At 38.2% G+C, this 519,242-nt stretch overlaps 16 protein-coding genes, 4 long non-coding RNA genes and 1 pseudogene across 38 annotated transcripts; 14 read left to right on the top strand and 7 right to left on the bottom strand.

Moving 5' to 3' along the window:
• Positions 1-3,571: 3,571 nt before the first annotated feature.
• On the top strand, positions 3,572-43,448 carry LOC139980997 (uncharacterized). Its single transcript, XM_071993085.1, has 18 exons — positions 3,572-3,703; positions 12,998-13,128; positions 13,930-16,377; positions 20,499-20,641; positions 22,003-22,090; positions 22,305-22,475; positions 26,454-26,523; positions 27,404-27,473; positions 29,908-29,974; positions 32,008-32,109; positions 32,902-33,000; positions 34,245-34,321; positions 36,223-36,323; positions 36,589-36,688; positions 38,202-38,258; positions 39,157-39,240; positions 41,862-41,987; positions 42,613-43,448. Exons 3-18 carry the CDS (start codon positions 13,950-13,952, stop codon positions 42,658-42,660), a joined length of 3,831 nt encoding a protein of 1,276 aa, XP_071849186.1. The 5' UTR covers positions 3,572-3,703; positions 12,998-13,128; positions 13,930-13,949; the 3' UTR covers positions 42,661-43,448.
• Positions 40,731-41,923, bottom strand: LOC139981015 (uncharacterized). The gene is made up of 3 exons (XR_011797763.1): positions 41,821-41,923; positions 41,312-41,340; positions 40,731-41,167 (listed from the first exon to the last, which is right to left on the bottom strand). It is a non-coding gene; the product is annotated as an uncharacterized lncRNA (long non-coding RNA).
• Positions 43,449-54,594: 11,146 nt separating the features above from the next.
• Positions 54,595-135,361, top strand: LOC139981005 (uncharacterized). Of its 3 annotated transcripts, XM_071993100.1 has the most exons (14): positions 54,595-54,763; positions 56,793-56,961; positions 94,320-94,431; positions 109,072-109,165; positions 113,290-113,344; positions 119,444-119,559; positions 120,192-120,216; positions 120,773-120,933; positions 123,456-123,560; positions 124,335-124,477; positions 125,022-125,193; positions 128,872-128,984; positions 130,482-130,566; positions 132,027-135,361. In XM_071993100.1, exons 2-14 carry the CDS (start codon positions 56,847-56,849, stop codon positions 132,081-132,083), a joined length of 1,353 nt encoding a protein of 450 aa, XP_071849201.1. In that variant the 5' UTR covers positions 54,595-54,763; positions 56,793-56,846; the 3' UTR covers positions 132,084-135,361. The 3 variants fall into 3 exon arrangements, with proteins under 3 accessions (XP_071849201.1, XP_071849200.1, XP_071849199.1); XM_071993099.1 differs by lacking the exon at positions 120,192-120,216 and having other exon boundaries at positions 54,599-54,832; positions 119,444-119,584; XM_071993098.1 differs by lacking the exon at positions 120,192-120,216 and having other exon boundaries at positions 54,601-54,763; positions 119,444-119,584.
• An 8,039-nt stretch (positions 135,362-143,400) lies between these two features.
• On the bottom strand, positions 143,401-149,714 carry LOC139981001 (uncharacterized). The gene is made up of 2 exons (XM_071993089.1): positions 149,539-149,714; positions 143,401-146,274 (listed from the first exon to the last, which is right to left on the bottom strand). Exon 2 carries the CDS (start codon positions 146,209-146,211, stop codon positions 143,629-143,631), a length of 2,583 nt encoding a protein of 860 aa, XP_071849190.1. The 5' UTR covers positions 146,212-146,274; positions 149,539-149,714; the 3' UTR covers positions 143,401-143,628.
• Positions 149,715-149,870: 156 nt separating this feature from the next.
• LOC139981002 (2-(3-amino-3-carboxypropyl)histidine synthase subunit 1-like) lies at positions 149,871-194,308 on the top strand. 4 transcript variants are annotated; one of them, XM_071993093.1, is made up of 13 exons: positions 149,872-150,006; positions 152,671-152,738; positions 153,032-153,101; positions 159,923-159,986; positions 167,785-167,906; positions 168,458-168,612; positions 169,970-170,088; positions 172,618-172,686; positions 186,706-186,862; positions 189,570-189,670; positions 190,320-190,398; positions 193,595-193,881; positions 194,290-194,308. In XM_071993093.1, exons 1-13 carry the CDS (start codon positions 149,883-149,885, stop codon positions 194,291-194,293), a joined length of 1,419 nt encoding a protein of 472 aa, XP_071849194.1. In that variant the 5' UTR covers positions 149,872-149,882; the 3' UTR covers positions 194,294-194,308. The 4 variants fall into 4 exon arrangements, with proteins under 4 accessions (XP_071849195.1, XP_071849194.1, XP_071849193.1 ...); XM_071993092.1 differs by lacking the exon at positions 194,290-194,308 and adding an exon at positions 193,933-194,064; XM_071993094.1 differs by lacking the exons at positions 193,595-193,881; positions 194,290-194,308 and adding an exon at positions 192,167-192,214 and having other exon boundaries at positions 149,871-150,006; positions 190,320-190,461.
• On the bottom strand, positions 190,416-193,199 carry LOC139981356 (uncharacterized; the record flags this gene model as incomplete). The annotated part of the gene is made up of 1 exon (XM_071993694.1): positions 190,416-193,199. A coding segment is annotated over one exon (909 nt), but the record flags the coding sequence as incomplete, so codon positions are not given.
• On the top strand, positions 193,893-196,186 carry LOC139981004 (uncharacterized). Its single transcript, XM_071993097.1, has 2 exons — positions 193,893-194,136; positions 194,239-196,186. Exons 1-2 carry the CDS (start codon positions 193,893-193,895, stop codon positions 195,375-195,377), a joined length of 1,383 nt encoding a protein of 460 aa, XP_071849198.1. The 3' UTR covers positions 195,378-196,186.
• Positions 196,187-196,644: 458 nt separating this feature from the next.
• On the bottom strand, positions 196,645-282,208 carry LOC139981010 (transport and Golgi organization 2 homolog). Of its 7 annotated transcripts, XR_011797759.1 has the most exons (9): positions 231,685-231,841; positions 225,419-225,598; positions 221,009-221,131; positions 213,640-213,754; positions 210,833-210,900; positions 207,951-208,098; positions 200,659-200,831; positions 199,481-200,546; positions 198,514-198,635 (listed from the first exon to the last, which is right to left on the bottom strand). XR_011797759.1 is itself a non-coding variant. In XM_071993111.1 (8 exons), exons 2-8 carry the CDS (start codon positions 225,555-225,557, stop codon positions 198,488-198,490), a joined length of 858 nt encoding a protein of 285 aa, XP_071849212.1. In that variant the 5' UTR covers positions 225,558-225,598; positions 281,297-282,208; the 3' UTR covers positions 196,645-198,487. The 7 variants fall into 7 exon arrangements, 6 of the variants coding, with proteins under 6 accessions (XP_071849212.1, XP_071849209.1, XP_071849208.1 ...); XM_071993111.1 differs by lacking the exons at positions 199,481-200,546; positions 231,685-231,841 and adding an exon at positions 281,297-282,208 and having other exon boundaries at positions 196,645-198,635; positions 200,715-200,831; XM_071993108.1 differs by lacking the exon at positions 199,481-200,546 and having other exon boundaries at positions 196,645-198,635; positions 200,715-200,831; positions 231,745-231,896.
• Positions 255,702-296,712, top strand: LOC139981009 (carbonic anhydrase 2-like). Of its 2 annotated transcripts, XM_071993106.1 has the most exons (9): positions 255,702-255,932; positions 279,061-279,096; positions 285,243-285,422; positions 285,998-286,143; positions 287,858-287,956; positions 288,061-288,124; positions 293,692-293,858; positions 294,784-294,899; positions 295,265-296,712. In XM_071993106.1, exons 1-9 carry the CDS (start codon positions 255,887-255,889, stop codon positions 295,293-295,295), a joined length of 885 nt encoding a protein of 294 aa, XP_071849207.1. In that variant the 5' UTR covers positions 255,702-255,886; the 3' UTR covers positions 295,296-296,712. The 2 variants fall into 2 exon arrangements, with proteins under 2 accessions (XP_071849207.1, XP_071849206.1); XM_071993105.1 differs by having other exon boundaries at positions 255,703-255,932; positions 294,784-296,712.
• Positions 288,457-293,107, top strand: LOC139981013 (uncharacterized). Of its 2 annotated transcripts, none has more exons than XR_011797760.1 (3): positions 288,457-291,326; positions 291,584-292,986; positions 293,020-293,107. It is a non-coding gene; the product is annotated as an uncharacterized lncRNA (long non-coding RNA). The 2 variants fall into 2 exon arrangements; XR_011797761.1 differs by having other exon boundaries at positions 288,457-291,032; positions 291,067-291,326; positions 291,584-293,066.
• LOC139981007 (RYamide receptor-like) lies at positions 295,430-308,796 on the bottom strand. The gene has a single exon (XM_071993103.1). It carries the CDS (start codon positions 306,998-307,000, stop codon positions 305,867-305,869), a length of 1,134 nt encoding a protein of 377 aa, XP_071849204.1. The 5' UTR covers positions 307,001-308,796; the 3' UTR covers positions 295,430-305,866.
• Positions 308,797-309,539: 743 nt separating this feature from the next.
• Positions 309,540-322,166, top strand: LOC139980998 (uncharacterized). The gene is made up of 6 exons (XM_071993086.1): positions 309,540-309,749; positions 314,053-314,373; positions 315,227-315,299; positions 315,661-315,908; positions 316,534-318,803; positions 320,052-322,166. Exons 1-6 carry the CDS (start codon positions 309,635-309,637, stop codon positions 320,307-320,309), a joined length of 3,285 nt encoding a protein of 1,094 aa, XP_071849187.1. The 5' UTR covers positions 309,540-309,634; the 3' UTR covers positions 320,310-322,166.
• A 1,845-nt stretch (positions 322,167-324,011) lies between these two features.
• Positions 324,012-328,548, top strand: LOC139981008 (beta-1 adrenergic receptor-like). Its single transcript, XM_071993104.1, has one exon. The coding sequence runs from the start codon at positions 324,659-324,661 to the stop codon at positions 325,775-325,777; it is 1,119 nt and encodes a 372-aa protein (XP_071849205.1). The 5' UTR covers positions 324,012-324,658; the 3' UTR covers positions 325,778-328,548.
• Positions 328,549-331,025: 2,477 nt separating this feature from the next.
• Positions 331,026-342,571, top strand: LOC139981000 (uncharacterized). The gene is made up of 6 exons (XM_071993088.1): positions 331,026-331,251; positions 335,552-335,872; positions 336,726-336,798; positions 337,160-337,404; positions 338,030-340,299; positions 341,526-342,571. The coding sequence occupies exons 1-6, from the start codon at positions 331,137-331,139 to the stop codon at positions 341,781-341,783; spliced, it is 3,282 nt and encodes a 1,093-aa protein (XP_071849189.1). The 5' UTR covers positions 331,026-331,136; the 3' UTR covers positions 341,784-342,571.
• A 3,460-nt stretch (positions 342,572-346,031) lies between these two features.
• On the bottom strand, positions 346,032-347,881 carry LOC139981430 (histamine N-methyltransferase-like; annotated as a pseudogene).
• Positions 347,882-353,182: 5,301 nt separating this feature from the next.
• LOC139981029 (uncharacterized) lies at positions 353,183-357,250 on the top strand. 2 transcript variants are annotated; one of them, XR_011797768.1, is made up of 3 exons: positions 353,183-353,413; positions 354,861-354,979; positions 355,491-357,250. It is a non-coding gene; the product is annotated as an uncharacterized lncRNA (long non-coding RNA). The 2 variants fall into 2 exon arrangements; XR_011797767.1 differs by having other exon boundaries at positions 353,339-353,375.
• Positions 357,251-365,239: 7,989 nt separating this feature from the next.
• LOC139981012 (interferon alpha-inducible protein 27, mitochondrial-like) lies at positions 365,240-402,454 on the top strand. The gene is made up of 3 exons (XM_071993116.1): positions 365,240-365,319; positions 380,878-380,964; positions 401,738-402,454. The coding sequence occupies exons 2-3, from the start codon at positions 380,886-380,888 to the stop codon at positions 401,926-401,928; spliced, it is 270 nt and encodes an 89-aa protein (XP_071849217.1). The 5' UTR covers positions 365,240-365,319; positions 380,878-380,885; the 3' UTR covers positions 401,929-402,454.
• Positions 394,808-414,469, top strand: LOC139981011 (interferon alpha-inducible protein 27, mitochondrial-like). Of its 2 annotated transcripts, none has more exons than XM_071993114.1 (3): positions 394,808-394,949; positions 397,379-397,465; positions 413,860-414,469. In XM_071993114.1, exons 2-3 carry the CDS (start codon positions 397,387-397,389, stop codon positions 414,048-414,050), a joined length of 270 nt encoding a protein of 89 aa, XP_071849215.1. In that variant the 5' UTR covers positions 394,808-394,949; positions 397,379-397,386; the 3' UTR covers positions 414,051-414,469. The 2 variants fall into 2 exon arrangements, with proteins under 2 accessions (XP_071849215.1, XP_071849216.1); XM_071993115.1 differs by lacking the exons at positions 394,808-394,949; positions 397,379-397,465 and adding exons at positions 411,020-411,127; positions 412,690-412,776.
• An 18,966-nt stretch (positions 414,470-433,435) lies between these two features.
• Positions 433,436-446,848, top strand: LOC139980995 (uncharacterized). 2 transcript variants are annotated; one of them, XM_071993083.1, is made up of 6 exons: positions 433,442-434,271; positions 435,010-435,182; positions 436,926-436,960; positions 437,458-437,590; positions 438,527-440,680; positions 442,105-446,848. In XM_071993083.1, the coding sequence occupies exons 1-5, from the start codon at positions 434,262-434,264 to the stop codon at positions 438,719-438,721; spliced, it is 546 nt and encodes a 181-aa protein (XP_071849184.1). In that variant the 5' UTR covers positions 433,442-434,261; the 3' UTR covers positions 438,722-440,680; positions 442,105-446,848. The 2 variants fall into 2 exon arrangements, with proteins under 2 accessions (XP_071849185.1, XP_071849184.1); XM_071993084.1 differs by lacking the exon at positions 437,458-437,590 and having other exon boundaries at positions 433,436-434,271.
• Positions 446,849-467,693: 20,845 nt separating this feature from the next.
• LOC139980994 (uncharacterized) lies at positions 467,694-480,003 on the top strand. 2 transcript variants are annotated; one of them, XM_071993080.1, is made up of 6 exons: positions 467,694-468,723; positions 469,752-469,924; positions 471,533-471,567; positions 471,982-472,114; positions 476,215-476,429; positions 476,788-480,003. In XM_071993080.1, exons 1-6 carry the CDS (start codon positions 468,714-468,716, stop codon positions 476,960-476,962), a joined length of 741 nt encoding a protein of 246 aa, XP_071849181.1. In that variant the 5' UTR covers positions 467,694-468,713; the 3' UTR covers positions 476,963-480,003. The 2 variants fall into 2 exon arrangements, with proteins under 2 accessions (XP_071849181.1, XP_071849183.1); XM_071993082.1 differs by lacking the exon at positions 467,694-468,723 and adding an exon at positions 469,542-469,561.
• Positions 480,004-489,108: 9,105 nt separating this feature from the next.
• On the bottom strand, positions 489,109-509,943 carry LOC139980996 (uncharacterized). Of its 2 annotated transcripts, none has more exons than XR_011797757.1 (5): positions 509,773-509,943; positions 504,802-504,890; positions 490,246-500,808; positions 489,405-489,573; positions 489,109-489,123 (listed from the first exon to the last, which is right to left on the bottom strand). It is a non-coding gene; the product is annotated as an uncharacterized lncRNA (long non-coding RNA). The 2 variants fall into 2 exon arrangements; XR_011797758.1 differs by having other exon boundaries at positions 489,114-489,128.
• Between the last annotated feature and the right edge of the window lie 9,299 nt (positions 509,944-519,242).

The following is a 519,242-nucleotide window of genomic DNA, read 5'->3' as shown; positions in this document are numbered from 1 at the left end:
ATGATGATTATTTTAATTATTGTTATGATGATGATGATGATGATGATGATGATGATGATGATGATGATGATGATGATGATGATGATGATGATGATGATGATGATGATGATGATGATGATGATGATGATGATGATGATGATGATGATGATGATGATGATGATGATGATGATGATGATGATGATGATGATGATGATGATGATGATGATGATGATGATGATGATGATGATGATGATGATGATGATGATGATGATGATGATGATGATGATGATGATGATGATGATGATGATGATGATGATGATGATGATGATGATGAGTAACTATTACATTTCACATGTAGATTTAAAAAGTTATATGGATGGATACATTCAATCCCAAATCAAAATAGATATCTTTTTTTTTGTGAAGAAAAATTGCTTTCTTAAAAACCAATTTTCCACTTCTAAGTATGATTTGATGTGAACTGACAATCAAACAAGTGCTCAAGACTTTCAACCTGTGTGGTACAAAAGGTACATTGGCTACTCTTAGTTTTGCCCATACTAAACAAAAGTTTATTAATCCCAGTTATTCTATGTATTAAAACAGAATTGAAAATATCGCAAGTTTTACATCTGAAACAGTATAACTCGGCATTTAAAAAATGGCCAGTCCTTCTCCGTAAAAACATTGAACTCTTTATTCCATTTTACTAGTGCTGTAGGTTTCTTGTTTATATGAGAAAGCATCTTAGAATATATCAATTGAGAGACTGAAATCGCATTCATAACGAAATTAAACCAATAACAGTTGTGATTAATAGAGTCAGTGTTTATAAAGCCAGCTCTTCTCCAACCCAGGGGAATACAACCAATCAGGGGCGTAGCGAAGGTTTTTTTGTTGGGGGGGGGGGGGGGGTTGTGGAGAATTTGATTTGCCGACGGATCTGGAAGTGGTGACTGAAATGGGGGAGGGCTTCTAAGGGGAGGGGGTGTCCCCCTCCCCTTTGGAAAATTTTTAGTTTTGAAACTTCCTTAGATGCAATCTGGTGCATATTTTAAGTCAAATTTGATTTGCCGACGGATCTGGAAGTGGTGACTGAAATGGGGGAGGGGTCTAAGGGTAGGGGGTCTACCCCTCCCCTTTGGAAAATTTTTAGTTTTGAAACGTCCTTAGATGCAATCTGGTGCATATTTTAAGTCAAATTTGACACGGAAGAAGCTCCCGTTCTCCTTTTCTCTATTCAGCTTTCCTTCTTTCTTCCCCTTCCGCTCTCTTCACCTTTTCTCCTTTGGCCGACAGACCCAAAATTTGCCGACAGCGACCAAATTATTGGGGGGGGGGTGTGACACCCCCCACACCCCCCGCTCGCTACGCCCCTGCAACCAATTAAACCAAACTATAAAGAAATGGGAACTTTTTATCTGAAATAGGCGCATGAACCTATTATACGCCATTGGATTACCATACTGATCAAACAAGTCGCTGACATGTAATACATTCCTCTTAAACAGAAGATTGTACATAACCACCGTATTATCTACACGAATAAAGGAATCATTCCAGGCGAATTGATTACCAAAATTTACAGTTGGACTGTTGAAGGAAATGTCACACCAAGCATATGTAAGTTGATTAAAAAACGCGTTATTAATATTGTGAATATCTTCCTTAGCACGATTGCACTGGAAGAGAACTTTTTACCAAATGAACCTAACGCAATGTTGAAAAACAATTTCAATGGATGCATGTATATCATTACAGTAAATTGTAACCCAAGTACACTTTAAACTCTTGATGAAACTTTCCATTTACTTTAAATCAAACCTCAATAATAGGACTGATACTTGTTGACCGTTTAATTTTTCCGGATTGCCTTACCAAATGAAATCAAAATTAATATTGTCCGGATCTTTAATAAACTTACTCGGAGGACTAGGCAACACAAGAAATAAAAAATAAAAAACAAGCTGTGAAAATGCAAACGTTTTAACAATAAATTTGCGGTTAAAAGGTATTAAATCCTTGGGTGCCAATGTTCCAAGGCACTTTTTCAATCTAGAAAGTTAAGTAAGAAAATTTAAATGGAACAAAGCATTCCCATCCGTTGTGAAAGAGAGACAAGGAAGTTCACGGGCAATGAGTGGTCTTAACTTGAACATTTGCAATAAACCCGGGTTCTCTCGTTTCATAAGGTCCTAGTCTACGCATGACGCCTGCTTTAGCAGATTAAGAACCCTGATAGTTGAAGACTTGAAGTGAAAGACTCAAAAAAGCGGTGTCGTCTGCGTACTGTAAAACCTCAAATTCCTGACCGCTTATAGTTATGCATTAAATATTCATATTATTTGTTACTTTAAAGCTAATACTTCAACTGCCAGAATTAAAAGATATAAGGACTCATTGGACAACCTTGCCTCACCCCCCCCCCCCTCCGCTAGGACTTAGTTCTCTTTTCTAAATTCAAAAGTTTTTTCCCCTTCCTCTCATCTTGCGCGAGATCTAATGGTAGTACCTTGAAGTATATAATTGTAATAAATTAGAAGCTCGTTTTGAACCGCCCTAAGTTGGGCACGAGCCTCAGAACTTTCTTTAACAAAAAGTATCTGCTCTAGTCCGGAAATCTTACCTCGCCTTCTCTTTTTCGCAGCGCTCTCTATAGCTTTAACTTTTGAATATTTCTTTTGCTATACAGCCCTATTTTCCTTTATTAACGGCAAACCAAATTTGATTACTGATGCGGTCCGCCTAGCTAATTTATTTCGAAAAAAAGTAAATACTACTTTCGGTGAAAGTCTGTGACTTTTCTTGGGGATATTGAGTAACAAATGTCACACGGTTGGACAGGTGCGTAGCGAGGAATTTGCAGGGGAGGGGCGAATCCTTTAGGCAAACTATCTAAGCGTAGCGCCACCATGTGTTGCCGCGAAGCGTAAAAGAAAATTTTGGCTGAAAATGCCTCCCAGATGGCTGGAAATGGCACTTCCCAGGCCTTGTAAGTTGCAACTATTTTCTATTTTGAAAGTACTAGCGATATCATAAAAAAAATACAAAATAAATATGCTCAAGGGGTCGCCCCCCCCCTCTCTCTTGGTTACGCGCCTGCGGTTAGAAATCTTGTAGGAAACAGGCAAAATGAAAACCCAGTGAACCCATATTGATGTGGATCATATATATGATTGTACGTACTTACACTCATACACAAGAGATGTACAGACCGGATAATAATCATGAGTGACAACTTGCTATACGGTCACATGTCAAAGAAACGACCACGAAGTGCCATTTACTTCATGCAGCATATGTTGGATGAAGTTTTGGATAATAATCTTAAGCATTTTTCTATTTATAGCCACCAAAAAATAACTATGCCACCAAATATTGGGGGGATATTAGATACTATATCCCCCACCTTAAATATTGGTGGGTCATGTCCACCCCATGATCGCCCAGTTGTAGTCCCATGTGTAAAAACATTTTCCCATTCCATTCATGCGGCCAATATCTTTCATCTGCAATGCAGCTGCGCGTTTCCTGAATGTAAATAAATATAATGTAAACGAGCTGCCATTACTTGCATGCTAACAACAACATAATTAAACAACAACTTTACATTATACAACAGCAGAAATTTTACCCAGTTCGCGTTCCATACATGTGTGAGGCTGGCGTCAAACGCTCATCGAAACAGAAAAACTTTCAACATTTCATATTCCAGATTTCAATGGTATATACATAGTAAAATGAAACAGATAACTTTCAATCCAGTTTCCCTTGTCTTTAAGTTTCGTGGCCTCGACCGAATATTGACAAAAACATTGGCTAGACTAAGCCTAACTGTCGGTATAGCTAGCCTATCGTACAACCTAAACTTAGGCTAACGCTATGCGTCATCTGTTCTCCTAGGAAGCCACTAAATACTAACCCCTACAGCGGGTCGGACCATTTCGAGTGCCCTCGGAACTCGGTTTCGGGTGCAACTGTGCTCGGCGCTCTCGGTTCCCGAATTACGTTATTTTGCCCAGGTCTCGGAAGTTAGTTGACTCTATGTAATAACTTGTGAGACCTGCTACTCGAGATAGAGATAGATATAATAGCGGTTTGAAACGGTACTTGTAGTTTTTAAATGATATTTGTAAATAACCAGGTCTTGGAGGTTAGTTGACTCTATGTAACAACTTGTGGGGCCTGCTACGAGATAGAGATAGATATAATAGTGGTTTGAAACGGTGCTTGAAATTTTTTAAATGATATATGTACACAACCAGGTCTTGGAGGTTAGTTGACTCTATGTAACAACTTGTGAGGCCTGTTACTTGAGATGAAGATAGATCTAAACGTTTGAAGTGAATTTTGCAGCTTTAAATTTGATATTTGTACACAACCAGGTCTAGGAGGTTAGTTGAATCTATGTAATAACTTGTGAGACCTGTTACTTGAGATGAAGATAGATATATGGGTTTGAAACGGTACTCACAGTTTTTAAAATTATATATGTACACAACCAGGTCTTGGAGGTTAGTTAACTCTGTGTAATAACTTGTGAGACCTGCTATACTTGAGATATAAAGATAAATACAACAGTACTTTATTGCAGCTTTCTTATATACATTTGTTAACTTAAAATGTCAAGAATAAACCGTGAAACGTTTGGATATATTTGTGTACTTGTCTCCTATTCTCACCTCTTTTACTTAATCGCGAGCGGGACTTGGCCCGGCAATTCGTACGTGTTACACGAGCTCGTACCCGCACTGTACACGTGAAATGTACAACATGTGCATCTACGTAGTTATGCAAGACTGTGACGTCAGGTGAGATCATTCTCGCTCGGGATCCTTACCGATGAACCGAACCGCTACGCGGGTTAACATTTAGTGGCGTCCGTTCTCCTACTCCTAGAGTACGTTTTGTAGCCTAGGCCTAAGCTATAGTGACTCGGACTCGTAAGGTGAGCCAGAAAGTACGATTTACATTGAAGAGGCCTTTTTTTTTGGGCTAATAATAACAGTGCGCATGATGGGTACAGTGTGACAGTAACAAGCATCAAAGTAATGCTTGCACTTAGTTATCAATGTCAATTGGAGTTTTTCTGTGGTTGGTTCAAAATTCCACATAGGCCTACAGTTGGTCAAGCCTGATATTAAGTAACTGGCATACTTTGTTAGGGGCATTGCTTGGGTACAGTTATTTTTGAAGGCTGTGGCTATTCTTAAGACTAGTCGTAACAATTATTTATAAAATATTCTTACGACATCGGCGAATTCAAGCGCAGTAAAGTAAATAAAGCTGCATGTAGTAGGGATAACCATCACCCTAAACACTAACCTTAACCCTAACCGGAGATAATTGTTACTCCTAGTCGTAAAAATAGTACGCCTAGTCGTAAAAATAGCCATGTTAAAGCAACTGCGCATGTGTATTTATAAATTATTCTTACGACTAGTCGTAGGAATAGCCACTTTGATTTTGGAAAGAAAGTAACCATTGCATTCTCACATATGATGGTCCAGGAGGGTAAAAGCTTTACACCAAGGTCAAACATTAAGTATCATTTGTTTGCCTATGTGAAAATATGAACATCAAATAACTTTTTCACCTTTTCACAATTTCTTCACTTGCTAGAGAGGTGAACTGGTCATGAACCTGGATAGGCTTCATTGGTTTTAATGTATTATTGTAATCTTAAGTAACATAGTCTATTGTAACCAAATATGTAGTTTATTGCCATTTTTTAATGGCAAAAATAATTTCATTTAACCTTGAATTGATATCCCTAGGACTTAATGCACCAACTGCATGATGGTCTTATGCAAGTGGCTATGAAAAAATTTATCAGAAATATCCACTGCTTCCTTTTCAGTTTCCCCTGCTAAAAAAAACTTTACAGTCTACACTACATCAGAAGGATATGTATAGCAAACCAAAACTGACAATGTTGCAGAAACTTTTAATGCAAATCAATTTCATTAGAGTATTTGCTGTGGTTGATTAGAAGTCTAATATATTTTCAGATTTATGTGGTGTTTTATGCTTTCTTTGTAGTTCATAAACAGGATATAGGAAATTAACACTGAAATACTTTGATAACCATAGGGAAAAATTATTAATTCTTCAAAGGAGGTTTAGAACAGCCTTTAAACAGAGTCACCATCTTAAAAAGATTGTGGTTATTTATCAGACTACTGAGTGATCAAGTATATATGGCAAACTTGCACGCGGTCAAAATCAATGAGCTGAGAGACTCATCAAGCCAAAGGAGAAAGTATTTATGTCTCTGTCACATTAAAACAGTCAATTTGCACTGTGTTCAGAGATTCATCGCACTATCTGATCATTTTGTTTGTAAAAAACAATAACAGAACACTCCCAATAAAATGTTAGTATATTTTGTTAAATATACTTGTACAGGTGGTTAGCACTTGGTGGGAGTATTACAAGGTTGTTGAAGCCAACACCAGTGTAGGGTTTGGACCTGATACCATCTTTGTTCTACCACAATGGTAGGCTAAATAAGTTCTACATCAGGCATATTTAAACTATGTAAAAACTTATATTCGATCCCTAGTGTATAATAGTACATTCTTTTATCTTTTTATTTTGTAGCAAGGGTACATGTATGTATTTTTATTTGCTGAGATTGATGCTTCACATAACTGGATTCTGTTGAATATAAACTTCTTCGATACCACAAAAAGTCCTGATGGTTGGTAGTTGTTTAGCTCACTAATTAAAACATGAAAATCTTTATAACTATTTTCCTTACTGTATAATGATCACAAGTAGGGAACTAAGGATCCTCTCAGGTTACTTGAGTTGGTACTTCCTCTGACAGTCTAACAGCCTTGAAAAACATCAGGAAGAAATCAGAGGTAAATTTTGACCAGAAATGGATGAGAGCAGTTGAAGGCTAGATGATGATGATGCAGTGCCTGGAATGATTGGCTGTGTTGTTTTGTTCACTGCCTAAGACAAGATTGTGTCATGTTTGCGACGGTCTTGCCTTGGGTAGGGTCTGTAATGATACGGCTCATCCTCGTCAATGCTTTGGTTCTTGACATGTAACAGACCATATGATAATACCTAGTTTTACTCTTTGATGGAATAAATTTACAATGACATGCAGTGATTGAACCTTTGTTTTGAAGTTATATTGAGTGCAAATATAATTTTTCTTTGGGTTTGGTCAAAGTTGCTGCTGTTGTTCATTTCTTTGACTATATTCATAAGAAAGATATGCATAGACATGAACAAGAGATAATATCACATGCAGCAACCTGTCAGCTCCAATTAAGAATTGAGGTAATATTTAAAACATAATATTTGTTTGTAAGATTGTTTAAGAATATTAGGTAAGTACATGGAGTGAACATATCTTTGAGCAGCTTTTTGCATTTTGTCACAGTTTTCCCACCCTTTTGACATGTCCATCAAGTTTTTTACATGTATTTATCACAAAACAGCAAACTACGATATTTGCCAAGTTTCTTGCTGCCAAGAGCACTAATTGGCAAGTAATTCTGGACTTTTGCAGATAATGAGTAGAGTGTCTTCTCACAAATTCCTCATTTAAAATTAATCTCATACAGTTCCCCAAATCCACTAGTTTAAATGAAACCAATCAGTGAATAGCTAACATGTTTATTTGTGAGCTGTGCTTAAAATAGATTTATTCACAGCAATGCCAAATAAAGCATGGTTTTGTAGTAGATATTGCTGTACTGGGTTTCTAAAGACTCCAGCAGAGTGAACATTATTGACCTCATTTTCCAATGACGGCTATGGATATTTTGCAGAGAGAGTTTGACAAGGTTGTAAGGAAGGACAGAGAGAGTATATGTGTTTTCAATGTGAAATATAAATATAACAACAACAACAACAAATTATTTAAAGTTAGAATCATCTTCCTTTATACAGTATTCTCTTAAGGTTTACATTTTTTTCTTATCTCAGGTTCCATTCAGCCTCATCTTCACTTGGCCTCAATAGATGTCTTCCTTTTTGTTCTAGAATGTCTCAATATAAGCGTCGGCTTTCGGCCTTAGTTTACGTTCTCTTTCTGTCTTTGTTTCTCATTCAGCTTTTGCATAATTAAACAAGAGCAACAGTTTTGCTTGGTTCAAGCTGGAGACAGAAAAAGGAATGCACGTGGCTATATGTTACTTATATACTGCTCGTGCCGAATTCCGATACTCTATTAACAATACATTATTACGTAACGCTTAAGGATGCACAAAATCATGGCTAAATAATTATCATCCAATTAACTCAATAAGCAGACTTATCGATAAAATACTTAAGGGGATTTATATAATTTAATATTCATATTACGGGCAGGTTTATTGCGATCCTAACCTAAAATATCTTTGAGAAAAACAACATTCAGAATTGTCAATTGTTTATCTTTTATTCCACCATTTGAAGTTAGATTTCGATAGCTAAGCTAACTGTTATGTATGTTGTTATAGCATGGTGGGGTCAATGAGGTTAAGAAAATCATAGAAAGTGATGCAAAAAGCTGCTTTAAGCCAAACTCACTTGTTTTGTGCAAGTTTATACATTCATGACAACAAATTTGAAAAACTTGAGAAAAAACAAAGAAACAGGATTAGGAGCTTCATTAACCTCAGCATTGCAAGTGTTCTACCAACTGCTCCATCCCTTGATCCTTACATAGCCATTTCTATGCTGAGTGGTGCCAATAAGGAGCCACAATGCATTATTTGATCCTTACATAGTCATGTTTGTGCTGAGTGGTGCCAGTAAGGAGCCACAATGCATTATTTGATCCTTACATAGTCATGTTTGTGCTGAGTGGTGCCAATAAGGAGCCACAATGCCTTATTTGATCCTTACATTGCCATTTCTATGCAGAATGGTTCCAATAAGGAGCCACAATGCATTATTTGATCCTTACATAGTCATGTTTGTGCTGAGTGGTGCCAGTAAGGAGCCACAATGCATTATTTGATCCTTACATAATCATTTCTATGCTGAGTGGTGCCACTAAGGAGCCACAATGCATTATTTGATCCTTACATAGTCATGTTTGTGCTGAGTGGTGCCAGTAAGGAGCCACAATGCCTTATTTGATCCTTACATAGCCATTTCTATGCAGAATGGTTCCAATAAGGAGCCACAATGCATTATTTGATCCTTACATAGTCATGTTTGTGCTGAGTGGTGCCAATAAGGAGCCACAATGCCTTATTTGATCCTTACATAGCCATTTCTATGCTGAGTGGTGCCAGTAAGGAGCCACAATGCATTATTTGATCCTTACATAGTCATGTTTGTGCTGAGTGGTGCCAGTAAGGAGCCACAATGCATTATTTGATTCTTACATAGCCATGTTTGTGCTGAGTGGTGCCAGTAAGGAGCCACAATGCATTATTCGATCCTTACATAGTCATGTTTGTGCTGAGTGGTGCCAGTAAGGAGCCACAATGCATTATTCGATCCTTACATAGTCATGTTTGTGCTGAGTGGTGCCAGTAAGGAGCCACAATGCATTATTCGATCCTTACATAGTCATGTTTGTGCTGAGTGGTGCCAGTAAGGAGCCACAATGCATTATTCGATCCTTACATAGCCATTTCTATGCAGAATGGTTCCACTAAGGAGCCACAATGCATTATTCGATCCTTACATAGTCATGTTTGTGCTGAGTGGTGCCAGTAAGGAGCCACAATGCATTATTCGATCCTTACATAGTCATGTTTGTGCTGAGTGGTGCCAGTAAGGAGCCACAATGCATTATTCGATCCTTACATATTCATGTTTGTGCTGAGTGGTGCCAGTAAGGAGCCACAATGCATTATTCGATCCTTACATAGTCATGTTTGTGCTGAGTGGTGCCAGTAAGGAGCCACAATGCATTATTCGATCCTTACATATTCATGTTTGTGCTGAGTGGTGCCAGTAAGGAGCCACAATGCATTATTCGATCCTTACATAGTCATTTTTGTGCTGAGTGGTGCCAGTAAGGAGCCACAATGCATTATTCGATCCTTACATAGTCATGTTTGTGCTGAGTGGTGCCAGTAAGGAGCCACAATGCATTATTCGATCCTTACATAGTCATTTTTGTGCTGAGTGGTGCCAGTAAGGAGCCACAATGCATTATTCGATCCTTACATAGTCATGTTTGTGCTGAGTGGTGCCAGTAAGGAGCCACAATGCATTATTCGATCCTTACATAGTCATGTTTGTGCTGAGTGGTGCCAGTAAGGAGCCACAATGCATTATTCGATCCTTACATAGTCATGTTTGTGCTGAGTGGTGCCAGTAAGGAGCCACAATGCATTATTCGATCCTTACATAGTCATTTTTGTGCTGAGTGGTGCCAGTAAGGAGCCACAATGCATTATTCGATCCTTACATAGTCATGTTTGTGCTGAGTGGTGCCAGTAAGGAGCCACAATGCATTATTCGATCCTTACATAGTCATGTTTGTGCTGAGTGGTGCCAGTAAGGAGCCACAATGCATTATTTGATCCTTACATAGTCATGTTTGTGCTGAGTGGTGCCAGTAAGGAGCCACAATGCATTATTCGATCCTTACATAGTCATGTTTGTGCTGAGTGGTGCCAGTAAGGAGCCACAATGCATTATTGGATCCTTACATAGTCATTTCTATGCAGAATGGTTCCAATAAGGAGCCACAATGCATTATTCGATCCTTACATAGTCATGTTTGTGCTGAGTGGTGCCAGTAAGGAGCCACAATGCATTATTCGATCCTTACATAGTCATGTTTGTGCTGAGTGGTGCCAGTAAGGAGCCACAATGCATTATTCGATCCTTACATAGTCATGTTTGTGCTGAGTGGTGCCAGTAAGGAGCCACAATGCATTATTCGATCCTTACATAGTCATGTTTGTGCTGAGTGGTTCCACTAAGGAGCCACAATGCATTATTCGATCCTTACATAGCCATTTCTATGCAGAATGGTTCCACTAAGGAGCCACAATGCATTATTCGATCCTTACATAGTCATGTTTGTGCTGAGTGGTGCCAGTAAGGAGCCACAATGCATTATTCGATCCTTACATATTCATGTTTGTGCTGAGTGGTGCCAGTAAGGAGCCACAATGCATTATTCGATCCTTACATATTCATGTTTGTGCTGAGTGGTGCCAGTAAGGAGCCACAATGCATTATTCGATCCTTACATAGTCATTTTTGTGCTGAGTGGTGCCAGTAAGGAGCCACAATGCATTATTCGATCCTTACATAGTCATGTTTGTGCTGAGTGGTGCCAGTAAGGAGCCACAATGCATTATTCGATCCTTACATAGTCATTTTTGTGCTGAGTGGTGCCAGTAAGGAGCCACAATGCATTATTCGATCCTTACATAGTCATGTTTGTGCTGAGTGGTGCCAGTAAGGAGCCACAATGCATTATTCGATCCTTACATAGTCATGTTTGTGCTGAGTGGTGCCAGTAAGGAGCCACAATGCATTATTCGATCCTTACATAGTCATGTTTGTGCTGAGTGGTGCCAGTAAGGAGCCACAATGCATTATTCGATCCTTACATAGTCATGTTTGTGCTGAGTGGTGCCAGTAAGGAGCCACAATGCATTATTCGATCCTTACATATTCATGTTTGTGCTGAGTGGTGCCAGTAAGGAGCCACAATGCATTATTCGATCCTTACATAGTCATTTTTGTGCTGAGTGGTGCCAGTAAGGAGCCACAATGCATTATTCGATCCTTACATAGTCATGTTTGTGCTGAGTGGTGCCAGTAAGGAGCCACAATGCATTATTCGATCCTTACATAGTCATTTTTGTGCTGAGTGGTGCCAGTAAGGAGCCACAATGCATTATTCGATCCTTACATAGTCATGTTTGTGCTGAGTGGTGCCAGTAAGGAGCCACAATGCATTATTCGATCCTTACATAGTCATGTTTGTGCTGAGTGGTGCCAGTAAGGAGCCACAATGCATTATTCGATCCTTACATAGTCATGTTTGTGCTGAGTGGTGCCAGTAAGGAGCCACAATGCATTATTCGATCCTTACATAGTCATGTTTGTGCTGAGTGGTGCCAGTAAGGAGCCACAATGCATTATTCGATCCTTACATAGTCATGTTTGTGCTGAGTGGTGCCAGTAAGGAGCCACAATGCATTATTCGATCCTTACATAGTCATGTTTGTGCTGAGTGGTGCCAGTAAGGAGCCACAATGCATTATTCGATCCTTACATAGTCATGTTTGTGCTGAGTGGTGCCAGTAAGGAGCCACAATGCATTATTCGATCCTTACATAGTCATGTTTGTGCTGAGTGGTGCCAGTAAGGAGCCACAATGCATTATTCGATCCTTACATAGTCATGGTTGTGCTGAGTGGTGCCAGTAAGGAGCCACAATGCATTATTCGATCCTTACATAGTCATGTTTGTGCTGAGTGGTGCCAGTAAGGAGCCACAATGCATTATTTGATCCTTACATAGTCATTTTGTGCTGAGTGGTGCCAGTAAGGAGCCACAATGCATTATTTGATCCTTACATAGTCATTTTTGTGCTGAGTGGTGCCAGTAAGGAGCCACAATGCATTATTTGATCCTTACATAGTCATTTTTGTGCTGAGTGGTGCCAGTAAGGAGCCACAATGCATTATTTGATCCTTACATAGTCATTTTTGTGCTGAGTGGTGCCAGTAAGGAGCCACAATGCATTATTTGATCCTTACATAGTCATTTCTATGCTGAGTGGTGCCAGTCAAGAGCCACAGTGCATTATTTGATCTAGAAATTGACAGGATGTGACTTTAAGGGAAATTAAGTTTGTGTGTAAGTAAATGAACAATGGAAGTTTGACTGGGACATTGTTACCAAATATGAAAGGGCAGATAAGCTTTCTATAGGACAGGAATCGAACATGTGTAGTCAGGTTTACAAGTCCAGTGTAGTCCTGTATAGTACAGTAATTTAACGCTGGTTGATAGGTTTGAATTAAAAGTGATATGCTGTTTGTTAGCAATGCTGACATTGTTTTCTTACCTTTTTTTGAAAGGTCAACAGATGAGAAAGGATGTATCTTATGGTGATAATGTGTGAATAGGGTTCTACCAGGACAGAAATATCTAGCCTGCCACTGCTTGGTTTCCTCATTACTAAAATTGCAGCTTTGGGAACAGAAAGAAGGTACATTCATTGATTTCATGTTTTAATAGTCCTCATCTGTAAAGCATTTACAGTACGATGCTGGTTTCAGTTCATTAACCCATATGACTTATAATTCCCACACTTGCTTCTTGTGTAAAGAACTGCAAAATATGACTACACAAAACTGTTTACTTATCTGTTTTACAGGTTGACTGCAATATCCTTGGAATACAGTGACCACTTTCCAAAATTCATTTGTGGAAGGAGCAGGTTTTTGAAGTCACAAAGTTACTTTCTGTTGGCCCTGTTCCAGAAAACCTTCCTAGCCATTATAGTATAATAATATTTCAGATCATCTTTTGAAGGCTTTAATAGTTCAACAAGTTTATTACTTACAATGATGTTCTAGTGGGTATAATGTTCAGCCCAGGTTTGAAGTATGATACTTAGTGAATGCGGCATTATCACCATGTTTGTACTTTTGAAGTTTTTGGAATATTTGGATCATTTTCTATCAACCTGCAAACCAGATGAGATATGCCTCTGTGTAGTGTTATTTCATATTTTTGGGGTTAACTAACTGATAAGGACCTCTGAATGAGCTACAGTATTCTTTTAATGTCAAATCAGAACTTAGTAACAATTTGCTCCCACAGTCTTGCTTTATTTGTTCAACACTGAATTTGTGATAGTAAATTGTTACAGAACAGAAATTCATATTTGCTGTCAACATTGAGTTATAGTGCGGTTAGCTTTGATAAACACAGCAGAATTAGTATGTCCTGTTGGTTCGTGCATTTTCTTGTGTAGAATTTAATTGGCAATCATTTGTTTTCACAGACTGTTCATTTAAGCATCTGATGGATCATACTAGGATGCAAGGGTTCAACCAACCAAAGTCTCTAAATGAGAACCTTAAGGCTTCATCATCATCATCATCCAAATCTCAGCTTCGCAACAACCCTCTCTCCCTTCAACATCAATCTCTTCTTGACTATGAGGGCATCAACACAGCAATGCCATCTGAGTTTGACGAATTGAATCACTTTGGTCACCATGCCATGCCAGAAAATCCTGCATCCATCGGGGCGTATGCACAGAGTGAAACGTTTTCATGGGCAGATGATTTATTCTTACTTGGTGAAGGAACATCCAATGATCTTATGCATCATCCTGAAATAGTTGGAACAATTGATGAGCCGGATGGAACATCTTCAAACTTGCCAAACTCTAGTTCTTCCAAATCTTTTAAAAGGAGGAAAACATCTTATGCAAACCAAGGAAGAGACATTCCAGGAACTTCCTCAACTGAATCATCTATTAGCCAACCTTACACCTTCAGTTTTGTAGAAAGTACTTCTTCATCAATGCCTTCACCCTTTTCCTTTGATGAAAGTGATTCAGATATAGACCAGTGCACATCATCTTCAGAATTATGTGTCATTAAGCAAAATATGACACTCCCAGTGGTTGTAAAAGAAGAATTGAGTGATAAACAACCTGATCATAGACAAAGAACATCACAACAGCCTGCTAGTACTGACAAAGTAATTCCTTGCATCACATCTGAACGTTCATCTCTTAAACTGGATACCTTCTTAAAAACAGAGGTTTTAGAACGTGATAACTTGTTTGATACAGACAGTGAATGCAGCCAGGAGGAATTATTGCTCAAGGAAACAGCAGAGACTACTGGTTTCTCCAAACAGGTAAGCCACACAAAACCCACTGATGCTTTACAAGTAATAGGAGTGAGTTCTGACCCTCAACCAATCCAAGTATCGATTGGATCAGATATGGGGGCATCATTGACAGATGAACGTGGGACCTCTGCGAGCCAGGGAAGAATTCATCAGTTTCCTTCTGACATTCTTAAAACTATATCACCATCAAAGGGTAGTGCCACCATCATGTCTCAGCCCCAGCACATGGATGCAGACTTGGTTCAGAATTCCCTTCCATCAACAACCATTGTGTACACAGGTACTCAAAATACATGTGCTTCTTCTAAGCAACAGTTATTGATTCTGGCTCCGGTAATTAGTTCTCTAGATTCTCTAGATGACACAAACTCAACACCTGTTACTTCATATTCACACAAAATTCCAAATGCTACTGCTGATCAGGTAGACATCCCAGAGGGTTTGGTATCATCTGGACATTCTGCCCTCTCAAACATGGACACTGAATGGAGGTCTACATGCACTTCACTCTCAGATAAACCTACCTCAGATGTGTTTGAGTTGTTTGAGCAAAGTGGGCAGGATGGACACTCCACTACAACCAAAACTCTTAGTAGTGTTAAGCCTTCACTAAATCAGAGACTTTCAAAGGGTTCTCAGAAAGAAAGACCAATTAAAGCCTATGCCACAAGCATCACATTACCAAAAGATGGGGACTGCATTGAACAATTTGATTTACCACGCAAAGATTTGAAAGGAGAGCTAGATCTTTTAAACCAGACAAATTTTGTGTTAAAGGCTGCAAATCCACTTAGTGAAAGACTGCCAAGTAGACAGTGGGCTTCAGGCAGACCAGATACAAATTTATCTTCTGGGATGAAGTCATCAGCATCACCAAGCACACTCACTCCTCTGGCCATGAACACTCACAACAAAGGAAGTTCCATTTTGGACAAGGAACAAGTTGTATTGCCACTATCAAGACAAAATGACATTAAATTAGTAGAGAACGTTGATCACTTTGTCAAGGGTAACTTGGAACAAATGGATACATTAAACAGTAAAGAAACGTCTGAACAAAATTTGTTGTCATCTACCAATCTCAGTGGTGTAGAGAGGGGTGCAAAAGAAACAACAGTCTCGGGTGGAACACAGAACAGTAACAAAACTGGTGCAGCAACCCAACAGGATACACTCTTAAACAATGCAGCAGTGAACAAACAGAGCCTTCCTTCTGTACAAGAAAAGACAATCATGTCAGAAAATCAAGATTTGCTTGAAGAGATGAACACTGAAGAAGATAAAAGCCCAAAGCCTGCATCTGCATTGCACCTACCTAATGTCAGTAACCAAAATGAACAAGAAGAAGAAGCAGTTGGAATCAAAGAGATGGAGATGCACTCTGATGATTCCGACATCGACATCGATATTGACGATCTTCTGGAGAAAGAACTCAGGCAGCAGGTGGATAACAAGGGAAAGAAGAGGACAGTCAATGGAGAGGAGAAAAATAATGATGTTTTTGTGAGGAGTAAAGTGAGGGAGCCAGCAGAGGAGGATAGGGAACAAGGTGTTATATCAGTCAGAGATAAAATAGTTCTTAAAAGTAAGTCCTATGTTTATTTACAATACTAGGAGAAATTCTTGTTGTCTTACAGCTGTATTTGCTTAAGGTTGTAACTATTGCCATGTTCTGCAGTATTCAATTATAATTGTACACTTCTATTGAACTTAGGGATCTACTACCAAGCCATGTTCTGCAGTATTCAGTCATAATTGATACACTTCTATTGAACTTAGGGATCTACTACCAAGCCATGTTCTGCAGTATTCAATCATAATTGATACACTTCTATTGAACTTAGAGATCTACTACCAAGCCATGTTCTGCAGTATTCAATAATAATTGTACACTTCTATTGAACTTAGAGATCTACTACCAAGCCATGTTCTGCAGTATTCAGTCATAATTGATACACTTCTATTGAACTTAGGGATCTACTACCAAGCCATGTTCTGCAGTATTCAATCATAATTGATACACTTCTATTGAACTTAGGGATCTACTACCAAGCCATGTTCTGCAGTATTCAATAATAATTGTACACTTCTATTGAACTTAGAGATCTACTACCAAGCCATGTTCTGCAGTATTCAATCATAATTGATACACTTCTATTAAACTTAGAGATCTACTACCAAGCCATGTTCTGCAGTATTCAGTCATAATTGATACACTTCTATTGAACTTAGGGATCTACTACCAAGCCATGTTCTGCAGTATTCAGTCATAATTGATACACTTCTATTGAACTTAGGGATCTACTACCAAGCCATGTTCTGCAGTATTCAATAATAATTGTACACTTCTATTGAACTTAGAGATCTACTACCAAGCCATGTTCTGCAGTATTCAGTCATAATTGATACACTTCTATTGAACTTAGGGATCTACTACCAAGCCATGTTCTGCAGTATTCAATAATAATTGTACACTTCTATTGAACTTAGAGATCTACTACCAAGCCATGTTCTGCAGTATTCAATCATAATTGATACACTTCTATTGAACTTAGAGATCTACTACCAAGCCATGTTCTGCAGTATTCAGTCATAATTGATACACTTCTATTGAACTTAGGGATCTACTACCAAGCCATGTTCTGCAGTATTCAGTCATAATTGATACACTTCTATTGAACTTAGGGATCTACTACCAAGCCATGTTCTGCAGTATTCAGTCATAATTGATACACTTCTATTGAACTTAGGGATCTACTACCAAGCCATGTTCTGCAGTATTCAGTCATAATTGATACACTTCTATTGAACTTAGGGATCTACTACCAAGCCATGTTCTGCAGTATTCAGTCATAATTGATACACTTCTATTGAACTTAGGGATCTACTACCAAGCCATGTTCTGCAGTATTCAATAATAATTGTACACTTCTATTGAACTTAGAGATCTACTACCAAGCCATGTTCTGCAGTATTCAATAATAATTGTACACTTCTATTGAACTTAGAGATCTACTACCAAGCCATGTTCTGCAGTATTCAATCATAATTGATACACTTCTATTGAACTTAGGGATCTACTACCAAGCCATGTTCTGCAGTATTCAGTCATAATTGATACACTTCTATTGAACTTAGGGATCTACTACCAAGCCATGTTCTGCAGTATTCAATAATAATTGTACACTTCTATTGAACTTAGAGATCTACTACCAAGCCATGTTCTGCAGTATTCAATCATAATTGTACACTTCTATTCTGCAGTATTCAATCATAATTGATACACTTCTATTGAACTTAGGGATCTACTACCAAGCCATGTTCTGCAGTATTCAATAATAATTGTACACTTCTATTGAACTTAGAGATCTACTACCAAGCCATGTTCTGCAGTATTCAATCATAATTGATACACTTCTATTGAACTTAGAGATCTACTACCAAGCCATGTTCTGCAGTATTCTGTCATAATTGATACACTTCTATTGAACTTAGAGATCTACTACCAAGCCATGTTCTGCAGTATTCAGTCATAATTGATACACTTCTATTGAACTTAGGGATCTACTACCAAGCCATGTTCTGCAGTATTCAATAATAATTGTACACTTCTATTGAACTTAGAGATCTACTACCAAGCCATGTTCTGCAGTATTCAATCATAATTGATACACTTCTATTGAACTTAGAGATCTACTACCAAGCCATGTTCTGCAGTATTCAGTCATAATTGATACACTTCTATTGAACTTAGGGATCTACTACCAAGCCATGTTCTGCAGTATTCAGTCATAATTGATACACTTCTATTGAACTTAGAGATCTACTACCAAGCCATGTTCTGCAGTATTCAATCATAATTGATACACTTCTATTGAACTTAGAGATCTACTACCAAGCCATGTTCTGCAGTATTCAGTCATAATTGATACACTTCTATTGAACTTAGAGATCTACTACCAAGCCATGTTCTGCAGTATTCAATTATAATTGTACACTTCTATTGAACTTAGAGATCTACTACCATGCCATGTTCTGCAGTATTCAATCATAATTGTACACTTCTATTCTGCAGTATTCAATTATAATTGTACTCTTCTATTGAACTTAGAGCCATGTTCTGCAGTATTCAATCATAATTGATACACTTCTATTGAACTTAGGGATCTACTACCAAGCTATGTTCTGCAGTATTCAATTATAATTGTACACTTCTATTGAACTTAGGGATCTACTACCAAGCCATGTTCTGCAGTATTCAATCATAATTGATACACTTCTATTGAACTTAGAGATCTACTACCAAGCCATGTTCTGCAGTATTCAATTATAATTGTACACTTCTATTGAACTTAGAGATCTACTACCATGCCATGTTCTGCAGTATTCAATCATAATTGTACACTTCTATTCTGCAGTATTCAATTATAATTGTACACTTCTATTGAACTTAGGGATCTACTACCAAGCTATGTTCTGCAGTATTCAATTATAATTGTACACTTCTATTGAACTTAGGGATCTACTACCAAGCCATGTTCTGCAGTATTCAATCATAATTGATACACTTCTATTGAACTTAGGGATCTACTACCAAGCTATGTTCTGCAGTATTCAATTATAATTGTACACTTCTATTGAACTTAGAGATCTACTACCATGCCATGTTCTGCAGTATTCAATCATAATTGTACACTTCTATTGAACTTAGAGATCTACTACCAAGCCATGTTCTGCAGTATTCAATCATAATTGATACACTTCTATTGAACTTAGGGATCTACTACCAAGCTATGTTCTGCAGTATTCAACCATAATTGTACACTTCTATTGAACTTAGAGATCTACTACCAAGCCATGTTCTGCAGTATTCAATCATAATTGATACACTTCTATTGAACTTAGGGATCTACTACCAAGCCATGTTCTGCAGTATTCAATCATAATTGATACACTTCTATTGAACTTAGGGATCTACTACCAAGCTATGTTCTGCAGTATTCAATTATAATTGTACACTTCTATTGAACTTAGAGATCTACTACCAAGCCATGTTCTGCAGTATTCAATCATAATTGTACACTTCTATTGAACTTAGAGATCTACTACCAAGCCATGTTCTGCAGTATTCAATCATAATTGATACACTTCTATTGAACTTAGGGATCTACTACCAAGCCATGTTCTGCAGTATTCAATCATAATTGTACACTTTCATTGAATTTAGAGATCTACTTGGTTACAGCCACTTGTCTGTTCTCAATAAGTCAGATCGTCACCAAATACAACAAATTTTGTGTCTGATAGATTTCATCTTTCACTGTTTTTTTTGGCAACCTTTGAAAAGTTTGGCTAATTCCACTGTTCCCTGTGCAAGTCTGGTCCACCAAGAAAATGTAATATTTTGCATTATTTATGCTTTCAAAGTTAGGCATGGTGCCATCAGAATCGTGCAAACTGCAACTCAAATGCAGCTTTCATGACTTAGTATGAACTAGTATGGAACATGTGACCCTCAAGTGCCTCAGATAGTAGTCCAACTCCTTCCAAGTTTGCTAACATTCAACAAGCCTGTTGACATTGTTTAGGAGAGGAGCCATCTTGTTGTACAATTCTACTTGAGGTCTACAACAGTGAAGTAACTTTATTAGTCTGATCACTGATCAGACTACTGATCAGTCAGTTTCTTTATGTTTTATCCTTTAGAGAGAGGCAGAGAGCCTCTTGAAGGGCTGCCTGAAAACTGGATGTCCATCACTCATCGCAGTGGTATTGATGTGTACATTCATAAACCAAGCAGAGTTTGTACTTGGTCTAGACCTTACTTCCTAGGACCTGGATCTGTACGGGTATGTGTAACTGTATGGTATGTGTACAGGTATGTGTAACTGTATGGTATCTGTAGGGTATGTGTACAGGTATATTTAACTGTATGGTATGTGTACAGGTATCTGTATGGGTATGTGTAACTGTATGGTATCTGTACGGGTATGCGTAACTGTATGGTATCTGTACAGGTTGTGTACGGGTATGCGTAACTGTATGGTATGTGTACGGGTATGTGTAATTGTATGGTATGTGTACGGGTATGCGTACCTGTATGGTATCTGTATGGGTTGTGTACGGGTAAGTGTCAACTGTATGGTATCTGTACGGGTTGTGTACGGGTATGTGTAACTGTATGGTATGTGTACGGGTATGTGTAATTGTATGGTATGTGTGCGGGTATGCGTAACTGTATGGTATCTGTACGGGTATGTGTAACTGTATGGTATCTGTACAGGTATGTGTACGGATATGTGTAACTGTATAGTATCTGTACGGGTATATGTAAACTGTATGGTATCTGTACGGGTATGTGTAACTGTATAGTATCTGGACGGGTATCTGTACGGGTATGTTTACGGGTATCTGTACGGGTATCTGTACGGGCATCTGTACGGGTATGTGTAACTGTATGGTATGTTTACGGGTATATGTAAACTGTATGGTATCTGTACGGGTATGTGTAACTGTAAAGTGTCTGGACGGGTATCTGTACGGGTATGTGTAACTGTATGGTATGTTTACGGGTATCAGTACGGGTATCTGTACAGGTATGTGTAAACTGTACGGGTATCTGTACAGGTATGTGTACAGGTATGTGTAACTGTATGGTATGTGTATGGGTATGTGTACGGGTATGTGTAAACTGTAAATACTGTAGGTTGGAACAGGTCACATGACTTATACCACTCCAAGAAGGAATCAATGTGGTTACAACCATTCCTTTTAATAATAGTTGTAAACTGTTTCTTCAGATGACAAATGTTTCAATATTGTTTTGCATTTTTGTTTTGGTTATCTTTTCATTCCTGGGGACTTTGGTAGGGTAAAGAAAGAGATTGGTTTTAGGAAACTGATCTTTGCTTTACATACATCCTACAATACAGGTAGTGCTATTTTGGGTTTCATGAAAATGTCTTTACTTGATTTAACCAACTGTGTAAGAGTCTCAAGCCAATCAGTAGTACAAGAAGGGATTACCACATTTCATTGAGGTGAGATGGTGCAACATACTGAAGGTTTCTTTCTAGAGGATCTGTTCTTTGTATGTTTTAACTCTCCTGTAAGCTCTATTCGATACATGTAGTTTCTTACTGTGAGTTTACCACAGAATTTAATGATCACAATGAAAACCTTTCAATGTCTCTTATATTCTTCCCATTAGAAACATAAAGTTCCACTGGCATCCATTCCTTGCTTGCATTACAAGAGAGCTAAAGAGGAAGAGGCTACATCTGCAGAAGAAACAGCAGGTTTGAAAGTTACTCTGGTACCCCTCCATCTTTAGGATAACTCATTTCTGTTCTACTAGACAGTTAGTGAGTTTTACATAGGTGTTTATATGAATTATCCTTAACCACAGGCAGATAGAGTCTATGCAATTCCAGTTACATACAGAGCAATTTATATGTGTCTTGCTTTCTGGTTACCTGCAGCAACTTCTGATACAAATATTTTGCTTCACAGAATCCTCCAAAGAGCAGTCGAAGTCTGATATTAACCCTGACTCTGCATCTAGTTGTGGTGATCCTTGTTCCTCTAAGGAGAGGACTAGTGCCCTTGTGGGTTCCTCTACTGCTCAGAAAGGGGATGATCGGTTTAAAAACAAGCTACAGATGCGGCCAGATGAAGCATTGGGTGAGCATCACTGTATATAAGAATAGATCGCCATGTAGCCTGGAAGCATCATGATACCAAGGTAACAAGTATAGTTTCTGGTTACTTGCATATAGTAATTATAAGCAAGTCACCTTTACATTCAAGGCACCGAATGTGTGGGGATGTGCATGTAGTGCATGTATGTTAAAGTAGTATGGGACAGTACTGTTATGTTAAATGTACTGTAGCATGGTACAGTACTTGTATGTTGAAAGTAGTATGAAGTTTTTTTGTTTAAAGTGGAATGGAAGAGGAGTTGTATGATAAAAGTAGTATGGATAGTACTTGTACAGTATGTTAAAAGTGGTATGGTATGGAACAGTACTTCTAGGCTTAATGAAGTGTGAAACAGTACTTAGATGTTTAAAGTACTCTGAATCATACTTTAAGGTTAATATAATCTGATTCAGTACTTTGAGGCCAATAGTAAGTATGAATGCATTCTTGTAGGCCCAAAGTAGTTCGAATCAGTACTTGCAGGACAAAAGTAGTATGAATCAGTACTTCTAGTCGATAGTAGTATGAATCAGTACTTCTATGTAAAAAGTAGTATGAATCAGTACTTGCAGGTTAAAAGTAGTATGAATCAGTACTCCTAGCCAATAGTAGTATGAATCAGTACTTCTATGTAAAAAGTAGTATGAATCAGTGCTTCTATAGCATGAATCAGTACAGGTACTTCTATGTTAAAAGTAGTATGAATCAATATTTCAATAAAAAGTATGATTCAGTACTTTTAGCCAAAAGTAGTATGAATCAGTACTACTATGTTAAAAGTAGTATGAATCAGTACTTCTTTAGTATGAATCAGTACTTCTATGTAAAAAGTAGTATGAATCAGTGCTTCTATGTTAAAAGTAGTATGAATCAGTACTTCTATAGTATGACTCAGTACTTCTAGCCGATAGTAGTATGAATCAGTACTTCTATGTAAAAAGTAGTATGAATCAGTACTTCTATGTAAAAAGTAGTATGAATCAGTACTTCTATGTTATAAGTAGTATGAATCAATATTTCAATAAAAAGTTTCAGTACTTTTAGCCAAAAGTAGCATGAATCAGTACTTCTTTAGTATGAATCAGTACTTCTATGTAAAAAGTAGTATGAATCAATGCTTCTATGTTAAAAGTAGTATGAATCAGTACTTGTACAGTATGAATCAGTACTTCTAGCCGATAGTAGTATGAATCAGTACTTCTATGTAAAAAGTAGTATGAAATCAGTACATGTTAAAAGTAGTATGAATCAGTATTTCAATAGTATGATTCAGTACTTTTAGCCAAAAGAAGTATGAATCAGTAGTTCTATATTAAAAGTAGTATGAATCAGTACTTCTTTAGTATGAATCAGTACTTGTACAGTATGAATCAGTACTTCTAGCCGATAGTAGTATGAATCAGTACTTCTATGTAAAAAGTAGTATGAAATCAGTACATGTTAAAAGTAGTATGAATCAGTATTTCAATAGTATGATTCAGTACTTTTAGCCAAAAGAAGTATGAATCAGTAGTTCTATGTTAAAAGTAGTATGAATTAGTACTTCTATGTTAAAAGTAGTATGAATCAGTACTTCTATAGTATGAATCAGTACTTCTAGCCAAAAGTATTATGAATCAGTACTTCTATGTTAAAAGTAGTATGAATCAGTACTTCAATAGTATGAATCAGTGCTTGTAGCCAAAAGTAGTATGAATCAGTATTTGCATGTTAAAAGTAGTATGAATCAGTACTTCCATTGTATGAATCAGTACTTCTAGCAAAAAGTAGTATGAATCAGTACTTATATGTTAAAAGTAGTATGAATCAGCACTTCTGGCCAATAGTAGTATGAATCAGACTTCTCTGTTAAAAGTAGTATGAATCAGTACTTCTATAGTATGAATCAGTACTTCTAGCCAAAAGTAGTATGAATCAGTACTTCTATGTTAAAAGTAGTATGAATCAGTACTTCAATAGTATGAATCAATACTTCTAGCCAAAAGTAGTATGAATCAGTATTTGCATGTTAAAAGTAGTATGAATCAGTACTTCCGTTGTATGAATCAGTACTTCTAGCAAAATGTATCAATCAGTACTTCTATGTTAAAAGTAGTATGAATCAGTACTTCTGGCTAAAAGTAGTATGAATCAGCACTTCTATGTTAAAAGTAGTATGAATCAGTACTTCCAGCCAAAAGTAGTGTAAATCAATAGTTCTATGTTAAAAGTAGTATACAGCAGTACTTGCATATAGGTTAAAAGTAGTATGATTCAGTACTTCTTGAGTAGTACCTCTTTGTTAAAAGTAGTACTTATTTATTAAACATTAAAGGGTATACAGTGTAAAGCTTATCTCTCCCTGAGGCCCTGAAATATAAAATAAATAAGAATATTCGCAAACATTAGCAATATCCTCATTAAGTTTGGTATTTAAATCATCTATAGACTTGCCATTCATATGAAATGTTGTAATATCTGCATACATGTCTGCCTAGCAATGATTAATACTTAGACCCATGTCATTAATAAACAAAAGAAAGGGTAATGGGCCCAGAATTTACCCCTGTGGCACCCCACATGTTACTGGCAGTAAGGGGGAAAGCAAATACATTTCATGTTTTTGTACCTGTACTGTTTAAGGGGGACTGCTCGTACAATCTATTGCCTTTTCAGCCCTCCTCCACCACCTTGTTTTATCTTGACATTTGTACTTCTCTTTTATTGTTGTGGAAATATAATCAAATTCAAACTATCACATATTTAGCCTAGGTGATGCATATTAAAAACAAATTTTGATGTTTCGTGGTGGTCACAAAATTGTGAATTTATTGAAAACGGTTAAAACTCTTACATCAATGGGTGTACTATTCAGATGTTTATTATGGAATACTATGTGTGATTCATTATAGGTGTTGTCAGGAGTAATCACATGACAGGGTGTGTATGAAGCGGCACCCTCATCTTACCCAGGAATCTAATACATGTGTTTGTTGTTAAAGCATGACCTTCCCTTATGTCCATGACGTCCACATAATCTACACTGGATTGGTCAATCAAAACGACATCTTTCAGAGTTGTGGTTGTTTTCTCTACAGTTAAAAAACCCCTTTCATATCTGTCATACAGTCTTCTGTAAAACTGATGGTTGAAAGATTGTTTACATCACTTAAACTGGAGTGGGTTTTGCCTTTCACAATCTAGGTGGTCCATAGAGACATTACTAGTAACCCGGTTAGTTGCCATAGAGACATCCATAGTACTAGTAGCCTGGTTAGCTGCCATAGAGACATCCATAGTACTAGTAGCCTGGTTAGCTGCCATAGAGACATCCATAGTGCTAGTAGCCTGGTTAGCTGCCATAGAGACATCCATATTACTAGTAGTCCGGTTAGTTGCCATAGAGACATCCATAGTACTAGTAGCCTGGTTAGATGCCATGTAGACATCCATAGTACTAGTAGTCCGGTTAGTAGCCATAGAGACATTCATAGTACTAGTAGTCCGGTTAGCTGCCATAGAGACATCCATAGTACTAGTAGTCTGGTTAGTTGCCATAGAGACATCCATAGTACTAGTAGTCCGGTTAGTTGCCATAGAGACATCCATAGTACAGGGCAGCTGGTTGTGTGATATCATACAATAGGTATACTCAGAAACAGGTACATGTGATTGTTACAAGTTTAAGTGCGCACTTAGCACATCAAAGTGAAACTCCAAATTCACACTGATTTTATCGCCCAAATTCAAAATCTATTGTTTCCGGCGTGGAGATATAATGTTGGTAAGCGGAGATGTGCTGAGTAAAAATAAAAGATTCCAATTTTATAAGATTGTAAAGTTCGTAAAAACCGTTTCTTGGCCTTCCCTACTTAGGCTAAATACTTGTATGAACTAGTACTTCTAGGCTGAAAGTAGTAAGAAACTACTTTTTGAATGCCTGACTTGCTTACAAATAGACTTCTCTTTTTCATCTTATAGAGGCTGGTGAGCTGCACAGTTATGCCAAGAAACTCTTTGATTTTGAGGAAGTAAAAATCAGAAAGTTCCAGTGAGTATATTCTGTGACAAAAAGTTTATATGCAAGTTTGAAATTTATTTATTTGTATTAGCTCATCATTATTGTGTAGGCCATTGATCATGGTTTTGTTCATTCTCAACGTGACCATGATCTGTTTGCCCAGGGCCTCTATGGCAGAGTGCTTTGCCTTTATTATTTCCTTTACTGTTTATTCATGTTTGCCTTTATTATTTCCCTTACTGTGCAACATGTTAAACAGGGTGGTCCTGTCAAGAATGGACCGCCTACTATATTATTGTATAATTGTACACGGAGGAAGACCGTTGTTTCATTGTACATGAAATAGACACAGGGTTGTTAATTGTTCATTAATATAACACAATTGTTTCCTTGTTCATGAAAACAGCACATATTGTGTAATTGTAAATGAAAACAACACATAGTTGTATAATTGTTCATGAAAACAATACATATTTGTATGATTGTTTATAAAACAGTACATAGTTGATAATAGTTCATGAATTTAACTCATATTTTTTTCCTGTTAACAATATATATTGTATAATTGTACATGAAAACAACACATAGTTGTATAGTTGTTCATGAAAATAATACATATTTGTATGTTTGGTTATAAAAGAAAACATATATATAGTTGATAATTGTTCATGAATGTAACACATAGTTGTTTTCCTGTTAACAAAATATATTGTGTAATTGTACATGAAACAACACATGGTTGTATAATTGTTCATGAACACATACTTGTATAATGGTACATGGAAACAATGCAACAATTATAGTACATTGTTCATTGAAGCAACACATAGTTGTATAATTTTGCATGAGACTAGCATTGTTTAGGAGCTGCTGCTTAAGAGGTCCTTGAGGTTGCTTGTATTCTTTCCAGGACATGGTCAGCCAGAAGAAACTATTGGAAGCAAAGGAAAGCCAAGGAAGTTGTGGACAGACCTCAGCTGGTAAGAATGAGATATTATCTTTCTTATGCATCCCTCTGATTTATGGTTAAACCACCTGAGTGTGTACCTCAGTTACCTTTAGTTAAACCAGCTGTGGTTATTTTGTAATGTGTCCCTCCTTGAAGTATACAAGTACAAAATAGTGGTTCCCTTGCTTGCATGTAGTGTTAAGCATATTACAGTCACTGCATGTGTTTTAAAGCATCCTTACAGAGCAGTAAACTAATTATGCGAGTGAGAGCTAATTCACTCTGTTTTACAATATTTACTTCGTTCCCCACTTACCTGTCTCCCCACAACCTATGCACCACATTCTACAGTGTCTAGAAACAGCCCCCAAAAACACCCTTCACTACAAGAAAAGGATACTTATCAGGCTAGAAAAGATCCTTGGAAGTGCAGAAGTCCTGATAGGAAACTTCTAGAGTATAAATCCAAGGTATTTCGGGCAAATTTCGCGAAAATTTTCCTAACTCCCAAAAACACAGTGAGACACTTTGTGGGTAGAAAAATGAAGGAAGGCCATTAGGGCCAGTGAGGGTGTACAGTGTTAAAAGTTTACCAGGGCATTCTAGACACGGTAGAATGTGGTGCATAGGTTGTGGGGAAACAGGTAAGTGGGCCACTCGTAAATATATAAGCCAGTAAGTTTTATAATTTGCATTATTGTATTGAAGAAGCTCTTTTGTTGCACCAAAGCCTCTCCCACAAGAACCTTTTAACCCTTACCCAAATCATAGCACTAAACAAGTGATATTTCGGCAAAACAATTGCCAAGTTGGTGTTGTTGGCATCCTGCAATGAAATGGAAATGATAAAGTTATATTACAGATCTTGTTGGCATCCTGCAATGAAATGGAAATGATAAAGTTATATTACAGATCTTGTTTGGCATCCTGCAATGAAATGGAAATGATGAAAGTTATATTACACATCTTATTGGCATCCTGCTGTGAAATGGAAATGATAAAGTTATATTACACATCTTGTTTGGCATCCTGCAATGAAATGGAAATGATAAAAGTTATATTACACATCTTATTGGCATCCTGCTGTGAAATGGAAATGATAAAGTTATATTACACATCTTGTTTGGCATCCTGCAATGAAATGGAAATGATAAAAGTTATATTACACATCTTGTTTGGCATCCTGCTGTGAAATGGAAATGATAAAGTTATATTACACATCTTGTTTGGCATCCTGCTGTGAAATGGAAATGATAAAGTTATATTACACATCTTATTGGCATCCTGCTGTGAAATGGAAATGATAAAGTTATATTACACATCTTGTTTGGCATCCTGCAATGAAATGGAAATGATAAAAGTTATATTACACATCTTGTTTGGCATCCTGCTGTGAAATGGAAATGATAAAGTTATATTACACATCTTATTGGCATCCTGCTGTGAAATGGAAATGATAAAAGTTATATTACACATCTTGTTTGGCATCCTGCTGTGAAATGGAAATGATAAAGTTATATTACACATCTTATTGGCATCCTGCTGTGAAATGGAATGATAAAGTTATATTACACATCTTGTTTGGCATCCTGCAATGAAATGGAAATGATAAAAGTTATATTACACATCTTATTGGCACCCTGCTGTGAAATGGAAATGATAAAGTTATATTACATATCTTGTTTGGCACCCTGCTGTGAAATGGAAATGATAAAGTTATATTACACATCTTGTTTGGCATCCTGCAATGAAATGGAAATGATAAAGTTATATTACACATCTTGTTTGGCATTCTGCTGTGAAATGGAAATGATAAAGTTATATTACATATCTTGTTTGGCACCCTGCTGTGAAATGGAAATGATAAAGTTATATTACACATCTTGTTTGGCATCCTGCTGTGAAATGGAAATGATAAAGTTATATTACACATCTTATTGGCATCCTGCTGTGAAATGGAAATGATAAAAGTTATATTACACATCTTGTTGGCATCCTGCTGTGAAATGGAAATGATAAAAGTTATATTACACATCTTATTGGCATCCTGCTGTGAAATGGAAATGATAAAAGTTATATTACACATATTGTTGGCATCCTGCTGTGAAATGGAAATGATAAAATTATATACACATCTTGTTTGGCATCCTGCTGTGAAATGGAAATGATAAAGTTATATTACACATCTTGTTGGCATCCTGCTGTGAAATGGAAATGATAAAGTTATATTACACATCTTGTTTGGCATCCTGCTGTGAAATGGAAATGATAAAGTTATATTACACATCTTGTGTACATAGTTTAGTATGTATTTTATTCATGTTAATAGCTTCTCAATATAAGTACAGTGCAGTATTTTATGCATGTTAATAGCTTCTCATAATAGGTACATAATGTGTACTTTATACATTGTCATAGTATATAGAACATGTACAGTGTGTTTGTTTCTCTATAAACTATTTCAGCCCACTGTGCCAACCTATGAAGTTGAGGTACAAAACTTGGAGGGAAATGCTCTAAGTACAAAAAAGGGTGAGAAATATATTCAATTTGTAGTCTTGTTATTTCTTGTATGTGTTTCTCATTACTTAATGATGTAGAATAAGTGAAAGAGCTTATGTTGTCATGAGAATGAATTGACTCAATCGATGTTTTGCAATTTTTAAAAACTAATGGTAGTATAAGTGAGGGCAAACTGCTTTATATAACTAATGATAGTATAAGTGAGGGTATACTGCTAACAACTATTGATAGTATAAGTGAGGGTATACTGCTTACAACAAATGATATTATAACTAAGGTATTCTGCTGATAATTAATGATAGTATAAGTGAGGGTATACTGCTAATAACTATTGATAGTATAAGTGAGGGTATACTGCTTACAACAAATGATATTATAACTAAGGTATACTGCTGATAATTAATGATAGTATAAGTGAGGGTATACTGCTAATAACTAATGATAGTATAAGTGAGGGTATACTGCTTACAACTAATGATAGTATAAGTGAGGGTATACTGCTAACAACTATTGATAGTATAAGTGAGGGTATACTGCTTACAACAAATGATATTATAACTAAGGTATACTGCTGATAATTAATGATAACTAGTATAAGTGAGGGTATACTGCTAATAACTAATGATAGTATAAGTGAGGGTATACTGCTTACAACAAATGATAGTATAAGTGAGGGTATACTGCTAACAACTATTGAAAGTATAAGTGAGGGTATACTGCTTACAACAAATGATATTATAACTAAGGTATACTGCTGATAATTAATGATAGTATAAGTGAGGGTATACTGCTAATAACTGATGATATTATAACTAATGTATACTGCTGATAATTAATGATATTATAACTAATGTATACTGCTGATAATTAATGATAGTATAAGTGCGGGTATACTGCTGATAATTAATGATAGTATAGTGAGGGTATACTGCTAATAACTAATGATAGTATAAGTGAGGGTATACTGCTTACCACTAATGATAGTATAAGTGAGGGTGTACTGCTTACAACTAATGATAGTATAAGTGAGGGTATACTGCTTACAACTAGTGATAGTATAAGTAAGGGTATACTGCTTACAACTAATGATAGTATAAGTGAGGGTATACTGCTAACAACTATTGATAGTATAAGTGAGAGTATACTGCTTACAACTAATGATAGTATAAGTGAGGGTATACTGCTTACAACTAATGATAGTATAAGTGAGGGTATACTGCTAACAACTAGTGATAGTATAAGTGAGGGTATACTGCTTACAACTAATGATAGTATAAGTGAGGGTATAGTGCTAACAACTAGTGATAGTATAAGTGAGGGTATACTGCTAACAACTAGTGATAGTATAAGTGAGGGTATACTGCTAACAACTAATGATAGTATAAGTGAGGGTATACCGCTAACAACTAGTGATAGTATAAGTGAGGGTATACTGCTAACAACTAATGATAGTATAAGTGAGGGTATACTGCTTACAACTAATGATAGTATAAGTGAGGGTATACTGCTTACAACTAATGCTAGTATCAGTGGGGGTATACTGCTCACAACTAGTGATATTATAACTAAGGTATACTGCCTATGTTCTTAAAAAGTATGACATACATGAACAACAGAAAACTGACTGAGAAATTATTAACAGCGGAAAAGAACAAAGAAATAGATGGTTAGAATGGGAATTGAATCAGTGACTTCAAGGTGACCACTAGGTGACCTCTAGGTGACAAGCCCAGCACTCTACCACCTGACCCATCCAGCCCTTATTTGGTGGCAGTCCCTATACAGCCATTTGTTATCTGGTGGCACCAGTCAGATATTAAAGTTCCCTGCATACTGTGTTACCAATATGTGCAAACAAAAGATGGTGCAGAGAGAAGTCTATGCTGTACAAAGCTTGTTTTTCTTTTGAAATAACTAGGGGTTGCTAAGAACTAAAGGTCTGTGCTTTGTTTGAGATAATCTTTTTGCATCCAAGGTTTCTGGTGATCAGTTTAATTATGTAGATTATTATTCTAACATGTATGTGTGTTCTCTTTCAACAGAGTTAGTTATGAACATCCAGGATAAGTCTCCTATTGCTGTGCTACATGAGTATTGCCAAAAGGTGCTCCGGGTCCATCCCAAGTTTACAGTTGAGGAGAGCAGTAAGTAAATATTTACCTTTCTGAAAATTCAATCACCAAACTTTCTCTGAGGCTTTAGCTGAAGTCAGACACAATATGACCTTTTGTGGGATAACCATGTTATTACAGACTGTTCAGTATTTATTATGTTAACATACCATGATGGAATATTACTCTTTCGTCTATCCCATGGATGGACATGTGATGCTTTTTGTTAATACAAGTTGTTGCCTGTAGTTTGGGTCATTAATATGCTAATTGTATGCATTGAATGCCACATACAAATCAGCCATTTAAAGATCAGCAAACCATTTACACTACTTTGCATAATGAATCTTCTCCACAGTTGGAGAATGGCACTCCTCTTACCCAAACAATTGATGAGTCTCTGCTAGAAGTGGTCAAGAGGAAAAGAATGTCAAAAGTTGATTACTTTGCCTAATAATTGGTCAAATAGTTTATGCACTATTATACTTTGATATATTTAGTCTCTAGCTTTTCCTTGCAATATAGATTGGAATGATTGAATTTTGAAGACCAATATTGAGAATTATGGGTTCATTAAATACTAAAACTACTAAGTTTCTTTGGGCAAAAACTGCACTAAATATTATAAGTAGGGCAAAATCTGCACTAAATGTTATAATTAGTGCCTCTCAAGGAGCTTGATCATGTTTATTTTACTCTTCAATACCTGGTAAATTATTCTTTCTTGGGACACAAGTTAACAAAATAACATTATTGAGAGAAATACCATGTGTGACCATGTGAAGCCCCTGTTTTTGCAACATAATTTTATTGATTTATTTCCAGACAATTCCAACTATCCATTTGAGGCAGTGGTGTTTGTGGATGGAACAAAATATGGCCGAGGTCAGGCACAGAATAAGAAAGCTGCCAAGGTCAAAGCTGGTAACTACATGTTGTCTCATTTTGCTAAGTGAATAAATGATTGAAATACCATAAAAGAAAATATTCAGTTGATTTGCCCTTATGACATCATCAAAAGTGATTTAAAGTTTCAGTTCAGACCAACCAAACAGTCTGTATGGGCATGTGAAGCCTAAACGTGTATTCAGACCATTCTGAATCTGTTTCAGGTCAGACCAACCAAACAGTCTGTATGGGCATGTGAAGCCTAAACGTGTATTCAGACCATTCTGAATCTGTTTCAGATCAGACCAACCAAACAGTCTGTGTGGCCATGTATAGCCTAACGTGTATTCAGACCATTCTGAATCTGTTTCAGATCAGACCAACCAAACAGTCTGTGTGGGCATGTATAGCCTAACATGTATTCAGACCATTCTGAAGCAGTTTCAGGTCAGACCAACCAAACAGTCTGTATGGGCATGTGAAGCCTAAACGTGTATTCAGACCATTCTGAAGCTGTTTCAGGTCAGACCAACCAAACAGTCTGTGTGGGCATGTATAGCCTAACGTGTATTCAGACCATTCTGAAGCTGTTTCAGGTCAGACCAACCAAACAGTCTGTGTGGGCATGTATAGCCTATGGTGTATTCAGACCATTCTGAATCTGTTTCAGGTCAGACCAACCAAACAGTCTGTGTGGGCATGTATAGCCTAACGTGTATTCAGACCATTCTGAAGCTGTTTCAGGTCAGACCAACCAAACAGTCTGTGTGGGCATGTATAGCCTATGGTGTATTCAGACCATTCTGAATCTGTTTCAGGTCAGACCAACCAAACAGTCTGTCTCGGCATGTATAGCCTAAACGTGTATTCACACCATTCTGAAGCTGTTTCAGGTCAGACCAACCAAACAGTCTGTGTGAGAGATATCTTTAGATTTGGATCAGTTTCATTGGTTTGGAAATGTGAATTTTCCAAAATTGTTTCTACACGTTGAGATTGAAGCTCTGAGTTTCGTAAGCTTCCTATAATCTGGGATATTCTGACTATAATTTAGAAACCAAAAGGAACCACAGTTTTACTTTTATTTTAGTCTTGCAATTTGGAGGTATCTGGTCTCTACCTAGGCTCTAAAATGGGAGTTCTTTATCAGATTACATGCAATGAGATATAATGTCAGACGTTATCAATAAGTAAATGACATTAGCTCCAGGGATACTAATCTCATTGACCTATCAACAACATAAGCACTTCAAAGTTTGCTGTCTTGCCTCTATAATTAGCTCAAGAGACCCTGGAGATCCTTCTACCTGGTATCATGAATCAAAATAAACCCAACGAGGATGATAACAGCATGGAGGTGAGATATTTGATAAAAGTAACATCAAAGAAAATTCATGCTCGTAGGATGTAGTACAGACACATGAAATGTTATCAGTGCTATTACTAATATTCTGTTTAGCAATTTTGTGACTGGTCATGTGTTTAATACGTAGAGATTAATTTAATGAATTTTGTGACAGTGCTTATCTATCAGTTTAATGAAGTTATTTTTAAAGTTGACATAAAGTAGGATTAGATAATAATATAAGCTTTTTAATGTTTGATTGGTTGGGAGCAGCTTAGGTAATCACTCATATTCTTTGACATATCTGGCTACAATTCTGTTTTGTAGTTAGGATGTACAGTATAGAACAGATATATAAACATATCTGACTACAATTCTGTTTTGTAGTTAGGATGTAGTTAACCTACAGTATAGAACAGATATATAAACATATCTGGCTACAATTCTGTTTTGTAGTTAGGATGTACAGTATAGAACAGATGTATAAACATATCTGACTACAATTCTGTTTTGTAGTTAGGATGTAGTTAACCTACAGTATAGAACAGATATATAAACATATCTGACTACAATTCTGTTTTGTAGTTAGGATGTAGTTAACCTACAGTATAGAACAGATATATAAACATATCTGGCTACAATTCTGTTTTGTAGTTAGGATGTAGTTAACCTACAGTATAGAACAGATATATAAACATATCTGGCTACAATTCTGTTTTGTAGTTAGGATGTAGTTAACCTACAGTATAGAACAGATATATAAACATATCTGACTACAACAGATATGAGACAGTTGGAATAAATGTCCATGATTATATATGACTTATGTATACATTATATATCATTTTACTTGACGAACCTATTGGCACATTTAAAGATTGGTTGTTTCAGAAATGTACAAGCTACAGGTTACTACATATGTGTTGTGAGTTGGGTTTATATGTATGTCCTGTGTTAGGATTTTGACAATATAAACCAATTAGGAATTTGTAATGAAGCCATAAATGGAATAAATTGAATGGTTAGGCTCACTGCAGCAGTTATCAAGTTGAAGATAGCAGGACTAAGACTAGGGGTATCCCATTAGCCCACTGATGCAGTTATCAAGTTGAAGATAGCAGGGCTAAGACTAGGGGTATCCCATTAGCCCACTGATGCAGTTATCAAGTTGAAGATAGCAGGGTTAAGAATAGGGATATCCCATTAGCCCACTGATGCAGTTATCAAGTTGAAGATAGCAGGACTAAGACTAGGAGTATCCCATTAGCCCACTGATGCAGTTATCAAGTTGAAGATAGCAGGGTTAAGAATAGGGATATCCCATTAGCCCACTGATGCAGTTATCAAGTTGAAGATAGCAGGGTTAAGAATAGGGATATCCCATTAGCCCACTGATGCAGTTATCAAGTTAATCATAGCAGGACTAAGTCTAGGAGTATCCCATTAGCCCACTGATGCAGTTATCAAGTTGAAGATAGCAGGGTTAAGAATAGGGATATCCCATTAGCTCTCTGATGCAGTTATCAAGTTGAAGATAGCAGGGTTAAGAATAGGGATATCCCATTAGCCCACTGATGCAGTTATCAAGTTAATCATAGCAGGACTAAGACTAGGAGTATCCCATTAGCCCACTGATGCAGTTATCAAGTTGAAGATAGCAGGGTTAAGAATAGGGATATCCCATTAGCCCACTGATGCAGTTATCAAGTTGAATATAGACCTATTTCCACTGTAGCGGGCAAAGACTAGGGGTATCCCATTAGCCCACAGCTGCAGTTATCAAGTTGAAGATAGACCTATTTTCACTCTAGCAGTGCTATGGCTACATGTATCTCAGGCTCGCTGCATGAGTATGAAGGAACATTCCAGACTTTGAATTCTAATCTGCTCATATTTGCTTTTCTGTGTTATAGTTTTTCAACCAAATCAGTATTGATGATCCAAGAGTGGCAGACCTTTGCTTAAAGACTGGGAATCTTTCGCCTTTCTGTGTTCTACAGGATTACAAACAAAGGTATATTTCAGATACAGTGAAATCTACTAAGAGTATAAATGTTGCTGTTGTTTAGCAAGTACACAAATTCAAACATATATTGTTGTCATTAATGTTATAAGAAAATTTGATATTACATCATTATTGAGTTTAGTGTGGCAGAATGTTACATTTGTACTCAATAATCCTATATTCTTTAAAGTAGTTTCATTTGAAATGGTTAATTGCAAGGACCTGGTTTCCCCACCTTTGCAACTTTTAATTCCTCTTGTTACCTTGCTTTTAGGATGCACGGCAAAAAAGACATGGAGTTAAACTTTAATGTCACAGTTACTGGTCATCACACCTTAAGCTACACGATGTCTTTAGGACCATTCTCTGTCACAGTGAGTATAAGCCATTGTATCATAGTCATTTTAAGAGGTAATGGCTCCTTACCAAAGGTCAACAGCTCATTATCATTCAGCCTGTCATGATGACAAACTGTTAAAACAGCCAATTAAACTGAAAGGTTCTGACTTTCATTACTGGTGCAAATAACAGAGATACGACTAGTCAGCTAATTAAATGCTGGATTTGATTGTCCTAGTTACCAGGCAAATAACCACTAGGAGGGTTGTCAAGTCTCTGGTTGTTAAATCTAATTTGTAGGTTTGACAAAGTGTCTGACAATTTATTAAGCAAATCAAGAATTCATGACTGCTGAGTTTTCATTCATGGATGAGGAGGGGGGGGGGGGGTGGTGGGTGTGACTGGAAACTGGCTAGAAATATTGAACTGATATGCACTTGCTATACCAGTGCTACTGCTCTCCTAGAACACATATATTTGGAGATGAAAAGTTGTAACAATCAGTGTTGAGAATCATTTGCCATACATTTGTAGTCTTTTAGCATTCTATGCTGAACTGAGAAAGTCAAGTAAATGCATGACAAAGAGGCCATGACTTTTTTTGATTACAACAGGTATACAATTTTTCTTATACATTAAAACACCCCATACAATATTTTCACTCCGAGAAATGTGGCTTGCCTCAATACCTTCATTATATGTATCCTATGCAGTCAGGTGTATGTGAGTGAGTGCATCTGTGACACGTGATTTGGTCCATGATAACTCAACAATGGAGTGATGGATATTTGTCATACTTGCTGTGTAGCAGTATTATAGTGAGAAAGTGCACCCTATTGTTTCTGGTACTGACCTTATGAATATTAATAAGGTTATGGAGTCAAACGTAAAAATCTTTATTACAATAAATCAGCAACCTTAAGTCAGATTGTAGCCAAACTTAGTTTACAGTTGTTGGTCAATAGCTGGTACATGTAGGCCTAACTTTTTTGTGACCACTTAGCCCCCAAAAAAATTTCAGGCCCATTTTCGCGCCGGCTGCCAAAAGTATATTTCCACCTCAAATGCATTTGGGGACAAATGATTTGGACCCAAATATTTTGGGACCATTTGGGCTCACAAGTTTCGGCATTCAATATTTGCGGACATATACGGACATTTTTGAGCCAGTTTGTTGAGGCCAGCTATTTTTGGGACCATTTATGCGCAAATATTTATCAGGTCCAATTTTTTGGGGGAGGGCCAACATTTTAAAATTGCAATTACTCTTCAACCTAAATCAGAATATCCAAATTTGGAATTCAGTTTTGTTGTTGGTTAGTAGTTGGTACATCTGGGCCCATTTGGGGGCCAAACTTTTGTTGGGCCCAAAATTTTATGTCCACCCCAAATGCAACATTTAAATATTCCACTAAGCAAGGAACCAGACTACAATAGTACAGCAGTGCCTGTTGGGCTCTTGTTATTTCCTGACTGGCTAACATTGTTCTGCTGCTGCTATAGTCAATACAACTTTAAATGATTGTTATTATTTCATGACATCTTCAGGGGCCATGTAAGAACAGCAAGTCTGGGAAACAGATTGGAGCACAGCTAATTTTAAAGGTAAGACAACATGAAAGAGTGATTACAGATGGTTGTGGACCATGAAATAGTTATATACTGTTTTAGGCACCAGGCTGGTGCCAACAGCTAATGAATGTTAAATATTGGTACTACATGTCCTACAGTCAATGAAACCAAACTGCCTGTTCAAGTGTTGATCTAGCATCAAATTGTTGACAGACAAATAAAAGTTATGTGAACTATGTATTCTTTATATATTAAAAGTCAGGCAATCAGGATATCATTCTTCTAATATTTACATAGAATATTATTCTGAGGGTGGAGGGGGTGGGGGGTGCAGGTACTCTTTACAATGGCTTTATATTGCTTCAGTTTTCAAAAACAATAACTTTGGCTGCCTAATGCATTCGTTTAGTGACATCTATTGAGTGAATATTGTACACATTAGAGACTGCTATCTTATTGTTTTTGTAAATGCATTTTGTTTGTTATGAATAAACAATATATAGGTTGATGCAGGAAGCTGTCTCTCTTTTTCATTGAATTTCCATATCTACAGAAGTTAATAGTTGCTGTTGTGCTATTACATTACATGCATATCTCCAAAACTGACACTGGTTGTGTGTTCCGTACAATGTACTTGCTCTGCAAATACATGAGATCAAACTAGTTGAGCAATAAGTGTTAAATGCATCTAATCAACATCTGCTAATCTCCAAAAGGTCTATGTATGTGTATTTGTGTATGTAAGCCAAACGGACATTGCATATGGTGGGTCTTTGTGCTGGGGTACCATATGATATCATAGGACAGAGATGAAAGCTCATTTGTCTAAAATATGATCTTTTGGCTAGTATATGCACACCAAAATGACAAACTGGTTGAAATTGTCATTCCATATATGAAACATGACTTCTTATATTTTGTTTTCCTGTAGCAAATTTACCCCAAAGTTACAACTTGGGGTGGCATTATCAAGATGTATGGTAAAGGGGTGACTGAAATCAGCAAAGCTAAAAAGGTAAGATCTTCTAACACTAACAGAAAGCTGACCATTGGCCACTTCTCATAACACTATTTTCAGTTTCATTATTGGACAATATTATTATATTTATGTTGATTTGGTATGCAAAACACTATAATAAACATACATATATGTTAATGTTAAATATTGAGTAGGAATATATGTCAGAACCAGGATGTTTCTCTGAGGTAGACAGCTTTAAAGAGGGTGAGCAGGATAACATGAGACCTAGTTTGTCTGGAAATACTAGACAATAGATAGATAAGGATGCAGTACTTTATGAATCCCAGGTCACAATAATCAGGTAAGAATTAAAGGATACTTGGGGTCCAGATAATATAAGATCAGGATAATAGAGGTCCGGATAATATAAGATCAGGATAATAGAGGTCCAGATAATAAAAGATCAGGATAATAGAGGTCCACATAATAAAAGATCAGTATAATAGAGGTCCAGATAATACAAGATCAGGATTTAGAGGTCCAGATAATATAAGATCAGGATAACAGAGGTCCAGATAATAAAAGATCAGGATAATAGAGGTCCACATAATAAAAGATCAGTATAATAGAGGTCCAGATAATACAAGATCAGGATAATAGAGGTCCAGATAATACAAGATCAGGATTTAGAGGTCCAGATAATATAAGATCAGGATAAAAGAGGTCCAGATAATATAAGATCAGGATAATAGAGTTCCACATAATACAAGATCAGGATAATAGAGGTCCAGGTAATAAAAGATCAGGATCAAAGAGGTCCAGATAATATAAGATCAGGATTATAGAGGTCCAGATAATATAAGATCAGGATAATAGAGGTCCAAATAATATAAGATCAGGATAATAGAGGTCCAGATAATATAAGATCAGGATAATAGAGGTCCAGATAATATAAGATCAGGATTATAGAGGTCCAGATAATATAAGATCAGGATAATAGAGGTCCAAATAATATAAGATCAGCATAATAGAGGTCCAGATAATACAAGATCTGGATAATAGAGGTCCAGGTAATAAAAGATCAGGATCAAAGAGGTCCAGATAATATAAGATCAGGATTTAGAGGTCCAGATAATATAAGATCAGGATTATAGAGGTCCAGATAATATAAGATCAGGATAATAGAGGTCCAGATAATACAAGATCAGGATAATAGAGGTCCAGATAATATAAGATCAGGATTATAGAGGTCCAGATAATATAAGATCAGGATAATAGAGGTCCAGATAATATAAGATCAGGATTATAGAGGTCCAGATAATATAAGATCAGGATAATAGAGGTCCAGATAATACAAGATCAGGATAATAGAGGTCCAGATAATATAAGATCAGGATAATAGAGGTCCAGATAATATAAGATCAGGATAATAGAGGTCCAGATAATACAAGATCTGGATAAAAGAGGTCCAGATAATAAAAGATCAGGATTATAGAGGTCCAGATAATATAAGATCAGGATAATAGAGGTCCAGATAATATAAGATCAGGATTATAGAGGTCCAGATAATATAAGATCAGGATAATAGAGGTCCAGATAATAAAAGATCAGGATTATAGAGGTCCAGATAATATAAGATCAGGGTAATAGAGGTCCAGATAATATATGATCAGGGTAATAGAGGTCCAGATAATAAAAGGTTGGGATACTTGAGGTCCAGATAAATGGTCAGGATGAAAGTGGTCCAGATAATAAAAAGTCCATATAATAAAAGAGATCCAGATAAAATAGAAGGTCAGTGGCCACAATGCATGAAAATTACACTCTTTGGAATTAATTCTGGCGTCCATGTAATAAATGTTAGCTTTTATAACTATAGCCTTGAGAGAACCTTTCAACCCTAAGGTAGCCTTTGGTAAGGTCATCAAGCCTTTCTTTAGTTTGTTTCATTGTATAGTCATCTTAAGATAAAACACCACACCTGACTCCGTACGTGTAGAATCATTGTACCTAGTTAACCAATACACACCTAACTCCGTACGTGGTGAATCATGATACCTAGTTAACCGATACACACCTAACTCCGTACGTGGTGAATCATGATACCTAGTTAACCAATACACACCTAACTCCGTACGTGGAGAATCATTGTACCTAGTTAACCGATACACACCTAACTCCGTACGTGGTGAATCATGATACCTAGTTAACCAATACACACCTAACTCCGTACGTGTAGAATCATTGTACCTAGTTAACCAATACACACCTAACTCCGTACGTGTAGAATCATTGTACCTAGTTAACCAATACACACCTAACTCCGTACGTGTAGAATCATTGTACCTAGTTAACCAATACACACCTAACTCCGTACGTGTAGAATCATTGTACCTAGTTAACCGATACACACCTAACTCCGTACGTGTAGAATCATGATACCTAGTTAACCAATACACACCTAACTCCGTACGTGTAGAATCATGATACCTAGTTAACCGATACACACCTAACTCCGTACGTGGAGAATCATGATACCTAGTTAACCGATACACACCTAACTCCGTACGTGGTGAATCATGATACCTAGTTAACCGATACACACCTAACTCCGTACGTGGAGAATCATGATACCTAGTTAACCGATATAATTTTGTCCATTTCCTACCAAATAGGAAGAAGAGAAGAAAATTTTGGCGTTGTCCAACAAACCGAAGAACAAACCAAACGAAAAAATTATGGCAAAGCTGAAGGAAGAGATGAGAAAAGCTTACGGCGCAAATATTGCAGCTGAGCAAAATGTAAGAAAAACTCTATAAAGTACTTGGAGGTATGTTTCATAATTGTCTTGCCAGTAATAAAACATGGATGAAGTGAATGCTAAATAAAGCTCTAGGTTTGTAAGACAATCCTGCCATTTATTATTCAAATTGTGAACTAGCAGTGATATGAATATACATATGAGTTTGATGTTTGATGTGAATCTGTATGAAGGGTGGTATCCAATGACAATGTGTTGTTTACTTTGTTAAATGTAATTAAATGAAGTGTAAAGAACTAAACCTAGCTATGATTTGAAATAGTCACAGTTTGTCAGTCACATATTTTACCAGTAGTTACAAAAGCTTTATAAGAATTTTAGCAAAACAAATTATCTCAAGTAAGGGGTTGCTAAATACTGTCTGTATGATGTAAGTTTTTTGAAAGATGTCTCACATCATGTGGCTGCTGTGTAAATAGCCATATATCAATGTTGCCGATAATAAGGAAAAAGACCTATTAAATATTTCTGAACAAAAACACTGATTCTATATAAGTGCACAGCTTTTGTTAACTTGTCAAACACTGTAGTAATTAGAATGGTATTTATGATGAATTTAACATATGATCTTTAGGTTCATGCAGATTTATGTCTCAACTCCTCAGAAATCATCAAGTGAGCTTTCCTCCATACCATCAACTTCATTGGAATGAACCTCATCAGTAACCAACAGAAGATGATACTACACACCTTAGCATAGAAACCTGTCTATAACTATAGGATATGTTTAACTCAATCATTTAACACTCCTATAAACTACCAGGCATTGCCTACAAGCTGACAGCAATATGAAAAGTAAATATCTGTGAGAGGAGTGAAATACATATTGACAATGTATATTTTGTTGGCTATTTGGTTTGATTATTTCAAAGCACTCTCCATTGAAATGATCTCAGGTATTTTTCTTCTTGCTCATGTAAGCATTGCTTGAAGCCTGTGTGTTGGTAGGACAGTACTTCTTCTTGGGGAAATTATTCTACAATAGCATGCATTACTGTATCCTTACTCACCATATCAGGTCTCTTAATCATTAGTGATAATCACTGCCAAAAGATGATGTTAAATGACAGAAATGATAACGCCATAACTTTATGATGATGGAAGTGCATTTCTTGCATGTTCGTGAAACTATTGCATTCGTCATCTAAAGTGAGAGGTGACCAATATGTTATGTCATGGACAGCCAGTGAATATCATTAATGTTCTCTATTTATTTATTTCCTGGATTTCAGGATAGTAGTTTTGTACAAACAATTTAGTTACAAGATGTTCTATACTTGTTCCAAGGACTGGCAGTTTCACAGTTTGTTAACATGACAAACTGGAACTATAATGTCAAGAACTATTTGCTATCAACATTCTTGTCAAATAAGTGCACTTGTTGTCAAATAAGTGTGCTTGAGTCATCTCCAAATTTGCAATAAAGGCAGAGTCCAATATATATCTTACTTGTTTTTTCTTCACTTCTATGTATGTGGATGGCCCACAGTGAATACAAGAAACCATTGTTTTTTGTGGAGGTTAAGGGTCACTTACAGTCATTGCTGTTTAAAGCGTTACAAACTTGTTAACAATATCTCAAGAAAAGGATAAACCTTGTCATCATAATATTTTAGTAAGTGAAAGCTGGATTGATCTTATACTTTGTATGTGAATCTCCCAATTGAGTAGAGTAAGGTAATAGTTTAAACTGGAGGTCGGCAGTCGTCAAAATATCAACACCTTGCAAACACAAAGCCATGATGAGAAATTTAGCCTGGATTGCATTCTTAGCTTGAGAATGTGTCAAAATAAAAAGACAAAGTCTTATTGTTTTCAGTGACAGTCAAAGGCCAGGATGAGGTCAACAAATGTCAAAAAGAAGGAACCTTTTGTCAGGTGTATATGGTTGCAAGAAACCAACAAATTATCTCATAGAAACCTGAATGCAGTTTTTAGCTCATACCAGCATGCTGGTGTGAGCTATTGTTACAGTGCGGCGTCTATCACTCTATCCGTCAACAATTGGTAAAACCGCTCCCACTCGCACAGTGTTTGATGGAATTTCATGAAACTTGGACGCAAGGACCATTGTGTATAGGGCCATCAGAGATGGTCCGAAATTTGGGGTCAAAGGTCACCTGTGGGCCGTAATGGGCCATTTTGTGGAAATACGTAAAATGCTTCTTCTCCTACAGATTCCATGGTACAATGTTGAGGGTTTGTCACAATAGTGCTATGAGAGTTTTACCTTCAGGGTGCTCATGAATTTGAGATCAAAGATCAACTAGGGGTCTTTTGTGGCCCGGGCCGCGGCCCTATATTTTCAAATTGCTCCTGTTCGTACAGTGTATGGCCAGCTATAATGAAACTTGGTCACAATGTTCCTCGGGATGAGAGTTACGAGGGGTGTTTGGAATATTGAGGTCAAATGTCATTTAGGGGGTCATCGTGGGTCATTCTTTGTAATATTTTCAAGTATCTCAATCTCCTCAAGATTTTGATGGATCATATTCAAAGTTGAAATGATGATTGTTGGATTGTGTATGAATAAGGTGATGCCTAATAATTTTTGGTCAAAAGTTAATTAATTACAATTAATCCCCATTGTTTAAAAAGATCTGAGCCTTCACCTTTTGCCAAAGCTCCTTTAATTTGTGTCCCAGTCTCTGCAGTGTTTGTTTACATTTGTGGTTAAGCTCTGCAGAGGCTGTTAGTGGAATTAAAGCAGGACTGGGAGTTGTTATTAACTGTTGAACTGTAAGCATGAGAGCCCTCTAACCAATCAGCACTTGCCGATTCTTAGAAGTCTTTGAGCCTGAGGTATGTAGGCAGCCAGCCAAAATTTTGGCAAGGAGTGCTTCAGGTCTGCTCAGGTAGAGGGGAGAAAGTTTAATAGGGTAGGTCAGTGGTATTGTTTGAGAGGGTGGGTAAAATAGGATTTAAAGGGGGAAAATAGGAATTATAGCCAGTGGTGTGGCCAGGATTCTGCTAACGGAGGGGGGGTTATCCCTCATGGGCCCAAAATTGGTGGAATCCGAAAAATGGCCTGAAATTTGGTGGGCCATAAAGTTTTTTGGGCCCTACATTTTGAAGCTCGAAAAGGTATGAGCTTCTGCACCATTGGTGCTCTAGTTTATTTCTGGGATTAGTCCTTGACTTGTAAACAAACGGGACATGGTTAAACTTTGTATGTGGTTCCACCTTAAGGAGTACAAGAACCCAATTGTGTCTCGGTAGGTCAAAGGTATATTGAGGTCAAATTTTGAAAATATTGTCAACACAGAAAGCCAAAACTAGTAAAGCTTAAATGTACTTGTGACTTGGTTTGTAGATCCAACTTGATAAGCACAAACCTTGTTTTTGGTGAAGATCAGCTGCGGTGCAAAGCAGGGGGTGAGGGGTATCCCCCCTATCAAAGTGTTTGCCCTCATACCCCCCCCCCCAGTCGGCTGCTATACAACATAGCTAACATCCCCTTAAGTCCAAATGTAATTTATTTTGGTAATATTACACCTTCTGGGGCTAACAAATGACAAAATTTGAAACCTTGTGAACAACATAGCTTCAAAACTAAAGCTTAAAAGAACATCAAAACTATTTATATATATATATATATATATATATACATATACATATATAAATATATATATAAAAATATGTATTTATATATATTTATTGAAATTGTAATGAGTTTGAAAATCCATAAACAGTGGAAAAACTTCCAGCCTCCACCAGGATTCAGGACCCGGGCCTACCGCTTTAAATGCGAATACCCTGCGGATTCCACTGTAGGCGTTTACCAGCTGTATGGAACAATACTAGTTCAGTTTTGGTGACATATTTGCCTTACTCTAGAGATCAAACATGATGCTAACCAACTCGAAATCATTTGTGATTCCTAAGGCCGGATCTCGAAAGAGATACTTTGAACAGACTTTATGTTAATTTATTGTTCGATACACAGTGGCGTATCCAGGATTTTCCAATGGGGGGGGGGGGGGGGCGTCAGGCATGAATGATCGCCGTCCTGGGGGATGGGTCTAAGGGGAGGGGTGTACAATTTTTGCTTTCGAGGAAGGGCTGAAATGCAAAATGGTGTCATATGCATGGGCGGCGATCCGTACTTCCGGGTGGGGGGGGGGATATGACCTTGTTGACTATCTAAGCGTAGCGCCACCATATATGGCGCGAAGCGTACAAGAAAATTTTGGGATTAACAAACCCTCTAGATGGCCGGAAACGGCACTTCCCGAGGTTTCCAGGCGGCATATACCCAACTTTAAAATAGGAATGTCATGTCCGAAATATCTCATAATCAGGATCCAAAATACTTTTTTTTTTAATTTCGGGTGTTATTTTGGGAAAATTGCCCCTGTCAATCTTGTTTCAGGCGCAACGTTAGAATGTTCGAGAGCTCTTTTATATTATTCGATGAAGAAAATGGCCTCATGCAGGCTATTATAGGCCTATACACATGCAATACACAATTACACATAGTAACATTCCTAGGTACCGATTGCTAGGGCATCCAGGTGAAACGTGTATTAAGCATTACCCTGGTAACATGAGATTCTCAGCTGTTCGAGGGAACACGTACTTGTGTAGGCCTACTATAGGGCCTATATGAATACTTTGAGGGTGCATATATGTACTATATCAATACCGTGGGCGCAATAATACATTTTGTTGTTATAGGGCCAATGAAGCCTACAGTCAACTATTCTTGCTTTATAAAGACGCTTTATTTGAAAAGATCGCACTGCGTTTATGGTAGGCGAGAAATGAAGCTAAAAAAGAGCCGTACATTAACGAAGATGCATAAATGTAGGCATGAAAATATTCTTATCCCTGGCATTTGGTGGGGGGGGGGGGGGATATGGTGTATTACATCCCCTCCACCCATTTTCATGGGGGATATATCCCCCCAGGATCGCCGCCCATGGCCATATGTGATCCATTTTTCGACCTTAATAATAAGCAACATTTCCAGTAAATATGGACACAAAATGCACAATTTAGAATGGCTGGCATGTCACTTAGTGTTTACTGTGGTAATACAAACACAATTACCATCTATGTTTCTAAAACTATTATGCCGCCGAACTTCGCCAGAACCTTTTTTTGGCAAACAAAAAATAAAGCATACGGGTGGGGGGTTGAGCGATCACCGACATCTCACATAAAGGTCGTCATCAATTTTTTTTTTTTTTTTGCTAAACTTTTTTTTTTTGGTGACGGCCAATAGGGGGGCGCGCGCCTGTTGCGCCCCCTGGATACGCCCCTGGACACAGGTGTCAAACGCCTACAGTGCAAAGCAAATTACGACCTTCCTTACCGGTTTCGAACCTCTGGACATATAATCAGCGTCCATAGCCTAGTTGGTTAGGGTGTCCGCGTACAAAGGCGGAGGCACGGGTTCGAATCACGGTGGAGGCTGGAAGATTTTTCACTGTTCTGGATTTTCCTTCTCATTACGTTTTCAATTATATATATATAGACGTTTGTTGGAGGGGCTATCACCAGAATTTAAGTTTAATTAAACGCTTATATTGATATGACTTTTGATAACACCATAGACTTCACCATAGACATAGCCTTCATCTGTTACGAATTCAAATGTTAGGGGAAAGGACCAAAACTTTGCTGACGTCCGCACTGGAGCCTTGAGAATTTTAATGTCCGGTAATTGGGCTTAGATGCAAATTGGTTATATCATATCTATGCTTTTAACTACATATGTGCGTACGACTTTGCGTGCGTGTTCCTTCAAAGTTAAGTCACTTTAACCTAAATTTTATGGAAGGGAAGAAATGCGGCATGTGTTCCATTCTCTCAGTTGCACCGGCCCTGTATATATATATATATATATATATATATATATATATATGTGTATATATATATACGGTATAAGAAGTTACAAAGTATAGGACTAATATTCGACATAACTAAATGGGTTTAAGAATGCTTTGGACAAGCACTCCTTTAAGCAATATTATCGGGTCTGATTTTTTGTGTCTTCAGTTTTTTCTCTCCTATAGGGTCCTCGATGTGGACTTGAGTGTCCCTTCTGATCCTTTTTTTCCCCTACTAAACTAAACTTAACAAAAACATAATAGTACGTGTGGGTGACTGGGTTTATAATACGCAGGTATATCATATCTCAGTGAAGTTTTATTAAAGACGACCCTCCAATGTCCCACGGAAGCACGGAACTTTGACTACAATTGTCAATTACTTAACCAAAGATAATTCGTTCGGAGAAAACTCGTTCTATGCCTATAGAAAGGCTGATGAGGAACACATTATGGGAGCAGATCACGCCGTGCTATAAAAATTAGTAGCCGATCCATTATCAAATATACCATAGCCAGGGACGTAGCTAAGCCCTGATGATTGGCGTGTGTAGTGGTTGAAATTCCAACTGGATGGGTTTAGGAGCCAGAAAATTTCGACTGCTGCCTTGTACCCCCCCCCCCCCCCCCCCCCGCTACTCGTCAACGATACGGTCAGTGTCAGTCAGACACCCCATCTTTCGCGACTGCACTTTTGTTCCGAATTTTGTTCGATACATTTGTACCCACTGGCCCTCACTTCACAAACTTATTAATCACTCTGGTTACGCAACTGAGTATAAGTTATCTGCTTGAAGGCTACATAGACTACTGACTACAAAAGCTTTGTTAATGTAACAAGGGGGAAAACTTTTTTTCAACAAATTATATTCGACGACATAGTGAATTACCAAAAAATACAGTGCTTTTTCCTAGCGCGCTTAATATCATTTTCTTGGGGGGGGGGGGGGGCTATTTATCACTCACGTGAATTTTTTTTTTTCAATTGTTCACTTCATTCCAACTGAGCATTTGGAATGAAGTGAACAATTAAACATTTTGCAGAAAAATGTTGAGTTGACGAGATACGATAACTTTTCAGTTAAACATTATGCAGAAAATTTTTCAATTGCTCAGATGGAATGAAGTGAACAATTAAACATTTTGCAGCAAAATGTCCAATTGACGAGATATGATAAGTAATTGCTAATTAAACATTTTGCAGAAAATTGTTCAATTGCTCAGTTAAAGCAACTGAGCAATCCAACATTTTTCTGATTTTTGATAAGATTTTATCTTGTTATCTAAAACAATTTACTGAAAAATGTCAACTTTTGGAGCAAAGTTTTTCTTATGTTGATGGCACTTTTAAGCTTCCGTATATTATCATTGCGTGTTTACCATAGAGACAATATAGTATCCTGAACTAGCGAACAGGGTCAACCCAGCCAATAGCAAAATTAGTACATAATAATTGAAGCTGGCGAACGTTGTACAGTAGTTCTATTAGGCACTTTTTTTTAGAGTATTCAAAATCATGCGGAGTTTTGTATGGTGGAGTATAAAGATCGCGAGATACAATTTCTCAAATTGGCAAGGAAAACGTGGTAAATATGACTCATTTTGACCGAAATTTTTAGGTCATTCACAGTCAAAAGAGTATATGAATAGGCCTAGGTAAATTTGAGTGCGACAGTCGGAAATTCCGACTGTCGCACTCAAATTTTCCAACTATCGTCAGTTTTACAAAGATTGGGGGGGGGGTGAGACACCCCCATACCCCCTCTTGAGACGTCCCTGACCATACGTATTTCTTTTTCTTTTTCCGTCCCCGAAAATTTCTGTGGGAAAGCGGTGGGGGGGGGGGGGTACTTTGCCACTCACAGGAGTGTAAGAACTTTGCAAACAAACTTGAAAGCGTGTTTGTCTGCTCTGTTAAATTAAATATTCTTTTTTTGAAATGTGCAAGAAAAGACAAAGCCATAGGGTTCTGTTTAAAATATATATATATATATAATTATAATCTAACGTTTTAACATGAAAGTTCATTATTTGGATGAAACAATGAAAGTTGAACCGTTTCTCAAACGTTTAACATAAAATTAACAGATTCCAATAGAAAAGCTGAAATAAAATATCGAAATTAGATATAAAAAGTAAAAATTCCAAGTCAAATTAAGACATACAACTAAATTAAATGTTAAGAAGTAAACAATTTTGAATAGGTCGTAAATTCGAGAAAGAGATGGAGATGTTGCAAGAAAAAATAAAATTGAAATTTGAGATGAAACAGTCAACTTGTACTGTAATATATTAACTTTTTCATGTTCCTGGAAATTATCCCAATTCGATTTCGATAAAAAAAGGAGGCTAATGAAACACTGAGTAAGAGTAAAACTTTGAAACGAAAACTTTAATTTTGAGATCAAAATTATAAATTTCGGTGTTAAGTTGTAATTTTGATAAAATAGTTGAAACATAATGACAGAACTTAGTAAAAAATATTGAATCGAAACTTCGAGGAACAAGTAGAAATATGTTGATACAAAAAGACACATTTCGAAAAGGAAATACCCTTTTTTAGATAAACAGTAGAACTTTCGGTATAAAATGTAGAAATTCGAAGAAAAAAAGGGGTAGTCGAACATTTTAAGAAATAAAAAGTAGAAATTTCGAGAATAAGGTTGAAATTCCGAGAACAAGGTTGAAATTGTGAGATGGAATGTTAGATGTTCATGTCCCACATGGGCCACCGTAGCATCTACAATACTAACATTATTCATATAGAGCTCTATAGTTCTCGTCGTTTACATTAATAATAATGTGACAGAAGGAAATGTTATGTTAACATTCTGCCTAAATGGTTTCATTAATGGGGTTACCTTTGTAGTCTAGAAAGGACGCATATTATTGCTTTATATGGCGTATAGGACCATAGACGGTTTGTTTTGAACCACATTTGAAATTTTTTCAATGGCTTGAAAGAAAATAAGAGGAAATATAAGAACGGATAGTCCACAAGAAAAGTTTAGGTGAAAGGCCTCAACCTGGGAAATGTCTGCAAGCCCCCAAACTTCGCACCTGTACAATGGAACAGGACTGAACAATTTAATCAAATAATTGAATTTGTAAGTCAATTGGCAACTGCTATGACTTGGCCAAGAGACTATAAATGGCACCTCTTGTCTAGTGATCTTGCATTTTTCCAGCATATATTAAACGTACTACTTTAATTAAACACTCTACCTAGATACGTACTACTATAATTAAACGTACTGCTCATAATTAAACACTGTACCTGGATACGTACTACTATAATTAAACGTACTACTATAATTAAACACTGTACCTAGATATAAACTACTATAATTAACGTACTACTATAATTAAACACTGTACCTAGATGCGTACTACTATAATTAAACGTACTACTATAATTAAACACTCTACCTAGATACGTACTACTATAATTAAACGTACTGCTCATAATTAAACACTGTACCTGGATACGTACTACTATAATTAAACGTACTACTATAATTAAACACTGTACCTAGATACAAACTACTATAATTAACGTACTACTATAATTAAACACTGTACCTAGATGCGTACTACTATAATTAAACGTACTACTATAATTAAACACTGTACCTAGATACGTACTACTATAATTAAACGTACTACTATAATTAAACACTGTACCTAGATGCGTATAATAATCAACAATGTCAAGAACATCATTATCAACTTTAATAACATGCATGTTTTGTTTTACCTTATCTTTTGAGAAAATATAGGCTTAAGTTTTGCTTGCATTTACTGTTAGTTGCGATCTATCACAAAGTAGATTGATGTATCTAATGCAAGCTGTTAATCACGTTCGTATATACTCAGTCAGCACAATATTATCATTAAGTTAAGTAAACAGAAAAGTCTAAAAAACCTCAAGAACAGCATTGCTTAAATGATATTTCATAGTATCATAAAGCTTATTTAGCTAGTTCAACTTAAACTGTAATCATCATAATAAGGAATCTGGATAATATTAATCAAAGCAAGTTTCGCACCCAAGCTTTCAACCGTTCGATTTATTCAGTTGGTTTCGACATTTTCTTCATATAATGTCAACATTTCGAGAAAATAGCCAGAAGAAGAATTGTCGATAATTTGAAATACTGAAGATCACAAAACCAAAAACCGAAGTTAAGAAAAAAACGAAATTTTAATATAAAATAGTCGATATTTCCAGAAAAAAAATAAATTTCGATAATAGTACTGTAAATAGTTTGTTGATTAAAATGTTTTGTGAAGTAACATCGAAATGTCGAGAAAACCTTCTCCCATTCTCCACAATTTAATAGCTGCCTATGGCACTGAACACAAATTTCATGAGTAGGATGAACGTTTTGGGGGTCAGGTGGGGGACGCGGAGGGCGAGCAAATAGTTTAGCAGTTAGCATGGGCAAAAACTGAGTTCTACCCTCGCCGACTGATTTAGGTTAGGGTTAACCTTTATGGAAGGGCCGAAGGCGGATCAAGGTTTTTGTAAAAGGATGGATGTGACGGGTCCCAGAACTGGTCATGGGATACAACTTCCCAGAAAATGATTACAAGTGCATTCAAATTTTGCATTCTGAGGCATAATTATAAGTTAGGTCAGTATTAAGTCTATATGCAATGTTTTGTAAATAAGTTCCCCTAAAGTTTGTCTGAGGTTGAACATGGTGGGAGGGGGAAGGGCTGGGTGTGTGTTTATAAATATACCTCTGGATCATCGTCTGAGGGCACCCAGGACCTGTCGTAGTGGTCGTATTGCAATAAATACCCCACTGATAGCCCATCCCCAGCAATTAACGATGGAGGTTAGGCCATGCTGCTCGCCCTACCCCATTGCATTACCAATGGAACCCAAGTCAGCTCTATGGAGCAAAAGTTCAGTTGTTAAAATTAATATTAAAATTCACATAATTGTGATAAAATTTTAATGTCAAAAGACACGGGCCTCTGTATCTTTACTTTTATATTACTGGGAGTCAACCCTAAGATTCCTGATTTTGGTTTTACTTTCTTCGTGTGTACTTCAGTTTTGTTTACCGGAGCCAGCTCAGGGTGGGGGTTGGGGGGTGGGGCGGGAGAGGGACATGATTGTAGAAGGCAGTTGCTGTGTCCCCTATGCCCCTGTACCCTTGGTGTCGCCACTATTTCTGAGTTGTATTTATTCAATCCGGGTGTGATCTCTGGTTACATACACATCTGGTATTGAAAGTTACAGCAGAACTGCAGTGCCGAGGAGGACTTACTTGTAATCATATTCTTGCAGAGTTGCTTGGACACGTGCTTGGCCTTTTGGATTTGTACTCATAACTGTAATCGGGCATTTTGAAATAGATTAGGAACCAGTGAAAATTATGCAGCCACGCATACCTCTGGGAGGAGGAAAACATATCAGAAAGTGGTGGAGCAGGGTTCAGTCCCCATCTAGCAGACATAATATTACAAACAATCCTAGCAGTCGTTGTCGAAAATTCTTCAACATTCTTCAATAAAATACTATTTTGCATCTAAGCATCGTCGTTTTATCAACATTTTTCAAAGGGGATGGGCTGACTCCTCCTCTTACCCATCCCAGACGAGGAAAATCTTAGCCCCTCCCCAGGGGTTTCAATCATGGTAGTGGGGGCAAGGAGACACGTACCCCACCTTTTGAAGGGTGGGGACATAATATCAAATGTCCTCCTCCCCACTGCAGGTTTAGTGACTGGGTCGTGTAGGCACTAAGCCTATGAGGTTCATAAAGACTCGTGTATCTCATAAAAGGAGCTCAAACATTGTGCCATGAGATTAGTAGTTATTCATGATTTATTCTTATCTGCTCAACATCTCGATGAAAAATAAAACTTTTCAACTGGGTTGAAATAACAATTACGGATTTCATTTATAGCGTAAATTAAATGAGGAACCGCGCCCTTACACCTCTGAGGCCTTATGCCAAAGCAGGAGATCGGAAAGCCCGCAGCATTCGGGCCTTGTGGGCAACTTAGCTTAAATGTTGAAATGGAAGCCATCCGACGTGTAAGTTGTAATCCATAAGCCCCTGCGGGTTTCTCCTGGCACATTTGTGGTTGCTTAAACATCGTGAAAATAATGCTGATTAATTTTATGATTATTACTCTTTTGTTACAAATTTCTTGCTACGCTACGCTACACTCCAACTGATGATGTCGCTCCGCAAAGTTAGTGTCATGGTTGTCCCTATTGGGAATTGGCCCAGCCCCTAAACTTTTTTTTTCAAAAGAAGGCCCTCTAGACTGGTATATACGCACATCAAAAGCAGCAGTATGTTACCTATAGACAATACATAATGTTTCTCGATGTTCCTCGGATGCTACGCTCACACTCCTTCAGTTTTATCCATGTTCAGTCATTATATGCCCCCACCCCCCACTTTTCAATTGGGACTGACACCCCTGCCCAACCAGTACTATTATGGTGGCTGTGCCCCTTGTCCAGAACTCTTTTCAGTTTCCAAATTACTTACATATATGGGCTAGACAGAAAGGCCGCATTCGGACGTTTGAGAAATTGTCTTATGTGATCTTACTATATGTCTGGGCATACTATCGAGGCGTAGATTATCCAGAACAGTAGTACTGTGTAAACTTCTAGAAATAAGTAGTTTGATAAATGTTGGTAGCAATGAAGCGGAAATGGCGTGCCATATTCAAGACGGTAGTTGGACGAGTTGTCCTGACACCCTTATCGATACTATGACTTGAATGAGGAACATCCACCGGCGGTGGTAAATTTTTGACGTTGGTTACACGTATACGTCATGTATATATTTGGTGTTTCAGGCAACCTTTTAATCGCACAAGCGGAGCATGCAAATAAGTACAAGTAACAGGCTGGCAACTAACCAACAATATTCTACAGAAAGCTAGTATGTACAGTATATGATTAACATATCATTGCCACGTCAGTTAGCAGGCATATTGACAATCACTTGCTGGTAAAAGCTTTCAGTAATGTTCGTTTTAAATGTTGTTAAGGCATGTACGTTAGGGTAGGCCTATATGATTGATAGCCTAGGCCTGAGTTTGGCCTAGGCCTATGTACTACTACTAGTAGTAGTACTACTACACTAGTAGTCATAGTATTTTACTTGGGACAGGGCCCCGGCCTAGGCCTAAGTGCATGATTAGACAACGCTAGGCTACAGAAACCCTGGCTAGCCTTGTATACCATCAAATTTGTGTGCTGTATCTAGTAAGACGCTGAGCGTAAATTGAAAAGATTATTTGGAAGCAATAGAACCAATGTTAGACCTATGAGTATGATAGCCTAAAGTTAGGTAGGTTAGGCAGGTTTCAGTTGTTCTCTGCACACGGTAATTTCCGCACATTACTTTCCGCTGAAAAAATTCTTGTGCGGAAAACAACTTTTTTTTGCAGTTACTTGTACACTATATTTTTCCTTAATTTTAGGATACCAAATTCAGGATGATGAAAATAACTTGAGAAAGTATCAAAGAATGTCGATAAGGATGGTTAGACCAAGTTCATGTCAGAACAGTTAAGCTGCTTATAATTTACAGGAGGCTTGGGTGTTTGTAATTAGGGATTACTTAAAGAAGTAGTATTATATAGCCCTATATATTCTCACTCTATACTCTGTTATTGTGAAAATATCACAAAATACACCCCTCCCGTCCGCCCCCTAAAGGATGAAACTTAGCGAGACCAGATCGTCACAGTAGCTCACCTCTGCTCATCCCAAAAAACGGTAACGGTGTTTTTCGCACACAAATTTGTCAGCGGAAAACAACGTTTTTTCAGCGGAAAGCAAATTTGTACATTCTGCCATAGAAAATGTGCTCTATTCCGGCATTGAAAAAGTGCCATTCCACCATGTTACTCTGATGGTGGTAAAGCACTTTTGTATGGTGGAAAGAGCACATTATTGTGGGTGCACTGTGAGCCATATGAACTGTATACTGCTTTGCTTAACACTACCTACACTACAGTAGGCCCGCAAAATCAACATAATCGGGCATTTAAATTAACAGTCAGAATGGGTCTTTTCAATAAACAATCAACTTAAATTAATTTGATTTATTCAAACAACTATATTATATATTTGAAGACAGTTTTTCAACTCTGAATACAAACTTACAATTAAAACTATTCAATCAATATGTACATTAAAGACTATCTATTCCCCAATCTTGTTCTAACTACAATTCAGTCTATCCAGCATACCGTCACAATTGAAGACGGTGTACCTATTCTTCCACGCGAATCAATGAAAGTTTTTACATTCCATGTAAAATCCATTCCTAAAATGTACTACCTTTCCGCCATAGGTTTCAAGCCTTTCTGTCATGACGGAAAGGATCGAAACCTATGGCGGAATGGTATGGCGGAATGGTATGGCGGTATGCACCTATGGCGGAATGGCACTGGAACCGGCTGAGACTAACATTAACTAGGCATAGTCATAGCATTTTATGTCTAAATTAGGCCCAGCCTAGTCATAGTATAACTTGTTACTTCTGTCAAATGGAGAGTAAATATCGCTGCAAGTAGGCTAAATGTCTGTTTCAACTTTTTTGATGCTTGTTTGAAATTCAACTAAAATGTGTGGATTAAGTCCCACGATAAGTCTTAGAAATATTTATCAAGAAGGAAAACTGGATACATAGAAAGGATGTGTCACAATTTAATGAACCTCACTAGTACTGATGCCCTGTGATGACTTGATAAAACTGTTTACTTTCATTTAATGTAGGTTATGTCAGGGAAACATTGAGCAAAATATGAATATAGGCTTTACAGTTTCATAAAAGATTTAACAAAACATGTTTGAAAATGTTAGTGCACTTTGCATCCTTGTTTCCTTATTTAAAGTTAAACCTCTTTGGCTTTCATCATCATGCACTAATTTAGCTGCTCTTCTTTCTTGGAATTCAGTTGACAAACAAGAAAAACGACAGAAGCTTATAGTCAATCTGAAGATTCCTTGATATGTCTGGAAAAGTGAAACAGCGTGGGTCAGCAAATCCAAGTGATTCTGCTGCATTGTCCCTTAATGAAAGGATACTGAAAGATTGCCACAACTTGTACACTGACCAGGGAACTGGTAAGTATGCAAAGCTATTCTGCAGTAGTAGTAGTCATATTGTACAGTAACTAGTTGGGGCCATTGAGGGGATAGGTTCTGCTCAAAACTGTGTGTTTCAGGCTTCTGAATGGTAGATTTTGAAGAAAACAACTATGACCTTAATGGGTCATTGCTAGTGATAGCAAAACGTACCCAGGAACTTGCAAGTGTGCAACGCTGTGACCTTTCAAGGCTAACAGTGCAATGCCCTTTGAATGAATTACTTGTGGTTTGCGTGATTGAAGTATTTGCGTGGGTATATTTGCATGAAATTGCTATTAGTGAGCAATGGGAGGAAAGTTACAGGTTAGTTTGCAAACCAAAAGTTTCTTTCAAGAAAGTTAAAGCACTTATATAGCACCACAATATCATTCTTGTGCCAGGCCTATCCAACATAATCTTTCTTTGTTGGGCACTAAGGGTAGCGCTCCAGGAGGTCCTTGCTATTTATAGACTAGTTGGAAAGTCGGTAGAAACTGCACCAATCTACCCTTATTGTTATATGGTAATTTCCGTTGTGCAGTTACAGTATGGACCAATGACATGAATTTGACACAGGGTAGTCTACTTATGAGCTGCCCAAGAGTACAAAGGTCAAGTCCTGTTTCATTGAAAGCGCAATGGCTTAAGGCTAGACAGTACAGTGTACACATGTAAAGTAGCGTTGTGCAGGTACCCAGTAGTCAAGTGAATCCCGGTATCCCGATCGCGGTATTGACTAGTCCCGATCTCAGTGCAATTTGTAAATACTACCGGGAGTGGAAAACAACCAGTTATTACGTTTGTTTCGGTATCATTCTCGAGATTTCCGGACATAATAAAAATATCTATGTGTTACTATTTGAAATAAAGAAAAGAAAACACGTTTATTTCTGGTGTCTGTGTTTCTAGTTTGAATAACATTTTGATCAATTTACGTAATGGCCTAGACCTATATATTAACAGATCAACTTTTCACGTAGTAATTTGGACAGAGGCTAAACCAAATATCTAACGTTACTTGGGCTCAGCATGTTGCAGGACCTCAAAGTTATTCTACAATTTTCGTTATTTATTCTTCCTTCAAACGATGATTGTGAAGGTTCCCATGTATGAAATCTTACCACATGTATTTCACCTTTGATATTATAATTATAACAATTCGATAAATTTTGAGCCAAAATCTCAGGGAGTGTATCCAGCTTAAATCCATCTTCGCCCGGGACTGTTTATTTTTATAGCCTCTAGGGTAAGGTACTGGTACACACAGTGCAGTACGGTACTTGAGATTTGATGCTGTAATGGAATGGATTTGTTTATTATTACGGAGGGTTCCACGATGTCATAGAGTTTACTTTGGCTACGTCTTTAATTTTTAAGAAATTTTTGTACGAAAGATGGATATGGTACTTATTGAAAGTATATTTTCTGCAGCAAACCACAGCCAATTAACGATATAAATAATTACCTAAGTATTCTCTTGTATGTAGTTTATAATCCCGTATTTACATAACCCCTATGTTACATTCTTCTTGTCTGTAGTTCCAAACATGTGGTGACTTGTTTATAGTTGAAAACTTTTCATTGGGAACTTTTGAACTTGCCCTATTCCAATATTATTGCTTGACACAGCATAATGTCTGTGACAGCACTACTGTAAAGCTACTACCTATAGCCTGCTAACAGTAGGTGTTGAGTCAGAAACCTTTCACTCAACTACTGTAACAGACTAACAGTACCATATTGCTGTACACAGCATAATGTCTGTGACAGCACTACTGTAGAGCTACTACCTATAGCCTACTAACAGTTGGTGTTGAGTCAGAAACCTTTCACTCAACTACTGAAACATACTAACAGTACCATATTGCTGTACACAGAAATACAATATTTTTTTTCCATATCCTACTTCCTTTCATAAAGCTGAAGATTTTCCTCCAAACAGCGGCCGCAGTGGGTCCTCATTCCTCAATTTACCTGTATAACTGAGATGAACTCATTAAAGTCACTTCAACAAAAGCAGACAGTTCTGTAAATATGAAGTTGAAATCTGCGCAGTATTGAATTTAATGACCTTGAGTTACAATACCCAGGCTCAAAAACGTGTGAAACATCAAAACAGGCAAAGACTTGTTTGTAAAAATCCCAAACTTTGAGGATTTTTCATTTAAAAATAAGGCAAAAATAACCTCCTGGAATTTTTGGTACAAACAGATTGGTACTATATCTGTTCTAGAAAAACTTATCCAACTTTTGCAAGGTGAATTATTCCTATCTAAGACAACCTCTTCTGTACATCAGAGCAACATACAACCTTATAAATTAATATCGAGATAAGCTACAACCCTGAAGATTGGTAAGTTTAAGAACTTTATACTTTTAATTAAAGTAAAAATCCCTCACAGCTCTCACATGGTTATGTTGGTAAAATTGCCATAAAAAACCCTTCCTCATGCTGAATCGCAGCATGAAATAGAAACTTTAGAGCTGCAGAACTTGCAATTTATGTTACAGGAAAGCATTGTGATCATTATTCTGGATTGTTTGGACTGGCCATTACAACCTCTGAAAGAATCAAGTACCCTGAAGCATTAGTTAAGAATACAATTTGTCACTAAAAATAGAACATTTTTTTAGCAAAAAATATTAAGTTGAATGTATATTGACACTTAAGCAAAACAGGCAAAAACGTATTTTGTGAAAATCCCAAACTTTGAGGATTTTTCATTTACAAATAAGGCAAAATACCCGCAGAATACCCTCCCGGGATACCACAGGGGTCTATTCTTGGACCACTCTTACACATTATCTATATCAATGACATATGCCAGGTATCAGAGGTATCTAACACTGTACTATCTGCCGGTGGAGTACCACAGGGGTCTATGCGTGGCCCACTGTTACACATTATCTATATCAATGACATATGCCAGGTCTCAGAGGTAGCTAACACTGCACTATTTGCCGGTGGAGTACCACAGGGGTCTATTCTTGGTCCACTCTTACACATTATCTATATCAATGACATATGCCAGGTATCAGAGGTATCTAACACTGCACTATTTGCCGGTGGAGTACCACAGGGGTCTATTCTTGGTCCACTCTTACACATTATCTATATCAATGACATATGCCAGGTATCAGAGGTAGCTAACACTGTACTATCTTCTGGTGGAGTACCACAGGGGTCTATGCGTGGCCCACTCTTACACATTATCTATATCAATGACATATATACTGTATATGCAGGTCTCAGAGGTAGCTAACACTGCACTGTTTGCCGGTGGAGTACCACAGGGGTCTATTCTTGGTCCACTCTTACACATTATCTATATCAATGACATATGCCAGGTATCAGAGGTAGCTAACACTGTACTATCTGCTGGTGGAGTACCACAGGGGTCTATTCTTGGTCCACTCTTACACATTATCTATATCAATGACATATGCCAGGTATCAGAGGTAGCTAACACTGTACTATCTGCTGGTGGAGTACCACAGGGGTCTATTCTTGGCCCACTCTTACACATTATCTATATCAATGACATATATGCCAGGTATCAGAGGTAGCTAACACTGCACTATTTGCCGGTCCAAAGACAGTATACTGTACATAGCCTAGAATTCCAGGTCATCAACAAGATCGTCCCAAGTTGAGTTATCATTAAAAAGTCTATCTGAAGTATCTCCATCCTTTGTCTACTAATCCTCTTACATCTATCTCTTTTGTGTTCACCATGCTCATTAACCTGTCTGTATTCTGTGCTCGTATTTGTCCCTTCTGTTACTTGTCATTCAGCCTCTGAAGAAGATCCTGCTAGGACTGAAACGTCAGGCCCACTTACTTCATAAAAGAATGACAACTAAACAATACAATGAACAGTATAGATATCTCCCATAACAGTTTGTACTCATAATGTTATTCACATTATGCATCTGAATAGCATCTGATTTAAATACAACAATCCACAAGGAATTCAAATTATTAAACTAATGTAGTGTAATTGTTAACACAAATGTAAATAAGTAAATGTAAATTTTTCTTTTGTTTCTTGTTGGTTTGGAGTGTTCTACTTATTAAACCTCTTGTAGGTTTTATATAAGACTTCCTTTCACACCTGATTTCCTATGTACACAATGTTGTTATATGTTATGTTTAGTTTAGTTTAGTAGAAAAAAGGATCAGGAGGGACATTTAAGTCCCCATCAAGGACCCTATAGGAGAGCAAAAAAACTGAAGACACAAACACTCAGACCCGAATACAATGCTTAAAGTGCTTGTCCAAAGCATTCTCAAACCCATTCACACTACTTGCAAGAACAACTTTCTCAGGCAAACCGTTCCACTCATTCACAACCCTATTAGAAAAAAAGTAAATGCCGAATATTAATCCTTCTTTAGTACTTTGTGACTTTTGGAGTTTACCTCTGGTACAACTACTATTAGCAAACATGAAAAGTCAAAACCATACACAATCTTGAAAACCTGAATCAAGTCACCACATAACCTCCTAAGCTCCAGTGTGGTGAGATTCAACAGTTGTAACCGCCTATAATAAGGAACACTCTTCAAGGAACTAATCATCCTAGTAGCCCTTCTCTGGACCTTTTCAAGTACTACCTTATCCTTAGCAAAATATTGGTTCCAAGCCTGCACAGCATACTCCAGATGAGGCATAACCAACTGCTTATAAAGCTTAACTACGATGTCCTCTTTCAGAAAACTGAAGTTCCTCTTGATCATACCTAAAACCCTATCACCTCTTTTAGCAGCTTCGAGACAATGTTTAGAAGGCTGCAGTGATGAGTCAATGTAGATACCTAGGTCTCTTTCAACGAAGACCTCCTGTAACTCCTCACCATCCAGATTGTAGGTATACCTTCGGTTACTACTACCAATATGCATCACCTTTCATTTATCAATCGATATTAAAAAGCATTTGCCATCCCTGAGACCAGGAAAAACCCAAGTTTATTCAAATCCATTTGAAATTTCTCAGAATCGCTTTTGGGAGAGACCTCAGAATACAGTTTGGTGTTATCAGCAAACTTCTTCACTGCACATAAAATATCTCTATCAATGTCATTTATATAGGCAATTATCAGATGTCTTTGTTAGCCTTTTCTCTCTGCCTTGATGGGGCCCCTACCATGTATAAAGTATGTGGATGTCAGTTATATACATACTTCCTTAATACACTTAGTTCAGTGTTTAGCTTTCAGACATAATTCACTGTGGATACAGATCAACGGTAACTCAGATACTGTATGTACCTCATTCAATTGATTGCAGAGTATTCCCATACATGGCAAGTTTTCTTTTTCAGGCTTTGTTTAATGCAACTTTTTAATTTTTCTCAATACTTTATGCTAACTAGGCAACTTGGAAGTTTATGCCTAAACGCTTACCATAAGATAACCTTGTTGATCAGTTTGGAAATTGCTGAAATGTCAATGTTTCTGTAGTATATACTGTACATCAACTAGCATGGCCAATGTATGGAGCATGCTTGTTCTAAAACACTGAATGTATGTAAACGTGTAAGAAATTAGCATATTACAGGTGACAATAAAATTTGTGACTACATAGCATAGACCACGTCTCCACAGAGCTACATCCTGTATGTCAGTCATAGGACACTTGGCACATTGCTCCTACTGTACGTACTATAGTACTGTGGATTGCTAGAACATGTTGTAGCTTATGAACTATCTTCAATGGAGATATTTAAGTGTTTAATGTGAGCAAGATGTACAGTTGCTCCTTTGTGCCTGTAATTAGGGAAAGGACTGGAATATTTTGTTGGAGGTGGCAAGTCTTTCATTTTGTTAAAGTTTGTGTTGGATATATAATACAAGCATCGTGTATTATGTTAAACTTGTGTTAGATATCTAAGACAGTTGTGAAGAACTGTGTTTGGGCAGTTCAGCCTATGTAGAGTCACATGATGTAAAGTCTGCATCATCTACGGTAGTATAGTTGAAGAAATTTTACCGTATGTCATCAAGTATTTGGGATTACTAAATCTGTATAAAAGGCATCAATGTTGTCATATCATTATCAAGTTGTACCCTTGTGGAATGTCAGTTCTTATCTGTCTAACACATTGTCGTGTGGTCAAATGGTGCAAGAAGAATTTGGCAAGGTACTGTAATCCTTTCTAAGTATTGAAGTGATTGCTATGCACACTAGAGGTCTTAAATTTGTCATTTCTTGATTTTCTTGTCAGTTTAGTTTGTTGATTAAGAGCCTAGTTTTTCATTGCATTAATTAGGGAATAATGTCATTGTTTTTTTAGGCAATGATATTATATAAGATTCCTGAAAATAAACAATGTCAAATTTCCATAAATGCAAATGTATCTGGACTACAGTATAATTCTTTCTGTGAATTAAGACAAACATATTGTAGAGTCTTAAAACCAGCAGTTGCTTTCAATAGATTTGGTTTTCATGTAACATATCTTTACAAAGTGCTGACCACACTAATCCTCATGGACATTATCAATTATATTGTAAAAGTGATGCAGTTGTCTGATGGCTTCAGATGATCTTGAACTCTTTGATAATAAGTTCAGCCCAGATGAAGTTTTGAACGTGATGTTTAACAATTGATAGAAGAGTAGTTTCCAGGAAAGGGGAGGGGTATGGGGAGGGGGGGGCAGATAAGAGGAGAGTAGCTTGTAGGCCAAACCGGCTGCCTAATTTTTCTCACTATTATGACCACGAACAACCAGGCTGTGTGTGGTGAAGGCTTTCTGTACATATACTGAATGTGTGTACTGTAGGTTCCCAGTGGTTGCTATGAGTTAATATTCTGATGTTATTATGAAATTCAAGATGTAATTTCCTTGTATACTTGTAGGAAATGTTTGGATTTAAAGCAAGGATATTTAAAGCAGTACTGATGTCATGAGATGATAAAAGTATTCACTCACTGTATGATGATTACACACTCTCCATATATGTACTGTACAGTAACAGCTGCTACATATTTGAATACATGTATTTGCCATAGATCTTAAGATATTTTCTACTTTAAGTATTAAGTGGAAAGCAAAGGAAGCTTTAAATGCTTTAAAGAATTGATAATGTTTATCATGCATTGTACATGGTCCAGTGATCTTGTTCTCTTAGAAACAGGTTTTGAATGAAACACCTGATTGGGAGATGGCCATTTTAATGGCCTTCATGAATCAGGGCCCTTCATTCTACCAGCTAAGCATCCTAGTAGCATTTATTTCTGTTATGAAATTCAATGGAAATCAGAGATTCTGATCAATTGGTTAATTAAAGATAGTGAAGAGCTCTGAGTTCTTTAGGCTCACTTTTGGACAATGTCATGATGGGCGATTCTCGGGTAACAGATGTGACAATCAGACACATTAGATTATTGTTCTCTTTTTTTACAGTAATAACATATTTTCCTGTTTATTTATAACACCAAACATGAACAAATTTAATTAAATGTAAAAAGTAAAAGCAATATATTATGAAATGCTAATGAAGGATCGCTAATTACTATGGTAAGGACGTGACACATTTCTGACACATACTGTACTTTTGATTTTTGAAATTCACAATGTGAAAAGTCTGTGAAGTTACTGCACTTACCTCCATATATGCTATTTGGCTAGATTAAGTGCAGATGGGTGTTCAGTCACATAGTTATTTGTTAATTGCCACTTGCTAAGTTTGGTGAGGAACCATAAATGTGCAGTCACGGACATGTAATCAAAAGTAACGAACGTGACACTTCTGAATTCTTGAAAACTTTTATCTAAGTTTACATTTGAAACATATCATTGCTGAGTTATTTTTATATTTTTACTGTGATTTTATAGGTATTGTTTGATTAAACTTATAATTGAATGTCAATATACCTCAAAAATAAATGTTTATTAGCTTTTACTGATTTTTCTAAATTTGGGTGAATCTCCAGTGAATGAACAGTGCGACAAGAAATTATACAGATTTCAAACAGATTTTAAAAGTTAATACATTTGTGTTGTTTGTACTGTGTCAACCCTTTCCTAAATTTATTACATTCTCCTCCAATACAATATTATTGTTTTTCTTGTTTTGATGAAATTACACACGTCTAGTTGATACAAATGATGTAGCAGTGGTATGTAGAAAAATTGTAATAACCCACCATTATCGGGATGTTCTGCCATGTTACACATTCCTAAAGGATTTCGGTGTTTCCCATCACTCCCAGCCAGACTCATAGAAACCAAATTTAACTGATGATATTTACTTGAAACACTGGCAAACAAGTCAAATTTGACAAAGTTTAAAAAGAAATTAAACCAATGCAAAACGCTTTAATCAAGTTTTCTTTGAACTCAATTTGACAACCACTACGTGATCTAACCAAAGAAGGTGGTTCAATCTTACAGGCAATATTCTGTTCTTCGTTAAATATACTCTAGAACTGGCCAGATTCACTTTGAGTTTCCTTTTCTGGCCATAACTCTCACTTCAACATCATCTTTGATAACTTTGGTGACAACTCCAGGATACCAATTGCTATCATATTCAACAAGACACCATCACCTGAATTCAGCACTAGTGGATCGCCAGCAGGTTTTGAGGATCAACTGGTTTCATACCCTTTGTGATGTATGGCTGCTCTTCTGTGTCTTTGGATGTATTAGACAACTTCACATCATGTACAGTAGCAGCCAACATGCATACTTCGTATGCCAGGGATGTCAGCAGTGGTTTTGTCTTCCCACGGATTGAGCTTTTCATTCACAGAATCTATCTGTTGCTGTGTCAGTTGAACAGCTTTTATGTTAGCTACTGTAGCAGAAGTGGCTCTAGTGTGGATGCATACTCTGCAGCATTCTGTACAATGCAGGCTTCTGACTTCTGCCCCTTTACCTCCGATACCATACACGACACCCTTACCCTGGGATGTGGCAAAGTATACCCTCAGAAGGTACAACAATTTCATCATCTATTGGTTCTTGAACTCGCATGATAGTTCCATCACTCCAAATTGCCTCTCAGAGTGTTCAGTTGGTTCTATCAAATGTATGAGCTCATATAGTTTGAAATGAAGGCAATGATGGTAATGTTTGTTTTTGTCATGAGTATCAGAACAAATCAGATAGGTGTCACAACCTCCATTGAAGAATACTGCAGCAGTGAACACTTACAGGTTACACTTCTTCAGCTCCAAAGGGCTACCACCTGAATGTGTTTAATTCTTGTATGTTCCTGGACCTACGGTATGCCATCTATGGTGGCTCCAAAGGGCTACTGCCTGAATGTGTTTAATTCTTGTATGTTTCTGGACCTACGGTATGCCATCTATGGTGGCTCCAAAGGGCTACCGCCTGAATGTGTTTAATTCTTGTATGTTCCTGGACCTACTGTATGCCATCTATGATGGCTCCAAAGGGCTACCGCCTGAATGTGTTTAATTCTTGTATGTTCCTGGACCTACTGTATGCCATCTATGATGGCTCCAAAGGGCTACTGCCTGAATGTGTTTAATTCTTGTATGTTTCTGGACCTACGGTATACATGCCATCTATGGTGGCTCCAAAGGGCTACCGCCTGAATGTGTTTAATTCTTGTATGTTCCTGGACCTACTGTATGCCATCTATGATGGCTCCAAAGGGCTACCGCCTGAATGTGTTTAATTCTTGTATGTTCCTGGACCTACGGTATGCCATCTATGGTGGCTCCAAAGGGCAACCGCCTGAATGTGTTTAATTCTTGTATGTTCCTGGACCCACGGTATGCCATCTATGGTGGCTCCAAAGGGCTACCGCCTGAATATGTTTAATTCTTGTATGTTCCTGGACCTACGGTATGCAATCTATGATGGCTCCAAAGGGCTACTGCCTGAATGTGTTTAATTCTTGTATGTTCCTGGACCTACGGTATGCCATCTATGGTGGCTCCAAAGGGCTACCGCCTGAATGTGTTTAATTTTTGTATGTTCCTACATGTATACCCTTAACTAATGGTAGAGTCAGCTATGTTGCTTAACGCTAGTAACGCTGATAAGCAACCTACCTTTGGTGATGATGTACAGTAAATCTGATCAATAAATAGTACATGCCCATTGATATATCAGGATGGTATTCATAAAATAATGTAAATTTATACTAATAATCACAGTTAGCAGTTCAAGTTAACTGTGAGATGAACTACACAGGCTTGAGTGTACTACAGGGGAAAGTCACATAATACTGCCATTAGTACAGACCTACTGTACACACTTTACAAACTTCAATGATGCTGACAACATGTATGGTAACTCTTTGAGCTGTTCAACTGACCATTTTATATAGATCTAAGTTAGCTTGTCATTAAAACACAAAGTATTTACTATAAACCATGAAACAACAGTCAACAACTAGTGTGGAAAGAATATACAGTATATGTCAGATGGGGTGCGAGTACAACTCTAGAGATGGTAATGACTTGGTAATTTTCTGGCAGGTCACCACAATATACTGTTCTGTAGGTGACATTTGAGTTGTCATGTTTGAATTGATGTTAGCAATGATGTAGATCAAACTCTTAAAGGTCAAGCAACATGTAACCAATTTCTTTAAAACTTGCCGCATACATGTTTTTTTTTGCAGCATACATTTAGTTTTTTTAACCTAAATATTTATAAATTCTTTTGCCTCCTCTCCTGCTACTTAAGGCTGATATATTCTGACTATAATTGAGTACCAGCTTTCTACCATATTGGTGAAATTTGTTTTTTCTTTGCTTAATCTGTCTAACCTACTATTATGAAGCTTGCCTATCTCTGGCCTAAGCTAAATTAAGCTATGGTAACTTGCTAGTCTGTCCCATTGAGATGCGGTCTCTCTTTGTCATTGTTATCCATGAACTTGACACATCCCAATCTTCTCTTGTCTCTGGTTCAATCATGCTTTGTCAACCCCCCAGCCACCCTCCCCCTTCAATGAGCTGGTATATTTCAAAACAAGGGGAACCTGTTTAACAAGGTCTGTAGGGCCCCTTTATATTATTGTCATTAGATCACAAAGTGAATTTGTATACAGTATACACATGTGCACACACTAAACACATTATGTAGGTAAAGATCATGTAGCTTGTATGCTGGGTCAGAGTCCTAGTGCAGAGAAATAAACAAATAGTGACATCACTTGCTTACTTACTTTGAAGCTTTCTAGCTGATTTTCATGTAAAAATTGTTCACAGATGCACTTAATTTTACATCTTATTGTCTTGTTTATAAATAATTTTGTGAAATGTTAGCAGCATCCTTTCATGAGAACCTGTCCATTATGGCCTGCTTTAACAGTTTCATTGTGTTGTATTGCACAAAATCTTCATTTTTATTTTCATAACTTAATAAGCAAAATTGCATCCATGTTCTATTTTTTGCAGTGTACAATTAGTATGAGTGTTCCAAATGGATTTATGAACCGTTACTGAGCACTTCATGTAGCTTGGCCTTTTATATCATTTTCTCACAAATATGTTTATTTATGGGGAAATGTTGTAGTTTTGTATCTGTCCAGATTCTCCTCTTGTTATATTAATGATTTACCTTTTTAGTATTTTGGCCCATACTGTAACTTTACTTCCTGTACAGTGGGCCTCTACTTGATATCAAGAGTTCAAGACTTCAATAACTGTATTAACCTGTTATCTAGGTGTAAACATGTTGTTTAGTGTGATAGATGTATTCTACATAGTTCTTAATTAGGCCTCTATAGTTTACAATGTCCCTGTACTTGCTAATCAGGCCTGTGGTATGTATATATTCATTACATGCAGTTCTGATGGTTACAAGCCAGATGGCTCACTAGAGGCTATTTACTTATTATCTTTGGTATTGGCAATAGGTCTCTTGCAATAGACAGTTTTAATGTCAACATATTTTGTTGTACATAATAAACCTTCCTAGGAAAAAATAAATTACCTTGCCACTTAGGAATTTGATAATGCTACTGTACAGTTGGAATAAACTTTAATTCCGTCCATGTTGAAGGTGTAATCCTTGTTTAACAACTTATACTGTACAAACTAGGAAGACTTTGTTACCATCTGACAAGCAGCAATGTTCTTGTTAAAGGTCACATAATGAGTGAGTGGGCATGTGTGCTTGTTTAGTTTACATTGAGTGTCTGTTGTAAAGGTAACAAGAAAATTGACATAGGTAAAATTAGATTAGTTTGACATTTATAAAATTTGCCCACTAAGCCCAGTTTGTTGAAAAGAGAAACCTGTCAAATATATACTGTACTTGGATAAGTTTATTTAACCTGCAAAATGTCTCCCCGTAGAGTCAATTTTGACAATAAAAGTAAATTGCACTTTCTGCAGACATATAGCACAGTATCATTGCTACAATTCTTTGTCTGGCAGTAGGCTATTGCAATGACAACGTAATGGAATGTGCAAGCGTAGTGTGCACCTTACATAAACAATTGATTCACATACTTCACAAACAAGGCCCAGGATGCAGGATCTTCTATAAAACTTGATCCAGAACCCATCAGACCCACACCCCTGAGAAATGAGACCTGATCCAGAACCCACCAGACCCACACCCCTGAGAAATGAGATTTACTTCGCTCCTCGCTTACCTGTCTCCCCACAACCTTAGCACCCTCATTCTACCGCGCCTAGAATGTCCTGATAACCTTTTAACACTGTGCACCCTCTGTGACCCGGCTTCACGGGTCACCCCCCATCCTTCTCATTCTACCAACCAAAGCGTCTACATCGTAAATTTTCGAGCGGATTTTTTCCACCGAATTTCGTCCACTTTTGGTTTCTAGGATTGGAAATTTTTTCCCATCCACTGTTCTTGGAAGCATTTGAAGCCTTTGCAGCCCGATAAGTATCCTTTTCTTATTCTAAGAGAGGTTTTTAGGGCTGTTTTCTCGGGAGCGGCGTTCGCTCCGTTTTTTTCTGTGCAGAACACTAGCACTGGTAGCAGTTCTGCGAATTGTTTACAGTAGTTACGCTAGTTCCCGCCTTTTTGGCTACACACGCTATTGCGTTAGTTTTTTTTCCCTCAACCGTTGTTTAGTTGTTAACTACTCTACTTCTCTTGTATTTCGTTGCCTTATTCGATTCATATATATTTTTACTTGTCCCTTCCAGGCTCGTTCCTGGTTTTTCCCCACCTTGTGGGCTGGCCTTAGGCCTGTTCTGTTACCTTGTAAGCCGCGGGCCTCTAGCGAGGCACGGTGTTAAGGTAATATCGCATTGACTTTATTCCACATGTATATTATATTATCTCTCCCTTGTTAGCTTCCCCCACCTCCCCCTTCTCCTATCTTTTTATTTAGAAATAGTTTCCTTAACCAGGGGTTTTCAGTCATGTCTAGGAGCCAGCTGAAATGCGTTAATTGCTCTATGTTCCGGCCAGGGAGGGCCTGGGATGAGCACGATCTTTGCCCCAAGTGCCGTACGTGCACCAGGAGGGATCCTTGTCTGGTGTGCATTCAATTCACCCCAGCCAATGGCTAGACATCGACACCTGGCTAGCAGGTCAGAGAAGCAAGCTACAGGACAAACTAGACTTGCTCCCCAACCCCAGCGGCTCCCTAGTAGCGGGAGACCGAGCACAGATAGGAGAGGAAGAGGAAGGAGAGGTGGTGGAGAGGGGCCCAGAGGGGGCCGAGGAGGAAGGAGAGAGAGAGAAAGAGAAAGAGAAAACATCTTATTAACAGGATGGCTTTCCATGAACTTCACTGATAATTGGCTCAACATGATGAAATAACATCTTTATTAACAGGTTGGATTTCCATATTCATTACCTCTCTTACACTGACTCAACATGTTGGGATGAATTAACTTCTCATTAAAGTCTTGTAGTGTGTTTGCCAAATTTTAAATTCGACCTTTCCAGCTTACTGGCCTAAAAGCTCAGTGAAAATAACACCGTTCTATAAAATTTTGATATTATTTATCATTATTTTTATTGAGTTATCTATCGCTAAACATTTTGAGCTGAATAAAAATTGGCCATATTTTTTAACACGTCAGTAGATTCTACAAACTTCACTCAAAATTTGCAAGCACCGCCCAACAGATCATCCGCCAATCAAATCTCTCTGTTTTGTTTATGACCTTTAGGCATAGGACTTACGAGTGGATGATACAAGTATAAAGGTTACAAATTTGGTGTAATGAACATGCTGGTATGGGCGGTCGCAGTGATTTTACGATAAATCATTCGCACCATAAGGGCAACAGAAAACAAATTTATTTCGATTGCACAGCTTTTCTCTATTAATCCCACCTGGTCAGAATGCATTTAGAATAAGAAACATTGAATCTGCTTCGGAAGTTTGTTTTTAAACATCTCATTCACAGGATGATTTGCCATATTAATATGTTGCACAGACTAGACTCTACATGATGGTTTGAGTAAACTATTCAGTAAGATTCCTTTGCTTCACTGACCTTGATGTAACATTACGGGATGACTACTGTAAACATGTCAGTAACAACGGTTATTCTAGAAGCCTCTATAGACTCAACATGATGGGATGAGTAAACATCTCATTAGCAAGATGCCTTTCAATAAGCCTCACTGACCTTGATGCAACATTACGGGATGAGTACTGTAAACATATCAGTAACAATGCCTATTCTACTAGCCTCTATAGACTCAACATGTTGCGATGAGAAAACATCTCATTAGCAAGATGCCTTTCCATAAGCCTCACTGACCTTGATGCAACATTAAGGGATGAGTACTGTCAACATGTCAGTAACAATGGTTATTCTAGAAGCCTCTATAGACTCAACATGATGGGATTAGCAAGATGGTTTTCCATAAGCCTCTCAGGCATTGACTCAACATTATTTAAAATAACTATTGGGATATTTGCATACATTTCTAACAGAAAATGCTACCATTGGAACATTGACACACACTATCTGTACTAGAGATCAGACACAATTGTAATTTCAGTGTCATTGAAGTTTGATATTTATTTGCAGTGTATTATACAGTACTAGAAACCAGTATCTTCCCATTACCACAGGAATACAGATCAAGTGCCCTGCTTGTTGTATTTTAAGGATCAAATTACAATGGATGTAAATCATCCAGTCATACTGTATGTACAGTAGCTATGACCCTGTGGCCAGTCTATGGTGGGATACCCTGTACTATGGGATAGGATACCCTGTACTATGGGATAGGATACCATGTACTATGGGATAGGATACCCTGTACTATGGGATAGGATACCCTGTACTATGGGATAGGATACCCTGTACTATGGGATAGGATACCATGTACTATGGGATAGGATACCCTGTACTATGGGATAGGATACCCTGTACTATGGGATAGGATACCCTGTACTATGGGATAGGATACCCTGTACTATGGGATAGGATACCCTGTACTATGGGATAGGATACCCTGTACTATGGGATAGGATACCCTGTACTATGGGATAGGATACCCTGTACTATGGGATAGGATACCCTGTACTATGGGATAGGATACCCTCTACTATGGGATAGGATACCCTGTACTATGGGATAGGATACCCTCTACTATGGGATAGGATACCCTGTACTATGGGATAGGATACCCTCTACTATGGGATAGGATACCTTGTACTATGGGATAGGATACCTTCTACTATGGGATAGGATACCCTGTACTATGGGATAGGATACCCTGTACTATGGGATATGATACCCTCTACTATGGGATAGGATACCCTCTACTATGGGATAGGTCCAATGCTTAGTGATGGAAACAGTACTACAGGGAATAAGTGTTTACATTTTCTGAAGCATTTTTGAAAACTCTGAATGTTGTCAATATCTTTCTCTTGTGTGCAAATTAAGTACATGCATAACACTTGCACTTGTACAGCAACTTGTCCAGTTTGCTATGAACATCTTGTAACATTTTAGATATATACTGCATAAGAATATTCTTGCAGTATAACCAATTGCAAATTGTAGCTATGACCATTTGGCCTTGGGAGTTCCCACACTGCAATGGTTACCCAGTAGTATGGGAATTCCCATACTAACATGGGTTACCAGTAGTATGGGAGTTCCCACACTACCATGGGTTATCCAGAAACTAGTACGTGAGTTTTCACACAACCATGGGTTACCCAGTAGTATTGGAATTCCCATACTAACATGGGTTACCCAGTAGTATGTGAGTTTTCACACTACCATGGGTTATCCAGTAGTATGTGAGTTTTCACATTACCATGGGTTACCCAGTAGTATGGGAGTATTAACATTACCATGGGTTACCCAGTAGTATGTGAGTTTTCACACTACCATGGGTTATCCAGTAGTATGTGAGTTTTCACATTACCATGGGTTACCCAGTAGTATGTGAGTTTTCACACTACCATGGGTTATCCAGTAGTATGTGAGTTTTCACATTACCATGGGTTACCCAGTAGTATGGGAGAATTAACATTACCATGGGTTACCCAGTAGTATGTGAGTTTTAACATTACCATGGGTTACCCAGTATGGGAGTTTTCACATTACCATGGGTTACCCAGTAGTACGTGAGTTTTCACACTACCATGGGTTACCCAGTAGTATGTGAGTTTTCACACTACCATGGGTTACCCAGTAGTATGTGAGTTTTCACACTACCATGGGTTACCCAGTAGTATGGGAGTTTTAACATTACCATGGGTTACCCAGTAGTATGTGAGTTTTCACATTACCATGGGTTATCCAGTAGTATGTGAGTTTTCACACTACCTTGGGTTACCCAGTAGTATGTGAGTTTTCACATTACCTTGGGTTACCCAGTAGTATGTGAGTTTTCACACTACCATGGGTTACCCAGTAGTATGTGAGTTTTCACACTACCATGGGTTACCCAGTAGTATAAGAGTTTTCACACTACTTTGGGTTATCAGTAGTAATAAAAAAATAATAATAATCAGGCAGTTATTTTTATGATATATACTTAAGGTACCACGGATATGCGAGAAGCCCACAAGGGCTTAAGGATTACAACTTTCATGTCAGGGTGGTTCCAACTTTAACATTTTAGCTCAAATTTGGAATCTTTTCAACTTAGAGAGTCATTTTAGATGGGAAAACCCTAGATTGCACTTGGATGAAACCCACCTTTCTATGACTGGCCAGGGATCGAACCCTGAACATCCTGATTGCTAAGCCTCATTGCTTCAAATGCCTCCACCTTTATTTATTCGCCACAGCACCAGTATATATATACGTAGCATAGGAGTTTGAACATTACCATGGATTACATAGTAGTATGAGATTGCCCACACTATGTGGAAATTAACTAGTAATATGGGAGTTTTTACACTACCTAGGGTTACCCAGTAATGTGAGAGTTGCCACACTACCGTGGGCTACCCAGTCGTAATGAAGGAGATCCAGTGTACTGAGTACTGCATGCGCTATACCTAGGTTCCAGTTAACAGGAACTGCATGATCCAAGTGAAGTGTGTAGAAGACTCAGTATTTCAGGCACTTTCCTCCTTCTCATCATACCTGTTATTGGAATGCTGTGTCATGTGTTATCTCTGCAGTAGTAACACATCATCGGCCACCCCAAACACTGATAAATGGAACTTGTGATTAGCTGTTGCTGTGTGTGCACTGTTCAGTTTTCCTTCTGCCAGTGTCATGTTTGTTATTAAACATGTATATTTATACACAAGCTATGTTTATCTTGCTGTGAATAGATGAAACTAGCTGTTGAACACTCAGAGGTTCTCTGTAATGCTATGTGCTGTCTCATGCAGCTTTCTGTAAGTATTGCTGATGGTCTGTGTACAGTAATGCTATGTGTAGTGTCATGCAGCTTTCTGTAAGTACTGCTGATGTTCTCTGTAATGATATGTGTAGTGTCATGCAGCTCTCTGTAGTACTGCTGATGTTCTCTGTAATGCTATGTGTAGTGTCATGCAGCTTTCTGTAAGTACTGCTGATGTTCTCTGTAATGCTATGTGTAGTGTCATGCAGCTTTCTGTAAGTACTGCTGATGTTCTCTGTAATGCTATGTGTAGTGTCATGCAGCTCTCTGTAAGTACTGCTGATGTTCTGTGTACAGTAATGCTATGTGTACTGTCATGCAGCTTTCTGTAAGTACTGCTGATGTTCTCTGTAATGCTATGTGTAGTGTCATGCAGCTTTCTGTAAGTACTGCTGATGTTCTCTGTAATGCTATGTGTAGTGTCATGCAGCTCTCTGTAAGTACTGCTGATGGTCTGTGTACAGTAATGCTATGTGTAGTGTCATGCAGCTTTCTACTGCTGATGTTCTCTGTAATGCTATGTGTAGTGTCATGCAGCTTTCTGTAAGTACTGCTGATGTTCTCTGTTGATGCTATGTGTAGTGTCATGCAGCTCTCTGTAAGTACTGCTGATAGTCTGTGTACAGTAATGCTATGTGTAGTGTCATGCAGCTTTCTGTAAGTACTGCTGATGTTCTGTGTACAGTAATGCTATGTGTAGTGTCATGCAGCTTTCTGTAAGTACTGCTGATGATGCTGAGTTTCTGTGTTACTACAACATCAGTATTTTCAGAGCCTGAGTTTTTCAAATTAGGTACAGTAATAACTGTGGGTGATGTATCCAACTATTTCTCCAAAACAGAGGCGTTTACATTGTTGACATACTTGAAACGTGATAAGCTTTGGTCTGTTCTAGACATTGTTTAATATTTTGCAGCCAGAAATGATAGTGTGATATTTTCTTTATCCAAACAGACATTCTTATATTGATTATTCCTGATTGATAAATTGATGTAGAATGAAAAGCATTAGTAGTAGAAAACTCAAAGGATACTGAACAGATCTGACACAGTCCTGAATGCAAAAACAGGAAAAACCAAGATGAACAATTGTGCAGTTTTATTTTAAAGTACTGTAATTTGGAAGGAAGGGGCGTGGGTGCACATGCTAAACCTAAATGCTACCAATTTTGCCAGGAACTGAAGGTACCTAGGGGGAAGTGTATTATTTGAGCAGAGATGGGTAGGTATGCTCATTGGTAATAATTACACCAGTATGTTGATTTACCTTTTTCCTTGCTGTTCAGGCTGAGTAACTTTTGCAATCTAAAAGCTATGTGACAGCTAGCTTGTAAACATGCTAAAATGAATGTCAATATCTCTTCAAACGTATGTCCGATTTAGTTTATACTTGGTATGGTGATAAAACTACAAAGTTACATTCCTTTGACAACAAAAAGTTTTACTTTATTAGTGTTTATTAGTGGGTGAGGATTAATGGGAAATTGTCAAAAACAGGTTGTAAACACGATATCTCAACAAACACAATTTGAATCAATGCCATACGTCATAGATAGATGCACTATAATGAGTAGATATGCACTATTGTTTTGATTCCCACCTCATGAATATTAAGGAGTGGACGGGACTTAACGTAAAATTCTTAAAATGTCAATACATCTTCAACTGTATGTCTTATTGAGTTCATTCTTCTTATGGCGATGTAACTACATATTAAGTACATGATCTTTGCAACTACAACTTTTACCTCATTATATTCATGAGTGGGAATGGGAAATTGTCAAAACAGCTTACAAACATGATATCAACAACCACAAGTTGAATCAATGTGATACTTGTTAGATATATGCCCCATGTTGAGTAGATGAGCCCTACCATTACGGTGTTGTTTTTTGTATGTGTATCATGAATATTAATCAGTGAACATACAAAGTTTCATCAGATGTCTCTGAAATTAGTGTTTACACAGGTCCAAAAATCGGGAACCGGGTACCCGAGAGTCGTTGTATCCGGGTACCCAATTTTTTTTTGTTTACCCACATGTATTGGATGCTACACTAGATGAATTATATTCTCCACTGACAATGATTTCATGTTCAAATAGGTATAAGATATAAGGTATAAAGCCGTCCTTAATAATTTCTGTTTGCTTTTATAAAATTGATTTCGGTAAGAAACAATTGTTTCTTTCATTAACTTGTCAATAACTTCATATAATTAACATCACTACTAACATCGCACTGCCGCTGCTGCTTATGTTTGCTCTCCACCTCTATTGGATTAGACCATATAAATATCCAATTTAGCTATTAAACAGTTTTTACTAAGTATCTATTATGCCGGCCAGGATTCACATTACCCGTGGGATTGTGCGATTCCCACATTTTGATCGCAATTGGAATAAACGTTTAGTAAAAATCCACTTGCGATTATCATATTTTAGTTATCCCGTCTATAATCCATTAGTAACATCTCGTAAATTTAATTGTCGGTCTTTCCTTCTATGAAATAAACGCATGAAGAAGTAATAATTGTGAGAATTCTTTCAATTTCTTCCACATGGTAGCCATTATTGCTTTATCTTTGACCACATGGTAGCCTAACACCACACTAAGTCAATCAGAAAATCTAGCCTAACCATCTGTTTATTCGCTGAAATTGTGACGCAGTTATAAGAATACTTTCATTATTGCTGTAAACTTCGACCACATGGTATCCTAATACCACACTAAGTCAATTTGAAAATCTTGCCTAACCATCGGTTTGCCCCCAAAAAAGAATCACACTTTGCTTAGGATTCAGTTTCCTTTATTCCAGTATAAATAGAATAAAATATAATAAATAAATAGGAGAGTATAAAAAGTTATGATACAAAAATTACAATAAAAAGGAAAGCGATTAATTAAACACAATCAACAGTTTTGAAATTTAAGTTAAACTGAGAATGATAAGAAAATTAAAAAAAGGATACATTACATCAAATCATTTAAAATTCCATTTTGAATAAAAATAGATGCTCTGTATAAATATGAATTTTTGAAAGTTTGAACCCTATATTTTGGTTTTATTGCACGATGTCATAAATTATAGTTGGTTTGTAGACAAAGAGAGTTGAGTTCTTTATTAAGAGGGTGTTTACTATCCTTATTAATATTCCTGGTGATTCTAATCAATTCACTTTTAGCTGCACCGTTAACCTTATCAGATATGCTCTTACAGTCCAACTTAAAAATCTTAGCACAATACTTTAAGAAAGCTCTCATTCTTTGTTTATCACCACTTAATAAGAAATGGTACCAAACAGGGACAGCGTATACTAACAACGTATAAACAAATGTTTGTTTCCTCACCTCTAACCTGAAAAACGGGACAAGTTATGATAATGTACAGTAGATATAATGTAGTAAGCTCTTCGCAATATGTTAGAAATATGACTGGTGAATGCTAGTTTGTCATCAATGCGAACACCGAGGTATATAGTTTCAGACACACGTTCAACCGTTTAATCATCAATTACTAGGTTTTCTGACTTTATTTTAATGAGACCTTCATGCTTGATGTTTTTGTTCCCATAAACCATATCTTTTGATTTCTTGGGATTGAAAATAAGATTCTTCTGATCACACACACAGACAGCTAGACAAGACTATAATCTATTTGTGTGTGTGCTATATGATGGACAAAGAACATGATACAATGTACAACACAGGACTAAGTCTAATGTTGGTAATGTTAAAGAAATATACATGTTAAACATGGAGGGCTTTTCAATATTTTTGATGTCATTACTACTAACTACTAATTCATGCAAATTACAGTGCATGTCAGTAACTTGGTCAGTGAAGTTTTTTGAATTATAGAAAAGTAAACGTCTTGATTAAATTTGCAATCTGTTTCTTGTACATAATTAAATATGTAACAATATTGTACTCAATAAAAACTGTCTGGGTGACGAAAGTTGGAATGAAATCTTGCCCGTAAGTTACGATCATTTGGCAAAGAAGTTGAATGTGCCTTACTTTGATCAATTGTAATTTTACTTTGAGTTATACTTAGTTAAGTTTGATAAGGTTATATTGGCAATTAAACATAAAATTTTCAGTGATATCTTCAAAATATGAAAATTTTTGAGAGAAATGTTAAAAAAAGGGCAAAACGTACCATAATAATTAACACATCATTACACAAACCAATTAGCATCAGTATAACAACATGTGATACCAGTGAAGTTTTGCCATTCTTGTAATATAACTCACTGGATGTAGTGCACATAATTTTAACATATTATTTGTGTTCTCAGGCTATATTAAAGTACAACACTGTACAGTTCTTATTGAGGACTACACATATTACAATTAACACATACCACATTTAATATATATGATATAGATATCGTTGAGATTGATAATGCAAATCAAGGGCTTAAGGGGAGGGGGGAGGTGGTGGGTATATGGAGCGGATTATTATAAACCACAACTTAAATAAGGATTATCTTGTTCCTGTGCTTAAAGTAACCAGTTATGATTCTAGTTTCAGCCACTTGTGTCAATTTGCAAGCCCCACCAAACGGATCATGCGCCAATCAAATCTCTCTGTTTTGTTTACGACGGTTTGGCCTACTATCATTTTCGTGGCTAGCCTGTCATAGGTCCCTTCTCTTGAATACTGTAGTATCTTTCTCTCAGTCTTACTGATGTAGCTTGCAAAATTGTGTCATTTCCTTCCATTGCAATGAATAAAGAGATGTTTTTTCCAGACGTTTCCTACCTGGAATTGTAAAAGGTGGACGATACGAGTATAGGACCGGTTTAAAATCTTGACCGGACCACAGACTGCTGTATTTGTGTATTAAATGAACATGCTGACAGTGACAGTCGCAGTGATTTTACAGTAGATCGTTCGCACCATACGGGCAATAGAAAATAAATTTCTTTCTTTTGATTGTGACTTCTTTTCTCCATTAAACCCACCTGTTCAGAGTGTATTAAGAATAAGAACACTGAATCTTCTTCGGAGGTTTGTTTTCCGAAATTCATCAGCAACAGGTATTGAGACTTTCAAGAAGGTTATGAAATTTGAAGCACTACTATTATCAGCTAACATATCAGCAGGCCTTTCCTAACATATTGTGAGACAGACCATATACAGTTACACTTTGATCATGAATGCAGGATAAAGAACACTACTGTACATAATGAGTAATTCATTTGAATGGTTTGTAAGTAGCTAAAATTAACAGTGATGTAATAACTGATACGGAAAGTATATGGACCAAAAATATTTATAACCAAATCAAGAAATGGATTAGATTAGTTCATAATTTAGGGTCTATCACATTTGAAGATTTGAAGAGGGAAGATTTGAAGAACCAATTGATCAGAAGAAATGTAAAAAAAAAACCAAATACAAAACACAATGTTCTCCCGAATTGATGTTTCTTATAAACAAGAGATAATGTTTAAATAAACTGCTTCTGCTTGGGACAGTATATGACTGCAACATGCTACAGTTTGATCTTAAGATCTGACTGGCACATTAAGCCAATTGTGTTATTTGTGGCCATAAGTACAATGAAATGCTCCTGAGCTTTGTTTCGAAGGTGATATGTTCCTTTAAGTAATTGACTGACCTTGGATGTCTGGAGATTATGTAATCGCAACCTTTGCCAGTTGACTCAGTCAATAAAGACCATAATGGGTTTCCATGAGCTACCCTCCCATTTGAACATAACTGAGCTGTCTGTAATCATGGTGAATGTTACACAACACAGGCAAGAAGCTAGATACTGAGCAACACAGCAGGCTTGAGACAGATCTATGATGACCATAGAAGATGTCTGTATACTGCCAGTAAGTTGACTGTATATGTCTTAATTTAAAACAAAGTTATCATAATCACTGGTGCAATAACTGTTGTGTGTGAACTATCTTTGTGTTCGTTGAAATTTCTCATAAAAACTATTAACTATTAGATGGAATGTGCAAGTTTGATATAACTTAGATAATGTACTTTGCTGATGCCCTGTAAAATATTTTGAGTTAAAAGAAATAGATTCTTTTGACTGGCCTAGTGTCTTTAAAATCCTTTGATAGTCAATAGAGTAGTATTCTTAGACATTTGCCACATCTTTTGAGGGACTTGCTGACCTTCCTTTAAAGGAATAACAAAGGCAGGGATCAAAAACAGTTTATATTTAATATGCAGTAACCTCTAATATCTAATATTGGATTCTTAAGTTAACCGCTTCCTGTTGGACTGAATACACTTGTTTGAATATTGGCTCCCAAGGCTTCACCACAGTACACAGTAAGCCGTCATTGATTATGTAATACGCTTGAAATTTCATATTGATGACATCAGAGAGGAACAACTCTTGTAACTGTGTGGTAGACTCCCCATGGAAAATATTCAGCTGTTGTTGCTAGGGCTAGAACTTTAGAAGGCCTTGCAATTTCCTATAAGCCCAATGCAGTAAGGTCATAGTTACAAAACATCAGGAGTTCTCTTTTCTTAAAACTTGAAACTGTTAAAGAGAAGGCCTAGGCCACGCTAAAAAAGCACACTGAAGCTAGGCCTAGGCTACACTAAAGTATCAATGTAGGCTGACTGTAACGTTAAGCATACAGTGCCTTGCCAGACCTAGGCTTACTTCATATCCAGTTCAAATGGAATGTTCCTTGCGTGGTCATGGATGTCGCTCCTCATCACTAACGTAGCTCTTAGTACCGCTTTATTTTGGCAAACGGTTTTCAAAGTCTGTGTTGATTGTTAAACAGCCTTCTGGGGATGAAAAATACTTTGCAAAATTATCCACTTCATGGCAACAAACACACTCCACCTGCGTAGGCATTATATCACACAGTTGCCACACGATCCTCTTCTTCCCTGTTTTACTCATTAGCTTTTCCTTGCCTGTAATTCCTCTGCTGTGAATATAGGATCAAAATCATAAGGCTGTGGCTTTGATTTGGTTCGTTTTTGTTGAGAAATTCTAATGAAATAGTTGTTTACTGACTGTGCTTTAGTAAAGCACTTGTACGGCTACTGCTCGATTGTATTGTTCCTCCCTGATGTCATTAAGATGGAATTTCAAGCGAATTGCATAATCAATGGCGGCTTACTGTGCATTTCGTGATTTTTGTGTAATACAAGATAAGTTTGAACAGCAGAGTCTTCGTTGTTATACATTGCGCTGTCCAGCTCCAAAGCGAAGAGTGTTCGCATGTAGGCACCAATCGGACAGTTCTGCGAAGCTTAAGCTTGTCAACCCGGTACTAGATTCTGCTCTGACATCGATTCTGCCAAGTTTCATCTTTTGGTGTTCCAAATACTTTTCAAGTTTCCTTTTACTGTAAAGTTGATCCGTGCATTTCAATTCAGCGATTTAGAAGAACAGTTTATGAAGTGTGGTTTGAGTGTGAGAGTGTATTATGTGCAACGCTATGGACGTATACCAACTGGGCATGGTAGGCTGTATATGTTGGCAATGTGTACGTAATATATAATAGGCAATCACATGTGCGTGTACAGGTGAGAGTGTATTTGCTGCGGAAATGGGAGTGCTAACTTCAAGTACCATGTTTGGCCTATTTGCCTGCACTACGTCAATCACCAAATTGATGCGTTCGAACAAACGGTGCTTTCGATGAGAAACTGGTGAATTTGAAAACCAGATTTCTACAAGAAGAAAACGTCGAATGGGGACAATTTTCACATTGTTAGAAAGAGAATCATAAGAACTATGAGGACAATATATCCAAATCTTCCACCACACAAGTCCGTTAAATTAATTTCAGTGAAGCGTTTTGTAATCAACTGTACTTATAGGCCCTCACAGCAGGTATTATTAACTTGTCCTATTGCTGACATATATTTAATTTTCATGTTGCAACATTTTATATAAAAATATGATCTCAAGGTGATTTGATTGCGACTTCTTTTCTCCATTAAACCCACCTGGTCAGAGTGCATTTAGAATAATCTTCATTGAATCTACTTTGGAAGTTTGTTTTCCAAAATAGGTATTGAGACTTAAAATTAAGTTGTATATCTCTTCGTTTACCCTTTTGCTATCATGTTAAATCCAAGATCTGACAAAGTAATAACTATTTCTGTTCTTATTTTCTTCATTTTTTTTTTACCTGATGTGTAAAAGATCAACATATGTGATTTAAATCAATGATTTAAAAAAAAATTGAGTGACTTAAATCTTGATTTAAATCAGTGATATAAATCAATATGATTTATATCCCAAAGTCAACCCTGGTACTAGAACTGCTGTTAGTGAGTGATTTATCCTCATTGCTTTGAGTAATTGACCTGTAAGGCCAAATAATTATAAGGTGCAGTATTAAAAATATGCTGTATTTGTCCCAAATATGCTAGATATTCAAATGTGGTCACCTTTAGTCAAAATTCTTAAACTGTTTTTATTACAATCTTAGAGGAAATTTTCCTCACTGGGACATTCAGTCATCTTGTGTGTTCCTTAAAAATGTCTGAGAACAATTTGGAGAGTAAAGACCTCCAGGAACTTCGAGCAATTATAGCTTGGTACAATTTGGGGCCTATACTGACTATCTATAATATATACTGTACTTACTGTAATGAATTACGTCTAAGAATGGGCATGAATAATCATAGTAATGCTACTTTCAGAGGGATGTTACTTTCAGACCACTTGGCTTGCAGAGCTCATATTTGATTAAAGTCTATATATGGTACAATGTAATGGAGTTTCAGCAAATTCATTGACAGTAACCAGGGAATGCTTTAAACATTTGTAATTTCAGGTGGCATGGAATTGTCACTTTAACTTCATGTACCACACTGGCCACATTAACTACTGTACATAAAATGATCAAACCATTTCCACCAACATTGGTTTCACCTAGTTATTATGATGTATGTAACATTCTAGTTGACTGTAGCTGAAATAGTTTTTGCACAAACAAAATCTCAGCATTTTGCATTTTGTAACTTACTGTAGACATCTGCATAGTACTATTATGCTAATTTCCCAAACCAACAAAATCTTGTATTTCTCACCTGTAGGCAACAGAATTCCAGATGAGTCTATACTCTTGCATAGTTACCTTTGTTTACCTTAATGGATCACATAGCTACCTACAGTATGTTTACCTTAATGTATTATATCGTTATTCAAGGCATTTTAAATAATATTATAGTCCTGAACTAAATAACTTACACATTCTGGTGCTTAGAATCTTCTCATCTTACACACGTATGGATCCAAGTTTCCAAGGGCATTATTAAACCTGTGTATTTGTACTGTATGTGTGGTTGTACTTGCTGTTAGTTACAAGTCCTTCTATAATGGGTGTTTGTTACTTTCTATAGTGCAGTGTCATTGTGCACCAGAAAGCAACATACTTGAATAACAGACATACAGACCTGTATGATCAAAGTATTTGATGTGTTTGCCAGAATTCTGGAATAATGACACTATATATAAGCAACCTAAAATTCATTGTATAATTTCTAACTGTGATATTGTGTCCTGAAGACCGTATTTGAAGTGTGAAAGAAACTACCCCCTCAATCCAATACTTGAGGTGATGACCTGTTCAAGGGCAATGGATCAGTTGATATTATTGCTTGGTGGATCACAATAAGCTGTTTGCCAATGTTCAGCCATTGAACAATGCCCTCTGTCGCTTTGCAATCAGTCAAGCAGTGAAATCCAGCCTTGAAGAGAAGAGGATTTCTCTTGTTACTGGTCAGTGAAGTGGTCAGCTATAATAACCTCAGTGCTGGACAAATGCCAGGAAAAATATTTAAAGGGGTCTTATTAACTTGTTTGGCAAAGAATTTTGCTGAGTTGCATGACACGAAAATTTTAGTAGTAAAATTTAGAAGGAATGAAATCTGACATGCATAATTAGGTAAATTCAATGGCCAAAGTTTAGATTGCTTGAGCAAAAAAAGTAAAGAAATGGGGAGGCTGTTGTAGTTGGTAGTCATTGATGTTAAATGGTTGAGGTTTGATATACAAACAACTACTAATGCTTTTAAACATTGAGTTTTACAATAAGTCAAGTATAGCTACTGAAGAACTTACTTTCTGTGTTACAAGTCATCCTACCACACTGGCTATATACTTTCGAGATTACAAGTCATCCTATAACACTAGCTGTATACTGTACTTTTGGTGTTACAAGTTATCCTACCACACTATCTATATACTGTACGTTTGGTGTTACATTCATCCTACCACACTAGCTATATATACTGTCAGTGTTTCAAGTCATCCTACCACACTAGCTGTATACTGTCAGTGTTACAACTCATCCTTCCATACTAGCTATATACTGTACTTTCGAGATTACAAGTCATCCTATAACACTAGCTGTATACTGTACTTTTGGTGTTACAAGTTATCCTACCACACTATCTATTAGGGTTGGGTGATATTTGCTTTTTAATGTCACGATAAATAGTTCAAAAATTATCGCGATATTTCGATAATTACGATAATTTTTTCTTGTTGTTTTTAGTGTGTTCCCGAACACACTAAAAACAACAAGAAAAATTATTTTAGTGTGTTCCCGAACACACTAAAAACAACTGCCGATTTCCCACCGGTGTTTTCACGCAGCAAACACACCGAGCATAATGGCGTGGGGTTCAGGGCCCGCCTTAGAGCCCCGTTGGGGTCAAGGGGTGGAACCCCTTGTGGGGGTCCAGGGGCGAAGGCCCCCAGAAAAGTTAAGTACTTTTGCGTGTCTGGCAATAAAAAATTCGCAATTGAGGATACAAAATACTGACTAACTTTATGAATTTAAATTATCACGAAACTGATGAAAGTTTTAAAATGACAAGTTAGAGTAGCTATATTATGTGATAAAATGAAAAGAGAATTAATCTGTCTTACAATCTTTATAAAGTTTTACTTACAAAACTGTCGATATTATGAAACAAACTACGTTCGGCAAAGCCCCGTTTCTAGACTGCCTAACAATCAGTTTACAACTGCAGTGTTTAACCGTACTTAAATATCACGGTAGGCTAATGTGCTTCAAATTTTCGCAGGTACCTTGCAAAACAACCCCCCTGTCTAACACCTGTTTGTTAACATTTTTGGCACGGTTCCAAAAAACTTTTCATAGAGTAAACTTTTTTGGCTCCACCCTAGAATTAATTAGGTCAGTCAGTAAAGGATCCGTAAAGTTATGCGAAATATTATCTTAGACGTTCAAGGAAAGTAGGTAAATATCCCCGTAAAATAAAGGTAAGTAAAACACACCTCAAGCCAACCGACTCCTCCGCATGAACAAAACAAACTATTCCCCATGATACACGAGGCACAGTCTATACCATACAGACATACTGTAGCACGATATCAAGGCCCCAATAGCTACAGTATGGCCATCTTTATGAAAGTAAACCTTGTAATTCCATGTTTTAGGCCACCAGGCGTGATTTACTTAATGCTAAATATTGTTTCCATGTCCTTGTAGAAATCGTCAACTTCGCAAAATACAATTAGTTGTATTTTTGTTGTTACGTGAGATCCGTAACCGACGAAGTGGTTAGGCTACTTACTATACACTTAACTATGGTAGGATATTATTATTATTTTTTTTGTGGGAAATTCTAGAAAATACTTTCTTTCCCCCGCTTTACACCAGATGTGGTCCTCTGGTTTATTCATAAATGGGTGTACTAGAGCCTTGTTTACATGACACTTGTTGCATTTAGCACGATATGCCAGTTTCGCGTGAATTTTTCGAAAGTATTTTGCTCGATCTTTCGTAAAATTAGAAAGGTGTACCAACTTACTTTTCGTACACAATTGGTAATTTCTCTACTGATTTTCAGAGTTTTGTTCTCTATACAGTCAATGTTGTAAAGAACGGGTTTTCACGAAGTTCAAAAGTCAGTAAATGAAGTTGGTAAAATATTTCTTTTCAACTTTCTTAACCATAGAATGCTAGAATAACATTTACACATAAAACGGAGAATTTTTTTTTCTACATCTATTTCAAATTTCTTTAACAAGAAATTATCGTCATTTGTTCAATCTCAAAAAATATCGTCTTGAAAAAAAATTATCGCGATAATAATATTTTTCGATATATCGCCCAACCCTACTATCTATATACTGTACGTTTGGTGTTACATTCATCCTACCACACTAGCTATATACTGTCAGTGTTACAACTCATCCTTCCATACTAGCTATATACTGTACTTTCGAGATTACAACTCATCCTATAACACTAGCTGTATACTGTACTTTCGAGATTACAAGTCATCCTATAACACTAGCTGTATACTGTACTTTTGGTGTTACAAGTTATCCTACCACACTACCTATATACTGTACTTTTGAGATAGCAAGTCGTCCTATCACACTGCTAGAGTCATCCAGCAACACTAGGTACAGTATAGGCTACTGTACCGTTGGTGTCACAACTTATCATACTGTAGTTAGCTAACTGTACTTGAGTGTTATCCTACCAAACTAGCTTTTATTGTTACTATTCATCCTACCACAATAGCTATACTGTCACAGAGATACCAAGGTCAGATGTTTTTTATGCGGGTGAAAATTGTCTGGTGCTGTTGGTTACGTACACCATCTAAGCGGAGCGCCACCATGAGTTGGCGTGAAGCGTACAAGAAAATTTTGGGATCTTACGGCCCCTCAGATGGCCAGAAACATCACTTCTCGGGTCATCTAAGCTGAATCTATACTGTCTCCATATTTGTATTGTGTCTATTTTTTTTTTCATTCCAGAGGAAAAAATATCTTGCAATAAAAAAAATCTCTGAAATTTTGCGGACGCTGTAGCGTTCACGTGTGTCGTAACGGTATTATTTTTCACGAATCGTATAGGTAACGTTGCTTTCAGCCGGGCATATTTAGCACGATCGGCTTTGAGTAATTTCCGATCCTGGCAGTTCTGAGATAACTTCGCATTCTGGTGTGATGAAATGAATTTCACGCTAGCAATGATACACTTTCACAGGAAAAACTCTGTGGGCCTACAATGTGGGAGATTCTTCAAAAATGCGGGAGTTTTTTAGAAAATGACGGGAGATTCGGACAGGTGGGCGGGTGAGCGGGAGATGACCCGATAATGCGGGTGACACCCGCCCAAAGCGGGTGACTTGGCAGCACTGCTGTCAGTGTTACAAGTCATCCTACTACACTAGCTGCATACTGTCAGTGTTACAAGTCATCCTACCACACTAGCTATACTGTCGGTGTTACAAGTTATCCTACCACACTACCATATAAACTGGCAGTGTTACAGGTCATCGTACCATACAGCTGCTCTACCTTCAGTGAACATTACAAGTTGCCTATTTTATGCAACCAATTATACAAGTTTAAGTCATGTAACCACATGTATAATGGCAAAGTAGCTTATTTCATGCATACATCAATATGGTTTCCTATACTAGGGGTATAGTAGTACACGTACACCCACTAGATTTAACTTATTTTCAACTCTAGTAAACTATTTATTGTTTTGTTCCATACAAAGACAATGAAGTATATCATATAATTATAATATTTGATGATTCTGGCCTGGCCCTGATCTGCACATATTGTGTGATGTACAAGGTTATGTTATGAAGGAAGAGAATTGGATTTTACATACTGTAATAATAATATTAATAATAATAATAAATTACATTTTTATAGCGCATTATGCAGCGTTTCAAAGTGCTTAAAAGTAAGTGCAACAACAAGCAATGTATCCTACTGTATGTTCATACACTGTATGTGTTATACATACTTATGTAGGTGTGTGAGATATGAGCACTGCTCAGTCAGCCATGTGAAGAATAAATCATCATGATTGGCTTTATTGCAGTATGTCTGGAAGAAGTCTAGTATTTAAGCAATAAGTTCACAGCTGATCTTATTTGTGTATCCGTACAGTATTACTACTACTGAAGATATTATTACACAGATTGCTACTCATGATACACTCAATATCTTCAAAATCAACTGACATATTGACGTGTTTTGAATACAAGAAAAAATGTAAATCTCAATCATTGATGAGTTAATCTGATCCATCAAACTAGAGTCTGTTAGCTCTGAATATATTTTGCTAAATCATTTGCTTACATTATGGATATTTCTCCTGTTCAGCCACCATTTCTAAGTTTAGAGTCACTGTCATATTATCAAATATTGCTGTGCTTCTTCCCCTTTAAATTGTATTTGTTTAATTTTTTGCTGAATTCCTCTTTTAATAGAGGACTTGAGCTAATCAGTTTGTTTACTGGCCTCATAACTACTGTATACTGTATAGGTTTCTGTCAGCCTCTGGCCTCTTCCTTTGTTTGGGACTAAGGTAACTATTGATCATAACAGCATTGCGGGTCTTTATAACCATTGTAGCAGTAATTGGCAAATTATGAAACGGTGGCTGAGGGATAACAGCACTGGATGATGCATTTCTGTTCCAATACTCCAATTGCTAGAAGGTCATATATGGTGAGTGAGGATGGAAATTTGTGACTCTCACCATCAATAGTGCATTGTATATAACTAAAAACACAATCAAAGACCATATTAACATTAAATGATTTTCCAGAGAGCATGCAAAAATGTAAAACATGTAACCTTTTTGTGACTAAGGTTTACATTTCTCTTGGAACATCAAGAAGAAACATGATTGAAGTACAAACTACAAAGTAATGGAAGCCCTAAGTTATGTAAGTTGGATTAATCACATGAAGAGTTATGTCTTCACTATAATAATAATGTAGATTTATATAGCACCACTCCAGGTAAACGAGTAACTGCCCATGGCGCTACTCCACTCCAGGTAACGAGTAACTGCCCATGGCGCTACTCTGCAAAATGTGGATCAAATACAGTCCTTTCTTGCTCATCCTGCTTTTGTCATTCATAAAAATGTAAATTTGTGATGTTTTCAGCAAAGTGCAAGAAAAACATTTTCATTTTAGTGAAAAGATAATTATGCATCTTTCATACAATATTTGAATGATCATAGCCTTAATTGAGTTACACAGTATGAAGGGAAGTGGTCAGTTTTATTTCATCCTGTGCAAAGATTAGTTTTGTAAAAGTAAGTGAGCCCTGACAGTTCGATCCTATAGTAGGTTCTTCTTCAGAGGCTGAATGACAAGTAACAGAAACTACAAGGGACAAAATACAAGCTTATATCGTTGTGTGGGATCCCGGTAATCAAGTGAATCCCAGTATCCCATCCCGGTATGGACTAGTCCTGATCACAGTGCAATGTGTAAATACTACCGGGAGTGGGAAAACAACCAGTTATTACTAGCGTTGTGCGGGATCCCGGTAATCAAGTGAATCCCGGTATCCCATCCCGGTATGGACTAGTCCTGATCACAGTGCAATGTGTAAATACTACCGGGAGTGGGAAAACAACCAGTTATTACTAGCGTTGTGCGGGATCCCGGTAATCAAGTGAATCCCGGTATCCCATCCCGGTATGGACTAGTCCTGATCACAGTGCAATGTGTAAATACTACCGGGAGTTGGAAAACAACCAGTTATTACTAGCGTTGTGCGGGATCCCGGTAATCAAGTGAATCCCGGTATCCCATACCGGTATGGACTAGTCCTGATCACAGTGCAATGTGTTAATACTACCGGGAGTGGGAAAACAACCACTTATTACTAGCGTTGTGCGGGATCCCGGTAGTCAAGTGAATCCCGGTATCCCATCCCGGTATGGACTAGTCCTGATCACAGTGCAATGTGTAAATACTACCGGGAGTGGGAAAACAACCAGTTATTACTAGCGTTGTGCGGGATCCCGGTAGTCAAGTGAATCCCGGTATTCCGATCGCAGTATTGACTAGTCCCAGTCACAGTGCAATGTGTAAATACGATTGGGAGTGGGAAAACAACCAGTTATCACATTTGTTACAGTATTATTCCTGGGAATCCCAAAGGTAATAAAAATAACTATGTGTTGCTATTTGAAACAAAGAAAGAAAACACATTGATTTTGGTGTCTGTGTTCTTATCTTGAAGAACATACTTACCAATGTTTATACTGGCCTAGACCTACTAGATCAACATTTCACGTAGTAATTTGGACCTAGGCTTCACCAAATATCCAATGTTACTTTGACTTAGCATATGTTGTTGGAACACAGTTATTCTGAAACTTTTGTTATTTCCTTGATATACAGTACCATGATTGTGTAGGTCCCCCCCGTATGAAAACATACCACAAGTATTTCACCTCATTTTGTATCAAGTTCGTTCATGCTTTAATGGAATTGATTTGTTTATTCTTGCGGAGGGTTCCACAATGTAATTTATAGTTATCTTTGGCTACTTGTTTAATTTTTAAGGACTTATGTATGAAAGATGGGTATTGTACTTATTGAAAGCATATTTTCGGAGAAACAACAGCCGATTAACGATATAAATAATTTTGTAGTATATATTTCTCATTTATATAGTTTATAATCCTGTATTTACATTGCCCCTATGTTATTCTTCTTGTCTGAAGTTCCAACCACATGGTAACTTGTTGATCGTTGAAAACTTTTGAGTGTGAACTTGAAGGGTTGCCTGATTCCAATATCATGGACCTGGCATTGCAGTATACAAATGTTTCTGTATGAATAACAGGTTTTCTCCATGTGCAAACATGTTAATCTAATATCGTAAGTCGAGTATGAATTTAGGATGGTGTGGGGTGCTTTTTTCCAAGGTTTACAAGTGCTTTTCTTTTTGAAAGTGTTTGTTACCAAATAAAGGCTTAAGTATAGCGTGCTATTTTGGATGTTTTTCTGTTGATAACCGTGCATGTAAGAGTATGTAGTTGGCAGCTCTAGGCTATGTCATTGAATGAATGACATTGACAGTCTTGTAATTAAGTGCTTTAAACCATAGATGAAATTTTGAGGAAATCCCGATAGTAGTAACGCTATCAGGATTCACGCTGCAGTGCTACCTGTTGTGTGAAAAATGCACTACCGCACAATGCTACAAGCACAGAATACAGATAGGTTAATTAGCAGATTAGTTGAAAGAAAACTAATTTGATTAAAAGCATTAACAGGAAGTCTCTTGATCCAGATGTTTATGAAACACATTATTATCTCCTAACAACACTTGACAAAAATGGAACAAATAAGGGAAATAAGTTCAATGCTCCCTACTGAAGGTTTTAAAATGTTTAGGATATAAATGTCCTTTGGGAAGTTATTGTGGTTTGTGGTAGAAAGGGATGACCTTTAGGGTCTAGGGCAAATTCCATGACCAGTAGTAAAGGTTATCCCTTTAGTGTGGGAATTCTCAATTCATTTTAATCAGAAAATGTTATGAGTTGAGAAAATTTATTAATTTTGTGGGAAGTCCAATATCTCTGATACTGAAAAGGCTTTTTCATTTCGCATGATAGGTTTGTCCTCTCTGCATTGAGAGTTGCTAACATAAAATGTGCATTCATAACACTGTAATTTCTTCATTGCAAACTTGCGTAAAGTTTTGCAGCTGCTTTGACCATATGTGTCAGTCAATTTTTGATGCAATGTTTGTTTGTAAAATACTGTACTTCTTACATTGTCAACAGTAGAAATTTATGTTTGATTTTCTTTAATTGACATTGCATCAGAAGTTATTTTTACAGTTATCTAACTTGTTTTCTGTAATTTAGCAACTTTGACTCCTGTATAGTCCTAGTTGCCCCACTGATATACACTGACAGGTTACAGTGGTCATGGCAAGAGTCAATTCAATACACCAGAATGCTTTGTCAGTGACCCTTCCAGCTTTCTAATTCAAAGTTTGGGTATATACTTAATTGAATGGAAGAAGAAAGCAATTCTGTTAACTGGATCAGGTCAAGGTCTTTCAATTCTCTAGAGTGAAGAGAAACCTTCTGATGTCTGACATCCAGGTGAACTCCACTGCAGTCATTCCATGGCAAATCAATAGATCATATGTACATCATGCTGAATAGACATAGACATAATTTAGCTCCATGAGCAGTATTTAAGCCAGGACTCTGTGACAGGGATTAACCAAGCTAAGACCTGACTCCCATTTATCTAAAATCAAAGTAGATATTAGGCAACCATCAGTCTCACACAAACATTAATTTAATAGTAAACACATGCAATCAAACACTGATGATAAGCAATCATCATGTAACCCAAGCAAACATTAATAAGCAGCAAACACTGATGTTAAACAATCATGCAAGCAAACATAGATTTCAAATAGCAGCAAACCCATGCAGGCAAACACTGACTGATGTTAAACAATCGTGCAAGTAAACATTGATTTCAAATAGCAGCAAACCCATGCAGGTAAACACTTACTGATGTTAAACAATCGTGCAAGCAAACATTGATTTCAAATTGCAGCAAACCCATGCAGGTAAACACTGACTGATGTTAAACAATCGTGCAAGTAAACATTGATTTCAAATAGTAGCAACCCATGTAGGCAAACACTGATGTTACAACAATGCAAGTAAACATTGATAGCAGCAAACCAAAGTCAAACAGGAGGAGGAAGCCTCATGTTGCTATTGATGGTACAGAGTTTTAGGCCACACCATTCTACTGAGATCCTCAAATATGTAATCATCATTATTGCAATAAAGACAGTAACAGGGTATTGCAGTGTATATTTTGCATGTGGATTCAATCTGAGTTGTCCTATGCACCCACTGTAGAGTACAATATGTAAATTATCATGTGCTATGAAGAAAGTTAGACTGGAAAGTGGAGAAAATAGAAGAAAAACACTTTTCTAGCCTTACATGTTGATTCAAGGAACTTTCATTGGAAAAATATACACAGAGCTCACTTTAAATAGCCTAGTAACTGTAAAGATAGGTACAATACAGATTTTACTTGATATAGGCAGTCAGATATACAATGATCCATTATGAATATTCAGTTATTTTCTTAATACCCTTCCTCTCAGGGGTTTATTCACTTTATGTTGATATCCTTCCTCTCAGGGGTTTATTCACTTTATATTTTAGCAGTTCACCTGAAAGTATGGAAGTTATTCACACCTTTTCTGAGTCCAGTCAGATATTGTCTTACATGTTGTAGTTATATTTTTACAAGTATTTTCTCTTTCTACTGAGGTCATGAGTAACCATTTCTCAGAAAGCCCAATAAGGTCACTTGAAAACTCTGCCCTGCTTATGCCACAGTGAAGGCAGCTTTGAGGTTATGCCTACTACTAAGATATGTGTGCGTACTATATTATTGCACACAAAGAGACCATAGCTCAGCAGCACTGGTAATACTACAGCCAAGAGAACTCGTCACCTGACTGTTCTATCTATTTATTACAAAGTGAGTCAGCATATGGAACTTGGGGCAGCTTTCCATGTAGATATTACCATTACTACTACTACTTCTACTATGATGTCTTGGCTGTTGTTGTGTATTAGTAGTATACCTATAGAATGTGCTAGCATGTGATCATGTCAAGATGCTATCACTGTAACAAGAAGATGAGGAGGTGTAGGAGGTGTAGGAGTAGGAGGAGGATGACTTGTGTCGTAGTCAGCTAGAATTGATTCAGATCTGTCTATCTCATCTCTGTCTTTTGCTTTTCTTCACTTAGGATTAATCAAAATTGCAGAGAAGTTGAATCTTCGACTCCTGGCTCCACGGAAGAAGATAACAGTGCTATTAATCGGCAACCATTCAGCTGGAAAGAGCTCATTCATAAATTGGTAGGTGCATTTGTTTTTTTGTGAAGAGGTCATTGTGTGTATTCAGTATATGATATTTATGTGCATATAGTTTAGTCCTGTACTGTACTATGTAATGTGTGTTGCATCCATGCTTACTTTCATTTCCGTGTGTAAGGCTTCATATTGTAACATATTGGAATTAGACAATAGTTTAACCATGCTGTACATAATATTGTCCTGATACAATGTAAAACATTGTGTAAGGTTGGATTTTGGTGTAAGAAAGTACTTTGTGATGCATTCTTAGAAACCTGTGCAATATACTCACATAATTTGACTTAATTAGTCTTCTATGAGAAGGTTTTGTATCTTTACCTTACTGTACTTGAACCCATTTAAAGTGAAGCAAAATAGTTTGCATTTTCGTTCTTTGTTCTGAGAGCCATGCTACACAAAAAGGAAATTTACCTAGATTGTATTTGAAGATGCATGTCCAAGAACTGTATGCCTACTGTACTAGCAACTGTTTTCTTAAATTATAATTCTTCATGCATAATTGAACCATCCTTATAATCTGACATGTTGTTTCCCTTCATTCTTCATTCTTCACTTATTAATCTGCTCAACAATTAGCGTATTTTTCAGAGGCGTTAGTATTATAGAATCTTTTTAAGCTCTTGTACAATATGTAAAGTAACACAATGAATACATGTACCATGCCAGCAAGATTATTGGCAAGTTAATTGGCTAACACTTGCTTACACATTGCTTGTTAGAACAATTTCATTCTCCCCTCCCCCACCCCACACCAAGTTCTATGATAAGAAATTTCTTCAGTTGCATAACTTGCATTCAAAGTCTAGTAGATTGTCAGCAGGTTCTGGAACTTATTTGCAAGTTCTCCTATTATGCATGCCTTATTGGATAGGCCTTGTTATACTGATCTACAGTTTCATGCAGAGGTGATATTTAACAAATCTGACCACAAAGTTCACTGGAAGAGAGGAAGTGTGGCCTGGAATAATGCTGACCCTCTGTTATTCACCCTCAGTTATCCTTGTTCACAAGTGGTTATTGTGGGAAAAGGTATATGAGAAATTTGAAAAATGCAGAGGTTTGTTTGGTTGTTTATGGTGTTGAAAATTTAATATTGAATCAGTCATAGCTATATGTGCATTGCCATTGGGGATTTAAGTGTGAAAATTGGTTTGCTATTTGATTCAAGCTGGGCTGCTCTTCTTGACTATTTTGTGAGTCATTGGTTAAAGGGTTGTTTGGTGGGTGCAGGTTTGGTGAGTCTGAGGGATACATACACCTGATGATGATATCTAGGCTGGTGCCGATCATGGAGAATGCAAAATGTTCCAGTTGGGGTCAGATTTTCTGGCTGGATTTTTTTTTTATATTCTGCCCCAAATAATCTCTTAAGAAGGTATTGATAGTAACTTGTTGTGGTAATAAAGTATCTTTTTTGAAATGTTTATGAAGAAATGTAAATAATGAATTCATGTCAATCTTAATTTGGTTCATTCAAGTACATTCTGAGTATATTTTAAGTTGTGATAAAGGAAGAGAAGTTTTCTTCAGTTTTATGATTGTTTTCTATGATTTCATTTCCTCTTGGCAATCAGGTCAGACTGGATGTTGTGAAGGATGTGGCTTTCTAAATGTTGGTTTTATCTCAATGAACCACAAACATCTTTTTGCTTTTAAGATTGCTTTATTTGAGATTGGATGAACTCATGTTCAGTTTGACTGATAGTCGAATGAGAATGATTTTACCCCTAGGTCTTGTTTTGACATTTCTGTCATTTTGTTTGATCATTCACTTCTTATTAAACAAATTACTTGCTTGTGTCTTACATTCACACAAAGTTACACAGTATTATTATTAGGATTTTGAAACTGAAATGTTTGTGTCCGCTCAGTAAACACATGCGTCCCTGTGGGTGGCAATTAAAACATGTTTTCCAATATCCCCTAAAATAACATAGCATACGTTAGTATCATAACCCCTGATGAAACAATGGCATCTAGTGCAAAGAAAGCAACATGAAGAAAAGTGGTTTCACAAAAAGAAACAAGGTGTCAGTTATGACTAAGACACATCAAAGACATGACTATCAAATTGTGATCAGGAAAGCAGGAACTATTGTTAAATTCTTGACGATGCTCACTGTATAACTGGTGCACATACATACAGTTACATTGTATGGCTCCCGTACATAGCCTCTCTGTACAGGAACCAGTGTTGATACCTATACATACCTCCACTGTGAGCTCATGACAGGTCTCAAGGATTCAGTGTTGATACCTGTACCTCCATCATGAGCTCATGACAGGTCTATAGGAATCAGTGTGATACCTGTACCTCCATCGTGAGCTCATGACAAGTATATAGGAATCAGTGTTGATACCTGTTCCCTCACTGAGCTCATTACAGGTCTATAGGAATCAGTGTTGATACCTGTTCCCCCACTGAGCTCATTACAGGTCTATAGGAATCAGTGTTGATACCTGTACCTCCATTGTGAGCTCATGACAGCTCTATAGGAATCAGCACTTGATACCTGTACCTCCATCATGAGCTCAAGACAGGTCTATAGGAATCAGTGTTGATACCTGTACCTCCATCATGAGCTCATGACAGGTATATAGGAATCAGTGTTGATACCTGTACCTCCGTCGTGAGCTCATGACAGGTATATAGGAATCAGTGTTGATACCTGTACCTCCATCATGAGCTCATGACAGGTCTATAGGAATCAGGTATTGATGCCTTTACCTCCATCATGAGCTCATGACAGGTCTATAGAAATCAGTGTTGATACCTGTTCCCCCACTGAGCTCATTACAGGTCTATAGGAATCAGTGTTGATACCTGTACCTCCACTGTGAGCTCATGACAGCGCTATAGGAATCAAGTATTGATGCCTTTACCTCCATTGTGAGCTCATTACAGGTCTATAGGGATCAGTGTTGATACCTGTTCCCCCACTGAGCTCATGACAGGTCTATAGGAATCAGTGTTGATACCTGTACCTCCATCATGAGCTCATGACAGGTCTATAGGAATCAGTGTTGATACCTGTACCTCCATCGTGAGCTCATGACAGGTATATAGGAATCAGTGTTGATACCTGTTCCCTCACTGAGCTCATTACAGGTCTATAGGAATCAGTGTTGATACCTGTTCCCCCACTGAGCTCATTACAGGTCTATAGGAATCAGTGTTGATACCTGTACCTCCACTGTGAGCTCATGACAGCGCTATAGGAATCAAGTATTGATGCCTTTACCTCCATTGTGAGCTCATTACAGGTCTATAGGAATCAGTGTTGATACCTGTTCCCCCACTGAGCTCATTACAGGTCTATAGGAATCAGTGTTGATACCTGTACCTCCACTGTGAGCTCATGACAGCGCTATAGGAATCAAGTATTGATGCCTTTACCTCCATTGTGAGCTCATTACAGGTCTATAGGAATCAGTGTTGATACCTGTTCCCCCACTGAGCTCATGACAGGTCTATAGGAATCAGTGTTGATACCTGTACCTCCATCATGAGCTCATGACAGGTCTATAGGAATCAGTGTTGATACCTGTACCTCCATCATGAGCTCATGACAGGTCTATAGGAATCAGTGTTGATACCTGTACCTCCATCGTGAGCTCATGACAGGTCTATAGGAATCGGTGTTGATACCTGTTCCCCCACTGTGAGCTCATAACAGGTCTAAAGGAATCAGTGTTGATGCCTTTACCTCCATTGTCAGCTCATGACAGGTCTACAGGAATCAAGTACTTTATGCCTGTACCTCCATTGTGAGCTCATGACAGGTCTACAGGTATCAAGTATTGATGCCTTTACCTCCATTGTGAGCTCATGACAGGTATATAGGAATCAGTGTTGATACCTGTACCTCCATCATGAGCTCATGACAGGTCTATAGGAATCAGTGTTGATACCTGTACCTCCATCATGAGCTCATGACAGGTATATAGGAATCATTGTTGATACCTGTACCTCCATCATGAGCTCATGACAGGTCTATAGGAATCAGTGTTGATACCTGTACCTCCATCGTGAGCTCATGACAGGTCTATAGGAATCGGTGTTGATACCTGTTCCCCCACTGTGAGCTCATGACAGGTCTAAAGGAATCAGTGTTGATGCCTTTACCTCCATTGTGAGCTCATGACAGGTCTACAGGAATCAAGTACTTTATGCCTGTACCTCCATTGTGAGCTCATTACAGGTCTATAGGAATCAGTGTTGATACCTGTACCTCCACTGTGAGCTCATGACAGCGCTATAGGAATCAAGTATTGATGCCTTTACCTCCATTGTGAGCTCATTACAGGTCTATAGGAATCAGTGTTGATACCTGTTCCCCCACTGAGCTCATGACAGGTCTATAGGAATCAGTGTTGATACCTGTACCTCCATCATGAGCTCATGACAGGTCTATAGGAATCAGTGTTGATACCTGTACCTCCATCATGAGCTCATGACAGGTCTATAGGAATCAGTGTTGATACCTGTACCTCCATCGTGAGCTCATGACAGGTATATAGGAATCAGTGTTGATACCTGTTCCCTCACTGAGCTCATAACAGGTCTATAGGAATCAGTGTTGATACCTGTTCCCCCACTGAGCTCATTACAGGTCTATAGGAATCAGTGTTGATACCTGTACCTCCACTGTGAGCTCATGACAGCGCTATAGGAATCAAGTATTGATGCCTTTACCTCCATTGTGAGCTCATTACAGGTCTATAGGAATCAGTGTTGATACCTGTTCCCCCACTGAGCTCATTACAGGTCTATAGGAATCAGTGTTGATACCTGTACCTCCACTGTGAGCTCATGACAGCGCTATAGGAATCAAGTATTGATGCCTTTACCTCCATTGTGAGCTCATTACAGATCTATAGGAATCAGTGTTGATACCTGTTCCCCCACTGAGCTCATGACAGGTCTATAGGAATCAGTGTTGATACCTGTACCTCCATCATGAGCTCATGACAGGTCTATAGGAATCATTGTTGATACCTGTACCTCCATCATGAGCTCATGACAGGTCTATAGGAATCAGTGTTGATACCTGTACCTCCATCGTGAGCTCATGACAGGTCTATAGGAATCGGTGTTTATACCTGTTCCCCCACTGTGAGCTCATAACAGGTCTAAAGGAATCAGTGTTGATGCCTTTACCTCCATTGTGAGCTCATGACAGGTCTACAGGAATCAAGTACTTTATGCCTGTACCTCCATTGTGAGCTCATGACAGGTCTACAGGTATCAAGTATTGATGCCTTTACCTCCATTGTGAGCTCATGACAGGTCTATAGGAATCAGTGTTGATACCTGTTCCCCCACTGAGCTCATGACAGGTCTATAGGAATCAGTGTTGATACCTGTACCTCCACTGAGCTCATGACAGCGCTATAGGAATCAAGTATTGATGCCTTTACCTCCATTGTGAGCTCATGACAGGTCTATAGGAATCAGTGTTGATACCTGTTCCCCCACTGAGCTCATGACAGGTCTATAGGAATCAGTGTTGATACCTGTACCTCCATCATGAGCTCATGACAGGTCTATAGGAATCAGTGTTGATACCTGTACCTCCATCATGAGCTCATGACAGGTCTATAGGAATCAGTGTTGATACCTGTACCTCCATCGTGAGCTCATGACAGGTCTATAGGAATCGGTGTTGATACCTGTTCCCCCACTGTGAGCTCATAACAGGTCTAAAGGAATCAGTGTTGATGCCTTTACCTCCATTGTCAGCTCATGACAGGTCTACAGGAATCAAGTACTTTATGCCTGTACCTCCATTGTGAGCTCATGACAGGTCTACAGGTATCAAGTATTGATGCCTTTACCTCCATTGTGAGCTCATGACAGGTATATAGGAATCAGTGTTGATACCTGTACCTCCATCATGAGCTCATGACAGGTCTATAGGAATCAGTGTTGATACCTGTACCTCCATCATGAGCTCATGACAGGTATATAGGAATCAGTGTTGATGCCTTTACCTCCATTGTGAGCTCATGACAGGTCTACAGGAATCAAGTACTTTATGCCTGTACCTCCATTGTGAGCTCATGACAGGTCTACAGGTAGCAAGTATTGATGCCTTTACCTCCATTGTGAGCTCATTACAGGTCTACAGGAATCAAGTACTTTATGCCTGTACCTCTATTGTGAGCTCATGACAGGTCTACAGGTATCAAGTACTTTATGGCTGTACCACCATTGCGAGCTCATAACAGGTCTACAGGAATCAAGTACTTTATGCCTGTACCACCATTGTGAGCTCATTACATGTCTATAGCCTTAATCAGTCCTCTAGTGGTTCATAATGAGTGTTGCAATTTGCAATGTCAATATTGTTACTATCAGCTTGAGCCGATAACCAATATTTCAATCCCTCTATCAGCTGATGCCCATCTGATATAGATAACAATAAAAGGATAAAAAGAAAGTAGTCTAACATTAGCCCTTATCTCTGTAAAGTCCCTCTTTATTTCAATCATTTCATCCCTGCTCTCATTCAATGTTGTTTCTTACTGCTGTATTCTTAACATTCATGACTAAATTCAAATAAAATATGAACGATTTATGTTGTTTGTTTTATTCTTTTATTAATTTCTTATTGATTGGTTCCAATGCTGTAGGCATCCATTGGCGTGTACAGTATGTGTGGGTGCGTGTATGTACAGTACTGTATGTGTGAGTGTATGTGATGCCTAGCTTGTTAACATGGTATCTCCAGGAGGAAATATGGTATTGATGTTATACTTGGTATATGTTGGTCATGTTCATTAGATGATAGGTATTGTTTTTGGTGGGGCTGTCATGAATATTAATGAGTGGGCAGTGCTTACTGTTAAATTCAATATCTCCACAATAAATGTCTGAGTGTCTTCAAACTGCTCATGAAGATATCAATATAATGTAGTGGAAAGCTATGAGTATACGTTTCGTTCCCTCAGGGGTTACATCCAGCCACGTTTGGGGTATAGACGATACAGGTATTGCACGCAAGTGATATTACAGGCCTTCAAGAAGTGTACACAAAGTATGATGGTCCCACTCAAACTATTTGACATTCCCATATGTGTATCGTCCCCGTATATAGTGTATCGTCCCCGTACAAATGGATATCGCCCCTGTATATGTGTATCGTCTCCGTATAAATGTGTATCGTCCCCATATTTGTGTATCGTCCCCGTATAAATGTGTATCGTCCTTGTATATGTGTATCATCCCGTATATAGTGTATCGCCCCGGTATAAATGTGTATCGTCCCCGTATATGTGTATCGTCCCGTATAAATGTGTATCGTCCCCGTATATGTCCCACAGAATGGAGATTCTAAGTTTCTCGAACAACATATTTTCGACTTGGCTCTGACAAATTGGATGTGTATGTTTTGAAGAAACAATGTGGATTGTGACCTATAGGTATTATGATGCAGATTTAGAAATGATATCAGGCCCATATTGGCCCATACTGATGATACTGGCCCATACTGATGATAAGGCAGAGCAATAAACACTAGTGATAAAATAAACTTTGTAGTGTGCATCTTGGTTAGTGTGTGGCAAATCTCCTGACTCTAAGGGCAGGGGGGCCAAATCAAGCAACAGTTTAAAACTTGACCTTTTGTCTCTGTTGAGGAATGTTGAGGTGACCCATGGACAGCTGCAGCTTAAAGTATGTAGAAGAAGAGATGAGAAAAAGAAAATAGACATTTAAAGTGAAAGTAGCATTCTAGGCAGGTTGGTGACTTGTTGTTGCTGCTGTTATTTGTAACCTTGTACATGTATAATTATACAGAGCAGTTATTGTTCCAACACTTCAATATTCAGTGTGTCCTGGAGAGATCTTCAGTGATATGTAATTTAGGCTAACACATTGTTTTTATTTTACATTCATTATACTGCATGTTTGGTTTAAATATAGCAGTATGCATCAAGCTTATCTGAAGTATTGTACTGTACCTTAGCTAATGGTTTACAGAGGACCTGTTGTAATAATAGCATTGTAATGCAGAGTGTTTGGTGCTGTCTGTATCAGTGGTTACAACAAGGGTGTCAAATCATTATTTTCAGTCGAAGAAGTTGGGCTTGATAGAAGATCCACGTTGCTTGGGGCGAATAAAAAGAAACAGAATCTATTAAGTTTACTACAATTGACTAAGTTGGTAAAATTACTGCAATTAATATATTTGGAATATTTGAATTGACAACATATTTGAGAAATCTTGGATCATTAATGCTTTTAAAGTTAAATGAGAGGAAAAGAAAAAGTTAAACTGGCAGTTGATGGAATCATGAGTCCTACGGTATCAGGCAGGGGGAACTCAAATCCACTCATTAAGAGAGGTCCAAAACCTTTTAAATACTTCAAGAAAGAACTAACTGGATGATTGGATTGATCTCATACTTGTGCATATGTTGCCCTGGGATGCGTAGATCATTAAGCCTACAGGCTACATGAGGGAGTATTGTTTTATTTGGTAAAAGCTGATGGAGTTATCAAATGAGAGTCTAGCTGCTTTGTTTTGCTTTCTTGTTGTATAAAAAGTTTAATAATAACAACCTAGAACTATATTAATTAGCTAACAGTCTTTATATGTAGTGTGGTATGTAAGTGCAATCACACCATGCTAGTAGTTGCTCACATTTACAGTACAGTATTTAGTCTAAGTGATGAGGGTAATCTATGGAATACAATTAGCTTGTACAACGTGTACAGTATTTGCCAAATCATTTACTGTTCAGAATTCTTTGATTCAACCAGTGCTATAGATTCCTTTTCTAGACTCCTATGCCTGTTATCTCTAATCTGGGATACATGTGTGTTTTCTTTGGCTGAACAGGCGGCAGTGAACACAGGTTATTTTAAAATTTGCCAGGAGAAATTAAAATTTGTTTCAGAGATCCTCACTGCAGTCTTAATTTCTCTTTTACCTTGAAAATCATGAGGTTCTGAACTTAAGACCCTGAAGAGCCCAGTACCTTGAAGTTGAAAGCAACCAGCCTGATCAAAATTGTGACCAAGGCTGACTTTCTTTGTGCCTCTTAACCTCTTTTAATCTTTGCTGACCTCAAAGGAGAACATAGGGTGAAGGTCACTCAATTGCTAGAGGACTCGTCCATCATCTAACAAAGAAACCTATGCGTATCCAAACTGGTCATTGGTCAATGCAGGCCATACCAGATCATTCTAGCAAGCTGTAAACTATAGCTTTGGCCTTGCCCACACTACACAAGGCCAAATTGGTCACGACCTTTTGCCGCCAATGGCAGTTATGAGTATAAATAGGTCTAGCGTGGTCTGATCATGTGGCATTAGTTGTACCAAAAGCCACTTGGAAGGATCTCAAAGTACAGGTATATTTACAATCATGGACTGGAGGGATCTTGTTAGTCTTTGAGTAGTTGTTTACTTCTCTTCATCACCATCAACATCTTTTAGGAACTGTGGACATTCTAGTACATGGTATGTCTTTTATTTGTTCTCCAGTTTTTCTTGTATTTTTCAAACTATACCATATTCTGCAATATGCTTTGTGCAATCAGCTTTGGTTATGGTACTTTGTGAAAGTTGGAAGGAATCTTAGTATTCTAAACATGATTCATCAATATTGCTTCAGTGTTGATTCATTGCACTGAGTGCTTGTGAAGATGTGACATTGGACTACCTATCCACAATCCTTTTTAAGTAGGAAGTAAAAGAGATATTACAGTTAGTGTAGTTAACTTACCATTACCAATATTGATGAAATGTATACTATGTACAGTATGGATTGTTCCGCCTCATAGAAATAAGAATTTGTGCATACCTGCATCAAGTTGCATGGGCATATATCTTTAACACCTTCTCCAATGTTACTCCCTGCAGCTTGCTCACATTTATTACTGTAGCTCTACTCTAAAGCCTTCATCATGATTCTTTAAATTTCTGTCCATAAATTTCTGTCCATTTGACACTTAAATTTTGATTTCATCAGTCCGAGTGCCTATCAGTCCCAATCTGTAGTAGTAGGCATCAAGGACCCAGGCTACATCCCCTCCCTTAAAAACTCCTGGATTAATCATTGCATATAGACATTACTTTATGTATCTAGTTGTACATACGTCTACATTTTACCTTTCTTGTAATCTCATTGTGAAAGAAAGTACCACCTGCCCATAATGTCATTGCAGGGAACCTTTCAACACTGGAAGAAATGAATAGGCTGTTAGGATATAGGTATAGGTCATATGTATTTTTTTATACAGAATGGAGTTGCCATCTGTCTTTATGGTACGTTGCTGACTAGGAACTAATCAATTTGGTTTGAAAATAAAAAAAATGTTATCAATTGTTTACAAAGGAGATTGAGAAAGAGATGTTATACTAAATTGTTAGATGGCACAGTTCTGATAACAATCTTGTTCAGTTCAGTTATCCCAACACACCAATGAGCTTTGTCAACAACTTCATAATGACCTAACTAAAATAGGAGGACCATTAATTTGCACAGTAATTACTGTATTTATGAAAAGTGTTACTTGCAAGCTTTGCATTCTGTGCTGTTATTTAATCTGTCCTGGACTGCATTATTATTATTAACATGATTACTTTTCAAGAGTAATTTGTCAAGCTTGATGAGTTGGTTTGGTGAGATTTCATCAACTGATACAGTAGGATAGAGGTTCTCACCTTAAAAATTCACTAGTAGCTGAAAATAGTGCATCTTGCATCTTAGCTAAGGCATTAAGTCAATGTTAAATATATAGTGTAGGCTCCACTTAACAGAAACAGAATACTTGTATTAAAGGTAAGTTATTATTGTAATCAATTACTTCACCACACAGCTTTACAGCATGCAAAGATTTATACAAATCTAGTACGAGTTGCTGCATTGTTTTAGCTTCTTCTATCATTCTAAGTTCACTTTTGGAGCTTAGACTTTGACAGTGGAGGGAAGTTACTATTCTCATTCTGCAGCAGGTTGTTTGTCAAGTTCAAATGAGTCTATTATTCTTGTTTTACTATACTCTCACATTTTAACCAAGTTATGTTGGTCCAATAGTGTTTTGAGTCAACCAATTTAATATTGTACCTTCCTAAAACTATGAAACCAATTGGTGTTGTGGGTGAAGCTGCTAGCCCCCCATCCCATCATTGCTGGTGTTGTGGGTGAAGCTGCTAGCCCCCATCCCATCATTGCTGGTGTTGTGGGTGAAGCTGCTAGCCCCATCCCATCATTGCTGGTGTTGTGAGTGAAGCTGCTACCCCCCAGTCCATCCCATCATTGCTGGTGTTGTGGGTGAAGCTGCTATCTGCCCATCCCATCATTGCTGGTGTTGTAGGTGAAGCTGCTAGCCCTCCCCTCCCATCATTGCTTTTGTCTTATGGAAGATTGTACTTCTTAATTAACTCGGATGATTTCAATAACTGTATCACATATACCTCTCCTCATGCACAAATAAACTGAGATATTGAGATTTTGAATGTATACATTCATGAAGCAGTAAAATGCAACCACTTGGGTTTTTAGATGAATACATATTGGACCCAACCATGCATGTACATACTCTTCCTGTATTATTTTAGTTTCATTTAATGCAAAATATATTGTAGTATTGTTGACTGCATATATATTGATGTTATTTTGTTAATCAATAACAAATTAGTCATATTGCAATATGTACCTGACAGCTGGATAGGTTTGACAGAACTGTAAGTTCTCAGATTTGTGTATCCATAAAGTAGTATTCTGATACGTGTTCAGTCAGCTGCTTTAGGTATACTGTGTACGTAGTTATAACTGCATGGGATGATGGGCGTGCTTGTTCTTTCTATCAGCTTATTGAACTTACAGTGATTATTCTTGTTCATCCTTGTGTGTTAAATTGGCACGGAATGCACACTTTTGCTGGATGATATTGCACAAAAAAAAAACAGAAGTAAAAATTGAGTGGAAGTGTCTCTAACTGTTCATGGTTGGTTTTGTAACTTTGTAAAAATTATCATTCCATGGAACTACAGCAGTTCCATGCTCAGTTTACCAACATTGTTCTGTAGTTGCCCATGATCATGAACAAACTAAACATGCTTATATCATTCAGTTGATTAATAATTTTGGTGATGGGTTGTCATGCCCCCCCCCAAGTAAGATATAACTGGGTGAAGATGCCCCCCCAAATAAGATATAACTGGGTGAAGATGATAGAGTATAATAGACTTGAAGGAAGAAGAAGCTGATGATTAGAGCATCATGATTTTATAACTTTGTGATCTGGCAAAAAGAAACAGTTAGCAGTTTGTTATTTATTTATTGGATTTATTGTGGGTCTGATCCTTTTTCTTGGAGTATGTTCCAATTGTGGAATGAATAATGTTTCAACTCTCCATGAACTGTACAGTGCACAATCTCTAATTAAAAAGATAATAACAACTTAGCAAAGAACACATAGTTTCACAAAAGTTCCATTCCAATTGTTATCTTGCAAGATGGAACATTGCAATAGATTGTGAGCAGGAAGTTCTAGGATATTTGTTCCTATAATGCTATCTAGAGTGTTCTTTTAACAACTGTGCAAGTTATTAATGCTTACGTTGAATTAAAATATCTGGATATTTCATCACTCATACACCTAGTCAGTTAACCAAACTGGGAGCTGCTATTCAGAGAGCTCTCCATTTAGCTAACTCACAGTAGTACTTACTCCTCCTTAACTGCACAGTGATCATATAGCTGGGTATGTGTACTGTATGACCCACTGTCCCATTCCTTTTATAAGAACAGTACACCTACTGTATGGCATATGCAGTATATATTTACCTCTGGTCAAAGTACTAAATGTTCTATGCATTCCAAAAGCCCTATGGAAATAAAGCCATATGGCATTTGCTTCTGTGTATGTAATATACAATATAAAGTTGACCTCTCCCTGTTAGTGGCTATTGAATACAAGGATGTACAACAAAGCAATATGTACAGTATATGCCTGTGGATTAGTATGGAATATTTTCCCAACTGACAATGTGAAGCATGCATATAAGTTTAACATAATTTGTAGGGACTTTGATAATGTAGTTGTATTAATATTGATTGAAGGTTACAAGTTCACCTTCTGACATAAACTATACTGTATAGGAATCTAAGCTATACTGTATAGGAATCTAAGCTATACTGTATAGGAATCTAAGCTATACTGTATAGGAATCTAAGCTATACTGTATAGGAATCTAAGCTATACTGTATAGGAATCTAAGCTATACTGTATAGGAATCTAAGCTATACTGTATAGGAATCTAAGCTACTTGGAATTACGTTGGATGTTGTGTAGTTTAGAATAGCTAATTAATGGGAATGACTCAGCATTTCTCTGTTGGGATCAGTATTAAGCATAGCATGAATAAATTTATCCTAAAATGTCTGTGCTGCCTCAATTCTAGAGTTACATAAAATAGAGTAAGACCGTCAATCACACAGTAAAGTAACATATGTAGGACAAAAAACAAGTATTGACAAATTACCTGAGAAGGAATTAGTGCACAGATCTTCAATTGTTGGTTGTGAATACCTTTTTACTTATTTGGTGTAACTTCTAATAAAAACAAACAACCACATGAATTGAACTGTTACATTCTAAGGATTGAAATAATTAACGTACCACAGCAGGAAGTCACCATGGTGACTTTACTCTTCGAGATGTGCCTACAAACTGACATGACAATTTCAACTCATATTAGTGTTGGTTTATGATAATTTTCTCTGTTATATCAGTCTTGCTTTTAATAACAATTCTAGCATATACTCTTAAAATCATTGAGTTACAACAAAAGTGCCAAGAAGACTTCTATTCGAAGGTTGAAAAGGTCAGAACTAAATTAACTCTAGCCATTTCTATGAATTATCTGCCAGTATTTGTTATAAAACACTTAACCACAGATCATTTTTTTGGACCTTTGCATAATAAATAAGGGTGAATCAACAGTTATAAAAAGTGACATATATTATGTTGCTATTCTTACATTTATCGCTTAATTATTATTTAATTCTAACTGAATCTCCCCTGATTAAACTTCTCTCCCTAAATTATCCTTAAAAAATTATACAGTTCTTAACCTGCTTAGGCTGCTTTGATCCTGATAGAGTGTGAACAATACATTTAACTGGGCTTAGCCTGCCCCCATTTTCCTGCTAATTAGCGGGGGTCATACAAGGGCCATGTAATAGTACCCAATCATGTTATGAATAGACACTCCACTGTGCTGTAGGGTATTTTACTTTAGCTATGAATATTCATAACTAAGTACCTTAACTGGCTACTGGTCAGTTCTTGTTCTGTTCCAAGGTGATTGGAAGCTATAGGAGGTCATATAAAGTTCATAGTGACTCACATGGTCAGTTTTGTAAGAAGGTTTTGTTATTCTGACCAAAGGACACCTAGTGGACATAATCTATGGTTGCAGAAGGGAGAGTTCATTTAGAGTTCAGTTAGGTAAGATGGCAGTCGCAGGCAGCAGATCACAAGCCTGGTCTTATTGATGGCAGTAGCAAGCAGCAGTGTACATCACAAGCCTGGTCTTGGATTAAGCCACAGATAGAGACTGAGAGCTGTTATAGAAGAGTCTTCTTTGTGATTATCTTTCAGGTACATCGAGGAACATGTCCAACGAACGGGTGTGGCCATCGAGACTCAAGGATTCTGCTTTGTCACCAGTGGTAGGAAACGAGAGTCTCTCACGGTGAGTTGCTCTATTCATTCAAACCCAGATGACTCACAGGCAACTGGAATTAACCATCAACACAAAAATTTACTTAAAATTAGAAAAATAAAGCGAAACAAATCAAACAAAAAAGAAGGTTTATGAGCATAAATGTTGCTAATAACATCGAATGTTTCCCATTGGGAAAGGAGTCATATGCAAGTAACGAACCCCTTAATGTTTGCCTACCATTTAAATATTCTTACCTCAAATGGTAAAGAAACCTTTGTCTATAAATGTCAATTTATCAATACTTTTTAATAGTGTTTGCATGTTGAAGGATTAACTATTTTCATTCAAAACTTCCTTATAAAAGTATTTTAAATATTCAGCAGAATTTGACAGGATGGTTACTTAAGCCCAATACTGTTTTAGTTCATAACTTGTGGAATTACTCATATGTTGTATGGCAATGTATTAGAAGTCCTGTTAAATTGTCAAATGTATAGGTTTTGTAAGTGGTTGTTTTTGCATATATGATGAGACTTGTCTCATGGTGCAATGACTTTCTTGAATAGACTGCACAGAAACTGTCATAAATGACAATGCATTAAACTACTAGGCTTAAACATTGATTGCAACATAAGAATGGTGGTGCAGGCTGAGTAAATAGAATGAACTCCTTAAGTACACATCACAAAGGAGGAGTTTCAGACTAGTGTATTGACTGTCCTTGAATGTCTGTCTTTATGTGTTATGGCAACCCAGCTCTCATGACCCCATCTTTAAAGGGACTTTCTTATCCTTAAATGTTCTCCTACCACTAATCTTGCAGGTCTTTGAAGAATCATGGAATTGCCTAGAATCAATCTAGCAAGAAATGTGTAACTGATCAGTCAATAATAGAATGGATGTTACTCTACATCAGATGGCCTGAATTTATTAGTTGTAATATTTTTAGAATCTTGTCATAGATTATCATCCATTATCATGTTGTGTTTAGATTCAAGATAATTGAAAGAAAGTCAAGCATGGTACTTCAGTGTCAAATTATCTGACATAAATTATGTCAGAAATGTCAGTTCATCTAACATAACATTGTACCTGTATCTCCCAATGACATAACATTGTTACCTGTATCGCCCAAAAGTCTGTGAATACCATGTGTCCCAGATTAAAAGTTGGACTGAAGAGTTTATCCATTGGTGCTAGCTGGTATAGTAGGTCTGGCCCTCCTCTATGTTGTGTGCTGCAGTGAGATAATTGTAGGTCTGGCCTTCCTCTATGTTGTGTGCTGCAGTGAGATACATGTAGGTCTGGCCTTCCTCTATGTTGTGTGCTGCAGCAGTGAGATACATCACATGTAGAGATCTGGTTACCTGGCAACAGAAAAGTTTCTTCTCTGTTTATTGATTTCCAAGCATTATAGTTATTTGGTGTTTTGTCTTGTTTGATCACATATTGTGATGGAAGGTGTGTATGGAAGGTGTATTATTTAGTAGATTTATCTTGTTGGAATTACCAAACTCCATCCAGGTGTAGATGCCAAGTTCTGTCTGGCTATAGGCAAGGTTTGATCAGGTTATTACTTCAGATGCTGACATTCATATTATTTAAAGTCTTCAACTACTGTATACAACATGTTTGATAACCATCATTGTCTGTCTTTTCTTCATATTTACTTGATATGTAAAATTATTACCAAACTGATAATCTGCAGTCATTACCCAACCCTCTTCCCTCTTCCCCCTTTCCGTCCAATCACTCCCTTCCAGGTTTTGCTCAACAGAAAGCTCCTTTAACATTCTCAGCTTGTGTTAGTCTCACCTTCAACTAAAGGTCTTAGTGGACAGCTTGACCTCGAAGAAGATACCTATTGATAAGTTGGATAGATTTGAGCCCTCAAGCCAGTTAACTTTGCCCTTTTCTGCTTTGCTTATCCCTGTCTGGCCTTGCTGACTTCAAAATAACTGATCCACAGTATATGCCACAGTACTCTTAAACAGTACTCTTAAACAGTACTCTTTAACTACCTAGTACACACTACACAGTACTCTTTAACTACTCAGTACACACTACACAATACTCTTAAACTACCTAGTACACACTACACAGTACACACTACACAGTACTCTTAAACAGTACTCTTTAACTACCTAGTACACACTACACAGTACTCTTAAACTACTCAGTACACACTACACAGTACTCTTAAACTACACAGTACACACTACACAGTACACACTACACAGTACACAGTACTCTTAAACAGTACTCTTTAACAGTACTCTTTAACTACTCAGTACACACTGCACAGTACTCTTAAACAGTACTCTTTAACTACTCAGTACACACTACACAGTACTCTTAAACAGTACTCTTTTAACTACTCAGTACACACTACACAGTACACACCACACAGTACACACTACACAGTACTCTTAAACAGTACTCTTAAACAGTACACACTACTCAGTACACACTACACAGTACACACTACACAGTACACACTACACAGTACACACTACACAATACTCTTAAACAGTACTCTTCAACTACTCAGTACACACTACACAGTACACACTACACAGTACTCTTTAACAGTACTCTATTACTACTCAGTACACACTACACAGTACACACTACACAGTACTCTTAAACAGTACTCTTGAACAGTACTCTTAAACTACTCAGTACAAACTACACAGTACTCTTAAACAGTACTCTTAACTACTCAGTACACACTACACAGTACTCTTAAACTACAGAAATTAGTTGAGTAAAAGTGACTGATTTTTTCCTGTAGGGAAAGAAGGAAGGAATATCAAACAGCCACTCAGTTTTTCCATCCTAATCCTTAGAAACTGAAAATCTGACTGCACATAGCTGGGAATGATCTCTTTTGTCTGAGTGAGGTCACCTTGTAATTTGTTCTGTTCATTCCTTGCAGAAGATCAAAGGACAAAAGGAATGTCATGTGATGGTGATGTTATTGTGTATAAGTATTTATGTGCTTAGTTAAACATGTTAGTTAAACTCAAAAACTACATGAATTAACTTCATGCTTATTCTCAGAGATCAAATGTTATCTGAGGTCACCACAGGTCAAATTCTAAAATCTTCATCTACAAGATGAACAATTAACTGCTAAACAAGCACAAGAATCCCTTCCCATGTCTTAAAGGCCAAAGGTCATGTTAGGTCATAAAGTCAACAGAGATACAGGGATCTGAAAATCTTATAAAACACCTTACCTAGAAAGTAAAGCTCAGGCTATTTTCATATTTGATACATGTGGCTCTATTAAAGTAAGTTCAAGGATCCGACATCCTTTGGAGGAGTTCAAAGGTCATCTGATGTTGACATGTTTACAGTTTAGGTTTAGTTCAACATGATAACTTAAAAAGTGAAGCTTTGGTAAACTTGATACATGTCATGAAGATGTTCACCCTATTGAGTACAATTGCACTCTTGTGTTCTTTGAAAGTCATTTGATTTGATTACACTATGACATTAAAAGTGTGGTAGAACAAGATGTGTAGGTCCACATGAGTACAAGGACCTTATGTTAGCTACAGTAAGTACTGATTACTTCAAGTCGGCAGTGGTCAAAGTGAAATGTTTTCTAGTATTCATGCATTGTTACTTGAATCACTAATCTACTTGTATTTCTAATGATCATATAGTCCCACCCTGCATTTACCTGCATAGACCTGCACCCTGCATAGACCTGCACCCTGCATTGACCTGCATAGACCTGCACCCTGCATAGACATGCACCCTGCATTGACCTGCATAGACCTGCACCCTGCATTGAAAGATGTTCTGCTTTGTGAGGTTTGCTCATAAACACAATCATTGTCATGAAAGGATAAGATTGGTAAAATGAGGTACTTGAAGGTAATGCTGCAAACTCTTTAGATCACCCCCGCCCACTCCACTCCTCCCCTCCTCGAGACTGCTAATTCATTTTAACTAGATTGCATTTTTGACTATTCCATTGCAAGCATTTGGTAATGCTGTGTTGGTGCAGTTATCATTAAGATAGTGTTAGCTACAGAGTGTTGAAAGTTGTTTCCTATGCAAGCAGCCATAACACCAGTTGTAAAAGTTCATCTGTGCTGGTGTATCATTTTGTTTTGTTATTTTTTTTTTTTTTGTAGGGAAATGCAACCCTCCACCTTTATCCTCACTTCAAGGAGTTGGCCAAATTGGAAGGTAATTATTTCCTCAGTTTAAATAACTATTAGTGGTGAGAAGTATGTAAAGGAGCATCATATATTCATCTCTGGGTACCACAAGTTGGCATCTGTATATTCACCTTAATACCCACAGGATTTGTGGTCAGAATGTTTAACTTGGGTTCCAAAAGTGTCAGCTGAGAACATGAAGAGAGAATCCTGAATTCATACTCCTTTAAATGGAGATATATTAACATATATTTGTATGCACTGCTGCGAACCAGGCAAATTGATAGAGTGAAAGCCTAATGGGTAAGCTGCTTGTGGTAGCTATGTATGACTATGGAGCAGGAAAAGATTGTATCCAATCACAGGACTTGATAAGAACCTGTCAGAATTAAGGTAGATGTGTCAGCTCAAACAGTTGAATATTAATGAGCAGTAATCAAGAAAGAACTGACGAAGATGGGAAAGAAGTGTGCCTTTGGATGCCAACGCTTCACTGGTGTGCTGATGCGTTGCATTGCTATCTTGTATCAGCTGCCCGGTGAAGTGTAGGTAGCCAAGGTTGGTATCATCGGCAAGTCTTGGGCAGCTGAGATGAAGAAGATGGGTGACTTTGACAAGATGGAGGTTGTAAAAAAAAAACATATTAAAACCCCTTGCCACAAATGACAGCAATCAATCATTAAAATTCACTTGAAACAACCTCTGAGTTTGTTCAATTGCAATCTTGTTTCCAGTAATACCAATTCCAACAAAGCTGCTTTATGGTACTGGACATGCTAATATCAAAAATACATGAAACAAAAATATGTTATTGTCTGCAACACTGATGAACCACAGTCAAAACTCAAGAGAAATACACTTCATGAAGAAGAAGAGGCGAGAAGCATGTCTGATACATTGTTCATTCAGAATTCATTACTGTGTCACTGCTATCTAGACTCATTGGAGTATTAAAGGTACACTCCCTGGAAACATCCCTTGAGTCATGTCTGTACTGTGTGGCTGCTATCTAGACTCATTGGAGTATTGAAGGTACACCAATTGGAAACATCCCTTGAGTCATGTCTGTACTGTGTGGCTGCTATCTAGTCTCATTGGAGTAAGGTTGATTACTTGGAAACATCCCTTGAGTCATGTCTGTACTGTGTGGCTGCTATCTAGACTCATTGGAGTATTAAAGGTACACTCCCTGGAAACATCCCTTGAGTCATGTCTGTACTGTGTCACTGCTATCTAGACTCATTGGAGTATTAAAGGTACACTCCCTGGAAACATCCCTTGAGTCATGTCATTACTGTGTGGCTGCTATCTTGTCTCATTGGAGTAAGGTTGATTACCTGGAAACATCCCTTGAGTCATGTCTGTACTGTGTCACTGCTATCTAGACTCATTGGAGTATTAAAGGTACACTCCCTGGAAACATCCCTTGAGTCATGTCAGTACTGTGTGGCTGCTATCTAGTCTCATTGGAGTAAGGTTGATTACTTGGAAACATCCCTTGAGTCATGTCTGTACTGTGTCACTGCTATCTAGTCTCATTGGAGTATTAAAGGTACACTAATTGGAAACATCCCTTGAGTCATGTCTGTACTGTGTCACTGCTATCTAGTCTCATTGGAGTAAGTTGATTACTTGGAAACATCCCTTGAGTCATGTCAGTACTGTGTGGCTGCTATCTAGTCTCATTGGAGTAAGGTTGATTACTTGGAAACATCCCTTGAGTCATGTCTGTACTGTGTCACTGCTATCTAGACTCATTGGAGTATTAAAGGTACACTCCCTGGAAACATCCCTTGAGTCATGTCATTACTGTGTGGCTGCTATCTAGTCTCATTGGAGTAAGGTTGATTACTTGGAAACATTCCCTTGAGTCATGTCTGTACTGTGTCGCTGCTATCTAGTCTCATTGGAGTAAGGTTGATTACTTGGAAACATCCCTTGAGTCATGTCAGTACTGTGTGGCTGCTATCTAGTCTCATTGGAGTAAGGTCGATTACTTGGAAACATCCCTTGAGTCATGTCTGTACTGTGTGGCTGCTATCTAGTCTCATTGGAGTAAGGTTGATTACTTGGAAACATCCCTTGAGTCATGTCTGTACTGTGTGGCTGCTATCTAGTCTCATTGGAGTAAGGTCGATTACTTGGAAACATCCCTTGAGTCATGTCTGTACTGTGTGGCTGCTATCTAGTCTCATTGGAATAAGGTTGATTACTTGGAAACATCCCTTGAGTCATGTCTGTACTGTGTGGCTGCTATCTAGACTCATTGGAGTATTAAAGGTACACTCCCTGGAAACATCCCTTGAGTCATGTCATTACTGTGTGGCTGCTATCTAGTCTCATTGGAGTAAGGTTGATTACTTGGAAACATCCCTTGAGTCATGTCTGTACTGTGTGGCTGCTATCTAGACTCATTGGAGTAAGTTGATTACTTGGAAACATCCCTTGAGTCATGTCTGTACTGTGTGGCTGCTATCTAGTCTCATTGGAGTAAGGTTGATTACTTGGAAACATCCCTTGAGTCATGTCTGTACTGTGTCGCTGCTATCTCAAGCTGCATTGCGATCCACTCTCATAAATGCAGCATGATGTAGTGGTGTTACATTGCAGTCTGATCTTCAGTACATGCTAAAATGTTTGCTATGTAGTGTGTGGGATCTTTTGGAATGGTTTGTTTCTCATGAATGGGAATTTTAGATTGATTGTGCTTTCCTCTCTGTTAGAAGACTGATTGTGTGTTCCTTTCTCTTTATGAAACTGATTGTGAATTCCTTTTGCTATAAAACTAATTGTGCATTCCTTTCTGTTGAAAGACATTAGCATTCATTTCTTGTGTAAAACTGCTTTTGTGTTCCTTTCTGTGAATTCTTTTGTCTTATAACACTGATTGTGTGTTCACATCTGTTGATAGGGCTGCTCCTTTCCGTTATATAAGAAATCAAATCCTTCCTGTGCTAATTAGGGTGATTGTGGCTTCCTTACTGTTGTTAGACTGATTGTGGCTTCCTTATTTTAGTAGACTGATTGTGGCTTCCTTTCTGTTAGTAGACTGATTGTAGCTTCCTTTCTGTTAGTAGACTGATTGTAGCTTCCTTTTCATAGTAGACTGATTATAGCTCCCTTTCTGTTAGTAGACTGATTGTGGCTTTCCTTTCTGATAGTAGACTGATTGTAGCTTCCTTTCTGTTAGTAGACTGATTGTAGCTTCCTTTCTGATAGTAGACTGAATGTAGCTTCCTTTCTGATAGTAGACTGAATGTAGCTTCCTTCTGATAGTAGACTGATTGTGGCTTCCTTTCTGTTAGTAGACTGATTGTGGCTTCCTTTTTGTTATTAGACTGATTGTGGCTTTCCTTTCTGTTAGTAGACTGATTGTAGCTTCCTTTCTGTTAGTAGACTGATTGTGGCTTTCCTTTCTGTTAGTAGACTGATTGTAGCTTCCTTTCTGTTAGTAGACTGATTGTAGCTTCCTTTCTGATAGTAGACTGAATGTAGCTTCCTTTCTGATAGTAGACTGAATGTAGCTTCCTTCTGATAGTAGACTGATTGTGGCTTCCTTTCTGTTAGTAGACTGATTGTGGCTTCCTTTTTGTTATTAGACTGATTGTGGCTTTCCTTTCTGTTAGTAGACTGATTGTAGCTTCCTTTCTGTTAGTAGACTGATTGTGGCTTTCCTTTCTGTTAGTAGACTGATTGTAGCTTCCTTTCTGTTAGTAGACTGATTGTGGCTTTCCTTTCTGATAGTAGACTGATTGTGGCTTCCTTTTTGTTATTAGACTGATTGTGGCTTTCCTTTCTGTTAGTAGACTGATTGTAGCTTCCTTTCTGTTAGTAGACTGATTGTGGCTTTCCTTTCTGTTAGTAGACTGATTGTAGCTTCCTTTCTGTTAGTAGACTGATTGTAGCTTCCTTTTCATAGTAGACTGATTATAGCTCCCTTTCTGTTAGTAGACTGATTGTGGCTTTCCTTTCTGATAGTAGACTGATTGTAGCTTCCTTTTTGTTAGTAGACTGATTGTAGCTTCCTTTCTTTTAGTAGACTGATTGTAGCTTCCTTTCTGTTAGTAGACTGATTGTGGCTGACTTTCTGTTAGTAGACTGATTCTGTAGCTTCCATTCTGTTAGTAGACTGGTTGTGGCTTCTTTTCTCTCTTAAGATTGGTTGTGGCTTCCTTTTTGTCAGTAGACTGATTGTAGCTGACTTCCTGTTATTAGACTGATTGTGGCTTCCTTTAAATTATTAGACTGATTGTGGCTTCTTTTAAGTCCTAAGTCTGATTGTGCCTCTGTTATTAGACCAATTGTGGCTTCCTTGCTGTTAGTAGACGTATTTGTGGCTTCCTTCATATTAACAGACTGCCTGTGATTCCTTTCTCCTATTAGACTGATTGTGGTGGCTTCCTTAACATTAACAGACTGACTGTGATTCCTTTCTCCTATTAGACTGATTGTGGTGGCTTCCTTAACATTAACAGACTGACTGTGATTCCTTTCTCCTATTAGACTGCTTGTTGTGGCTTCCGTTTTGTAATTGGACTGATTGTGTGTTTCTCTCTGTTGTAAAACTGATTGTGTTCCTTCATGTATGTAGACAGTGATTCTGCAAGACTACCAGGGTCACTGGTAGACAGCACCAAGATTGGATGCTCTAATTGCTGGTACTCTACCATGTACCATCATTGACCTGAGTTGAAGGTTAAATGTTGAATATGGAGGCAATGAGGGCATTGAAAATGTGTGGAAAGGTGGTGTAAGCTGCAAAACTTGTTTAAGTAAAGAACGATAAGATTTAAGGATAAAAAGTAATGCCAAATGAGATAATTGTAATTCTGCTTGTTGAATGAATGTGGTTACCTAGAAAGAAATGTGAGCCAGTTTGTCTGAGTACTTCTCTGTGCTTAAATGATGAAGCACTACAGAATAGAACTCAGTTATGTGCTGATATTCTACTCCTTAATGGTGTTGACACTACACAATAATATAAATCAGTGATGCACACACATTCTACAGAATAGGAATCAGTTATGTGCTGATATTCTACTCCTTAATACCCCCAATGGTGTAGACACTACACAATAATATAAATCAGTGATGCACACACATTCTACAGAATAGGACTCAGTTATGTGCTGATATTCTACTCCTTAATACCCCCAATGTTGTAGACACTACACAATAATATAAATCAGTGATGCACACACATTCTACAGAATAGGACTCAGTTATGTGCTGATATTCTACTCCTTAATACCCCCAATGGTGTAGACACTACACAATAATATAAATCAGTGATGCACACACATTCTACAGAATAGGAATCAGTTATGTGCTGATATTCTACTCCTTAATACCCCCAATGGTGTAGACACTACACAATAATATAAATCAGTGATGCACACACATTCTACAGAATAGGAATCAGTTATGTGCCGACATTCTACTCCTTAATACTCCCCCCCCCTCCCAATGTTGTAGACACTACACAATATTATCAGTGATGCACACACATTCTACAGAATGGTACTATTTGATCAGCAAACCATACAAATCCATTTCCCATTTTATGTTATTTGATGTCTCCTATCAATAAAATTAATGAGCACAAAATGCTGTCATATTTAACATTGTGCTGAAGCCTCCTTTGGAATACATTCTTCTCATTTCCTTCCTTCTTTGAAATAGATGTTTTTCATTGGAACATCTTCTTCTATTCTAAGTGTTATTGTTTTCTTTGTCTTCTATACTAAGTGTTTTTGTTTTCATATACTAAGACTCTTCTATACTAAGTGTTATTGTTTTCATAAACTAAGAGTCTTGTATACTAAGTTTAATTGTTTGCATTGTCTTCTAGATACTAAGTGTTTTTGTTTTCATATACTAAGACTCTTCTATACTAAGTGTTGTTGTTTTCATAAACTAAGAGTCTTGCATACTAAGTTTTATTGTTTGCATTGTCTTCTTTACTAGACCTATGTTATTGATTTCATTGTCTTCTATACTAGGTGTTATTGTTTTCATTCACTTCTATACAAGGTGTTTTTGTTTTCTTTGTCTTCTATACCAGGTTTTATTATTTTTCAATGTCTTCTGTACTAAGTGTTATTGTTTTCATTGTCTTCTATACTAGGTGTTGTGGAATACTTAAACACTGAGATCAGTACTTCCAAACAGAAGAAATTCAGTTTGGTCACCTTCGTGGACACCCCTGGCTTGGTAGATGGTGATATGAAGTATCCATTTGACGTTGATCAGGCAATTCTATGGCTTGGTATGTGCAGTTTATCAGTACAACACTTATAATCTGTTTGTATATCCCACATAGATTGATCAGGCAATTCTATGGCTTGGTATGTGCAGTTTATCAGTACAACACTTATAATCTGTTTGTATATCCCACGTAGATTGATCAGGCAATTCTATGGCTTGGTATGTGCAGTTCATCGGTACAACACTTATAATCTGTTTGTATATCCCACATAGATTGATCAGGCAATTCTATGGCTTGGTATGTGCAGTTTATCGGTACAACACTTATAATCTGTTTGTATATCCCACATAGATTGATCAGGCAATTCTATGGCTTGGTATGTGCAGTTTATCAGTACAACACTTATAATCTGTTTGTATATCCCACATAGATTGATCAGGCAATTCTATGGCTTGGTATGTGCAGTTTATCAGTACAACACTTATAATCTGTTTGTATATCCCACATAGATTGATCAGGCAATTCTATGGCTTGGTATGTGCAGTTTATCAGTACAACACTTATAAACTGTTTGTATATCCCACATAGATTGATCAGGCGATTCTATGGCTTGGTATGTGCAGTTTATCAGTACAACACTTATAATCTGTTTGTATATCCCACATAGATTGATCAGGCGATTCTATGGCTTGGTATGTGCAGTTTATCAGTACAACACTTACAAACTGTTTGTATATCCCACGTAGATAAAGCAATGAAATGCAGCATATTATAGAAACATGGAAAATAATGTATTGCCCCAATCACTGAGATGGAGAAAATTAGCAATTATAATCTTTGGATGATGGTTGCTCTGTTGAGGGTGACAGAAGACTTAAGATGGCTATGAGACCTCTGGCATAATTTATGATAAACGTGATTAATTTTAAGTTTTCTTGTTGGGTGAAACATTCTTCTGCTCTTCTTAAGGACATTATTACTTATAAATAGAAAAAACTAAATAATTGCAAGAGTGTTGGCCTTGAATATCCTGTAACAGTTACATATGCTTTGCTGATGTTCACCAGATACAGTGATATCATACCCTTATATTGTCAGATGATCATAGCAAATAACTGTTAAGCTTAAAGGAACACAACATTAACTGTACCTTTATGGCAGAGACAGTCATGGATACTATTTCTGTAAACCATGGGTTATTTATCATTTATTTTAAGCACAATTGAATTCTTCATCTTTCATCTTCAGGAGACTTGGCGGATCTCATCTTCGTGTTTTTTGATCCAATTGGTCAGGCTCTCTGTAAGAGAACCTTGAACATTGTGGAGAAACTAAATGAACAGCATAGCGACCACATGAGGTTTTATCTGAGCAAGGCTGATGAGGCTGGTCACGAAAGTGACAGGCAGGTGAGACCTCCAGCAGCAACATAGGCTGGAAGCTAAATAGATTATAATGAATACCATTCACAGCTTTACCTTAGTTATTAAATCTCCCATACAATTGATCTGAGCCATTGCACATTGATCTAAGACAGTGCCCACTTGATCTGAGTAAGACATCCCCACTTGATCTAACTAAGAGATCATCCATTGATCTCAGTAAGACATTGCTCAATTGCTCTGACTAAGGGATCATCCATTGATCTCAGTAAGACATCCCCCACTTGATCTAACTAAGAGATCATCCATTGATCTCAGTAAGACATTGCTCAATTGCTCTGACTAAGGGATCATCCATTGATCTCAGTAGGGCATCCCCCACTTGATCTAACTAAGAGATCATCCATTGATCTCAGTAAGACATTGCTCAATTGCTCTGACTAAGGGATCATCCATTGATCTCAGTAAGGCATCCCCCACTTGATCTAACTAAGAGATCATCCATTGATCTCAGTAAGACATTGCTCAATTGCTCTGACTAAGGGATCATCCATTAATCTCAGTAAGACATTGCTCAATTGCTCTGACTAAGGGATCATCCATTGATCTCAGTAGACACCCCCACATGATCTAACTAAGAGATCATCCATTGATCTCAGTAAGACATTGCTCAATTGCTCTGACTAAGAGATCATCCATTGATCTGATTAAGGCATCGCTCAATTGCTCTGACTAAGGGATCATCCATTGATCTGATTAAGGCAATTTCTGAATGATCTGACTTAATAGACATTGCTCGATTGACCGGACTAAGACATCATCAATTGATGTAAGACCTCACCCATTGATCTCACTAAGACACCGCCCATGGATCTGTATAAAGAAATAGCTTTATTGATCTGACTTAGACATCGCATAACTAATCTAGAGTAAGAAGTTTCTTGATTGATCTGACTAGGACAGTGCCTTATTGATCTCACAAAGACATAGATTGATCTGACTAAGGCATCCATTGATCTTACTAAGACATTGTCTGATTGGTAAGACAAAGATATTCCAAAGACCTTAGACCTAAGACTTCACCCGTTGATCTGACTAAGTCATTACTCAGGTGACCTAAGACTTCACCCGTTGATCTAACTAAGTCATTACTCAATTGACCTTAGACTTCACCCATTGATCTAACTAAGTCATGACCCAAGTGACCTAAGACTTCACCCATTGATCTGACTAAGTTATTACTCAAGTGACCTTAGACTTCACCCATTGATCTAAGTCATTTCTCAAGTGACCTAAGACTTCACCCTTGATCTAACTAAGTCATTACTCAAGTGACCTAAGACTTCACCCGTTGATCTGACTAAGTCATTACTCAAGTGACCTTAGACTTCACCCATTGATCTGACTAAGTCATTACTCAAGTGACCTTAGACTTCACCCATTGATCTAACTAAGTCATACTCAAGTGATAGACCTAAGACTTCACCCATTGATCTAACTAAGTCATTACTCAAGTGATAGACCTAAGACTTCACCCATTGATCTAACTAAGTCATTACTCAAGTGATAGACCTAAGACTTCACCCATTGATCTAACTAAGTCATTACTCAAGTGATAGACCTAAGACTTCACCCATTGATCTAACTAAGTCATTACTCAAGTGACCTTAGACTTCACCCATTGATCTAACTATGTCATACTCAAGTGATAGACCTAAGACTTCCATTGATCTAAGTCATTACTCGAGTGAACTAAGACTCCACCTATTGATCTGACTAAGTCATTACTCGAGTGACCTAAGACTTCACCCGTTGATCTGACCAAGTCATTACACAAGTGACCTAAGACTTCACCAGTTGATCTGATAAAGCCATCATCTTTTGATCTGTCTAAGACATTTCTTCATTGATCTGACTAGGACATTGCTGGATTGATCTGACTAGGAATTCACCAGATGATCTGATTAAGACATCCTCCATTGATCTGTCTAGGACATTGCTGGATTGATCTGACTAGGACTTCACCAGATGATCTGATTAAGACATCCTCCATTGATCTGTCTCAGATGTTTCTTGATTGAGATGACTTAAACACATCAAATAACTGATCTGACATTCTTGACTGATCTGACTAAGACATTGTTCGATTGATCTGACTAAGACATCCCCTCACATGTTCTTGAGTGATAACTGAATGTTAATAATGAATCCATACCTCATAGTCCAGACAACTTTCCATGATAGCATTAATCACATGGAAAGAGCAAACTGGAAACTTCAAATTATTTGATATGTTACATCATTATCAATATATTTCATTAGCTTAACTAATCAAGCTAATGAACTATATTGGTAGTGGATTTATTGAAGAGCATCCATTACATTATTTCAATCAACAGTTGTTTTGAATGGCACACATTTATACCCACAAAGGCTTACATTAATTATGTTCTCATTGACCAGTTAACAATTCCTTCGACCACTAGTATAAAGCATACAAAAGATTTCCATACGGATTGAGCTATCTATAGCGATTTTATTTTTCACAGCGAGTTCTGATGCAGATTGTGCAGGAGTTATGTAAGAGACCTGGCCTGAATCGGACTGGCTTTGATATGCCAACAATCTTTGTGCCCAGTATGTCATCTGGCAAGGTAAATGACTGTTAGCATCTCTCAATCTGATAGATTTTAAGTTCTCTTGTAATTCATTTACTTGATACTCTTTCATTTGTTGCTCTGATGTGACCATAAAATGCATTCAACAGATAAATGACTAACTAAGAAGTTCAAAAACAATAAACAGACTGTAATTAGTGATCTTTATATGCAATTCATGTGATCTTACAAGTGTGTTATCATGCCCTTGTATTAGGGAGATACTGACTTAAGTCACTTCTAGTAAAGAAATGGTTATTAAAGGATTGCCAGGATGGTTTAGATCAGAAAATGCATGTCTTTTGCAATAAGACTCAGAAAATGCATGTCTTTTGCAATAAGACTCAGAAAATGCATGTCTTTTGCAATAAGACTCAGAAAATACATGTCTTTTGCAATAAGACTGCATGTTGGCAAAGATGTTGCACAAAAATGTTGGCAAAGATGTTGCAAAAATGTTGGCAAAGATGTTGCACAAACAAACCATTAATTATGTTTTGTTCTAGTGGAAGGGCTTAATGCTGTTCATCTTCAAACACATCATATATCTGTATTTCTTCAAATAAAACAATTCATTTACAGCTAATTTTACGGTCAAAGTGTGTCATTTGATTAGGATGAATGTTGTAGGTAGTCCTTTAATGCTGCCAATGCTGAGCTGTTATTCTTATCATACATATTTTCATAGACTCTATCAACTGCCATAAGAAGAACCTCTGCCGCATCTCATGAAATGTGAAAAATGTTTGTTATTTGTTCGTTATTTTGTAGAGTCGTTGTGTTAACCAGATTGAAGAAGTTTGTAAAGATGTGGAGAAGACCATAAGTCAAATGATACAGAATACATTGAACACCCTGGAAACAGACTGTGAGCAGATAGCCACACTGACTGATGCAAAACTGCAGGAGGATAAGTAAGTTTGAGCTATCTTAATACACAATAAATAATCAGTTAGCATATCAATGTAATAGGTAAGTGTCCAGGCTACAATATAAAGATCTTAAGGGTGGGGGGGTGGCCAAATGTGAGTGTCCAGGATACAGTACAAAGAACATTAGGGGGGCAGAAAGTGAGTGTCCCGGCTACAGTACAAAGATCATAAGGGTGGGGGGGGCAGAAAGTGAGTGTCCAGGCTACAGTACAAAGATCATAAGGGGGTGGGGGGGGAGTGGCAGACGGTGATAAAAGGTGAGTGTCCAGGCTACCTCACAAAGATTTTAAGGGGAAGGGGTGCATGGTAATAATAGTTGAGTGTCCAGGCTGCAATGCAAAGGTCGTGAGGTGGGAGCAGAAGGTAATAATAGGTGATTTGGTAGAGGTCTGTTACATCAGTGAGGCACGCATCAGTGCAACAAGTACTACCCATTCTCTTTAAGTGTTTCTTGCTAACATGGTTTTAACAGAACTGGATTCATTAACAAACTATTAATGTTTTCATACTCTTTCTTTCTCTGCAGAGAGGCCTCCTCCCACAACATGTGGGCTCGAATCCAGTGGATCCTCTACTCCATGTTGGGTTTCTTTGTGCCGTTTCTCTTAGCACTTAACTTTTTGGTTTCTAAGGTGGCAAATGAAGCCCTTTCTCAGACTGTTGGAAACCGAACTGCTGAAGCCATTAAGTTATATCTGGTGAGAATTCAAGAACTAGTAATAGTTCATAGCTTACTTTCATTGTATATTACTGTTGACATATATCATAGATAGTACTTTCATATACTAATTATGTTGCTTATAAGTAGTGTTTGCACGGGTTATCCGGGTACCCGGGTACCCGCCCGACGTGATACTACCCGGTTTCTAATTTATTACCCGAATCCTAAGCAAAGTGTGATTTAAAAAAAAAAAAAATATATATATAAAAAATGGCAAACCAACGGTTAGGCAGATTTCCCATTGACTTAGTGTGGTGTTAGGCTACAATGTGGTAGAAGATAACAGCAATAACGAAGGGGCCCGTTCGACGCGATACTACCCGGTTCCTAATTTATTACCCGAATCGTAGGCCTACGCAAAGTGTGATTGTTTAAAAAAAAAATGCAAACCGATGGTTAGGCTGATTTCCCATAGACTTAGTGTGTTGTTAAGCTACCATGTGTTCGAAGATAACAGCAATAACGAAAGCTTTCCATAGATATCTTATAACTGCGTCACAATTTCAGCTAATAAACAGATGGCTAGGCTAGACTGCCCCCATTGACTTAGTGTGGTGTTAGGCAACCATGTGGTCGAAGGTAACAGCAATTACAAAAGTATTCCATGGATGTCTTATAACTGCGTCACATCTCCAGCAAATAAACAGATGGTTAGGCTTAGCTAGATTTCTCATTGACTTAGTGTGGTGTTAGGCTACCATGTGGAAGAAATTATTATTTATTCATTCGTTTATTTCAAAGAAGGAAAGGCTGACAAGGAATTTTACGCGATGTTTATGGATTATAGACAGGATAACTAAAAAATAGTAATCACAAGTGGCTTTTTACTAATCGTTTATTCCAAATGCGATCAAATTGCGCGAATCGCGCAATCTCGCGGCTAATGAGAACCCTGGGCCTGCATAATAGATAGTAGTAATATTAAAAACTGTTTAAGAGCTAAATTGATCCGATAGACGTGCACGAGTTAGCATAGCAGCGGCGGCAGTGCGATGTTAGTAGTAATGCTAATTATAATTAAATAATTTATTTATTAACAAATGAAAGAAACAGAAGAAAATACAAATTATTGAGGGAGATTTTATACCTTATCTTACACCTACGTATTTGAACATGAAAACATTGTCAGTAGAGAATATAATGCATTTATTACAGCATCCAATATGTAATTTCTTGAAAATCGTGATACACGAGGGTAAACAAATTTTTTCCGGGTACCCGGATACCCGACGGTTAACGGCCCTCGGGTACCCGGTTCCCATGTAAACACTACTTATAAGCATATCATTGATCTTAGTTAGGTTTGATACACTGTAGGTATGTTACACTGTAGGTTTGACACACTGTAGGTATGTTACACTGTAGGTTTGATACACTGAAGGTTTGATACACTGTAGGTTTGATACACCAAATGTTTGACACATGGTAGGTTGATACATGGTAGGTTGATACACTGTAGGTTTGATACATGGTAGGTTTGTTACATTGTAGGTTTGATACACTGGAGGTTTGTTACATTGTAGGTTTGATACACTGGAGGTTTGATACACTGGAGGTTTGATACACTGTAGGTTTGATACACCAAAGGTTTGATACACTGTAGGTTTGATACACCAAAGGTTTGATACACCAAAGGTTTGATACACTGTAGGTTTGATACACTGTAGGTTTGATACACTGTAGGTTTGATACACTGTAGGTTGAAACATGTTATGTTTGTTTTTACACTGTAGGTATGTTACATGGTAGGTTTGATACACTGGAGGTTTGATACACTGTAGGTTTGATACATGGTAGGTTTGATACACTGTTAATTGATACATGGTAGGTTTGATACACTGTAGGTTTGATACACCAAAGGTTTGATACACTGTAGGTTTGATACACTGTAGGTTTGATACACTGGAGGTTTGATACACTGTAGGTTTGATACACTGGAGGTTTGATACACTGTAGGTTTGATACACCAAAGGTTTGATACACCAAAGGTTTGATACACTGTAGGTTTGATACACTGTAGGTTTGATACACTGTAGGTTTGATACACTGTAGGTTTGATACATGGTAGGTTTGATACACTGTAGGCTTGATACACCAAAGGTTTGATACACTGTAGGTTTGATACACCAAAGGTTTGATACATGGTAGGTTTGATACACTGGAGGTTTCATACACTGTAGGTTGAAACATTTTATGTTAGTTATGGAGGAATGGCCGTGGAAAGAGCAAAAGGCGCACAGAGTATGCCGACGGTTCTATGAGGACTATGGCAAAACAGCAGGTAGCAGCTTGTTTGTTACACTGTAGGTTTCATACACTGTAGGTCGAAACATGTTATGCTTGTTACATTGTAGGTTTTATACACTGTAGGTATGTTACACTGTAGGTTTGATACACTGTAGGTTTGATACACCAAAGGTTTGTTACACTGTAGGTTTGATACACTGTATGTTTGATACACTGTAGGTATGTTACACTGTAGGTTTCATACACTGTAGGTTTCATACACTGTAGGTTTGTTACACTGTAGGTTTCATACAATGTAGGTTGAAACATGTTTTGTTTGTTTTTACACTGTAGGTATGTTACATGGTAGGTTTGATACACTGGAGGTTTGATACACTGTAGGTTTGATACATGGTAGGTTTGATACACTGTAAGTTGCTGCATGGTAGGTTTGATACACTGTAGGTTTGATACACTGGAGGTTTGATACACCAAAGGTTTGATACATGGTAGGTTTGATACACTGTAGGTTTGATACACTGTAGGTTTGATACACTGTAGGTTTGATACACTGTAGGTTTGATACATGGTAGGTTTGATACACTGTAGGCTTGATACACCAAAGGTTTGATACATGGTAGGTTTGATACACTGGAGGTTTCATACACTGTAGGTTGAAACATTTTATGTTAGTTATGGAGGAATGGCCGGGCAAGAGCAAAAGGCGCACAGAGTATGCCGACGGTTCTATGAGGACTATGGCAAAACAGCAGGTAGCAGCTTGTTTGTTACACTGTAGGTTTCATACACTGTAGGTCGAAACATGTTATGCTTGTTACACTGTAGGTTTTATACACTGTAGGTATGTTACACTGTAGGTTTGATACACTGTAGGTTTGATACACCAAAGGTTTGTTACACTGTAGGTTTGATACACTGTATGTTTGATACACTGTAGGTATGTTACACTGTAGGTTTCATACACTGTAGGTTTCATACACTGTAGGTTTGTTACACTGTAGGTTTCATACAATGTAGGTTGAAACATGTTTTGTTTGTTTTTACACTGTAGGTATGTTACATGGTAGGTTTGATACACTGGAGGTTTGATACACTGTAGGTTTGATACATGGTAGGTTTGATACACTGTAAGTTGCTGCATGGTAGGTTTGATACACTGGAGGTTTGATACACCAAAGGTTTGATACATGGTAGGTTTGATACACTGTAAGTTGATACATGTTATGTTTGTTACACTGGTCTGCCATTAAATGTAAACAGCTGTTTTAGGGTTTCCTGAAACCAGTGAACAGTGAATTAACAGTTCTTGGCTTGTTGTGCAGACAGATAGCCCTAACAATTTGCCAACATATGAAGCATATCACTTGAATGCTGGGTTTCTTTAGTTTATTCTCTCTTCTGTTTGCAGACTCCTGTGGACAATATATGGAAAACAATCCCTGCTGAGTGGTACCAGCATGTCATTACTGGCATCGCCTTTATCTCTTTGATCTTCTTCATCCTCGCTAAAGTTACATCAACGTAAGTTTCATTCAGTCTACTTTGTCTTCAACTTAGATGTAGAACTGTTTTTTCCTACTCCTGAGTATTATTCCTTATCAGAGAGATACCAGCAATATAAGACCTCTGTGCCTTGTGAAGATTGGATTGTAATCGGTGGTTTCCTGATGCCAACTATTATGAAAAGGAAACCCACAATAGACTCTTCATGGGTGTATGTTAGTCCTCACTATCAAGTCACAGAGATGGTTATGTATGTTAGTCTTCACTATCAAGTCACATAGATGGTTATGTATGTTAGTCCTCAATATCAAGTCACATAGATGGTTATGCACGTCAATCCTCACTATCAAGTCACATAGATGGTTATGTATGTCAGTCCTCACTATCAAGTCACATAGATGGTTATGTATGTTAGTCTTCACTATGAAGTCACAGAGATGGTTATGTATGTTAGTCTTCACTATCAAGTCACATAGATGGTTATGTACGTTAGTCCTCACTATCAAGTCACATAGATGGTTATGTATGTTAGTCCTCACTATCAAGTCACATATATGGTTATGTATATTAGTCCTCAATATCAAGTCACATATATGGTTATGTATGTCAGTCCTCACTATCAAGTCACATAGATTGTTATGTATGTTAATCTTCACTATCAAGTCACATAGATGGTTATGTATGTCAGTCCTCACTATCAAGTCACATAGATGGTTATGTATGTTAGTCCTCACTATCAATTCACATAGATGGTCTTCACTATCAAGTCACATAGATTGTCATGTATGTTAGTCTTCACTATCAAGTCACATAGATTGTTATGTATGTCAGTCTTCACTATCAAGTCACATAGATGGTTATGTATGTTAGTCCTCACTATCAAGTCACATAGATGGTTATGTACGTTAGTCCTCACTATCAAGTCACAGAGATGGTTATGTATGTTAGTCCTCACTATCAAGTCACGTAGATGGTTATGTATGTCAGTCCTCACTATCAAGTCACATAGCTGGTTATGTATGTTAGTCCTCACTATCAAGTCACATAGATGGTTATGTATGTTAGTCCTCACTATCAATTCACATAGATGGTTATGTATGTTAGTCCTCACTATCAATTCACATAGATGGTTATGTATGTTAGTCCTCAATATCAAGTCACAGAGATGGTTATGTACGTTAGTCCTCACTATCAAGTCACAGAGATGGTTATGTATGTTAGTCCTCACTATCAAGTCACATAGATGGTTATGTATGTCAGTCCTCACTATCAAGTCACATAGATGGTTATGTATGTTAGTCCTCACTATCAATTCACATAGATGGTTATGTATGTTAGTCCTCAATATCAAGTCACAGAGATGGTTATGTATGTCAGTCTTCACTATCAAGTCACATAGATGATTAATTTTCCAGGTTTCTATTCATAGGACTAATGGAAGAGGTATGATGTATATCATAATTTATTAGTTATTGGTGTCTAACAGCTGTATGGTTAATATTTCATTTTCTGCAGTGTCAAGCCAAGACTAACAAGAAAGCAGAAAAAGAGTCTACTTGAACAAAAGGCGTATGTCCAGGTATCAGTTAAAGGAGCTAAGGTAAGGAATATGTGCATCTGTTCATCTGTTACATTATAATCACAAACTAGCAAATATTTGTTTTTAGGATTACAAGTGGCTCATTACTAATTATTGTTACAAAATAAAGCTGTTGAGTACTTCTTTCACCTAAGTTTGGTTGTAATCAAAAGAAATGTTGACCAACTTTATTACCAAGATGAAAATAATAATCAGACCAGGGAGGCACATCAATACAAAGTTTCAACAAATTTGTTAGCATTATTTTCATTAATTTGCTGTCATTTTGACCATTAATGGCTACTTAGGTGATATGACCTGTGTAGCTGATGGTGAGATCCATGAATACCTATCAAGATATTGTTACAGTGTGTTGTTACAGTGTGTTGTTACAGTGTGTTGTTACAGTGTGTTGTTACAGTGTGTTGTTACAGTGTGTTGTTACAGTGTGTTGTTACAGTGTGTTGTTACAGTGTGTTGTACAGTGTGTTGTTACAATGTGTTGTTTCAGTGTGTTGTTACAGTGTGTTGTTACAGTGTGTTGTTACAGTGTGTTGTTACAGTGTGTTGTTACAGTGTGTTGTTACAGTGTGTTGTTACAGTGTGTTGTTACAGTGTGTTGTTACAGTGTGTTGTTACAGTGTGTTGTTACAGTGTGTTGTTACAGTGTGTTGTTACAGTGTGTTGTTACAGTGTGTTGTTACAGTGTGTTGTTACAGTGTGTTGTTACAGTGTGTTGTTACAGTGTGTTGTTACAGTGTGTTGTTACAGTGTGTTGTTACAGTGTGTTGTTACAGTGTGTTGTTACAGTGTGTTGTTACAGTTTGTTGTTACAGTGTGTTGTTTCAGTGTGTTGTTACAGTGTGTTGTTTCAGTGTGTTGTTACAGTGTGTTGTTACAGTGTGTTGTTACAGTGTGTTGTTACAGTGTGTTGTTACAGTGTGTTGTTACAGTGTGTTGTTACAGTGTGTTGTTACAGTGTGTTGTTACAGTGTGTTGTTACAGTGTGTTGTTACAGTGTGTTGTTTCAGTGTGTTGTTACAGTGTGTTGTTTCAGTGTGTTGTTACAGTGTGTTGTTGCAGTGTGTTGTTGCAGTGTGTTGTTGCAGTGTGTTGTTGCAGTGTGTTGTTGCAGTGTGTTGTTGCAGTGTGTTGTTGCAGTGTGTTGTTGCAGTGTGTTGTTGCAGTGTGTTGTTGCAGTGTGTTGTTGCAGTGTGTTGTTACAGTGTGTTGTTACAGTGTGTTGTTACAGTGTGTTGTTACAGTGTGTTGTTACAGTGTGTTGTTACAGTGTGTTGTTACAGTGTGTTGTTACAGTGTGTTGTTACAGTGTGTTGTTACAGTGTGTTGTTACAGTGTGATGTTACAACATATAGTTACAGTATGTGACAAGACAAATATCATTATTTGTTGATGAAATATCTCATATTACGTTCACATATATATTTGATCTTCACTATCATATTTTTTGTCATTAACAGGAGAAGCTTTACTCAGAATACTTGAAGCAAGTAGTAACATCACAAGACTTGAATTAAACAAGAGCTTGGAGTAACAGTGAGATGCCTGATTGTGTTTCTTGATTCTAATATCAGTTGTCTTCCAAGTAGCACACTTGGTTTGCAGGGTTGGTTAAGGTTTAAGGTTTCCTCTGATTTCAATTACCAAAACTCAGTATTTACCAAGATCTGTATTTCTGTGGGATGATCAGGGTATCCTTGTTTCTATGTTCTCTGGCTAAAAGGTTATATAATAAGTAAAGTACTCTGCATATACTTAGAGCTATTTCCGACTTAAACCAGCATCCAGTCCTATAGGCATAAGCACAGTTTGTGTGTCATCAACTGGTTGCCAACTACTCACCATTTGATGACCAAGTTTAGGCGGACTTGTTAAGAAATGGACTGAATCTACTGAAAATGTACCAGAGAAATTGAACAGTGAATGTGGTAAGGACCTTAATGCCACACCATGGGTACTTATCTATATAAATGTCTGACTTCATTGGTACTTGTTGCATTTGCTTACAGGCTGCCCTATGATTGTCTGACACCATTGCTACTTTGTTGTCTTGGCTTACAGGCTGCCCTATGATTGTCTGACTTCATTGGTACTTTGTTGTCTTGGCTTAGAGGCTGCCCTATGATTGTCTGACTTCATTGGTACTTTGTTTTCTTGGCTTACAGGCTGCCCTATGATTGTCTGACTTCATTGGTACTTTGTTGTCTTGGCTTAGAGGCTGCCCTATGATTGTCTGACTTCATTGGTACTTTGTTGTCTTGGCTTACAGGCTGCCCTATGATTGTCTGACTTCATTGGTACTCTGTTGTCTTGGCTTAGAGGCTGCCCTATGATTGTCTGACTTCATTGGTACTTTGTTTTCTTGGCTTACAGGCTGCCCTATGATTGTCTGACTTCATTGGTACTTTGTTGTCTTGGCTTAGAGGCTGCCCTATGGTTGTCTGACTTCAATGGTACTTTGTTGTCTTGGCTTACAGGCTGCCCTATGATTGTCTGACTTCATTGGTACTTTGTTGTCTTGGCTTACAGGCTGCCCTATGATTGTCTGACTTCATTGGTACTTTGTTGTCTTGGCTTACAGGCCATCCTAATTATCTTACTTCATTGGTACTGTCTTGGCTGACAGGCTGTCATAAGAACGTATCAATGTCACAATTAATGTAACGTAGGTGTTCACAAGCTAAATATTCATCACAGAAACACAGACCTGAGAGAAAACTAGTAACGATGCTGATAGTGAAGATGTAGAACTTGAATCAAAAATATAGAAAATATTTGCTTTGAGTTTTGTCTAAATCTACCATTTATAAAGGTTTAAGCACCTCTGTGACTGTAATAGGTGGATAGTGTATTCTGGTGTGTTGGTATGGTTTGGATTACAGCCATCCATATCAAGTAAAAACCTCTATTATCCAGATTTTACGACTATTCATCTCATAACATTGCTACTTCAACAACACACATTTTAGTTTATACTATTTTTGTTTTTTCTCAGTACTAGATGTTTAATCCTAAATGATGTAATGAGATTTTTTGGGAAGTGGGAGGGAATTAAGGTAAGCTAGAAATACTTCTAAGGGAGGGTATTTAACTCCATTGAGTAAAGGTAAGCTAGAAATACTTCTAAGGGGGAGGGTATTGAAGTCCATTGAGTAAAGGTAAGCTAGAAATACTTCTAAGGGAGGGTATTAAAGTCCATCGAGTGAAGGTAGGCTGTCCTTATAATATTAAATCTTCCAGATTGATTTACTTAGAGAATGGAGAGTAAACATGGTAAAATAGTATTTCAATTCTCAGGATTTGTGTTTGTGCTTCTTATAAATATTAAGAAATATTTGTAAAAGAATTTGAAGATATTAACTGTAAGTCTCCAGTGATGTTTATCATGCAGTGAACATTTCTTTACGAATTATTGATTAATTACAATATCAGGTCACCTAACATAATGGTTTTGATCAAAACAAAAGTAAATTTCTTGCCTTTATTCCTTGAATTCTTCAACTTCCACTCATTCCAATTAAATTTTCTCAGTACGACCAGAGAAAGCTGTTTATATTTGACCTTATTGTTTTACAGTAATAATCACAGTTAATTTAATGACAAACTGCAAACTTTGTCTTAACAGGGTCACAAAAGTTTGTTGGCATTACAGAAATTGTGTTTAAAATTGTCGTAATTGATTGCACACCCTTCCCTACCATGAGTTTATGACTGACAACCCCCTCTCCTACCATGAGTTTATGACTGACAACCCCCTCCCCAACCATGAGTTTATGACTAACAACCCCCTCCCCTACCGTGAGTTTATGACTGACAACCCCCTCCCCAACCATGAGTTTATGACTGACAACCCCTCCCCTACCGTGAGTTTATGACTGACAACCCCCTCCCCAACCATGAGTTTATGACTGACAACCCCCTCCCCTACCGTGAGTTTATGACTGACAACCCCCTCCCCTACCGTGAGTTTATGACTGACAACCCCCTCCCCAACCATGAGTTTATGACTGACAACCCCCTCCCCTACCGTGAGTTTATGACTGACAACCCCCTCCCCTACCGTGAGTTTATGACTGACAACCCCCTCCCCAACCATGAGTTTAAGACTGACAACCCCCTCCCCTACCGTGAGTTTATGACTGACAACCCCCTCCCCTACCGTGAGTTTATGACTGACAACCCCCTCCCCTACTGTGGGTTTATGACTGACAACCCCCTCCCCTACCGTGAGTTTATGACTGACAACCCCCTCCCCTACTGTGGGTTTATAACAGTATATGACTAGCAGATGATATTAGCTAGGTTGGTCTGGACTCGCAGGAGGTTGGTGTCTGTTCTTTCATTAACCATGTTCCTTTGGCCAGAGAGGTCCATGTTGGTGTCATTCTAAGATAACCTTGCCTGTTTCCTGTATTCATATTTTCTTCATGTTATATTCATACAGGGGTTTTACCCATTGCACAAAATGTACTCAAATATCAGATTGCAGTCCACCACAAGGTGTGGGTTGAGCATTGATGAATTTGAATGGAATTTATCAAATAAAGTAATGCTAATGTGGTTACTTATCTTTCTATATTCAACAAATTTCCTGTTTGTAGCAAACTTTTGCTGTTTCCCATTATTTAATAAAATAAATAATTTAAATTGCCTATTTGTCAGTCTCAACTTCATTAACTTATTTCATTGCATATGAAATTTGAAAATGATTTTACAGAAATTTGTTCAAAGTGCCTTATTGTTATATCTATATTACTGTTGGATGTAGTGTAATAAATATTGAACTTGCAAGTCATTTTGTTGGCTTTTGTTTCATTTATTATTATAGAGAATAATAAACAGTCCTCTAGCATGAGTCTAAATCTGACCTTGATGTGACAGGACTGGTGAGGTTGATTGTTATACTGGGGCATGCAGAATGCTGCAGTCACCTAACCAAAACCAAGTCACTGCTAGGCAAGCAGGGATCCTTGCTGAGTCTAAATCTGACCTTGATGTGACAGGCCTGGTGAGGTTGATTGTTATACTGGGGCAGGCAGAATGCTGCAGTCACCTAACCAAAACCAAGTCACTGCTAGGCAACCAAGGAACCTTGCTGAGTCTAAATCTGACCTTGATGTGACAGGCCTGGTGAGGTTGATTGTTATACTGGGGCAGGCAGAATGCTGCAGTCACCTAACCAAAACCAAGTCACTGCTAGGCAAGCAGGGATCCTTGCTGAGTCTAAATCTGACCTTGATGTGACAGGACTGGTGAGGTTGATTGTTATACTGGGGCAGGCAGAATGCTGCAGTCACCTAACCAAAACCAAGTCACTGCTAGGCAACCAAGGAACCTTGCTGAGTCTAAATCTGACCTTGATGTGACAGGACTGGTGAGGTTGATTGTTATACTGGGGCAGGCAGAATGCTGCAGTCACCTAACCAAAACCAGGTCACTGCTAGGCAAGCAGGGATCCTTGCTGAGTCTAAATCTGACCTTGATGTGACAGGCCTGGTGAGGTTGATTGTTATACTGGGGCAGGCAGAATGCTGCAGTCACCTAACCAAAACCAAGTCACTGCTAGGCAAGCAGGGATCCTTGCTGAGTCTAAATCTGACCTTGATGTGACAGGCCTGGTGAGGTTGATTGTTATACTGGGGCAGGCAGAATGCTGCAGTCACCTAACCAAAACCAAGTCACTGCTAGGCAACCAAGGAACCTTGCTGAGTCTAAATCTGACCTTGATGTGACAGGCCTGGTGAGGTTGATTGTTATACTGGGGCAGGCAGAATGCTGCAGTCACCTAACCAAAACCAAGTCACTGCTAGGCAAGCAGGGATCCTTGCTGAGTCTAAATCTGACCTTGATGTGACAGGACTGGTGAGGTTGATTGTTATACTGGGGCAGGCAGAATGCTGCAGTCACCTAACCAAAACCAAGTCACTGCTAGGCAACCAAGGAACCTTGCTGAGTCTAAATCTGACCTTGATGTGACAGGACTGGTGAGGTTGATTGTTATACTGGGGCAGGCAGAATGCTGCAGTCACCTAACCAAAACCAGGTCACTGCTAGGCAAGCAGGGATCCTTGCTGAGTCTAAATCTGACCTTGATGTGACAGGCCTGGTGAGGTTGATTGTTATACTGGGGCAGGCAGAATGCTGCAGTCACCTAACCAAATCCAAGTCACTGCCAGGCAAGCAGGGATCCTTGCTGAGTCTAAATCTGACATTGATGTGACAGGACTGGTGAGGTTGATTGTTATACTGGGGCAGGCAGAATGCTGCAGTCACCTAACCAAAACCAAGTCACTGCCAGGCAAGCAGGGATCCTTGCTGAGTCTAAATCTGACCTTGATATGACAGGCCTGGTGAGGTTGATTGTTACACTGGGGCAGGCAGAATGCTGCAGTTACCTAACCAAAACCAAGTCACTGCTAGGCAAGCAGGGATCCTTGCTGAGTCTAAATCTGACCTTGATGTGACAGGCCTGGTGAGGTTGATTGTTATACTGGGGCAGGCAGAATGCTGCAGTCACCTAACCAAAACCAAGTCACTGCCAGGCAAGCAGGGATCCTTGCTGAGTCTAAATCTGACCTTGATATGACAGGCCTGGTGAGGTTGATTGTTACACTGGGGCAGGCAGAATGCTGCAGTTACCTAACCAAAACCAAGTCACTGCTAGGCAAGCAGGGATCCTTGCTGAGTCTAAATCTGACCTTGATGTGACAGGCCTGGTGAGGTTGATTGTTATACTGGGGCAGGCAGAATGCTGCAGTCACCTAACCAAAACCAAGTCACTGCTAGGCAAGCAGGGATCCTTGCTGAGTCTAAATCTGACCTTGATGTGACAGGCCTGGTGAGGTTGATTGTTACACTGGGGCAGGCAGAATGCTGCAGTCACCTAACCAAAACCAAGTCACTGCTAGGCAAGCAGGGATCCTACTTAACATAATGGTGACACAAGCTTCCTTGACAAATTTATAGATTTAACATCTATAGGTGACCAATGACTGCCCTGAGGCCAAGATTACAAAATCAATCCAGTTGAAATGTTAGCTTCAATTCAGACATCTGCAGTTATTACCAAATATTTCAATATCTTTGACAATATCTACGCATGGAAATTTTCCAGATATTTTCTATCAATGTGACCCTTTAATTATCAGTATGACAAGCAGTTATGTGAACGACTCAGTGAATTACTCATTAAGCTTATTATTTCTAGACTTTTTGTTTCAAATGTGTGAAAAATTACATGATGCAACTAAGATAACTTCCCTGATATCATTAATTAATCTAATCAGTTAAATCAATAATCTTATTTCAAACATATTTCATTTAGAAAATACAACTGCAGAAGTCAAATTGCAACTTTCGATTACTTCGACAAAAGTGGGTCACACCCATGATTCTGTAGAGTTTACATATTGATAGTAAGTGTTACCTATAGCACAAACACAGTTTGATATGAAAAGCCTGACACCTGGTTCTGAACTGAAGAATAAAACACCCATGGGTGGGTGTCCATGGGTGGATGCATGTCCATTGGTGGGGGGGAGGGGGTGGGGACAGGGAAATAACTTGATTTCTTGTTTCAAAGTGGGGCACTGCATTCTAGGGAAGGGGAGCGTCCTGGGGAAGAGAATTCTAGGGGAGGGAGTGTAAAGAATGACTGGATTTTAAAGTGGGTCACTTAAAAATGACAGTTACAGATAGTTTTATACACAAGTTTAATACAATGTTAACTTTCTTAATATTTTCATTTTTACTATAATTTTAGGAAAGTGTATTACCCATAAGTGATTTGCTGAACTCTGCCCACTTTTGTAGTGATAGTATTTTTCGTGCCCTTTTTAGTTTGCTTATCGTCGAATGATATGACAGGACTTCTGAGACGTTTAGACATTTTGGACAATAGGGATATATTGTGACAATCATGACTAATCAGGACATATGGTAACCATAGGGATCGGAGAGCTTATGTGATCTGCAGAAAGAAATGACAAAACATGTCGGGTAGTGACATTATTTTTATTAGCAATTAAATATTTCTTTCATCCATAAATACAGTACCAGTCAGCAATACATATAAAATCACAAATCCAAACACGTTATGGTTTCCTATTAAAAGTAATGATTTCTTCTATAGATTTTATAATTTCCCTTTAGTACTCCTGAAATTCAACACACCATTCACATTTTGTTACAACACACACACAATACTCTTACTATTCTCCTTGTGTATATTTAATATGAATTGATTCGTAATATCTTTCATTCTAGGTTATCATAACCATCATTTTTTCTCTTTGTACAAGTGGAATTTGTATTTCATCCACTTCATATTCAATTGATGAGTTTTGAATCTACACATGTAACTGTTGGTTACACATATTTAATCTTAAAAATCCTAAAACTGCTTTTTTCTGCCAAGGTATAGACATCTTAAATAAAGAGCAAAGAATCCCCAATGGCAGCAATAACTGCTGGTGTTATTACAGATACTTTTGTTTACTTAACATTTTGTAAAGACAGAAAGACTAAAGTGTTACATTACAATAACAACTTGGTCAGGTCCTTAAAATCCTATGTTGTGTTTATCTTCTTGTGACCCAAACATGAAACAGGAAAAGTATGCCAAGCAACTGCTTTTACAAAATAGATGTAATTATTTGAAACAATTTGGTTGTTTTGGTTAAAGTTTGTTTCATTATGTGTGATGATCTAGTGTACATTCTGGCAATCATGAATGAAGAACAAAAGAATCTGTTCAGCTCTACTGGAGAAGATCTCCAAGTAAAGGAGTATTTTCTAGCTGGGTATCATAACCAATCTCTCCCACATAAGACTCTTTGACTGCCAAGCTTTAAAATATATACAAGATTCAAGACAAATATTAAATATATTATTCAGGTGTTCCTTTCTAAGTCATTGGGCTGTCACAAAAATCACTACAGGCTAAAGATCTTTATGGAGCAAACAGAATTCATCATTCACAGTGAAATGAGCAAAACATGAAAATTGATATCATCAACTTATGGCATTATTAAAATTTAAGGTAGGAAAAACCTATTTGCAATTGACTGTGAAGAAATCAGCCTGCCCAAAGTGATTACACTGCTGGTGGCATGTTGAGCTACTGGCATTGTTACACTGAAATGGAATCACACATACATGTAACAAATTTGATCAAATAATTCACTAATTCTATTATAGTTGTATGCTGTTAGATATTAAACCATCAAGAATGAACAATTCTCCATTGATTCCCAACCCTTCAGTTTCATGAGTATTTATAAACCTATAGATCATACTTCCTTAATTGCCTTGTGTCAGTAATTCATCCTTTTTATTTTCAATTTGGTTTTACTATCTTGTCTTCTTTACAAGGAAATGTTGTTTAATCCTGTGAAAACTATCACATGACATCAACTCAATACGATCACCTGAAGTGTCACTATTGTTTGAGCTGTGCAAAAGCAGTTCATTTATGTCAAAACAAGCACAGGTTAATATGATACACATCAGTCTAAAATGATGCCTTCAAAAATGTACTTTATAGTTGATGCAACTGCCAGCACTGAAGATACAACTGTTTGATGTACAAACCATGACAAAGCAATGAGGATGCAACTGTTTGCTGTACAGACAATGACGAGCAACTGTTTGATGTATAAACCATGATGATGCAACTATTTGATGTACAAACCATGACGATGCAACTGTATGATGTACAAACCAAAAAATACAACTGTTTGCTGTACAGACAATGACGAAGCCACTGTTTGATGTACAAACCATGACGAAGCAACTGTTTGTGATGTACAAACCATGATGAAGCACTGAAGATGCAACTGTTTGATGTACAAACCATGACGAAGCAACGACAATGAAACTGTTTGATGTACAAACCATGACGATGTAACCGTTTGATGTTCAAACCATGACGAAGCAACTGTTTGATGTACAAACCATGAAGATGCAACTGTATGATGTACAAACCAGGAAAAAGCAAAAAATACAACTGTTTGCTGTACAGACGATGACGAAGCCACTGTTTGAGGTACAAACCATGACGAAGCAACCGTTTGTGATGTGCAAACCATGATGAAGCACTGAAGATGCAACTGTTTGATGCACAAACCATGACGAAGCAACGACAATGAAACTGTTTGATGTACAAACCATGACGATGTAACTGTTTGATGTACAAACAATGACGAAGCAACTGTTTGATGTACAAACCATGACGAAGCAATGACAATGAAACTGTTTGATGTACAAACCATGACGATGTAACTGTTTGATGTACAAACAATGACGAAGCAACTGTTTGATGTACAAACCATGACGAAGCAATGACAATGAAACTGTTTGATGTACAAACCATGACGACATAACTGTTTGATGTACAAACCATGACGAAGCAACTGTTTGATGTAGAAACCATGACGAAGCACTGAAGATGCAACTGTTTGATGTACAAGCCAGGACGAAGCAATGAGGATGCAACTGTTTGATGTACAAACCATGATGACACAATGATGATGCAATGACCATGCAAATGTTTGCTGTACAAACCATTTGTAACTCAAAGAGTAGTTTCTTTATTGCTACAGCATTTGAATATCTTTTTTTCCTCTTTCGGAACAATTTTCCTAATATTTGATAAGTTGTTTACATGGAAGACCAAGAATGTGCCTATTCTTTAATAAACAATGGAAACTGTGATGTCTCAATAGACATTCTAATACCCTGCAACATAACACATATACATATATATTCTGACATCATAGAACTCTTTCTGTTTTCATAGCTAAAGGAACAGCTCATTGTTGATACTGCCAAGATGGAGCAGCCACTAGATAATGCAAACACTCAGACACATTGTTTACAAGTGTCACACAATCATTTTACAAATTTGAACAGAAAAAAATTAGTTTTCTTAGCCTTCATTACCAGACATGATATTCAAGAAAAGATGTTCTGATTTGCATATCAGACCTGAGTAAAGCCTCTCTGAGAGTGATTAGGATAGATAGTTGGGAGTGCATGGAACATGAGAGCTTCCATACTACAAGCAAACAACCTGATCCTAACAGTTATGATCTAAGTAAACAGAAGAATAACTTTACGCAAAATGATGAGATGATATTTCATTGAGCAGAAAATGAGAAAGAGATTACATGATGACAGGTATCTTTCCTACTTTTGATGTTTGATGTATTTGAGGCAATAACAGACATATCCTCCTCTTAGGTTTTGCATTGCCTTTGATGGGGTGACAATATGATCTATGTGCTAGACTACTTAGTTCAGCCAATGTGACTCATGATGATCCACTTCAGTTTTAAGATTGGGTCATATCTTGTATGACCTGCACTTGTCTGCACAACAAACTTAGTTCTCCAAAAATATTAGTCATCTGAACAAAAGCATCACTGCATTGTATTGTTTTAATTTTTAGACATTATTGACTGGAATGTAACATGCAATGTATATAACACCTTAGTAAACTCCTAAACACGAACTGTGTTAAACAAGTTCTGAATACTGCACCTGAAAAACTTCCCAAACCATTACAAATTTCCAAAATGGACATCCTTACAGTACATCCATTTCAATTTTAAGTAATGTAATTTCAACCAAAGCCTCTGTGTTTATCCAGAAGTTCATACCTAATGTAACTCTCCAAGTTAAGCACATGCTTAGAACAAAACTGTTAACAGTTAACTTCCAATTTGGCATTCTTTACAAGCTCATCTGGTGCCAATCTTCCAAAGCTACTTTGAAACAGCCTTAAAAGGAAAGGTGGAAATCTAAACCAAGATTTAGTTGTCTTAGACAATTTTTCAAAGGCAGCCCTTATCCACTGATACCTAACAGTAATTTCTCAAAACATACAAATTGATACAGACATACAACCTGGACTGACTCTTGCTTTTGAATGATCTACAAGATATCTAAACTAATTCTGTGCCTGTTTCATTCTTTGGCTATGTATGGTCATGTTTCTTTACACATCAGTGTCTGATTGTGTTATGTAATTCCACCAGATCCTATCTTGGTTTTGAATGATCTACAAGATATCTAAACTAAGTCTGTGTCTTGGTCATCCTTTGGCTATGTATGGTCATGTTTCTTTACACACCAGTGTTTGATTGTGTTATGTAATTCCACCAGATCCTATCTTGGTTTTGAATGATCTACAAGATATCTAAACTAAGTCTGTGTCTTGGTCATCCTTTGGCTATGTATGGTCATGTTTCTTTACACACCAGTGTTTGATTGTGGTATGTTATCCCATCAGATGCTATCTTGGTTTTCACCCAAGTACTCTAGTATAGAATATTGAGCAGTATTACTGCTTTCAATGTGTGTTCATTCAAAGATCTGGTAGTTAGCCCCATCAGTCAGTAATACTTCTTAATCACCCAAAAGAGCTCTACAGGCTACATAGCTGTTTTGAAAGTGTTATATCACTTTTTGAGGTAATAAACATTTGCTGTGAAAGTCATGCAATGATGATCACTAACACTCCTCTCACCCCCTCTCCCCCACCCACACACCTAGCAATCCCACTCACCCTCTCCCCCACCAACACACCTAGCCATCCCACTCCCCACCCAGCAATCCCACTCCCCTCTCCCCCACACCTAGCAATCCCACTCCCCTACCTCTCCCCCACCAACATGCCTAGCAATCCCACTCCCCCACCCCACACCTAGCAATCCCACTCCCCCACCTCTCCCCCACCCACATGCCTAGCAATCCCCCTCCCCCACCCCACACCTAGCAATCCCACTCCCCCACACCTAGCAATCCCACTCCCACTCTCCCCACACACATGCCTAGCAATCCCACTCCCCCTCTCCCCCAAATTTACACCTTGCATTGTAAGGTGTTATGCTCACTGATGCAACTGATGATCATGTGTTCAATGCCCATCATGTGTTCAATACCTCCATTGAATGCCCATCTCTGGGTAGAATGCAGCCTGTAACAAATACATAATGTAATTGTTCACAATGTATTGTTCACAATACTGAGCTAAAATATGATTGAATTGCACCACCTTGTTCATAGATGTTCTTTATCGCACCATCGCTCATTGTTAGCTGTGACATACCAAGCCATACTTCTCCATGGCTTACAAATAAAGTAAGGTTCAAAGTTGGCAGTGGTCCATTTGTTATTGTGCAGTCCGATCTGACAGCCTACTGTTCCCTTGTCTATGGCATTGCAGCATGTCCAGTAACACCTTCCTATATGGCTGTACCTATAGAAGATTTTAGGATGACGTCTGCAGAGTGACACGTCACCCCTAGGATCTCGAATCTTCCCGCAATGCATGCAGGGGTCGTTGCGATATTCAGCTCCAGACACCCATTTGGTATCTGAACCAGCGATATCAAATTGGTTGATCAGCCAGTGGAAGTCCCAACACGTGCACTTGAGAGCAGCAAGGTCTCTAGTGTTTAAGCAACGGAAGATCCTGGCTAAAATGTAGGTGGGAATGAGACTGAAGTACGTCACATCATCATTCACTTCATCTTCACTCTCTGACTCACTCTCCTCAGTCTCGTAGGGATCATGGTATGCAAGAGGATGGTTCCTCACTTGATAATAAAATGAACCAAAGTTTTTTGATCCCCTCTTTAAAGTTAAACTATTACACCGGGACCATTTCTTGTCAAAGGCCCTTTTCAGGTTTACTAAATGATCTGTCGATGTTTCAGTTTTGTCAAGCTCACCACAAATTGATTTTCTAAAGCTTGCAGTAAACCTTGGGCGAGAAATTGAAAGATGGCGGTAAGATGTAAAATGAGAATTGAAAGTCTTCCACTCAATGCTATCATCAAATTTATCTGAATTCTTGCTCAAGAGATATACTTCAAGTAATTCAGGTGGATATTTCCATCTTTCCTGTATTGTAACTGATATTCCTTGTAGCTCACTCCCATGGTTGCAAGGCAACATCTCTGTTGCCTCTAGGCCTGAATCTAATTTTTTACCGACAACCACCACTTCTATTGCATTGTTGGTGGTTGGTGGCAAATCTTGGGATTTCAAAACAGCTACACTTTGGCACATTGCACTTTGAAACACAGCATCCTGAGTTACTCCTTCATCTGGTAAATCACATGGACCTAATTGCTGCTGTTTAATTCCATATGCAGAGGATTTAATACACACTGATACTGTACCTTGATTCATTACAACATTTCTAGCAGATGGAACTGCCCCATCCTCCTTGTTCAAACGAGAAGTCACATCTTTGACAAGTGAATGGCTTTCTTTTGGTCTAACTGAGGGTTCTTGACTGTCATGAATGGGCTCAGCTGGACCTTCAGACTTGTACTGTGACAGATCTTTTAATGATCCAGCTAAGAGTATTGACTGTTGGTATCCCTCATCACAATGATGGTTACTTGTCTGAGACTTGTTTCTTTGCTGTTTGTCTTCACCTTGATCCACCATATCTGTTTGGTCCAGGGAAATGAAAGGAGGATCTGTGCTTGAGTTTTCTTTGCAAACGGTAATAACATCATCTTTGTAAGTTGAGGCATTAACCTGATCTAGGACATGGCTGGATTTTCTGAGGACATTCACATCACGACAATCATTGTCATTATTAAGAGAGGCAGGGTCGCAAACATCCCCTGACTCGATATCCTTCTGGAACTGGGGTATCCTTCTCCTGATGGAAGGCTTGTCATAATTAAGAGAGGCAGGGTCGCAAACATCCCCTGACTGGATATCCTTCTGGAACTGGGGTATCCTTTTTCTGATGGAAGGCTTGCATGAATCAAGACCCACACCATTACAAGCAGAGGCCACTGTGCTTGAAGGAGTTGCATCTGCATCCTTTGTTGTGTGTCTACTTGTCAACTCCCTTGATGTTGGTTTCTTGGATTGTTGATATTTGTCACCTAGCCTCTTACCTTTATTACACTGCTGAGGACCTGGCAATGTTTCCCACCACACTCCAGAAGCACTAGCAGCTTCACTGGACCTGGTTTGCTTAACTAGATTTTCTTTAGTTATGGGAACCTTTCTTTTGGTACTTGGAAGACTTTTATCAGATGTAGATTTTGATCTTTTTAGCTTGGAAACATTCTGCACATGTAATAGGTCTTCTTGTTTCTCCTTAGAAGCCATCAACGAAGAATCATCTACATCTTTCTTAACAGATTTGAGCACAGAACTATTTCCTTTCTTGACAACATTCTGGTTGGCATTCAGACTCTCTAAAGACCTTGACTTTTGCAGTGCAGAGCTTCGATTTCTTTCTTCCCTTCTTGCAGGGACATGGTTTTTGGGGACTTGCTTTTCTAAGGTGTTGTTTTGCTTTAAATCTTGTGATGCCTTCTTACCACTTTCTTGATTCTGCAAGTTGTTGACACTATCAAAGTTAGAGAAAGCCATGCCCTGCTCAAAGGCAGCGCAAGCATTACGAACCCATCCAGGTTTAAGCCTTGGGGCAGCTTCCTGAATATGGACATCATTTTCTTGCTCCACAATCTCTAACAAGCTCAAAATAAACACTGGGTTGCTATTACCCCATCTTGCATCATGATCAAATCCACTCTTTGGGGACAAATCAAAATCCATTGTATGCAAGTGAGGCATTGAGTAAGCTGCTCTGACTGAAACAGCCATTCTTGCTGATGAGCTGGATTCTGGCAACTTCAATGATCAAGGTGCCAGCATGGCTTGACAGATCTAAGGAGCAAAAGGAAGGACAGGTAATTAGGAAATGCTGATGAAATCAGTAAAACAACAGCACAGCTCAGTGATTCATAGCATACATTTAGTTAAGAACTGTAGAAAAGCATGTCTTGCAACATCAATTGTTGCAGTAATGATCAGGTTGTACTTACTAATTGGTAAGATGGAGAGTGAGAGATATTAGAGGAACAGCATGAGCTTCAGACCAACTTAATTTCACCTAGCCAATAGAAGTTAAAGGTTTCTTCTTGCATAAGGTAAAACATATAGGACGGAACTGTTAAGCTTTTAAGACATATTCTTCTCTCTGAGGGTTTCGAATGAACAGAAGGCTGTCTTGATTCTGTTGTACTATTCAGACATGCTAAAATGCTATAAACAGGTACTTCTTTTTCACAACAATCTTGCAACTTAACATGTATCAAAACTATGTATCCAAAAAACTTGAAGTCATGTCGCATGTATGAATTACCATGGCTATAACTGTAGTTCACCAATACTACAAGCCCCAAGTACTAGTTCTTAGCCTATTCAATACTAGGCCTACAGTACCGCTCACGTATACCTGGACATGTGTACGTGCACAGAATCGTATAAAAACGTATAAACAAGTACAATCGCGTATAAACTCGTTGACAAACAAATTGCCGCGTAGACACCGCGTTTAATCCCTGTACGAGTTTATATGCAGGAAATGCTATTGTGCTCAATTAATAGGGATTAAAGTCACCGAAAGAATAAGTGAGATGTTTAAAACAGCCGTTTTTTACATCGTAGATTAAGTTGTGATATTCACTTAGCAGTAAATGGGACGCAGGTAAAGTGTTTGCCGGCATAGAACTTAACTGGTTTTCATTAATTGGGTTTCTATTCAGTGTTACTTTTCCAGACTTTTTTTTCAGTTGTAGAGGTTTTGTTCCACTGAAGATAAGTTTACTTTGAATAGTTGGCAACATTTTGAAGAAATAATAAAGTATTACTAAGCATTTCTTGTGTCAATTTTCTATATAATTTACCGTTGGTTCTAACAGAATGAAAAAAATAATAATTCCACCCAACAACTTTGAAGCAGGTCCGGTTCAAAACAAAACATGTTTCTCGTCCGTGCAAGGGGCCTCCTTTTTCCTGATTCCCGAGTCTCTATTTGTATTACAAGAAATCTAAACAATCCTTAAAAATTATTTTGTAAAGGTTGCCACATCTTCCAAACTAATATCAGCGCATGAAAGAAGAAAAATGGCCACCCGTTTTTTTTCAGATCTCAGTACGAGAAACATGTATTTTATTTGGTTAGAACAATTCTCGTTAATGTGGTTAAGTTAATATTTTTCTACCCTAGCTGTATGTTGTTTTTATAAAACCATTTTGGAAAATGGATTTTGAAGCTCAGTCAACAATTTAAGAAATGCTTACCGTTAAATACTGGCGTCAAACAATACATTTCGTATTTATTCCAATAAAGATCCACGCAGCATAAAAATGCTAAGTAGAGCTTACTAAAAAGAAATAGAAACTGCATGTACATGGTCATTTTAAGTATCCAAGTACTATACAAAGAGATTGAGTTCACCGAAACACCCCTTTTCCTTACCACCTGAAGAAAACCCTCTTTTATTAATTATAGTACCTAGTTACAGTACTTTAGATTTGATACAAAAGTTACTTCTACAACAGCTTCCCAAAATTTGTGTGTGTCGCAATAGTTTAAGTTTCAACCGCGCAGTACAGTACTACAGTATTAATAATTTGCATATTTCACCAAAATTTACACTCAGCGTCCAGATGATGGGAAAATGTACCATCATGTTCAATGTGTTGTGTCATTCCAATGGTGCGATGAACTTGGGCAAGTTCGTATTTCGATGACCTACTTATGTTCCGTGACCAATTTCAATGGGAATTATGTGTGTAAAAACTCAGGTTTTTCCATGTGTTATATATATAGAAGTTTTACGTAAGCGGAGCGAATTCCGGGGCGGAAGCACTTATCTAATTATCAATATTTGTGAAAAATATTGTAAGGATTTTCTTCAGAAAATATTTTTGACTAGTAATTGGAATCTCAATGTACTAAGAAGTACTGGGTCTAAAGTTCTAGACCTTATCATTTCATTTTGGGGGAAGTCAGATCTTCAAGTGCAAAATATTGTTTTTTCATGTAAGGTTAGCGTGGTTTTCTTGCGAGGTGTATACGGCGTATCTTTTGATGTAAGCTAAGAGGTAGGATCGGCAAAGGCCTACCTAGTTCTCATAGATTGTTACCTACATTCAATTTAATGCTTAACTCATATAAATAGTAACAGACTGGGGCACATGGTCGTAATTAATATAGTTTCCTTGCTAAAGTTTTTGCATTGATTGTATCGATCGTTTGAGCTCTGAGTCCTAGTAGTGCTGTTTTATCTTATTCTTATCCGCTTAAGTATATGCTAACTCTGTGGTTGAATATTTTGGAAAGTTATTAATTGGGCTTGGTGCGATACTGAGTTTACAGACTCTTTTCTTCATCACAGTTTATTCTAACCCATAGAAGCTCTGCTATGTAAAGCGGCTGCAAACACACTACGTTTACAGATCATACATGATTGTACGTCGCGCGTTTAACCCCTATTCATGGGCACTAGAGCGAAGCCCTAAGCCGCGTAGACACCTTGTAGACACCGTGTAGAAAGTTGCGTACAGAAACGTATAACATCGTATAATCGCGTATATAAACGTAGAGTATACATCTACGCGGAGTTATACGTGAGCGGTACTGTATACTGGAGGTCAGAATACACCAAGACAAGTAATGCATCGTGACTTACAGTTAGCAGAAGTACAGTGGTAACAATTTACAAATTGAAAATTTTCAATTCATTGCATTTGATTTGGTTGAAATTTCAGGGGAGCTTATTTAGTATTGTGATGTGGAAAGGACCTACTGTAGGCCTATATGAAAAAAGTTAGGCCTTTAGGGCCTAGGCTAGAAGGCTAATGTTAAATCAACATGTCTACTGTTGGGTCTACATGTAACTAAGCACAAGGCTGACAAAAGCTCATGACAAAGGTCTTGCCTAGCTCTGAACGTTTTAGTACGAATGGTATTATATCGTTGGTTAGGTTTATTATACTATTTAGCTTTAACTTAAGAAACAGAAGCAGGCTAGCCTACTGTAGGCCTAACGTTAATTGTAACTTGTAAGTGTAAGAACTAAGATTAGATAGAGTAACTTAGTCATATTACGTTAGAACTTTGCTAACGATGAAGTTCTTCACCTTCATTTCAAAAGAATCTACAAGAAGAAACATTTGAACACGATTCTTTCGTTTCCTCAACGATAAAACTTCGAGGCTGCAATTGACTTTAGCTGAGACATAGAATATCAAGTATGAAATTCGCTATATTAATAATGCCAATAGGGTTTAACATCTAACGTAGTTTAATAATAACTTCTAGGCCTAGTAAGTATGTCCGGCGTAATAAAGTCATTTCTATGGCATTGCTTTTAAAAGATAAACAGAAAATATTTTGTTTATCTTATCATAATATTTTAAAATGATATAGAATGTCTATTTCACAATATTTGAAGGGTGAAAATTGTGACACTAAGAAACCATACATGTTTGTATCTGGCCACAGGTCGATCAGATACAAAATGTCTGCCCCCATGGTCAGCAATACTAAGACTAGTGTCAAAGTTGTTTCCGCGAAGAAAAATCCACCTAAGCGTATAATTTCGAAGGGTGAGTGAATATACCCGTTTTAATATTTTCTACATTAACCCTGGCCGGAAGATTTGATCCAAATCGCTGAAAGAAAGACCTAACTTAGGATAGGCTCACCTACCACTCAGTCAGATGCTCTTCATACATTACAATCATGGCCGTGGCTACTGTCTTCTTACAACTAGTCGTAACAATTATTTATAAACTATTCTTACGACATCGGCGAATTTAAGCGCAGTAAAGTAAATAAAGCAACTGGGCATGTAGTAGGGGTAACCCTAACCCTGAACCTAACCCTAAACACTAACCTAACTCTAACCTTAACCCTAACCGGAAATTAATGTTACTCCTAGTCGTAAAAATAGTAGGATGGTGACTTCGAAGTTCGGACACTTAAGACTTAAAACACCCCAAAACTAAATCTTCTGGTATAAATCATTTGAAAATATACTACATATGGTGGGAGAATTTTGTTATAGTACGATACACGGCCAAACTTTCTTTCCTGCAAACTGTTTTCACGTTGTTTTCCAAGAAGATTCTTCGTGATTGTGGAACTGGTATTTCTTTGCTAGAGTATTGCGAAGTTCGGACACGCAACCCACAGTGTGGCGCTGGTGATAAAATTGGTGGCGCAGTTGCTCTTTCAGTAATTATAACAGACTTCATAGATCTTCGTCATTTTATCGACAAATATGTAAGTAATTTATTGCACACGGGTCATTTTGGAGAGAAAATAACTGTAGCTTCGTACTTTTTGGTGAAATTTGACTCTTCCTGTAGGTTTTCATGGTGAAATCGTGTATTTCTTAGGGTGGTCCGAACTTCGCAGTATGCCGAACTTCGCAATACTGACTATACTCCTAGTCGTAAAAATAGCCATGTTAAAGCAACTGCGCATGCATATTTATAAATTATTCGTACGACTAGGCGTAAGAATAGCCACTTTTTATAATCATACTTCATCATAGTCATACAACTAACCTAACTTTGGCATGGCATATGGCCTAGGTCGTTAACTGATGTAAAATAAATAACTATGGTAACAGTGGCGGAGCGTCCATATAAAATGGACTGCTGGCACCTTTTTTAGCTTTTTACCACTCTTTACTTATTCGCGATTACTGACTTTTTTATTGCGCTCTCATCTACCTATTGACATTTGTCACATTTTGTTGGTGTAATTTCCTGACAAAATGCTCAAACGGCTATTTATTCTTCGTTTATCTGCAAATTAGCAAGACCAGGAAAGGGTCATTTCCGGTGATCTAGGGAGTATCTATACTCAAAAAAATTCTGTACGCTCCGTGCCAACCTGTGGTGGCGCTCCGATTAGATAGTGTCCAAAGCGCCCCTACAGACCATTCTCACCCCCTCTGACCAATACCCCTAGTTCCCCACTGTATGGTAAGGCATGCAGAACATGATTGCCTAGGCCACAGTAGAGGGATGGATGACACAAAGTACCATCAATGTGATTACACAAAATGCTGAATAATATCCTGTGAAATGGAAAGAAATATAGGCTAGCTACATAGACCTATGTTATAGTCTTTAGGACTTTCACAAACAAAGTCGAATATGACTTTGTAGTGACCTACATACCATGTTTGAAGTTCAACCAAGATGAGCTATACTGTACTTTATGATTTATCTTGTTTACAAGGTTCTCAAAGCAGTGTTGTTTATAAGCCCATGCATCACACACATACGTAAAGATAAATTTATGTGTAGTATATTGAATAGAATAACTTGCTCTGCTCTACAGTTCCTAGAAATAATTCATCTGGATTCATACATACAAGTTCCTAGTTTTTACATTAAGTTTCTTTCTATATCACATGCTCTTGTACAATATAGTTCCACAAGATACATGTTATGTTTGGTTTAATTCAAGTTTGAGTTCTCTCATATTTTATTTCTTTACCAACATACACCCTATTTTCTATACACCAGTATTTTACAACATGAGATCACCATGGCTTTTTAGCCTCAGACAAGGAATAAAAAATGTGAAGTGTAAAATATTTCCTGAAATATGGCGATAAGAAACAAAAACACTTGTAACTCAATTAAAGTTACAATTTGAAATGATATCAAAAGAGGGTATAGGTAGGACATCAAAATCGATTAATGAGAGTATGAAATTATGTACAATAAATTTGTTTTGTTTGGCCTCAAATATTAGTAGTGTTGACACTTTGTGAGCTGTCCAAAGCATCTTGGAATTTAACAAAATTAGATCCTAAACAAGAAGATCGGTTTGCATTATCACTCTGTTACAAGCTAACTATTTATGTGCTTTCATGATTAATAATGGACAGGCCTTCTGTTTCACACTGCCAGGGTAGAAACCAAGAAGCACAAACTCCTTTTGCATCACAGTGGTTAAAAACTGAGTATAATTATTAATTAGTGTGCATGTCGGAACAGTTAAATCATATAATCCTCTGCTTCTTTTATTATACCCAGGATGTATACAGTATTCCTTCCAGATTAACTGATATTTTTACTGACAAACTAAAATGATTGAAAGTTCACACTTGACTTAGAACCCATATTGCTGATTTTGACCTACTTCAAAAGCCTAAGTTAGGACAAGGAGGTCCAGGAATTTATGTTGAAATCACCAGAAAAAAGTGATTCTCATCTTAGTGACATCATTATTCCATTTATTCTTAGGTGTCCGGCCATCTCAAATTCCAGATGACATACTAAACAATGTGGACATTTTGGATGCAATCAAACAGGTAAGACCATTGATATGTTAGGGAGGACTCTATGTTATAACACGATAAATACCGGTCTGAATTATATTGACAATATGCCTCTAACCATGGTAGTTCATATAAGCAGCCCCAGTCTAGACGTAACAAACATATATATACTAAGCCTAGTCTAGCTTAAAAGCAGCCCCATTCTACAGTTAACTAACATAGTGTATATCAGTCCCAGTCTGTAAAAGTCTTAGTCAAGAGTTAGCATTTACCTAAGACATCTTCCTGGTATTACCTGTAAGTTGTCTTCCATTTCTTGATTTCAGTTACCATCTAACTACAATTTTGAAATTCAGAAGTCAATATGGAGAATCAGAAGTACCAATTCAAAGCAAGGTAATGTATAAAGTACCTGAATGCATTTGCAGTGGTAATAAAGGAAGGCATTATTTTAGGCACCATACATACCCTCATACATACATCCCCATATATACCCATACATACCCGCATACATACATACATACCCGCACATACTGTACCCGTCCATACCCATACATACCCATACAGACCCTCATACATGCCCACACATACCCGTACATACCCACACATACCCTCAAACATACATATTAATACATACCCACACATACCCGTACACACTCTCATACATACATACCCATACATACCCACATACATACATGCCCACACTTACTGTACCCATATATACCAATCATACCCATACATACCCACATACATACATATTAATACATACCCACACATACCCGTACATACCCTCATACATACATATTAATACATACCCACACATACCCGTACATACCCTCAAACATACATATTAATACATACCCACACATACCCATACATACCCTCATACATACATACCCATACATACCCACACATACCCGTACATACCCACACATACCCTCAAACATACATATTAATACATACCCACACATACCCATACATACCCTCATACATACATACCCATACATACCCACATACATACATGCCCACACTTACTGAACCCACCAATCATACCCATACATTCCCTCAAATGCTTCTGTTCCCCGTGACTCCCACCCATCACCTAATAGATTGTTAGTTGGTACAGGTACATTGATAATGCATGCTTCAAACTTGAGTGCAGTTGTTTACTAGAGATTTGTGCATGCTTCAGACCCTATAGTCCTCCTGTTCATTTGTCAAGTTTAATTTGCAATTGGAAAGTGTTGAAAAATTCTTTCATGTTCTTTCTGTTTATATTCTTCTAAACTCTACAAAGAGGTCCCCAAGGTTCTGGTTTCCCGTCCATCGTGGATATATCCAGTTCTATTGTCTCTGTACGTTATTTTAATTCCTTGCTGACTGAACCTCAATTATTGAAGCAGTGATAAAGAGATTCAATAGTTAGTGTAGTTGCATTCCTTTATCCATCCATACTGTGGACCTCAATTATTGAAGCAGTGGTAAAGAGATTCAACACTAGTGTAGTTGCATGCCTTTATCCATACATACTGTGGACCTCAATTATTGAAGCAGTGATAAAGAGATTCAATAGTTAGTGTAGCTGCATTCCTTTATCCATACATACTGTGGACCTCAATTATTGAAGCAGTGGTTAAGAGATTCAATACTAGTGTAGTTGCATTCCTTTATCCATCCATACTGTGGACCTCAATTATTGAAGCAGTGGTAAAGAGATTCAATAGTTAGTGTAGTTGCATTCCTTTATCCATTCATACTGTGGACCTCAATTATTGAAGCAGTGGTAAAGAGATTCAACACTAGTGTAGTTGCATGCCTTTATCCATACATACTGTGGAGCTCAATTATTGAAGCAGTGATAAAGAGATTCAATAGTTAGTGTAGCTGCATTCCTTTATCCATACATACTGTGGACCTCAATTATTGAAGCAGTGGTTAAGAGATTCAATACTAGTGTAGTTGCATTCCTTTATCCATCCATACTGTGGACCTCAATTATTGAAGCAGTGGTTAAGAGATTCAATAGTTAGTGTAGTTGCATTCCTTTATCCATACATACTGTGGACCTCAATTATTGAAGCAGTGGTTAAGAGATTCAATACTAGTGTAGTTACATTCCTTTATCCATACATACTGTGGACCTCAATTATTGAAGCAGTGGTAAAGAGATTCAATACTAGTGTAGTTGCATTCCTTTATCCATCCATACTATGGACCTCAATTATTGAAGCAGTGGTAAAGAGATTCAATAGTTAGTGTAGTTGCATTCCTTTATCCATACATACTGTGGACCTCAATTATTGAAGCAGTGGTTAAGAGATTCAATAGTTAGTGTAGTTGCATTCCTTTATCCATACATACTGTGGACCTCAATTATTGAAGCAGTGGTTAAGAGATTCAATACTAGTGTAGTTGCATTCCTTTATCCATTCATACTGTGGACCTCAATTATTGAAGCAGTGGTTAAGAGATTCAATACTAGTGTAGTTGCATTCCTTTATCCATACATACTGTGGACCTCAATTATTGAAGCAGTGGTTAAGAGATTCAATACTAGTGTAGTTGCATTCCTTTATCCATCCATACTGTGGACCTCAATTATTGAAGCAGTGGTAAAGAGATTCAATAGTTAGTGTAGTTGCATTCCTTTATCCATTCATACTGTGGACCTCAATTATTGAAGCAGTGGTAAAGAGATTCAACACTAGTGTAGTTGCATGCCTTTATCCATACATACTGTGGACCTCAATTATTGAAGCAGTGGTAAAGAGATTCAATACTAGTGTAGTTGCATTCCTTTATCCATCCATACTGTGGACCTCAATTATTGAAGCAGTGGTAAAGAGATTCAATAGTTAGTGTAGTTGCATTCCTTTATCCATACATACTGTGGACCTCAATTATTGAAGCAGTGGTTAAGAGATTCAATAGTGTAGTTGCATTCCTTTATCCATACATACTGTGGACCTCAACTATTGAAGCAGTGGTTAAGAGATTCAATACTAGTGTAGTTGCATTCCTTTATCCATTCATACTGTGGACCTCAATTATTGAAGCAGTGGTTAAGAGATTCAATACTAGTGTAGTTGCATTCCTTTATCCATCCATACTGTGGACCTCAATTATTGAAGCAGTGGTTAAGAGATTCAATAGTTAGTGTAGTTGCATTCCTTTATCCATACATACTGTGGACCTCAATTATTGAAGCAGTGGTTAAGAGATTCAATACTAGTGTAGTTGCATTCCTTTATCCATACATACTGTGGACCTCAATTATTGAAGCAGTGGTAAAGAGATTCAATACTAGTGTAGTTGCATTCCTTTATCCATCCATACTGTGGACCTCAATTATTGAAGCAGTGGTAAAGAGATTCAATAGTTAGTGTAGTTGCATTCCTTTATCCATACATACTGTGGACCTCAATTATTGAAGCAGTGGTTAAGAGATTCAATAGTTAGTGTAGTTGCATTCCTTTATCCATACATACTGTGGACCTCAATTATTGAAGCAGTGGTTAAGAGATTCAATACTAGTGTAGTTGCATTCCTTTATCCATTCATACTGTGGACCTCAATTATTGAAGCAGTGGTAAAGAGATTCAATAGTTAGTGTAGTTGCATTCCTTTATCCATTCATACTGTGGACCTCAATTATTGAAGCAGTGGTTAAGAGATTCAATACTAGTGTAGTTGCATTCCTTTATCCATACATACTGTGGACCTCAATTATTGAAGCAGTGGTAAAGAGATTCAATAGTTAGTGTAGTTGCATTCCTTTATCCATTCATACTGTGGACCTCAATTATTGAAGCAGTGGTAAAGAGATTCAATACTAGTGTAGTTGCATTCCTTTATCCATTCATACTGTGGACCTCAATTATTGAAGCAGTGGTTAAGAGATTCAATAGTTAGTGTAGTTGCATTCCTTTATCCATTCATACTGTGGACCTCAATTATTGAAGCAGTGGTTAAGAGATTCAATACTAGTGTAGTTGCATTCCTTTATCCATTCATACTGTGAACCTCAATTATTGAAGCAGTGGTTAAGAGATTCAATAGTTAGTGTAGTTGCATTCCTTTATCCATTCATACTGTGGACCTCAATTATTGAAGCAGTGGTAAAGAGATTCAATACTAGTGTAGTTGCATTCCTTTATCCATTCATACTGTGGACCTCAATTATTGAAGCAGTGGTTAAGAGATTCAATAGTTAGTGTAGTTGCATTCCTTTATCCATTCATACTGTGGACCTCAATTATTGAAGCAGTGGTTAAGAGATTCAATAGTTAGTGTAGTTGCATTCCTTTATCCATTCATACTGTGGACCTCAATTATTGAAGCAGTGGTAAAGAGATTCAATACTAGTGTAGTTGCATTCCTTTATCCATACATACTGTGGACCTCAATTATTGAAGCAGTGGTTAAGAGATTCAATAGTTAGTGTAGTTGCATTCCTTTATCCATTCATACTGTGGACCTCAATTATTGAAGCAGTGGTAAAGAGATTCAATACTAGTGTAGTTGCATTCCTTTATCCATTCATACTGTGAACCTCAATTATTGAAGCAGTGGTTAAGAGATTCAATACTAGTGTAGTTGCATTCCTTTATCCATCCATACTGTGAACCTCAATTATTGAAGCAGTGGTTAAGAGATTCAATACTAGTGTAGTTGCATTCCTTTATCCATACATACTGTGGACCTCAATTATTGAAGCAGTGATAAAGAGATTCAATAGTTAGTGTAGTTGCATTCCTTTATCCATTCATACTGTGGACCTCAATTATTGAAGCAGTGATAAAGAGATTCAATACTAGTGTAGTTGCATTCCTTTATCCATTCATACTGTGGACCTCAATTATTGAAGCAGTGGTTAAGAGATTCAATAGTTAGTGTAGTTTCATTCCTTTATCCATTCATACTGTGGACCTCAATTATTGAAGCAGTGGTTAAGAGATTCAATACTAGTGTAGTTGCATTCCTTTATCCATACATACTGTGAACCTCAATTATTGAAGCAGTGGTTAAGAGATTCAATACTAGTGTAGTTGCATTCCTTTATCCATTCATACTGTGGACCTCAATTATTGAAGCAGTGGTTAAGAGATTCAATAGTTAGTGTAGTTGCATTCCTTTATCCATTCATACTGTGGACCTCAATTATTGAAGCATTGGTTAAGAGATTCAATACTAGTGTACTTTGCATTCCTTTATCCATACATACTGTGGACCTCAATTATTGAAGCAGTGGTTAAGAGATTCAATACTAGTGTAGTTGCATTCCTTTATCCATCCATACTGTGAACCTCAATTATTGAAGCAGTGGTTAAGAGATTCAATAGTTAGTGTAGCTGCATTCCTTTATCCATACATACTGTGGACCTCAATTATTGAAGCAGTGGTTAAGAGATTCAATACTAGTGTAGTTGCATTCCTTTATCCATCCATACTGTGGACCTCAATTATTGAAGCAGTGGTAAAGAGATTCAATAGTTAGTGTAGTTGCATTCCTTTATCCATTCATACTGTGGACCTCAATTATTGAAGCAGTGGTTAAGAGATTCAATACTAGTGTAGTTGCTTTCCTTTATCCATACATACTGTGGACCTCAATTATTGAAGCAGTGGTTAAGAGATTCAATACTAGTGTAGTTGCATTCCTTTATCCATACATACTGTGGACCTCAATTATTGAAGCAGTGGTTAAGAGATTCAATAGTTAGTGTAGTTGCATTCCTTTATCCAATCATACTGTGGACCTCAATTATTGAAGCAGTGGTAAAGAGATTCAATACTAGTGTAGTTGCATTCCTTTATCCATTCATACTGTGGACCTCAATTATTGAAGCAGTGGTTAAGAGATTCAATAGTTAGTGTAGTTGCATTCCTTTATCCATACATACTGTGGACCTCAATTATTGAAGCAGTGATAAAGAGATTCAATAGTTAGTGTAGTTGCATTCCTTTATCCATTCATACTGTGGACCTCAATTATTGAAGCAGTGGTTAAGAGATTCAATACTAGTGTAGTTGCATTCCTTTATCCATTCATACTGTGGACCTCAATTATTGAAGCAGTGGTTAAGAGATTCAATAGTTAGTGTAGTTGCATTCCTTTATCCATTCATACTGTGGACCTCAATTATTGAAGCAGTGGTTAAGAGATTCAATAGTTAGTGTAGTTGCATTCCTTTATCCATTCATACTGTGGACCTCAATTATTGAAGCAGTGGTTAAGAGATTCAATACTAGTGTAGTTGCATTCCTTTATCCATACATACTGTGAACCTCAATTATTGAAGCAGTGGTTAAGAGATTCAATACTAGTGTAGTTGCATTCCTTTATCCATTCATACTGTGGACCTCAATTATTGAAGCAGTGATAAAGAGATTCAATACTAGTGTAGTTGCATTCCTTTATCCATACATACTGTGGACCTCAATTATTGAAGCAGTGATAAAGAGATTCAATACTAGTGTAGTTGCATTCCTTTATCCATACATACTGTGGACCTCAATTATTGAAGCAGTGATAAAGAGATTCAATACTAGTGTAGTTGCATTCCTTTATCCATACATACTGTGAACCTCAATTATTGAAGCAGTGGTTAAGAGATTCAATAGTTAGTGTAGTTTCATTCCTTTATCCATTCATACTGTGGACCTCAATTATTGAAGCAGTGGTTAAGAGATTCAATACTAGTGTAGTTGCATTCCTTTATCCATACATACTGTGGACCTCAATTATTGAAGCAGTGGTTAAGAGATTCAATAGTTAGTGTAGCTGCATTCCTTTATCCATTCATACTGTGGACCTCAATTATTGAAGCAGTGGTTAAGAGATTCAATACTAGTGTAGTTGCATTCCTTTATCCATCCATACTGTGGACTGTGCTGTGGGTTCTGCAAGTACTTAATATTTCAAACAGCAAAATGAGTATTTGTCAAATGTTTGTGAGAACGTTTGTCCTTTAAATTTAGCTTCCCTCTTTAGGGGGGCAGGTTTCTTAATAAATGTATGGATGAATGAGGGAGGGAGGCAGGGAGGGAATAAAAGGGAGAAATATAAGCCATCATTCAGTTAAATGTAATTATGTCATTAATTGTTTGTCCTTTTAATCTCCATATTTGCATATATTCAAAATTCTAGTGAGTAGTGTAAACTGTACACTAATGACTTTCTATGCTAACTATATCTCTTCACATTCTGTTTACAGTGGCATTACAGTTCCCAGAAGGATTGCTTTTGTTTGCTTGTACTATAGCTGACATTTTAGAGCGGTAAGTGTGAACAGACTTGTAATGATTAGGATAGTCTGGCTATTAATGCATTGACAGCCCTGAGTTAATTAAGACATAACAGTAAATGTGTACAGACTTGTAATGATTAGGATAGTCTGGCTATTAATACATTGACAGCCCTGGGTTAATTAAGACATAACAGTAAATGTGAACAGACTTGTAATGATTAGGATAGTCTGGCTATTAATGCATTGACAGCCCTGAGTTAATTAAGACATAACAGTAAATGTGTACAGACTTGTAATGATTAGGATAGTCTGGCTATTAATACATTGACAGCCCTGGGTTAATTAAGACATAACAGTAAATGTGAACAGACTTGTAATGATTAGGATAGTCTGGCTATTAATGCATTGACAGCCCTGGGTTAATTAAGACATAACAGTAAATGTGAACAGACTTGTAATGATTAGGATAGTCTGGCTATTAATGCATTGACAGCCCTGGGTTAAGTAAGACATAACAGTTAATGTGAACAGACTTGTAATGATTAGGATAGTCTGGCTATTAATACATTGACAGCCTTGGGTTAATTAAGACATAACAGTAAATGTGAACAGACTTGTAATGATTAGGATAGTCTGGCTATTAATGCATTGACAGCCCTGGGTTAATTAAGACATAACAGTAAATGTGAACAGACTTGTAATGATTAGGATAGTCTGGCTATTAATGCATTGACAGCCCTGGGTTAATTAAGACATAACAGTAAATGTTAACAGACTTGTAATGATTAGGATAGTCTGGCTATTAATACATTGACAGCCCTGGGTTAATTAAGACATAACAGTAAATGTGAACAGACTTGTAATGATTAGGATAGTCTGGCTATTAATGCATTGACAGCCTTGGGTTAATTAAGACATAACAGTAAATGTGAACAGACTTGTAATGATTAGGATAGTCTGGCTATTAATGCATTGACAGCCTTGGGTTAATTAAGACATAACAGTAAATGTGAACAGACTTGTAATGATTAGGATAGTCTGGCTATTAATGCATTGACAGCCCTGGGTTAATTAAGACATAACAGTAAATGTGAACAGACTTGTAATGATTAGGATAGTCTGGCTATTAATGCATTGACAGCCCTGGGTTAATTAAGACATAACAGTAAATGTTAACAGACTTGTAATGATTAGGATAGTCTGGCTATTAATGCATTGACAGCCCTGGTATAATTAAGACATAACAGTAAATGTGAACAGACTTGTAATGATTAGGATAGTCTGGCTATTAATGCATTGACAGCCCTGGGTTAATTAAGACATAACAGTAAATGTGAACAGACTTGTAATGATTAGGATAGTCTGGCTATTAATGCATTGACAGCCCTGGGTTAATTAAGACATAACAGTAAATGTTAACAGACTTGTAATGATTAGGATAGTCTGGCTATTAATGCATTGACAGCCCTGGGTTAATTAAGACATAACAGTAAATGTTAACAGACTTGTAATGATTAGGATAGTCTGGCTATTAATGCATTGACAGCCCTGGTATAATTAAGACATAACAGTAAATGTTAACAGACTTGTAATGATTAGGATAGTCTGGCTATTAATACATTGACAGCCCTGGGTTAATTAAGACATAACAGTAAATGTGAACAGACTTGTAATGATTAGGATAGTCTGGCTATTAATGCATTGACAGCCCTGGTATAATTAAGACATAACAGTAAATGTGAACAGACTTGTAATGATTAGGATAGTCTGGCTATTAATGCATTGACAGCCCTGGGTTAATTAAGACATAACAGTAAATGTGAACAGACTTGTAATGATTAGGATAGTCTGGCTATTAATGCATTGACAGCCCTGGGTTAATTAAGACATAACAGTAAATGTGAACAGACTTGTAATGATTAGGATAGTCTGGCTATTAATGCATTGACAGCCCTGGGTTAATTAAGACATAACAGTAAATGTGAACATACTTGTAATGATTAGGATAGTCTGGCTATTAATACATTGACAGCCCTGGGTTAATTAAGACATAACAGTAAATGTCAACAGACTTGTAATGATTAGGATAGTCTGGCTATTAATGCATTGACGGCCCTGGGTTAAGTAAGACATAACAGTAAATGTGAACAGACTTGTAATGATTAGGATAGTCTGGCTATTAATGCATTGACAGCCCTGGGTTAATTAAGACATAACAGTAAGTGTCAACAGACTTGTAATGATTAGGATAGTCTGGCTATTAATGCATTGACAGCCCTGGGTTAATTAAGACATAACAGTAAATGTGAACAGACTTGTAATGATTAGGATAGTCTGGCTATTAATGCATTGACTGCCCTGGGTTAATTAAGACATTTAACAGTAAATGTGAACAGACATGTAATGATTAGGATAGTCTGGCTATTAATGCATTGACAGCCCTGGGTTAATTAAGACATAACAGTAAATGTGAACAGACTTGTAATGATTAGGATAGTCTGGCTATTAATGCATTGACAGCCTTGGGTTAATTAAGACATAACAGTAAATGTGAACAGACTTGTAATGATTAGGATAGTCTGGCTATTAATGCATTGCCAGCCCTGGGTTAATTAAGACATAACAGTAAATGTGAACAGACTTGTAATGATTAGGATAGTCTGGCTATTAATGCATTGACAGCCTTGGGTTAATTAAGACATTTAACAGTAAATGTGAACAGACTTGTAATGATTAGGATAGTCTGGCTATTAATGCATTGACGGCCCTGGGTTAATTAAGACATTTAACAGTAAATGTGAACAGACTTGTAATGATTAGGATAGTCTGGCTATTAATGCATTGACGGCCCTGGGTTAATTAAGACATAATAGTAAATGTGAACAGACTTGTAATGATTAGGATAGTCTGGCTATTAATGCATTGCCAGCCTTGGGTTAATTATGACATAACAGTTAATGTGAACAGACTTGTAATGATTAGGATAGTCTGGCTATTAATGCATTGACAGCCCTGGGTTAATTAAGACATTTAACAGTAAATGTGAACAGACTTGTAATGATTAGGATAGTCTGGCTATTAATACATTGACAGCCCTGGTATAATTAAGACATAACAGTAAATGTTAACAGACTTGTAATGATTAGGATAGTCTGGCTATTAATGCATTGACAGCCCTGGGTTAATTAAGACATAACAGTAAATGTGAACAGACTTGTAATGATTAGGATAGTCTGGCTATTAATGCATTGACGGCCCTGGGTTAATTAAGACATTTAACAGTAAATGTGAACAGACTTGTAATGATTAGGATAGTCTGGCTATTAATGCATTGACGGCCCTGGGTTAATTAAGACATAACAGTAAATGTGAACAGACTTGTAATGATTAGGATAGTCTGGCTATTAATGCATTGCCAGCCTTGGGTTAATTAAGACATAACAGTAAATGTGAACAGACTTGTAATGATTAGGATAGTCTGGCTATTAATGCATTGACAGCCCTGGGTTAATTAAGACATTTAACAGTAAATGTGAACAGACTTGTAATGATTAGGATAGTCTGGCTATTAATGCATTGACAGCCCTGGGTTAATTAAGACATAACAGTAAATGTGAACAGACTTGTAATGATTAGGATAGTCTGGCTATTAATGCATTGACAGCCCTGGGTTAATTAAGACATAACAGTAAGTGTGAACAGACTTGTAATGATTAGGATAGTCTGGCTATTAATGCATTGACAGCCCTGGGTTAATTAAGACATAACAGTAAATGTGAACAGACTTGTAATGATTAGGATAGTCTGGCTATTAATGCATTGACTGCCCTGGGTTAATTAAGACATAACAGTAAATGTGAACAGACTTGTAATGATTAGGATAGTCTGGCTATTAATGCATTGACAGCCCTGGGTTAATTAAGACATAACAGTAAATGTGAACAGACTTGTAATGATTAGGATAGTCTGGCTATTAATGCATTGACAGCCCTGGGTTAATTAAGACATAACAGTAAGTGTGAACAGACTTGTAATGATTAGGATAGTCTGGCTATTAATGCATTGACAGCCCTGGGTTAATTAAGACATAACAGTAAATGTGAACAGACTTGTAATGATTAGGATAGTCTGGCTATTAATGCATTGACAGCCCTGGGTTAATTAAGACATAACAGTAAATGTGAACAGACTTGTAATGATTAGGATAGTCTGGCTATTAATACATTGACAGCCCTGGGTTAATTAAGACATAACAGTAAATGTGAACAGACTTGTAATGATTAGGATAGTCTGGCTATTAATGCATTGACAGCCCTGGTATAATTAAGACATAACAGTAAATGTGAACAGACTTGTAATGATTAGGATAGTCTGGCTATTAATGCATTGACAGCCCTGGGTTAATTAAGACATAACAGTAAATGTGAACAGACTTGTAATGATTAGGATAGTCTGGCTATTAATGCATTGACAGCCCTGGGTTAATTAAGACATAACAGTAAATGTGAACAGACTTGTAATGATTAGGATAGTCTGGCTATTAATGCATTGACAGCCCTGGGTTAATTAAGACATAACAGTAAATGTGAACATACTTGTAATGATTAGGATAGTCTGGCTATTAATACATTGACAGCCCTGGGTTAATTAAGACATAACAGTAAATGTCAACAGACTTGTAATGATTAGGATAGTCTGGCTATTAATGCATTGACGGCCCTGGGTTAAGTAAGACATAACAGTAAATGTGAACAGACTTGTAATGATTAGGATAGTCTGGCTATTAATGCATTGACAGCCCTGGGTTAATTAAGACATAACAGTAAGTGTCAACAGACTTGTAATGATTAGGATAGTCTGGCTATTAATGCATTGACAGCCCTGGGTTAATTAAGACATAACAGTAAATGTGAACAGACTTGTAATGATTAGGATAGTCTGGCTATTAATGCATTGACTGCCCTGGGTTAATTAAGACATTTAACAGTAAATGTGAACAGACATGTAATGATTAGGATAGTCTGGCTATTAATGCATTGACAGCCCTGGGTTAATTAAGACATAACAGTAAATGTGAACAGACTTGTAATGATTAGGATAGTCTGGCTATTAATGCATTGACAGCCTTGGGTTAATTAAGACATAACAGTAAATGTGAACAGACTTGTAATGATTAGGATAGTCTGGCTATTAATGCATTGCCAGCCCTGGGTTAATTAAGACATAACAGTAAATGTGAACAGACTTGTAATGATTAGGATAGTCTGGCTATTAATGCATTGACAGCCTTGGGTTAATTAAGACATTTAACAGTAAATGTGAACAGACTTGTAATGATTAGGATAGTCTGGCTATTAATGCATTGACGGCCCTGGGTTAATTAAGACATTTAACAGTAAATGTGAACAGACTTGTAATGATTAGGATAGTCTGGCTATTAATGCATTGACGGCCCTGGGTTAATTAAGACATAATAGTAAATGTGAACAGACTTGTAATGATTAGGATAGTCTGGCTATTAATGCATTGCCAGCCTTGGGTTAATTATGACATAACAGTTAATGTGAACAGACTTGTAATGATTAGGATAGTCTGGCTATTAATGCATTGACAGCCCTGGGTTAATTAAGACATTTAACAGTAAATGTGAACAGACTTGTAATGATTAGGATAGTCTGGCTATTAATACATTGACAGCCCTGGTATAATTAAGACATAACAGTAAATGTTAACAGACTTGTAATGATTAGGATAGTCTGGCTATTAATGCATTGACAGCCCTGGGTTAATTAAGACATAACAGTAAATGTGAACAGACTTGTAATGATTAGGATAGTCTGGCTATTAATGCATTGACGGCCCTGGGTTAATTAAGACATTTAACAGTAAATGTGAACAGACTTGTAATGATTAGGATAGTCTGGCTATTAATGCATTGACGGCCCTGGGTTAATTAAGACATAACAGTAAATGTGAACAGACTTGTAATGATTAGGATAGTCTGGCTATTAATGCATTGCCAGCCTTGGGTTAATTAAGACATAACAGTAAATGTGAACAGACTTGTAATGATTAGGATAGTCTGGCTATTAATGCATTGACAGCCCTGGGTTAATTAAGACATTTAACAGTAAATGTGAACAGACTTGTAATGATTAGGATAGTCTGGCTATTAATGCATTGACAGCCCTGGGTTAATTAAGACATAACAGTAAATGTGAACAGACTTGTAATGATTAGGATAGTCTGGCTATTAATGCATTGACAGCCCTGGGTTAATTAAGACATAACAGTAAGTGTGAACAGACTTGTAATGATTAGGATAGTCTGGCTATTAATGCATTGACAGCCCTGGGTTAATTAAGACATAACAGTAAATGTGAACAGACTTGTAATGATTAGGATAGTCTGGCTATTAATGCATTGACTGCCCTGGGTTAATTAAGACATAACAGTAAATGTGAACAGACTTGTAATGATTAGGATAGTCTGGCTATTAATGCATTGACAGCCCTGGGTTAATTAAGACATAACAGTAAATGTGAACAGACTTGTAATGATTAGGATAGTCTGGCTATTAATGCATTGACAGCCCTGGGTTAATTAAGACATAACAGTAAGTGTGAACAGACTTGTAATGATTAGGATAGTCTGGCTATTAATGCATTGACAGCCCTGGGTTAATTAAGACATAACAGTAAATGTGAACAGACTTGTAATGATTAGGATAGTCTGGCTATTAATGCATTGACAGCCCTGGGTTAATTAAGACATAACAGTAAATGTGAACAGACTTGTAATGATTAGGATAGTCTGGCTATTAATGCATTGACTGCCCTGGGTTAATTAAGACATAACAGTAAATGTGAACAGACTTGTAATGATAAGGATAGTCTGGCTCTTAATGCATTGACAGCCCTGGGTTAATTAAGACATAACAGTAAATGTGAACAGACTTGTAATGATTAGGATAGTCTGGCTATTAATGCATTGACAGCCTTGGGTTAATTAAGACATTTAACAGTAAATGTGAACAGACTTGTAATGATTAGGATAGTCTGGCTATTAATGCATTGACAGCCCTGGGTTAATTAAGACATAACAGTAAATGTGAACAGACTTGTAATGATTAGGATAGTCTGGCTATTAATGCATTGACTGCCCTGGGTTAATTAAGACATAACAGTAAATGTGAACAGACTTGTAATGATTAGGATAGTCTGGCTATTAATGCATTGACTGCCCTGGGTTAATTAAGACATAACAGTAAATGTGAACAGACTTGTAATAATTAGGATAGTCTGGCTATTAATGCATTAACAGCCCTGGGTTAATTAAGACATAACAGTAAATGTGAACAGACTTGTAATGATTAGGATAGTCTGGCTATTAATGCATTGACAGCCCTGGGTTAATTAAGACATAACAGTAAATCGCTTGTATACTGGGTTTTTGAAGTTTGCTTATTGGAGAATATTGAAATGTAAATGTGTCATACTTCATCATTTTTACATCGTTGCTGCAATAGTTTAGTTTTTGTAGCATTTTATGATGTCAGACACTTTCTAACTGCAAGAGATACTTTTGGCTCACAACAGAATCCCTTTTCTGTAGCAAATGTTGTGATCAAAATCATAATCATATATATCTAAATTGGGTATGGTCAGCATCAATCAGCTTAACCATACATCTGATCCTGTTTTATGCCATTCTTAGCAGTCAGCATCAATCAGCTGAACATTTGTCTGATCGTGTTATATACCATTCTAAGCAGTTTATGAACATTGATTTACTGACTCTAAACCCTTACTTTGTTCGACTTTACACAGTTTCACTGATGCAGAAACAGTGATAATGGGTGATGTCACCTATGGTGCCTGTTGTGTGGATGATTTCACCGCCAAGGCCTTGGGAGCAGATTTGATGATTCACTATGGACATAGTTGTCTCAGTGAGTAATGTGATGCTGATGATCATGCACTTAGGCAGGACTGAGATAGAGACATCTAACATTCAATTTATCACAAATTGATGACAAATTTACTCCTGAAGATTGCAACCATTCAACTTATCCTTAGACAAGGACAATCTGAATAATAATTTTCTAGAGGGATGAAAGGTTGACAAGAATATTTGCTCAGATTTCTAACATAATTCAAGGCTACAGTGGTATTAAAATGAAGACAGGACTGTGGCCTGATATCAGTGAAATGATGTCAACCTTTGTCCTGATTTCAATCTGCTGATCGAGAGTGATTATTATAGTATACTTGATGCTATATGGAGAATATTCATATTTTAAGCACCTTTATCTAAAGTAAACAGTTATACATGCCCACACTCAACCCCACCTAGCTGTCTACCATCATTACCCTCTCATCACTGATATAAAGGCTTAAATGGCAAATTCACTGACTGTTAAATATATACATTTCTTGATTTTTTAATTAAAACTAATAACAAAGATATTAATGTGTCCTACATATTCCTATCTATTTACAGTTCCAATCAATGTTACCACAGGCATAAACATGCTTTATGTCTTTGTGGACATTAAAATTGATGTAGCTCACTTCATTGACACAGTTCGTCACAATCTAAATGGTGGAACCTCGTTAGCCCTTGTCAGTACTATACAGTTTGTGGCTGCAATCCAGGTAAGTACATTGCAAGGACTGTCGCATGCAACCATTGGATTGCTTGACAGAAAGAAATGGTGAATGTTTTAAATGCTTTTATATTATTATTTCTGCCTGATTTAGGCATGGCAAATATGAAGAGCTTTTTGCCATTGAGAAACTAGCTGTGCTTAAGAGAAGACTTATAGTGAGTCATAGCAAGGTTAATCCTGTACTCATACTAAGGTTAATCTTGTCCTTAAACTCATACCAAGGTTAATCCTGTATTCATACTCATACCAAGGTTAGTATTTTACTCATACTTATGGTTAATCCTGTATATAATATAGGTTTGTATTGTATTCTGTGATGTAGTACTATAAAACTACTCAGTATTTTAGTAGTACTCTTTTGCAAGTTCTTGGTTTTTTCACTTGGTGAAAATGATTAGATGTTAAAGTACTCATACTTGGCACTTTTGGTATTCCATTCTACTACTCTATAGTAAACTTATGTGTGTCTACTCCAGCAGTATCATTGCCTACATTTAGGTTACTAGCCTAGCTATTAACAAGTACAGTACTTGTTACTAGCCTAGCTATTAACAATGACATTATGCCGAGGCTGAGGAGGAAGAAGAATACATGAGTAATGCATTAAAGTAGAGAACAATCAGTAGCATGAGTGTAGTATTGATGTTGTGTTTACATCAGGAAGTTGCTTGCTAATGTCTATTTGACATTCCAATCATCATAAATAACTGATTTATTCAGACATCTGTATTAGGCATCCAACAACAAGATTAACATCATCACATTCCACCATCACATCATTTGATTGAAGTGACCATAATGGAGCAGTTCTACGCATACAAGGTACTTGTATTAAATAAAGCAAAAGTACTTGATAAGTACTCAAAAAGTACATATTTGGTGCTCAGATTCTAACATGCTGAACTCAGACACATGTTATCCGGATCCAAAAACACATTGCTTGGACTGTGTTACTTGGAACCTCAAGAGTTCAGAAATACTTGTTACTCGGATAAAAGTACTTGATTACAACACTATTGTCATTCTAGGAATGAAATGCAACCTGCTGTTTCAAAGTATGACTCTATCCAAGTCTGTTGTTGATGTCAACGAGGCAGTACTAAAGGATATCATTGCCCATTAGCACAGTACAATACTAACAATATTATATAAAAAAATACAATTTAATACTAAAAATATTATATAAAGAAACACAAGACAAAATACTGTGATATGGATTGCAAGGATACTCCTGACGTGTGGACTCATCTGTGTGCTAAACTTGTTTGCCAGCCCAGTAAGGATTGTCACTTTCTAGCATTCATTGTTATCCCATAGTGATATTCCTCTTTACATTTCTACAGGCTGCTTCCAGGGATTTGACAGAGGATTACAAGGTAACCATTCCACAGAGTAAACCCTTATCTCCAGGAGAGATCTTAGGGTGTACTGCCCCCAGACTAGCAGCTTTAGATGCCATTATGTGAGTCTTTCTTCTCTTTATTGCAGACTTTCAAACCTACTTTGCTGTGAGTCTTTTAGAACAAATTGGTTCAGACTTTGTTCATCCATAAAAAATATAGTCCAAATAGAGTTAAAAATATGTCTTCATCCACACAGTAGTATTGGATGCAAGATATTAATACTTTCGAATGTGTTCATCCACACAGAAATACTTTGATGTTAGTGTTTAACATGAACTACTTCAGAATGGATTCATCCACACAGAAATACTTTGATGTTAGTGTTAAACATTAACTACTTCAGAATGGGTTTATCCACACAGAGTTACAGTACTCTGATGTTAGTGTTAAACATGAACTACTTCAGAATGGGTTCATCCACACAGAAATACTTTGATGTTAGTGTTTAACATGAACTACTTCAGAATGGGTTCATCCACACAGAAATACTTTGATGTTAGTGTTTAACATGAACTACTTCAGAATGGGTTTATCCACACAGAGTTACTCTGATGTTAGTGTTAAACATTAACTACTTCAGAATGGGTTTATCCACACAGAGTTACAGTACTCTGATGTTAGTGTTAAACATGAACTACTTCAGAATGGGTTCATCCACACAGAAATACTTTGATGTTAGTGTTTAACATGAACTACTTCAGAATGGGTTCATCCACACAGAAATACTTTGATGTTAGTGTTTAACATGAACTACTTCAGAATGGGTTTATCCACACAGAGTTACAGTACTCTGATGTTAGTGTTAAACATGAACTACTTCAGAATGGGTTCATCCACACAGAAATACTTTGATGTTAGTGTTTAACATGAACTACTTCAGAATGGGTTCATCCACACAGAAATACTTTGATGTTAGTGTTAAACATGAACTACTTCAGAATGGGTTTATCCACACAGAAATACTTTGATGTTAGTGTTTAACATGAACTACTTCAGAATGGGTTCATCCACACAGAAATACTTTGATGTTAGTGTTTAACATGAACTACTTCAGAAAGGGTTTATCCACACAGAGATACTTTGATGTTAGTGTTTAACATGAACTACTTCAGAAAGGGTTTATCCACACAGAGTTACAGTACTCTGATGTTAGTGTTAAACATGAACTACTTCAGAATGGGTTTATCCACACAGAAATACTTTGATGTTAGTGTTTAACATGAACTACTTCAGAATGGGTTCATCCACACAGAAATACTTTGATGTTAGTGTTTAACATGAACTACTTCAGAAAGGGTTTATCCACACAGAGTTACTCTGATGTTAGTGTTAAACATGAACTACTTCAGAATGGGTTTATCCACACAGAGTTACTCTGATGTTAGTGTTAAACATGAACTACTTCAGAATGGGTTTATCCACACAGAGTTACTCTGATGTTAGTGTTAAACATGAACTACTTCAGAATGGGTTTATCCACACAGAAATACTTTGATGTTAGTGTTTAACATGAACTACTTCAGAATGGGTTCATCCACACAGAGTTACTCTGATGTTAGTGTTAAACATGAACTACTTCAGAATGGGTTTATCCACACAGAGTTACTCTGATGTTAGTGTTAAACATGAACTACTTCAGAATGGGTTTATCCACACAGAGTTACTCTGATGTTAGTGTTAAACATGAACTACTTCAGAATGGGTTTATCCACACAGAAATACTTTGATGTTAGTGTTTAACATGAACTACTTCAGAATGGGTTCATCCACACAGAGTTACTCTGATGTTAGTGTTAAACATGAACTACTTCAGAATGGGTTTATCCACACAGAGTTACTCTGATGTTAGTGTTAAACATGAACTACTTCAGAATGGGTTTATCCACACAGAGTTACTCTGATGTTAGTGTTAAACATGAACTACTTCAGAATGGGTTCATCCACACAGAGTTACTCTGATGTTAGTGTTAAACATGAACTACTTCAGAATGGGTTTATCCACACAGAGTTACTCTGATGTTAGTGCTTAACATGAACTACTTCAGAATGGTTCATCCACACAGAGTTACTCTGATGTTAGTGTTAAACATGAACTACTTCAGAATGGGTTTATCCACACAGAAATACTTTGATGTTAGTGTTTAACATGAACTACTTCAGAATGGGTTCATCCACATGAGTGGGAGGATAGGTAGGTATAGAGAAGAATAAGTAGGGAATGGTAGGATAGGAATGGAGAGGGATGATAGGAAGAAAGTGGGAGGATGGTTAGGGAGAGAGAAGGAAACATTATAAGGTGTGAGAGGTTGGAAGGGTGAGAGAAGGAAGGGAGAGGTGATCATAGGAAAAGTGTTTGGTAGTAACTGTTGGTCTTGTCAATTAAATTATTTATACATTGTGACTGTTACCCCTGGCGATTGCCATCCTGGTGTAGGAGTGGTAACTATCTATGGCTAACCTTGATTTATGATAAAAACTCGGCATATATCAGTAATTAACTTGGAACAAAGAAATGATTAGCGACTGCTGTCAATAGCTTTGGATTTGTTTCACTTATCTAATTTTTATCCTCATTTTGGTATCAACAGATATTTAGGTGATGGCCGGTTTCATATGGAGGCAGCGATGATAGCCAACCCAGACATAGCAATGTACAGGTGAGTAGAACCAACCAACCAATCCAGATAAAACAATATACATAATAGTAACACAAACAATGTAAGGCTGGACAAGACATAGCAATGTACAGGTGAGTAGAACCAACCAACCAATCCAGATAAAACAATATACATAATAGTAAGACAAACAATGTCAGGCTGGACAAGACATAACAATGTACAGGTGAGTAGAACCAACCAACCAATCCAGATAAAACAATATACAAAATAGTAAGACAAACAATGTAAGGCTGGACAAGACATAGCAATGTACAGGTGAGTAGAACCAACCAACCAATCCAGATAAAACAATATACATAATAGTAACACAAACAATGTACTGCTGGACAAGACATAGCAATGTACAGGTGAGTAGAACCAACCAACCAATCCAGATAAAACAATATACATAATAGTAACACAAACAATGTAAGGCTGGACAAGACATAACAATGTACAGGTGAGTAGAACCAACCAACCAATCCAGATGAAACAATATACAAAATAGTAAGACAAACAATGTAAGGCTGGACAAGACATAGCAATGTACAGGAAAGTAGAACCAACCAACCAATCCAGATAAAACAATATACATAATAGTAAGACAAACAATGTAAGGCTGGACAAGACATAACAATGTACAGGTGAGTAGAACCAACCAATCCAGATAAAACAATATACATAATAGTAAGACAAACAATGTAAGGCTGGACAAGACATAACAATGTACAGGTGAGTAGAACCAACCAACCAATCCAGATAAAACAATATACATAATAGTAAGACAAACAATGTAAGGCTGGACAAGACATAGCAATGTACAGGTGAGTAGAACCAACCAACCAATCCAGATAAAACAATATACATAATAGTAAGACAAACAATGTAAGGCTGGACAAGACATAACAATGTACAGGTGAGTAGAACCAACCAACCAATCCAGATAAAACAATATACATAATAGTAAGACAAACAATGTAAGGCTGGACAAGACAAAGCAATGTACAGGTGAGTAGAACCAACCAACCAATCCAGATAAAACAATATACATAATAGTAAGACAAACAATGTCAGGCTGGACAAGACATAACAATGTACAGGTGAGTAGAACCAACCAACCAATCCAGATAAAACAATATACATAATAGTAACACAAACAATGTACTGCTGGACAAGACATAGCAATGTACAGGTGAGTAGAACCAACCAACCAATCCAGATAAAACAATATACATAATAGTAACACAAACAATGAAAGGCTGGACAAGACATAACAATGTACAGGTGAGTAGAACCAACCAACCAATCCAGATAAAACAATATACATAATAGTAACACAAACAATGTAAGGCTGGACAAGACATAGCAATGTACAGGTGAGTAGAACCAACCAACCAATCCAGATAAAACAATATACATAATAGTAACACAAACAATGTAAGGCTGGACAAGACATAACAATGTACAGGTGAGTAGAACCAACCAACCAATCCAGATAAAACAATATACATAATAGTAACACAAACAATGTACTGCTGGACAAGACATAGCAATGTACAGGTGAGTAGAACCAACCAACCAATCCAGATAAAACAATATACATAATAGTAACACAAACAATGAAAGGCTGGACAAGACATAACAATGTACAGGTGAGTAGAACCAACCAACCAATCCAGATAAAACAATATACATAATAGTAACACAAACAATGTAAGGCTGGACAAGACATAGCAATGTACAGGTGAGTAGAACCAACCAACCAATCCAGATAAAACAATATACATAATAGTAACACAAACAATGTAAGGCTGGACAAGACATAACAATGTACAGGTGAGTAGAACCAACCAACCAATCCAGATAAAACAATATACATAATAGTAACACAAACAATGTAAGGCTGGACAAGACATAGCAATGTACAGGTGAGTAGAACCAACCAACCAATCCAGATAAAACAATATACATAATAGAAACACAAACAATGTAAGGCTGGACAAGACATAACAATGTACAGGTGAGTAGAACCAACCAACCAATCCAGATAAAACAATATACATAATAGTAACACAAACAATGTAAGGCTGGACAAGACATAGCAATGTACAGGTGAGTAGAACCAACCAACCAATCCAGATAAAACAATATACATAATAGTAAGACAAACAATGTAAGGCTGGACAAGACATAACAATGTACAGGTGAGTAGAACCAACCAACCAATCCAGATAAAACAATATACATAATAGTAAGACAAACAATGTAAGGCTGGACAAGACATAGTAATGTACAGGTGAGTAGAACCAACCAACCAATCCAGATAAAACAATATACATAATAGTAAGACAAACAATGTAAGGCTGGACAAGACATAGTAATGTACAGGTGAGTAGAACCAACCAACCAATCCAGATAAAACAATATACATAATAGTAAGACAAACAATGTAAGGCTGGACAAGACAAAGCAATGTACAGGTGAGTAGAACCAACCAACCAATCCAGATAAAACAATATACATAATAGTAACACAAACAATGTAAGGCTGGACAAGACATAACAATGTACAGGTGAGTAGAACCAACCAACCAATCCAGATAAAACAATATACATAATAGTAACACAAACAATGTAAGGCTGGACAAGACAAAGCAATGTACAGGTGAGTAGAACCAACCAACCAATCCAGATAAATCAATAAACATAATAGTAACACAAACAATGTAAGGCTGGACAAGACATAGCAATGTACAGGTGAGTAGAACCAACCAACCAATCCAGATAAAACAATATACATAATAGTAAGACAAACAATGTAAGGCTGGACAAGACATAGCAATGTACAGGTGAGTAGAACCAACCAACCAATCCAGATAAATCAATAAACATAATAGTAAGACAAACAATGTAAGGCTGGACAAGACATAACAATGTACAGGTGAGTAGAACCAACCAATCCAGATGAAACAATATACATAATAGTAAGACAAACAATGTAAGGCTGGACAAGACATAACAATGTAAAGGTGAGTAGAACCAACCAACCAATCCAGATGAAACAATATACATAATAGTAACACAAACAATGTAAGGCTGGACAAGACATAACAATGTACAGGTGAGTAGAACCAACCAACCAATCCAGATGAAACAATATACATAATAGTAACACAAGCAATGTAAGGCTGGACAAGACATAACAATGTACAGGTGAGTAGAACCAACCAACCAATCCAGATGAAACAATATACATAATAGTAACACAAACAATGTAAGGCTGGACAAGACATAACAATGTACAGGTGAGTAGAACCAACCAACCAATCCAGATGAAACAATATACATAACAGTAACACAAACAATGTAAGGCTGGACAAGACATAACAATGTACAGGTGAGTAGAACCAACCAACCAATCCAGATAAAACAATATACATAACAGTAACACAAACAATGTAAGGCTGGACAAGACATAACAATGTACAGGTGAGTAGAACCAACCAACCAATCCAGATAAAACAATATACATAACAGTAACACAAACAATGTAAGGCTGGACAAGACATAACAATGTACAGGTGAGTAGAACCAACCAACCAATCCAGATAAAACAATATACATAACAGTAACACAAACAATGTAAGGCTGGACAAGACATAGCAATGTACAGGTGAGTAGAACCAACCAACCAATCCAGATAAAACAATATACATAACAGTAACACAAACAATGTAAGGCTGGACAAGACATAGCAATGTACAGGTGAGTAGAACCAACCAACCAATCCAGATAAAACAATATACATAACAGTAACACAAACAATGTAAGGCTGGACAAGACATAGCAATGTACAGGTGAGTAGAACCAACCAACCAATCCAGATAAAACAATATACATAACAGTAACACAAACAATGTAAGGCTGGACAAGACATAGCAATGTACAGGTGAGTAGAACCAACCAACCAATCCAGATAAAACAATATACATAATAGTAAGACAAACAATGTAAGGCTGGACAAGACATAACAATGTACAGGTGAGTCGAACCAACCAACCAATCCAGATAAAACAATATACATAATAGTAACACAAACAATGTAAGGCTGGACAAGACATAGCAATGTACAGGTGAGTCGAACCAACCAACCAATCCAGATAAAACAATATACATAATAGTAACACAAACAATGTAAGGCTGGACAAGACATAGCAATGTACAGGTGAGTCGAACCAACCAACCAATCCAGATAAAACAATATACATAATAGTAACACAAACAATGTAAGGCTGGACAAGACATAACAATGTACAGGTGAGTAGAACCAACCAACCAATCCAGATAAAACAATATACATAATAGTAACACAAACAATGTAAGGCTGGACAAGACATAGCAATGTACAGGTGAGTAGAACCAACCAACCAATCCAGATAAAACAATATACATAATAGTAAGACAAACAATGTAAGGCTGGACAAGACATAGCAATGTACAGGTGAGTAGAACCAACCAACCAATCCAGATAAAACAATATACATAATAGTAACACAAACAATGTAAGGCTGGACAAGACATAACAATGTACAGGTGAGTAGAACCAACCAACCAATCCAGATAAAACAATATACATAATAGTAAGACAAACAATGTAAGGCTGGACAAGACATAACAATGTACAGGTGAGTAGAACCAACCAACCAATCCAGATAAAACAATATACATAATAGTAACACAAACAATGTAAGGCTGGACAAGACATAACAATGTACAGGTGAGTAGAACCAACCAACCAATCCAGATAAAACAATATACATAACAGGAAGACAAACAATGTAAGGCTGGACAAGACATAGCAATGTACAGGTGAGTAGAACCAACCAACCAATCCAGATAAAACAATATACATAATAGTAACACAAACAATGTACTGCTGGACAAGACATAACAATGTACAGGTGAGTAGAACCAACCAACCAATCCAGATAAAACAATATACATAATAGTAACACAAACAATGTAAGGCTGGACAAGACATAACAATGTACAGGTGAGTAGAACCAACCAACCAATCCAGATAAAACAATATACATAATAGTAAGACAATCAATGTAAGGCTGGACAAGACATAGCAATGTACAGGTGAGTCGAACCAACCAACCAATCCAGATAAAACAATATACATAATAGTAACACAAACAATGTAAGGCTGGACAAGACATAGCAATGTACAGGTGAGTCGAACCAACCAACCAATCCAGATAAAACAATATACATAATAGTAACACAAACAATGTAAGGCTGGACAAGACATAGCAATGTACAGGTGAGTCGAACCAACCAACCAATCCAGATAAAACAATATACATAATAGTAACACAAACAATGTAAGGCTGGACAAGACATAACAATGTACAGGTGAGTCGAACCAACCAACCAATCCAGATAAAACAATATACATAATAGTAAGACAAGCAATGTAAGGCTGGACAAGACATAACAATGTACAGGTGAGTAGAACCAACCAACCAATCCAGATAAAACAATATACATAATAGTAAGACAAGCAATGTAAGGCTGGACAAGACATAACAATGTACAGGTGAGTCGAACCAACCAACCAATCCAGATAAAACAATATACATAATAGTAAGACAAACAATGTAAGGCTGGACAAGACATAACAATGTACAGGTGAGTCGAACCAACCAACCAATCCAGATAAAACAATATACATAATAGTAAGACAAACAATGTAAGGCTGGACAAGACATAACAATGTACAGGTGAGTCGAACCAACCAACCAATCCAGATAAAACAATATACATAATAGTAAGACAAACAATGTAAGGCTGGACAAGACATAGCAATGTACAGGTGAGTCGAACCAACCAACCAATCCAGATAAAACAATATACATAATAGTAAGACAAACAATGTAAGGCTGGACAAGACATAACAATGTACAGGTGAGTCGAACCAACCAACCAATCCAGATAAAACAATATACATAATAGTAAGACAAACAATGTAAGGCTGGACAAGACATAGCAATGTACAGGTGAGTAGAACCAACCAACCAATCCAGATAAAACAATATACATAATAGGAAGACAAACAATGTAAGGCTGGACAAGACATAGCAATGTACAGGTGAGTAGAACCAACCAACCAATCCAGATAAAACAATATACATAATAGGAAGGCAAACAATGTCAGGCTGGACAAGACATAACAATGTACAGGTGAGTAGAACCAACCAACCAATCCAGATAAAACAATATACATAATAGTAACACAAACAATGTAAGGCTGGACAAGACATAGCAATGTACAGGTGAGTAGAACCAACCAACCAATCCAGATAAAACAATATACATAACAGTAACACAAACAATGTAAGGCTGGACAAGACATAACAATGTACAGGTGAGTAGAACCAACCAACCAATCCAGATAAAACAATATACATAACAGTAACACAAACAATGTACTGCTGGACAAGACATAGCAATGTACAGGTGAGTAGAACCAACCAACCAATCCAGATAAAACAATATACATAATAGTAACACAAACAATGTACTGCTGGACAAGACATAGCAATGTACAGGTGAGTAGAACCAACCAACCAATCCAGATAAAACAATATACATAATAGTAACACAAACAATGTAAGGCTGGACAAGACATAGCAATGTACAGGTGAGTAGAACCAACCAACCAATCCAGATAAAACATATACATAATAGTAACACAAACAATGTAAGGCTGGACAAGACATAACAATGTACAGGTGAGTAGAACCAACCAACCAATCCAGATAAAACAATATACATAATAGTAACACAAACAATGTAAGGCTGGACAAGACATAACAATGTACAGGTGAGTAGAACCAACCAACCAATCCAGATAAAACAATATACATAATAGTAACACAAACAATGTACTGCTGGACAAGACATAACAATGTACAGGTGAGTAGAACCAACCAACCAATCCAGATAAAACAATATACATAATAGTAACACAAACAATGTACTGCTGGACAAGACATAACAATGTACAGGTGAGTAGAACCAACCAACCAATCCAGATAAAACAATATACATAATAGTAACACAAACAATGTTAGGCTGGACAAGACATAGCAATGTACAGGTGAGTAGAACCAACCAACCAATCCAGATAAAACAATATACATCATAGTAACACAAACAATGTAAGGCTGGACAAGACATAGCAATGTACAGGTGAGTAGAACCAACCAACCAATCCAGATAAAACAATATACATAATAGTAAGACAAACAATGTAAGGCTGGACAAGACAAAGCAATGTACAGGTGAGTAGAACCAACCAACCAATCCAGGTAAAACAATATACATAATAGTAACACAAACAATGTAAGGCTGGACAAGACATAACAATGTACAGGTGAGTAGAACCAACCAACCAATCCAGATAAAACAATATACATAATAGGAAGACAAACAATGTAAGGCTGGACAAGACATAGCAATGTACAGGTGAGTAGAACCAACCAACCAATCCAGATAAAACAATATACATAATAGTAACACAAACAATGTAAGGCTGGACAAGACATAGCAATGTACAGGTGAGTAGAACCAACCAACCAATCCAGATAAAACAATATACATAATAGTAACACAAACAATGTAAGGCTGGACAAGACATAACAATGTACAGGTGAGTAGAACCAACCAACCAATCCAGATAAAACAATATACATAATAGTAACACAAACAATGTAAGGCTGGACAAGACATAACAATGTACAGGTGAGTAGAACCAACCAACCAATCCAGATAAAACAATATACATAATAGTAACACAAACAATGTAAGGCTGGACAAGACATAACAATGTACAGGTGAGTAGAACCAACCAACCAATCCAGATAAAACAATATACATAATAGTAACACAAACAATGTAAGGCTGGACAAGACATAACAATGTACAGGTGAGTAGAACCAACCAACCAATCCAGATAAAACAATATACATAATAGTAACACAAACAATGTAAGGCTGGACAAGACATAACAATGTACAGGTGAGTAGAACCAACCAACCAATCCAGATAAAACAATATACATAATAGTAACACAAACAATGTAAGGCTGGACAAGACATAACAATGTACAGGTGAGTAGAACCAACCAACCAATCCAGATAAAACAATATACATAATAGTAACACAAACAATGTAAGGCTGGACAAGACATAACAATGTACAGGTGAGTAGAACCAACCAACCAATCCAGATAAAACAATATACATAACAGGAAGACAAACAATGTAAGGCTGGACAAGACATAGCAATGTACAGGTGAGTAGAACCAACCAACCAATCCAGATAAAACAATATACATAATAGTAACACAAACAATGTACTGCTGGACAAGACATAACAATGTACAGGTGAGTAGAACCAACCAACCAATCCAGATAAAACAATATACATAATAGTAACACAAACAATGTAAGGCTGGACAAGACATAACAATGTACAGGTGAGTAGAACCAACCAACCAATCCAGATAAAACAATATACATAATAGTAAGACAATCAATGTAAGGCTGGACAAGACATAGCAATGTACAGGTGAGTCGAACCAACCAACCAATCCAGATAAAACAATATACATAATAGTAACACAAACAATGTAAGGCTGGACAAGACATAGCAATGTACAGGTGAGTCGAACCAACCAACCAATCCAGATAAAACAATATACATAATAGTAACACAAACAATGTAAGGCTGGACAAGACATAGCAATGTACAGGTGAGTCGAACCAACCAACCAATCCAGATAAAACAATATACATAATAGTAACACAAACAATGTAAGGCTGGACAAGACATAACAATGTACAGGTGAGTCGAACCAACCAACCAATCCAGATAAAACAATATACATAATAGTAAGACAAGCAATGTAAGGCTGGACAAGACATAACAATGTACAGGTGAGTAGAACCAACCAACCAATCCAGATAAAACAATATACATAATAGTAAGACAAACAATGTAAGGCTGGACAAGACATAACAATGTACAGGTGAGTCGAACCAACCAACCAATCCAGATAAAACAATATACATAATAGTAAGACAAACAATGTAAGGCTGGACAAGACATAACAATGTACAGGTGAGTCGAACCAACCAACCAATCCAGATAAAACAATATACATAATAGTAAGACAAACAATGTAAGGCTGGACAAGACATAGCAATGTACAGGTGAGTAGAACCAACCAACCAATCCAGATAAAACAATATACATAACAGTAACACAAACAATGTAAGGCTGGACAAGACATAACAATGTACAGGTGAGTAGAACCAACCAACCAATCCAGATAAAACAATATACATAACAGTAACACAAACAATGTACTGCTGGACAAGACATAGCAATGTACAGGTGAGTAGAACCAACCAACCAATCCAGATAAAACAATATACATAATAGTAACACAAACAATGTACTGCTGGACAAGACATAGCAATGTACAGGTGAGTAGAACCAACCAACCAATCCAGATAAAACAATATACATAATAGTAAGGCAAACAATGTAAGGCTGGACAAGACATAGCAATGTACAGGTGAGTAGAACCAACCAACCAATCCAGATAAAACATATACATAATAGTAACACAAACAATGTAAGGCTGGACAAGACATAACAATGTACAGGTGAGTAGAACCAACCAACCAATCCAGATAAAACAATATACATAATAGTAACACAAACAATGTAAGGCTGGACAAGACATAACAATGTACAGGTGAGTAGAACCAACCAACCAATCCAGATAAAACAATATACATAATAGTAACACAAACAATGTACTGCTGGACAAGACATAACAATGTACAGGTGAGTAGAACCAACCAACCAATCCAGATAAAACAATATACATAATAGTAACACAAACAATGTTAGGCTGGACAAGACATAGCAATGTACAGGTGAGTAGAACCAACCAACCAATCCAGATAAAACAATATACATAATAGTAACACAAACAATGTAAGGCTGGTCAAGACATAGCAATGTACAGGTGAGTAGAACCAACCAACCAATCCAGATAAAACAATATACATCATAGTAACACAAACAATGTAAGGCTGGACAAGACATAGCAATGTACAGGTGAGTAGAACCAACCAACCAATCCAGATAAAACAATATACATAATAGTAAGACAAACAATGTAAGGCTGGACAAGACAAAGCAATGTACAGGTGAGTAGAACCAACCAACCAATCCAGATAAAACAATATACATAATAGTAACACAAACAATGTAAGGCTGGACAAGACATAACAATGTACAGGTGAGTAGAACCAACCAACCAATCCAGATAAAACAATATACATAATAGGAAGACAAACAATGTAAGGCTGGACAAGACATAGCAATGTACAGGTGAGTCGAACCAACCAACCAATCCAGATAAAACAATATACATAATAGTAACACAAACAATGTAAGGCTGGACAAGACATAACAATGTACAGGTGAGTAGAACCAACCAACCAATCCAGATAAAACAATATACATAATAGTAACACAAACAATGTAAGGCTGGACAAGACATAACAATGTACAGGTGAGTAGAACCAACCAACCAATCCAGATAAAACAATATACATAATAGTAAGACAAACAATGTAAGGCTGGACAAGACATAGCAATGTACAGGTGAGTAGAACCAACCAACCAATCCAGATAAAACAATATACATAATAGTAAGACAAACAATGTAAGGCTGGACAAGACATAGCAATGTACAGGTGAGTAGAACCAACCAACCAATCCAGATAAAACAATATACATAATAGTAACACAAACAATGTAAGGCTGGACAAGACATAACAATGTACAGGTGAGTAGAACCAACCAACCAATCCAGATAAAACAATATACATAATAGTAAGACAAACAATGTAAGGCTGGACAAGACATAACAATGTACAGGTGAGTCGAACCAACCAACCAATCCAGATAAAACAATATACATAATAGTAAGACAAACAATGTAAGGCTGGACAAGACATAGCAATGTACAGGTGAGTAGAACCAACCAACCAATCCAGATAAAACAATATACATAACAGTAACACAAACAATGTAAGGCTGGACAAGACATAACAATGTACAGGTGAGTAGAACCAACCAACCAATCCAGATAAAACAATATACATAACAGTAACACAAACAATGTACTGCTGGACAAGACATAGCAATGTACAGGTGAGTAGAACCAACCAACCAATCCAGATAAAACAATATACATAATAGTAACACAAACAATGTACTGCTGGACAAGACATAGCAATGTACAGGTGAGTAGAACCAACCAACCAATCCAGATAAAACAATATACATAATAGTAAGGCAAACAATGTAAGGCTGGACAAGACATAGCAATGTACAGGTGAGTAGAACCAACCAACCAATCCAGATAAAACATATACATAATAGTAACACAAACAATGTAAGGCTGGACAAGACATAACAATGTACAGGTGAGTAGAACCAACCAACCAATCCAGATAAAACAATATACATAATAGTAACACAAACAATGTAAGGCTGGACAAGACATAACAATGTACAGGTGAGTAGAACCAACCAACCAATCCAGATAAAACAATATACATAATAGTAACACAAACAATGTACTGCTGGACAAGACATAACAATGTACAGGTGAGTAGAACCAACCAACCAATCCAGATAAAACAATATACATAATAGTAACACAAACAATGTTAGGCTGGACAAGACATAGCAATGTACAGGTGAGTAGAACCAACCAACCAATCCAGATAAAACAATATACATAATAGTAACACAAACAATGTAAGGCTGGTCAAGACATAGCAATGTACAGGTGAGTAGAACCAACCAACCAATCCAGATAAAACAATATACATCATAGTAACACAAACAATGTAAGGCTGGACAAGACATAGCAATGTACAGGTGAGTAGAACCAACCAACCAATCCAGATAAAACAATATACATAATAGTAAGACAAACAATGTAAGGCTGGACAAGACAAAGCAATGTACAGGTGAGTAGAACCAACCAACCAATCCAGATAAAACAATATACATAATAGTAACACAAACAATGTAAGGCTGGACAAGACATAACAATGTACAGGTGAGTAGAACCAACCAACCAATCCAGATAAAACAATATACATAATAGGAAGACAAACAATGTAAGGCTGGACAAGACATAGCAATGTACAGGTGAGTAGAACCAACCAACCAATCCAGATAAAACAATATACATAATAGTAACACAAACAATGTAAGGCTGGACAAGACATAGCAATGTACAGGTGAGTAGAACCAACCAACCAATCCAGATAAAACAATATACATAATAGTAACACAAACAATGTAAGGCTGGACAAGACATAACAATGTACAGGTGAGTAGAACCAACCAACCAATCCAGATAAAACAATATACATAACAGTAACACAAACAATGTACTGCTGGACAAGACATAGCAATGTACAGGTGAGTAGAACCAACCAACCAATCCAGATAAAACAATATACATAATAGTAACACAAACAATGTACTGCTGGACAAGACATAGCAATGTACAGGTGAGTAGAACCAACCAACCAATCCAGATAAAACAATATACATAATAGTAACACAAACAATGTAAGGCTGGACAAGACATAGCAATGTACAGGTGAGTAGAACCAACCAACCAATCCAGATAAAACATATACATAATAGTAACACAAACAATGTAAGGCTGGACAAGACATAACAATGTACAGGTGAGTAGAACCAACCAACCAATCCAGATAAAACAATATACATAATAGTAACACAAACAATGTAAGGCTGGACAAGACATAACAATGTACAGGTGAGTAGAACCAACCAACCAATCCAGATAAAACAATATACATAATAGTAACACAAACAATGTAAGGCTGGACAAGACATAACAATGTACAGGTGAGTAGAACCAACCAACCAATCCAGATAAAACAATATACATAATAGTAACACAAACAATGTACTGCTGGACAAGACATAACAATGTACAGGTGAGTAGAACCAACCAACCAATCCAGATAAAACAATATACATAATAGTAACACAAACAATGTTAGGCTGGACAAGACATAGCAATGTACAGGTGAGTAGAACCAACCAACCAATCCAGATAAAACAATATACATAATAGTAACACAAACAATGTAAGGCTGGTCAAGACATAGCAATGTACAGGTGAGTAGAACCAACCAACCAATCCAGATAAAACAATATACATCATAGTAACACAAACAATGTAAGGCTGGACAAGACATAGCAATGTACAGGTGAGTAGAACCAACCAACCAATCCAGATAAAACAATATACATAACAGTAACACAAACAATGTAAGGCTGGACAAGACATAGCAATGTACAGGTGAGTAGAACCAACCAACCAATCCAGATAAAACAATATACATAATAGTAAGACAAACAATGTAAGGCTGGACAAGACGTAACAATGTACAGGTGAGTAGAACCAACCAACCAATCCAGATAAAACAATATACATAATAGTAAGACAAACAATGTAAGGCTGGACAAGACAGAAACACATCAGTGAGTGTAGGTTTAGGACTAGCCATGCTTCAGTGAGTATAGGATGGAAAATATAGCAGTGAAGGACTATCAACATATTATTACAGAAAGTAATTGAAATTATATTATCTTTGACCATTACTTGTTTTTGTAATAACTGATTTCTTTAATTCCAACTCTAAGCCATCCAAGAGTCATGATCTGCAACAATTTAGAGCATAATTTGGCCTAACATTTTGAGAATATTATTGCCTAACTAATATCTCGAACATTTCTAACAATTAACATACAATATAATATGTGCCCTAACAAGGTCTAAGAGTAAACAATTTCATGACTATTTCAGGTATGACCCGTACACAAAGGTCTTCTCAAAAGAATACTATCAAATTGATAGGATGAAGGAATGCAGAAAGAGTGCCATAGAAACTGCTCTTCAGGCAAAGAAGTTTGGGCTTGTGCTGGGAACACTTGGGAGGCAAGGCTCACCAAAAGTACTGGAGGTAAATACAGGAGTTATTACATAGGAATTAGCTTGTAGGATGGGTATTCCAAATTTATGGTTGTAAGTGTGATTTATATACCAAAGTAGCTGGAGCACATGAGACTGTCCTCAGGATTTTAAGTTGGTGGGCAGGGTCCACCAAAGTAGCAGGAGTACATGAGAATGTCCTCAGGATTTTAAGTTGGTATGTGGGGTCCACCAAGTAGCTGGATGCACTTGAGACTGACCTCAGGATTTTCAGTTGGTAGGTGGGGTCCACCAAAGTAGCTGTAGGCACTTGAGACTGACCTCAGGATTTTCAGTTGGTGGGCAGGGTCCACCAAAGTAGCTGGAGCACATGAGACTGACCTCAGGATTTAAGTTGGTATGTGGGGTCCACCAAGTAGCTGGATGCACTTGAGACTGACCTCAGGATTTCCAGTTGGTGGGCAGGGTCCACCAAAGTAGCTGGAGCACATGAGACTGACCTCAGGATTTTCAGTTGGTGGGCAGGGTCCACCAAAGTAGCAGGAGCACATGAGACTGACCTCAGGATTTTCAGTTGGTGGGCAGGGTCCACCAAAGTAGCTGGGGCACATGAGACTGACCTCAGGATTTAAGTTGGTATGTGGGGTCCACCAAGTAGCTGGATGCACTTGAGACTGACCTCAGGATTTTGAGTTGGTGGGCAGGGTCCACCAAAGTAGCAGGAGCACATGAGACTGACCTCAGGATTTTAAGTTGGTGGGCAGGGTCCACCAAAGTAGCTGGGGCACATGAGACTGACCTCAGGATTTAAGTTGGTATGTGGGGTCCACCAAGTAGCTAGATGCACTTGAGACTGACCTCAGGATTTTCAGTTGGTAGGTGGGGTCCACTAAAGTAGCTGTAGGCACTTGAGACTGACCTCAGGATTTTCAATTGGTAGGCAGGGTCCACCAAAGTAGCTGGAGCACATGAGACTGACCTCAGGATTTAAGTTGGTATGTGGGGTCCACCAAGTAGCTGGATGCACTTGAGACTGACCTCAGGATTTCCAGTTGGTGGGCAGGGTCCACCAAAGTAGCTGGAGCACATGAGACTGACCTCAGGATTTTGAGTTGGTGGGCAGGGTCCACCAAAGTAGCAGGAGCACATGAGACTGACCTCAGGATTCTAAGTTGGTGGGCAGGGTCCACCAAAGTAGCTGGGGCACATGAGACTGACCTCAGGATTTAAGTTGGTATGTGGGGTCCACCAAGTAGCTGGATGCACTTGAGACTGACCTCAGGATTTCCAGTTGGTGGGCAGGGTCCACCAAAGTAGCTGGAGCACATGAGACTGACCTCAGGATTTTCAGTTGGTGGGCAGGGTCCACCAAAGTAGCAGGAGCACATGAGACTGACCTCAGGATTTTCAGTTGGTGGGCAGGGTCCACCAAAGTAGCTGGGGCACATGAGACTGACCTCAGGATTTAAGTTGGTATGTGGGGTCCACCAAGTAGCTGGATGCACTTGAGACTGACCTCAGGATTTTGAGTTGGTGGGCAGGGTCCACCAAAGTAGCAGGAGCACATGAGACTGACCTCAGGATTTTAAGTTGGTGGGCAGGGTCCACCAAAGTAGCTGGGGCACATGAGACTGACCTCAGGATTTAAGTTGGTATGTGGGGTCCACCAAGTAGCTAGATGCACTTGAGACTGACCTCAGGATTTTCAGTTGGTAGGTGGGGTCCACTAAAGTAGCTGTAGGCACTTGAGACTGACCTCAGGATTTTCAATTGGTAGGCAGGGTCCACCAAAGTAGCTGGAGCACATGAGACTGACCTCAGGATTTAAGTTGGTATGTGGGGTCCACCAAGTAGCTGGATGCACTTGAGACTGACCTCAGGATTTCCAGTTGGTGGGCAGGGTCCACCAAAGTAGCTGGAGCACATGAGACTGACCTCAGGATTTTGAGTTGGTGGGCAGGGTCCACCAAAGTAGCAGGAGCACATGAGACTGACCTCAGGATTCTAAGTTGGTGGGCAGGGTCCACCAAAGTAGCTGGGGCACATGAGACTGACCTCAGGATTTAAGTTGGTATGTGGGGTCCACCAAGTAGCTGGATGCACTTGAGACTGACCTCAGGATTTCCAGTTGGTGGGCAGGGTCCGCCAAAGTAGCAGGAGCACATGAGACTGACCTCAGGATTTTAAGTTGGTGGGCAGGGTCCACCAAAGTAGCTGGAGCACATGAGACTGACCTCAGGATTTAAGTTGGTATGTGGGGTCCACCAAAGTAGCTGTAGCACATGAGACTGCCCTCAGGATTTTCAGTTAGTGGGTAGGGTCCACCAAAGTAGCTGTAGGCACTTGAGACTGACCTCAGGATTTTTAGTTGGTGGGTTGGGCTCACCAAAGTAGCTGGAGCACATGAGACTGACCTCAGGATTTAAAGTTGGTGGGCAGGGTCCACCAAAGTAGCTGGTCATGTGTGATCAATATGAAAATCTTTTGAACTACTCTGTTAATTTGGTGCACTAATAGTAAAATTTACAGCTATATTATAATAACATCTTCATAATATTTCATATATTCATTTTGCATTTGGTGTTCAGACCTAAAAGCGCACCAAACATAAAGTTGTGCATGGACAGTGTTTATGTATGAGTTGATTTATGAATAAATATGCCAAATTTCTTACCATGGTATTGTTTGATAAGGTCTTTGTGTCTTAATTAGTTTCATGTTATTTCTTCTTACTGCAGCAATTATCAACTAAATTCACAGAAGCTGGTATAGAGACCGTCACTGTACTCCTCTCTGAGCTCTTTCCAGATAAAATAAAACTCTTTGAAGATGTTGATGCGTAAGTAGAAACGATATTGCAAACTTTCCATTCTGTTGAAGGTTAAAAATACTTCAACATTCTTTTGATTTCACAACTTTCATCAATATTGTTTGTTTAAATTGTTAATCACACCCTCAACTGATTTCCAAATTACAAACCACTCTGCAAAATTCTCAGAACCAAAGTGATTGTTGAAAGGTTTTGTTAGGGTCCAGTATGGTGAGACTAAGTCTAATAGATAATTTGGGCATTTTCCAACCATTGAAAACCACCTTCCAGTGCAAATGGTCTGTACATTAAATCAATCGGGCTGGTAAAGACATGTAAGATAATTTGAATTCACAATTAATGACTTTAATAAAACTGATCTGTAGTTCCAATTATGTTCATGTCAGTGTTAATGATGTATTATAAATTTCTCACTCCTTTTTTTGTTTCATTTCTTTATTTTAACTTCTTCTTCTGTGAGGTCTGACACTGGTTTACTGAATTACAATATGCTAATGAGGGTAGCTACGTCTTTTGTTTCTGGCTAATTCTTGGTGAGGCCTCTTGGATTCATTGAAGATATGGTATATATCTAAGGGAGACCAATAAGACACAGCTTTGTTCTGTTTGATGGGACAACATGTTATTAATCTGTTGTTTTTTTATATCTTGTTTTCAGGTGGGTACAGGTTGCTTGCCCTCGATTGTCTATTGACTGGGGTTATGCCTTCCCAAAGCCGATTCTAACTCCTTATGAGGTGAGATATTTGATTGAATGTGTACAAGGTCTGACTATAATAATCATGATGAATGTGTACAAGGTCTGAATAAAATATTCATGGTTCATCATGAATGTGAACAAGGTCTAAATATAATAATCATTATGAATGTGTACAAGGTCTGAATAAAATATTCATGGTTCATCATGAATGTGAACAAGGTCTGAATATGATAATCATGGTTCATCATGAATGTGAACAAGGTCTAAATATAATAATCATTATGAATGTGTACAAGGTCTGAATAAAATATTCATGGTTCATCATGAATGTGAACAAGGTCTGAATATGATAATCATGATGAATGTGAACAAGGTCTAAATATAATAATCATTATGAATGTGTACAAGATCTGAATATGATAATCATGGTTCATCATGAATGTGAACAAGGTCTAAATATAATAATCATTATGAATGTGTACAAGGTCTTAATAAAATATTCATGGTTCATCATGAATGTGAACAAGGTCTAAATATAATAATCATGATGAATGTGAACAAGGTCTAAATATAATAATCATTATGAATGTGTACAAGGTCTTAATAAAATATTCATGGTTCATCATGAATGTGAACAAGGTCTAAATATAATAATCATTATGAATGTGTACAAGGTCTTAATAAAATATTCATGGTTCATCATGAATGTGAACAAGGTCTGAATATAATAATCATGATGATTGTGAACAAGGTCTAAATATAATAATCATTATGAATGTGTACAAGGTCTGAATAAAATATTCATGGTTCATCATGAATGTGAACAAGGTCTGAATATGATAATCATGATGAATGTGAACAAGGTCTAAATATAATAATCATTATGAATGTGTACAAGATCTGAATATGATAATCATGGTTCATCATGAATGTGAACAAGGTCTAAATATAATAATCATTATGAATGTGTACAAGGTCTTAATAAAATATTCATGGTTCATCATGAATGTGAACAAGGTCTGAATATAATAATCATGATGAATGTGAACAAGGTCTAAATATAATAATCATTATGAATGTGTACAAGGTCTTAATAAAATATTCATGGTTCATCATGAATGTGAACAAGGTCTAAATATAATAATCATTATGAATGTGTACAAGGTCTTAATAAAATATTCATGGTTCATCATGAATGTGAACAAGGTCTGAATATAATAATCATGATGATTGTGAACAAGGTCTAAATATAATAATCATTATGAATGTGTACAAGGTCTTAATAAAATATTCATGGTTCATCATGAATGTGAACAAGGTCTAAATATAATAATCATTATGAATGTGTACAAGATCTGAATATGATAATCATGGTTCATCATGAATGTGAACAAGGTCTGAATATAATAATCATGATGAATGTGTACAAGGTCTAAATATAATAATCATGATGAATGTGTACAAGGTCTGAATATGATATTCATGGTTCATCATGAATGTGAACAAGGTCTGAATATGATAATCATGATGAATGTGAACAAGGTCTAAATATAATAATCATGATGAATGTGTACAAGGTCTGAATATGATATTCATGGTTCATCATGAATGTGAACAAGGTCTGAATATAATAATCATGATGAATGTGTACAAGGTCTAAATATAATAATCATGGTTCATCATGAATGTGTACAAGGTCTAAATATAATAATCATGATGAATGTGAACAAGGTCTGAATATGATAATCATGATGAATGTGTACAAGGTCTGAATAAAATAATCATGGTTCATCATGAACGTGAAGGTCTGAATATGATAATCATGGTTCATTATGAATGTGTACAAGGTCTGAATATAATTATTGGGACAATGTAGTTTTCCATTGGGACAATGTAGTTAGCCATCAATTGGGACAATGTAGTTTGCCATCAATTGGGACAATGTAGTTTGCCAATGGGACAATGTCCATAGGGTCTCTCTCCGTAGGGTCTCTTTCCATAGGGTCCCTCTTTATAGGGTCTCTCTCCATAGGGTCCCTCTCTGAAGGGTCCCTCTCTGAAGGGTCCCTCTACGTAGGGTCTCTCTCCATAGGGTCTCTTTCCATAGGGTCCCTTTCCGTAGGGTCTCTCTCTATGAGGTCCCTCTCCGTAGGGTCCCTCTCCATAGGGTCCCTCTATGTAGGGTCTCTCTCCATAGGGTCTCTGTCCATAGGGTCCCTTTCCGTAGGGTCTCTCTCCAGAGGGTCCCTCTCCATAGGGTCCCTCTACGTAGGGTCTCTCTCCATAGGGTCCCTCTCCATAGGGTCCCTCTACGTAGGGTCTCTCTCCATAGGGTCTCTGTCCATAGGGTCCCTTTCCGTAGGGTCTCTCTCTATGAGGTCCCTCTCCGTAGGGTCCCTCTCCATAGGGTCGCTCTCCGTAGGGTCTCTCTCCATAGGGTCCCTCTCCGTAGGGTCCCTCTCCGTAGGGTTGCTCTCCGTAGGGTCCCTCTCCATAGGGTCCCTCTACGTAGGGTCTCTCTCCATAGGGTCCCTCTCCGTAGGGTCCCTCTACATAGGGTCGCTCTCCATAGGGTCCCTCTCTATAGGGTCCCTCTACGTAGGGTCCCTCTCCGTAGGGTCCCTCTCCGTAAGGTTGCTCTCCGTAGGGTCTCTCTCCATAGGGTCCCTCTCCATAGGGTCCCTCTCCGTAGGGTCGCTCTCCGTAGGGTCCCTCTCCATAGGGTCGCTCTCCGTAGGGTCTTTCTCCATAGGGTCCCTCTCTGTAGGGTCTCTCTCCGTAGGGTCTCCATATGGTAGGTCTCTGAAAGGTACATTCAGTGGTTTGGATATGAAAGCCTCATCTGATCAGCTGTGTTGCTGCCATTGTTGAAACATTGTGAGATGTTCAATGTCCTGAAGAAGTACTTCATCAGACCAACAATGGTTTGATGGAAAATAAATTTCTGAATTGTCAGGAACAGTTAATCTCAGCAGCTGCAACAGCCACATCGTATTTGTATTCTAGAACTTTCTTCCTTGAGAATTGAATTGATGTAGTCCTGTTTACTAAATTAAATTGAAGTATTCCTGTTTACTAAATTGGATTAAAGTAGTCCTGTTTACTTTATTGAAGTTTTCCTGTTTACCTAATTGAATTGAAGTAGTCCTGTTTACCTAATTAAACTGAAGTAGTCCTGTTTACATAATAAAATTGAAGTATTCCTGACATACTTTTTCTCACATCTGTCACAGGCATCTGTGGTTTTAAGGTCCCTTGAATGGCAGGAAGAATATCCAATGGACTTTTATGCAAACGATAGCCTTGGTCCCTGGACCCCAAACAATGAGGCCAATAGGCCTCCACGACCTGTGCGTAGTAACAGAAGAGGGATACCCAAGGTACCTGTACAAGAAGAGAAGGACCCACCCGCAGAAACAGCTGGAAAAGGGACTGGTGACTGTCTAAAATGTGCTAATTGTGACTGCAGTAACAATAAGACAGTAACCACATCACAGACTGAGTCTGCTACAGTCAAGAGGTAGCAGAGACATGAAGGCACATCACAGACTGAGTCTGTTGCAGTCAAGAGGTAGCAGAGACATGAAGGCACATCACAGACTGAGTCTGCTACAGTCAAGAGGTAGCAGAGTCCTGAAGGCACATCACAGACTGAGTCTGCTGCAGTCAAGAGGTAGCAGAGACATGAAGGCACATCACAGACTGAGTCTGCTGCAGTCAAGAGGTAGCAGAGACCTGAAGGCACATCACAGACTGAGTCTGCTGCAGTCAAGAGGTAGCAGACACATGAAGGCACATCACAGACTGAGTCTGCTGCAGTCAAGAGGTAGCAGAGGCATGAAGGCACATCACAGACTGAGTCTGCTGCAGTCAAGAGGTAGCAGAGACCTGAAGGCACATCACAGACTGAGTCTGCTGCAGTCAAGAGGTAGCAGAGACCTGAAGGCACATCACAGACTGAGTCTGCTACAGTCAAGAGGTAGCAGAGACCTGAAGGCACATCACAGACTGAGTCTGCTGCAGTCAAGAGGTAGCAGAGACATGCATGCACATCACAGACTGAGTCTGCTGCAGTCAAGAGGTAGCAGAGACATGAAGACACATCACAGACTGAGTCTGCTGCAGTCAAGAGGTAGCAGAGACATGAAGGCACATCACAGACTGAGTCTGCTACAGTCAAGAGGTAGCAGAGACCTGAAGGCACATCACAGACTGAGTCTGCTGCAGTCAAGAGGTAGCAGAGACATGAAGGCACATCACAGACTGAGTCTGCTACAGTCAAGAGGTAGCAGAGACATGAAGACACATCACAGACTGAGTCTGCTGCAGTCAAGAGGTAGCAGAGACATGAAGGCACATCACAGACTGAGTCTGCTACAGTCAAGAGGTAGCAGAGACCTGAAGGCACATCACAGACTGAGTCTGCTGCAGTCAAGAGGTAGCAGAGACATGAAGACACATCACAGACTGAGTCTGCTGCAGTCAAGAGGTAGCAGAGACATGAAGGCACATCACAGACTGAGTCTGCTGCAGTCAAGAGGTAGCAGAGACCTGAAGGCACATCACAGACTGAGTCTGCTGCAGTCAAGAGGTAGCAGAGACATGAAGGCACATCACAGACTGAGTCTGCTGCAGTCAAGAGGTAGCAGAGACATGAAGGCACATCACAGACTGAGTCTGCTGCAGTCAAGAGGTAGCAGAGACCTGAAGGCACATCACAGACTGAGTCTGCTGCAGTCAAGAGGTAGCAGAGACCTGAAGGCACATCACAGACTGAGTCTGCTGCAGTCAAGAGGTAGCAGAGGCATGAAGGCACATCACAGACTGAGTCTGCTGCAGTCAAGAGGTAGCAGAGGCATGAAGGCACATCACAGACTGAGTCTGTTGCAGTCAAGAGGTAGCAGAGGCATGAAGGCACATCACAGACTGAGTCTGCTGCAGTCAAGAGGTAGCAGAGACATGAAGGCACATTACAGACTGAGTCTGCTGCAGTCAAGAGGTAGCAGAGACATGTAGGAACAACTACTATGTGTGTGTGAATCATTCACAGTTTAGATACTTTGCTCTCTTTGTGCAGCTTCTTTCACATATCAGAATAGAGTAAATTTTAACAAATATATAGTTATCAAGTAACTTTTATAAAAGGATTTTCAGACAAAAAGGGCTGTTCATGTTTTTCGCTGACAAGAACAAGATTCTAGTGTCTCTGTGGTGCATCTAGTTCTGTGCCATTTATGGTATGGTACATAGGAAGTATCATACTGGCCTCCTCTTAAAACATGATCACTTCATGTGGTCATACCATGTCTAATAACTTTAAATCAATCATAAAATTCTATGCATTCATAGATATATTAGTTAATGAGATTGCCATTTAATGTACAGAGTACTTTCACCAAGGAATGATATTTTAAATATTAATGAAAAGTGGAGTTAGTGCGAGATAGTTTAACAATTGGAGTGCAAAGAACAACTCTGCAAAGAATGCCTTAGCTTGTAGGGTTAATTCTGGAAAAGCAATAAACCTTCAAAGGTTGCCAAGGAACAGGAAATGAAGAATGCAATGAAAATCAAATGTAAGGCATATTTCCTATTTGGCTGTCATCTAATATAAAGATGTCCATGGTTTGTAAACATCCAATACACAGAACATGGTGGTTGGTTCCACTTGCTAATATTTAAAATATTTTCCTTGTCACTACAGTCAGTATGTTGACCTAGCCTTTTATAATGATGTATGACTTTGTAGGAGGCATATATGTAGAATTACCTAAAAAAGAACATTGTTGATAAATCACTCAGACAAAATAAATGAATAAAACTTGCACATGCTTTCTTATGTGTTTCTCTACTCATTGAATCTGAAGAGTTCTGTAGGTTGAAGATAGCTAGCAGCTACCATTGAATCAACAACATGACTAGATGGAAGTGTCTGAGTTTCCACATAGTAATGTCATGTATTGCTTGTGTGGTATACAGAAGTTAAACATACAGAAGTAAAACATATACAGTGGAAAACATACAGAGGAAAACATACAGAGGGAAACATTTATGTCATCACATAACACTAAGTTGATATGAAACAAGATCAGAACCAAGATGCATTGTATACATCCAGAATTGTGGTCTCCTTTGGCAGAGAATAGTTTTTTTTTTCCACAATGCGATACGCTAATAAGCAAGTGGTGCTTTTGTTTAATATACCATGACACCCTTCTTGGAAACCTTTCATATTTGACATATGTGAACAAATCTGTTGAAATAAGTTGATAGAGAGATGAACTGGTTGATGTGAAATAAGTATTTATTTAATCATTACAATACAAAATATAATTATCAACAACGCACATTTCAATTTTAAACTCATTAACTACTACAGGCCTGCCACATTTGACCACAATGCTACAAAAGCCCTTCATAATAAAATACAGATTAGGAATTACACTGACGTTCAATCAGCATCACCCAAATGAACATTTATTACAGTTCATTTCATGTCTGTACCTGATATTCTTCATAACCATAGATTTCTGTCAAATTCAATATCCGTTATTGATTCCTTGCCGGAGGTAATAGGAATCAAACTGATGGGGATGGCTTGGGTGTGTGACCACTTGCCTGGTAAACATTATTGCTCAAAAGCTATATGGTGGGTGAATTTCATATTTGGTATGTAGATGTACCTTATACAGTAGAAGAACCCTGTTGTTTCCTGCAGAGGTCAAACCTTATTTGAGGTCAACAGCGGTCAAAGTCTGGAAACCATGTAAACACAAATCCAAAAGCCAACCTTGTATGAATTTCACATTGGGTAAGTGAATGCATTTTAATTAGTGCAAGAACCCTATTGTTTTTTTGTAGTGGTCATTTGAGTTCATCAAATGCCAAAGTGTGAAAACCTTACAAAATTAAAGTTTGGATGAACTTCATACTTGGAATGTGGCTCCATCTTATTGAATATAAGACTTACATTGTTTTCTGTGGAGGTCAAAGTTCATTTGAGCTCAGCAGAGGTCAAAGTATGAAAAGCAAAAAAACAAGGCTCTAAATACTATCAGCTGGGCTGTGTAGTTATGTTGTGTGTTGGTACATTGTTCAGTAAATGTAATCAACTTTAACATTTAAACTTGATAAACTGACTACAAACTTTAACAAGATTTTGATACATTACAGCAATAGTAACCTACTGCAGTTACTACTGTTACTCCCTTCAAGTAAAACCATAACGATTGCACCTATTGAAAGTGGTACTCTGTCCAAATCTGAGGTCAGAGAGGTTATCAAGTTCACAGGTCCCATGACAATGAGGTGCCACTCTGATGGAGGTAACCCCTTGAGTAAATTGACATGAATTTACTTGACTGTCGATAAAACCAGGGAGCTGCTACAGACCCTCCATGATGAAACTTCCTCTTCATAGTGCAGCAATAATGTAATCCTTTTAGTTTTCTTACATGCTCAGTAATGTATTCCTTTTAGTTTCTTACATGCTCAGTAATGTATTCCTTTTAGTTTCTTACATGCTCAGTAATGTATTCCTTTTAGTTTTCTTACATGCTCAGTAATGTATTCCTTTTAGTTTCTTACATGCTCAGAATTGTGGTCTCCTTTGGCAGAGAATAGTTTTTTTTTCCACAATGCGATACGCTAATAAGCAAGTGGTGCTTTTGTTTAATATACCATGACACCCTTCTTGGAAACCTTTCATATTTGACATATGTGAACAAATCTGTTGAAATAAGTTGATAGAGAGATGAACTGGTTGATGTGAAATAAGTATTTATTTAATCATTACAATACAAAATATAATTATCAATAATGCACATTTCAATTTTAAACTCATTAACTACTACAGGCCTGCCACATTTATGGAAAAGTTAAAGTGCTGTCAAACTGTGAAGGATATTGCTCCGCAATCTTGCTGTGATTCATAGTTTTGCTGCAAAATGTTAAAATAATGACATTCTGATGTGAGCATACCTAACCAACATTTTGACAGCATCTTAATGTTTTCCCAGTTTTTATCCACAGGTATAACATATTTCATTTGTGATGGTTATTCATCATATCAGTTTGAAGATTTGCAGATCATTAATTGCTTTAAAATCTTAGCACTTAATAGATATTCACAGTTTCAAGGTGAGATTCTCTCGGAGGGTAAACCTATGTTCTTTGGTCTTCCATTGGTAGTTTGCAGGGTCAATTGGCTCCTCTAGGTACTTTTCAACATAAATGGCTTCATTGTTGTCCTTAACAAGAACAACTGTTGTAGACCTGAAAACAAGAAAGTAAACAATAAAAGAACAGAACAAGAATATAACAATAATAGACCTGCAAAACATGAGACAACATAATGCAATGACAGTATCCCCATATTTAGCCTTTGTGTGATAGTACACACTAGGTAAATATCCCTATATTTAGCCTATGTGTGATAGTATACAAATAATAAATGGTTATAAGTGCAATAGTGCAAATATTTCATGAGTTGAAAGATGGAATGTTCCATTCAACAAGGAGCAGCCGAGTTGAATGGAACAAATAATATCTTTCAACGAATGAAATATTTGCACTATTGCACGAATGGAAACCATTCATTATTTGTTTTATACAACACCTTCAAATTTGGATATAATTGGATGTAAAATGCACTCATGCAACAGATTGTTTTGAACAGACAGGTTTCTCTGCTCTCTTACCATTGAAAAAAAGTGCTATCAAAAAAGTATAACACATGGTTCTATTTCATAGAGTGCAACAGAGTGGATTTTGCACGCAATCGATGAGCAATTGACCAATCAAATGACCGGAATATAATTAGGTGTTGTATAATACACACTAGGTAATATCCCTATATTTAGCTTTGTGTGATAGAACACACTAGGTAGAATCCCTATATTTAGCCTTTGTGTGATAGAACACACTAGGTAGAATCCCTATATTTAGCCTATGTGTGATACACACTAGGTAATATCCCTATATTTAGCTTTTGTGTGGTAGTACATACCTGGTACCATAGAGTGGTGTGTTCACCATGATCAGATTAGGCAGTATCCTACATACCTGGTACCATAGCCTGGTGTGTTCACCATGATCAGATTAGGCAGTATCCTACATACCTGGTACCATAGACTGGTGTGTTCACCATGATCAGATTAGGCAGTATCCTACATACCTGGTACCATAGACTAGTGTGTTCACCATGATCAGATTAGGCAGTATCCTACATACCTGGTACCATTAGACTAGTGTGTTCACCATAATCAGATTAGGTAATATCCTACATACCTGGTACCATAGACTGGTGTGTTCACCATGATCAGATTAGGCAGTATCCTACATACCTGGTACCATAGACTGGTGTGTTCACCATGATCAGATTAGGCAGTATCCTACATACCTGGTACCATAGACTAGTGTGTTCACCATGATCAGATCAGGCAGTATCCTACATACCTGGTACCATAGACTGGTGTGTTCACCATGATCAGATTAGGTAATATCCTACATACCTGGTACCAAAGACTGGTGTGTTCACCATGATCAGATTAGGCAGTATCCTACATACCTGGTACCATAGACTAGTGTGTTCACCATGATCAGATCAGGCAGTATCCTACATACCTGGTACCATAGACTGGTGTGTTCACCATGATCAGATTAGGTAATATCCTACATACCTGGTACCATAGACTGGTGTGTTCACCATGATCAGATTAGGCAGTATCCTACATACCTGGTACCATAGACTAGTGTGTTCACCATGATCAGATTAGGCAGTATCCTACATACCTGGTACCATTAGACTAGTGTGTTCTCCATAATCAGATTAGGCAGTATCCTACATACCTGGTACCAAAGACTGGTGTGTTCACCATGATCAGATTAGGCAGTATCCTACATACCTGGTACCATAGACTAGTGTGTTCACCATGATCAGATCAGGCAGTATCCTACATACCTGGTACCATAGACTGGTGTGTTCACCATGATCAGATTAGGTAATATCCTACATACCTGGTACCAAAGACTGGTGTGTTCACCATGATCAGATTAGGCAGTATCCTACATACCTGGTACCATAGACTAGTGTGTTCACCATAATCAGATTAGGTAATATCCTACATACCTGGTACCATAGACTGGTGTGTTCACCATGATCAGATTAGGCAGTATCCTACATACCTGGTACCATAGACTGGTGTGTTCACCATGATCAGATTAGGCAGTATCCTACATACCTGGTACCATAGACTAGTGTCTTCACCATGATCAGATCAGGCAGTATCCTACATACCTGGTACCATAGACTGGTGTGTTCACCATGATCAGATTAGGTAATATCCTACATACCTGGTACCATAGACTGGTGTGTTCACCATGATCAGATTAGGCAGTATCTTTGAAAACAATTCTTGATTTGTTTTTAGGGAAGCTTTATCCAGCTGAAGACTATCTTCACCATCTAGTCTGTAATGAAGAAACAGAAGTAATCAAAAAGGTTTTGATGAAGAATCTTTGGTTTCAAACTATCAATATAACTTATTATATCAAGTAAATTTGATAAGACCATTCCTTTCTTTAAACAGGTTTCAAGTGAGATGAAAGTCATTGTGGAGGATGAGTGATATGTGTGTGTTTGGGGTGGAGAGTGGAGGATGAGTGATATGTGTGTGTTTGAGGTGGGGGAATGGATGAAGATGAGTGATATGGGTGTGTTTGGGGGTGGAGAGTGGAGGATGAGTGATATGTGTGTGTTTGAGGTGGAGAGTGGAGGATGAGTGATATGTGTCTGTTTGGGGGTGGATAGTGGAGGATGAGTGATATGTGTGTGTTTGAGGTGGGGGAATGGATGAAGATGAGTGATATGGGTGTGTTTGGGGGTGGAGAGTGGAGGAGGATGAGTGATATGTGTGTGTTTGGGGTTGGAGAGTGGAGGATGAGTGATATGTGTGTGCTTGGGGTGGAGAGTGGAGGATGAGTGATATGTGTGTGTTTGAGGTGGGGGAATGGATGAAGATGAGTGATATGGGTGTGTTTGGGGGTGGAGAGTGGAGGATGAGGGATATGTGTGTGTTTGAGGTGGAGAGTGGAGGATGAGTGATATGTGTCTGTTTGGGGGTGGATAGTGGAGGATGAGTGATATGTGTGTGTTTGAGGTGGGGGAATGGATGAAGATGAGTGATATGGGTGTGTTTGGGGGTGGAGAGTGGAGGAGGATGAGTGATATGTGTGTGTTTGGGGTTGGAGAGTGGAGGATGAGTGATATGTGTGTGTTTGAGGTGGGGGAATGGATGAAGGTGAGTGAGATGTGTGTGTTTGGGGGTGGAGAGTGGAGGAGGATGAGTGATATGTGTGTGTTTGGAGTGGAGAGTGGAGGATGAGTGATATGTGTGTGTTTGGGGTGGAGAGTGAAGGATGAGTGATAAGTGTGCGTTGGGGATTGGAGAGTGGAGGAGGATAAGTTATATGTGTGTGTTTGGGGTGGAGAGTGGATGAAGATGAGTGACATGGGTGTGTTTGGGGGTGGAGAGTGGAGGAGGATGATTGATATGTGTGTGTTTGGGGGTGGAGAGTGGAGGAGGATGATTGATATGTGTGTATTTGGGGGTGGGAAGTGGAGGAGGAGTCTTATGTGTGTTTGGGGCGGGGAGTGGAGGAGAATGAGTGATGCGTGTGTTTGGGGGTGGGGAGTGGAGGAGGAGGAGTCTTATGTGTGTTTTGGGGTGGGGAGTGGAGAGGTTATACATAGTGAGATCTTTGGCAAATGGATGGGCACATTAACAAGTTAACTGAATTTCTGCCACCTGCTCTCATTAATAAAAATGCCAACGATCTTTCATAGTGTCTTTAGCACCTTAACAACAGCGACCTACTTTCAAATTGTATCAACCATTTAGCAATAGCTCCCTCTAATGGCTTCCTTCAGTAAGAGCTAATTTATCTTGCTTTACATCCAAGATACAAACATTAGACCTAACTAAGTACATTGTGTTTTGCTCTTTGTGTTCAATAATGAACATAACTGTTAGCTCATTTCAACTATTGCCTTTCATTGTGTTGCAGCCCATACAGACATTTCTATCGGTTTCAGTTATTATTGCAATGCACAGAGGCTTCCCTAGAACTAAGCAAAGTAGTTCAGCCAATATTTGTACAATTTTCAGGTTTTTGTTGAGTATTGAAATAGCTACACCTTGTTCCTAGATATTGTTCCTTTTTCTTCTGTCAAGTTTGATAACATATTAATATCTTATTTGCAATTTTTATCTACTGATACTGTAAACAAACAATGCATTTTCTACTCAGCCAACAGCATATTAATCTATGTTATAAGGAAGTGTAAATAATGCTATAAACTTAAAAGCCATAAATGATGGCGGGTCCTTCCTGTCTCACCCTGAAGTCCTAACTGATGACCGTTACACACTGTATTTTAACAGATCAAAGTCCTCATACTACTCAGTTTCAAGAAGACACTTGAGGTTTTTATTAAGCAATTAGTCTTTCAAGTGCTTTCAATTTCATTGCCTATTCATACATCATTCCTTCTTTGCCATTGATACCTATATCATATGTTACACACATTTACATTGCCTATTCATACATCATTCCTTCTTTGCCATTGATACCTATATCATATGTTACACACATTTACATTGCCTATTCATACATCATTCCTTCTTTGCCATTGATACCTATATCATATGTTACACACATTTACATTGCCTATTCATACATCATTCCTTCTTTGCCATTGATACCTATATCATATGTTACACACATTTACATTGCCTATTCATACATCATTCCTTCTTTGCCATTGATACCTATATCATATGTTACACACAGCACTGCAGAACTATGGAAAACACAAAACTAGGTGTAAGATAGATATGTGCAATGAATATTATTATATGGCAAGGACTAACCCTTGCAGATCCCTAGTAATATTTCAGAAATGGACTGTAAATCTTTCAAAATGTTTATATTTAACATGTTTAGTTTGTCAGGATATTGCTGTTACAATTTAAATCTATGACAGCAATAGTTGTAGGTGTTGCTATAAACAGACAAGAATATTGAAATTGTTGGTAATATTGTAAGATATTGTTTTAGCTTGTTAACATCTAAATCATTCTCAGACTTCTTGTGCATTATTTATTCTCCTTTGCTGTTTGTTGTGTCCGAAAATAAATACTGATTGATGGTGAACCCTTTTGAAGAGAACAAAGTTATCCAAATCTCACATGTTTTTCATCCAATGAACACAAAAAAGTGACTAATTATTGAATGTTCTGTCAGATGGCCATAATTAATTTGAAATTGCAGCAATTTGAAATTGGAATGAACCACTGATATATGTTCAAATGAAGCCTTGATTTAGTGGAAAATCAGTCATTCATCTAACTAGAAAATGAAACATAAGCTTAGGATCCTGGTTACATTAGTAACAGTGTCCAGCAGTGATATGAACCAGTTTGAATCACATGCAATGTGGTAAAAATTCTGAAAACATCAATCATCTCAAAAAAACTACCTACAAACGGAATGCAAATTTAACTAGCGTGCTTAGAATTTATCACTGGATTTATCTTTCAAGGAGTGGAATCGGTTGCAGTTCACAAATGTATTATTATATGTGGTTGAGTATATGGATCTTCTTTAGTAATTGTCCTGTATTGTAATTGTACATATGAATGCTATGATCACAAATGTTGTTTAATTTTACTGCCATGAACATGATGACAGAGATAAACACCACAAGATAAGAAACTGCAAGACATGTGGGATTGCTTATATACGTATCCAGGCAGGAAAGATATTATAGTCTCTTTTCAGTCTATTAATTACGAAATTCTCATTTCAATCAAAAGCCAAAGATTTGCAACTTTTTCTGAGAGTTATAAAATGTAAGTTGAAATTTCCAACATTAACAGATATTATTGAAAAGGATGAATGAACAAGAATGAGCATGTTTCATATTTAATACAAGGTTGTATAGGTCCATCTGTTCTCTCTTCAATTCCTAGTACCATTACCATGCTTTGATGCTTTAAGCTTCATAAAGATCATACAACCACTAGGTCTACTACACTGCTTTATTGTACTGATAAAGGTCATTGCAAGGACCAAACAATGCTAACCCTGTCCTAGTTTGAATGTTTCAGATGACAAGATTCCAGCTTTTATATTTTTAAACCAGTGTTAGTACATTTGGCAATAAAACTAAAACAGTCGCTAACAAAAATATAGAAGGTAATGAAGCATTGATGCTGTAAAAACTTTAACTGACTGCTCAAAGTCATGGTTTCAAACCAAAATGAGGACCATGTTGTATATATGGTATGACCTAATAACCTGCCAACAATATATTTTATGTTACAATGTTTGGATGATGTTACCATGGATATACAACCAACAATCTGCCCTAAACATGGCACAGGTTACTTTAAATAGCACAATAAAAACTAGTCAGGGTTGGAAGCCAAACAATGACTAACAGTTTGCCTGCATTTTATTCATAACATCGTGCAACTTCAACATTCTTCTAGCAAAATTGGGATATACACCAATTTTTTTTTTATGGCCCTGCAATTGTTAACAGATGTCAAGGTAAGGTTTCAGCTGAACTCTCATTTTCTGACATAGAAATATAAATAACCTTCCAATTTGACAGTGTTATCCAGCTAGACCATTCCTCCTAGCATGATTCTAGAACCTGTGTTTACGAGTCATTCCAGCAGACATACAAAGGTTGCTTGACCATTCCTCCTAGCATGATTCTAGAACCTGTGTTTACGAGTCATTCCAGCAGACATACAAAGGTTGCTTGACCATTCCTCCTAGCATGATTCTAGAACCTGTGTTTACGAGTCATTCCAGCAGACATACTGTACAAAGGTTGCTTGACCATTCCTCCTAGCATGATTCTAGAACCTGTGTTTAAGAGTCATTCCAGCAGACATACTGTACAAAGGTTGCTTGACCATTCCTCCTAGCATGATTCTAGAACCTGTGTTTACGAGTCATTCCAGCAGACATACAAAGGTTGCTTGACCATTCCTCCTAGCATGATTCTAGAACCTGTGTTTAAGAGTCATTCCAGCAGACATACTGTACAAAGGTTGCTTGACCATTCCTCCTAGCATGATTCTAGAACCTGTGTTTAAGAGTCATTCCAGCAGACATACTGTACAAAGGTTGCTTGACCATTCCTCCTAGCATGATTCTAGAACCTGTGTTTAAGAGTCATTCCAGCAGACATACTGTACAAAGGTTGCTTGACCATTCCTCCCAGCATGATTCTAGAACCTGTGTTTAAGAGCCATTCCAGCAGACATACTGTACAAAGGTTGTTTGACCATTCCTCCTAGCATGATTCTAGAACCTGTGTTTAAGACTGAGTCATTCCAGCAGACATACTGTACAAAGGTTGCTTGACCATTCCTCCTAGCATGATTCTAGAACCTGTGTTTAAGAGGCATTCCAGCAGACATACTGTACAAAGGTTGCTTGACCATTCCTCCTAGCATGATTCTAGAACCTGTGTTTAAGAGCCATTCCAGCAGACATACTGTACAAAGGTTGCTTGACCATTCCTCCCAGCATGATTCTAGAAACTGTGTTTAAGAGCCATTCCAGCAGACATACTGTACAAAGGTTGCTTGACCATTCCTCCCAGCATGATTCTAGAATATGTATTTAAGAGTCATTCCAGCAGACATACTGTACAAAGGTTGCTTGACCGTTCCTCCCAGCATGATTCTAGAACCTGTGTTTAAGAGTCATTCCAGCAGACATACTGTACAAAGGTTGCTTGACCGTTCCTCCCAGCATGATTCTAGAACCTGTGTTTAAGAGTCATTCCAGCAGACATACTGTACAAAGGTTGCTTGACCATTCCTCCCAGCATGATTCTAGAACCTGTGTTTAAGAGTCATTCCAGTAGACATACTGTACAAAGGTTGCTTGACCATTCCTCCCAGCATGATTCTAGAACCTGTGTTTAAGAGGCATTCCAGCAGACATACTGTACAAAGGTTGCTTGACCATTCCTCCCAGCATGATTCTAGAACCTGTGTTTAAGAGTCATTCCAGCAGACATACTGTACAAAGGTTGCTTGACCATTCCTCCCAGCATGATTCTAGAACCTGTGTTTAAGAGGCATTCCAGCAGATATACTGTACAAAGGTTGCTTGACCATTCCTCCCAGCATGATTCTAGAACCTGTGTTTAAGAAGCATTCCAGCAGACATACTGTACAAAGGTTGCTTGACCATTCCTCCCAGCATGATTCTAGAACCTGTGTTTAAGAGTCATTCCAGCAGACATACTGTACAAAGGTTGCTTGACCATTCCTCCTAGCATGATTCTAGAACCTGTGTTTAAGAGGCATTCCAGCAGACATACTGTACAAAGGTTGCTTGACCATTCCTCCTAGCATGATTCTAGAACCTGTGTTTAAGACTGAGTCATTCCAGCAGACATACTGTACAAAGGTTGCTTGACCATTCCTCCCAGCATGATTCTAGAACCTGTGTTTAAGAGTCATTCCAGCAGACATACAAAGGTTTCTAGTTACAACTTGGCAGCCTGTACAACCTATTAATGCAACAATGTTTTAAGTAACCTCTTTTAATGACAATTGCACAAGAAGGCTCTTATTTAAGATACTGAGCAATGAGTAGCTACAAACATCTACTTGTTGGAAAACAAACAATTGTTTTATAGCTTATTTCTTCTTCATGAAGAAGATCACTGTGCACAGACAATGGAAGCACTTAATGTTAGAAGCTAGCGCTTATACAGTTACATGCCTGGCGATACACCTTATTGATTGTAGTATTAATACCATAGATTGTTTCAATCCAACCCTAAAAAGTGGTAGTTTCAGCTGTTTACATAATGAAGACAGCATAACTCTTCAAAAATAGTTTATCCTCCAAGGCCAGTGACATTACCCTTTATTTGAAGTCAACACTGTACCAGATATGAATATAGGCTCACACTATAAATAGACCTACATCAGGATGGACCTGACATTTTGTTTGAAGTAATGGAGTTTCTTGGGTTATTACATATCTGAGATCAGTTCTGAGATCAACAATATCTGAGATCAACAAACTTAAAGATTACTTTTGAGCTTGACCTACATGCTTTATGATAAGATTATTTGTTTCATGGGAGACATCATGTAGCTGCAAACATAGCTTCTTCAATATAACAAGTCAGGCATGACTATGAATAACGAAATATATCGTTATAATATATATAGTAATGTTTATGATACCCCCATTGATTCTGCTTGAGATTATGAACATGTTATAGGCCCAAAGTAAACTTGTATATTGTAAGACGTACAGCTTTAAAAGACTTCTATTGCCCTTGTCCTGGCTGAATAAAGGCAGCACTAACTTTTAAAGGTTCCTTCAAAAACATACCATGGGTATGGCAACCATAAACCGGCCCACTTTAAATGTTGAAACCGTAAACACATGGCAAACTTTGTCTGAAAGAAATATGTTAGCAGAGATATATGTATACATAGAACGGTCATCAATGCAAATATATGACAGTGTAAATACCTTTGGTCGTTATGAAAAACATCAAACAGTTTCTGTATCACTTCTGTTTCCTCTGATGTTGAGCTGACAACTTCATTTAACTTGGTCTTCACATGGCTGGCTTTGGGCCAAGGTTTATCAAAAGCAGAATTTGAACAGCCATGGACCCCTGAGATTATAGAGTGTGAAGACAACAAGGTTGACATATAAATTAGAGCAATCATTGTGGAGTACAGATATGACATTGATAGCTGGACAGCTGTGTCTGTGCCAAGCCATCCTCCTGTTCATTGTGTACCATTCATGTAATACTCCAGAGATACTCATGTACAGGGAATACTATAGGCCTGTGTGTGTGTATAGGCCTGTGTACATGTATAGGCATTAATACTGCCAGCATGTGAATACCAGTCATTATATTTATTGTGGAGGGTGTGCTGTAGGCAATATATCATGTATGGAAGCAATAGTCATTATACTTACTGTGGAGTGATAGTGAAAAATTGATAAGAGCATGCAGTGCTAAAAGACCAGTTCAATATAGGCATGCTTGAGTCAGAGTGCTGAGGTTTGAGGAGACAGGTAAACCAGGAAGCAAAGTAAATATGGTCAACTTACTGAAAGAATAACCAATAAACATGCACAAATAGATACAGTACAAACAGGAACTCAATACACATGCACAAATAGATACAGTACAATCAGGAACTTAATAAACATGCACAAATAGATACAGTACAATCAGGAACTTAATAAACATGCACAAATAGATACAGTACAATCAGGAACTTAATAAACATGCACAAATAGATACAGTACAATCAGGAACTTAATAAACATGCACAAATAGATACAGTACAATCAGGAACTTAATAAACATGCACAAATAGATACAGTACAAACAGGAACTTAATAAACATGCACAAATAGATACAGTACAATCAGGAACTTAATAAACATGCACAAATAGATACAGTTTAGACGGGGTAAAAAAAAAACACAGGGTAGTTGGGGTAAAACAAAACCCACCCCCACTACAAGTCGTGAGAAATAGAAACACATTTTTGTATGGTGTATGTGAAAACCATGGTGCCCAAGTCAATTCTGACATACTTTATGATTGTTACTATTCTTTTCCATCAGCGTACCGATACTTTAAGCGCCGATTTTTCCCATACTCTAAAAATAGCAAATATTTAAGTTCTGAACACTGTCCTTTAACTTTATCCCGCAAAAAAATTAGAACTGATATCGAGGTTTTTTTTTCTTGGTTATGATAACAAGAGGTGTACCTACATGAATCAGTAATGTAATTACCAGCACGATCCGACATTTTTCTCGAATGACGTGGGTTTTTTTTACCCCAGGGTTTAGTGTCCGTTTGGGGTAAAAAAAGACCAGTCCTAATTTCCTCCCAAAATGGTTTATATTTATCACAGAATGTTAGAATTGCTATATGATTGACACAGGGAGTACATCTATGCTCCTCTAATTTCTACCAATATAATAATTTACATTTTTATAACTAACTGTTCCCTGTTCTTAACCTAAGTTATTGCTATGTTAGCCTAGTGTTATAGCCTAACACAATATATGTCTGCTGTATATATGGTTATCTTGTTATTTTTAGAGTCCTAAATTAATCTCTACCCTAAGTCCCAACCCCACAGCTGGATGTAATACTAATATATAGAATAAAACTCTTAAAACATGGTCAATAATGTTTTAGGGGGTATTAAACAGTCTTAATAACATCTTGCTTAGTCTCGGAAGGTGGGGTGTGTTTCCCGGAGTTTATCGTTTGGCAATAGGTTAATTCATGCAGAACTCGATTGAAAATGCCCAAATAAAGCTTTTCTAAAGTGTGCTGAAAATATTTCTGGTGGTTTTGCACATTTTCTTTGGTAGTATGTTGTTTTAACAGTGTGGATTTTTTTACCCCAGCAGGGTTTTTTTTTACCCCAAAAATGACTAACAGCCGGGGTAAAAAAAACCCACCCCTTTTCTGGAATTTCTCCTTTACTCATTGTGATTGAAATTTTTATTATGGCTATTTAGGAAGGTATTCCCATTTGTCAACTGACAATGCTAAAATATCTACCTAAGCATCTACCTAACGAGTTTTATGTTAGACTTTAAGGAAACGTTTTTTTTTACCCCATCTTACTATACTTAATAAACATGCACATATAGATACAGTACAATCAGGAACTTAATAAACATGCACAAATAGATACAGTACAATCAGGAACTTAATAAACATGCACAAATAGATACAGTACAATCAGGAAGTTAATAAACATGCACATAATAGATACAGTACAATCAGGAACTTAATAAACATGCACAAATAGGTACAGTACAATCAGGAACTTAATAAACATGCACAAATAGATACAGTACAATCAGGAACTTAATAAACATGCACAAATAGATACAGTACAATCAGGAACTTAATAAACATGCACAAATAGATACAGTACAATCAGGAACTTAATAAACATGCACAAATAGATACAGTACAATCAGGAAGTTAATAAACATGCACATAATAGATACAGTACAATCAGGAACTTAATAAACATGCACAAATAGGTACAGTACAATCAGGAACTTAATAAACATGCACAAATAGATACAGTACAATCAGGAACTTAATAAACATGCACATAATAGATACAGTACAATCAGGAACTTAATAAACATGCACAAATAGGTACAGTACAATCAGGAACTTAATAAACATGCACAAATAGATACAGTACAATCAGGAACTTAATAAACATGCACAAATAGGTACAGTACAATCAGGAACTTAATAAACATGCACAAATAGATACAGTACAATCAGGAAGTTAATAAACATGCACATAATAGATACAATACAATCAGCCAAGCCTCACCTGGTTCAATTCTGGTAGGATGCTCCCCAGTCTTGTTAGAATAGTAAAAGGCATCACACTTTGAATGTCTGCAAGATAAAAAGAAATGGAAAGTAAAAGGACAGTATATAAAATGAGAACAACTTGTGTAGTGGCCCAGTGATTTGGGGAGGTTAGTATTGTAGATATACTCTTCTCTATTATCTGTTTCCTAGTCTTTACTGTACTAGTGGCCCTGCAGTGATTTGGGGAGGTTAGTATTGTAGATATACTTTTCTCTATTATCTGTTTCCTAGTCTTTACTGTACTAGTGACCCTGCAGTGATTTGGGGAGGTTAGTATTGTAGATATACTTTTCTCTATTATCTGTTTCCTAGTCTTTACTGTACTAGTGGCCCTGCAGTGATTTGGGGAGGTTAGTATTGTAGATATACTCTTCTCTATTATCTGTTTCCTAGTCTTTACTGTACTAGTGGCCCTGCAGTGATTTGGGGAGGTTAGTATTGTAGATATACTTTTCTCTATTATCTGTTTCCTAGTCTTTACTGTACTAGTGGCCCTGCAGTGATTTGGGGAGGTTAGTATTGTAGATATACTCTTCTCTATTATCTGTTTCCTAGTCTTTACTGTACTAGTGACCCTGCAGTGATTTGGGGAGGTTAGTATTGTAGATATACTTTTCTCTATTATCTGTTTCCTAGTCTTTACTGTACTAGTGGCCCTGCAGTGATTTGGGGAGGTTAGTATTGTAGATATACTTTTCTCTATTATCTGTTTCCTAGTCTTTACTGTACTAGTGACCCTGCAGTGATTTGGGGAGGTTAGTATTGTAGATATACTTTTCTCTATTATCTGTTTCCTAGTCTTTACTGTACTAGTGGCCCTGCAGTGATTTGGGGAGGTTAGTATTGTAGATATACTTTTCTCTATTATCTGTTTCCTAGTCTTTACTGTACTAGTGGCCCTGCAGTGATTTGGGGAGGTTAGTATTGTAGATATACTTTTCTCTATTATCTGTTTCCTAGTCTTTACTGTACTAGTGGCCCTGCAGTGATTTGGGGAGGTTAGTATTGTAGATATACTTTTCTCTTTTATCTGTTTCCTAGTCTTTACTGTACTAGTGGCCCTGCAGTGATTTGGGGAGGTTAGTATTGTAGATATACTTTTCTCTATTATCTGTTTCCTAGTCTTTACTGTACTAGTGGCCCTGCAGTGATTTGGGGAGGTTAGTATTGTAGATATACTTTTCTCTTTTATCTGTTTCCTAGTCTTTACTGTACTAGTGGCCCTGCAGTGATTTGGGGAGGTTAGTATTGTAGATATACTTTTCTCTATTATCTGTTTCCTAGTCTTTACTGTACTAGTGGCCCTGCAGTGATTTGGGGAGGTTAGTATTGTAGATATACTTTTCTCTATTATCTGTTTCCTAGTCTTTACTGTACTAGTGGCCCTGCTGTGATTTGGCGAGGTTAGTAATGTAGATATACTTTTCTCTATTATCTGTTTCCTAGTCTTTACTGTACTAGTGGCCCTGCAGTGATTTGGGGAGGTTAGTATTGTAGATATACTTTTCTCTATTATCTGTTTCCTAGTCTTTACTGTACTAGTGGCCCTGCAGTGATTTGGGGAGGTTAGTATTGTAGATATACTCTTCTCTATTATCTGTTTCCTAGTCTTTACTGTACTAGTGGCCCTGCAGTGATTTGGGGAGGCTAGTATTGTAGATATACTTTTCTCTATTATCTGTTTCCTAGTCTTTACTGTACTAGTGGCCCTGCAGTGATTTGGGGAGGTTAGTATTGTAGATATACTTTTCTCTATTATCTGTTTCCTAGTCTTTACTGTACTAGTGGCCCTGCAGTGATTTGGGGAGGTTAGTATTGTAGATATACTTTTCTCTATTATCTGTTTCCTAGTCTTTACTGTACTAGTGGCCCTGCAGTGATTTGGGGAGGTTAGTATTGTAGATATACTCTTCTCTATTATCTGTTTCCTAGTCTTTACTGTACTAGTGGCCCTGCAGTGATTTGGGGAGGTTAGTATTGTAGATATACTTTTCTCTATTATCTGTTTCCTAGTCTTTACTGTACTAGTGGCCCTGCAGTGATTTGGGGAGGTTAGTATTGTAGATATACTCTTCTCTATTATCTGTTTCCTAGTCTTTACTGTACTAGTGGCCCTGCAGTGATTTGGGGAGGTTAGTATTGTAGATATACTTTTCTCTATTATCTGTTTCCTAGTCTTTACTGTACTAGTGGCCCTGCAGTGTATTGGGGAGGTTAGTTTTAGTAAATCTCTTAGACTTTCTCACTGCTTCTTAGATCTGTAGGATAAAGTCATACCAATAACAGCATTGAATGGTCTTTTTGTCTGGTGGAGATGTTTTCATCTAGCAAACAGTTACTGTATTTGGCAAACATACATGTTAACAATACATACTTAACAACTCAGCAGTAGAAAGAAGGAATCATAAATTGTAGTTTGAAGAAATTTGATCAAAGATATCAAGATTATGGCTGAACTTAATGTAAAGATATTAAACATGTGTTTAGCTTGAATGTATGTAGTTTGAATTTAATTATTTACGATTCTAACCGCAACATATGTAACATTGTTAACTAAATAGAAATTGCTATTACTTCACAACACACCTCACATGACACCTACTTTCTGGCCCCTTTTAAAGGTCATGTCAACATTCTCAGAATTCACAGTCTTCTTTGCAAAGCTTGCAAAATATGACTTAATCACTTCCTTTTGGCATTTGAAAACAATGCCAAGTTTTGTATTTGGTAGTTGATCAGTGTCGTTAACATGAACATAATTACCTAAATTCAATACAAATAAGATTGAATGGATTATACAGGCTGCCCTCTTTTGATACCAGTGTAGTATATGCCTCTGGGCTAGCATCGCCAAGAATAAAATCTTTGACCAGAGAACCTGCCGTGAGAGAAACAGAAGGAGACAGATTTTAATCAACCCCCTTCTAAGCAGATTAGTGTTGATAGTTCACTAAGAGTTTTAACCTTCGATTTAATAATTCTATAACTTTTTGACTATATACAGAAGGATAACAGCTCTTAGTTTGTGAGCATGATGTCATAGTACATTATTGTATAATAATGTGTATGTAAATATCACCATAGAAGCCATAAACATTAATCTCAGTATTCAAATACACAATCAGAGCAAGATATAAATGTTGCTTTGTTTCACTAATCTCATATCCATATAGCACCAAATGGATCAGCACTAATCTGTTTTGCATATAGTACCAAACTGATGCACCTTACCCTTATCTAATTTGCATACATAGCACTTGATTGATGAACCAAACCCTAGTGCAATTTGCATACATAGCACTGGACTGATGAACCAAGCCCATAGTACAATTTGCATGTACATAGCACTGGACTGATGAACCAAGCCCATAGTACAATTTGCATACATAGCACTGGACTGCTTAACTTAGCCCTTGTCTAATTTGCATGTACATAGCACTGGACTGCTTAACTTAGCCCTTGTCTAATTTGCATGTACATAGCACTGGACTGCTTAACTTAGCCCTTGTCTCATTTGCATGTACATAGCACTGGACTGCTTAACTTAGCCCTTGTCTCATTCGCATGTACATAGCACTGGACTGCTTAACTTAGCCCTTGTCTAATTCGCATGTACATAGCACTGGACTGCTTAACTTAGCCCTTGTCTAATTTGCATATATGTGCAATTTGCATATATAGTACTGGACTGATAAACCAAGCCCTAGTGCAACTTGCATGTGCATAGCACTGGACTGCTTAACTTAGCCCTTGTCTAATTTGAATGTACATAGCACTGGACTGCTTTACATGTACATAGCACTGGACTGATTAACTTAGCCCTTGTCTCATTTACATGTACATAGCACTGGACTGCTTAACTTAGCCCTTGTCTAACTTGCATGTTCATAGCACTGGACTGCTTAACTTAGCCCTTGTCTCATTCGCATGTACATAGCACTGGACTGCTTAACTTAGCCCTTGTCTAATTCGCATGTACATAGCACTGGACTGCTTAACTTAGCCCTTGTCTAATTTGCATATATGTGCAATTTGCATACATAGTACTGGACTGATGAACCAAGCTCTAGTGCAACTTGCATGTACATAGCACTGGACTGATTAGCTTAGCCCTTGTCTAATTTGAATGTACATAGCACTGGACTGCTTTACACATGTACATAGCACTGGACTGATTAACTTAGCCCTTGTCTCATTTACATGTACATAGCACTGGACTGCTTAACTTAGCCCTTGTCTAATTTGCATGTACATAGCACTGGACTGCTTAACTTAGCCCTTGTCTCATTTGCATGTACATAGCACTGGACTGCTTAACGTAGCATTTGTCTATTTTGCATACATCAGTGGACTGATGAATTTAGTCCTTGTCTTATTTGCATATAGCACTGAACTGAAGAACCAATCTGAGGTATTTGCATATAGCACTTTGACTGCCTAGCTCTAGTATAATTTGCTTGTACATAGCACTAAACTGATGAACAAAGTCCCTAGTGTAATTTGAATACAGCACTGGGACTATTGAACCTAGCCCTAGCTAATCATTTGAATGCAAAAATTTAGCTGGAATGAAGCTTTGGAATGAAAAGCAATTTATTTGCAACACCAATCTCTATATCAGATTAAACTACTTTTGGAATACTTGTACTTTTGCCATTACAATACACATTTATTATATTAACTAGATGGGGAACTAGTGTAGATATGGTAATATAAATGAAAATAATATATTGGAATAATAAACTTACATGTAATCAATACATAAAATACATAGAAAAAAGAATGCACTGAAAAGAAAGCTATAAGAAAGAAGTAGTTAAATGAGCAGTCTATGTGCATAGTTCCTAATAGACTAGCTCTGGACACTCACACTGGAGACTCATACTGGACACTAGCTCTGGACACTCATACTGGACACTAGCTCTGGAGACTCATATTGGACACTAACTCTGGATACTGGGCACTAACTCTGGAGACTCATACTGGACACTAGCTCTGGACACTCATATTGGACACTAGCTCTGGAGACTCATACTGGAAACTAGCTCTGGAGACTCATACTGGACTCTAGCTCTGGACACTCATACTGGACACTAGCTCTGGTTACTCATACTGGACACTAGCTCTGGACACACATACTGGACACTCATACTGGACCCTAGCTCTGGACACTCACTCACTGTGTATACCCAGTGGACTAGCATTCTATTTATCTCACTCATTATGGTGTCACAGGTCTGTGTAAAGGGGCTTTAATGCGGTGTTACATGTATCGAGTCAAACAGGCTAACATTGAACATTGAATGTCATAGTTGGAAGCAAGAACAAGATCTGTTTGGAAAGTAACTGTGATGAAATGACCCCCCCATCCCCCTCCCCCCTCCCCCGTCCAAATCCAGATCTGGAATACCTCCTAAACTCTTCCATTTGATACTTTGTCTCCACTTCATTCTTGAGGTGGGTGTGTAGGAGATACCCACTTCATTCTTGAGGTGGGTGTGTAGGAGATACCCACTTCATTCTTGAGGTGGGTGTGTAGGAGATACCCACTTCATTCTTGAGGTGGGTGTGTAGGAGATACCCACTTCATTCTTGAGGTGTGTAGGAGATACCCACTTCATTCTTGAGGTGGATGTGTAGGAGATACCCACTTCATTCTTGAGGTGGGTGTGTAGGAGATACCCACTTCATTCTTGAGGTGGGTGTGTAGGAGATACCCACTTCATTCTTGAGGTGGGTGTGTAGGAGATACCCACTTCATTCTTGAGGTGTGTAGGAGATACCCACTTCATTCTTGAGGTGGGTGTGTAGGAGATACCCACTTCATTCTTGAGGTGGGTGTGTAGGAGATACCCACTTCATTCTTGAGGTGGGTGTGTAGGAGATACATGGCTATGGTTGTGAGGGTTGTAAGGTTAACTAATGCAATCGTGGAGAGAACAGATGATAATAATAACTGTCAGTAATAAACTAGAGCAGATGTTGTGTTTGGAATGTTTAAAATATTGTCATTAGTTAACTATATAGCAGATGTTATGTTTGGAATGTTTTAACATACGTGATCATATATAAGTTTTAATCTGTTTAATTTAATATGTTACAAGACATCAACTGTGAAGGTTGAATAATTTGCGATGTAGAAACCTATAATGACTTTAGTCAGCGTTTGGACCGTGATTTACATTGCTAGCAGAGGCATCTGCATGGTTTTAACCTGCCTATTACATAATTTATTCAAGCATTTTAATCAACAATTCAATAACTTTTTATATTTTTATATATCTCTCTGAAACTGACCCTGTATGGATTGACATGTTGCCTAACATGATGGTAGTTTTACAGTTAATACCCCACATCAGCTGGTTTTGACTAGCAGTTTATGATGTTCAATTTATATTCTGTTCTTTAGATCAATTTGCATCAACATCATATATGCCTCTAGAATGCTGCATTCCATGTAGGTCAGTGCACGACCTCTAGACGTCACTAATATACAACCCAATCACTTGTTATCAATGTAGTGGTGTGTTGCCAGAATTGTCAAGGTCTTGGTACTACGGACGAAGGTCATTTATTAAGTTTTAACTCATCGGGAAGCGATGAGAGGGGTGGGGCGTAGGGTTGTGGGGCGCACATTTTCATGCAGATAGGAACAATCTCAATTTTTTCCCTTATTGCTTCTCTCTTTTTTTTCTCTCCTCTTTTTCTTACCCAGGAGTCGCGCCACCAACGCCCCCCTCCCCCTGGATACGCGCCTGAAAAATACTACAAGATTTTAAAAGTTCATTAACAAACGTAACCAGCTAAGGTGTTAATGAAGAGAAATTTGTAAAGAGATGAGTCAGTTACCAAGTAGAGTTGTATTCAGGAATAGAGGGGTGTAACTTGGGGGTTATGACTTGGGGAGGGATATGGCTTGGAGAGAATAATGGTATATATATGTCCATAAAATAGAGCAATTCATGGTGTCTGCACAAGAAAGAATACCACACAGAAGGTATACAACCAGGACATGATGTGGGTACTAACAATGGAAGAAGAGGATTAATCAGTAGGGATACAACCAGGACATGATGGGGGTACTAACAATGGAAGAAGAGGATTAATCAGTAGGGATACAACCAGGACATGATGGGGGTACTAACAATGGAAGAAGAGGATTAATCAGTAGGGATACAACCAGGACATGATGGGGGTACTAACAATGGAAGAAGAGGATTAATCAGTAGGGATACAACCAGGACATGATGGGGGTACTAACAATGGAAGAAGAGGATTAATCAGTAGGGATACAACCAGGACATGATGGGCATACTAACAATGGAAGAAGAGGATTAATCAGTGAGGATACAACCAGGATATGATGGGGGTACTAACAATGGAAGAAGAGGATTAATCAGTAGGGATACAACCAGGACATGATGGGGGTACTAACAATGGAAGAAGAGGATTAATCAGTAGGGATACAACCAGGACATGATGGGGGTACTAACAATGGAAGAAGAGGATTAATCAGTAGGGATACAACCAGGACATGATGGGGGTACTAACAATGGAAGAAGAGGATTAATCAGTAGGGATACAACCAGGACATGATGGGCATACTAACAATGGAAGAAGAGGATTAATCAGTAGGGATACAACCAGGACATGATGGGGGTACTAACAATGGAAGAAGAGGATTAATCAGTAGGGATACAACCAGGACATGATGGGGGTACTAACAATGGAAGAAGAGGATTAATCAGTAGGGATACAACCAGGACATGATGGGCATACTAACTATGGAAGAAGAGGATTAATCAGTAGGGATACAACCAGGACATGATGGGGGTACTAACAATGAAAGAAGAGGATTAATCAGTAGGGATACAACCAGGATATGATTGGGGTACTAACAATGAAAGAAGAGGATTAATCAGTAGGGATACAACCAGGACATGATGGGGGTACTAACAATGGAAGAAGAGGATTAATCAGTAGGGATACAACCAGGACATGATGGGGGTACTAACAATGGAAGAAGAGGATTAATCAGTAGGGATACAACCAGGACATGATGGGGGTACTAACAATGGAAGAAGAGGATTAATCAGTAGGGATACAACCAGGACATGATGGGCATACTAACAATGGAAGAAGAGGATTAATCAGTGAGGATACAACCAGGACATGATGGGCATACTAACAATGGAAGAAGAGGATTAATCAGTAGGGATACAACCAGGACATGATGGGGGTACTAACAATGGAAGAAGAGGATTAATCAGTAGGGATACAACCAGGACATGATGGGGGAACAAACAATGGAAGAAGAGGATTAATCAGTAGGGATACAACCAGGACATGATGGGCATACTAACAATGGAAGAAGAGGATTAATCAGTAGGGATACAACCAGGACATGATGGGGGAACTAACAATGGAAGAAGAGGATTAATCAGTGAGGATACAACCAGGATATGATGGGGGTACTAACAATGGAAGAAGAGGATTAATCAGTAGGGATACAACCAGGACATGATGGGGGTACTAACAATGGAAGAAGAGGATTAATCAGTAGGGATACAACCAGGACATGATGGGCATACTAACAATGGAAGAAGAGGATTAATCAGTGAGGATACAACCAGGACATGATGGGCATACTAACAATGGAAGAAGAGGATTAATCAGTAGGGATACAACCAGGACATGATGGGGGTACTAACAATGGAAGAAGAGGATTAATCAGTAGGGATACAACCAGGACATGATGGGGGTACTAACAATGGAAGAAGAGGATTAATCAGTAGGGATGTAACCAGGACATGATGGGCATACTAACTATGGAAGAAGAGGATTAATCAGTAGGGATACAACCAGGACATGATGGGGGTACTAACAATGGAAGAAGAGGATTAATCAGTAGGGATACAACCAGGACATGATGGGGGTACTAACAATGGAAGAAGAGGATTAATCAGTAGGGATACAACCAGGACATGATGGGGGTACTAACAATGGAAGAAGAGGATTAATCAGTAGGGATACAACCAGGACATGATGGGGGTACTAACAATGGAAGAAGAGGATTAATCAGTAGGGATACAACCAGGACATGATGGGGGTACTAACAATGGAAGAAGAGGATTAATCAGTAGGGATGTAACCAGGACATGATGGGCATACTAACTATGGAAGAAGAGGATTAATCAGTAGGGATACAACCAGGACATGATGGGGGTACTAACAATGGAAGAAGAGGATTAATCAGTAGGGATACAACCAGGACATGATTGGGGTACTAACAATGAAAGAAGAGGATTAATCAGTAGGGATACAACCAGGACATGATGGGGGTACTAACAATGGAAGAAGAGGATTAATCAGTAGGGATACAACCAGGACATGATGGGGGTACTAACAATGGAAGAAGAGGATTAATCAGTAGGGATACAACCAGGACATGATGGGGGTACTAACAATGGAAGAAGAGGATTAATCAGTAGGGATACAACCAGGACATGATGGGCATACTAACAATGGAAGAAGAGGATTAATCAGTGAGGATACAACCAGGACATGATGGGCATACTAACAATGGAAGAAGAGGATTAATCAGTAGGGATACAACCAGGACATGATGGGGGTACTAACAATGGAAGAAGAGGATTAATCAGTAGGGACACAACCAGGACATGATGGGGGTACTAACAATGGAAGAAGAGGATTAATCAGTAGGGATACAACCAGGACATGATGGGGGTACTAACAATGGAAGAAGAGGATTAATCAGTAGGGATACAACCAGGACATGATGGGGGAACTAACAATGGAAGAAGAGGATTAATCAGTAGGGATACAACCAGGACATGATGGGCATACTAACAATGGAAGAAGAGGATTAATCAGTAGGGATACAACCAGGACATGATGGGGGAACTAACAATGGAAGAAGAGGATTAATCAGTAGGGATTCAACCAGGACATGATTGGGGTACTAACAATGGAAGAAGAGGATTAATCAGTAGGGATTCAACCAGGAAATGGTATATCCAGAGAAGGCTGACTGCATTAGTAAGGAGAATGGTTGACCCAATCAAAGGGATACTCCAAGAACTTGAAATGACAGCTATATTCAAGGACTTACCTCTTCCCTTTGCCTCTGGATCAGGTCCTGACAGCTGGAAGTAGTTTAAGAGGAAGGCCACTCTACCAGATTGACTTACTCCAAGCCATGTTCCACCTACTCTATCCTCTTGGAGATCTCGTCCTAAAAAGTTGTAAACAGAAACAAAACAATTGATACAAATACAGAGTCAACCAATGCTGGATCTAATCATTTGTATCTTAGATTGATTAAATTTTAAGAATAGGACATTTATTTTTAGCACTGATAATCTCTTCTAACATCAAGCACTGTAAATGTTAACCTTGAACCAATGCAGCGTTCAGCTTACTTCCGAACTTGTTCCAACTCTGCCCTGTACTTCTTTGGCACACTGCCGAAGAAACATTTACAGTAATACTAGACGATAGAACACTTAGGATGATTGACTGGTAAAATAATATCATGTTCGTATAATCAACTCTGGATTGTTTTAACTTACTAATTAAATAAAGTCGTTGGCAGGCTTTACCCTTCACAGCTTTTGCGTGAACATTCCAATTAAGTTTATTATCAATACACGTTCCCAGGTACTTGTAGCTTTCTACCCTCTCAACTACTTTGCCATCGATTATGTCATGATCATGAACATTATTGCCTTTCCTAAAATCAAACACTAGTTCCTTAGTTCTTTATATTTAACATCAGACTGTTACTTTTACACCAACCAAATAATATTGTTTCAAACAAGCTTATGACAATACTTCAATTCTCACACAAACTATTAACAGAACCAAATTCCACATTGGAAAGCATTATCTTCCACACTGTACCAATGATATAGTATGTTAAAAAGCGTTTAAATCATATTTATATCATACACACTTTTCTTGAAGAGTACTATTCTATAAACGGTATGTATGTGTGTCATACTGACGAAAGATCATGATAGTTATTAATGTTAAAGCTGTGTATGTATGTCATACTAATTCAACGTGATGATGTCTGTATATCAAAGCTGTGAATGTGTGTCATACTGACAAAGATCATAATAGCTATTAATGTTAAAGAGCTGTGTATGTATGTCATACTGATTCAACATGATGATGTCTGTATATCAAAGCTGTGAATGTGTGTCATACTGACGAATGATCATGTTAGCTGTTAATAGTAAAGCTGTGTATTTGTAAAATTCTGTCTAAATGAATTTTGTTAAAGGTTTCAAAGATGACTGAACACTAACCTTTTACAACCAAGTTTGATGCAACCACAAAAACAATTGAGGCTGAACAAGTCAGGGACAGTTCCAGGTTTCTAACATGGAGGGGTGTGACCCTGGCATTGTAGATGGCAATGGCCAAGCAGGGGATCCGTGGGTCATACTTAGGCAATAAATGAGGTCAACAATTACATATGTCTACATTCAAGTTTATGCTAATATTTTGGGGGTTGAAAAGGGGGTTGGTCGTGCACCCCACCCCTCCCCCTGGATCTGCTCCTGACATGCTGTGACGATATATCAGTCAATATTTGAGCCTGCATTTAACCTTGGAAATTTCACAATGTCCTTCTGAGCCACAGCCTCCTCTCCATACAATCTGCTGAGCCTAATTTCTATCATATTCTCTTTTGCTCTCTGTAAACTTGATATACGGGTCATTCTATGTCAAATCATCAAATTTTGGAGTATGTTGTAGTTCAAACTCATTTGAAATTTATTCTATGCTTGAAGCACTATCAAATAGGCATATTCTGAAAATATCAGTTGTTTCAAAATTGGCCAAATTATCACACTTTATAATTCTACAATTTGTCACCACCATGGTATTTCATTTTATTTCATTTTCTTGATTTTTGAGGTCTGATTTCTCAGAAGTTAAACACCCTACTACCTTTCTATTACAGAAGCCTATAGACTCTATCCCATAGAATAGTAAATAAAAAAGTTTATAAAAGCATTGTCTTGTGGAGTAAGGTCACTTCAAAATGCCAAAATATTCAATTTTGGCATTTTTCACTAAAAAAATGTGCAATTTTTAGTGATAAATTGCCCCTAAACTATTGCTTCAGAGCACTTGATTCTTTCAGAGATTATTATGGCCAGTCCAAACAATCCAAAATAATGATCACAATGCTTTCCTGTAACATATATTGCAAGTTCTGTAGCTCTATAGTTTCTATTTCATGCTGCAATTCAGTATGAGGAAGGGTTTTTGATGCCAATTTTTACCAACATCACCATGTGAGAGCTGTACAGGTTTTGTATTTTATTTATAATTATAAAGGTCTCTTTACACCTTACCAAATTTCAGGGTTCTATCACTTCTCAATATTAGTTTATAAGGTTGTAAAGTTGCTCCGATGTACAAAAGAGGTCATCTTTGACACCCAATAACTCAAAAGACGTCATGTTGAAAAAAATCTGATAATTTTTTCCTAGAAGAGTATCACCCTGTTTGTACAACAAAGTTCATGAGGGAGTGTTGCCTTATTTGTAAATAAAAACTCCTCAAAGTTTGGGATTTTTACATAAAATATTTTTGTCTGTATTGCTACTGCAAATGTTTTTGAGCCTGGTTATTGTACTTCAAGGTCATTCAATTCAGTACTGTTCAGACTTCAATTTCATATGAGATATATTTCATTCATGTAATTAAATACTTAATTAAGACTTAATTTATTATCCACTAAATTAAATGTACTGGCTGCTTCTTGTTTAACTAACTTAATTAAAAGACTTTTATTGAGTTATTAAAGTAATGCAATGAATATATGCTATTTCATGGAGCCCAGAATCATGCTTCAGTATGAGGGTGGTTATTTAGTTTAGTCTTTGACTTGATACATGGTTATTCATCGCCCATCATTATGAAGATTTCATATTCTCTAAGATTTATTTATAGCTCTCAAAGGACATTCATTATTATGAGAAAGTTTTCCATTGCAAACCTACTCTTGTACAGCATAACGTTCACATCATGTTATTGCATTCAACAGCTAGTAATTACATATAACTCATTGTTCAAAATGAGGCTCCTTTCCATCTGGTGACCAGGTGGGCAGGCATGCAGATAAGCTAGCTGACACACATCAATTTGCAGTTGATCATTAAACCTTTGTCAAACTTGAACCATTACAATCTGGTAATGTTCGAAGAGATACTCAATACATTGATTAAACATGAAGAAGTGCCAAGTCTCCTAAATAAACAGCAATATCACAAATACATGACAAGCATAAATATATAATTTTGTGTGGATTTTAAAAGAACATTTTCTAATCTCTTTACGTTGGTGTATTGTGTAATGAGCTCCCATCATGGACACTGAAAGCAGGATCGTTGCAAATCTGTAAATTCTGGCAGTGGCGTAGGAAGGTACTTTTGAGTGGGGGGGCTGAAGACTGATGGCCGGCCTGGGGGAGGGGTCTAAGGGGAGGGCCTCAGATGCAATTTGGTGCAATATAGCACACTTCAACACCCACTCCATTTTGTAAAGAATTTTGCATTTTCACCTGGAATTAGATGCAATTTGGTGCTTCAAATGAGATTTTTTTCTCATTTGGAAATGAAAAAGGGGTTTTCTGACTTGCAGAGCGGGGGGGGGGGCGGAACGATACTTCCGCCCCCCATATTTTTCACTGGGGGGGCTGGCGCCCCCCCCCCAGCCCCCCCGGTTCCTACGCCCTTGAATTCTGGGCTTCCTTCATCACCTGGTAATATTATCTCTATACTAACTGAGTTTCCTACAATACTACACAATCGACTTCTTATATTAGTTAAATTCCATGTCAAGTGTTGTTGCTAAGCTGTTCAATATGAATATGAACTATTTCTGAAACATTGTAGATGGTAATCCAGAGATAGAATGGATTAAAGGAACACAGTTTGGGTTTCCTATCTGGCTAGGCTGTATTGGAATACTAACAATCATGGAATGCTAACAACCATCATTAACATGTATGATAATTGTTGTGAGGTGTCAATTACAAGCGTATCTCTGTAGTCTGATATAATCTACAGAATATGGTTGGGTTTGTGTCTCCTTAAAAGCAATAACTCTATTTACTAAAGCAGTCCAAGTTTAAGTCTTCTACAGTAGAAATATATATCAGTGTGCAAATATAAAAAATATCACTTCTTTGTTATGTCCTAAATTTGATGTCACTTGTAATTCCAAGGAGTATACAACCCAGCATACAGTCATTTATGTGTATTAAAAAAAATACTGTTTGCACACACAGACCTCTCTGAGTATCAAAAAGAGTACCATGTTTTAATCCCTTTGTATCCAATATTGTAAACACTGTTTTCATCCTTTAAAATCTGTTTATTAAAAGTGTGCAGTTTCAACGTATTATGTGTGTATTATGGACTCTTTGTTGCTTACACCTTATTTATGTTCTGTGTATCAAGTTTTTATCATCCAATCATCCAATGATATATGGCATCACCTGCAATCACATTTGTATTTTCCCAGAATGCCGCTGGTTGAGTTGGTCGGTTATAATATTCATCTCTGTTGAATACAATGACAAACTTGAAGGTGCCAGGAGATGGATTTGGATTCAAATAAAAAGCGGTCACACACATGTTGACTTGAATGGTATTGGTTAGTGATATTCAGACCGTACCTATTAAAAAAATTATGGAAAAATAAGAATAATTAAAACATTTTGTGAAGGGAAAACTCAGCTATCACTGCATAGCCATCTTTTATAGAAAACCAATAATTCAATACATCCCTACACCCCCCTCAAACAGTTATCTTTTTCCCTCACACTCCCTACATCCCCTCAATTAGTGCCTCCTCTTCCCCTACATCCCCTCAATAAGTGCCTCCTCTTCCACTACAGTACATCCCGTCACTAAGTGCTTCTTTCCCCCTACATCCCCTCAATAAGTGCCTCTTTTTCTCTTAAATCCCCTCAATAAATGCCTCCTCTTCCACTGCATCCCCTCACTAAGTGCCTCTTTTTTCCCTACACCCCCTCACTAAGTGCCTCCTCTTTCCCTACATCCCCTCAATAAGTGCCTCCTCTTCACCTACATTCCCTTACTAAGTGCCTCTCTTTCTCCTACACCCCCTCACTAAGTGCCTCCTCTTCCCCTACATCCCCTCACTAGATGCCTCTTTTTCCCCTACATCCCCTCACTAAGTGCCTCCTCTTCCCCTACATCCCCCTCACTAAGTGCCTCATCTTACCCTATGTCCCCTAACTAAGTGCCTCTTTTTCCCCTACATCCCCTCACTAAGTGCCTCCTCTTCCCCTACATCCCCTCACTAGTGCCTCTTTTTCCCCTACATCCCCTCACTAAGTGCCTCCTCTTCCCCTACATCCCCCTCACTAAGTGCCTCCTCTTCCCCTATGTCCCCTAACTAAGTGCCTCTTTTTCTCCTACATCCCCTCACTAAGTGCCTCCTCTTCCCTGTACATCCCCTCACTAAGTGCCTACTCTTCCCCTATATTCCCCTACTAATTGCCTCCTCTTCCCCTACATCCACTCACTAAGTGCCTCCTCTTCCCCTATGTCCCTCACTAAGTGCCTCTTTGTCTCCTACATCCCATCACTAAGTGCCTCATCTTCCCCTACATCCCCCTCACTAAGTGCCTCTTTTTCTCCTACATCCCCTCACTAAGTGCCTCCTCTTCCCCTACATCCCCTCACTAAGTGCCTCTTTTTCCCCTACATCCCCTCACTAAGTGCCTCATCTTCCCCTACATCCCCTCACTAAGTGCCTCTTTTTCTCCTACATCCCCTCAATAAATGCCTCCTCTTCCACTACATCCCCTCACTAAGTGCCTCTTTTTTCCCCTACACCCCCTCACTAAGTAACTCCTCTTCACCTACATCCCCTCACTAAGTGCCTCTTTTTCTCCTACATCCCCTCACTAAGTGCCTCCTCTTCCCCTACATCCCCTCACTAAGTGCGTCCTCTTCCCCTACTGTATATCCCCTCACTAAGTGCCTCCTCTTCCCTTACATCCCCCTCACTAAGTGATGCCTCTTTCACTACACCCACTCACTAAGTGCCTCTCTTTCTCCTACATCCCCTCATTAAGTGCCTCCTCTTTCCCTATGTCCCCTCACTAAGTGCCTCTTTGTCTCCTACATCCCATCACTAAGTGCCTCATCTTCCCCTACATCCCCTCAATAAGTGCCTCCTCTTCCACTATAGTACATCCCGTCACTAAGTGCTTCTTTCCCCCTACATCCCCTCAATAAGTGCCTCTTTTTCTCTTAAATCCCCTCAATAAATGCCTCCTCTTCCACTACATCCCCTCACTAAGTGCCTCTTTTTTCCCCTACACCCCCTCACTAAGTGCCTCCTCTTCCCCTACATCCCCTCACTAAGTGCCTCCTCTTCCCCTACATCCCCTCACTAGTGCCTCTTTTTCCCCTACATCTCCTCACTAAGTGCCTCCTCTTCCCCTACATCCCCCTCACTAAGTGCCTCCTCTTCCCCTACTGTATATCCCCTCACTAAGTGCCTCCTCTTCCCTTACATCCCCCTCACTAAGTGATGCCTCATTCACTACACCCACTCACTAAGTGCCTCTCTTTCTCCTACATCCCCTCATTAAGTGCCTCCTCTTCCCCTATGTCCCCTCACTAAGTGCCTCTTTGTCTCCTACATCCCATCACTAAGTGCCTCATCTTCCCCTACATCCCCTCAATAAGTGCCTCCTCTTCCACTATAGTACATCCCGTCACTAAGTGCTTCTTTCCCCCTACATCCCCTCAATAAGTGCCTCTTTTTCTCTTAAATCCCCTCAATAAATGCCTCCTCTTCCACTACATCCCCTCACTAAGTGCCTCTTTTTTCCCCTACACCCCCTCACTAAGTGCCTCCTCTTCCCCTACATCCCCTCACTAAGTGCCTCCTCTTCCCCTACATCCCCTCACTAGTGCCTCTTTTTCCCCTACATCCCCTCACTAAGTGCCTCCTCTTCCCCTACATCCCCCTCACTAAGTGCCTCCTCTTCCCCTATGTCCCCTAACTAAGTGCCTCTTTTTCTCCTACATCCCCTCACTAAGTGCCTCCTCTTCCCCTACATCCCCCTCACTAAGTGCCTCTTTTTCTCATACATCCCCTCACTAAGTGCCTCCTCTTCCCTGTACATCCCCTCACTAAGTGCCTACTCTGCCCCTATATTCCCCTACTAATTGCCTCCTCTTCCCCTACATCCACTCACTAAGTGCCTCCTCTTCCCCTACATCCACTCACTAAGTGCCTCCTCTTCCCCTACATCCCCCTCACTAAGTGCCTCCTCTTCCCCTATGTCCCCTAACTAAGTGCCTCTTTTTCTCCTACATCCCCTCACTAAGTGCCTCCTCTTCCCCTACATCCCCCTCACTAAGTGCCTCTTTTTCTCATACATCCCCTCACTAAGTGCCTCCTCTTCCCTGTACATCCCCTCACTAAGTGCCTACTCTTCCCCTACATTCCCCTACTAATTGCCTCCTCTTCCCTTAAATCCCCTTCACTAAGTGCCTCCTCTTCCCTAAGTACATCCCCCTCACTAAGTGATGCCTCTTTCACTACACCCCCTCACTAAGTGCCTCCTCTTTCCCTACATCCCCTCAATAAATGCCTCCTCTTCCACTACATCCCCTCACTAAGTGCCTCTTTTTTCCCCTACACCCCCTCACTAAGTGCCTCCTCTTCATCTACATCCCCTCACTAAGTGCCTCTTTTTCTCCTACATCCCCTCACTAAGTGCCTCCTCTTCCCCTACATCCCCTCACTAAGTGCCTCCTCTTCCCCTACTGTATATCCCCTCACTAAGTGCCTCCTCTTCCCTTACATCCCCCTCACTAAGTGATGCCTCTTTCACTACACCCCCTCACTAAGTGCCTCCTTTTTCCCTACATCCCCTCAATAAGTGCCTCCTCTTCACCTACATCCCCTCACTAAGTGCCTCTTTTCCTCCTACATCCCCTCACTAAGTGCCTCCTCTGCCCCTACATCCCCCTCACTAAGTGCCTCTTTTTCTCCTACATCCCCTCACTAAGTGCCTCCTCTTCCCCTACATCCGCTCACTAAGTGCCTCTTTTCCCCTACATCCCTCACTAAGTGCCTCCTCTTCCCCTACATCCCATCACTAAGTGCCTCCTCTTCCCCTACTGTATATCCCCTCACTAAGTGCCTCCTCTTCCCTTACATCCCCCTCACTAAGTGATGCCTCTTTCACTACACCCCCTCACTAAGTGCCTCCTTTTTCCCTACATCCCCTCAATAAGTGCCTCCTCTTCACCTACATCCCCTCACTAAGTGCCTCTTTTCCTCCTACATCCCCTCACTAAGTGCCTCCTCTGCCCCTACATCCCCCTCACTAAGTGCCTCTTTTTCTCCTACATCCCCTCACTAAGTGCCTCCTCTTCCCCTACATCCGCTCACTAAGTGCCTCTTTTCCCCTACATCCCTCACTAAGTGCCTCCTCTTCCCCTACATCCCCTCACTAAGTGCCTCTTCTTCCCCTATGTCCCCTCAATAAGTGCCTCTTTTTCTCCTACATCCCATCACTAAGTGCCTCCTCTTCCCCTACATCCCCCTCACTAAGTGCCTCTTTTTCTCGTACATCCCATCACTAAGTGCCTCCTCTTCCCCTACATCCCCCTCACTAAGTGCCTCCTCTTCCCCTATGTCCCCTAACTAAGTGCCTCTTTTTCTCCTACATCCCCTCACTAAGTGCCTCCTCTTCCCCTACATCCCCATCACTAAGTGCCTCCTCTTCCCCTACATCCCCTCACTAAATGTCTCCACTTCCTCTACATCCCCTCACTAATTGCCTCCTCTTCCCTTACATTCCACTCATTAAGTGATGCCTCTTCCTCTAGCCCCCCCCCCTCACTAAGTGAGTCCTTAAGAAGTTACTTCTCTTCCCCTACCACCCCCTCACTGAGTGTCCCCTCTTCCCCTTTACCCCCTCACTGAGTGTCGCCTCTTCCCCTATACCCCCTTCACTAGTCTTTCTTCTTCCCCTATACTCCCTTACATGGTCACAGTTGCACAGCTAAATTTCCTTTATGTTGTGCAATTGCTACGTACCATCTCAAAGACATCATTTGCATGGCCTGTTTCAAGTGAATATTTACACATTACATAAAGACTCCTGTACTACATCAGAGAGGTCCTCAATCAGCATTTTTAATAATCGGAAAAAAAGCATGTTGCACCTGCATGTGCAGAATACACAGTAGTCATTTAATGAACAGAAAACTGGGATGGTGATTTTATTTATTTAAAAAAATAAGCTTTACAAAAACAGACTTTGTGATGTTTTGAATCCCATACTATGTATGCCATGAATACATTAATACATGAATAAATGTTTTCTTTTTGTGGTAGGCCTACATTATCAACAGGACACAAGTACAGAAGTCATTTAATTTAACAGAAGCACTTTTAGTTGTCAACAAAAGATAGTTGACTAATAATAAAGAACATTACATTTGCATGAAGGAACAATACTTTTATCTACATACAGTTAGTAAGTATACATGACCCATTGCTTCTAGTTCAAGATTACAAAGTTCAGTTTAAGATAAAGAGGGTAGAAAACAAATCAAATCAGTGATTAACTTTTTACAAAATCGGGTGATTAAATCACAATTTTAATCTTTGTTTTAAGTCACCGAGATTAAAGTTGGGCAACCATGCATTTCAACATTTTGAATGTTACCATACTTTGAGATTATGATCATTAAGTCAATGTACTCAAACAGGTGTACAACAATCACACTAGTTGTCTTGGTCCCTACAAAAGAGTGGTTTCAAATATGGCACACTTAAGGCTGTACCTGTAGTTACCAGGTTTTGCATTCCTTAGACTCACCAGATAATGCTTCATTGCCATCTTAGGAATTTAACTGGCATCCCTATACAAATGCATTTCTTGTTCCACTAATTAGCTGTCCATTGTTACTTGGTATTCAGTAAATAGGATATAGCCTATGTTGTATTGTAGCTAGCAGATGTTTCTCTTCTGGATAGAGGGTAAGCTGGATAGGTTAGTTTGTACTTTTATTGACATGCTAGTTGACATTCAAGTTCAGACATGTCGCAGATGTTTTCTGGCAGTCTTTGAACTGGCAAATTTTTGTCAATCTGAAACGTCGTGGAAATTTCTCTAATACTTACATATCAAGCTTTTGCAATGTCTTAATTAACATGCACGTCTATATTTGATATACAGTATTGACTAACTATCACTAATATGTGTTCAACATCGGTAGTAGTTACTTTGTTAATAATGGCATTGTTTCAATAATTGTTATGGTGCAGCCTATAGCCTAGGCTAAGTAAGTTCAGGTTGAAAGAAGTTGAATGCGGTTGAAATTCACTTTCATTTTAAATGAGTTACAAATAGCCTACACTTTATCATGGAATTCCCCAAAATGCTTTATACTTAGAACCACGTCATAAGAAGTCTTGTCTAGGGTCTCAGCTGAACAATGGCCTCCGTTCAGCTTAAACTCAACTTAAGTGACAGTAGGCTAGGCCTAAGTTATAGTACTAGTACTAGTACTAAGTAGCTCTAACACTGACACCTACACTGTAACTATAATGTGATCGGTGTTGTCCAGTATATCAATGATGATTTATTATTGTAGATATACCAGTTTAGCGAAAATAAATCGTACGAGATATAATAGCAAAGAATGGGGTTATGTTCTTGTTTGCTTAAATTTTACTTATTTCGTCCCATATAACCTTTCTTTAATCTCGTGTTCTATATTAAACCATCTGATGAAACTACGTAATGTTATTTACCAATGTCTTTCTTTTCTGTTTTCATTACCGTGCATCACGCAGACGTCAGCATAGTGCTAATATGTAACTTATCTCGCTTACAGTATCGATGTAAGGGTATTTCGGGAAGGGAATTCAGAGTGAATCATATTGTGCGGTTTTCGGGTCAAGGGTTGGTCTTGGGTGATTTATTCTTAAAGGGTGTGAAGACTCGCGCAAAACGAACGTCTAGTGCCGGTAATTTGACCTAGTTTCGAATGAGGTGTAACAGAAGTGTTAGACACCACCATTGATCCCAGAAAATACACACACACAATAACTTGCTACCGTCGGTAATTAGACACTAGTGTACAGTCAGTACATACAGCTGCGATCAATACCCACAGCAAAGTGTATAAAAGATACAGCGATGGACATCTCAGGTCCAGCTAAAGATAACAAGGTATCACGTTTCATTATTGTCTGCATTTTGTAGCGACACGAACAAAACGTCACTTGCAAGCAACAGAAAGTTAACTTTTTCAGATGGCCGCACGCGGTTTGGGGCGAGTCTTCAATGCCTTTGAAACAGTATATCGATTACGCAAAAATCACACTTGAATACATACCAAAACATCACGGCATCGAGCATGGCCCAGGGTCATCGATTTTTAAAGGGCCGCAGAATTTTCTTTGTTTTTATTGTTTACAGCCAATGCCCTAGACTCAAACGCATTTGCTCCGAACCACGTGATTATTAACACCAGGTATCCATTTTAACTCATTATTTCTTGAACGTCAGATACCCCCTTCATTTAAATAGACAGGATATTTCTAGGACCGACAATTGAACCGTGAGGAAAAAACAAGTCCAAAAGTCATAAGACACGCATACTGTTAGCAGGCGCGTATCCAGGATTTTCTAACCCGGGGGGCGCGAATTACTATCTAAGCGGAGCGCCACCATCGGTTGGCGCGCAGCGTACAAGAAAATTTCTGGGTTTGATACCCCCCAGATCATCGGAAATGGCACATCTCGGGCTTGAAAATGACCAACCAGATGTACACTTTTGCCTGAGAACCAAGTATGTCCCAATAGTTTTTTTTTCCATCCATAACCTTTTTGAAGATTCGTCACCAGTCACACATCATGTTCGACCTCATCCCATCTCTCGTGGGTCATTGCTTTTGTAGGTCATTCTACGTCGCGGCCCACAATACCCGTTAGCCCCACTTTTTAATGTTTGAAGCCATTTATTTGTTCAGAATTTGAAAATTCACATTTCTCGTGAAATAAATTTACTTTAAAACATACCCAAAATATTGCACAAATTTTCATCTATGAACAACCAATATAAAAAAAACCTCCTTCAACCCCTAACAGACCGGTCAAAATTGCACGAGTGGAGGGAAGTATGTTTAAGAATGCAGGGGCGGCGATTTGTTTAAAATGTTGGGGGGACCTTTGCTTGGGTGCAGGCGAATTACTATCAAAGCGGAGCGCCACCATTGGTTGGCGCGCAGCGTACAAGAAAATTTCTGGTTTTGATAGCCCCCCAGATCACCGGAAAAGGCACTTCTCTGGCTTGAAAATGACCAACCAGATGTACACTTTTGCCCGAGAACCTAGTTTTTCCCAATAGTTTTTTTTTTCATTCATAACCCTTTTCAAGATTATCACCAGTCACACATCATCTGTGGATCATTACTTTTGTAAGTAATTCTACGTAACGCCCCACAATACCCGTCAGCCCCACTTTTCAAGGTTTTAAGCCCATTATTTGTTAAGAATTTGAATAATAATTCACTTCAAAACATACCCATAATGTTGCACAAAATTTCATCTATGGACAACCAATATAGAAAAACCCCCTTTAACCCCTAACAGACGGGTCAAAATTGCACGAGTAGAGGGAAGTATGATGAAGAATGTTGGTCAAGGAATTTTCGAAAATTCAGACACAGTTAATTTATTGGTGAACAAATATTAAAACCTCTTATAACGGCTACTATAAAACTTCGATATCACCAAAAAATACCAACAAAATATGCTCGAGGGGGAGGGGCGGTCTCCACCCTTCGCTCCACCCCCCCCCCCTTGGCTACGCGCCTGCGGTTAGAAATCTTGTAGGAAACAGGCCCAAGGGCGGCGGAACCGGGGGGGCACAGGGGGCACGTGCCCCCCCACTTTTCCTCAGGTTAAAAATGTGCCCTTTTTCTACATAAAAATTGAGGTGTCTCAAGTTAGCAAGAGGCCACGGAACCAGAATGAACACTCGGGAAGGGCCGTTTCCGGCCATCTGAGGGGTTTGTAAAACTAAAAAATTTCTTGTACGCTCCGCGCCAACCGATGGTGGCGCTCCGCTCAGATAGTCGTGCATACAACTTTGCAAATCCTGGCTACGCCCCTGACTTTTAATGAATTTCTGTGGCTGAAACTCAAAGCTATTTCGAATAAAAAAAAATTGTTAAGATATTAACAAGAAATTAACTCTAATTCGGAAGATTCCTACTTTAGCAACTAGCATGATTTCACCTCATTTTGTCTCAAAAGAAAACTTGTTCCTTGTTTCCCAATTTGCACATTGGATATTACAGTGCTAGTATGCATATTTTCCTTGAGTGGGGGAGGGGGGGTTGATGGAGTAATGTGTATACGCAAATAAGATAATACAATAAGAGTTATAAAGGGTACTAAATATAAGGCTGCATCAGTCCAATCGAATTTCTGCAAAGTGCCCTTTGATGTCGGTGCCCCCCCAGATTAAAAGTGCTTCCGCCGCCCTTGAACAGGCCAAATGGAAACCCAGTGAAACCATATCGATGTGGATCAGTTTTTACCTCCATGATCATATATATGATTGTACGTACTTACACTCATCATGGAGGTAAAAATGTACCTCGATGCACTTATGCATACACAAGAGATGTACAGACATTATGATAATAATCATGAGTGACAACGTGCTATACTGTCACGGTCACAGAAACGACCACGGAGCGTCCTTTACCTCATGCAGCATGTGTTGGATGAAGTTTTAGCCACCGCCAAATATGATTTGGATAAATAATCTCACGCATTATTTTCTATTTATAGCCACACATAAAAATTATGCCACCAAATATGGGGGGGGATATTAGATACTACCGTATATCCCACCTAAAATATGGGAGGACATGTCCCCCACCCGCCCCCCCCCCATGATCGCCGCCCATGTATATACATATATATATATATATATATATATATATATATTTATATTTATATATATATGGTTGCTACAGCCCTATTTTCCCTTTTTTATCGGCAAACCAAAATTCATTACGGATGAGGTCCGTCTAGCTCAGTGTTGTCCAACCTTTTGCAGAGGCGGGCCACATGGAATGATTTTGATGAAGGAGGGGGCCGCTTGAATTTATTTTCCTTCCTGATAAAACAGATGAATAAAGTTCAGCTCCCCCCCCCCCCCACTCTCCGGTGAGACTGACCTGTATGCAGTTTTATGGACCCAGAAAGTTCGAATGATTGATTATATAGCTTCAAATTGTTACCAATAAATCTGCTTACTAAAATTTCGCACCGTAGAGCATCTCTGGCGGGCCGGACGCAACCCTGCAGCGGGCCGGACTGTGACCCGCGGGCCGTAGGTTGGACAACCCTGGTTTAGCTATTCATTTCGAAAAAAAAAAGTAAAAACTACTTTCGGTCATATATAGTAACAAATTGTGACACGGTTAGAAAGGCGCCTTGTGAGGAATTTGCACAAGGGAGAGGCAAAGCTTGTAGGCAAACTATCTAAGCTTAGCGCCACTATGTGTTGGCGCGAAGCGCAAAAGAAAATTTTGGCCGAAAATGCCTCTCAGATCGCTGGAAATGGCACTTCCCAGGCCTTGTAAGTTGCATCTAAGCATTTTCTAGTTTGAAATTACTAGCGATATCATAAAAAAATAAAAAAACTATGCTAAAAAAAAACTATGCCACCTAAAATATTGGGGGGACATGTCCCCCGCCGCCCCCCCCCCCCACATGATCGCCGCCCATGTAAGAATGATAGTCAGGGAATTTTCGAAAATTCAAACACAGTTAATTTGTTGGTGCATGGGCGCTGATCAGTCTTGGATAGTGGTGGGGACGCGTGTTTGTTCTCTGATAATATCTAAGCGGAGCGCGACCACGGGTTCGCGCGTAGCGTGCAAGATTTTTTTTGGCAAATATACCTCCCAGATCGCCGGAAATAACACTTCCCAGACCCAATGATGCTGCTCCCAAACCTCCTTAAGCTTTAAATCTCATGGGTTAGAAATTTAGTTTGGGGAAATACATGGGCGTCTGCAGAAAAAAATCAGGGGACAGATAATCCAAGTAGACTTTTGAATATACGATGGGTCTGGGGTCCTCTCCCAGAAAACAATTATAGACTGCCGCAAATGCGATTTCCGTCCTATATTTAACAACTGTGCACGGATAAATATAATAAAATTGAAGCTAGCTCAAATTGGCAACACACAGTGTGAGTTGTTAAAGATTGTTTTGTTCGCACTCAGTCCGTTTTGCTGACCACAAAGGAAAAATGGAGTTGTCGGTGTAAGGGGTAGGCTGAGTCGCACGACCCTTCCGAAATCCAAAATCCACCACTGGCTACCCTGTGTATATAATAGGGATCAGCGCTGTAATAATTTCACTGTTCCTCTATCTCTTTCCGGTGTCTTGGCGTTTTTTTCTGCTCCCTCCTTTTCTCCTTTTTCTCTCTTTCTTCTTTTTCTTTTCCCTTCCTTCCTCCTCTTCCCCCCATCTTTTCCCCTTCTCTCCTCTTTTTCTTACCCGGGGGGCGCGCGCCCCAACGCCCCCCACTGGATACGCGCCTGGTTAGTATATAAATACCAGTGGAATCACTGTGGTCGAGTGGTACGGATTTCGGTCTGTGACACAAGATCCGTGGTTCGATTCCTATACCTTCGTCTGATGAGCCCGAAGAGGACGAAACCGGTCGTGAAGTGAATTTTATTTTGTGGGGGGGGGGTCCTTAATTTATCTATCTATATATGTGTTTATATATATATATATATGTGTTTATATATATATATGTGTTTATATATATATATGTGTTTATATATATATATATATATATATATATATATATATATATATATATATATATATACATAATACATATATATTGGGAAAGTCAACATTGGGAAGTTTGACCTCGGTGCCTGGGGTAACATGGGGGCATATTTGGCATCGAGGTTTACCGCAATGGAAATTGCCTGCGTAGGTGGAAACTAAATAAGGGAGTCTGGAGGAAGTGAGTAGAAATCTAAGGTTGGGGTGTTGACGAAACGCTAGCATGGGGATATACCTTAAACGATTCTCCTACAGACTGATCGTCTTGGAATACAGCAAATTCCTGTTTGATAGAGCTCATAAAGCATTTGATGAGGGGTTGTAATTGGTAACAATCGGACTGTGTGTGTTAGTACTTTTGGACTTGTATTTTAATAAGTCTTCACGGCTCAACTTGTGGGCCCTGGAAATACCCTGTCTAATTAAGTGAATGGGGTCAGTATCCGACGTTCAAGAAATAACCAGTTAAAATGGATACCTGGTGTTCAAAATCACGTGGGTTGGAGCAAATGCGTTTAAGGCAAATGCGTCTAAGGCATTGGCTGTAAACAATAGAACTCTTGAGATTATTTGGGTGAAAACTATTAAAGTGTAAATACATATATATCGGTGGGCTAAGTATAGTATACCAAAGTGGTTAAGGGATTGCCATCCAACTTGACCTGAACATCTAGAAATTATATTTGGTGTGTAGAAATTCGACAGGAAGTTTATTGCTATTTAGGAATACTGGAATTTTTTGCATTTCCAGGTAGCCTCAGATGCAATTTGGTGCAATATAGCACACTTTAACTCCCACTCCATTTTGTAAAGAATTTTGCATTTTCACCTGGCCTTAAATGCAATTTGGTGCTCCAAATGAGATTTTTTTCTCATTTGGAAATGAAAAAGGGGTTTTCTGACTTGCGGAGCGGGGGGGGGGGGGCGGAATGATACTTCCGCCCCCCCCCCATATTTTTCACTGGGGGAGGTGGCGCCCCCCAGCCCCCCGGTTCCTACGCCCTTGACTCGAAGTGACTCGAACTCGAGACTTTATGATTGAAAGGCACCGGCGTTAGCCACTGAGCAAACACTCCCTGGTTGAATAAGACAAAGGGGATTATCGTACATGTAGTACTCAGGTCTCAGGCTGACCATCTAACGAATACGGTACGTTATGATTGACATGCAATCTGTTCTAACAAATAAACAAAAACCACTCTCTATAAATAATGCAAGATGGTTTACTTATTGATCACTATACTGCTTGAGTTTTATTTTATCGTAAATCATCATACTAAAGCCAGTTATTATGATCTTAGAAAGCACAGCGATCAGCTGCAGTGATCTCGCAAACAGCGCCTTTCCTCTATATATCTTCTTTACCTCCATGAAAGAAATAAACTTACTCAAGCTAACTGTAACTCCATGAGAAATAGTAATAATATATAAAAACATAGGCCCCTAAGTCCTCACATTGATCTAAACTTAGGAAATAAAGAAGTTCATAATAAGACGAAAATTGTACTATACTGTTACAAATACCAAAATAATATATTTATAATATAATTATAATATAATTATATTATCCATGATTATTTTAAGCCTGTAAAATTCTCCAAACTTACGTACCTTCACAACAGCCTTTCGAAAAATGTGTAAATCTCGTTCCACCTATAGATTCGACGTAGTGGTTTAACCAATGCTTGAGAACGCCCGCCTATTTCGTTGACAAGAAAATTCTACTGTTTTGTCCGAAACTCCGCGTATTGGATGTTTCCCCACACCTTGGAATTCTGCCAAGCCATCTCAACCCCCAAACCAAACAAAGACTGTACAAAACCCAATACTAGCCTTCCCACCAGGCGTTTTCTTGCATCAGCAGTCTTTTCACGCATCATTGACATTATTACTCTGTCTCACCTTGAAATAAATAATCTCTTTATTACGAAACCAAATTTTCCGTATTTCTGTGAATTTGTATAATCTTCATTTACAAATAGTTGCACTTCCACTCTATACATAGATGCCGAAAAGGCCTTTCATTATGTCTTGCATAACGGCATTAGAAACGAGCGGACCACTTGGACCTCTTGATCCAATTGTTATTGGGTTATGGTATTAAACCGTTTCTGAGTTACTGCTGGACTGTGTTGAACAACTTTGCAGTTCTTATTGTTGTTTACAGTTCGCGTTCACCTTTCTCTTCTCTTTTCTCTTCTCTTCTCAGAATAAACAAAATATAACCTTTGATCACCAGTCGCTCACTATACTACTGTATCTACGCGGCGTAATGTAAAAGCGTGGCAGTGTTTCCTACGACATAGAAGTCATGTTACTTTAACCCTCCCTCTCAATGCAATATCAGTTACTTTTCGGTCACAGCAGTTTTTATTTAGATTTAAATGTATGTTTCAAGTATTTACAAAAGTCTAAACTTCATGCACCCATTCCCTATACTACTTTACATAATGATTTATAAAAATCAAATGTATATATCATGTTCATAATATGTTATTCTAAATCGATACTGTGTAAAGTAAGTTTCCCGTACGTGCTATGAGTAAATATCATTCGACAAGGGGGAAAAACTATATATAAATATGTATATGTACATGTACATGTATATCTATATATAAGTGGGAGGCCCGGGTTCGAATCCCGGTGGAGACTGGAAGTATTTCACTGTTCTGAATTGCGATTTCAATTATATATATTCATTTGCCTTTGTCGTTTACCTCCATTGCATTAACACAAGTTTGTGCAAAGCGCAGAAACTGTGGGGCGTCTAGGGGACTCCCATCTATTCAGCTTGGACACGATAGAATGACCCCATTGGGGAAAATGGAAGGCCCACAGCAGCAGGGAATTTCTACTCGATATAATCTCCGTCCAATGTGCAGGAAAGGGGGTAGGGACTACGGGGAGATGAGCAGAGCCATTGGGATGTTGCTCACCTGGGTTGCAACAGACGGGAGCGACCCGAGTTAGTAACCAGCTCCAATCGGTAGCTGGAGTTACATTCTATGTTTAGTTTTTAATTTGGGAGCTGTACAAAGATCTCTGTACCGTATATAGTAGGAATAAACTCTTCCAGCAATTGTTTGTTGCATAGGTATGCAGACATTCGGCGGAGCTTATAATCAGTTCTTCGTGCCCCCAGAGTATACTCCAGCTTTTGGTGGGGTTGCGCCTCCTGTAGCCCCAATACCACCACGGTTGCCTCCTGCTTATGGCCCAGTTTCGGAGACACCTTGAGAGCCGAGGCAGACCGTTATGCCCGTGGATTGTGACCTTGAAGTTCCTTATATGTTTTCATACCTATCTGCCATGTTTATTTGTGCGGGGAATATATTACAATGGACTCGTTTGTTCAAATACTCTTATTCGGGATTGTTTATGTTCTACGTGTCTGTATGGATGAATAGAACAAATAACCGTATGTTTCCGTAAGTAATATAATTGTTAAAATGTAAGCATGGGTGGGTTTAATTTATTCTAGTGTCATTTGGGTAAGGCCTATCCGTGATCTATGGGGCAGGTCTAAAGGTCTGATCTGCTAACGTTACAGTCTAAAGTAGTTTTATCTCATATTTCATGTACCATATGAGGGCATATGGTGAAGTTCAGGTAGAGGAGAGTGTAACGCTGTTACTGTAAAGTTGTTGAGCAATGGGAGTTCTGTGTGGACGGTGTGGAACCATTGCGGTAGTTAAATCCCTGGGAATTATGTAGGGGTTATCGCTCCTGGCATTAAGCAGGGAGTTGTTATGGAACAACTCCCTGCATTTATTAAACCAGTTGTAACTGTTGGCAGATTATGGCTTTTGGGGCTGCTCCTATGGATCGGCATGTGGTATCAGGCTTATCCTTGTATTGTGATGTAACACATGTTATATTTTCTAAGAATACTCATGTGATCACATTCATCTCTGTAAAGGAGTACAATTGGTTGGGGATGGTAGGAATGCACTGTAGTACTTGTGTGTTATGTCTTAAGGTAAGTTGTTAGTAAAGACATTAATGAAACATGATACCTTGTTATCTTTTATCTGGACCTGAGATATCCATCGCTGTTACGTACACTGTGTTGTGGGTATTGACCGTAGCTGCATGTATTGACTGTACACTAGTGTCTAATTACCGACGGTTGCAGGCTGTGTGTGTAATTTATATATATATTATGTATTGGATTGCTACAGTTCTGTCAAATGCAATAAGACTACCTCAACCCAATTCTGTTAAATGCAATCAGACCTCATCCCAACCCTCGTTCTGAATAGATGGTTCGGAAACGGTAGGCACACATTTACGCCTACATGACTGTGTGTGCGGTGAGGGGAGGGGGGGGGGTTGGAGGGGTCGCATAGGTACATCACGATAAGTTTTAATTTTGTCAAGCACTTGCTCATATTTAAGGAAGAGACACGTCAAAGATGACATAAGTAAGATACATAGCTTCGTTGATTTGAAAGATAAGGTCAAGGAGCGAACTGGGATACCCCGGACCAGGAATCAAAACTTCAGTTTACGATATTGTCATGGAAATGATTTTTTGCCAACTTCTCGGCAAGCGCCAGTTTTGGGCTGTTGACGTCATAGCAAAGTTAACTTTCGTCGTTGTCAGACAGGCGCGGCGGAACGCGAAAATTATTGGGGGGGGGGGGGGCTAATGTGTGGAGACTATCTAAGCGGAGCGCCACCATCAGTTGGCGCAGAGCGTACAAGAAAATTTTGGGGGTTTTCAAACCCCCAGATGGCCAGAAACGGCACTTCCCGAGTGTTTTATGCTGCGAATACCTAGCCCTAAAATATGGGTCTCAAGCCTGCAGTTTCTCAGATTGCACGTTAAAATCTGTAAAAACATTGTAAGTTGTATATACGATGGTGTTTTAAGAGAGCAGCTATAACTCGTAATGTATACTCGCAAAGACGTTTTTGAGTGTAGTAAATTACTACTTGCAATTAAATGCAATAATTAAATAAATGTCATAAGAAAAAACAGAAAGTCAACAAATGGGTAATTCCAAAACCATGTACAGTTGCCAACAAATTTCTATGAACCAAGCACTGTCACGAATGCATGTATACCCTATACACAGGTGAAATGCTAATATTGTGTTTTTGTTCGTTAAATAATTGATTGCGTTTAAACATAGAGCCATGTTCCACGCCTTGCGTATACTCGTATATAGTGTAAACGCAAATTTTGATGAGTGTAGCGTTTAGCTTAATACACTCTTATTTAAAACACTAATATTCGATGAGGCCGGTTATGATACAGACAATCAATGTGGTCTATTGCCAGGGGACGGGCCGAGGGTCCTCCCAGCATTTACTAAAATTATTACACCTGAATAGTATACGTGTGCATCGGACAGATCAACAAGTATGCATTGAAAAATGGGCAGATGCACGTTTCGGAGCCTTGGTAAATATTGGGGGGGGGGGGGCTTATCATGCATTTGCACCCTCAATTTTTTTCATTGGGGGGGGGCTGAGCCCCCCCAAGCCCCCGGTTCCGCCGCCACTGTTGTCAGACCATTAAAATTCATCAGTATCAGGCGCGTATCCAGGATTTTCAAACCCGGGGGGCGCGAATTACTATCTAAGCGGAGCGCCACCATCGGTTGGCGCGCAGCGTACAAGAAAATTTCTTGTTTTGAAACCCCCCAGATCACCGGAAACGGCACTTCTCGGGCTTGAAATGACCAACCAGATGTACACTTTTTGCCTGAGAACCAAGTATTTCCTAATAATTTTTTTTTTCCATCCATAACCTTTTTGAAGATTGTCAACCCGGCACACATGTTCGACCTGATCGCATCTCCTGTGGGTCTTTGCTTTTGTAGGTGATTCTACGTCGCGGCCCACAATACCCGTCAGCCCCACTTTTCAAGGTTTTAAGCCCCATATTTGTTCAGAATTTGAAAATTCACATTTCTCGTGAATGAACTCACTTCAAAACATACCCATAATCTTGTACAAAATTTCATCTATGGACAACCAATATAGAAAAAACTTCCTTCAACCCCTAACAGACCGGTCAAAATTGCACGAGTAGAGGGAAGTGTGATGTAGAATGTTGGTCAGAAATTTTCGAAAATTCAGACACAGTTAATTTATTGGTGTACAAATATTAAAACCTGTTATAACGGCTATTATAAAACTTGGTTGAAGGAAATGAAAAAATAGCAGATATTTCCGAAACAGAACACTACACACATAGGCGTAGGAGGCGCGACGGCAGTGGCGGAGCTAGGGGTATTGGTCAGGAGTGGCGAGAATGGTCTGAAGGGGCGCTTTCGACACTATCTAAGCGGAGCGCCACCACTGGTTGGCGCGTAGCGTACAGAAAATTTTTGAGTAAAGATACTCCCTAGATCGCAGGAAATGACCCTTTCCGGGCCTGGCTAATTTGCAGATAAACGAAGAATAATGTGTCATCGCCAAATTACACCAACAAAATGTGACAAATGTCAATAAGTAGATGAGAGCGCAATAAAAAAGTCAATAATCTAGAATAATTAAAAAGTGGTAAAGAGCTGAAAAAGGAGCCAGCAGTCCATTTGAGTCCGTCAGGGGGGGGGGACATCCGCCCCCTGACCATATGGACGCTCCGCCCTAATTCGGGTGCAGGCCCTAATTCGCCCTAATTCGCCATTACTAATGTAAAAGAGAGTTTTGACATAATTGGACCTCCATGCTTCTACATGAGACATGTCGTTGTTTACATTAGCATCCCGCGGTATACTGCGCAATTTGAACGGACCGTACGGTACATGATGGCATGCGATGTAATAACCGATGCTTGCTCATATGATATTGACATGAACACGTTGAACGCGCGCTTCACGCGCGAAAATGTTTGGTTATTTTTTCAGGCAAGTCGGACAGTTTTGAGGCTTTTCATCCTGGAACGCCATTTTCATGCTCACTGATATGATGTGATATCTGCTGTTTGCGTTACAAATTCGAACACCGGGCGCGTAGCGAGGAATTTGCCAAGGGAGGGGCGAAGCCTGTAGGCAAATTATCTAAGCGTAGCGCCACCGTAGGTTGGCGCGAAGCGTACAAGAAAATTTTGGCCGAAAATGCCTCCCAGATCGCTGGAAATGGCACTACCCAGGACCATTTGTTAGCGCGAAGCGTACAAGCAAATTTTGGCCGAAAATGTCTCCCAGATCGCTGGAAATGACACTTCCCAGGCCTTGAAAGTTCACTCTAAGCACTTTCTATTTTGAAATTACTTAGCGATATCATTTAAAAAAATGCTGAATGGGGGGGGGGGGGGGCGGTCGCCCCCATCCCAAAATGCGTCATGTTCCCCGACGACACGGTCGAGTTCGAGACCAGCCACAGTTGGTTTCATAGCACAATTCTACACACACGTTATGATAGACCATATATACTATATATATAGATCATTAGTGAGAGAGGAAAATGGAAACGTCAAAAAATGGAGTTGTCGGTGTAAGGGGTAAGGTGAGTCACACTTTTACGAAATCATTGATCCGTCACTGGCTACCCTTCAGCACTGTAATGATGTCTCTGTTCCTCTTTCTCTTCCCGGTGTCTTCGCGTTTTGTTTTTACTCCCTCTTTTTCTCCTTTTTCTCTCTTTCTTTTACCTTCCTTCCTCTCCTTCTCCTCTTTTTCCCCTCTTTTTTCCTTTTTTCTTCTCTTTTTTTCTCTTCTCTTTTTCTTACCCGGGGGGCGCGCGCCCCCAACGCCCCCCCCTGGATACGCACCTGAGTATAGCCTCAGCTTCAGCCTGCCAAAACCTGCTAACTGTTTCCAAAAGTATTTTCCTAGAGGATCTGTACATTGTTCCATTGTTGTCATTGGGGAAATTTCAGAGAAACATTTAAATGTCTCAAACGAGGATGGTAATAAATTGGCTGTTGATATCTAAACAGCAAATTACCATAAATTTACTCTCTAATACATTGAGGGGAATATATACTCACACTATATATATGACTTGTAATAAAAAGACGGTATTTTCAAAACTGTTGAACAGCATATGGAGCCTAAATTATGAATTATGATTAGATTAAAGAGATTGTGGATCTCTTATAGAAAAAACATCGTAAGTAAAATAATACTTTAAAGGCATTCACCTCTTGACTTATGTATCTCTCAATATCACTCTTAAATGACGTAGACTTTCCAGTCTCCTGAGCAAGTTTTCGTGAGTTTCAAAGTGCAGTTTGGCGATTGCCATCCTATACCTTATAGCCTATCGATATCCTGTTATTGTAGATGCATTCTACACTAAGGTGACCAAATTTTTTTTAATGGAAGACAACAACATGTTTTCCGGTAACTTATTTATATTCTTAGTTTTTGCATAATTGAATGGTTCTGTAATACTGAATAAGATAGACCTCTTGTAAGATTTGACAATCCAGATAATTTAAATATGATAGGCTATGTCATCTATTTATAACAATACTGATGTTAATATAGCTTATAATGATTCCATTGATATTGTACAGTCTGAACATAATATTCACTTTCCTCTGGTATCGGAAATGTCCAGGAAAAAGTCCATGACAAGCCTACATGGATTACACCTGGCATCATGCTGTCCATTTCAACTAAGAGAAGCTCTCTGCTGTACTTAAAGCTAAACTTTCTTCGCATCTTCGTATTTAACAACGCATTATCAGGTCAGTACAATCCACTGACCTGATAATGAATATAACCCGGAGACAAACCTCTTTTAAGCAAGCATGGTGTGTTATAATCACTCTTGTAAAAGGTAAAAAGAAGAACCAGTCTTCACTTCCAACTTTAATTACTTACGATGGCCTTTCATAGTTGGATAATCATGGTGTTGCAAATGCTTTCAACAGATACTTTCCTTTATTGGTATTAACTCAGCCAAAATGTTTTTCTTTGGAGTAGTCTTGAGAGGACGAATGGGGAATTATCTGAATGAAAAGGAGTACAGTCTGGAGGTCCCCAGGGAAGTGTAATTTGGGCCACTACGCTTCATCCTTTTCACTTATGACATGCCCGAAGCTGTTCACTGTACCATTCAACTGTTTCCTAATCTTGCCAAGCTTTTTCCGGCCATTTCTAACCAGAAAGACTACAATGGCCCCTGAAGTGACATTCAAAGTCTCTCAATGCGAATAAATGCAAAGTTATGCATCCAGGGCATAATATCATGCAGCTGGATTACCATATGGATAATACGCTTCTTGAAGCAGTTTCTGAGGAAAATGATCTTGGAGTCGTCGTTGGCAATAAGTTAAAATTTGTTATCCATACTGAAAAGCATGTCATTAAAACAACTAATAACTTGGCCTTACCCGACGGTCCTATACGCGACGCTTACCCAGGAGTCACTAATTATACCGTATAAGCCACATATAAGACCTTATCTTGACTACTGCAATGCAGTCGTCTACCCGCAATGGGTGAAGCATATGAATATGCTAGAAGCTGTTCAAAGGAGGGCCACTAAACTTGGCCTAGTTTAAAAGACATAGACTATGAATAAGAAACCTTTTCCCACCATCTCCTGTTTCTAGTGAGATATGATTGAGACCTATAAGTATACCTATGGCATTTACGTCGTTGCGGACCTTCCATTTCAGTTGGATATGTCTGTAACTCGTGGCCACAGCTTAAATAAAGATGTTATACAACACTTTCGTCTCAAGTTCTTCTCATTTAGAGTGGTTAATGTGTTGAATGCCGGGTTACCTGACACAATTTGTCTCTGCGTATGTATGTATGTATGTACGTGTGTATGTATGTCTATAGAGTCTATATATCTATCCGCCCGATTGTTCTCCTAACTCAGGAAAATTGCCCAAAAAAAAGCAACAGGAGAACACTTTTTTGATCTGTTATCAATCAGGATCAGGTTTTGTGGGTTTTGCATGTTGAAGAGCATGAATGTGGTGCAAACATTGGGTCAATTGTGGCAATTTTAGGCCTCCCAGGCAGGGGCGTCAATCCGATTTGAAACGTGGGGGGCGGGACGTAATCGATTCGGGTATTCCGGCCGTAAGTACTATCTAAGCGGAGCGCCACCATCGGTTGGCGCGCAGCGTACCAAGACAATTTCAGATTTCAATACCTGCCAGATCGCTGGAGATGGCACTTGCCAGGCTGGATAGCAGCCATCTAGTTGCGTGATTTCGGGTGAAGATTACAAATTCGTCACTCAGGAAATCTGCAATAAAGTTCATGCGACCTTCATTTTTGGTGGATTATTTCTTTTATTAGTGATTCCAATTGACATGAACATTAGAACCCAGTGCAAGTTGACAAATGATGCGGCGAACTGGAACCCCAGCCCCATTTTACCATATGTTTCAGGATAGAATACCCCTCAATTGTTCGAACCCATGACAACTAACAATCTGTGAATAAATTTACTTCGAAATGGGCACATTATATTGCACCAAGTCGGTCAAGGAATGACCCCAGGGCCTCAGATATAGGCCTATAGCAGGGGTGGGCTACCTTTTTGAATGAATGGGCCAGATTTTAGAGGCGAAAGATTGACAGGGCCGCACCTAACCAACGACCTGCTGTTGATTTCAAACCTTTGCTTCCGAGGACGTTCAAGAAATAGGTCTGTGTACTAATCTGTATTCACAAAAACAGAATGTCAATACAGTACAATTGATATTTAATGGTGATAATAGACCTACCTAACAGCATCATAAGTGCAGATAAATTCTAGGCAGCTAGTTCGTTTTTTGTGATGATGTAATATATCACTGGCGGGCCGCATGTGGCCCGCGGGCCGTAGTTGCCCACCCCTGGCCTGTAGGAACGATGTCCCAAAATGTCCCGGACATATAGGCGAAGAAAGCTATCCGTCGCCACTGCATGTGAGTTTCTCGACTTGCCGTCCTGAGAGCCGTACCACAAAATTGGTGCATTTCCTCATACGCCACTAACTAATTAGGCACAGCCCAGATCCGAGTTCGTAAAGTGAGCTTAGCGCAAATTTGGCCAAAAGTCGTCATACGCCAGCATGTTAAACCACCAATGACTTTTAATACCACCCGTGACACACTTCCAACGGGACTGAGTCAGTTTAAATGTTTTGCTAGGTCTACGAGAATACATTTCTATGAAATTTGAAACAATGATGGCAAGACAAACCACTTTAATTATGTTTTCAGGACCTGACACATGCGCATGTATCGTCAGACTTAAAATAGGTCCCATGTGGGTGGTGGCTAAAGTGATGAAGGCATCCAAATAAATCAGTGGTTTTTCGTTGGAGTACTCACGCAAGTTACCTCGGTTGCTAAGTGGATCTGCATCTGGTGTTCGGGTGAATTCTGGTCGGAGCGTACTATGTAAACACCGTGTACCCAGGAACGTAGCTAAGGCCTGATGATTGAGAGGGGGAGGGGGGAGCGTGTAGTGGCTGAAAATCCAACTGGATGGGTTTTGAAGCCAGAAAATTCCGACTGCTGCTTTGTACTCCCACCCTCGCGCTACTCGTCTACGATACGCTCAGTGTCAGACAACCAATCTTTCGCGACTGCACTTTTGTTCCGAACTTTTTTTTCGATACATTTGTACCCACTGGCACTTATGTCACAAATTTATTAGCCCCCACCCCAACCAAATATTTTTGTGAAATGTCGGGCAAAATGCTGATAATTTTTCAGGCACCTACTGAAAGAAAGATAATTTGCAATGTGTTTTTCAGTAGTTAAACTTATATTATTATTACCATTAAAATTGTCACGACTTCCAAATAACTCTAACCAATATGGAAGGGTAATAAGACGGAAATGATTGTATGTTATTTGCATGCGATTTAAAAATCGATGCATGTCTATATGATATGCACATTAACATGTGGAACGCGCGCGCGAACAATTTTGGTTATATTTTTAGGGCAAGTCGTTACAACCCCCCCCCCCTTCCCCCAAATCAAATTGGGCTCCTACGCCTATGACGGTAGTTCTATTAGGCATTTTTTGATTGGAGTATTCAAAATCATACGAAGTTTTGTACGGTAGAGTATAACAACCGCGAGATTCAAGGTAAATTTTGACCGAAATTTTTCAATTTTTAGGTCATGCATAATCACAGGAATAAATGAATAGGCCTAGATAAACTAGAGTGCGACAGTCGGAAATTCCGACTGTCGCACTCAAATTATCCAACTTTCGTCAGTTTTATTAAGTTTGGGGGTGAGACACCCCCACACCACACCCCCCTCTAGCGACGTCCCTGCAGTGCGTGTACCCAGTGTTCTCACTGTGGAGTAAACTCCGGTATCACTCAACAAAAAGGTAACATGGGATGCGCTGCCACGGAATATGCTCCCCATTTCATTTCCCCAATATTATGGAACAAGCACCGTCTTTGAAACACCATCTACAACTAAACAACAACTATGTACAAGTTTTGGCTCTAGCTATGAAGTGCTGTCTCTTATGATAATGACGGAGCGCACTATTTTTCTACTGGAATCGACCGAAGATGCGGCGTCTGTAATCCGAGGAACCAACGAACTTCTCTGCTAACTCCTCAGGCTTCAACTGGGCTAGACGTTCGCGGTGAATATGGCACACCATCACATGGTTCAGCTTCTGTTGAGTCATGGTGCTCCGTAGCCATGTTTTCAAACGCCTCAAAGCACTTAATTATCTCTCGGCTTCCGTCGAACTGGCGGAGGAGACGAGGAGGACCACAAGAGAGCTTCGACTTCACCAAACATAGCCCGTACCGCTGGATTCATCAACTTGAATATTTGTCTATTCCCTTCAACCGACGACGACTGGAACTGGCCTCGAAAGAAAAGCAGACTAAGCTTAAGATTGTCGGAGAGCTCAGGGTACCAACTCACGAGATCTGGGGGAATTCTCCATTCAGCAACATTGAGTGATATTCGATGATATGAATCCTGAGATGTGTAAGTCCTAACCAAATAGAGCCACATCATTAGTCTTTTTTCCAAATGTGTGTGTGTGTGTGTGGGGGGGGGGGGGTGCATTTGATATTGTTTCCACCACCCATCGAAATGTGGGGGGACGTGTCCCCCGTCCCCCCTGGATTGACGCCCATGCTCCCAGGAGCAGCGTACGAAATTGTTTACTACTGAGTGAAGAGGTTTGTTTACAAGTGGCGAAAACGTCAGATAGCAAAATATCTGCGCGGTCATGGTACGGAAAATTGATGGTCCCATAAAAGGCCAACGTGTCAGCTGTCCGGTGATGGGACGCGTTTAGCTAGTGAGAACTTCTATCTAGACTCAGAGACCACACTAATTTTGTGATTTAGTTTTTAAGTCAATGGGGCTTACTAATGGGCGTATGCTACCTTCAAATTATATTTATTAAGAACGCAAGAGGGATTGAAGAACCCCTAAAGGATTATAATTCTTAAGAACGCACGAAGACTTGAAGTACGAGTACGTGAGCGTTCACACTAAGGGAATTAAATGCCCTTGCGGACTTCAAGTAAGGATGCGTTCTTAAGTGTGAATAAGGACCTTGTGTATAAACACTGTGAGGTTCAGTTGGAAAAGCTGTTATAAACAGGTGTTTATTTGATGTTCAAACCTAAACATGTTTTTTTTATTTTATAGCAGTGCATCATCATCAGGGAGTTGACACCGGTGTGACCAGGGAGTTGACACCGGTGTGACCAGGGAGTTGACTCCGGTGTGACCAGGGAGTTGTTATGGAAAAGAACTCCCCGGTGTTACGAAGAGCGAATCTTCTGTATGTCACGTGGGGTCAGTTTGAAAGTGATTTACACCCCAATCCTTAGTTAATTCAAGAAGTTCTTACTCTCTTTTGTTGTTGGTTTAAGCTTACAGAATGACGTAAGCTTAATTTTGCTGCTTTTTGCTTGGTTTGCTAATGCTGTGGTTGAAGCAATCAATCTAGACCAATTAAAAGAAGTTAGCCGAAGCTCCTGGCGAAGACTAAACCAATAGATGTCATTATTCGTGGTAAAGCTGATATAATCCAGGAAGTATAACTGAACGCACTCTTGAGTCTAGATATGACATGGGTGAAGTCCGAATACCTGGCGGGCTTCAAATCGCGAATATAGCAGTGCAATCACTAGATTATGAAGTATACATAGATATAGTTCTTCTACCGAAGGTTTGCTAAGGTCCGCGTATACTGGTTCTGCTCGATTCCGTTAAGTACTTCATTTCACATTGAATGTTATAATACCGCTATGTATGATAATGTCAGTTGAACATAAAAAGGAATGATGGGCGTCAATCCAGGGGGGACGGGGGGGGGGACGGGGGGACACGAAGGTAATGAAAATAAATCCCTGCAAGCAACAACTATACGTGTTATGTGTTTATATAGAGAACATATTTGGAGTTCCTTGAAAGGTATGAAATTCATAACATCTATATCGAACGAGGAGCCGTTAAATAATCGTCTGACCGTAACTGTTTTTACAAGATAAAACAACTCAATGGTCATGTTTTCTATTCGAAATTGAAATGATATTAATATTTATCGGCAAATGTTCGATATGTTGTTACTTATACATGTCCGTAGTTGTAAATACCATGCAACGTCCCTGAAAATCACAAGAAATGAGCGGGTGTTTTTACTTTGACCCTTGTTTTTGGCTGTCATTCTATCGCCTAATCGCGACACATATTGAACCTGACTGTTACTCATGGTAACCTACATTTGTGGTACCCAAGCAGATTGTGATCTAGATATGCTGTTGTATCCACAAAGATCAGTGTAAGGTCAGACAAGTATAGGATCACACTAGTCTGTGAGTATGTTATATCCTAGTACTGACAGTATAGTAGGCCCACATGAATGAATTATGTGTGAAAGCATTGATAGTTTTCATAGTGTTTCCATCACATCAGTAATCTGCAGCACCGCTTCGTTTGATACCTGTGAAGTAAGCGACACCCCCCCCCCCCCCCGGCCTGTTCTAATGTAGTCTGAGGGTTGAACTGAGCTACTCACGATCGAGTCAATTGACTGTATTGTCGATATACCTTGTTAGATAATGTTTAGATAAACAGAGGAAAGATATTTGACCGTAGGAAAAATTATATTAAAAAAATATTGAAATCTGGAAGGAATGTGCTCGCCACCGAGGTTCGAGCCTGTCACCTTAACCATACACGATAGCAAGTGATAGTGCTGAGCTCACCAATGTTCCAATCCCGTTCTAACCAAAAATTGCATTGTACCACTTCAAATGTATTTCTATTTTGGGAGAACTTCGGGTACACATGTTATATCAAGCAGGCCAGGAGATTTATATTTCCGTCGGTCAAACTCGGTGTGTGTAGAGGTGCTCGATGGTGTCAGCACACAGCACCAAAGGCAACTCTTTGCAGTGATATCCTATGCGCGCATTGATGAACGAGCGCGAAACACCAGTAATATACTTTTGATGCTAAATATGATGTCTAACTCGACACTCCATAATTGAAATATGAGAAACCTCCAGGAAAATCTTCAGTTCGTGGACAGCAGTAATCATACACCAATAAAAATTTCAGTCAAGTAATTGTGCCAGTAACATTTGCCTGTTGAAAGAAAGCTGTGTCACGGGAAATCCTGTGCCAAAGAAACAATAAAACTCTCGTTGTAACCGAGAGTGTCTGTTTATGATACTTGTGATAAGTTCAGGAATTAAATCCCTGTGCACTTCCTTTCCTCAAGAATATTCTTTACTATGACCTTAAATTGGATTATACAATAGCAGTAAAAGTCGCACGTGCAGGTGGGTGGAAAACTAACATATTCTACAACGCTATACAGCCAAATGTGAATCCCCAGCCTATACCCTCTTCATATGTATCAGGACATGTTACTACATGCTCCAGATCAGCCCCCAGCTATAGTTAAATAAAATTAGTAATTGAAAGGTCAAAGCTAATTGAATGCTCTAGGCTGAGAAATGTCCGGAGAACGTTATGTCCTCTTCTTAACGTCTGGGTTGAGTTGTCATAGAAACATGGAACATTTCAATTCACTGCAGCCAGTTAACAAAAGTTTCATATTAGTAAACTAGCTTATGATAATATTCTTGGTGGTGTGGTGAAGGATGTTTACATAATAAACATATTTCTATAAATGCCCATTTATTTTGTGACCATGAAAGTAATATATTCCAATGTGATGGTAAAGATGTTGCTTACTATTTGTTGATATCTTAGTATGCAATTGGAACAAACATCAACTTTGTTACGTTATGAAAGAAGAGCAGCAACGCTGCAGAAGCTCAGCTAAGCTGCTATTTGAGAAATTTGTTTTGATTGGCAATATTTCTGAGCAGTTTAGCTGTTTGGTTGTACGAACAATATTAAGACAAAGGTGAGATTACGGAGTCATTTCTAATCCTCCTATCTCATTTCTCCCTTGTCTAATGCTACCTCTTATCAGACATAGTTTGTTACTATGTTAGAAAAGTAGTAAGCATTTGTTTTGAAAATAAATAAATAAAGAATGATGTTTTGGTTTATTGAAATGAACAATGATAACAAAGTAAAAATGCTGTAATTACTGTTAAGTTGCGTTCTTGAATACTTCAAATGCAGAGCTGCCAATTTACAATATATATAATCCAGAATGAGATTTGATGGATGTCTTCATCGTAACAGGGTATGAGCCAATGCTATCCTTGTAAGACATCATGAAAACCGTTTTGTTTATATAAGGTATGCATTCATGTCGACCTGTTGATGAATGTTGACTTTCACAAAAGTCAATACATTTATTATCAATATGATACCTACTCGTGGAAGTAGGAGACTTGTCACGTTTTCACATTTGAGCTAGATAAAGTCAAATGATTTTGGCCTTCTTGTATCAAGGATTTGTCCAACTTAGAATGGGTAACCTACATGTTTACGTTCTTGAAATAATGAAATACAAGGTTTTCGCGGTTTTATCCTGTTGACTTCAGATGACTCTTGACCTCCCATAAAATCAATAAGGTCCCTATCTAATATGGGCAACCAACATGCCAGGTAGAAGGGTTGCCAATCGGATACACTTTTAGATATATGGGTATTACAAGAAGGCTGTGTGCACACATGTGTTAACATGTCTCTTCCACGCTTCCGTACCAACCTGTTCTTTCATTGCTGTGCGCTAAGGCTAGCGCTACAGGAGGTCCTGGGCTATTAGGAAATCCGTAGCAGCTACAGCAACCGACCCTTATTGTTCAATGGTGATGTCCAACGTGTAATCATGGACCAATCATATCATGCTTGATACTTTCACTATGAAAAAATTCTGTTAAACTTTTGTGGGACTGTTCCATTAAATTTGACACGAGGAAGTAGTGGGAAATCCGTAGAAAATACATCAATCAACCCTTATTATTAAATTGTGATGTCCGAATTGTAATCATAACTATAGACCAATCACATCATGCTTGATACTCTCAAGTATGGAAAATATTCCAAAAAATCCGTTCAATTGTGGGACCGTTCCATTAAATTTGACACGGGGGTGGTCAACTTATGAGCTGTCCAAGAGAATATTATAACTGAAATCTTTATACAGAAGGCCTTGGTTTGGGCCCTCACACGACGTCATTTTTTCCCCTGAAAATATTTGGTTCACCACCATTAAAACGTTATATCCACAATATTTCAGCAAATTTGGAAAAGCTGATGGAGTAGAATTTTTTACGTTTTCAGAAATGACCTTTTGTGACACCCCAAATCAGTGACCTTCAATGCACATTTGAGAAGTTAACACACACAAACCTCTCACGAAATTTCAGTCAAATCGAAGGAAAATTGTCGAAATGTCAGTTATTCAAACACGTTGGCAAAATGTCACATAATTCATGAAAAATCACATGAAAGCTATGATACCTCAACTGAAAGCTATGATACCTCAACTGAAAGCTTTCAGCTGAGATCAACACGGTACCAAAACAAGTAACATAAACAAGTAACAAGTAAAGAGTAATGTCTGTATTAGCATGTGTATCTTATTCACCTACTTAACTCTTGACCATTATCGACTGGTTCTGTCCATCCAGACCATTCCAGTTTTTACATCAATAAATATATTGATTACATCATAACTATTATATGAACGATATTCACACTAAACATTATAATCTAATGTAGGTCATGTCTGCGTAAACCTTCATACAGCCATCTATAAATCATTTCCGCTAAATAGAGCTCACAACGAGAATATTTAATAAACTACGGAAGTTTATAATGACGAGTTCGTCGACTGGGTAAGTTCTCATAAATGAACGGTTTGCCTTAATCATTATAAAAGAGAAGATATCAGTACAGAACGGACAAAAAACCGCTTATTATGACGAAAACGACCATCACACGTCGAATCTCATGAAAATGCTAATTATATCCCAATACTTTTCTTGCACTGACCATAACTAAGTTTGTTTCTGCTATGTTACCCGCTGGCGTCTGTAGAGAGTGTACTTGAAAATGCCAACGTTACGGTTATAGTGATGACAGCGGTTGCCAAGACGACGAATATTCGTTTGAATGCTAGTGCCCTCTTTTATAGTGATAGTCACATTACTGTGCCGTTTTCTTAGTAGGGCAGGGTTTCCCGTGTCAGAAATGTATTGAGTTATGTGAATATTCAAATATCAATATGTAAAACGAATTTCGATTGCGTTTTGCAATAAAGGTCGGTTACGAATTGTTCTAAACAAATCGATTGATCGTTACAATGTGAACTGGAATGTAGGAGTTGCTGAATTGCTACTTGCACTACTAAAGGTTCTAAATGTACAACGAAGGAAATGGCACTGTATACAAGACATTTCCCTTTAATATTCGGTTTGCACGTGTGTATCCCTACAATGGCATTGGTTGGACGATGCTGTTAGAAGTACCGTGTGCAAATCGTTCATTCAGGTGGAGATCGCAACCAATGATAATGTATCTACATTCTTGGACAGATCAACACTGTGATTGCATTTAAGTAGACTACATAGCTTACAGCGATTGATTGTGCTCTGTGCCTTCGGTTCTAACACTGCTCAAGAATAGCTACCGGTTACGTAACATCGGACTGTGCGAAGTTAACTTGTCTTTCTGCTTGGATTGAATGCTAAAGTTGGTACTATGATCGTATTTGCCTTACTTACAATTTTTCTTCTGTCAGGGGTTGGTAAGTTGCTGTTTTTTTTTTGGTTTCCATTTGCTTCAAATAACAATTTATTAAAAACAGGAAGACGTCGTTGAGTTTACTTGGGAGCAGGAACAACTGCTACAATACTTTGTCGCTTTTACCAGGCACTTGTTTAATTTCTGGTCATGGGCGTATACAGTGTCCCTACCTCTCTTCTGTGTGCTCGGAGTGAAAATCATTGCCACATTATTGTAGCGTGTTAAAACAGGGTAGATCTAGAAATGTGGGTACGGGAGCCATAACCACTGTTTATTGAAGCGACGTATTGTAGAGTTGATGTATTAGTCACATTTTCATCCAATTTTACGTTTACGTTTTTACGTTATTTATTGCTGCTTGAAAAGAAGGGTCGTAGTCTACGTGGGCCCAGACTGGGCGTCCTTAAAGAAGGCATTGGGGTATGTGATGAATTTGTGGAGAAGGTGACTTCTATGACGTGATGTTGCTATGCTACGGAGCTTATTAAACCTTAATACAATAATATCATCGACTTGGTTTGTGATATTGGATGTCATTAGCATATGAAGGTATTTATTTATATGGTCCAAGCTTGGTTACAATTAAGCTTCAAATTTTCAACTGAGACCAATTTTCAGGATATTTAACAACTTGACCACATATTTCCTTGACCTTGATATGTGAACTTTGACGTCATATAATAACTGTGATTCCAGGTAACGGCACGTACGTCAATTAGGCACATCATGGAAGGGCGTGTCATATAGGTGTACGTAAAACTAACATACCAATGCTTATATGAAAAGATTACCCCAGAAAATAATCTTGTCAGTGTAATGCTTGCTGGTAAAATATGCTAAGGCCTAACTGAAGTATTTTTAATATATATTTACGGGTCGGCTACAGAAATTAACGATCATATAGGATCTACTTTTTTATGGTTACACATACTTGAGCCCTGTGCCGATTAAGCTGCCATGGTTTGAATTTGAAACTAAACTAATGGTGTCTTGTAAAATCATAATTGATCTTTAATAATCGGGCGGAAGCTAGATATTATAGCCGACCAACAGCCTTACGTTATCCCTTAGGCGTAGGCTAGGCCGGCTACAGACATACTACTATTGCTAGGCTGCACTGGGCGAGGGATGGCCTTGGTCCTAGGCTCCTAGCCTTTGCTAGGGAAACAGATAATATGATGGCTGGAACAAGTTACACGGAACCCGAAGTTCAAACGGAACGACGTACACAGCTCTATATAACAAACTTTGAACTATGCAATAAGCCAACTAGACGTATACAGATCAGTCGTATATTGACATTCGGCAATAACTGGTAAATGATGTGTAGTTGCAAAGGCAGAATTGAACTATGATATTAGCAGGGTTGGTCAGGTTTCTCAGCTACGTTGATACACATACGGTACAAGTACACGCTACATGTATGGAACGTAGACTAAACCATACAATGCACCAAAAACAATGTACAAGTGAACTGTAACGAATACTGGGCCTAGTAGCAAGAGCTGTTACTTGGTTCAACAAACTGCCCGTGGTGAGCACTGACTCTATTAGCCTACATGTACACGATATAAAATGCTCAGACCTACTACTAGTAGTAGGGCTACGCCATCGGCTCAGCCTGTCGTTTTGGGGTATTTCTAGCAAGTTCCAACTTCTTTCATGCTTATGCGCTATTCTAAGATAAATTTTCACTTAAAATAATGCAACACCTAAAGATACAACATATTCTTTTGCAACTTGTGAACGTTGACGATAATTACAGAATTCTAATTCCAATGGCGTCTCCCATGCTGCTTTATTATCATGAATCCGATCAATTAACTGTTTTTCAATTAACAGATAACCTGGGACAAAGTCCCACTGTCTATGGGTTATATTTATGGAACTTTATCGCTTCCATAAGCATTTTTTTTTTGCCAAAATACTACGGTCGAGCTAACGTTTCTACAAGTCCAAACTCCTCTTATTGGCTATGTGTTGTGTTCTATAGTATACCTTTCGGTATGTACAGCTTATTAATATTACAAAGGAAAATGCAGTCTTTGTAACTAAAACCTGTTCGTGGTTTCCAATATTTGCCTGGGTGGTTAAATATGGTATAGCTCTTGAGGTGTATATTTCTGTAGGTCATGATGCTCTGGTAATCTTTCATCATAGGGTCAATATACCAACTTCAAAGTGATGAGTTTCCTTCTGGCATATATCATGAGCTATATTTTTAGTAAACAACCTAAAAGCCAACTACATTCCATTTGGGGAGAGTCGAGGGATGGGGTGGTGAACGGCATTTGCGACAAATATTAACTGCAAGAGGTAGATTTGCTGTTATAATCGCTCATAATGTAAATGATAATGTTGAACAGCGAAACTGTATAGACTGTTAACAAACTGCTTATTTATGTATGTATGTATGTATGTATGTATATTAGATCCTCCTGCAAGCAGGAACTCGCGAAGAAGCCTCATTGGCTTATCAAAGCCGCAAGCTGATCGAAGTCAGTCTCTCACATTCATATTTAACGTCCATGATTATGAATTGTTAATTGTCAACAACTCTGTAACTGGACGACATACATTAATCTGGGAGTGACTCGAATTTTTACTGAATATTTACTGAATAATTTACCGAATTTACCGAATATTTACTGAATTTACCGAATATTTACTGAATATTGTGCCTGTCTTTCGAACTACTAAAATAAAAAGTCGAAAAGAAGTCGAATGGACTGATGGCTGGAACTGAGTAGGGTAACTTAGACAGGAGAATTGCCACAGTGAGATGAAATGAATTCTAGAGGCCGCTGCTGCTGAGGTATGGTACAAACATACAGATACTTAGCAATCGTTAGAGCATGCTTCGGTGTCTCTTAACTTTCTGCTGCTGGATGAGCACCAATGATTGTGCTTACTGGTCATCAGTTATAAAGAAGACCATTTCACCCTTTATATGATGAGTATGATAATTCCATGTGTGTGAAGACATTACTAGTATATGATGGCGTGTGCTGGTGATGTACGGTACACATATTCAGATATAGCCGTATAGGCCTATGTACAAAGAACTTGGATATTAATTAACTGCGGCTGGGGATATATTGAGTTTGTCTATACCGACAACTGTTCCCTGCATGCAGAGATGTCTTTTATTAAGTGACCAATGTAAAAACCATAAGAAGGCTACTTGGTATTTGTCATTGATATTAAGTCCAGACAGATGACCTACAGTTATTGTATTGACCCATCGCTTGTTATGTAACTCCCTGGTCATATTGATTGCTTCTTGGATGATGAGACTCCAATCTCTCTACTTTCCATATATAGAACCACGGCTCAATGAGAGCCATCACACGTGCCGTACTCTATAACAAACTAGTTGAACTTTAACGCAGGATGATTTTAAAGACAGTGTTTAGAGTCGATCTAAATACTAAATATTTCATTATAAGTATAAAGGCAAACTAACGTTATTCGTCCAGCTGTATAAGTATGTTACGAGAATGAGGCGGGGATTCCAAATCTTTGAAACTATATATTCTGGGTAAAGAATGCCAATAGAGTTTATAAAAGCTATAATATTTCACTGGTTCCTTGTGTAGCGGAAGGAAGCACGACTAAAGATTCCTGCATGCATTGCCCCTTTCAGATCCTTGCGTAGTTAAGAGGAATCAACAGTTAAGTTCCTTGTTCTTTTTGCTCTGTAACCGGTAAATTAGTAACCGGTAACCGGTAAATTAGTAACAAAAACACACGATATATAGTGCATGATTCATGTGGATATTTGTATATAGTTACACCAGTTAAATAACATATTATAACAAATTGCTATGACACTATCATAAACGCCGGATGAAAGTATTTGTCCAGCTCAATCTGTAAATGTGACTTCGCAAGGTTTCGTTAACTCCAGCTGCGTCATCATGACGTCATAACATAATATATATCTGTATATTTATCTGTATATATACCGTATATCTGTATATATTTATAAAGGCAAACTAACGTTATTCATCCAGCTGTACAAGTATGTTACGAGAATGAGGCGGGGATTCCAAATCTTTGAAACTATATTCTGGGTAAAGCTTGCCAATAGAGTTTATAAAAGCTATAATATTTCACTGGTTCCTTGTGTAGCGGAAGGAAGCACGACTAAAGAATCCTGCATGCATTCCCCCTTTCAGATCCTTGCGTAGTTAAGAGGAATCAACAGTTAAGTTCCTTGCTCCAGCTGCGTCATCATGACGTCATAACATATATATCTGTATATATACGGTATATCTGTATATATATATGTTTATATGTGTATGTATATATGTATCTGTATATATACGGTATATCTGTATATATATAATTGTACTATATATTGTAGCCTACTATATGTATATGTATATGTACATGTACATGTACATATATATATATATATATATATATATATATATATATATATATATATATATATATATATATATATATATATATATATATATATATATATATATATATATATATATATATATATATATATACATGTACATGTACATGTATATATATATATATATATATATATACATGTACATGTACATGTATATATATATATATATATATATATACATGTACATGTACATGTATATATATATATATATATATATATATATATATATATATACATGTACATGTACATGTACATGTATATATATATATATATATATATATATATACATGTACATGTATATATATATATATATATATATATATATGTACATGTATCATTAACTAAAACTCTTAGTTATTATTTCAACTCATTGTTGAACCTAATCATGTGAAAGGTTATGTATACATATATGTATATATATATATGTACATGTACATGTACATATATATATACATATATGTATACATAACCTTTCACATGATTAGGTTCAACAATGAGTTGAAATAATAACTAAGAGTTTTAGTTAATGATAAATAACCTTTCATACTAGAGGTTCACCAGTGAATTGAAAGAGAAACCTAATTTTTGTCTGTGTAGATTGTGCCCAACCGATCCATTCATGCTGTCTGTCTAAGCTCTCATATTGTATGTGTGTGTATACAATGCAAAGTCTAGCAGTTGCCTAAACCGAATTTCTCACTGTACAAAATTGTAGGGAGGAAATTCTGGCCTCAGGGACCACATCTCAACTTCTCCACATATAAAAATCTTCACATTTAAAAAATAAGAAGTTCCCACGTTTTGCTAATGATAAGTCGCATTTTTTCGAGACGTTGGCGGTGGTGGGGTAATTCTGTTATTTGTCTCATGAAATTACTGTCCCTTCTGCGGATTTATCATACCCCCCGTTCTCGCCAAACTGGGTCCGTATTACATATAACATGGGTCCATATAACATGCTCGTACTAGCTCATATACAGTAGCCATTGACTCAGTATATTCTCGGTTGTTTCAAAATTAACACGACGACGATAAATGATGCGGAGCAGATAACATTCAGAGGAAGAACGTATAGGGTGAACCTATATTGTAAATGTCTGTTATTCGTGTAACTAACTAAATTTGGCGGTATATAGCAAGAAGAGCCCAAACGTATAGGGTGAACCTATATTGTAAATGTCTGTTATTCGTGTAACTAACTAAATTTGGCGGTATCAACAATAGCAAGCAAAGCCCAAACGTTTAGGGTGAACCTATATTGTAAATGTATGTTATTCGTGTAATTAATTTGGCAGTATATAGCAAGAAGAGCCCAAACGTTTAGGGTGAACCTATATTGTAAATGTCTGCTATTTGTTTAATTAATTTAATATGGCCGTAAATAACAATAGCAAGCAGAGCCCAAACGTATAGGGTGAACCTATATGGTACAGGGGCGTATCCAGGATTTTCTGACCCGGGGGGGGGGCGCAAATTACTATCTAAGCGGAGCGCCACCATCGGTTGGCGCGCATCGTACAAGAAAATTTCGGGTTTTGTTACCCCCCCAGATTACCGGAAATGGCACTTCTCGGGCTTGAAATGACCAACCAAATGTACACTTTTGCCTGATAACCAAGAATTTCCTAATAGTTTTTTTTCATCCATTACCTTTTTGAATATTGTCACCAGTCACACATCCTGTTCGACCTCATTGCATCTCCTGTGGATCATTGCTTTTTGTAGGTGATTCTACGTCGCGGCCCACAATACCCGTAAGCACAATTTTTCAAGGTTTTGAGCCCATTATTTGTTCAGAATTTGAAACTTCACACTCTCGTGAATAAATTGTCTTCCAAAAATACCCATAATGTTGCACAAATTTCATCTATGGACACCAATATAGAAAAACCTCCTTCAACCCCTAACAGACCGGTCAAAATTGCACGAGTAGAGGGAGTATGATGAAGAATGGTGGTCAGGGAATTTTCGAAAATTCAGACAGTTTATTTATTGGTGTACAAATATCAAAACCTCTTATAACGGCTATACTATCAAACTTCGTTGAATGGAATGAAAAACTACCATATATTTCCGAAACCGAACACTACATACATATACCACCCGAACCGAATTGTACAGTTGCTTATAATAGCGTTTTCGACTTGAATATATTGCGCATTTATATGCATCTGTGTTATAACATGATAACACGTGTTATGCTACAGGCCTTTTTATTGCGGCCTGTGTTAACAAAATATATATAAAAATATAAAAAATAAAAAAATAAAAAAAATAAAAAAATATTTTATATTATATAAAAATATAAAAAGATATAAAAATAAAAAAAATAAAAAATATAATACCACTACGATTTACTGTATTGTATCTTTAACATATCTAGCTCTCGCATGCTCCCAAAACATAACACGTGTTAGTGTGTTATAACACCCTGGCATATAAATGCATAATATGCTACACGTTAAGAACAAATATAAGATCACACCTTTTCGGCTTGGGTGCATATACAATTTGGAGGTTGTTCATCCTGGAACGCCATTTTCATGCTCACTGATATGATGTGATATCTGCTGTATGCTTTACAAATTCGAGTAATTGAAAACAAAAGACTGAAATAAATAACTTTTATCTGTTTATTGTGCGATGCCCCACATTATTTTCATTTCGAAAGATGCACAGTTTCAAGTTCATTACATACTGAAGGCATCGGTTCTCTATCTGCCTTCAGTTCAGGGTAGATCTTGGGATTTTCATACTTAGATATTGCTAGATATCCATACAGTTCAGTGTCCTTAGCATTTTTCGGGGCCTGATCTTGGAAATTGCAAAATCGGGAGTGGTCACACTCCATGTAGGTCAGTGGACGTCGACCTCTAGACGTCACTAATACACAACCCGATCACTTGTTATCGATGAAGATGAAGTGGTGTGTTGCCGGATTTTGTCAAGGTCTTGGTACAACGGGCAAAAGTCATTCATCTGGAAGCGATCAGAAGGGCTGGGCGTAGGGTTCTGGGGTTGTGGGGCGCGCGTTTTTATGCAGATGGGAACAATCTCAAGGAGTGATGGGTGCGTCCGCCCCCCCCCCCCCCCTCCATTACATGATATTCACAGGAGATGTGCTCAATTCTCCAATCGCATGCGGAATTTATTTTTAGATTCCTTGTATGAGTTACGGTACTAGATTTGGGGGTAACAATTAGCATTCAGGTCGGAGTGTATAGCATTTTATCTTTGGATGACAGTGTTGCATCGAAGGACATAGGTCTAGTGCAGTTCGCATATAGATCCTGGTCTAATACCGAAAATGTTCGAGACCAGCCACAGTTGGTTTCATAACACAATTGTACAATTGTTTAAGGCGTCCATACACGCACGCGTAATAGACCATATATGGTATAATTATATGCATTAGTGAGAGAGGAAAAATGGAAACGTCAAAATGGAGTTGTCGGTGTAAGGGGTAGGCTGAGGCGTACGCCCCTTCCGAAATCCTCGATCCGTCACTAGCTACCCTGTGTATATAATAGGGATCAGCGCTGTAATCATGTCACTGTTCCTCTTTCTCTTCCGGGTGTCGTAGCGATGTTTCTGTGTCATGACATATTTAGACCCGTCACATCATGACTTGAGGGGTTGTTGTTATTGTAAGAGTGTTACATACATTGTACTTAATACTCAGCAGTACAATAATAAATCCAATCAATGTGATGATTGTGTGTTTAACATGGTGAATGTAACATTTATTACACAAACAGTAACATGAAATTGATATACTGTCATAGCATTCAGTGTCCCAAGAATGCTAATGGTCAGTTTAATACAAATATGTTTCAGGTCACAAAGTTCACTATTTTTCCATTTTCTTTCAAGAAGATTATATCGGCTCATTTCATTCTTCATTCTTTATTTGGTACTGGTTGATTGTTGACTCTTAATTGAAATTAAACTATTATCTGCAGCAGATTATGAAAATGCTGCTTATATATGGGTGACTACAGGAAGAGTTGTATTTTTGTAATTGTCTTCAAAACCGACAGTTGATTATGATTTAACTTTAGCTATAAAATGATGTTTACTATAAACGTTGAAAAGGTGGGGTATTTATGTGAAAAGAGAAGGAAACTAATTTCTTAACTATTAAATATTCGTCACAGTGACAACTCAGAACTCATTTTTTTTTAAGATAAATGTTAAATCAGAATTTCATGATGTAAAGGGGGGAAAACTCTTCAGACTAGAAGAGGTAGTCTCATTCTTTTGTAGAGAAAAGTATATCCCATAAATATATATATTAAGACTAAATTTATACGTACCAGTTTGCTCTCTCGCAATTGGAAAAGATCCAGGGGTATCAAAACTTTGGAAAGTCTTAAACTTTTCAGTAGTTAAGCTAAATCTATCATATGTCATCCTCTGGTAAAGATTGCACCAATGCAATCCGTTATCTCTAAGTATTCAGGAGTCATATGTGTTCTTAAGCAGTATTACAGAACGTTGTAACCTTTATTTTGCATGTTCCTTTTTTTATTATTTTAAGGAGAAAGTTCCTCCTCAATAAATGCATATTCACTTAAGAAGTGGAATTTATAAAACTTGTTCTGTATCATTAGTTGGTTGGAGTCTTTTTTACATTGCATATTGATTTTGGATAGCCGCTAGGCGAATGTGTCGCATTGCCACTTGCATTCTTTATGTGGGTGACAGCTAATACCAAATATTCAAGATCCTTACTTGAGGATGTATAAGTATTGATCCATTGTGCTTTATAGTATTATATCATAACCCTATCAAAGCGCTGATAGTAAGTTTTACTTGTTGGAAAAGTACTAGAATGCTCTTTATATACCAGCATTATTAAGTTGCAAAGCTCATATGCATAGAACGATTATCATGTTTCTTGTAATAATATTTTTTGTTATTGAAACTAAAGTAACCATGAACAGATCATTTACGTATCCATGCAAGAGATTTTAGTTACTGCTGCGCGTAGAGTTCAATCTTTGCCAAATTTTGCAATCAGACAGTTGATTATGTTAATTTTTGGGAGCTTTCAACTATTTTTACATGTTGAGGTAGTTGGGTGAAAATTCCTAAGTCGACCAATGCTTTTTTGTACATGCATCTTAGAAACTAAAAGGGAAATTATTTAAATTTTCGTAAGCATGCACCTTTAAGAGATAGTACCTTGATACCTTGCCATCCATAACTGGACACAAAGGTTAAAATATCATGACTGTAGTTCACTATTCATGCATGATTGTAGATGCTCGGGAAACCCTCTTAAGTGTTGAAATAAAAGGTTGAATTCATCAAATATTCTGAATTATTTGTGTTGTCATTCCTCTTTGTTGTCTCTTAAATGTGCTTTTCTGTTGTGACCTACTTAAAAAAACAAGGAATCAAGCTGCTTTTAATAATTAACGTATGAAACACTTATGAACGGGTGCTATGTTGAAATCGCTGGCAAAATTGTACATAAAAATTTTGTAGTTGCGTTACATGCTGATCATGTAAAACTTTACAAAACAGCAGTTATGTAAATTCAAGTAAATTTTACTTAAATGTTTTAGTGTTCTTATTTGACATGAACATCAAGTAAAATTTTAACCTTCGTACAACATTTTCTGAATGTATGTACTTTCAAAAGCAAGACAAGCATGATTCCTGCCACGTTGGCAGTACATCTAATGAAAAGAGTTTCCTTCAGGCATATGTACAGTTTTTGTTAATAAAAAACATCCAAAAGTAAAATCTGAAATATAACATTTTCGGACTAGCTTTTTAAAATGATATAAGAACAATCAATGACGATGCTGTGCATGATCGTATGCATTTCTGGTTTTGATACCCCCCCCCCCACCCATCCCCACTTTTTAAGGTTTTAAGCTTATTTTTTTGTTCAAAATTGGATAAAGTCACTTCAAATCATACCCTTAATGTTGCACAAAAATTTCATCTATGGACAACCAATATAGAAAAATCTCCTTCAACCCCTAACAGACCGGTCAAAATTGCACGAGTAGAGGGAACTGTGATGAAGAATGTTGGTGAGGGAAGTTTAGAAAATTCAGACACAGTTAAGTTATTGGTGTACAAATATTAAAACCTCTTATAACAGCTACTATAAAACTTCGTTGAAGGAAATGAAAATATACCAGATATTTCCGGAACCGAACACTACGCACATCTACAGTTTGGAAGCTGTTCATCCCGGAACGCCATTTTCATGCTCATTGATATGATGTGATATCTGTTTGCTTTAAAAATTCGAATAATTGAAATGAGACTGAAATAAATAACTATTATCTGTTTATTGTGCAATGCTCCACCAGTGGCGTAACGATGAGCCTGGGGTGGCTCCTGGCCCAGAGGGGTCCCCATTAGAAGGCCTAGCAAGGGCGTCCGCAGAAATGTAGTACAAGGGGGGTCAGTAGGTCATATAGGTGTAACACACTACTTGATACTATCTAAGCGGAGCGCCACTATCAGTTGGCGCGGAGCGTACGACGATTTTTTTGCCAAAAAAATACTCCTAGATCGTCGGAAAAGACACGTCCCGTTTACACAACAGTTATTTTGAGATCTCATGTCTTAGGATTTTGACTTTCAGTAATGCATTATGGGTCAGTATGCAATGAACATAACTAGAGAACTGTTGGCTGGGGGAAATCATTGAAATGTCAAATGCTTACCTTTTTTTTAATTTTCCAGGGGTGAACAAGTGCCCCCCCCTACTGTTTGGCGTATAATGGAGACTACTGCACAAATACAGTTATCAAACCTAAGCATAGGGCCCATAGGAGCCCATAGGAGTTGCGCCCCACATTCTTTTCATTTCGAAAGACGCACAGTTTCAAGTTCATTACACACTGAAGGCTTCGTTCTCTATCTGCTTTCAGTTTAGGGAAGATCTCTAGATTTTCATCTCTAGATATCGCTAGATACTGCTAGATATTCATACAGTACAGTGCCCTTTGGATTTTTCCGGGGCCTGATCTTGGGAAATCATGTAGGTCAGTGCACGACCTCCAGACGTCATTAATACACAACCCAATCACTTGTTATCGATGAAGTGGCGTGTTGCCGGATTTTGCCAAGAGGTCTTGGTAATACGGGCAAAGGTCATTAATTAAGTTTCGTAACTCATCGGGCAGTGATGAGAGGGGTTGGGCGTAGGGTTGTGGGCGCGCGTTTTCGTGCACATGGGAACAATCTCAAGAAGTGGTGGGTGCGTCCTTTTCTCCTTTTTCTCTTTCTTCTTTTTCTTTTCCGTCCTTCCTCTCCTTCCTCCTCTTTTCCCCCTCTTTTTTCCTTTTTTTCTTCTCTTTTTTTCCCCCTCCTCTTTTTCTTACCCGGGGGGCGCGCCCCCCCAACGCCCCCCTGGATACGCGCCTGTGGTAAATGTCTGTTATTCGTGTAATTTACTAAATTTGGCGATGTACAACAATAGCAAGCAGAGCCCAAACGTATAGTGTGAAAGTATATTGTAAATGTCTGTTATTCGTGTAATTAACGTGTAATTAACTTGCAACAATAGCAAGCAGAGCCGGCTGCTTAATAGCTATACATGCTATATTTCCGTCCAATCGCAAAGCTTATTGTTTACTGTTACAGTTTACTGTATGGTTAAGTGCTACCCCACCCCACCCCTCCCCCGGTGACTGCATGCAGGATATGAGTCTGGAAGTAATATTTGAAGTATTCACCAAATTTCTACTAAAGGCAAAATGACGGGATTTATTCCCCTTGTCAGACGACTAGGATATATAGCGAATCATAAAGCCATTTGTTAGTATTACAATCCAGTCATATAAAAGGGTGGAATTGGGGCTGGGGGTGGGGGGGGGGGGTAGGGGGACTTGAATATTTACATCTTACTAGTTATGATGCCATAGTTCATTGTAAATGTGATAAGGGGAAAGCTACAAGTGTAAAGGACTTAGTCCTCATGCATGATGCAGTATACTTTCTAGGATAGATTTGTACGTGACGGTTCACTAAGATTCCTAAACACTATATTATGAGAATTCTGCAACCTGTGGCCCTCTGACTTAAGTTTTGTCGAGGATTACTGAGATATAAAAATTATATATTTAAGGCTGAAACACTAATATAGGAACATAGATTATAATTAGTTTATAACACTCTATCTAACAACATGTCAAGAATATAGGCCGCCACTTCTGAGTAAATAATTGAAAGGGGAGAACAGTACATACACAAGCAATTGTTTACTTATCAGTAAAACGGTAAATGTTAGTCAACAGAAGTAGAAGTAAACTTGAAATCAGAATTTATGCTATGCTTTGCCTGAGAACGTCAATAAATATATGGTAGAAGTTACAGATATTCTTGTACTGGAAATCAGAATGAAATCCAAGGGGCTTAATGAGCGTGTGTGTGTGAGGATGGGGGGGGGGGGGGATACATTGAAGCCCTCCAGGTTACATCTTTAAAAGAACCCAAACAATGCATACAATCCGACCGACTGTGAGATACAAAAGAAAACCAACAAATAAGATTAGATTAGATATCTTTTCTGTTGATAGCATTCTCATTGGCTGCGAAGTTTAACTCATGTGATTGAATATTTGTTGTCGATGGGCGGTTTCCTTTCACCAATGACTTTGATGGGTCTTGCTGCCGTCTTCGGTGTTCCCTCTTGCTAGCTAAGAACTACAAGATTACCTTCCGTCATTAAGTCAAGGGTACAAACGCATCACAGGACTTAGATTGCTGAGGATTTGACCAGCTACGGTCAATGCATAATCTGCTAGTTCAAGTAATGTTATTTCGATCTTACTGCAGGTTCCAATTAGAAGAACTGTGAAAGTGAAAGTTTGACCAGCAGCTAACTACTCATACCATAATAGCCAGGGAACAATAGAACTAGCGACGGAAGAATTCAAAAACCGGATTCACACCTATAAACATTGTTGTTGAAAGGATATTAGAAAGCCCCATTAAGGATAACGTTGTTTGTCACCTCAGCCAAGGAGTTGTTATTCCATTAAAACTCCCTGGTTCAGCATTGCGTGAGCTATACTTTGTTCTGGTACAGGTTTAATCACCTAATTAAGTGCACTTAATCTGGCGGCAAACTCTGTACGAGAAAGTTTCCATTCATGAAGTCTAATATACCCACCACGTATAGACACCAGGAATGTCCCTTTTAGCAATGTCATGGCGTATATGAGTCTGGGCTGAGTATATGGTAGGCTCTGTTGGTCATATACACGTATTAAATCAGCTGCTTTAATATATACTGTGGGGTGGGGTGGGGTGGGGGTGGGGGTGGGTTGGACTTGAATGTGTACGTTATACTAGTTATGATGCCGTAGTTCATTATAAGTAATTGGAAGCTACAATTGTAACACTTATCTAACAACATGTCAATAATATAGTCCGCCACTTCTGAGTAATTAATTGAAAGGGACGGACAGTACATAAACAGGCAATTGTTTACTTATCAGTAAAACGGTAAAAGTTAGTCAACAGAAGAAGTAGTAAACTTTGTCTGAGAATGTCAATAAATATTTCGTAGAAGTGACAGGTATTCTTGTACCGGAAGTCATAATGAATTCCACAGGGCTTAGTGTATGTGTGTGTGTGGGTAGGGAATGGGGGGGGGGTATTCAAAATACGGTACACCGAAGTGATACCACCTGAAACTTAGGTGGGTATTTAGCAGGGAGTGGTATGTCTTTGTTGGCTGGAAGGGCATGAGGCATGCAAGGTTGTCCAACCCCTTGGAAAAGCAACAGTGTGTTCATTCGTTTTAACTTTGAACACAAACATACTTGTCAGCAAGGTAAGTTACTTTGAAAATCGAAATTTGTAATATATCTAAGAGCCACCGTGGGATTCCAGTGGCGACCCATGGAAGATGTAACAATTTATGGGATTTTCTGATTCTACTCATTCAAATTAATGGGCGGTAATGACTCCCCGTGACTACTGCGTCACTGCCTATACCAAGTGCATTAGAAGACAGTTGAGTGGTAACAATTTACTCCCTTTTGTTGTACCCCACCCATTTCTGTGCTCATCTTTCACTTTCGGCTGAAAGGGTGAAGCCCCTCCAGCAGGTTAAATCTTCAATAATCTCACGAACCCAAACAATTCATACAATCCGCCAGCTCTGTGAGATACAAAAGAAAGCCAACAAGTGGGATTGACATCCTTAGTTGTGAATAGATGGGTTCTTTATGAATGATGGACATGCAGTCTGCTTAGTATTCCTGCATATTTTGCAAGTAGTTGACATCAAGATTACCTCAGCTCCATGCAGCCGTAGCGAAAAGCTACACACTTAATTTCGAATTCTATAAGATAAACCTTTTCTGTTAATAGGATTCTCATTGGTCAAATAAAATATAAGGAGTTTACCCCTGTTCGATCTCGCAAGAGGTCCTACGGGGGATAATAGTTAAGCTTTGTAGAATAGACACTTTTTTTTCTAGGGAAAGTTGTCTATTATTCAAACAGGGAGATGCTGAGATGTGAAGTATTTTGTTCAATTAACATTGTAAAGAAGCCATAAATAAACCTCATTGGTCGCGAAATTGGATTGAATATTTGTAGTCGATGGGCGGTTAACTTTCGCCAACGACTTTGATGGGTCTTGCTGGTGTCTTCGGTGTTCCTTCTTTCTATAGATTATAACTACAAGATTATCCTCCGTCATCAAGTCAAGGGTACAAACTTATCACAGGACTTGGATTGCTCAGGATTTGTCCAGCTACGGTCAATGCATAATCTGCTAGTTCAAGTAATGTTATTTCAATCTTACTGCAGGTTCCAATGAGAAGAACTGTAGTGAAATTTTGACCAGCAGCTAACTACTTATACCATAATAGCCAGGGAACAATAGAACTAGCGAGTGAAAAAATCAAAAGCCGGATTCACACCTATAAACATTGTTGAACGGATATTAGATAGCCCCATTAAGGAAAACGTTGTTTGTCATGCAGTTAAGCCCAGCAAACACAAAGCGTTATCATAACATTTTTAAAAGAGCCTCTAAAATATGTTTTTATAACGTTTAATGTGGTGTTATAAAAACGTCGGCATAACGTGTTTATTAGATAGTAATGTTATATTAATGTTTTAACGAAAAATTGGTTGGAAATAATAGCCTGAAAACGTTTTCGTGACATATTTATTACACCACAAATAACGTTATCAAAACAAAAGACGAAACGTTTTAATAACGTTTTAAAAACGTTTTTGTGTTTGCTGGGAGCCAAGGAGTTGTTATTCCATAACAACTCCCTGGTTCAGCATTGCGTGAGCTATACTCTGTTCTGGTACAGGTACCTAATTTAGTGCACTTAATCTGGCGGCAAACTTTTCATGGAGTCCAATATACTCAACACGTAGACACCAGGAATGCTCCTTTTAGCAATGTCATGGCGTATATGGTTCCATTAAAATAGTTACTCTGACGGACCCATGCATGTAGGCCTACCAAGATGTTAAACCCGCCACATAGGGGATTTTACTGTATGGTAGTAATGGTAGGTGGTTAACTTCCCGGTTTGTCTTATATCCTGACTGTTTACCGCGAAAACAAGATTGTCTTATCTTTGTTGCCTCAAAGTGAGCGCTTAGTAGTTAACAGCTCAATGTTTATTCTTTCATTATCAATTTTAGGAGAAGTATTGCTTAATTGGATATGGTATATCAGATCCAGGCTGCGTGATATGGTAGGCTCTGTTGGACGTACATGTATTAATTCAGCTGTCAATACGAGTATATATTTGATTTAACACGCGTATATATATATTCGAATTAATATGCATATATAATCGAATTAATATGCATATATAATCGAATTAATATGCGTATATATTATGACATATTTGTCCCACATGGTCTACCATATGCATACGATACCATATCGAGAGTCAATGCGTTACGTACTTCGGTACCGGCAGCTTTGATACATACTGCCGTATGTAGGTCGATAGGCTAGGGCGGTGCATCTCGGAATATGATACATACAGTATGTAGGTCAATAGGCTATAGGGCGGTGCATCTCGGAATGTTAAGCAGCTTCAGGCTCTAATCCGCTATCACCCACTGAGATCTGTTGTTACGTAACCTTGCCACTAAAGTATTTTATGCAAACAGCGTTTGTTATTAATGACAGTGACAATCTCATCTACATCATAGCATGGTCATAGCGAGTTCCTGAACTCAGGTTCTACAAAGAGAGAGTGCGAGAGAGACAACAGATACATCTATATTGCGACACGGTGAAAACGATTTGGGTAAAAAGGATTAGACAACCAACAGAACCAGCTATCTCCACCTCTCTTTACCCCCCTCCCCTCCCTCCCTCCCTCTCTTCCTCTCCCTCTCTTCCTCTCCCTCTCTTACACATTCGCCACCGATTCCGTTCCTATTTATAGTATAGACCCATGTACATCTTTTTCTTGTCTAAGGCCGTATCGATGCTCGCAATAAACCCCTTTCCAAGATAGGTAGTATACAATGACCACCTGGAGTTCTGCTATAATGGTCAACATTGTCAGCATGCAAATTAGTCTGAATAAACTCATTCAAACCGCCACGTTAAGAATATACCGTGCACAATTGCTGGAAACTCCGCGATTTTCCACCGAAGCTGCGCTGTCCGCGCAAAAATTAAGAACAAAGAGCCAAAATGCTGTTCGGCCAGTATTCAAAAGATCCAGGGCATGGAGTAATTCACATTTCGAAAATGAAAGTTGCGGGATTTGCACATTCAAGTTTCTGTTTGGCGTTAGAAAATGGCCGCTTACGTGTAAATTCATATTCCTTTTCTTAAGCCACCACAGAGACTATTTTCCCGTTATTTGATTCTATATTAGACTCTTGCGTAAGATGGTGCCGCTACATACGAACCCTCACGGTCCTGTGATTAACCCTGATGGAACCCATTATGAATCACACAAGTATTTCATAATAAATATGTGAATTGTACACACATTGATGTTAGTAATAGTTTTAACAATGTTTCAAATAAATTAAACAATTTGATGACCATAACGAAAATCAATTGTCAACGAAAATAGGTTGTTTTGAACATTCATTACCTTTGACCTAAGGTGGATCAATAACAGACTATTTTATTGGACGGCATGAAATAATTTAATATGTTTGCTTTGAACGAAACATTAATAAGTGATACAATCCAGGATTATAAAGTATGCATCATTGGTTACAATGTAATTCATAAGGACAGGAAAGATATATGGAGGAGGAGGGATTGCTGTATACATAAAAAACAACACCAGCTTTATTCGGCATTCCCAAATTTGAAGCAATAGAATTGAAGGGATCTGGGTTGAAATTATTATACCTCATAAAAAAATTGTTATGTGTTGTATACCGCCCCCCCCCCCCCCCAATTCAACAACAGTGGAATGATCATTTTTATGAAATGTTAGCTGTTTCATGTAATTCTTTTTCTGACATAGTTATTATCGGGGACTTTAACATAAATGTAATTAGGTGGTAGCAACATGGACATAGAGACGTACAACTTGAAACAAATAATAAAGAGAAACTAACTTATTGTGCACATTAATTGATTTATACGACTAAAGAAAGTCGATTTGTAAATACCGAAGTCCCAATCTGGAACATTACCTGATATATTCCACTTGGAAACATGCTGCCTAACAGCAACCAACATCTACAGCGTCACGAACCTATGAAATATCGCGTGACAAATATATTAGATGTAAATGCATTCAAGCAATAACTAAGGCATTGTTCTAGAATCAGTCTTGCAGGTATAGCAGATGCAAATCGGTAGTTAGAAAATTGGGGGGGGGGGGGAATTTGGGCATGTTCCCCCAAAAAGAAAAAAGAGATTCAATGCTGAGATAATTCATGCCATTAAAATGAGGAAGTCTTCAAAAGGTTAACATCCAGAGACATATCGATTTCTAGTGCTAATAACAAAAGCGATGCCAAAGCTATTTGGCAACTTCTCAGAATGTTCGATCCAGTGATACTACTATGGAGAGTCAGCAGAAAACAAGCACGATAATCAACAATAGTAACCTAGTATAAGATCCAATCGATATCGATAATTCTGTTAGCTAATTCTGTAAGCTTGTATAGTCTAAGTGTCTTATTTGGTGTTAACAACAATGTGGATAATGATTATTTAGCAAGTGTTAAAGACTTTGTATCTTCAAAATGACGCATTGATGTTACAGAACATAGGTTCAATCACACAGTATTCTAACGACCATGAAGCAACATATCTAGTGACCACTCATTTGTCATCATAGTCTTTATTTTCATATTGTATTACATTAATAACAATCCAGTGTTTTTATGTTAATTTGTTAATTGTACCGTACTATAAGCAGTATTAACATTATATATAGTTCAGACAGGTTGAAACTGTACAGAACATCACTGACAGTGAAGGGTTCTCTTGACACGGGAGGCCCTGGCTCAATGAAACCCTTGAACCTCCTACTGCTACACCTGTCACAACGTTGGGCTTTCCATTAATCTCAGTGTTGAGAATTGCTTCTGCAAACTGTTCCTTCAGTTTTTCGTGTAAAAATTGTTGTCTCATGGTTGTTGTAGTACCTTCATATTTCTACAAGATCTGATAACGGTATCTGTTCATAGTAATTGTTCTTAGTCACTTCAGGCATAGGCCTATGCCTGTACTGTTTATCTCAAAAGCATTCATTACTTAATTATTTGGTCATGTTTTCTGCTTCTGCAGTTTACATTGAAAGTCTGATTGTAGAGGGCGTCTGGAGCATGTGCATCATTTACTTGCTTTAATTAACCTGATTCACCCACTCAGTTTCATTTGTACATAAAAGAAATCCTACTTACCAGTGGCGTAGGAAGGTACTTTTGAGTGGGGGGCTGAAGACTGATGGCCGGCCTGGGGGAGGGGTCTAAGGGGAGGGGGTGTCCCCCTCCCCTTTGGAATTTTTTGCATTTCCAGGTGGCCTCAGATGCAATTTGGTGCAATATAGCACACTTCAACACCCACTCCATTTGTAAACTTAATTTTGTATTTTCAACTGGCCTTAGATGCAATTTGGTGCTCCAAATGAGATTTTTTTTCTCATTTGGAAATGAAAAAGGGGTTTTCTGACCTGCGAACCGGGGGGGCGGAATGATACTTCCGCCCCTCCACATTTTTCACTGGGGGGGGCTGGCGCCCCCCAGCCCCCCCCCCCGGTTCCTACGCCTTTGCTACTTACTACCTTTTCTTCAAATACAAATCTGAAAGAAAAACATGTTGACCACAAAACAGGCATTAATGTTCATAATGTTAAATTAATCAGATTTTGATCGCAGAGTAAGTATAGTCTTTAGACTGTTTCATGTATATAGCGCTTGCATTAGCTTCCAATAGACTGTATGTTACTAAAGCTTCTCCAACATTGTACATGGTAGACACATTGACTGATTGCTCTCCACGTATCTCAAGTGCTCTGCTAATATACTTATGACACATATACTCTGCAAACTTGATTATTCCATTTCGAAATTATTCTCAACTGTCTACAAGCAGAGCAGAGGAGATAAGAAGCCATACAAATTATAGTAAAAACTATATAACAGCCCTAAAATTGATAGAAATCTACGCACGATGCAACATTTCATGTCAATTTTATAACTATAGTATCTTTCAAATGAATATATTCGAAACGGATTACACAAGCATCCGTACATAAGTTGTGACTGAGTTGTAGTATAGTGTTACATGATCTTAGTAGTATCCCTGCATGGGTATAGTATAGTTAGACCGTATAGCTATAGTGGTCTATTAAGGTGGACGACTACCTAACGGCTATATGTGGGTAAACTGTCGTGAAATCGCGATGTTAAACATTTTTTCCTGACTGATCCGTGCATTTTCACGACGCTTGACATTATATATGACCAACTGAAAGGGTTTGTGTCACATTCCTATAACACGGGTTACGTTATCAAGTAACATTCACTTTATGGCAATAATTCAATATATCAACACATTTAATAGGACTGAATAAACCACGTAGAGATTGCCTTTATACAGAGACACGGGTCCCATCTCTTTGTCACGTCTTTGCCTCCTCATTGAGACATTGAAGCAATATCATTTGTTTTTACAATACTGAGGAATCCGAAATAAAATGAAACGAGAACATGCATAACCGTAGAAATGATAAAAAATGCTCAATGTCAAGTCAAGCAGGGAAGTCAAAGAATATTATTGCCTCTCCAGATCCCATTGAAGCTGAAGTATTTAAATACTGAAGTATTTAAATAATGAAATATTTAAATAATGTCAAGTTGCATGGGAGCCACCCCCTCTACCATTCCCCTCTCAGGTGGGTTTGTCGATATAGTTGCGCTAGCGTTCTTTAATATATACGTATGTATTAATAGAACGTTGGGAAATTTCGTGGAAATATTGGAAACACGTTGTTACTTTAACAAGTGAAATGTAACTAACTGCTAACGAACAGCCTATAGTTAATATAATCATGGTGGATATATTGCTGTGTTCTGTGTTCTGCTCAATAGCTTGTAATAGTCGGGAATCTATCAGTATTGCGGTAGAAGCTCAAGTAGCAACTTCCAAGTTTGTAAACTTTGTTTCATGGGCTACGTGACGACCAGCCCAAGTTTCATGGGCTGAGTATTGTTCGTTTTACTAGTATGTCTTCAAACAGAATGACTTTGTCTGCCACATAACTTGACCTTTCTAAGAGTAATACAACTTTGTCGTATATTCTAAAATAAGATAACGGTCATATTTTCCAGGTATTTGGTAAAAGTTTTGTTTTACACTGCATGTTTTTTTTTTGCATATTAACTGAGTAAATATACCGGCTCTCAGCTTACTTCACGAGCTACTTGAAACGTTTGTAGCCCCGAGAACAACATTGTTACCAGAGGGTTGAATCTGTAACTCGGCCTATGTATGCTTTTATGATATCGCTAGTAATTTAAAAATAGAAAATGCTTAGATGCAACTCAAAAGGCCTGGGAAGTGCCATTTCCAGCGATCTGGGTGGTATTTTCGGCCAAAATTTGCTTGTGCGCTTCTCGCCAACACATAGTGGCGCGAAGCATAGATAGTTTGCAGAGCTACTGTATATACGGCTCTGATAGTTTGCCTACAGGTTCGCCCTCCCTTGGCAAATTCCTGGCTACGAACCCTAGTCATTGTTAATTCATCAGAGATAGCTCTGATTATATCATCCCTTTATGTAAACTCGCAATTAGCCAACGTAGCATGTGGAATGTTCTAGCAGACTCGATCAAAAATTGCCCCTCCCTACTTAGCTTTCAAAGGAATTACAGATTCTACTTGCTATCTGAATATATTTAATTAACATTTTGATATTGTTATCTAGCCATGCGTTCCCCCTTTTTTGTTTGTGTAATGTTTTGTCTTTTACTATGTTTAAACTTATTGTTCTTTTCCAGTTTTCTTGTTCACATTCCACAAGATAATAGTTGCTTCCTTGTGCAATCTCCTCAACCATTTATCATGTTTTAAGTCTATTGTAGGAACATTGTTGGTTGAAATAAAGTTGAAATGTAGGCAAGGACATCTCGTAGTCAAGGGATGCCTGTTCAATTTCTGGATGCCGAATACTATTTGCGGTAGCCACAGACGACTTGTTATCTTTAAAGCTAGGCATATATGTCTAGCTTTTGTCTCTAATAACAATAGTTATTAGAGACAAATAATATAAAGTTACTGGTATTAAAAACTAATAAGGGTTATTAAATAGTTTTGTTTTCAACTGTTGCGTAGCTACTACCATTGTTGTATTAACAGTTTAATTGCATTTAAATGGAAAGTTTTTTATGTTGGTAACTGTTCTAACGATGACGCATCGCTGTAACTGTTATGCACGCGTTGTCGGGCCAAGCAGGGCGTAGCTAGCAGCCACAATTTACAGAAGTTCTGCTGACCACGCGTTGTCGGGCCAAGCATGTCGTAGCTAGCAGCCACAGCTGAGTTCTGCTGACCACGCGTTATCGGGCTAAGCAGGGCGTAGCTAGCAGCCACAGTTAAGTTCTGCTGACCACCCGTTAATGGGCCAAGCAGGGCGTAGCTAGCAGCCACAGTTAAGTTATGCTGACCACCCGTTAATGGGCTAAGCAGGGCGTAGCTAGCAGCCACAGTTAAGTTATGCTGACCACGCGCTGTCGGGCCCAAGCAGGGCGTAGCTAGCAGCCACAGTTGAGTTCTGCTGACCACCCGTTAATGGGCCAAGCAGGGCGTAGCTAGCAGCCACAGTTAAGTTCTGCTGACCACCCGTTAATGGGCTAAGCAGGGCGTAGCTAGCAGCCACAGTTAAGTTCTGCTGACCACCCGTTAATGGGACAAGCAGGGCGTTGCTAGCAGCCACAGTTTAGTCAGTATAGAGTAGCTCTAATTATGTTTCTTTTGCTTCATTGTATCTTTCATGTACATATTCAGTACTTCAAGTGATTACCTAAAATCCGCCCGCGTTAACAAGGGCACTGACGGGTCTCAAACACCTAATACCAGCCCTTCTCTCCGAGCAACCCCCCCCCCCCCCTTTGCACCCCATACTGCACACGATCCAATTCTTATAGATATTATATTGATGTATTGATATCAGTTCCGTTAATTACTCCTGGATCTACATAATGATACATTAACGTGATTTTTTTAATTATTTTACAGATTGTTCTGAAGAATGGTCATATGCTGGAGAAAACGGTATGTTTCATTCGTATAGTACTTCCTTCCACTCTGTTGAAACTTTCCAAAATTCCAACTTTTTTAGAATATGTGATGATTTACAGAATTTGACAGAATGATGCTGTATGTGCAATGAAACCCATCGTTTCCCTGAATTAAATAACTCTGGAACGACGTGCATCTTGTGAACCTATAGACTTATCGCTTTTATAGCTATACAATTTTGATATAAATACTTCTGTAATCCGGCCAGGGAGTGTACAAATAGGCACCCTTGGCATATATGCTTCCAGGTACGTCTGTCGGCAAGATCCTAATTTAACCCTTTTAACCTTGACAATCACATGGGTTAATGGAAATTACATCCTTGGAAATTTACATCTGGCAGCAATGCCCATGTGCTCTCTTTATTAGCGCATTATAAAAGCTAACGGGTTCCAAGCCAATTTTCCCGTCAGGTCATGAAGGGTACACGGTTTCTTTGAAACCCTGTTAATGTTACATTTATTCAATTTCCGCATGAAAACGATACATTTATTCATGTACGAAACTAACGTTATTAGATCACGAAGTGAAAAACACACAATAAGAAACACAAAATAATTAAAAGCTACAGGGAGGGTAACACAACACATTAAACAGCTGCAGGGAGGGTAACACAACACATTAAACAGCTGCAGGGAGGGTAACACAACACATTAAACAGCTGCAGGGAGGGTAATACAACACATTAAACAGCTGCAGGGAGGGTAACACAACACATTAAACAGCTGCAGGGAGGGTAACACAACACATTAAACAGCTGCAGGGAGGGTAATACAACACATTAAACAGCTGCAGGTAGGGTAACAACACATTAAACAGCTGCGGGGGGGGGGTAACACAACACATTAAACAGCTGCAGGGAGGGTAATACAACACCTTTAACAGCTACAGGGAGGGTAATACAGCACATTAAACAGCTACAGGGAGGGTAACACAACACATTGAACAGCTGCAGGGAGGGTAACACAACACATTAAACAGCTGCAGGGATGGTAACAGAACACATTAAACAGCTTCGGGGGGGGGGTAACACAACACATTAAACAGCTGCAGGGAGGGTAATACAACACCTTTAACAGCTGCAGGGAGGGTAACACAACACATTAAACAGCTGCAGGGAGGGTAATACAACACATTGAACAGCTGCCGGGAGGGTAATACAGCACATTGAACAGCTGCAGGGAGGGTAACACAACACATTAAACAGCTGCAGGGAGGGTAATGCAACACATTAAACAGCTGCAGGGAGGGTAATACAACACATTAAACAGCTGCAGGGAGGGTAATACAACACATTAAACAGCTGCAGGGAGGGTAACAGAACACATTAAACAGCTTCGGGGGGGGGGTAACACAACACATTAAACAGCTGCAGGGAGGGTAATACAACACCTTTAACAGCTGCAGGGAGGGTAACACAACACATTATACAGCTGCAGGGAGGGTAATACAACACATTGAACAGCTGCCGGGAGGGTAATACAGCACATTGAACAGCTGCAGGGAGGGTAATACAACCCCTTTAACAGCTGCCGGGAGGGTAATACAGCACATTGAACAGCTGCAGGGAGGGTAACACAACACATTAAACAGCTGCAGGGAGGGTAATGCAACACATTAAACAGCTGCAGGGAGGGTAATACAACACATTAAACAGCTGCAGGGAGGGTAACACAACACATTGTTATGTGATTTCATCTTTGCCTGCAGGGAAACATTCACGCAAACAATCTGGAACACATTGTTACATAACATGAGTTATATTTACTCGTTCAATTTAAAACAGTGATCATAGACATTGCACATAACAGTGCGCAGTACGCTGTAACATTGCGCATTAGTGGTTCGCATTGACAGTGTGTATAAACAGTGCACATAAATCAGTGCACATAAATCAGTGCACATAAATCAGTATATATATATATATATATATATATATATATATATATATATATATATATATATATATATATATATATATTTTGTTACGTTGGAATGCGAGAGGTCTCGATAATTAATTTTAACGAGACACAAGCCTGGGTTCGTTTCCGTAAGGAACACAGACAAATTGACGAGTCTAGAGATTTTAAATGAGAACGTAAACTATATTGAACAATGGATTTCGAACCAACAACAACAAGTGGTACTTACAAATATATATAAAATTACTCACAAACTTAACAAGATAGGATACACTTTAAAACACGCTGGTCTCTTCCAACGGCGATATCCCACAGCGGCCACGACTTCGATGACGACGATTCTCGGTCCGTTGTCCCGCGAAATTCACTGGTCCTCGACGAAGTTTCTCGCGATCCCAGAAACAGCAGTCACCTTCTTTCCGGCGATGCTCCAAAATAGAAGACGGACTTCCAGCCACAATAGAGTGAAGCACAAGTCGAACTTCTCGCCGACTAAATATTACCAGAGTCAGTCCAAAATCAGCTTTATAGCCACTAACTCCTGGCGTAACGAACTTCCTCAACGGAGACAGAAATTCTTCACCTTCTCCGCAATAACGACTGAAAAAACTGTACTTTCACAGCAAAGTCCTCTTCAAACTTCTGAATGGAAGTGTAGAATCAATCTTGTTATCGATATCTCAATCCTTCAGAAATTACTGGCAGTTGAGCACTGACGATATATAGTAGAATGGTATAATATGTGTCGTCGCTTGTATTCGTACAGAAACTGAGAAACTCTCCGATCTGGGCGGGTTTATATACGATTCGCCATGTCAAGAATCATCTAGATCTTTCTCGATACACTTGACCCAGTTTTTCTATTCTTGGAAATCCTTTGCATATCTGCGAACGTTCCAGAGAATCCACATCCACGAAGATGCCGTGCACAGCTTACACGCGATTCCACGTAAACCGACGTTAACCCGAGACCAGCGCGTCATCATAAGGAATATACCAGAACAATCGTGTATTATAACATTGTGACACGGTAACCCGACCTAATTTCTCAAATACTGATTTATCACGTAGGCAATTTCAATTACTCTCCACATTATAACATTAGGTTCCTCACTAGCAGTAACTAGCGTTAGGCTACAATGGGCCCTCGTAACAATATATATATATATATATATATATATATATATATATATATATATATATATATATATATATATATATATATATATATATATATATATATATATATATATATATATATATATATATATATATATATATATATATATATATATATATATATATATATATATATATATATATATATATATATATATATATATATATATATATATATATATATATATATATATATATTGATATATATATTGATATATATATTGATATATAACAAAATATTACTAATCACCAAAATAAGATCAATATTTGTTTGTTAAAGTCAGTGGCAAAAAATCCACGATCACGTATCATGCAAACCCCAATCCCACCAGGCTAACACGCTTTGATTTGTACAATGTCTTCATTGCTTATTAGTGAAGTATCCGTTACAAATTTTCTGATGATTTGATTGGCTGATAGTCAGCTGTAAACATTCTGAGATCTTCAGTACTCCGAGATAACACAAACAATGCCCGATAAACTATGGCGGGCCATCAGTCTCAAATCATGGGAGATCGACTTATACCGATTTAAATCGACATATACCAGTTTCCTTCGACTTATACCAGTTTCATTCTACATATCATCGATTTAAATCGACATATACCAGTTTACTTCGACATATCATCGATTTAAATCGACATATACCAGTTTCATTCTACATATCATCGATTTATTTTACTTATCATCGATTTAAATCGATGATAAGTAAAATAAATCGATGATATGTCGAAGTAAACTGGTATATGTCGATTTAAATCGATGATATGTCGAAGTAAACTGGTATATGTCGATTTAAATCGATGATATGTAAAATGAAACTGGTATATGTCAGTTTAAATCGACATATACCAGTTTCATTCTACATATCATCGATTTATTTTACTTATCATCGATTTAAATCGATGATATGTAAAATAAATCGATGATATGTCCATTTAAATCGACATCTACCAGTTTAAATCGATGATATGTCGCATTAAATCGGTAGAAGTCAATTTCCGTGAACTTATACCAGTTTCTAGCGTCTCAAATTGACATATACCTATTTAAATCGACATATCATCGATTTAGCTCATTAACATATTCCAAATCCCGATTTCGGTGATGATTGACATGTGGAGATACATCACGTGTAGTCACCTGACAAGGCGGGCGAATAGTTTAATAGTTCCAAAATTACGAAGCTAGCAAGGGTGTTCATCATGGTTATGTCAATGGTAATTATGAACAATTACTTGCAAAAGATTTCGGTGTAACAAAAAGGCTGAAAAAACTGATATGTCCGTGACGTGCAATTATCTCAATGCAAACTGGGCTTGTCTTTTCAGACACGTGACGCTATAGTATAGGAATACACATGCAACTCAATAGGCCCACAGTACGTACACAGATGCAATTACCTACTCCAGTTACACCATAAACAAAGATGATATTGTTCTGCAGTGAGGCCTACTGTAAGGTTACGTTTTAATGTAGCTAAATATATACCCATGGGGTTTAACAGTTACAGTATTCAAGCTCAAATCATGCATTCCACTGTGCTCGTGTTTATTTTCAATTATTCGCCCGCCTTGTCAGGTGACTACACGTGATGTATCTCCACATGTCAATCATCACCGAAATCGGGATTTGGAATATGTTAATGAGCTAAATCGATGATATGTCGATTTAAATAGGTATATGTCAATTTGAGACGCTAGAAACTGGTATAAGTCCAAGGAAATTGACTTCTACCGATTTAATTCGACATATCATCGATTTAAACTGGTAGATGTCGATTTAAATGGACATATCATCGATTTATTTTACATATCATCGATTTAAATCGATGATAAGTAAAATAAATCGATGATATGTAGAATGAAACTGGTATATGTCGATTTAAATCGACATATACCAGTTTCATTCTACATATCATCGATTTAAATCGACATATACCAGTTTACTTCGACATATCATCGATTTATTTTACTTATCATCGATTTAAATCGATGATAAGTAAAATAAATCGATGATATGTAGAATGAAACTGGTATATGTCGATTTAAATTGACATATACCAGTTTCATTCTACATATCGATTTAAATCGACATATACCAGTTTCCTTCGACATATCATCGATTTATTTTACTTATCATCGATTTAAATCGACATATACCAGTTTACTTCGACATATCATCGATTTAAATCGACATATACCAGTTTCATTCTACATATCATCGATTTATTTTACTTATCATCGATTTAAATCGATGATAAGTAATATAAATCGATGATATGTCGAAGTAAACTGGTATATGTCGATTTAAATCGATGATATGTAGAATGAAACTGGTATAAGTCGAGGGAAACTGGTATATGTCGATTTAAATCGGTATAAGTCGATCTCCCATGATTTGAGACTGATGGCCCGCCATAATAAACATGTGCTGTGGTGTGTTGTTTGTAGCGAGTACGTGATGTTACGTACGTACATAGTCTAATGGATCCGACATCTGTACGTAGACAGTCAGCTTTCAAACCGGGCGGGTACCAACAAAATCAAACATGGCGCATCATTTACTATAAACGGGCTGGCGAGAATCATGTCTGCCTTTTAATTAATTTTTTATTTTAATTATTTTTGTTATTATTATTTTGCTATAATTTTTCTATAATAGTCCTATACTGTGCATGTATATAGTGTGTGTTAGATGGAAGGTGTATCGCGTGCTTGTGGCATAGCAAATGATCCAATTTGGACAGCGTATGCGGTACAAGTCCATCATTCATGTACAGAAAGTCACAAAATTCCCGTCGATCTGTTTGTTTACATAGGGAGGTATAGTTGTAACAAATAATGACCCAGTATACGTAAGTGACTTAACTAAGTGGTTTAAAATGTGCACAACTAGGGGGACATTTGATATTATAATTCCCCCTATCTCAAACAGTGTGTGTGTGTGGGGGGGGGGGGGTGTCCTTATGCCCCCCTCCAGGATTGACGCCCATGGATGTTTGTTTCTTGTTCACAGGTCCGGATCACTGGGCTGATCTTGAGGGCAGCTACTGTGGAGGTTCCTCTCAGTCCCCGATAAATATCAACACTAAAGATGTTGTTTTGAAGGACTTTGAGGACTGGAAACTGTCAGGATTTAGCTTAAATGATGAGAATAGCGGACAAGCTTCTTCCATAACCAACAATGGTCATTCATGTATGTATATATATATATATATATATATATATATATATATATATATATATATATATATATATATATATATATAGCTAAAAACCTGCAAATAGTACTCACCTACAAACAAACATACAATGTCGAGTAAGCGTTAAAATAGTATTCAGAAATATAATTTTTTTTGAAATGACAGAAGTTTGTAAAAATGAATGTCCTTTTAACCTGTACTAATTTTTCTTATGTTAGATGTCAATGCTAAAATTGTTCGTATTCAGAAATAAAGAATATTTGAAATGACAGAAGTTTGCAAATATTTAAGTCCTTTTAACCTGTACTAATCTTGTTTATTTTTCTTGTGTCAGATGTCAAGGGTATGAACTCAAATAACCGATGACGTACTATAACATTTGGGATTTGGGATGTAACTTCTTAGTCTCATGAGACTGTCTTACATAGCTTATCATAGCCTATATATGAAGAGTAGCACGAGATGGAATAAAAGTTGTAGATTAAAAGGTGAAAGGTTACGAATTTTACCTAATATACGTCATGAAACAAATCAATACAAACTTGATTTATTTTGATACGAATCGTAGTGACTGTGAATCTAGATGGCAATTATCATACGAGTGGTGGCGGGCTCACCACGGGATACAAAGCCGTGCAGTTTCATTTTCATTGGGGTAGTGTCGACACCCAAGGATCAGAACATACAGTAGACGACCAGATGTACGCAGCGGAGGTGAGCATTCAGGGTCTTGTTGCAACAGAATTCACACCTAACGGTATTGTGCGCTACCAGCCTAAAACGCCAGCTCGACGTCTTTTTGCTAAGAAACCAGTCCAGTACTTCCTTCAGTAAATAAGCATCAGCTGATCTTGAGCCCATTTAAATTTTGTAGTCCACTATGCTAATAAATCGGCTATGCATCTTATTTGACAGCATACGCAACACAGTAGACACAGCACATTAGACTCAATAAAGTAGACACAACACAGTAGACACAACACAGTAGACTCAACACAGCAGACTCAACACAGTAGACTCAACACAGAGGACACTACACAGTAGATACAACACAGTAGACTCAACACAGTAGACTCAACATAGTATACACAACACAGTAGACACAACACAATAGAGAAAGCACAGTAGGCACAGCACATTAGACTCAATACGGTAGACACAACACAGTAGACACAACACAGAAGACACAACACAGAAGACACAACACAGTAGACACAACATAGTAAACACAATATAGTAGACACAACACAGTAGAGAAAGCACAGTAGGCACAGCACAGTAGACTCAATAGTCAGTATACAGTATACACAACGTAGTAGACACAACGTAGTTAACACGGCACAGAAGACACAACACACTAGACTCAATTCAATAGACACAATGCAGTAGACACAACACACTAGACACAACACAGTAGACAAGCACAGTAGGTATAGCACAGTAGACTCAATACAGTACACACAACACAGTTGACACAACACGGTAGACTCAACACTGTAGACACAACATAGAAGACAGAACACACTAGACACAACACTGTAGACTCAATACAGTAGACACAACGCAAAAGACGCAAAACAGTAAACACAATGCAGTAGACACAATGCAGTAGACACAGCGTAGTATACACAACACAGTAGACTCAACACTGTAGACACAACACAAAAGACAAAACACAGTCGACACAACACTGTAGACTCAATACAGTAGACACAACGCAAAAGACACAAAACAGTAGACACAATGCAGTAGACACGGTACGGTAGGCATAACACAGTAGACACAATATAGTAGACACAATTGCATTGGAAACAACACAGGAGACACAGCACAGTAGATACAACACAGTAGACATAACATAAGAGACACGACACAGTAGACACGGCACAGTAGACACAGCACAGTAGGCAAAATATGGTAGACACACCACATTAGAAACAACACAGGAGATACAACACAGTAGACACATCACAAGCAGCTGTCACATATCACAAGCAGACACAACACAGTAGACACCACACAGTTTATACACAACGTTATATTCAACACAGTAGACACAGCACAGTAGACATAACATAGTAGACACGGCACAGTAGACATAACTCAGTAAATATATCATAGTTAACATAGCATCGACGACACAACAGTGACTAAGAAAATAGTTCACAGTAGCCATTGTATAGTATAATTTGTACCGCAGTTGACACTACTAATCTAAATTTGTACTGTGAACAACCTTTTCTACTATCCTGAGAGAATGCAACTATATACATCGCATGTGCACATGTGATGCAGATGTGGGTAATGGATAGCGGGCTCGAAACGTTTCACCACCCCTACCGACTCTCCCCTTCCCTCGTTCCCTCCCTCCAGCTTCTGAAGTTATCACCTTAACTCCATGCAAGCTCTTAATTTTGTTTTGTCTTAGATGCACATTGTCCACCACAAGGATACATTTGATGATTTAGGCGCAGCCGTAGCCAATGGTGATGATGACGATCTCGCTGTATTAGGAGTCCTTATTGAGGTAATGACGTCACAATTCATTTGCTTAATATTGATTCAGATCGACATAATCTAGAAAGCCTATTATGCCATCATCGTCTTATATATATTGTACTTCATTTTCAGGTTGGGGAATCAAATGAGGCACTCGCGGAGGTGTTTGAATTGGCAAAGGATGTACCGTATGAGGGTTAGTGTACCTTCTATTTATTATCAAATGCTCATCCCCATCCCCATACCTTACCCTTAATTTACGTGGCATATTAAAGTTACATCATAGCACTATCTGAGTGTACAGTTTTTGGTTCGTGAATTAGACGTTTGTTTTGAATTGGTTGGGATCAAATTCCCGCACCTTGAGTCTTATATGTAAATAAGACCAGCCTTATAAGTATATTTGCTTAGAACTACTATAGTAGTTCTGCGTGTCGCACTTCATATACGTTACATTTCAATGCAGCCAGGGGCGTAGCTAGACTTTCATTGGGGGAGGGTGGGGGATGGGGCAGCATGGTCATGGGGACTTCAGGTTTGAATTTCCCAATGACGCCCAACGTCTCATTCCTTTTTTTACTATTATTTTTCCATTCTTGGGGCGGCTGTGACCATTGGGGTGGGGGATGGCACAAGTCCCCTGCCCCTTATCCACGTAGGTACGCCTCTGATGGAGCAGTACGCTGTCTTGTCGGTCATAACTGTGTGTGACAGTGTTCACAAGGATGCGAACACCTATGTGAAACTACAGACGAGTTGGTTCACTAGTTGAGGTTTCACTTGTTCAAACGAAAATCCGTTGTAGAAAACACAAGGTGAAGTCCGTAAAACAATTAGTTTGGTTTGAAACTTTGGACGTATGTTTACAATGATCTAATCTGCAACAATGAATGACAAATGAACTTGTTTATACTACTCCAACTCATATAAAGTCACCTTGCCTAGTTTTGCGGAACTCGACAGGACAGATAGGAGAGCGCCCTTTATTATTATTGATCAGAGCCGGATCTCTGTATACGGCTCTGTTATAGATTATAATTGGGGAGGCACAGTCTGTATCGTTGACGTATGGCTAAAGCTCCAATATAAACATGACACTTATTAAAAGCTCGACATCAGATTTAGATATTTTCAAAATTGAGGTTAAATTATTACATTTATTGGAGCATGATTCGAAGATGATGATCCTTTTAGAATCCTTGCCGTTGGCAGAAGGAATCTGTGCTACGGTGATGACGTGTGTATGTCTGAATGTGTACTCCAGAAGTACATCTTCCATGAACTTCATACTTAGTATTTAGATCCAGCTTGGTGAGTGCAAGAATCCTATTGAAATTGGTGCAAGTCAAAAGTCAGTCTATCTATCTATAGATATATAGATCTATATAGATTTAAATATATATATATACCATATATATGTATATATATGTATGTATATGTATTATTATTTATTAAAAGGGATGGTTGCTGGCAGGGCTAATATGCTAATTCAAAGTTGGTAAAAGAAACTGTCCATTTGTTCATACATTCATGTGTCTATATTTCACCTAGGAAGACTGTTCAGGTTTTCCGGATATTGAAACATTTAGGGCTAAATATCCTATACTCTAAATCCTTACATGTGAATTGATTGGTTGATGCCAACAATAGAGAGCTACAAATAAGAAATAGAGATTCCTGCTTTTATTTTCTAGTTCTCATATAATTCTTGGACAAATTTAACTCACTGGCTGTACATTAGTCACATATGTGGAATTTGGAGCAAATTATGTGGCAAGAAATGGCTTTATTTTTCTGGTTCTCATTTAATTCTTTGGCAAATTTAACTCAATCGCTCAACGTTAGTCAGATATGTGGAATTTGGAGTAAATTATGTGGCAAGAAATCAAAAAGCAATCTGGCTTTCTAAATTATTACAGAATTTATTAATATTTTTTCACATATAGCGGGCATTTGATAAAATATGAACAGTGTTCTACAGACGATCCTAATATCTCAAATGTAAACCCCTATCATTATATGCGAGGGTCTTTGCAAGTTCAGACATTTGTTTGAACGCTGCAATCAACAAGGATTAAAACAGATTAGAAAATAGATCAAAGATGTATTTTTTATTGATCCCAGAAATCAGGCAGGACGGGTAAAAATGAGTGTTTGGATGTCAATTTAAAACATTGGGAAGTAGCTACATTTCGCGGTGGATTACTTACTTCGTTATGCCGACAAGGATTTGAATCTTGTTCTTATTCTTGTCTCGCATCCTTAATACCATTAGTTTCGGCTCCAACCGCGAAGCGGAAGTTTGATATAGAACATTGCTTTGTATAGGCACTGACCGGTACGCAGGCAAAGGTGTCTTAAATGCCAGCACTATGTTATAGAACTAGATCATAAAAGAAATGTATACGTAATATGTTAGCAAGGTAACTACCATGCATAGAGAATTAATTAAAAGTAGAAATAATTATTAAATGGTTTTAAAATTTAACTCAGTAATACTCTCCAACCTACACGGTCAATAATTCAGACGTAATATATAAATGTTGTCTAGGAACATTACGCGGCTCCTTTGGAAATTAAAAATTTCATCACGCATGGTAGAAATAAGTACAAATGTGCATTGGTGAATGGTAGATAGTGAGTATAGAGGTGAAGGGTAGAGACTAGAGAGTGAGTACATAGGTACTATAGTGGTGAAGGGTAAGTAGAGAGGTATAGTGGTAAAGGGTAGAGGGTGAGTAGGGAGAAGTAGTGGTAAGGGTAGAGGGTGAGTAGAGAGGTGTAGTGGTGAAGGGTAGAGGGTGAGTTAATGGGTGAAGTGGTAAAGGGTAGAGGGCAAGTTGAGAGGTTTGATGGTGAAGGGTAGAGGGTGAGTTAAGAGGTGTAGTGGTATAATGTAGAGAGTGAGTACAGAGGTGTAGTGGTGAAGGATAGAGAGGTGTAGTGTTGAAGGGTAGAAGGTGAATAGAGAGGTGTAGTGGTTAAGGAGAGAGAGTACAGAGGTGTAGTAGTGAAGGGTAGATGGTGAGTAGCGAGGTATAGTGGTGAAGGGTAGAGGGTGAGTTAAGAGGTGTAGTGGTGAAATGTAGAGAGCGAGTACAGAGGTGTAGTAGTGAAGAGTAGATGGTGAGTAGAGAGGTGTAGTGGTGAAGGATAGAGAGGTGTAGTGGTAAGGGTAGAGGGTGAGTTAAGAGGTGTAGTGGTGAAAGGTAGAGAGTGAGTACAGAGGTGTAGTAGTGAAGAGTAGATGGTGAGTAGCGAGGTATAGTGGTGAAGGGTAGAGGGTGAGTTGATGGGTGAAGTGGTAAAGGGTAGAGGGCAAGTTGAGAGGTTTGCTGGTGAAGGGTAGAGGGTGAGTTAAGAGGTGTAGTGGTGAAAGGTAGAGAGTGAGTACAGAGGTGTAGTAGTGAAGAGTAGATGGTGAGTAGCGAGGTATAGTGGTGAAGGGTAGAGGGTGAGTTGATGGGTGAAGTGGTAAAGGGTAGAGGGCAAGTTGAGAGGTTTGATGGTGAAGGGTAGAGGGTGAGTTAAGAGGTGTAGTGGTATAATGTAGAGAGTGAGTACAGAGGTGTAGTGGTGAAGGATAGAGAGGTGTAGTGTTGAAGGGTAGAAGGTGAATAGAGAGGTGTAGTGGTTAAGGAGAGAGAGTACAGAGGTGTAGTAGTGAAGAGTAGATGGTGAGTAGAGAGGTGTAGTGGTGAAGGATAGAGAGGTGTAGTGGTAAGGGTAGAGGGTGAGTTAAGAGGTGTAGTGGTGAAAGGTAGAGAGTGAGTACAGAGGTGTAGTAGTGAAGAGTAGATGGTGAGTAGAGAGGTGTAGTGGTGAAGGGTAGAGAGAAGTAGTGGTAAGGGTAGAGAGTGAGTACAGCGGTGTAGTGGTAAAGGATAGAGAGGTGTAGTTGTAAGGGTAGAGGGTGAGTAGAGAGGTGTAGTGGTTAAGGGTAGAGAGTGAATAGAGAGGTGTAGTTGTTAAGGGTAGAGGGTGAATAGAGAGGTGTAGTGGTTGAGGATAGAGAGTACAGAGGTGTAGTAGTGAAGGGTAGAGGGTAAGTACAGAGGTATAGTCGTGAAGGGTAGAGGGTGACTTGATGGGTGTAGTGGTGAAGGGTAGAGGGTGAGTTGAGAGGTGTAGTGGTTAAGGGTAGAGGGTGAATAGAGAGGTGTAGTGGTTGAGGATAGAGAGTACAGAGGTGTAGTAGTGAAGGGTAGAGGGTAAGTACAGAGGTATAGTCGTGAAGGGTAGAGGGTGAGTTGATGGGTGTAGTGGTGAAGGGTAGAGGGTGAGTTGAGAGGTTTAGTGTTGAAGGGTAGAGAGTGAGTACAGAGGTGTAGTAGTGAGGAGTACAGGGTGATTAGAGAGGTGTAGTGGTTAGGGTAGAGGGTGAATAGAGCGGTGTAGTGGTAAGGATAGAGAGTACAAGGTGTAGCGGTGAAGTGTAGAGAGTGAGTTCAGAGGTATAGTGGTGAAGGGTAGAGGGTGAGTAGAGAGGTGTAGTGTTAATGATAGAGGGTGAATAGAGAGGTGTAGAGGTTAAGGATAGAGAAAACAGAGGTGTAGTAGTGGAGGGTAGATGGTGAGTAGGGAGGTGTAGTGGTGAAGGGTCAAGGTTGAATAGAGAGGTGTAGTGTTAAGGATATAGAGTGAGTACAGAGGTGTAGTAGTGAAGTGTAGAGGGTGAGTTCAGAGGTGTAGTAGTGAAGCGTAGAGGGTGAGTTGATGGGTGTAGTGGTGAAGGGTGGAGGGTGAGTTGAGAGGTTTAGTGTTGAAGGGTAGAGAGTGAGTAGAGAGGTGTAGTGGTAAAGGGTAGAGGGTGAGTAGAGAGGTGTAGTGGTAAGGGTAGAGGGTTAGTAGAGAGGTGTAGTGGTAAAGGGTAGAGGGTGAGTAGAGAGGTGTAGTGGTAAGGGTAGAGGGTTAGTAGTGAGGTTTAGTGGTGAAGGGTAGAGGGTGAGTAGCGAGGTGTAGTGAATAAGGGTAGAGGGTTAGTAGTGAGGTTTAGTGGTGAAGGGTAGAGGGTGAGTAGAGAGGTGTAGTGGTAAAGGGTAGAGGGTGAGTAGAGAGGTGTAGTGGTAAGGGTAGAGGGTTAGTAGAGAGGTGTAGTGGTAAAGGGTAGAGGGTGAGTAGAGAGGTGTAGTGGTAAGGGTAGAGGGTTAGTAGTGAGGTTTAGTGGTGAAGGGTAGAGGGTGAGTAGCGAGGTGTAGTGAATAAGGGTAGAGGGTTAGTAGTGAGGTTTAGTGGTGAAGGGTAGAGGGTGAGTAGAGAGGTGTAGTGGTAAAGGGTAGAGGGTGAGTAGAGAGGTGTAGTGGTAAAGGGTAGAGGGTGAGTAGAGAGGTGTAGTGGTAAGGGTAGAGGGTTAGTAGTGAGGTTTAGTGGTGAAGGGTAGAGGGTGAGTAGAGAGGCGTAGTGGTAAGGGTAGAGGGTTAGTAGAGAGGTTTAGTGGTGAAGTGTAGAGGGTGAGTACAGCAGTGTAGTGGTAAGGGTAGAGGGTTAGTAGAGAGGTTTAGTGGTGAAGGGTAGAGGGTGAGTAGAGAGGTGTAGTGGTGAATGGTAGAGAGTGAATAGAGAGGTGTAGTGGTAAGGGTAGAGGGTGAGTAGAGAGGTGTAGTGGTGAAGGGTAGAGATTGAGTACAGTGTTGTAGGGCGAGAGGGCCAGAGTGACACAATGTGGCGCACAGTTAAATCTTGAGTGTATCAGCTTCTGGATAGGGGATATTTCCATTTATTGGGACAGTCAACTAATCACTAAAACGTTTGTCTTTTTGACAGGTAACACCACGGAAATTCCAAGTAATAACACTATATCAGTCGCCGACATGCTTCCTAAGGACGTAACTAGGTACTTCCGGTACCTTGGTTCATTGACCACACCTACGTGCAATGAGGTTGTTGTTTGGACCGTATTTGAAGATAGCATTTCGATATCTGCTGACCAGGTTAGTGTAAACTTAATATGCAGACGCCTCGTAGCGTTAGGTCTGTGTAATGTACATTTATATATTATTTCGTTTAGTAGTACTTTGTGAGGATGATAAAGGGCAATCTCCCACGAAAGTATCCTAAATGCTTCTATTTCGTAGACAACAAGTACAAATTGTTTACAATTTTAATGATGGCCTATGTATGGTTACATTGGGTCATTTGTAGTAATAGACTACATTTCATGCTCAAGTAGGTGGAAATGAAAGGGATCCTTTACTTTACCTTAAATTGTCTGGTGGTAGTTCCATACTGTAGGTGTCCCTTAGTATGCGAAAAACACCCCCCCCCCCGCCCCTCCCATCCTCTCCAGTGGTTGCTGTACTGGCAACACGAAGGGAACGGGTGTCCTGGAAATTGTACATCGATCTTTACCAACAAACATTAAAGATCTCATTGAAAGGTACACTTATGTACAACCATTCCTTTATATTGGTTGAAGCCTTGTCAGGGATTTCAGAATTCCACCACCTGAAACTACTTCATCTAATGATCCAGTTGCAATTCTTCTTCTCAAAAAGGCACACAAGTGCAAAAGTCAAGTGCAATGAAGTACAATAAAGGTTAATGCGTGACATCAGAGATATGTTAATTTGAGATATATTGCTTTCTCTACTGATGTGTGTTTGTGCTGTGGTATGCTAACTGCAGTGTAGCGATTGCGCTGCTACGCTCTTTCTTGTTCCTATATCAGTTCTATGGTTTCATAAAGAGTACCCATTATGTGTTTAACCCGTCATGGGTTGAATCTTTACGTTGATTACTGTGATGTGGAATGGAGCGCATTTTCATGATAACTCATTCTTTGAGTATGAGAAAGGGGTGGACAAATTAAGATTTTATCACGTAACACTTTTAAACTTTCCTTTTGATTTTGTTTAGATGGAAATTCTCCGAAATTTACACGAAGGCGATGCTCAGAGTCCTGAAATTGAAGATAATTACAGACCAGTGCAAAGTGTAAACGACAGGGAGATCGCCTTCAGCTCCGCGGCAAAGTACAGTCTTTCTCTGTTACTTTCAACCCTCTCTTTACTCGTGCTATCTCTTCAGTTCTCTGCATAGCTACTTAATTGGAATATCGCTTTATTAAAAACCTACATTTTCCCCTCTAGGTTACCCAACAGTCTTTTTATATATATATATGTTTATACATGTAGACGGTCATGCATCATATAATCGTATCGTAATGTCTTGGCAGCAATTACTTAATATTATAATACTAGTGAAGCTTTACTGTACTGTGAGTACGTTGCGCCCTCAGTACAGGTTTACGGTATTATCAATGTATCATTATGTGCAGTGTTATTGTAAACATTGTTTAGAATGAAAGTATAGGATTTTTGTATCTTCTCATTTCTAGATGTTTGACCATTAATAGCGTTCGAAAGTGACAAAACGGCCGAAAACCTCATACTTATGTGGGATATCGGACTCTGCAAGCTTGCAGCACATTATTTAATGTAAAATGGCAAAGGTCCGTCACGTGATAAATGCGTTAAGAGATCAAACTTGTCGACAAACTTGGTGGGTATGTGCATGGGTATATGGTGCAGGGTTTGCATGATTAATGACGTCATATGATTAAGGTCGGGCCATATGATAAATGCCACATAAAAAAAAAAACATTGTGGCCATTAGTTATACCAAAATAATAATATGTTTCAATACTTCAATCACAAGAAAGGCATCACGTACTCTATGTGTGTCACGTATTCATAGAAGGTCAAAGCATGTAATTGGCCATTACACATACCCAAAAAACAATATGGCTGAAATTTTCAAACACAACTAGATTACCATAGATGTCACGTGACCAAATGAGGTAAAGATCAAATTTAGGCAAACTTGTGCATGTAAATGACCTCAAATGTGGGGTTAAATAATTTCAAGTTTCAAGTCAAGGATATTCCGGTAGGTAATATTGATTGCTTCTATTTAAATTCCAAACGATAAAATAAATGAAAGTGTTGCACTCATGAGGACGTACTTTAGTAACAGCCTTGTTTGTATGCACGTTTATTTGTGCCAAGGTTTGAGATGAGATCTGCGATTTCATGGACTGCCTATTTGTTGTAGCATTACTGTAGTATTACCGTACTGTCGTGTTATCGCTCGATAGCTGTTATATGACCATAAGTTTTCGTCGTTAGATTTCTGTAGCTGTCGTTTACAGGACAGTAGCATTTATCAAAGCTATTCAGAACTGTTTCATAATGGTTTACACAAAGTTTTCTTCATTTGTTTCATTTATAATCTTGTGACAATAATTGTTTCTTAAGTTTCAGCGGACACCTAACCTGAGGAGTGAGACCATGATTGTCAATTTGATGTTGCTGTGGTTGCTATATTGAAGTTTATTTTTCGCTCACAAATGTATCAAATGTAATATATGGAACCAATAATTACATGGATACCTGGGCTTCTACATCCAAATCACACTACAGTTCAGTATTCCATGATATTACCAAATGGACTAGCTGCAGTGTTCAATCAAACGTCAAGGTGGAAGGTTGTTTCACCGCTTTCAGACGTTAAGAATTTTGTGAAAATGTAACTGATTTGAATTTATCGTCCCGTTGTCTGGTAGGAGGGTGGTGGATATTGTTACGTAAGAATACACGAATGATGAATGCTAGTTTGGGTCATTGTGGTTATTATCAATTCACGTGCTTCAAAAACGATATGTGTTCTAAATTAAATTACTGTTTTTGGCAAGGTATGGGATAATTTTGTTAAGGTAATAAGGTAAAAGGGAATATATGTAAGTATATCGGGCAATTTTGACAATATAATCATACAAGCAAATGATCATTAACTTTGTTGTTTGATTTAGACATGTTGGTGTACAACGTGTTGTACAGCGTTAGTTGAGGGGAGGGGGAGGTATATTGCACTAGCAGCCCCCTCACCCCTGCAGCAACCACACATATTGCTCCAGGTTATCATTTTAATTATAGTTCCACCATCAACCACGGTCCATAAGAGCAGAGCACTTATCACATTTATTCCCTCATCAATTTGTAGTTGAAATATGAATCACTGTTGCGATTCATTAATATCTTTTGATGATCGTATCCCCTCTGTTCCACATTTTGGAGACAAGCCAGGCTTGGTTCACGTTTCCATGATTCGCGCAAGCGCTGTTGGCTTGTCTCCTGAGCTACCATTGTTGCAATGAAAGCTTCAATAAAGGCCTTAGTTCGGTTTAATAATCTTTGGTTACTGTATGTGTGATGCATACTGTTCTATTACCAGGGAGAAATGTACATAACCTCAGTCCATGCATACAGGGCTAAGCACAGTCCTGCTTGCAACACGTATGCTCACTGCTGCTAGCTTGATATGACTCACTGGTCAATGTTAGTAACGTCGTGCATCGTTTTACCTGACGGCACATTGTGCAACTTCCGGTTCACTTCCTCTCTACTATGTTTGCTAGCAGGACCCTGCACACTCTATCAATTGCAACGGGTTCAACAACTTCTCATTCTCACATAAGACGGCTATAGGACTCAGTAATTGACTTTGAGAAATACTGGGCCAAAGATAACTTAATATTTTGATGGCATGCACAAGCATTTTAGACCTGCAGATCCAGATATTAAGTAAATATGACTGATTCAAACCTGCCCGAGACTCTCTGATGAAATGCTTCAAATGGTGTGAAAATGAATGGTAGGCCTATGGAGATTTACAATACTCTAATTACATATTGGTTCAAAATCGCCGAAATACGAATAAAGTATTCGTTCTAGAAAGTTGTTCGTGAATAAACCGAGTTAATGGTTCCATGGCTGTTAATCATTAGCAGGTAACATTCGCTCAATACCTTAAGTTCCATACCAGCGTTCCCGCATGTATGGTGGCAATTATAACATCGAAACGACCCTGTAAACAACATCTTCTCCTACCCCATACATAAGTCCACAGAGTTTGTACGTTTAATTTCGTTTTCTTTCATCTATGCTTTGGATAGTTACATGATACAATGTATGTACTTCACAATCAGTAAATCAAGTAAACTTTCATCCCTTAAAGATTGTCACCCATATGGTTCTCGATGGACCATCAATCTGTCAAATATCAGGAAATTATTCATACGCTAACCTTAAACGTTTACTAGATTGCGCATTCGTTAGGCTCGGTAAGTTAATGTAGCTAAACACTCCGTCGTCGCTAACGAAATTTCTGGACATTTATTATAAAAAGAAAAAGAAAAGGAGGAAGAAAGAAAAAGAACCCACACACACACTGGTGGAGAGAGAGAGACCATATATTGGTAGCATGCATGCGACTGGCGCAATCGTTCCGCTTTTTTAATTGGTCTCTGAACTCATAAAGTGCAGTGAAACGATTTGTCTTCTTTTAACCTTTCCAATTTCCTTCTAGATGTGATTTATATTTCGCAGTTTGCCCTCAGCTGTATTTGTCAGCTAATTGAAGTAATCAAACCGTGCACAGAGTAAATGTCAATATCGGTTCACTTTTTAAATCACTATGGAATAATCCTTAAAAGTGAAAGGACAATTAGAATGCAGGCTCTGCTACGTTGTTCGTGTTATTTTTTTTTGGGGGGGGGAGGGGGCGGGGCGGAAGGGGGGGCGGGGGCAGGGTGTGTGGTAAGCTCTGTGATTACAACATTATGTCCATATCACAATGAGGAAATTGTGATTTAGTCTTTATGCAAAGACACAGGTCAAAATAAAAATTGAAGTACAAACCTTGATGATAACATTATAGTTTAAACACAACGGCAGTAGTTTTTGCAAGTAAATGTTAGCGTTTGATACACTACGACATATCGTAGTGCAGAGTTCCCTTATTCAGTGTACCCGAGGCAGCTGTTATGTACTCTATATAACCTTATTAATAATGTCCTTCTTGGAATAATCCGAGCTCCGATGTTTCTTTATGTAGCTTACAAATGTGATAATAAGTCTCTGCTGGGTATATAACATCAGAGCTGGGAGCATTTGAGGCCAAATATGTTTATAATATGACCATTGCAATCTCACGAATATGGTTACTGGCCCTATAACATAGATCAATACACAATGTAGCTCTATTGATATACAAGATCACAGGCGAGCTTAGCCTATGTCATCACGTGATTAATTTACATGTAAAACCATGCACGACCTGCAGACGACCACTCATACACAAATCACAAAACAAGATGGCAGCCTAACAATTTGCCGATGTTAACTGCAAGCAGTGCCGAATACATTAGTGATTGAGGAAAGCCAAGGGTTTGCTTAATACAGCATGTATCTATAGGTAACCAACACACTGATATCGTGCAATTAAAAACATGTATGCCATTTATATATTCTGTTCTTTTGTATTTGTACTAATAATTCATGTAAATCCTCGTTGTGTGATGAACAAAAACATAACATTTTATTTCCAGCATAGCTACAGATAAAGGAGTTATTCTTCTTTAAAGATAGCTTAAGTTTATACATTTAACTGTCAATAACGCTATGATAACCTGTACCCTGAACAAGTTTATATGGCAATGTCAGGCATATTAAATTCAATTTGTTTTTAATAACTGCACCAGCTTACACAAGCTTATATACTAGCTTACACTATTTCGTCAACATGGCTATACTGTTAGGCGTTAAGAATTCACCTCAGGCTGACATAGTGTCAAGCATATTAAATTAAATTTTCTTTTTCATAACTATCACAAACTATACCAGCCTGCACTATTTCGTCAACATGGCTATACTGTTAGGCGGTTAGAAATCACCACAGGCTGACATACAGTGTCAAGCATATTAAATTCAATTTGGATTTTCATAACTATCACAAACTATACCAGCCTACACTATTTCGTCAACATGGCTATACTGTTAGGCGGTTAGAAATCACCTCAGGCTGACATACAGTGTCAAGCATATTAAATCAATTTGGTTTTTCATAACTATCACAAACAATACCAGCCTACACTATTTCGTCAACATGGCTATACTGTCAGGCGTTTAGAATTCTCCCTGAGGCTGACATACAGTGTCAAGCATATTAAATTCAATTTGCTTTAAATAACTTACACAAACTCAACCAACTTACACTATTTCGTCAACATGGCTAATGTTAGGCGTTTAGAATTCAGGTAATGGTGACATCCTTTGAAAAAAAAAGAGTTATATCAGAAGATGATAAGTTATCAAAGCTGTTGCATGTAAACGATGATATAGTATTGTGATTGATAAAGAAGCACAGAGACGTCAGACGGGATACGATTAGCTAAGTAAACAACTTATCTTTCATTGTCAAAAGCCGGTGAATAATCTTTACCACGCGCAAGATGCATACAAGATGCATACTTCGAGTGGTACGAAACTAGTAAGTTGAACTAAAGCAATACCACTTGTTACCTCCCTTAAGACAGATTTGGTAATCAAGTTAACATTATGCGAGTTTTTGAAGGTTTAGAATATGGGCATTACGTGGCAGAGTGCATTAATGTGTGCATTACTCGAATTAATAGTATCACTTCATAAAGTGACTGTGAGACGTAATAATCCTGTGAGTAACGACCTTTTACCTGATTATTTTCTTGGTAGAGGAGAGATCTTTGTGGAAAAAGGGGGCGGGGTTACTTCCAAATGTCATTTTCGCTCCGTACATGCCCTAGGAGAGTGTTGGTTTGTGTTTGTCGGATTATCTACGATGAGTATCAAAGAATTTGATATCGTTACAATACGTTTGTGCTTACGAACCCCTTGCAGGTCCCTCGCTTAGATTACCAATCGATACACTCACAGTTTAAGATATAAGATCCGCTCTTCGTTACATCATGGTTATAATATAGGTCAACTCTTTACTAGATAAACTACATTTAAACTTGCCTATATGGTGATACACATAAATTATGTTATCTGTGTATTAAAATCGCTATAGGGATAAAAACATTCACCTTTATCCAGCACGTTATAACTAGTTGATAAGATGAAGATATGCAATGTGTAGCAGACATCCCGACGACCGCAATGAACTTTGAACATATATAACATATATACAGGTGGGAATGAACTGCACAAAATGAGGGCGTATTTACATATATATAATGCATTTATATTGTGATGTCATTGGTCATCATATCTGTTGCCCTCTATTTATCTAGGCTACATGTCACTGTTTTAGCCACATCTGCTTTTGATGTGAACAGTGACGTTACTATTACAGGTCACGTGTATCAGATCTCGAGACATGTTGATCAGTCTTCGCTCCCGTTCTGAATCGTTCGGTTTGGCAGTAGCCCTGGCTTCGACCATTCTGGTCGTATTTTTGTATCTGTTTTGTATTCGTCTCTTATACACATTCAAGATTCAAGCCTCGTCGTTACTAACACACAACCATCCAAACCGTGTTTGTTTTCATACCACGTCCAGTCCTCAGTAGGGAATATTTGCAGCCCCCGGCCCCCATCCGAATCTTAGACTGAGGTAGCGTTAACTCAGATACAGGCACCATGTTGTTTCGCTACTGCGCGAGTGCTTTTAGGTATTATAGGTGTCATCTCTCGCGCACTTTTGGCAGGAGTAAAACATGTACGGGGAGATCAATTACTGCCCGTCGGCGAAAATCACAGTTTAAGTGAAAGCTCAGAATGTTTTTTCGGGATGTGGTACTGGAATCTGTTAGCAAAATCAAGAGTTTGTTTACTTTCAACAAGCCTGTACAACAGTATCATGTTTCACAACATGCTCACGCCCTCTTTTTTGCTTCCACATTATTGGCGGTGCTTCAGGAGAAGAGGGTTGGGTTGGAAAGAGAAGAAAAGGAAAGGGGATGTAGAAGGGCTATCATAATGAAAACCTGCAATAATAATTCCATTACCAAAATCTTGACTCTCGTCTGGAATATATCATGTATATATCCTGAAGTTTTCTTGTGTGTGTGTGTGGGGGTAGGGAGGGGGGGGGGGTTGGTGCTGCCAATAAGAAGGAACTTAAATTTCCCTCGTGACTCTCCGGAACACCTCCTTTATCCATTACCACATTTTGCAAATTTTGTACCTGATTGGAATGTTAGAAAGTATGCAATTATTGTTGAACAGTTATGTAGTTTGTGACATGTTCAGGAATCCACACTCAATCGAATATACACAAACCAATGTTTTGAAAGTGTTACTATGTAACACCATGTGATTCAACATACGTTGGCACTTCCTCGTCTACCTTACAACATTAATTGCTCTTCAATTATCACTTACAAAAGCCAATTCCAATTTGGTAAGTATGGCTTAAATTATTTTTAATGCGCCTGTCAATGATGGAGATGACACTAACATGATGCCTACCACTAAACTACAGGCACTGTGCCAGAACGTTTGTCTGTTTATATAAGCCCAAAGGTTGCAATGGATTAATTTGAATGTATCTGCTATCAGTACTACAGGCAGTGATCTTCACTTTAATACTATGATAAATAATATTGTTCAACAGATCATAGCACTACATTGGTGACAAATAAACACTCATTTTTACGGCATGTATGGCTACTCACTTCATCAAACGACATGCTGCAGCGAAAGGGAGTAGTTTATAATAGTTAATGATTAATTACTGCATTGATTTATTTCAGATTTTTCACAAGGATTCACAATGCACAACTTTATTACCAAGTTCACCACCTGATGTTTCCAGTCTCAAGGATGTTACTTTTTAGCTTACTTCTTTGCATATGTGTGAGACCTTATTACTGCATAGAAATAGGATTAAACTTGGAAATTAATATCATGAGAAGTTGGTTAGACCTTATATCGTTTGTTTCAGCAGTGGCTTTTATCAACACGACCCAGCTTCTTCCAATCTTGTTTGCTCCCAAACTTGCTTTGGGCTGTCCTAAATATTAAGCCAGCTTTTTGCAAAACCCCAAAGCAATAATTTGTTGCATGAGTCAGACAGTCTTACTTGTTTTCTTTCAAAGTAAGTAATATATTTATAGCACTGTCACTGTCTTTTGTATCCTTTATTAACATCATTTCAAAGCAACCGAGAATGCTTCTTAAAAGGAAAGCCATCAACATTTTTCTATTAAAATGATACGCAAATGTCTGCTTCGACTGTGTGGAAATACCATCCAACATGTAACACTAATGCATGTGTGGTGATATTAATTTCTTCTTGTTCAGACAGAGCCGCTGCTTAATTGTTCATTTAATTACATGTCACAAGAATTGTAGCATGTATTGGATGGACGGGAGCGAGGTTTCTTTTACATTTGTAGTACCAGATACCAAACAAGGACTCCTTGAAGATTTTACTTGAACGACTTAATTAAACACTTTCATCACGGGAAAAATCAAAAGGTTGGGAGATTATAATGTTAATTGTTGAGCAGTAAAAGTATCATATGTGTATTTGTGCATTTCTGGAGAAAGTATCAATTTTTTTTCCATATATATATTTTGTTTCATATAAGATGTTAATGAAAGTTACGCTAGCCTCGCTAGACAGCTTGTACTTTTCATAATAATTTGTGCAATACGTGAATCACTTGATTATGCTTATACTGTACATGAAAAAAACATCTGTTTTTACTTCCAAGGGTTTCCAAGGTTAAATATTATTTCAGGTTTTTTCAAGAATAACGCAATAGTCGTTGTCGATTTAGTTCAGTACATCTAAATCATCAATTAATCTATAAGTAGACCGACTACTAAACTGCATATTATTCTTCTCAAGAACAGAAGAAACAATGACAGATTTAGATTAGTTTAATAAGCTTTATTTCACATGGTCAATATCCAGATATCTTCAATTTCAAACTTCATGCTAATATTCATGTTCATAGACCACCAATCCAGTCATCAGAGGAACCAACAATCAATAAACAGGGGATCAGTTCAGCAGGGTAGCCAATAATCAATAAACTGTAGATCAATCCGGTCAGCAGATTAATTAATAATCAATAAACTGCAATTTAGTCACCAGATTAAATAATAATCAATAAACTGTAGATCAACCCAGTCAGCATATTAATTAATAATAAATAAAATGAAATTTAGTCACCAGATTAATAATTAATCAATAAACTGTAGATCAATCCAGTCAGCAGATGAATTAATAATCAATAAACTGCAATTAAGTCAGCAGATTAGTTAATAATCCAAAAACTATAGATCAATCCAGTCAGCAGAGTTATTAATAATCAATAAACTAGATGATTACAGTCAGCAGATTAATTAATAATCAATAAACTATAGATGATTACAGTCAGCAGATTAATTAATAATCAATAAACTGTGGATCAACCCAGTCAGCAGATTAATTAATAATCAATCAAACCTAGATCAATCCAGTCAGCAGAGTACTTAATAATCAATAAACGTTAGATCAATCCAGTCAGCAGATTGATTAATAATTTATAAACTGTAGATCAACCAACTCAACAGAGTAATTAATAATCAATAAACTGCTAAACTTGCAAATAATGAGTAAACTGTACGGTCAGCAATGTCCAAAATAACCAATACATTGTATATCTAGCGACAATTAGAACAAAAACGCAAGAAAAGGGGCTAATTCACGTGATCCACCTTGGGGCCAGGTGGCATAGTTTACAGGAACTTATTCCTATTCATAACTTGCTTAGCTGTTAATACCATCAAATGCATAACGGCAATATTATAATGAAACAACAAACAATTTCAGTTTCATTGCCATGATAACATATCCCTCACTCCTCTGCTCTCAGGCGTATTCACAAAATATAATTCATCAAGCAAAGTGCTTGATGAGGATGTGGTTTTGATATAACCATTAAGACAACCGCCAGGAAGTTCCAGCCTGAAGGTTGACTGGCAATCAAACTTAGCCACCAGAATTTTAATATAAGGAGTTTATTTTACCATACTTTAAGGAAAAGCAACAAGGTCGTGTTCAGTTATATAAGATATTTAGATTGACTTTTGAATTGTTAGCATTTGTACATTTCAAATCCATTAAGCCTCTTTACGATTACAATATATTTACGTCAGTGCCACACTTAAAAGCGTGTGCGTCACCTCGGCCTCATTCTGTTGAAATATTAAGTGTATTAGAGCAATCATTGGAATAAATATCAGGTATATTCATTTAATGGAGTTATATATTTCATTCGCTTCAGAAGAAGTATACCTTATTATTTCTATTGATAGAGCTCTTTCCATTGTGTTTGTAATTTACATCAATTCAGTCACTAATCGGAACAACCAACTTCATCCATCTGTATTCTAGCAATCATACTTTAATACATTGCTTCAAGCAACTGACAATGTAAAAAATATAGATTTTTAGGTTATTCTTAGTCGACTTTTTTCTTCTTCTAAAAAACATTTCCTTTGGGCCACGGAAATATTGGTTTCAACAATACATCATCACTAAGAATTAACATAAAATATTTTTGATAAGCTTCTATGTTTGTTCTGCTGTCTTGATTTCTCGGAATCATGCCATCATACCTGTCACATTTGATATATTTCTCACCTCCGACAAGTAGTTTCATTTTGTCCGCTAGATTCGTCTTTAAGAGCAGACATCAACACCACCGTAACAATATAATTTAAATATGATTATACTCCATAAAAGTATCCAGACGATCTTGTAAAATTTCTTAAATACGAATAATATACTTTTATTCTGTTTCAGCAACATACGAACATCCATGATACTTGCTAATTTAACTGATGTTTTTTTCAAATATTTAGCAGGAAACTGGAAACATTGACATCATTATAACACATTGAGCTCTCTAATTCTCATTCCGTTCTACTTGTCTTAACTTTGGGCACTGTTTACCGAATATGAAAGCTCTGCGTGTGGCTAGTAAAAGTGCACAGACTAACATCAATCATTTGTATCGTGCTAGCTTGTGTTTATCTTAGCGTGACCCTAAACCTATTACTTATCACCTTATCCAATTATGGCTGTACATGGTTACCAACATACAATTGAAGTGTTTTCAAAAGCTACTGAATAATTAATTGTGTTCTAGACTTACAGAACAGTACCCGAAATCCCATCTGAAACTTTTTGTATTTGCAAGCGTATATGAATGGATTAATGCACATATTCGCAGAGTACAACAACACGGTGGCAACATGTAAAATATTAGGCAACTTCTGAGGTGCCCCAACATTGACAAGAAAAAAGTAAACTTGATTAGGTGTAACGCAAACAGTATAGAACAGGCACACCGTTAGCATTGTTACCATAATATTTCTTCTTGCGCGTTGCTTAGTGCTTCTCCTCCGCATAAGTTGTTCCGTGGTATCATTCCTCTCCGAGGCCTGTCTATGACGCATCGTTTCAGCCGTTGTGTTACCGGTTAAAAACGTTGGCATTGCTGGCCCTATGACGTCTACCTGACTCCTTTTGTGTTGTAGTTTCCTTAATATCGATATGTAAACGAATACCATTAGGCTACAAGGTATGACAACCGTATAAAGAAATACAAACCAGGCGAAGAAATACGTCGAGAATTCACTTCTTTCTCCATGTTTACAGATTCCGTCCGAAACGGAATACAAAGATGCCCATGGTATTTCGACTAACAATCCAATGACCCAAACGCTCAGAGATAAAGTCACCGCTCGTCTAAAATTCATTCTTTCGCGGTAGGTGTAGGGATAGACCACGGCAAAGAACCTCTCAAGTGTCAAAACAACTAAGTTAGCGGTCGATACCTTCAGACTTGCCCAATAGAGGAAACGACTTTGCCAAATAACACATATAAACGTCGCTAATCGATTATGGCTGTACCCTATGCCTGACATATCAATGGGAGGCAATAAAAACGACGACGATAATAAAATGGAACTCACAAGATCGGCGAGAGATTGGTTGGCTATAAAGAGGTTGGTTATATTTCTGAGTGCTGGAACAGAGACAACAACGGTCAAGACTAGCCCATTCCCAGCGATGCCGAAGACTGAAATAAGGACATAACTGACGGTGGCGACGATTTTCAAATGTTTATCGTCGACGGAAAACAGCTCCATCTCTTGTTGAGTTTCGTTGACGGCCATGACACAGTTCGTTGAAGAGAAGAGTATACACACAGAAATACAATTTTCAAAACATATGAAATCTAAACCCCTCATATGAAGGTTTCACTCACACTTTTCTAGGATCTCCGACTATTGCTTTCGGATTTCGAATACCTAAGTCGCATGAGCCGCTTTGATGACATTAACCAGTCAAATAATACATTGGAGGATGATCACGCAATAACAAAATTGCCAAATATCAACAAATACTAAACTCGCAACATTCTTCGTGGTCAAACAAGGTCTTAATGTTCAGAAATCTTGCTTACTCTTAATATATTGAATGTATATTTATGCTGTACAATCTGTAAGTACAACAATCTTCCCTCCTCTCAGATCATTCCAAATGAACTGTGATTTTGTTGCACACGGGTAAGTATAACGCTTTCTGCTTTGTTAAGTATTGAAGGATAACAAATGATGTCCGCAACATCGAACTATAGCATTTACAAATTTATGCTTAAATATGATATTTTAACGTCACGATACTTGCATATCACTGTTCATGAATAATATGCAGTGATTATTACGTATCAGTGAACTTGGTAGCTCTTTCGGCACTTAATGATTCAGAAGTATAAAGCAGTGTACAGAGTAATTTTGTTATTTCCTGTCAGTTTCCTCTCATTAGATGATGAAAGAAACAATGTTTTTCATTACATTTGCATTAATTGAACAAATTCTTTTAATGATAAGATGGTTATGCCTAATTAGATATAGAAAAGTGATTAGCTAGTGAATAATGTAAAAATATGAGGCAGGGCTATAAGATATTTAAATACAGCCACAGTAGTTGCATACAATATGCGAAATATATTTGTATATAAACAGAAAACCTCATAACCTCTGTATATCAGGACAAATTTATTGCATTTAAGAAATGTATATTGGATATACCGAGCACTACTAGTCTGCAACATCTCATCGCAAGATCCTAATGTAGATCTCAATAAAATGGTATCAATGTTTCACGATCGGTGGTAATTGTTATCTTTCTAAAGATGTAAGATGTAAGAACATCACACTATATACCTTAACACTGATATGATTTGTACCCCATTTTTATGTCCATGCACAACAGGGAAATATCGACATAGTCAGTGCAAGGGATGTGAGTACGGGGAAGAGGGGCTCATTCAGACAACGCTTTCACCTGAAAATTGGATCATTTCATAAATGAGAAGCGCGTGTTCAAAACAAGACCATATAATCGCTCCATCTGGTAACACTACTATAGTGGAGAAATGCAAACAATTGTTGCAGTAAGATGCCTAGTGTTCACACTCACCAGCTACATTTACGAATTTCATTTTTTAGGCATTCAATGTCTACGCTTCCATTTTATTTTCTGCATCGTCAACAGACTGAGGTAGTTACCTAACTCAGTCGCCTTTGAACAGAGGCTTACAAATTGAAGTAACCAACACATTACAGCTAACTAACTAACTTTCGTTGTTCTTAAGAAAAGAGGAACACACAAAAATTTACCAAAAGACAAAGAAACAAACCAAACGTCAAATAAATCAACTAAAAATGGCCTTAACCAATCTGTAAAAGGTTTTGAGACCTTTACAGTCACGAGACGTACTCATTCAGAAAGAAAGAAAACATCTTACATTGTTACCTTTATTCTTCAAAATGATCCATGAATTCATACTTCTAAATGTAATAATCTAATGGAAACGCTATACGTGTTCTATTAGGAATGGGCATGAAAGTATGCAGGGCAAAACATCTCACAGATTAGATTGAATTCAAATTTCATTTATTCAAGTTCACTTGGAAGTGAATTTTAATATTTTAGCAGCTGACATCTTCCAAGTCACGAAATATTGGTAGAAAAGTATGTCCATTACATCTTCAACAAGGAGTGACGACATGGTCATGAAGTGATCGAAAATTCGCCATTAATTCGAAACAAATTAGCAAAAATGTCTTCGCTATTTCGCGCTATGGTCTATACTTTGTTTCATTTTGTTAATCCTCCCTTCCACACCCCCTAAAAATCCCAGAAAACTCTCGAAGCCTAAGCGTTACTATCGTAAACCGTCTTTTTACAGTGCTATAGGACCCTTCCTCCTCCGGTGTCTGGTTGGGTCAGTTCGACGGGGAAAACACAGTGGAAGTTCAGTGTTTTAAATTTTCAAAGCATTGCTATGTGTTTATTCCGTTGGTTGATTGTACTTTCAACTCTCTAATGACATGTGATGTTAGTCTAGGCATTATTTAACTATTCATCTTGTGTTATCTTAATAACATGTTAACGTGACAGGCAACGACGCTGTGATGATTATCCTACCTCTTCCATTTGTATTATTATCTTAAAACGTGTTTTCCTTATTTCATATTTATTTTAATATAAAGAAAGGCTCTTTGCATAATAACACTTTTTTTGTTTTTCTTTACTTCTGCTGAATTACAAGCTTTCACGCATAAAGAATTGTTTCGTAATTATCTTGTAACCATGTCGCACTATTAAAGACGTTGGTATTAGTTCCGCCTTGGCTAATGCACTTTCCATGTTATTGGAACGAGAAATCTTACAAATGATATATTTGTTTTTCAGATGATTTGCAGGATTGGGTTGAAAAAGAGCATATAAAGGAATATTCTGGATATACTTTGATGATACTTCGACTGTCAGCTGTTTGAGCTAGATTTGATTCTTCTGAAGGTATTGGATTTCAAATGGCAGGTCGTTTAATATTTAGATACGTCTGTGTTCTCTTGACTCTTTTCACCAAGTTTAATAGATCGAAGTGTTCTGAGGACAATGGAGAAAGTTCTAACCTACAGATTGAAGGTGAGTCTTCATAATATATTGATATCTGCCCATTGCCATCATAATATGTTGCATAAGTAATCAGTATATAAGACTTCATCTGTGAATATCGCTGATGAAAGTCTAACACAGAATAAAGAGAGATAATTACAGAGTTAAATATAGTGAGAAATATGGAGAGAGAGAGCGGAAATCTTGGGAGAGGGGTATTGGAGCTAAGACTTTCGTTCTTCCGTGCTTTTTCGTTCCGATGCTTTGGCATCCATCGGAACCTACGCAGCCAAGTTGGGGTGTGCGTGTATGCGTGTTAGGGTGCGTGTATGCGTGTGTGTGTACGTGTGTATATATGCGTGTATGTATTTATATATGCATGGTCATGGTCATTAGATGATCCCTATTGTTTTTGTTACGGCTATCTTAGGTATTACTGAGTGGACGGGGCTTAGCGTTAAAATATGAAAATGTCAATATCTCTTCAACGTTAAGTCCAATTTCATTCATATTGAGTATGGTGATGTATCTATATAGTAAGTACATGTTCTTTGCAACAACAAGTTCACCACATTAATATTCATGCGTGGATGTTGCTTAATGGGAAATCTTCAAAACCAGCTTTTCAACACGATTATCTCAACAAACACAAGTTACATCAATGTCATACTTGGTATATATGTTGATACTGGTCAGCAGATGATCCCTATTGTTTATGATGGGGCTATCATGCATATTAATGCTTGGACGGGTCTTTACGTTAAATTATGAAAATATTAGTATGTGTTCAACTGTAAGTCTCATTTAGTTCATACTGGGTATGGTAATGTAACTACATAGTAAGTACATGTTCTTTGCAACAACAATTTTACTTCATTAATATTCATGAGTGGATGGGCCTTAATGGAAAATTGTGAAAAACAGCTTGTAACCACGATATCTCAACAAACACAAGTGGGGTCAATGTCATATTGAATGCCCTATTGATTTGCCCGATTTAGTTTATACTTGGTATGGTGATGTTACGACATATATATGTTCTTTGTAACAAAAATTTGTAACAACAACATTTAAAAAGAAAATCATCGCAACACTATTTGAGGAAAAACAAAATTTAAATTGATTTTATTGTAATATCATTAAAGTATCATGTTCCATAAACAACTGTTGTGTTGTTAGCTTCAGGCCAAGCAGCAAAGAAGCAGCACATGTGCACCAGAGGCCGTGAAGTACTATATACAGAGGAGAGAGGGCAAAAGAGCGATTCATTAACCTGTCAACTCGAACATGATTTAAAAAACTGTTGGATTTGACGTTTCATATTTGCAGGAGATTATCTCAATACATTTGGCAGGACACATAATAAGACGCAATAACGGAATATATATAGGGAATATATATAGGGAATATATATAGGGAATATATATAGGGAATATATATAGGGAATATATATATATATATAGGAATATTTATTGAACGGTACCAAATGCATTGATGACGAATTTAAATAAAACATGTGTCCTAAACACGACAAACAACAAACATGTGTTTAGGACACATGTTTTATTTAAATTAGTCATCAATGCATTTGGTACCGTTCAAGAAATCAACAATAAACGACATTACAATAAAACGATATTAATATATATAAGTAGATTTAAATATAAATATTAGACAATTGCTCAGTTAAAGCATTTGCGCAATCCAACATTTTTCTGATTTTGATAAGATATTATCTTGCAGACGAATGTTGAATTGACGAGATACGATAAGTTGTCAATTAAACATTTTGCAGAAAATTTTTCAATTGCTCACTTGGAATGAAGCGAACAGTTCAACGTTTTGCAGAAAAATGTCCAATTGACGAGATATGATAAGTTGTCAATTAAACATTTTGCAGAAAAAACGTTCAATTGACGAGATAAGATAAGTTGTCAATTAAACATTTTGCAGAAAATTGTTCAATTGGTCAGTCAAAGCAACTGAGCAATCCAACATTTTCTGTTTTGGATAAGATATAATTTTGTTAAAAGTTTTAAAAGCGGCCAAGCCATCGTCCCGGTATAAACCTATGCTGTCCCAATTTAGCCTTTTCTCGAGGTCGCTGAGTACGAACAGTCCAACGAGCTCACAGATCTTGGCGCCGTCGAATGCACCCATGCATGGTGCGTCAAATTGCCTCTGGGTGCCCTTCTTTGCCCAGGGTTTGCTACTGGTGTCACATAGGAGAGATCTTCTTGAGTGCATGATGGTGTCGAACTCTTTGTCCGGGATGGGTGTAATCTTTTTTGCCCATGTTATACACTTGGTTAGTAATTCTTCGGAAATTGAAGGGTCGAAGTCGACTTGGTCGAAGAGCAGGAATGTTAGCTTTTCTTTCACTCTAAGGCCAGAAAGCCATTCTGGGACCGATTCGCTGCTTCTTCACTGCTTGATATGCGTTTTATTGCGTATAGCATTATTCACACGGTCGAGGATTGCCTTGCTCACGCGTCCCATTTCTGGCTTCGTTGGATTTATTAATCTGCATTGCGTTCTTGAATGGAATTTTTACTTTGTGGTCTTTGAATGTTACGAAGGCAGGTTTGCGCGGAGTCTCGCTAATTCTACACGAAACGTTGAGCTTTCTTGCTATATGTCGTTGAATTCGGCATCTATTTCGTTAGTTGTCTAGAGGTTGGTATGCAAATACTTTTAGGTGATGTTTTCAGTGAGGAGCTTGTCGTAGTCTGGGTGGCTCAATTTGTACATGTTTCTGCTTTTGGCAGCTTCCGCAAATATTTATCTGATTAGTTGATCTCAGCTACCTTTTCTTTGAGCAGAGATTGGAATTTATCGCCAACTTTCTTAAACTGGATGTTTTTCACTATGGTCAAATGGTCACGCTAGAGTTCTATCATTTCTTGGATTTGGGGTGTTCAACGTTTAGATTTTAGCCCGTATAGTATTCAGGTATGGATTCATCTTGTTTACCATTAGTTGCATCAAGGACAGCGTTGTTGCTCAGGAAGAAGAGTGCTTTCCAGCTTATGCGTTTTATTAGTTCCTCCGTTTTTTCTAGCAATCTTATGGTATATTTCTTGTTGGATAGAATAGGAATGTTCTTACCGGAGTAGTCCAAGTTAAAGGAATTCATCGTCGCGTTGCTTGCCGTGCACGGCAATTACTGTGTAGAGTGCTCTATCAAAAGATTTGAGAGCAAATTATATATATATATATATATATATATATATATATATATATATATATATATATATATATATATATATATATATAATATAATATATATATATATCTAATCTATATATATCTAATTTGCTCTCAAATCTTTTGATAGAGCACTCTACACAGTAATATATATATATATATATACATATATATGTATATATATATATATACCCATGTATACCCATGCCTAAGCATAGCGACGTAGCCAGGAATTTGAAAGGGGGGGGGGCACATTTTGTGATTGATATGGGGGAGTGGTCTAAGGGGAGGGGTGTCCTTAGATGCGATCTGGTGCAATGTTTTGCCAGTTTCATCATTATCATGTATCATATTATCAGCAGATTTTGTTTCCTGTTTGAATTCTTTTACGTGTTCTTTTACATATTATATCAGAAAGACAAACATATTGCTCTTTTACAATTTTTCCAGTAGGATGGCTCTTGTTTATTGTCTAATGTCTGGACTTTAATACATTTGACGAACTTAACTGATGAACAATATAAACTTTCATATTTTGTGAGACAGCCAGATGTGCAGTGGCTTAAAAACAAATATTATTATTGCAGTGTATTAGCAGTGCAATAATTATTTATAGGAAGCGCGTATCACCTACTGTTGCTAGCTTAGCTTCATAACATGCTGTTCGTGCAACGTCTTAGGACGAATCATAAAAAGGATGAGAACGAACGTTGTCAGCGTCGTTGTGCATACGGTTCGTGACACTCCATCGCGGTTAGGTAGCCGATATGTATTTTATTACGCAGTGGCCAACTGTAGGCTTGTTATAGGCTATAGGCAAAATTTAGCTAATTGCATCTGCCAAACTAAGTTAGTAGCTGAATCAATAGGCCTGAATGTTACTACGATTATAATCGAGTTAACGGAGCTGACGAGTATTCAAGATCAAAAGAGCACTGACAAAATACCATGCTAAAAAAACAACAGTTTTTAGCATTTTTCGACACTGAAAGGGGGGAGCGGTCGCTCCCCCCTGCTGCCCCCTGGCTACGTCCCTGCCTGTCATATCATTCTACGTCAACAAGCTCTGTTTATTTAAGAATCTCTCTTTTGCTTACATGTATGTGGAATGTTTATTCCTTGGCAGAGGCTCGCCTGGTAAATGGGGGCAGTGATAAGGACGGCCTGCTCCAGATTCTTGTTGACAATCGATGGTTGCATGTATGTCGTACGGGCAACAAGGACTACCAACTAGCTGTGGCAATATGTAACAGTCTGGGATATCCCTACGTTTGTCAGTCGTTTGACTCAGGCATAATAAATGACGTTGACATATCGCAAGATCCACTGGACGTCATTGATGAAGTTTTTTGTCCGCCATCCACCAGTAGTATTCATAACTGTACCATCGCTCGTAACAGTAACATCAGTTGTGAAGAAGGCTATCTTGGATTAGTGTGCAGTGAAGGTAGGCAGAATAACAGTTATAGTTGTAGTTTGGCCTATACCAGTTCATGAATTAATGTACAGTAGATTTACCCATGCAAGCACTGGGGATGCTTGTTTATTAAAGCAACATTTTGCGATCAGATTTCTATTATTTCCAGCAGGTCTGTATTGAATTAACCATTCCAATTGTTCAAATCCCTCATCCATTTTTTGTTTGAAATTAGCGATTACTGTTTAAAGTAAAAATCTGCTAGACGATCCTTGCGTTAAATGCTAGAAATATCCATTAGGGCAATTTAAAAACACCGATTCAAATAATTCAGTCAAACACGTTCGTTACATGGGTAGTAATCATATGTTAACACATATCAACGGACACCGCATCAAATTCAAAACTATTATCATGACTATTTTATTTACCTACACATCAAAACCGCCGTATTACGATATTCTGGCCATTTGACTCAGCAGTAATGAGAACAATACAGAATGGTTAACCAATAATAACAGTCTGGGTATAATGAAGGCATTGATGAATTAATCATGACTAGTTAAGTGTCTTGTTAATTAGTTGCAGTGATTAAAAACATGAATAGAATTCTGTTTAAAAAGATAACAAGTAAAGCAGAAATAGCATCTAGCTGTATTGTTCCATACTTCTATCCTGTTTGTATACTCCCTCTCGTTCAAATGATAAACCTGGAAAAGCTATGAAGTGTGAATGTACTGCTTCATTAAACTGCTTCATCTTGGGATCCGACCAGGTCACTTTTGTTACCGAATATCTTTGTTATGTCGTTCACAATAGCATAACGAGGATCAATGTCGGATCCACTTATGTTATCTGGTTTTTGTTTCTTCTTTCATTCTAGGAGTAAATGATGTTGAAGTTAGACTTGTCAATGGAACATTGCCTGGGAACGGTGTTGTAGAAATACGCTGCAGGTAATAAATTAATGCACCAGTCTTCCTAAATGTTGAATTTCAGTAAATATTATTTTACTGGTAACTTTTTTCTACTAAGCAACAAAATTATGCCATATATATAGTGCAATTTTTCAGAGAGTCATTTTCTAAGAATCTTTCAAATACATGCACAGAGCAACATATTGTTGTGATATACTCTAGTTCATTCCTTCAATAATGTGATTACACATCGACTTCTCTCCACCCCTCTTTAATCTTCTCTCTTTCCTCCATGAGAATTCACTCCTCACCATCTCTCTCAACATCTCTGTCCATTGCCTCTCCTCTCAGCTTCTCCCAATCCATCATAACCGCTATTTATTCGTCCATCTTGTATTAGCTACGTTACCGGTTGGATGCGAATCTGCGCCGGAACAAGTTGGGATCTTCGAGATGGTAATAGTATTTGTAGGACCCTTGGTTACCCTTGGTCAGCTGCAACTACTGGGGTAGAAAATAGACGTACCGATCTTACTTTGATTAAGGCGGTTTATTGCTCTCATACTGACGAACATTTTCTTCAGTGTGAGAGAGATTTTGAGAATGGGTGTTTTGATGATGAAGTTGCGTTACTGGACTGTGGAGAAGGTAAGAGTAACTAAAATCACCGAAACGTTAGGCTTACTTCCAAACTGTATGAGCATTGTGAACTTGGATAGAGATAAGTACGCCAATGATATTTAAAGAAGCATACCACAGCCACAGACAATCGCCGCATGCTGTCAAATGTCCTTTGATCTGTAATTTCAGGACATAACTAGTATGAGAAGCTTGTATTTATATAGAGATCAATTTTAGGTGCGAGCCTGTATTGCCTAAACGTGGCATTCGCATGTCATTAGTTAAAATTACTTTGTTTATTCCGAAATTCAACAAATTTGAATAGAACTTTTAAAATGAACAAGAGAGAAAAGGAAACCAAGTTTTATAGTGAGATGGAAGCTCATCAATTCGTTATTTTTAAACTCAGTTAGATATCCAATGTTTCAATAATCCCTTTTTGTCAGAACGCTCTTCCATTTTAGAGTATTACTCCCTTTCTTACTTTCGAAGCAATTAATGGTTCATGTACAATGGTAACACCGTTTTCATGATTCCAATGACAAAAACGTTACCGATGCAGCAGTGAACCTTTTATGGCGTCTTGAAAAGAAAAATGTGTGCAATAATATGTTTATTATGCATGTATTAAATGTTGGTGTGTTTATTCCAGACATAACAGTCGCTGGTAAAGATGTGCGTACCTGCGGTGCTCGTCACTCTTGCTCAGCACGATGTGGTGAGATCCGAAGTCTTGACTCTTGTTCTTGTGATAAACTTTGTTATTTTTATCGAGATTGTTGTCACGACTTTGAAGACTTCTGTTTTGATGATGACGTATTCGACAAACCCCGCGATGTGGAGGACAATTATCTTGAACCTTTAGCAATCAATGAACATTTAGACTTTCAATTTTACAAATGTGAGGCGGTTAATTTTGACCAAACTTTCTACCTGGTTTCCTATTGTTCTCCAAGGTGGACGGACGAAGAATTGAGGCAACTCTGTGAAGACAAGAGTATTGAACTTGACCCTATGCGAATCATGCCGGTTTACGATCCACGAAATATTTCGTACAAAAATGTTTTTTGTGCGGTCTGTCATGGCGTAGAACTTAACGAAGCCGTTCCGTGGGAAATATCGGCAGAGTATGATAGAACCAGAGCATTCTATGATCCTTACCTTGGTACAGTATTACCCGGTATTCTGACGGGAAACTACTACTTTTATAATCCGAGTAAACTTTTAAATCCGCGACCTTGCATATTGAAAGAATATTCTAAGTGTTCTGATAAAATACCTGAAAGTAACGAAGCTGGTGATGTCTGTGCAAGCTACAATGCTCCAGTGTTTCCATCAGACGGTATCTATAAGAACTCTCTATGTTTAATTTGTGAAAACTCGCAGTCGCACTTTGACTTTCCGAACTTTTGCAGACGTAGATGTACGACTGAGTGCACAGGCAATAAATACCTTAAGTGCAATGGCCTATGTGGTTTCACGGACACTATCTTATCCATATCTCTTCTATTTGATTTCGGCAGTAACACAGAAGTTCAAGAAAGACTAGCCCTCGTGTGCCCACCGAACGAAATATATGATATTTTTTCTAAACGATGTAGAAGATTGACGTGCCCATCATTTTCAAGTTGTATCGCAGAACCGGTGACATCGGGTTCTCCGGATGATCAGTCACAGAATATATCAGAAGAGATCGTGCTTTCATGTGTCTTAAATATAACTCGTAACTACAGTAAGGTATTCAATGCGTTGGACGATGTAGAACCGTTTCATTTCTCTTTGACCAAAACATTTTCTTCCATAGAAATGGAAGTGTTTGGTGAAAACATACTCATAGTTATAGCAATCGAAAGTAGCCTAAGACCTTTGCTCTTAAACACACCTGTCGAAGACCCAACGTGCTTCACTGACAAGTGGCGGTTTGTGTTCGAACCTACAGAGCTACCTTTTATTGCAGACAGGAACTGTACACATTTCATCGATTGTACTTCCACAGCTACCTCTACCAATCATATGGAAAATCCTTTATGCAAAGTCATATATGCTACCTACAACTATGACAAAGAAACCCACGTCATGACTAACAGCATAATTCCAAACGAATGTTTGTCTTTACTTGACAGAGAGCTACAATGCAATGAGAATCGCGTATTCATACCATACGATGGATTGAGTGTGACGGACTGGAATGAACCTGTGGTCAAACACGTTCAATCTTCTTCTCTACTTCGACGTATAGAGATTGAAATCTCACCAGATGGAGTTTGGGCTTGCTCGGAGAATATCGTGACTGAAGTCGAATTGATACTGTATCACATTGAGACCGTCTTCGGTGGTTTGTCGATTGTTGCTTTGCTTTGTATGATAGCCATTCACATTTGTCATCCAAAATTGATGAATATTCAAGGCAAATGTGTTGTTGTATTTACAGCCTGCCTACTTCTCGGACAAGTTTTCTTTAAGATTAATCCACTTCTGAATGAAATATCTGACGTATGCTTTGTTTTCGCTACAGTGTCCCACTTTGTGTGGCTTTCTGCCTTCAGTTGGATGACTGTAATTGCATTCAGGATTACCAAAACGTTTACTCAATCTCTACGAGTGCACGAAGATAAGAGTGAGTCTCTCTTACTACTTGCCTTAGTCGCATTCGGTGCTCCAACACCTTTCGTTACAGTGGCAATCGTGTTACAATTGACCAATAGTTCCTACACTCCTTACACATCTTCGACGTTGGTGTGTTTTATACGTAGTGGGTGGCCTTCGGTGGTGTTTGTAACGATTCCGAACGTATTGTTCCTCCTGACGACTTCGGTACTATTGACAGCGACTATTCTTTCAGTTCACCGCTCTTTTAAAGCTGGACGGAAAATCAAAAGTTCAAACAAGCAACAAACAGATGAATTGTTCATCATTGTGAAGGTAAGTTAAATACTTAGTTGCTGTCTGGGACTAAGGGAGGTTGCGTCGGAGTGGTGCAGCAGCATTATGGGAACCCAAAGAAAAGTCCATTGTTTAGGGCATGAGTGCACAGTTTGTTTTGTATTATATTGGCCAACTCTAGACACCCGGATACTACTTTCTGGGTCTTCTCTGTCAAGGACAGAATTTTATTTGAATTTCTTTTTAGTATTTTAGTATCGGGAGAATATTTTATCAATTATTTAGAAGGCCGGCTTAAGTGGATGTTTTTTTCGGCACATGTCCAAGCCCTGTCTGGTAGTCTTTTTCCAGATGTTAAAGGTTATAAACCTAATCAGGCCATTGGTTAATGGTCAATTACTATCCGATTTGACCTGTAAATTCCGAAAACTTGGCAAATAAAGCCACTATCATCCTGGCAACCTGGAAATATCGCCTCTCAAGAGGGTGAAAAATAGGTCGTTTCTGAGACCAACTAGCTCTTTGAGACCAACTGCAGTATTGGCCGAGCAACATTTAAATCAAATGTACATCAAATTATACACCGTGTTTTATAATTACAGTTGTTGACTCAGACTTGTAGGAAATTTCCGGTTGTATACACTGTGCCCCCCCCCCCCCCCTCTCTCGCCACCTCTCGTCGACTTACATGCTTTCACGTTCATGTTCAATGTCAGCAATTCAATAACGTCAAGAAAAGGGAACTTAAACTTAAGACAGACATTACTTTATACATAATTCTGTTTAAAAAATAGCGAGATCAAAGAAATGCAGAAAAACACACACATTATAGTATTGAAGCATCAGCTCATACTGTTCATATCAGTTATTGTTTGTTTAAGAGGAACTAAAACAAAGGCTTGTATCTATACGTACAGTTTTGTTGTTTTGGTAGAATACTGCTAAGAAAAGGACGCCAATTACAGTCTGTCCTTGTCTCTAGGAAATATTTTATACTGTTCATTAATCGCATACACATTCATGCTTCTAAATTTTGATCCAAAATGGGCAATGTCATTCCCACTTGGTGATTCATTTTCTTCACACAATGCACGGAATGTAACGTTCATGTATTCCCGTGGCCTACGTAAAACTACAACACTATTTCGAAAGGAACCGACTGTATTACCAAAAAAGGGAAGCCGTGAGTAAGCTCTCGCACAAGTGATGGTGCGATGCACGGCAAAATTGATCTGACTAGAGGGCTAGTTTTCTTTTTTATTTATTTGCTCAATTGTATCTTTTCAGCTGACGATTCTGCTAGGTTTACCGTGGATATTGTCTCTCCTACAAGGTATCTTCAACAACGTGTACCTTCTTTGGGTTTCTGTAATTGTTAATTCCCTGCAAGGTGTGCTGATGCTTGCAACCTTTCTCTTGACGCCGAGTGTTAGGAAGATTCTCAGAATACCTCGCTGTATCCAGAAAGATGCTGTTCCCACCAAAGAGGGAACAAAAGCAAAGAAGGAACTAAACAATACATCTACCATTACTACTAAGCTGTAGTTCATTTGTTGTGAAACTTTCCCTTTTACTGTGTTATGTTGAAATATTCGATTCGATGTTCTTACCTTCATTAGCATGAAGTAACCGAGTCAGCAATCTAAAGTTGATTGGGAACTGCATTTGTGTGATTCTTTAACAAATGCTTGTCTATTTCAATGTTATCAATGTTACTTGCACTTATCATTTACATCGAGGGACACATGATTTAAGGCAACTAGGCTGAGGGAGTGGGGTGGGAAGAGAATTTGCCACAGGATTGAAAACTTACTAATATTATACTTTAGAATAGTGTTACATTGTCCTCCCCTTTGTAGAGGCGGAGAGACTGCACCGCTTCATGTATTTAAATATTAAGCGCTTATTTACTCTACCTGCATATCGCAGGAAGTGGTGCTCTGGAGTACCGTGTATATGAGTGGGAGTTGTGTTCTGGAGCACCGTGTACATGAGTGGGAGTTAAGTACTGTGTATATGATAGGGAGTTGTGCTCCAGAGCACCGTGTATTTGAGAGGGAGTTGTGCTCTGGAGCACCGTGTATATGAGTGGGAGTTGTGCTCTAGAGCACCGTGTATATGAGTGGGAGTTGTCCTCTAGAGCACCGTGTATATGAGAGGGAGTTGTCCTCTAGAGCACCGTGTATACCGTATACGTGTATTTGAGAGGGAGTTGTGCTCTGGAGCACCGTGTATATGAGAGGGAGTTGTCCTCTAGAGCACCGTGTATACCGTATACGTGTATTTGAGAGGGATTTGTGCTCTGGAGCACAGTGTATATGAGTGGGAGTTGTGCTCTGGAGCACCGTGTATATGAGAGGGAGTTGTGCTCTGGAGCACCGTGTATACCGTATACGTGTATTTGAGTGGGAGTTGTGCTCTCGAGCACCGTGTACATGAGTGGAAGTTAAGTACCGTGTATATGAGTGGGAGTTGTGCTCTAGAGCACCGTGTATTTGAGTGGGAGTTGTGCTCTAGAGCACCGTGTATTTGAGAGGGAGTTGTGCTCTTGAGCACCGTGTATGAGAGGGAGTTGTGCTCTGGAGCACCGTGTATATGAGTGGGAGTTGTGCTCTTGAGCACCGTGTATGACAGGGAGTTGTGCTCTAGAGCTGTGTATCTTCTAGAGAGTGACGCTTTAGAGGTGTGTATCTCAAAGGGAGTTGTGCTCAATAGTCGTGTTATTAATGACAGAGCACCAGCTTACTTCACATGAACTAGAACAGGTTAGAGACATTGGTGAAAAACAATTGATATATTTTGTGGTAACATCATATTTCGTTACCACCGCATTATATGCTCACGGTTGGGGTGTACCATACATACGATATATAACTACCTACTGAGATACCAAAATATGTCAAAGTTATCGAAAATTATGTGGAAGTGCTTACGGTGATCAAAGATCAAAATATTGGAATGTATCAGTCAGTTGGTCGCAAGGATTTTAAAGAATCAACCGAAAGGAGGTAGATGTTAAAATGTGGTCATTGTATTAACCAAAGTCACTTTTGCGGAGTTTGTTTAACTCGTTTCTCTGCGGGTGTGAAGGTTATTACAAAGGAATGACATTGTTTATGTATATATAGCCGTTCGGAAGTTGTTTACTTTGGATTACTCAATCAATTCTAGTGTTTGCGTACTTTTCAATAATTTGCATAAAGACAAATAATTGTTCCATGTTTGTTTCTAGTCTTACGGTGTGCATATATATATAGCTTAGTGACAGTATCTATTCTTGAATCTGAATATGAAGTTATAATGATGTAGATGTAATTAATGTGATCATGTATCTATCAATACTCAAATAATTACTCATTTCTGAACACTGTTATCAAGACCGACAAAAAGTCGTTTCATTTCTTAGTAAATTAGTTGTAGTTAATGTATAGCTGATGAAGCTGATATTCACAAAGAAGCAAACGATTACATGATCGATTCGCATTTCCATTTTATTGGCTAAGAGACCATTATCATAGACCTAATCATAGTTTTAACATGAAAATCAATCTGTAGTTATTTGATGGAAACTAGTCGAACGTAATAACATATAATTCGTAGATATCAACCGTATAGTCGAACAACACTGACATTGATTCATGCACGTGAGTACAAAACTTTAGGTTTTGATGGACATTCTAACAATAGACGGAGCCCGTTAAAAATGGAATCAGTTTAAAAGTATATGTCAGATATTGAAATTCTATGAATATTAACTAGCCGATTGCAAAAATGTTGTCCCAACCTATATAAACTGATGTCATAATCGGGATAGAATGATTTCCTTGCTAGGATAATGTTAAATAGATTCCGTTTTTATTCCATTCTTATGGAGACGCTTAAACTAACCGAACATATCATAATTGCTATAAAACGACAGTACCGAGCAATGTCGAGTAATGACTAAAAATGTTGAAATTAAAAGGTTCTTTTATTGACAATCTTCTCACCGTAACGATACAAATATCGTATAATTATTAACTGACAATAATGGCTTCCCAGTACCCTTCCCACGGTAACAATACAAATATCGTATAATTATTTACTGACAATAATGGCTTCCCAGTCATTTCGAAACAAGACCTTTTCCTCGACCTTTTCAGAAAACTGCGAAGATCGAAAGCATTGAAGGACATCTTTGACTATTTCCGCAGGGAAGGCGTCTTGGAAACCAATTGTTTTCATAATGAAGTCCAGGAGAAGCTGGCCCTCTTGATCATTCTTGTCGAAGCAAGCTGTAATATCAACGCTGCTTCTCACTCGAATCGAATCATACTTAATATGAAGTCTTTGCAACATCTTTGTGATTGTAGCGGCGTTGTACTCGCTAAAGATATTTGTACCCAGTACAGCAAGCCGATCAACAAATTCGAAATCCTGTGGGTGTTCTATGGCGAAAAAGAATAACTACTTGTACTTCGATTCATAAACACAGCAGGGTTCGAGCGCTATATCAGTTTGTATTACAAAAGAACAGACATTTCGTATACCCGCATTAGGACGCATGTTTGTTATGACGAGAGCGACGGAGAAATTTCTCTGCTCTTTCAAATGACTGCGTTGTGTTGTTTCCACTTGTTTAAACTTGACAACTTCCATGTTACTCTTTTGTAAAGTTAGGTATGTGTTAACAGTGATGCGTTAATACTCATAACATATCCATACACATCTCGACATAACTGTGGATTTTGTTGCACATACCTAACCCAAGTAACAAATCAAAACAAATATAAAGAGTTATCAATCTTGTGGTCTGAATATTGCTCGAACACTGCCCGGACGCTCTAACTGAACCCTCTGCGGATTTGGATTATTGGAAATAGTATAACTAAAACATTCACCTCCAATTGGCACTGTATTTATAAGACTCCTGTAGTGTTAAATTGTCCATTTAGAAAACGAGGAACGAATGTCTGCAAATAAGGGCAGAATCAAAGTACCTGTATGAACGAAGATGAAAAACCTACCTGCCCTAACAGTCATGAACAAAATTCCGCCATCTACCAAGGAATCAAGGAGTTGATGCACAGTGGCTTCCAGATCTTCAAAAATAATACATCACATGAATGGCGGTAATAAAATGAAATTTCTTATTTTTAAGAGCTGCTGTTCCATAATATTCCTGCCAAGTCATTTGATGCCAGTCTAATCTTATCGATGAATATTTTGCCATCTTTACGTTGTCCTTGTATATAACGATGTGCTCTGGTACTGGTTATACGACACTGCTCTGTATCTTGGGGAATGTTGTTAGCAAGGTTGATATGATCTGTAGATCCATGTGTCCTGTCCATCGTCATTAAAACAAGTAAAAAATTTGCTATATTTTGCAACTTTTGAAATAAAAGTGAAGAATCTATTTCATAATTTTAGTCAACCTGTACTAATTAGAATGAATGAAGAAAAACGTTCTTAGCTTGCGACGCCCTGGTTACACTGCTGTAATTTCATGAACGTGTTTGCTTGGAAATTGTTTTCTACAACAAAGCATAAAGCATTATACTAACCCGTGTGCAGCAAAATCACAGTTTATTTGGAAAGAGCTGAGAAGACAGCATATTGTTGTACTTACAGATTGTACAGCATAAATATACATTCAATATATTAACAGTAAGCAGGATTTCTGAACATTAAATCCTTGTTTGACCACGAAGAATGTTGCGATTATAGTTTTGAGTTTAATGTTAATTATTAGGTTCGATCGTATTTGTTGATATTTGGCAATTTTGGTATTGCGTGATCATGCTCCAATGTATTATTTGACTGATTAATGTCATCAAAGAGGCTCCTGCGGCTTAGTTATTCGAAAACCGAAAGCAATAGTCGAAGATCCTAGAAAAGAGTGAAACATTCATATGAGGGGCTTTGATTTCATATGTTTTGAAAATTGTATTTCTTTGTGTATACTCTTCTCTTCAACGAGCTGTGTCATGGCCGTCAACGAAACTCAACAAGAGATGGACCTGTTTACCCTCGAGGATAAACATTTGAAAATCGTCGCCATTGTCAGTTATGTCCTTATTTCAGTCTTCGGCATCGCTGGGAATGAGCTAGTCTTGACCGTTGTTGTCTCTGTTCCAGCACTCAGAAATATAGCCAACCAATCTCTCGCCGATCTTGTGAGTTTCATTTTACTATCGTCGTCGTTTTTATTGCCTCCCATTTATATGTCAGGCATAGGGTACAGCCATAATCGATTAGCGTCGTTTATATGTGTTATTTGGCAAAGCCGGTTCCTCCCTTGGGCAAGTCTGAAGGTATCGACAGCTAACTTAGTAGTTTTGACGCTTGAGAGGTTCTTAGCCGTGGTCTATCCCTACACCTACCGCGAAAGAATTAATTTGAGACGAGCGGTGACTTTATCTCTGAGCGTTTGGGTCATTGGGTTGTTAGTCAAAATACCATGGGCATCTTTGTATTCCGTTTCGGACGGAATCTGTAAACATGGAGAAAGAAGTGAATTCTCGACGTATTTCTTCGCCTGGTTTGTATTTCTTTTTACGGTTATCATACCTTGTAGCCTAATGGTATTCGTTTACATCTCGATATTAAGGAAACTACAACACAAAAGGAGACAGGTAGACGTCATAGGGCCAGCAATGCCAACGTTTTTAACCGGTAACACAACGGCTGAAACGATGCGTCATAGACAGGCCTCGGAGAGGAATGATACCACAGAACAACTTATGCGGCGGAGAAGCCTTAAGCAACGCGCAAGAAGAAATATTATGGTAACAATGCTAACGGTGTGCCTGTTCTATACTGTTTGCATTACACCTAATCAAGTTTACTTTTTTCTTGTCAATGTTGGGGCACCTCAGAAGTTGCCTAATATTTTACATGTTGCCACCGTGTTGTTGTACTCTGCGAATATGTGCATTAATCCTTTCATATACTCTTGCAAATACAAAAAGCTTCAGATGGGATTTCGAGTACTGTTCTGTAAGTCTAGATCACAATTAATTATTCAGTAGCTTACGAAAACACTTCAATTGTATGTCGGTAACCATATACAGCCATAAAAAAGGTGATAAGTAATAGGTTTATGGTCACGCTAAGATACACATAAGCTAGCACGATACAAATAATTGATGTTTCAGTCTAGCAGCGATAGATGCGTCATTGAAACTATCATTGGTCCAAACCAAACAGTTTTTTACGCGGCCGGTTTATTGGGGAAAATATCCGGTACGTTCTTGATCTTATTGATCACTGTAATTTCCACAAAATGTCAGGTTTTACGTTGTTCCTCGATTTCGAGAAGCCTTTCGACAAACTAGAGTGGAGTTTTCTTATAAGATCTTTAAGGTATTTTAACTTTGGTCAAAGTTTCATAAATTGGGATCGTACGTTTTACAGCAATTGCACAGCTTGTGTTTGCAATAATGGCTTTTCAACCGTTTTTTTTTCCCGGTGCAGCGAGGCGTGCGTCAAGGCTGCCCGGCCCGTATTTATTTATTATATGTACTGAGGTTTTGGCTTTCTATACAAAGTGTAGCAGATTACATGGTATTGAAATTGGTGGTATCGAAACTAAGCTTCTTCAGTATGCGGATGACACCACATTCTTTCTGGACGGTAGCCAGTCATCCTTAAATGAAGCTCTCCGTATTCTTAACATTTATAAAATTTCGTCGGGTTTGACTATTAATATGGATAACTCCATTTTGTTTCCTCTCGGGTCTTACGTCCATCTCCACCCTGCTTTTGTAAAGAACTATAATCTAAAGATTTCCGCTGGTCCTGTTAGGTATTTGGTTTACGCACAATGGGAACGATCTCTTTAGATTAAACTATATATCCAAACTTTCGAGGCTTAAAAGCTATTTGCGACTTTGGTCTACAAGAGATCTTACCCCGGTACGCCGCAACGTTCTGGTTAAAAGTTATGCACTATCACAGCTTGTGTATTTGTTTTTGGTTCTTCCTAACCCATCGTGTAACTTTATTAAGGATGTAGAAAATACCATTTTCGATTTCATTTGGTCAGGAAACCCGGATAAAGTCAAGCGAAACAGTGTCATTAATGGTTTTGATAAAGGAGGTTTTAATGTTGTGCATATACCAAGTTTCATTAATAGTTTAAAATGTACCTGGATGAAGCGTTATTGCGATAACACTGAAGGAGTCTGGAAGCTATTTTTACTGACAGTTTGTCCAAGTTAGGTGGTAAGCTGCTTTTTCAGTGTAATTGTAAGGTGGAAGATCTCCCACGCTTGTCTAATATGTTTGTAGGCCAAACAGTTAGAGCCTGGCTGGAGGCTTCTTTTAATTCTCCCTCTGATAACTTCGGTAATCAAATAATTTGGAACAATCATCATATTCGCATCAATAACAATATTTTCTACTATGATTTCATGTACAAAAAGGGTGTGAAGTTTGTTTCGGATTTGTTTGACATTAACAATAAGGCCCTAAGATATCACACTTTCAAAGAAAAGTTCCAGCTGGCACACTTTCCCTTTACTGTTTAATGGGGACTGATTCGCAGTATCCCTCTTCAGTGGAAACAGACTGGGTGTAGCATAAATGACATTACTAATTTAAATATTGATTTTTTTGATCACATATTGTTTTATACAGGTTCTGTTTCTCAGTATCTATATCGTAATTTCTACATGGCTAAAATCGCCGTGGAGCCAACTGCTATGGCCAAATGGAAAGCAGAGTTTAGGGGTATCAGTTGTCACGATTGGAGTAACATTTTCAGTATGCCCTGGCACTCTATTTCTGAGACGAGACTCTCCTACTTTCAATTCCGTTCTTACATAGAATTCTTCCAACCAACAGACTCCTTAACCTCATGGGTATATCTGTCAACACGTTATGTTCATTCTGTAAAATTGAAACCATTCATCACCTTTTCTGGGAATGTCACATAACTTCTTCTCTTATATGTGAAGTGGTCAGTAAGGATATTGGTATAAATATTCACTTCACAAATGAGGATTTCTTCTTTGGGTTTTTATTAAAGAAACGTCACCCTTATAATTTTCTCATTCTTCATCTTAAGTTCTATATTTTCAGTACCAAGCGTCAAAACAAGACCTTAAGTTGTAATGAATTTATTCATAAGTTCACGTTTGCATTAAAGGTGGAGAACTATATTTTTCGACATAACAAAAAGAATAATAAGAATAAAATTAATTTCGATGAACTCAAGGATGTTGACGATGGCCACCGATGGGCCGCCGTGGAGCCACCGGACATTTCATCGGTGGACCGCGGGTGGCTGCCGCTGATGGACCGTCGATGTGGCCAGTAGTAGGCCGCTAGAGGACCGTCAAATTTGTGCTAACTGATCAGTCTTTATATGTGTACCTTTCATATATTTGAGTCATCTTAGGTTTATATGTAAAATGATAGGAGCCTCGGGTTTTCAAATACTTTGCGAATGCTATATCCGTACTCGTACGAGCCTCATGTACTTTATTTTAAATCTTGCCTTCACCAGGCTAGTAATACACACCGGACGATAAACCACACAGTGCATGCCTGTTTTGTAGAGGATTGAAATAAAACTAAAAGTAGAGTCTTCAGTCAGTATGGCGTCCGTTCGAGCATACAAGTATTAATTCGTACAAAATTGAAGTATATACATGTGGTGTTGATTTATGATTACCTTTGTTTAAGTCTGTAAGCTTTCAATTCAAGACGGCAACGCAAGGACTAAGCTAACTCTGGTAGTTCAGCCCATACTCATACCTATGGTACAGTAGCTAATGTTCATGTTCCACAACCCTGCATCTGTAACTACTGCGCTGTGTTCGTAACACGGTAACATGTGTTACAGGTGGCACAGTAATTACTGCAAGTTTTTTCTTACTGCAAATTGAAAAATTTAAGTTTAATTTTTTTAATTTTGTTTTAATTAACGCAAATTTTCACCTGTCGGACTCGTAGTTCAACGTGTAACAGCTTTCCAGTAATTACTGTGCCAACTGTAACACATGTTACCGTGTTGCGAACACAGCGCAGTAGTTACTGATGCACGGTTGCGGAACATGAACAACAGTTACTGCACTAGCTATGAGTATCGGGTATTGAAGGATAACAAATGATGTCCGCAACATCGAACTGTAGCATCTACAAAATTATGGAGAAATAAGATATTTTAACGTCACGATAATTGAATATCACTGTTCATGAATAATATGCAGTGATTATTACATATCAGTGAACTTGGTAGCTCTTTCGGCACTTAACGATTCAGAAGTATAAAGCAGTGTACAGAGTAATTTTGTTATTTCATGGCAGTTTCCTCTCATTAGATGATGAAAGAAACAATGTTTTTCATTACATTTGCATTAATTGAACAAATTCTTTTAAGGATAAGAAGGTTATGCCTAATTAGGTAAAGAAAGTTATTGGCTAGTGAATAATGTAAAAAATATGAGGCAGGGCTATAAAAAATTTAAATACAGCCACAGTAGTTGCATACATTATGCGAAATATATTTGTATATAAACGGAAAACCTCATTACCTATGTACCAGGACAAATTTATTGCATTTCAGAAGTGTATATTGGATATACCGAGTACTACTGGTTTGCAATATATCATTGCAAGATCCTAATGAAGATCTCAATAAAATGGTATCAATGTTTCACGATCGGTGGTAATTGTTATCTTTCTAAAGATGTAAGATGTAAGAATATCACACTATATACCTTAACACAGATATGATTTGTACCCCATTTTTATGTCCACAACAGGGAAATATCGACATAGTCAGTGCAAGGGATGTGAGTACGGGGAGGAGGAACTCATTCAGACAACGCTTTCACCTGAAAATTGGATCATTTTATAAATGAGAAGCGCGTGTTCAAAACAAGGCCATATAATCGCTCCATCTGGTAACACTACTATAGTGGAGAAATGAACACATGTGTTGCAGAACCATGCCTAGTATTAACACTCACCAGCTACAATGGCGAAGTTCATTTTTAGGCATTCAATGTCTACGCTTCCATTTTATGTGTGCATCGTCAACATACTGAGGTTATAGTTACCTAACTCAATCGCCTTTGAACAGAGGCTTACAAATTGAAGGAACCAGCACATTACAGACAGCTAACCATACCTAACTTTCGCTGTTCTTAAAAAAGAGGAAAACACAAAAATATACCAAAAGACAAAGAACCAAACAAAACAAACGTCAAATAAATCAACCACAGAATGGCCTTAACCAATCTGTAAAAGGTTTTGAGACCTTTACAGTCACGAGACGTACTCATTCAGAAAGAAAGAAAACATCTTACATTGTTACCTTTATTCTTCAAAATGATCCATTAATTCATACTTCTAAATGTAATAATCTAATGGAAACGCTATACGTGTTCTATTAGGAATGGGCATGAAAGTATGCAGGGCAAAACATCTTACAGATTAGATTGAATTCAAATTTCATTTATTCAAGTTCACTTGGAAGTGAATTTTAATATTTTAGCAGCTGACATCTTCCAAGTCACGAAATATTGGTAGAAAAGTATGTCCATTACATCTTCAACAAGGAGTGACGACATGGTCATGAAGTGATCGAAAATTCGCCATTAATTCGAAACAAATTAGCAAAAATGTCTTCGCTATTTCGCGCTATGGTCTATACTTTGTTTCATTTTGTTAATCCTCCCTTCCACACCCCCTAAAAATCCCAGAAAACTCTCGAAGGCTAAGCTTTACTATCGTAAACCGTCCCTTTACAGTGCTATAGGACCCTTCCTCCTCCGGTGTCTAGTTGGGTCAGTTCGACGGGGAAAACACAGTGGAAGTTCAGTATTTTAAATTTGCAAAGCATTGCTATGTGTTTATTCCGTTGGTTGATTGTACTTTCAATTTCCTAATGACATGTGATGTTAGCCTAGGCATTATTTAACTATTCATCTTGTGTTATCTTAATAACATGTTAACGTGACAGGCAACGACGCTGTGATGATTATCCTACCTCTTCCATTTGTATTATTATCTTAAAACGTGTTTTCCTTATTTCATATTTATTTTAATATAAAGAAAGGCTCTTTGCATAATAACACTTTTTTTGTTTTTCTTTATTTCTGCTGAATTACAAGCTTTCACGCATAAAGAATTGTTTCGTAATTATCTTGTAACCATGTCGCACTATTAAAGACGTTGGTATTAGTTCCGCCTTGGCTAATGCACTTTCCATGTTATTGGAACGAGAAATCTTACAAATGATATATTTGTTTTTCAGATGATTTGCAGGATTGGGTTGAAAAAGAGCATATAAAGGAATATTCTGGATATACTTTGATGATACTTCGACTGTCAGCTGTTTGAGCTAGATTTGATTCTTCTGAAGGTATTGGATTTCAAATGGCAGGTCGTTTAATATTTAGATACGTCTGTGTTCTCTTGACTCTTTTCACCAAGTTTAATAGATCGAACTGTTCTGAGGACAATGGAGAAAGTTCTAACCTACAGATTGAAGGTGAGTCTTCATAATATATTGATATCTGCCCATTGCCATCATAATATGTTGCATCAGTAATCAGTATATAAGACCAACATCTGAGATTATCGCTGATGAAAGTCTAACATAGAATAAAGAGAGATACTTACAGAGTTAAATATAGTGAGAAATATGGAGAGAGAGAGCGGAAATCTTGGGAGAGGGGTATTGGAGCTAAGACTTTCGTTCTTCCGTGCTTTTTCGTTCCGATGCTTTGGCATCCATCGGAACCTACGCAGCCAAGTTGGGGTGTGCGTGTATGCGTGTTAGGGTGCGTGTATGCGTGTGTGTGTGTGCGTGTGCATATATGCGTGTATGTATTTATATATGCATGGTCATGGTCATTAGATGATCCCTATTGTTTTTGGTACGGCTATCTTAGGTATTAATGAGTGGACGGGGCTTAGCGTTAAAATATGGAAATGTCAATATCTCTTCAACGTTAAGTCCAATTTAATTCATATTGAGTATGGTGATGTATCTATATAGTAAGTACATGTTCTTTGCAACAACAAGTTCACCACATTAATATTCATGCGTGGATGTTGCTTAATGGGAAATCTTCAAAACCAGCTTTTCAACACGATTATCTCAACAAACACAAGTTACATCAATGTCATACTTGGTATATATGTTGATACTGGTCAGCAGATGATCCCTATTGTTTATGATGGGGCTATCATGCACATTAATGCTTGTACGGGTCTTTACGTTAAATTATGAAAATATTAGTATCTGTTCAACTGTAAGTCTCATTTAGTTCATACTGGGTATGGTAATGTAACTACATAGTAAGTACATGTTCTTTGCAACAACAATTTTACTTCATTAATATTCATGAGTGGATGGGCCTTAATGGAAAATTGTCAAAAACAGCTTGTAACCACGATATCTCAACAAACACAAGTGGGATCAATGTCATATTGAATGCCCTATTGATTTGCCCGATTTAGTTTATACTTGGTATGGTGATGTTACGACATATATATGTTCTTTGTAACAACAATTTGTAACAACAACATTTAAAAAGAAAATCATCGCAACACTATTTGAGGAAAAACAAAATTTAAATTGATTTTATTGTAATATCATTAAAGTATCATGTTCCATAAACAACTGTTGTGTTGTTAGCTTCAGGCCAAGCAGCAAAGAAGCAGCACATGTGCACCAGAGGCCGTAAAGTACTATATACAGAGGAGAGAGGGCAAAAGAGCGATTCATTAACCTGTCAACTCGAACATGATTTAAAAAACTGTTGGATTTGACGTTTCATATTTGCAGGAGATTATCTCAATACATTTGGCAGGACACATAATAAGACGCAATAACGGAATATATATAGGGAATATATATAGGGAATATATATAGGGAATATATATAGGGAATATATATAGGGAATATATATAGGGAATATATATAGGGAATATATATATATATATATAGGAATATTTATTGAACGGTACCAAATGCATTGATGACGAATTTAAATAAAACATGTGTCCTAAACACGACAAACAACAAACATGTGTTTAGGACACATGTTTTATTTAAATTAGTCATCAATGCATTTGGTACCGTTCAAGAAATCAACAATAAACGACATTACAATAAAACGATATTAATATATATAAGTAGATTTAAATATAAATATTAGACAATTGCTCAGTTAAAGCATTTGCGCAATCCAACATTTTTCTGATTTTGATAAGATATTATCTTGCAGACGAATGTTGAATTGACGAGATACGATAAGTTGTCAATTAAACATTTTGCAGAAAATTTTTCAATTGCTCACTTGGAATGAAGCAAACAGTTCAACGTTTTGCAGAAAAATGTCCAATTGACGAGATATGATAAGTTGTCAATTAAACATTTTGCAGAAAAAACGTTCAATTGACGAGATAAGATAAGTTGTCAATTAAACATTTTGCAGAAAATTGTTCAATTGGTCAGTCAAAGCAACTGAGCAATCCAACATTTTCTGTTTTGGATAAGATATAATCTTGTTAAAAGTTTAAAAGCGGCCAAGCCATCGTCCCGGTATAAACCTATGCTGTCCCAATTTAGCCTTTTCTCGAGGTCGCTGAGTACGAACAGTCCAACGAGCTCACAGATCTTGGCGCCGTCGAATGCACCCATGCATGGTGCGTCAAATTGCTTCTGGGTGCCCTTCTTTGCCCAGGGTTTGCTACTGGTGTCACATAGGAGAGATCTTCTTGAGTGCATGATGGTGTCGAACTCTTTGTCCGGGATGGGTGTAATCTTTTTTGCCCATGTTATACACTTGGTTAGTAATTCTTCGGAAATTGAAGGGTCGAAGTCGACTTGGTCGAAGAGCAGGAATGTTAGCTTTTCTTTCACTCTAAGGCCAGAAAGCCATTCTGGGACCGATTCGCTGCTTCTTCACTGCTTGATATGCGTTTTATTGCGTATAGCATTATTCACACGGTCGAGGATTGCCTTGCTCACGCGTCCCATTTCTGGCTTCGTTGGATTTATTAATCTGCATTGCGTTCTTGAATGGAATTTTTACTTTGTGGTCTTTGATTGTTCCGAAGGCAGGTTTGCGCGGAGTCTCGCTAATTCTACACGAAACGTTGAGCTTTCTTGCTATATGTCGTTGAATTCGGCATCTATTTCGTTAGTTGTCTAGAGGTTGGTATGCAAATACTTTTAGGTGATGTTTTCAGTGAGGAGCTTGTCGTAGTCTGGGTGGCTCAATTTGTACATGTTTCTGCTTTTGGCAGCTTCCGCAAATATTTATCTGATTAGTTGATCTCAGCTACCTTTTCTTTGAGCAGAGATTGGAATTTATCGCCAACTTTCTTAAACTGGATGTTTTTCACTATGGTCAAATGGTCACGCTAGAGTTCTATCATTTCTTGGATTTGGGGTGTTCAACGTTTAGATTTTAGCCCGTATAGTATTCAGGTATGGATTCATCTTGTTTACCATTAGTTGCATCAAGGACAGCGTTGTTGCTCAGGAAGAAGAGTGTTTTCCAGCTTATGCGTTTTATTAGTTCCTCCGTTTTTTCTAGCAATCTTATGGTATATTTCTTGTTGGATAGAATAGGAATGTTCTTACCGGAGTAGTCCAAGTTAAAGGAATTCATCGTCGCGTTGCTTGCCGTGCACGGCAATTACTGTGTAGAGTGCTCTATCAAAAGATTTGAGAGCAAATTAGATATACACATATATATATATATATATATATATATAATATATATATATATATCTAATCTATATATATCTAATTTGCTCTCAAATCTTTTGATAGAGCACTCTACACAGTAATATATATATATACATATATATGTATATATATATATATATATATATATATATATATGTATACCCATGCCTAAGCATAGCGACGTAGCCAGGAATTTGAAAGGGGGGGGCACATTTTGTGATTGATATGGGGGAGTGGTCTAAGGGGAGGGGTGTCCTTAGATGCGATCTGGTGCAATGTTTTGCCAGTTTCATCATTATCATGTATCATATTATCAGCAGATTTTGTTTCCTGTTTGAATTCTTTTACGTGTTCTTTTACATATTATATCAGAAAGACAAACATATTGCTCTTTTACAATTTTTCCAGTAGGATGGCTCTTGTTTATTGTCTAATGTCTGGACTTTAATACATTTGACGAACTTAACTGATGAACAATATAAACTTTCATATTTTGTGAGACAGCCAGATGTGCAGTGGCTTAAAAACAAATATTATTATTGCAGTGTATTAGCAGTGCAATAATTATTTATAGGAAGCGCGTATCACGTACTGTTGCTAGCTTAGCTTCATAACATGTTGTTCGTGCAACGTCTTAGGACGAATCATAAAAAGGATGAGAACGAACGTTGTCAGCGTCGTTGTGCATACGGTTCGTGACACTCCATCGCGGTTAGGTAGGCGATATGTATTTTATTACGCAGTGGCCAACTGTAGGCTTGTTATAGGCTATAGGCAAAATTTAGCTAATTGCATCTGCCAAACTAAGTTAGTAGGTGAATCAATAGGCCTGAATGTTACTACGATTATAATCGAGTTAACGGAGCTGACGAGTATTCAAGATCAAAAGAGCACTGACAAAATACCATGCTAAAAAAACAACAGTTTTTAGCATTTTTCGACACTGAAAGGGGGGAGCGGTCGCTCCCCCCTGCTGCCCCCTGGCTACGTCCCTGCCTGTCATATCATTCTATGTCAACAAGCTCTGTTTATTTAAGAATCTCTCTTTTGCTTACATGTATGTGGAATGTTTATTCCTTGGCAGAGGCTCGCCTGGTAAATGGGGGCAGTGATAAGGACGGCCTGCTCCAGATTCTTGTTGACAATCGATGGTTGCATGTATGTCGTACGGGCAACAAGGACTACCGACTAGCTGTGGCAATATGTAACAGTCTGGGATATCCCTACGTTTGTCAGTCGTTTGACTCAGGCATAATAAATGACGTTGACATATCGCAAGATCCACTGGACGTCATTGATGAAGTTTTTTGTCCGCCATCCACCAGTAGTATTCATAACTGTACCATCGCTCGTAACAGTAACATCAGTTGTGAAGAAGGCTATCTTGGATTAGTGTGCAGTGAAGGTAGGCAGAATAACAGTTATAGTTGTAGTTTGGCCTATACCAGTTCATGAATTAATGTACAGTAGATTTACCCATGCAAACACTGGGGATGCTTGTTTATTAAAGCAACATTTTGCGATCAGATTTCTATTATTTCCAGCAGGTCTGTATTGAATTAACCATTCCAATTGTTCAAATCCCTCATCCATTTTTTGTTTGAAATTAGCGATTACTGTTTAAAGTACAAATCTGCTAGACGACCCTTGCGTTAAATGCTAGAAATATCCATTAGGGCAATTTAAAAACACCGATTCAAATAATTCAGTCAAACACGTTCGTTACATGGGTAGTAATCACATGTTAACACATATCAACGGACACCGCATCAAATACAAAACTATTATCATGACTATTTTATATACCTACACATCAAAACCGCCGTATTACGATATTCTGGCAATTTGACTCAGCAGTAATGAGAACAATACAGAATGGTTAACCAATAATAGCAGACTGGGTATAATGAAGGCATTGATGAATTAATCATGACTAGTTAAGTGTCTTGTTAATTAGTTGCAGTGATTAAAAACATGAATAGAATTCTGTTTAAAAAGATAACAAGTAAAGCAGGAATAGCATCTAGCTGTATTGTTCCATACTTATATCCTGTTTGTATAATTCCCTCTCGTTCAAATGATAAACCTGGAAAGCTATGAAGTGTGAATGTACTGCTTCATTAAACTGCTTCATCTTGGGATCCGACCAGGTCACTTTTGTTACCGCATATATTTGTTATGTCGTTTACAATAGCATAACGAGGATCAATGTCGGATCCACTTATGTGATCTGGTTTTTGTTTCTTCTTTCATTCTAGGAGTAAATGATGTTGAAGTAAGACTTATCAATGGAACATTGCCTGGGAACGGTGTTGTAGAAATACGCTGCAGGTAATAAATTAATGCACCAGTCTTCCTAAATGTTGAATTTCAGTAAATATTATTTTACTGGTAACTTTTTTCTACTAAACAACAAAATTATGCCATATATATAGTGCAATTTTTCAGAGAGTCATTTTCTAAGAATCTTTCAAATACATGCACAGAGCAACATATGGTTGTGATATACTCTAGTTCATTCCTTCAATAATGTGATTACACATCGACTTCTCTCCACCCCTCTTTAATCTTCTCTCTTTCCTCCAAGATAATTCACTCCTTACCATCTCTCTCAACATCTCTGTCCATTGACTCTCCTCTCAGCTTCTCCCCATCCATCATAACCGCTATTTATTCGTCCATCTTGTATTAGCTACGTTACCGGTTGGATGCGAATCTGCGCCGAGGCTTGGGATCTTCGAGATGGTAATAGTATTTGTAGGACCCTTGGTTACCCTTGGTCAGCTGCAACTACTGGGGTAGAAAATAGACGTACCGATCTTACTTTGATTAAGGCGGTTTATTGCTCTCATACTGACGAACATTTTCTTCAGTGTGAGAGAGATTTGGAGAATGGGTGTTTTGATGATGAAGTTGCGTTACTGGACTGTGGAGAAGGTAAGAGTAACTAAAATCACCGAAACGTTAGGCTTACTTCCAAACTTAATGAGCATTGTGAACTTGGATAGAGATAAGTACGCCAATGATATTTAAAGAAGCATACCACAGCCACAGACAATCGCCGCATGCTATCAAATGTCCTTTGATCTGTAATTTCAGGACATAACTAGTATGAGAAGCTTGTATTTATATAGAGATCAATTTTAGGTGCGAGCCTGTATTGCCTAAACGTGGCATTCGCATGTCATTAGTTAAAATTACTTTGTTTATACCGAAATTCAACAAATTTGAATAGAACTTTTAAAATGAACAAGAGAGAAAAGGAAACCAAGTTTTATAGTGAGATGGAAGCTCATCAATTCGTTATTTTTAAACTCAGTTAGATATCCAATGTTTCAATAATCCCTTTTTGTCAGAACGCTCTTCCATTTTAGAGTATTACTCCCTTTCTTACTTTCGAAGCAATCAATGGTTTATGTACAATGGTAACACCGTTTTCATGATTCCAATGACAAAAACGTTACCGATGCAGCAGTGAACCTTTTATGGCGTCTTGAAAAGAAAAATGTGTGCAATAATATGTTTATTATGCATGTATTAAATGTTGGTGTGTTTATTCCAGACATAACAGTCGCTGGTAAAGATGTGCGTACCTGCGGTGCTCGTCACTCTTGCTCAGCACGATGTGGTGAGATCCGAAGTCTTGACTCTTGTTCTTGTGATAAACTTTGTTATTTTTATCGAGATTGTTGTCACGACTTTGAAGACTTCTGTTTTGATGATGACGTATTCGACAAACCCCGCGATGTGGAGGACAATTATCTTGAACCTTTAGCAATCAATGAACATTTAGACTTTAAATTTTACAAATGTGAGGCGGTTAATTTTGACCAAACTTTCTACCTGGTTTCCTATTGTTCTCCAAGGTGGACGGACGAAGAATTGAGGCAACTCTGTGAAGACAAGAGTATTGAACTTGACCCTATGCGAATCATGCCGGTTTACGATCCACGAAATATTTCGTACAAAAATGTTTTTTGTGCGGTCTGTCATGGCGTAGAACTTAACGAAGCCGTTCCGTGGGAAATATCGGCAGAGTATGATAGAACCAGAGCATTCTATGATCCTTACCTTGGTACAGTATTACCCGGTATTCTGACGGGAAACTACTACTTTTATTATCCGAGTAAACTTTCAAATCCGCGACCTTGCATATTGAAAGAATATTCTAAGTGTTCTGATAAAATACCTGAAAGTAACGAAGCTGGTGATGTCTGTGCAAGCTACAATGCTCCAGTGTTTCCATCAGACGGTATCTATAAGAACTCTCTATGTTTAATTTGTGAAAACTCGCAGTCGCACTTTGACTTTCCGAACTTTTGCAGAAGTGCATGTGCGACTGAGTGCACAGACAATAAATACCTTAAGTGCAATGGCCTATGTGGTTTCACGGACACTATCTTATCCATATCTCTTCTATTTGATTTCGGCAGTAACACAGAAGTTCAAGAAAGACTAGCCCTCGTGTGCCCACCGAACGAAATATATGATATTTTTTCTAAACGATGTAGAAGATTGACGTGCCCATCATTTTCAAGTTGTATCGCAGAACCGGTGACATCGGGTTCTCCGGATGATCAGTCACGGAATATATCAGAAGAGATCGTGCTTTCATGTGTCTTAAATATAACTCGTAACTACAGTAAGGTATTCAATGCGTTGGACGATGTAGAACCGTTTCATTTCTCTTTGACCAAAACATTTTCTTCCATAGAAATGGAAGTGTTTGGTGAAAACATACTCATAGTTATAGCAATCGAAAGTAGCCTAAGACCTTTGCTCTTAAACACACCTGTCGAAGACCCAACGTGCTTCACTGACAAGTGGCGGTTTGTGTTCGAACCTACAGAGCTACCTTTTATTGCAGACAGGAACTGTACACATTTCATCGATTGTACTTCCACAGCTACCTCTACCAATCGTATGAAAAATCCTTTATGCAAAGTCATATATGCTACCTACAACTATGACAAAGAAACCCACGTCATGACTTACAGCATAATTCCAAACGAATGTTTGTCTTTACTTGACAGAGAGCTACAATGCAATGAGAATCGCGTATTCATACCATACGATGGATTGAGTGTGACGGACTGGAACGAACCTGTGGTCAAACACGTTCAATCTTCTTCTCTACTTCGACGTATAGAGATTGAAATCTCACCAGATGGAGTTTGGGCTTGCTCGGAAAATATCGTGACTGAAGTCGAATTGATACTGTATCACATTGAGACCGTCTTCGGTGGTTTGTCGATTGTTGCATTGCTTTGTATGATAGCCATTCACATTTGTCATCCATCATTGATGAATATTCAAGGCAAATGTATTGTTGTATTTACAGCATGCCTACTTCTCGGACAAGCTTTCTTTAAGATTAATCCACTTCTGAATGAAATATCTGACGTATGCTTTGTTCTCGCTACAGTGTCCCACTTTGTGTGGCTTTCTGCCTTCAGTTGGATGACTGTAATTGCATTCAGGATTACCAAAACGTTTACTCAATCTCTACGAGTGCACGAAGATAAGAGTGAATCTCTCTTACTACTTGCCTTAGTCGCATTCGGTGCTCCAACACCTTTCGTTACAGTGGCAATAGTGTTACAATTTACCAATAGTTCCTACACTCCTTACACATCTTCGACGTTGGTGTGTTATCTTCGTAGTGGGTGGCCTTTGGTGGTGTTTGTAACGATTCCGAACGTATTGTTCCTCCTGACGACTTCGGTACTATTGACAGTGACTATTCTTTCAGTTCACCGCTCTTTAAAAGCTGGACGGAAAGTCAAAAGTTCAAACAAGCAACAAACAGATGAATTGTTCATCATTGTGAAAGTAAGTTAAATACTTAATTGTTGTCTGGGACTAAGGGAGGTTGCGTCGGAGTGGTGCAGCAGTATTATGGGAGCCCAAAGGAAAGTCCATTGTTAGGGCATGAGTGCACAGTTTGTTTTGTATTATATTGGGCAACTCTAGACACCCGGATATGACTTTCAGGGTCTTCTCTGTCAAGGACAGAATTTCCTTTGAATTTCTTTTTAGTATCGGGAGAATATTTTATCAATTATTTAGAAGGCCGGCTTAAGTGGATGTTTTTTCGGCACATGTCCCAGCCCTGTCTGGTAGTCTTTTTCCAGATGTTAAATCAGTTTTAAATCCTATCAGGCCATTGGTTAATGGTCAATTACTATCCGATTTGACCGGTAATTTCCGCAAACTTGGCAAATAAAGCCTCTATCATCCTGGCAACCTGGAAATATCGCCTCTCAAGAGGGTGAAAAATAGGTCGTTTCTGAGACCGATTAGCTCTTTGAGACCAACTGCAGTATTGGCCGAGCAACATTTAAATCAAATGTACATCAAATTATACACCGTGGTTTATAATTACAGTTGTAGACTCAGACGTGTAGGAAATTTCCGATTGTATACACTGTGCCCCCCTCTCGCCACCTCTCGTGGACTTACATGCTTTCACGTTCATGTTCAATGTCAACAATTCAATAACGTCAAGAAAAGGGAACTTAAATTTAAGACGTACATTAGTTTATACATAATTCTGTTTAAAAAATACCGAGATCAAAGAAATGCAGAAAAACACACACATATCAATGTATTGAAACATCAGCTCATACTGTTCATATCAGTTATTGTTTGTTTAAGAGGAACTAAAACAAAGGCTTGTATCTATACGTACAGTTTTGTTGTTTTGGTAGAATACTGCTTAGAAAAAGACGCCAATTACAGTCTGTCCTTGTCTCTAGGAAATATTTTATACTTTTCATTAATCGCATACACACATTCATGCTTCTAAATTTTGATCCAAAAATAGCAATGTCATTTGGTGATTCATTTTCTTCATACAATGCACGGAATGTAACGTTCATGTATTCCCGGGCCTACGTAAAACTACAACACTATTTCGAAAGGAACCAACTGTATTACCAAAAAAGGGAAGCCATGGGTAAGCTCTCGCACAAGTGATGGTGCGATGCACGGCAAAATTGATCTGACTAGAGGGCTAGTTTTCTTTTTTATTTATTTGCTCAATTGTATCTTTTCAGCTGACGATTCTGCTAGGTTTACCGTGGATATTGTCTCTCCTACAAGGTATCTTCAACAACGTGTACCTTCTTTGGGTTTCTGTAATTGTTAATTCCCTGCAAGGTGTGCTGATGCTTGCAACCTTTCTCTTGACGCCGAGTGTTAGGAAGATTCTCAGAATACCTCGCTGTAGTCAGAAAAATGCTGTTCCCACCAAAGAGGGAACAAAAGCAAAGAAGGAACTAAACAATACATCTACCATTACTACTAAGCTGTAGTTCATTTGTTGTGAAACTTTCCCTTTTACTGTATTATGTTGAAATATTCGATTCGATGTTCTTACCTTCATTAGCATGAAGTAACCGAGTCAGCAATCTAAAGTTGATTGGGAACTGCATTTTTGTGATTCTTTAACAAATGCTTGTCTATTTCAATGTTATCAATGTTACTTGCACTTATCATTTACATCGAGGGACACATGATGTTAAGGCAAATGGGCTGAGGGAGTGGGGTGGGAAGAGAATTTGCCACTGGATTGAAAACTTACTAATATCATACTTTAGAATACTGTTACATTGTCATCCCCCTTTGTAGAGGCGGAGAGACTGCACCGCTACATGTATTTAAATATTAAGCGCGAATGTACTCAACCTGCATATCGCAGGAAGTGGTGCTCTGGAGTACCGTGTATATGAGTGGGAGTTGTGCTCTGGAGCACCGTGTATATGAGTGGGAGTTGTGCTCTAGAGCACCGTGTATATGAGTGGGAGTTGTGCTCTAGAGCACCGTGTATATGAGAGGGACTTGTGCTCTGGAGCACCGTGCATTTGAGAAGGAGTTAAGTACCGTGTATATGAGTGGGAGTTTTGCTCTGGAGTACCGTGTATATGAGAGGGAGTTAAGTACCGTGTATATGAGTGGGAGTTGTGCTCTGGAGTACCATGCATATGAGTGGGAGTTGTGCTCTGGAGCACCGTGTATATGAGAGGGAGTTAAGTACCGTGTATATGAGTGGGAGGTGTGCTCTGGAGCACCGTGTATATGAGAGGGAGTTAAGTACCGTGTATATGAGTGGGAGTTGTGCTCTGGAGTACCCTGTATATGAGAGGGAGTTAAGTACCGTGTATATGAGTGGGAGTTGTGCTCTGGAGTACCGTGCATATGAGTGGGAGTTGTGCTCTGGAGCACCGTGTATATGAGAGGGAGTTAAGTACCGTGTATATGAGTGGGAGTTGTGCTCTGGAGTACCGTGTATATGAGTGGGAGTTGTGCTGTAGAGCACCGTGTATATGAGTGGGAGTTGTGCTCTGGAGTACCGTGCATATGAGTGGGAGTTGTGCTCTGGAGCACCGTGTATATGAGTGGGAGTTGTGCTCTGGAGCACCGTGTATATGAGTGGCAGTGGTGCTCTAGAGCACCGTGTATATGAGAGGGAGTTGTGCTCTGGAGCACCGTGTATATGAGTGGTAGTTAAGTACCGTGTATATGAGTGAGAGGTGTGCTCTGGAGTACCGTGCATATGAGTGGGAGTTTTGCTCTGGGGCACCGTGTATATGAGAGGGAGTTAAGTACCGTGTATATGAGTGGGAGTTGTGCTGTAGAGTACCGTGTATATGAGTGGGAGTTGTGCTGTAGAGCACCGTGTATATGAGTGGGAGTTGTGCTCTGGAGCACCGTGTATATGAGTGGGAGTTGTGCTCTGGAGCACCGTGCATTTGAGAGGGAGTTGTGCTCTAGAGCACCGTGTATATGAGTAGGAGTTGTGCTATGGAGCACCGTGTATATGAGTGGCAGTGGTGCTCTAGAGCACCGTGTATATGAGAGGGAGTTGTGCTCTGGAGCACCGTGTATATGAGTGGTAGTTAAGTACCGTGTATATGAGTGAGAGGTGTGCTCTGGAGTACCGTGTATATGAGTGGGAGTTGTGCTCTAGAGCACCGTGCATTTGAGAGGGAGTTGTGCTCTAGAGCACCGTGTATATGAGTGGGAGTTGTGCTTTGGAGCACCGTGTATATGAGTGGCAGTGGTGCTCTGGAGCACCGTGTATATGAGAGGGAGTTGTGCTCTGGAGCACCGTGTATATGAGTGGGAGTTGTGCTCTGGAGCACCGTGTATATGAGTGGGAGTTAAGTACCGTGTATATGAGTGGGAGTTGTGCTCTAGAGCACCGTGTATGAGTGGGAGTTGTGCTCTAAAGCACCGTGTATATGAGTGGGAGTTGTGTTCTGGAGCACCGTGTATATGAGTGGGAGTTAAGTACCGTGTATATGAGTGGGAGGTGTGCTCTGGAGCACCGTGTATATGAGTGGGAGTTAAGTACCGTGTATATGAGTGGGAGGTGTGCTCTAGAGCACCGTGTATGAGTGGGAGTTGTGCTCTAAAGCACCGTGTATATGAGTGGGAGTTGTGCTCTGGAGCACCGTGTATATGAGTGGGAGTTAAGTACCGTGTATATGAGTGGGAGGTGTGCTCTGGAGTACCGTGTATATGAGTGGGAGTTGTGCTCTAGAGCACCGTGTATATGATTGGGAGTTGTGCTCTGGAGCACCGTGTATATGAGTGGGAGTTGTGCTGTAGAGCACCGTGTATATGAGTGGGAGTTGTGCTCTGGAGCACCGTGTATATAAGAGGGAGCTGTGCTCTATAGCTGTGTATCTTATAGAGAGTGACGCGTTAGAGGTGTGTGTCTCAAAGGGAGTTGTGCTCAAGAGTCGTGTTATTAATGACAGAGCACCAGCGTACTTCACATGAGCTAGAACAGGTTAAGGACATTTGTGAAAAACAATTGATATATTTTTGTGGTAACGTCGTATTACGTTACCACCGCATTATATGCTCACGGTTGGGGTATACCAGTTATACGATATATTACTACCTACTGAGATACCAAAATATGTCAAAGTTATCGAAAATCATGTGGAAGTGCTTACGGTGATCAAAGATCAAAATGGATTGTATCAGTCAGTTGGTCGCAAGGATTTTAAAGAATCAACCGAAAGGAGGTAGATGTTAAAATGTGGTCATTGTATTAGCCAAAGTAACTTTTGGGAGTTCGTTTAACTCGTTTCTCTGCGGGTGTGAAGGTTATCACAAAGGAATGGCACTGTTTTAGTATATATAGCCGAAGTTGTTTATTTTGGATTACTCAATTAATTCTAGTGTTTACGTACTTTTCAACAATTTGCATAAAGCCAAATAATTGTTCCATGTTTGTTTCTAGTCTTACGGTGTGCATATATATATATATAGCTTAGTGACAGTATCTCTTCTTGAATCTGAATATCAAATTAGCATAATGTAGATGTTTAATGTGATCATGTATCTATGAATATCCAAATATTTATTCATTTCTGTACGCTGTTATCAAGACCGACCAAGATTCGTTTCATTTCTTAGTTAATTAGTTATAGTTAATGTAAAGCTGATGACGATATTGTTACGAGGGCCCATTGTAGCTTAACGCTAGTCACAGTTAGTGAGAAACCTGAGCAATACACGATTGTTCTGGTATAGTCCTTATGATGACACGCTGGTCTCGGGTTACCGTCGGTTTACGTGAAGTCCTGTTGTACGTTGTACACGCCACTTCGTGGATTCTCTGGAATGTTCGCGAGATATGCAAAGGACTTCCGGGAACGAGGAAACTGGGTCGAATTGTTACTCAGGTGTATCGAGAAAGATCTAGATGATTCTTGACATGGCACATCGTATAAAAACCCGCCCAGATCGGAAAGTGTCTCAGTTTCTGAACGAATACAAGCGACGACACATATTATACCATTCTACTATATATCGTCAGTGCTCAACTGCCAGTAGTTTCTGAGGGATTGAGATATCTATACCAAGATTGATTCTACACTTCCATTCAGAAGTTTGAAGAGGACTTTGCTGTGAAATTTCAGTGTTCCAGTCTTTATGTCTCCGTTGAGGAAGTTCGTTACGCCAGGAGTTGGTGGCTATAAAGCTGATTTTGGACTGACTCTGGTAATATTTAGTCGGCGAGCAGTTCGACTTGTGCTTCACTCGATTGTGGCTGGAAGTCCGTCTTCTATTTTGGAGCATCGCCGGAAAGAGGGTGACTGCTGTTTCTGGGATCGCGAGAAACTTCGTCGAGGACCAGTGAATTTCGCGGTACAACGGACCGAGAATCGTCGTCATCAAGGTCGTGGCCGCTGAGGGATATCGCCGTTGGAAGAGACCAGCGTGTTTTAAAGTGTATCCTATCTTGTTAAGTTTGTGAGTAATTTTCTATATATTTGTAATTACCACTTGTTGTTGGTACAAACTCCATTGTTCAATATAGTTTATGTTTTCATTAAAATCCTCTAGACTCGTCAATTTGTCTGTGTTCCTTACGGAAACGAACCCAGGCCCGTGTCTCGTTAAATATTAGTTATCGAGACCTCTCGCATTCCAACGTAGCAATATTCACAAAGAAGCAAACGTTTACATGATCGATTCGAATTTCCATTTTATTGGCTAAGAGACCATTATCATAGACCTAATCATAGTGTTAACATGAAAATCACTCTGTAGTTATTTGATGGAATCTAGTGGAACGTAATAACATATAATTCGTAGATATCAATCGTATAGTCGAACAACACTGACATTGATTCATGCACGTGAGTACAAAACTTTAGGTTTTGATGGACATTTTAACAATAGACGGAGCCCGTTACAAATGGAATCAGTTTAAAAAGTACATGTCAGATATTGACATTCTATGAAAATTAACTAGCCGATTGCAAAAATGTTGTCCCAACTTATATAAACTGATGTCATAATCGGGATAGAATGATTTCCTTGCTAGGATAATGTTAAATAGATTCCGTTTTAGTTACATTCTTATGGAGACGCCTAAACTAACCGAACATATATATAATTGCTATAAAAAGACACGACCGAGCAATGACGAATAATGACGAGTAATGGCTTAAAATGTTGAAATAAAAGGTTCTTCTAGTGACAATCTTCCCACCGTAACAATACAAATATCGTATAAATATTAACTGACAATAATGGCTTCCCAGTACCTTCCCATGGTAACAATACAAAATATCGCATAATTATTTACTGAAAATAATGGCTTCCCAGTGCCCCTTCCGAGGTAACAAAACAAATATCGTATAATTATTTACTGACAATAATGGCTTCCCAGTCATTTCGGAACAAGACCTTTTCCTCGACCTGTTCAGAAAACTGCGAAGATCGAAAGCATTGAAGACATCTTTGACTATTTCCGCAGGGAAGGCGTCTTGGAAACCAATTGTTTTCATAATGAAGTCCAGGAGAAGCTGGCCCTCTTGATCATTCTTGTCGAAGCAAGCTGTAATATCAACGCTGCTTCTCACTCGAATCGAATCATACTTAATATGAAGTCTTTGCAACATCTTTGTGATTGTAGCGGCGTTGTACTCGCTAAAGATATTTGTACCCAATACAGCAAACCGATCAACAAATTCGAAATCCTGTGGGTGTTCTATGGCGAAAAAGAATAACTACTTGTACTTCGATTCATAAACACAGCAGGGTTCGAGCGCTATATCAGTTTGTATTACAAAAGAACAGACATTTCGTATACCCGCATAAGGACACATGTTTGTTATGAAGAGAGCGACAGAGAAATTTCTCTGCTCTTTCAATGACTTTGTTGTGCCGTTTCCACTGTTCAAACTTGACAACTTCCATGTTACTCTTTTGTAAAGTTAGGTCATGTGTTAACAGTGATGCGTTAATACTCATAACATATCCATACACATGTCGACATAACTGTGAATTTTGTTGCACATACCTAACCCAAGTAACAAAACAAATATAAAGAGTTATCAATCTTGTGGTCTGAATATTGCTCGAACACTGCCCGGACGCTCTAACTGAACCCTCTGCGGATTTGGATTATTTGAAATAGTAGGCCTATAGCTACGACATTCACCTCCAATTGGCACTGTGTTTATAAGACTCCTGTAGTGTTAAATTGTCCATTTAGAAAACGAGGAACGAATGTCTGCAAATGAGGGCAGAAACAAAGTACCTGTATGAAGAAAGATGAAAAAGCTACCTGCTCTAACAATCATGAACAAAATTCCGCCATCTACCAAGGAATCAAGGAGTTGATGCACAGTGGCTTCCAGATCTTCAAAATAATACATCACATGAATGGCGGTAATAAAATGAAATTTCTTATTTTTAAGAGCTCCTGTTCCATAATATTCTTGTAAAGTCATTTGATGCCAGTCCCATCTTATTGATGAATAATTTGCCATCTTTATACGTTGTCCTTGTATATAGCGATGTGCTCTGGTACTGGTTCCATGACACTGCTCTGTATCTTGGGGAATGTTGTTAGCAAGGTTGATATGATCTGTAGATCCATGTGTCCTGTCGATGAATAGAGAGCATCGTCATTAAAACAAATAAGTATTTCCAAGAAAAAATTTGCTATATTTTGAAACTTTTGAAATAAAGGTGAAGAATCTATTTCATAATTTTATTCAACCTGCACTAATTAGAACGAATGAAAAATTGTTCTAAACTTGCGACGCCCTGGTTACACTGCTGTAATTTTAATGAACGTGTTTGCGTGGAAATTGTTTTCTACAACTCACCCGATACTCATAGCTAGTGCAGTAAGTACTGTTCATGTTCCGCAACCGTGCATCAGTAACTACTGCGCTGTGTTCGCAACACGGTAACATGTGTTACAGTTGGCACAGTAATTACTGGAAAGCTGTTACACGTTGAAATACCAGTCCGACAGGTGAAAATTGCGTTAGCCTAATTAAAGAATAAAAAACCCTTCAATTTGCAGTAAGAAAAAACTTGCAGTAATTACTGCCACCTGTAACACATGTTACCGTGTTACGAACACAGCGCAGTAGTTACTGATGCAGGGTTGTGGAACATGAACAGTAGCTACTGTACTATAGGTATGAGTATTGGATGAACTACCAGAGTTAGCTTAGTCCTTGAGTTGCCGTCTTGAGTTGAAAACTTACAGACTTAAACAAAGGTAATCATAAATCAACACCACATGTATATACTTCCATTTTGTACGAATTAGTACTTGTATGCTCGAACGAACGCCATACTGACCGACGACTCTACTTTTAGTTTTATTTCAATCCTCTACAAAACAGGCATGCACTGTATGGTTTATCGTCCGGTGTGTATTACTAGCCTGGTGAAGGCAAGATTTAAAATAAAGTACATGGGGCTCTTACGAGTACGGATATAGCATTCGCACAGTATTTGAAAACCATGAAATACATGAAAGATACACAGATAATTACTGAATTATTTACGTTACATAGTATCAACATATATTGAATTGTGTGGAAAGCTTGCATTAATAAATATTTGAGATATATTTTCATTATAGCTGTTCCCGATCCAACTCCCAGAATGCGAAGATCTTCCTCATTTCCTACATCATTTTCTTTAAGCTTTGGCCCTATTCTCGAAGTTATAAGGTCATCCACCAAAGACGTCGAAACATCCCGTTTTATGCTGCTCTTTATGAATACTTGGAACGATCGTTTGTAACAATCAAAATCTTCGGACAGTTGTCGATGGGGTAACGTCATACTGGGGATGTTAAGTTTTCTACACAGAATGGAAAAAGTTGTACAAAGCGTTGTCGTCTCATACTCTAGCTTATATCATATATGCACAGACTATAAAGTTTAACAAACAGTTTATTTCACGTCGCCCGGCAGCTAGCTAGTATTCCCCTTATTTAGCTCCTAAAACGACAGTGGCAGTGATGCCACGATATGCATATCTGCCACTTTCTTCAAAACGAAGGAAAGATTATACAATTAGAATTGGATTAGTTTTAAGTATTGACTGTTATTGTAGAACTTGACAAGCTGTAAAGGTTATCGTTCTTTTTGTCTTCACCCCTATGGTTACCTTTGACACGGTCACCATAGCAGCGTGTCTTTGTCTGGTGAAGTTCTTATTGTTTAAATGTGTTTGTATTTGTTGGAAGGTTCTGGACAAGAAAAGGCACATTAAGCATGTTATTGATATTTCATTGTATTATGTTATGTTTTCAGCTTTTTCTTGCATCGAAGGCGGGAAAGTAACGGTCCCTATACAGTGTCGTCTGTGTCACTGTTCTCAAACATTCCTCTTAATTTGTCTAGAATGAAGAGACCGATGACAGAGGCGTGCAGCTTACAATACAGATTACAGAGCGACACGGAACAGTAATATTAATGTCCAAACTAACATGAACATTTATGTCCACCTTATTATACTAAAAACTCAAATTAGTTTTTGTTTGAGGATATACGAACATCAACTTATTCTCGCCTTTATGTTTAGATAATTGATCGTTGCAACAATTTCAATTCAAAGCTTTTCATCCATTTTTATGTTATTGTATTAAGTTGTTTGCATTATATTGATTCAGATTTCGAAAAGAGTTTTCGTCAGCTTTAAGTATCTTTAATGAACTACTGTAACCAATTTGAAATTTCTTCAAAAAGAAAGATTCACAACTTACCCGATTGCCGATGGAAAAGTAAGAGTGTAGGCAGTACTGTAATATTAATCTGCGGGAATAGGAACACTGTCCGGTAAACTACAGAAACACGGTATGGGTAACAGTTACCAGCGATGTGAACATTAACAAGAGTATAGACCCATTGTTGACAGAACTTTATTCTATATGTTTCCGTTGTGACGGTCACTTAGGATTACGTGTTAATGTCATGTACGGATGCCTATTAGTGCCAGAAGTTTGAACGTCTACTTAAAGCATCACGAGATATCAGTTTGGTTGTTTTATTAGTGTGTTTGTTGGAGTGGGGGGGGGGGGTTAGTAACATGTCATCACATTTTGTTCTTCCTACGTGTATTTACTAGTTACCCTATGTTCTTATCCCTTCTTCCATTCAGAAATCAAACACAGTTGTTGAATAAAGATATTAAGATAAAGATATAATAAAGATAACATTGCAACAACGTGTGAATATCATCATCTACGGATATTTGTAAAAGCTTCTCACAGATTTCACATCAATACTCATTGAAGCGAATGGAATGCTGTGTCCTATCGGTTTGATGATCCCTGCATTCTTGTTGTTCAATAAGTTTATGTCGGGCATATGGAAACGCCACGGGAACCGCTACATATCAGAATAATCTACGAAGAAGTTATAAATAAAATTTTCAAAGGGTTAGGAGAGGAGAGATTGTGTAAGTTTTTTTTTTAATACCTTTAAGCGTCTTTATGGAGTTAAGGAGATGATTTCAAGTAAATAAGAAGTAACTTTTCTTAAGCAAACTATAAAAGAGCTCTACTGTAACGTTTCCTTCAACCCAATATCAAAAGAAGAATACCGCCATTATTTAACACCTCAGAAATCCTTTTACGGTTTCTTTCGGAAAATGATACAGCGAATGAATGCTGGAAATAAATGAAGCTTGGGACTTCGAATGAATGCTGGAGACTACATGAACCTTGGTACTTTGAGTGCATGCTGGAGACTACATGAACCTTGGTACTTGAAGTGAATGCTGGAAACAACATGAAGCTTGGTACTTCGAGTGAATGCTGGAAACAATATGAAGCTTGGTACTTGGAGTGAATGCTGGAAGCTACATGAAGCTTGGTACTTCGAGTGAATGCTGGAAACAATATGAAGCTTGGTACTTCGAATGAATGCTGGAGACTACATGAACCTTGGTACTTTGAGTGCATGCTGGAGACTACATGAACCTTGGTACTTGGAGTGATTGCTGGAAACAACATGAACCTTGGTACTTTGAGTGCATGCTGGAGACTACATGAACCTTGGTACTTGGAGTGAATGCTGGAAACAACATGAAGCTTGGTACTTCGAGTGAATGCTGGAAACAATATGAAGCTTGGTACTTTGAGTGAATGCTGGAAACAACATGAAGCTCGGTACTTCGAGTGAATGCTGGAAACAACATGAAGCTTGGTACTTCGAGTGAATGCTGGAAACAACATGAAGCTTGGTACTTGGAGTGAATGCTGGAAACTACATAAAGTTTGGTACTTCGAGGACCTTCCAGAGCACCTTTGTAATATTGCTGCCTCGTTATCATGTTCCAGATTGATACTCTTGAGGATAAACTCCCCAAGTTTGAAATATACATTTATATATATATATATATATTCTTTGAACATAACAATGTGCGATGGTCTAGACTCTACAATAGTGTTGTAAAGTTTAGGGAACTTTGTCAACAGGGATGACGTGAGTCGACAATCCATCAATTCTGATAAAACCAGAATTCAAATTGCATTGAGGTTTCGATGACTTCAGTGCATTAGACTTCTGGTTGTTAGTATAACCAGAACTAGCTGTTACACTAGAAATGGCCCTAACCCTAATTAGGACCAAGGACGGTCGGGACCACCATTTTGATACAATAACACTATGGCATGATAAACACAGGTCAGTCTACTGTACGTGGCTATACACCAAAAACAATATGGGTCTTGTACTCAATGTTATGAATCCACATACCAAGTATTAGAGGTATCCACGATTTCCATCGTTAGATATCATGTGAAATCCTAGCAGCAACAAAAGCAAACTTATCTCAAAACTCCTTAAATTGTTCTATACTTTGCGAATTTATGACTGATAGCCAGTAGGAAAATGCCTTAAGAAAAAAATTAATGAGATGTTTTGCTATCTTAAGTGTATTGGTCTTCTAACTGGTATTCTTCACGTTGTTGTGTTAACGAACCCAATTCTACCCAACAGTTGCTGGCCTAGACAACATAAATTACTGACAGGCCTACCCAGGTTTGTTCAAGTTGGGCCCATGAGCATAGACGTGACGAAAGTCGAACGTTAATTTTAAGGCCTAGCTTTGTAGAAGCTGGTGGAAGAGACTAAACAAATTGAGATCAACAGCCGACCCAGACAGAAGCTCGTGAACTCACTGCCAAACAAAGCCCGTTTTACACAATTATTTCGCATTGAGATTGGTCATAGTAAAAAACTAACTAGACAAACTGTTAAGTTTCATATACGTTGCCTGGTCACTACTATATCCAATTGCCAACAGCCTCCTATTCGTATGAGGCGTAGCGAACATGTTATCTGATAGGCCGGTCGGTGGGAGATACGGTAGCTTATAAAACAAGGTTACCACAATTTGGCGTCTGGTGACTCCAACTGACCTTTGACCTCAATCAAATCTTGTACTGAACGTGTACCAACTACATACTAAATATTAGATTCGTCCAACCTTCCGTTTTTGAGTTATCCTGTTTACAAGGTTTTTACAATTTGACCTGTAGTGACCCCAAATGGACTTGGACCTCCACATTAGGGATCTTGAACTCAATGTGGTACTCCTTCACACGAAATACGAGATTAATCCAAGCTTTTCTTCTTGTGATATCGTGTTTACAAGGTTGACACAATTTGACATCTGGTGATCCTGGGTGCGTGTGTGTGATGCCTTGCTTGTAAACACGATATCTCACAAAGGGAAGCTTAAACCAATCTCATATTAAGTATGCAGTTGTGACACGTTCAGTAAAAGAAGTACATTGCCTTTTCATGGAGGTCAAATGTCATACACTCTAAAAACTGAAGTGCTAATTTAGTAGCACCAACACGGTGCTAGTCATCAATTAGCACTTTAAGAGCTAGTATCTAAACCTTCGAGTGTTAAATAGCTTGCACCATACCAAAGTGCTATCGCCGTAGTTGTGATGCACTGCACTTATTAAGTGCTGAAAGTTTCGTATTAACTTTTGATTGGCTGAAGGCGGTGACGTCAGTAACATGCAACAACGCTATTGGTTATAACCAAATAGTTGCATATCGCATCGCTAGACGTGACAACTGAAGAACGTTCCACCGGCAGACGTAAGTTTCTGAATTGAAATCTGTGAATATTCTCCAGAGTAAGGAATATTTGAAAGCTGATATGGCGACCTTTTATGAAATTTGAGTGATCATTCATGTTTTCAATAACCTAGCTTCGCTGATGACGTCGGGAATTCCCTTGAAATAATTGCTCTGTTGACGTCTTAGTGATGGTAGCCTACCACTGATTTCATAGGTCTATTCACGTATGTAGATGCCAAATGCGCTCTGATATAACATTAGGCTATGCCAAGTTTATGATTGGGCGTTTATAAATTATAGGCCTAGCCTACCTCCTTATTGTAACATTTATAAGGCCTAACTTTATGGCCGCCAATGGTGATTCGATTGAGGTGTGCTACTGGTACTACCGTCTACTATGTTTGCACAAGTGGCCATCACAGAGTCTTAACGTATAAGAGAGGCAGGCCCAATGCAATAAGTATTGGTATTGGTTTATATGCCAATGCCTAAAGAATACGAGCCGATTGCCGCTAGACGTCAACAGGAAAACGTTTTGGAAGGCCTGCCAACCCATATTACGCTTTGAATTTGTGGTAGCCTAGCCTAGGCCTAACAGTATTGTGGTAACAGGCCTAACGTTGGTGTTGTTAATGTTACTTTGCAGTGTAAGGTCTGTGTGTGATTACCTGTCTATCAGTCTAACGATAGTTCATTTAGTGGTATTATCTCCAGCAGTCTTCTGTGGATTTTCAAGTACTGAAGCTAACTTGGCTAAACTGATCCATGGGAGGGGACCCATCACCAATGTATACAAAACTTGATGTCAAAGATCATTTAGGTGTCAATTCAGGCTGCAGCGTGTGAATCTAAAATAGCCAGATCATTATCAGATTGCTCGCAAATTGTTGAAATCAGTGGATTTAAACTTGTATCCAGATTTCAGATCAAAGGTTATAACTATTGGGTCTAAATTTGTAGCCAGTTCTTAGGCCCATGCACTAAAATTGACTAAGCTGGCAATCCTGTTCACTATTGCTTTACTTCCAGCTGTGGAGTGAGGGTCAACTGAAGGAAATTTGTTTCTTGAGCCACGTACTGGTAAAGCGCTGTGGGTGGAGGGGTGTGTTATTATTCTAGAAACATTGTAGAACCAATGTTGTAGGTCTGGTGGTGTATACCTGTATAGCCACTTGCTTGGTTCCTTCATTGATACAAGTTACTGTACCACTTGATGCCCTAGTTTCCTCCATCCAAGAGTGTATTCAATAAGCAAAAGTATTAATTTCCTGGCCAAACCAATTTCAATTATAGAAGTATCCCAGAAATTCTTTCTTGTTTTATTTTGGCATGCAGTGCCTATGTGTAATTTGTATATTGCAATTTCTAGAGCAAGTAGTAGGAACGAACAATTAGTAACTGACACGTCACACTATTTTGTTGACATATGCATCTGTTTTGTTGAGATATGTAATCTGTTTTTATGTTTTTCATTATTAAGAAACTTTTTATTTTCTTCTTTAGAACATGCATCCAGGTACGGTCTCTTTGCATAGGTTCACCTATTGCCGTCTTTCAACACAAGAAAAAGTGGAAAATGCAGTCGAGATGACAATATCCGTTACTTCATCGTCTGGCAACCAGTAAGTTGTTTTGTGTGTTGAGTGGAAAGATCTACCAAAATTCATGCAGAGTGATCAATCTTTAACCATTTGAGCCTAGGGGATATTGGTGCTGACATACTGCCCTCTAGACCTCAGCCCCCTTGGCTCAATCTGCGCTGGGCAGTCCAGATAGGTGCTCTTATTAAATGTGTCTTTCCTTCAGGAGATAAGAGTCAACCACATAAAACTATCTGATACAGATGTGGGTCAATGTAGACTATTCTGTACCTGAGCCAGATAATCCTTTATTATATATCAAGTTATATCTGCATATCTTTTTAGCTGGTTAGATATTAATATGGATTTTATATTTGGTTAAAATATGGCACGAGCCAGGCAGCAGTTCAAGCAAGATAAATAATAGTACGGTTAGTGATGCAAGCAGGATGTGAACTGATTGTCACCTGGACTAGTTGAATTTTTCAGAGATTACTAGAGAAATTGGCACTATTTTGGAAATTAACGCATGCTTAATTTATTTTCTTCTTAGATCGGAGCAAATGTGGAAGAATATGCAAAGAAAAGCCAACTCAGCAGAAAACAGCCACACCTCCTGGCCATTGGAAGCAATGTGACTGACTTGCAGCATTTTTTTGTAGTTCTGGATGGAGTTGCCCTACCTGTTTCCAGGCAAGCATGTGGAATTGTAGCAGCTACAGATATTGTAATGAAAGTTCATTATGTTTTTAATGTAGCATATGCAGTGCAGCTCACAGATTTCTACACCTTTATCCAAACTGTGTTGTATGGCATACCTCCATCAGGTCAAAAGATAAGTAATCGTGTTAAGGAGATAAGGATTGCTTTGCAAAATGTGGAGTAGTTGCAAGCATGTCTTAAAATGTATTCGTTTTAATTACTACCATTAATCTCTTCAAGATTTCTCTTAACGTTTCTTAAGTTGCAATGGCCATTTTGAAGTAGAAAAACATGCCGTATGTTTTTACTTTGGGATCAGTGTTTCAATTCTAGTAATCCTTAAGAGCTCAGTATGTACCTATTATCTAAAGTGTAGTTGGATTTTTGACATGAACAGAATTATAAGGCCTACAAAACAGGGTAAACAAATACAAAACTGACCACTACACAACTTAGACCCACATATATCTCTAAAATCATCTCCAGATGAACCTGGTTGTGATGGATAAATCAAGTTTTGACCAGTTATTCAGGTTGTACAGTTGATGATTTAAGTTTGGGCTTATAAACATGGGAGGGATACTGCTTGCACCAGATCTCAGCCACTCACACAAATTACTCATTAATAATTAACGACTCACAATATGTCAAGTACTTGCTCACCCTTTGGTAGCGTAGGTTTGCCTAACTTAGTCTTGATTGGGTGTTGTCACTGTTACATTTGCCTTTTATCATGTTTTAAAACATTCATTCCGACTGTTAGATGTTATTCAGTGTTATGTTTCAGTTTATTTTTGACTTCATGAAAAGATTGGAGTGAATAGGTTTGAAGATGTCCAAAATAAGGGACCATGGGAACAAAGCCTCATTGGGTGGTCAAAACTGTTTTTTTTTTTAATTTAATTTTTGTCCAATCTGAGATCTTATCCAGTTGGAATCTGGATTTTACTGGATTTTAGGGGTGCATAGTCCCATTTCCTGTCAATATCACTCAGTACTAATACAGTAAATTAATATCATGTTTCAACATTGTAACATCCATGGCTAAATGTAAACATAAAGTTAGGCTAGAACACTATGCATGGATATACTCTAGCACTTCTGGTCAACAGCCTTAAATTTTTATAGTAACCAAAGGGCTTAGCTGAAATACTTAAGCTAATCTGTCTACACTATATGGTTATGAGTTTAGATATCTTAAAGGTTGTATTGGCCCAAAATATGCTAGATTTTAAAATATGGTCACATTTGGTCAAAATTCTTAAACTTTTCTTATTAACACCCTGGAGGAAATTAACCTCACTGGAACATTTCAGTTATCCTGAGTGCACATGTAGAATGTCAATTTGGAAAGTAAAGATCTCCAGGAAAGTAGTTTTTGAAAACTTCTATTAAGTTTAGCATGCAATTTGGGGCCAATACAGACTACCTTTAAGTGAAAAGTTGGATAAGTGATATATCTTTGATTCACTGAATTTGCTTCATAATTATGTTACTATTAGGCTGGTGGTTATATCTGAGATCCGCAACAAAATATTAAAGGTTTTACTATAACTTAACTATAAAACTTGCATCTTTCCTTTTACTCCAAACAAGTGCAGAGTCTAAAAGGGAGGGGGGGGGGGTGTTCAATTCATTTTCTTATATGATAATTGCAAATGCAGTACAGGTTCAAGTGCAAGTATTGAAGTAGAGTGAGAATTGACAGCATTATTAATCAGCTGATAGAAAAGTCTTTTTGAATGATTTTACTATTTGATTGTGATAACATACAGCTATTCATCTTTCTTAAGAACCATGGCAAAAGTATTGATATGTTTATGTTGGTTACAAAGACCTAAATATTTCTTTACTGCAAACTATCATGGGTCAATGCTTGTTGATGATGCTAACCAGTGTAAATCGACATAATTTATCAGTTTTAATGTTTCCTATCTTTTGAATTTCCTAATTATGCTCTAGTGTTTGTGTTTAGTAATATAATAAACAAGAGAATCTGAGAGAAATGTGGCATCATAAAATCACAGCTGACAAAACAACACATGCAAACATGATATTGCTTGCTTTGATAGAGATTCATCTATGGGACCCAATTTTTCTGAGCTGTTGTGTGATACCTTACAAACTATTAGGTACATTCATACTTCCTTGTAAATGAATTAGAAGGCCAAAATGTGATGCAAAATTCATGGTTTACTCATTTTAATTAAGTCACTGGTTCAAAACAAATGTTAGGGTAAAAATATATAAGAAAATCAGAAATTTTAGTTAACGATCTGAAATCTCATCACTTCATTCTCACTTTGTGTTTGATATTTTTCTTTGTTTCATGAAATAAAAACGTAAATCTTATAAGTTTCTCTGTTTTCCTTTATTCTTGTTGATTTAGTATGCACAAAATGTGTCAAAAAAGTGAGGAATGTCTTGAAGAATGGTATCCTCAGCTTCCATCAATTTGTTGTTTGACATCAAAGAAGACACTTGTTTATGGGGTTGTGGACTATTTGAAGCAATGGCGAAGATCCTCTGAATATAATAGTTTAAGCACTTTAAAGTGTTGGGTATAGCTCTTAGCGGGTGCAGAAACCAGCACCTTATTGGGTGCAGAAACTAGCACTTTATGAGGTGCTGGGAGAGATAGCACTTTGTCAGTGCTGTGTTTAGCACTTGGGGTGCTGTCCCTAATAGGGCTCTTACAAAGTGCTATGAAATAGGTCTTTAAGTGCTGAAATCAGCACTTTAGTTTTTAGAGTGTATGGTGTCACTAGGGGTCAAATTGTGGAAACCGTGTTTTATAATCTACCGTATCTCCAACCGACCAACATATTAGATAGATGTGCATTACGCCTCATTAGCATAGAAGAGGCTATTGGCAATTGGAATTAGCTTAAGGGCATCCGTCAATATGAATCAAGAAGTCTGGACAATCTCCATTGACTTGAGTGGTTTCGCTAACTTACGTCGCTACATACATGCCTGTGTACATCGGTGTGTAATGAAACGTACTGTTTCTACATGCTTAATGTATTGGAATGGACGATATCATTGTGAATAACAGGGGCGTATCCAGGATTTTCCAATAGGGGGGGGGGGGCGCCAGGCATGAATGATCGCCGTCCTGGGGGATGGGTCTAAGGGGAGGGGTGTACAACTTTTGCTTTCAAAGAAGGGCTGAAACGCAAAATGGTGTCATATGCATGGGCGGCGATCCGTACTTCCGAGTGGGGGGGGGGGGATATGACCTTGTTGACTATCTATGCGTAGCGCCACCATGTATGGCGCGAAGCGTACAAGAAAATTTTGGGATTAACAAACCCTCTAGATGGCCGGAAACGGCACTTCCCGAGGTTTCCAAGCGGCATATACCCAACTTTAAAATAGGGATGTCATGTCCGAAATATCTCATAATCAGGATCCAAAATACATTTTTTTTTTTTATTTCGGGTGTTATTTTGGGAAAATTGCCCCTGTCAATCTTGTTTCAGGCGCAACGTTAGAATGTTCGAGAGCTCTGTTATATTATTCGATGAAGAAAATGGCCTCATGCAGGCTATTATAGGCCTATACACATGCAATACACAATTACACATAGTTACATTCCTAGGTACCGATTGCTAGGGCATCCAGGTGAAACGTGTATTAAGCATTACCCTGGTTACATGAGATTCTCAGCTGTTCGAGGGAACATGTACGTGTGTAGGCCTACTATAGGGCCTATATGAATACTATGAGGGTGCATATATGTACTATATCAATACCGTGGGCGCAATAATACATTTTGTTGTTATAGGGCCAATGAAGCCTACAGTCAACTATTTTTGCTTTATAAAGACGCTTTATTTGAAAAGATCGCACTGCGTTTATGGTAGGCGAGAAATGAAGCTAAGCTAAAAAAGAGCCGTACATTAACGAAGATGCATAAATGTAGGCATGAAAATATTCTTATCCCTGGCATTTGGTGGGGGGGGGGATATGGTGCATTACATCCCCTCCACCCATTTTCATGGGGGATATATCCCCCCTCCACCCAGGATCGCCGCCCATGGCCATATGTGATCCATTTTTCGACCTTAATAATAAGCAACATTTCCAATAAATATGGACACAAAATGCACAATTTAGTATGGCTGGCATGCCATTTAGTGTTTATAGTGATAAAACAAACACAATTACCATCTATGTTTCTAAAACTATTATGCCGCCGAACTTCGCCAGAACTTTTTTTTGGCAAACAAAAAATAAAGCATACGGGAGGGGGGGGGGGGGTGTTGAGCGATCACCGACATCTCACATAAAGGTCGTCATCAATTTTTTTTTTTTTTTGGTGACGGCCAATAGGGGGGGCGCGCGCCTGTTGCGCCCCCCCTGGATACGCCCCTGAATAATCAGTATTATATCTTTGCTTCCGTTGTTTAAGTTTTCCGTCGTACCTCGCAATTTTTGAGATTCAGTGCCAAATAAAAACTTCAGATTTGGATGTAGTAATGTTGGTGAAATGACTAGGCGCCGTTTACGAAATTAACTGTCGCCTAGTAAGATGTTTGAGAGGCAAAGCATAGGAAAAATCTTGGTGACCAGGGGTAAAAATCGCTCGACGCCTGCCTAATGTACGGCTATTAGGTGTACAACATTGAGCAGAAGAAGCCGATTGTATTTGCTAGAGATCAATCTGTATGCTGAATACAAGAAAAGTTTCCATCTCGGTCATCAGCTGCCAATGTGAATATTGATATCATATCTCTGTATATTAGCTGTACTACTTAGATTGAAGTATGTTGTTCATCATGGCTATACCCTACAGCCTAGTGTGATTATTATATTATTATATATGATTATTCACATTGCATCGTCGAAAACCACACTGCAGTTTTGCTGTTTGGTTGATCAAGGGGTAATCCCATTATATACTAAAGTCTGTACGTGGGACTTTGGGAGCGCCATCCGTTTTAGTCCGTTTTGCAGTCTGGTATTGATTCTTTTTATATTTTATTAATCTTATAGAAAACCAAATAAACAACCAAGATCCTCTTGCGCTGTGCATCTATTTTAACCTTCTTGTTAGCAGCAGTGTTGGGTGATGTATATTTCTACAATCCCATGGGAAGCAACAACCGCCTAAATGAACAATGCGCCGAAAGAACAAATACTAACCGTCTTTTTGACTCACAGGTATATGAATATCTCTGATTTTGAACCTGGGAAGTGCACAATGGTTGAGGTTACTTAATATCTTTGATTCTCACCCCCGCCCCTTTGATTCCAACTGTTTCCATCCTAGTTTTGCATAGTGATTTCATTTGTGCAGTTGAAGACTTGTTTAAGTTTGCATGCACGGTACCATTGAAGTAATATATCCATGAATCTGTAGCTCAGGTACATGGTGTTGGGGGAATGAGGATGTTTGATTGGGGGGGGGGGGGCTATGTTTAAAAAGACAGGATCGCAATTCGTGTCCTATGAGTATACACTTTCATAAGATCAGACCTCAAATCCAGTGATAAATTGATGGTTTGCTTAAATTACCAGTAATCATCAAGGTTGAATGGTAGGATTGGTTGAATAGCCAATGCATTTCTACATTCCTGTATTGTGTTCAACTAGTATGACTTCACTATCTGATTAAAGACCACAATTTCCATGATACGTGATGATACGTAAAGGTGCTATTAAGCTAACACAGTGTCCAATAACTGGCATTGAAATGAAACAATTGATATCTGTTCATCCATGGCAACAATGCCAGCCTGACAAAAGCCATTGTATGTCTGAAGGTCAGTTTGCTTTCTGACTCTAAGATTTTATTAGTTTTCACTGTTGGAGAGAAAAACTGGTTAAAATGGTTTATGGGTTTTAACGCCTAAACAAGTGCACAATTTTTAAATCCTGGAATACCCCTATGTTGCAATGTTTAGAATATTCATTACCACTACGTACCTAGTTACAGCCACGTAAACCCTAGACCCAACCTACTCCACGCCCCGCCTCCCACACGCCACCCCACCCCCATCCACTCCAGTACAAGTATAACTTTCAGAAAGACCGTCTCGTCTGGATTACGATTCTCTTGCTCCTTCTCACAATGCTCCCAGTACCCCCCTCCCTTCCCCCTTCTTTTCTCTTAAGTCTCTTTAACTCAAATTTGGAATCTGAAACTAAAACTTGAATAGTTTGCATGTGCTATACGGTGACACATGCTCCCAGTCCCCCCCTCCCTCCCCCCTTCTTCTCTCTGAACTTTCTTTAACTCAAATTTGGAATCTGAAACTAAAACTTGAATAGTTTGCATGTGCTATAGCGGTGAAACCGTCGCATTTTGAGTAAAACAAAGTGACAATTGTCGAAACAAAATACGATATATCATTACGTCCATCAACATATCAAATTCAAAATAAGCATGACGTGTTTATATGGAATTGCAACATGTTGATATCGAATTGAACACTTCAGTTTCTTTTTCGATATTTATGGAACGATTGGCTCTCCGTAGATTTCCTAAATACCTAACGCCTACGAGTGCACAATTTTAAATCCTGGAATACCACCTATGTTGTAATGCTCAAAATATTCCTTATCAATACGTACCTAGTTACAGCCACGTAAACTCAAACCATTGGAGGGAAAGTTACGGAGTTCTAGATGGAACATTTCAGAATAACTGTTTCAATTTTAGTTACTGAAATTGTGATGAATATTAATTGAAGTAAGGTAGGGGATGAATTGTATCAAAATATCATTAAATATAAAGACGAAATAATTATTCATAGACACAAATAAATATAATCGAATATTATATCTATCTTTATATAATCTTTATATAATCGATTCTTTTATAATTATCAAATCATGTTAATCACTTAAGCATCTTAAATATGCTTGGGACTTAAGAAGGAAATGTTTGCAGCTAGATAAATACCCTCATTCGACCATCTCTCCCCTCCCCCTAGCACCACCTCCCCCACGCTACCCCCATCCACTCCCCCACAAGTATAAATTTCAGAGAGACCGTTTCCGTCTTGATTACGATTCTCTTGCTCCTTCTCACAATGCCCCCAGTTCCCCTCTCCTTCACTCTAAACTCTCTTTAACTCAAATTTGGAATGTGAAACTAAAACTTGAATAGTTTTCATGTGCTATAGCGGTGACACCGTTGCATTTTTAGTAAAACAAAGTGACAATTGTCGAAACATAATACGATATATCATTACGTCCATCAACATATCAAATTCAAAATAAGCATACAGTGTTCATATGGAATTGCAACATGTTGATATCGAATTGGACACTTTACTTTCTTTTTCGATATTTATGGAACGCCTACGAGTGCACAATTGTAAATCCTGGAATACCCCTATGTTGTAATGTTTAGAATATTCCTTATCACTACTTACGTAGCTACAGCCACGTGAACTCAAACCATTGTAGGGAAAGGTACGGAGTTCTAGATGGCACATTTCAGAATAACTGTTTCAATTTTAGTTACTGAAATTGTGATGAATATTAGTTGTAGTGTGGGAGGGGATGAATTGTATCAAAATATCATTATATAAGAAGGCGAAATAATTATTCATAGACACAAAAAATATAATCGATTCTTTTATACTTATCAAATCATGTTGATCACTTAAGCATCCTAAATATGCTTAGGTCTTAAGAAAGAAATGTTTGCAGCTAGATAAATACCCTCATTCGATCATTGCCCCCACCAATCACGCCCACCCCCCACGCCGCCCCATCCACTCCCCCACAAGTATAACTTTCAGATAGACCGTTTCCGTCTTGATTACGATTCTCTTGCTCCTTCTCACAATGCCCCCAGTTCCCCTTTCCCTTCTCTCTTACCCCAGTTCCCCTTCCATTATTTTATATCCCCAGACCCCCTTCCCCTCTATCTTACCCCCAGATCCCCTTCCCCTCTATCTTACCCCCAGATCTACCCTCTGTTCCCTGCCAATGTTAATTGTCTTGGAATTATTAGGTTTAGCATATATTCACAACAAGTGTAGTGAATCTACACAGGCGCGGCGGAAGGGAAAAATTATTGGGGGGAGGGGGGCTAATGTGTGGAGACTATCTAAGCGGAGCGCCACCATCGGTTGGCGCGGAGCGTACAAAAAATTTTGGGTTTTTTTCAAACCCCCAGATGGCCGGAAACGGCACTTCCCGAGTGTTTTATACTGCGAATATCTAGCCCTAAAATATGGGTCTCAAGCCTGCAATTTCTCAGATTGCACGTAAAAGTCTGTAAAAACATTGTAATTTGTATATTCGATGGTGTTTTAAGAGAGTAGCTATTACTAGTAGTGTACTCGCAAAGACGTTTTGAGTGTAGTAAGGGCAGTGGCGGAGCTAGGGGTATTGGTCAGGGGGGGGGGGGCAAGAATGGTCTGTAGGGGCGCTTTCGACACTATCTAAGCGGAGCGCCACCACAGGTTGGCGCGGAGCGTACAGAAAAATTTTGAGTAAAGATACTCCCTAGACTGCAGGAAATGACCCTTTCCGGGCCTTGCTAATTTGCAGATAAACGGAGAATAAATAGGTGTCGTCGCTATTTTGTCGGAAAATTACACCAACAGAATATGACAAATGTCAATAGGTATATTAGAGCGAAATAAAATAGTCAACAATCGCGAATAAATAAAAAGTAGTGAAAAGCTGACCATTTGAGTCCGTCAAGGGGGGGGGGGTGGGGGCATCCGCCCCTGACTGTATATATGGACGCTCCGCCGCTAAGTAAGGGGATGTTGGAGAACTGGCTGAAATGAGGCGCAAGTCATTGGCCTAAGACGAAGTTGTGTTACGCTTACCGGTACTCACACTCACTGCTTCCACTTTTCATGGGGCGTGAAGACGCGGTTGGGGTGACAATGTGGTCTATAGCCAGGGGACGGGCCGAGGGTGCCCCAGCAATTACTAAAATTATTACACCTATATAGTATACGTGTGCATCGGACAGATCGACAAGTATGCATTGAAAAATGGGCAGATACACGTTTCGGAGCCTTGGTAAATATTGGGGGGGCTTATCATGTATTTGCCCCCTCAACTTTTTCATTGGGGGGCTGAGCCCCCCCCCCCCGGTTCCGCCGCCACTGAATCTACATTAAGTACAATACTCATATTGGTCCGTGATCAATCCATAACTCCAAATACACATGCATTCAATTGGTCATAAGCGTTCATGGCCTCAAGAACCTTTCTTTTGGTTCTAAAACAAATCCAGATGGAAGTGATTGGGATGACGACGTTTTCCTGAACAGTTCCATGTATACATGCTGGCTCTTACAATCCAATGTACAGGGACTGATGTGGTTTTCGATCGATTATTTCATCTTCATACATTGAAATTTGACAATACTCTCTCGATTTGTTGTACGTACATAATAAGGGCATGTTGATAGAAATGCCATTCATATATCGCTCAATTTTGCAACCAACACCCATCATTCATGCACCGCCTATCCGTCTTTGTTATAAGCTGTAGCATAAAGAACAACAACTAATATTGACTAAAAAATTAAACATGACACCACAAGGACGGTCTAGAGCTTCCGTACATTATCATCGGACGGTTAATTTACGTCACTTCGTATGAGAAGTATTGCAATTGCTTTACATCGGACAGACAGAAAACAACTCACTGCACTTGTTTCTTTATACCAGTCCCGAATAACATTATCAAGGTAAGGCTTTGAATATGATTATTATTATTATTATTCCAGACGTGACTTACATGTTAGCTATTATTAATATTTCCAAACTTTGAAGCAGCCGACTGGATATCATTATCAATATACTATATCAAGGAAGTTTCACTGCCACGGCCTCCGTTATCTAGACTTATATTCAGCATAACGCTAAAAAAAATGTTCTTTCCTAAAAGTTGAAATAAAGTTAATAGTTAAGCCTTAATTGTTTCAATTCCTTACAATAACAACAACGATTTTATTAAAGGAATGTTGACAAGCATTTGGCAGTATCTGCATTCTGAACCTCATTCCCAAATTTACTATGTTCAAAATCAACTTTTTTGTGTATTAACAAAACGGGAGATATTTAATAAGAACTATAATTAGCTGGTTCATAATAGTGATGTTTGAATTTGACGTCGCCTCCATCTTGTATTAAACGAGCAAAGAACATGAGGTTAATTCACACTGATATCCACACAGTCAGTGGCGTAGGAAGGTACTTTTGAGTGGGGGGCTGAAGACTGATGGCCGGCCTGGGGGAGGGGTCTAAGGGGAGGGGGTGTCCCCCTCCCCTTTGGAATTTTTTTGCATTTCCAGGTGGCCTCAGATGCAATTTGGTGCAATATAGCACACTTCAACACCCACTCCATTTTGTAAAGAATTTTGCATTTTCACCTGGCCTTAGATGCAATTTGGTGCTTCAAATGAGATTTTTTTCTCATTTGGAAATGAAAAAGGGGTTTTCTGACTTGCGGAGCGGGGGGGGGGGGGGGGCGGAACGATACTTCCGCCCCCCATATTTTTCACTGGGGGGGGGGGGGCTGGCGCCCCCCCCCCCCCCAGCCCCCCGGTTCCTACGCCCTTGCACACAGTGATTCCTGGTCTATATGTATAGCTCCTTTCAATTTGAATGCCCTAGAGGTTATGGTCACAGCATACGTGATTTCGAGGCCCTTCCCATACAAACCTGCTGAGTAAAGATAGTTTATTCATACTGTATTAACTCGAATCTGAGTGTCCCGTTGTCGTCAACCTGGATGGAGGATGCACAGAAAACCCGCCGGTGGATAGAAGTTGCAAGAAAAGTATTTCTGTCCCAGTTAGCTGTCTCCTCTTACTCAAAGCAAATGAATCAGATTAAGTATGATATGGCAACAATCCACTCGGTGCACACTTAAAAATAATTGCTCAACATGGGGTAAAATGGACCACCTCTATGGTGTAAAAAGGGAACATGGTCAACAGATGTGTAAACTTTACACATGAATGCTTTGGCAAAGTTTTACCTTACTGTGGGGTAATATTTTACCACACAATGTGTAAATTATTTTACCAACTGAGCATTGTGTAAAATTTGCACAACAATGACCATGTTCCCTTTTGTACCCCATTTTGTGTAAATTTTACCCATGTCAAGCAGGGCACTGGTTTTACCCCACAGTTGTGTAGTTTTTTTGCAAAACAGTTGTGTAATATTAGCACACCTTTTGGGGTTCCTTTTTTTTACACAACAGTTGTGTAATATAAGCACACCTTTTGGGGTTACTTTTACACACACACTTGTGTAAATAATATAATTTTATATATACTGTAAATGTTTCAAAATCGTGTCAAAAACATATACCTTTGAACAATTTGATATAACTTCCATACTTGCATATGCTTGCGTGTTAAGTAAGGTTGCAATAATTTTAAGACTTTAGTATATATGAACAAACATGGGAACAAACATTGGCTCTATGGCAAGGAAGCCTATGATCTCAGTGCAAGAAAATAAAACACTTGTAACATCAAAATGAACTGATAAAATTTATTAAGACTTCTGTAAATAACTTTCAGCTTATCAGGAAAAATGGATTTTCTCTCTTGCATAAAACAGAACATGAAAATCATACAAGTGAATACCATTACAGTATTAGCAGCAATGCAGCCACATATATAGGTTAATAATATTGTTCATAGTAGGCTAAAATATTTTTGTAGGGGAGCCATTGCATAATGAAATGTACTTTTCTTATTCTTAATTGTTTTTCTAATCAGGTTGGTGTGTGTGTGTGGGGGGGGGGGGCTTTTTTTGACACCACTTGCTATGGGCTTGCATAATATCAACCCAAGTTTAGGTGAAAGACGAGTTAAGCTACATATCAAACAGGTGAAACATACACATGACTTTTAAATCCCTGTGATATTTTATTCCTGGGGTATTTCCTGGATATCAATCTCACATAGCAATTATATAGCCAACAAAATCTACATTTTTTTAATTTGTTTGTGCCTAATGTTGACCTCATCAACGAGTTATTCAGAAAGTTTTCCAACATTCGGGCAGTATTATTTAGAATTAATGTAAAGTGTATCATTACTATGTGTTGGATAACCATGCTAGATGCTTAAAACCCTATGAAACTCAACTTTACTAAGCTGTCATATTTCTCAAAATTCTAACATATTTACATCGACAAATGTTACAATGTATCATATAGTTGAGGTACTAAAACAGAACTTTGAAGAAACTTAACCATCCCTTATATGCTTTCACAGTTGTTGAATAAACCATACTGGAGACCTCAAGTCCTTTAAAATCAACTATAAGCTGTGATATTTCACAAAAATCTAACATATAATAGAAAGAACTCAAAACAAGTTTGAAAACACCAGAAAAATATCTATATGGAATGAAAGTAAAATCATCACTTATCTGTTATCACAGTTGTTCAATAAAACATGCTGGAGAACTAAAGCCCTGCAAAATTACCTATACGCAGTGATCACGTATAATAGAAAGAACACAACACAACTTTGAAAACAACAGAAAATATCTATATAGGAACAGACTCAAATCATCACTTATATGTTAAACTGGGTAAAGTTTTACATACCCTTGTAACCTGAAGTTAATAGCAGCTAGAGGTCTAACATATGTTTAGCTTTACATAACACAGGCCAATGGATACAAAGAGCGGGCCAACTTCCAGTGCCTTCTCCTCAATGATGACGAAGAGCTGCTGGAGCGGATTCCTTGTTAACAATGACGAAAATAATGCCATGTTGCTGACAGTGGTCTTACATAATTGATTTGAAATGATAGTATGCCCTGAATGCCCTGATAGACCCTGGTTCATTCGGTACTTTAATAGCATAAATGAGAGTGTCTAAAGCAGTTCATACCCCCATAGCCTGAGGTGGACAGCAGAGGTCTAAAATCTGGTAAGCCTTGTAGCAGAGGTCAATTGCTGCAATAAGTGTGTCTACCACCATTGCCTTTCGCTCAATGATGACGAAGAGCTGCTGTGGCTGGCAGTAGTTGACTCCCAAGATCAAAACGAATGGCTGTGTACGTCCATCAAATTGAGTCAAGTATTGCGCTAAGTTTACACCTTCCTGAAAAGACAAGTTATTATATAAAATTTATATATATTGACCACAATCTGGGAAATATGTATAGGTAACCTTCCAGTTGTGTAGTTTTAAGCATGTCTGACCAATGCTAGTAAAAAAGAAACAGGTTTCTTCAGGGGGAACTTCTACAACACACAGGTCATACTTGTCTCGACACCAAAAGGATTTGAAATATTATTTAATATCTTCTTTTCCAGTCCTATGAAGATTCCTGGTATAATAAATTATCAAAGTCTAGAGGTACCATGGAAATGATATGTTAGTTCTGGCCAAATTAAGGGCAACTTATTTTGGTAGTATATTGCAGTAACATAGCCAGGTTCTGACAATGGGCGAGTTATGTGGGGTATAGAGTCAAAGGGGCACTGAAACTATCAGGAAATTTCCCTTAAAAGAGGGTATCCCCATGCAACCCTCACTCATGGTTACTACTAGTTCATTTTTGTGATGGTATTTCGTTTTGAGGAAGAGGCATATTCCGCACCCACCCCATTTAACAACCATGCAGGTTCTCCAGGGTTAACAGTCTATTTAATTTTATTTAGTGGAACTGATTACTATGAGCCTAAATGCAGTATTTCAGGGCATTTATACTGTAGTACAGTAATACCTTTGATGATTGCCTGTGGTATCAGAACCATTACTTGAGTAATATTGTTATGAAATAGTGATACCATCTCTTTGGTGTTACCGAAACACTCCATCGAGACACCTTACAGGGCCTCTTATGTATTTATCTAGGTCATGGATTCAGTTTTCCCACGAGAACTTTTTAACTATCTTATTGAATCTTGGTACAGGGGCTTTTCCCAAAATAGATTCCATTATGTCTGTGGAACATTCGAGAAGGTTCTCTCACGTGGTATGGAAGTTTCCATAGAAAAGGGGATGGACTTCCAAACTCCCAACCAATCAGGGCAGATCAGTGCCAGCACAATTATTTTTATATCGTTAAGTTAATACAGGATGGTCAGGTAATTGGCTGCCTACTGATTATGCGCAGTGGGATTTTTATGGAAGTAAGGTTTAAAAGTAAAAGGAGGCCGAAAGTTTGAGGACTCCGTCAGCGCTCCGTGATCAGTTCGTTGCTTCGTTACCATTTCATCACTCTTTCTAATTGTTTAATTGACGGAGTCAAGTCAAGTCAAATCATTGTAATTTAGTTTTATTTGTAAAGAGAATCGACAGAGAAGAAATTATACCGAATCATCAAATCAAATCCTATCTCGTCAAATTGTTTTTTTGTGTGAAGTCATTGTTTTCTTCCGTTCGAGACATCTCCTGAAGAAGCGTAAATACGGCATCAAGATATCCCAGTACCTTTCTATCGCGAGTCCCGATATAGTTTTACTATCGGAGGAGCCGGGCTCGTCACAATATTACAATATTGCAACATTTACACATTGACCTCAATCTGTGACAACATCAATGCTATGTACACCAAAAACAATTGATTACAAGTTACTACGGGCTATTTACTAGCATGGTAATGATATATCATGCCACCTTCTGAAATGAGGCCCACCACTCAGAATTATGTCACAATAACATTGACAAACATGATAACCAAAAAGATCATACAAAGTTTGGATATAATGTGACCTTTGGGTGCAGAATCATTGTTATTGAAATATTTTGACCTCTGACCCAATACTTTAACTGATATTTACGATGAGATCGATGAACACCATACACAATAAGATCTTTAAGTAACAAAGGGCGATCACCCATTGTTGAGTTATCACGTAACAAAGCCAAGCATCACACACTCACTCATGCATACGCAGTACACGTACATATGCACATGGACCTGAACACATATATACTATTCCGTGTGCAGCAAGAAATCGAACCTGTGTTGAACAATGATATTATTACCTTCTGAAAGAGAGTTGCACCTTAGGTTGTAGTGATGTTTAAACTTTAAACGAAGACCGAGTTTGGGGATTATCTGTGTTATGCTCTCGTCATCCAGTAACTCAAATACTTTATCATCAATCCTGTGAGCTGTGGAAATTAGAGGGAAAATATTTTCCATATAACACTGTTACAAAGCTTAATAACAGTAATGACAAAGGACATGTTGCATATTAGGAAATTGCTTCCGTAAAATGAACATTCATTGATATTGCAATCATCACATATTATTCTAGACATAAAAAACAACCAGAAAATGTAAACATTTTATTGTGAAATAAAAAAAAAAATGCAGAGATATTAATGTGCTTACTGCTTAGCCCACTCATTAACATAACTTATTTTCTTCAGGTAAAAGTCAACTGCGTTCAAAGGTTAAACACTAACATCATTATTTTATTAAGCCACCATGGACCAAGGTCTTAGTTGGAATGTAGGCTTCTTGTAGGCCAACTTCATGTTACACACCCACATATCAAATATCAGATCTGTCCAAGCTTCCCTTCTTGAGATATCAGGTTTAGTTCACAATTTAACCTCTGATGATCCCAAATGACCATTGACCTCCCCAAAAATCAGTGCGCTTCTTGTCCCTAATGTGGTCACGTACACACCAAACATGAGAAGTCCAAAATTCCCTTCTTGAAATACTGTGTTTACAAGCTTGGCAGCACAAACACACACATACGCCATTATGATTGCAAAGCATACTATTTTCATCACAACTAACAAAGCTTGTTTTACCATTTGGCCCTAACACATGAGAGCCAGGGTCTTGGTTGACTACTGCAGGATCATAGTGAGGCTTATTTTAATGGATATGCTAGTCATAATGGGTCATTGCCTGGCCTTAAAACTAATATTCAACTGGTAATGTTAGCCTAGGCTGTATCGCTTGCCTATTTGTAATGTTGGTTAAGGAGACCTATCAGTATATAAATGTAGAATTGGCTTGGGCCTTAAACATAAGCCAAAGCTAGGATGGTTCAACGTTGGCCAACGTTATACGTAACCTAAGTTACTCTAATACGTGAGTAATATCTTTAGTACGAACAAGATGGTTATGTGCACTACCTAGTCTCTATTGGCATGAAAAGAGAATCTAGAGAGGAACGAAAGACTATATATGTATGCTTGGCGCTTACTATTAGAAATAGCTTAGCCTAACGTTGGACCTTGCACTAGCATTTAGTCGTAACGTTAAACAAGAGTGAGGCCTAGGCGACGAGTATATGCCGTTTAAAACAGTTTTCGTTCAGTATTCAACGGTGAAATTGTAGTTCAAGACTTATTGAAATATTACTCTTTCCGCATAAAAGGTTAGTACTGATGCCCGAAATACAACATCCTACCTTCTAATTGTGGCTTCAGTTCCGCTAGGCCGATGTTTTCCAGAAATTGTGAAACGACCATCGAACTTTTAGTGGCTTCCATGTTGTCGTTCTGCAAGCAGCGACGCGTTATGATTTTATGAAAGCGTGTTTACACATCAAAGTTGTAACATAAATGTATTTTACCCAGTGCAGTGCAACAAATTACACCGGTATTTTGTTTTACCGGTAGAAAGGGGCAAACTGGTCCTTTTTTTACACAATACGCATTTGTAAATCATTACACCTGTGTCTGTGTCGCCTGATATACATGTTTTACTCAGCGTTGTGTAAAAATTGCACAACTCTTTACCCCTCACTTTTATACCCCGTTAACTTTTACACATTGTTTTTACTGTGTGTAACCACCCTTTGGCAGAAGGATAACACAATTTGCGAGCGTTTAGTTTGTAGTGTACAGTGTACTAACGATAGGGGCAGTGGCGTAGCCAGGATTTTTCTGTGGGGGGCTGGGGGGGGGCTTGAACAATTCCTGGGGGGGCTTCACCATTTTCTCGTTACTATCTAAGCGGTGCGCCACCATGGGTTGGCGCGCAGCGTACCCGGAATTTTTAGCTAAAAAGGCCTCCTAGATCGTTGGAAATGACACTTCCCAGGCCTTCTAAGCTGCACTAAAGTTTTCTCAATATCCTTTATTTTGAGATCCCATGTTTTGATATGGTCATCAAATAGTTTAGTGAAATAGAAAAGAAAAACAATCTGGTAAGTTACTTTGAAATATCATGACATATATTTTGTGAGTTTGACACCGGCATTGACATTTTTCGACAAATCTGCAAATTGCGCGAGGAAAATAAAGAAAGATTGACTGGGCTTTCAGCCAAGTAACATACTGTAATGACCGAACTACATGTCAAACTGACATCAAAGATAACGTCTGAAATATTATTAGGGTGATAAAGTGATTGGCCGGCAGTGGCGGAGCTAGGGGTATTGGCAGTGGCGTAGCCAGACTTTTCCATCTGGGGGCAAAGGGGGGGGGGGGGCGAAGGGTCTGATTGGTGGGGCAGACTAAAGCTAGTACAAAAGACATACCAAACAGCTTGCATGACAAACTGTGGCAAATCGGGTATTGTGTCAGCAATGTAGGGTATAGATGGTCACTCTAGTTAGCTGACGTTTTATGCTATTCCCACATAGGTATTATTAACGATAAAACAGACCACTGAAAAAGTCATCGTTAATTCTCTTTAAAAATCTGAAGAGACTATGCTCTTTCTGTCAGTATTCAAAGATGATCAGCATGATATCTGACTTGCCTGGCAGTGTAACCACCCCCCCCCCCAATCAACAAAATATGTTATCATTCCCCCTTCGGGCCCTTCTTTTGCACTGTCTAGGGCTCACTCAAACAGTCTAGCGAAGGTTAATTCGCCTATTCTGATGACTGTCTGCGAACTTATCGACGAATTCGTCCCCCCCCCCCCAGACAGTTCCCTCTCGATATGTAAAACTCCGAGATCACTAAGGTGACTGTCTGACATTGTGTTCCGCAGATAGGTTTTGATGAGCTTCAATGTTGAGAAGCTGCGCTCGCATCCAGCACTCGATACCGGAATCGCAATGGCAATTTTACAAAGGCGGAACAGCTCTGCTCCAGAAACGATGTCAGCGACAGAGGATTGGGTGGTGGCGTCTCTCCCGTGTTAGCAAACTTGCGCTGGAGGGGTCTCTGTGCTTGCGGAACCTCGTGTTTGAGGTCTTCCATGCTCGCATCGAAAACTTGCCCAAACTGTTCGACGCTTTCCATTGAGAGGAAATCCTTACTCTCTGGATTCAGTGATTGGATCCCTCTCATGATCTGGTGGTTTTCTGTGGAGAAGCGCTTTTTCATTTCCGCGGTGATGGTATCGGCGATCGGATAGAACACGTGTATCTTGATGCTCTCCTTCGTAGTTGACGTATCCTCCTCTGCCATTAACCGCTCTGTTACCACGCTGTTACGTAGCCGTGCTGGCAATCGCTTTTGCCGTCTTGGTCGGTGCTCTGTGTCGATAGGAATTTCGCATGAAGTCGCAAGGCCTGACGCTGCATCCCAATACGCATCAAATGCGTCTTCTTCGGACCTCATCTCCCTTAGGCCACTTTTGAAGTTACCCACGATGTCTGTTGCCATTGCTAGGTCTAGACTCGGGTTCTGGAGCATATCGGAGAGCCCTTGGATTCTTGCAGTATAGTGCAAGAAATAGTCGGCATCACAACGAAGACGAAATCGAGCTGGCCCAGCAATGTATTTCGCGCCCTATGAGCTCACTACGGAATCACAAACGTATATAGACTACTAGGCTGTTCTGTGTTGAATGTACCTAACCCAAGAAACACATCGCGATTGGTCACGTAGGCGTAGCAAAACTTGTAAGTTTCAGTCAAAATGCAAATTGTTTCTACATACTGTGATATTCATTCTGCCATACACGTCACTCACGTGTGAATCATTTCGGAACACAATCCAGGGATCAGGGATAACCATGCATGTGAACATAAACTGAACGTAGCCTCCGCTTGTGAGTGCCGCGGAGACCGTTCATTTAAATTGCCAACCCGTTTCCACATTTGACAATACAGAGACAGTGGCGTTTTTTTGCGCTGCTGCTTGGGTCAAATTCTTTTTCAAGGCAATTTTCCCATGGAAGTGATTTTTATTTTGGCCACCCAATTTCGCGGATAGAGAATTAGGTAAGAGGTAAAGAATAAAAATTGCATAAAAACCATGGTAATATTCACATAGGCCCAGCAACATATTTAGTGTGCATTCAATCTTTCTTTCTCAGTCAATAATTCCATTTGGGGGGGCAAGTGGGGGGGGGGCGAGCATTTCAACTGGGGGGCTCCCGCCCCTGCCCCCCCCCCCCCCCGCTGGCCACGCCACTGGGTATTGGTCAGGGGCGAGAATGGCCTGTAGGGGCGCTTTCGACACTATCTAAGCGGAGCGCCACCACAGGAGTAAAGATATTCCCTAGATCGCCGGAAATTGTCCTTTCCGGGCCTTGCTAATTTGCAGATAAACGAAGAATAAGTATGTGTCATCGCCATTTGTGACAAGTCGGGAGTTTATTTGGGTGTTGAAAGTACATGCGCTTCATCACAATCCCTGTGGTATCTTTGTGAGTGCTCATTTTTTCGAAAAAATAGATCGAAAACCCCCGTACAGTTCTTGGAAAGAGTTTCGTACAACAGAATTAAGTGCCGATAAATTCAATACCGCCGTACGTTAGAGCATTTTGTCAGTAAACTACACCAACAAAGTGTGACAAATGTCAATAGGTAGATGAGAGTGCAATAAAAAAAGTCAATAATCGCGAATAAGTAAAAAGTGCTAAAAAGCTGAAAAGGGCGCCAACAGTCCATTTGAGTCCGTCGGGGGGGGGGGCATCCGCCACTGACTACTGTTTGGACGCTCCGTCACTGTTGGCCGGTATAGTTCTCAGCGATAGTGTTGTCTCCTTTCTTGAAAATTAGTTTTTTTAGCGGTTTTAAGAGCATCAGGGTACGACCCAGAAGTGAAAACCCGATTGAAAATGTAACAGGGTATCGAGGCAATGACGCCAGCAATGATGTGAGAAACCTGTATGATGTCAGCATTTTTTACCTTTTGACATCTTCTTTGGCATTCAAGTACCTGGAAACCACCTTTCTATAAGGGTATAGTATTGCTCACTAGCTTGTTTGATCAGTTAATGCACACTGGTTACAAGATACTGATTGGCTGTTTGTATTAGTATTTATTTGTATGTTAGGGATTTCGGATATTGAAAAAAAAGGTGACAAAGGCAAAGTTTGCCCGAACAGTCGAACACACAGATTCAGTAGTAAACATTATGTGTGTTGTAGTCTTGTAGAGCAGGAATTATATTATTCGACGGTCGTTAACATGCGTTTTCAGTACAGTGCGACTACTGTAGACTACTCGGCCTATGCGCTATGTCACGTCAGGTTTTTCAGCAACTATAGCCTACTGCCGCTCCGCGGTCGAAGGGTCGTTCATGAGTGGTCATCATGGAGATTCGAGACCATTCAGACCCATGACATATTTTTCGCACATTTAAATTTTTTTCGACACCCAAAATCCCAGTGGGGGGGGCGACAAGCTTTCATGGGGGGGGGGGGCTGTCGCCCCCCACGCCCCCCCGTAGCTACGCCACTGTGATAGGGTGTGAGCAATAACGATAACCTCATATAGCAATGATGAGAATTGAACATTAAACTAAACATATTCCTAACGTAAGTTATAGCAGGCCCGTCGCACCCGCTACGGTAGGTACGGTATTTACCGTACCACTTTTCAGCTAAAAAAAAAAGAGAGAGAAGGAGAAGAAAATAGGTGAGGGAGTTAGAAAATACAGTTCGAATCAATAAAATGCACGAGTCTTCATGACCAAAGCCGACCCTCTGTACCATCATTGTGTCCTATGATGCGATGAGCCCCGGATGAGCCGGCACGAATTATTCAACGAATCTCAAGTTGTAACTGGGGCGATAGGGGCCTACGATTCGAGTCGCACCGAATTTCCCCAAACCCCCTAATTCCCCCCATTTCCCTAAGAAGGTGTCAAACCCGGAGATGTTTTACTTAGTTGAGCAGTGTAACAGTAAATACCGTCCGGATAATTAGGGCAACGTACAATGTATAGGGCGTGTCCCCGCGCTGCGCTACACCGGCAACTCAACGCAAAGGAAAGTGCCAGCCAGATTAGTTTCTGGTCCGGCCGCGGATATCATGCCTCCAGAATCAGTGGAGGACTACTTCAGGCGAATATACCTGGAGGCAGTTGACACCATTGTCAACTGCATCCGCGATAGATTTGATCAGGAGGGTTACAAAATCTACTCAAAACTACAGCAGCTGCTTCTCAAAACGTGTAACCAACAACATGTTGACGAAGAACTGTTAAAATTCGTATGTGACTTTTACGGCGAGGATCTCCGTAAGGGCGAGCTCAGAGTCCAACTAGAAACCCTTGGGGAAACCATGGAAGCTACGGCCAAACAATCAGAGTGGACTTTGCCAGAGGTTGTTGACCACATGCGAGGGTTGAGTTTCGGTAATCGTGAGCTCCTCTCACAAGTGTGCACGCTTGTCAAACTAATTTTAGTGATGCCTGCGACAAATGCAGTAAGTGAACGCTCATTTAGTGCTATGAGTGTAAAGAGTTACTTAAGGTCTACAATGACCCAGCAGCGACTCAACCACCTTATGATCTTACATGTACACAAAGATTATGCGGATCGATTGAATCTAGTTGATGCAGCCAAAAAATTTACCAGTGCCAAAGACCATCGACGCTCGGTGTTTGGTACTTTCCATTGATTTGAGTTCGTAGTAGAACGCTGCACACTAACCGATAGCCGGTGCTCCTTTTAACAGCGCCCATGCCCAGGAGCCCATGCTCTTCAGTATAGTAGTCGTTGTGATACCGGGAGCTTATAGGAGCATTAATTCCAGGAAGAAAGAGGGCTAAATTATACGAAAAATGCTCACATTTGCTGACCCTACAACTCTAATCCTCAACCCTAACAAAGGATACAGTAGATCATCCTATACAACTGAATTGCTACAGGCAATCGGGTAATATCCTATATTCTGCGCCCCAACTGCAGAAAGAACAATGCTTGGAATTTGGAAATTGGAAAAAGTACTGCAGTATGGAGAGGATTCCACCCAGGTGTTGGTTGTCACCAACGCCGTAACGAAATAATCATTGTTAACGTTTATTGCATAATTTCAAAAGCCTCACAGAGACTAACCGCACTCGGCGAAATCTTTGCTCACCCACAAAACATTTTTGAGGCCCTAACCTCAAAGGAAGGTAGACTAATTGAGGAATCATTTTAGATAATCGTAACACTCATAAGAACTAGCAAAATTATCAAATTCGGATAAACTGTAACTATTCAGGTGCGTATCCAGGGGGGGGGGCGTTGGGGGCGCGCGCCCCCCAGGTAAGAAAAAGAGGAGAGAAAAAAAAGAGAAGAAAAAAGGGAAAAGGAGGGGAAAAAAGAAAAGGAGGAGAAAAAAGAAAAGGAGGAGAGGAAGGAAGGGAAAAGAAAAAGAAAAAAGAGAGAAAAGGGAGAAAAGGAGGGAGCAGAAGATAGCCAAGACCTCGGGAAGAGAAAGATCCCTATTATATACACAGGGTAGCCAGTGACAGATCAAGGATTACGGAGAGGGTGTGCGCCTCACCCTACCCCTTACCCCGACAACTCCATTTTTGACGTTCCGTTTTTCCTCTCTCACTAATGTACTTGAACTCGACCGAGTCGTCGGGGAACATAACGCATTTCGGGAAGGGGGCGACCGCCCCCCCCCCGAGCAAATTTTCTTTATGACATCGCTAGTAATTTCAAAATAGACAATGCTTAGATGCAACTTACAAGGCCTGGGAAGTGTCATTTCCAGCGATCTGGGAGGCATTTTCGGCCAAAATTTTTCTTGTACGCTTCGCGCCAACTCATGGTGGTGCTTCGCTTAGATAGTTTGCCTACAGGCTTCGCCCTCCCTTGGCAATTACTCGCTTCGTTCGAATTTGTAAAGCAAAGAGCAGATATAACATCATATCAATGAGCATTGAAATGCATGTTCCACGATGAACAGCCTCAAAAACTGTCAATGTGTGTAGTTAAAGGCGTAGGAGCCAGATTGGATTTGGGGGCTGTAATGACTTGCCCGAAAAAAAGCTAAAATTTTTCGCGCGCAAAGCGCGCATTAGACATGTCGATGCCAATATCATATAGGCAAGATCGCTCATTACATTGTATGGCATCGTGTACCGCACGGTCCGTCAAAGTTGCACAGTATACCGCCGGATGCTAATGTAAACAACCAAATGTCTTATGTAGATGGAGAAAAACCATACAGATCCATTTATGTCAAAACTCTCTTTTACAGTAGTAATGTCGGCCAAGCTTACAACTTTATTTCAATTACCAACGAGATCATTTTAAGCTATTCATTGCTATTTATTTTTCTTTCAGTAGGTGCCCGAAAAAAATGGGAAAACAATTGGGGGGGGGGGCTGCAGCCCCCGCCTCCTACGGGACCTACGCCTATGAGTCAAGTGTTCGGTTTCGATATACCTGATATCGGAAATATCTCCTATTTTTCTGTTCCTTCAACCAAGTTTTTTAAAAGCCATTATAAGAGGTTGCAATATTTCTACACCAATAAATTAACTCTGTCCGAATTTTCCAAAATTTCCTCACCAACATTCTTCATCATACTTTCCTCTACTCGTTCAATTTTCACCTGTCTGTTAGGGGTTCAAGGAGGTTTTTCTATATTGGTTGTCTATAGATTGAATTTTCTGCAACATTATGGGTATGTTTTCAAGTGATTTTATTCACGAGAAAAGGGAATTTTCAAATTCTCAACAAGTAATGGGCTTAAAACCTTCAAAAGTGGGGCTTTCGGATATTGTGGGCCGTGACGTAGAATAACCTACAAAAGCAATCATCCATAGGACATGCAATCAGGTCGAACATGATGTGTGACTGCTGACAATCTTCAAAAAGGTTATGGATGGAAAAAAACTTTTGGGAAATACTTGGTTCTCAGGCAAAAGTCTACATCTGGTTGGTCATTTTCAAGCCCGAGAAGTGCCATTTCCGGTGATCTGGGGGGTATCAAAACCAAAAATTTTCTTGTACGCTCCGCGCCAACCGATGGTGGCGCTCCGCTTAGATAGTAATTCGCGCCCCCCGGGTTAGAAAATCCTGGATACGCGCCTGCTATTACAGTACAGGCAGTTCTGAACCTTTCATTTATTTTTACTGGCGTAACGACGGTGCGGCCGTCCCGCCACTAAGTTGGAAAAGACCTCCAGCCCGTCGGAATTTCTACCATTCATACCCCTACTATAAGACCCTAGCTAGTAGCTATACCGCCCTGCATACACTTTGTAAGTTTAAAGTGCTATATGCTCTTCCGGTGCAGCTGTGAAGGACATGGGCGCGAGAAGGTAGAACATCCATGACTAAAGATGGGATTCTTCAGTTCATGTAGTTATAAATGAAAAAAATACTGAGTTCGCAGGAGGAAAGTGTACAACATCGTGGCCAAATTTTGCCCCGCAAGTGCCATTTCCAGCCATCTGGGCGGTTAGAAGATTCAAAAATTTTCTTGTACGCTCCGCGCCAACCGATGGTGGCGCTCCGCTTAGATAGTAAATCGAACCGGTCAACAAAAATACCGTACCACTTTCAAATACCTTCCGACGGGCCTGACTTATAGTATCAGAATGTTTTGACGGCAAAGGAGGCAATTCAAATGGTGTGAGAGCAGCGGCCCAAGGAATCGAACCACCGAAAGACAGTTGCACACCACAGTAGACTAGTCAGTGTCATAACACAGTCGATATTAACACTCACGAACTTATATCACTGATAGGCCTTGACCTAGGCCTAGGATAGGCTACATCAAGCAATTAAATGCGTTCAAGAAATGCAAGTTTCAAGGAACAGTAAACGTCATTTACAAAAAAAAGAGTAAGGTTTCATGTCCTGGTTCACACCTATTTCCGTCTGATCAAATGAAAAGTCATTCTACTACAACAGTTAACTATTTTTTTTAAGAACTTTCTTTACGAGATTGTTCAAATGTGTTTACGAATCAACAGTATAGCTGTATAGTTTAGGACAGTCTAATTTGTACAATACTAATACGGATCTTGCATAATGACCGTTATGTCACTCGTTGTATACGTCTTGACATGAACACATCATTCATGTTGTATGCCAGTTTGTCGCACTGATGCGCAGTATACCCCGCGCTTTAGCTCATTATGTTGTGCTTCCCCTAAACGTAACATTAAATTGCTAACTCATGGATTCTGGCTATTAATTACAGAACTCAAAATGGTCCTTTTGATGGCCCTACTCGCCACTGTACCGATCTTGCAAATGGCAGGTTTCACAGCCACAGGAATTGCAGGCGGTAAGTCTTCAAAACTGTATGAGGTGTTGTAGTGGATTCAAGTCCAAACGCATGAAATTTAATTTACGTTATTTATGTTTGTATCTCATCTCCGTACATGTTATTGATAGAGAGATGAGATATTGTTTTTAACCCCACATCAGAAATGTGAGCAAGTGTACAGGTGTGTTTGTGTGCAAGGGCGGCGGAACCGGGGGGGGGGGGGGGCACAGGGGGCACGTGCCCCCCCACTTTTCCTCAGATTAAAAATGTGCCCTTTTTCTATATAAAAATTTCTAAATAAGAAAAGAGTTTACAAAGGGAAACCCACGTCGGATGAAATATTTCGGGAAGTTTTAAATGTTTACTACAACAGGCGTAGGAGCCCAATTTGATTGGGGGGGGGGGGGGGGCTGTAACGACTTGCCCGAAAAATATTACCAAAATTTTTCGCGCGCGTAGCGCGCGTTCAACATCTTAATGTGCATATCATATAGGCATGCAACGGTTATTACATCGCATGCCAATAACATACAATCATTTGCCGTGTTATAACCCTTCCAAATTGGTTAGAATTATTCAAAAAGTCGTTACAATAATAATCATCATAATAATATCAGTTTAACCATTTGCAAAACACACAGAAAATTACTTTTCTTTCAGTATTTTCACATATTTCATTTGCTTTCATGCATGTATCGATCGCGTGTGCAGGGACTTGGACTTTATAATGATTTCACCTTATTTTGTCGTTTTCCTTGTTTCCCAATTTGCACATTAGATACTGCAGTGCTAGTATGCATTGTTTCCTTGGGGGGGGGGGGGTGGCGTTGATAGAGTGATGTGTATACGCAAATAAGATAATACAATAAGAGTTATGAAGGGTAATAAATATCAGGCTGCATCAGTCCAATCGAATTTCTGCAAAGTGCCCTTCGACGTCGGTGCCCCCCCCCCCCCAGATTAAAAGTGCTTCCGCCGCCCTTGTTTGCGTGTGTGTTTGAGCAAGAAAACTGTGCTAGACCGTTAAGTCCGATCAATTTCAAACTAGTTGGGCCTGACCTTGTAAAACCTGTGCCTGCGTGATTGATGACGGCATTGGTCAAAGATAAGAGGTAAAATGTCAAGAAAGCTAAAAATTGGGTTAGCCATTTTCTTCTAGTGAGCGTGTAGGAGAAGGTCATTAAACCAACTGTTATGTAGAAATGCTGAAAATAAATTTAAAATAAGACAGATTTAGGTGTTAAGGTTCGGTTTCAAGGTCAAAAGTCAAAATATGCCTAAATTGTGCGAGAAAATGTGCTGCGAACTCCTTCTAAATGTATACGTTTGATCATGACCAAACTCTGTGGGTAGATGCCTGATCAAGTAAACTTTTGCCTGCGTGATTGATAACGTCATAGGTCTAAGGTCAATTAACTTAAAAAGTGTTTTTTCCCCCATTTTCTGCTTCTCAACATGTAGGGAAAGTCATTAAACCACAAGATATGTAGAGCATGATGATATATTTTAAGTAGTACTTATGTGGTTGTTTATGGTCGTGGTCACAGGTCAAAGATCGATGTAACTCAAAGGTCAAATTGAAATAAATTGTTCGAAAAAGTGTGTCGCGAACTCCTCTTAAAGTTTAGGTCTGATCACGTTCAAACTTACGGGGTAGGGGCCTAACCATGCAACCTTGTGCCTTATTGCGACATATGTGAGCAAAACGACTTTATGTTAATGAGGGCGAAGGTGTTTTCTCAAACATCTAGTTACCTTGCTTAAAGGGTGTGAAGACTCGCGCACAATGAAACGTCTCATGCCGGTAATTTGACCTAGTTTCGACTGAGGTGTAACAGGAGTCTTAGACACCACCATCGATCCCAGAAAATACACACACAGCTTGCTACCGTCGGTAATTAGACACTATAATGTACAGTCAATACATACAGCTACGGTCAGTACCCACAACACAGTGAATATAGCAGCGATGGACATCTCAGGTCTAGATAAAAGATAACAAGGTATCACGTTTTATTACTGTCTGCATTTTGTAGCGACAAGAAGAAAACTTCACTTGCAAGCAATGGAAAGTTAACTTTTGCAGAGCGCGGCACGCGGTTTGGGACGAGCCTTCAATGCCTTCAACTAATCGATCAGAATTATTCAATTCCGAAAACATAAATATCTTTCTTATGGGGGATCGCAATGGGGGGGGGGGGGATGGGGGGGGGGCTTTGCCGCTCTGGGAGTACCACAGTTGGGTGGGGTAACAAGCCCCCAGTTATTATGTTTTGGCGGACATTTGTTACCAACTATGTTTCTATCGTCGATACAAACATTGCATCGATGGTTCTACGCCTTATGTGCCAACTTATTTTGCAGTTGGACAGTATTTTCAGTCATTTGATCATAATTCATTTTTGTCGTCTCACAACATTCCGTCTTCTCACAGCGCTTTCATAAGTTGGCATGTAAAGAGAAGAATGTGCCATTCGTGCTTAAAGTTGGTACAAAAATCTCCCCACAGAATATTCCTGATGAAAATCCTGATGTACTGAAGATCACACTTTACGAAAAGGCCGGCGGTTAGCATCAGCTTTCTTAAGTTAATGTTTTCATGTAACATACATAAACGAATGTTTCTTTTCAACTTTCGCCTTACAGGCAGTTTGGCGGCCGGTTTGATGTCATCCGTTGCATCCATTGCAAACGGTGGAGGTGTAGCCAGCATGGCAGCTTGGGGCTTGGTTGGCGCAGCCACTCCGACTAGTGCCACCGGAGCTTTATTCTGCTGCCCCGCAGCTGTGGTAGGGGCCGCGGCACTCGTGGTTCATGGAGAGAATAACGGAAGGAACAGAAGAAACTAATACAATTAAATATTTCTGTTAAGTGCTGCACACCATCAGCATAACTCTCCTTTTAGCGCATGCGCATATATTTCCTTACACTTGGATTAGGGGAAACAGACTACACCAAAAATTGTCAAGTAAATAAACTTTCCCATTTTATTTCTTAAAAATAGTTATCGATTACATTAAACGATATCATTAATATGCTCTTGTATGGATATTAACATAGTCCATGATCTGATAACGAGATCTGAATTAACTTTGTTCTGATGTCACTGCACAGGCAGGGGTAAGGAAGCTTCCAAAAAGTGGGGGCACAACATCAGAGGGCACTTTCTCATTCCACAACTACCACTCGTTATGCTATAACCGATACACACGGACCATATCACTTAAATATATATGATGTGTTAGTATGCTATCAATACTATTTATTGTTTATTGTTAACCATGCTACAAAAAGATATTGGATGCCATTTTAAAAATAGCATGTACAGACTAAAAATAAATAATTAAAATATCATCTTAAAATTAAAAAGGCTTAAGATATCCAAAAGACAGTTCTTCATCAAAGAGGCACATATTATTTGCTAGTAGGGCACATTTGCCATTTTGGAAAAAAGTGGGGGCACGTGCCCCCAATCCCCCCCCCCCCGCTCCTACCCCCTGTGCACAGGTGTCTTTAATGGTGAATAGTAACATTTAATTTGTATTTATATTTATGTATATGTGTATATATTTTTTCTTATCTTTCTGCAGGGAGTCTTCAACACTGTTAAGCTCTTAAGCTTGATGGCAGACTTCCCTCCACTTTGTACTTTTGTGAAAAACAAATAAATAAATAAACATGGTATACTTCACAGTTGACACCTTGAAGTTCATTTGTAAAAGACAAGTGTTAAGCTTTAAATCCTGGAAAACCCTTAGAGGACTACATCGTAGTGATTATGATAGGAGTCCCGTGCTTTCACAATAGTAAACTCTGCCTATTCGTTAGATTATTTGAATGAGAAGATTTAATTATTCAGAGGCAGAATGGAGATAATTAACCGTTACAACTTTTATAAAGATTATCAAAATTATCGTCTCTGTTAGCTTACCGATGAAAAAGCTAAGGGATAGTTGTGACTTCAGCCCCACCCCACCCAACCCAACCCGAATGTATAATTTCCAAGAATATTTACGTTCCCATATCTTTCTCTTGTAAGTCCCCGGTGAACCACTGCCGCCAGCCCCACCCCCACCCCTTCATGTTGTTTCTTCCCTTCACCATTTCTCAGCTCCACCTCTACTGATCAGTTTGAAGTTATTGAGTCGGACCGGTTCAGAATAAACTAAAGAAGAGAGTAGTGAAATCTAAGTAAGTTTTTCTGAAACCTGCAGTCCACTCAGGGGTATTCGATACATCATTATGTGATTACTTTCACAGTGACTTAAGCATCTTTATATAATAAAGATGAGACATGTGCAGTAAGAAAGATTCCGATGTAATCTTCTACAAACAGTCGTTTTGTGTGTGTGTTGGCTCCCTAGTTTAGAATCTATTGTACTTATAGAACTTTTAGTTAGTCATGATGTGTGTGGTTTTTGTTAGTTTCATGCATTAATAGTCCTTCAAATTGGAATATACAGTATATATTATGATAGACGTTCATAAAAACAGTGGTTAATTGAAACAATCAAGGCTTCCCATAGTGTTCAAGTATGGCAGATTTTTAACCCCCGCATGTAACAAAAGAACAATTATAGCGACTCAATTTGAGCATAGACACTATAATGATAAATATTGCCAACAACATAATTACTCTTCGAGTACACGAGCTGCAGATTACTGCCATGAGTTGGGGTTTCTGAGCTTCAACTAGAGAAAGGATAACCTTACTGCCTGTAGTAATCTAAACCAGAAATAAACAAGGGATGAACGAATTGTTGGTTCTCATTGAGTCAAGGAGATTTTGTAAATGGCCATTTAATGGTGCGAAATAATACTACATATCTTTATCAAAAATAAAGCCAAGATTTAAGACCTCAACAGATGGATAGTAAGAAAACTGCAATTATAATAGAAAGTGTCCGTTTGTTAAAAATACTTTCAAAATTCTTTCCACAAATAAATAATAATAATAAGAATTAATAAAGCGAAAAATGCAAAAGCCTCTAAGCGCTAAATTATGGAGTACCTGCAGCAATTTTATTTTTAATTCTAATTTCTTAGCTAGACTGGCAGGACGACCATTTCGCGATCGAATTTACTTACTGGACTGGGATTGATATTGAAGAAGAGGAGGGAGCTGTTTAAATTATAATTTGTGGACAACTGTATGCTTTCGGCGCAGGCAGAATTTTCGTAACGTCTGTACAGTTGTAACTGAGAAATAATTTGATTACAAAGTCGGATAATTTGGTTGGTTAAATTTAATTAAGGCCTTTTAGTAAATCCAAGGTGAAGCAAGAAGATTCCTCCGTCGGCCGTCAGCCGTCAGATGCGGGAGCATTATGCTCACTTTGACCATTCTTGTTCAAAACCTAAACTATCATTGTGGAAAAATTTGAGGGTTTGTGGTAGCCCAGGTAATCACCTATCATATTTGTGGGTAGGACATGTCAGTTGAAAAGTTCTGTCTATGCTCTAGTGGCATTAGAGAGTGAAAAATTTAGTATGTAAGTCAATGGCTAGGTGCAGGATACATGAACACAACATATTCCCAGCCATTACAAGAACTGTCATGTACAATGGTAAACATGCAGCTAAGAACATCTAAGCTACATGTCTGTAATACGTGAACCCAACACAAACCCAACCATTGTTAGAGCTAACTGCCACGAACAATGGTAAACAGCTAAGAACATCTTAGCTACATGTCTGTAATACATGAACTCAACACAAACCGAACCATTGTTAGAGCTAACTGTCACGAACAATGGTATGTGTAAAAGTAAGTTGGCCTGACGTTTCGATCCTAGCAGGATCTTCGTCAAAGGCTAAAAGGGCCTCCAAGGCTTAAACGAACAATGGTAAACAGCTAAGATCATCTTAGCTATATGTCGGTAATACATGAACCCAACACAAACCGAACCATTGTTAGAGATAACTGCCATGAAAGAGATACTACAGATTTAATGTTCATTCTTACTCAAGGCTGCTGATTATCTGTCAAGCCTAAATGCCATCATTGAGCCACAACATGTGCTTCAATTGTTAATGTTTGTTTATCCATTAAAATATCTTTATTTGCTGTAATGGAGATGGAGTTTGCAGTTGCTGAATTGAAACTATTGTACCTCTTAACTGGAACTAATGATTACGTTGGTTTCAGTGTAAACACAGTTAAAATATGAAAACAAACACAAAGAGAAAGTAACGGTGTCAGTTCCTACTGGCATTATGACATCATACACTTCACAATGACATCTACCAGACATAACTATTAAACTAGGATATCTCCCAAACGAAATAAGATAATCTTTGTTGTTTTTGCGGCCCATTCAAATGTGTCACATAGATATCTCCAACAGAGTTATGACTTATGAACTTGGCTCATAATGTACATTTTGGGGTTATTAGGGTGACTGTATAAGTAATTTGGAAGAAGTAATAAATCTTGATCCTTGTATGCAGCTTTCATTACTTAGTCATTGACAGCAATTTTTCAAGTTGTATACTGAGCGTGGATTTTGACCTAACGATGCAGACAAGCACTTTACTTAAGCAATCACCTGCAGCAGCCAACAGAATATCTCAAAGTTGGAGTTGTGAGTTTACTGAGAATAGATAAATCACGGATATCTGCTGGAAATCAACTAACACCTAACACCACTGGCTCTATACAGATTCTAATTAATTTCGTTTTCCGTCAATACTTAACAACTGTCTAAAGGCATTTATAATAACAATATACTATTCTAATATTCCACATAGTCAATATCTTGGATTGAGTGTAAGCTCTGTCGAATGCTACAATTTCAACCACAGTTTTTTCTCAATTATTCACAAACCACAAACCACAAATCACAAGGCACAGGTAATTGCACAATTAATAAATCCTGGAATACCCCTATGTTTTAATAAGAATCACAGGGTTCAGAAGGATAACTATGCCACTACGTATTGGAGGGAAAGGTACGGAGTTACTGAGGGAACATTTCAAATAACTTTCCCCTTTGTTTACTGAAATTTATTTTGCTATATTAATTGTTGTCAGGCAGGGATTGAATTGTATGAAAATATTATTCTCAAAGAAGGAAAACTTTCAGCAAGCTCCTTAGCTTCTTCTAAAGTCTGTGTAGATTAATATGTAAAATATAAGTTTAAATCCTGGCAAGATCTTCTTCAGAGGCTAACTGAAACGAAAAATGCCCTAATGTGGAAAAGCGGATATTAGCATTACGAATGTAGCCAACTCCAAGCATTTCAGGTAATCAGTTAAACTGAGAACTTGTAGTGAAAATTATAACCACGGTGAAACGACATATACCAATTTAAATCGACATTTATTGGTTTAACTAGTCATATACAGATTGATGTCACTTAGCGTCATTTTAAATCGACATCTACCACTTTCTAAAGGTTGCTTATATCACTTTAGATTGAATTATACCTATTTAAATGAACAATCTATCAATTGATATCAGTATATTTCGATTGAAACAGGCACATCAACTACTAATTTTATAGCAGTTTTACTCGACATATCATCAAGTTACCTAATTAACATATCTGAAGCAGTAAGTTGTTACCCTGTTCGGTGTCAACGATTTCGGGAATGATCGACAACTCTGCTTTATTCCCGATATTTCATGTTTTTAACAGAGGGCAGCATTTGATGAACTTGAAACGTCTGCGCTTCTTATGTGCACCAGAATGGGATTAGATATTGGTACATGCCGAATTAAGTTGACATGTCCCGCTGTGAATTGGTAAATGTCGATTCCCCTTGATTTGATACAAATGGCCCACCATAATTATGCCTGCCCATCTGAAATGCATGTAGGCTTACATCTGTAATTCGATCAGCAACGATGCCTTATTCGGGTATAGGCCATGTTAGAATGCCTATATAGTCAGTGTTTTTGTTTGTGCTTTGTCGCTAACTATCATGTGTTGGGTAATTGGTTATACTGTATACATTATGTATTGTACAGTAGTATGTGTGTTCTATATTCTATTCAAGTAGACCGACTTTTGACACTAAATTAGGATCGCTATGCAGGAATCATGAGTAAATATCAATACGTTGAAAAATCTTTTGGCACGCCATGAAATCCCCAAAGCGAAAAAAGAGAGTGCAGATTGCTATAATTACTTTGAGATGGGTCAGGTAAAACTCGATGGCAAATAATTCAAAGGGTATAGGGGCGCAAACTTTCAATCTCCCCGACTTATTAAGATAGGAGTGTGAAGATGTATGATTGTGCTAACAAATACACTTGGATATTGAATTTGTGTTTGTGTGCGTTTGTTTTGCTATCTGACCGAGGACTTGAACAAAAGAATTTCAGGTCCTCGGTTGTGAATTCTAAAGAATCACCACGTCCTCGGTTGTGAATTCTATTGTATAGGGTATTGTTAAGGTTTGGGTACGTGTTTTTGAACAATTGAAAATACAATGGGGTCCTCGCTCTGAATGTAATACAAACATGTGTATGTGTGTGTGTTAAGTCTTGCTTGTAAAACAAGATATCTCATGACAGGTAAGTTTATGAATCTCATACTTAACATGTAGATGCCCAATGTTAAGTAGAGTAACCAATTATTTTTGCTAGAGGTCAAACTGTCATATGAGGTCATTAGAAGTCAAACTTTGAAACTTGGTAAACACGGTATCTCAAGATGGGAAATTTTAACGAATCTCATACTTAGCATATGGATGCCCCATATTGAGTGCAAGAGCCATATTGTTTTTAGTGGAGTTCAAAGGGCATTTGAACTCACCAACGGTCAAATTGGAAACATAATATCTTAAGATGGTAAATTTGATTAATCTTTCACTGGTATATATATGCTAAATATTGAGTAAAAGAACCACATTGTTTTCGATGGAGGTCAAAGGTCGCCGTTTGTAGTCACTAGAAGTCCAACGATATCTCAAGGTTTGAAAATGTGACAAATCTTATACTTGTCATGCGTATGTCCCATATTCAGTAGAAGAACTCTTCTGTTTTTGGTGGAGTTCGAAAGCCATTTAAGGTCTCCAGACGTCAAACTGTGAAACCTTGTAAACAAGATATCTCAAGAAGGGTTATTTTGATTAATCTCCTTCTTGGTAAGTAGATGCTACATATTAAGTAAAAGAACCATATTACTTTTGGTGGAGGTCAAATGTTATCTGAGGTCACCAAAGGCAAAATATTGAAAACTATGTAAACACGGTATCTCAAGCTAAAACGCATGAATGCTTTTCATACTTGGCATGTGGATGCGTTATATTGAATAGAAGGACTCAATTGTATATAATGAAGTCATAGGTCATATGGGTCACCATATGACTAGGGGTGTAGATACATCACATTGAGTACCAGACCCCTGCTGTTTTGTGTTTTGGTGGAGGTGTGTATTGCCACCTAGAGTAGAATGACATGTGTTTATCATGCCATAGTATAAGAGCTATTACTGGCGAACAAACAAGTCTTGTGTAATGAAGTCGTCGAAACCTCAATGAATTTTGCCTTCTGGTTATTGCAAAACGCTATGAACGGCAAAATGTTTTGAAATGACACAATGTGGTGGCATTACAAAGGCTTAATGACTTACGAAGGCACAATATATATTTGAAACTGACTTAAGATCTCCCGCCCGCTCCAACCCTTGCCCCGCTCCTACCCCTGCCCACCGCGACCCGAATTAACATCCATTAACATCCTGGCTGCAGCCCATGTACGATAGCCAACGTTTATCATTCGGACCGTGACCTCGTGCCGACGTGTTGCTTTAACCTGCCTGTTCATCCTTACACGACGAAATGAGATACGAAACATTGCTATTCTACGGTATAATGCTGTGAGACGTTGGCACAAATGGTGCATCATATTCCAAACATGGTCAACAGGAAATTTTAGAATTAGCAAAAACGCATCATAACTATACAGTCAGAGCTGTTGAGTAGTAATATAGCGCCATCACAAACATTCAAACGCCTCTAATTTGAATAGTTTGTTACCATACGTTGAAAGTAGTTACATTACAAAGTTTTCATCTATACAAGAGCCGAATACATATTGGTTCTCAAGCAAGCAGTTGGTTTTCGAGTAATCTGTATGCAGGGCCATCTTAAGAGATCACCGGGCCCTGGGCCCGGCAATGGAGCGGGACCCCTCAATCAAGTGAGTTCGGGGTCAAATGAGGTCAAATGAAATGTAAACAAAGTTTCGAGAAAAATAATTAACAATTTCTCCCCCAAACCCCCCTAAAAACTATTTTAAATTGAAAGCCATGACTGTTCTCTTTCAAATAAGCCATGTTTCCCTTCAGGGGGGTGTTGGGTTATGGAATTTAAAAAAAATGAAATTTTTTTCTCCAATGTATGACACACTCAATACATTGGGACGTAAAGGGTTGTCTAGACATCGCACATAGCATAGGAGCAGTTCACTTCTTCTACTAGGACATCATCGGACATGCCTATAAAGAGCTCACAAAGTAATTACAGTAGATAAGATTTAGGATCAATTCCACCTGATCATTGATGTGCCGAAAGGCTCATTTATTTATGACCATATACAGTATGACGGTAATCGATGTTAAGTGATGGAATATGAATATTAACTTACCGGATATATTCTCCTGGGTGAGAATTGCACTGAAAAAAATGACTGGTGCTCGGACCGCGGACCCGAGTTGTCTGGTGTTGTAAGCCTTCGGGGCTTGTATATTCCAGGGTTGCCAACTCAGATTCGAATATTTAATGTCAAACTCTCAATTGTTTCACCAACTCTCGTCACACGTTGTCAAGTATCGAATTCAATCAGGCATAATGGCCTATTCAATAAGTTTTCCTCCCAGATTAAGACATGGGGTTACTACATGTGTTAAGACGGCACTGTCTGTATGTTTATAGTTGAGTTGCATGCGGGACCGACTCTACAATAGCCACTTCAAGTCAACTTATAGCTTGCAGCAAAGTAAACTATGCTTGTTATTTTTGATGTTTTTAAATGGTTTGGATTCTACCAATCAAAAATTTTAAAGTCTTAATTTGTTACATTGCTATAATTGTATTTAACTCGTTTCGTTTGGAATGAATATAACGAACATTCAACCATATGCAGGGTTTATATCTTTATTATATTATCTACAAGTATTGAATTGCAATATTCAATGTTGAAGTGAGAATTATAATTTAACGTAATATAAATTATGGTGCATGAATTAGGCTTACAAAATGGTACAAGTAAATTGTTCTTGACCAGGCGAGGGGATGAATTGTATCAAAATATGATTATACAAGAAGACGAAATAATTATTCATTGACACAAATAAATATAACCGATTTCTTTTATAATTATCAAATCATGTTGATCACTTAAGTATTCTAAATATGCTTCGGTCTTAAGAAGGAAATGTTTAAAGCTAGATAAATACCCTCATTCGACCATCTCTCCCCTCCCCCTAGCCCCTACTTTCCCCTAGCCCCTACCTGCCCACGCCCCCTACGCTACCCCCATCCATCCACCACCACAAGTATAACTTTCAGAAAGACCGTTTCCGTCTTGATAACGATTCTCTTGCTCCTTCTCACAATGATCCCAGTTCCCCTCTCCTTCACTCGTAAGTCTCTTTTACTCAAATTTGGAATCTGAAACTAAAACTTGAATAGTTTTCATGTGCTATAGCGGTGACACCGTCGCTTTTTAGTAAAAGAAAGTGACAATTGTCGAAAAAAAAATACGATATATCATTGCGTCCATCAACATATCAAATTCAAAATAAGCATGACGTGTTCATATGGAATTGCAACATGTTGAAATCGAATTGGACATTTCACTTTCTTTTACGATATTTATGGCACGTATAGCTTTCCGTAGATTTCCTAAATACCTAACGCCTAAACAAGTGCACAAATTTAAATCCTGGAAAATCCCTATTTTGTAATGTTCAGAATATTCCTCACCACTACGTACCTAGTTACAGCCACATAAACCAGGCAGCTGCTACAGCTCCCTGCATAAACTCAGACCGTTGGAGGGAAAGGTATACGGAGTTCTAGATGGAACATTTCAGTATAACTGTTTCAATTTTAGTTACTGAAATTGTAATGAATATTAATTGAAGTAAGGGAGGGGATGAATTGTATAAAAATATTAATACATATAAAGACGAAATAATTATTCATAGACACAAATAAATATAATCGATTATTATACTCTATCTTTAATAATTATCACATCATATGTTGACCACTTAAGCATCTTAAATATGCCTGGGTCTTAAGAAGAAAATGTTTGCAGCTAGATAAATACGCTCATTCGACCATCTCTCCCACTCCCCCTAGCACCACCTCCCCCTAGCCCCGCCTCCCCACGCCACCCCCACGCCACCCCCCTCCATCCACCACCACAAGTATAACTTTCAGAAAGACCGTTTCCGTCTTGATAACGATTCTCTTGCTCCTTCTCACAATGCTTCTACTCCCCCACCCCCCCCTTCACTCTTAACTCTCTCTAACTCAAATTTGGAATCTGAAACTAAAACTTGAATAGTTTTCATGTGCTATAGCGGTGAAACCGTCGCATTTTAGGTAAAAGAAAGTGACAATTGTCGAAACAAAATACGATATGTCATTGCGTCCATCAACATATCAAATTCAAGCATGACGTGTTCATATGAATTGCAACATGTTGATATCGAATTGGACACTTCACTTTCTTTTTCGATATTTATGGCACGTATAGCTCTCTGTAGATTCCTAAATACCTAACGCCTACGAGTGCACAAATTTAAATCCTGGAATACCCCTATGTTGTAATGTTCAGAATATTCCTTTTCACTACGTACGTAGCTGTAGCCACGTAAACTCAGACAGTTGGAGGGAAAGGTACGGAGTTCTAGATGAAACATTTCAGAATAACTGTTTCAATTTTAGTTACTGAAATTGTGACGAAAATTAGTTGTAGTGTGGGAGGGGATGAATTGTATCAAAATATCATTATATAAGAAGACGAAATAATTATCATAGACACACAAAAATATAATCAATTTCTTTTATAATTATCAAATCATGTTGATCACTTAAGCATCCTAAATATGCTTGGGTCTTAAGAAACAAATGTTTGCAGCTAGATAAATACCCTCATTCGATCATTGCCCCCCCCCCCCAATCACGCCCCACCTCCCCAACGCCGCCCCATCCACTCCCCCACAAGTATCACTTTCAGAAAGACCGTTTCCGTCTTGATTATGATTCTCTTGCTCCTTCTCACAATGCCCCCAGTTCCCCTTTCCCTTCTCTCTTACCCAAATTACCCCTTCCATTATTTTATACCCCCAGACCCCCTTCCCCTCTATCTTACCCCCAGATCCCCTTCCCCTCTATCTTACCCGCCCCAGATCTATCCTCTCTTCCCTGCCAATTTTAATTGTCTTGGTATTATTAGGCTTAGCATATATTCACAACAAGAGTAGTGAAATATACATTAAGTACAATACTCATATTGGTGATCAATCCATAACTCCAAATACACATGCCTTCGATTGGTCATAAGCGGTCAAATTCAGATGGAAGTTATTGGGATGAAGAAGTTCCTTTGCACAGTTCCATGTATTAATGCTGGCCCTTACAATCCAACGTTCAGGGACTGATGTGGTTTTCGATCGATTATTTCATCTTGATTCACTCGGAAATTTGACAATACTGTCTCGATTTTGATGTACGTACATAATAAGGGCATGTTGATAGAAATGCCATTCATATAGTGCTCAATTTTGCAACCAACACCCATCATTCATGCACCGCCTATCCGTCTTTTTTATAAGCTGTAGCATAAAGAACAACGTCTAAGTTTGACTACAAAATTAAACATGACACCACAAGGACGGTCTAGAGCTTCCGTACATTATCATTGGACGGTTTATTTACATCACTTCGTATGAGAAGTATTGCAATTGCTTTACATCCGACAGACAGACAACAACTCAGTACACTTGTTTCTCTACCAGTCCAGACTAACATCACAAAGGTAAGGCTTTGAATATGATTATTATTATTATTCCAGACGTGACTTACATGTTAGCTATTATTAATATTACCAAACTTTAAAGCAGCTGACTGGATTGCATTATCAATATACTATATCAAAGAGGTTTCACTGCTACGGCCTCCGTTATCTAGACTTATATTCGGCATAACGCTAAAAAATATTTTGTTCTTTCTAAAAGTTGAAATAAAGTAAATAGTTAAGTCTTAATTGTTTTAATTCCTTACAATAACAACAACGATTTTATAAAAGAAATATTGAAAAGCATTTGGCAGTATCTGCATTCTGAACCTTATTCCCAAAATTACGATGTTAAAAGATCAATTTTTGTGTATTAACAAAACGGGAGATATTAAATCATAACTATAATTAGCTGGTTCATATTGGTGGATGTTTGAATTTTACGTTGCCTCCATCTTGTATTAAACGAGCAAAGAACATTAAGTTAATTCACACTGATATCCACATAGTGATTCCTGGTCTATATGTATCTCCTTTTAATTTGAATGCCCTAGAGGATATGGTCACAGCATACGTGATTTTGAGGCCCTTCCCATGCAAACCTGCTGGGTAAAGACATGGGCGGCGATCCTGGGGGGGATATATCCCCCCCATGAAAATGGGTGGAGGGGATGTAATACACCATATCCCCCCACCAAATGCCAGGGATAAGAATATTTTCATGCTTACATTTATGCATTATCGTGAATGTACGGCTCTTTTTAGTTCATTTCTGGCCTACCGTAAACGCAGTGCGATCTTTTCAAATAAAGCGTCTTTATAAAGCAAGAATAGTTGACTGTAGGGTTCATTGGCCCTATAACAACAAAAGGTATTATTGCACTCACGGTATTGATATAGTACATATATGCACCCTCATAGTATTCATATAGGCCCTATAGTAGGCCTACACACGTACATGTTCCCTTGAACAGCTGAGAATCTCATGTTACCAGGATAATGCTTAATACACGTTTCACCTGGATGCCCTAGCAATCGGTACCTAGGAATGTAACTATGTGTAATTGTGTATTGCATGTGTATAGGCCTATAATAGCCTGCATGGGGCCATTTTCTTCATCGAATAATATAAAAGAGCTCTCGAACATTCTAACGTAGGGCCTGAAACAAGATTGACAGGGGCAATTTTCCCAAAATAACACACGAAATTTAAAAAAAAAAAAGTATTTTGGATCCTGATTATGAGATATTTCGGACATGATATCCCTATTTTAAAGTTGGGTATATGCCGCTTGGAAACCTCGGGAAGTGCCGTTTCCGGCCATCTAGAGGGTTTGTTAATCCCAAAATTTTCTTGTACGCTTCGCGCCAACTTATGGTGGCGCTACGCTTACATAGTCAACCAGAGCCGTATCTCTATATACGGCTCTGATAGTCAACAAGGTCATACTCCCTCCCCCCACTCGGAAGTACGGATCGCCGCCCATGGGTAAAGATAGTATATTGATACAAAATTAACTCGAATCGGTTTGTCCCGTTGTCGTCAGCTGATCGTACCTTAACCTATGGATGATGCACAGTAAACTCACCGGTGGATATAAGTTGCAAGAAAAGTATTTCTGTCCCAGTTAGCGACTAATATTACTCAAAGCAAATGAATCAGATTAAGTATGGTATGGCAACAAGCCTATCGGTGTAACCACCCCTTGGCAGAATGATGACCAAAATTTGCCAGCTTGTAGTGTGCCAACGATAGGGTGTGAGCAATAACGACAACCTCATTTAGCATGATGATAATTTAACGTTAAACTAAACATATTCCTAACGTAAGTTATAGTATCAGAAGGTATTGACGGCAAAGGAGGTAATTCAAATGTTCTGAGAGCAGCGACCCAAGGAATCGAACCACCGAAAGACAGTCGCACACCACATTAGACTAGTCAGTGTCAGAACACCGTCGATATTAACACTCACGAACGTATGTTACTGATAGGCCTTGACCTAGGCCTATGATAGGCTACATCAAGCAATTAAATGTGTTCAAGAAATGCAAGTTTCAAGGAACAGTAAACGTCATTCTAAAAAAAAAGTAAGGTTTAATGTCCTGGTTCACACCTATTTCCGTCTGATCAAATGAAAAGTCCTTCTACTACAACAGTTAACTATTTTTTTAAGAACTTTCTTTACGGGATTGTTCAAATGTGTTTACGAATCAACAGTATAGCTGTATAGCTTAGTACAGTATAACTTGTACAATACTAATACGGATCTTGCACAATGACCGTTATGTCAATCGTTGTACGTCTTTACATGAACACATCATTCTTGTTGCTATGTCAATTGGTCGCACTGATGCGCAGTATACCCTTGCTTCAGTTCATGATGTTGTTCTTCCCCTAAACTTAGAAACATTAAAATGCTAACTCATTGATTCTGGCTATTAATTACAGAAATCAAAATGGTCTTTTTGATGGCCCTATTCGCAGTACCCGCCGTGTTGCAAGTTGTAGGTTTTACAGGCGCAGGAATTGCAGGCGGTAAGTTTTCGAAGCTACATTAGGTGTTGTAGTGGATTCATGTCCAAACGCATGTAATTTAATTCTCGTTATTAATGTTTTCATCTCTCATCTCCCTACATGTAATGGATAGGGGGATAAGATATTCACCCCAAATCAAGAATGTGAGGAAGTTTGTTTGTGTATGTGTGTGTGTGTGTGCGTGTGTGTGTGCGTGTGTGTGTGGGTGTGTGCGTGGGTGTGTGTGTGTGTGTGAGTCAGTGAGCAAAACAAGAGTGTCACGAACCTCTCCTACACCGTAAGTCCGTTCAATGTCAATCTAACTGTGTAGCAAATGGCGTACTGTTTAAACCAATTAGGACGTCAATGGTAAAGTGATGAAGGAGATAAGATCTACCGTAGTAACCGTACTATGGGTTGCCCTTCTGTTATTATTGGTAAACATGCGTTATTGGAAACTCCAAACTATCGATTACTTTATTTTACCCATATTTATCATCACTTTGACCCAGATGTATCATCAATTGATAGTATCCGTGTTGAAAACTTCAGAGTATATTAAGCCATAATATATTTTTACAATCTTGTTTGCTTCTGTTGATCAGTAGAACAACTGAAGGTTAATGAACGGTCTATACAGTGCGTTATTCGCAGGATAATGTATGAACGGGTATAACTCAAATGATGTACGAGGCCGTAGGCCGAGTTCACCCAGCGATAGGCTTATACCAACGTTAGTTCATAATCCTGCGATAATCGCAAGTTAAACTGTTGATTAACCCCTAATTAACGCTTCTTTAAGCGTGCACCTGTATATATATAAATATATTTATATAGATATATATTGTAACGCCGCCAACGTCTGGCACTGTAAAACCTGTCTCGAAACCAACTGGAGGAGGGTAGGGGATGTTGATGGGGGACGGGTACAGATTAACTATAAATCAGGAGGCAGACACCAGAGTTGTATGTTTAATAAAAGTATAATTTCTCATCTCGTTCTACATCTACAGCGTATAGTATAAAATATTTACATTGCCCAATATAACGTACTGGGGTCGGGCACAACCCAAGGATACGCAGGCATAACACTGGGGCTGCGCAAGGGTCGGGCAGTCTAAACGTCGGCAATCCACAGCACACGCTTCGGGTGATCCACCGGTGTCGGGCAGCCTAGGCGTCGGGCATTCCGCTGGACTCGGGCAGCGCAGGTGTCGGGCAATCCGCTGGACTCGGGCAGCTCAGGGGTCGGGCAATCCGCTGGACTCGGGCAGCGCAGAGATGCGGGCACTCTAAAATGCTTAAACACATTTGTTTGGACTTAGCAAATATCAAAGGCTTTACCACGAGCCGCTGGAAGGAAAGTTCTTCGTCTTGCACTCGACCGACTCTCCGACTCTCTGACTCACTCATTAACGAAAGAACCCTTCATTAAATACCCCGGAAATAACCCCCGTAAACACACGTCCGTACATAAACTGTAAAACAAAGGGCTTAGACCAATCAGGGACTACCTGTGTATAACTGCAGTGAGCTGCGACCAATGGGATCGACTCACACCCACCGCCGTGCCTGCCTATGCCAGTCACGGGAATACATCGATATAGCAAAATTACGTAATCAGTTCCTGTTCCGGATAAACATCTCTCGTTACCTCCGCGGAGCGCAACAGATGTAACCCCTGAGGGAACGAAACGTATCTCACTAAGGAAAAGTCGTAGCTTTCCGCTACATTATTTATATATAAAAACGAAAGCGTTGCCGCAGGTGTTCTCTTGGCAGTACAGCAAATAGATACGGGAAAATAGCTTTGTGAAAGAGAAAGGTACACTAGGCTGTTCATTATAGGGTGGTAAAAAACAAGCGTGTGGTATAAGCAGCAAGTAGTTTTTTGAATGCCTGCAATATCGAAATCAATTCAGAGCGTTCATGTTTAGCGAAAATAGTTTTCCTGTAAGCATAGGTTGCAACCTTTTGTGGTGTTGCTGTATGGTTTGGCGTGTTTCAATGTTTTCCATTGATTATCAAAGTTGATTTTACTGTCCTTGAGTGACCTTAAGTTCAGTATCGTTTCTTCTGTATTGGTGTGTGAATGAGCTTTTATGGTTGTTGTACAGTGTCTTAAATTCAGTTGCACGAAGTCCAACGTACGTTTGTGTGTAACCTCTGTCTTATCTTGAGCGGATTCGCCCTCCCTGCATTCCCTCTCAAAGGAATTGTCTGGTGGAAGATTTTTGATACATTGTCCTTGTAGTTATTATTTTTCTCTTTCTAACCATGTAAAAATTGTCCCCATTCGACGTTTTCTTCTTGTAGAAATCTGGTTTTCAAATTCACCAGTTTCTCACCAAAAGTACCGTTTGTTCGAACGCTTCAATATGGTGATTGACGTAGTGCTTGCAGATAGGCAAAACAGGCGACTTGAAGTTAGCACTCCCAATTCCGCAGCAAATTAACTCACGTGTAAGCACATTGAATTGCCTCATATATAACGTACATACTCGCGAACATATATACTACGATGCTCAGTTGGTGTACTTGTATAGCGTTACACATAGTACACTCACACTCAAACCACAGTTCATTAACTGTTCTTCGAAATCGCTGAAATAAAATTCACGGATCAAATTAACAGTAAAAGGAAACTTATACAAAGTATTCGTTAAACCGAAAGATAAAACTTGGCGGGATCGATGTCATCGCAGAACTGTCCGATTGTAAACGTTAGAGTAGCCTCATACACGCGAACATTCTTCGCGCTGGAGCTGGATACCGCGATGTACAAACAACGAAGAGCCTGCTGTTAAAACTTATCTTGTGCTACACAAAGACCACGAAACCACCGATCTACTACATATATTGCGGCTTAAGGAGTTTTTTAAATCATATCAAATTTATAAGAAATTTCGACGGAAATTATTGAAAAAATTGATCGAATCGTTGTCAGAGCAGAATATATAGCACTGAGAAGCTTACGCTTAGCAGAACTGTCCGATTGTCAACGTTTGAGTACAGCCTACATGCGAACATTTTTCGAGTTGGAGCTGGATAGCGCGATGTATAGCCTGAACAACTCAGAGTCTGCTGTTAAAATTTACCTTGTGTTACACAAAGACCACGGAACCACCGCTCAAGTACATGGCGGCTTAAGGAGTTTTTGAAAACATATCTAATTTTTAAGAAATTTCACCGGAAATTAAGGAAGAAATTTATCTGTATACAAACGCTGTTTTTGTTGTGATTACCGTATAGGTACTGTGCGGAGGGTGGGTTATGACGCAATCTGCTATGGCAGAGCTGACGTCACGTATTGTACTGTTCAAATCATATTTGAAATGTCTATCCATAACGATTAAAAAATTGTTTCTCTGTCAAACGCAACATTAGCGTTCTCATACTTTGACAACATGTTTGGAAAATTATTTACTATTTTTTAAGGTAATTTCTTTGGGCCACCAGACAATCCTTTTAAGGGGGGACATTGTTCTATTATTTTTACAGTTGCATTGTTTGGTTTGTGGTCTGTTGTGGTTGTTGATGATATCAATTTGTCGTGAGGGTTGATTATGTTGTTCTTGTTTGGCAGGCAGCTGAACCTATGTTTTACTGTACAGTGACTGTTAAATATCTTGTGGAGTTTGTTATTTGCTGGGAATTATTTATATAAAATTTTGAAAAAGAGTTTGCCGATATTGGTTACCAGATGTTTACTAAAAGGTGGTTGTACCAAATTATGTTGCGGCTGCGGTTCTTTTTGTCGTTTTTGTTGATGTCTGTTTGAATTCCAGTTTTTTGTTTGTAACAGTTTTTTGTTTGTAACCACTGTTATTGAGGGCTTCTTGGTATTTTTGTTGTATCCCGAAAAACTTTGCAATTCGAAGATATTTCTGCTAGTCGTGGTTACAAGGTCCCCAGTTATAATGTCATGGAGGGCATTTGTTACCAACTATGATTCTATTCCTCGGTACAAAATTTGCATCGATGGTCCTACGCCTTATGTGCCAACTTATTTTGCAATTGGACAACATTTTCAGTCATTTGATTATAATTTTTTTTTGTTTACGACATTACACCCTCTCACAACGCTTTCATAAGTTGGCATGTAAAGAGAAGGATGTGTCTTTCGTACTTAAAGTTGGTACAAAAGGCTACCAACAGTATATTAAAAGAAAATCCTGATGTACTGAAGATTACACTTGTCGAATAGAGCCGTCGGTTAGCAATGCTTACTTAAGATAATGTTTTCATGTAACATGAATATACAAATGCTTCTTTTCATCGTTCGCCTTACAGGCAGTGTGGCGGCCGGTTTGATGTCAACCGCAGCCATCGCAAACGGTGGAGGTGTAGCCAGCATGGCAGCTGGGGGATTGGTTGCCGCAGCCCAATCGATTGGTGCCACCGGAGTTTTGGCCACTAGCACATACGTCGGAGCTGCGGTGGGGGACGCGGCACTCGCGGGTCATGTAGCGAGCAATAGATGAAACAGAAGAAACTAATAAAAATGTTACATCTCTAAAGCATTCTTCCTAAAGCGTATCTTAAACGAACATAAAATATTGGCCATCTGCATTGGTAATTGGTTTCTCTAGCATTGTCACTGGAAAGGTACTTTTTCTTCTCATATTTCCATACTTCATATTTCACTCTGCTGCATACCCTCACCATAACTCTCGTTTTAGCGCATGCGCATACATTTCCTTACACTTGGATCAGGGGAATCAGAAAATGTCAAAAATGGTCAAGTAAATAAACGTTTCTATTTTATTTCTTAAAAATAATTATCGATTTCATTAAACGAATTTTAATCATATCCTCTTTTATGATATTAACATATCTGACAACGAAGGCTAAATTAACTTTGTTTTGATGTAGCTGCACAGGTGTCGTTCATAGTGAATATTGACATGGTATACTTCACAGTTGAGACCTTGAAGTTTGAGTAAAAGTATATTGACGAAACCTGTTTAAGAAGTGATTTAAATAAAATACATCAGACATGTTATTGGATTCTCATATGTCACATCATCTACTTCAGTTTTAATGGAACAATATCTAAATGACTCAATATTAACAGCCCAATTTTTGAGAAACCACAAAGAAGGATTTGTAAAACGTAAATCCCGGAGAACCCTTACATCGTAGTGATTATGATAGGAGTTCCGTTCTTTCACAATAGTGCACTATATACCCGGACGGTACGTTATATTATTTGAATGAGGAGATGTAATTAATCTGAGGCAGAATGAAGATAATTAACCGTTACCTATAGGCTTCATGAAAATGATAGTCTCTGTTTGTTAACCGATAATAAAGAAAGGGGATACAGTTGTGACTCCAACCCCACCCCGCCCCACCCCGAATGTATAATTGCCAGGAATGTTTTCTATCCCCCTTTCCTTCTCCTGTAAGTTCTTGGTAAACCCCTGTTCCCCTCCCCTCCCTCACCACTCCTGTTGTTTCTTCCTTTCCCATTTTCTCTGCCCCATCCCCACATATCAGTTTCAAGTTGTTCAGTGGGTTCAGAATAAAGTCAAAAACAGAATAGTGAAATCTAAGTAAGTGTTGCTGAAACCTCCAGTTCACTCAGGGGTACTCAAAATATCATTATGTGATTAATTTCACAGTGACTGTAGCATCTTTATAATAAAGATGAGACATGTGCAGTTAGAAGGATTCCGATGCAGTCTTCTACACATAGTCGATTTGTGTTTGTTGGTTCCCCTAGCTCTCGACCCTATTGTACGCATAAAGCTGTTAGTAAGTCATAATGTGTGTTTTTTTGTTGTTAGTTTCTTGCATTCATAGGGCTTTAAATTGGATTAGTCCGTATATATAATGTCATATGAGGTCATTAGAAGTCAAACTGTGAAAACATGGTAAACACGATATATCAAAATGGGAAATTTTAACGAATCTCATACTTAGCACATGGATGCCCCATATTGAGTACAGAAGCCATATTGTTTTTGGTGGAGTTCAAAGGGCGTTTGAACTCACCAACGGTCAAATTGTAAACATAATATCTTAAGATGATCAATTTTATTAATCTTTCACTGGTATATATATGCTAAATATTGAGTAGAAGAACCACATTGTTTTCGATGGAGGTCAAAGGTCGCCGTTTGTAGTCACTAGAAGTCAAACGATATCTCAAGGTTTGAAAATGTGTCAAATCTTATACTTGTCATGCGTATGTCCCATATTCAGTAGAAGAACTCTCAGGCTTCTGTTTTTGGTGGAGTTCGAAAGCCATTTAAGGTCTCCAGACGTCAAACTGTGAAACCTTGTAAACAAGATATCTCAAGAGTTTGTCTCGGAGGCACAATCAGTCCCCAATACTTCCGTTCCTATTTGAGATCTTTTTATCTATTTGGGACTGACTTAAGATCTTCCCGCCCACTCCAACCCTTGCCCCCGCTCCTATCCCTGCTCACCGCGACCCGAATTAACATCCTGGCTGTAGCTCATGTACTGTAGCCTGCGTTTATCACTCGGACCGTGACCTCGTGCCGACGTGTTGCTTTGACCTGCCTGTTCATCCTTACACGACGAAAGTGAGATACGAAACAATGCTGTGAGACGTTGGCACAAATGGTGCATCATATTCCAAACATGGTCAACAGGAAATTTTAGAATTAGCAAAAATGCATTATAACTTCCGAAATGTTCGTATACCTGCAAGCATTTCCATATACAAGTGTCGTTGCAGAGAAATATTTTCTCCGGTGATATACATGTATCAGTGTCCAACGGTCTGGACAAAGACACATTTCTATGACTATAGTGTGTGCACTTTGTTTGTTTTATTGTTATATTATTTCAAACAATAATTTCATGAAATAAATTTAAAAAACTTTAACCCTACTATTATATTGAGGACAATATTTACGTTGTTGCATGCAGGCACAATACTAACAACCGTTGGGTTGTAAAGTTGTCATATTATGTCAGTGGATCTTGTTGTCCGCATGCAGATGCGATAGCAACAGTCCGAGCTGTTGAGTAGTAATATAGCCCCATCACAAACATTCAGACGCCCCTAATTTGAATATTATTTTACCATACGTTGATAGTAGTTACATTACAAATTTTTCATCTATACAAGAGCAGAATACATATTGGTTCTCAAGCAAGCAGTTGGTTTTCGAGTAATCTGTATGTTTATAGTTGAGTTGCACCCGGGACCGACTCTACAGTAGCCACTCCTCGTCAGCTTATAGCCTGTAGCAAAGTAAACGACTATGCTTAAATATAAATTTAACAAAATCCCCGTTAACATTAATAAGAGCTGTCTACGGTAGAACGCTGCTTATTATTTTTATGTGTTTAAATAGTTTGGATTCTATCAATCGGAACACTTTAACAGTCTTAATTGATACATCGGAAATATAGGTAAATAATTCGTTTCGTTTGATATGAATGTGAAATTCAACCATATGCAGGGTTTATATCTTTATTATAATATCTGCAAGTATTGAATTGCAATATTCAATGTTAAAGTAAGAATTATTATTCAACGCAATATAAAATATGGTGCATGAATAAGGCTTACAAAATGGAACAAGTAAAGTGTTCTTGACAATATAAATTGCTTCATATTCATTACTAAGAGCCAATTTAATTAAACTGTAACAACGTTGAGCGGTGATTGTTGCTTTCAGGTATAATAATCTGTTATGACTTTTAATGTACCTCCAACCCCGAATAATCCAACAGATACATTTCAATCGAACTACCAGGGGTGTGGTGGGGTTGGGTGGCAAGTAGAGTATTTCGTCCTCACTAAGCCGTTTCTACCCTCATATATATATATATAGACGAAAATCATCAAAATCAACTCGAGTGAACAAACTCTATGTTTCAGTTTATTCTCATTTTCTAAGAAAGAGGAAGGGTGCTTTGTGGATTGATATCCATTATGGAAACTTTAGACCATTAGGGATTGACTTTAACAAAAAGATTTGCTCCCTTGCAATTTCAAAGTTACATGTGTATTGATTATCTTACTACTGACGTGCTACCTTTATGAGACTGGGTACGACACAATGGCATCACATATCAACTTAAATAACTGTTAAAGATCTGTAATGTGTAAGATTTCATAACATTTTAACTGAAGAGCTCCAAGACTAAATTTGCCGTTTTATCATATCGATAAATATCCTTCCATAAATAGCGCCAACTTGCAATCCTTAAATATGTATTATAATAAACGTATTTATCTCTTCTATGTAGTACACCATCAGTGATCGCCTCGCAATCTCTTAACATGTTTTTGTCACCAACTGATTCATATCAATTGCGTGTGGGTTGTGTATCGAATATTGATTGTTTGCATGAGGCAATCCAACAGAGGACCTGCTTTGTTATTCTCATCAAAACAAGATGTCACGTGATTTACACTATACCCTATTACCTTTCACTATACCACAGCTTCCTTTTTAATATCATTTTATAATTTATTATTGGTCATTAAAATAAAAAATAAAAGAGGAATTATCACAAATTTATCCGTTCTTTAGTTTAATGTTTTTTATATTAATGTACATATGATAATCCCCTGTACAAAATATAAACACTTTCCCTGATTGAATATCTTTGTCCGCACCCAAAATCAATAACTATAGTTATTTTACTGGCGACTCCCAGCAGCTGTTAATGAGACTACCATTGAATTCTGTCAGGGTTGGTGTCGGGTTTTCAACAATCAAATATTCAGTCCTAGCATTCAGATGTGAACTTTTTGCAAAGTGCAATGAAGTTCACATTTATTGTTGTGGATGGTTACTTAAACCTTTAGTTATTAAACTTTTATAAACAAATCTTAATTGTTTGCACTTTTTGTATAAACTGCATACTTCGGATAACATCAAATAGCGCTTCCAGTGTGTTCTTCCGTCCTCTGTTCCGCCCACCTCCCTTCCCCTCTCTCGCCACTACCCCTATCAATTATCTTGGAATAAGCCACTTTAGATTTGTAATGTAGTCTTTTGCCCAATACAGGTCAACGGCAAAAGGGGCGTGCTGCGATATTTCATGTATTTTTTTATCTGTTCTCAATGCTGTAGCTGTTTAACAGGGTGCTGAACCTGCAGAAATTCTCCCGCTCTTTTGTTTTTTGAGTTAACGTTATTAAAAACGACTTAAGTCTGGCAACTTCCCACATTCGAAATTCGGAGTTATTTTTCGGCTCTTAAATTCAACTGTTTTCTGCGTACTTTATGGAAATTTGGTGACACTGTTTGCGTAAAGACCTAGATTGATATAAGCTGGGTTGTAATGATCAAGGTTTCAAACAAAGGGCACATTTGAAAATGAGAAGGTTTCACTAAGCTAATTCTCAATTGAACGCTATGTTTACCACTGAAGACAGATTGCATTCATGTATTCTGTTACGCCGTGCCTCTTGATTTAAACAGGGAGCTGCTACTCTACAGCTCCCTGATTTAAACAAGCCAATGGGAGAACGCAGTGTAATGCATACTCCAAGCCAACAAAGCACTTCTTGCTAGAATAATAGCTGATCGTCGATGCGACTAGCAGACTAGTGACAGCAGTAATAAGACGTGGGCAAAACCTAGCTTACGGTAACGCATTATACTGTGTCACTTTAACTATAACTATTAGGCCTATACACCGAATAGCGTAACTTTATCAGAACTATGTATCTGACTATAGGCTACTGGTATTATACTGAGACTTAGGCTTATACCTCTAGTATAGAGTACTCAAGGGGCGGACTGGGTCTTAAAACCGTCCCGGGCATTTACCACTTAGACCGGCCCATTATTCATTGAAATGCTACTTACATTGTGATCACCGTCCTGGGGAGGGGTCTAAGGGGAGTGGGTGTCCCCCTGCCCATTGAGAATTTTTTGAAGTTAAGGAATGCCTATAGATGCAAAATGGTGCTATATTTCGCAATTTTGTAGGTTACAATAATCCTTTAAAAATGACCCCAAAATAGTTTTCCAGAAGCAACACTTGATTAAACTGAGGAAAGTTAAAAACGTTAACAAAAAGAGACAAAAATATATGTTTTAGACTGGATTTTATTTAGTTTTTCAAGCATTTTGTGACAACATGCTTAAAAAAAAAATTGAAAAAAACCTAAATAAAATCCATTAGCACGGACGGGTTGCCAATAGCACGTTTTTTTTACGAACCAGCAGATTAACTAACATGGGGATTTCATGAGCTGATTTCCACAGATAAAAAAATATTTCACACAGCCCGCCTGTATTCTATTAACTTCTGTGAAAATGGGCTGTAATTTTTACCAGGCTCCCCAGCCCACCTGGCAACCGGCCCACCGGGCGACCGGCCCACCGGGCATTGCCCAAATGCTCGTGTGGCCAGTCCGCCACTGGAGTACGCCTACTATAAGTTAAAGTTAACTAACTTACAGTCGATCGAAGGATATATGACGTATCATCTTTATCATGTATATTCCGTTTGCATTAATCTCGCTTCTACTATCCTATGATATGAAAATAGTTAACCGGTGGTAAAAACGAAGACAGAGGAAGAATTAAGTCGATGAGAAAACAACATCATGCTATCAGGGAGTTGTTCCATAACAACTCCCTGATGCTAATACCTAACAGGATTAGCGGGTCACAGTATGCACACCTCACCAGTAGGGAATACTGCCGACAGAGCTAACAGATAAACACTGGCCCTTTCTCCTTGACCTTTTACTGGGCGGAATATGCCCCCCCCCCCAAAAAAAAAAAAAAACCTTAACTTTTTGAAACCCTTGTAGCCATAGACTTGATTTGAGTGTTCAAATAAAGCTGAAATACAGATCAATTAAAAAATACCTACTTTTTAGGGGGTGCTATTGATGTTTATTTGAAAAATACTTCATTGTTTCAAAAAGTCATATCTCGGTCAACATACACCCTTTTTTTAAAAATATCATAAAAAAATTCAACCAATCATCACAATTTTAGCCTCAAATGGTAGCAAATACTTTAGATAATACTATTTTAATATAAAATACATCGAAGCCAAAAAGTTTATTACTATTGGTAATTGGTATTCCAAAACAATTAGTGGAATTTATCAGATATGAAATCAGCAATTTTTACCTTTTCCATTGATATCAAGGTTCTTGTACAAAATATTCCTCGGAATTGATGTAACTTGAGTACAAGAAAAATGCATTTCTGCTTCTTACCATACTAGGTCACAATGCATTGTAAAAAGGATATGGCAGTTATTTCTACGAACACGAATGTGAGAAAGCCAGCAAAGGTTTGTATTACATCATGTCGGGTAGCTTCCAGCTCAACATTTTAACTCAAATTTGGAATCTGAAACTAAAACTTGAATAGTTTGCATGTGCTATATCGGTGACACCGTCTTTTTATAGTAAAGAAAGTGACAATTGTCGAAACAAAATACGATATATCATTACGTCCATCAACATATCAAATTCAAAATAAGCATGACGTGTTCATATGAATTTCAACATGTTGATATCAAATTGGACACTTCACTTTCCTTTTCGATATTTATGGAACGTTTGGCTCTCTGTAGATCTAAATACCTAACGCCTACGAGTGCACAATTTTAAATCCTGGAATACCACCTATGTTGTAATGTTTAGAATATTCCTCACCACTACGTACCTAGTTACAGCCACGTAAACTCAGACCGTTGGAGGGAAAGGTATACGGAGTTCTAGATGGAACATTTCATTATAACTGTTTCAAGTTTAGTTACTGAAATTGTAATGAATATTAATTGAAGAAAGGGAGAGGATGAATTGTATCAAAATATCATAACATATGAAGACGAAATAATTATCCATAGACACAAATAAATATAATCGATTTCTTTTATAATTATCAAATCATGTTGATCACTTAAGCATCCTAAATATGCTTGGGTCTTAAGAAAGAAATGTTTGCAGCTAGATAAATACCCTCATTCGATCATTGCCCCCACCACCCAAGCCCCACCCTCCCCCCACGCCGCCCCATCCACTCCCCCACAAGTATAACTTTCAGAAAGACCGTTTCCGTCTTGATTACGATACTCTTGCTCCTTCTCACGATGCTCCCAGTTCCCCTCCCCTTCACTCTTAAGTCTCTTTAACTCAAATTTGGAATCTGAAACTAAAACTTGAATAGTTTGCATGTGCTATAGCGGTGACACCGTCGCATTTTGAGTAAAAAAAAAGTGACAATTATCGAAACATAATACGATATATCATTACGTCCATCAACATATCAAATTCAAAATAAGCATGACGTGTTCATATGAATTGCAAAATGTTGATATCGAATTGGACATTTCACTTTCTTTTTCGATATTTATGGCACGTTTGGCCCTCCGTCGATTTCCTAAATACCTAACGCCTACGAGTGCACAATTTTAAATCCTGGAATACCCCTGTGTTGTAATGTTCAGAATATTCCTTATCACTACGTACGTAGCTGTAGCCACGTAAACTCAGACAGTTGGAGGGAAAGGTACGGAGTTCTAGATGAAACATTTCAGAATAACTGTTTCAATTTTAGTTACTGAAATTGTGATGAATATTAGTTGTAGTGTGGGAAGGGATGAATTGTATCAAAATATCATTGTACATTGTTCGAAGACGAAATAATTATCATAGACACAAATAAATATAATCGATTTCTTTTAAAATTATCAAATCATGTTGATCACTTAAGCATCCTAAATATGCTTGGGTCTTAAGAAAGAAATGTTTGCAGCTAGATAAATACCCTCATTCGATCATTGCCCCCCCCCCCACACCTCTCACGCCCCACCTCCCCCACGCCGCCCCATCCACTCCCCCACAAGTATAACTTTCAGAAAGACCTTTTCCGTCTTGATTACGATTCTCTTGCTCCTTCTCACAATGCCCCCAGTTCCCCTTTCCCCTTTCCCTTCTCTCTTACCCCAATTACCCCTTCCATTTTTTAATACCTCCAGACTCCCTCCCCCTCTATCTTACCCCCAGATCCCCTCCCCTCTATCTTACCCCCAGATCTATCCTCTCCTTCCTGTTAATTTTAATTGTCTTGTAATTATTAGGCTTAGCAGAGTCCACAACAAGAGTAGTGAAATCAACATTAAATAGGCCTACAATACTCATATTGGTCCGTGATCAATCCATAACTCCAAATACACATGCTTTCGATTGGTCGTTAGCGGTCATGGCTTCAAGAACCTTTATTTTGGTTGTAAAACAAATTCAGATGGAAGTTATTGGGATGAAGAAGTTCCCTTGCGCAGTTCCATGTATTAATGCTGGCCCTTACGATCCAACGTACAGGGACTGATGTGGTTTTCGGTCGATTATTTCATCTTGATTCACTCGGAAATTTGACAGTACTGTCTCGACTTTGATGTACGTACATAATAAGGGCATGTTAATAGAAATGCCATTCATATAATGCTCAATTTTGCAACAAACACCCATCATTCATTCATTCACCGCCTATCCGTCTTTGTTATAAGCTGTAGAATAAAGAACACCGACTAATATTTACTACAAAGTAAACATGACGCCACAAGGGCGGTCTAGAGCTTCCGTACATTATCATCGGACGGTTATTTACATCACTTCGTATGAGAAGTGTTGCAATTGCTTTACATCCGACAGACAGACAACAACTCAGTACACTTGTTTCTCTACCAGTCCAGACTAACATCCTAAAGGTAAGGCTTTGAATATGAGTATTATTATTATTCCAGACGTGACTTACATGTTAGCTATTATTAATATTTCCAAACTCTAAAGCAGCTGACTTGATTTCATTATCAATATATTATATCAAAGAGGTTTCACTACCACCGGTATCTAGACTTATATTCGGCATAACGCTAAAAAAATATTTTGTTCTTTCCTAAAAGTTGAAATAAAGTTAATAGTTAAGTCTTAATTGTTCTAATTCCTCACAATAACAACAACGATTTTATTAAAGAAATATTGACAAGCATTTGGCAGTATCTGCATTCTGAACCTTATTCCCAAAATTACTATGTTAAAAATCAATTTTTGTGTATTAACAAAACGGGAGATATTTAATAAGAACTATAATTAGCTGGTTCATAATGGTGATGTTTAAATTTTACGTTGCCTCCATCTTGTATTAAACGAGCAAAGAACATGAAGTTAATTCACACTGATATCCACACAGTGATTCCTGGTCTATATGTAGCTCCTATCAATTTTAATGCCCTAGACTGGTTATGATCACAGCATACGTGATTTCGAGGCCCTTCTCATGCAAACCTGCTGGGTAAAGATAAGTTTATTCATACTGTCTTAACTCGAATCTGATTGTCCCGTTGTCGTCAACTGATCGTGCATTAAACTATGGATGATGCACAGTAAACTCACCGGTGGATATAAGTTGCAAGAAATGTATTTCTGTCCCAGTTAGCTGTCTAATCTTACTCAAAGCAAACGAAACAGATCAAGTACAGTATATGGTATGGCAACAATACCATCGGTGTAACCATCCCTTGGCAAAATGATGACCAAAATTTGTGAGCGTTTAGCTTGTAGTGTACTTACGATAGGGTGTGAGCAATAACGATAACCTCAAATAACATGATAATAATTTAACATTAAACTAAGCATATCCCTAACGTAAGTTATAGTATCAGAAGGTATTGACGGCAAAGGAGGCAATTCAAATGGTCTGAGAGCAGCGGCCCAATGAATCGAACCACCGAAAGACAGTCGCACACCACAGTAGACTTGTCAGTGTCATAACACAGTCGATATTAACACTCACGGACGTATATCACTGATAGGCCTTGACCTAGGCCTAGGATAGGCTACATCAAGCAATTAAATGCGTTCAAGAAATGCAAGTTTCAAGGAACAGTAAACGTCATTCTAAAAAAAAAGTAAGGTTTAATGTCCTGGTTCACACCTATTTCCGTCTGATCAAATGAAAAGTCCTTCTACTACAACAGTTAACTATTCTTTAAGAACTTTCTTTACGGGATTGTTCAAATGTATTTACGAATCAACAGTATAGCTGTATAGCTTAGTACAGTATAACTTGTACAATACTAATACGGATCTTGCACAATGACCGTTATGTCACTCGTTGTATACGTCTTGACATGAACACATCATTCGTGTTGCTATGCCAATTGGTCGCACTGAGGCGCAGTATACCCTTGCTTCATTTCATTATGTTGTGATTCCCCTAAACTTAGAAACATTAAATTGCTAACCCATGGATTCTGGCTATTAATTACAGAAATCAAAATGGTCTTTTTGGCGAGCCTATTCGCCACTGTATCGATCTTGCAAATGGCAGGTTTCACAGCCACAGGAATTACAGCCGGTAAGTCTTCAAACTGAATTAGGTGTTGTAGTGGATTCATGTCCAAACGCATGTAATTTATTTCTCGTTATTTATGTTTTTATCTCTCATCTCCCTACATGCAATGGATAGGGAGATGAGATATTGTACTTCACTCCAAATCAAGAATGTGAGGAAGTTTGTTGGTGAGTGTGTGTGTGCGTGTAAGTATGTGTGTGTGAGTGAGTCGGTGAGCAAAACAAGAGTGTCACGGACCTCTCCTACACCATAAGTCCGTTCAAGTTCAAGTTCAATCTAACTGTGTAGCAAATGGCGTATTTTTCAGACAAATTAGGATGCCAAGGGTAAAGTGATGAAGGAGATAAGATCTGCAACCATGCATTGCCCTCCTGTTACTATTGGTTAACATGCGTTATTCTCCAAACTATCGATTACTTTATTTTACCAATATTTATCATCACTTTGACCCAGATGTATCATCAATTGATAGTATCCGTGTTGAAAACTTCAGAGTATATTTAGCCATAATATATTTTTACACTCTTGTTTGCTTCTGTTGATCAGTAGTACAACTCAAGTCAGGGTTGTCCAACCTTTTGCAGAGGAAGGCCACATGGAATAATTATGATGAAGGAGGGGGCCGCATGAACCCGACGCTCGATTTTTCGATTTTTTGCCCGAAGCCCAAGGCAACAAAATGTGAGCAGTGCGGGCGGAGCGCACTGATTTATTTTCCTTCCTGATAAAACAGATGAATAAAGTCCAGCCGCCGCCCCCCCCCCCCAGCCTCCGCTGAGAGTGTCACACAAACTGACCTTTATGCAGTTTTTGGACCCAGAAGGTTCGAAAGATTGGTTATATAGCTTCAAATTGTTTTCAATAAATCTGCTCACTAAAATTTCGCACCGTAGAGCATCTCTGGCGGGCCGGACGCAACCCTGCGGCGGGCCGGACTGTGGCCCGGGGGCCGTAGATTGGACAACCCTGACTCAAGTCGTTCCTCGACAAGTAGGGGTTAATGAACGGCCTATACAGTGCGCTACTCGCAGGATAATGTATGTAACATGAATATACAAATGTTTCTTTTCATCGTTCGCCTTACAGGCAGTGCGGCGGCCGGTTTGATGTCAACCGCAGCCATCGCAAACGGTGGAGGTGTAGCCAGCATGGCAGCTGGGGGAATTATTGCCGTAGCCCAGTCGATTGGTGCCACCGGAGCTTTGGCCACTAGCACATACGTCGGAGCTGCGGTGGGGGACGCGGTACTCGCGGGTCATGTAGCGAGCAATAGATGAAACAGAAGAAACTAATAAAAACAAATAATGTAACATCTCTAAAGCAATCTTCCTAAATCGTATCTTAAACGAACATAAAATATTGGCCATCTGCATTGGTAATTGGTTTCTCTAGCATTGTCAATGGAAAGGTACTTTTTTTTCTCATATTTCCATACTTCATATTTCACTCTGCTGCATACCCTCAGCATAACTCTCCTTTTAGCGCATGCGCATATATTTCCTTACACTTGGATCAGGGGAATCAGGCAATGCCAAAAACTGTCAAGTAAATAAACGTTTCCATTTTATTTCTTAAAAATAATTATCGATTTCATTAGACGAATTTTAATCATATCCTCTTTTATGCATATTAACATATCTGACAACGAAGGCTAAATTAACTTTGTTTTGATGTAACTGCACAGGTGTCGTTCATAGTGAATATTGACATGGTATACTTCACTGTTGAGACCTTGAAGTTTGAGTAAAAGTATATTGACGAAACCTGTTGAAGAAGAGATATGAATAAAAGACATCAGACATGTAATTGAATTCTCATATGTCACTTCATCTACTTCAGTTTTTATGGAACAATTATATCTAAATGACTCAATATTAACCGCCCAATATTTGAGAAACCACAAAGAAGGATTTGTAAAACGTTAATCCCGGAGAACCCTGATATCGTAGTGATTATGATAGGAGTTCCATTCTTTCACAATACTGCACTCTGCCTGTACGTTATATTATTTGAATGAGGAGATGTAATTAATCTGAGGCAGAATGAAGATAATTAAGCGTTACAAATAGGCTTCATGAAAATGATCGTCTCTGTTTGTTAACCGATAACAAAGAAAGGGGATACAGTTGTGACTCCAACCCCACCCCACCCTGAATGTATAATTTGCCAGGAATGTTTTCGTTCCCCCTTTCCTTCTCATGTAAGTTCTCGGTAAACCCCTGTTCCCCTCCCCTCCCTCACCACTCCTGTTGTTTCTTCCCTTCCCATTTTCTCTGCCCCATCCCCATATATCAGTTTGAAGTTGTTCAGTAGGTTCAGAATAAAGTCAAAAAGAGAATAGTGAAATCTAAGTAAGTTTTTCTGAAACCTCCAGTTCACTCAGGGGTATTCGATACATCATTATGTGATTACTTTCACGGTGACTTTAGCATCTTTATATAATAAAGATGAGACATGTGCAGTTAGAAAGATCCCGATGCAGTCTTCTACAAACAGTCGTTTTGTGTGTGTTGGTTCCCCTAGCTTTCGACTCTATTGTACCATGGAGGTATAACAGATTGTACGAATAAAGCTGTTAGTCATGATGTGTCTGTTTTTTGTTAGTTTCATGCATTAATAGGCCTTCAAATTGGCACAGGATATATTATGACGGACGTATATATGAACAATAGATAATTGAATCAATCAAGGCTTCCTATAGTGTTCAAGTATGGCAGATTTTCAACCCCCGCATCACCGCATGTAACAAAAGAAAAATAGCGACTCAATTTGAGCAAAGTATGTCGATAAATATTGCCCAGCTTAATTGATGTTCGAGTACATGAGCTGCAGATTACGGCCAAGAGTTGGGTTTCTGAGCTTCAACTAGGGAAAGGATAACCTAACTGCCTGTAGTAATCTAAACCAGAAGTAAACAAGGCATGAACGAATTGTTGGTTCTAATTGAGTCAAGGAGATTTTGTAAATGGCCAATAAATGATGCGACATAATACTATATTGTTATCAAAAATAAAGCCAAGATTTAAGACCTCAACAGATGGATAGTAAGAAAACTGCAATTAGAAAGTGTCCGTTTGTTAAAAATACTTTCAAAATTCTTTCCACAAATAATTAATGAAGTATGTGCAGCAGTTCTATTTCTAATTTCTTAGCTAGACTGACAGGACGACCATTTCTCGATCGAATATACTTACTGGACTGGGATTGATATTGAAGAAGAGGAGGGAGCTGTTTAAATTATAATTTGTGGCCGATTATATGCTTTTGGCGCCGGCAAAATTTTCGTAACGACTGTATAATTGTAACTGCAAAAAAAAAAAAAATGATTACAGTCGGAGAGTAATTGGTTGGTTGAATTGATTTAAGGCATTTTAGTAAATCCTTGGTGAAACAAAAAGATTCCTCAGCTAACATTTGATCTATTTTTGTTCAAAATAAAAAACGATCATTGTTGTAACATTTGAGTGTGCCGTACGTGGTAGTCCAAGCAATCAGTTATCATAATGTGGGTAGGACATGTCAGTTTAAAACTTCTAACAATGCTCTAGCGGCATAGGAAAGTTACAGAATTAGTGTGTAAGTCAATGGACAGGAGCCGTTAATTGTGGCACGATGCCTACATATCTGTAATACATTAATTAACCCAACCCACAAAGCCAATCATTGCTAGAGATAACCATGGGCGGCGATCCGTACTTCCGAGTGGAGGGGGATATGACCTTGTTGACTATCTAAGCGCAGCGCCACCATAAGTTGGCGCGAAGCGTACACGAAAATTTGGGGATTTAAAAACCCTCTAGATGGCCGGAAACGGCACTTCCCAAGGTTTCCAAGTGGCATATACCCAACTTTAAAATAGGGATATCATGTCCGAAATATCTCATAATCAGGATCCAAAATAGTTTTTTTTTTTATTTCGGGTGTTAATTTGGGAAAATTGCCCGTCAATCTTGTTTCAGGCGCTATACGTTAGAATGTTCGAGAGCTCTTTTATATTATTCGATGAAGAAAATGGCCTCATGCAGGCTATTGTAGGCCTATACACATGCAATACACAATTACACATAGTTACATTCCTAGGTACCGATTGCTAGGGCATCCAGCTGAAACGTGTATTAAGCATTACCCTGGTAACATGAGATTTTCAGCTGTTCGAGGGAACATGTACGTGTATAGGCCTACTATAGGGCCTACATGAATACTATGAGGGTGCATATATGTTCTATATCAATACCGTGATAAAGATAAAGACGGTTTATTTTTAAAGATCGCACTGCGTTTATGGCAGGCGAGAAATGAAGCTAAAAAAAGAGTCGTACATTCACGATGATGCATAAATGTAGGCATGAAAATATTCTTGTCCCTGGCATTTGGTGGGGGGATAGGTGTATTACATCCCCTCCACCCATTTTCATGGGGGATATATCCCCTCCCCCCCCCCAGGATCGCCGCCCATGGAGATAACTGTCATGAACAATGGTAAATTGCTAAGAACATCTTATTCCATCTTATGCGAAATACTACAGATTTAATGCCTACTCACGGCTGGTGACTCCATCAAGCCTAAATGCCATGATTGAGCCACAACATGTGCTTCAATTGTTTAAGTTTGTTCATTCATTACAAATATGTTTATTTGCTGTAATGGATATAGGGTTTGTAAATGCTGAATTTAAAATATTGGACCTCTTATAACTTGAACTAATGATTACGTTGGTTTCATTATCACAGTTAACATTATATCTTGATAATATGAAGACAAACACAAAGAGAAAGTAAAGGTGTCAGTTCTTACTGGCATTATGACATCATACACTTCAAAATGACAGCTACCAGGCATACCTATTAAACTAGGATATCTCCCAAACGGAATAAAGTAATCTTCGTTGTATTTGCGTCCCATTCAAATATGTATGTATGTATATGTGATCTTCCCGCAAGCAGGAACTCGCGAAAGAAGCCATGGAGGCTTGTAGACTCGCAAGCTGACCGATGCCAATCTCTCGGCACACATCCATTTAACGTCCATGTCGGGAAGTTGTTATTGAATAACACCCTTGCCAGACGACACACATTGCTGTCGGCGGTGAATCGAACCGGAGATCTCATGACTGGGAGACGCCGGCGTTAACCACTAGGCTATTGTTATGAAATAGTGATACCATCTCTTTGATGTTACCGAAACACTCCATCGAGACACCTTACAGGCCTCTTATGTATTTATCTAGGTCATGGATTCAGTTTTCCCACGAGAAGTTTTTAACTATCTTATTGAATCTTGGTACAGGGCCTTTTCCCAAAATAGATTCCATTATGTCTGTGGAACATTCGAGAAGGTTCTCTCACGTGGTATGGAAGTTTCCATAGAAAGGGGATGGACTTCCAAACTCCCAACCAATCAGGGCAGATCAGTGCCAGCGCATTTATTTTTATATCGTTAAGTTAATACAGGATGGTCAGGTTATTGGCTGCCTACTGATTATGCGCAGAAGGAATTTTATGGAAGTAAGGTTTAAAAGGAAAAGGAGGCCGAAAGTTTACGCACTCCGTCAGCAAATTTATCACTCCGTCAGCAAATTTATCACTTGGTCAGCAAATTTATCACTCCGCCGAAAGTTCATCACTCCTCCTAATTGTTTAATTGACGGAGTCAAGTCAAGTCAAATCATTGTAATTTAGTTTTATTTGTAAAGAGAATCGACAGAGAAGAAATTATACCGAATCATCAAATCAAATCCTATCTCGTCAAATTGTTTTTTGTGTGAAGTCATTGTTTTCTTCCGTTCGAGACATCTCCTGAAGAAGCGTAAATACGGCATCAAGATATCCCAGTACCTTTCTATCGCGAGTCCCGATATAGTTTTACTATCGGAGGAAGCGGGCTCGTCACAATATTACACTATACACTCCGCCATATGTCACATAGATATATGTCACAGATATTTCCAACAGATTTATGACTTATGAACTATGGGTTAAAGTCTATGATGCAACTAGCACCTAACATCATTCACTCTATACAGATTCTAAATAATCACTAATAAACCGTCTATACAGGCCGCATTACTAATAACAATATACCATTTCATATAGTAAATATCTTGGATTGAGTGTTAGGTCTCTCGAAATACCACAATTGCAACCACAGTTTTTCAATCATTAATATCACAAAGCACAAAGCAAAAGTTACAAATAAAATTCTGGAAAACCCCTATGTTGTAATGAGAAATACAGGGTTCAACTTCATAATAATAAGTACCACTACGTGCGTCAAAGTTGTAGCCACGTAAACTATCAACATTGGAGGGAAAGGTACGGAGTTGTTGAGGAAACATCCGCCCGAAAGAGTTTAACCTCATGAGAAGTCGGAACTGCCTGAATTGACCGAGGAAGTGAAATTTTGGCATGTTTGCAATGATAATCAATATTGTTTAGCTCGGGCGGACGAAAGGAAAGTGGTGGAACAATCTGAATGATTGAGGGTGATTTAAGGCATTAAACAATTCTTTGTTTCAAGAGGAAGATTCCACGACGAAAGCTGACATATGGGTTGGAGTCTGAGATACTTTTCTAATCTTTCACCTCTTCTAGATCAAAATATAACTGGTCATGATGAGTACAGTGCAAGCAATCATTAAGCTTATATCTGATGGTGGCTAGGACTTGTTTGAAAGCAAAACAAAAATACACAACTCTAGCCTTGTCATTTTTTATTATTTCCAAACATGTGGGAAAGGGTTAGTTCTTTCGTTAATACAGGATGGTCAGGTTATTGGCTGCCTACTGATTATGCGCAGAGGGATTTTATGGAAGTAAGGTTTAAAAGGAAAAGGAGGCCGAAAGTTTACGCACTCCGTCAGCAAATTTATCACTCCGTCAGCAAATTTATCACTTGGTCAGCAAATTTATCACTCCGCCGAAAGTTCATCACTCCTCCTAATTGTTTAATTGACGGAGTCAAGTCAAGTCAAATCATTGTAATTTAGTTTTATTTGTAAAGAGAATCGACAGAGAAGAAATTATACCGAATCATCAAATCAAATCCTATCTCGTCAAATTGTTTTTTGTGTGAAGTCATTGTTTTCTTCCGTTCGAGACATCTCCTGAAGAAGCGTAAATACGGCATCAAGATATCCCAGTACCTTTCTATCGCGAGTCCCGATATAGTTTTACTATCGGAGGAAGCGGGCTCGTCACAATATTACATGGTGGAGATCGGTTGCTTTCTTCAGGAACAAAACGGTAACGGAACTGTTCACACTTTCGTTCGTTACGATCAACAACGAACAGGAGGATTTTTTTGGCCCGAAGACCTAACGAGGAACACAGCGCATGTTCACGACCTAGCCTAACGGAAACACTCTGCGATGGAAGTCAGCCTATACTAGCCTAAGTCTCTACACTGGAACCACTGATCTGTACACTAACGTTAATCAACCCAGCATGCAGTTCGCGTTTGAACATTCGCGCAACTAGTAGTAGTACGTAGAATACTACAGCTCTAAACATCAGAACTGAACATTTTCGCGATCTAAGCCTAGACTCTACCCGATGTTAACGGCGAACGAATCTGCAGTTATACGATATGTAGGCCTACCTGCTACTACCTGCTGCTACTACTACTACTACTGCTAACCGAGGGACTTCAATCATCGTTTGCAGTTCCACTACCAGTTCTTAGTTAAACTTAAGGGTGAGTGAAATCATGCCAATTTGTATCCCAACCCCTATTTGAGATCAGAGTGTACCGATAAGTTATTTTAGTCGTGTCCATGTATTGCATATTTGTTATTTCTATTTAATTGCGGTCGATAGTGTGTTCAATTTAGTATATGCTCATGTTGTATACTCATAACTAGCCTAATTGTATTCGGCATAATGTCCGTCAGTGAACAGGAAACTTCGACCTCTGTTAATGTTATGCAGAAACATAGGCCCACTGATTTTTTGCCATCACGATTTCAGGGCGATGTTATTGATGCAGATTTAGCCGAAGCTCATTATTTGGGATTTGAAGATTATTTAGAGTTGCATAAATTGCCGTCCCAAACCACCCCTGTAGCGGAAGAATTTAATGAAATATGTCGCATATTTAAGCGAACACTTAAAGGCCAGGCCAGACTCTGGATTGAAAACAAAAATTTTTCAACTATTGCTGATCTGCGCAAGCGATTCCTTGCTCGTTTCAGTCCAGGCACTTCTTCCTACGCTAAATCACAGGCATTTCATGCATTAAGCTATACGCCAGGTGATACAGCTCAAGCTCATTTGGCCAAAATTTCAAAAGCTGCAGCACAATTAAGTTATGGCGATGATCAAATTAAAGATAAATTCATCTCGACCCTGCCTTTGCAATGTCGCTCAGCAGTGTTAATGTCTGCATCACCAAAAGCAACAATTGCAGACTTGGTCATGAAAGTACAATGTTATTTTGACTTACAAATCCAAAGTCAACCCACAGTTTCTTCCGAACTATTTATGGCAATGCACGACAAAGCGTCTTCTGTTCAGACTCCTACTATTTCTGCATCTTCTGAGATACACGAGTTGTGTACCAAAATTCAGGAATTAGAGACCAAGTTTGATCAGTCACGTAGGTCAGAATCGCAAGACAATCCTAAAGATATGAGGCAAAGATATAGTTCTCGTGATTCTCGTGGTCCTAGGACAGGTCGGAATGATAACAGGAGAAGGTTACCGTATTTTAATCCTTCAGTCACATGTTACTACTGTCAAAATCGAGGTCATTTTGCACAATATTGTCAAATTCGCCTAAGCCATGAAATGGAGGCTAATGTAAACAAAGTACCAACACAGAATTTTCAGTGGGGAGCACTTATGATTGCACTCATCATACAGTGACTCCAGACAAAGTACCAAGTAAGGGAAGATCGAAACGTAAAGCAAATAATATTTGGAAGAATAGTGATATTCCTAGTTCTAAATATACAGGGAACGACCGTAATGTGGATATTCAACTGGACACACGTAATTTTGTAAGAGGTACTTTACATGATGGTAAAGGAATTTCATTGTTGTTTGATAGTGGAGCGACACGCTCTATCATTTCTTCTTCTACAGTGCAAAATTCAAAGTATTTATCCTCTATACAACCAGTCTCAGTTGATGTAGTAAACCTAAAGTTGGGTAATGGTCAGTTTATTCATGCGTATAGCACGATAACATTTCAGGTCAAAATTCAGGGTCATGAATTTCAGCTTTCTGCTTTAATTGCTGCAAACCTGACAGGTATTGACTTAATATTAGGTAGTCAAACTCTGAAGGAATTGAATGGATCTTTGGACTTTACCACAAATTGTTTTAGAATTAAACAAGCCAAAGTTTTCCTTAGGCCAGTGCAGAGATTTGTTATTTACCCAGGTCAGCAAAGATACATTACTGTACAGGGACGTCTTCCACTATATGCACGAAATGCAGATATGGTTATTAAACCGTTTCCTCTAATATCTCGTATGTGTCCTTCACGAATGTTAGTGAAAATGCATAAAGGTAGAACAAAGATTCTACTAAGGAACATGGGTAACCAGAAATTTTGTCTGAATCCTTCTCGCACAGTGGCTCATTTAGATTTAGCAGATATCATTACGGTCACAGAAGACATACCTACTGAATCTCTAGATTTTCTCAATGTCATGAGAGACATCGAAAAACCGTCTCTTTTTCGAACCAATTCAAACTCTAAAGAGAATCGTGATGCAATTACACGATATAATTTACATCGATATCCACATTTGACAGCCGATGATCCCCTGGTTTCCAAATCGGAACAGGAAATCATGAGAGAAAACATTAATTTGGAACAAAGTATTCTAAATGCTTCAGAAACAGAAAGCATATATGAATTTCTAGACTCACATAGAGATGCATTTTCTCTTTATGGTGAATTATCTCACTGTCCAAATTATGAGGCTGATATTACTCTTACTAATGATGAGCCATTTTACATACGTCCCTATAGACTTTCAGATGAGGACAAAGTCATTGTCGCCAGTGAGCTTGACAAATTAGTGCGATTAGGAATCTTAGCGGTAGGACATCAGTCTTATACCTCACCGGTTTTCCTCATTCCAAAGAAGGGAACAAAACACAAAAGGGTTGTCACAGATTTTCGCTACTTGAACAGTAGAATAAAACGTCTCAATCACCCATTTCCATTACTGAATGAGACTATCCGTACCATAGGGTACTCTGGAGCCAAAATTTTGGGTGTTCTTGATTTAAAGTCTGCATTCTTCTGTCTGCCACTTAGTGTTCATGCACAACAATATACAGGTATTGCTTCATTTCATGGAGGAAAGCATTATTATTATAAACGCTTACCACAGGGATTGAATTTATCTCCAGCGATCTTTCAGTCGCAAATTAATGATATTTTGGCAACGATCCCAAATTCAAATAAGTTCTGTATTGCTCATCATGACGATATTATTGTGTACAGTGCAGACAAACGATCTCACAAACAACACCTACAGGCAATTTTTAAGGTTTTAATGGACAACGGATTGAAAATCTCTCCGAAAAAGTGTAGCATTTTTCAAAATTCAGTCCGATATATGGGACATTTGCTCTCAATAACCCCAGAAGGTGAGGCTTGTATCCAACCTTTGCATGATAGATGTGCAGCGATTAGGAACACACCGAAACCACACAATGTTAAGTCAGTAAGACGATTTGTAGGTGCAGTTAATTATGTGGCTTCATTTTTCCCAAATATTCAAGCACTATTGAGACCATTACATCATTTGAGTCGTAAGAGAAAGGTATTTAAATGGACAGAGGAACATCAGAGTGCATTTCAAAGTATTAAAGAGTTGTTGTGTAATCCACCTATATTGCATATGCCACAGAAATATGGTCGTTTTGTATTATATAGCGACACATCACGAGTAGCAACAGGATCATACTTGACACAAAGAGTTAATGGCAAAGAGAATATTATTGCATATTACTCTAAGATATTACCACCAGCATGTCAGAGGTATAGTGTAACTGAATTAGAAATGATGGGTCTATTTATTAATGTGACAGCATTCAAACATTTATTGCAAAATGTAGAATTTGAGGCATATGTTGATCACTCAGCCATTGTTGAATTGTTTAAATCAAAACAAGAACCAGCAACTTCACGCTTACGTAAGCTTCTGTTCAAATTGTCAGAATATACATTTCAGGTTGGTTATAAGAAGGGTTCAGAATTGGTTTTGGCAGATTATTTGTCTAGAGCACCACAGGAATTTCACTCTGAAATAGATCAGGTTGCTCAAGAGGTCAGTTCTTATGAGGATTTTTCACCTCCACCTAAGGAGACATTTAATCCAATCATGACAAGGTCAATGGCAAGGTCAATGGGAGTCAAAGTTCCAGATTTATTTCCGAATAAAGTCACAAAGGAGTCCAAGCAGCATTCCCCAGCCAAAGAATCAACAAATAGAGTTAATAGGACATCCGTTCCTAAGGCAACACATTCTAATGAGCATGTTACCCAGAGACCACAATCTGAGTCACAAAAGAGGACTACACCAGTAATTTCTACTGATAAGAGAGATACATATAGTCAAAGGCCTACTATTACTATGCCGAGTGAAAATCGACATACATATAGTCCTGATGTGTTAGTTGTGCCAAATTTTACAAGTGTTTCTCAACCTACAGAGCCAAGATTAGTGGATCAGAGTAGACATAGAGTGCAAGAGGTAATCAGAGAACCACCTCCAGAATTATTTGTTCAGCCAAAGCCAGTCATAACAAACATTGATCATTTGGTTACAGGGCACATTCCAAAACAAAAGGAATTGAATAAAGTCATGAAGGCAATTCAAGGAAAGCTGATCAAAAACTATGATCTGCCATTTGATGTAAAAGAGTTGCAAATTCAACAACAAACTTGTCCTTACTACAAACCAATTTATGATTTTCTTGCACATGACATTATTCCAAGTAATGCTAAGCATGCTAGAACTGTTCGTTCTCAAGCAGAGGATTATTTGTTATGTAATAGTTTGTTATTCAGGATATTTTTGCATGAGACTAATGATGCTAAGATGACTCTTCAGTTAGTCGTACCTGAGACTATGGTAGAACAAATAATATCTCGATATCATGATGACTTGTTGAGTAATCATCAGGGTGTAATGCGTACATATTTGACTATTAGACAGCATTTCTATCTGCGCAATATGTTTCAACGCATCAGTAATTATATTCAGGCATGTCTCCGTTGTCAAGAATTCCGTAAGAAACCGGACAAATTGAGACAATATCATGCTCGCATTCCTGATTCTTATCGTCCTTTTGACAGACTTAGTCTGGATTTCAAGACTATGCCCACAACGGCTACAGGATTTAAACATTTGATGGTTGTTTGTGATGAGATCACTAGATTTGTTGTATGTGTTTCTCTTAAGACTCTTGATGCTGAAACAATATGTGAAGCATTATTGCAGAGGGTAGTCACAACCTTTGGTCCACCGTCTTGTATCATAAGTGATGCGGCAGCTTCTCTTACAGGAAAATTAGTGGAGCTCTTAAGTAAAGCTTTGGGCATTGAACAAAAGTTCATCAGTGTAAGCAATCATGGAAGCTTACAAGTTGAAAGACACATTCAGACTCTTTCAAATTTCCTCAAAGTGAACTTAAATCAGTTTGGTACGGATTGGGTACGATTTGTCCCAACATCAGCCTATGCATATAACACATTTTCCTCTCCTCAGTTAGGTAGCTATAGCCCATTTGAACTTGCATTTGGACGTAAGCCACCAAATCTTACAAATTTATCGTTCAATCCAATGGCAGGATTATCACAATCTCATGGAGAATATGCTGCATTGTTAAAGAAACGATTTGATCATTTGTCAAGGGTAATGTTGGTCTTGCAAAAGAAGCAACAAGATGCTCAAAATGTTAAGATAAGTGCAAAACTGGACAAGGGTGCAATTTATTCAACGGGTCAATTAGTGTATCTGTATAAGCCAACGTCTTCTTCCTTGACTGCGAACTCTCGCAAAATTGCTGCAGAATGGTGTGGACCATTAGTGATCCATCAAGTTTTAGACAGGACTCCTTATTTGTTGGACACTCTCAAAGGAGAAATTCTTAGTGATGTATTCAATTATAACAGGCTTAAACCATGTTTTGTAAGAGCATCCTCTGAAACTAAGAATATCACCAACATTCAGAAATTGCGTCAGGTCTTGAAAATAAAGGGTTCATCAAGTGAAAAGCTTGCACGAATGAGAAATGTTTTGAGTAGTAACACTTCTAATGCAGAAAATGTTAATGTCATGCAAGATGCACATATTGAGTTTCATGATGAGTTTGGTAACATTTTGCCAGGGGTAACTTCAGATCACGTCATGTGTCTTATGACCACTAAGCCAATGAATGTTGCATCATTTCTAGAGAATAGAGCACATAATGAAGGATTAGCAATTCCATATCCTTCCATTAAAGATAGCATATTAAGGCAAAAGAAAGTTTTTGCAAATGCTCCACAAGGAGACATGAAAGTCCAACGTGCTCGATACAAATTGGGTGAATTACAGGTTCTGGTCACCTATCAGACACCATGTTTTCCAACAGGCTTTAAGAGTCATGATTTTTGGTGGAATGTAGGAAAATATTCTAACACAGAGGAAATAATGAATTTTCTCCATGAAAAGGGATTGAACATTACAGGCAATCCAGGCAGGATGTTGCAAACATTATATGGTTAGTATGTGTAACTGCATATTGCTTTAAGTTCAGATGAACAGGTGTTTTACCCACGATTGTATGAATGGAATGCGTCATGGCATTTACCTGCATACCTATTAAGTGGAAGTCATTGTACTGTATGGTGTAACAATATAAGCTTTATTGTTAAAAACGCCACCAAGTGACCTACAGTAGTTTCATCTTTTATAACAAATGTGTAATGAGTATACCTTATTTTTCCTTATGAATTCGTTCAAACGTTTACCCGGCAATTAGAACCTATCCGGAATATTAGCAACATGGGTTTTCATATATTGAGAAATATTTTAAGGATATTTACATTGCATCATTTATGTTATATTGAAGGCTATTCAGAGACAGCATTGGTAATGTGCAACTTTTGCTTACAGCAACAGTTATCAAAGCAAATGAAAGTATAGATGTTTTGTATAGATGAAAGTATAGATCTTTTGAGGAAGTTATGTATATATTTTCTTTTCCTCAATTATTCATGCAAAAGTAAATTTCATCATGAAGTTTAAAAGACAAGATGTTAAGTATTATGTAATTTGAAGAAAGATTTGTTGATGTCATAGTCTATGGAGTCTCTTTTATGGTATCGAATATCTAGTACTTTGGTACTTTACTAGACTATCAATTCGGAGTGCATACCTAGGGTCACCATGCTATCGAGTCACATTTTCTTGAGGTGAATGTATATGATTCACAAGGTTTCAAAGCAGTTTTGAAACTATGCCTTCATTAAAGAGGAGGTTTTGTAAAAGAGTTTGTAAAATTTTAAGGTTCTTTTTTTGTGTACGAAATTTTTTATGGAACGCTGAGCTGTTCTGTTCAGTTAAAAGATAACTAAGTCTAGTATTCTCTGATCTCTCCCCAAATCACGGCATGATTTCACTTTTGATATAAATGTATTATTGATGTATGAAATGCATAAATGTATTTTGTTAGAGATACTGCATATTTTGCTGTGTCATGTAACTTTAAGATATCTTAATGATATTTCTATTTTTAGATTACATCATATGATGTCATCAATATTGAAGAGGTACACTTCAGTTTCAAGGAAATAGTGTCTATGTATATAACATATGATCATTTTAATAATTCGTAACCAAGATGTTAACCTTTGAGATACATAAGACCATTTATTGAAGTCAATGAATATTAGTGAATGTGCTTACAGTACTCTACCTTCTTGAGATAATGATAAGTTAAAGCAGTATGATGTTAAAATTTTGGAGTATCCAAAAATTTTAAAAGATTGAGGGGGATGTTATGAAATAGTGATACCATCTCTTTGATGTTACCGAAACACTCCATCGAGACACCTTACAGGCCTCTTATGTATTTATCTAGGTCACAGGGTTGGCCGGTTTTTACCGGGCGGTTTTTACCGCCCCGGGAAAAACAAGTTTCTTACCGGTTTTTACCGGGAGGTTTTTCCCACCTATAAGTGGGAAAAACTGGGAAAAACCGGGAAAAACCTCAAATTATATAGAATTCCTAAAAACTCATGTGGAACTTGTGGAGGAGCATAGAATCTACAAGAAAATGGCATCTTATGGTAGGGGGTTGGGTTACATCCAAAGAACAGCTATGATCTATAACTTGTGAGTTTACCGATTAGACTATTATAAATAATTCAAATAAATAATATATTGGATGCTCAAATCAACCAACTTTATTTTCCTATCGAGATGCATAATTCCATTATCTAGAGAATGGACTCGTATCAAACTGTTGGTGCCTCCTAGGGCTATGGTTCGTCATATTATACATGCCACATTAGTCCGCTCAGATCCAAATGATGATTCACATCCAAGAACGATCACTTCATGTCTGCGATAAATTGTACTCTGTTCACACTTCGCACTAGGCACTGTACTATGCTTATATTGCTTATAGGCACTGTACTAAGTGACTGTTGTGACATCAACTAATTTGAGAATAAGTAACAATTGGAACAGTTACTTGTGTTGTTGATACTCCTACCTCTTCAGTTAGCCTATACACAGGAAGTGCCCAGTATCACCTCACCTGTCCACCTCAAAGTGTTTAATCACTCATGCATGAAGTTGTATAATAATTGGACCATGTTTGCATCAAGGTAAACAGTTTGGTTGTGTGAATGGCTCCATAGGGCCATTGTGCGTTTAATACTTTAATTGGGCCCATGTGCCTTACAAAGTTTCAAAGCAGTTTCTATTGAGCCCCCTGGATTGAAGTTCACCTCAATAGACTGTTGCCTACTGTAATTAATGGAATGGAATGAACTGTCTGAGCACATAATATTATATTATTATATGGTTCCTTGTCCCTTTGAGGCTTTGGATGCCATGGTTCGCCACTACGTTCTATCCTCCGCTGTTCATGCCACATAATAGGCCTGAAGAATTTAGGAGGGGTGAATGTCCCAGTGTAGACCTATAATGGTTTGGGCAATAGGCAATGCATACTGCTAAAGAGATTGTGACAGAATAACTATACATGTGCAATACGAAAAATACTCTTTTTTCCACAAAAAGTAGAATAAGAATGTGATAAAATAGCTCAAAATGAAGCTAAGAAACTCCCATATTCAATAAAATATGCCTGTCATGAAACAATATCGTGCCTACTGATGACCCTGCATTTTACGGACAATTAATACTAGTTTTCGAGACGGAGGCGGTTTTTACCGGTATTTACCAGTTTTTCCCGGTTTTTACCTGGTTTTTACCGCTTAGTGGGAAAAACAGGTTTTTTCCCGGGAAAATGCCAACCCTGCTAGGTCATGGATTCAGTTTTCCCACGAGAAGTTTTTAACTATCTTATTGAATCTTGGTACAGGGCCTTTTCCCAAAATAGATTCCATTATGTCTGTGGAACATTCGAGAAGGTTCTCTCACGTGGTATGGAAGTTTCCATAGAAAGGGGATGGACTTCCAAACTCCCAACCAATCAGGGCAGATCAGTGCCAGCGCATTTATTTTTATATCGTTAAGTTAATACAGGATGGTCAGGTTATTGGCTGCCTACTGATTATGCGCAGAGGGATTTTATGGAAGTAAGGTTTAAAAGGAAAAGGAGGCCGAAAGTTTACGCACTCCGTCAGCAAATTTATCACTCCGTCAGCAAATTTATCACTTGGTCAGCAAATTTATCACTCCGCCGAAAGTTCATCACTCCTCCTAATTGTTTAATTGACGGAGTCAAGTCAAGTCAAATCATTGTAATTTAGTTTTATTTGTAAAGAGAATCGACAGAGAAGAAATTATACCGAATCATCAAATCAAATCCTATCTCGTCAAATTGTTTTTTGTGTGAAGTCATTGTTTTCTTCCGTTCGAGACATCTCCTGAAGAAGCGTAAATACGGCATCAAGATATCCCAGTACCTTTCTATCGCGAGTCCCGATATAGTTTTACTATCGGAGGAAGCGGGCTCGTCACAATATTACACTATACACTCCGCCATATGTCACATAGATATATGTCACAGATATTTCCAACAGATTTATGACTTATGAACTATGGGTTAAAGTCTATGATGCAACTAGCACCTAACATCATTCACTCTATACAGATTCTAAATAATCACTAATAAACCGTCTATACAGGCCGCATTACTAATAACAATATACCATTTCATATAGTAAATATCTTGGATTGAGTGTTAGGTCTCTCGAAATACCACAATTGCAACCACAGTTTTTCAATCATTAATATCACAAAGCACAAAGCAAAAGTTACAAATAAAATTCTGGAAAACCCCTATGTTGTAATGAGAAATACAGGGTTCAACTTCATAATAATAAGTACCACTACGTGCGTCAAAGTTGTAGCCACGTAAACTATCAACATTGGAGGGAAAGGTACGGAGTTGTTGAGGAAACATCCGCCCGAAAGAGTTTAACCTCATGAGAAGTCGGAACTGCCTGAATTAACCGAGGAAGTGAAATTTTGGCATGTTTGCAATGATAATCAATATTGTTTAGCTCGGGCGGACGAAAGGAAAGTGGTGGAACAATCTGAATGATTGAGGGTGATTTAAGGCATTAAACAATTCTTTGTTTCAAGAGGAAGATTCCACGACGAAAGCTGACATATGGGTTGGAGTCTGAGATACTTTTCTAATCTTTCACCTCTTCTAGATCAAAATATAACTGGTCATGATGAGTACAGTGCAAGCAATCATTAAGCTTATATCTGATGGTGGCTAGGACTTGTTTGAAAGCAAAACAAAAAAACACAACTCTAGCCTTGTCATTTTTTATTATTTCCAAACATGTGGGAAAGGGTTAGTTCTTTCGTTCTTGCCTTAAACTCGTGACTCTTTTTCATTCTTGACTGTATAGCAGGACATTCATGTCAGACCACGGGAAATGAAATATACCAATTTAAATCGATATATTCCAGTTTAACTAGACATAGAACAGATTGATGTCACTTATAGTGTCATTTTAAATCGACATGTAGCACTTTCTGATTGATTTATACCCATTTAAATGAACAATATATCAATTGATATCAGTATATTTCAATTTGAACAGACACACCAACTATTATTTCATAGCATTTTTAATCGACATATCATCAACTTACCTCTGAAGCAGGAAGTTGTTACCCTTGAAGCAGAAAGTTGTTACCCTGTTTTGTGTCGACGATTTCGGGATGATGATTGACAACTTGCTGTATTCCCAATATTTCAAGTTTCCGACCAAAAGGCAGAATATGTGATGAACTTGGAACGTCTGCGTTCAATGTTGACCAGAATGTGATTAGACACTGGTAAATGCCGAATTAAATTGACAAGTACCGCTGTAAATCTATAAATGTCGATTCCCGTTGAATTGATACAAATGGCCAACCATATGAATTGGCTCTTCTGAAAGGCATACATCTGTAAATCGACCAGCAAGGTTGCCTGATTCTAGTATTATCGGTCATGTTAGAATGTTTATATATAGTGAGTGTTTTGTTTGTGCATAGTCGCTATAACTATCATGTGATGTTATGAAGGCCTACTTGGTTGTATATTGTAGAGTTCTATATCAGGGGCGGATCCAGAGGGGGGGGGCCCGGGCCCCCCCTTTTTGAAAATCCTGATTTTTTTTTTTTTTTTTTTTTTACCGCGCTCGAGGGAAAGTGCCCCATGCGTGATCAGTGGCGTAGCTACGGGGGGCCTGAAATTGCAGACATGAGATCCATATTTTCAGGCTAGGTACATGCTGCTTAGAATACTCGGGAAGTGCCGTTTCCGGCCATCTGGGGGGTTTGTAAAGCCAAAAATTTTCTTGTACGCTCCGCGCCAACCAATGATGGCGCTCCGCTTAGATATTCTTACGTTCAGGCGCGGCTGGACCTGTCAGACCCCCCCCCCCTGTCACAAATCCTGCATCCGCCCCTGATATGTCATTGAATATTCCACAAAACAACTTTTTATGTCCACGAAACTGTCGAAACATGATTTTCACTACTGGTAGAGATATAAAATATTGGGAATTCTGAATTTCCTGCAAACATGCGGCTGTGCCTGTTCAATACTCACTACTGTATCATTAAAAAATGATGAGTGGAAATAGTTTCTCCAGGACCGTATCGTATCGTGGGTATCGAGTGCGTCTGATATACGAACGTACGTAGTACGTACGTACGTACGTCTATGATGATATGCACTGTACTGTACTGATAAAAACATAGGTGAATTTCACTCCATGGGAGTGATCACTGAGCACATTCCGGTATAAGAGTGAATTTCCACTCCATTTGAGTAAATCTTAACTCCTAATAGAGTTATATTCACTCATATTAGGAGTGAGGGTTAACTCCAATAGAGTTAAATTTTACTCTTAATTTGAAGTGCGCCGAGTGATCACTCCGATGGAATGAAATCCACTCATTTGTTTTTAGAGTGTTGCTAGATATATGAAGAAGAAATTTACATACCAATACATGTTATCGGTCATCGATTGGCACAAAAAGCCAGATTCTGATGACAGCTGCCTCAAGAAACCCAATAAATGGCCTAATAAGCACCGAGCCATCAATGTGGACCATTACCGAAACATCGATGCGTGTTAGTCTTCCACCCCCTTCCTCTGATGCTATTTAAGTCCACATGTGGGCATATCCTGCAAATCTACCGGTAGCCCACAGGGGTTTGAGTTGGGAGAAAGGCCTTGACAGCTTGAAACGACAAATGATGCCAACTTCCCTCAAGTTAAAAGTCTGGCTGAGTTGGCAAGGCCAGTCAGCATGAAAGAGAAAAAACTTTTTTTGCATTTCTGTCACCAAAGTTGCACATCTTTTTGGTTGCTATTTTGCCTCACAGGTGCCATCTCCTGCGATCTGGGGGGTGCTGAAATCTCAAATTTTCTCTGTACGCTCCGCGCCAACCAAGGTGGCGCTCCGCTTAGATAGTAAACTCCGCCCCCCACAAGAAAGAACAGCCCCCCATGGCCCCCCACTCAAAAAATCCTAGCTACGCCACTGTGCGTGAAATTTTTTGTAAAATAAATTTGCAAAAAGAGTACACCATCATTCTGATAAAGTGAAGGTGAGAGGGGCACTCTGACTGCATCAATAGTCTCCATCTGGAAGGGGGCATCCAAGATGAAATGGCCTGTAGTAACCTGGTAAAAAGTAATTTCCATCACCACCTACTCCCCAAAGACGTAAATCCCAGCTCATTGCTCGAAATTGCCAAATTAATATATGCCCGGCAAACCATGAATACATGATTTATTGGAAATAAATTTTACTCCAAACTTTCACGAAAAGTAGCACCAGATTGCACCGAGGACCTCCATATTTTGTGAAATTTTCCCAAAGGGGAGGGGGTCACCCACTCCCCTTAGACCCCTCCCCCAGGACGACGATTAGGCATTTCCCATCTGGGCCCCCCCTTCGGCGAAATCCTGGATCCGCCACTGTATATTATATTCAAGTAAACCTACTATTTACACAAAATTGGTGTGACGGACAGAGAAGTCAAAATGGCGCATTCTGGGCAGCTATTAATATTATAGCTTAGGTATATATAGTCATCTCTGCTTCCTCCATGATATAAATAGGTCAAGGTGTTGGCTAGACGTCCTGGTGTCAAAGGAGTTATTCTCTCACGATTGAACAAGTGAGAGAGAAAAGACGTTTTCCTCCGACTGACGAAGAAATGAGTGTAAAGAATTAAGCCAAACGACTAAACGCATTCTTGCTATTGTTCACTTTTCGTCTTTTTGGTTTCATTGTTTTTGACAGTTTGGTTCTTCCACAATTCCCTAACTTAATGGATTTTTATAAAATCCACATATCAACCTCTAATTCTTCATTTCTTTGAAACTCGGTTTGCCCGTATTTTTCCTCAATCCATGGAACTTTTATGAGACATTACGACTTCAGTAATTTCCTATCACGTTTTGTCTGTATGTTGGTATTGAAATACATTTCCGCTATCTCGGTTGCTTTTTGTAAGACCTAAATACAAGGACCAGAATAGTTATTACGCCACAGTTCGACGATAATTCAGTGTTCTTAACAATAGCGATGTTATTTCGTCATCGCTATTTATATCGCACACCAACTTGGAACCCGAACGTGATCCCTGTGTAGCAGAACTGAGACATCTATAACTCAAGTAAACATATTCGGTTTTGGCTGTCAAGAACAGAGTTCCATCAGCACATCCGAGCTCTACACATACATCTTTGTACATACTAGTATTAGTAGTAACCGCTCTGGGCTCTGTTAGATTAGACTTTTCTCACGGGATTGAAAATGGAGAAATGTGAGTTTCCCACCATAGTGTAAATCTAGGACAGCTTAGCCAACGTTAGATAAATGCTACTGTAAAGTACGTAGCCTAGCTTGTGCAATGTGATACTTAGGGACTTGATAGCAATAGCGTTCAAATATTAAACCTAGGCTAGTCATTAAAATCAGGGCACTTCTAATTGTGCGAGGGGAAGACATTTCGATTAGGGTACAGATCGAGGGCCGTCAAGTTGGCCGGAACCAGTGGGAAACTCGTGATACTAGCTGCAGCACTTTTCAGCTATTTCTCTGTTTCTCACAGCAATTTTCACACTTCAATTAAAAGTGATTTTGCTTTCACTAGTTTAAGCAATTATTAACTCCACCTATGACTACTCAGCCCTGTACACTGAGCTCTGTGTTGTTGATAACACTTTGGCAATGATTTTCATATAGGTGCAGTGTCCCTTCACTCAGTTTTGTCAACATACAGTATGTCATATTTTTGCAAGTGGATAAATCTTACATTCAGAAGTCAAATGACCAACATCTGGAAATCCAGCTTTGCTAATGTAAATAAATGTATGTTACAGTAGTATTACTAAGTAACTATACTAGAAGGATACGTTTCATCTTACAACCACCTAATTCAATGATAGAAATACTTATATATTCAAGTACTAGTATGATATTGTTCTAAAACTGTGAACTGTTTTCTTTGTAAGTATCTTTTCAGCATTTTTATCCATAATTTTTCTTCTTTCCCTTTAAGACTCAGTTAGTGCCATTGACCAGTCAGATGCTAAATATGGTTTCTCTGGAACTACAGGTCAGTTTTCAAGAGGTCAAGAAGTTGCAAGTCTTATACACCAGGTGGAGGAGTTACATACTCTCAATGAAAGTGCTTGGTCCTTCAGGCAGTACAAAAAACAATTTGGTGCTCCTGTGAGTATTCCATAATATTTAACTGTCTAGGTTTACTATTGTTTTCTGTGGTGCTCAGAAGTGACTGTGTGTTAATTTATTACCCAAGTTACTGTAACTGCCTCCAAAAGCTGGTGAAAATCAACTTAAAAGGATTGTCTGGTTATGTAAGTTACCTTGAAATACAATAAATCATTTTCCAAACAGTCAAAGTTTGAGAATGTTAATGTTGCATTTGACAGAGAAACAATTTTTTAATCGTTAAGGATGGACACTTCAAATATGATTTGAACATTAACGAACAGTGACATCATTTTCGCAAACGTAGATATTGCAATATATATAAGCCATGCTCCCTACAGTATATACCTACAGTAATCACAACAAAAACCAGGTTTGTATACAGATAAATTTCTTCCTTAATTTTCGGTGAAATTTCTTATAAATTAGGTACATATATGTGATACTATGCCATATACAGTATGTAGTAGATCGGTGGTTTCGTGGTCTTTGTGTAACATACTGTAAGATAAGTTTTAACAGCAGACGCTTCGTTGTTTATACATCACGCTATTCAGCTTCAACGCGAAGAATGTTCGCATGTAGGTTACTCTAAGGTTTACAATCGTACAGTTCTGCGAAGCCTAAGCTTCTCGGTACTGCATTCTGCTCTGATATCGATTCCCTCAAGATTCATCTTTCGGTGTTCCGAATACTTTTCAAGTGTCCTTTTAATGTAAAGTTGATCTGTGAATTTTATTTCAGCAATTTCAAAGAACAGTTTATAAACTGTTGTTTGAGTGTGAGAGTGTATTATGTACAACGCAAAGTATGTATACCAACTGGACATGGTAGGCTGTATACAGTATGTACGTTCTCGATGTACACGTAATATATAATAGCCAATCACCTGTACACACAAGAGTGTATTTACTACGGAAATAGGAGTGCTAATATCAAGTCCCTCGTTTTGCCTATTTGCCTGCACTAGGCAAATAGGCATAGCTACGTCAATCACCAAATTGGACATGGTAGGCTGTATACAGTATGTACGTTCGCGATGTACACGTAATATATAATAGTCAATCACCTGTACACACAAGAGTGTATTTACTACGGAAATAGGAGTGCTAACATCAAGTCCCTCGTTTGGCCTATTTGCCTGCACATTTAGGCAAATAGGCATAGCTACGTCAATCACCAAATTGATGCGTTTGAACAACGGTGCTTTTGGTGAGAAATTGGTGAATTTGAAAACCCGATTTCTACAAGAAGAAAACGTTGAATGGGGAAAAATTTGGCCATGGTTACAAAGAGAAAAATGAGATCTACAAGGAAAAACTTCCACACCAGACAATTCCTTCAAAGGTTTATAAATCATGAGCATGCATAAGCATTGCAAAGCAAAGATAAAAAAAATGATTAATTGGACAAGATTGTGCTGATCAACAATCTTTGCTTTACCTGATTGCAGTTTTAAGTATTAATTCAAGTAGTTGCATTACTCATGTAATTGTAAATGTTCCTACTAGAGCAATCAAATCTCACACTACCTAGCTGTGTACACACAGTTTAAGGCTACACACTTTACATCAAAGCTTGGTAACCTTTTTTCTTTTCATTATCATACAATGATGTACCATAGCAGTGGGTATAGTTGCTTACTGTAGTATGCATGATGTACCTGTTTTTTTCTCTTTATACGTTTTACTTGATATTGCTTTAATTGTCTTTCTTTTACTTGCTTTCTTTTGTTTGACACAGGCATGCAAAGGATCGTACAACAGTGAAAGAAAAATGTAAGTCATTCTTAGTTTACCTCCTTTGAACAGTGCATGAACATTTTGTCAGGTTGTCAGCATTAATCACTACAGTGAAAGTACAATGTTCAGTGAAAGAAAGTAAAATGTAAGTCATTCTTAGTTCCGGATCTTCTTTGAACAGTGCATGTACATTTTGTCAGGTTGTCAGCATTAATCACTACAGTGAAAGTACAATGTTCAGTGAAAGTAAAATGTAAGTCATTCTTAGTTCCGGAACTTCCTTGAACAGTGCATGTACATTTTGTCAGGTTGTCAGCTGTACCAATGCAAAGTCAAGATATGCTCATGCAAGCTAGACTACCCATCTCTCCTTACTGAGATGGTTTACAGTATAACCTAACCCATCACTCCTTACTAAGATACCCTCCTGGCATTGCTCAGATGGTCTTAAGTGCCTTAATTTGCTTCCCCTGTGGGTGTTATATTAACTCTGTGTTCTTCTCTCTGCACCTCTAATTATATATTATTTACAGGATGAGGCTGAAAATCGATATTACTGCTCCCCTCGAGAAGGTGTTAGTGTATTTACTAACCCCACCATTCGGTTTCCGAAATATGCTGGAAAGGGACGGAGGTAACACTCAGATAGTTGAACGTCTTGGAGGGGTAAGCTAAGAGAACACTTTGTTTGCATGTTAATTAAAAGTTACCAAAAAACAATGGATTTATGGGAACCTGTTATGAGAATTAGGTCAAATTGACTTGACTGGTGAGCTTCTCATTAACTATGTGTAGCCCAGGTAGATGGCAACAGTATTAGCGACTATTCTAACCAATGTATATCATAGGCCAAAGAGTGTGAAAGAAGACCAGGGAGTCCACTACCTTATGTTTTAATGTATTTGAATATTTTTGAATTATCGAATTAAATACTAGAAGCTCTTACTGTACTGTACGGTTTAGAAGTTATGGAGTAACAAACTAACAATATTTTACTGGAATCAAGGTTTTTTAATGTCAAATGAACATGGCTCAGTCTAACAGTTTCAAAATAGTTAAATTTATAGCTTATCTGATCAGATACTGTGGTCTCTATGTGTTGGTTCTGGGTGATACAACGACAATCGACGATTACTACATTGTATTTGTGTGCTCAATGAAAATATCCACTATCACATACAAACAACTGCTCCTAAATACTGTAAACTATCATTGTTATCTATATATTGAAAAATACAACTGCTCTAATATAGTATAAACTATCATTGTAACCTACATGTATTGAAACATGCAACTGCTCTTAAATACTGTACATTACCATTGTAACCTATACTGAAACATGCACTGCTCTTAAATAGTATATCATTGTAACCTTCATATATAGAAACGTGCAACTGCTTTTAAATACTATACATTACAATTGTAACCTATACTGAAACATGCTCTGCTGTTAAATAGTAAACACTATCATTGTAACCTACATATTTAGAAACATGCAACTGCTCTTAAATACTGTATAGTCAAGTGGTGTAAAAAAAAAATTTACCTATATGGTTATTTTTCTTCTTCTATTTTATACTTTTTTGATATTTTTCAACATAGGGAGCTATTGTAGCTTACAAAGATATCCCAGCGCAAGTCCTCTGTTGTTGCAATGTAGCAGCACGAGATAGTTTAGTTTTGGCAGCAGTGAAAATACCGACAAGCAACGTGGCTATTGCGGGGATAAAATACTGTATAGTCAAGTGGTGTAAAAAAAAAATTTACCTAAAGTTTGCTCTAAAAATTGATGAGTAAGAGGTGTTGTTTCGGTTCCAATGTTCAAGTGTGTGGAGTGGGATTCTCTTAAAGAGAATCTAACAAAGATACCTTTTTTTGTAAATGGAAAGTGTCGTTTTTTGCGAAAAATTTTTTTTTTTTTTTTACCCCCAAAATTTGTTTAATTTGGGGTAAAAAAAACAATGCCGGGGTAAGAAAAAACAATGCTAGAAAACAGCTATTTTCTTCATGAATGTATCTTAAAATCATGTTTGCATATAATTACATCTAAGTATGAACTACTACCTTTACATGAAAAAGGAAAAAAATTGTGAAATTGTCTTAATTCTTAATTATGGATGGCTCGTGTCATATGTCATGCTCAGCCATATTCATACTGTACAGTGTGTATATGATGCTAAACAAATGTGGTGTAATGTAGTAGAAACACTTCTGCCCAATTATTTAACATTTTTGACACATGACAGACATGAAAACTATTTGCCTAACCTCTAAAATCAACATTATGGAAAAATTTATCCATTCGGGCAAAATAGGGAGTACAATGCAGCCGGAGAGTACTTGTTTTTTTTTACCCCATTCACATCATTTTTTGGGGGTAAAATAAAACAAGGCCCCCCCATGAAGCATGAATGAAGTTGGAGTAATTCTACCATGGGGGAGTGTAATATCACTAACTGCTATGCTGTAACTGCTGGAATAATCTCCACATCATATAAGCTGGGTATGCAGGAGAAAGTTTTGGATATATGTGGTACAAACTTCAAATTTTGCTGGTTTAGCATTTGCTTGATTTGATTAAGCGGTGACTGGCAGCGAAGTGACATAGAGTTCCAGAAATTATATAATAATAAACTAGACATATAGGACTATCACCCAAAATAAATTGGAACTTTGGCTAAATATTCCCCTTCTATAAAAAGGGGTTGTTGATTTTACCCCAACTACCCCCTTGTTTTTTTTTACCCCAACTGACTATACATTACAATTGTAACCTATATAGAAACATGCACTGCTCTTAAATAGTATACACTATCATTGTAACCTACATATATAAAAACAACTGCTCTTAAATACTGTACATTACCTTTGTAACCAATACAGAAACATGCACTGCTCTTAAATAGTATACACTATCATTGTAACCTACATATATAAAAACAACTGCTCTTAAATACTGTACATTACCATTGCAACCTATATTGAAACATGCACTGCTCTTAAATAGTATACACTATCATCGTGTCATCCTTTAAAGCAACATTTGCAGTTTTTTTACAATACATGCAATATTGTATAATCTGACCCCCGTTAAGAAAGACTGTTGAAACATTTGAGGTCAGAATATTCAGGCAAGTACTTAAGAGACTTCTTCATATCGTCAACCATACATAACTACAGCATGCTACTGTTTACTTGTGACCAGAGCATTCAACTGTTTACGTTTCATTCTTCTCAATATCTGTGAATTATACAGACACTATACACTGCACTGTTAACCAAATTAAAGCATAAATGGAAACTTAAAACCATTGGACCCTGAACTGGGGAACTGTTAACAATATATGTAAATAATGCATGTCTATCTACTCTGAATATGAAAGACTTGTGATAACGTTGTAGCTAAAACTAGCAGATTAGAGCTGATGTGTTTTGGTCTCCTAGAATTGTTATAAATAAAATTGTCCATGAAGTGAGTCAGTAGTGTATATGGTTATTTTTCTTCTTCTATTTTATACTTTTTTGATATTTTTCAACATAGGGAGCTATTGTAGCTTACAAAGATATCCCAGCGCAAGTCCTCTGTTGTTGCAATGTAGCAGCACGAGATAGTTTAGTTTTGGCAGCAGTGAAAATACCGACAAGCAACGTGGCTATTGCGGGGATAAAATCAATTGAGCATCCTTCTCATCCTCCTAAAGATGATGCTTACAGAATAGATATTCCACTAGCAGGTCTTTACCTTGAGCAAGAAGGGTAAGCTGTTTTGTTTTATGTATGTTAAAGGTCTTTAACAGCTCATTTTGATTAGACTGCCTCCTTTCAATCACCTCAGAAGATGGCAGCTCTCACTAGCCAGTGTCCAAGGGCGGCGGAACCGGGGAGGCACAGGGGGCACGTGCCCCCCCCACTTTTCCTCAGGTTAAAAATGTGCCCTTTTTCTACATAAAAATTTCTAAATAAAAAAAAGAGTTTACTATGCGAAACCCACGTCGAATGCAATATTTCGGAAAGTTTTAAATGTTTACTTCCATAGGCGTAGGAGCCCACTTTGATTTTGGGGGCTATAACGAATTGCCCGAAAAAGTATTACCAAATTTTTTGCGCTCCGCGCGCGTTCACCATGTTAATATGCATATCAAATAGGCAGGCGTCGGTTATTACATTGCATGCCAATAACATACAATCATTTGCTGTGTTATACCCTTGCATATTGGTTAGAATTATTGGGAAAGTCGTTACAATAATAATGATCATAATAGTTTAACCATTGAAAAACACATAGCAAATTATTTTTCTTTCAGTAGGTGCCCGAAAAATTCTCAGCATATTGCCCGAATTTTCACAAAAATTTTGGGTGGGCGCCCCCCCCCCCCCGCCTCCTATAAGTTTACTACCACAAGGCTTCTAACATTGTGGTGAGTGCCATTATGCATATATTCAATTTGCCAACAAAATCCTAATGCATTTCCAAAAATGCCTTGCTATAGAACATTGTGACTTTGTAAAAAGCAGAAGCCATTTATAGCCTACTATGAATAATGAGTATAGCTTTAATATCCCTTAACCTACCCCATCCTTTCGTATTTTGACATATTTCATTTGCTTTCATGCATGTATCGATCGCGTGTGCAGGGACTTGGACTTTATAATGATTTCACCTCATCTTGTCTTGAAGAAAACTTGTTCCTTGTTTCCCAATTTGCACATTAGATATTGCAGTGCTAGTATGCATTGTTTCCTTGAGGGGGGGGGGGGGGGGGGGCGTTGATGGAGTGATGTGTATACGCAATAAGATAATGCAATAAGAGTTATAAAGGGTACTAAATATCAGGCTGCATCAGTCCAATCGAATTTCTGCAAAGTACCCTTCGACGTTGGTGCCCCCCCAGATTAAAAGTGCTTCCGCCGCCCTTGCCAGTGTCATTTGACATTTGCCTGCTTTTAGAAAACTACAACAACAGGTGTAATTGTCCTGCACAAAACTGGAACTGCAGATACATGTGTTATTGGCATGTGGATCAGACAAGATTTTGTAGTCCTGAAAATAAAGTTAAAAATAGGCGATGTTAGTAAGGACAACTAACATCCTGAACTTACTCTACATTTCCCTGTGAAAGTGAATTTTCAATTTTCCGATTGAAGCCTAATTTGAGACATATTGTTTCCCTCTCTTCCAGGGATGTCGTCCATGTGGAGGAGTTTGTTTCTGAAATAGATGTGAAGGGCAAAATTGGTAAAAGGGGACCAGGGAGCCAGATGCAGCAAATGGTACGACGGATGATCGCCTTGGGCCGAGCCATCCCAAGAATGCAGGATGTTGTTGGCCAACCACCTTACATGCAGTTCATGTAGACTGATGGCCAACCACCTTACATGCAGTTCATGTAGACTGATGGCTAGCTGATACATCTAAAGTTATTAATCAGGCATAATTTATTATCCAGTCACAGGACATATCTTGCTCCGTTTTTAACTGTAACTGCAGATGAGGTACATCATGAGTTCTCCAAACTAAATTCATCAAAGGCTTCTGGCCCAGATGGGTTGCAACCAATATATTTGCAATTATTTTTAATCTTTCATTTAGTACCATATATATGACAATACCAACTGTATGGAACCGATCATGTATTATTCCTATACCCCAAAAACCCTAATATAAATTGTATGAATGATTTAAAACCTGTAGCACTGACCTCAGTGGCAATGAAAACATGTGAACATCTGGCTCTTAAGTTTTTAAAACCCATTGTGGACCAATATTTAGATCTGATGCAGTTTGTGTACAGGTCTAAACGTAGTACGGAGGATGCTATTTTATTCTGTCTCAAAAAAACTGTATTCACATCTTGAACATACAAATTTTCTGCCAGGGTATATTTTTTACATTTTTCGTCTGCTTTTAACACTATTGAGCCCCACAGTTTAGTCAATTAGGTTTTAGAAATGAACGTAAGCCCTGATTTAATTGGGTGAATTTATAATTATCTTACCAATAGTTCACAGTATGTTAATATTAGAACATCTAATAGCACATCCAAGGTCATTACATCAAATGCTGGTGTATACATCGGACGCAAGGGCAAATCATGAAAAATGCTCAATAGTTACATTTTATGACGCTGCCTTATTCGGTTTGATAACAAAAGGATGATGATACTGCCTACCTAGAACAGATAAATTACTGTGGGCAAAATTTTCTAGAACTCAATATTAATAATACAAAAGAAAGGGTGATTGATTTTTGGAAGTCCAAAGGGGTATTAAATGATGTCATTATTAAAGGAAGTATTGTTGGAAGGGTAGATAATTATAAATATCTCTGGTGGTGATTAATAATCAACTTGCCTGATATGACCATGTAGATATTTTAATGAAGAAAAATTCTAGGATGCATTGTCCGCGTATGATGGATAAGTTTAATGTCAATAATAACATTCTTACCATGTTTTTTAACTCTACCATTTGTGGTGTTTGGCAATATAATTTGGTTTCATGTGGTGGCAATGCTAGAAAGGAGGTTACTTATTGTAAGCTATGATCAGACATGCAAGTCACTTAGTCGGGAAATGTCGGCCAACCTTGGCCTCGTCCTTTTTAGTATATTTGTATTTGTATAATACTGTTTTTTTGCGAGTACCCTTTGTGGGTTTTCATAAAGTTGATCTCTTTTACACATGCACTTTAAAATACCTCTACGGGAACACACAATATGTAGTTATTATGACCCCTGACACAGCCATTGGCTTGTGTGCAACGGAAGCCTATAGTGATAATGTGCACAAATAAATCAAAGGATGAAAGCTGCATACTAGTATACAAAAAAAAAAAAATTATTGTCAAATTCTGAAGCGGAAAGTTTGCGGTAGACAAGTTACAAGTACAGTAGTTGCATTTAAACAACACCCTTTGTCTTTATTGAGAACTATAGATGCTTGCAGACAATGGTAAGGGCTATTAGCCAATCAAATTACATGAAATTTGGAAACTGCCATTCCACTATTTTTAGCATGAAAATCTCTGTAATGGAAATGTTAACTCTGTACTTGCAGTTGGTAATTGTTCTGGCTTGTTTATTTTCAAACAAATTCAAGCACCTGTACATAGTATTAGAATTTTGGTTCTTTTCAGAAGAAGTTGTGGTATTTGAAAATGATGAAAGCTGCAACTAGTATACAACAACAAAATTATTGTCAAATTCTGAAGCAGACAGTTTGCGGTAGACTAGTTACCATAGTTGCAAGTAGTTGCATTTAAACAACACCCTTTGTTTTCATTGAGCACTATAGATGCAAGAATGCTTGTAGACAATGGTAAAGGCTATAACCAATCAAATGACATGAAAATTGGAAACCACCATTGACTTTTTTTAGCATAAAAATCTCTGTAATGGAAATGTTGTTAACTCTGTACTTGCAGTTGGTAATTTTTCTGGTTTGTTTGTTTGCAAACAAGCTCAAACATCTGATCAAATAATTATAATTTTGGTTCTTTTCAGAAGAAGTTGTGGTTTTTCAAAAGAAAGAAATATATTCATCCAAAAGATTGTATGTTTTTCATAGGCCTAACTGTGGGTGCATGTACTTGGGGTTTGCTTCCTCCAAAATTTATGCCGGAGATGAAGGTTTTGGACGCTGTACACTACAGTTCTGTCAAAATATTGAAAAAGTCAATCTCTGTAAGAGTACTAGACTTGAGCCTAGGCCGATAGACTAGGCCTGTGCAGCCTAATGTTACAGTGTTCACCTACAAGGCTAAATCGATATCTTGTAGTATTACTTAGGTAGGGCTCTGGCGCAAGGCACTTTAAAAATCCAAATGTTGGATAACCGCGTGATGTACGTAACTAACATTATAGTCCCTGGTCATATATTAAGTAACTTTAGTGCACAATATGTGTGTAATGTACCACGTTGGGCAACTCCAGTAGTATATTTGGTGCTTTCATTTGGACAACCAAAAACTTCTTTGGGTAACCAAATAGGACGAAGGACAACCATAATAATTTCTTTAAAATGAGTCCTGTGTATGGATAGATTCTAGTTATGTCTTGAAATAGTAACTTCACATATTAAGTATCACCACTATTACTGCTGGCTGCTAGTGGTAGCATGTTACTGCTCGCTGCTTGTGGTAGCATGTTACAACTGGCTGCTAGTGGTAGCGTGTTACTGCTGGCTGCTAGTGGTAGCATGTTTCTGCTAGCTGCTTGTGGTAGCATGTTACAACTGGCTGCTAGTGGTAGCGTGTTACTGCTGGCCGCTGGTGGTAGTGTGTAACTGCTAGTGGTATCATGTTACTGATGGCTGCTAGTGGTAGCATGTTACTTCTGGCTGCTAGACGTAGCATGTTACTGCTGGCTGCTATAGTGGTAGCATGTTTCTGCTAGTGGTAGCATGTAACTGCTGGCTGCTAGTGGTAGCATGTTACAGCTGGCTGCTAGTGTTAGCATGTTACTGCTAGCTGCTAGTGGTAGCGTGTTACTGCTAGTGGTAGCATCAGGCCTCGACAAAAAAAATTAAAACTACTCGCCGACTGTCGACCGAGTCTAAAATTCTACTCGCCAATACGTTAAATGTCCTCGCCATATTTTCTCGCTAATGTTTGTGTAATATAAGCCTAGGTAGTAGGCCTATGGCCTAACTTAGGTTGTTGCCGTATAGTGTAACTGTTAGTTGTTTACAACAAAAACTATCTATTTAACTTGGCAACCACAAGTTGGAGTTTCTTCAAACTTAGTGTGTTGATATTGGTAGACTACATTTACATGCTGATGTGTCTTGCAACTGATATTCATATTTATGAGGAGGCGGGGCTAAGTGTTACTTTTGTAACATAAGTTTGTATGCATAATAACTAGACAATAGAATGATGTATTAATAACATACTTGGTGAGTGGGTGGTCCATAATTATTATATATAGTAGAAATACCTGTCTTTCAGTAAGTCATAGTGGTATATCAAATGTATTATATATTGTAAAAATAACTGTCTTTCAGTAAGTCATAATGGTATATCAATAACTGTCTTTCAGTAAGTCATAATGGTATATCAATGTAAATAACTATCTTTTAGTAAGTCATAATGGTATATCAAATGTATTATATATAGTAGAAATAACTGTCTTTTAGTAAGTCATAATGGTATATCAATAACTGTCTTTTAGTAAGTCATAATGGTATATCAAATGTATTATATAAAGTAAAAATAACTGTCTTTCAGTAAGTCATAATGGTATATCAATAACTGTCTTTCATTAAGTCATAATGGTATATCAATGTAAATAACTATCTTTTAGTAAGTCATAATGGTATATCAAATGTATTATATATAGTAGAAATAACTGTCTTTTAGTAAGTCATAATGGTATATCAATAACTGTCCTTTAGTAAGTCATAATGGTATATCAAATGTATTATATAAAGTAAAAATAACTGTCTTTCAGTAAGTCATAATGGTATATCAATAACTGTCTTTCAGTAAGTCATAATGGTATATCAATGTAAATAACTATCTTTTAGTAAGTCATAATGGTATATCAAATGTATTATATATAGTAGAAATAACTGTCTTTTAGTAAGTCATAATGGTATATCAATAACTGTCTTTTAGTAAGTCATAATGGTATATCAATAACTGTCTTTTAGTAAGTCATAATGGTATATCAATAACTGTCTTTTAGTAAGTCATAATGGTATATCAATAACTGTCTTTTAGTAAGTCATAATGGTATATCAATAACTGTCTTTTAGTAAGTCATAATGGTATATCAATAACTGTCTTTTAGTAAGTCATAATGGTATATCAATAACTGTCTTTTAGTAAGTCATAATGGTATATTAAATGTTTTCTTTTCTCCATCTTTACTTCTTTCTCGTTTGGTTTAGAAATAAAACCTGTTAGCACATAAAATTAATTTAATCAGAGTCATTGTCTGTCTTTATTATGAAAATGCTTCAACTTTAATTCGAACATCAACTATGGAAGATTAATTTCAACACGAGGCCTTGTTTGACACTAACCTACAGTAGTGAATTCCTTGCGCAACGTGAATGGTTAAAAGTAGTAACTATTGACATTTGAAGTGACAATGAAAAACCCATCACCGGTTATATAGTATAAATCACTGTCTTTCACTAAGTCATAATGGAATATCCTTTTGGAAGTTTGGAAATTGGAAGTAGCAAAATGATCAAATGCAGGGGACAAAGGCACCCATGCAGCAACAATCCTAGTCTTGGACACAGTTGCCGCACCAGAGTTTTTTCCAGGGTTGGTCGGGGAAGGGAGGGGAGGCAAGTGTAGGCTGAGAAAATATGTAGCTTGGATTCAAACAGTTGGAAGTTCCAAAACAAACCTGTATATATATTGCGATATCATGAGCAAATATAGTGTGCAGGGGCTGGTACTCTCCACCCCACCAACAGCTGCTTGCCCAGGGTGTTGAGAGTGAATCCCTGGCCCAAAGGATGGAGGTGCGGGTACGATCTTGTACGGACCGGTGCTGTGGCCGAGTGGATAAAGGCGCTGGCATTTCAAGCAATGAAGCTTAGCAATTGGGAGGTTCGGGGTTCGATCCCAGGCCTGGTCATAGTAAGCCTAAGGTGAGTTTTCATCAAAGAGCAATCTACGTTTTCCCGTCTGAAGTGACTTGATAACAACTTTGTAAAGATTCCAAATTTGAGTTAAAATGTTGAACTGGAAGCCACCCGTCATGAAAGTTGTAATCCATAAATCCTTGCAGGCTTCTCCCGCATCCCTGATCATTGAAGGAATTATAAGTGAATAAATGTCTGATTATTATCATTATTTAGAGAAACCAGAAGTAGATTAATGATTCCATAAATTGGGGCGTGTGGCCCTGGTTCTTAAATACGTCTTCCATATGTAGGGGAGTGTGAGCTTCAGGCCTCCTCCAAAAGAAAAAAACGCGCTAAGACGTCAAATTGAGCGTTCTGAGGCATATTTAGACTACGATGTAGGTCCTTAATAGGTCTAGACGCACTGGTTGTTTGTTGTGTGAGGGTAAAAATGGGAGGGTGGACACCCGTTGGATCTGTAATTAAGGGCGTCATGAGGTCGCAGGAGTCAGAGCCGTACATACGGCTCTGACCATAGTCAGAACCATAGTCTCTAACTACGGCTATGGTAGGATTGTTTTCTTTCTTCACCGAATGAAAGTAAAAAGCCCCGACTGAATAACTGGCGATGGAGGTGTGGCATTGACAACTCCCCTTCGGCCTCGTCACTGCCTCATCGCTACCATGGTTCAGTGAAGCCTCCACTGCCCCATCACTGGTTCAGTAAAGCAAATTATAAACTTAAACTAAGGCTTTATTTTTATAATGCATCACATTCACTTTATGGTGACAAAATTTTATTGTCAAGTAAAATTAGAAAATGTAGCAGATCATGTCGTCCGGCCTTTACTATAAGTGTTCTTGAAATTACTCCTAAAATTCTATTTTTCGGTTAAATTTCTGCTCCCTTCCCTCCAAAAAAGTCCTAACCTCAACAAAATAGTGGGCAATAAGTGAAGCAATGCGGTGAAAGCAGCCCTGCGAGTATTAGACTTTGAATTGAAGTAGCGTTCGCGCGCTGGTGTTTTAATCATTGCATTATGCGTGTAGTGTGACTCTACGGAAGCTTTAATGTGTCATCAACATAAGAAGACCTGCGCCCATTATATGACATTTTTCAGTAAATTGTTCAGATAACAAGATAATATCTTATCAAAAATCAGAAAAATGTTGGATTGCTCAGTTGCTTTAACTGAGAAATTTGAAAAAATGTGACGTTTGATAATATATTATCTAGTTATCTTAACAATTTACTGAAAAAATGTTGACTTATTGGTGCTAAGGTTTCTCATGTTGGTGACACTTTTAAGCTTCCGTAGACTCTTACCTAACTCCACAAGAAAAAACTCAGTGGGGGGGGGGGGGGGAGACTTTGGTTGTTAATAAAAGGTAAACTGTCAATACACTAACGGGTTTAACCAGTTAAAATAGACCAATTATAACTGGTTAACTTCATATTTTTGAGCCGGATTGCCGGGTGTGTGTGGATGAGGATATTTGCGTATTGAAAGGAGCCAGTGGCGGAGCGTCTATACAGTCAGGAGGCGGATGCCCCCCCCCCCCCCTGACGGACTCAAATGGACTGCTGGCGCCCTTTTCAGCTTTTTACCATTTTTTACTTATTCGCGAGTATTGACTTTTTTATTGCGCTCTCATGTACCGATTGACATTTGTCACATTTTGTTGGCGATGACACCTATTTAATCTCCGTGTATCTGCAAGCAAGGCCCGGAAAGGGTCATTTCCGGCGATCTAAGGAGTATCTTAACTCAAAAAATGTCTGTACACTCCCCGCCAACCTGTGGTGGCGCTCCGCTTAGATAGTGTCGAAAGCGCCCCTACAGACCATTCTCGCTCCCCCCCCCCCGACCAATACCCCTAGCTCCGCCACTGAAAGGAGCGGTGTGGAAATTTACTGGGGCCCCAAGGGGATTCCCAATTTTTTATTTGAAGCCCAAAACATGGTTGGGCTTTGGTGAGAGTAGAAAACAGACATGTGTCGAGAGTCACTACTACCATCTTCAGGTTACGAACTAATAATGAACGAATCAGGGTAACACAAGGTGAAAGTAGATTTAATTTAACAGTGTTAACAACGGGCTATCAAGCAGTTTGTTCATTTCTCCCAGTTAATATGGAGACGTTTTTCAATCCTAAGCTGGAGTTTAGTGTTAGCTGAGTCAATGATGTGTTGCGATCGCATTGGCTCTTACAATTGTGAGATTTACCTGTTTGTGTGTGATTACCATAAGAGGACCAGTAAAGATTCTTTACGTAATATCAATTTAGAACTTTCTTCTTTTCTTCTTGGAACCTATTATACAATCTCCGAGATGTTGATACTGCATATAACGTTTTTGTTGATAATGTTAACAATATAATTTCTAAGCACTGTGTAGTTAAAGCAATTTAAAAGAAATCCAATACTATACGCTCACCTTGCATAACATCAAGTATTTTAACTTCAATTTCAAATATATATATATATATATATATATATATATATATATATATATATATATATATATATATATATATATATATATATACATATACATATACAGGTGCGTATCCAGGGGGGCGTTGGGGGCGCGCGCCACCCGGGTAAGGAAAAGAGGACAGAAAAAAGAGAAGAAAAAAGGGAAAAGGAGGGGGAAAAGAAAAGGAGGAGAGGAAGGAAGGGAAAAGAAAAGAAAAAAAGAGAGAAAAAGGAGAAAAGGAGGGAGTAGAAGATATCCAAGACCTCGGGAAGAGAAAGAGGAACAGTCATAGTTAAAGCGCTGATCCCTATTATATACACATGGTAGCCAGTGACAGATCGAGGATTACGGAGGGGGTTTGCACCTCACCCTACCCCTTACACCGACAACTCCATTTTTGACGTTTCCATTTTTCCTCTCTCACTAATGTATCTATATAAATACTATATATGGTCTATCATAACGCGTGTGTGTGTATGGACGCCTTAAACAATTGTGTTATATGGAACCAACTGTGGCTGGTCTTGAACTCGACCGAGTCGTCGGGGAACATTTCGGGAAGGGGGCGACCCCCCCCCCCCCCCCGAGCAAATTTTCTTTATGACATCGCTAGTAATTTCAAAATAGACAATGCTTAGATGCAACTTACAAGGCCTGGGAAGTGTCATTTCCAGCGATCTGGGAGGCATTTTCGGCCAAAATTTTTATTGAACGCTTCGCGCCAACCCATGGTGGCGCTTCGCTTAGATAGTTTGCCTACAGGCTTAGCCCCTCTCTTGGCAATTACTCGCTACACGCCTGTTCGAATTTGTAAAGCAAAGAGCAGATATAACATCATATCAGTGAGCATTGAATGCATGTTCCACGATGAACAGCCTCAAAAACTGTCTTTGTGTGTAGTCAAAGGCGTAGGAGCCCAATTGGATTTGGGGGCTGTAATGACTTGCCCGAAAAAAAGCCAAAATTTTTCGCGCGCTAAGCGCGCGTTCAACATATCGATGCCAATATCATATAAGCAAGCATGGGTCATTACATTGCATGGCATCGTTTACCTAACGGTCCGTGAAAGTTGCACGGTATACCGCCGGATGCTAATGTAAACAACCAAATGTCTTATGTAGATGGAGAAAAACCATACAGATCCATTTATGTCAAAACTCTCTTTTACAGTAGTAATGTCGGCCAAGCTTACAACTTTATTTTAATTGCCAAGGAGATCATTTTAAGCTATTCATTGCTATTTATTTTTCTTTCAGTAGGTGCCCAAAAAAATGGTTGCGGGGGGGGGGGGGGGCTGCAGCCCCCGCCTCCTACGGGACCTACGCCTATGTGTGTAGTGTTCGGTTCGATATACCTGATATCGGAAATATCTGCTATTTTTCATTCCCTTCAACCAAGTTTTATAATAGCCATTATAAGAGATTTTAATATTTCTACACCAATAAATTAACTCTGTCTGAATTTTCCAAAATTTCCTCACCAACTTCTTCATCATACTTTCCTCTACTCATGCAATTTTGACCTGTCTGTTAGGGGTTCCAGGAGGTTTTTCTATATTGGTTGTCCATAGATTGAATTTTGTGCAACATTATGGGTATGTTTAAAAGTGATTTTATTCACGAGAAATGTGAATTTTCAAATTCTCAACAAATAATGGGCTTAAAACCTTGAAAAGTGGGGCTTTCGGATATTGTGGGCCGTGACGTAGAATTACCTACAAAAGCAATGATCCATAGGACATGCAATGAGGTCGAACATGATGTGTGACTGGTGACAATCTTCAAAAAGGTTATGGATGGAAAAAAAAATGGGAAATACTTGATTCTCAGGCAAAAGTGCTCATCTGGTTGGTCATTTTCAAGCCCGAGAAGTGCCATTTCCGGTGATATGGGGGGGGGGGTATCAAAACCAGAAATTTTCTTGTACGCTCCGCGCCAACCGATGGTGGCGCTCCGCTTAGATAGTAATTCGCGCCCCCGGGTTAGAAAATCCTGGATACGCGCCTGATATATAAAGTATACCTTCTTAATCCTTCCAGTACCAATAAAAGTAAATATACTCTTTATAAAAATAAACTGACAAAAATTATCAGATTAGCCAGATGTATCATGAAAACTGTTTCAAAGACAATAGAAATAATTTAAGAAAACATGGGATACGATTAATAAAATTCTTGGTCGTACTTCAATCAATACTCCAATTGATAAAATCAAAGATAATGATTTGTTAATTACAAATAAATTTGACATGGCCGAGAAATTAATGACTTTTTTGCTAATATAGGTAACAACCTTGCAAGTTCTATTCCCACTTGTCACTCAAAATTTACAGATTTTCTTACTAATAGTACCCCATCATCTCTATTTCTCTCACCAACCAACTCCTCTGAAATAATCAATTCAATAATGCAATTGAAAAAAAGGTTAATGTGGTCTTGATAATATTTCTGTTCAGTTTCTCCAAGAAAATCGTTTTATTATTGCTGCCCCTCTTAAATATATTTCTAATTTATCAATATCTACGGGTGTTGTTCCAACTCGTACTAAAGAAGCTAAAGTTACTCCAATTTTCAAAAGTGGTGATAAGCTATCTATTAACCATTGCAGGCCCATCTCAGTTCTTTCATCTTTATCTAAACTTTTAGAAGGTATAATATATAACCGTACTGTACATTTTTTAGACAATAACAACATTATTACTGATAGACAATTTGGATTTAGAAGGGGGCGTTCTACAGCTATGGCAGCTTTGGATGTATCACACTATATCATTATAATGGATTTAACATGAAGGAATATTCTTTGGGTGTATTTTTAGATTTATCTAAAGAATTTCACACTGTCAATCATGGAATTCTCTTCAACAAATTGTACCATTATGGCATAAGAGGGTTGCATTTAATTGGTTTGTTAATTATCTATCTGGCAGACTCCAATGTGTACATATTGATAATCATTATTCTGATTTTAGTAAAATTACATGTGGAGTACCACAAGGGTCAATTTTAGGTCCACTGCTTTTCTCTTTGTATATAAATGATATTATATACTGGTCAAACACCTTGTATTTTACACTTTTCGCAGATGACACCAGTATACTGTAAAAACACAAAGATATAAATCATGCTGAGTCTACTATAAATTTTGAACAGCTAAAGTCTCTACTTGTTGTCAAGTAAATAAATTATCTTTGAATATAAACAAAACCCACTTTACAATTTTTCACCCAAACCACAAAAAAAAAATCAAGAATATAGATATATTTATTGGCAACTCACAGATAAGCGTGTTGAGGTTATAACATTTCTAGGTTTATTTATTGATCCTGCTCTAAAGTGGTCTTCCTACATTTCCAAGATTAAAACTACCAGCTCAAAAACTGTTGGAGTCCTTCATAAAATCAAAGACTTTGTTCCAATGTATATTCTCAAGAACTTGTATAATACTCTCATGCTACCTCATCTTAATTATTGTAATATTGTTTGGGGTAATGCATATTCTACCTACCAAAAGCATTTGCTTTTATTACAAATATAGGTTGTCCGTGTTATTACAGTCTGATTTCTTAGCACATACCCCACTACTACTTAGCTCACTGAACTTACTTGATATTTTTTATTTACATAGAAACCATTGTGCAGTTTTTATTTTAAAGTCTATTAATAATAAATTACCAGTCAATGTTAATGATTACTTTAATTTCATTTATAATATACATAACTACTACACCAGATCCTCTGGACATTTATTTCATTGCCCATAAATACCGATGTCTTTAAACGTACCATCATCTGTTATGGTGTTAATTTCTGGAATAGCTTAAGTCATGCATTAAGAAATATTAAGTACCTAAATTCTTTTTCATTCAAGTTGAAAACTCATATATAATCCAAGTATCAACATCTTTAGATCTACATTTGTCTCTGACTCTTAGTATTTCCCACATTATCAAAATGTTTTTTTTTGTTTAGTTACTGAGGGGGTGGGGGGTATAGGTCTTCTTGGTAAGGGGCTTTATTATCATGCCCATATCCTTTATACATGTTATCTTTATTTTTGGTGGGCTTTTTGTACAAGCTACGGCTTCCAAGCCCTTCCACCATTTTCTGTCTGTAATTTCCATTTTTTCCTTTTATTTATTACTTATTATTTTCTCTGCATGATATTGTCTTCACCGTCTTATTGTTATATAAACATTGTGAGGAAATGGAAGAAATAAATGAAATGAAAAAATAAAATAAATGAAAGGAAATGAATTCTTGTCAGTTTTGAGATGCGCATAAAGATGCCCTCTACTACCGATCTAGGGAAGAACAAAGATCTTGGAAAAACTTAAACAAATGACAAGCATTACCAGTATGGAACTTGACAAAGGTAAATAAGTTGTTATTTTTGGTGGTCAGCTTACAATGCAGGAATCAATAATCAAAGATTAAACAAGGTTCAAGATAAGAATTAAAACGACTTATGTCAACACTCGGGAATAATCAGTTCCCATCTCACTTAATTGACAAAGTGGTAAAATCTTCTTTAGAAAAATAATGTCTCTTGGCAAAATATTACTGAATCTATTTTTCGCAACACTAGATTTTACAAGCTTCTCTACATTGGTAATTTTTCTGGTTACGCACAGAACGAAGTGAGACAATTAATCAAATCCGTTATCGTATTGCACCCTCGTTGATGTTTAGTTAGTGTTTACTTTTTTATTTAATCCGTAATCTGTTTGCTGTCAAAGATCCTATTCCTTTAAGACAAGGATCTCGTGTGTTCTATAAATTCAACTGCACAATCTGTAATATGCATGCTACATATAGGGAAACCCATAGAAACCTCGCTGCATGGATTTATGAGCATGTACATATATATATATATATATATATATATATATATGGATAAATATATATGTATATATATATGGATATATATGGATTTATACATATATATGGATATAAACAGATAAGGATATATATGGATATATATGTGGATATATATATATGGATATATACCGTATATATATGGATATATATACCCAGCCAGCACGTCCAGTTGGGCCCAATTGTGTTTCACTCGGTTGAATTGGGCCTGGTTGGGCCAGGGCCAGCCCCTTAGTGCCCATTCGGACACAATAAAGTTTGGCCCTTCTGCCTATCATACTTCAAAACATAATTGAGATGTTCAACACATACTTGTTTCTTGCCTTGGAAAGCTTAGGTTCGTCTTTAGGCCACATATTCTTGACAACAGTTAATTCATTAACTTAGTGGCCCAATTGGGACAGACTCGGGCCCATTCGGGAGCAAGACGGTTTTATCAGGGGCGTTCTGTGACTGTTTTGAGGTGGGGGGGGGGGGGGGTGTACGGACCCAAATTTACCGACCAAAATTGATTGTTAGCAATCTCGCTCGTAAAAATGAGGCTAGTCTGCGAAAAATATGTTAAATTGGTAAAAATGTTAGCCGAAAAAACTGACAAGCAAAAAAAAAAGAAAAGAAAGGAGGTCATCAGTTTATTTGATTTTACTGACGAACTCACGAACACCCCCCACCCCACCCCGTACGGTACGCACCTGGGTTTCACTCTTTCGGCTGACCGACTTCAATGTATATATCTCATGTTCACACTGCACTATCGTTATGACAATGTCAACTGGCAACACTGATTCCCGAATTAGGCGCGTTTTTTTTTTTTTTGCCGCCAATACGTATCGCGCGCGCTCCATGCCCTCACGTGATCATTCTAGGCAAGACAGCTAAAGAAATGAAGGAGAACGCTTTCCGAAATCCGATATGATTCAACGAAATCCATCGAAATTATTCAATTCATAATTGATAATTCAATCATTCACTCGAAAGGAGTTGGTACTCTGTGAGTATTTTGGAAGATTTTTTTTCTGTGAGTGTTTGACTCATTTGGGTGAATGTATACAAGTTTTATATTCTTGCACCCTCATCTCCGGAAGTGTGTACTATCAGTGACGGGTTGCCTCGTTTGGAAAATACTTTAAGGGACTTGCCAGGAATACATGCGTCATCTTAGTTTGGGACCTCCGCGACATGTGGATTATTAATATTACCAGTACTAACTGACTTATATTAATATACTTAATTACAGCTCTACACGCATATCTTTACCTCGGGAACTTCAATGTGTCGGGAATGTCTATGTGTCATTCTACTCTTGAATATGCAGCTCAGATTTGGGACCCTTATAAGGTCTCAGACCAAGACAAAATAGAAGAAGTTCAAAGGAAGGCAGCACGCTTTGTAACTCGTGACTTCCGTAGGCAGTCTAGCGTCACGGAGATCTTGAAGACTTTGAAGTGGGAACCCCTCACAGAAAGAAGGAAAAGGGCCAGAATTATGCTCTTTTTTTCCAAATTATTAATGGCCTAATTGCAGTCCCAAACGAGACTAATCCCTTCTTAAAACCAGGGAGGCGTGGCCGATGTATACAAATTCCACAGAAGCATCGTGCTTTTCAGTATAGTTTCTATCCTAGTACTATAAAAGACTGGGATACACAATCCTTGGCCGTTAAAGAGAGCCCTAGTCTTGAGGTGTTTAAGACAAGATTGCCCACGCATTATTATTAGCACTGCTGCGCTGCGCACCAACATCCTCGTTGTGATACCCGAGAAGGGTTTTTAACGAGTACGGTACCTAACAGAAGCAGAAACCCTTATTATCTATTTTTGTTCGGATATTGCCCGCTCGTGTTATGTACTGCTCCGCGAGCTCTTGGCCTAACGATCACCTCCTATCCGCGTCGCAGGTGATTGTTTATCAGCGTAGCCTAGCACGGTTGCTGTTCATAGGATAGTAAGCCTAGGCGTCCTATAGTCTACTACTACTACTTCGCGCCACCTTCTGGAAGTTCCAACCACGGCTTGGCGTAAAGATTCTCACGCCACCGATCTAAACTTGGACTGAGCGACTGTGTACTGGGAATATTTTTGTGTACTGGAGGCCGACCACTTTTCATTTAATTTTACTAGACGGACTGATCCGAATTATTAGATCAGAGGTGTGTTTTACAACACCCTTTTTGAATATCTGATTTAGAGAACGTTAGCTCCAGCGTTACCAGCGGCAAATGCCAAAAAACGCTACATTTGCAAAAGTAAAACCTCAGAAAACGCTAGGTATATATTTTCATGAACATATGTAATGAAGCCTATTACCTTCCATCAAAAGTTGCACTTATTTATATGCAGGCGCGTATCCAGGATTTTCTAACCCGGGGGGCGTGAATTACTATCTAAGCGGAGCGCCACCATCGGTTGGCGAGGAGCGTACAAGAAAATTTCTGGTTTTGATACCCCCCAGATCACCGGAAATGGCACTTTTCGGGCTTGAAAATGACCAACCAGATGTACACTTTTGCCTGAGAGAGAACCGCAGTATTTCCCAATAGTTTTTTTTTCCATCCATAACCTTTTTGAAGATCGTCACCAGTCACACATCATGTTCAACCTCATCGCATGTCCTGTGGATCATTGCTTTTGTAGGTGATTCTACGTCGCGGCCCACAATATCCGTCAGCCCCACTTTTCAAGGTTTTAAGCCCATTATTTGTTCAGAATTTGAAAATTTACGTTTCTCGTGATTAGCTCAATTAAAAAAATACCCATAATGTTGCACAAAATTTCATCTATGGACAACCAATATAGAAAAACCCAAGGGCGGCGGAAGCACTTTTAATCTGGGGGGGGGGGGGCACCGACATCAAAGGGCACTTTGCAGATATTCGATTGGACTGATGCAGCCTTATATTTAGTACCCTTTATAAATCTTATTGTATTTATCTTATTTGCGTATACACATCATCCCATCAACGCCCCCCCCCCCCCCTCAAGGAAAATATGCATACTAGCACTGCAATATCCAATGTGCAAATTAGGAAACATGGAACAAGTTTTCTTTTGAGACAAAATGAGGTGAAATCATGCTAGTTGCTAATGTAGGAATCTTCCGAATTAGAATTTATTTCTTGTTAATATCTTACGATTTTTTTCCATTCGAAATAGCTTTGAGTTTGACCCACAGAAATTCATTAGAAAGTCAGCGGCGTAGCCAGGATTTGCAAAGTTGTATGCACGACTATCTGAGCGGAGCGCCACCATCGGTTGGCGCGGAGCGTGCAAGAAATTTTTTGGTTTACCAAACCCCTCAGATGGCCGGAAACGGCCCTTCCCGAGTGTTCATTCTGGTTCCCTGGCCTCTTGCTAACTTGAGACACCTAAATTTTTATGTAGAAAAAGGGCACATTTTTAACCTGAGGAAAAGTGGGTGGGCACGTGCCCCCTGTGCCCCCGTGCCCCCCGGTTCCGCCGCCCTTGGAAAAACCTCCTTGAACCCCTAACAGACCGGTCAATATTGCACGAGTAGAGGGACGTGTGATGAAGAATGTGGGTCAGAAATTTTCAAAAATTCCGACACAGTTAATTTCTTGGTGTACAAATATTAAAACCTCTTTTAACGGCTATTATAAAACTTGGTTGAAGGAAATGAAAATATAGCAGATATTTCCGAAACCGAACAATACACACATAGGCGTAGGAGGCGGGAGGGGGTGGTGCTGCAGCCCCTAATTCGCCATTACTAATGTAAAAGAGAGTATTAACATAATTGGACTTCCATGATTTTTCTCCGTCTACATAAGACATTTCGTTGTTTACATTAGCATCCAGCGGGCGCGAATTTTTTTCCTGAACCTTTCGGGCAGTGTACGTTGAGTTTAGCCAATCAGAGCGAGACTGTGTTGATGACGTACTACTCAGTAAAGATGGTCAGTCGGGTAAATGCGTCGCTTCAATAACATAAGGTGGAAAACGAAAGACCGCGAGTTCGAGCCAACGTGTGGATTTTCCCCCACTTTTTCTCATGTCCAAGTAGTTATGTCCAAGTATTATATCATGAATTGAAAATCGATATTATAAGTTATGTCATGGTTTTAGTGCATGGTCATCTTATATATGAAACTCCGAAGATAGTGTGGCAAAAATATAGTTATAGTTTCTTTTGTTTATTTTCCTTCTAGATCTTATTAGAGGGAAATCGGTCTCAGCCCCAAAATGTGGTACATCCGTTTTAGGAAAGTTTATCCTAATTTAAAGGCAGATGACTGGCTAGAATAAAAGACAAGGGAAACAGATATTCATTCTGGAACAATTAAAAAGAGAGGATTTATTGCATAATAAAACAAGGGCAGTACTTGCACTCTTATTTACATAATTCGCTCATCAGTTTACAACAAATATTTGGCAGTTTCCACAATAAACCGTTAATTACTGGACCTCGTCTCCCACAAGGAGGTGCTATAGGAAAAGTTATTTGATTGTAATCGGACCTCCGTTAGGTGTCCAATTTTTATTAGTAATAGCTACCGTGGCCTCTAGTCTAGCTAGATCATAAGATTTCCTAATGCTGTAGGCCTACTGTCACTGTGTACAAATATTGCTGTGTAGATGTGTTTAAACTGTAAGTACGTAACATACTACTGTACCAGTACTACAGTACTGAGTACAGTGTCATGTCAATCTGAAGACATTGTAAATTTGTACAACAGACAGCGATCATACATCGCCGTTTTTCAACAAAGAAACCGATGTAAACGTCACTTAAGTTGTGCACAGTGATTCAGTATAATGTTATCATTGCAAGGCCTATATACCTTAATACTTTCTGCTGTAGTACAACAATTATGTTGACTTATCGAATGTGATTTCCCCACTTCAACATTTGGTACGCACGCCGCCATCTTTACTATAGTACGTCATCAACACAGCCTCGCTCTGATTGGCTAAACTCCATGTACACTGCCCGAAAGGTTCAGGAAAAAGAAATTCGCATCCCGCGGTATACTGTGCCACTTTCACGGACCATACGGTACACGATGGCATCTGATGTAATAACCGATGCTTGCTTATATGATATTGACATTGACATGTTGGACGCGCGCGGAGCGCGCGAAAATTTTTGGTTATTTTTTTCGGGCAAATCGGACAATTTTGAGGCTGTTCATCCTGGAACGCCATTTTCATGCTCACTGATATGATGTGATATCTACTGTTTGCTTTACAAATTCGAACAGGCGCGTAGCGAGGAATTTGCCAAGGATAGGGCGAAGCCTGTAGGCAAATTATCTAAGCGTAGCACCCCCATTAGTTGGCGCGAAGCGTACAAGTAAATTTTGGCCGAAAATGCCTCCCAGATCGCTGGAAATGACACTTCCCAGGCCTTGTAAGTTGCATCTAAGCACTTTCTATTTTGAAATTACTAGCGATATCATTAAATAATATGCTGAAGGGGGGGGGGGGCGGTCGCCCCCTTCCCGAAATTTGTCATGTTCCCCGACGACACGGTCGAGTTCGAGACCAGCCACAGTTGGTTTCATAGCACCGTTCTACAATTGATTAAGGCGTATATACACACACACGCGTTATGATATACCATATATAGTATACATATAGATCATGAGTAAGAGAAGAAAAATGGAAACGTCAAAAATTGAGTTGTCGGTGTAAGGGGTAGGGTGAGGCACACGCCTCTTCCGAAATCCTTGATCCGTCACTGGCTACCCTGTGTATATAATAGGGATCAGCGCTGTAATAATGTCACTGTTCCTCTTTCTCTTCCCGGGCCGTTGTCTTGGCGTTTTTCTTTAACTCCCTCTTTTTCTCCTTTTTCTCTCTTTCTTCTTTTTCTTTTCCCTTCCTTCCTCTCCTCCTCCTCTTTCCCCCCCCCCTTTTTTCCTTTTTTCTTCTCCTTTTTTTCTCTCCTCTTTTTCTTACCCGGGGGGCGCGCGCCCCCAACGCCCCCCCCTGGATACGCACCTGATATGATAGACAGTTTTATGATTATTTTAACAAAGTTCAAGTCATAATGGCTCAGAATCATAACAAAACAACTGTAGAATCAACAAAGTTACAACTAATTCAGACAAAATTTTAACTGCAAGAAACAATTCTCGTCTCAATCCGCGGTAGTCTGTATACGTAGTGTGTACAAGAACTCACACAATAGCCCACAGTTCCGCTCCTCACATTTACTACATGCACACGTGCGCCTCAGCTGTTCGTACCTTCTACATTATTCATAATAAATATGTCGACCGCGAAAACTGTGTAAAAGTAACCTATAAATAAGTTCAGTGTGTTACCAAACAGTAATATCACCTCTAATGTTTCGGATACGTGCAATATTTTTGTGAACCATTAATTTTGGGCAAAAGACGCTAGATTTGGCCAATTTTGAAAAAAAAACGTACTCTAGAACACCAGAATAGTCTAAAAACGCTAAATCTAGTGTAAAAATGCTAACGCTGGTTAGCTCTAAAGTGGTGACTCCCGGACGTGATTAGTTCGTTCCGTTGTAAAATCTTTTTATCTTGTGTTTACAGCTATTTTTATTACGATGTAATTCAGCGGTTGTTAACGGTGGCCAGTAGGACTATAGCATTATCAGCCAACTAGCCTAGACCTGTTGGTATGCCATTTCGTGTATTACTCCTGACAGCCTATCCTTACGGTCTACATTGACCTAGCCTTTTACAGTCAAGAGCAATCGCGGTTGGTGTATTATTTGTCTTTATTATAAACTTTTCATAGATAAGTCTCCTTGTTCGTTTTCCAATATGTCTCGTAGTGGATCACCACGCATTAAGTTTCTGTTTTTAGCTGATTCAACGGCATATTCTTTCGATCACTATCGTAGACCTGAAGGACCTGTACTTAGCATAGACTTTTGTAATTAGAAGAGGAGCCACTATTACAGACTTGCTCTCCGTATACCATAGATAAGATACGTCGCTATCCTACCAACGACTGGGTCATTCTTCGCTTTGCTGCAGGCATTTAACAACCTTACGAAATTCGCCATCAATTCTTCAGGTCACAGAGTTCTCCGTCGATCTCCAGTTACTGCTCCTCGGCTAATCTCACGTCTCCAACAGTTTAAGGACGCTGTTCAACGAGAGCACCCACACATTATTGTTGCCTTTATTACTATTCCTACAGCCTCCTTTGTTAAGTTCCAGGAAAGTAGGCAGCTGTTTTCGCCAATACTACTGAACAACTCGTCTCTGCAACCTTTTATTTGACTCGTCTCTGCAACCTTCTAAATATTGTCTTGAAGCTGCTAAAAGAGGTAATAGGGATTTAGGTATGATCAAGAGGAACTTCAGTTTTCTGAAAGAGGACATCGTGGTAAGGCTTTATAAGCAGTTGGTTAGGCCTCATCTTGAGTATGCTGTGCAGGCTTGAAACCCATATTTTGCTTAGGATAAGGAAGTACTTGAAAGGTCCAGAGGAGGGCTACTCTATAGGATGATTAGTTCCTTAAAGAGTGTCCTTATTATAGGCGGTTAGAACTGTTGGATCTAACCACACTGGAGCTTAGGAGGTTACGTGGGGACTTGATTCAGGTTTTCAAGATATGTATGGTTTTGACAATTTATCCTTCACTGACTATTTCATGTTTGCTAATATGGTTGTACCAGAGGTCATTGTCTTAAACTCTAAAAGTCACAAAGTAGGATTAATATTCGGCATAACAATTTTTCTAATAGGGTTGTGAATGAGTGGAACGGTTTGCCTGAGAAAGTTGTACTTGCAAGTAGTGTCAATGGGTTTAAGAATGCTTTGGACAAGCACTTTAAGCATTGTAATCGGGTCTGAGTGTTTGTGTCTTCAGTTGTTTTTCTCTCTCTATAGGGTCCTTGATGGGGAATTAAGTGTCCCTCCTGATCCTTTTTTTTCTACTAAACTAAACTAACTGAAGGCCTGTCAACACGATCTCGACAATCAATTGGACGCAGTCAACCTATTCATTCGTTGTTTCATTCATCAACCGCAAGACAATTTCAACTTTTGTAAATATGTATTTTTCATGTTCAAACCTATTTTTGTAGATTAAAGGGGGCATTTATTCAAACTGTAGTTCACTTATCTGATAGAGCATTGAAAATCGTATGGGTATCACTATTTCCATCTTCATAGCATGTTCAGTTACCGAGATATGACTGTTTGCAGATTGTTATTTAATAGGAGTAGAATGGCCACACCATATTTTTCATGTCAATACATGTCTATTACTAAAAGTGTTATATTTCCCTTAGAAATATATACGCATGTTTCCACACGTTCCTTACATGTGAAATAAATAATATTGTGTAAACATCATCTAGATCCCAAGTGCTGACATAACATGTTAACATTTTAGAACGGATAAGGTTATAACTTCCATGTTTATATGACTATGAATAACAATATAAAACATAGGAATTGCTACAAAACTAAGGAACTGATGTCATCAAATATTAGTTTTGCCGTTCTATTTTATTTCTTTAGGAATTTCCAAATGCTCATTACTCTGTAGCCGGACATGCTATAGATATGGAATGAATAGCACCTGGCATGATTTTTAGAGCTCTATAACATACATAAATATCATTTTGAGAACACTTGCCCTTTAATGTGAATTTTTATGCTTAGTACTAAACCATTCCATTCTTTTTCATTGTGTCGTATCTACATTAAATAATTATACACCTTAATTCTTGCTCATCAATGTTCATTATTCTAGAGTACATTCATCTATTATTATTCTGGTGTGTTCCAGATTTACTGTAGTAATATTTTCTTTCATTTTGTATGCGATTATCTTGTCATAAAACATTGAAGATGTTTATTCTCACCTTGCCAGAAAAAAAGTAAAAGTTCAGCTTTCTGTCACGATTTCAAATGAGTTCATGTTTATATGATTCCATTTGATCCAGATGATGGTGTAGCATGCATATTGTTGGCCCTGAGCAACATTCGCATTGAATTTGCAATGCAAAAGTATGTGCAATATATAGCATCTTGCCCTCATCGTTAATATTTGCAGGGTTTGCCTGGACATTCTATTCTTTCTCCAAATGCCAAAATGTTCCCTCCAATTAGGACGCATATAGCTTCATTTCTGAGGGTTTCATTTTTTTTTAAATAAAATGTAATTCTTGGTCTTTTTTTTGTAATGTCAGCAATAACAACTATTTTGAACCCCTTCAAATGGTGCCCCACCCCCTCCCCATGCAGCTTTGAGCTGGATCTGCCAATGCTGAAGATTGCTTCCACTGGCCCAGCTAAGCAACAGTAGTAGCCTATACTAGTACTATAAGTACTAGTTTAAATATCCTTCTTTATTGAGCTTCATCATTTTGCCTTGGCTATTATCATATGAAAAACAAGTATTCATGTTTTGTTGTTTACTCCCTGTGACATATGAATTATGATTTACTTTGTACCATTGCTATTAGTTAAGCCTATGGCCTAAACTTACAGTTTAGTATATGGCCTGGATGTAAGGGTATACAGCAGCTCAGCAAATTGTTCAGATTTATCCTTCATTTTCATAATGATAAATATCTGTATACTTATCGCTTAAGCTCTGAAGTCTGAAGCAACTCTGACTGAAAACATGGTCATGCATGATGCACCACTCTGTGTATATATATATCAATACTGTTGACACCATCGCGTAAACATGGAGGTTTCATCACACAGTACTGTAAATCCGCGTACCAGTCGAAGAGGTTCATGCACTGTAATGTGTTCCAGGGTGGTACTGATAATCTGATATACTGTAATGCATTACTCTCCACATTGCCTATTGTGATTTACTAACTAGTTAAGTAAATGTATATGTGGGCTTAGAGCAACAGACAACACACAGTTACCTAGCAATGTTTGTACCTTAACATAGTAGTTAAAGTCATTGACCAACATTTATAGGTTAGATCACCAGACACGTTCTACGGTCCTACTACTTAGCTAACATATTCCCAAAGTACTGGTAGCTTTCCTTGACAACCATCAAGTTCCCTCAATAGTTAAACTGCTCTGAATTATAGAACCACACTGATTGCATACATATAGGGCGGCAAACGACACTGAACGGTGACATACTGTGTTGTAGAACAATGTGATAGAAACATGATCTATGCTACAAAACTCGTCTAGGCCTATTCCAATTGTGTGTAATTAACTTTACAATTCTCAAAATGATATTGGGAAATATCAAATAGGTACCGCCAAGGAAGCTGGAACACATCACATGACAGTCCATGCATGGTACCCACGTGCCCTTTGATGTAGTTCTTCTAGCCTATAAATAGGCTATCTATGGTTGTGACAAATACTGTAGCTTGATTCAAGCTATAGCAGGCAATTACAGCATTACTCTCTAATGTACTGTATAATAATGTGATGCCATCCTTATATATGCTATGTCAGAAAAAAAAAATCACTAAACGATTTTTTACTTCTTCAGTACTAAATGATGGAAAATTGTAGTGTTAATGATGTCAAATCTAGAAAAAATTCAAGTAATTTGATGTTACCAGTAACATTCATATCCAAATACGTATAATATCATTTCAGACTTGTCACAAGTCAACAAAAGATGAATACATGTTGGTCAAATGACACCAAAGTTAAGAAGCATTCTGTTGTAGGATCTTAGTGTATTCTAGCACACTTAAATCAACCACTTGAATCATTCAGTTTAAACTGTTGCTGTTTTACAATATGTTGGATTCACAAAAGTGATGTCCGAAACACATGGTGATGTCCGAAACATTCTTTTAAGGTTATTTTGCTATAATATTCAGGCGCGTATCCAGGATTTTCAAACCCGGGGGGCGCGAATTACTATCTAAGCGGAGCGCCACCATCAGTTGGCGCGCAGCGTACAAGAAAATTTCTTGTTTTGAAACCCCCCAGATCACCGGAAACGGCACTTCTCGGGCTTGAAATGACCAACCAGATGTACACTTTTTGCCTGAGAACCAAGTATTTCCTAATAGTTTTTTTTCCATCCATAACCTTTTTGAAGATTGTCAACCCGGCACACATCATGTTCGACCTGATCGCATCTCCTGTGGGTCTTTGCTTTTGTAGGTGATTCTAGGTCGCGGCCCACAATACCCGTCAGCCCCACTTTTCAAGGTTTTAAGCCCCATATTTGTTCAGAATTTGAAAATTCACATTTCTCGTGAATAAACTCACAAAATTTCATCTATGGACAACCAATATAGAAAAAACTTCCTTCAACCCCTAACAGACCGGTCAAAATTGCACGAGTAGAGGGAAGTGTGATGTAGAATGTTGGTCAGAAATTTTCGAAAATTCAGACACAGTTAATTTATTGGTGTACAAATATTAAAACCTGTTATAACGGCTATTATAAAACTTGGTTGAAGGAAATGAAAAAATAGCAGATATTTCCGAAACCGAACACTACACACATAGGCGTAGGAGGCGCGGCGGCAGTGGCGGAGCTAGGGGTATTGGTCAGGAGTGGCGAGAATGGTCTGAAGGGGCGCTTTCGACACTATCTAAGCGGAGCGCCACCACTGGTTGGCGCGTAGCGTACAGAAAATTTTTGAGTAAAGATACTCCCTAGATCGCAGGAAATGACCCTTTCCGGGCCTGGCTAATTTGCAGATAAACGAAGAATAAGGTGTCATCGCCAAATTACACCAACAAAATGTGACAAATATCAATAAGTAGATGAGAGCGCAATAAAAAAGTCAATAATCTAGAATAATTAAAAGTGGTAAAGAGCTGAAAAAGGCGCCAGCAGTCCATTTGAGCCCGTCAGGGAGGGCATCAGCCCCGCTGACCATATGGACGCTCCGCCACTGCGCGGCGGGGGTGCAGGCCCTAATTCGCCATTACTAATGTAAAAGAGAGTTTTGACATAATTGGACCTCCATGCTTTTTATACATCTACATGAGACATGTCGTTGTTTACATTAGCATCCCGCGGTATACTGCGCAATTTTAACGGACCGTACGGTACATGATGGCATGCGATGTAATAACCGATGCTTGCTTATCGATATTGACATGAACACGTTGAACGCTCCTGTAGGCAAATTATCTAAGCGTAGCGCCACCATAGGTTGGCGCGAAGCGTACAAGAAAATTTTGGCCGAAAATGCCTCCCAGATCGCTGGAAATGGCACTATCCAGGACCATTTGTTAGCGCGAAGCGTACAAGCAAATTTTGGCCGAAAATGTCTCCCAGATCGCTGGAAATGACATTCCCAGGCCTTGTAAGTTGCCTCTAAGCACTTTCTATTTTGAAATTACTTAGCGATATCATTTAAAAAGTTCTGAATGGGGGGGGGCGGGCGGTCGCCCCCATTCCAAAATGCGTCATGTTCCTCGACGACACGGTCGAGTTCGAGACCAGCCACAGTTGGTTTCATAGCACAATTCTGCACACGCGTTATGATAGACCATATATAGTATATATATAGATCATTAGTGAGAGAGGAAAATGGAAACGTCAATAAATAGAGTTGTCGGTGTAAGGGGTAAGGTGAGTCACACTTTTACGAAATCATTGATCCGTCACTGGCTACCCTTCAGCGCTGTAATGATGTCACTGTTCCTCTTTCTCTTCCCGGTGTCTTCGCGTTTTGCTTTTACTCCCTCTTTTTCTCCTTTTTCTCTCTTTCTTCTTTTTCTTTTCCCTTCCTTCCTCTCCTTCTCCTCTTTTTTCCCCTCTTTTTTCCCCTCTTTTTTCATTTTTTCTTCTCTTTTTTTTCTCTTCTCTTTTTGTTATCCGGGGGGCGCGCCTCCAACGCCCCCCCCCCTGGATACGCACCTGATATTTCGTAAAGATGGAGAAAGTTTTGAGTAGTGCAGTATGTATGTTTGTAACAATGGAACTTGTATTAATATGTGAAGTGCTCATCTATTGTGTCTTTTTTTCAAGCAATATAAAGCAATATTAATTAAAACTTGTTTCGGACATCACTGGTGTTTCGGACATCACACACATGGACGGAAAAATTGGAATGTTTATAAAATCAAAACGGATGAGTGGAAATGTGTCATGTACATACTGTATAGTTGAGGGAGTACTTATGCTTTAATTAGAGTAACAAAACAGTCTTGTGGGTTTTAACATACTTCATATATTAGTTGCTTCATGATGTTTCGGACATCACCAAAATGTGGACGGAAACATTTTCCATGTTGTTTAACTTTATCGTGTAGTAAAATGTGGCTGAACGGACATGCATCTGATACATATTTTATTTGATACAACTATTACAGTATTGAAAAAGCACATCACTTTTAACATTTGTTATTTAACCCCAAACTACGCCACTCACAAATTGGTGTATAAATGTGGACGGAAAAAGTGATGTCCGAAACACTGGTCCAGTTTCGCAATAATTCGCAAATTCATCGATGAAATTTTCTGAAATATATATGAGAGGGAACCTACAGCCACAAAGTTCAATCTTGACAAAATTTGGAGCAATCCTCTTTTGGAGTTGAGATTAGCTCGAAGTACAAATAGTGCAGTTTGTAAACGGCAACATTTTCCGTCCACATTACGGCACCTCTGGGAGTATAGCATATATATATGCATATCTCAGGAAATTGTCTATGCTATGGTAGGTACAGCTAGGTGGACTCTCTCCATGGGATTAATATTTCGTCATCGCTATTTATATCGCACACCAACTTGGAACCCGAACGTGATCCCTGTGTAGCAGAACTGAGACATCAATAACTCAAACAAACATATTCCGGTTTTGGCTGTCAAGAACAGAGTTCCATCAGCACATCCGAGCTCTACACATACATCTTTGTACATACTAGTAGTAGTAGTAACCGCTCTAGGCTCTGTTAGATTAGACTTTTCTCACGGGATTGAACATGGAGAAATGTGAGTTTCCCACCATAGTGTAAATCTAGGACAGCTTAGCCAACGTTAGATAAATGCTTCTGTAAGTTACGTAGCCTAGCTTGTGCAGTGGAATACTTAGGGACTTGATTGCAATACAGTAGCGTTCAAAGATTAAACCTAGGCTACGCATTAAAATCAGGGCACTTCTAATTGTTCGAGGGGAAGACATTTCGATTAGGGTACAGATCGAGGGCCGTCAAGTTGGCCGGAACCAGTGGGAAACTCCTGATACTAGCTGCAGCACTTTTCAGCTATTTTTCTGTTTCTCACAGCAATTTTCACACTTAAATTAAAAGTGATTTTACTTTCACTAGTTTAAGCAATTATTAGGCCGTGGCTATTCTTACAACTAGTCGTAACAATTATTTATAAACTATTCTTACAACAAAGGCGAATTCAAGCGCAGTAAAGTAGATAAAGTAACTGCGAATGTAGTAGGGGTAACCCTAACCCTAAACATAACCATTAACCTCAATCCTAACCCTAACTCTAACCCTAACCGGAAATTATTGTTACTCCTCGTCGTAAAAATAGTACTCCTGGTCATAAAAATAGCAACTGCGCATGCGTAGTCGGAAATTATTCTTACGACTAGTCGTAAGAATAGCCACTTTGCAATTATTAACTCCACCTATGACTACTCAGCCCTGTAGACTGAGCTCTGTGTCGTTGACAACACTTTGGCAATGATTTTCAAATAGGTGCAGTGTCCCTTCACTCAGTTTTGTCAACATATGTCATTTTTTGGAAGTGGATAAATCTTACATTCAGAAGTCAAATCAATGACTAACATCTGGAAATCCAGCTTTGCTAATGTGTAAATAAATGTATTACTAAATAACTATACTAGAAGGATACGTTTCATCTTACAACCACCTAATTCAATGATAGAAATACCTATGTATATTTTTAAGTACTAGTATGATATTGTTCTAAAACTGTGAACTGTTTTCTTTGTGGTATCTTTTCAGCATTTTTATCCATAATTTTTCTTCTTTCCCTTTAAGACTCAGTTACTGCCTTTGACCAGTCAGATGTTAAATATGGTTTCTCTGGAACTACAGGTCAGTTTTCAAGAGGTCAAGAAGTTGCAAGTCTTATACACCAGGTGGAGGAGTTACATACTCTCAGTGAAAGTGCTTGGTCCTTAAGGCAGTACAAAAAAGAGTGTGGTGCTCCTGTGAGTATTCCATAATATTAAACTGTCTACAGTAGGTTTACTATTGTTTTCTGTGGTGCTCAGAAGTGACTGTGTGTTAATTTATTACCCAAGTTACTGTAACTGCCTCCAAAAGCTGGTGAAAATCAACTTAAAAGGATTGTCTGGTTGCTTTAAGAAGTAACCTTGAAATACAATAAATAATTTTCCAAACAGTCAAAGTTTGAGAATGCTAATGTTGCGTTTGACAGAGAAACAATTTTTTAATCGTTAAGGATGGACACTTCAAATATGATTTGAACATTAAAGAACATGACATCATTTTAGCAAACGTAGATATTGCAATATAAGCCACGCTCCGTACAGTACAGTACCTACAGTTATCACAACAAAAACCGCGTTTGTATACAGATATGTGTCTTCCTTAATTTTCGGCGAAATTTCTTATAAATTAGGTACATATGTATACTATATATATGTGATACTATGCCATATACAGTATGTAGTAGATCGGTGGTTTCGTGGTCTTTGTGTAACATACTGTAAGATAAGTTTTAACAGCAGACGCTTCGTTGTTTATACATCACGCTATTCAGCTTCAACGCGAAGAATGTTCGCATGTAGGTTACTCTAAGGTTTACAATCCTACAGTTCTGCGAAGCCTAAGCTTCTCGGTACTACATTCTGCTCTGATATCGATTCCGTCAAGATTCATCTTTCGGCATTCCGAATACTTTTCAAGTTTCCTTTAACTGTAAAGTTGATCTGTGAATTTTATTTCAGCAATTTCAAAGAACAGTTTATGAACTGTTGTTTGAGTGTGAGAGTGTATTATGTACAACGCTAAGTACGTATATACCAACTGGGCATGGTAGGCTGTATATGTACGTTCGCGATGTACACGTAATATATAATAGCCAATCACCTGTGCGTACACACAAGAGTGTATTTGCTGCGGAAATAGGAGTGCTAACATCAAGTCGCTCGTTTTGTCTATTTGCCTGCACTAGTGCAGGCAAATAGCCTGATAGGCAAATAGACATAGCTACGTCAATCACCAAATTGATGCGTTCGAACAACGGTGCTTTTGGTGAGAAATTGGTGAATTTGAAAACCCCATTTCTACAAGAAGAAAACGTTGAATGGGGAAAAATTGGCCCATGGTTAGAAAGATAAAAATAAGATCTACAAGGAAAAACTTCCACACCAGACAATTCCTTCAAAGGTTTATAAATTATGTGCATGCATAAGCATTGCAAAGCAAAGATAAAAAAAAAATGATTAATTGGACAAGATTGTGTTGATCAACAATCTTTGCTTTACCTGATTGCAGTTTTAAGTATTAATTCAAGTAATCCAATTTGCATTACTCATGTAATTGTAAATGTTCCTACTAGAGCAAACAAATCTCACACTACCTAGCTGTGTACACACAGTTTAAGGCTACACACTTTACATCAAAGTTTGGTAACCTTTTTTCTTTTCATAATCATACAATGATGTACCAAAGCAGTGGGTATAGTTGCTTACTGTAGTATGCATGATGCGCCTGTTTTTTTCTCTTTATACTTTTTACTTGATATTGCTTTAATTGTCTTTCTTTTACTTGCTTTCTTTTGTTTGACACAGGCATGCAAAGGATCGTACAACAGTGAAAGAAAAATGTAAGTCATTCTTAGTCCCGGATCTTCTTTGAACAGTGAATGTACATTTTGTCAGGTTGTCAGCATTAATGACTACAGTGAAAGTACAATGTTCAGTGAAAGTAAAATGTAAGTCATTCTTAGTTACGGACCTTCTTTGAACAGTGCATGTACATTTTGTCAGGCTGTCAGCATTAAAGACTAGAGACTACCAAAACAAAGTCAAGATATGCTTATGCAAGCTAGACTCTGCCCATCTCTCCTTACTGAGATGGTTTACAGTATAACCTAACCCATCACTCCTTACTAAGATACCCTCCTGGCATTGCTCAGATGGTCTTAGGTGCCTTAATTTGCTTCCCCTGTAGGTGTTATATTAATTAACTCTGTGTTCTTCTCTCTGCACCTCTAATTATTATTATATAATATTTACAGGATGAGGCTGAAAATTGATATTACTGCTCCCCTCGAGAAGGTGTTAGTGTATTTACTAACCCCACCATTCGGTTTCCGAAATATGCCGGAAAGGGACGGAAGTAACATACAGATAGTTGAACGTCTTGGAGGGGTAAGCTAAGAGACACTTTGTTTGCATGTTAATGAAAAGTTACCAAAAACAATGGATTTATGGGAACCTGTTATGAGAATTAGGTCAAATTGACTTGACTGGTGAGCTTTTCATTAACTATGTGTAGCCCAGGTAGATGGCAACAGTATTAGCAACTATTCTAACCAATGTATATCATAGGCCAAAGAGTGAAGAAAGACCAGGCAGTCCACTACCTTATGTTTTAAGCAAAAATACCATGAAGACAAAATAAAAAAGAGCATAGTTGGTGTCAAGTAGACTGTCATGTAATGAGAACAAAAATTAAACAGGATAAAAGTTGCAAGGAAATGTATTTTGCCAGTGACTCACATTAACCTTCTGGTTCCCTGTTCTCTCTACAATGGTAATACTAATTACCATACAGTATGTCAGTACACATGGGTAAACAATATGTTTGAATTATCAAATTAAATACTAAGCTCTTACTGTACTGTACAGTTTAGAAGTTATGGAGTAACAAACTAACAATATTTTACTGGAATCAAGGTTTTTAAATGTCAAATGAACATGGCTCAGTCTAACAGTTTCAAAATAGTTAAAGTTATAGCCTACGTGTTGGTTCTAGGTGATATAAATTCAGGTCAAAATCATTTCCCGGACTTGACCATTACTACACTGTATTTATGTGCTCAATGAAAATATCCACTATCATTGTAACCTACATACTGTATATATATATACAAATAACTGCTCCTAAAAACTGTACACTATCATTGTAATCTTTATATTGAAACATACAACTGCTCTTAAATAGTATACACTATCATTGTAACCTACATATATAGAAACATGCAACTGCTCTTGAATACTGTACATTACCATTGTAACCTATATTGAAACATGCACTGCTCTTAAATAGTATACACTATCATTGTAACCTACATATATTGAAACATGCAACTGCTCTTTTATACTGTACATTACCATTGTAACCTATATTGAAACATGCGATTGCTCTTAAATACTGCACATTACCATTGTAACCTATATAGAAACATGCACTGCTCTTAAATAGTATACACTATCATTGTAACCTACATATATTGAAACATGCAACTGCTCTTTTATACTGTACATTACCATTGTTACCTATATTGAAACATGCTTTGCTCTTAAATAGTATACACTATCATTGTAACCATATAGAAACATACAACTGCTCTTAAAGACCATCTATGTAGGCAATTTTTTTTTTTTTTTTGACTTTCCATTAATTTAGGAGTTTACATACCATAATCAACATGTGTAAAAAATAATCTTCGAAAACCTACTATAACCCATCAAAAAACGACCACGAAACTGGACATTTTGGGTAGTCACGTGACATGAACCTCTGGAATGTCTGAAAACAGAGATTGACCCAAAGGAGCCTCTGGTCACTGTGTGACGTCATTGTTTGTATACCGCGAAAATCAAACGCTGATATAGGCACTGTTTGTACACAGACAGCGATCAATTTTACTGTTTTTACTTCCAATTTCGAGCGTTTGAATAGCTGTTAGCTTAAAACAAGAGCACATGAAGGTTAGCAACTAGCTTTAAGACAATTATAAGCAGAAATTTTAGTAACATTGGTTATTTCATTAGCAAAATTTTCACTCAAATGGAAGCATCTTTTACATAGCGGAGCGTCAATAGGTTCGTACGGTACAATATACTGTAGAACATGCTGGCAAGCAGCTTGGCGATTCCGTAATACAATTTGATCGCAAGATACCGTAAACTGAACAGAAGAATAGACCTAAAAGATGCCTCATGCGTGATATATGACGGGAAAATGGCTTACGTTACTGTCAACAAATTACCAAAAAGAGACTAAACATAATCGAACAACTACGAGAAGACGCTGACCCGAATCGACCAGAGTAGCATATACATGACTAAGCTTCAGCTGAACATAGTACTTACTCTTTTTAATATCCAAAAGTACAAGCACAGAAAAAGTATCCTTTCAATAAACAAAATTTAGCAGTGAATATCCAAATCCACGTTTCTCGTTCAATCCTGGGCGAAATACTACCGTGACTCTGTGTAATTCCATAGAGTTAGGTCTAGTTGAAACAGGCCTTGGCCAGTTACATCCCACAATCACAAGACAGTCACTAACGAAATAAAACGTCCGATCGCTACAAAGAACCGTTTTTATTCAATTTCTTGGACCATGCAGATGCCGGAATAAACATAACGGACAATATAACACAATGTATCACAAACTCACGATACTGGAATACAACAAAGAAAATAGATAAATGCGATGAAATCCTATAGCATGACTATTTACACATGTTGTGAGCCATACATATACTAACAATCCTACCCTATATATAGGCACGGTATATACACGGTCATCTCTTACGGTAAATATTATACTGTCAATTGCGTGATATAATGTTACATGTAAAGACGTCCTGAGCTTGTTTACGGTCAATTTGACATTAGCTATGTCCGGCCATGGTCCGACACAGCTATCGACAGAATATAACTTTCGCAGTATGAGACATTTGCAGCTTACACAGAGGCAGGGTCATGCATGTGGACTCATGGGCATGAGATACTCAGGGTGCTGAAAAATCTTTCCGCGTGGATCTCAAAAATTGATCCAAAGTCTGCGGCGTTTTACGTCGGTTCTTTTACTCGGAAATCTAAAAAAGCTGATGCTTTTGTTGGATGAGGTATAACTGCAACCTCCAACAACACAGAATTGTGGCATTTCGGGGGAAAAGGAGTATATCGTTGATGTTTTTGGCAGCTCAAGTATACAACTTTACACACTAAAAGTATTGTTGTGAGTGAGGTATACAAACAGTGACGTCACATGGTCACCTGATGTCTTCGGAATGTTTCAGGAATGTCTGAAACAGGTTTCATAAAAAGCTGACTTTTCTTCCCATTTTTCACGTATTTAACGTCCGAAATTGGTAAAGTTAATTACAGCTATGTAATTGGAGTGAGTTAAGGATTACATACATGCAAAATGGTGGGATTTTATGTTCATCGAAAAGTCTCCATAGTTGGTCTTTAAATACTGTATATTACCATTGTAACCTATATTGAAACATGCACTGCTCTTAAATAGTATACACTATCATTGTAACCTATATTGAAACATGCACTGCTCTTAAATAGTATACACTATCATTGTAACTTACATATATAGAAACATGCAACTGCTCTTAAATACTGTATATTACCATTGTAACCTATATTGAAACATGCACTGCTCTTAAATAGTATACACTATCATTGTAACCTATATTGAAACATGCAACTGCTCTTAAATACTGTATATTACCATTGTAACCTATATTGAAACATACAACTGCTCTTAAATAGTATACACTATCATTGTAACTTACATATATAGAAACATGCAACTGCTCTTAAATACTGTATATTACCATTGTAACCTATACTGAAACATGCACTGCTCTTAAATAGTATACACTATCATTAACCTACATATATAGAAACATGTTACTGACCTCAAATACTATACATTACCATTGTAACCTATATTGAAACATGCACTGCATTTAAATAGTATACACTATCATTGTAACCTAAATAGAAACATGTAACTGCTCTTAAATTCTGTACATTACCAATTGTTACCTATATTGAAACATGCACTGCTCTTAAATAGTATAAACTATCATTGTAACCTACATATATAGAAACATGCAACTGCTCTTAAATACTATACATTTACATTGTAACCTATATTGAAACATGCACTGCATTTAAATAGTATACACTATCACTGTGTCATCCTTTAAAACAACAGTTGCAGTTCAAACAATGTGTTTCTTCACAATACATGCAATATTGTATAATCTGACCCTCGTTAAGGAAGACTGTTGAAACATATATGTAAATAATGCATGTCTATCTACTCTGAACATGAAAGACTTGTGTTAACTTTGTAGCTAAAACTAGCAGATTAGAGCTGATGTGTTTTTGTCTCCTAGAATTGTTATAAAGAAAATTGTCCATGAAGTTAGTGAGTAGTGTATATATGGTTATTTTTCTTCTATATTTTTTGATATTTTTCAACATAGGGAGCTATTGTAGCTTACAAAGATATCCCAGCGCAAGGCCTCTGTTGTTGCAATTTTGCAGCACGAGATAGTTTAGTTTTGGCAGCAGTGAAAAAACCGACAAGCAACGTGGCTATTGCGGGGATAAAATCAATTGAGCATCCTTCTCATCCTCCTAGAGATGATGCTTACAGAGTAGATATTCCACTAGCAGGTCTTTACCTTGAGCAAGAATGGTAAGTTTGTTTAATATGTTAAAGGTCTTTAACAGCTCTTTTTCATAAGTCTGCCTCCTTTCAATCACCTTAGAAGATGGCAGCTCTCACTAGCCAGTGTCATTTGACATTTGCCTGCTTATAGAAAGTGACTACAATGACAGGGGTAATTGGCCTGCACAAAACTGGAACTTCAGGTACATGTGTTATTGGCGTGTGGATCAGACAAGATTTTGTAGTCCTGAAAATAAAGTTAAAAATAGGTAATGTTAGTAAGGACAACTAACATCCTGAACTTTCTCTACCTTTCCCTGTGAAAGTGAATTTTCAATGACCGATTTAAGCCTAATTTAAAACATATTGTTTCCCTCTCTTCCAGGGATGTCGTCCATGTGGAGGAGTTTGTTTCTAAAGTAGATATGAAGGGCACAATTGGTAAAACGGGACCAGGGAGCCAGATGGAGCACATGGTACGACGGATGATCGCCTTGGGCCGAGCCATCCCAATAATGCAGGATGTTGTTGGCCAACCACCTTACATGCAGTTCATGTAGACTGATGGCTAGCTTATACATAATCTAAAGTTATTAATCATGCATAATTAATTATCCAGTCACGGGACATATCCTGCTCCGTTTTTAACTGTAACTGCTGATGAGGTACGTCATGAGTTCTCCAAACTAAATTCACCAAAGGCTTCTGGCCCAGATGGGTAGCAACCAATATATTTGCAATTATTTTTAATCTTTCATTTAGTACCATGACAATACCAACTGTATGGAACCGATCATGCATTATTCCTATACCCCAAAAACCCTAATATAAATTGTATGAATGATTTAAAACCTGTAGCACTGACCTCAGTGGCAATGAAAACATGTGAACATCTGGCTCTTAAGTTTTTAAAACCCATTGTGGACCAATATTTAGATCTGATTCAGTTTGCATACAGGTCTAAGCGTAGTACGGAGGATGCTATTTTATTCTGTCTCAAAAAACTGTATTGACATCTTGAACATACAAATTTTCTGCTAGGGTATGTTTTTTTTATTTTTCATCTGCTTTTAACACTATTCAGCCCCACAGTTTAGTCAATAAGTTATTAGAAATGAACGTATGCCCTGATTTAATTGGGTGGATTCAATATTAGAACATCTTATAGCACATCCAAGGTTATTATATCAAATACTGGCACCCCACAAGGTAAGGTTTTAGCACCATTCTTATTCCCTCTGTATACATCAGATGCAAGGGCAAATCATGAAAAATGCTCAATAGTTACACTTTATGATGCTGCCTTATTGGGTTTGATAACAAAAGGATGATGATACTGCCTACCTAGAACAGATAAATTACTGTGAGCAAAATTTTCTAGAACTCAATATTAATAAGACAAAAGAAATGGTGAATGATTTTCGGAAGTCCAAAGGGGTATTAAATGATGTCATTATTAAAGGAAGTATTGTTGTTAGGGTAGATAATTATAAATATCTCGGGTGGTTATAAATAATCTACTTGCCTGATATGACCATGTAGATATTTTAATGAAGAAACTAAATTCTAGGATGCATTGCCTGCGTATGATGGATAAGTTTAATGTCAATAATAACATTCTTTCCATGTTTTATGACTCTACCATTTGTGGTGTTTTGCAATATAATTTGGTGTCATGGGTGGCAATGCTAGATTGGAAGTTACTTATCGTATTGAAGCTATGATCAGACAGGAAAGTCACTTAATCGGGGAAAGTCAGCCAACCTTGGCCTTGTCTTTTTTAGTATATTTGTATTTGTGTAATACTGTTTTTATGCGAGCATTCACTTACCCTTTGTGGGGTTTCATAAAGTTTATCACATCTTGTCTTACACATGCACTTTAAAATACCTCTACAGGAACACACAATACAAAGTTACTATGATCCCTGACACAACCATTGGCTTGTGTGCACTTTAAAATACCTCTACAGGAACACACAATACATAGTTACTATGATCCCTGACACAACCATTGGCTTGTGTGCACTTTAAAATACCTCTACGGGAACGCACAATACATAGTTATTATGATCCCTGACACAACCATTGGCTTGTGTGCACTTTAAAATACCTCTACGGGAACACACAATACGTAGTTATTATGATCCCTGACACAACCATTGGCTTGTGTGCACTTTAAAATACCTCTACGGGAACACACAATACGTAGTTATTATGATCCCTGACACAACCATTGGCTTGTGTGCACTTTAAAATACCTCTACGGGAACGCACAATACATAGTTATTATGACCCCTGACACAACCATTGGCTTGTGTGCACTTTAAAAAACCTCTACGGGAACGCACAATACATAGTTATAATGACCCTTGACACAACCATTGGCTTGTGTGCACTTTAAAATACCTCTACGGGAACGCACAATACATAGTTATTATGATCCCTGACACAACCATTGGCTTGTGTGCACTTTAAAATACCTCTACGGGAACACACAATACGTAGTTATTATGATCACTGACACAACCATTGGCTTGTGTGCACTTTAAAATACCTCTACGGGAACACACAATACGTAGTTATTATGATCCCTGACACAACCATTGGCTTGTGTGCACTTTAAAATACCTCTACGGGAACGCACAATACATAGTTATAATGACCCTTGACACAACCATTGGCTTGTGTGCACTTTAAAATACCTCTACGGGAACGCACAATACATAGTTATAATGACCCTTGACACAACCATTGGCTTGTGTGCACTTTAAAATACCTCTACGGGAACGCACAATACATAGTTATTATGATCCCTGACACAACCATTGGCTTATGTGCACTTTAAAATACCTCTACGGGAACGCACAATACATAGTTATTATGATCCCTGACACAACCATTGGCTTATGTGCACTTTAAAATACCTCTAAGGGAACGCACAATACATAGTTATTATGATCCCTGACACAACCATTGACTTATGTGCACTTTAAAATACCTCTACAGGAACGCACAATACATAGTTATTGTGATCCCTGACACAACCATTGGCTTATGTGCACTTTAAAATACCTCTACGGGAACGCACAATACATAGTTATTATGACCCTTGACACAACCATTGGCTTATGTGCAACAGAAGCCTATAGTGATAATGTGCACAAATAAATCAAATGATGAAAGCTGTAACTAGTATACAAAAAAAAATTATTGTCAAATTGTGAAGCGGAAAGTTTGCAGTAAAACTACTTACCATAGTTACAGGGACTTACATTTAAACAACACCCTTTGTATACATTGAGAACTATAGATGCTTGCAGATAATGGTAAGGGCTATTAGCCAATGGAATGACATGCAATTTAGAAACCACCATTCCACTATTTTTAGCATGAAAATCTCTGTAATGGAAATGTTGTTAACTCTGTACTTGCAGTTGGTAATTGTTCTGGCTTGTTTATTTGCAAACAAATTCACACACCTGTACAAATTATTAGAATTTTGGTTCTTTTCAGAAGAAGTTGTGGTTTTTGAAAATGATGAAAGCTGTAACTAGTAAACAACAACAAAATTATTGTCAAATTCTGAAGCGGACAGTTTGCCATAGACTAGTTACCATAGTTACAATAAGTTGCATTTAAACAACACCCTTTGTATACATTGAGCATTATAGATGCAAGAATGCTTGTACACAATGGTAAGGGCTATTAGCCAATCAAATGAAATGAAATTTGGAAACCCCCATTCCACTATTTTTAGCATGAAAATCTCTGTAATGGAATTGTTGTATCTCTGTACTTGCAGTTGGTAATTGTTCTGGTTTGCTTGTTTTCAAACAAATTCAAACATCTGATCAAATGATTAGAATTTTGGTTCTTTTCAGAAGAAGTTGTGGTTTTTCAAAAGAAAGAAATATATTAATCCAAAAGATTGTATGTTTTCCATAGGCCTAGCTGTGGGTGTATTTGGAGTTTGCTTCCTTCAAAATGTATGCCGGAGATGAAGGTTTGGACGCTGTACACTACAGTTCTATCAAAAATATTCAAAAAGTCAATCTCCGTAAGGAGTACTTGACTTAAGCCTCAGGCCGATAGACTAGGCCTGTGCAGCCTAATGTTACGGTGCTCACCTACAAGGCTATATCGATATCTTGTAGTATTACTTACGTATGGCTCTGGCGCAAGGCTCTTTAAAAATCCAAATGTTGGATAACCGCGGGATGTACGTAACTAACATTATAGTCCCTGGTCATATATTAAGTAACTTTAGTGCACACGATGTGTGCAATGTACCACGTCGGGCAACTCCAGTAGTATATTTGGTGCTTTCATTTGGACAACCAAAAAATCCTTTGGGTAACCAAATAGGACAAAGGACAACCTTAATATTTTCTTTAAAATGAGTCCTGTATATGGATAGATTCTAGTTATATCTTGAAATAGTAACTTCACATATTAGGTATCATCACTTAATTGGCTGCTAGTGGTAGCATGTTACTGCTAGTGGTAGCATGTTACAGCAAGCTGCTAGTGGTAGCATGTTACAGCTAGAGTAGCTGCTAGTGGTATCATGTTACAGCTGGCTGCTAGTGGTAGCATATTACTGCTGGCTGCTATAGTGGTAGCATGTTACTGCTGGCTGCTAGTTTTAGCATGTTACTGCTCGCTGCTTGTGGTAGCATGTTATAGCTGGTTGCTAGTGGTATCGTGTTACTGCTGGCTGCTAGTGGTAGTGTGTAACCTCTAGTGGTATCATGTTAATGATGGCTGCTAGTGACAGCATGTTACTGCTGGCTGCTAGTGGTAGTGTGTAACCTCTAGTGGTATCATGTTAATGATGGCTGCTAGTGACAGCATGTTACTTCTGGCTGCTAGTGGTAGCATGTTACTGCTGGCTGCTATAGTGGTAGCATGTTACTGCTAGTGGTAGCATGTAACTTCTGGCTGCTAGTGGTATCATGTTACAGCTGGCTGCAAGTGGTAGCATGTCACAGCTGGCTGCTAGTGGTAGCATGTTACTGCTGGCTGCTATAGTGGTAGCATGTTACTGCTCGCTGCTTGTGGTAGTATGTTATAGCTGGTTGCTAGTGGTATCGTGTTACTGCTGGCTGCTAGTGGTAGTGTGTAACCTCTAGTGGTATCATGTTAATGATGGCTGCTAGTGGTAGCATGTTACTTCTGGCTGCTAGTGGTAGCATGTTACTGCTGGCTGCTAGTGGTAGCATGTTACAGCTGGCTGCAAGTGGTAGCATGTTACAGCTGGCTGCTAGTGGTAGCATGTTACTGCTGGCTGCTATAGTGGTAGCATGTAACTGCTGGCTGCTAGTGGTAGCATGTTACTGCTGACTGCTAGTGGTAGCATGTTACAGCAAGCTGCTAGTGGTAGCATGTTACAGCTACAGTAGCTGCTAGTGGTATCATGGCAGACTGAGACAGCCGTGCACGAGAACTAATCGCTATAGTAACTCGTTCACTCCCCGTGCAATCAAACTTTTCAATGTCAACTTACGTCGCTAGGCTGTTGCAATAATCTTTTATCTTGTCCTTGTCTTACTGTTTATCATTCTCATTCTTTTATCTCCATCTGTATATATCCTGATTTATTTTCCTTTGCTCATATATTTTTGTACTGTTTTGAACTTTTATGTGCGAGACTCTAATTTCCTTATTTGGAGCAATAAAGTTATACTTACTTACTTACTTACTTACTTACTTACTTACTCATGTAACAGCTGGCTGCTAGTGGTAGCGTGTTACTGCCGGTCAGTAACATGAAGGGTGCTGGCTAGCATTATTTTGGTAACAACTTGGAGTGTGCCCTGTTAATTAAATCAATGAGCATATATATATATATATATATATATATATACTGTAGTTGAATATTATACAAATAATGAATGGTTTCCATTCGTGCAATAGTGCAAATATTTCATGAGTTGAAAGATGTAATTTGTTCCATTCAACGAGGAACAAATTACATCTTTCAACTCATGAAATATTTGCACTATTGCACGAATGGAAACCATTCATTATTTGTTTTATACAACAGGTGTTGTATAACAATAGCTGTCTCTCAGTAAGTCATAATGGTATATCAGTGACTGACTTTCAGTAAGTCATAATGGTATATCAGTGACTGACTTTCAGTAAGTCAATAGTATATCAAATGTATTATATATTGTAGAAATAACTGTATATCAGTAACTCATAGTGGTATATCAATAACTGTCTATCAGTAAGTCATAATGGTATATCAAATGTTTTCTTTTCTCCATCTTTACTTCTATTTCTTTTGGTGTAGAAATAAACCCCTGTTAGAACATAAAATTAATTTAATCAGAGTCATTGTCTGTCTTTATTATGAAAATGCTTCAACTTTAATTCAAACATCAACTATTGAAGATTAATTTCAACTCGAGGCCTTGTTTGACATTAACCTACAGTAGTGATTTCTTAGCGCAACGTGAATGGTTAAAAGTAGTAACTATTCATTCACCGGTTATATAGTATCAATCACTGTCTTTCACTAAATCATAATGGAATATCCTTTTGGAAGTTTGGAAGTAGCAAAATGATCAAATGCAGGGGACAAAGGCACCACTGCAGCAACAATCCTAGTCTTGGACTCAGTTGTCGCACCAGAGTTTTTTCCAGGGTTGGTCGGGAGGGGAGGCAATTAAAGGCTGAGAAAATATAAAGCTTGGAATTCAAATAGTTGGAAGTGCCAAAACAAACCTGTAAATATTGCGACATCATGAGCAAATTTAGCGTGCAGGGGTTGGTACTCTCCACCCTACCAACAGCTGTTTGCCAATAGAGTAGATGCTAAATCCCTGTCCCAAAAGATGGAGGTGCGAGCACCATCTTGTACGGACCGGTGCTGTGGCCGAGTGGATAAAGGCGCTGACATTTGAAGCAATGAAGCATAGCAACTGGGAGGTTCGGGGTTCGATCCTCGGTCTGGTCATAGTAGGCCTTAGGTGAGTTTTCATCCAAGAGCAATCTACGGTTTTCCCGTCTGAAGTGACTTGATAACAAATTTGTAAAGATTCCTAATTTGAGTTAAAATGTTGAACTGGAAGCCACCCGTCATGAAAGTTGTAATCCATAAATCCTTGCAGGCTTCTCCCGCATCCCTGATCATTGAAGGAATGTTTGATTATTCTCATTTTTTAGAGAGACCAAAAGTAGATTTTTTTTTTTTCTCCTCCATATGTATTCACGATCACTTAACATGGTACACAAAAAAATTATACATTGCATAAACAACAATGGTATGGTCTGTTACATATTCAAGCAACTGCAGTAAGTATCAGTTAATGTAAGTAGACAGCAAAAGAAACCATTTGCACTACACACAACTAAATAAGAGACTTCTACGTAAACAGGTTTGGACAATACGAAAAGGCATTTCTAAGATCCGGGAAATTCACTTTATTTTTCCGTGGCTGCTTTCGCTTAAAATAATTTAAACTTTCGACGCTCAAAGCAAATTTAAATTTATAAAAGAAATCATCGATATTTGGCTCGGTGTTGCTTGTCTTGCATACGAAAATATAATACTTCAGGTGGATAATTAAGAAGTTGTAAGGGTGACAGTAAACGTTGCCAAAACCAAAAAAGATATCTTGTTTGGAGAAAAAGAATTGTTTATTTAAGAAACGTATTTCGGCATTAAGGATAAAATTTGCCGTCACGTAGCAATCCCAGAAGAGGTGCTCGACTGACTCTTCGTTAATTTTGCAAAAGGAGCACAGTGGAGATTCCGACTTCCCCATCAAAAACAAAAGTCTATTAGTACCTAGAATCCTGTGCAGAAATCTAAACTGAAAGAATTGAAGCTTGGCCTCAGAAAGAGTGCTCCAAGGAATACTAAAAGTAGATTAATGATTTCAGAAATTGGGGCGTGTGGCCCTGGTTCTTAAATACGTCTTCCATATGTAGGGACTGTGAGCCTCAGGCCTCCTCCAAAAGAACAAAACGCGCTAAGACGTCAAATTGAGCGTTCTGAGGCATAATTTACACTACAATGTAGGTCTTTAATAGGTCTAGTCTTCTAGACGCACTGGTTGTTTGTTGTGTGAGGGTATAAATGGGAGGGTGGACACACGTTGGATCTGTAATTAAGGGCGTAGTAAGGGCGTAATTGAGGTCGCAGGAGTCACAGCCGTACATACGGCTCTTACCATAGTCAGAACCATAGTCTCTAACAACGGCTATGGTAGGATTGTTTTCTTTCTTCACCGAATGAAAGTAAAAAGCCCCGACTGAATAACTGGCGACGGAGGTGTGACATTGACAACTTTCGTCGTCACTGCCTCATCGCTACCATGGTCAGTGAAGCCTCCACTGCCCTATCACTAGTTCAGTGAAGCAAATTATAAAATTAAAATGAGGCTATATTTTAATAATGCATCACATTCACTTCATGGTGACAAAACTTTATTGTCAAGTAAAATTAGAAAATGTAGATCACATCGTCTGGCCTTTACTACAACTGTTTTTGAAATTACTTCTAAAATTTTATTTTCGGTTAAATTTCTGCTCCCTTCTCTCCAACAAAATCCTCAAATCCTAACCCTAACAAAAACAAAAGTGGGCTATACGTGAAGCAACCTGGTGAAAGGAGCCCTACGAGTATTACACTTTGGATCGAAGTAACGTTCGCACGCGCTTTTATAACATTTAATGAGGAATTTCAGATATCTCGAAATAATTTCAGATATCTCAAATTAAATTAAAGATATCTCCAATTTATTTAAGATATCTACAAATAATTGCAGATATCTTAAAGCAAATTTCAGATATCTCGAAATACCAGAGAATTTCAGATATCTGAAATTGAATTCGAGATATCTGCAATTCTATTTCAAATATCTGAAATATAATTTCAGATATCTCGAATTCAATTTCGGATATCTGAAATAGAATTGCAGATATCTTAAATAGAATATCAGATATCTCGAATTCAATTTCAGATATCTGAAATGGAATTGCAGATATCTGAAATAGAATTTCAGATATCTCGAATTCAATTTCAGATATCTCGAATTCAATTTTAGATATCTGAAATAGAATTTCAGATATCTCGAATTCAATTCCAGATATCTCGAATTCAATTTCAGATATCGAAAATTCAATTTCAGATATCGAAAATTCAATTTCAGATATCGAAAATTCAATTTCATATATCTCGAATTCATTTCACAACTAGTTATTTAAATGCATATAATGTATACTAGGCCTAACGTTAGCCAGCAAGCAAGCTAGATTCAATCCCACCCATACGTCGACGCGACGATGGCAGCTCTTTGTACATTTTGTACTGTCACTTTGCTGTAGCTTAATTTTCGCACCATTTTACGAACTTCTGCATATGCATTTCAGATATATCGAATTCAATTTCAGATATCTCGAATTCAATTTCAGATATCTCGAATTCAATTTCAGATATCTCGAATTAGAATGTAAGATATCTGAAATAGAATTTCAGTTATCTCGAATTCAATTTCAGATATCTGAATTAGAATTTCAGATATCTCGAAATCTAATTTAGATATCTCGAAGTCAATTTCATATATGAAATAAAATTTCAGATATCTCGAATTAAATTCCAGATATCTCGAATTTAATTTTAGATATCTGAAATAGAATTTTAGATATCTAAAATAAAACAACAATTTAAGATATCTCAAATTCCCGATTAAATGTTTAAATGGCTTTCCATACGCGCGCTGGTGTTTTAATTGCATTGTGCTTTGAGTGTGACTCTACGGAAGCTTTAATGTGCCATCAACATAAGAAAAACTTTGCCCCATAAGTTGACATTTTTCAGTAAATTGGTTAGATAACAAGATAATATCATATCAAAAATCAGAAAAATGTTGGATTGCTCAGTTGCTTTAACTGAGCAATTGAACAATTTTCTGACTTTTGATAATATATTATGTAAATATCTTAACAAATTACTGAAAAATGTTGACTTATTGGTGAAAAGTTTTCTTATGTTGGTGACACTTTTAAGCTTCCGTAGACTCTTACCTAGCTCTACAAGAAAAAAAGTCAGGTGGGCACTTCGGTTGTCAATAAAAGGTTAACTGTCCATACACTAACGGGTTTAACCGGTTAAAATAGACCAATTAACTGGTTAACCACATAAGAATTGAGCCGGATATACTTGGGCCCCCAAGAAGATTCCCCTTTTTTTTCATTTGAAGCCCAAACCATGGTTGGGCTTGGGTGAGACTAGAAAACAGACATGTGTCGCGAGTCACTACTATCATCTTCAGCTTACGAACTAATAATAAACGAATAAGGGTAACATAGGAACAAGAACACAAGGTGAAAGTAGATTTAATTTAACAGTGTTAACAACGGGCTATCAAGCAGTTTGTTCAGATTAGGCTTCTTCCAGTTAATATGGAGACGTTCGTCAATCCTAAGCTGGAGTTATAATTAGTGTTAGCTGAGTCAATGATGTGTTTAGGCCATCAGCTGAAACTCAAAAAGAGGCTGTAAAATCAGTTTCGTTCCAGCAACACTGGGTCTAGATTTTTAAAGCATTTTGGGGTAGTTCAATGCATCACAGACATTACATCAAAAGTTCTCAAAAAAATTTCCTGCAGTATTTTCGTAACGCACCCTCGAAATTGGGTATGTTATATAGACATTAAGTGCTACGATTCTTTGTATTAGGAACACATGTGCTAACGTTAGATTTGGTACAGTGGTGCATACATACCACTCTTTTCTTATATGTTTAATTGCGACTGATATATTTTTTTTGTATAATAGTTGGGTCAGGGTTACAAGAATGGTGGAAGAGGATTCTGGTCTAAGGGTCAGTGATGGTTGTTTTCAGGCATTACAAGTTGTGCCCTCCCCCCCCCCCCCCCTCCATTTTCGCCAAAATGGTAAAAAATCACATTCTCAACTTTGAAATATGAAATGCAATTTTTGCACATTATAACTCAAGGGTTTTAATTATAAAAATGTACCACTTTTAATAAACTCAAATATAATGCTTTGTAATAAATCAAATATATTTAGATTTTCCCCCTATGTTATGAATGCATTTCGTCTGTGCATGTATGCGTAAATATACACATATAATGAAAAGTTCCTCTCCATAATTGTTACACTCCCCATCCAAACTGTTTTACACATGTGACCCCCTCCCCCTCTACTTTACATGTAGCTAAATCCCTAGTTACAGTGAGATGTGCCAATGCCCCAAGACCAGTGAGCTATTTCTTTTGTATAAATCAATATATAAGTTGGCACACTAAGACATCATGGCATATCGTAGATGTGAAATAAAGTTAGTCGGTATATATCCGTTACCTTAGTACTCTTTCTACAGTCTTCTGCAAAACTAGGTACTTTCTCCATGTTACGGAAACGACATGTTTATAATTCGTATTCCTGCAAAAAGTGTTCCCAAGGGAGTTAAAAGAAAAGAAAAGAAAAGATCGACAAGGTTTCGAATGGTATTTTGAATAATAATAGTTCTATATTCTACAAATAATATGAATAATAAAGGTGAATGGTACAAATAAGTGAATAACAAAGACAGTTAACTTAAGCCCCAGATAGAAAGAAATAATGTATCTATTAAGACTGGGTCGATACACTCAATGGTGTAGTAGAGCTGGGCCTTTGCGATGATTCAAGATACAGGTTCTTCATCAAAAAGCGCGGCGCGAAATTAATAAGTGATTAAAAGTTCATCCAAGGACAGTACTGTTATACAGGATCCACTTCAATTCACTGCATGGAAGTCAGATATGGTATGGAAAAGGGAAAGTCCATTCCGTAGTAGAGGTGAAGATAATTAGATGAAATAAAAGTCACTAAAGACTTGAATATTCTTCAGTCAAAACTTGAACAGATGCACAAAACGTGTTCACAATATGAATAAAACAGGTAACGAAATGTTACGGCAAAACAATAAAGAACCGTGAAATTGGAACAGGGTCAGGGGCGATGATTCCCCAACAACAGTATATAAACCTCTGACTGGTTTCAGGACGCGGTATTTGCGTCATCGTCATCAGTAAATGTAGTTGTGAATATGCAAGAGGTAAAGCATGCCCATAACACCCTCCTCCCCCCTCCCCTCTCAGCAAAAAAAGTGTGATTTGAAGAAAATGTGGATATTTATCATAAGGTGTCTGGTAGGTAGGGTAATCTACGTAAAACTACTAATAGCTTAAATGAATATATGAATAAGATTATGTTTTCTGGTTCCTTTAAACTCTGGGGAACAAAATAATGACAACATGACTTTGAAAAAGTTAACCCTCTTCACAAACTTCAAACTTGATTAAAATTTCAGACTAAGATATCAAGATTTAACACCATCACAGTTCATCCTCCAAATCATCTTCCACTGCATCAACAATCTCAACATTTTCTTGGAAGTCGCTGCAATTTCTATATTTACATAGGTCTGTACACAGTAGTTGTGCATTCATTCAGGAACATCTTCCTTTAAGACATTTGCCGACTCTACAGCTACTGCTGACACACTGAAGCAAAACATCTGGGTCAGGTGGCTTCGTCATCCAAGTGATTATAAGGTCATCATTTTCAAGTTTCCATCCATGTCCCTCTGGTGAGAGTGCATCAATCCTTTTCTGCAATGCCTTACTGTGAATAGCAGCCTGGTTGTTGCAGCGCTTAACATGTTGGATCAGAGCATCTTTTGTTGGTGGTAAACTCTGCTCTGAGGAGGAGATGACCAGAACACCTTGTACCATGAAATTGGATATTTTTCTCACATGTCTCACATGATATGATGGGGTACCAATATAATTACAATTCAGCTAGAAATATGTTGCAAATTACTTTAATAATTTCAATGGAAAGATTAACCTGATATTGCATCTCAAAGCGTTTAGACAATTTTTTAATTTTCCTTGGGGGAGGACCCCCATATTCCAAAAGTCCTAGATCCACCCCTGAACACTCAATGAACCACACATTGAAGAGAGTACTTTACCTTTCAAGATCTGTATGTCTTCCTTCTCAAGAATTGTATCTAGTTTCTTCAACATAGAGAGTGGTACCTCACTTCAATGGCAACACGGTCTTTTCCTCTAATACTCATCAAAAATTCATTCAAATCTGGGCTCATCTTTTTTTCCGCTCTGCTGCTTGTCGAAGCAATACTTTAATAAAATGAAATAAAAAAAAGCAAATTGTTTTGCATTTTCTGTTGATCAAAATGTAAGTTTGAACAAATAAGAACTAAGACAATTTTATTTATATACCATGTGATCTGCTCATCTTCTATGGACAAACAAAGACACATTCAAATTTTGCAAACCAGTGTCATGCAAAAAAGAATTAAAACAGGGTTTTTTTGACAGTACAGTACATTATCTCTTAATGTTATGGTTTAAATTATACAATGGTAGATTATATCTGTTACTGATAATAAAGGAGACAGATACTTGTTCATTTTGGTAAAATTAGACAGGCTGACCATAAGACCTTGCAAAGCTAACCTTATTGCACCTTTGTTACACTTATTTTTCTTACTATAATATCTCTATCATTCAAATAAAGGGCCACAGTAAGAAAACTATGAAGCCTGTATTTAACACTTAAGCTAGTGCCCCAGATGGAGAATTTAAAACAAATTTCCGTTCCTACCACCTTATAACAAAACAAATCAGATGACCATGCCACTAATTATATTATGTTCAGGTCCAACACTGTGCCCTTTGACTTGGATTCTATCCCTCAAGAGCTACTGATCTTGCATTATGCAACTTCTCTTAACACTTCAACTATGCCACAGAAGTACAAGTAGAGTCGTGTAGTATGCTTAGGCTTACCTCCATCGAAAGTCTCTGCCTGCTGCAGCTTGTCCTGCACCCGTTTGCAACGCCGAGTAATGTATTGTTTCTTTTCCCACATATAATAAATTGAACAGGCAATACACCAGAGCTTCTGCTGATCTTTTCCGTCAATTCTTCGTTTAAAATCATACAGTATGGGGTCTCCTCTGGTACTGTCCGTTTTCTTGCAGCAATTTGCTTGCTATCAATGAACCGCCTGTAACACTTATCGTGGAACCCCATCATACTGCTGTTGAACACACGCTTGATCGTAGTAGGCCATGGAGTAATCAGTAGTACGGCGATATCACTGTCTCCGCCGCTGAGATTAAGCCAATCTTTAGCGCAGGAAGTAACTTTAGTCCATCGTTTATTCGTCAGTGCCTTGACTGCTTCAAATTTTACAGATTCAATGTGCACTGAGCACTGTAGATTTCCGTGTTTCAGAGACTGACTCGCGCCCGTGGGAGCCGCCATGTTTGTTGTTTTCTACAAAGATTGCACACAGAACTCATGGCTCATTGGACAATTCATATCACATGGTACAGATATCTCACTGGCGCACAACTTTTGAACGTAAAACGGCAGGTTTCTTAACATACGCAATAAAAAATATAGTTCAATCTTTCGAGCGGAATTGCAAAAAAACTGCAGGAAAGTACATGGAGAACTTTTGGATCATTAATCTTAGTTAATTTATGTATTCAATGCTGTAGAGAAATTTTAGACCCGCAGTTGCTGGAACGAAACAAGCGAATTTCGACCTTCAGCTGATGGCCTTGTTGTGATCGCATTGTTTCTTACACTTGTGAGATTTACCTGTTTGTAAATATGTGATTACCATAAGAGGACCAGTAAAGATTCTTTACGTAATATCAATTTAGAACTTCCTTCTGTTGATTGGAACCTATTACACAATCTCCGAGATGTTGATACTGCATATAACGTTTCTGTTGATAATGTTAACAATATAATTTCTAAGCACTGTGTAGTTAAGCAATTTGAAAGAAAATCCAATACTATACGCTCACCTTGCATAACATCAAGTATTTTAACTTCAAATTCAAAAAAAAAAAAAAATTATATAAAAAGTACCTTCTTAATCCTTCCAGTACCAATAAAAGTAAATATACTCTTTATTAAAAATAAGCTGACAAAAATTATCAGATTAGCCAAGAAGATGTATTATGAAAATTGTTTCAAAGACATGAAAATAATTTAAGAAAACATGGCATACGATTAATAAAATTCTTGGTCGTACTTCAATCAATACTCCAAGTGATAAAATTAAAGATAATGATTTGTTAATTACAAATAAATTTGACATGGCCGAGGAATTTAATGACTTTTTTGCTAACATAGGTAACAACCTTGCAAGTTCTATTCCCACTTGTCACTCAAAATTTACAGATTTCTTACTGATAGTACCCCATCATCTCTATTCCTCTCACCAACCAACTCCCCTGAAATAATCAATTTAACAATGCAATTGAAAAAGGTTCTTGTGGTCTTGATAATATTTCTGTTCAGTTTCTCCAAGAAAATCGTTTTATTATAGCTGCCCCTCTTACATATATTTTTAATTTATCAATATCTACAGGTGTTGTTCCAACTCGTACTAAAGAAGCTAAAGTTACTCCAATTTTCAAAAGTGGTGATAAGCTATCTATTAACCATTAAAGGCCCATCTCAGTTCTTTCATCTTTATCTAAACTTTTAGAAGGTATAATATATAACCGTACTGTACATTTTTTAGACAATAACAACATTATTACTGATAGACAATTTGGATTTAGTAGGGGGCGTTCTACAGCTATGGCAGCTTTGGATGTATCACACTATATCATTATAATGTCTTTAACAATAAGGAATATTCTTGGGTGTATTTTTAGATTTATCTAAGGACTTTGATACTGTCAATCATGGAATTCTCTTCAACAAATTGTATCATAATGACATAAGAGGGGTTTCATTTAATTGGTTTGTTAATTATCTATCTGGCAGACTCCAATGTGTACATATTGATAATCATTATTCTAATTTCAGTAAAATTACATGTGGAGTACCACAAGGGTCAATTTTAGGTCCACTGCTTTTCTCTTTGCATATAAATGATATTATAAATTGTTCAAACACCTTGTATTTTACACTTTTCGCAGATGACACCAGTATACTGTAAAAACACAAAGATATAAATCATGCTGCATCTACTATAAATTTTGAATTAGCTAAAGTCTCTACTTGGTTTCAAGTAAATAAATTATCTTTGAATATAAACAAAACCCACTTTATGATTTTTCACCCAAACCACAATAAAAAAATCAAGAATATAGATATATTTATTGGCAACTCACAGTTAAAACGTGTTGAGGTTATAACATTTCTAGGTTTATTTATTTGATCCTGCTCTAAAGTGGTCTTCTCACATCTCCAAGATTAAAACTACCATCTCAAAAACTGTTGGAGTCCTTTACATAAAATCAAAGACTTTGTTCCAATGTATATTCTCAAGAACTTGTATAATACTCTCATACTACCTCATCTTAATTATTGTAATATTGTTTGGGGTAATGCATATTCTACCTACCTAAAGCAATTGCTTTAATTACAAATGAAGGCTGTCCGTGTTATTACACAGTCTGATTTCTTAGCACGTACCCCCACCACTATTTAGCTCACTGAACATACTTGATATTTTTTATTTACATAAATACCATTGTGCAGTTTTTATTTTTAAGTCTATTAATAATAAATTGCCAGTCAATGTTAATGATTACTTTAATTTCATTTATAAAAGACATAACTACTACACCAGATCCTCTGGACATTTATTTTCATTGCCCGTAAATACCGATGTCTTTAAACGTTCCATCGTCTGTTATGGTGTTAATTTCTGGAATAGCTTAAGTCATGCATTAAGAAATATTAAGTACCTTAATTCATTTTCATTCAAGTTGAAAAATCATCTTTTATCCAAGTATCAACATCTATAGATCTGCATTTGTCTCTGACTCTTAGCATTTCCCACATTACCACAATGCCTTTTTTGTTTAGTTTAGGGGTAGGGGTGGGGGAGGGGTATAGGTCTTCTTGGTAAGGGGCTTTATTATCATGCCCATATCCTTTACACATGTTATCTTTATTTTTGTGGGCTTTTTGTACAAGCTACGGCTTCCAAGCCCTTCCACCATTTTCTGTCTGTAATTTCCATTTTTTCCTTTTATTTATTACTTATTATTTCTCTGCATGATATTGTCTTCACCGTCTTTTTATTATATAAACATTGTGATGAAATGGAAGAAATAAATGAAATGAAAAAAATAAAATAAATGAAAGGAAATGAATTCTTGTCAGTTTTGAGATGCGCATAAAGATGCCCTCTACTACCGATCTAGGGAGGAACAAAGATCTTGGAAAAACTTAAACAAATGACAAGCATTACCAGTATGGAACTTGACAAAGGTAAATAAGTTGTTATTGTTGGTAGTCAGCTTACAATGCGGGAATCAATAATCAAATATTAAACAAGGTTCAAGATAAGAATTAAAACGACTTATGTCAACACTCGGGAATAATCAGTTTCCATCTCACTTAATTGACAAAGTGGTAAAATCTTCTTTAGAAAAATAAAGTCTCTTGGCAAAATATTACTGAATCTATTTTTCGCAACACTAGATTTTACAAGCTTCTCTACATTGGTAATTTTTATGGTTACGCACAGAATGAAGTGAGACAATTAATCAAATCCGTTATCGTATTGCACCCTCGTTGATGTTTAGTTAGTGTTTACTTTTTTATTAAATCCGTAATCTGTTTGCTGTCAAAGATTCTATTCCTTTAAGCCAAGGATCTCGTGTGTTCTATAAATTCAACTGCACAATCCTAATATGCATGCTACATATAGGGAAACCCATAGAAACCTCGCTGCATGGATTTATGAGCATATGTATGTACATATATATATATATATATATATATATATATATATATATATATATATATATATATATATATATATATATATATATATATGGATTTATACATATATATGGATATAAACAGATAAGGATATATATGGATATATGTGTGGATATATATATGGATATATATATGGATATATATACCCAGCCAGCACGTCCAGTTTGGCCCAATTGTGTTTCACTCGGTTGAATTGGGCCTGGTTGGGCCAGGGCCAGCCCCCTCAGTGCCCATTCGGACACAATAAAGTTTGGACCTTCTGCCTATCTGCTTCAAAACATAATTGAGATGTTCAACACATACTTGTTTCTTGCCTTGGAAAGCTTAGGTTCGTCCTTAGGCCACATATTCTTGACAACAGTTAATTCATTAACTTAGTGGCCCAATTGGGACAGACTCGGGCCCATTCGGGAGCAAGACGGTTTTACCAGGGGCGTTCTGTGACTGTTTTGAGGTGGGGGGGGGGGGGTACGGACCCAAATTTACCGACCAAAATTGATTGTTAGCAATCTCGCTCGTAAAAATGAGGCTAGTCTGCGAAAAATATGTTAAATTGGTAAGAATGTTAGCCGAAAAAACTGACAAGCAAAAAAAAAAGAAAGAAAAGAAAGGAGGTCATCAAATTATTTGATTTTACTGACGAACTCACGAACACCCCCACCCCCCGTACGGTACGCACCTGGGTTTCACTCTTTCGGCTGACCTACTTCAATGTATATATCTCATTTTCACACTGCACTATCGTTATGACAATGTCAACTGGCAACACTGATTCCCGAATTTGGCGCGTTTTTTTTTGTTTTTTTTTTTTTTTCCGCCAATACGTATCGCGCGCTCCATGCCCTCACGTGATCATTCTAGGCAAGACAGCTAAAGAAATGACGGAGAACGCTTTCCGAAATCCGATATGATTCAACGAAATCCATCGAAATTATTCAATTCATAATTGATAATTCAATCATTCACTCGAAAGGAGTTGGTACTCTGTGAGTATTTTGGAAGATTTTTTTTCTGTGAGTGTTTGACTCATTTGGGTGAATGTATACAAGTTTTATATTCTTGCACCCTCATCTTCGGAAGTGTGTACTATCAGTGACGGGTTGCCTCGTTTGGAAAATACTTTAAGGGACTTGCCAGGAATACATGCGTGATCTTAGCTTGGGACCTCCGCGACATTTGGATTATTAATATTACCAGTACTAGCTGACCTATATTAAAGCAGCATTTTGCGTTGGGTGGCTTTTTTCCACTTTTTTAACATGTGCATCGATTTTTTTACATGTATCAATCATAAAACAGCAATCTAAGATACCATCCAAGTTTCACCCTGCCAAGAGCGTTAATTAGCGAGTAATTAACGATTTATGTCGATAAATGAGAAGAGTGTCCTCGACAAATTTCACAGTTAAAATTAATCGCATACAATTCCGCCAAACCCACTAGTTTGAATTCAACCAATCAGAGATGCAGGTTTAGTTATGAGCCGTTGCTAAAAATAGATTCAAGACTTCGCGTTGGTTGTACCAGGGAGTTGTTATGCAACTCCCTGGTACAACTGCCATATAGACTGTACACAAATCAAGCGTGGTGTTATATTACGTATCTGTCAATGACGTTCGTAGAGTTTAAATATTCATATTATGGGCAAGGTTTATTAGGTTCCCAACGGAAAATATCTTGGAGAACAACAAAGTTGAAAGTTGCAAATTTTTCGACTTTTATGCCACCATTTGAAGTAAAATATAAATAGATTAGCTAGTTATGTATGTCGTTAAGGCAAAGTGGAATCAGTGAGGTTGAGAAAAATCGTAGAAAAGGACGCAAAATGCTGCTTTAATATACTTAATTACAGCTCTACACGCATATCTTTACCTCGGGAACTTCAATATGTCGGGAATGTCTATGTGTCGTTCTACTCTTGAATATGCAGATCAGATTTGGGACCCTTATAAGGTCTCAGACCAAGATAAAATAGAAAAAAATTCAAAGGAAGGCAGCACGCTTTGTAACTCGTGATTTCCGTATAGGCAGTCCAGCGTCACGGAGATCTTGAAGACTTTGAAGTGGGAACCCCTCACAGAAATAAGGAAAAGGGCCAGACTTATGCTCTTTTACCAAATTATTAATGGCCTAATTGCAGTCCCAAACGAGACAAATCCCTTCGTGAAACCAGGGAGGCGTGGCCGCTATATCCAAATTCCACATAATCATCGTGCTTTTCAGTATAGTTTCTATCCTAGGACTATAAAGGACTGGAATACACAATCCTTGGCCGTTAAAGAGAGCCCTAGTCTTGAGGTGTTTAAGACAAGATTGCCCACGCATTATTATTAGCACTGCTGCGCTGCGCACCAACATCCTCGTTGTGATACCCGAGAAGGGTTTTTAACGAGTACGGTACCTAACAGAAGCAGAAACCCTTATTATCTATATTTGTTCGGACATTGCCCGCTCGTGTTATTTACTGCTCCGCGAGCTCTTGGCCTAACGATCACCCCCTGTCCGCGTCGCAGGTGATTGTTTATCTGCGTAGCCTAGCACGGTTGCTGTTCAGAGGATAGTAAGCCTAGGCGCCCTACTACTACTACTTTGCACCACCTTCTGGTAGTTCCAACCGTGCACGGCTTGGCGTAAAGATTCTCACGCCACCGATCTAAGCTTGGACTGAGCGACGGTGTACTGTGTGTATTTTTGTGTACTGGAGGACCGACCACTTTTCATTTAATTTTACTAGACGGGCTGATCCGAATTATTAGATCAGAGGTGTGTGTTTTACAACACCCTTGTTGAATCTCTGATTTAGAGAACGACGAACGTTAGCTCTAAAGTGGTGACTCCCGGACGTGATTAATTCGTTCCGTTGTAAATTATTTTTATCTTTGTAGACAGCTATTTTCATTACGATGTAATTCAGCGGTTGTTAACGGTGGCCAGTAGGACTATAGCATTATCAGCCAACTAGACTAGACCTGTTGGTATGACATTTCGTGTATTACTCGTGACAGCCTATCCTTACGGTCTAAATTGACCTAGCCTTTTACAGTCAAGAGCAATCGCGGGTGGTGTATTATTTGTCTTCATTGTACACTTTTCATAGATAAGTCTCCTTGTTCGTTTTCCAATACACATGTCGCGTAGTGGATCACCACGCATTAATTTTCTGTTTGTAGCTGATTCAACGGCATATTCTTTCGATCGCTATCGTAGGCCTGAAGGACCTGTACTTAGCATATACTTTGTAATTAGAAGAGGAGCCACTGTTGCAGACTTGCTTCCGTATACCATAGATAAGATACGTCGCTATCCTACCAACGACTGGGTCATTCTTCGCTTTGCTGCAGGCATTTAACAACCTTACGGAATTCGCCAGCAATTCTTCAGGTCACAGAGTTCTCCGTCGATCTCCAGTTACTGCTCCTCGGCTAATCTCACGTATCCAACATTTTCAGGACGCTGTTCAACGAGAGCACCCACACATTATTGTTGCCTTTATTACTATTCCTACAGCCTCCTTTGTTAAGTTCCAGGAAAGTAGGCAGCTGTTTTCGCCAATACTACTGAACAACTCCTCTCTGCAACCTTCTATTGATTCAGGTTTTCAAGATTGTGTATGGTTTTGACAATTTATCCTTTACCGACTTTTTCATGTTTGCTAACAGTAGTTGTACCAGAGGTCATTGTCTTAAACTCCAAAAGTCACATAGTAAGATTAATATTCGGCATAACTTTTTTTTTCTAATAGGGTTGTGAATGAGTGGAACGGTTTGCCTGAGAAAGTTGTACTTGCAAGTAGTGTGAAAGGGTTTAAGAATGATTTGGACAAGCACTTTAAGCATTGTAATCGGGTCTGAGTGTTTGTGTCTTCAGTTTTTTTTCTCTCTCTATAGGGTCCTTGATGGGGACTTAAGTGTCCCTCCTGATCCTTTTTTCTACTAAACTAAACTAACTCAAGGCCTGTCAACACGATCTCGACAATCAATTGGACGCAGTCAACCTATTCATTCGTTGTTTCAATCATCAACCGCAAGACAATTTCAACATTTGTAAATATGTATTTTTCATGTTCAAACCGATTTTTCTAGATTAAAGGGGGCATTTATTGAAACTATAGTTCACCTATCTGATAGAGCATTGAAAATCATATCGGTAGCACTATTTCCATCTTCATAGCATGTTCAGTTACCGAGATATGACTGTTTGCAGTTTGTTATTTAATAGGAGTAGAATGGCCACACCATAATTTTCATGTCAATACCTGGCTATTACTAAAAGTGTTATATTTCCCTTTGAAATATATACGCATGTTTCCACACGTTCCTTACATGTGAAATAAATAATATTGAGTAAACATCATCTAAATCCCAAGTGCTGACATAACATGTTAACATTTTAGAACGGATAGGGTTATAACTTCCATGTTTATATGACTATGAATAACAATTTAAAACATAGGAATTGCTACAAAACTAAGGAACTGATGTCATCAAATATTAGTGTTGCCGTTCTATTTTATTTCTTTAGGAATTTCCAAATGCTCATTACTCTGTAGCCGGACATGCTATAGATATGGGATGAATAGCTACTGGCATGATTTTTAAAGCTCTACGACATACATAAATACATTTTGAGTACACTTGCCCTTTAATGTGAATTTTTATGCTTAGTACTAAACCATTCCATTCTTTTTCATTGTGTCGTATCTACATTAAATGATTATACACCTTAATTTTTGCTCATCAATGTTCATTATTTTAGAGTACATCCATCCATTACTATTTTTGTGTTTTCCAGATTTACTGTTAGTAATATTTTTTATTACCTATGTCATTATCTTGTCATAAAACATTGAAGATGTTTATTCTCACCTTGCCAGAAAAAAAGTAGAAGTTCAGCTTTCTGTCACGATTTTAAATGAGTTCATGTTTTTATGATTCCATTTCATCCAGAGGATGATCTAGCATACATACTGTTGGCCCTGAGCAACATTCGCATTGCATTTGCAATGCAAAAGTATGTGCAATATATAGCATCTTGCCCTCATCGTTAACATTTGCAGGGTTTGCCTGGACATTCTATTCTTTCTCCAAATGCCAAAATGTTCCCTCCAATTAGGATGCATATAGTTTCAGTTCTGAGAGTTTCATATTTTTTCTTTAAAATAAAATGTAATTATGGAGTTTATGAATTATTGTTTAGTTTTCATCGTTTTCTTGAAAAATATATTTCAATGAATGTAGACATGAATACATTTGTGTTTATTTGGATTTGTTTCTGAGGCAATTAATCTCTGCTGTACCACGACAGTACATGAACGGTTCAAGTGTTATTGATCAACAACCTACTATAATATGTGGGACACAAGTGCAACCAAGCTATATCCAACTCTTCTCTCGTCCTTTGGATGATAGGGGTGACTACACTTTCACGCTGAGACAAACGTAGAACTTTTACAAACACTTCCTGCATGCTCCCAGGACTTTTATATTTCGTCCCCATCCCATGGTCGTGATTGAAACTTGGCCTTCAGCCACTTTCCTGAATCCTAAGAGGTGGTGAACCTGTAGATAACTGAACTATTTTAAGGGACACAGTGAACCAGCTGGGCTTAAAATTTGGACCACACAGTTGGGCCCAGTGTGGGTTTCACTTGGGTCAAGCTCAGTCAACTGGGCCCGAAATGGGTCCCATTTTGGGCCCCATGCAGTTAGCCTGATTGGGCACAGTATGGGTTCTGTGTGGGCCAAACGATTGGGCCCAGAATGGGTCCCAGACCCAGACAGCTGGGCCCCAGACAGCTGGCCCGGTTGGTCCCCGTATGGGGTTGGTTTGGGCCTCAATCAGTCTGGCCCAACTGGGACCAGTTTGGGCCACTCGTGGGCCCCAATCTGTTTGGCCCAATTGGGCCCTGTGTGGAACGGAATGACAAATCTGAATGGGCCCCAATTGGGAAGCCCAATTTGGGGCCCACTTGGCAGCCCGATTGGGCCCCATTTGGGGCCCAATTATGATTGCTGGCTGGGTATATGGATATATACCGTATATATATATATATGGATATATATATATGCATATATATATGGATATATATATATATGGATATATATATAAATATATATATATATATATATATATATATGTGTGTGTGTGGGTGTGTGTGTGTGTATTATCAGGCTTTCGTTGTCTTTTACTTAACGCAGGCCTACCGTAAATATAAATATCTCATACTTAACACAGGCTTACCGTGGATAAAACAACACTGAAAGAAGAATGTCGGACAGTTATAAGTTTGATTCTTGCTGTGTTCTGTTCTTCGATTTATCGAATGTTAGTACAGTTTGGAATTCTAGTTAAGTCGGTTATTATGTACCATCCCACTGCCACGATGCAAGAATAGTTACTTCATTAATATCTTGGTCAAAATAGAACCATCGAGCGCCATAGCACCTGCTGTAGTTACAGCAGAAACTGCCCCAGCAGCACCAACGGATTGCAAGGTAGCGACCACTCCCCATGCCGCCATGGAGGCAACGCCGCCACCATTAGCAAGAGCTGCTGTTGACATCATGGATGCAGCCACACTGCCTGGTAACGAAACAATTAAAATAACAAGATGGTGAGAATCAATTTTAGTACCTTGTGTTTTAAAAAATGCAATCAATGAAGATATTCATTTTAATACACTATCGACATGAACTCGGGAGATAATAAATATAATGTATGTTCATTAGTGACGTAGCCAAAGGAGAGGGTGGGGCAGGAGGCATCCGCAGATAAAAACCAGAGGGGACAAGCCACTTTTGTTTTTCAGTAACCTGTTAATTATCCGATGAACTGACCGGTTTACAAGAAAATAATTAAACGGTTAACCGTCACAATTAACCCGGTTTCTTCGGTACTTGTCACGCCGCTGTCTTGGGTCTTTCTCCATCTGTACCGTAGCCTAGTTTGTCATTTTGTAGATTGATATCCGACTTGGCCACTAATTTCCGCAATTTGGTAGATGAAGTCACTCAACTACAATCTGGCAAACCACGAATGATCCTCTCGCAAAGAAGTGTACAGTTTATTGATTTTAAGACTGATTAGCCTCTTGAGACCGACTGCTTGTGATTTGCTGAGCAAAAGTTTTTTTTTTAAGTTAAGCCAACATAGTTGCCAATTTGTTTTAAATTTAAAGCTGTACATTTAATATGGTGTGATCGTGATGGCTGTATAGGTCATTTACTTCTACACGTGTTTCCCGTGAAAGCTTCTGTGGAATCTAGTCAAAGCTTTGTTACAAGGTAACCAAACTACTGTTTTTGCGGTGAGAAATTCATCCAAACTTCTAAAACGTCATTTTCGCTTCTTTCCGACATAGCCGTGCTCTCATCCGTATATCTCCCTACGCTGGTGTAGCCTACCACACATTTAGGACAGCTACCTTCATCCTATGCTGTGGACTACATTGTTACCTGTACGCGGTTTCAGAAGTTTTCTACGCACAGAGCTCGCTATTCCTTCATTAAATGGAGACGAAAAGTAAAGGAATTGTTATCCGAGAGGATCTCACCAAGTTGAAGCAAGAGCTGCTATCATTCACGAAAGGCACACAACCGGTTCAAGTCTACCTGGACTATACTGTAGATGGGAACATTATTGCGCTCATTATGAAGGACGGTGTGGAATATCGAAAGAGGATTCGTGGACCTCAAGACCTGGAATAAATGTTATCCTTTCTGTGTTTGTATTAGTTTTGTAAATTGGAACAATTAATTGTGGTTCGAGACCTACAGAATACCGCTATCTGACATATTTGTCACTTCTGGTCCGCGCGATCACATGTGGTTCCCTTTTCAAAGCACTAAATCAACTGAAACTTCAGGACATAATCAGTCTAGGAATTGTTTTTTTTTTTACGTATCCGCATTTCACTCACAATCTGTTACCACACACTTTCTCAAACTTCTTTACAACCAATTCTCTCTTTCACAACTACTGTACAATACACGTAATATCCTCATCCTTTTCTACAGACGGTAAACCGCACATTCTTCCTCTCAATTAAGCCTTCGTTATCGTGCCATTTACCTTTGGAACTCCTTACCTAATTATACATTAATTAACAAAACTAGCTTAATATATCTTAGCTAACAGTTAAAGTAGATCATACCTCATTACTTATTGTTGCTGGTCATGTCTGCATACTTTCTTTATATGGCTTTCAGCTTCTAAAGAAGATCCTGCTAGGATCGAAACGTCAGGCCCACTTATACTTTTACACATTCTCTTAAAACAGGCTCTTTAGTGGATAAGCAGTTTGCTAACAGTTTTTGTTTTATTTTAAATTTTACTTTCTTTAGACTGTAAGAAACCCTGCACCGTATTATTTATGTAAGCAGGTATTCAACTGTGATGGGAATGGTGATGGATGGGTAGTTTTCCGTAGGGCATTTGTGTGTTAGGATAGAGTTTACAATGGAATTGCAGGGTGTTGTTCTATTTGTGTGTGTTTGTAATTATATACTGTAATGTTTCTTTCTAAATATTTAATTATAGGGAGTAGGGCAGTTCGTCAAGCCCGCGAGGGTTTGTGGTTCTAGACATCATTTTTCTTTGATCACTTTCTACTTACCATCTGATTATTGTAAATATTAAATGCATGATGTGAGAAACAAATAAATGAAACTAAACCATTGTTATTGTATAGATATACGTGTCATTGTAGTACGCGGTGAAGGTGAAGGTGAAAGTTAGTTAGTTGTTGCAATGGAGGGGTCTTTGTTACTGCAACCCTTTTGAGGTTATTTCGGTCACGAAGAAGCCATTACGGCGTTTTGTCCTCTAACGTATATAGACCAACGCTAGGCTATATTTATAAACAGTACTGTAGCTAGCATGCGCCTGCTATATCAACAAAGAAATGATGACCGAAACCATCACAACCAAGCTGTTAATACCGAAGCACGCATGTTCAGGACGTGACAGAGAATACCCAGTCCTGGACTCTGATTAGTCAAATTGAACAACATGTTAATATTACTGTATCCTCGCCTATAGTTAGCGAAAGTTTAAGAACATATGGTGGTTCACACCGAAGGCTTAATTGCACTATTAATCTAACAAATACAATGTTTGCCTAGTCTATTGATGCACAAATGTAACAAGCTTGATATATTAAAGACTGCTTCGTCAATTTCCTGGCCCAGGTTTATCTTCAATGGGTTTAAGAAGGCAATTTGGACAAGTATAATCGGGTCTGAGTGTTTGTGTCTTCAGTTTTTCTTCTTCTCTCCTAATAGGGTCCTTGATAGGGACTTGATTGTTCCTCCTGATCCTTTTTCCCCTACTAAACTAAACTAAAATATCCAAAACACGTAATATATGCCACACACGGCCAACCATATATACGTACGGAGGTACCTGTAGAAACCAACTATAACAGTGTAGTATATAATGCCATGTCATTACGGGCAAGCGCATTTACGAACTAACAAAGTTGTGCCTATATGTTGCAAGAGCTGAATTAGTACAGATACCGTCCAGTCGTTATGGATAAATACGATTAATATTAGTTGCTTGCAACTTCTTTGCAGGATGTTGTTAACTTAAATGCGTTCAAATGTTACCTGTCTTGTTTAAGTCGAGAATAACGAACCAAAGTAGAGAATTTAACGCATTGTTTTGAAGAAGTATGCTATTTTTTACGTGTGCAGAATTAACTGTTCGCCGCCACAATTCTTTGCAAATCTGGGTCTGGATTTTTTCCTGCATAGCCAACCTGTGACTTTGAGATTGCTATGAAGTGTGTATGTTCAGCAGGCATTCACCGGCCAGCAATGTAGATGGTGGTGCGGGCAGTAATCCCAACAAAAGTAATGAAAAGTAAATGTACACTCAGAAGCGTAGGAAGTATTTCCTAAATTGTGTTCAGTGTTAAGGTTACATCAGTTTACCAACTGTTTCAGTTAGATATTTGCTTCTACTTTGAACCACCAAAATTTATGTCAGAAGGAGCCATTTATTTTATTTTATCCTGTGGACTATCATATCACGTACAGAGCTCTCTGTCAGAGCTCTGGGTTCAAGTTGCAAAGCCCAAGGAATCTGCAGCGTTTAGGAGACCTTTGTTTTCTCGTAGCCACTGTTTAAAGCACAAATATAAATGTCAGAGAGAATCGTTTCTCCTGAAAGTTTCATTTGCTTTAGTGGGGATATAGGGGTTGGGTGGGGTGCGGTGGGGTCCTGGTGACTTTAGCTATGCATTATTCACTTTTTAAGATATTAATTTAAGCACATGGGCATTTACTTCCCCCAATATTCGGTACCCCACCTGTAATTTGGAATAATGAGGCAGTGCATTAGAAACGTGCACCCGTAGCAACTTTGGTACCCTTCTTTCCCCTGTGAAAGTATGCATATAGGGTAAGATTTGTTTACTCCATGCTACTTATACCTCACGAAACACAGTACTTGTGATCACTATACTTACTTATACCTTGTAAAGGTATGTGGGAGTGGGTGGGGGGGGGGGGGGCAGGTAAAGGCTAAATGATGAATCAAAGTGTACTTATGTAGTCTATATATAGTACTTACCACCAGCAATTCCAGCAGAAGTAAACCCAATGGTGTTAACGATAGGCACCGCTGCTATTGCTATGATCGTAAAGAGCACCATCCCTGGACTATCAAAAAGAAACGTCAATTGCACTTGTGTTAAATAATACATGGCACTATCTTCTCTGCTGTCAAAAAAATCTACATATTTGAATACAAACATTTCTATAGATACCTTTTGGATAAAATTCACCCACGATAGAGCCTGCATGGGAAGGAAAACCAAACGACTTAATTTATCCACGCTCAAGCCCAGTTCACTCCCAACCTCAGACCACTCTCAACTCTAGCCCACTCTCAACAACAGTCCACTCTCAACCCCAGTCCACACTCAACAACAGTCCACTCTCAACCCCAGCCCACTCTCAACCCAATTCCACTCTAAACCCCAGTCCACTCTCAAGGTACACTCTCAATCCCAATCCACTCTCAACCCCAGTTCAAGCTCAATTAACCCATGTGCTCTAAACCCCAGTCCACTTTCAACCCCAGTCCACTCTCAACACCAGTCCACCCTCAACCCAGTACACTCTCAACCCCAGTACACTCTCAACCCCAGCACACTCTCAACCCCAGTTCACTCTCAACCCCGGTCCACTCTTAACCCCAGTACACTCTCAACCCCAGTCCACTCTCAACCCCAGCCCACTCTCAACCCAATTCCACTCTAAACCCCAGTCCACTCTCAAGGTACACTCTCAATCCCAATCCACTATCAACCCCAGTTCAAGCTCAACCCATGTGCTCTCAACCCAGTACACCCTCAACCCCAGTACACTCTCAACCCCAGCACACTCTCAACCCCAGTTCACTCTCAACCCCAGTACACTCTCAACCCCAGTACACTCTCAACCCCAGTCCACTCTCAACCCCAGCCCACTCTCAACCCAATTCCACTCTAAACCCCAGTCCACTCTCAAGGTACACTCTCAATCCCAATCCAATATCAACCCCAGTTCAAGCTCAACCCATGTGCTCTCAACCCAGTACACCCTCAACCCCAGTACACTCTCAACCCCAGCACACTCTCAACCCCAGTTCACTCTCAACCCCAGTACACTCTCAACCCCAGCACACTCTCAACCCCAGTTCACTCTCAACCCCGGTCCACTCTCAACCCCAGTACACTCTCAACCCCAGTCCACTCTCAACCCCAGCCCACTCTCAACCCAATTCCACTCTAAACCCCAGTCCACTCTCAAGGTACATGCAATCCCAATCCACTATCAACCCCAGTTCAAGCTCAACCCATGTGCTCTAAACCCCAGTCCACTTTCAACCCCAGTCCACTCTCAAGACCAGTCCACTCTCAACCCAGTACACCCTCAATCCCAGAACACTCTCAACCCCAGTGCCCTTACATCGAGACTGTAACAAACTAACAGTGAGATCATCGTGTTTCGCTTCTTAATCATTTATCGATATTGTTTCCTTATACTAGTGTCACTTCATCATACCGTATCTTCTTAAGCCTGCAATTTCCTGTTCATACGTTTTCGAAAGAATGAACGAGAGCAAGTATTCATTCAATGTCATCACTGCCGAGTACTTGAAATGAAAGGGATGACTTATAGGTGTTAAGTGCATCAGTGCACAGCCTAACCAGTCTATTATGAAGTCGAAGGTATTCTTGTAAGGTCAGGAAAAATCACTAGTGTTTACACGGGTCCAAAAATCGGGAACCGGGTATCCGAGAGCAGTTACCCGTCGGGTGTCCGGGTGCCCGAAAAAATTGTTTACCCTCGTGTATCGCGATTTCAAGAAATTGCATATTGGATGCTACAGTTTACTAAATTAATTATATTCTCCCACCGACAATGTTTTCATGTTCAAATAGGTGTAAAGTAAGGAATAAACCTTCCTCAATAGCTTCTACTTGCTAATATGTTTCCTTCATTAACTTGTTAATAACTACATAAAATTAACATCACTACCTCACTGGCGCCGCTGTTTATGTTTGCTCTCCACCTCTATTGGATTAGACCATATAAATATCTAATTTAGCTCTCAAACAGGTTTTACTACTACTATCTATTATGCAGGCACAAGCTGTTTGCATTAGCCGCTGGATTGCGCGATTCCCGCATTTTGATCGCATTTGGAATAAACGTAGGCTACAATAAAAAGCCACTTAATTGCTATTATTATTTTTTACTTATCCCGTCTATAACCCATTAGTAACATCTCGTAAATTTCCTTGACAGTCTTACCTTCTATGTAATAAACGAATGAAAAATAATAATTGTGAGAATTCTTTCAATTTCTTCCACGTGGTAGCCAGCTAACACCACACTAAGTCAATGGGGAAATCTAGCCTAACCATCTGTTTATTCGCTAAAACTGTGACGCAGTTATAGATAGCCATGGAATACTTCCATTATTGCTTTTACCTTCGACCACATGGTAGCCTAACACCGAACTATGTCATGGGGAAATCTTGCCTAACCATATGTTTATTCGCTAAAATGTGACGCAGTTATAGATATCCATGGAATAGCTTCATTTATTGCTTTTATATTCGACCACATGGTAGCCTAACTACCGATTACAATGCTTATAGTGCTTGTCCAAAGCATTATTAAACCCATTGACATTACTTGCAAGTACAACTTTCTCAGGCAAACCGTTCCACTCATTCACTACCCTATTAGAAAAAAAAAGTTATGCCGAATATTAATAGTCGCGTCGGGTGGGTACCCGGATACCCCATGCAAACACTTCAAATCATCAAACTCTTCAATCTAAAAGATACACGGTAATTTGTCAATTAGACCATATACATAGTGCAGCAATGCGTATTGCACAGCTACAGTATAGTTATATAGTTACGAAACTGCATGCCGTGATTTGGAAGGACATGTGATTCATAGGCGTACGGGACCATTTCTTTTTGTGGGGGCAGAACTTTTTGTGCCCGAAAGTTCCCGTGACACTATCTAAGCGGAGCGCCACCATCGGTTGGCGCGTAGCGTACAAGAAAATTTTGGGCACACAATGCCTCTCAGATTGCCGGAAACGGCACTTCTGAGGCCTTGCAAGTTGCATCTAAACATTCTTTATTTTATAATCTCACGTTTTAGAAATTTACACTTCCCCCAAAATTTGGTATATTAGAAGAAGAAAAAATGGTAACATCACTTTGAAGGGGAAAAATGGGACAGTATATTTTTTAAGCTCCTATTTAGTTACCTTATTTATTATTTTAACACAGTACTCAGCTACCTCCAGAAAACATACATTGTTCAACGACACGTAAGCGGGATAATGTCGCTGTGTCGGGTGAGACTGCAATTTGTCTCACAAAAAAGTACAAAATATAACAAAAAATATGATAAACCCGTACTTCTATGCTTGTAGGCACCCCCCCCCCCCACCATCCATGAAAAAGAAAATGTTTCTTCTATATACACTCATGTTGGGGATATCCAGGTCAAGGGCGGCGGAAGCACTTTTAATCTGGGGGGCACCTACATCAAAGGGCACTTTGCAGAAATTCGATTGGACTGATGCAGCCCTATACTATTTAGTACCCTTTATAACTCTTATTGTATTATCTTATTTGTGTATACACATCACTCCATCAACACCCCCCCCCCCTAAAGGAAAATATGCATACTAGCACTGCAATATCCAATACGCAAATTGGGAAACAAGGAACAAGTTTTCTCTTGAGACAAAATGAGGTGAAATCATGCTAGTTGCTAATGTAGGAATCTTCCGAATTAGACTGTTTTTTTTCTTGTTAATATCTTAACAAATTTTCCATTCGAAATAGTTTTAAGTTTGACCCACAGAAATTCATTAAATGTCACGGGCTGAGCCAGGATTTGCAAAGTTGTATGCACGACTATCTGAGCGGAGCGCCACCATCGGTTGGCGCGGAGCGTACTATAAATATTTTTGGTTTTACAAACCCCTCAGATGGCCGGAAACGGCCCTTCCCGAGTGTTCATTATGGTTCCCTGGCCTCTTGCTAACTTGAGGCACCTCAATTTTTATATAGAAAAAAGGCACATTTTTAACCTGAGGAAAAGTGGGGGGCACGTGCCCCTGTGCCCCCCGGTTCCGCCGCCCTTGGTCCAGGTAAACAATTGACTAGTTTGAAAAAAAATGATCTTGCAGAAAGCGTGGTAGCCCAGATGAACCGCGCTTACGGTGGTGTTACACGGAAATATTCGGACATAATGATGCTGAATAAAGAAAATCATGGAATTGTCGGGCAAAAATTTGAAAAAGATTCGGGCAAGCTACTGCATATTTATATTCCAGATGACAAGAAATTCGGGCAAAAGTCCTGAAAAATTCGGGCAGCCTAAAAAAAAATATATATATATTTTTTTCTCCTCTTAGGCTGCCCGAATTTTTCAGGACTTTTGCCCGAATTTCTTGTCCTCTGGAAATTTGGGGGGGGCAGTCTGCCCCCCTGCCCCCCCCCCCCGCCTCGTACGCCTATGATGTGATTATTCATTAATAGATTTGCATAGTAACTGAGTTTGTCAATTAGACCATACAATTTCCGTGTACCATACACATAGTGCAACAATGCGAATTGCACAGCTGCAGTATAGTTATAAAGCTACGAAACAGCATGCCGTGATTTTGAAGGAAATATGAATATTCATTATTGTTTGCATTGTATGTTAATATCGGATGTGATTCCGCAGTCTGGTTGTATGAGCAGATTGGATTGATAATTTTATCTTCTTTATTCTATTGGTCCCATAACTTGGTTCATTTAAGTATATTGACTCGCCTACTATACATTCTGAACCTTTGACTATCTCTTTTATCGTGTAATATTTTTTGTCCTAGAACCGGTTACAGTTAGGCCTGTATTATATCCAAACTCGTTAATAGTAAGCGCTATGCAAACATTAGATACCTTTCGAATTTCGATTCAAGCCGGAATTCGCGAAGAATAATATGTTATAGACATGAAAATGAACTTACCCTATAAGTGTGTTTTGTCTGGGATAGGCAAGACGACAATAATCTGTTTTTCTGTTAAGTATCCTGTGCCAGCCCGATCTACGCAGTGTCAATTGTTTCTCGTGACCATGAGCATAGTGTATAGAGAGAGAACAGTGATACAGAGCAAACAGTCAGTTCTTTTTTTCCCAGGATGCTTGTGGGTAATTAACATAAAGTAGGCGTGCCGCTATACTGGCAGATATCCTCAAAAAGGAAAGGTAAATAGCGCCATTCTAATTGTGCTCCTATGGCAACAGAGGTTATTTACCATAGTGTTCGGAGATATCTTCAGATCGAATTTAGCATCAAATGTGGCACCATTTTGCATCTAGCCCATCCTCCGTATGCGAAAATTTTTCTAAGGGGAGGGGGCACCCCCTCCCCTTAGACCCCTCCCCCAGGAAAGCGATCCGTATCCACCTAAGTGCCCCCCATCAAATGCTGGTGCCCCCTGTGCCCCCCCCCCAGACTGAAAAGTCTAGTGACGCCACTGATGCCCATATGGGGTCGACGTACGTGTGATTCGCACTAGCCTTATAATAAGTCATATAGGCTAGGCTAGTACAGTGCATGCACGCGATATCCAAGTTGTTGTGTGATGTACGTATGGAAAGCCGTTTTAACATTTAATAAGGAATTTCAGATATCTCGAAATAATTTCAGATATCTCAAATTAAATTACAGATATCTCCAATTTATTTAAGATATCTACAAATAATTGCAGATATCGTAAAATCAATTTCAGATATCTCGAAATACCAGAGAATTTCAGATATCTGAAATAGAATTTTGGATATCTCGAATTCACTTTCAGATATCTGAAATTGAAATTGAATTCGAGATATCTCGAATTCAATTTCAGATATCTCGAATTCAATTTCGGATATCTCGAATTCAATTTCAGATATCTGAAATAGAATTTTGGATATCTCGAATTCAATTTCAGATATCTGAAATAAAATTTCAGATATCTCGAATTCATTTTCAGATATCTCGAATTCAATTTCAGATATCTCGAATTCAATTTCAGATATCTGAAATAGAATTTTAGATATCTCGAATTCAATTTCAGATATCTCGAATTCAATTACAGATATCTGAAATTTCCCGATTAAATGTTAAAATGGCTTTCCATACGTGCCATTTTAACATTTAATCGGAAATTTATGCATATGCATTTCAGATATCTCGAATTCAATTGCAGATATCTCGAATTCAATTTCAGATATCTCGAATTAGAATTGCAGATATCTTGAATTCAATTTCAGATATCTCGAATTCAATTTCAGATATCTCGAATTCAATTTCGGATATCTGAAATAGAATTAGAGATATCTCGAATTCAATTTCGGATATCTCGAATTGAATTTCAGATATCTCGAATTGAATTTCAGATATCTGAATTAGAATTTCAGATATCTCGAAATCTATTTTAGATATCTCGAATTCAGTTTCAGATATCTCGAATTCAATTTCAGAAATCTGAATTAGAATTTCAGATATCTCGAAATCTATTTAAGATATCTCGAATTCAATTTCAGATATCTGAAATAAGAAACAATTTCAGATATCTAAAATTCCCGATTAAATGTTAAAATGGCTTTCCATACGTGCCATTTTAACATTTAATCGGAAATTTATGCATATGCATTTCAGATATCTCGAATTCAATTTCAGATATCTGAATTAGAATTTCAGATATCTCGAAATCTATTTAAGATATCTCGAATTCAATTTCAGATATCTGAAATAAGAAACAATTTCAGATATCTAAAATTCCCGATTAAATGTTAAAATGGCTTTCCATATATATTATCTGAAATTGAATTCGAGATATCTGCAATTGAATTCGAGATATCTGAAATGCATATGCATAAATTTCCGATTAAATGTTAAAATGGCACGCATGGAAAGCCATTTTAACATTTAATCGGGAAATTTTAGATATCTGTAATTGAATTCGAGATATCTGAAATTGAATTCGAGATATCTAAAATTCTATTTCAGATATCTGAAATTGAATTCGAGATATCTGAGATTGAATTCGAGATATCTGAAAATGAATTCGAGATATCTGAAATTTTATTTCAGATATCTGAAATTGAATTCGAGATATCTGAAATTGAATTCGAGATATCCAAAATTCTATTTCAGATATCTGAAAGTGAATTCAAGATATCCGAAATTGAAATCGAGATATCTGAAATTGAATTCGAAATATCTCGAATTCAATTTCAGATATCTGAAATTCCCTGGTATTTCGAGATATCTGAAATTGATTTTAAGATATCTGCAATTATTTGTAGATATCTTAAATAAATTGGAGATATCTGTAATTTAATTTGAGATATCTGAAATTATTTCGAGATATCTGAAATTCCTTATTAAATGTTAAAACGGCTTTCCATACGTACTTCCATTTTCCAGAGCCCTCTCTAGTAATAGTAGTATTCCTATGGCAATGGCGCGAAATGGGATGTGTAAATTACTTGTACAAGTTGTTGATGACGGCTGCTCAGGCTGAAGATTAACCTGAAGATGACGGCAACTGGGCAGCATGGGTTTGAAGCCGGGACGTAAAGATTAGACCTAAATGTATTCTCTTGACTTGAACTTTTAACGTTTGAGAAAATTATATGAGCTAGGCTTTGTTGCAGGTTGTAGCTGACGCAGCTTTAGGCCCAAGACGAAACCTACAGGTAAGGTACTGAGTGTAGGCCTAACGCAACGGCATAACCGTTAGCCTAATGCCAATGGTTGGTGAATTACTCTGTTGAACAGCTGTGTTTAAACGAAATTGGGGGTCGATGGGGGCAGGCATAAATTTTGATAAGGATTATATTTCTAGTGGAGGTGCTTATAGGTATTTTGAAAGGAAGGAAAGTAATAGTTCTAACATGATCAGGAGGCATGCTAAGGTACATAGTTACAGGGATAAGCTGAAGATTGTCTTCACCAATGCTAGAAGTATTCGTAAAAGTTTTGCTGAATTAACTGTACTTCTTGAGGATCTGAAACCTGATGTGTTTGGTATCGCAAAATCTTGGTTAAGGGAGGACATTGATAGTGCTGAGGTTTCTTACCCGGGGTATGTTGTGTATCGTCAGGATAGGAGGGAAATGCCTAATGGAATTGGTGGGGGAGTTTTACTGTTGTCAGGGATGATAATTTAAGTGTTGGGAAATCTCAGTTGCAATGTTCTTTTGTAAATTCTGTCTGGTGTGAGTTGTCCACACACAACTCCAAGAGGTCCAGTGATGTTATAACTATAACAACAAACTTAGTATTGCGTTCTGAGGTTTTCACTGACGTTAGTGTCAAGGTGTTTCGACAACGCAGCTAGTTGAGGCTAGTTTCAAGGTGTTTCGACAACAAAACTTGGTATTGCATTCTGAGGGGTTCACTGAGGTTAGTGTCAAGGTGTTTCGACAACACAGCTATAGTTGAGATTAGTGTCAAGGTGTTTCAACAACGCAGCTAGTTGAGGCTAGTTTCAAGGTGTTTCGACAACAAAACTTGGTATTGCATTCTGAGGGTTTCACTGAGGTTAGTGTCAAGGTGTTTCGACAACACAGCTATAGTTGAGATTCCTGTCAAGGTGTTTCGACAACACAGCTAGTTGAGGCTAGTTTCAATTAGTTTCAAGGTGTTTCGACAATGCAGCTAGTGAAGGCTAGTGTCCAGGTGTTTGGACAACACAGCTACAGTAGTTGAGGCTAGTTTCAAGGTGTTTCGACAACAAAACTTGGTATTGCATTCTGAGGGTTTCACTGAGGCTAGTTTCAAGGTGTTTCGACAACACAGCTACTTGAGGCTAATTTCAAGGTGTTTTAGCAACAAAACTTAGTATTGCAGTCTGAGGTTTTCACTGACGTTAGTGTCAAGGTGTTTCGACAACGCAGCTAGTTGAGGCTAGTTTCAAGGTGTTTCGACATCAAAACTTTGTATTGCATTCTGAGGGTTTCACTAATACCCAACCCTTTTTAATTCCCCAGTGAATGAGGTCGCCATGAGGAAAATCCTGTGGCGACTAATCTAAATTTTTTCCCAAATTCTGGTCGCCCAGAATGAAAATGTGATCGCCACTTTGATATGCTAAATATTAGTACAAAACACACTAGGCCTAGGCTCAACATCGAGTAGCACTAGACTACATGTGTACACGCACAGAATCGTATAAAGACGTATAGGATAATAGGGTTGGGCGATGTATCGAAAATTATTATTATCGCGATAATTTTTTTTCAAGGCGATATTTTTTGAGGATTGAACAAATGACGATAACTTCTTGTGAAAGAAATTTGATATAAATGTGGGGAAAAAATGCAATTATCCTTTCTCCGTTTTATGTGTAAATGTTATTCAAGCATTCCATGGTTAAGAAAGTTGAAAAGAAATCAAGTTTATCAACTTCATTTACTGACTTTTGAACTTCGTTAAAACCCGTCTTTTACAACATTCACTGTAAAGAGAATAAAACTCTGAAAACCAGTAGATAAATTACCAATTGTGTACGAAAAGTAAGTTGGTACACCTTTCAAATTTTACGAGAGATCGAGCAAAATACTTTCGAAAAATTCACGCGAAACTGGCATATCGTGCTAAATGCAACAAATGTCATGTAAACAAGGCTCTAGTACACCCATTTATGAATTAACCATACGACCACATCTGGTGTTAAGCGGGGGAAAAAGAAAGTATTTATAGAATTTTCCACAAAAAAAGAACAATTATTATCCTACCACAGTTAAGTGTATAGTAAATAGCCTAACCACTTCGTCGGTTACGGATCTCACGTAACAACAAAAACACAACTATAAATTGTATTTTGCGAAGTTGACGTTCTCTACAAGGACATGGAAACAATATTTAGCATTTAGGTCATCATGCCAAGTGGCCTAAAATATGGAATTGCAAGGTTTACTTTTATAAATATGACCATACCGTAGCTATCGGGGCCATGATATCGTGCTATGTCTGTATGGTATAGACTGTGCCTCGTGTATCATGGGGAAAAGAATGTTTTGTTCATGCGGAGGAGTCGGTTGGCTTGAGGTGTGTTTTACTTACCTTCATGTTACGGGGATATTTACCTACTTTTCTTAAACGTCTAAGATAATATTTCGCATAACTTTACCGATCCTTTACTGACTGACCTAATTAATTCTAGAGCGGAGCCAAAATAGTTTACTCCATGAAAACTTGTTTGGAAACGTGCCAAAAATGTTAACAAACAGGTGTTAGACAGGGGGTTGCAACTTGCTTGACAAGGTACCTGGTAAAATTTGCTGCACATGTAGCCTACCAGGGTTAAACACTGCAGTTGTAAACTGATGTACGTATAGTGCACGCTGTTCATTGTTAGGCAGTCTTGAAACGGGGCTTTGCCGAACGTAGTTTGTTTCATAATATCGACAGTTTTGTAAGTTAAACTTTTTAAAGATTGTAAGACAGATTAAATCTCTTTTCATTTTATCACAAAATGTTGCTACTCTAACTTGTCATTTTAAAATTTTTAACAGTTTCGTGACAATTTAAATTCATCATGGTGAAATTTTCAGTTGCAAAAACTGATCGCCACAGTTTTATAGGTCTGGCGACTAGCATTAATTTTTCCAGAATTCTCATCGCCAGCCGATAATTGTGGTCGCCAATGCGACCATGGCGACCGTAATTAAAAAGGGTTGCTAATACCAGGACACAGTGATTCAAACACTTGGAATTCGATGCAGGGTGTTTCACTTACACATCACAGACACAGTGATTCAAACACCTGGTACAGCAAACTGAGTGTTTCGTGTACTATCTTTACCTAGGGCCTAGATCTATGGTTTCGCTTACCTTAGTGATGCAAACAGTTAGTACCGCACACTGAGTGTTTCGTTTTCCATCATTTCTTGACTTGATTTTATGCATTTCGTTTTAAAAATGCTCTAAAAGTAACCAGCATCTTCATCTCTATATCCCCAACACATCCCAAAACTCCACAATACGATCAGCGAATCTGAAACGGAAATGACGTTGGAGGTCAACTAGCTGTGTTGTCGAAACACCTTGGAACTAACCTCAGCCGTCAGGTTTCCAACGGGCGAGGAGCTCAGAGAGCAGTTTTCTTGCAGCCCCGCCCCCAAAATTTTGTCAGACATATGAAATTTCGCGAAACTGTTTGGGCCCTACCCCTCTGGTTTAAAGGTTTGAATAACCAACATATTAACTTACGGCTTTTTCGCTTCTCGGCCTTTTGGCTAAAATCATGTAGTATCTGACATTCACCTTTTGAGGGGAATGGTGATGCACACAGTCCCGATGCAAGGGGACTGGGTATAAGAGCGGATCAGTCGTTCGGTAGTTTGGTTTTGGTGCCCAGGTTCTTTCCTGGGTGACTTTTTTTTTAAAGTATGTATTAACTTACGGCAAAACACAGCGTTATGTACCACAGAGGTGACATCCATCCCTATGTTCCGACGTCTCTATGTTCAGACGTCTCTATGTTCCGACAGAAAGAAACAATTCGGAGCAATTTTTTTATCCAAAAATTTGTTTGTACCAAGAACACTAGTTTTGTGACCCCAATATTTTTGTGATCAAATTTTTTGGGAACCCAATTTTTTTTGGACCAACATTTTTGGACCAAATTTTATGAGACCCAAATTTTTTTCATGAAAGAAAAAATGTGACCCAAAGTTTGTTATGACCCAAACAGTGCTTGTGACCTGAAAATTTGTTTGTACTAATTTTTGGGGGACCAAACTCGTTTTGGGCCAAATCAATTTTCGAACAAAATGTGTTTAGATTAAGACCGAAGAACATTTGGTCACAAAAATATTGGGGTCTGAAAAATCTGATTCGGCCACGGGGTTGTTACACGGAGGGGCATGTTCTCGTACTGTACTAGCCTAAATACTTCATCTGATTCGGCCACGGGGTTGTTACACGGAGGGGCATGTTGTCATTCTGTACCAGCCTAAATACATCATCTGATTCGCCCACGGGGCTGTTACACAGAGGGGCATCTTGTTATACTGTACCAGTTCAAATACTTCATCTGATTCGGCAACGGGGTTGTTACACTGAGGGGCATGTTGCCATACTGTACTTGCCTAAATACTTCATCTGATTCCCTCACTGGGTTGTTACACGTAAGGGCATGTTGTCATACTGTACTAGCCTAAATACATCATCTGATTCGCCCACGGGGCTGTTACACAGAGGGGCATCTTGTTATACTGTACCAGTTTAAATACTTCATCTGATTCGGCCACGTGGTTGTTACACTGAGGGGCATGTTGCCATACTGTACTAGGCTAAATACTTCATCTGATTCGGCCACGGGGTTGTTACACGGATCGAGGGGCATGTTGTCGTACTGTACTAGCCTAAATACTTCTCTCTTAAAATGTTAGACTGAAGAATTCAGTCTTCTTTGAGACTGAAATTTTTTTCAGTGTTATACACTGAGTTTAGACTGAGAAACACTCTACTTAGACTGTATTATCAGTTACACCGTTCAGTCGCTGTTTTGGACTGACTTTATTAACCAATCAGCTAATCACATGTGGCATGTCATCTTACCATTTTCAGTCTCTGTATTCCACTGAAAAATGTATCCAATCAGAGAACAGAAATGCGCCCTACGTCATCCGAAAACTTGCAAATACACCGCACAAAAATAAGTGTGACAACGAGCGCTACAACTTGTGTACATATATACTACTATATTCTTCGCTTAGCCAGGTACTCGCTGTACTGTACGTACGCACGCCGTACACACAGCTAGGCATGAACGAGACAGACGACCGTATGTCTAAGCTAGAGTAAAGGTTATAAATTAGCAATGGCTGAGTCTTTAAGAACTTTTCTTACAAATAAAGGTTTCCACGAAGAAGTGATAACAGTGTTCGAGGGTATGTATGTATGTTTTTTGTTGTTTTCCAATTAATACAGAATAAAAGCTTGGCAGTTCGTAACGTTAGTTATTCTAGGCTTGTGCGCGAGGTAGGCCTAGCTAGGCTGTACTATAGCAAATAGGGCCTAGGCTGTTGTTATAATTGGTGGGGTCTATTAACACGATCGTCGGGCGAATAAGCACGCCGGTCCTGCATATGTACCCGATCTTCGGGCAAATCAGCCCGCCTGTCCTGCGTATGTACCCGATCGTCGGGCAAATCAGCCCGCCTGTCCTGCATATGTACCCGATCATCGGGCGAATAAGCACGCTTGTCCTGCAGTATGTACTCGATCGTCCCAAAATGAATCTAGGCTAGGTTAACCTCATAACAAATACTTGGACATAATAATGCTCAAGAAATTGCAAAACACAGTACTATTATGCATAGAGTGTAAGCACCCTTAATTATTTGAAAAATGTAGTGACTGCTACAGCCATTACAGCATGAAGCTATCAGGGTACCAGATCGTTGGGCAAATTAGCCCGCCTGTCCTGCATATGAACCCAATCGTCGGGCGAATAAGCACGCTTGTCAGGACTGCAATATGTACTCGATCGTCCCAAATGAATCTAGGCTAGGTTAACCTCATAACAAATACTTGAACATAATAATGCTCAAGAAATTGCAAAACACAGTACTATTATGCATAGATTGTAAGCACCCTTAATTATTTGAAAAAATGTAGTGACTTCTACAGCCATTACAGCATGAAGCTAACACGATTCTGTTAAACCATTACCATTCTATTTAAATCATGTGGAAACTGGAAAAGAATTGGTATGCTTTTGTTATTTTATTAAACATATAGTGGGCCATCAGTCTTTATTATAAGATTTTACAGTAATATTACCATTCACTAATGTTATGAAATCAGTTTCTTTTACAAGCAGATAGACATATTAGTGAAATCAGTAGGCTAAAATGTAAATCATATTCCTTGTTCACTGGTTTTCTATGCTGATGTAATGGAATCAGGAGATGTCATGAACAATTTATCCTTAAAAAGAGAAATTTCTGAAAACAACTAACAACAAACCTTGCTTGGTAACCATGTACCTGCCAAAATCAACATGATAACCCATAAATGTTAGGTTGAATTTGAATCCACCTTCACATAACACATCTCACCCGCCATGGATGACATATTGCTGCCTATCGTGAATTGATATATCTCCTTTGTACAATGCCAGTCATGTTCTTGTTTCTCCATTCTCTCCTAAATATTATTCTAGTCTAGTCTCTCTACCTCTCAACATATCTTTTTTTTAAGAATGTTTTGATGTATACCATATTGCTTGTCCTTTATCACATTTATTTTTATCTTCACCAAACAGGAGGGCACAGATATTGAGAGTGCAGCACAGGGCAGACAAGGACAATATTGACAGCCTTTCATCCTATCTCTCGGACCAGAATTGAACCCCAAACAATTCTTCATTGTGGCAGATAAACTGGCCAATCCAGCTGGGACAGAGGCGTAGAACATACATTTAACATAGA

The sequence above is a fragment of the Apostichopus japonicus genome, chromosome 15 (assembly GCF_037975245.1).
Source record: "Apostichopus japonicus isolate 1M-3 chromosome 15, ASM3797524v1, whole genome shotgun sequence".
Classification (NCBI taxonomy): Eukaryota; Metazoa; Echinodermata; class Holothuroidea; order Aspidochirotida; family Stichopodidae; genus Apostichopus; species Apostichopus japonicus.
Note: the sequence above shows the minus strand (reverse complement) of the source record. Positions and strands in the feature narration are given on the sequence as shown.

Excerpts from the sequence above, each read along its gene's own strand:
- LOC139981000 (XM_071993088.1), top strand. The coding sequence starts at position 331,137 with ATGGCAGGTCGTTTAATATTTAGATACGTCTGTGTTCTCTTGACTCTT. Across the intron at positions 336,799-337,159 it reads GTTGTAGAAATACGCTGCAG|CTACGTTACCGGTTGGATGC; the intron begins GTAATAAATTAA and ends ATCTTGTATTAG. Across the intron at positions 340,300-341,525 it reads AATTGTTCATCATTGTGAAA|CTGACGATTCTGCTAGGTTT; the intron begins GTAAGTTAAATA and ends GTATCTTTTCAG.
- LOC139981012 (XM_071993116.1), top strand. The coding sequence starts at position 380,886 with ATGGTCCTTTTGATGGCCCTACTCGCCACTGTACCGATCTTGCAAATG. Across the intron at positions 380,965-401,737 it reads AGCCACAGGAATTGCAGGCG|GCAGTGTGGCGGCCGGTTTG; the intron begins GTAAGTCTTCAA and ends TTCGCCTTACAG.
- LOC139981002 (XM_071993093.1), top strand. The coding sequence starts at position 149,883 with ATGTTTGTATCTGGCCACAGGTCGATCAGATACAAAATGTCTGCCCCC. Across the intron at positions 159,987-167,784 it reads ATAGCTGACATTTTAGAGCG|TTTCACTGATGCAGAAACAG; the intron begins GTAAGTGTGAAC and ends GACTTTACACAG. Across the intron at positions 167,907-168,457 it reads CTATGGACATAGTTGTCTCA|TTCCAATCAATGTTACCACA; the intron begins GTGAGTAATGTG and ends ATCTATTTACAG.
- LOC139981001 (XM_071993089.1), bottom strand. The coding sequence starts at position 146,211 with ATGGCTGTTTCAGTCAGAGCAGCTTACTCAATGCCTCACTTGCATACA.
- LOC139980995 (XM_071993083.1), top strand. Across the intron at positions 436,961-437,457 it reads TACAACAGTGAAAGAAAAAT|GATGAGGCTGAAAATCGATA; the intron begins GTAAGTCATTCT and ends TATTATTTACAG. Across the intron at positions 437,591-438,526 it reads TAGTTGAACGTCTTGGAGGG|GGAGCTATTGTAGCTTACAA; the intron begins GTAAGCTAAGAG and ends TTTTCAACATAG.
- LOC139981010 (XM_071993111.1), bottom strand. The coding sequence starts at position 225,557 with ATGTGTGTGACCGCTTTTTATTTGAATCCAAATCCATCTCCTGGCACC. Across the intron at positions 221,132-225,418 it reads AAATACAAATGTGATTGCAG|GACGAGATCTCCAAGAGGAT; the intron begins GTGATGCCATAT and ends ACAACTTTTTAG. Across the intron at positions 213,755-221,008 it reads TCCAGAGGCAAAGGGAAGAG|GTTCTCTGGTCAAAGATTTT; the intron begins GTAAGTCCTTGA and ends CTCTCACGGCAG.
- LOC139980997 (XM_071993085.1), top strand. The coding sequence starts at position 13,950 with ATGGATCATACTAGGATGCAAGGGTTCAACCAACCAAAGTCTCTAAAT. Across the intron at positions 26,524-27,403 it reads GTAAAAATCAGAAAGTTCCA|GACATGGTCAGCCAGAAGAA; the intron begins GTGAGTATATTC and ends TATTCTTTCCAG. Across the intron at positions 32,110-32,901 it reads GTTTACAGTTGAGGAGAGCA|ACAATTCCAACTATCCATTT; the intron begins GTAAGTAAATAT and ends ATTTATTTCCAG.
- LOC139981004 (XM_071993097.1), top strand. The coding sequence starts at position 193,893 with ATGAAGGCACATCACAGACTGAGTCTGTTGCAGTCAAGAGGTAGCAGA. Across the intron at positions 194,137-194,238 it reads GAGTCTGCTGCAGTCAAGAG|GTAGCAGAGACCTGAAGGCA; the intron begins GTAGCAGACACA and ends TGCAGTCAAGAG.
- LOC139980998 (XM_071993086.1), top strand. The coding sequence starts at position 309,635 with ATGGCAGGTCGTTTAATATTTAGATACGTCTGTGTTCTCTTGACTCTT. Across the intron at positions 315,909-316,533 it reads GTTACTGGACTGTGGAGAAG|ACATAACAGTCGCTGGTAAA; the intron begins GTAAGAGTAACT and ends TGTTTATTCCAG. Across the intron at positions 318,804-320,051 it reads AATTGTTCATCATTGTGAAG|CTGACGATTCTGCTAGGTTT; the intron begins GTAAGTTAAATA and ends GTATCTTTTCAG.
- LOC139981009 (XM_071993105.1), top strand. The coding sequence starts at position 255,887 with ATGATCGTATTTGCCTTACTTACAATTTTTCTTCTGTCAGGGGTTG. Across the intron at positions 288,125-293,691 it reads AAAGGATGTACCGTATGAGG|GTAACACCACGGAAATTCCA; the intron begins GTTAGTGTACCT and ends TCTTTTTGACAG. Across the intron at positions 293,859-294,783 it reads TTTCGATATCTGCTGACCAG|ATGGAAATTCTCCGAAATTT; the intron begins GTTAGTGTAAAC and ends GATTTTGTTTAG.
- LOC139981007 (XM_071993103.1), bottom strand. The coding sequence starts at position 307,000 with ATGAGGGGTTTAGATTTCATATGTTTTGAAAATTGTATTTCTGTGTGT.
- LOC139981011 (XM_071993114.1), top strand. The coding sequence starts at position 397,387 with ATGGTCTTTTTGATGGCCCTATTCGCAGTACCCGCCGTGTTGCAAGTT. Across the intron at positions 397,466-413,859 it reads AGGCGCAGGAATTGCAGGCG|GCAGTGCGGCGGCCGGTTTG; the intron begins GTAAGTTTTCGA and ends TTCGCCTTACAG.
- LOC139980994 (XM_071993080.1), top strand. Across the intron at positions 471,568-471,981 it reads TACAACAGTGAAAGAAAAAT|GATGAGGCTGAAAATTGATA; the intron begins GTAAGTCATTCT and ends TAATATTTACAG. Across the intron at positions 476,430-476,787 it reads CTTTACCTTGAGCAAGAATG|GGATGTCGTCCATGTGGAGG; the intron begins GTAAGTTTGTTT and ends CCTCTCTTCCAG.
- LOC139981008 (XM_071993104.1), top strand. The coding sequence starts at position 324,659 with ATGAGGGGCTTTGATTTCATATGTTTTGAAAATTGTATTTCTTTGTGT.
- LOC139981005 (XM_071993100.1), top strand. The coding sequence starts at position 56,847 with ATGTCTGGAAAAGTGAAACAGCGTGGGTCAGCAAATCCAAGTGATTCT. Across the intron at positions 120,217-120,772 it reads TCAGGCGATTCTATGGCTTG|GAGACTTGGCGGATCTCATC; the intron begins GTATGTGCAGTT and ends TTTCATCTTCAG. Across the intron at positions 130,567-132,026 it reads TATCAGTTAAAGGAGCTAAG|GAGAAGCTTTACTCAGAATA; the intron begins GTAAGGAATATG and ends TGTCATTAACAG.